The sequence below is a fragment of the Crocodylus siamensis genome, chromosome 8, assembly GCF_052110815.1.
Source record: "Crocodylus siamensis isolate JL-2025a chromosome 8, ASM5211081v1, whole genome shotgun sequence".
NCBI classification, from domain to species: domain Eukaryota; kingdom Metazoa; phylum Chordata; order Crocodylia; family Crocodylidae; genus Crocodylus; species Crocodylus siamensis.
The window spans coordinates 72,381,779-72,864,383 of NC_143402.1; the positions used below are offsets into that span (position 1 = coordinate 72,381,779).

Genomic DNA, 482,605 nt, shown 5'->3' on the forward strand with positions numbered 1-482,605 from the left:
TCTCTGTAGGCAGTCCCTTCTCACTTTGTAGGTGTCAGTAAGGCAGGCTTTCTTGGCAGCACCTGAAGCTTGAGGAGACTGACTTCCTCCTTTAACGACCGGCCGGTGGTTTAGTAATGACAAGAGAATTGTTCAGTGGCTTCTGTCCCTAGAGTTCTTCCATGTTCACAGCGCTCTCTATTCCTGCCTTGCCCTTTTGTTCTGAAAAGCTACAAACCAAGTCTAACTAGCTGGGCTGTGTAATCTAATTACCTGCTTATATTGGTGAAAAATATATGTGCCTGTGGAGCAGTCATTAGGGCTTATAAACTGTATCCATCCATAGGCTGAACACCAGTTAAAATTGCAAATCCTACACCACTGAGGAACCCACCTTCATTTTATTTTATTACTCACCAGTCTTATCTGACTGTGGTGATGGTGGAGGTAGGTTTGCTTCCTCACAGGTGCTGTAGAAAACCTGGTAAAAAATGATTAGGCCTCAAGTCCTTGCAAGGCACCTCATTAGCGGTGGTATGCTGCACCTGTTTTGAGTGTATGCTGCACAGCTCTTCCAGATAAGAGCAGCTGCTTGGAAAATACATTAAAAATAAATGGTCTTAAGTGAGGCTCTAGGATTTATTTTTTTTTGGTTACAAAGCTAGAAAATTCAAAGAAAAATACAAACTATGATTCTTCTTTCTCTTGTAATGCCATGTATTTTAATGGCTTGGACAATCTGATATCTTACTGGCCAATTATTACTATTTAATAATAGCAATTTCCATAGAAACCAATTCAACTGTGAGAGATGAACGTGGCGGCACTTCCTCTCCAGCAGACTTAAGCGTGGCTTTCTATAGTGCTCCTGGTATCTGCTGAAAAATGCAAGCTGTCCATCAGGTAATGAACAGGTGCTGGCTTTCTTGGCAAGGAGCAGTCTGGGCTTGGACAAATATCTTGGATCAAAAAAACGATTACCTGTAATGAGGGAGAGGCTGCCTCCACAATACCAGGCGTTCCCAGCACAGCGAGCCTGGCAGTACACAGGAGTGCAGGATCCATTAAGATGATGAAGGAGGAATCACTTAAGCTCAGTTTTGAAGAGGCATTGATTTCATTTGGAGCTAGGGACCTATATTTCCTAAAAAATCTGCACCTTAGCAACCAGCAGGTAGCTGCATCAGGCTGTTTTTTTAATGTTTTGAAATGTTGTAGATCTGCTCACATTGGGATTCAAAGTTGCAGCAGCAGGTGAGCATCCGTGCTCCTGAAATGAGATGGAAATCCTGTCGCGTGTCTCCATCCTTGTGTTTTGTCTCACATCCTATAAACATCATGCCATACAGCAGTGTTGTTTGTATGTAGCAATTCCCCACTCTTCACCCTGCACTTCCAGGGAGGATTCCACGAGAGCTGCAGCAATTTGCCTGACCCACCAGAGATGACAAGGAAAGGAATAGGACTAATTTCAATAGAGCATGCCTTGTCCTTAGGTGACTTTGTGCACGATGGTTGATTTCTGCAGTATGATGGAGTCTTTTGCAGTTAATGGAAACTGTGCTGCTGTTGCGATTGAGACCTGTCTGTTCTGGCCACTGCATGTGTCCATCTTCCCTAATTCTGTGAGATGGGCACTGCCTTTTTGCCTCGTTAGTGAGCCCTCACACTCTTAAATAGTGTCAGGACTGGGGATCATTGCTAATACATTCCAAAACAGCTAAAAAGACAGACCTGCTGAGTGCACTTGACTATGAAATAAATGCACACTGAGCTTTGGCTGGATACAGTTGTGAGGTGATGTGATCATGTGTACAGTTCTAGCAAAGTGTTTGCAGTGGTCTTGGGGGAGTTCTACCCTCCTCTTCAAGCAAGAGATCATCCATATAGCAGTGATAAGGCTGTCAGCAGGGCATTCTCACGAAGAGTTTGGAACTAGCCCCAAATCATCAGTCCTCGGGGCAGGCTGCAAGGAGTCCTTTTGGGAACCCAGGGTGTGTTGAGCTGAGAGAGGACGGTGGGGTATTGTTTCATTGCTAGCTGGTGGTTCCTTGTGATGGAGGCTATTTGAATTAGTCTTGTCTGACTAGTTTAGTTTACCATCTTAATTGCCAATATACTTAGTTGCCAGTATACTTATACACAATTATTTAAGAGGGACTAATTGCCACTATGAGGAACTCAGTCTCTGGGTACTCCATGCTTTCTGAAAATCAAGTTCCTTTGAAGTGACTTGAGCTGGGCACCTGCACCTGGAAGCATCTAAATCACCAATCACTCTTTGAAAATCCTGACCCTGGAACCTAGACTACTTGCTTTTCTGTACATCTGTACTTTAGCAATACAAAAACCTGGGGATGGCTCTGTCTGTTATAGTCTTCTGTAGATGAAAGGTGTATGGATGATATACTAGAGACAAAATTAATGCTTAGCGTCAACCTCATGACCCCTGAAATTCAGTGACATTTCTTTGCCAAAGTCTACCACAAATGTAAGTGAAATCTGTGGGATGATAGAAATGAAACTGGTCTGGAAGGACACAAAGTGCCCCTAGAATCCCTGAGCCATAAACTTCTTCCTTAAAATCTAGGTTTTTTGTTTGCCTTTGTGGTAGTGTTGTTTCAGCTAAAGCACTGTAGTAGCAGAGTCAAGTCAATAGAGGGTATCATCTGTACTGGGCAAGCCATTGGCTTAACGTTTGATGCTGCTACCACCACCCATGTCTCTTAGCAAGACAGAAGTCCTGAGCAACTTATTCTTCTAGAGATTTAAAACAGGCAATGCAAACTACACTGGACACAACCCACCTAAAGATCTAGAGATACATGCTTAGGCCTCGATTCAGCAGGGGGGACTACATGTGTTTGAGCAGCTTGCGGAAGCACCTGCCTTAAGTAACCCCTTTTACTGTACTTGCGGGTTACTTGCAGAATATCTCAATCTAATATGCTACATCAGCTTGAATCCAATATCAACCTCTCCTGCTGCATGCAGGTATAAAACTCAGTCATCCAAAACATTCAGCAGGCTGTTCCTTGGGCAATTTCAAGTACCAAATTCATCAAGTACTTGAAAATCAAGACCAAAACATTTACAGTACACAGAAGGAAACATCTGTCACTGGAGACCTTGTGAAACTGCTGGATGTGAATGTATTATCTCAGGACTTGTCTTTCCTAATTTATTCCCAGTCTTAATACCAAAATTGATAGAGACATAAGTTGCATAAGGTTTTAAAATGTTATGAATCAATCCTGCCTTAAGGACACCTGGAATAACACCATTTACACACTGCGTTCAGTACACTTCATGTCAACCAAAGTCATTTTTAAAGAGGATTATACAAGCCTCTTAAGACCAACCTATTTTGGCTCCTTTTTATAATTTTTTCTCTGTTCCTAAAATTTCCTCTTCAGTAAGCATTTAGTCTGGAGAAGAGAAGACTGAGGGGGATTTTATAGCAGCCTTCAGCTACCTGGAGGGAGGTTCGAAAGAGGACGGAGCTGGACTGTTCTCAGTGGTGGCAGGGGACAGAACAAGGAGGAATGGGCTCAAGGTGCAGCAAGGGAAGTTTAGGTTAGGAAAAATTTTCTCAGTAGGAGAGTAGTAAAGTACTGCAACAGGTTACCTAGAGAGATTGTGAAATCTCCATCCTCAGAGGCTTTTAAGACCCAGCTAGGCAGAGCCTTGGCTGGGATGATGTAGTTGGGGCTGTTCCTGCTTTGTGCAGGGGGTTAGACTAGATGATCTCAGGTCTCTTCCAACCCTCATTTTCTATTATTTCATTTGGCTAGTAGCTGTCAGAAACATTCATACTGTTTTCATCTGTGCTTCAGCCTATAACCAATGTAGTCCATCGACAGTCATAGCTTTAATGATGCCGCCTCTAAATTATCTTGTATAAATATTGTTGATCCTTTTCTTTTGTATGAATCAGCCAACTTTGGGCTCTTCTCTCATGCAATCTGTTTGAGACACAACAAGCTATTACAATTTGGCTTTGATGTCAATATGGTGTGTCATGTTCCAATTTTATTCTGTCCCAATTCTAGTTGTTATATTCAGGAGTACGTGGGAATTACAGTCCTTTCTGCCAGATATCATAAAATCACAGATGGAAAAGATCAACTCCATTGTCTAGTCTTTCTGGACAGGAAAAAGACTAAATGGAATTAAAAAGTCAATTTTATTTAAAGTGTTGCCACAATGATAGATAATTTACTAGCCAACTCACTGTGATCCCATGTTCATTTTGGTTGAATTAGTTTCAATAAATATAGCCTGGTGCCAGTTAGGCTTCCCCATCCCCAAATTTCAGTCTTATTTGTATAAAACAGTGTCCCAAGAATTGAGATTTAGCAGAACAGAGCTGTATAACAGGGCAATCTGCAGCTTTTGAGAAAGATGGGCTAGGGCCAGCCAGCCCTATAGGAAAAAGGAAAGGATAGGTTGTGCTCAGATTTCTTCAGAAGATGGTACGTGGGGCCCATGCCCTAATCCAGTTTCCAGATGACCTAAAATCCAGTGAGAACATTCAATAGTAATTTGGGTGCCTTTGGTTACAGGTAAGGCCCAGGAAGAGATCTGGGTGGTGGGGAGTACAAAAGTGTATTTTTTATCTGAACCCATGGTATGGCTCTCCAGGTGGTTTGTGGCTATTATGATGGGTGCTAACCTTCTGCATGTTCATCTGTTTAATGTACAGTATCCCTTTTTTTATAGATTTCATAGATTTCATAGACATTAGGGCTGGAAGGGACCTCGGGAGATCATCGAGTCCAGCCCCCTGCCCAAAGGGCAGGAAGTCAGCTGGGGTCATAGGATCCCAGCAAGATAAGCATCCAATTTAGCTGGTGGAAGAAGTGCACCGAAGTGATCAACCACTTGGTGGAGTAAAGAGCCTTTAAAATACCAGGGGAACTAGTGTCACAACCAAAGCTAGGAGCCAGTTCAATCAACAGAAATACTCAAACATGCGGAAACTTGACTTTTGTCTAACTCTGTGATTTTAATTTTTTTTACTGTGGAAATGGCTTGATGTGAACAAACAGAGGGCTTTTTGCCATGCATCATTTGGAATGAGAATTTTTGGAATGTGCATTTGTGCTTCTAGCTAATAGCCATCAACAGCAGTGCAAGCCATATGCAGTGGCTACCCATAAAAATTTGCTGTCTTTGCCTTTAAAAAAAAAAAAAGGTAATGTTGCCTTCCTCTGTATGTACCTCCCCCTCCCTCTGTATGGTATTTTCTATAGTAATGGCAAGACATGTGTAAGGAACCCTGTGCATGCTGGGGTAATCTTAACTAACTCCCTCTAGAGCCCTGATCAGACCAGGGCTTATGCATCCACCTAATTCTATGCACTGTGAGCAATGCCAGGGACCATTCTGAAAGTGTAAAGTTACACCTGTGCAATAAGCCTCTGTCAGACTGGGCTTTAGGGTCATTGTAAGACAGCTAATGTGAGGGCTCAAGAAGGCATCTCGCTTCTGGGCAGAGCTCGCTGAAATTTTTCTCAAAGGTGATAAAAATGTTCCTTGATTTAATTTATTATTTTATTCATCTTTGAGCATTAGATGAAAAACATCCTACAGTCCCTCCCTTTCCCCAGTTCTCCTTTTTCTTCTTCCTCCTGTCTCCCCATTTCCCACCCCCATCACCCTCCAGTAGCTTGAAACCTACTGAAAGAACCTAGACCTCATATCCTACTTTTAGCACAGCAGCTCTTTGTCCTCATTAATTACAATGTCCCAGGCTTGAAGGTCACTTTTTATTGGCTGAGAACTAGAAGACTCATGATTATAAAGAAAAATTCCTAGTGAGAGTGACATGTGCCCCCAACAGCAACATTCATCTCTAAAGATGTTGCTATTGCATGTTGGAAAGCTACCAAAATTGCAAATGCTAAGGTCATCCGCCTTTGGTGATACAGTTTCTACACAGAGTTTCTGATGCTGGATTTAAATCTGCTAAATAAGTCGAAATGACATTGATGGGAAAACTGCTGATTGTAATGAAACTCAACACCCAGTGGCCTTCAGGGAAACTTCTGGTCATTCAGGAGGAAAGTGATGGCAGCACCAGAGATGATATTTCAGGTGCTGAAACTCTTACTATTATGCTTCCTTTGGAACATGAGTTCCACACAACTTCACATCTAAGATGCGGGGACTTCTGACTGTGAGCAGCATAGTATGATTCAGACAATACCTTAGGTAGGGGGTTTTAACTCAGAAGAAATATAAATCCTGCACAGTACAAACTGGAAGATCCCTATTGAAATGCGGCCTCCGCCCCATAGCATCATACAAGCATTTTTAAGAAGGGCAAAACTTAATTAAAGCTGGGGTGGAGAGAAGAAGGTTAGGTGCTGGAATGTAGGTGATTGGGAACCTAAGTTTTATGTTTCATGTAGTTTCCCAAAGACCCATGCTTTCTGCAGCACCAGTGCTATATACTGGGGTATTCATACACCAGCATGAATGGCACTTATTGAGTTATTATCCTAATCATCTTCTGTTCTCCGTGCACTTTACTCGCAAATCGTTCATGCAAGTGTTTAACATCCCCAGGCCTTTTTAGCTAGCTTTACGAGAACATGGCCTAGCATGGACAAATTCACACCTCATCGAGCATTAGACCCAGTGTCCTCAAAAACCTTCTTGCTTTTAGATGATGTACTGCATTTTTCAAAATGTCTAGTAACTTTATGAATATACTATTTATAGATTAAAAAAAAAGTCTTACAGGAAAAATAATAAGATAACTGACTCTACAGTGGATCAAAGCTCAGCAGCTGCCATATTCCAGACAGATTGATTTATCTGCAGTCTTCTTCCCCCCTTCACATCCATAATTAAAATGCACAGTGCTCTGAGCTGGCAACAGAACTCTTTAAAGAGCAGTTATCTTCAGAAAGGCAATATATACTATTATTTATAGTCCAGTAGCTCCAGTAGTGAGTAGGGGCTTCATAACAGTAGACTTGGTACAAACATATAGCAAAGACTTTAGAGTTGTATGTAGAATATGGTATCTTTGTTGTCAACAGACTAGCTCCCAGTGGGTTTCCAAATTGTATCTCCTCTGTTCGTTGATAAAAGATGAAGTTGGGCCTGAAACAAAATGGTAAAGAGCCAAATGCTTCAGGGAACAGGAGTGTTTAAAATCCAAATCTGAATCCAAATGTTGCCACTGAGCCCATATCTAAATGTGAACACCCAGCTATGGGGGACTGAGCTGGACTTTATTTTGTCTCAGGGCGTTTCTACACAGGGCACTTCAATGTGCATTAGTCTAAGTTAATGCACAATTAGGGTGTGTGTCTATATGTGCACACCCTTAATGCACATTAGAAATGTCAAATTTAGGGTATTTGTGCCTAGATTTGATACCTGCACTTGCATTTCAAATTTAGGTGCAAATATTTTAAAGTACTAACCTTAGTCCCAAGGCGGTCAACACACACACCATTTATGTGCTTTAACACCTGCACCTGTAGACACCTACCTAAACCTGCTTAAAGTGCATTAAGCTAATTAATACACAATAAATTTAGGCGTGCTTAAATGCATGTGCAGACACCCCCATACATAACCAGCTGAATTGGTTAACTAAATCCCACTTCCAGTATTTTTATTACTGGTAACAATATATGAAGCAGAAAGAGCCTACATTTGGTTTAAAATCCTATGGTATGTTTGCAGGGAAGGGCAGGCAATTAAAGAAGTATCTTTTCATCTGTGAACCAAGCAGATCTGATGTGGTGTCAGTACAAGACAATGCGCAAGGTACCCTCCCCCAGTACCATTTTTAGCAAGTCACTTTTCAGAGTAGAATTGCATTTTAATTATCTGTTGAGTATCTCTCCTGAAGATACAAGTATATCATGTTTTGTGGACATCTCTGATGAGAGCCTGCAAACTTTTCTTTTAGAAATAGAGCGAAATGTGTATTTGCCATAAAAGTGTTTTGTAACATAATAAGCACCATGAAAAACAGTTGAGGCTGCTATTTGTTCCAGATGATCTTACTCAGTGTTTTAAATGCAGTTCAATTCTGACAGAGCACCTTGCTCCAGATTTCACACCCTCTGCAGAGGAACAATGAAAATGTCCCTCTACAGAGAGACATTAATGTCCAGCCCTAGGAGGCAGATCTGGGACCTCTGCCACACTTTGGTACAGTTTAACTCCAAGCACCTTGAAGTCTACAATGGTAATGTGTCCATTGACTTAAGAAGCCTGATCTAGAATTCACTTCATGGGCTTCTTTTGTGATGATGGGTTAGTTACTTGACCTCTCTGAAAGGGGAATAAATAATACATTCCTTCCACGCTATGCAGATATAATGCTCATCTCATTAATATTGCTAACCACTTTGGAAGTCATTATATACAATAACTCATAATGATATTACTATTAACATGTAGCCTCTTTTCTAAGCAGTTTTAGATGTATTAGCAGCTTTGAAATGTTAACTATCTTGCCCTTTTTTTGTATATAATTCAAGTCAGTGATGTTTTGCATTGAGATCCTGCAGTGATTTTTAAAGGGCCACTCGTTCAAAATTCACTGATATTTTAACTTCTAGTTGCTCGGTGCACTTCTGGAGGAACTGTGTAACACAGGCTTTTATGGTAAGATTTTGAAGTCCATGCTGGAACTTACAGTGTACAATTCCCCGTTGATTTCTAATGAGAGCTGAGAGGCCGGATCTTCTGGGGAGCTTGGGAAAATCTCAGGCAAAATGCATTCCTACCTACCGCACACCCTGTTGCTGACAAGAAAAGTGAACTCCCACATGCACAGCCCAGCCTATGTCTTCCTACTATGGTCACAAGGCAAGCAAGTGTAGTACAGCAAGGATGCTGAGCTGAACAGCTGGGCCACTCCCAGCTTTCAGATCTCAGCCCTTAACTCCTGGTATCCATCACCTACCTCTCATGTCTCAATTCCCGTGTGTGCTGTTGGATCAGCTCCCAGCCGTCAGAGCTCAGCTCAGAACATATCTGTCTGCTATGACAGCTCCTATGTACTTCTTAGCTCTCTGATAGCGGTGCTCATGCATCTCCTGGGCGCTCAACTTCCCTGCGGCAGCTGGCAGACTTCAGTCCCTGCTCCCCAGTCCCAGCTCGGTTCCCAGCACTTTTCTCTAAATGAGTCCCTGTTTGCAAAGAAATGGAAGATTGCAATGGACACCAGGCAGAGAGGCTTCATGCAATCTTTGTCACGTGCTATTCCCCAACAAGGACCCTATTTCCACCAACACAGTGCATAAGTAACTTCCCTAGGAGTTAATGGGAATTCACCTCTAGTCTCCTGTTGGAGAAGACAGTCCCTTTATTTCAATAGGAGCATCTGACATAGTGAGAGCTCAGCTCTCCCCAGCTAAAAGGCATGAACCCTTGGTCCACAAAGCTCACAACCCTGCTTTTATTATAATAACCTTTCAGTCTCCAGTAGCAGCCCATAAAACTCATTGGTTCCCTTTTTCCTGTTCTCAGCTCATCTTCCATCTCAAGTCTCCTCCCTTCTCCCCTGCCCACACCTGTGTTTCCCAGTTGGCTGTTTCTACCTTCTCACTCTCCATTTCAAAATCTCACATGGCAGATCTCAAAGCTACATTCAGTCAATTTTCTGTTTGGGGCAAAAATACAATTGGAAAGAGACCAGAAATGGAGGTCTTCAGGTTTCCCCAATATGTGGGGTTAAATCCAGTCTGCAGATTTATTCCTGCTTTTGTCAAAAAGGACATCTCTCTCTCCTGGCTGGCCAGGTTACCGTTTTGTGATTTAAAAAAACAAAGGAACTTTGCCCGTGTGGTAAAAATGCATGTGCACAGGTGAAAATTTGCCCTCCAGTGACTTGCAGTCAGTCTCTCCTATACTTGTAAACATCAACAGAAAAATGTGGCTCCAAGTTTTTATAAATGTCAGGACATGGATTAATTTACAGGGTGTTTTATGGAACTTTTATAGTATGATTAAAGAAATGATATGGTGACAGCCTCCCAAAGCAACTCCTCACCCTCTCTGCAGCCTTTTAAATTAAGGAGCTTTGGCGGAGGCGGGTATGTGGGAAGCCTGCATTGCTACTATGGCTTGTGCTGTCACTGTTGTGTGGATCAACAGCAGACTTCAGCTTACCAGGCTGTCAAGCCTGCCCTCTTCAACAGTATTATATCTGCACATAAAAATTAGGATGATGCCTGTGTTTGAAGAAACCAAACTGCTGGGTAGGGGGTGCATATCTCCTGGGGAGAGGGGGATTTGGACGGGCTTCCTTCCCTTGTGAAATTTCCAGAGCTGTTTGGTGCAATGTTGGGCCTTGGTTATCGCAACAGAGGAACCGATAGAGGAGATTTCAGCTGGTAACTGAAATCTTTAACACAAAGTATTTTTAAATGAGCTCCCTTATCAATAACTTGCAAAGCATTGCTCGTAAAGTCACACAAGCCATAAAATGGAAATAATGGCCTCTCATGCTCGCTAACAATGGCGGCATGTCTAACGAGCCAGACTCCGAGCCCCGGGGTGGGGGGGCAAGGGGGTCTGCCTCAGCCCCTGCCCAAAGGCTGCATGCAGGATTTACAAGGCCCAGACCATGGAGCACAAACATGGGTCTATCCAGGGCGGGTCAGTGGCTTCCTTTCACCCCAGAGAACTTGTGGACGTGGACTTTTAATGTGGCCCAAGGGAGAAAAAAGGCAGGATTGGCGGGGGCAAATCGAGAAGGTATCATTAACGCTGAGCCGTGGGAGGCGGTAAGCAGCAATAACGCCAAGGCAGCTGCACCCGGCGGTGGGGGAGCACCATGTCGGCACCCGGCGGCGTAGCTTCCCCCTCGGTAAACCAGCCCAGGTGTGCCAGGCAGGGCTCTCCCAGACTGCGCCAGGATGGGGGTTGCTTGGTTTGCCCCCTTTGGTCTAAGCCGAGCCCTTAGGCATCTGCCCTCCTCCCAGGGCTCTGGTCCTCTCCCTGCCGCTCCAATACCTTCAGGGCCTTTCTGCCAGTGCTCCCTTAGCACCAAGGAGGCAAAGTGTGGCGGGCGGCGCCTGCACGTTCCCTGAGGCAGCGTCAGGATGACCGGTGCCAGGACCCCTAGGCCGGGGGCACCTGTGGCTCAGCTCCTCCGCCCCAGCACCCGCTGCTGGCCCCTCGGCCCGGGGCTTTCCCGCAGACTCCCTTAGCTGCTGCCCCTGAGGTCACCTCGCTCCAGGCTTGCCAGCTCCCCCCATGCCCCTGCCAATCAAATTGCCCCCCCCACGCCCCTGCCAATCAAACACCCCCAGTGCATACAGCCCTCCAATCACATCCCCCCGCACAGCCCTGCCAGACACAGCCCCACCCACATGCACCTGCCAAAGCCCCTCACATGCACCCGCCAATCACAGCCCCTCCCCGCACCCCTGCCAATCACAGCCCCACCCCCCCACCACGCCTGCCAATCACAGACCACCCATATCCCCCTTTGCCCATCAGCCCCTCCCCCACACACCTGCCAAAGCCCCACAGACACACACCTGCCTATCAAAGCCCCCTAACCCACACCAGCCAATCAAATCCCCCAACACACACACACACACACACACACACACACACACACACACACCCCCACCCCCAAAGCCCCCGCATCCCCGCCAATCACAGCCCCCCCCACAGACCTGCCAATCACAGCCCACGCAGCCAATCAGAGCCCTCCGCACACCTGGCTGGGCCCGCCCCACGCTGACGTCAGGGCGCGGCGGGAGGCGGCCGGCCGGCAGGCAGGCGGGCGGGCGACGGCGGATGGCGGCGGCGACGGTGCGGGGTCGCGGCTGCGGCCGTTGAGCCGCGATGGAGCCGGGCGGGCCTGCTCGGCTGCTGCGGCGGCGGCTCCGGGAGGTCTTCGACGCGTGCGACGAGGATGCGGACGGGCTGTTGCGCGTGGAGCGCTTCGTGGCGCTGGGGCTGCGCTTCGGCCAAGGCGACGAGGTGAGCGGGGCGGGGCGGGGTGCTCCCGGGGGCCGGGGCCGCCCTGGGGCCTGGGAGCGGGTGGGATGCGCTGGAGGGCACCGTGCTGTGGGCGTGTCGGGCGCTGCGCAGGTGGGATGCTCTGCGCGCGGGCAAAGCTGTCTTGCGCCCACGGGCGGACAGCGGGGCCCTGGCATCAGTGGCACAAGAAAGCCATTCCCTTGGGGTGGCAAGAGCCGTGTGCCGGTCTGAGGGAAAGGGTGCGCGTCCAGACCGAAGTGGGCGCTTGTACACGGGACAAAGGTTGCGCCGTTCCTTGAAACGAACCAGCGACAGAGAAGTGTTTGGTTTTGTGGGGGTTGGCTTGTGTCTCCAGTCCGCTGCACTGCAGCGAGCTCCGGCACCGGGGAGGCGCAGGAGGCGGCCTGGAGCTGGCGTTAGGAGGAAAACTTCAGACCCCTTGAAAATGCAGCGAAACAAACAACCCTGCAGTTCACGAAAAGAAGCAAGATCATAGGAGTGCTCTGGGGAGGGTGAATTCGCTCTGCTTGTCCAACCAAATCGCTCTTTTTGGCTCAACCCTGGTAACAGAGCAAGGATGAATGAAAGCAGAGGAGTGGGATTCGGGAGGCTCTTTTTTTTTTTGCGTAAATCTGATGTTGAACGTTTCCTGTATCGGAGACCACGGTGGTTGTTCAGTAGCCACCGAGATAAGCAGGGGAAGTTAGTGCTCATAACGAGCAGTATTGATCTTGTTTGTTTGTTTTTGCTTTGATTTGTCTCCAAGTTGTATATTCCTATACAAGCAAATGACCTGAATTTCTAAGCCCTTGAGGTGAGAAGCATTTTTCTGTAGGTGGTTTTGTACTCTTCTTTTTTTGCCATGGGAGAAGGCTACCGATTTGGGTATTTAGGAAGGCTGGTGAAATGCTGCAGGCTGTGTTTTGTAGGAGGTAGGACTTAAATGTCTATCAGGGTCCTTCTGGCTTTAATATCTAAGCAAGTATGTGGGAGGGGACCTGGGGCCCATAAATGAGTAGATTCAGGATTTGATTAGGTAGACTGTGTTCTTGGCAGGTGATCATCTTAATCAGCAAATATGTAATTTTGAGGGTTTTTAAATTTTTAAAATAAGATTAAATTATGAATTCAAGGTCTGTAGTTGTGAAAATGATCAGTTCTGAATGGTGTATTCTAAATATTGGGAGGAGCCTAGATCATGACCAGGCAGCGGAGAAAGAAACAAATAATATGCAAAGAAAGAGATTGAATTTTAGGCTGTGATGTGCACCCAGCTGAACAGATGGATGGCAATGAGATGGGTCCTCCACGTTTTCTTCACTTGTAACTGAAAATGTTTGAATAAGATATTTACGCAGATAGGAAAGGGGACCCTACCTGTATAGCTTTTAAGTAATGTAACTTGTCTCAGCTTTCCTTTTACATAGCTAGTTTGCTCCCCTGCTAATTGAAATCATTGGAAAGACTCCCTTCGAGCTTTATAATGAGCTTTGAAACAGTCATAAGTGATGCTGCTGTTACACATACACCATTCAGCATTTCACACCATCTTGATTTGGGGATGCTCTGTGTTTAAGGATTATAATTCCCTGCCTCTACAGTTTGGTTTTGCAACAGAGTCAAACCCAGAGAGGTGATGCTTTTTTAGGGCTTCCATTTGATGGGGTCTAAATATTGTCACTTGTGACTAAAAACTCATGAGAACAGCTTCTGTGATCTCGGTGCACCTGAATCAGAAGCCAGATGTAAACTGATTCAGTCTCAAACTACTACCCAAACCCAGTCTGCATCTGAACACTGCGTCATGTCACATTCTTGTAAATGTTGGCAGGAAAAAATGACTCTGGGGAGATCAGAGAGTTCACAAGGAAGCAGTTAGGAAAGGGAAACCCATGTTGTGGTCCCTTTTGAAGTCATTCCTAACTTTAAGGGATCCTTGTTGTGTAGTCAGTAGTGTGGTTTTCCTAGTCTGTTCTTGTCTAATTGAAGCATTTTGACTGGATGTGCCAAGATGATGCTTTTCAGATATAGTCATGGGGCTGGAGTCATCAGACATAGTGGACTGAGACTTCAAAGAATTGTAGCATCCTTCGCTCCCAAAGCAAGTCATTGTGAATGACACTAATACACCGACGGAGGGTTTATCAGAAGGGAGTGCCAGGTGATGAGGAATGTGGGTAACTGGAGACAATAAGATGAGTGCGTGGGCAAGTTTGTAGGGGAAAAATTGCTAGAGAAGGAAGATGGTGGCCATAGGGGAACCTGTGAGCAAGTGTTGATAGAGACACAAGTGTGTGATAGAGACATATGGCAAATGTGGGGGAGGAAGGGAGGCACAAAGTCATCCAAAAGCAGAGAACACATTGGGGCCCGGACTATGGCAAGCAGTGATGTTGTACTCAGGGATGAGTGGGAGAAGGACTACCAGCTTAGCTGTGGAATAGTGACTTGGATTCTAGTCTGTCCCGTGCTTCACCAGTGGATGTGCACGTGTATTACTGGTGCTAACGAGAGGCACAGAAAACCCAGTGGCTGGGCCATGTGATCTGGGCAGTTGGAAACATCATCTCTGGGGTTGTCAGATGAGCATGTCTGATGCACAGGATCACCAGCAGAGCCTTGCTGTGGGACCACTGCACCTGTTTTACTGTGAGCACCTCTCTGCAGGCAGACAGTGACTTTGCCGTTCTGTTCAAAGGGCTGTTAAAAATGAGCTGTTAACTCTGTGTCGTGGGTGATGCAGGCAGGCTGTGAGAATCTGCTTCCCAGAATAGAGCAGCAATTGCAGCTTCATGTCCAGAGGGTCCCAATAACTTCTGGGTGGAAATCTGCTGCAGTGTGTCTGATTAAATTAGACTGAAGAGACTGCTGATGAGCTCCCTGCCCCCCTTGACACGTTCCATTTCATTGTCTGCACGTGCCAGTGGGGACCAGCCCAGCTTCCACTTAAGGCTCATGGGGAATCTTTTTTCCGTGGAAGCTTAACCAGATTCCTCATCCTTTCCACTTCAAGTAAGTTGTACCTAACACGGAAGAGTGGACTTGGCCCTGTTGTGACTCTTGGTATCTGTGATGTTCACCATCAATGTCCAACAGGCTGCAATAGTGTGAGGGCAAAAATTTGGCTCACTTTGTTTTTCTCTCCTTGTTCAGAAAAATCTTCCTTCTCCCCCATCCTCATCTGGTTGTAGCCAGAGTCAATCATCACTTCCATTTGACCCTGAGTTACCCACCAGGGCTGGTGAGATTAATGCAGCACAGAGTTTTGCCCTCTCTGCCTTTTTTTGCTTGTTTTTGGTCCACATGAGAGAATTTTATCCTTCTGCAAAGATCTGCAGCTTTTTGAAAACTACCTCAAGGCAAAACGCTGCAGCAAAGCAGCAGCTCTTCTGCTTGAGCAAAGCAAGCCGTGTTTTTACCTGCAAAGTCAAAATCATGGAAGGGGAGCTTTAAAATATTTGTGGCTGACCTCTTTTGAGGGCTTTTATTGTCCCTAGCTGTGAGAAATGCATTTCTACTGCACTGTTGAAGACTCACTCTAAGCAAAAAAAAAAAAAAGAAAAAAAAAGTCGCTCTGCTCCTTCCACCTCTTTATCTCCACTGAGGGAAGTCTTGGCCCCATTGAGGCCAGTGGGAGTTTTGCCAGGATTACAATATTATCAAATACAAATCATGTGTTACAAACAGCTGTGTTGATTTCCTATGGTACCTGTAGCAAGGGGGACAGATTTTTCAGCAGTACAAATTGGAGATAAATGTCTCTCTCAAATTATCACAAGTAAAAGCATTTTCAGATTGCAGCTTGCCACTGTTTTTTCATCTTTTTTCCTTCGAGTACAGATAACCTGACTTTACTGCTTTCCAGTTACTTCTGCTTATGATCAGTTTTTCCCTTTCTTGTCTCTCTGCAGTCCTTGATTTCAAACAACACAGAGTGACAATTATTGGTTTTAAAGCAGCTGTTTTCATCAGGGGTTTTTGTTTTGTTTTGTTTTGTTTTTTAAGTGCAGAAACCTTTCTGCTAAGGTTTGGTTTTACAAAAACAGTCTTACAAGCATGGAAATGTTGGGTCAACTTAGCTGTTATAAAACAGCACCATGTCAACACTGCACTGTCACAAACGGCTTCATCTGTTCAGTAGGGGATTCTTAGTATTTGTACTGCAGTGTCACTTGGAGAGGCTTTGGTTAAGCATTTAAGGAGATATAGTCGGAGGCAGTCCTTGCCCTGAGAGCAAACCGTTCGATTGGATGGAGGTGGGGAAAGGTGAAATGATTTGGCCCAGGTATTGGAGCTCCAGGCTTTGTAAATCGATGGGCTCCAAAGTGCCTGCATCATGCCTGCACTGGGCACCAGACAACAGTGACTTTCAGCTTTTGGCTGTCACCAGCAAAACACCCTGCATGTGCAGCTGCTACTGAAGTTTCTGTTTTGCTGAGTGCTTGGTCATTTCCAGTCCTTATTTAACAACCTGCCAAATGTGCACCGGCTCAATGGGAAATGCAAGGAAGGATGCAGCGCGGTGCTTGTAGATGCCCTGGTGAGATCATGTGCAGCGAGTACTTGGGGAAGCACTTCCTGTAGTGCTGACAAAGCCAGGAGTTGCTTGCCATCTGGTTTTTCAGTACTTGGAAAATAGTCACACTTGACGTACCTGGGAGCCTTGTAAATTCCATATTAAATAAGTGCAGATTCCTGGCAATGGCTTATGTGAGCGTATACTTCAGAAAGGTATTGCCACTTCATGTTTTACAATGCTGGATTCCATTTAAACCCTACATCCAATTTTCAGCAACAAGTGGAACATGCTGATCGCATTAACTAGCTTATTTGGAGGGAAGTAATTACCTTTTGGAAGCATTAAAAATACAGGTCTTCCTGCTTGCGCAGCAGTGTGGGAAAGGTTAGGATCAGCAAATGTTTGTTGGGGCTGAAGTAAAGTAGCACTTAAAGCTGTTGGGTTAATAGCAATGGTGTGTGCTGGTAGTAACTCAACTGAAGCCAAAGGTATTTGAGGAGGGTAGAATGGGTGCAATAATGGCAAATGCCATTGCCTCACCTGGGTTATGGGCCAAAAGAAGCAGAAAAATATAGTGGGGGGGATTATTATTTTAATTTCCTTTTCTCAAGTGAACTTCACATCTCTAGCTCTTGCTGAAGCAGGAGCAAGCAGATATTTTGGGGGTGAAATGCACAGATTTCCAGGGCATGGGAGAATCTGGCCCTCAGTCTGCAGGTTAGGCATGGGCAGCTGCTTGTCTTCTCCAGTTGGGCTATTATCCCAATGTCTAGGCTAGGATTAGAGCCATAATCCTGGCACACATGCTAGGTGACAGTCTGCAGCCACTGGATCAATGTAGTCACTCTCCCAGTAGCCGTGCTGTGCCTTTCCGACCTACCTGCATTCACCCCTTAGGAACAGAGAAGTCATGCTGTGAATGCAGAAGTTCCAGTGTGACTGCTCCTTATTTGACTGCTTCTTGCAAAAAAACAAGTCTGTTGCATAAGTGAGTTGACATAGTTTGTACTCTGAGTAAATGGCACCCTTTGGCCTAGACCCTTCCCTTAGTGATGCTGGCATCTATCTGGAGTGACACCACAGAGGTAAATGGAGTGACACCTGCTTCCAGTGATGCTGGAGTAAACCTCATTTCAGTCCTGCATCTCTAAGTAGCTTGAAGTTTGTAGCCTTACAGAAAGCACCTGCCAAAATGGGATGCCAAACTTGTAACAATGGAACTTGAAATGTATTAGAGCGTGATCAAACAATATTATTGTTTCCATGACAGACGTGGAAAAGAATTACCACTTTCTTCTTGCTCTGCTTTTCATAGCAATAATTATTTAGCGAACAAATAAAATATCCACCCAGCCAGGAAGAGGACAGAAAAATGTTCTTTGTGGGGCTATTCTCTTCTAAACATTGAGGCTGCTGCGCACTTTGACTCATTAAAATAATTTGGTAATGACCTGTTGTTTAATATCATTTCAAATGGGTAGGAAAAACGTTCAGTTGGAAATGGTAGGTTAGGATGCTTAATGGATTATGGATTAGTCAAGGTGCAGTTGCTGTAGCCTTTCTTATTCAAAGCAAACCAGTACTGCAGTGTGCTTTAACATAACCTGCTGACACATCCCACCATCCAGCAGGTATTTCCAAACAGCTGCTGTAAAGCAGGCTTTATACTTGGTAATCATACCTTTCCCGCAACACCATAATGAAGAAAAATGTGGGCTCACCATGCACTCACACATTTAATTTGTTATGTGATCTGTGCGTGTTTCTCAGATGCAGGCCCAGAGAACGGGGTTCACGTACATAGGAGTCAGCTGCTGCTGCATTTTGAAATGCACTCCAGTGATTGGAATTAGTAAGCTCTTGTTAAAGGCCAAAGCAAGGACAAATTACTTCAGTAGTTATTCTGAAATTTCAACTGAAGCGCATGTGCTGCCTTGGGAGTTTACCTTCCATAGAGCTCCACTGTGCTGTGAGATTTTTTTTTTTTTTTTCCCACATGCAAAAGCCACTTGAGGTAAACATCAGCATCTAGATCCTGCATATGAAATACAATGCTGCTTCCATTTTGTATGCTGGGGAGGCTGAGCATGAAATTAGAGAGGTTAAACATCCAGTCGCTTAGCAGGGCTGGATACTTTATTATGTAAATTCTTTCTTTTTTTTTTCCCCCTACTACTCACCATGCCTTCTACAACCTAATGGCGTGGACTGAAGCATCATTATTCTTCAGCACCGACATGCCTGGGTGTCCTCCAGAAATTTCCTCTTGCAAATCATGAGTGTTCAGACTTACAGTGCATGAAGATTTTCTCCCTCTGGAATGTAATTAAGCCCTGAAATGCGAGTTATGCAAAATTGCTACAAGGAAACCTGCTGCATTTGGAGATGCAGGACAGCTGCTGATACTAATGTTTGTTTGTTTGTTTGTTTGTTCGTTCTCCTAACAAACGCATGCAAACAGAGGTTAACCTGATCTCAGGGCTACGTTGCCATCTCCAGCTTAGCACAACCAAGTGATAATCTGCAACAGACCTTTTTTAATAACAAAGTGGACACAAAATTTAATTCCCTTACCATGTTCAACTCAGTAAAATGCTATCCCTCTGCTCTGTGCAGTCATCAATACTGAATTAATGGTATTTGATTCCTGTATTAAATGAGTTAATGGCATCTGCCTCCAATGCTGTGTGTTCCTGAGCACATTATAATCCTGGGGAGTGGGGGGGGTGGAGTTTTTTATAAAGGGAGACTATTTTCATAAGACATGCTTAGAGGTGTTCATCGATGTAAAAACTATACATGGAACCGTAACAGTGTTTAAAGTTTTCCAGAGAAACGAGATGCATGATCTTTGGCTTGGATATCTGAAGGTGTTGCTGAATAAAGAGCCACTGGTGTGCAGAACCTTGGTTAGCTCAGTCCAGGGTGTGATTAAGTAGATAAATGATAACGGGAAGTGTCAGACATAATCGCTGGTGCTCTAACACATGGGTTTACAACAGCAGTGTGACTGTAAATAAAAGCACTGTATAATACATCTCAATTACTTCCCATTCAAAATGTAATTAAAGGGCCTCACTTGGAGGAAATGAGAGTGTTTCCCTATGATTATAAATGTTTTCCACATTTGGATGCAATTAAAACTAAAAAGAAATGACGGCTCCATCCTCAGTCCTGATTCTAGCTTAAGTTTTGGAGCATTTTTTATTTTTATTTTTTTGCTTGCAGACAAGTGACAGTAATTAATGTAGATGTGGACAAAATACCTAGCCCAAGTACCTAGGAGGCAGCAGGGCTTCAGAGAGAAGGCACTGGGCTGAGATGAATGACCCAATATTTTAGTATCATTGAAATGTTTGTGATTTACCACTTATTTGATAACTTGCCATGGATATTACCACCATAGACCCATGATGAAATGCAAATGTACTGCAGATGAACATTATGGAGACTTTCTTAATTGAACTCCCTTCAATAGGTATCTATCTACACACATGGAGGGGGTGGGGTCTGGCTTGTGGCAATTCAGTGTACCAGGTAGGCGAGTGGTGTGTTATAGCCAAATCGGGTAGTCCATCCTGAGAACTATGGGTCCAATTTTAGGTTAAGCTCCTAAGTCAGATTGCTCTGTTCCATGTTTTGAGCGGACCAGTTCGCACTGGTTCTACAAAATCCTCAGAAACTTTCCTATAGAGGCTTAACTTCTGTCTGACACCACAAATTTCAGCAAAAGCAAAGTCATTCTAAATCTTGGGTGTTTCAGACATTTGAGGCTACCTCATTTACTTAATATGCCTGAATGTTCCACAACATGAACGCTTCTGTTTCAAGCTGTTTATCTATTTGGAAGTGCTTTTAGGATAGTGGGGACTTCCCACAAGAGAAGACAAGAGGTGGAGCCTTCCGAGCTCCGAGCCAGGATGGTGCAGTGCTGACTATCATGATTATATTAACAGCCCTGCAAACATCCTTGGGATGGAAGCCTGCACAAAAACCTCTCATGGGTTGTTTAGCATGCGGCTGTGTCTTGTGCCATTCCAGGGCACAGGTGACTTTTGGAGTACATCAGCAGTTCTCCTGATGCATCTTAGCTAAAAGCTGTTCCTGGATTTGGGATCTGGATCTCTTAACTCAGGACCAGGCAACCCCCTCTGCCTTCAATATTCTGACTGTCCATTTTTATTGTCTTTTTCATTCAAAGAATCCCACAGCTCCTTGTAAAGACTTATTCAACTATGTACAGAGGTCACTTCTTCCACCATAATGGAAGAAAGGCAGCATGAAATGCAGCCACCTCTGGGATTGAAATGCATAATCCAGCACTATGGAACAGTTTGGGGAGTATGGGGAAGAAAACACAGCAGTGGATTAGGGTATTATCCATTTAAATAGTTTGTGAGTCCCTTAGTGATGCTATAACTGGGTTTGGCCTTTTGGAAACCACCAGGAACCAATCAGACCTATGCTGGTGTGGTTTCTTTATATCTGTCTTCTGTGAATGGAGGAAAAGGCATAACAATTTCTGGCAACTTTTATAAAACCCTGAACATGGAGAGCATCTTTAGGACTCCCAAGCTATTTCTGTTTTCCCTGTGTAATGCTTATATATGTATGCATGCATATATGTATCCAAATGAAAGTGCAGGAAAATTTAGGTTGGCAGAGTGTATCCAGTTGAAGTGAAATGTGGTCAGGACATAGAATCAACATTTCTGCTTAGGTGGAAACTGCCATGGGAACTTCGGTCAGTAATCGGCACCTGACTTTTATGTCTTATCTGAAGAAAATATTGATGAAGACAAATACTTGAAAGCAGTTCTTCCATATGCAGAACAGCTGTCCAGCAGCAATATACAGAGCCATGGGGCTGCTGACATCTACCTGACACCCAATTAAAAAGGTGGAGAGAGGCTTTCCCTTTAAAATTTCACTAGAACACAGCAATGTGCCTTGCAAGGCGTACATTTTCTAGTGGCAGGCAGGTCATTTCAGATTCACTGCATCAGGGTAAATGTGTGTGCTGTTCACGCTTTACAGAATCCAGTTCAGGTGCTGCTGTTCTAGATTCTCTGCTATATGGGATTACAGTGAAATAGTCATTGCCCTGCAGCCCGAATAGCATGCCATGTTATTTCTATATGATTAAAATGCCACTGCTACCTTCGTAGACTCTAAGGCATGGCTCTAGTTTCCTAGTTATCCAATGGTATGAAACAACTTGAACAGTTCAGGAACTTTTTATTTCAACAGATGATTTCAGAATACATTGTGAAAGTGCACCACTATTTGGTTTCCGTTGCTATGACATCATCTGCAGTTGTGCAGGTCCCATGTCTGCAGCCCCTGTAGGTCAGTCTGAGCATCAGCAGTCGCTGGTTTGTTGGGGAGTTTTTGCCATGAGCCAGTGGAAGCGTACGAATCATTTTCTTTTTCAGATCCTGGTGCTGTTCCACACGCATCACTTAGTGAAATGACCTTTACTTGGTACAATCCAGATGGCATATGGAACAAGGAATTCTTCCCCCCAATTATACTTCCACTGTTATGACTTTAAAAAAATGCATATACAAACAGCTTTGTTAATTTGCTTGCATGTTATTAATAGATTTGAGAAACTCCATCCCCAAATATTGTTGATTTCACTGTTTGTGTTGAGTGGTTAAATGCTGGATTGTAGACCATATTTTACCTAATTAAACCAGATGGCAACGGGTAGTGCGTAGTAGCTAATCTCTGCAGCAAATGTGAGTTTAGGTCCCTTTCTGTCAGAAAATGATGGCAAGAGGGTGTCTAAACAGTGACATGCAGTCTTTATTCATCAGTATTTCCGCTAAGATCCTAGTGCAATAGTGTATTCTGTCACTGGAAAATATGGTGGTATCTCATGGTACTGGCACTAGTACTGTGTTTCCCTATATTATTACCCTGTTGGGACCTGCAATGTGATAGAATGTTTGCACTGCTACTGTTGAAAGCTTCCTTGTTAGGACCTTCTTGGGGGCTGGACACTTTTACCAGCCTGAATAGACTCCGTGGTATTCAGACGTGCTCCTGTGGAAAGAAATGCGCTCATGAGGAGGACAGCATCTTGTGAAAGGAATAGGTTTCATAGTAAGGGGCAGGCCTTGTGACGGGTACTTGCAGAGACTGCCAGTGGCAGCAATGATGGAAAGGGTGGTACAGTTTGGCCCACTAGGAAGTCCTAGTCCTACTGGAATTGATTCTGAAATTCTCGTGCTTCAATGGGAACTGGGTTTGACCCCAGGATTTTGCCACTCTCCTATCAGTCATTCTTTTCCTCTGTATACATGCCAGGTAGCCCCATTGCAGTTGGCACTTCCACGTGGCTGGGAGCCTTTGACACCTCGAAGAGGGCACGGCAGACTGGGACAGGTCTGTACTGGTTAGTCCTGTCTTGGGGCAGGTACATGAGTCACTTCTGTGGCTGGTTCAATCCTCACTCCCTCTGAATTCCCCCGTAAATCAGGCTTCCCCAAAATATGGGAATGGTGTTCCTGGTCCCCTTTACCAATAACTTTCTTTGCAGTTTAATTTTTAACTCTGACTTCATTTATCAATTTAATTTTTTTTTAATGTTTGGATCAAATTATTTGCTGTTCCTTTGCAGTGCTGCAGGCAATGCAACAGACCAAATGTGACCCACCTCTCTGAGCATATAACCCCACTCCCCCTCTGTGCGCAGGCTGCCGAGGGAGTGAAGCCCAGCCTGCCTCTGACTCTTTCCCTCAGGCTGCAGCAGCGTAGGCACTTAGCTGAGGAGGTCCCTAGTTTAATCAATGATGTATTGGACAAGATGGCAGCTGTCAGAGAAGCGGGGACACGTCTGGTGATGTAATGCAGCAGGAAGCTTGCCGACAGCCCTGTCAGCTCTTGCAGCATCAGGATATTTTACTGGGCTGGCCCATGCAAGCATGAAGGCAGGGAGCTGGAGCCAGGCAGCATTGTGTCGTGGGAAATGTGTTTCATGGCAGCTTAATTTCTGCGTTGGGCTACATCAGGCTTCCTGCAGTTAACCCTGCATTCTCCTCGTGCGCCACCCCCCGTTAGACTCAACTGGGCCTGTGCAAAGCTTGTTTCTTTGCTAGGCCGATCTCATGTTAATGAGAGCAGCCTTTGTTGAATGGCAGCATAATTGCTGAGCTGTGCTTCCAAGGAGGCAGCTCAGCTGCACTGGGCTTAACAAATGTGATGCTGAAGAAAGCACCATGGATAACAAGAGAATCGACTCTAATGCAGTGTGTAGCCTGTGTGTAATGACAATTGGATTCTGGACTTAAAGCACTCCTCGTGTGTACACAGTAGCTTGAAGTAAATACAGATGCTTGGAGGTGTGCAGTAAATGAATATTCGTCTGTGGAGTCGGCAACTTGAAGAGCTTTGCAGAACAGAGGCAGAGGAGCATCTCACTTGTTAGCAAAGGGAGCAGAGCTGGAGCGCTACAGCACTACTTGCTTGTGTGGGACTCTATGGCCTGACAGCCCAAGGCCACTCACTGCCCCATGTAGATTGAAAGTTGTTGTATCCATGAGTGCTGGTGGGGCAATTCCTGTCCTGGGCCAGGAGCAAGCTGGGGAATTGGAGAGCTCTTTGCCATCTCAGCATGCCTGATGCTTACGCTTTCTTAAGTGTCCGAAGCTTTAAGCATTCTTTGGCTGTGAATCTCTCGAGGGCGTTGGACTAGCTTCTGTTCCAGATTCAGCCGTTGCTGTTGCATGCACTGAGCTTCTGTGTCCCCTCCTATCCTTTGTCTGTGTACACAGGAAAGTCTGTGGATGTGCAGTGTCTTTCAGTATGTGTACAGAGCCTAGACCCCAAGCCCTCCTCTCATTTGGGGGTGGGTGTTACTATGACACTCATTACAATACCAATCAAGCTGAAGGTGTGTGATTTTAAATGTATTATTGCTACTGATTGCTTTAAGATTTGTTTTTTGCATACTGTATATTCAGCAGCAGGACCTGGCTGCTTGGCAGTTTGCATCAGATTCGGAAATAATTTTGGCTGTATGGGGGGAGGGAAGGGAAGCAAAATTATTTCGAAATTATTGAAAGAGAATTCCTCTTGAAATTTGGTTTCCCTGTAGAAAGAGTTGGCAAGAGTTAACAACCTTAAGGACAAAATAAGAATTTGGCTCATTATTATAAAATCTTTGGCTTATCATTTTCAAAGCCCAGGGTCATGGCTGCTTCCTCCCTCCCTTTGGTTGTCCTTGCTGTAAATTCGGGCTCTGGTCTTAAGCAAACGAGCTATCTGGCTGCATATTGGAGCTGGTGTGGCCTCTCTAGGTGTCAGCCTGTCTTTTGAAGAAGTAATCATAGGGTTATTAAATGGATTGTATCCTGAGAAGGAAGGTGGTGTGAGCTGGGGGAGTCTGACTGGGCGGTGCCCTGAGATGGCAACTGAGACAAAAGAGCTGATATCTTTCAGAGATTAAGAAACTTGCTCCTGTTTTTGCAGATTACTACCCCCCTCTTTCCAATTTATTTCCATTAACACTTCCACTTCAGAATCCAGTACTTTGAAAAGGAGCTCTTCCTGGGGCAGGGAGATGATATGCAGGTAGCAGATCTGAACCCTGCTCCCTCCTTGAAAAATGAATTGGTGTAGTGTTTCAGCACGGAGTCTGATTGATTAATTTTTGTTGAGCAAGATCCGAGTTTTTAAGAAGTTGGATCTCTGGGAAATGGGGGGTGACATGTTCTCTCTGGTCTGATTTGGAGGCTCACAGTAAAACTTCAGAGGTGGTCTAAACTATGGGATTAAAATGGGTTTTGCTATTTAACTGGCCAGTGCTGGTCTTGTCTGGGATGAATATGGGGTTCTACTGAGTCCTCTTCCTTACCTTGCTCTTTATCATCTTTCTTTTCAATCTCAGAATTTTCCACACTGGGGGAAAGGGAGAGGATTTCAGAGAGATTAGAGCCCGCAGAGTGGATGAATCCGTTATGCATGACTAGCGTTTCCCAGAGAAAAGCAAGTGAAGTGGTCTGCGTGCTTGAGATTTTTGAGCACACTAAGTACAGGATTGATGAGCTGGAGTTCTCCAGTATATTATGCAGTGTTCTTTGTCTCCCCAGTATCCAAATCTCCCCAGGATGGTTTTGGAGAGCAAGGCCAGACTCAAAGCCTTGACTACAATCACTTTGTGCCCCCAAGAGGAAATTAGAGTGGGGTTTGTTTTTGGTTTTTTTTTGGTTTGTTTTTTCCTCCCCGCAAACCTTGTGTGAAGGATCCTTGGCTTGGGAAAGCTGGCTTTCCTGCCTTTGTGGGTGCAGTATTTTTCTGCAGACTATCTTGGGGTAAAGGAAAGTATTCTAGGGTCTGAAAGGAGTGGAGTTACGGGCTCCACTAATCCCCGGTGCAGTGGATTCATTTTTAGGAGACCTTTTAAGGAACCACGTCAGTGTGGGTTTTTTTGTGCTCTCAAATCTCTTGCATGGTAAAGTGAATGACCCTCGTGCTCCCATGGCTGTGTGGGTTACCAAACAGCAAAGAAATGGGTGCATGTGTTGCAGCTTGGGTGGCCAGTGCATAACAGAATGGCCCTGTCTCCAGAACGAGCATCCCAATGCGAGTTACGGCGATCTGTCAGAAAATGAAGAACTCCTGATGAGTCAGGAGAGGCCTGAAGGGGGCTGGGTTATACTGCAGGATCCAGCAGCTTGCTCCCTGTTAACTCAAAATGACAAATCCTTTTAATCCACACAGTTTTGCTGTTCTCATCAAGTAATTACCAGCATTGAAAGCTTCCTTGGAGGAAAATTGCACCTTAAAAAGCTGCTGCCTCCTTGTCTCAGACTTGCATCTTCATCATCCACTCTGAGCGATGGTCCTATTCTCTAGATTTACCAGGGAGAGGATGGGTTTTTTGGCTGTCAGCCAGATGGTATAACATGCCTCATTCGGCGAATGAAATCGGCTAGCATAGCCTGATGTCAACAACCATTAGATATTTTTTGTATTCTTTTTTTTTAAAGAACTAAGCTTGATTCCTTCCTGTTCCCAGTGCTGGTGTGTGAAGCAGATGTATGCCTGTCAAGAGCTGAGAGGTGAAAAGTAAACCACCTCTTATGGTCAAGGTGCTGTGGCCAGGAAAATCATTAAAGAAAGTTAAATGTAGATAATGGTTTCCCTTAAAAAGACAGATTCCCAAGAAGGGATTTAAAGAAGTAAATATGGTCCTTTCTAGCTGAGTAAGAAGGTAGGTAATACAATAACTTAACCCCAATGGAAGTTTGCAGGCATTTTATCATCCTAAACCCATGTGTACTCTGCTCCTGAGAGCCCTGGCTCTCCCCTCCTGCAAGTTCCTCCCTTGTTCCTATTTGTGTTGCAGCGCCTTTAAGAAATCAGCTAATTGGTGACAACTGAGTTAAAGGATAGATGTGTGACTGACTTGCAACGAGTTATGTACTAGGGTGATAAATCACGAAGAAAGTGAGCGATTTAGGTAGCCTCACCCAGGTGACTTTATCTTCCCTGAAACTTTTCGTGAGCAGTATCCAGTCTGTTGTGCTAGGCACAAGCCTGCTTTCCTTCCAAATGAAGTCCACCTAACTTGTGTCCTTCCTATTTATTTTTCCTATTACCTGAAGGATATCCCATTTGTCTCGTATGGATTTTATTTCTCTAAACCCTGTTCAGTACTTCCCAGGAGGCTTTCTGGTCATGTCTTGCAGAAACATCTTGTGCTCTCTGATAGCTCCTGGTCTATGCAAATGAACGGTGTTCATTTGTGCGGTTGTGCTAGTGCCTCCTAGTACTATGGAACAGCTGGAGTGCTTAGCTTAGTGATCTTCCACATTAGCCACTTCTGGGGTACTCAATTTGGGGTTTTGTTTGTTTGCATGCTGGCATGTACCCATTGCCTACAGGGAACAGATGATGGAGAGGTGCTATACAACAGCAACAGTTTGAATATCAGAAGTGATGACTGTCTTAAGGACACAGGCATGAATACAGAGCTGGGGCAGCTTACCTACCAGCCCCTGTCCCTGACCACAAACAGCTCCCTGGCTCTGGATGGGCTGCCCTTTATAGTGGTGCATGTTACTCGGCTCTCACTGCATGCCTGGGCATCGCTGTGCATTTATTGTTTTATGTTACACCTTCCTTATTTCTTTCACCCTTCCATGCTCATCCAGGCCCCTTGATATACTTCCCCATGCATTTGCATCTGAAAAACGGGTGGTGAAAATCCTGTCTTGCCATTTGACTGCCTCTCTGTACCCAGGCTTCCTCGCCAAGCCAGGAAACTGATGGTGCTCGCGAGTGAATTATCCCTGGGCTGGAGGATGGGAGGGAGATGGGAATTAAACTGGCCACTCGGTGTAAACAGGAACATGAAATATGAATCCCCTCCTTCAGATAAATGTGTACAGGACCTCCACCTTGCACTAGGGACCTGGTGCTCAACTCGGAAGGGGGTTAAGTAAAAAAAACATACCACATCAAGAAGACAACAGTACCCTGTCAGGAGAAGGATGGTATTAGGTTACCTCTGTTAGACAGTTGTACTGGTCAGTCTGAGGAGACCAGTTGACCTAAGTCCCTCATACACATACTGGGTGGCAGCTTATCCTTAGTTAGAACTGCACAACCCAGCAATATAACTGTGTGAGAACTGGTGCCACTGATTACACAGCATGGTCCATTGGTCCCTGACCATCCTTTGAGAGGTGACCTGTTATTTCCAACCCCCCAGTATGGCCTGTTCCTGCTCAAGAGGTCTTTAAGTCCACTGGTGCTCTATTTTGGGCTTATTATTCTTGAAGGGATAATGGTAAGTGACTGTCATTAATTTAAGCTTGGACGATCAGTTCTTTCTACCACTTGGCTCTAGTAATTGTACAGCAAATTGGCTCCTTTTAGGATGAGAATATAACTTTGGAGGAGTGTGTTTGTGGATGTAAACATGAATGATTTGTGCAACATTTCAGATGGCCTGCTTGATTGAGATGAGTGGTAGAATAATGTGGCTATAAATTACCTGTGGGATTCTTGCAGCTTGTCTATTCCTTTTATTAACACCATCAGCTCTTTAGCAGTATGTTTTGTTCAGTGGCACTTCTCCTAATTTAGTACTTACCATTGTTTGCATTTTTTCAGAAGACTCTGTTCTGTTTCCTAGCAGGGTTTACAGTCAGGTGGCTGAGGGTGTTGGGTAAGGATTTTAGACTGATCACTTCAGAAAGCATGCTTTTTGCATTTTAGTAGTAAAAGAAGAGATCTTTTGGTGTCTTCCATTTACTTGCATGGCAGGTGGTAGCTCTGAAATGTCTCTGTTACCCTGGGATAGCTGTTGATTGGTATGAAGTAAAAACCAGGGCCTATTACGAGGCTGAGCACTGGTAACTTCCACTGATGTCAGCTGAGTGACGAGTGCTCTGTACTTCTAAATGCTAAATCCCTAACCACTTCGTGCCTCAGTTTCCCCATTATCAAATGAAATAAAAACCTTGCTCTTTCCTGAACTTAGGACTATTGTAAAGATCAAAGTATCTGAGATGCAGATTCCAGTCTCCAGTATCAAATGCTCTCATAATGGGAGATATTTATCATAATTACCAAGCTTCCATTTCTCTATGTTCTCTTCCATCTTTGGTATTGATAGATGCTCTTTCCCTTTTACATTCAGACTTGCTCATTGTGTCCGCTTTGTTTCAGTGGTACTGCCATCAATAACATCCATTATGCATTGTCACCAACACTAAATTGTGACATTCCTAAATGATTCAGGCTGAGCTTGCTGGCAGAGAGTAAAAGGGATCAACATCTTCTCTTGGCAAACAGTGTATCGGTCATCAGTCCTGAATTCAAAGGTAGCACAGGGATCGGGTGTGTGTACATATATGTATATATGAGGCAAACTAGCAATTCGGCATGTATATAGTATTGTTTTAAATGCATTTGCCTGAATGCAAGGGCTTCCCTTCAACAGCAAATTGCCATGGTCAAATGGAAATTGCAATGGGATCTTTCTGGGGTGGGCTCCATGCTCGCGCATAGTCCCAGTGATGTTACCAGGACCTGCATGTGGACCCGCCTACAGTGATGTAGTTGGAGATTCAGATCCTTGGATAAGAAGGATTCTCTTGGGTTAGAGTACAAGAATGGGAGTCAAGACATGGGTTCTTGTCCCAGGTCTAGTGCGGACCCCCAGATTTTGAGACTGGTTGTAAAAAAAAATAAGACCTTTTCTGTTCTTGGCTTTTTTTTAAAAATTTGCTGCCTTGGTATTCAGACCTTTTTTATGGTTTCCAGTTTTCTCTTTGCAGCCATAAAGTCTAGAAACAGTTTTCTTGAAAAAAGAAATTCTTTCAGAGTCTCACAGGAGTTCAGTTGCAAGAGCTGTAAGACAAAAACACCAACATGTTTTATAGACCAGGCAGAAGTCGCAGAAATAAATGAGCAAAATTTTCACCTAACAAAATCTTGAGCATTTGCACTGTATAACTTGCAGATTTTGCCAATATCATTTAGTTACTTTGGAGGAGAAGTGGTAAAGATGAATAAATTCATAATTGTACAGCTTGTGTAGTCTTATGAGAATAGGTGCTATAAAATCCCTACATTTGTTTGGGGTTTTTTTTTTATTTTTAAACATTTACGTAACAATACTCGCAGGTCCCAGTCAAAATCAGTGCACTGACCAAGAGCCCAATTATGATCCTTCTTTATTTGCACAAAGGCAAACCTGTCCTCCTCTACCATCACGGTAGTCTTGTGAAAAGGAGTATTGTTATCTTCATTCTGTAAGGTAGCTGAGGTCAAAATCTTTGATTCAGAGGTGGAATAGTTGGCTACAAAGGACCAACTCGCAGGATCATCATAAAATTCTAGTTTATTGGATGGATGCAAAAGTCAGACCATAAACCTTTGTGCTGATCCCCTCAAACACACATTCATGTGCATGCACACAGTAGCTAGCTGTGAACACTAAGCACCGGTGTCAAGATATACCTGTCACCAGGCACTGGAGTCTGCCGTTGATGGCCAGTTGAGGCTTCTTTCAGTGCAGTGTTGCTTCAGAAGGGGTTGCTGGCTGGTCCTTCTGACTGGACAGGCAGGATGCTGGTCAGGTCAAAGAGGGCACCATTGGGGGTCATTCTTCGCTGTCTTTTATCCCTCTCTCAGACTTTGGTGACTCCCCAGTTCTCAGGCTTACCCAATCCAGGGGTCGTTGACCTCGAGGGACGTCCCTCTTGGTAGCTGCTGGATGGCAGCTGTCAGCCCCAGGGGTCACATCTGCAGGTACATGCAGTCTCAGGAGTCTATTGATGAATTTTGATTGATTCACTGCTGAATAGAGCTCTGGAAGTGGTTGGTCAAGTGGTTGGCCCCAAGGGTCTGTTTCCAGCGTTGATTAGTTCAAATCGGGGCTTCTGTACCTTTTTAACAAAAAAGTTTCAGGGGTTCCTGGCTCTGTATTGATTCTTTCCTCTTCTTGCTCTGTAGTTTTGTAGGTGTTAATTGTCCCTCATTAACTTGTTTATCCAGACTAGCTACTGTGTTACGCAGTCGACCATGATTCATACAAGGACCCTCTCCATACAGAGATTTCTGCCCTTGCTAACATTGTTACATGGTACAACTTGCTTTTTTTAAATGTAAAGTACATTTGTAAGTATCTACAAGCTCTATTTTCACTATAAGTACACCTTTATATATAAAAAAAAAAATAATAATATTATAATAAAGGAAAAAGAGAGGAAGGAAGAAAAGAGCATCCCCAAAAGGGGGCAGATTTCTACTGCAAAAGGGGCTTTTGCCATGTGGAGGAGCTTCACAATTAAAGAGGGGGAGGGGGGTAGGCAAAAAGGTTTCTTGCTACAGAATTTCCAAATTCTGAGGTTTTTTCACGAGGGTTTGGCTGCAAGAAGCTGTAGAGTTGCCTAATGGCATCTTCAGAATCCCCTACATCTCACTGGCCTTTATGGGAGTTGGGTACTTCTGGAACATTTTACTAGGCAACAATTTGCCCCGCAGGTGTGTAAATACCTTTAGACAATTGTCCTTAAGCTGCTTGAGAGTCTCCATCTCATTCTCAAAGTGATTTGGGCAGCTGGAAACCTAGAGGTCACCAACTTTCCATAGAATCTATGTGGCCAACTCACTGTTGAAAATGGGATTTAGATGTAAGTAACTCGGGTGCTTGTGGAAATTTTTACCTAGATCTACATTAGAGCTCTGTTCCCCTGCTTCTTAGTACTATCTGTCTGTGCCTTGTGCTGTTTATTAATGAAAGAGCTATTGTTCCACCGAGGTGACATTTAGGCCATATGTGCTGCTTAGCACATCAGAGACTTTGTGAAGAGCTGCTGTGATCCCCCTTGAAGGCCTGTGAAATCTGTTAAATGGGCCATTGGAAAGCAGACGCCATAAACAAGCCCTGCACCCCTTTTTGGAGGCAGCCAAGATAAAAGGGTTAGCATGATACAGATCCGCGTGTTGGCTGCTATTTGCAATAGCTACATATGATTTTCTTTTTTAATGGCCAGATCTATTTGACTAATATTCCTCCTCCAAACAAAGCAAATCACCAGCCTTTTGATACTGGGCTAATAGATTTAGGTCACAGACTGTAAATTAATGTGACTCAGCTGTGAGAATAGAGGAACGCACTTGATCGTGGTGTGAATTTTACACTCCCAAAGGTTTTAAGAGTTAATGAATATGCAGGGTCTGTTGCATGCTAGGAAGCCTGAAATAGCAATTTAGCTTCCTGCAGGCCCGGCTGTGTCTTGGCAAATGTTGCAGCAGCACTGGCTCATGGCGTGGGATGACAGCATTGGCAATAATCATTTTTTAAATGTTCTTGGCAGGAACATAGCAGTGTCTGATACCCGGAGTGCTGACTCCAGTGCAGCAGGGTGAAACCTGACTTTTAATGTGGAAGGGCAGACCCTCTTCTTGGCAACACTCCTAGACTCAAACTGGAATTGGGCAGGTGTTACAAAGGAGACTTAGCCTGCAACTGTGTAGCCCGCAGGGGAATCTGGGGGATGGGGGTGGGAATCGCACCCAGACCATGAGGCCAAATAGGCAGCCTAGGATGGATACTCAGCACTCCCTGAAATAAAGTTATTGAGCTGGGTAGCTCACTAGGAATACCCCCATCTCCTGGGTTGAGAGAGATTCGACCTCCTATGTCTGGTTAATTCAAGTGTGAGCAGGGGATGCCTTTTCGCTGTGCCAGTACTGCATCTCACACTATGGGGGATCCTGCCCCGTGGCTGGGGTGCCTGGGAACCGCTGGAATACAGCGACAAAGGAGAGGGATTGCTTCAAGAGAACAAACAGGAACACAAGGAATGCCCAGAAACAATGTCAGATTATTAATCTAATACACAATTCCTATAAATCTCTGAGTTAAATTAGCATGTTGCAAGGTGTTGCTACTACTGTATGTCCTTATGTTTTTAATTTTCTTGGGGTGGGAGAGATTGTACCTTTTTTAGTGGAAACAGTTGCCTTTAAGACCCAATTATGGCCATGTTTGTGGTGGTTTTCGGATATGGAAATTGAACACTTGGTGGAACCCATCAGTAAAATGTTTATTGCCCAGATTCTTCACAGATCTCAAAGGGTACACCTTGGATGGCTTCAGATGATCACTTTGGGTGAGCTCGGTAAATATAGGGTGAAATTCTGCTCTATTGAAGTCAGTGAGTTTTGCTCTTAACTTAAATGTAGCTTAGACCTCAACCAGACTCTTTGCTGGTTCAGAGATCCCTGAACTAGGCGTTCTGTGCTTTGAACTAAGAATTCTTGCTATACTTTGCAGCTGACTGTGCACTGGGGGAAGGGGATGTATTTATTGCTTGAAGCAAAAAAAAGCGGCTCCTTGTCGGAGCTCTTGGATAATCATCTCAAAGGTTTGATATCAGGGTAGCTGGATAAAAGAGAACTTGATTCCTTTGAGAGCCTTAAATCTGAAAGAAAAAATGACTGGAATGGCCAGATAGAGCTCTCCATGGTGAGCTCCTTTCATTGCCTTGCATGGGGTGGGACTGAGCTCCAGTTGATGATAAAGTCAAAGAGGTGAAGGGGATAAACTGAAATGTATATGGGTAAGCCGTAAAGTGTATCGAGCCTGTCATGGCACCCTAATACATGGCCTGGGGAATGCTGCTGATGGTCAACATTTCCTAGTTTGGTGGGGGGGGAAAAAAGAGAAAAATGTGTTGTTTGTTATCTAAGCGGAACAGATGATGAATGTGCTAACAGAAGTTTCAGACGTTTCACCGATACTGCAGTGCTGTAGTTCCCCAGTCCCTTGCACCAGAGAGCACATTAAGGAGTCATGTTGTGCAGAAATCAATAAAAAGGAAAAAAAAAAAGAATATGGCAGCTTAGTTTCTAGAAAGAAGGGAGGAAGAACTCGCTTACAGCAACCCCTTTCAAGGAACTCGGATGCAGCATGTAGAGCCATGCGTGATGCAGACAGGTGTGACCAGATGGTGAAAAATAGCTTAGTACCCATAGGCAGATCGCGTCCAGCTGATTTTTAAAGGCAATGACTCTAGGCCCAAGTTCAGCAAAGTTCTTATACCTGTACTTGCATCTCATTCAAGTCAGCAAAACCTATGAGAAACATATTTAAGTGGTTTGCTAAATTGGTTCCTTAAGCCTCATGAAAAAGTTCTATATGATGCAGTGGTGCTCTACAGAAATGACTCTTTTCCTTCTTGGGTCTCCTATACCACATTTCACCATTTTGTTACACATACTTGTGATCGTTTATTGTACTGGGCCTAGACTTTTTTCACTGTACATGTGTCTTCAAGCGGTAGACGCGGCAGCAGGCAGTGCATAGTCTGAGGCCCTCTGCCTCAGTCGCAGGTGGTCAAAACAATGGTATAGCCCCACTTTTTCCTTAGTTCCTTGGAGCGTCTGCCTCCAGTGTGCAGGTGGTTGAGAGATCACCACCTTTGCCATGGTTCATCAGCCCCTGGTGGTAAGCACCTGACTGCTGAAATGTCCATTTTTTCACTGTTGGGTATCTCTTTTTCTGGTCTCTTGTTCCTCACCTATAGTAGTCGTGTCTCCTTGGATGTGGCATTGAGAGGTTGGGTGCTGGTGAGGAAGCTACTGTGTGGGTTCAGTCACATGTCCAACCATCCCACTGTACACAGCAGGTGCCTCACGTCTTCAGCTTCTCAGTCGCTCTATCCTGCTGGTCACTGCTCTTCTGATATCAGGTGGAGCAGTGCCAGCCAGCAAGTACACACTGTTTATGCTGGACAGCTTCAGACAGCCTGTGATGCATCGGCAGCTGTCATTCAGGATGGGGTCAAGGCACTTGGGATGTACCGATCTCTCCTATACAGGGCATGCGTACTTGGCAGAAGAAGCTGAGAGCCAGAGCTGTGGTTTGGATGGTTGAGGGGCTAGCTCCCCATTTTGAGTTGATGAGCTTTATATAAAATGTTGTGGTGAGTGCTCGCCTCCTTTGCTTATGTCTTTCTGATGTGTTCTTTGTAATGAGAGGGTTTGATTGAGAGCGACTCCAAGGTAGGCTGGGTTTGGACAGCTGGGTAATGGAGTCCCAGACCATGTAATGTTGAGCTGGCGGTTGGCCTTCTGATTTTATTTTATTTTTTTCCCAGATAGAAGGTGCATGCTTGTTTTGCTGGGCTGGCACATAATTGGGACAGCAACTGCTTTAAAATGCACAGAATTTTAATAGCAGTGATGACCTTTAAATATCTAAATATATAAACATTTTATTTTATGTGTGTGTGTGCATGCACGGCATATGTAGGACCTTTACATGTACTCATTTGTAGAACTCTGCAGCAGAAATCTGCTCCTTTTATTAAATTCTGTGAAGTGTTTCCTAAGCTGGCCTTTCTGTTGTGCTGTAATGCTTTTCCATAAAGGAGGTTATTTTTATTGTTTGTTCCAGTTCCTTCATCTGTAAGAAGAACCAAGCAAATGGAAGAAGCTGTTGAGGGTGGATAGGAAATCATCTTTGAAGATGTTCTGGACTAGTTTAGATGCTGTATGTAAAGGATGCTGGAGAGATGATGAAATCGATCTTTTTCAGGGCATGCCAGAGTGTGACTAGGAATATGGCAGGCTAGAACATAAAATATGAAGAAGCATATCGCTATAAGGAGAGGTATGGGTTTTGATTCTGCAAAGCTCAGGTCAGTGCAGCCTGGAAAACACTTAAGCATATACTTGTCTCTAAGCACAGGAGTAATTCCATAAACTTCAGTGGTCCAGAGTCAGAAAATCATCCTAATCGCTCAGTCATACACACCGATGCTTTTTGTTGGGTTGGGACCAGAGGTGCTAAGTCCTGATGTTGGTAAGGAAAAGCACTTGTTTATCAAGGTGTGCTACAATGATTTAGCCTATCAACTTTGCAGCAGAGTCTGAATAAGAGACGCTTGCAGTAAATGCAAGTCTAGGTGGTAACTTAGTCTTTATCAGATTACTTGGAAGATTAAAATGCCATTTGCTGTAATAAAAACCTTTTAAAATCACCTTTAATCTTCTGGAAAAAACTGAGAGAGAACTCCTGCACATGCTGCAACATAAAAGCTGTAAAAAGAATTGACTGGTGATACTGATACCTTCCATTTATGCATTTGAATTAAATCTGTTTTATTAAAATGGCACCATCACAAGCAGGATGTTTTTTCTGTATTTATTATAGTTGTTAGATCTATAATTGGCTTGGAGTATGCTGCACATAACATCAGCTTTGTATGTGCTGTAAGATTCTTCAGAACTGTGTTCGTATAAGGCAATTTGCAATCAGTGTAATAAAATAACCAGGAAATTTAACCTATGCTGAAAGTAGCATACAGTTGTTTGCTGTCTATTTAAAGCTTTACATGAAACCTGTCCCAGCAGATCTATTGACAAAGTGCAGAAAAACAGCAAAAGCCCTTCAGTGTCATGCGAATATGTACGTAAGCTACTTGATGCCATTACAAACGTTCAGAAGAAAAAGTGGCTCAGGTTTACCGCCCTCTAAATTGCTTGTGAATCATATGGATGAAGCTTCATTGCTCTGGTATCATATTTTAATAACCAATTCATTACGCACAGATGTTTTCAGACTTAATGAAGTTAGACAGGGAAGTGATGAATATCTGCAAAAGAGATGCTTGGAGTCTTCTATCACAGCTCTGCCTATCAAATATGAACTCCTAGGCAAATGTTTTTCTCTGTAATAGGAGTTCTAACTAGAAGTATGTGCACCTTATTGTTGCAGGTCTTTTGAATTCCAGTTCTTGCTTTGGCACTGATGCATACAATGGGTGAAATCCCAGCCCCATTCAAGTGGGTTGCAAAATTTCATATTGTGTCAGTAGAAAAGAGATTTCACCCAGTGAGAATAATGGATAATAACCGTGCAACTTCCAGGAATAGATTCAGCTCTAGTATGAATAAACGCAACTTTGTGGAAACCAGGGAAGTTGAATGAATTGACAAATGGCATGAATTTAATGCCCCCAGGGTTCTAGGTGGGAATTTTTGGCATTGTTCTTGGGTTTGGTAGTGTTACAAGAAGGAAGATGGTGATGTTGCATATCCTCCAAACAGAATCAAGCAGTAGTGTATGGATGCCTTCTTGACTGTCATATTGGCACCTGTAGGACTTTTAGAAGAACTATCAGAAATAGCATACCGACATAATTTGTTTGTTAATATGGGTCACCCAGATGTCTGAAAAGCCAAAAGTCTGTCTTCCCCTCTAAACATGTATTTAAGGTATGTAAGGCTAGTTACTGCTTTGCAAAATTGAATGCTTTTCTCTGAAACACCTGGATAAGGGATCTGATCCTAAGCCTATTGAAGTTAATAAGACTCAATTTAATTTCAGTGAGCTCTGGATCTGGCCTTGAAGTACAAAGTACTTGAGTGTGTTATCAGCCTGCATCCAAAAACTTGTCTAGCTTTGTTCCAACCATGCATAAAAGGTATCGCTTCCCTACCCCATCCAAAAAATTCCAATTATGAACTCAAAATGCTTAAGGTTACTTATTTTGCTCAATGGCAAAAAAACAACTTGAAGGCACAGGAGCAGGATAGAGTCAGAGCAAATGGTTCAAGTTAAGCACATGCTTAAGTATGCTATTGATCTTTCTCCTCCTGTATTTTTTTTTCTGTTATCCATTTCCTCTTTACCTCTGTACTTTTCCTTTGGTACCCCCTTTTCTCCAGTCCCTTTGCAAGGACTGTACGTTATTGTCCTTTTTTGCTCCTTGCCCCAGGGGAAAGTATACTCCCACTGCCTATTTATGTTGCTGTTTTCTGTCCTGCCTCTAGTAGTTGCTTTAATTTCATCCTGTTGTTCTCTTTATATCTTCCACTTTTCTAATTTTCCAGAAGTATGTCCTATTCCCTTTTGGCAGCTTTACAGACAAATTGCAGGAGAGTAAGTAGCAGTAAGCTTTCTACAGCAATATCGTAGCTATATTTTATTGTGTAGTAGTTGCAGGGGCTCTTTTATTAGTATTGCATAAGGGTTGGATTAAAATAAAAATGATCTTGTGTGAAAATGCTGCAATAGCATATTAGAGCCTTTTTTCATATGTGATTAACATTTTATGGGTTTAGTCTGGGGTCGGAAACTGCCCCGAAGAAGCTGTAATGCAATAACATCTGTGCTTTACATGAAAATCAGGCTGGAGAAAAGTTAATAATAAATAGGATGTTAAAAAAGAGTCTCTCAACCAAAAAAAAAAAAAAAAAAAAATTCCCATTGTGATCTGAGTTGTAGGAAGTTAGACAGTTTTCAAGGGGCTGGATACCCCGTTCCTCTAAACCAAGACTTAGCCAAGAGCAGTGAGTATTGCTGGGGACTGTTTGCACCGTCTATGGATTTACCCCATCACACTTACTTTCCCACTAGCTTCTTTTTTTATTCCTGGAATTGTTATGGGCAGTAACAAGCCAGGCTGCTATGAAGTTTACTCTGTTGGTCTTGACCAGGAGTTGCTAGAGCTAAAAGCATTGTGATTAGACTTTTAGCCCCAGCTGGACACAGAGCCCTAACTTAAAGGTAAATGTGTGCCAAGGGAATTGGAGTTTAAGGTCTGTAGCTGAAGCTCAGATCCTCTGGGCACAGAGGGGTGCATGTAGCACCCACTAAACAATGAGTTGCACCATTCTGTGCTTGACAGTCTCCCCGTGAGTTGTTGTCATATGGAGTAATGGCTCCTGGCAACAAGTTGCCACATGTGGTATGAGGAAATGTCAAGTCTTGAGAGCTGCTTAATTACCTCCAAATATTCAGTGGTTTCATGACCCTGCTTGGAGCATGTCTACACATTCAATTAATGCGCGTTTAAATCCAGCACCTTCATTGTGAAGTACTAGAAAAATGTGCATTAGCCTATTTTAATGTGCACTAGCTAAAGAACATGTTTTAATGCACATTAAAATAAGCGAATGTTTCTTTTAAAGTGTACGTGTAAGTACACCCTTGGATTTTAAATAGCCTTTTTGATGAGCCCTTTTCTCCCCCAGTTTTTTTTTTACTGCCCCTCCCCCCCCATTAGAAAGAAACAAATTAAAAAAAAAAATGTTGTTATGTTGTGCTGAAAACCAACTCCAGAGCGGGGACGGGGACTGACTGTGCACTCTTCCCTTCTGAAGAACAGTGGGAATGTGAATAAGGGATTTAATGACCCAGTGGAAAATGAAGGGTTTCCCTTCTGGGTGGTGTTAGCTGAGCACATTTTACTTAGGATTTTGATTCCTTTGATATTTGTCTTTCAAGGGCCTGACTGATTTTTTGCTTCCGTTAGTAGAGCACCAATGCAACTATTCCTGCCTCAGTGAAGTCACTGCCGATTTTTAGCACCAGAGGAAGTGCGAGCAGAATCAGGCCTGCAGTGTCTCCATTAAGATGGGAAGAGCTGCGCCAGTGATGCTCCATTAAGATTCCAAAGCCCTATTCCCAAAGCAGCTATGTAAGAGCAGAAATGAGGAGATTAATAAATGTTCCCTTTCCTATTTACACAGCTATTAAACATGCTTTATGGGGGCAATAAACAGGCATTGCATGCAGAACCTGCCCAGGTAAAGCATTTGGCTCCTTTTGTGCACCGGAGCAGCTTGTAGGGGATGGAGAGAGTAGGCGTCTTCCCCCCCGCCAAGGATTCTGCTACGATGCTGGAGCCCCTAGCAAATGTAGATCCGCAGCAGCGGAGTCCTCTGCTATATCCCTGCCTCAGCCCAGCATGTCTGAGGCAAGCGGCGTGCAGCTGAAGCAGGCTGCATCAATCACCCTGTTGCAACCATTGGCAACTGGTGTAAATTGGACCAGTCCCAGGCTGCTTCCTAACTGAGCATGAAACCTCATAGCAAGTGCCACACCAAGGGCACCTAGACCCATGGCTGGATATAGCAGGAGCCGGAGCCAGGGGGGAGCTGGGTTACGTGCCATCTTCTCCGTACAGACATAGGGATGTCCTGAGCTGCTTTTCAGCTCAACTCCAGCCACACGTTGCTAGATATCTGAGGGCTGGGCTGGTTATAGATGGGGTGATGCTCAGATAAGCTAGCCAAATAACGGACTAAGCCAGAGGAGCCAGTTTGCTATAGGGGTTGGGTGGTCCTTGTGAGGCTCTAGGCCTCTACACAGATGCCCTGGAAGCTGTGGGGATTGGTGCTCCATTCCCCAGGAGTGAAGTTTTCTATGAAACTATAGCACAAACAGGCAATTGGCAGCAGTGCAGGCTCTGCCAGACCATCTTGACCCTGCTTTGAGGACACTATTTATAAGGGTGAGGGGACAGTTCTCTTCCCCTCCTTGCTGTGATGGAGAGCCCTGATTTCCTCCTCCAGCCTCTCTTCTGGGCTCTGCATGCTCCATGATTATGAATTCACTGAATTTCCCAACCTAAATCAGGATGGCACACAGAGCTATCTCCTAGCTTCTCTGCTGGAAGCTTATGGACAGAATATGTGCTATAAGTAGGTTGGCATGTACCAGAATAGTGCATGGTGTGAAGAGTTAAAGTAGCTCCTCCAGGTCCCCATGCACTCTTCCTTGTCATCTCACTAAGAGGAGGCTGTTTTACAGGCGTGATGTCAACCTGGTGTCAGTGAGTTGCCTCTGCAGAAATGCTCACTGAACCCAGGGCTGGATTAACCCTCTAATGGGCCCTAGGCAAAGAAACTCATGGGCCCTGGGCCTCCCTGCAGCTCGGGGCCCTAGGCATGTGCCTAGTTTGCCTATGTGTTAATCTGCCCCGACTAAACCCTCTTCCAGCACAGTCTTTTCACCCATGCCTTATACCTGTAGCTGTGCCATTTGCATGGTTCTTGCTTTATCCGTTGTCTCCGCTGGCAGATTGGGGATGCACTGGTTGCTTGATATGTGCTGCCTTTGCTTGTATTTTTTTTTTTTTTCCCTCCCTTTTTCCAGAAGAACCTGAATTTGGCCCACTGCATTTACAAAGTAAAAGGAAATCCCAGGCCCATTTAATTGTTGTGTGAGGGCAAGCAGCCACCTTTGCAGTGTTCTCTCTTCATCGGTGCCATATTGCAGAATTGTCCTGTGTATATGCAGTCTGTTCAAAGGGAAGGAGCGATTTGAGGTACCTCTGCACTCTCACTTGGGCTACAATAGCTTCAGGTATATATCAGCCCAGCAATGGTGTGACGGGACATTTGAAAGCATGCATCTTGGGTGGAAGAGCAGAAGGTGTATTCTCTTCTGAGCTGCTCTGGTGAAAGGCTTCATACAACATAAGTATAAAGAATTACTAACACTTACTACTAGCGCATGAGCTTCTGAATTATTCGGTTTGTGTTCTCTTGCGTCATTAAGGCATCTGAATAATCCCCGCGTTTGTATGTCTTGTGCGTATCTCTGTCTGGCATATCGAAATGCAGTTAGGGGTGAACTCTGGATCGATGCTGTCCCCCTGTTGGTGCCACATGACTTCCCTGTGTGGTAAAAACCCATACATGCAGTTGCTTAGCATCTCTGCAGAGATTGTTCTAAACCCTGGGGCCAATATGCCAGGGTACGGGATGTAAACATAAAGGTACCTACCTAAAGAAAATGACTGAGAGAGGTCCTTGGACTTTCTCATGAGCCAGATGGAAAATAGCACAGATGTGATCCACTATAAGAGCAGTAGCATCACTGGCTGCTTCATATCCATCCCTTGTTACCACATGGCTTATTGCAAGTCACGTCAATGCAAAATAGGATCTGTTGTCTGCAGTGCCAACACTTGTGAGGTTGCAATACAAATGCAGCATGTTCCGAAGCTGCCGCTTATAGTCTGAAATACTTTCTTGAGAGCAAGATGGCTCAGACCTGTAGATCAGAACAGGTCTGTCACTCAGCACAGATGTTGGGTCAAAAGGGACAGTTCTCCAGCATATGTTGCACAGGCCTAAGTACAGCCTAAAGCTAACCCAAACAGATTTGACTCCCACTGGCTTGCAAGGAGCCTCAGTCGCTTACTCCAGAGCTGGATTCATCCTGATTTATTTTATGTATTTATTTGTTTTGACTTGGCAACTTAGCTGGGACTACATATTGAAGTGACGACTAAATCTGTGTCTAAGACCAAAACCAAAAATAAGACTACAAAGGACTTGCATGGATCTGAGATGACAGCAGAGATTTCAGTATTTTGGGCAGAATAAAAAGAAAACACTTCACCCTTTCAATGCCCCTCGTTCCAGTAGCATTTAATTGCACCTCAGACTCAGCAGGGGCTTTCTGAGTTGTCTCTCAGATAAGATGATGGCTAATAATTATATGAAGTACTACTGTGTGTCTGCCTCTTATTACTCCAGTGCAGCACATACAGTGCTCCTGCTAGTGGAGAAATAACACAGTGTTGGCAAAAGGCTTTGATTATAGGGATGAAATAAATTTGGTTTTCCTGCTCTTCCTGTTCCTAACTACCTACCCACTAACACCTGCATTTGATATAATTGGACTCAGTGTTGTGAGTTGGGCTGTCGTGTTCTAGGCTACCAATGAAGTGAGTGGTTTGTGAAGCTGGATGCACTAATCCACACAACTTAAACTTGTCAACCAGAGCTAGACATTACATTTGGGTAACTTAGTCCATCTTGCTTTGCTCTGTATAATCTTTATCTCTGCCACCTCTCTACGTGGATCTGTAGACTGAAGTTGTTGCTATGCTACACAAGTTTCTTTAAACATCAGAGATTGAATTTTTGGTTCAAGTGCTCTGGTACAGGGATCACAGGAACTTCGTTCTGTAACTTTGAGCATGACCCCCCATCTGCAGCACATGGGGAAAGCACTGAATTTCAAAATGTGACTAATGAGCCCAAGTGCTTTATCCTAAAACTTTGTCCTCATAGTGCCTGCATCCAAGGACCTGAAAGTGGTGCCATGAAAGGGAAGGAGAAGCATGAATAGTATTGCCTATATATGTAATGGCTTCACGCAGCATAAAACACAGATTCACATGTGAAAATATGCTGTGTTCATCAACATATCAATAGCTTCTCTGCACATAACAGCTCGCGGCTGGCTGACTTTTACTTCCCCTCCAGAGCTTTACCCTGCCGCATGTTCTTTCTGATCTAAATTTTGACTGCCTTAAATCAAGTACTGGCTGGTGCTGATCGCATGCTGAGATGCTGACTGGCACTTCACAGGACATCACAGGCTGGGAGGAGAAACCCCAGAGGTAGGACTGCCAAAATCCTCACCTTGCTTACACTATCTGGGAGGGGGGGTTGTGCCTTAAACCCTGAAGGGGGGGGGGGTTGGATTTGGGGCACTTCTGGCAACGAGGCTTGGGGGTGTGATGGTTCCAGTCAGAATCGGGGGGGGGAAGAAGAAAACTCATATACCCAGGGAGAGTGTGACTTTTGTGTTTTGCTTCAGTAGACTTGTTTGCCCTGAAGAAACAAAGAGAAGAAAAACAGATGGGGATGATGCCTGATTTTTCAGAATTGTTTTGTGGAGCATGTGTAAAAAAAAAAAAAAAAAAAAAAAAAAAAAAGCATTCGTAGAAACAGGCTCCAAAGTCAGGATCTGTAGGTAGATGGCACATTGCTGCTGATGTGCGACTGCCTCTTGAATCTGTGGGCGTGTAGGAGATGCCCAGGCCTAGTTAATGGCTGGGCAGCTGTTTCGGACCCTTCCTCTTCCACCCTTGTACTGACCAATCCCTCCTGGGCTTGCAGGGTGAACAGAGCTTCTTGGGAGGCTTGCATGGAAATGAATGGGCTGCCTCCAATCACCTGGAAAGAAAGGGCTGTTAATGAAGCAAGGCAACTACCAAGCCCCTCCAGAACAGTTCCAAGGTATTTGCCAACCTCTTGGTTGGGCTGAAGGATGACTTTCTCTCAGCCTTCTTCCCCCTTCCCCTTGGCTGCGCTGTGCATTTTTAGCAGCTCTCCATCACTGCCTGCCTGTTTTTATAGCTGCCAGTGTTGCTGGTAACTGGAGAGCATGCCAGACAGGTACAAATCAGCCGGCTTGGCTTTTATATAACACTGCATAATGCACTCTGTTCTATTTGGGAGTCAGTGATTATGTGCCAAAACCCTGACGTAGTTCTGCTGCTGAGGTAGAGGTAATGACGAGATTCTTTTCATTCTCAGCTCATTTTTAAAATGGAACCAGAAACGGAAGCAATTCCTTGGGCTTGGGTGGTTCTTAGATTTGCAGATTTTCCAAATATCTGCCTGGCCCCATTACTAGAAGCTGCAGGTATGGGATGACTAAGTGAGTTGTCCAGGGTCATGGAGGAAGTTAGTGGCAGAGCAAGGGATAGAAGCTATGTCCCCTGAACCCCTATCTCCTGTCGTTCCTTTCCTCACGAGGTATTTGTCTGATATGTAACCTGTTTTAAGAAATCCATGTTGTTCAAATTAAAATCAAATCCAAATTCTTGCTAAGAACTTAACCCGATCTCAGAGCTTTTTACTCAGGCAAAATGTACATATATGTAGCAACACCAGCTCCATGGTGTGGCATCTTTGTGGGTTTAAGCCATGGCTTGTTGTACAAGAACTAAATAGTTTTAGCTTTTGCCACACGGTTCATGCAGTGCATTTTGGTTTGCAGGTTTTGCTCAAGCGCAGCTGGAGGGGGAAGGCTTCTGTGGAATACACCAGCTTGGAAGTGAATGCGTAGCAATGAAATGGGCACGTGGCTCAGAAATAGCATTGTTTCCCCTTCCACGTGCCAGCCAACACTGAATGCCTGCCTGTTTTTTGCTTTTTGTTGTTTTCAGCTGGGACTAGGAGAAGTGCTGGAAATCTTACTACAAATCCCATTCTGATGAGATTCCCAGTCCAGTGGTACAGATTTCACACGCTTGGATACTTTAAAAGAAACACCCAGATTCAGGAATGCTTCTGTATTTCAAATTGATGTCAATACAGATGAGATCTGAATGTACTCTGCATTTCTGCACTCCTTTAGAGAAACCCTGCTCTGCAGTCTTGACTCTTCTGTTCCCTCCAGTACACAAGGCTTGATGGTATTATGCAAGCCACTCAGTGGTTGCTTTCTGTGACTGTATTCCTGGCGGGATTGCTGCATCCTGAATGATTTAACAAGGACGAAGCAGCCACAAAGGAGTGCCTATACCCTGTTTGCCAACATCTGCAGATGAGCAGCCAGCATTATGTTGATAGGGAAGGGCAGCAGGGGAGCAATGGCTCTTGCAGAACAGGATCTTGTACTCTCTTTCAAGCAGATAATTTATTCTGGGAGTGATGGATTGTCTCAGCCACGAGACACGGACCTGAGCATCAGACCTCGGTTCTGAGCCTGTCGCAGTACCAGGCTTCCCGTGCTATCAGCAGGAGCAGAATAACCAAGGACAGGGCATGCTGTGGAAATGGACGTTTCTTCCCAGCCCCTCAGGCTGGCACAGGCCACTGTCAGCTGCCCTGCGCCATCGCTGTCTAGATAAACTAAAGGCTTCAGTTTCCAGAGCTGTTGATTTCCCCATCTTCCATTAACACTACATTTATGTTTAAAAAAAACAAAACAAAAAAACAAACAAACCCCCAAACAAATGTAGGCAGGAGATGAGGCAAGAGACTACCGGTGACAACTGAGTGGGTATAAAACAAGGTAGCTGCATTGAAGCCAGCGATGCTTCTCTTCTAATTCAAACATCCAGTGATGTTTGAATTAGCCAAGGATTTGTCCCTCTGTGTAAATGCAAATGTGGAAAATGCTAGAAAGTAAGATGGGAAAAGCTTGAGTTTATTCCAAGATGTTGAACATGTGAAATAAGTTAAAATGGGCTTTCGACAGTAATGCAGAAAAGCATAAACACCAGCCCCATCTCAGCTGGTCAGACTGATCTGTGTCAGGAGGACAGGCTCTCTCAGCGTCTATAGGAGCAACAGAAAGGCGCACGTGCTGCAGGGCTATTTTTTCTAGGAGTGTGACACTTAAAGAAGGACCCAGACAGATGAGAAGTTCCTCTTTGTACATAGTGCAAACTCTGAAAAGGCCCAGGGAGCTTCTGATGAAATTCTTCCTTGGGCCATGTCTTTCCTGCGGCACTGGCTAAATACTGCTAAGAGCTGCTCGGAGGGGAAAGAGAGATTATTATTGAGTCACTTATCACACCACTGGATCCTACAAGCAGCCAAAATCCATTTGGGTCGAGGAAAAAGCTGATTTTTATTTACTTATTTTTCCTTGAGCTATGGATCAGGACTGTCAGTGCCCTGTGCAAAGATATATTCGAGTTAGCATGACTCTGACTTTTCTCTCTGCCCCTGCTCACTGTTTGTCATGCTCTTAACTAGCATCAGAGCTCCTAGGATTAGGGAGCATGTCTGTATAGTACCTAGCACACAAGAATTGGGAAGTGGCGGGGGCCTGTAGGTGCTACTGCAGTGCAGACGACTCCTGATGGGCTGGAGACTCTCACTGACACAAGTGGAAATGGGAAGTGACCCCTGATATTTTTAGGATCAGCTCTTAGCTCTTCAGAATACTATCCAAGCAAAGATTGTCACCATAATCCACAATCTCAGGGACGAGTATGGCAGATACAGCCCTTCCTCACTTTTTTCTAAATTCCGCAGGCTAAAATACTGCCCCAATTATGTTGATACAGACAGTGCAGATCCCAAATTGCATCTCTCGGGGCCTATATCAGTTCTTCTTAATGTTTGTTGTAGGGATTATCAATGAATTCTGAACACTGTATTTGTGTATGGGTAACATATGAATGAATGGTGATGAAAAGGTTAATATTTTAAATATGTATGTGCTATTTCTTTTAATTAAGGACCAAGCCATTTAGTTGCACTCTGCTGATGCACACCAGCATAGTGCCTTTAAAGTACATGGAACTGTGCTGATTTCCCCCGCCCCCCACCTAAAGACCTCTCTTTCTTCCCCCCCACCCTCTGTCTCATGCTTTTCTGCCAGCCCAGGCTATATTTATATCAAGGCAAAACACCCTTTATATCCAACTGAGAGAGCTCTGTGCTTTAAGGTATTGTTCTGTTTTGCCATTAGATTTAGGACTGTGGGGCAGCTGGGATGCTGTGGAGAGACCAGACTTTGCTGGGCTGGTTCTGCTTCCTGGTTTTGCAAAACCAAACCAGTTTGAAACGGGGCTGTTCACAGTGGCTCGGGAGAGTTGCTAACTTCTGGTGGGCACCTAATTCTGCTGGAAAATGTCCTGCCTTCATTTCTAAGGCTGGAATCTCCTGTGTTACTATAGACAAAGTCACTTGGAATAGGGAGGCAATTCAAAGGTCATAAAGCAGCAGCAGGGTATAAAGAACCCTAATTTTCTCCAACTGCTGTCAGACAGCAAAGCACCACCAATGCTACTGGCTGTGCCCTTCTGAGTACCTTGAGATGCGACAAGTACATGTTATTGTCCACATATGGGGATAGGAAATAAAGACCCAGAGCCAGATTCAGCCCTGCTTTCCTTGAGTTAAGTGCTCCCTTGATTACCTGCACCCTGGACTGTGGGTTCTTCTTGCTCTGTACAGTATATCCTATCCCCATTCTGGTTCCTCATTGTAATTGCATCCTGGTCCTCTCACATGTGGTCCTGTAGCAAAACTGGAATTCAGACTCCGTTCACTGGAGCCTCGGGTCAGTTCCTTCACCCCAAGACCTTCTTTCTCTCAACAGGTCTGCAAGGATCTTTTGGATTTTTATCTTGAGCTGTGTCTGCTGTATAGCCTCTGGTTTTCTTGTTGAAAGGAACCACTCTGCCCTTTCCTATGAGAATGTTTCAGCTTGTCCCTAACTGTTTTAGTGCTCACTATCTGTGATTCATTCCCATCAACCCTTCGTTCCCCCAGTTCTGCAGAAATTTGTGTGATTTAGGGATATAAATATCCTTTTAAAGGTCGCTTCTCTTTCTCTGACTCTTTCTCCTGGTCTTTACTTCCCCCCTCAAGACAATTCCATCACCTGGTATAAAATGGAAAACCCATTCCCCAGGCTGCTCTTGGGCTGCATTATTAATGTTTCTGGTATTTGTTGGGGAGAGGGAGGGGTCTGGCTTGCTTATATTCCAGATCAAATAACTGCTCAGGCAGAAGCCCTTGGAAGATTGTAAGCTTGCCAACAACATCTGTAAATGTGGCAGTAATTCAGTTATTTCAGCCTTCTCTAATTCTCTGCCATGCAGCCATGTGAATAAACAGTGACTGGTGACGCACGTATAGGGAGCCAGCAGCAATTTAGACACAAGAGTCAATCATCAAATAGCAACTGTGCTGGATCAAGGGGCTTAGTTTTATTTGCCAGTCTGTCTCACTGAGCACTAGCCAGGAGAGATGGTGAAAATGCTATGCGGGAGGCTTTCTTGTTCCCTCCGCACTGCTTCTCTGGTCATTGGAGTCACATTGCTGGATCCCAAGTGAGTTGACTTGACCTCCCTGTGTGCTTTTCAGTAGGTGCCAGCCTTACCCATGTGCTTCTGCTCTGAGGTCTCTTAGACCATTTCTTAAGTTCTCTTAAGGTGAGACCTTAAGTTGCTTCCATATTACTGGCAAGGAATATTTGGATCCTTATCTTTCTGGGACCCTTTGACCCTAGCTGACTTCCTGCCCTTTGGGAAGGGGGCTGGACACAATGATCTTAAAAGGTCCCTTCCAGCCCTAATGTCTATGAAACTCGAGCAGCCTCTGGAAGCGGCAAGGGAAGAAATGTTCGGCAAGATCCCCTTCATGGAGCTCATCTCACGTTGTTGATTGTGGACAGGATTTTCTCTCATGGAACAGGTTGCAGGGCAAGCCCACAAACCTGGAAGGATCAGCAGGAGACCCAAGCTGCCACAAACTCAAGCTTGCTTTGTGTCCCAGATGTTGCCCTGGTCCGCTGAACCCTGGCTTCATTGGTGCTGGACTGTCACTGCTTCCCCAAAAAGGAACTGCTTCTGGGGATCTCCTTTCAAAGGATCCCAATCTACCAGATGCCCTGGTGGAAAAGTGAAAGTGCCTGGGACAGCTGTGACTTCCTTGAAAGCGCCATGGGGCAAAGGGAACCTGCGGGTGATGTGTCCATCCTTGGCCTCCTCTCTTCCTTCTTGCCTACCTGCTGTTTTTTCTTTGCACAGCTTCACATCAGTGGAGAGGCCTTTGGTCCAGTGGAAAAATGACACTACAGAGAAAAAGCACCACCACTTCATAAGAGATGAGGCCCCTTCTCATGCTCTCTGGGACAGGTGATTGACCCCACTGTTAGCAGAACCTAAGAGAATAGCAAACCAGAGGGACGTCATGCTGAACAAAATTACCAAGCTAGGAAGTACATCTAGTAGGATGACTCTTATAAACAGGGTGCTTAGGAAGCCTGATTAAAGGTGCTAGTTCTGAAATATGGATGGTGTTTGAATACTTTCCTGAGCCCCTGGAGGTAGTCAGAAGAGGCATTTTGATTTTAAATCTCAGCTCCCCAGTGCTGTACCAGGCAGCTAATGGTCCTGCCTAATCAACAGGCTCTGATAAATATAGCCCTGACAGGGCTAGATCGGAAAGCAAAGACACTGCAGTACCTATTGTATGGTAGAAAGCACAGGCAGGTACTGCTCCCCTCCAGTATAGTGTATGCCCTTCTCTGAATGATAGAGGAGAGTGAAAAAGTATAATCCATCCAAGCTTAGAAAAAATGACAGTGCCAGTAAGAGGCTAAATGTTATCCAACTGCTGTATAATAATGATGCCTCCTTACATCTCTCAAGACAAGAGCTTGTCAGGTTTTTTTTCCCTTCCAGAAACCTAGACATCCAGTGTTAAAGCAGGTTTTAGGGTGGAACAGACCTAATAGTCAGATTTAGCCTTAATGTACCTGTTGATCACTGAGCTAGACCTCCTGTGTTATACAGTCCATTGCATTTCATCATACAATTCCAACCTTCTGGGTCAACTAGAGTGTTTTTGTTTGTTTTTTTTTGTTTTGTTTTTTTAGGAATGAATTCAGTTTGATGTGGGAGAGCTGTACACCCAGTCACATGTCCACACCTAGATATGAGGGCCAAACAAAGTCAACCAGGTAGCAGGAGCTTGCTTTTTTTTTTTTTTTATTTATTTATTTATTTAAATTTATACTAATGGCAAAATAAAAGTAATGACAATAATATCCCATAGTTACCTGAAGGATCCCAAAGCACTATGTAAAGTAGACCCACCCACTGTACTAGAAGCTGAAATGCAGCCACGTCTAGGGAGGGTTGTTTAAGACTTCACAGCAAGTTTACCCAAATACGAAGAGGACCGCTGTGCCTAGCCAGTGGCCAGGATTCATCAGTTATATAAGTGCTTCTCTTTACTAGTGTAGGCATTGCAAGGACTCCTATCCCCATAGTAATTAAATGTCACACATCTGGTTGTTATTTCTACTCTTGTCAAAATGTCATGGGATTCTGTCCAAAAGATGATATCCACCTAGGGCCAGGGAGTCTCCTGGTCTTTGAGGTCTGTGGCAGTGCTTGTGGGATAAGGTACTACTCTGTGCACAAGGATATTATTGCAATCCAGGCATCAGAGAGGAGATCGTCCTCTGGTGACAGGAGTAATTAACTGTGTTCCACAAACTCACCTATTTGTGTAACTACATAGAATAAATCCCCTGAAAATGCTGGTAATGGCAGAATAACATGCATCCTCTTTTCGAATGGTTTCTTGCGATTGATGTGCATGGTTCTCAGCAGATGCCTTCACACTGGCACTTGGCATAGTGGGTAACCTTTGTTTTCACGTGGGCAGAGGCAGTGAGAGAGATTTCTTTCTTACACATGCTTCTCCAGACCAGCCCAGTGCAGCTGGAGATTTGCAGTCCCCTGCACATAAATCTCTCATGATCTCCGTCTCCTCTAGATTGAAGTAATAACTCCCAGAAGACAGCTTTATGGTAGAGGAAGATGGATATATGCTCATCTTGGAACAGGAAGAGGGGAATCAGCAGCAGCTCCAAATACCCAAGAGGCTGCCTTGGGCCCGTCTGATGCATGCATACATACACCATAATCAGCCTTTGCCCATTTGGGATTCTCACAGGGGATCAATAAAATGTCAGAGTCTCTTAAACTGATAACCATGAAGAGAGGGAGCGGCTGTAAAGAGAATGGCCAAACAGCCACTGTTATCGGCCTGCTTGATTCTTACAGTAGCATGGCCAGATTAAAAATAAAGTTTAACCAGATTCAAAGCCACAGGTAACATCTGAGTTGTAGCAAAGTGTTAATCTCAATTTGCTGCCACCTCCTTCCTGAGATGCTTTGGAAAAAGGCTGTCAACTGGTTGCTGAGATCAAAGTCTACAGGCTCTGCACCCGGACAGGAAGTTAATCCCCAGAGGTCTGATTCTCTTGTTTTATAGAATCATGAATTAGGAGGGCCCCACTGACCTGTTGCATGGTCCATCTCTTCCCAGTGGTTGCATCGTGTCTCAGTACTGGTGATGAAAACAGACTGGTCCATGTGTGGCATCCAGGTACAGCCAGGGTTGCAGCCTGCCTTGCAGTCCTGCACTGTTACAGCTCTGATATGTGCAGTATCCTCGGGCTGCTGGAAAAACACAACAGCTCTTTCTATTGTAATGCTGCTTGTTTTTTTTTTTATCTTCTAGACAAATAAAATGGCATTAACACTGTGAACAACAATGATAATATTTAAGCCTTCAAGACCACAGCCCATTTTCCAGTGTTTTGCCGAGCATGTTTGCTCCCATGCGCGTGCATGTAGGCATGTGACTGAGTAGGATTCAGCTGTTTCTCAGGGTCATGGCTAAGGAGAGATGACACTGAGGATGTTCCCTGCAGTGAGACCCAGGGATTTGGTAGGACTCTAACCATCTAATAGAATTTTGCAGTGGATATTCAGTCCAAAAGAGAGCAAAGGGTACGAGTCATGAAAGGGAGTTTCCTTTGGACCAATGACTGGTTTTCCAGTCACATAGTGCTCAGAACAATGGGGCCCTGGTTCCTACCCTGCGGGCTTCAGGTGCTTCTGAAGTACAAATAGAAACTAACAACAATTTCATAGGTGCATTTTAGAAATATATATTTAAATTGCATGGGTAACCCCATATTCCCCCTCCTGTTGCAGAAGCAGAACGGCTGTATTCTGGCAGTGTCAGGCTGCGTCCTTTCAGCAGAGGTAGTAGGAGTCTGCTGGGCACTGTGGGAACCTTCAGAGAGGTCTGCTGAGTCGGACCCGTTTTCCAGATTTGGGACAGAAGTCCCATTTCAGGGATGTTTTGGGGACAGTGCAGCACAGCTGGTCCCTTTTACTAAGAAGACAGTACATATTCAGTAATACATTAAACATACTCCTTCAGCTTAGAGCTGGGCAAAGAAAGCTTTTTCTGTATGCTCAAGCTATGTATTTCATTTACCCATTTTGACACCCATACTTTGGTTGATTATCTTTCTTTTTTTTTTTTAATATCTGTTCCAGTATAGATCAAAGGGTAATGTGAATGTCTGCATGTCACTTTATCTAGCAGGAATTTCCTTCTTTGCAATTTTAATGAGACATTTTCTATGCGGGATTGGTCCTGAGGTTTTGAGTCTTTTGCTTTTGGACTGTTGCATTACATAGCTATGACATTTGCAACCAGGCATGGGAGAATTAGGAAAGATTAATGTTGCTGACATCATTAATACCATGAGTAATGCTTACAGCTCAAGGTCTGTCTGCCTTAAGTTACTATATGGGGGTTTTATTTAGATGAGCCTAAAAATCTTTGGAATCATTTTGAAGGTACAGGAAAGAAAATTTGTCTGGAAGCTTAATGTATTTGCAGGTGCCTTTTTTGAAATATGTATGACTTGCAAACAGCACTTAGGTTTAAAGTGAGCTTCTGCTGTTTAAGTTCATTCCCAAAAGTACCTGAGAGATTTAGAAGTGCAAATTCTACCAGAAGTCGATGAGACTTGCACTCTAAAACACTGCCTGGGGATCTGTGTGCTTCCAAACCAGGCTTGCACAAAATGAGCTCTCATGCACTTGAGGATGGTTTAGACAGTGGTGAGTCTGCCTTGAGGTGGGGGGTTGGACTACAAGAGCTTCTGAGGTCACTTCCAGCCCTACTTTCCTATGATCCTATGATTTCTATGAGAAGCAGCTTAGGTGTTCTAGCATGGGACTTTGCAGGGGATAACTTACCTTGAGGAGAAGTCAAGTAAGCAGCTGAGGAGGGGTATTTAGAACCAACTTGGCACCCTCCACACTGCAGGGTATAGACATATCCCATGGGAGAGTGAAGGGGAGCTCCCTTTTCACCCTGCAGCTTGTGGGACCTGGTGCAGTGAGAGCTCCCCCTCCTGCATAACCACCACTTATAAATCCCCAGCCTTGGTTCACTGCTCAGACCAGCAGCCTCTGTGAATCTCTTCCCAGCTCCATGTCTGACTTGTGACTTGACCCTGTGGACACTCATTCCAAAGGCCAGGTATTGATCCAGCAAAGCGGTTAAATGTCTGCCTGTGAGTAGCCCTATTGACTTGTGCTTGCAGTTATGCATTGGAGCCCTGATGCTCCATAAGCTGTCTCCCTTGTGCCTTGTAGCCAGTGCACCATCTCAGCTTCACCTGAAGAGGATCTCGGGAGGGGACAGGGTGCTTACCACATCCTGAGTTACTGGCAGTTTCAAGCCCTGCATCCTGTTGAAGGAGGGGTACCCTAAACTAGAGCCACAGAGGAGGCCACTGAGGTCTGATTCCCAATCCCAACACACACCCCCTCTGCAACCCTGAGCAAGTCACATGGCCTATTTGTGCCTCTGCATGCCAGCGTGTAAAGCGGGGAGCATGATGCTGTAAGAACGGATGGTGTTTGCACAGCAGACGAAGCGTGCGGAGCTGGAACAAGTGTTAAATCCTTGACTGGAATATCCTGCTGCCTCTTGGTCTCTGCTGGCAGTCTGACAGATGGGCTGAGCCTTGCTGTTCGTGGTTGCCACGGTCTGAGCTTTGACATCCATTCCCAGCGCTGGCCCTCCTGGCTTGTGGTCTTCCACCAGCAGGATGGGGCCTTCTCCTCTGTGCTTCTCTCCCCTTTGTGTCAGCTGTTGCCATTCAAATCTGATGACTTCATTCCGTACCCTCCAATTATGTCTGTCATAGTGGGTGGTGGTTACAGCACATTTTATTTTCATTTCCTTGGGGAAGGACTTCCCTCTTGGCTGTGCTTCTCTGAAAGGTTAAGCATCTGTCTCCTCAGCTAAGCAGAAGATTGCTCCTTTTAATAATACCTTTCTGTGCACTGTTTGCCATCTTAACTAAAATGAGTTGTCTTTACCTGCAAGATTCATCCCAACCTCACTTTTTTTCCCTCGACTTCCTTCCAGGCGTTGATGTGCCAAACGTGACATTCCTGTCATTCAACAAGACTGTTCTTAGTCTTTTGCATTTGAAATAGGTCGCTGGGGCCTGCATTTTCTCCTCTGATTTTTGAACATGACATTGTTATCTGAAAGCCCCAGGTGATTTATGTGGCCTGTGTCACTGACTAGGGTTTTTTCTTTGAAAAGTAAATATCAGACAAACAGTTACACCAAGTTAAAGGTTGGGGTGGGACTAAATGTGCTGCAGCTGATTCCCAAGAAACGCTTGATGCCTGCCCTTGTCCTGGGGTATCTGTTTGACGAGGGCAGCACCCCTGAATGAAACGGGATCAAGTTACTGTAGGTTAACTTCTACTTCCCGCTTGCCCTCTTCTGTAACATTGAATAATTCATTTCTCTTTCCACATAGACAGTATAAATCAAGGTACATCATCAATGCTGAATCAAACTTGACATCTGCTGGTTTCCTCAAACGATTGCCACAGATTTGCAGTGTTCATGTTCTCTGGCGACCTCGTTGCAGTCATTATTGCTCTCATGCATTTATAGGAGCTGCAAGCATTCATCCTTTCCAAATAAGAGTACCATCTACTTAAGTGCTATTGCAGATATGCCAGCAAAAGAGGGAGGAAAGTGTTAACCAATTATCTGATTACATGTGCCCTTGCTTCCTTCCTTTCTCTTTTTAATACTGTTAATTACTGCATGGATTAGAACCCATTTGGAAGCTGTGGTACTGTTCATTGTGTGCAGGTGCAGTTCATATATTGAATAATCGCACAGGGTAAAATGCAGGCAGGTAGGATAGTTTTCTTCTAATGGACAGCCCAAATGCTCTTCTCTTTGCTTAAACAACAAACATGATGCCCGCATGTCCGGTGTTTGCTTAATGTGCTTCCTGATATTTTATTACGTTATGCAATAGTTGATGTCTATTTCTACTTAGTAAGTAAGCTAGAAAAGTGTAATAATAAGCTGTGCTCCATTTCAGCCTGTCACAGCTGCTGCTAACAGCCTCCTCTTTTGGAAAGCCTTGACTTTCAGCACTGGAGGAAGTGGAGGAGAAGGTGTTAATGTAGCTGTACTTCTTACTGTAGCTTGTGAATGAGTTGGTGGTTTAGGGAAGGAGTTCAGTGTTAACCCATTGTTCCTGAAGCAAACTCAAACCTCTAAGCAGATGGCTTCTGGCTTATGTTTAGCTCTGTGTCCTGTCCCCATGGTATTCTGTGCTGTGCGGAGATCCCCCCTGAGATTTTTAGTGGGAGGCTGGTGGTGAAGGAGGTCTAATTTTGCAGCAGAAAGCTAGGGAAAGTGCATCCAGTTCAAATTTATAGCTGTGTAAGGTATTGTAGACCCAAGATTCTCACGTGCTAGGGAATGGCGAGCTGAGGATCCAAGGAGAGCTAACTACTCGTGTGATGCTGGTATGAGACTTATAGCTGCTAAATTACACCACAAGAGGCAAAATCCATTTGAAATACTATGTCCATTATTATTTAAGACATGATATAGTTACAGGAATGCAAATGGGGTTTATGACCCAAAGTTGTAGAGGTCAGTGGAAAAACTCCTATTGTCTTCAGTGGACTTCATATCAAGCCCTGAGATTACAAAAGGAAAGGGATGTGATCCAGCCATTTGCAAAAGGGATTGGGCTGGGAGGTAAGCATGAACAATCTCATGGTTAAGCTGTGATCCGCCTTATGAGGAAGTTCTGAGAAGTCCCAGATTTCATACCTTTTATACACTTCTTAAAGAATATTCTAATTTGTTTTCACCTAGGCTTCGTATAAGGAGACAGGTAATGACATTCCTCAAAATCCGGTCAAAGTCAGATCCATTAATATGCATTTTATTTGTAAGTCTGTATATGATGGGCTGGGAATGAGAGCTGGTAGGGCATCAGTCCTTGCCAACACAAAGAAGATTTCCAGTAGGAGACACAAAGTGATTTTTTTTTTCTAGGTCTATTAATGCTTGGTTTCCTTTTGGATTAAGAAACTGAATTGTAGAGAAGTTAAGCACAAGACCTGAGTATCTGGCTATGGTCAAGAACTGTGCTTGCCACCACTTCTACCTATACTTATGCTATGTGCAGTAAAAGCCACGAGTGATTCCTCTTTGTGCCTGTTTTCATGGAGCTGCTTGGCTTTCTGTTGGCAGTACGCACTGAAGTTCACAAAGGAGGTCCACATCCTCTTAATAAGCTATTGCCACATCAGAACTCTCTTAAACAAATCTACCCCTAAGCTGTGCTGTTACTCAGTGCCATCTGGCTGATCTCTGACTGCCGGGAGATGATAAAATACTATTTGCCAGATTAATAAAACAATGGTGCTAAGAATCCCTTTGGGAGAAGAGTTTGCTTGTGATGCAACAAAAGTTTAAAATCCCTGTTTTTAATTAGTAATTATATTGTGTTGGTACCTAGAGGCTGAAACCAGGTGGGAGCACTGTTACGTAGTGCTTCATGCTTGCAGAGTGGATGATAGTTTTGGTCCTGCAGGGTTTACAAACTAAAAGATGAACTGTAACCGGTGAGTGAAGCTGGGTAACATAGGCTAGCTCTGTGCACATAGTTAGTAGGAAGGGGTGGCCTACCAGTTCAGCTGGCTGTAATACGGGAAAACCTAAACATGATGATGATGATGATGGTGATATCAGTGCATAGACCATCACTGAGCGATAGCTGCTCGCTGGGTGGCTCAGGCAGAGCTAAGGCAGCTGCAAGGAATTAATCTTGGCAAGTGAAGTCACGTGGAAAACTGGATTGATGGATAAGCATGGCAGCTGATGGATGAAATGATGTAATGATTTTGCTCTTACATCAGAGCCAGTTGGATGGAACTTGATAGGTATCGGTAGAGCCATGTTAAACTGAAGTGAGAAGAGACTAGGACCCAGTGGTTCTGTTCAGTGTCATATGTCCTTTCTTTAAGAAAGTAAGAGCCAATTTGGTATATGTCTTTGGATAAGTGGGTGAATGAGATATGAGAGCCTCATGGTAGCTCCACCAAAAATGATGCAGTAAAGAACCTGGGCAGATGCAGGGGAATATGCACGACTTTTCCATATTAGACCCTTCCAGAGATATGCTAAACTGGACTGTTTTGTTTCCTCCTTATCTCTTTCCCCAGAAAACTGTTGATATCGGAGTCAATGCTGATATCTAGATGTGTTACAGCAGGGGTCATTTGATTTCCTGCTCCCTACAGCAGTTGTTTCTAGGTGCCAATAAAAAGCATCTAAATTGTAAGGGAGAGCCGACTGGCTCCCAAATAATCTGAGAACAGTTCTGCACTTCAGCACTTCATTTACAAATTGCATGAAAGAGCATTCTTATTAAATTTCACCCAAGCTAATTACATGGGCTGTCAGCTGAGGACTGTAAAATGCACTTCCTAGTAATGCCTGCCACATAAGCGCTCTTCTCTCTATGCTAGGTGGATGCTTTGGTGCTAGATGAACGCTATCTTCTTAGTGTAGAAGAGGAAGATAGTCTAGGTAGGTAAACAAACACCCCCAAATCCCCCTCTCCCTTCCCTACCAGTAAGAATACGTGGTTCCATATTCATCTCTGATTTACCAGTGTCAGGGCATGTCCCAAGCAAAAATTAACAGACCCTCACAATACACCTTTACCAAAACCATATTGTACAAGGAGAAATTGAGACACAGAAATCCAAGACATCTACCCAAGGTCACAGCAACTCCCAGTCCCCGCCTCTAAGCCTTGGGTGCTGCTCCTTCTCTAGCTACAGGAGCAGTGTCTCTCCCCAGAACAGTTATTTCTGTTCAGCCTTTCACCTCGGGCTCGGTAGCTCTAGACCTGCCCTCCCCTCCTTCATTTGTGTGGGGACCGTGTCTAAAGCTCCACCAGTTCAGTTGCTCAGGGTTGGAGTGCAAAGAGGTGAGGGCTGCACAGCCTCCAGGCCGGGGCTGGGTGTGAGCAGCTCTGCATCCTGAAAGCACGTGGCTGTTGCTGCCTTTCAGAAGGTCGGTAGCCAACCTTTTTGCCTGTTGGGCTGCAGCCTGCCGTGCTTCCTGGTTTTTGTTCCAGCAGTTCAGCTGCATTCTCCATCTGTTGCCCACCTGAGATCAGGTAATATTTATCCAGCACATGAACATATGAGGAACCCTCATCCCCCGCCACCGCCCCCGTTCAGATGCATTTGCCATCTGTGGTGCCTCGGAAACCACGTCTCTATCTCTGCTGCTTCATAATTCATAGCACGTTTCATTTGCTCAGCATAATCACAGCAGAGGCCTTCTTAACTTTGGGTATTTTCTCTATGCAAGTGGAGGTTCAAAGGGAGCCAAAATCAGCCTTGGTGAAAGGAGTCGCTGCTCCATGGGCTGCAGAGTCCGTTGAAGTCATTGAAGTGCCTCTTGCCAAATTCATGAAGGGCCTAATCCAAAACCCAGTGGTGTTGGCCTGGTGGAACTGGCCCTTGCAGATCAACGAGCTTGCCCGAGGTCAAACCACAGGGAAGCGACGTGCCCAGATGAGAACCCGGTGCCAAGACCTGGCTTCCAGTCGTACGCCTGGCCGGTCCCTCCGCTGAAGGCTGAAGTTAACCCAGGAGTTCTCTGCTGTCGAGAGCTCTTTAAAATAAGCCAGCTTTCAAGAGCAAAGCCTGCTGCTGAAACACTGAAGAGACAAATACTGATGCTTGAATTCAATATTCAAAGCAATCTGCTAGTTATCAGCGATGATGTATGTCTGACCTATTCCTGCCGGCTTTTTGATCAGACAGCAGCTGACAGAAATTCACGATGCCGTTTGCAGTGGGGGAAAAATGAATTATTCACAGCAAGGAAGCGGAACGGCAAGGGGAGCTCTAACTTGTTGATTTGTCATGGGTCCAGAGTGCTTGTTTCTTCCATCCTACAGAGGTGCCATGGGAAGGGGGCTTGGCATAAATCAAGAGATCTAAAGGCCCGAGGGGTCAGTAAATTATCTGGTCTTCGGTCCTGTATCTCCCAGACCATAGAATTTCATCAGTTTATTCCTGTGTCCAGCCCAGTAACAGTATGTGACTGAAGTCTCTCTTTCAAAAAGATGTCCAGTCTTCATCTGAAGACTTTGAGCGATTAACAAAATGCACCTTTTCCCTTGGTAATTTGTTCCAGTAGTTAATCGTGCTCACTGCTAAAACCACGCACCTCATTTCTCATTTGAATTTGTGGCATTACCTTCTAGCCATTGGTTCTTTATGCCTTGCTTCACTAGATTGAAGAGGTCTTTAGAAACTGTTACCAGTATTTCATCTTCAGGAAGGCACTTACCAAATCATCTCTTAGCCTTTTTTGCTAAATTAAACAGATTGAACTCTTGTTTAAGACTGTGTCTGTTAGGTGTTTTCTACAGCCCACAGATCATCTTTGTGCCAGTTCTCTGCACCTTCTCCAGCTTTTCAAAAATTGTGGGTACCTGTACTGTATTTGATATTTTAGTGTTAGGTCCGTAATACAAGGTATTGGGAAACTAACTGGGGCAGATCATGACTTTCCTCCTTCTGTAGGAAACTTTCCATCCAATAGACCATGTGTTTTTTCTTTTTTCAGAGATGCATGTTTTTCCTGTTAGCTCTGTGCTCACTTACACCTAGACTTTATCACTCCTCTGTGTCTTCTCTGCAGGATGACACACAGGAGGATTTTGGAGACTTTCCAGTGAAGCAGAGATTGCACACTGAAAGTTGGGTCTTGCAGCCAAGTGGCTTGGCAGAGGCTTTGCATTGACTTGAATAAGCCTTGAGTGCGTGGAGAGAGAAAGTTAGAGGGATAGAGGTGGTTAGAGAAAACAAGTGAAAATGCAGGGTCCCAAAAAAAAAGTTACTTACCACGTACAGAATGTGACTGACAGCTCCCCAGCTACTGCAAGACAAACTCCTGAAAACAAGGTAATTTTTTAAGTCACAAAGTCGAAGTCAGCAGAAGGAGTATTGCATGTGATCGTCATGCCTTATGGGTTTTCAAGAAGAAAAAAATCTGAAAGGTGCAAGATGGTTTAATTTAATCCAATGGTTCTCAACCTTTTTAGACTTGAGGCACCCCTTGGAAAATGCCAGCCCTTAGTTTTCCATCTTTTGTTTTTGCCTACAGATGAAAATAGTGTAGTTTTGTTGTTGCAAAGAACTCAGAAAGACTGCAACTATGGATTTCTATTTGAAACTATCTTGTGAATCCTGTCTGTTAAACCTAACAGTGCTCGAGCCCACAGCACCCTTGAAAAGGCTCCCCAGGATGCTGTGGCACCCTGGTTGAGAATCATTGATTTTAGTCGGTTAACTTTTGCGCAGACATTATGGCTAAACAGCCACATTATCTGCCTTTGCTCCGTCTGACTTCCAGCTCCATCAGAAGTTTGGTACAGCAGTTCAAACATTTAATGTTTTAGGCAAGCCACAGGCTCTCCACAAAAAGAGGGGGGGCCGAAAGGCCAGTCTATTTAAATTGAAGTGAACATAATTCTGCAGTTCTCCTTCATAAATCATGCAAGAACCTTTCTAATTCCATCCCACACTGTTTACATATTTAATCTCCTTTTGCAGAAAGTTTTACGACTGTCGCACACACTCCAGATGCAAGAGGCCCTGCACAAACATTAATGGGATCACCTGTGGGATAGTTTGACCTTTCAGTGCAAATGTTTGTTTTCCCTTCTCACAGCTCATGAACGTTATCTGTCAACATCAGGGGAACAAGACACACTCGCAGATGCTTGCACGATGGATGGTGACACTGCCAAGGTTACAGTGGTTGGTTTCGGCTAGACTTTCCCACCCGGGCACCTGCAGGTGGAGTCCTGCGGCTGTCTGGAGTCCCGCTGAAGGCAGCCAGTCAAGGACAAACAGGTTTTACAGGCCACCTCCTGATTAACAAAATGTTCCCTGCCCTGTAGTTAAGGAGGTTATTTGAGATCAGTGAGACTCTGCAAGTGTCTGCCTGGAGACAGTCGAAGGACTGAAGCCATACTCAAAAAAACTCATTGCTGAAATAGACTCTTGTCATGTTGGAAAGGTTGGTACTCAAGCTGATTGGGAGTGCTGGAAAATGTCTGCGCGTCAAAAACAGAAACGTTTTTGGGGGGAAGGGCCGGTTTCAATGACTGTCTCAATTTTAAACATTCAGAATCGCCCGTGCCCTTTTCAAACGGCAGCATTCTGGTTTTCATTTTAAAATGTGCTCCGTGCGTAGTAAGAATGAATGAACAGGATAAATAAAAAATGAAACATTTCAGTTAACCAGCACCTGCTTTTCCCCTGCATTGGCAGTTCAGAAAAATACAATTCGGATATCAGGTTTTCCTGATTTGGCAAGGACGCCTTTTCCCCCCAGTTCTAGCCCATGTTCACTGGTGACGTGCTCATTAAACAGCAGGAACTGAACACACACTGGGACATCCAAACTGGAGGATAAGTGAGGCTGTCAAGGGCACTTAAGATCAGAAAGTGACTGTTCAAAAAAGGAAACGTTCTCAAAGACTTTCATTTGAAATAACATCCATCTTACAAGCTTCAAAAGATGGGTTTTTTCCTCCTAATTACCACCAGGCCAAGTTCTGGTGTCTAGAAATCAAGCTGTGTCCTTTCTGCTTCCTCCTTTCCTGTTGGGAACTCTCACTGTCGGAGCCTACTAGCGAGTTTGCCATCTGCAGAAAAATCTATAAGTTTCTCCTGGTCTGGGCTACCTCATTGGTGTTGGCAGCAATAAATCATTTTCTCCCAAAAGCTGAAAGAATTATGGCTTGAGACAAGACCAGGTCCAGAAGGATGGTCCTGTGGTTTTTGAGCGGGAGGCCCACCTCTGTGATAGATGTTGTGTGTCACCTTGGCAAGTTGTTAATTCCCGGTAGTGGCTTAAATAGCCTTGAGTGGGGTGTCTACGCATTACTGAAATCAAATAGGCACGTAATAATAATCGTTTCATTGTGCCCACCACTGTTACCTACATGTTCCAGAGATGCAAGCAAGTGTTTTCAGCACTTGACTGTGATCATACTAATAGTTCTTCCATTGCGACCCTGTTGGCATAAATATCTCTGTGCCTTAGGCCGATGGGAAGAAAAATCTAGAGAGACTGAACGTGTGTCTTCATAGACAACTTGTAGTTGGAAAATGCAGGGGGGAATGAAGGTCAGGACTGAAACTCCCCCCACTTCAGTGCAGTTCTTAAGAACTTAAAGCAAAGGTTATCCAGTCCAGTGTAATCGTGGCGAGATGGTACGGTGGAGCAGGTAGTGGAAAGCTCTTCAGGCAGCAGTCAACTCTTAGCACTACTGTCTGCATAAGGTCGTTGGGCAGCTGGTGTCTAGGTGCTGCCACAAGGCAAGCTGGAAATAACAACAGCATTTCTTTGTTTGAGGTGAGGCACTGTACTTTGGGTAAGCAGTGGCTTCTTGTGTGGCTCCCTTGACTTTTGTGGGCCTATTCGTGTGAATAACTGTGGAGCAATGTGAGTAAGAAGCTGCATAAAAATAGTAACTCATATTGGGTGATGACATTCAAGGCCTAAGGTGCATGAAGATCAATGACAAGCCCCCTGCCTGGAGGAAAAATCCCTTACTCCCTGTTATTTAATAAAAAGATCATTTGAAAGCCCAGCCACCCACATAAGTCACCCCCGAGCTTTGAAGCTCTGCTGGCCCTGAGACTGCAGCACTGTGCAGAACAAGGCAGGGAGGTGAACTGGCCCCAGGGCACTGAGCTAAGACTAACGCACATATTCTTCTCATCTCCAGTCAGAGCAGTGGACTGTGGTGAAGCCTCTTCGGGAATATCCTAAGATCCACCTGTGATAAGTGACCCAGTACTGCATGCGTGCGTCTCTATTCATCCCCAGTTCCAGAATGTCAGATGTTAGGAGCAAGTTTCTGAGAGAGAGAGGCGACTCTTCAGACCAGGCTGCACGGTGACTTGGCAGTCAGTCTGGGCTTCATTGCCGCAGGGGCAAAGCAGAGCACGGAAAGGGGCCTTGTCGGCTGCTCGTACCCTCTGTGGATGGGGCTCCAAGCCTGCTCATACTGTGAGCTGAGGCACCACTTCTCTGTGATGCCATTCCCACCCCGCAGAGCACTCAATGGGCCACTGGAAGGGGAAGGTGGCAAAGATAACTGTTGGCAGGTAGCTCTGACGCACAGTGATGAGTTTAGTGCAGGGGTTGGCAGTGTTTTTTGGCAGAGTGCCAAAAACACCCACAACCTTGACTTGTAAGATGTTGGTGTGCCGGTACAAATGGTGGAGGAGCCACAAGGGACCCAATCCTTGTTGCGGCAGCGCAGCCCTAGTCCCTTCCCCACCATCTGCCCCAAGGTGCATGTGCCAAGCAAAAAATCTTCATGTGCCATGCTCTGGCACCCGTGCCAGGGCTTGCCTACCTCTTGGTTTAGTGTGTGAAGGACAGTGGAGCTGGAGCCCTGGCGGGGAGGGACCTACACATCTCTGGCAGCCAGAGTGAGGGTGGAGCAGCAGAGGCTCCCACTCCTCGAATTTAGCACATACATGCCCACCTCTCTCTCTCCTAGCAGGGATTGTGTGGCAGATATGTCCCCTTCAGGATAGCAGTAAGGTGGGTGGTCCAAGCTGCATGTCGGGGAGGATCTGTGTAGGGCCTCTCGGAGGCACAGAGCTCAGTTGCAGAAATAGTGCTGCAGCCTCCTTGTGAAGAGCAGGGACCGCCTGCTGCTATTCCACAGAGGGCCCAGTACAGAAGGCCTGTAGGTCAGTTGGGTCTAGGTCAGCTGAACTTGACTTTGAGGCTAAGGATAAGAGGCTTTGTTAAACCACTCTGTGCTGTGATGCCTACTGGAGTGAATTGTCCCTCTCCAGAAACCTGCTTCCCCGCTCAGGCCAAAATTAAATGTTGAACTGCCAGAGCTAAAATTAAGAGCTGCTATGGTTTGAACTAGAACTAATGCTGTTTGAGGGCTGCAGGGCAGCAGAGAAGGGGAGGTAGGCTGCACCAGCAAAGTTTAGCACCTCTGTTCCAAAAAGAGAAGGAAACAAGGGGAAAAAAATCAGCCCCAAGTTTCACAGTCTAGTGCAACCCAGTGGAAATGATGAGGATTTGTTTAAGAAACTCTGCAGGAGGTGCCCTGTGCACTCAGACAGAGGAAAGTCATCATTTCCACTTTGGGAAACAATTGGAGAAAATCAAACCTCTGCCCTTGGCATTTAATGTGCTTACCGATATGGATGGATGATTATTCCAACATACATTTTGCACTCAATTACAACAACATTAAAACACTTCACCTTTACCAGCACACACTGTATGTTATTCTTTTGTGTTTCCATGGACTGGCTGTGCAAGAGCCAGCAAGTGATGTTTGCCTCCTGCTGGTTTCTGAGGCATGAGAGCAAGACGGAAGCATTTTTGAAAAGTACTTGACGATAATGGGAAGGCCACTTAAACAAAGCCCAAAACACAGTGTATATTGTATAGTTCTGTGATTGAAAAATAGTATCTACAAACCTGTATTACTGAGCAGGGACTTGAAACAAACCAGTAGTCACAAAAATGAATCTGGTTATCCTGCTGGTAGAGAGATCCCTTTACAATCTCTTGCCTCTAGGTCAGGTCAGTCCCATATGGCCCATGGGCCAGACCAAAGCCAGAGGCCCTTGCCCATGCCCTTGCCTGTGCCCAGGTCAGGGCTGAGCAGCAAGCCTTTGTGGCCAGGCTGCTGCTATTTCTCCCTGCCCGTTTTTTTTGTGCCCATTACAAATGGTTAATATTGCTCTCCCTTTTTCTTTTAGATCATTGTGAGATTTGAACTCAGGGAATGTTTATGCAGTCTTCGAAACCAGAGGTGTTTATATTAGTTTCAAAGTTTCCTTGCACCTTTGGAAGGAAGCAGGCATTTTTGTTTCTAGATTAGCCATTGTCATTTTGCCTTCATTTTTATAAATAGGTTTCCTAGCAGTGTGAGGACAAAAATGGCACTGAAATTATCAAAGCTGGCTAAGGTGCTATTACTTTTCTTTTCTGCTGTGCATCATAGGTAACCTGTATTGTCCAGGAGGTACCTAGACAAAGTCTTGCCTTTAACAAAAGTATAATATATAAAATGGCACTTATGAAATCTGTCCTTTCAGTATGTGGCCTTCTGTCCTTGGCCCACGTCCTCAGGTAGGAAAATGCTCCTCCTACCCCACACCCCACTTCAGTGGCAGAAGTCCTTGCGTTTAAGATACTGGACTGGAAGTCAGGAGAAATGAGTATTCTTCTTGATTGTGCCACAGTTGTGAACTGTGAATAGAGGTGTAAGATGGTTAATCTTTTTGTACTTTGGTTTTTCCAATTGTAAAGTTGGCATGGATGATGATGGTTATGGGGAGTTTTGCAATGCATCTTCAGCACTTTTAGACTGACTGATTTCTAAAAACTTATCAACAGGTGGAAGATCCTGTAGGATAGCAGCCTTCTTATTTCTCCATCCATTCCCATGGCAGATCCAGATGCTGAGCAGTAAAACTAATGAGTTCCATGAATCTTTGACTTTTCTCCTGAGTTTTTCCTGAGTTTGGAGGTAGGAATGGCTCCAAGACATTTGTTTAATGACTCCCAAAAATCAATATCGTGGGGGGGGTTTTAACAAGGAATTTTCACTGCTCTTTTGATGCTTTTAATGTCATGTCCCTGCAATGGGCTGGAGTGAGAGTCACAAATCCAAGTTACAGGAGGAGAGGGACAGCTTTCAGCAGCTGATTTACGGACGAGGCCAGCACAGTCTGTTCGCTCCAGTCATGCGTAAACAGATTGCCTCACTCCCTTCCTTAACAGAACTGAAAGGCTTCTGCTTTTTTAGATTATAGCATAACACGGAGTCCAAGAAGCCTGCATCACAGAGAACAAAAAGGACTCAATGTCACAAAGCCTGACAGGTCTTTAACCTTTTCCAGGGTAATAAATAATCATTGTCATCTCAACAACATTTGCCATTACACAAAGACTGATTAATTGCTGGTAGTGTACTCCTCGGAGGATGAGGAAGATAGGATGCTATTTATCTACAAAGCAAGGCAAAGGGATGGTTACAATCTAGGACAGCTGGGAGGGTTTAGGCCACCTTTAATAGCAGTACATTTTGATGGTAACAGCTACACATTCAGCTTATCCCAGTAGCCCCTTCATTTTCCATGTGGAATTAATTGGAATTAACTCTGCTAGTTGGAGGGGAAAAAAAGGAAAGGAAAAAATAAAGGAAACATAATCTGCACGAGGAGCCTTTCCATCTCAAGCATCCATTATTATTCCCATGAGTCGCAGCTCTCAAAATATTAGCTTTGACAGGTTAGACAGGCTGCTAGTTTCATGTTTGCATTCTGGCTCTTTAGGAGGCAGTGCTATGAGCTCCAAATCAAAGCAGTTCATGGAAGTTGGCAGAGTTGCCCTGGATTTACCCCATTATAACTAAGAGCTGAGTTTTGGCACCTGGAAGTTGGATTCCTCTACCGAGCAGGCAAGGTTCTTTGGGTAGATGTGATATCTTTTGCAAGCTTTCGGGCACAAACACCCTCCCTCAGGCATAGGGAGACTCTACTGGTGTTATATGTTCTCCAAGAGAGAAAAGAAGCTAATTTACAACAAGCGTTTTTGATAATGCAAATGAGTTGAAATTAGGAAGACAATGGGTGGAGATTGTCAATGGGTTCTACCTTGGAGAACACGTAACCCCAGCAGTGTCCCTATGCCTGACGAAGGTTGTTTGTGCCTGAAAGCTTGCAAAAGATATCACATCTACCCAAAGAGCCTATGTCCTTAGACCAACACAGCTACAACCAACAGCCCTGCATTCCCCTACCATTGCTCCTTTGGGTACCACCCATCCTTTCTTTTCCCATTTACATACCTAAATGCATATGAACGTGCCATGCCTACCAAACCACACACAGCTTAGTACAGAGAAGGGAAAAAAGAGCTTTGTAAACCAGGCTCCAGTGGGTATTTTCCTCCATATGAGGAACTCTGCCTATATTGTCAAACCAACTTCAATTACAGTTAGCTGCTAGTGAAGGCAGGGGGGATCTGCAGTGATGCAAAACAACCTTGGAGGAGCATTGCACTGCCTTTAAGTTCCTTATGTCCTAATGTTCAGCAATTGAGGAAATCCCATAAAGAACAGATGGGGTTTTACAGGCCAGAGCAGGGAAAAAGTCCCTTTGCGTCACAAATGCTCTCTTTTTACATTCACTTCTAAGCTGGTTTGGTTTGACACCATTAAAATCAGTGGAATCACAATGGAGAAACATAGTGTTAGGTCCAAAGTATGCAGCAGACATTTAATGTAGTGGGAACTCTGAAAAGCTGAAGCAGAATGAGTGCCTTTCCACTCAGAAATCTGCTATAAATGCATTCAGGTGTCCAGCTTAACTCCAGTAGCTCTGCTGGCTTGTAGTGATTTACGCCAGCTGAGAGCATGGTGAGTGTAGCTTAAATTTCGTCATGTTATTTGTAGCTTCTTGTTTTGACTCATCTACCTTTGTATATCTTTATTTTCTACATTACCTCTGACCTCTTCTAAGTTAGATCTTACATTTAAGTTCACAAATTCTTATTTGTAAGATGAACCTGCAGACAGAGGCAAGTTGCTCGAGTAATTTCATTTCCTGTAAGCTTTGCTTTCTAGTAAATACTAATGCACTTTTTTTATTCATTCAGAATCCATACACCTCAGCTTATGCATTCTTATTTGCTCTGATTCAGGAATGTAATTTTGTGTGGTCAAGAGATTGGCAGCTAAAACCATCGGAACAGCGGGGAGCTCTTAGGACTAAGCCAGTGTCAGTGAGGGAATACAGTCATATTATTGTGTTGAAGCACACTATTAAATTGTTCAGAAGTGTCCTGGCTGGTTGCAGGAATTTGTAAGTTAAAAGCAAGAATGCAGGTTCCTGCCTCTTGGCAAAACACCTGCAAGGAAAGGGAATTTACCGAACTCACCCGATGAGCAATTGAAATGGCATTTGCTAACCTCGCAGTGATGGAGTGTTGCCATTTGTCAGAAGGACAGGCACTGATCTTATATCCTGAAAGACTTATGTCTGCTTAAATATTTCTCCTGTATATAGCAGGTGTCAGACGCTTAGGTAGGAAACGCATCATTGTAGAGCCATGGAAGTCTGTGGCTTATGCTGATTTACGTTGGCTGATGATTGAGTCATTCATTTTATAGTCCTTTAATAGACGAGAAGCTTCACATCTGTTGTGAACCTTGATGCTACAAGCCCCTGATGGCTGAGCTGAGTGAATGTGGTTAAACTGATTTGGGTATACCTGAAAACAGGACCTGAAGATGGGATTCATTAGCTTTTTGTAATGTCTTTGACACTCTCTGGTACCAATAAAGTGAGGATTTTTTTTTCTCGTTTTGAAGGCAGTTGTATTTAATTGGATTCAGGAAGATTTTTTTTCAGCTTGCTGTGTACTTCACACAAGCCATACTGATGTCTTGTTAGAAGAGCTAGATTTTGTGAATGGTGTCAGATCCTCAGCTGTTGTGAATTAGGACACCTTCTTGACTTCCAGTGTTACCAGCACTAGCTGTTTGTTTTTCCTGTAAGGCTTCAGCTTCTGGAGTCATGTTATTTTGTGAAAAATTCAGCTTTCATTTAAAACAAATAAAAATACATTTATGTATTCCCTCATGTTTGGAAATAAAAGCACAAAGGCATGTTCTCTATATGCACAAAGCCCAGAGCCAAATGAAAAGGCTCTAGAATATATTATCATGAAATCTCTCTGATTTATTTTTTAAGCTAGTCTTGTGATCTGGGGTGGAGGATCTTATTCCTTGCTGCAGAACACTGTGTTGGAAAATCAGACTTCCATGGTGCTCTGGATTTCTACCACCTGTGATAGTCTGGCCTAGGTTGTATATATAAATGGATCAGAGAAGTGGCACATGCTTTATAGATTCATAGATTCATAGATTCATAGATGCTAGGGTCGGAAGGGACCTCAATAGATCATCGAGTCTGACCCCCTGCATAAGCAGGAAAGAGTGCTGGGCCTACATTACCCCAGCTAGATACACATCCAACCTTCTCTTGAATACCCCCAGGGTAGGGGAGAGCACCACCTCCCTTGGAAGCCTGTTCCAGACCTTGGCCACTCGAACTGTGAAGAAGTTCCTCCTAATATCCAATCTAAATCTGCTCTCCTCTAGCTTGTGGCCATTATTTCTTGTAACCCCCGGGGGCGCCTTGGTGAATAAATACTCACCAATTCCCTTCTGTGCCCCCCTGACGAACTTATAGGCAGCCACCAGGTCGCCTCTCAACCTTCTCTTGCGGAGGCTGAAAAGGTCCAGTTTCTCTAATCTCTCCTCGTAGGGCTTGGCCTGCAGGCCCTTAACCATACGAGTGGCCCTTCTCTGGACCCTCTCCAGGTTATCCGCATCCTTCTTGAAGTGCGGCGCCCAGAATTGCACGCAGTACTCCAGCTGCGGTCTGACCAGCGCCCGATAGAGGGGAAGTATCACCTCCTTGGACCTATTTGTCATGCATCTGCTGATGCACGATAAAGTGCCATTGGCTTTTCTGATGGTTTCGTCACACTGCCGACTCATGTTCATCTTGGAGTCCACTAGGACTCCAAGATCCCTTTCCACTTCCGTGCCACCCAGCAGGTCATTTCCTAGGCTGTAGGTGTGCTGGACATTTTTCCTCCCTAGATGCAGCACTTTGCATTTCTCCTTGTTGAACTGCATTCTGTTGTTTTCTGCCCACTTGTCTAACCTGTCCAGGTCTGCTTGCAGCTGTTCCCTGCCCTCCGGCGTGTCCACTTCGCCCCATAGCTTAGTGTCATCTGCAAACTTGGACAGAGTACATTTCACCCCCTCGTCCAAGTCGCTGATGAAGACATTAAAGAGTATCGGTCCAAGCACCGAGCCCTGCGGGACCCCACTGCCCACACTCTTCCAGGTTGAAACCGACCCATCCACCACAACTCTCTGGGTTCGACCCTCCAGCCAATTCTCCACCCACCGGACTGTGCAGTAATCCAAGTCACAGCCCCTTAACTTGTTCACCAGTATGGGGTGGGATACCGTATCAAAGGCCTTCCTGAAGTCCAAGTATACGACATCCACCCCTCCTCCTGCGTCGAGGCGTTTTGTGACCTGGTCATAAAAAGAGACTAGATTGGTCAGGCACGATCTACCTGCCACGAACCCGTGCTGGTTTCCCCTCAGCATAATTTGTCCTGCCGGGCTCTCACAAATGTGAGCCTTGATGATTTTCTCAAAGATTTTGCCAAGGATGGAGGTGAGACTGACTGGCCTATAGTTACCCGGGTCCTCCTTCCTCCCCTTCTTGAAAATGGGAACCACATTGGCCCTTTTCCAGTCCTCCGGGACTTGACCCGTGCGCCACGAGCATTCAAATATTCCCGCCAGTGGCTCTGCAATGATGTCGGCCAGTGCCTTCAGTACCCTCGGATGGAGCTCATCCGGGCCTGCCGACTTAAAGGCATCCAGTTCCTCCAAGTGACCCTGCACCACCTCAGGGTCCACGCATGGAAGTCTGGTGCCTTGCTGCTGCCTCCCTACACTCCCAGTGAGAGACTTGTCATGCCTCTCACTTAGGAACACTGAGGCGAAGAACTCGTTGAGGAGTTCAGCCTTGTCCCCTCTGTCCGTCACCAATTGTTTCTGCCCATTTAGCAGGGGTCCTATTCCTCCCTGGGCCTTCCTTTTACTCCCTATATATCTAAAAAACAATTTCTTATTGTCTTTTACTTGGGTTGCCATCCTCAGCTCCATGGTAGCTTTGGCCTGTCTAACTGCCTCCCTACAAGCACGAGCAGAAGAGGTATATTCCTCTTTGGTGATCTCTCCCTGTTTCCACTTTTTATGTGCTCCCCTTTTGGCCCTTAGTCTGCCCTGGATTTCTCTGGTCAGCCAGGGAAGCCTCCTGGCCCCTTTCCCTCTTTTACCTCGCACGGGGATCGTCTCGCTTTGTGCGAGAAGGATAGCTTCCTTAAGGCACAGCCACCCTTCTTGGGCTCCCATCATTTCAAAACTACTACTCTGCAGTGCATCCTTCACTAATCGCCTGAGTTCGCTGAAATCAGCTTTCCTAAAGTCCAGCACGTTCACCCTACTGGTTACCTTACCCACTCGACGCCTTATGTTGAATTGTACTTTTAGGTGATCACTGTCCCCCAGATGGCTACCGATCTGTAGGTCCCCTACTATGTCATCCCCCGTTGCCAATACCAGATCCAGTAAGGCATTCCCCCTAGTGGGACCATGTACCTCCTGCGTCAGGTGGAGGTCCTGTACACAGGTTAGAAACCTGCGTGAGCGGTGGGACTTTGCTGTCTGTGTCTCCCAGCAGATGTCCGGGTAGTTTAGGTCCCCCATGACCACCGCCTCTTTAGCTTTTATGGTCTCTGAGAGTTGCCTCAGGAGCCCCAAATCTATTTCTTCCCCTTGATGTGGGGGTCTGTAGCAGACCCCTACCACCAAATCCTTTTCTCCTTGCCCTCCATGTAGCCTAACCCACAGTCCTTCTACTTCCTCATCCTTTGATTCTGTCTTGATGAGGGTTGATGTATATTGCTCCTTAACATAGAGCGCAACCCCTCCCCCCCTTTTCCCCACTCTGTCCTTTCTGTACAATCTATAGCCCTCAATATGTACCGCCCAGTCGTGGGATGGATCCCACCAGGTTTCCGTCAGCCCCACTAAGTCGTAGTCATTTAGTGCAACCAGGAGCGCTAGTTCATCCTGCTTGTTCCCCATGCTCCTAGCATTAGTATATAGGCACTTGAGCCCTGTGACTGGTGCTTTTGCTACCCCCTCGCTCCAAGTCCTAAAGGGCTTTTTGTCTCTAACCTTCCCGTTCCTTACCTGTGCCGTATTGCTGTCCACCCCCTGTCTTTCACGTTCCCAAAGCTCTCTTTCTTCAGGCTGGGCTGTCCTTGTGGGTGCCACCTGGTTTGGTGGTCCACAGCCTCCCCCACCCTCATCTTCCCCTCCCCCCGACGAGCCTAGTTTAAAGCCCGCCGGAGGAGATCCGCCAACCTGGAAGAAAACACACGCTTACCTTTGGGGGACAGGTGAAGCCCATCCCAGCTGAGCATGTCCCTCGTTGTAATGTGTGGGTCATTGTCCAGGAAGCCGAAGCCTGCCTTGAGACACCAATTCCGAAGCCGCCAGTTGGTCTCTCGGATGCAGTTCTCATGCCGTCTTCCGCGTCCGTTCACTGGTAGGATGGAAGAGAATACCACCTGTGCACCAAATTCCCTCAGCACGCCGCCCAGAGCCTGGTAGTCCGCCATCAGGTGATCGGGGGTTCTCCTGGCCGCATCATTAGTACCCACATGGACAAGGACCATGGGGTAGTAATCGGTGGGCTTGATCCTGGCCTGGATTACCTCCATCACATCCTGAATCTTAGCTCCAGGCAGGCAGTAGACCTCTCATGCTGAAGGGTCCTGGCGACAAATGGGCCCTTCCGTACCTCTCAGGATGGAATCGCCTATGACGAGCACGCTGATATGAGCAGCATGGCAGGAAAGTCCAAGATGCTTCTCGCCATCATAGGTGGAGAGAAAAGAGTGACATTTTAAAAGCATCTAAATCTCTTTTGAAAATGAGATTTTACATTTTAAAGTAATTCAGTCCCAAACACTCAAAGATACTTACAGACCTCATTCCCACTGAAATCAAAGGGAGTTCAGTATCTAAATAACTTCAAGGAACTGGACCTTAGGTGCTCTTGAAAGTCTTGCCTGCAACTATGTGTTTTAGTCGCAGAGAATTGTACAGTGAATTCTAGATTGGTTATTGTGTTGTTTTGACTGTATATGCACCCGTTTGTCCTTCAGTAGGACCATAAAAAGGCACTTGATTTACATATGGAGTCAAACTAGAATCAGGCCCCCTACAGTCTTGACTTGTGTGCCTGCAGTATTTTTATGCTTGCAATAAAACACCAAGTCAGAAATGTTTTCAATGCAGTTTTTATTTTAGTCCTAGTTTGGTGCATTCGTGTCCTTGGTTATTTGATTCTCCTGGGTGGTATTGTAAGGACAGTAACATTTGGAGGTCTTGAATGACTACAGTAAGGGGAAGTAGCTGTTTAGCTTCCTAAAGTTGAACCTGAAATTGTTGGGTCAACTTATAAGCAGGGTCAACTTTTATAATTGGAACAATATGGGATGTGCTGCTCAGGTATGTTGTGACCCAACATTTTATATCCTATGCATTTAGGTGCATGGTGATCAGTGTTTGGGCTTGTACCAGGCTGTATTCAGGACAGTAAAACTGATCTAAAAGTACCTGGTAAGCCGCAAGCGTGCAGCCTCCTTTTGCCTTTCTCACGGGCCCCCCCTCCTACTTTCACATATAACAGTATTGCTGTATTTATCATGCCTCAAAAGGAGGAGGCACTTTGATGCTGTAAAATATGTTGGGCAGGGGAGATAACATTCCAGCGCATCAGGGAGCTTCATGCCATTTGGCAATAAACCTGATCTGATTTATGTTAGCCCAATGCACATGGCTTCCTTCGACTGCCTCATCTATGACAAGCCTGTTAGAAGAGGGATGTGCACACGGTGCCGATTACAGCAGACAGATGCGTCTCCAGCCTGACGTTCTGTAGCCATAGGAGACTGAACAAAATATGGCTTCTCTTTTATGGTGGTGTTCACAGATTCTGCTTGATCTCTGGGTGAATTGTGTATGCCGAGAGCTGTATTGCACGCAGGTTTGGTATGTGAGCTGAATACACAAATTCATACGTTTTGCCCCTCCTACTCCGCCTCCATAACCAGTACTGTGTGGACCAGCAGCACGAGATGTGGTTATGATTTGCATGAATGTGTAATCTGAGTAGGCATCTTACGTTCAGCAGTTTGGGGGGAGGGGGGAAGGAAAGACAGTCCCACAGCCCTTTGAATGCAAAATGTGAATCGTGCCTTCTGATGATCCAGAATAAAACATGTGCCTGGAGATTCCAGGTGGGAAACGATGCTGCCCAAAATCTGTATCTAAGCAGAGATCAAAGAGGCGCATCGGGGGCTTCCTGTGGCTCCCCTCTGGGCTAAAATTAAATCAGTCAAGCTGAGATTTGGAGGAAAAGTAGTTTTTCACCTTGCTTTCCTGCCATCCCACACAGAACTGATGATTTGCTGTTTCATCAGCAGTGGTACCGAGTCTCATCACTTACTAGAATGAGTGATGGGAATGCAGAGAAATTAGGTCACCAGGAAAGTTCACCTCAAGTTGTTTTAGGTTTTCCTGAAGCTTCTTATTGGGCTTTGTTTCAAGTGAACAGTCTTGCAGTCTTATTGATCTTCATTTCATGTCTCTGTGTTGTTTTTCTTTCTGAATAACAACACTTGTGTAGGTATATTGTAGTGTTGTTCTTCTCCTCTAGAACTTGAGGTGTATATATTATCTCCTTCTTACAGCTATAGTGACTGAAGTGCAGAGAGGTTAAGTGAGCTATACAAGGTCATATTAATAAGTTAGCCACAGAGCTGGGGGTAGAACCCAAGTCTCTGGAGTCCCAGAAAATAGATGCACCCTTAAATCATTTTAAAAGGGTGGGGAGCATGTGTCAGGTGTTCTGATCTATTTTTATGTCTGTCCTGATATGTATGCTACACCTGGGTAACTTTCGACTTAAACAGAATAGGTGTAGGTCCAATTATGCTGGTATAGGAGTGGGAAGACATAAGTTATATAATGTAATAGCAATATAACTGTTATGTCCATATACCCTGTCGGCTGATCTATCTTCTACAGAACGTTGCTGTTGCTCTTCCATAAAACCTTTTACCTGAGGATTTGGAGCACTGCATGTGCATCGGTATGTTAATACCCACACCGTGCCTTTGAGACAGGAGATAATTACTGCCCCATTTTACAATGGGAAAATTGAAGCATAAAAAGGTTACACAGTGAATCACACACAAAGGTCACAGTCTGTGACTCCTAGACACTCAGCGCCTGCTATAACCACAAAAACTATTCTGCTTCCCATGATGTAAAATAGGCATGTGCCTCTAACACAGTAGTTCTCAACCTTTTGCACCAGGACCCATTTGTAAACATTAATGGCCAGCCCCAGCCCCCAGGTGTGTGGAGCATAGGGGGGTGGGGTGCCCCCAAGTAGATCCTTGCAGGCTGGACCTCTGCCAGCCTGCGAGGGAAAAGCCAGTTTCCTACATTTTTCTCCTTTAAAGGACAATCCATTTTTAAAGTTTGCTTGTGACCCTTTCATCTATTCTTGCAGCTGACTTCGGGGTTGTAACCCACGGGTTGAGAAATGCTGCTCTAAGAAACTCCCTCTGGGTGAAACCTGTTGTGTGCTGTCCATGGTTCTGGCTTGCTGCTGGAGTCTGCTGTCAAATCGACAGTACTCGTTGGCATCTCTCTGAAGGTTTTCATGATAAGAGAGTTTTGTAAGATTTCTACTTTGACTTGTTCCTGTTGAAAATGCATGTTACAACTTTCTCAGACACACAAGGGGAGTGGCAGGTGATTTTGTTAAAAATAAAACAGATGGTAGGGAGACAGAGAATTTCACTAAAGTTCAGAATTTTCCATTGTCCCCGTGCCATTCTGCACCCTGCATTTTTTGCACTGCAGAGAGGTGCTTATGGGCAAGTGATCAGTCTCCCAGATCCAGTCATAGTTGTTCCACTTGCCTAGTAGCTACCTTACCCATGTTACCTGCTGTGTGCACAGGATAAATACTGTTATGCAGTGATAGACAGTTCTAGGGTGTGCATCACTGTAGCCTCTTTTCCTCTTTCCTGGGTTCTATTCATTGTCCAACTACTAATTTACAGCATTACTGGAGACAAGTCACTTGATACACCTGTGCTTCATTTTCCCACATGCAGAATAACGATAATGTTTTCTTAAGCACTGTGAAATTGGGAAGTGGATCAACATTTGATAGAGAACACACACCAGTTACAAATAGTTGTGCGTGTTGTCAGATGTGTCATGGCAGACAAAAGACATGTTTATATACTTAATAACATGAATGGGTTTTTTAAATTCAATTAACTGGGGATGCCTGGCTTGTATAGAGATGATAGGCTGAACAACTCTTCACGCAGCTGTCATTAATACATTGTTCTTAATGAAATCTGTCTAAAACAACACCAACCCATACATCTGCCTGCTGTTTAGTGCAGTCTATCCATCCAGCGTATTTAACACCACTCAAGGTACTACCCAGTGTCCTGATTCAGCAAAGCCCTTAAACACCTGCTTAATACATAGCTGTGGGTGCTTAATTGTTTTGCTAGATAGCATTGAGGTGCTGCTCTGTGTGGCATCACTGATTCTTCAGGCTATTCAGAGATTCACGATCCACAGGAAGATGGAAGACCGAACCCGGGGGAACAATCCATCAGATTGTTGCCTCCTGCTTTCCTCATCGTCTTCATTAGGCCCAGATTTCATTGTTCTAAATGAGGTCACGTCGGAGGGACACGTGGCATTGGTACATGGCACCTAGATGGAAAAATAACTGCAGAGAAGGAAGTTCCAGACATGAATGCAGCTGGATGGCCTTTTCTAGCATGTTAAGAAACCAGAAAATTGAAAAACTGGGTCACTAGCATTCATTTGCTGCACATATTTCTGGCTGGGTTTTTGTTGCTGTTCAAACGGACACATCTGAGCTTGCGTTGTATCTTCCGGGATTTTGTATCATCCTATATTCTTGCCCTCGTGCCTTCCACAGTCTTTTATTACAGCAGTGCCTCAAGCCCCTAATTCAGGGCAAGGCTCCACTCTGTTGGTACTGTACATACAAACAGTAAGAGACAGTCCATGCCGGTTATATAGGCAAGACCAAGATAGGGAGAGAAGGGGAAATAGGCACAGAGGAGTGATGTGACTTCCCCAGGGTCACTCAGCAGGGTGGTTGCAGGGGTAGAAATAAAGCCTGGGTCTCCTCAGCCCCTGCCTCACTGAACTCTCCTACTTCCATCTCCAGCCTCTCTCATCATCAACTTGCTTCTTTGATGTCCTTTTCCTACTCTTAGTTTTGTGCCTTCTTTCATGCCAGCTCCTTGACACAGAGCCATTTACCAAGTTCCCTCCCTCTTTTTCCTCAAATCCTCGTGAAAAACCTTTCAAGTTTTCCTTGTTGTGAAATACCTCCCTCATTTTAAATGCACATGCACTTTGCTGTACCTACTGTGATCTCATTTATGGAGTGTAATAACTTATATCAGACTTGTTAAACCATGAAACCGAGATTATAGAAAATGATACAGTACCAAGCAAAATTAAGCTCATGTCATGTTAAGCTTCTTGCTCCTTTAATGTTCTTGTGCCTTTCAGGTGGTCTCTCCTACGTTTGATGCCATAGGAAATTACACAGTTCTGGCTCTATACCTATGTGTATATGTATTTTTACCCAATATTTATATTTCAAATGTGTGCTGCAGTTATATTTCAAACTGGTTATTTCTGAGACACTGACTGACATAAGCATCTGAATCATGCAATAAACATTTATCATTCTGTTTTAGGTGGAAAAACTGGCTAAATACTTGGACCCAAATGACCTGGGGAGAATCAACTTTAAGGATTTCTGCCATGGTGTTTTTGCTATTAAAGGTAAGTGTGTCTGTAATAAGATAATCACTTTTAACTCCAGCATGCCTGTGGGACATCAGGAGAGAGGCTACTGAACAGTGAACATGCTGGCAGCTGTAGCATGTTCTTCTGACTAATGTAGCCTAGGGAATCAGGGTCCCAGCCTGCAAGGTCTTACACATATGTTTAACTTGAAACCCAGGAGCAGTTGCATTGAAGTTAATGGGACTGCTTACATACTTCTTAAGTACATGAATAGTACTTGGGAAGTTCAGGGCCTTAATTCTTTAAGCCATGACAGGATGTAGTGACAGGCGAAGAGATCGTGGTATGAGCATGGATGCATTCAGAAATACCAACCTGGGCGTATACCTGAGAAGGCTTGGGTTAAGGTCATGAGGAATTTTCCATATAGGCAGGTAGGCCAGTGGTTCTCAACTTGTTTTACTTTTAAGACACCCCTGGTCTGACTCAAGGCACCCTTCAATAACTTTTGTGAATTGAGTGGCACCCCATTTCAAAAACAGTAACTTACTACAGTGCTTACCTCCTTGCAGAGGGGCCAGGCAGTGGGGGCAGGGGAGCAGCCAGGTGGGGAGAGCCTGAGCCCACCCTTACCTGCTCATCTCCCTACAATTCCTGTGGCACCCTGGTTGGGAATCGCCGACATGGGCTAATTGCACCCTGGCTCTGAAGTCCAAGGTTTCACATTAGAAACATTCAATATCAGTACATATTCATGCCACACATCTTGAAATTTGCAGAAACTCTGTGGATTGTCTGAACGCCACCCAGACTGACATAAAATTTCATGGACAATTATTCAACCCTTTCATATGGCTCCGGGCATTTTAAACTGCCTCCCCAGTGATTTGCTGCATGGGAAACCATGTGTGGGACAGAGAGAAGATAAATGGGCAAAGGAGTTTTCCTAGCACTATAATAAACAGGTAGATGGAAGGGGGCTGAATTTTGGATGTGTTTCATACTGGAGTATTTGTATGAGAACTGTCATTCATCATGCGTAAAAGTGAGTAATCCAGTGCTCAGAGTAAGCCCATTACTACAAGCCAGCTGGTTTTTCTGAGCAAAAAAGAAAGATTTTTTTAACAAAAATCTTTTTGACAAAAATTGGTTTGTCTGGGAATTCAAAACCAGGCAAGAAGAGAGAAGTCCTGGTTTGCATCAGTGTTGCATTTCTCTGTGAATATAAACAAAGAGTGATGTGAATTGGTGTTGAAACCCTCCATTTCTGTGGGTGTCCCAGAAGTGTGGGATGGCTGCTGCTGTGCTGGGCTGCTTGTAATTTGGTGAATCGGTGCTGAGCCAAGTAGTGCAGCCTAAAATGCTGATGAATTTTAGCATGCAAATGGGGAGCCAGTTGGTAGAGAGGAAAAGTCCATCTTCCTGAACTGTTCCCTTTCACATATAGATCTCAGGGATCACCACAAGTCTTTGTTTTGTTGTCTGCCTGGGCCCTTTTATTATTCCTATGAGGTATTTGAGCAATAAAAATTCTCCAGCCAGGTTTGCAGTGAGGATCACACCTTCATTAAGGGCCAGCAGTACAAAATGTCACTGTTACAGATTGCTTTTGTTTTATCTCGTCGGTTCTTCTCTGAAGACATATGGTACCTTGCGCTCGCCTCTATAGCTACTGCCTTTTGTCTGAATAATAAAGAAACTCCACTGACAGCAGAGTGGTTGTGCTAAGCTCAGTCATTCCGTGTGGAGTTGAAGAGAGAGGTCATTTCCTAGCATACCATACAAAATATTTTTGCATAAAGTGTGACATGTTCCCTTGACAGTCAGGGGCAAGTCCTCTGTGCATAACATAAGAGTAACATTGATTCCAAAGTCATTTCAATAGTGAGTCCATATAGTCAATCAAGGGCTAGGTAATCTGAGTACTGCAGAAATATCACCCCTGTTTCCAGTAATGGTGACGATTACTCGGTCATCTGAATAACTCTGAAATAAAAACGGGAATCTAATCCTTTGATAGATTAATTTATCTTATCATGTGAACTCCCTCCACTTCCTCTGTATTCTTTTTAATAGTACCTTTTACTAGTGAACCCTCATTCAATTTCTATTAGTGGATCTAAAAGCACTCTCCAGCGGAGGTCAGTATCATGGTCCCCATTTTACAGATAGGGCAACTGAAGCACAGCTTGCTCAAGGTCTTTTAGAAGGGCAATGGCAGAGCTGGCAATAGAGCTCGAGTCCCCTGAGTTCCAGTTTAGCGCTGTACCCAGGAAGAGACACTGCCTTGCAAAGAACAGGTGCTTTCCTCTGCAGGCCATGCCACGGATTTCAGAAGGGCTGACTGGAGAAGGGTAGGATCCAAATTTAGTGAGTGTGTGGGAGTCTGACACTGTGGCTGTAGTAAAAACACAAGGCCTGATCTTAGAAAGATTTCCACTTGATTTTACAGGTAGTAGAAAATGAAATCAGCAGGACTATTCCTGTCCCTGCAGTTAAGTTTGAGAATAAATCTTGGCAGGATTGAAGTCTTATAAAAAATAGCCTCGTTAGAGCTGTGTTCGGCCAGCTACCTCTCTGCACAAATACAGATCAGTCATAGGAAATGCTGTTCTGCAAAAATCAGCCTTGTGTCATTTGATCTTAGTCTATCTGTGTGTGTTTATGGGATGTGGCTGCATTATGTTTACTTCCTTTTATATTATGTCTGCTGTTTATGTTCAATGATATCAGCATAATTCTGGCAATAAGACCAGCGGATTAACATTTTGCTTCGTGCACACCTTGGCAGTGGTGAGAAGTGTTGCTGCTTCTGCATTCACAGCAATTTTTGCTTTTATCAGTATTAATTCATGGCAAAAAAAGCAGTGGATTTAAAAAAAAAATCATTGGAAACAAATACCTCTTAATGATTCATGTGCAGGATGAGGTGCTAGGACATTTGATTTCTAGTCCCAAATTTTCTTGCAGACCTGTTCTTAGGTCCACAGCAAGAACCTAATTGTATATCATATTGATATCTCTCTACATGTCCCCATACACACATTTTATATATAAAACCAAAGAATTCCAGCAGTACCTCCATCAACTTAAGTGCTGTGAGGTTTGTATTAAAGATGTAGAAATGTAAGAGCTTTTTAAAATGTTGAAATAGATGCAGTTTTTAAAGACACCCTATTAGGTATATGTACAGTATCATGGGGTGTCATACATATATACATATTTTTTTTATTTTATTTTATTTTATTTTTACTGCGGTACTTAATAAAAAAAAAAACTAGATTAATCTTTTGCCTCACCCTAGGAAGGTTTTATTGGTTTTTAGCTAGCAGAGACCTTTTTCATTAAAATGAATTGCTCTTATTAAAGATGTTAAAATGTATACCCACCTTCCAAAACGAAATGGCTCTGCCATGTTGTTCTCTCTCATTTATCAGTGGTGCAACGCATCCCAAGAAAAGCAGCAGTCTCATTATCAAACAAAAGCAATCCATCTAGGTGACAACAGATTATAAATACGGCCCTTTGACACCTGCACCTAGTCCAGTTGTATGGAGTAATCTGATAAATACAGCACAATAAGATCCTACCATAAATCCAGAGGTTTTGCTATAATTGGGACTGAATCTATGTTACACTTATCACTTGAAGCTCCACGTTTACATTCAAAATTTACTGCCCTAATGCCTTGCCATATGTCTTATTTATGAGACTTCAGATTAAATGGTTTCATCACAGAGCTGAGTTCTCACGGAGGTTTCCCTGGATAGTGTGTGATGAAGAATGCCTTTCAGGCTAACAAAAGCAAGATACATTTATGTTGCTGTTTTGGAAGTTGTCTGGGTCTTGAACTTGCATTTTTATGTTGAGTTTGGAAGGAGTTTGAAACCTGTGGCCTGTGGAGCCAGTTGATACAGGCCACAGACATGGGATTTTGGCAGCATTTGGCAGAGGGGGGCAGGGGGAGGACTTTACCACCAACCACTTTCCCACACTGGTCCCAGAAGCACCAGATGGGGTGCTGTCTCTGTGCTGCCCCAGGGAAAAATAGTGAAGAAGGCTGAGTCCTAGTGCCTGCCTTCCTCTGCCATGAACTGGATCACTCTGGTCTGCAGCCCAAGAAGGTCACTGACTGTTGCCCTGAGCCAAATCCCTACAGCAGAATCATCCCAGAGATTAGACATTTGGACCTGTCATCTGAGGCCCTCAAAACCAGATGTGTATTTAAAAAATAATTAAAAAATTTTTAAAAGCTGTCCCTGAGCCCTCCTAACAACTGATATCTGCATCCAGGCCTCCATCAATCCAAATCCATAATTTGCCCGTGTCCACATTCTATAAAATATGGACCCAAAACCCTAAATGCAGACACCTTTAAACCTTGGGGTTTGGAGGCTGCAGTTTGACCTCCCATCTCCTTAACCCAAGGCACAGCCAAATGTGAAAAATCCATGGCTTTTTATGAAAGAAGATCATGCTGTTCACCAAGGCTTTCCGTCATCCCAGCACTGCTGAGCTGGACAAACTCCATGTATCACTTGACCTATAAGTTATGCCTCTCTGCTGGATTGCTGCATTGCAAGGGGGAACTGTGGCATAATCTTCTCCAGCTGCTAGCAATCTTGTGTCAGGAGATCCTGGGGGGAGGGAAATGCTAAGGGCCCTAATTAACAGCATGTACCTGATGCCCTGGGGATGTAAGATTTAGAAAAGTTGCCACAGGAGTGATAGGGAATGGAGATTGCATCTTCCAGCTGCCATTCAGGATTGGCAGGGATGCTTTGTCTGTAAGGGAGCCTGTGTTCCTTCTTTTGCCTCTTGTTAGTCAGGGTGATGGTATAAAGTGCCTTCCTTCAGCACAGGAGCTGAGATGCTGCTGCTTGGGCTGTTCCTGGCAGAGGTAGGCATTGCTGCAGGTAGGGACTGGTTCCTACCAAGGTAAAGTTTCCAGGGTAAAGGCTTCCAAATACATCAAGGTACTAAAGTTTAGCTCCTTCTGCATCTGTGCTCTCCAGCTGTTTGCTTCATGCCACTCTTCCATCTTTCCAGTCAAGAGATCAGTTGCCACCAAATATTGTCTTGGTTCATGGGCACCTTATTAGAATTGGGGCCAGGATTTCACCCAATAACAGAATTCCCATTGGCTTTAGTGGGGTTAGGTTTTATCCCTTATCTGGATCCCTGAGGTCAAGGACTGATGATTTTTATTGCACAAATCCAAGAACTTATCCTGAAGGTGTTTGCAAATGGCCGTAGCACTTCCAGAGGTGATTGGCCATCTTGACTTCAAAAAGGTGATCAGGCCCTTAAGCTGTTTAGCCAGCTCTAATTAAATAATGCAAAGCCATTATTTTAGTTGTTCAAAGAATAAATTTTCTCCCCTTTGCTTTAATAAAAAACCTATTCTATGAACAAGCAAAGAGTGAGCTCCCCCTACCGTCCTTCTCATCACAATGAACTAGAAACATGCTTCCAGATCACTGGTCTTCCTCAGTCCTGCAGTTCAAATCTGTGAATACAAACTCACGCTGAAGTAGAACGTGTGTTTAGGGTGAATGGATCTGGGCTTCTAAGAGTATATTTTTATGTATGGAACAAAAACCCTACAGTAATTGGCAAGTCCTTACTCCTGCCAGTCTCTCTTACTCACATGAGTAGTCTTTTTTTACTTCAGTGGCACTGAAGTAAGGACTACTTTTATGACTAAGCCTTAGAAGGGTTGAACCCTCAGCTCGGAAGCAACTCTCCACCTGCTTAATGAACTGAACTTGGTTCTTCTTAAAATGACTTTAGTATTTTTAAAGTTCAACTAAGTTTTTGCTAAATATAGCCTTAAGCCATAAAAGGCTGGAATCCACCATTAAAGATCCATGGATAGATAAAGTGCAAACTGGCTGCTCTTAGGAATCATGCCAGGAACCAGCTCCATCCAATTAGGTAAGCAGATTAGAGTTCCTGTGGTATTAAATTTGCTTAATTGCCCATGAAAATGACATGACTCAGTGTGGGTTAAATTGCCTTTTTAGAACATTTGCAGGGAATTGCTTTGCTCTGATTGTGTTTGTTTTCCTCGGTTTGCAATGGACTTGTTCATTAAAGTTTGAAAAGGCCCCCAACTTGATTCTACAAATGCAGTATAAAACTGTCCAGTATTGAGAGTTACTGTTAGCCTCCACACTTTTTTTTTTTTAAAAGGTTCAGGCCCCTTCCACTGGTTTATTGGGAGTAAATCTACCAAAGTCAGTGGTTTTACACCAGTGTGAAATTGTATGCGGTCAGAGCCCAAAATTTTAAACTTCTGTGATTTTTGTGGATACAATATAAGGTAAGATAGTGATCTAATGCACAATCTCTTCCACATGAGGGGCCCTGTTCTCAGGTGGTGTGCCTCGGCATATATCTTTGCTTCACCACTGAAGTCAATAGAGTTTTGCCAGTTCACACCAGCAGGGGATCAGACCTGATATCTGGAAGGCCGTATTGACCAAGTAAAATGCATAAAACTAGGTTTGTAGATTCCGGTTAATCACAGAATCATAGAAAATGAGGGTCGGAAGGGACCTCAGGGAGTCGCATCTAGTCCAGCCCCCTGCTCGACACGGGACCACCCGCAACTAGATCATCCCATGTTGGTCTTCATCCAACAGGTCTTAAAGCTTTACCAGGAATGCTTATCCCATGCTCCACGCTTTTTTTTTTTTTTTTCTTTCTTTTTTAGCTATCTGAAGCTGTAAAACAAAACCAGCTTGGAATCTGGAGTTGTGAATTTACATGGGGATAAGAATAAAGTAGGTTCTAAGCCTGAACAGAAGTTAAGTGTTTTGCCCAGGGTAAGTTAGTGAGTCAGTGGCAAAGCCAAGAATAAAAACTCAGGAGCTTCTAAACATTTCATATACATCTGTTGTGAGACAGAGCAAAGAAGAGCAGCTCCTTCAAATACTGGCCACAGTTCCTAATGTGAGTATCCAGATGCAATGATTTGTCACATGCAACCCGTTAGCCAAAGAGCCTGGTGTAGGATGTATACAGATACCCCAGTGCTTCCAACAATCAGTGGCTGAAAACTTTCCTTCCGTTCTGCTTCACCACCAGCTCTGATGCCAGAAGTCTTACTTGCCAAGTGATGTTCAATAATGAACATGTAGAAAGATTTCTAACCACTGCAATGACCAGGGGGGGATGCTTGCAGCTAGTAGGAAATGTTATATTACCCATGCTTGGAAACACAAATTGTAATCAAAATTAACTTCTATTTCCATACATCTAGCACAGCAAGGCCTTGTCATATGGTTAGACATCCAGATGAAATGGCTCCAGTCAGCCATATAAATGGCTTTCAGTTTAGTTACTTTCTGGAAAATGAAGTTATAGCAGTAATGAGACATCTTAACATAGGAGCATCTTAAAGTAGCCAGTAAATGTTTCTTAATTCTCTTACCCTGTTTTTTTGAGGAGAGAGTCTTGCCTGGGGTATATATTACCTTACAGCTTCAAAAAATCTATAACAGCACTTTTGTAAGCATGGGCAAGAGTGAGGGGTTTTTCCTTCCCTTTTTCAAGGTAAATTCTGGTTACAATTTGCACCATGCATAACAGATCAGACTGTGCTGCTGTACAAAATCAGTAATGTTTTCTCCCAACTCTAATGGGATGTGTCAGAATAAACCTTGATTTTTCATTATGTCTCGATTGCAGCACTTGAACTTGGCCTGCTGGCATTTTCCGGGCTGCCAGCCAAAGTGTACGTCTGCAGTTAGAAGACAAATGTGTCATCTACATGTCTGTAGCACAAAGGGTTAATACGCTCATCCACTTGGATCATGTCCTCCTTGTAAGCCTCCCAGAGCACTTGTAAAATTCAAATGAGGCTAAAATAAAAGAAGCAAAAGACGTGATCTCCATGCACAAACACCCATGATAAGAAGAAGGATGTTGAGTAAAACTCCTGGCATATTTCCATGCTCACATGGCAGGGCGTTTTCTCTGTGCAATTGGCTGTGGGTCCCAAAGACCCTGATCTGAAGCCTAATGAAGTGAACAGATGCCTGTTAGCTTTAATAGATTTGGGATCTGGCCTGTGGGGAGAAAAGCAGTTCTCAGCTTGTAGGCACGTGGCTTGGAATTACATTCACATATGTCAGAGGGTCTAGCAACAGCAACCTCTGCCAAATGACCACGTGTAAAGGGGTTCGTACCAAAGGTGGCAAGTGGGGTGAGTCACCAACAGGGCTTTTGTCACTGAAACACTCTTCTTCAGAGGAATCAAACCCCAAAGTCTCTTGGATGCGAGGAATCTTTCCGTTCATTTGGAGTTTGGCTCTGGGCTCGGGAGGTTGCAGCATGGCAGTGATATGTGTAAGTGACCCCAGAAGGGACATGTTCTCACAACACTTCCTCATCCTCTCCCCTCATTTGTATCACTTGAATAAGATGCAAAATCTTCCCTGGTGACAAGGAGTTCTTATGTCCGTGGGAAGTGCTGGCTGCTGGATGTGAGGGATCCCATTATCCACTGGCACTTGGGAAGACATTGCAATGCCTTTACCAGAGGAAGCTGGATTGCAAATCTGGTCAAACTCTCAGATGGAGAAAACCAACGGGTGCTTGGCTGTTGACCTCAATAAATTTGGATTTGGCTCCTTCTCCATTTTTAAAGATACACAGAGCTTGGTAGGAAAATTGGATTAAGTGCCTGGTTTTGCTCCCATTGAAAACAATGACAGGTGGGGCCAGGGGTTTTAGTGGGTTCTGGGTTGGGCAGGTACAACACGGAGGCCCCCATTAGGGAATCTCTTCGGCTGTATGCATGACAGTGGCAGATGCTGGGAGGGGGCAGTTCTGGTTCCCGTATTTTTGTGCTGCTAAGGCACTATCATTTTGATTGTGAACTGGAGTTGGGCCAGATCAGAAAGCAGGAGCCTGAGGAGGGTTGTTGTTCCCAGACAAAAACAGAAAGGCAGAGAGAAAAAAGGATGTTTTGCTCTGGGTTGGCACCCAGGAGATCTGGGGTCTGTTTACTGCTCTGTCACAGGTTAACTGCTCTGGCTGGGATTTTCAAAAGGGTGTAAGAGTCTGGTTCCCCACCACCATTGATTTGGGCATCCAATTCACTTATGTATCCTTGGAAATTGCAGCCTTTTTGTCTCTGTTTCCTCCTTGGAGAAGAGAAGGGGCAGTAAAAATACAGTCCTCATCTCCTAGGCTTAAATAACATTTCAGAACATTTATAGAGCTTTCAGCGAAGGAGCTGCATGATTAGCACAATCCCCAGGTTGTAATTGTTAATATGTGTGTACAATGTGGGTTGCGATAATGGCAGGAGATATTGTTGTGGGGCAGTTTTACAGCTGTGTTAGCAGATCTCCACACCTACACCGATCTGCATCCATTGCTGTGGGGAGGGTACTTTGCTTTTGCACATAACTCACTGTAATGAATATGTGGCCAGTCTCTCACGTGAAACGCTTGGCAGAGCAAGCCATTCATTTGTGCTTTAAAGACTCTCATGATGCACGTTGGCGCTAGACAGCTTGATGAGCAATAAGCTTTTGTTGTTAATGTCAAAAGATACAAATGGAAAATTAAATTATTACCTGTAACAGGACTTTGGAGAACCTCCTTAAAACACAGACCAGCCCACATTGTGGTTGCAGTCATCAGAAACAAAAGGACATTGGTGGGGTGTGATCCAAGAGAGGCTGACCTGCACTAGGGGGTATTCTCTGTAGGCAAGCAAAGCGTGTATGCTGCATGCCTTGGAAAACAGAGCATCTTCTGGAGAGCTAGTGCCAGGCAACTGGAATCTGTGAGGTAGTCCTGGGTCTGACTTTGTACAGCCATATTCCTTTGTGTTGATGAAGATTTTTAATAAACTGTAAGTGTTGCACAGTAACACAACAGCGCACACGTACACACACAGGCTCCCCCACACATAGCCTTGCTTTAGAGACAGCTTCCAGAAGGGCTGCTTTTAATGCAGTTCAAAAAGCTAAAATGAGAGAGAAAATAAATGGTAAGATTGAAATTGGGTGGAGCTGATGAAGCCAGTCCAGATCTTATGTTTCACATAAAACAGCCTGCACCGTGCAGCATGGTTCTGCTCTGGAAGTGACTGGAGCAGTGGTGCTTTCACTCAGGTGATGAGGTGTGTTGAGCACACATGTGTTAATTAACACCATTTAATGCACCCTACAATGTTTCGTCAGCAGAAGCACACAGGTCTACACGCTCCGGCAGCTTGGGGCGTGGGCTGCTGACAGCTGTCAGACCTTCCTCCAGCGAGCCAGCTTAGTTTATGCAAGTCGTTAGTGCCTAGGGCAAGTGAGGACCTTGCTGTTCTTCAAAAATGACCTGCCAGTCATGACCCACAAACAGCACTTGCTCTTTCTGAATCATCTTTGATTTATCCTGTGCAACAATCAAGGGAGAATTTCACTTTTCATTTGAAAAAAAAACAATTGTCCTCCTGTTCTGTCTTCCTGCAGCAAAGTCATGGGACCCATAGTCCTTGTGATGCTCTTTGAGTCCAAATTCACTTGGCAGCTGCTCTGTTTGCCTTGTGTCATCCCATCATATGGTGGGAAGGAGCTATTAGATCTCCTGTGTACGGCGGTGTTGGGCTGGGCACCCGTTTCTGTTGTAAAGGGATTTTCCCTCCAGCACCAGAGAGTGTCTCTTCCTGTAATTCTTTCTTTCTGACAACACACATGAGTAATCAGCTGGCAACATAATTCCGTATTATTCACTTCGTCATGACATTATTTTGCTTCCTCTAGCTCACCTGCCTTGTGGGTGAATAGCAATGTGTTTGTCACCGCCATCCAGATCGCATTAGTGACACAGCTGAATGAGAAATACCATTGGATAATTGCAGCCTCCCAGTAAAATGCTGTGTTGTATAACATTTGCCAAGCGGGGTTCACATGTTTTAGGCAGCCAGGCTGTAACATGCTGGTTGCTCTAAAATAACCTGGCCTGTTATTACCTTTTCTACCACAGCTCAATACACAGAGAGCAGTCATTGGTATTTAATGGGAAGCGAGGAATTTGGCAGCACCTACTAGGTTTCTATGTTTGTCTCAGATGAGAGGGATGGAAAGAAACAGACATTGATTTTTTTTTTTCTAGCCGCAAACGAGCAAATGCAACAGCGGTTGAGAGTCCTGAGCCCAATGCCTTTGCATTTGCTCACATAAAGCCACCTACTCTCTAGTGTCAGAGATCTTTGAAGGGAAGTGTTGGAAGAAAAGAAAAAAAAACAAAACAGTGCCAGGACCATCACAGGCAAAGTAGTTGATCTGGAAGCAAGTGAATTTACTTCCTTGTATTGACCATTGAATCCTTGCCCTTTCTTTTGCATCAGTATAGTTTGGGGTGACTGCTGACATTAAGGGGTTACACTGTAACAGGCAGACAGTTATATCCAGGCTTCTGACCAGGATCCACAGTTTAACTCCAGGGCTTTTGGTCTGAGGCATAGCAAATCTAGAACAAGTGTTATACAGCCTAGTGATATTTAGGCTTGGTAACCCACTCTTGGGCAGCAGTGCATTTACACTGAAGGTTGGCGGTGGCATAGCAACACCTGTTTGATGTACCACGTGCTGGGTAATACCGTGAGAGGATGAGACGGTAACATGATACTGGCTCTTTATCAAGAGAACTATTTATAGTAGTGGTTTTCACTGTGGGGCATGACACCTGTGGGGGCGTGGAGGACCGTTGGGGGGTGCAGCACAGAGGGGCGCGGGCAAGAAGTTTGCAAGGAGCTGACACCGCTGCAGCCATGTGGGGGTGGGGAGCCCCAGGCCAGCTCCCCCAGCAGGCTGCTGCGCCTCTGGGAGCCCGGCGCGTGGGTGCACAGCCCAGAGCTGCAGGAGGTGATGGAGCCCACCCCGCTGAACCGAGTTGAGCTGAGCCACAGCGGCGGCTAGGATGAGGGGCATACTGTGCCTGGCTGCGCTGCTCCTTTGGGGCGAGGGGGGCGGGCGCAAACAAAATTGTAACTCAAAGTGGGGTTCAGCTCAAAAAGTTTGAAAACTGCTGGTTTACAGAGATGCTGCAGGTGCAGGCAGCCTTCAAGCCATGTGCACACAACACTGGCTCACCAAATTGAGCCCCAGCAGCTTGTGCCACTTCCTTCAAGTTGTGTGTATCCTTCGAGTGGACTGGCCTTCTCTCGCCTCTCCTGCCACGGCTTGTTTGTGCCTCTCTGCAGTAGTAGGATAGACAGGTAACAAACTGAGCATCTGCGTTTGTTTCTCACCAGGCTGTGAAGAGCTGCTGAAGGATGTGCTGTCGGTTGACAATCCTGGGCCCCAGCAGTATGAGCCACAGTACGTGGATTACTACTACCAGGTAGGAGATTCGCTGCCTCAGTCTCATGCGGCCTGGCTGAAAACTCACCAAAGGAGTTGTAGAAAGACCACAGCATGTTCTTTCACTCCGTACCTGCCCTGTTCCCTTTTCCTTAGGGAGTTCATGGCTGTGACTGTTTTTCACATGACTTTTGTGAAGCCTGGGACCTAGTGGCCCATGTCTGATGTAACTGTGTATTTGGAGTAAAGTGTTTGAAACCTCATTTAGCATTGTTCTTATAGTCAAACAGGTGTTTCCAGCCTCACCCTCCTTTAGCCACTGGAGAGTGCTGTATATAACGTCAGCGGACACTGGATACAAGCCTCTTGCATGCTTAGGTTTTCATGCAGTTTTAGGAAAGCGCTTGGTTAAATCAGTGCAGATTGTGTGCACACAAGCTCTTGGAGCTGCTGGGCTGGGGCTTGTCGGCTCTTGGGAGGTGGCTGCTTTCGTAGTGTTCCCGGTGGAGCACTGTATTTGTTGGCAGGGCCAGGCTGCCCAGGTGCAAAGAGTTGTGTTAACACCATACAGGTCCTGAGCATCCTTAGCTCTATGGACTGCCCCTGATTTCCAGCATGTGCAAAAAATGATGTTGAAGCTCCTGCCAGGGGCTAAGCAGGAGAGTGACAGGTGAGTGATGAAAATGAGGCAATGAGGAAGATGATTATCCTTTCACGTCCTGTGGCCGGCTCCACAAACCCTCTCCAGAGCAAGTCCTTCCATTGATGCAGTTACTTGAGGTAATAGCGATCATGTGGGTTTGTGGCTGGAAAATACCTGGTTCTGCTTCAGTTGCAGATAGTCACCAGGTTTGTGCCTTGGTGGGTTTGGGAGAGCAGTTACTGGTACCTTCAGTTCAGCTCAGTAGTGTTTGCTTATCCCTGAGAAAAGACTTGCTTTGAAGTGCACTAGGCCTGATATTCCTTTACCTTGCACTGCTCTGGCAGTGAAATAGCTTAAAGCACGGGTATTTTATGCTCAGAGCTACATTGAGCCCTCATTATTCTGCCTCAATCAGACAAATGAGAATCTGCCTTGCAGCTTTTGTGCATGGACTATTATTCTTAATCCCATGGCCCACATTCCTTTGTTTATGCTTGAATGCAGAGGAAGCTTTTCAGCTGCAGCATCCTGGGAACTATCTCGCATGTTGGCTGTGCTTTGCCACAATCTCACTCGCCATTTTGCACAACTATTTCCGCTGGCATCAGTCATGTTATGTCCATGTAGAATGGGTATAATAGGCTTGTGAATTTTGCTCATAGTATGTAATGTGCTGCTAGATGGTTGAATGCAAGAGACAAAGAAAAAGGCACCTGGGCTGCGTAAGCTACAGGTACTAGGAATATTGGGAAAAAATAGGCCAGATATTTTGTACCTGGGGTGTTCTTGCTGCTCTGGATAAATAAAGGGAGCAAATCAAACATCACAGGAAGAAAAGCTGTTGCTGTTCTTACTTGCCATGTGAAATAAATGGTGAATTCATCAAAGGGAATATGTGTTGTCTTGAAAATAAGATGCATAAGTAAAGTCCTGGCCACTCATAGCTGGCACTCTTTGCATGAGTCAGGATATTGGCATCACTGTCTAATTTGTGCTGTTGCATTTTCCTAAGCAATCCAGTCCATTCCACCCTTTCTCTTCGATTCCTCCATCTGCCTCACTTCCCTTTTAAGAAACTGTTCTGCAGCGATGCTGGTACAGAAGGTCTGCTGAGGTCCTGCCAAGAGGCATCTGCATTTTGGATGGAGAAAGTTGTCATTACGTGGTGGTGCCCTCGCTCTGATGTTGGTAATGGATATCTCAGCCTTACTTGGACCAGAATTAGTCATATCATCTGGTGTCTCCACAAGGGCCATGCGACAGGGGAACATGGGAGTTTATACAGGCAGTCTGTGGTCCTTCAGAGGAGTCTCTGGGAGAGAAAAGCAGGGTGTGAATGCCTCTAGAGCAAGAGCCTAGCCAAGGGAAGAACCAGTGAGGAAGCTCAGACTGGGTCCATAGATAAGGCCCCAGGAAGGAAAGACTGGGCTGCATGGGTACGAGGGCAGAGAACCCAGTATTTTAGAGTTTGGGGGCTGGAGGCTCGCATAGAAGTGGCTGCAGGCTTCCCTATCCTGCTGTTTTGCAAGGTGGAACAGCTGCTCCTGTGACCAGGGGGCGAAGGGACTGTGTGCAGCCCAGCAGGGATGGAAGCCAAGCCCAGGAGTAGGGAAGACACTGCAGGAAGGGCTGTGCAGGTAAGGGTTCAGGTAGAAAATGGGGGGTTGTGCTTCCATTTGGGTTTTGATTAAATTTAGAAGGCAACTTTCCTCATTGACTAGATTTGTGTCAGAGCTGGAGAGAGTAGTTAACCTTTGGGGGCAAGCTGAGGCAGTGGCCTGGAAAGCCCACCAAGAGTGTCCCTGTCACAGCAGCAATAAAAAGCATGTGTTACCGCTTGCAGAGCCCTCTGCCTCCTCCCCACCCTATTCCTTTTCTCATGGCTTCTTCCCACTTGATAAATTGCTCAGCATTTAAATTGTGATTTGAAGACCTATAAAAAGTCTTGATGCTTAATAACAGTCCTGCCATCCTGCTTTATGAGGCAGTAATTTTGGAACTTTCCCCGGAATAAATGACCTTCAGCCTCAAATTTTATTTGCATTGGGGATCGACAGTTGCATTGTATCCATGTGACAGGGCAATTCCACTTTAGACGGCAACAAATCTATGACAGACCTGAGGATTGCATGCCTGTCCCGGGCAGCCATACTGGAAGCTGTCGGCACAGAAGGCTCAGCTGGGCTTACCTGCGTCTCCCCTGACTGCAGCGTTCTCGTTCACCCTGCGTGTGAGACGGAAGTCTCTTCCGAGTGTGCTCCACCAGTTTGGATCCATCACTGGTAGCAACTGTGAGTGCAGAGGAGCCAGTGAGTTTTTAGTCCCATATCTTTGGGACCTGCTCTGAGCAGGTCGTTAAAAGCCAAAGGCCCAATATGCTTCTACTATCACTGTGCCTCTGAGAGCTGCAACAGTGCTGAATTAGAAGCCATAAATGTACTTGCATGCACACACCCTGGAATACAAGTGTGCAAAAGTCTCAATTATATTTAAACAAAAGTGACTGGTTGTACTCTGCATTTTGACCCCTGGGGCCTGATTTAGCAATGCCCTGAATTCCCAGAAAGGGTCAAACCCAAGATCCTTCTGGGGGTTGTGGAGCTGCTTTCCTGTCCCTGGTGCAATCCCATCTCCGGGCAGAGTATCACTGGACAGCGTCCACTGACTACTTGAACTCATTCAAGGCCCAGTGGTGCTGTCTGGTATGCTCTGGCTGCTCCCCCCTTGGCACACTAGTTTTAAACCTTTACCTTAATCCTCATCCCTGTTTTGTTATCATTTGTCTTAAGCAATTAGTTTCCACTTTCCCAGTAGCCTTCCTTTCTGAGCAGGGCTTATAGTTTCACTTGGTGGGCTTTTCACCTGTGAACCCCTGAAGTTGCAAACAGGCCTGTCTGTCATCAGCCATCGCCAGATGTGTCAGATGAAGGAGTAAGTCCCTGTAGGCAAATGTGGGATATTCATCTTGTCCCCTGATATGCAAGTTGCCTTAAACCCTGCAGCCTGAGATTTTTTTTTTACTGTGTTCACTTTTTTCAGTATTTACCATGTAGGGGATATTGTGGCTAGGCAAGAACTTGGCCAGTTTCAGCAACATGCTGTGGCAATGAGTTCTTTCATCGTATTGTGCACTGTGCAGAGGAAGAATATTTCTGTGTACATTACCTTGCTCTTCTGCTTTGAGACGGGGATAAGAGAAGTTCCTGGCATACCTTTTGTGTGTACCATTATCATGTCGATTTGTCACATTCTCTCTTACTTACCTCCTCTCTCAAGTACACAGTCCCAGCCCTTCATCTGTGAGGTCTTCCAGGCCTGTTGTTCTTCTTCTTGTCTTTCTCCAACCCCTCTCATTCTACAATATTCTTTTTTGAAGTAGGGTGGCCAGGACTGGTAGAGTGAAGACTGCAGCTGGTTGATGACCCCTAGCAGGTTTAGGATTAAGGCTAATCTGGGTTATACTCATGGTAGGGACCAGTAGGTCGTTTTGAGTCGGGGTTAGAGTCTGTTCCCGTGGGAAGCATGGAGCAAGAGTTAGGGCTGCAAGCTATCAGAAGTGCTGGGTGAAGGTTCATCTTGGAGCTAAAGTAAGAGATGCAGATATTAAATGATCCCAAACTAGGATTAGGGGTAGGGATGATAGGCTGCCTCTAGGTAGGCTTGGGATCAGAACAGGCTCTGGAATAAAGCTAGGGCCGGAGCCATTAAGCAATTCAAATCAGGGCTACAATCTGGAGGTGGCTCTGGCCTGCAGTTAGCGTGCGGGATGGTACTGGCATCCACTCCCTTCCCCCAACTCCGACTAAAGGTGCAGCCTGTAAGTAGGCTAGCATGAGGGTGGGAGCCAGTTGGCGAGCCCAGCTGAGAGGCAGGTTGGGGCCAACAGCGGGGCTTGGTAAGGGGTCCACGTTTAGGGAGAAAGCTGGAACCAGCAGGAAGCTCTTGGGGGCACAACTCAGAATCTCGCTCTGGGGGTCTCTTCACTGCTTGTGGGGTTTTTGAATCAGTTCTCATGTTTGCAGAAAGCCAGAGCTCTCTGTGCTTCCCTCCCAGGTGTTAATGTGCATTGCTTCTGCCAAGAAGGCTCCCTGCACTCTTCCTTTCTAAAGCAATAATGAACCTCCCCAGGCACAGTGGCATGCTCTTGTTTCTTCTGTTTAATAACCTGCAGTGAGGAGTTGATCTGCGACGAGGTTTCCCTTGGCGCTTTCAAATAATAGCCCAGGCTGCTGCCTTGCCCAGAAAATGCAAAGATGCTGTAGGGCCCCAGAGCCAAGCAAATCCTGGGTTACACCCCTTGTGCACCTGGCCTGTGCAAGAGGAAACCCTGCTGTTGCTGGGCCCCAGAGCCTCAGCGGGGTTTGGTTACCAACCCATGTAGCTGGAGCACAGAGACTGCAGGGCCCCAGCAGGGAGCAGGACAGGGCCGCAGGTGGCTCGTCCGGGGAAGGGGGAGGGCCACTGCGCTCCATGCGGGCAAGAAGACCCCCGCGTGGATCTCTGATCCCTGTCACGCCGGGTCGTGGGCAGGGAAGCAGAGCAGAGTGGCGAGCAAGCCTGCTGGTCCCTGCCGTGTGACCCGGCTCTGCAGGGAGCAGAGATCTGGGGCTGCATGGAGCAGGCAGGTGGGGAGGAGACCCCGGAGCAGATCTCTGCTTCCTGCGGAGCCAGGTTGAGCGGCAGGGATTCCCCAGCTCTCTGATCATTTCCCCAGCTCTTCCCGGGGGGTGCAAGCCCCCGGATCTGCCCACCAGGTTTCGGCAGGCTGAGGCAGCTGTGGCACTGCTCAGCTGCTCCGTGGGGAGAAAGGGGGGCTGCCCTCGCCCCGTGGTGCAGTGGGGCCTCTCATGCCTGCATAAGGGGCCATGATTTCTCCCTTCAGGTCTTGTATCTGGAGTTGTTGTCTGCTTCTGGTGTTTCTTTATGCTTGATCGGAAGGCGGTTTGTGCGCTCCGGGGGCAGGGTCACCTTTGCCTCTCTCTCCTGCCTCTAAAGCTTTGGTTTTGTAAGCGATGCAGTAGATACCTGCAGCGCTGTTGCTTGGCAACCTGAACAGGTATCTTCAGCAAGACTTTATGAACTGGGCGAGATGGGGGATGCTCTAAGGGCAGCTAATAAAGGGGAAGCAGGGTCCTGAGCCAGCTGGGGCTGTGTTTGAAGGCAGTCAAAGTGCTTTTTTTAAGCATTGTGTTATCAGCCCTGGGGCTGCAGATTCACTCCACTCCAGATAACACTGGCAAGGAGTCGCTCAGGCTTCTAGCAGGTGGAAATCATGGTGCTTAAGCTCAGTTGCAATCCATACCATTCCTGCCCTCCAGCAGCTGGAGGAGGCCTGGAATCGAAGCTGTTTGCTGTATAACGCTGACAGCAGCCGAGAGTCGTCTTAGCTCAAGTGAGGATGACGAGACGGTGGCTGGCTCCTTGTTAGCAATGTGTGGGAGAAGCCTTGCTTGGCAGTACTGGGCTATTTGGCTACTGATTTGTTCCAAGCAACTTCTGCACAGGCAGTGGACTGCATTCACTTCCAGCAGTACCAAGCACCTGCTCCCCTTCCCCATGCCCCTCCCAGTAGGAGCTGGGGGGAGGTAGTGATGCCCACTGCCTCTGGTTTGTCAGGAGACCAGGCTGGGCCGTCCCTGTCCGGCTGGGGAGGTGGGAAGCTGGTCTGATGCTCTGGGAACTGCATATAGGTGCAGTTTTGAAAATATTCACTAGATGTCAGTTTAAGACCAAAGCAAGGCCCCTGTGAGCAAACACCTTGACTGCTTCACGTAAGCCTGGCTGCAGAGGCATGGCTTGAGTTATCAGATCCTCTGAAATGGGAGAGAACTTGCCGGGTGGCAGGGGTAGGGGACTAGCAGCAGTAAGGTTCATCTGCAGTCCTTGAGGAAGCGCACACTGAAAAGATACCGGCTTTGGACACTCCTCCAAGGCTCCCTAGCAAACGCCAGGTCTTGGTGATGTTAACTATGGGTAATTCCCACGGCTTTGTACCCTGCTTTACACATCCCCCTTTCACTGCCAACCTTGGGGTGCAGTGAGGGGAAGGAGCACACGGGAGGACAGATCAGATCTGCAGCTGCAGTGAGGGGGACTTAAATAAGATACAAAGAGGATGTGCCACCTTTAGCCCTCCCTTCCAAGGGGTTGCACTTATGCAAACCCTACCATTCATTCTGCTTGCTCCTTTTTCTCGGTACTGGGGTGTTCTGGATGAGAGTGGGTGGAAACAGGAAGAAAATAATACCCCCATCTCCTGAGTTTCCTCTCCTGCCAAGGGGTTGCCTTTTCTTCTTTCTCCCATGTCCCCCCCACTGCACACGCAGGTGCTCCGCTCCCATGCAAAGGCAAGGCTTGGAGGAGCTGGAGAAGTGGAGTGGGGTGGGCAGGCACCAAGGAGCTGCACTGAATCAGCTGTGTGTGCATGTGTATGTGCAAAGCGGGGGCGGGGAATGGCACAGAACTGCCATGCCCCCAGGCTTTATTCCTGGCCAACCAGATACAATTAGTTTGAATTGGTATTTAAAATCTCCAGCTCTCACGGGCTTTGGGCCACACCAGTTTTACATGTTTCAGAATGCTCTATTTTCCGTAAACCACAGCAACATTTAGCATTTGCACAAGGAAAAATAGATGCTTCCCCCCCACCTTTTTGGACTGTGAACAAGAATGAAACATCACAAACTTTAAAACCTCTTAAATGTTGCAGGAAGGAGGAGGAGAGATCAATGCACATTGACGTGCACGTAGTTTTACATTTAGCATCCGTTTCCCATGCCAAGGGCCATGGCATGGAACTGCTAACAGAAAGATCCTGTGAGCACGTCATGATCTAGTGGGAGACACTTGGGTGCCATCCCATGCAAAAAGAAATATCTTCTGGACTCGGGTGTCTCGTGGGTATTGCTAGCAAAGAGCAGCACTTGATTGTCATAAAGACAAAACTAAATTTTGGGAAGAGTCTGAATTCCAGCAAGTCTAAGCATGGAGTTGGGGATGGGGCATGTTAGCATTGAGGACCTGGCTATGCACACTTAATTCAGCCAGTATCTGATGCCATGAGAAGGTACTAGGATCTGTTTGACATCCTCTCTGGATATTGCACACAGCATCAAGAGTTTGAATCAAAGCTTAGTGAAATGGAGTTAAAAACCAAGGAAATGTAATTGATTTCATTTAACCTAAGATGAGGCCTCAGAAGACTACCCTACATTTATGTAGGTGATGGTCTTTCCTAGTGTTGCAGGGCACCGCAATACAAGGTTTCTATGTTCAGTGAGGCGGTGCAGTGAGGCCTGTCTGTTTTGATGGTGAGTACTGGATTTCGGTTGCTGTTGGCCATTTCCTTGCTGCGCCAGTTGGCAAATGTGGCCATCAATCTGCCTTTTAACAAGGTATAGGTTTATTGTTGTGTGTCAAAAGAACGAGCCATCTTTTCAGTCCACAGTGTTGTCACATGCCTGCCAAGTGATTAATTATATTGTATGAACAGTAGAAAAACTGTTGAAACATGACAAACAACTTGTGCTTGCCTCTGGGATGGAGTTCAGCCTACCAGCTGATTTGCTCCTCAGAAACTGTTTCCAGTAGCAATTAGAAGTTCCCCACTGATTTTCTTTTTCTCTAGTTGAAATGACCACGCAGAATAAAATGGGCCCTCAGTACTGGAATGAGATTATGCTTGACATGAAGTCTTGTGCTGGGCAGTAGAAAAATGCGGATTTGAGATATCACTGAAATGAGAAGAGGTTGAGTGTCCATTTGCAAGGATCTTGGTGCAGGAAGGATTGTCGTCATCATCTTCTGGTAGTGTTGTCCCGTTCCATTTATAACACAAAGCTAGTTGAGAAAGGATGGGATGTTCTTTTGAACTACGTCCGCAGGCTTCCACTTTGTCCTCTAGTTTCTTAGTTTTCCTTTCTTGAAATGAAGTTCCTCGCTTCATCTGCGGATCTCACATCGCACTAGCACTTTCTTCCAGTAGCTTGTTAATATTTTTATATTTAAAAAAGAGTAACATCGAGAGCGAGAGTAAAATCAACCTTTCGGCATCTTGATATTCTCATGTCCCTTCCTATTGGTGTTTCTAGCCCCTTTCCTCTGGGTAGGGAACAAGACACAGGCTAATATCAAGCCACTGTTGCACTTAGGGCTGTTTCCAGTCTGTTTGTTGGCTGGCCAAGATGTTGAAATCCAAGGTTTCATGGGTCAATGCTAAGGGCTCAGTCTCCTGTGTCATCCACAACCTGCTGTAGAAGCCAAAGTGCTTGTGTTTTACAACAGTTGAAAGAAATGCTATGCAGATCTGACTTAGTGAGGGTGGAATTCATCCCTGGAGGCCTGTTCAGTATTAAATTCCTTAAAAATTTGAAAGTGGAACTTAGTGCAAAGGGTCAACCCAACGTCTCTGCCCAGAGGTAGATTTCATCCACATTCTTCCCTTTTTCAGGGGCATTGTCCCAAACTACTTACTTAGATGCGTCCAAACCTATCCCAGCACCCTGAATTTTGGGCAAATCCTACTCTACTCAGCATAGTGCTACTCCAGAGAAAACTCAGGAAGGGGGGAGAACACTCAAAAATAGTGATGGACATGTCTAACGGTCTGCCAAACCAAGACATTTTAACACCAACCTTTTGTCTGGAATGATTTAGACAGGATGATCCTTGAGCAGCACTTTGGGCAAAGTGTCCTCCTGTGTCCTTCCAGCCCCATTTGTTCATGAAACTGTGAATATTACTTACAGCTCAACCCAAGTTTAAAAAAAAACAATCTCCATGTTCTCTTATTGCTTCCTGGACATTTTCCCTCCTGGTTTTGGTTGGAGCCATTCCCCAGTCCACAAAGTAATGTCTGTAAAATATTAGACTGAACAGAAACTGGGATGTACTGAAGATTTTCAGTGAATCCCATCTTTACAAGGCATCTAACCTCACGTGGAATCCCCTGGACCTTGGAGGCTTGACTAGTTACTCTGTTTTGACCTTCCAGTCTTTACCACTGGCTTAGCAGGGCTGTACATCTAATACTGGGACTGACCTGCCCTGCAGTTAAACTCACTAATGACTGAAGTTGTGTTGGACCTTTTCCTCCTCGCAAAAGGACACTTTTCTAGCTTCCTTTAAGCCTGATGCAAAGCCCAGTAAACTTCAAGTAAAGGATGAATGGAAAATGTAGGGTTTAATTCAGTGATTTTGGTGGGCGTATGACCAGGCCGTCTCTTGCCTTCCTCTCTATTTTGAAATGACCTTCCCTTTTTGCCTAACATAGCTCAGGCCAATATGCTGCCAATGTTTTTAGGCAAAACGATGTACCTGTTTATGCTCTAAACCTCGTTGCCCATCTCCTAATGTGAAATGGAAGTTATCTCCTGCCTTCCTGGAGTATAGTGACACAGATGCACTATCTCGATATTTTCATTGCTTTGCCTCTACAATCAAATGGAAGTATCTTGTCAGGCAACTGATAATAGGGAGGAAAACACAGGGGACCAGAAGCAACTTTAAACACAGCAAGATGAAGACTTATTTTTTTTCCTATTCTTTATCAGCCTCCATTTTTCCACCACCCACACTCTCTCCTTTGCCATTTTTGACTTGAACCAAGTTTTCAGACGGATGTATGGGTTTTAACCCGCACAGCTGAAGTTTTCCTTTGCCCGAGGCCCCCCTGGTGTTAGCCAAACACTGCAAGCAGTTTGGCATGTTCTGAATTGCTTTCCCTACCAGCCTGCAATGGTCCCTTCTATCTTAGTACTTTGGAGCCTGGAAGAGCCGATGGTCAGTTTGTGATCTAGCTTGTAACTGGGGGCAATGCATTATTGCGTTTAGCCATGACCAGCCTAGTTAAGAGACTGTGAGCTCAGAAAGACACAACTTATCTCCTGGTGTCCCCTGCTTCTAAGGAAAGAATAAATTGCAGCAGGCCTACACGCGTCCCAGGGTCCACACCATCCTGGTGAAATTAGACTACCATGCACATGCTGGGCAGGGAGGGGATGCAGGGGCTCTGCAGAACCTGCCCAGGGCAGAGGAACAATGGGCACCTTGCCCCCCTTTTGCCCCTTTGCACTGACACACAAGCGGTGGGTAGAGAAATCAAGGCTGGAATTTGAGCCATGGCTGACCTCACAAGGCTAGATAGGGCTGTGGCCTTAGATGGGTGAGCAGGGGAGGGAAGGGCATGCTGAGGTGACTGGTGAATGGCTAGTACTCTCTGCCTTCACATTCGGGACCGTGGAAATTTGAGTCCATTGGCCTTGGGAAGGAGACTAACGAAACACCATGAGCAAGGACCGGCCAGTAGATTTTTCCACCTGGGCTGATGCATTTCTTTTGTACCAGTTTTGCAAGTTCTGAAGTGAACAATGGGCGTCCTGGGAAATGGCATCTACACTCTGGTCAGTCTGGAACTTGAAAGGCCGGGTGTGTCGTGCTGGAGATGGACCCAGCTCAAACCTCCGTCCAAACGCCCAGGGAGGCACTTGTCTTGATCTGTTCTTCATTGACTTTATTTCTGACGGATAGAACCAAAATTTGGGGTCTGAATGTGCCAGACATTGCTGATGTTCAGATCCAGGTGCTGCAAGTTCGGTGGCTCAGACCCTGTCCAAGTAGCATGGTGTGCTCCAAGGGGAGGCAGGAGAGTCTTTTGATTTTAATTTAGTAAGTTAGTAGTTTAGTAAGTTAGTAGGGCTGTGCAAAATGCCTGTGTTTTGATTCGGTTTTGGATGCAGCTGTTTCGGAGGACAGCAGTTTGTTTCAGATCACTGTCCTGTTTCATTTCGTCCGAATCTGTTGTGGAGATTCAGCTCTGCCAAACCTCCTCTGAATCCATTTCGTACGGGCTGCAAGGGAGGCTTCACCCAGCCCGGCTGCCCAGCCTGAGGCAGCAGCCTGCTGAAACCCTGCGCGCAGATCGGGGGCTCACGCCCCGCCCACGAAGAGCTGGGGAAGTGATCAGAGAGCTGCAGAATTGAACCAGGAGCGAGATGACAACGTCAGAGCAGTCCTTCCTGCCCTCTTCCCTCTCCCTTCCTTAGTTTTTGTTTCCCTGCAAGCCCAGCTCCGAAACTCCAAAATTCTCCTAAACATTTTTTAAATGTTTCAGAGCCTTCTGTTTCAATTCAGATTCAGTGTTTCAGGCACCAAAACGGCCTGAAACACCTCCAAAACGAAACAGCTGCCGAAATTTCACACAGCCCTATAATCTACCCGAGGGCCTCACCCATTGGCAGCATGTAGGGGGTGCATGTGGGTGCACATGCACCCCCTGAGCATGGCAGTGAACCCCTTATTAAAAGCGGGGGACACTTGGCAGCGCCGGCGGAGGAACGCTGCTCACCACCCATGCCGCTGACACTGCCGGCAGCGATCACTGCTCCGACACTGCAGAAGCTCCCAGCTTGCCACCGCTGTGCCCCCACAGCCGCTGGGGCACACGTCCTTCATGGCCTCATCCTGCAAGATGCAGTTTGCCATCACATCCTGATGACTTTAATGAATGCTCCTCAGCACCTAATAGGATGGATCTCCATCTTACAGGATCCAGCTCTTGGTATAACTGCTAAAGAAAATAGAAAGACTCCATTGCCTGTGGTGGGAGTCCTGTGGGGCCCTTGGCTTTCTAGGGTCCATGTCAGATGTGGCTGTTACTGGACTCTTCAGGCAGGGATTCGTAGGCTGAGTGTTACCTGCAAGTCACAGCCAGAATGGTACTACAGGGATAAGCAGTGTCCATCTTGCGAGGCTGTGCCCGCAGGCAGACAATGCACTTTCTTCCCTGGGTGTGCGTTTCTCGTACCCTCTAAGTGCAACTCTTTCAGCTGTTCATATTCCCTGTTTTTCCCAAGCTTCTAGAAGCGCATTAAGTACAACTGCCAAGAAACCTCTGGTGAGCAATTACCCAGAGCAGTGACGAGCTCAGCATGCCCCTATTCGGGGCTAATTTACATGGAAATTGCCTGCTTTCGCCTGACAGTGTTCTGAATTATATTTTTAATGTTTGTGGATACATGCAAGAATGAGTGTCCTTGGTATAAAACACCTGTATGGAAAATAATCAACCTCTTTGGCAGCTGAAATAAATACAAAGAAAGGTTTGCACAAAGAGCTACTCCATACAGATTGGTGTGGCCTCACAAGAGCTGGGTAGGACTTTTCCAGCGAAAAAAACATGCTTTCTTGTCCAAACTGAAAGCATTGGAGGGGCGGGGGAGAGAGGGCAAGTTCAGGAAATTCTTTTTTCTCAAAAAACAGAAATTGTTGAAACAGCATATTTTGACATTTTGAATTTCTACTGGGGGGTAAAGCAGCCTTTCTTTCCAAAATGTGTATTGATTTATAAAGCGAAGTAAAAAAAAAAAAAGCACATCTGAAACAAAACATTTTGACCCAAATTGGAAATGTGTTTGGATTTTTGACTTGCAGAAGTTTGAGATATTGCCCTTGTGGCACATCTGGGACAGGGAAGAGATTTGTTTAATCTAAATTACGAAGAGAGGGAGAGACTTTTCCCTACTCAGCCCATCCACTGTCCAGCAGGGAGCTGATCCTGATCTGACTGAGCCCTAGCCTGTCTTTCACAACAGGAGCAATACTAAAGTGAGGGGGGATTTTTTTTAAAGCTTCCCCTGCCCTGCGATTTAGGTCGTGATTTTTCTTTTGGAAAGCTAAGCCACGTCCCTTCTGTGGCTGCATTGCTCACATCAAATGAACTGTGAGCACAAGTCTTGCCAGTTAGGTGAGTAAGTACCTGCCTCTATCCATTTGCACCTGCAGCTTGTTAGCACCAGCAAATGCAGGTCAAAGTCTGGTCTGTGCCAGAAGAGGCTTATGTCAGGGATGTGGGCACAGGTTTCCTCTTCACCCATCTCTAATCCAGGCTGAATGCAAGAATTGATTAGGGAATGCTGATATGGTGGTTGGGTTTTATCGTTGGGCTTGCAAGTTTCGGACTAGCGTTCCCTCGTACCCCCTCCATCTCTCACACCTACTGCAAATTTGCTTTTGTTGAAGGTTTTTGTCCCTAACCACTGCATTATTGCCATATGCCTTAAATATATTGTTCTCATTTTCATGAGAGAGAGGAGAGCTGCTTGCTCCGTGAAAGTAAGACAGTCACACGCCAAATTGCTGTGTCAGGTCTTTCCCATCTGCATTGCTCACTGCCTTCAACAAGAGACCTCAAGGGAAGAAGCACAGGCGTTGGAGGAAGAGGGCATAAGGGATACATCAGTAGTGGCTATAAATAGGCAGTTTGACATGCACTTTGTAATACATTCGGTATCACTGATAATGGTTTTCCAGAAAACCAGCCTTGCAAACCAAAGACTGCTCTGCTTGTCTTTGTTTTTCTGAGGTTAGGAGGTGGGGAGTCGGTGAGCCAGAGGTGAGGAGGTGCGGGAGAGGACGTGTGAGAGATGATGGTGGGAAAGACGAGCCTTTTGGACACACACACAAGAGGAGGGAAAATTAGGCCTCAGACTGCTTAGCTCACTGGATGCAGGGGGATCAAGGTGGGCCGGTGGATTTTATACCTGCACTTTGTGTTACCAGCCAGTCGGCCTCTGGTTTGTGACCCAACTTGTGTCAAGCTTCCTTGGGCAAGTAGGTAGGATGCCCCCCCCCCCCCCAAAGCATTTGGAAACATCTGCAGCCCCAGGTGTGGGTGGAGAATGTTTGCCGGTAGTAAGAGCCGCTTTTGGTTCTGGACTCTTGGATTTGGAATTAGTTTTGGCTAATTTGGCCTTGGATACAAATTAAAAGGAAATTTAGACCTGCACAAAGAGGATGTGTACATGTTGGAGGCAGGGTGCTCAGTCAGGCCACTGAGGGAAAACAGTCCCACGTGCATGTCCTGGGAGATCCTCTGACCATTGCTCCTGAACATGCTGGAAACCCAAGTCTTGAGCACAGTGATGGGGAGGAGTCCCCAGGACACCCCTACTTCCCCCAGGCTGACCTCTGCAGAGCGGGAAAGGGAGACGTGAGTTTATTTCTATGGCGATCCTACTGTACCACTGCAACCTGGCTTTTGAATTTAGACCTGCGTCTGACTTCCAGTCAACCCTTCTCTCCATCACAAATGTTAGCTCTGAATATACACACGCTGAGCCTGGGGGTAAAATTTGAAGCTGGAGATGGACCTAGGACTGGGATCTTGAAGGGTATGGTTCCATCCCCAAATCAAGCAGCTAGCTGGCTCAGACTAAAACTGGCCACCAAAGGCAAGCAAATGATGGCAGGTTTAAACTAAGCAGGCAAGAGAAGGGCACTCATTGGCAGAGCAGGTAGCAGACCACAAAAGCAGTGGGTCTCAACCTTTTTTGTACCGGGACCCATTTGCAACTGTCAACCCAGTACCCCTCACTCCTGACCCACTGCCCCCAGCACCCCAGTGTGTGGGGCAGGGGGTGTGGGGCATGGGGGGGGCAAGCAGCCCCTCTCAGGCTGGACCTCTGCCAGCCTGCAAGGGGAAAGCCACGGTTTCCCACATTTTTCTCCTTTAAAAGAGAATCCGTTTTTAAAGTTCGTTCGCCACCTTTTCAGATATTCTTGCGACCTGCTCTTGGGTCATGACCCACAGATTGAGAAATGCTGCCTAGAGGACAGGAAGAGCCCTGGGGAGGAACAGAAAGCATATATATGTACCAGGTGAGGATGTGCCATCTCGCGTGCCCGGCGCAGCTCCGTGCTGACTAGCAGGACGTGGAGCAGCACTGTGGGCAAGGCTGCTGTTAGGGGAGTGGGTGTTGTGAAAATAGCAAAGCGATTAGTAATTTACTTAGTGTCAGCTTCACTTTAATGATCCTGCCTGCGAGGGAGCAGGCTGGAAGGAGCTCCCAGGAGGCCTTTGAATTTTTATGTGATTTTTATTTTATGAGGATGAAAAAAATCTAATTTCTTCCTCATCAGTGTCCCATGTATAATGTAAGAGAATGGCTATGATCAATGGCAGCCGGAGTTTTCATTAGATCAAAACCACAAATGCAAAGTCTCTTCTCCCTCCCCAGCCCCCCGACAGCCTGGAGTCAATTAGTGCACATGCCACTTCTAGACTTCTTTTGATTTTCATCAATTTACTGAAACAGCTGAACACAAGACACTTCTGCTGATGGGGCAGGAGTTTCATATGAATCTGAGATGGGCACCAACTGGAAAATTCAGGTTTCCCACCATCTGGGCTGCCTTGCTTGTTCTGGTGTAAAGGTAGGAGCCTGCTGGGCAGGCAGGTCAGCCTTGTCGTTGAGACTGAGACATGGGAGATCCAGCTTCATTTGCTGACTTTGCCATAGGCTCCTTTTTGACCTTGGTCAAGTCCCTTGGGCAAGCCTCAGTTCTTCTTTGCAAAATGAGGATAACAGTTGTATCTTTCTCCTGTTCTTTGCCTCCCTAAGCAATTCATAGCAGAGGCGCTCTTATATTGCCTAGTTCAATGGAGCCACTGTCAATGGGAGAATCTATTGTAGCAATAGTGTTAATTGTATCTCTGGATCAGGATTTTCTTCTGGAAGGCAGTCTAAGCAGCAGTGCCTCAACTGCATGAGCCAAGCTCTTAATACTGGGGTTGAGTTCAGCTGATTGGTCTCGACCAGCTCAAACATCCACCTGTTCTCTACATACACCCTTAGTGGGTACCCTGAAGTACACACTTAGCACCTTCCTTGTTATACACTGCAGAAGCACCACCAGAAATGTCGGCAGTATCCTTCTTTGGCTCTTGTCTCTTGGATCCTTTTGTTGGTCTTCATCCCAGCTAGCATCTTGGACATTTTCACAATGACATCCCCATTTCTCTTTGGCATAAGGAAGCCAGTTGTCCTTCCCTTGGACAGAAGCTCTCTCTGAGAATGATTCTCCAACTCATCTGTATTTTTCCTTCCTGAAGAGATCCATTGGTGCTGTCAGTCTGTGGAGTTTTTGACTAGTGCTTGGCTTTGGAGTTGTTTTTTGGGAAGTGTGTGTTGCCATAAGGAAACATTGCTTCCGTCTTGAGAAGATTTCCAAGTGGTGTGGATGCGCTTTGGAAGGACATTGAAATGTGGGAGAACAGAAAGCTGATCACTTTTAATTAAGCAAGCGGCCTCGTGTTGATTCTGTAGTCCTTCTGGTAAATGCAGGTTTGTGCCTCAATGAGTACTTTTTTTTTTTTTAATCATAAAATCTATTTGCTGTGAGAAAATGTCCACTTATGCATGATGTATTATAATCCAGTGCATCCTACAAATTATTAAATTATTAAAAAGATTTAATAATAATATTAAAGTTAGTGGGTGTTGTCATTGCAATGTTCTAGGTACTCCTCAAACATTTAAGAAACAATGGTCTCTGATATGATACGAACTTGAGTTCAGGATGAGACAGTCAGATAAACTGAACTGAAGGTGATTTTGACTTCTACCTTTCTAGGTTATCCGAGTACCGACGGTAAAATTGCTGAAGAGTAGGCAAGGTCTGTACATTTCTGTGCATTTCCTTACATTCGCGTGGCTAGGGTAGGATTCCTTTGTGATGCAGACTGTAGAACAGAAACTTGGTTTTATTTCCTCTTTGTCCTCTTTATTTCATATTTTGTTATTCATTCTAGGGATCCATATGCTCTTGTGGAGCTTATCAGTGACAGAACATCATTTTTTAAATGTGTTCTTTGGAAAGTCTGTTAAAGTGGAACAGGTATTTCTGGAGCAAAAGAAGCCTGGGTTTAAGTAGGCTTATCTTTTCAAAAGGAGGAAAAAGCTTTGTACGGACTATTCAAAAACCAATCGATAACGCCAAGAATTCAGGTTATTAAATAACGGAAAGAAGATAACTAGGAAAAGATGTTCTAACTAAAAAAATTCTAAATCCCTCATTGCACAAAAAATAGATTTGCTGCTGCTGCTTCTCCTTTTTTTCCCGTTCTGATCAAACAGAGAAATAAATTTTATCTGGGGCAGCTTATCTCATTCCTGGAAACAGAAGATTGCATATACTGCCAGGAGACTTCCCACTTGCATGAGAACTCCTTCTACCACGCGGCTGAATCTGACTTGGATGAGTTTTGTCATGCAGCCAGCAAAAAATGTTAACTGACATGCTTTAGGGTTGACATGCGTGGTTTCAGGAGCCTCTCCCAGTTACCACCTGAATTATCCACATGGTAACGTCAGGTCATCCTCCTGGCTTCCTGATTAGAAGTTTTTATTGCAGCTGTGAATCGCTGTACGTATGTCTTGCCCCTCGTAGTTTTGTCACATCTCATTCCCAGCCTCTGAAACGCCTTTTACGCCTCCTGCTAAACTTAATAGAAGGACTCAGAAAGTCTAGAATGGGGCCTTAAAGTAGAAATCTCCTGCCTTGCCTCGCCCCCATTCCCAATCACTGTCGTTTCACAGAGCTGGATGAGTATTTTTCAAGAAATGCTAAATTCATTGAAAAACGGCATTTGAGCTGGGAGGTGGAGGGGAAGGGAGAAAGCATATTTGACTGTGAATTGATAATGTCTCTAGCCAAAGATGATGTGGGGGGAACAAAAATTTTCAATTCTTTTGTTTCAAAGTTTAATTTTCTGTTGAAGAACCACCTAAATTTTGAAAAAGAAAAGCTTTTTAAAAGAGCTAAATAACCTAAACATGAAACCCAAGTTTCATGGATCAAGCGAATGATCCAAAGTTAAATATTCCATGTCTTCTGTTTTCACTGATAAAACCAAAATGATTTCTTAGCAAATAAAAGTGATTTTCTTTGTTCATTTGGCCACTGAATTTAAGTCTGTTATTTGCCCGGCTCCCCTTTGCACCATGTTCTGGCATCACTTTGTCCAATCACTGAGAGCTCAGTAAGGAGACATACATCTTGCTTTTTCCTCCTCTCTGAAAAGCAAACTTCAGATGGTTGCATTATGGATTTTGTAACCCACATGTGCTGTGCAGCACCAGGATGGTAGCCAAAGCTGGATGGTTTCTCTTCCAGCTGCTTGACTCCATCCCCATCACATCTATATTTGCTTTGATTTCCTTTTTGGTGATCCTCCAGATGCATACAGTTAACCAAGGTGGTCCTCGTTAAAGCTTCCTTTGTCCTTGTAAGGAGCGTGGGTGGCATCCGTAGATAAAATACTGGTTTGGAAGTCATTCTATTGCTACCCCTGATACTTAGCAGCATCTCCTTGCGGGTGTTGTTTCTCTGTCCCATGCCTCAATTTCCCCATCTTCAAAATAGTGGTAATAATACCACCTTCCATTGTAAAGCATGCTGAAATTGCAGATGAAATCCTCTCTATACGTTAGATAACATCTAATATTAAAGCAAACGTATTGGCTTTAAATTAAAATATAATATTCAGTTGAGTCAACAAAGCTGTAAATCAGCCCCTAGTTAGCTGTTCTATGTTTAGAAGCTTTTAGGAGATGATAAAATGGAGAGTAATCCAACTTGGTTTTTACATTTGGTTTTGGGGGTGTGGGCCGTATTTGAACGGTGGAGAAATCTTTTCCTGTTCCATCACATATTTGGGGTAAACTGACCAATTTCTAACTGGGAAGTAAAAGGAATGGGTCAGGATACAAGAAACAATCTAGGAACCAGTCTCGAGAGATTTTTTGCAACTTGCTTCCAGCAACTGAAATAACAGTATGAAATTGCAATTAAAAATTTAAAAGAGATGCAAGCTATTTGACCTTCTTTTAATTGTGGAAAAAGAGAAAGCACTAGCAAAAATGCTGCCACTTTCGAGGATTTTTATGCTAAAGAAAGGCTGCTTTAGAAAAGTTGGTTTTAAGCTCAGTGGGCGCAAGAACGAGTGGTTTCTTTTTCTTTTAGCCTGGGTCACTCCCAGAGCCCGGTCTGATGTGCAGAATGGAAAACAAGATGAGCAAAAGATTCTTTATATGATGATAGTGCCTGCAGCTGGCATCCTCCCCCACTTCGCCCAAAGTGAAACGGCTCCCGCTGCAGGCAGCTTCCAGACTCCCGAGATGGGAGGAGAGCGGCAAGTGTGGTGAGGGGACGTGACGTGACGCACCGTTTCTGCAACCCATCAGGGAAGCACCAGACCTTCTCCCGAGTACTGACTGCTCCAGCGCCTTGTCCATTAGAGCCATTTCACTCCTTTCACACAATCCACCCACTCTTTACAGCAGACTGTACCAGCAGCCACAGCAGAATAACAAACTACTGCATCTTGGCCTGCTCTACTGGAAAAAAGCTTATCAAAACTGCACGCAATAATGTTAGTCCAGGCGCAGGCTTCTCTGTTGTTAAGCACAGATTAGACCAAGTCTGCTCATTCATTTACTCTCTGAAAGTCCTGTGATGTTGACTCCAGCATGTGTGTGTGTGAATTAGCTTTTGAAAGGCTTGGCTCTACTAGGGTAATATTTACAGTATAAGCAGTAATTTGTGTCTGTATTCAGTGCTAGCCTCCGAACAGGGGAACTACTGTGTTGCATTATAGAGTAAGTCTTGGGTCTCAGCCCTCAGAAACCTCAAGAAAGGCTTGTGTCCCAGATCCACCCCTTGAAAACACCCCAGCTCTGAAACTGCCTCCATCCATTGTGGTAGGCAGCATGCTATTTCAGTCTCTTTCATACAAGACACAGCATTAGCTTGTTCCCTTCCAGCTACCGCATGGGGTTGTCCAAGGCGTGGCTGCTCCTGCTCACTGTCTGCAGGCTCGTGCAGGGAATAACAGGCCTGTAGGCTCTAACTTTTTTCTCACCCTTCCAGATCCAGGTGGGTCCTAAGTTCTTGCACAGGGCCTTTGGGAGAGTCCAGCTCTCCTGGGGTGTCCTGTAAGAACAGAAGACTGTGTGTCCCTATGTTTGTAAAGAAGACATCACTGACAAGTGGCTCACAACCCCATAGAAGTGTTCAGGCTGAGATTTTAAAGCTGCACAACTCCCCTGAATTTTAATGAGCTGGGTGCCCAAATCCCATAGGCAGCTATGGGGGAAAACCTGTCTTAACGCCCAATAAAAACTCAGCAGTTGTGAGGTACACAAACTATACGGTGGAAGTGGAAACTCCCTGATAATCTCCATGACCAGTAGTAATCTGCAGATTTGACACAACTAGTCAGATGTTTCCTTTTATTCTGATTTGTATATGCCAAGAAAGTGTTGACTCATATTAGATATTTTCTGCATAACAAAAACAGCATCTATAGCCTGCCTCACTTCTGTGCCAGAAACCACCAAAATCTGTGCAAGCTCTGATGCCTGCCGTTGTTTTTAAAGCTCCAGGTCCAACAGTTGGAGGAAATAAGCAGTGAGTTTTATCGAATTGCTCCTAGTTCTTGATCCCCACACAGCCAGATTTTGATGTGAAACATGAAACATTATCTAGTATTAAACTTATAGCTAGTAAATCGAGATTAACATTTTTTGTCTTCTAGTAACCCACTTTTGCTTCCAAAGGTATAGATCAGAGCAAACATAAAATGGTATGTGCATGTGCATGTGTAGCAAGCTGGACACCAATATACTCATTACAGAACTGCACCTTGCTTTCTTGCAGCAGGCCTGACCCTGAAGAATCCTTTGCTTGCCTGCCGGTAGCATTACATGCATTTTTGCTTCTGCCTGAACCAGGCAGAGCAGGAATGGGTGCTAATGCTGCATTTGTGCTGTCCATTAGCACAGGATAATGCCCCTATATGGGTTTAGAAAGGTGTTATTTGGGGGCAACGTTGCTTTGCTGATCTGACCTGCTTGCAGGATCCAGAATGAATGTCCAGCAGTAATAGTTCTGGGGCTGAGCTTCCTCATGACTAATTCTTGCAAACAGTCCTACTGGTGTTGGAGGAGTGGGTTTCAGGGTGAGGGCTTCGCACTTGAGGGCGTTGTTTTTGGGGGGGTGGGGGTTAATTCTTCAATTTTCCTTTATGCAGTTTGGCAGTGTAAAGGCACGTAATGCTGGGTAGTTATAGATTATAATTACACTACTGTCATGTTAAGGCCTATTTGCACACCCAGGGCAGTGTAAAGGGGTTTTAATGCGAGCAATATTTTCTTCATTTCTGAAGGCAAATATAGCTGATGGGAGAGAATTAAATGAGGCAATAAAGGGGTTTTCCATTATAGAGCCCTGGGCTCTTGAATAGCAGTTGTAATGCAGATTAGAAAGAGACCTTAACCTTTGATATTGAGCATCAGGGCATGTTGAAAATTAGGGTGTGCTATGTACCTAAGCCTTCCTTTCCTCAGTGGGGTGAGGGGAGCCACTCATCTAACCCCATATAAGACTACAGCTCATTTAAAGTAACCTGGAGGAATTTTTCCCTTGATGCATGTCAAGCTTACCATGCCCCTTCAGCTCCCATCAGCAGTAATGGAAAGGACATATGGATTGTTTTTTATATCCCCTCTACCAGGCAGTTTTATTAGTAATAATGTTTTATTTATTAGTGGCATGCACTCCTTCAGAAACTGTTGTTGCTTGTCACTCGGCTGCACAGGTCACCGCTCTGTCCTTGAAGGCTGATGTCAATTAGAAGATTCAGCAAAGTAGCTGAGGCATATGAGCAGTTTTTCAGGAGGTGAAATGTATGGTAAGGAGACCCCAGTGCATTTTGGACAAGTCTAATGGATGGAAGAGGTGAACCTGTCCAGATGATGAAAGTCTTTAAGGAACCGTTAAGAACTGTGGGTCTGATCTGCGGGTGGTATAAGCCTGCCTCGTGTCATTAAGGAACTGATCCTGTTTTTCAGCTTCAGCTTTGTTTCCACCTTATAAACTTCTATAATCGTAAGCGGGGGGGTTTCCCCACAGTACCTCATTTTAAGCCTTCCAGCATCCTGGCTTGTATGAAATTCATTTCCTCTGAAAATAAATTTAAAATAAAATAAAGTGCAATACTTGGCTTTCCAAGAAAGATCTGTGACCATAAATTTGTACACTTCAGCCTGACGTTCACTAGATTCGCTCTTCCACAATCTTTAATGTAATATCAACAATTTTCATCAGGTTTTCTGGTCATGTTTCTGCTGCTGTTGGACCTGCTGGCTAGGAATTATGGCAGAGTATTTAACCAAACTTCGTTTCAGTTCCTTGCGGAGAGAGCTGACATCAAGTATGCATCCAAAGACTAAACTGAGAACTGACCTACTTTCCTTTTGTCTTTTAATAGTGGGCAATTGTGCCTGTATGTAGCACACGCTCAAAGTTGAACCCCGAGTATTAAGAAAATCAGCCTGCAGTGGAAGCTCGTATAACTAGGTATGCGGAAAGATAGCATTGGGGAACAGTCTTGGAAACCTCAACAAAAGTAAATTTAAGGCCACAAAAGTGTTAAAGAGGAAAGTGGGGAGGGAAGTGGAACCAAAATTGATACAGCAGAGGATGGGAGGTAAAATAAAGAGTGGTTAAGAGAAATCTGCTTTGGATTTAGGGTACATCCTGCCCTGATGTATATGGAGAACGGTGTGTGTTCTGCAGAGAGCATCCACATTTGCCAGGCACATGTTTAATTTTATACTAGTGCTTAGCAGTCCCATTGATCCCCCAGGCTCCCGAAGCAATTTGTAGATTGTGTCCAAATCCCGGGGCCTGTACTGAATTCTCACTCAGTTTTCACTCTGGTAAATCTCCCATCAGTAAAGGCTGAATAAAAACTTCAGAGTTAGGTCTGGGGTATATGAGGCTAGAAGCTGAAGTGGAAAATAGGTGCGTGTTTTCTACTGTTGAGGGCCTGCTCACAAGAGCAATTCAATACCAGTGAACACTGAGATTCTGACTTAGTTTTTAATTTAGAAAGAAGCGCAGTGACCCCGGACCATTCGCTTCCTTTTTGTGAATTGATTGTCACCAGCAGTGTAGAAACTTGCAAATCTGGGGAGACTAACTTTGACTTCCTGTGCTGACCGCCTTGTTTTGAAAAACTATAGGCCATGCCTTCAAAGTGCCTTCAGCCATTTCTCTCCAATCATGCATTTACATTTTTGTGTGATGTATTTTCTGTGCTGTTCCTGTCTCTGTATACAGCTGTATAACTGCAGAAGCATGCATCTGTTGGGTTTTTTTTAAACTTGGTCCTATAAAAACTTTCCCTTTCTATATGCTAATGATTATTTTTTGCTTATCTCTAGGAGTGTGAAAAGCCATCTTATTAAGAAGTAGCTTTTTAGAATCTCGTCTGTTTTCTTTCTGCTTCTTTAAGCATATGCATGTAAGGCTGAGATTGCCAGAGAGGCTTAGTCAAGTTAGGTACTCAGCTTCAACTGAATCCCATTGGAATTAGGATTCCTAAATCTTAACGTTCTTTGAAAATCCCTGCTCAAACTATTGATGTTTGTTCCTTTTAAATTCTCACCTCCTTTTAAATGAGCTTTCACAGATTTTTACAAAAAGAGAAACATAAGTTAATATTAAGTCTGTGGAGGGATGAGACTTAAATAATTAATGAAGTCTGTGTCTTGTGTCTTTGAGATCGTTCTTAACAGGAGGAGTAAAGCACAGTATTTTCTAAGAATAATAGGTATATCCTGCCTTTCATGAAATATTTGTTTACATCTGATCTCTCAAGCACATGGGTAATTGTAAATCAATAGCAGTCACTTGATGATGCAATGCTTATAAAAGTTTTATAAACTTATCTAAAATTCACATGGTTGCACTGCTTCTGAGGCCATCAGTGAACAGACAGGTAAATCAACATGGTTTTATTTCAACAGTATTTTGCAAATCACGCTTGAGATTTCTTTCATTGGCTTTGCAATACTGGTATCAGCAGTTATAAGGTTAAGGGAAATTATTATAAGGAAATTCTGTCATAGGCATGCTGCTTCATGGCCAGTGAATTTCCACCTGTTGACTGGTATATCTTCTTGCTGTCAAGAGATCTTTATTAATGCTGCGTCCCTTTAGAACGTGAGCGCCCATCCTTTAGGTGGCTTTGAGAAGCCACCCCTAAAAGAACAATGGAGCAATATTCTCCACTTTGCTGTCTCTGATCTTTGGGCCATGTTACTCTCCAGGCCATTTTACTTCTCCAGTCTCTCCTTAACTCTAATCCAATCAAGATTTGAGGGTGCAGCCAGTGCCAACGTAGTTTCCGGTCTCCTCCTCCCTGCCAGTATTTCAGACCTGCTGCTGCTAATCATTCTGTAGTTACTGGAGGCGGATGCAGGGAAGAGAAGGGGGGAGTGGAAGGCATCTTTCATTGGCTTCATTCTCTTCTAATAATGTATATGCAGAACCATCTCAGTAGCAACAGGACCACTGACAATACAGATGATTACTCACCATCACTGTTTTAATTAGAATGAAAGACAAAGGGTGAGCAATTAAAGATTTTGCATGCAGGGAACAAATTGATTTATAAAGCAATCAATCTGCTGGCTCAGGCAGACATTTTTTTAAAAGAAGAAATATTCCTGTTGCTTTTTGCTTGACCTCAATCAAGCAGTTCGTGCAGAAATTATCTTCCCTGCATGCTGTTTCAGAGAACAAGTAGATCTTCCCTGTTAAATTTTGTCCAGCATCTTGTGGAATGAGGGATGGACCTAAAACCAGTTTCCCCTTATTACACATTTAGGTATGTTGGCAAGACGTTTCAGCATCGTCTCATCAGCGCTGCACCTGCATTGCGAACTCACAGAGGATTTTGCTTGCTGGGGCCATCAATCGTGTTCCTTTCAGCAACACTAAAATCATAGAATAATCGAAAATGAGGGTTGGAAGGAACCTGAGGAGGTCACATCTACTCCAACCCCCTGCTCAAAGCAGGACCAGCCCCAGCTAGATCATCCCAGCCAAGGCTTTGTCTAGCTGGGTCTTAAAAGCCTCCAGGCATGGGGATGCCACCACCTCTCTGGGTAACTATTCCAGTGTTTTACTACCTTCCTAGTGAGAGAGTTTTTCCTAATGTCTAACTTAAGCATCCCTTGCTGCAACTTGAGCCCATTGCTCCTTGTTCTGTCATCTGCTGCCACTGAGGACAGTCCAGCTCCGTCCTCTTTGGAGCCCCCCTGCAGGTAGCTGAAGGCTGGTATTAAATCCCCTCTCAGTCCTCTCTTCTCCAGATTAAGTAAGCCAGTTCTCTCAGCCTCTCCTCATAAGTCATGTGCCCCAGACCTCTAACCATTTCTGTTGCCCTCCACTGGACTCTGTCCAACTGTCCACATCCTTTTTGTAGTAGGGGGGCAAAAACTGGACACTACTCTAGATGTGGCCTCACCAGCGCCAAGTAGAGGGGAAGAATCACTTCATTTGATCTGCTAGCAACGCTTCTACCGGTTTAGCCCAGTGTGACAGGGTGACTGAAACACCCTGTCGTGGGAACGGTAGAGAAAAGCAAACTTACCTGGAGAGGCAGAGAGAATTGCAGCAAGCCCGGGTGGGAGAAACGCTGCGCTCTGAGCAATTAAAGGAACCAGCTGGGGCTGCAGCAGATCAAAGGCTGCCACAGCAAACCCAGCTGCTGGGGACTCGAGCCTGGGAGAAGGAGAACAGTGCGGGCAAAAGGAGAACGAAAAACTGCGCCAGAGGAAGGGAGAGAAGACAGCTGGGTCAGGCAGGTAGGCTGCCACGGCAGACCCAGCTGGGCAAGAGGGCAATTTAAGGGACGCCGAGAGGGCGTTCTGGGGACGGCAGGAGAGAAGAAAAGCGAAGAGAGAGAATGCAGGAGAGACTGGAATAGAGGACCGATCCCAGAGCTCATAGGAAAACCCCTATTCCTCAGCTTACCTGGAGGGATCCAGAAAAGAGGCTGCTCTGCAGGGGAGAGGCAGTGCAGGAATAAAAGGAACTGCTGAGCCGTTGAGTCCTGTCCCAGGGGGTGAACTTAACCACTCCGGGAACCTTAAAGAAAGCAAAGACACAGACAAGATTACTCACCGAGGAGGAGTAAGTCCGTCCTGACCCTAAATGTAAGGGTGGCACTAGAAGCAAGGGGTGGCTGGTGTGGGAGCTGTGCAGGGAAGAACAGGGCAAGCAGCCAAAGGAGGAGGGAGATTCCTATCAGTGGTCCTTAAGACCAAGACTGGAGTATCAACATCAGAGGCCAGTACCAACGTGCCCGGAACATCTGGGGTAGTTAGGGCAGGGCACGGGGATGGTGGGGCCCTGCAAAGACTGGCCAATGCCATAAGCTCCTAGCTAACCCTTTTGTTTCCCTAAGAGTGTTTCAACATCCATCTCCCGTAACATCAAAGGCATGGCAGGAGATTTTTCGAAAGATGAAATACTACTATCTATAGGGAGACAACTCGGCTCCAGGCAACATGCCAGTGACTGTCTACACCCAGTATATAGTCTTCTTCACAACAAAGGCACAATATATTGGCTCATATTCAGCTTATTGTCCACTGTAACCCCCACATCTTTTTCTGCGGAGCTGCTGCCCAGCTAGTCCGTCCCCAGCCTGTAGTAGTGTGTGGGATTGTTCCATCCTAAGTGCAGGACTTTGCACTTGTCCTTATCGAACCTCACGAGATTTCTTTTGGTCCAATCCTCCAATCTGTTGAGGTTTCTCTGAATCCTATCCCTACCCTCCAACATATCTACTACTTCCCACCCACCCCAGCCCCAGGACTGACACCTGGGGTACTCCACTTTGATACCAGCTGCCAACTAGACATTGAGTCCTTGACTACTACCCTCTGAACCCAAAAATCCAGCCAATTTTCTATCCACCTTACAATCCAGTGATCCAGCTCATCTTTCCTTAGCTTGCATGTGAAAATGTTGTGGGAGACCATATCTAAGGATCAAATTCATGCCTGGTTAAAGAGTGTGCACAGGACTTAAGTAGGCCTTCTGCTGACCTTCTTCATGGATAGGACTTTCCTCTGTAAGGAAACCAAAGGGTAGGAGGACTTGTAATTATAGTTCTTACTAATCTGCCTGTCCCTAATCTCTGCCCCTCCAATAAGTGTGCTATTCTAGAGCCCAGCTCCAAACTGGTGGGATATATCTCTTTATGCTGTGCCCTCTGGATTTGTGGCTTCAGTGATGCTAGAACTAAAAAATGAAGTATCTGGAAAAGCTGCACCAGCTGAAGTAGATCCCACATCAGTTCAGGTGTCCTCATCAGCTGTTATTTTCTGCATCTTCCTTTTGGGGTCCTTGATATGGATTTCTCTGTTTGCACATCTGGACGTTGACAAGTTGCCATCTCTCCTTATGTTCAGGCTGTTCCCCAGTCATTCAGTGCTTAACTTCTCTTCCAGATCTTATTCACTTCTAAATTGAACCATAGATTTTACTGGAAACATCTACAAATATCAAGGATACTTTTATAGCATCTAGTTCATGCAGGGTTGTAGCATGAGTGAAACCCTCTTTCCTGCAACTGTGCCTGCTTATATCACTTAGCTAATGAAATTCCTATAATGGGCATTGGCTTTTGCTGATTTAGTTATTTTTCCAAGCTCAGCATCCGTAAATGTGACTGTATGTCTGAGATCAGGGTAAAATAATTTGAAAACAACTGGCTTGCAAGTGAATACTTACTAGACTGGGCTTTTATCATAGTCTTTCCCGTTAGCGAGAGATGCACATAGCGGACAGGTGGTGTCTGAGCCTGCCATAGGACTGGGAGTCGGGGGAATGGAAATCAAGGCCTTATCACAAACTTCCCATGTGACTTTAAGCAGGTCACCTAGTCCATCTGTACAATGGGGCCACGCTGTTTCCTTTGCCTTGGCTATGTAGCTTGCAAGCTCTCGAGCCTAGGGATTTTCTCTTGCTATGTACCTGAACTCCATGTAGCAATACTGAAGCCCTGATTTCTGTGGGTGGCCCCAGAGTGATAGCACAATGCAGAAAACACTAATGTAACACACCCCACCCTTTAAACAACCCTAAAACAAGTTGAAGCATTCAGTAGCTAAATAACTGAAAGTACCATCTGCATGCCTGAGTTTCAAGGAGCAAAGTGAAATCCAAACATGAACTCTGAAAACTTTAGATGGATCTTCCACTCCATTGAAATCATTAATGGCAGGCATCCAAGTGTTCTGCCTAATGGGGAAGCTGTGAGCAGGCATCAAGGCTGAGTGTCAACAGCATCGACGGTCAGATGAGGACATATTATTATGCACCTTTGAAACCCCAGCCAGACATCTCGTCTCATCCCAGTGTGCAGTAATCGTTAGTCACCCTGAATAATCTTTTTGGCCCAATTATATTTTTTTCTCAGTGCTTACAGGAGACTGGCTTCAGGTGCAGTCACTAATTGGGGAGCCAGCTAGATAGTGGGTGACTGTGGAGGCAAAGTCCAGCACAGTGCATTAGACACTGCCTCTGCAAAGAATCCCCTGAGAAATGATAAGCACCCAGCACTTTGCAGGGGAGGGCACTTGGTGCTTCACAGGCTCAGGCTCTGAAAGAAGGGTTAGGCTGTACAGGTACAGACATTAGACGTTTACTGGTACAAGTGATTGGAAATTGGTCTATGCCCGTAACAGAACAGAAGTTCGGCACACATAGACTAGTTTAAAAGGAAGAACCCAGTCTAAGATTTGCACACCTCCACTGCCCTTAACCAAAGGATGAACGTGTGTTCATTACAGCCTTGATTACTGTTATGTCAACTACAAGAGAAGGCTACAACCAACTCTGCTAAATCTGTTTGCTACTGATCTAAACTGTGCTGCTTACGGAAGAAAACTGTATAACTTAGATCGATTCCACCTTGGGCTTTTTGCATGTCTGTATCTAGCCTAAGAGCTGCTAATGATACTTGCCTCTTGCTCTGGAAAGAGATTTTTTTCAAGTGGTGTATAACATGCATGCTCAATACCTCCTGTCCTGCCACTCCCTCCATCACAAGACATTTAAACAAACCATCTGAGCATATCACGATCAAAGGGGAATCTTTAAAGGGTGCTGCATGTTTAGAATTATACTTTCTTTCCTATTCATGCATAAGCAACTGTAAAGCTGATAACCAAGCAAGGTACATGCAAGCTTAGTACATGTAGGTGTTGAACCCCAGTGTTACTCTATGGCAATAGCAATGATCACCGATGAGGCCAGCTTCCTGTGCTCTTTTACAGACCTGCACATTTCAATCACCAGGTTGAGCCTAGATCTTTGTAAAGAGCAAATGCTGCAACTCTTGAAATCAAGCCCTATCAGATCCTCAAAGCAAATTATCTGATTCATGGGCCATCACAGAAAATAGAGCCTGGACCTAGAATATAGTTAATTCTGTTGGTGATATGTCTACCAGAATCTGGCTTATTTTTCCATAATAACGTTGGTCCTGCAGATCTGAAAGAGAAAGCAATAAGAAAAAAATAGTCTGGAAGATAAATGAACAGGATTTAAAATGGAACAAACAAGGAAATAGAAAAGTTCCTATTCAGTCGGCAAAAGTTTTGCCACTGACTTCTGCTAAGCTAGCCCTTAGCTAACTTTAGCCTTTAGCCTTGTCACTCTTCTAACCATAGTCACCCCTCAGATCAGATTTTAGGGGTTGAAGGCAAAGTGAATTTTCATGAAAATTCAGTCATCAATATGCAGGGGAGCTCCACTGTTCAGCCAGATCCTAATGTGGCATGCACAGATGCAGCCCTTATGGAAGGCACAGCATTTATAGAGCAAAGTTTCTGAGTGTGGTTTTTTTTGGATGCCAAAAATTTTGAATTCTGTCTTCATTACAGCTGGCTGACAACTCTGGTGTAAAGTCTGAATCTTTTCAGACAAGCACTGCACTGTTGGCCTCAGGTGCTCCAAACTCCTGGCGCTGCATCCTCAGCCTGGGGATAGGTTTTACCCTAATGTAGGATGGGGTGGAGGCTATGCTGGAGAAGCTACTTAGAGGCAGATGCAGAGGCTTGGTGGGATGGCTCAGTGTTGGAGGTCGTGGTATTTGGCCCCATGCTTCATCGTGCACGTGGCCAGGTTGTTGTTCCTTTCACACATGAAGGTGTTTACACTCTGAGTGCGACATTTACTGGAAGTGGCAGGAGATGCATTTCAAGGAATGGGGAAGGCCAGCTTTCCTTTGACTCCTGGGTTGTTGAACTGCTCCGTTATTTGCTTTCCTCTATTCAGATCCGGTCCTGCATCATGCAGGTCTGCGGTCTGTCTGCTTCCCCCCCGGGTTCCTGGAACGAGTGAACACCGACGCGCTTCAGAACGATTGTCACTGCTCGTTTCCTTTATACAGGAATCGAAGACTGCAGTGTTTGCTCTTGGCTTTGATATCTCATAAGTGGCAGAAGAGACATGCAGTGTATTCCCTGGATGCTGAGATAATGCTAGCTTGACAGCATTCTAATTAACCATATCTTGATCTCGTAATTATTTTTCATGTAGGTGCCTAATTACCATTTAGTAGCCCAGGGTTACAGGCCAGTCTTGGGCCCATGTATCACAAACCGGTGGGCCATAATTCCTGGTCTAACTACGTTGTCTTCCATGGAATTACTTCTGGGATTCATTAAGTCCAGGGCCCTTTTAGTGTCCTTTCATGACATTCCCCTTGAACCAAGTGGCAGCCTTGATTACTGTTTTGTCAACTACAAGAGAAGGCTACAACCAACGCTGCTAAATCAAGGGTGGGCTAAACACGGCCCGCGGACCAGATTAGACCTGCCAGGTGACTGGATCCAGCCCATGGCTGCCCCCACGGTGCCCCTCATGGGACCAGGGCCCACCCACTCGCACCGGGGCAGACTGGCTGGGCTCGCACTGGTGCCCATGGCCCAGCCCCAGCCAGCACACCCAGCTTCCAGCAGGTCTGTTCGCAGTGTGGCTGCATGCAGGTGCTGCTCTGCTGCCCCCACCTCCAGCTCCTGCTCCTGCTCCTGCTCTTGCCCCTGCCATGCCGCGCCTCTCCAGGCAAGCAGCTTCAGCCCGTCAGCTCCTGCCCCCAGCGTGCGAGGCTCTCGCTAGAGCTCCCGGCTGCCTGGTGACCCGGCCCACAACAGCTCATCAAAACTCCCCATGTGGCCCTTGGGCCCAAATAATTGCCCACCCCTGTGCTAAATCGAAGGGCCTTCGCTGGTTGATTTCAGCAGTTAATGCAATTCATAAGCACATCCATATGTTGACTTCTTATGAGCTCCTATTAACCTAGCAGATTATGAGATCTAATAAGCTTGAGTTACACTTTTGGGGTCAATATATGCAATGCTTTTAACTGTCAACGTTGTGTATCTGAGCGCACAGACTTCCTTTGTGGTAGAAGAGAGCTTTGCTAGTAACCTCAGAAAGCTGCAATAGTAGAAATGAAGAAAAAGGATGACTACTTCTCGATTGGTACCAGGGCAGCCACTAAAGAGCTGGTCCCCGTATGAGTCTGTGTTCATTTCTCCTTCTGGTTAATTTACTTGTGCTTTCCCCAACCCCCAGTGCATTGGGAAGTTTACCATGCTTCCATCCATACAGCCCCCACAAGTCTCCTAGAGCCAGGCTGGCTGTGTATCCACACACTCACGTTGAACAGCTACTCATGAAGTAAGATGGCAGATGGCAGGACTAAGGCCATGCCTAATTTACCTCTACCAGTCTAGTGAAAGCAGTGCTCCCTTCCCCACAATGTGGACACTGTTGTGGCAGTGTATTGAGGTGCATGTTGGGATTGTGCTGGTATCAATTGGTTGAAAAGAAATCCTATTCCTAAGTAGTTCTCTTGGTGTAGTTATGCTGCTGGTCGCATAGCATGGGCCCCATCGCACTGTATGCTGGCTCTGAACATGTGCCTTTAGCTCTCCACTCCAGCCCAAGACTAGGGCAGCCATGTCAAAGAGTAAAAGGAGCTGAAGTGTATTTGACTCCCCTTGACTTGTCTTTCTCTCTCCACTGCGGAAGTGATGAAGAGCTGTTGTTGACTTTGCAAGTGCCCTGAGGGGTTTCTTTGTGTTTAAAACACAAAGGAAAGAAGAGTTTGCAATTTCCTATGTCAATAGTGAGCATCATGAGATTCTTCCCCTAGAAGCCAGAAGGAGTAAGATGGCCATAGTGCAAATAATGATTGACCCTCAAGAAGAAAATAGGAAAGAAGAGTCTGAGTTTTAACTGTTTAAATTTGCAGGAAAATCCCCAGCAGAAATTTTTGCAGGTCAGCACTGAAAACTCTGAGACCTGCTCTAATTAAAGTGCCTGCAGCATTGTGTGCATTCAGCATCCCGGGCTTCAAAATGGTGGTGCGGGTGTTTTAACTAAAGCTTGTCAAACAAGCCATTTTGAAGCGCAAGGACACTGAATACACATTATACACATGACACGAAGGCTTCTGTAGCATACTAATGAACACGCTCCAGCAAACTCAATCAAGTGTGCTCTGATGATCCCAATATGCACCTCAACTAATTTAGTCTGCTCCAACACGTGCTAATTAGCACAGGTTGGAGCAGATGTCCAGCACATATAAGATTGCCCTGCCCATATCTGCCTTATCCAAATCCTTTTTAAGGGCCCAGTCCAACCACCCTCAAAGTCAGTGAGAGACTCTTACTGATTTTACCAACAGCCAGAAGAGTGAGATTTCCACTATGATTGATCAGAGTACAGATATTGCAGCTCAGTCCCACTTTTACTGTGAGCTTTAATGACAACTGAACCAGACCTTCCTGAACCACCCAGACTTGGTCTTCCTGCCTCCAGTCCACAATATTACCAGGTAGCACAGTACACCTATATATATAGAGAGAGAGAGAGGTGTATTTATTTATTTATTTATTTATTTATTTATTTTTTAACTAAAGGGTTTTTTTTAACCTCTCTGTAAAATAATGTTTTTCCCTTTGAATTTCCTGTCGCAGTGGTATGCATTGCAAGCACTTAATCTCGCCTGCCTCTTTATGCCTTTCATTTTTCCTTACTCATAAACTATAATCTGCTGGTGTGAGTTTTCCAAGCTATTTGCAATGCAACACACTTAATCCTGAATTGAAAACTCTCTGAACTGAGACTTCACTGTCATGTGGTGAATAACTAAGGTGTGCAAAGAGATCATGGTAGCTTTCTCTTTACCAGGCTGCTAACAGAATCTGTTATGTTTCATTTCATTGCTTTTTGACTGTGCTTTTATATCAGATTGGGAAGGAGTAAGACCTGGAAATAAGATCTCCTGTTAAATAACAGTGGCTTTGTAGCAACACTAGAAGAAACAACTCCAATGCAGCTATAGTGGCTCTTGACAGCCATTGAGTAGCCAGACTGAAGTCTTTTTGCAATACAATGTAAGTCGACAAAAGGAGCATTACACTAAGCTAGCCCCACTAGACTAAAGCAGCCGATTGCAGATATACCCACTGTGGGTCTGTGGTATGCAACAAAGTGCCTCGGGATTTGTTGCAGTGCTTGAATCTATCTATTCTGTGGTATGGCATAGAAATGATGTTAGGGAGTGGTAGAAGGATAAGCAACTCTTCAAGCTTACGAATAATGCTGCCAACCTCTAACATTCAAAAAGCCAGAAAGAGATCACGAGTTAGGTCTTAAAATGATGTTTTTGGGGGTTCTTCATCCTCTGAATTTTGAGCCTGTGATTTAACATTTTTAAACAGCTCTCTGCAACCAGGAGGGCTTAGGAATTTATCATCTTTAAAGCAATGGAAGCAGAGGTTCTCATTTACTCAAAGCCATCGGGTGCTGGGGTTTTGAAACCATGGCAGTTAGCAACTTTGCATCCGTTACCAGTGCTGCAGCCTGAATGCAGTGCTAGACAGGGACACGCAGAGAGGGAGGAGAGGGCGCCCAAGGCCACCATTTCCTTGGGGGTTGTCAAACGCTTCCCCCATTTGTCATTGCCCACAAGACATAATCCCAATCAGAGGCCTCCACAGAAAGGAGAAGGGAACATCTCAAGGTATTGCCCCCTCTCCACAAAATGCCTACCTATGCTGCTGTGTGCTAGACCAGTTAAAGCTACAGGGGTTCATTCTCATTTTCTATTAACATGAAATGACATTTACACCTGGGCTTAGGGCCCCTTGCACTGGCAAAGCCACCATACGTATGAGGATCTGGCCAGACAGGGTGCAGGTCGCCAGTGAGATTTGAGAACGTACCCTGCGGTTCTAGCTGTAGCAGCTGGAAGAAAACCAGCAACGTCTTAGAGGCGTAAATCAATCTTGATGCATCCCTGGAGTTATCCCCTACATGTCCTTTTCCCAGGGTGAGATTAGCCTGGCTTCCTGAAGAATGCATCCATCTTCCCAAAGGTGAATATCCGTACCTGGAAATACAGGCAGGCAGGAAACAGATTTTTTCTCTATCCCAAAAGGAACTGAAGTCATTCTTTATTACCGGGTGTAGGTTGTAGCCGTGTCGGTCTAAGAACATAGGCAGACAGGATTCTTTTAGTAATTCGAGTTGGTCTAAAAAAAGATATCAAATTTACCAGAAGAACTTTGTCTGCCAAAGTCTTCTTTAACGCTCCTGTATGCCAGACCCTCCTTTCAGGCTCTTTGCAGTGCTGTTAAGGCTTAGTTTACAGTGTTGCAGGACTCGCATTCCCATTCCTCGTACTTTCCAAACCTTAGTTATACAGCTAAGCAACAGCATCTCCATCAAACTCAAAACCCAGTGGTCCTGATTAAGCCTGGCAGAACATTTTCATCAAAACAAATTAACGCTATTTTCTCAAAACCAAAACATTTCAACCCAGTTTACTCTGTCAGCAGTCTCCTTCAGACGGGCAAAAAATGAAATGCCAAGCTTTGTCATTTTCAGAAAAGAATGTTTTAATTTCAAACTTTTTTTATTATTACATTAAAAAAACTAAGGAAAAAGTGAAGAGGTTATAGGTGGTACAGCAGTTTTGACTGAGATATAATTTCTTTGTCATTTCACTTCATCAGACATTTCAAAATTCCTTCTTTACATTTTCAGAAAGGTAAAAAAAAAATCATAAAAGTATTTCCCATGGAAACAGAAAATCTGTTTCTTGTCTGTTGGTACCCCTGAGATGGGATGGGCAGCAGTTTAGCAAACAGCAAGTATATCTTGTAACGTATTTAGTCAAAATGTTAGGTGCTCTGCTATTCAAAAGACAAATGCATAATAATGTAGGGCACCTACAGATAATCTTTCTCTGCTAGTTATCTAAATTGCATTCAGTTTTTCCTGGCATATTTTGAAAACGTGATAAAAGCTACAGTGAGATTTTCCAACAGGCAAGAACATGATTTCAAAGTAGGGTTTTTCCTTGGCCAAATAGGAGTGTGGCTTCCAAATATCTGTCAGCAAGGAAACAAAAGGAAACACCTTGACAAAGCCATGGTATTCTGTTAGGCAGAATTTCCTGCATGAGCCTAAAAGATTGCTGCATTTTGACATTATTCCACATACTTAGGTTTCAGGCCCGCTTTAGAAAAAAAAAGATAAAGAGCTAATTTACCATCTCAAACTTAGAGCTTCTGAAAAGGAATAATGGTAGCAAGAAAATGATACTTTTAATCAAGATCAGGTTATAAAACTGTAAGCTGTAGAGACTGTCACGCTCAGTCTTCTGAGTGGAGTAGTAGGACTGACTTCCCCTGCTCACGGACTGGAGCAGCGCGTCTCGGCCGGGGCCGGGCAGCGTTCGGGACTGGTGTGGTCTTGCCGAGTTCTTTGCAACAAAATAATTGTTCTATTTTATTTTCCATAATTAAAAAAAAAAAAAAGTGCACGTTAAGAGCTGGCATTTTCAGAAGGGAGCCTTGAGTCTATTGAGGAGTGCCTCAACTCTACGGAGAACCAGTGAAACTGTGCTTCTAGTGAAGGTGACATCCTTTATCTAAATTAAATGAGTGAGTGCCTGCTGGATACCACCTGATCATCTCTTAGCAACAAAAGGGCTAGGGGTAGCATGAACAACAGCACTAGCAGCTTCTCTCCAGAGGCTGAGTCCCCGGTAGCAGAATCACCTGCACAAGGGAAGGGAGACATTTCTCCATAAATTATTGGAAGTCTCCCATAGGGGAAGAACATAGAGCTCCCCAGGTTTCAGGGAAGCAGACTCACTAAAAAAACTAAAAATCCTTCGAGCCAACAGTCTTTCATCAGCTTGAGGGAAATTATTTAAAAAACAAAAAAACCTTCAAGTTGTTTTTGAAGCTAATCTGCTTTCTGCAGCGCCTGATGGGACGACTGGCCAGCGGTACATGTTCCAGAGGGCTGATGTGGTTTCACCAACACAAGATCAACAGGTCTACAGGTGTCTTCACAATGGTACCGGACAATAAATCAACTTCACCTTACCTTGACCCTTAATGAATCTAGGCATCACTTATCACGGATGAAGGGGGAATGATGTTAACGGTTCGGATAACTAATACTCAAAAATAAGTGGCCTGGCAGCAGGCAAGCTACCAGTCTTCCTATTGAGATGTGGTTAGTAAAAATGGTCAGAAAAGGGAGAAGGGATTATTCATCTCTTTGGACAATTTTTTTTCCTCCCTAAATTACTTTTTTAGATTCCTAAACTTCTCACATTTTAAAATTCAACCGTGTTTTGAGCTGCTCTGTAGCTATTTGGAAAAATTAAAGAGGGGAAGCAATTTCATAGTCTTTTTATTTAGGCCTTGCTCTATCTATTCATTTTAAAAGCTCTCTTTCCTCAAAATAACTCCAGCACTAGAGTAAATCAAATGAAGATCTTTCCTTAAAATACTAATCTTTGGGATGTGTTTGACCTCTCTGCAGTTCCTAGATAACATCAGCATTTTGTGAATTATGGATCTTAATTGTGCCACTGTTGCAGCTCTGCCAGTAGTAGAAACATTAGACACCAGGCTCAGAAGTTGGTCATTTAACCCATTTGGAGCAGATGTAGATAATGTGGTGGTAAAAGTGACCAAATCTCGTCTACTGTCCTGCCTCTGCTCTTGTTCTCATGAGCGTATACCAGCAGGGAATTTATACTGTTGCCATCCCTTGCCTGGGTTTGTGACCTTTTGCACTGCAGAAGGTTTCAGATTCACATCGTGCCGATCCAAATCCCAGCCCTGAAGTACTGCAAAGTAATCCGGAGTTGTGACAGGAGGGGTGACAATTTTTCGGTCCAGTTTGATTCTTGCTATATATTTGTATTATTTTATTGCCCTGTTTTTCTCTTCCCTAAGTTGCCAATTGGTCTTGTTCATTTGCTGTATCTTGTCTTTTGAATTGTAAACCGTTCAAGGCAGGCACTATTCTTACCACGTTTTTGTGTAGTGACTGTCATAGTGCGACTACAACCTGGCTTGCTGCAGGGGTGTCTATTTATCATCATCATTTTGTTCTGAGAGTGGCTGACTTGGACACCTCCACCCTCCCTGATGGCAGAAACACCCCAAGAACAACTTGTGAAATATTGTTTCTCAGCCTAGAAGGGATTCAGTCTCCAACTTGAGCCCTTAACCCTTATGCAGGTTCAAATCCCAACAGTCTTTCTGTGATCCATCTCTAAGCAACCATGGCTCAGGAGTAGGCTGGATAAAACCCATTAGTTTCACATGTGAAGGTGATTTGTGTTGTAATTCCCAACAGAATATGCTGCATTACCAAAAAATGCCTCCAACTGGCAAACACAGCATACCGAAGTGGAGTTTTACGTTAGTCTAAGAAAATTGATAACTCTGTGTGATGCTGTTTGTAAATCTTCCTGTTCAAAAGGGCACTTGATTAAGAATGCCTTGACTGTGCTAAGAATCTGAACGCTTTCAATTCGGCCATTGGTCTCTTGGCAACAACGCACAGTTGAGAGCCCTCATCGGCACAGACACGCAGAGCATGTCCCGGGTCTGGTCTCAGATTCTAGCTCTGCTAAACCAAGGGAGAAACCTTCGCCGGTGTAAGGACCATGCTGTCCAGAGGACTTGCTGTGCATTAAAGAACCCCATGCATTCTGTACTAGGTAAGTATAAAGTCCTCCCCTACCCACTTCCGTCAGGCTTTCCTTTTCAAAAAAAATGTAGCTAGTCGCATTGTGCGTTCAGTGCCACCTACATCAAAGCTTTCAGCACAAGAGTGATTGGGACTTGAACAATCTGCATGAAGTTTTGAATTCCCTTCATCTGTTCATTGCGAATCTGCTTCTTGTACTTCTGATGCAACAAGGTGGCTTAGCAGTGTTGTGGCAGCCAGCGAGAGGTTTCCGCTTGGTGCACGCGCCGGAGATGGAACGTGCAAGGAAGTTGTGTGTTCAGAGTAGGAGATCCTGACCTGGAGCAGGGTTCGCTTTGTAACAAAAGTGTTCATATTTTCTGATAGCAAAAAAATTAGAACCAGGTGGAGTTCTCTTATTACTTCAAAGATTTTCCATGGGGGTTTTTTGGATTTAGCAGCGTCTGTTAACAAAGTGAAAAGTAATTGCTTTCATGTTAGCTGCAGCCCGTGTTCAGAGAACAGAAAGGCCAGGTGCTCTTGTAATTCAAGTATTGAGCTTGGGATATAGCAGGTCTAAATTAATTTCTTGTCTCTGCCACATAATCCCTTTATGGCTCCATTCCCTATTTGTAAAATGTACGTAATACTATTTCCCAGCTTTCACCCTTTTTTTCCTGTCTTGTCTCTCTAGATTTTTAAGATCTACTGGATGGCAGCCTGTCTTATTATGGGCTTGTCCAGTGGCTAGTACAGCGAGATCTGTTGAAGTCATAGAAAATTTGAGTTGGAAGGGACCTCAGGAGGTCACATCTAGTCCAACCCCCTGCTCAAAGCAGGACCAGCCCCAACTACATCATCCCAGCCAAAGCCTTGTCAAGCTGGGTCTTGAAAACTTCCAAGGATGGAGCTTCAACCATGTCTCTGGGTAACCTGTTTCAGGATTTTAATACCCTCCTAGTGAAAAAATTATTCCTAATATCTAATCTAAACTTCCCTTCCTGCAACTTGAGACCATTGCTCCTCGTTCTGTCATCTGCCACCACTGAGAATAGCCTAGCTCCATCCTCTTTCAAACTCCCCTTCAGGTAGTTGGAGACTGCTAAGTCTCCTTGGTCTCCTCTTCCATAGACTAAATAAGCCCCGTTCCCTCAGTCATTCCTCACAAGTCATGTCCCCCAGCCCATGAACAATTGATGTTGCCCTCCGCTGGACTCTCTCCAAGTTGTCCACATCCTTTCTGTACTGGGGCGCCCAAAAGTGAACACAGGACTCCAGATGCAGCCTCTCCGGTGCAGAATAGAGGGGATTAATCACTTCCCTTGACCTGCTGGCAGCACACCTACCAATGCAGCCCAGGATGGCATTAGCCTTTTTGGCAACTAGGGTACCCTGCTGGTGCATATTTATTTTATTGTCGACTGTAACCCCCAGGCCTTTTTCTGCAGAGCTGCTGCCCAGCCAGTCAGCCCCAGCCTGCACCGGTGCATGGGGTTGTTCTGTCCTAAGCACAGGACTTTGTATTTGTCCTTGTTGAACCTCGTGAGATTCCCTTTGGCCCAATCCTCCAATTTGTGTAGATTACTCTGAATCTTAGTCCTACCTTCCAAAATATCTGCTACTCCCCCAGCTTGGTGTCATCTGAAGACTTGCTGAGGGTTCGCTCTATGCCATCTTCGAGGTCGTTGATGAAGACATTGAACAAAACAGGCCTCAGGACTGACCCCTGGGGCACTCCACTTGATCTGGCTACCAACTAGACATTGAGCCATCAATGACTACTCTCTGACCCTGATGCTCCAGCCAGTTTTCTGTCCACCTTCCAGTCCATTCATCCAGCCTGTACTTCTTTAGCTTGCTTGTGAGAATGTTGTGGGAGGCCATATGAAAAGCCTTGCTAAAATCAAGGTATACCTCATTCACAGAGCCCCTAACCTGTTCTTTTGCCACTGAGGGATGCTCACCTCCTCTCCAATCTGTGCTGTCTGGTGCAATAGTCCGGGAGCTGCCCTTGCCTGTGAAGATGGAAGCAAAAAAGGCAGAGAGCACTTCAGCCTTTTCTGCACATCTTCAGATGCTAAGACCACAGTGCTAGTAATAGCTGTGTTATATATTGATGCAAAGCTTAAAACAATTTTAGCAAGACGCATGCACAGACCACACACAGTACAGTCTGTGAAGGAGCATACTTTTATCAAGCATGCATTGACATAAAATTGGGGCTTTAAAACATAAAAGGAGTGGATATCTGCACCCTCTGGGTTTCACCAGCGAGTTAATCACACTCGTCTACTTAAACACTGACTCGGCTAGCAGTATCAGAAGAGTGGCTCCTGTTGTACAGAGCTGCAGTACTTTCACAGCTCAGTTGCCTAGAAGTGTCTCCTTGCTGGGGTAGCTGTGCAGCAATGCAGGAAGAGACTTTGGTTTTCATATGGGATTATGACTCCCTCAGCTGCCTGAAAGACAAATCTATTCCAGTTCTTCGGTGTTGGGGACCATTTTATGCCATCCTTTGTCAAACTGAGTAGTCCTTTATTCTCTGAGTAACTGCATTGAAATGAAAGGGGTTACTCACAGAATGAAGACTGAGTATCTGGTCCCCAGATCAAAGCCAAGTTGCAACAGAGGAAAGAGAAGGTTCGTCAGTGCAGGATGGCACTTTGATCTGTTGTCCTTTAACATGCTTTTGTGGAGTGCAGCATCCTATGGGTGCTGAAGAAATCTCTGCACCCAAGTCCTAAGAAGTGCCTTTGGTTTTAATAGTACTTGATGACAGTGGAGAGAGACATCGCTGGCCCAGACTTGAGGTTTTGGCTCCAGGTTTAAAGGGATCTCTTCAGTACCTGAACAGCAGCTAGTACACAGCCAAATGACTTGTGATTAACAAAGCCTTTTGAGAATGGTACCTTGTGTTTCACTAATGCTGTAAAGCTGTAGTGAATAATCTGTCCTGTTTCCAGTCAAGAGGTGTCAAGAACAGACTGATCAGGTTTGTCTGCTGTTCACACTGCTGTGAAAATACACCAGCCAAGAGCCTGGCCCAGTAAGGCAGCTTAGCATTACTGAGGTCAGTAGAACTGGGCTGCTGAATACTAGCTGAGGATCTGACCCATTGATTTTAAAGACAGTCTGAAACACCTTTGCTTAGTGTGAGTTGGTTTTCTTTGTTCTTTTGTGGCACGAACAATGTAACGTGCCTGTAGTTGGGTGGAATTCCTTGAATGTAAATGGTTGCACGTCATGGGATTTTCCAAGTCTTCAGTCAGAAAAAAGCCAGAGTTCTGTGCTCTGTTCCCCGCAGTTTTGTCAGTCATGTATTTGCATGTCTCTGATAGGTGCTAACATGCCTCCAGTAGCTTTCCTGATGGGCAGACTTCCACTGTTTGCCCGTTCATATGTAGCTGTGCATGTTCCAAAGTCCACAGAAGTTGCTGGGAATCTGTCTACTTGGCACCACTGGTTGGCGAGTCGGGCCCTTGCACAGATTTTTGAATGATTTAGATTTTGAATTTGGCTGCTAAACACTTATGTATGAAGACCCTGTTGAGTTGCTTGGCATCAGCATCCAAAATAAAACCTGCAGCAATATAGAGTTCCCATCTGAGTATTGTCTGCAGAGGACGACTCCCACGAGGGTGGATTAGAGCCGGCACTTCTCACTGAGACTCAAGTACCATAAACCTGATGAATGTTTACTTGCTTCCGCTGTCGTCTTTCCTTGGGGTAGCCCCTCTAACAGCCGGACATGCCATGCATTCCTCCATCAAGTCTAGCCTCCTCGCATCTCAAAGCCATTGCAGTTCCCAAGCTAGAGTGCTGCAGAACAGCTCATCCGTGTCCTAGCTGGGAAGGAACAAAGTTTAATCCAAATGATCAGCTGGTGTGAACTGTGTTATTTTTATAGTTGGCAAAGATTGGTCACTCCTATATTGCCCCAGAGTTAATGAGTGTAAAATCCCCCTGAAGACAAAACTACATCCTGGCCCACTTCTGGTGCCCCTTCCTGGCCCACTTCTCCAAAATCTCTGTTTCCTACAAGAAATCCATTTATTATACCATGAAGCATAAGACAATAAAAACTCTCTTTTGCTTCTCTATTTGCTTCAATTTTCTGCTCACTAAGGGCCATGTTGGCATTGCTTTATTTTTCCTGGCTCCTTAAAACTGTGCTCCATGAGAAGAATGAGCACAAGGCGCACAGCAATCCTCTTTCTTTCTGTTGTTACCCTCATGCCTCAGTGAGCATGCTTATGCTTGTTAAATAAAGCATCACCCTTGGTCAGCTCCAGCTCGGACCGGTCTGCTGAATATTTAGGCCTGTCTTCATTTTTTCCCCTTTTTTTTTCCCCTTCCCGTCTATTCTCCAGTGAGAGCGCCACCTAATTAGGTCATGAATTGTTTCAGGCTCAAAACCTTTCAGGAAGTTTTTTCACTTGCTGCTTTCTAGACTGCAAGCCACTCATTCTGCTCCTGTAGCTCCGCTGCTGTATGCCCGCTGTCTGCTGCTAACACTGAAATATTACTTATTCACATGGCCGGGGCTGTAAAAGAAATGTTAGCTCCATAATGAGCTACTACTGACTCCTCAGGCAGCTCCCAGGGAAGCACATTACTCTGACAATTTTGCTCTTCAGCTGCTGTCCTTCCCTGGCTTTCTCTGAGTAGAGACATCTGCATGAGAGGAAGATTTTGTAATTAAGCTTCTGCTGCACTTCCTCACAGGAAGATGCTGAACATGGCATCTTTAACATCACCAAGGAGCAAGCAGTGATGGACCAGGCCCTGAAATCTTTGACCACGCAGCCGCTTGCAGAACAAGAGGGTATACGGTCTGAGTAAAGAGGCAGCAAGATAGAGACTTAGTTTACCGCAAAGCAAAAGGAACAAGGAATTTGTCATGTGGCAGCTGCTCTAGTATTGGTTGTATGCATGCTCTTATCCCATGATAAGCTAAATCTTGGTAGCTTGGCCCTCAACCAAAAATGGGTAAGTTTCCATGGGTTAACTGCCGTTTACTGCAGGGTAGTACCATGCACGTGACCATTACAACTGAGGAGCGGGTGCTGGGTAAAGCCCCCTTTTACCCTGCAGTAAATTGTTCATATGTTCCAAACTTCAGCTGACACAAATCAGATGCCAAGGCCCTGGATCCAGATGCCCCAGGACACCAGGCTAATTTGCAGCCAATCTGGATCCAAACTCAGCTTATGTTAAGTAGGGCCCTACTCCATTGTATACTCTGAGCATGATGCTCTTAGTGGAGTAAAAGTGGCAGGATTGGACCCTGTTTCTGTAATAGGAGCAGAGAGATTACCAAGGCAGTTCGGGCCAAGGTTGTTAGTCCCATCTCATAGCTCTGACAGGAACGGATACCAGACACTTCATAGAAAAGTGTAAGAAGCCCACGGTAGGCTGATGTAGGGTGGTTTGCCTTGTAGGCATGTTTGGATGTCATGCTGGTCTCAAGTAGGTATTGATTGGCTTGACCCCTCTGAGCATGAGGTTTAGCATCTCTTCCACAACCTTGTCAAGAATTAGGGCCACTCCTGATATTCTTGATCTCCATATAAATATCTGCTCCTTCTCTTGAATTGCACTAAATTCTTGACCTCTTTAATGGTCTGATTAAAAAAAGAAATTCCCAGTTCCTAACTCTTCCTAATTTTAAGGGAGAGCAGAGGTTATGCTTCTCACTGGAACTAACTGCAAAGTTTGACACTGTGGGCACCTTATACATGTGCAGAGAGGCTGTTCCAATGCGCTGTAATTACAACACATTGAAGCAGGCTTGATTAACGGAGTCTGCTGGAGTGTGCTTGTTCCAGCAGACTCCAGCACCACATGTATCCATGTCCCTGCGCTGAAAAATGGCGGTAGGGACGATTTATCTAAATCTGGTTTGATGAGCTTTAAAGCTGTTTCAGTGCCAATTTGGAAATTCGGATCAGCTGGGGAGAGACAGGCACAGCCGGGCAGATGCAGGTGCTCCCACAACTCCTCCAGCTGTGCCTGCCTGTGCCCTGGCGGGGGGAGCCGTGGGAGAAGCCCCCATGGCTGCCCTGCCCGGCCCATCCTCCCAGCACTTTAAAAGGAGGGCTACGGAGCTGTGCCAGACTATTCCCAAGGGGCACCTTCGAAACATTCGGAAATATCCAAAACATTTCCGAAACATTTCGGGTGGTTTCATTTAGTTTCAGAGATGTTTCGGAGCCTTCCGTTTTGTTTCAGATTCGGTGTTTCAGGCACCAAAACGGGCTGAAACACCTCTGAAACAAAACGGCTGCTGAAATTTTGCACAGTCCTACCCGTCATTACAGCAGTATTCTGGCCTGTAACAAATTATCAAAAGAAATCTTTCCCTTTGTATAAACACTGAAACCAAATTAATCAATTTGATACAATGGCTATTAATTAATATTCCTTCATGCATCAGTACAGAGGTTGATTTATGAACCAACATGAGACCGCAAAATTCGTGCTCCAGAATTACTTGACACTGGCTCCATCTGATCCTGACAGCTTCCCTTTGAAAGGGTGTTCAGATTTTTTGGATCAGCTACATTCAAGTGAGAAGGAGCAGTTTGGATTTATTCTGCAGAACAGAGTGAAAGGTAGTTAGCCAGCTCGTGAAAACTCTTGCATCTCTTACCTGGTGGTCTAAGGCGCAACTCTACCCTGATTTCTACTGGACCCATAACATTTGATCCTAGTTGAAGGCCTGGTAGCAAAGCATCCAAGTGAGGTAAGGCATGAGTTAGCTCCTATCTTTAATCCCAAGGGGATGAGTGTTTAGTGTGGGAAGCAGGGATCACAGGCACAGCCAGGGCTCCTTTGTAGAGCTCTGCAAGCTGCAAAGCCTCCTGGGAAACTGGAGAGCTACCTAGCTTTTTTTATTTTAGTTTGTAAGGCGGCTTGCTGAGCCAGTAGGTCGGAAATGAAGTAAACCCTGAGAAATGCAAGGAGGCCCAGAAAGTAGAGCAAGGCAGTGTCGGAGGTGGAAGTTGTGTGGCCTGTGCTGAGAGGCGGCCCGAGGTCTGCACGCCCATTGCACCCACATGAGGCCTCAAAATGGCAGTGATGCATAGGCGTCGTTCTGAGCCTCAGCCCAGGGGAGATTTCACCTGTGCGTGGGTGGGATACCAGCTGGCGCATAATGGCTCATTTCTTATTTTTGTTTATCCCCCTTTTAGGGACTTACCTCTCACTTAGTCAGCCCAAACTCCTGTCAGTCTGCACTTCCGCATCTGCTTTGTCGTAGGGGTGGAACGGGGTCATCTTGCTGCAGCTCATCAAGCTGCTGCCTTTCTAAGCAGCTCTGCATAGTGTTAAGTCCTGCTGGAAGCAACAACCACTCTTTTAGCTGGCACAGCCTCAGCAGTTCAGCTTATCAGAAAGCCTGGTTCAATCTGCTGTTAAGTGCTGCTGGAGAAGTAGGCTTCAGATCTCTGGAGAAGGAAGCATCACATTACCAGCTGATTAAATAGACTCTTTCAAACACAACACTAACAAGAAGCTATTGAGGCAAAGGTTGTAATCCAATAACTGTCTTAAGAGGAGTCTGTTTAGATATGCTGTTAGCCTGCCACAGGGTATTCCCATGTGATGGCAATGTCTCTGGACAGGAGGAATCCAAAAAAGAAAAGGCAGTTGCACCCAGGAATCAAAAGAGCCAGTAGGCCTGATTTCAGCTCACTCACCCATTTTCAGCTAGAGTACTTGGCTGCTGGCATTACACTTAGGGCTTATTTTTCCACAAAGGGTGACCCCATCTATTTTGAAGAGAGGAGTCAGAGGCAGGAGTAAGTTTATGGAGATGGTTGTGACTGAGATGCTGACTGGATTTTTGATTGGCTCCTTGTATGAATCTAGCAACATCCTTTGACTGTAATCAATAATAATATGATTACAATTAATAATGTGCTCCACTAGCAGTTGCACGGACATTGCCCAGAAAGGTGGCCCCTGCACCCAAGGGTTTACAGTCTAAATAATACCTGGTGATGTTTCAGAAATTCAAATCTGGGAAGCATAACAGAGTATAATGCATTCTCCCATGCTTTCTTATTGCACAGTCTATTTGCAGTAGACTGATGATATATCATGACAGACCAATGGAGAAATACAGAGAAGAACCACAAATACCAGAATACCCTCACATCTAAGGGAGCAATGGACTTTTTGCTGACCTGTGAAAAGTTCTTGGATGATTTCTTCAGACTGAGGTTTGCACTGCCTTGCATTGTGGCTGTATGCCTTGGTAATTATTTATTTACCAAGTCTTGACACGCACAATTTCCCATTTTACTGGTGGGAGTTTGCCCAAGAAAGGACTAACTAAAAAGTGAGGATCTTTTACTTGTGGTGTCATCTTGCACAGCCAAGGTAAATAGTAATATTACTCAGATCTGAGCAGCAATCAGTTTTCTTGCCCTGGGGACAGGTTTTGGAGAACAAGGGCCAGGGTCAGACATTACATACAAACTAGTTTAAGTGGTCAGAAACTGGTTTAAATCTGTAACAGAACGTAAGTTCAGTGCACATAAACCAGCTTCAAAATGGCTGAAACTGTTTTAAGGTAAACCTGTTTAAATGTAGTATCAGACTTCACTGATTTGGGTCAAACCAGTTTACGCAGTATCTGTTCCAACCTCTTCCTCATTTAAATTAAACCAGATTCCCCCAGCATCCCAGATGCTTTGCAGCCCTGGGCTGGGCTGTGCTCCCTGCTCCCTGGCCGGAGCTCCGACAGAGACTGCAGGCACAGCAGAGTCTGCCTGGCTTCCCCCTGCCCCACCCCTCTCCTCCCTCCCCTCGCTGCTCCCTGCTCAAGCATGGATTTCCCACCCCCCTTCCCTCCCTCCCATCTCCCACAGCATGAACCTCAGCTCCACGGACCCTAAGCATGTGGTGTGCTAGCTAAGGCTGAGAGGTGCCCCTTTGCCTCAGAGTGCTAGCTGGGGGGATTGGGGGCTGGCAACACTCCTCTCCCTTGAGCAGCGAGCAGGGAAAAGCCTGAGATGGTGCAGGCAGGGTGGAGGTTTACACCCCTCCCTAATCAGAGCTCAGCGCTGTGGAAGTGGAGGGAGGGGGCGCTCTAGTTTCCCATGGATTCTAGCCTGAGCCACTGCAGGCAAGTGCCTGCATTTCTTCTCCAGAGGGGATGTCCGTGTAGTTACAAACTGGTTCAGCCTAGCCAAGTTAGACTAACCTGCAAAGATTGAATCAGTTTAGGCTCAAGCTTTTTTGAATGTCTGTCCCTAGCATAAAGGTTTTCTTGACCTCAAGAAGGACAGTAGATCAAAAGTGAATATTTTAAGAAGTCAGAAAGGCAGAAAAATCTCGCTTTGAATCAGTCAAAATGTTTTGGTGCAGTTTTGACCTTTCAGTTCATTAAAAAAAACCAACAAATCTTTACACTATAAATTTACTGAAATTTAGAAAGAAAACCTGATTTTCACTGCAAATACGATTTATACTGGGAATGTTCGAAGTCATGGCAAGCCAGGCTCTCAGCTTTTCTGGTGCTTTGAGTTCCCTCGGCATCAATGGCATTTTTTTTCTCTCCATGCAAACTCCAATGTTCTGGTTTGATAGTTTCACAACAGGACAATTTGACACTTGGGAAACTTTTCCCAAGAAGTTTGAGAGTTTCCTTGAAACTGGCCCTTTGTCAGAAACAGTTTTGACAAACGCCATTTTATAGGCAACCGATTGTTGCAAACCCTCTCAACTAGCGCTAATGAGACCCATTGTCTTTTATCAGCCTTAATGAGCCCCTTGCTTGGGCCACTGGCAGGATTAAAGACTTGAGGTGGAATTCACTCCTGTTTATCAGGCTAGTGCGAGACTTCTGATCCATATGCTAAAAACAGATACCAGATTTGCCTCTCCCAAGCCTTTTGTTCTAGGATCCTAAGGCTGTACAAAAGCCATTGTCCCACACAGTGTTTAAGTGTCTGTGAAGAACCTAGATAACACCTCGGCTGGGACAATTGGAGCTAATTTGAGTGAATTGCCATGCAAGCAAGCTGTATGTGTAAACATTAAACAACTGTCCCCACCCTGGGTTGATGAGAGTCAAAGTCCAGGACAAGAGACTCTAGTGTCTGATAGCAAAGTATTCCTTTTTCACCTAGTAACTTGAAACTGTGTCTGCACAAAGTACTGTACTGAGCCAGCAGCAGGGAGACATAAGGGGACATGACCCTACAGTCAGCATGGCTAATTGACAGTGATTGCCCTATACATAGGCCTTGCAATTATTTCCTTTGGTTTCCTCTAATTGTAGGAAGTGAGGTTGCTGGAAGGGTGACCACCTGCAGTTTTACTGCTGTTTTGGCAAAGTCTTTTAACTGGTTTCTCTGGAGCTTTGATCACCCAGTTGTGAAACAGAAGTAATTAAAGTGTGGGAAAAGTGATAAAGTGTGGAAGACATATTGTGTGTGGGAGCTCAGGAAAGCTGGCCATGGCATAAGTGGTGTCTTGAACTACAGCATAGAAGTCAGGGTTGGGGTGCCTAACTTTATTTCCCCTTGTCCTATAAAGACACAGGGAGCGTTCTCTGTGGAGCGAAGGGAGGCTTTCCTGGTGTCTGAATCCTCCTGAAGCCAGGGAGCTGCCCTGAGCGTTGCCTTTGGCCAAGGTTTAAAACCTTGCCTGAAACCGTTCAGTTGCAACTTCCTGCCGTTGTGCTCGCTGTGCAAACGCTGCTTGCTGAACTGCTGCTTTTGTACAGATTTCCAAGGCATCCACACCAGGCTTTCCAAGTGCTGCTATGTGCAGTTTAGGAGTGCGTGAAAATGCCCTTCAGATGCGCTTGCATTGGTAAAAGTCATCTCTGCCCAGGAGGGTTAGCAGCAGTTAGAGAACGGTGTGTGTGGGAGGGGACCTGCTCCATCCGACAGAAACGATTCCAGCTGTCCCTTCCTTTGGGTGGAAGAATGAGCCTGGGGGCCCTCCTGGAAGCACCCACCAAGCCTCACTGAGCAGGACCAAATGTAGAGTCCGATTCCACTCTACCCCTGCAGGGCTGATGTGCTGCAATTCGTAAGGTCAGCCCTGGTCGCCAGATGGGGCATCAGCAATGATTGGCATAAAAAGGACAAGTGATCTGAGTGTCAAATCAATGGGGCTGTCTGCAGAATAAGGCTACTGCTAAATCTGAGCAGTTGACTGAGTGACTGGGGACATAATCCAAAGCCCCTTACAAACAAAGGAACAAGTTCCTTGACTTCGGCAGGTGTTTTGATCAGGCAAAAGCGCTAAGAGAAGCGCTGAACCTCTTCAGTTTGGTCAGTGGGGTTCACATAGGTGGTGAGCAGGTTGCTTTAGTTCTGAGGTTTGTCTGAATCCCAAAGCATCGGGGCTTTTTCAGGACGCAGCATCTGGTAAGATGAAAATTGGTTTTGGCTGAGCAGCTTCATGATGTTCATTTCTCAAGCTCTGGGGAGGATTGACTTGCAAGAAGCTAAGGTCACTTGGGAAGGAAAAGCCAGTTGATCGTGGGGTATTCCCCAGCCCCCCACTTCCGTTGACCACCCTTGCAATAACTGCTGTGCAGCATGCCTGGGAGCCAGCGTACTTCTGCGGCTTCAGATCACTGCCCGTTGGTCCTGAGCCCCTGAGAACAGCAGCACAGATGTGCAGAGGAGAGCATCACGGGGTATCATCTAGCCATCTCATCCCTGACCTGTGCTCAGTATAAGGTGTAAAAAAAGGGAGAGTTCGCTTGAGAGATGCTCAGTGTGGTTAAATCCACTGGCCTGGCTCTGTTGTTGGCCTTGGTTGTCTCCAGCCTAGAGCAAAGGGGATTGTTACTTAGGCAGGCTCGGTAGCTGGCCGCCGCATCTTGAACTGCTTGTTGCTCTGGAGGTGCCGGGTTCATTCCCCAGTCCGCCACTCAGGATGGCGGTTGTCACATGGACAAATTGCAAAGAACAGTATGGGAAGGACACTCTTTGAAGCTCAAATACAGGAGCAGGTGGGAGTCGGGGAATCTTGGTTGTAGTCTAGATCAGGCATCGCTTCCCTGTGTATGCTTCAGCGAGTCACTTAGGGCCTGATTTTTTTGCTGGGGGTTAGGCACCTAAATATTTTTAAATATATGCCCCTTGGCCTCTGTTGTAGTAAAAGGCAGCAGCAATTCTTACCTTAGTCACAAGGGTGTTGTGAACTTAAACTGGGTGCTGTTTGTGCAGTGCTGGGATAGAAGAGCCTTCTCAGGGCAAAGCATTATCAAATGCAGCATCTGAGAGGCATCACTGTCCTGTTCTCCCAGATTTTCCCTGCAACTATGAACACTTCTTTCCAAGACCCGCAGTTAACTGACTGTAGCATGTAGTACTCCTTTCAAGTACAGTTCTGTGAGCTTGCAGGTGTTGGTTTATATCAGGCACAAGCTTCCCAGGTCTGTTTTACAGTGAGGCAGAAAGCGGCGGAGTCCTCTCAGCTCCCTGGCAGAAACAGGCCCTGCCTTCTCCAAAGATGTTTGCACACTGACATAATCCGAGGTTCACTGTGCAGGCATGACACTAAGAAAACACTGCTTCAGGCTATCGCTTGTCTCATTTTGACCTGAGCGCCTTTTAGTTCAGATGTCGTGACAGCTGCTCTTCAGGAAGCCTGGCATGCAGGGCACGCTCGCGTTCGACACATCTACAATAATATTGGCAAACCTGTTGGGCCGTCACTGTCATCTGTACTTCGTGGGGTTCAGTGCCCCCTCCACGTTCTCACAGCGGAGCCTCTTGGGCCATAATTCAGCCAAGCACTTAGACATCTCCTTTCAGCAACTCCTTAAGCACTTGCGCATTGCTTGATCCTGCAAAGTGCTGGCCTTCATCCAAGGTCACAACGCAGACCTTGCTTTAATCCCTGTTTCCTGCGTCACCCTTTTTGGCCCTACGTTAGTGCTTTTGCCAGTTGCTTTAAATCCTGGTGCTTGCTGAGTCAAATGGTAAATGCGATCAGAGAAGCACTGTAAACCTGGCATGTCTCTGATTCAGCTAAAGAGTAACCTAACTTCATCAAGTGCTGCAGTTGTGCCTGGTTAAAGATGCAGCACAAATCTCCAGTGGATGCTTGGGACTTTTCATGTTGCTTTGACTGATTCCTAGTTATGTGCGACTGAAGACAGAAGGGAGGGAAGCAAATGAGTTTGCTTCATTAGCTCTTTCTTCCAAGGTGTGAATAATGAGTACTATTAAAATGCCTCTCTTTGACCAGTGCTGCCTTGGTCTTGATCTGACACCATGGGGACTGACTCTTCTTGCTGAAGTGACCTCCTGGTCATCGTCAGCAGTTCCACACATATTCAGGTCAGCGTACTGTACTCACATTAGCGTTTCAAAGCATGTCAGTTGGTCTCACAGGCTAAAAACAGGCAACCAGCTTGACACTGAGTGGCGGTCCCCCAGCAAACGCCAGACCTTACAGACACACAAGCCCATTGTCCCAACTTTTGGAACTCGGATCCCAAAAGCTTGCAGAAAAGGACGAGGTTCTTGCAATTTCCCAGTTGGTCTAATAAAAAGTATCATTTTGGAACCCAGAGTTCTAGTTTGTTGTATGTCTTTTTGCCCCACCCTAAGCACCTGTGAAGTATCCAAGTTAACACTTTGCCTCAACAATTGTGGCTTATTTGAGTTAATTGCCATTTAAGCCTGGTGTGTAAATATGATTGTGGCAGGTCTCTTCTGATGTAAGTCACATCCCAAGCCGATCAGCACAGAATTAAACCAGGTGTGTTTTTAGCTGCTATACCATGTAGTGCAAGAGTGATGTGACCTGAGGAATAATGTCTTGCATTCAAAACAGATTCAAAAGCTTGTCTAACTGTATCCCAGCTACAGAGTTGGTCTGGTAAAAGATATCACCCTGAGAAATCCTTGCCTTTAGCTGGACCGAGGTAAAGACATATCATACTGATATTACAAGTCATGTTTCTTCTCGGAGTCAGTCAAATTGATATCGCTGTTTTAAAAGCTACATATCCGCCCCCGATCAGGCATCCTAGTTGAGGGGAAAAAAATCCCTCACCAGGCAAATTTTGCATATGGGTTTTAAAACTGACCCCCAGCGCTGTTAGACATGTAGCAGGTTTGTGTGTCTGCTGTTTCCTACTCCTGAGGAGGGTCCCAAGTCAATGTACTGGATAAAAGAATACAGTTGTCTTAGAAGAAACCTTCCTGATATAGAAACTACTGTGTCTAAGGGGTCTGTATACAGTAGACCATGAAACCCTACGTGCTCCCAATTAAACACAAACAGGTCCAGCTTTGAGTCCGTTGATTTTTAGTGTTATCGGGGATTATGAAGACCATGTGGCCAAGAGCACCAGGCTTGCAGTCCCTGGCACCTGCAGATTCAAATCCTCGAGTCCAGCCCCCTACCCAGGGGCAGGAAGTCAGCTGGGGTCATAGGATCCCAGCAAGATAAGCATCCAAATGTGTTTTAAAGGCGTTCAAAGTGGGCGCTTGAACCGCCTCCGGCAGCAGTCTGTTCCAGACCCTGGGGACTCGGACAGTGAAGAAGTTCTTCCTTATGTCCAGCCTGAATCGGTCACGGTGGAGTTTGTGACCGTTTGATCTTGTCATCCCCTGGGGGGCTCTGCTGAACAGACGTTCCCCCAGATCCTGATGAGCACCCCGACAAGCTTATAGGTGGCTACCAGATCACCCCTGAGCCTGCACTTTTCCAGGCTAAAGAGCCCCATGGCTCAGCCTCTCATCATACGGTCTGTTTTCCTGCCCTCTGATTATGCGTGTGACTCTCCTCTGCACCCTCTCAAGCTTCTCCACATCCTTTTTGAACTGCGGAGCCTAAAACTGGACGCAGTACTCCAGGCCGAGTACAAGGGGAGAACGACGTCCTGGGAGTTGCTTGAGAAGCATCTATGGATGCAAGCCAGCGTTTTGCTCGCTTTAGTAGCCACAGCAGCACGCTGAAGGCTCATGTTCATCTTGTGGTCAACTATGACCCCCAAGTCCCTTTCATCTGTAGTCCTAACCAGTGTAGCACTGTCGAGCCTATATGCGTGCAGCAGGTTTTTCCTCCCAAGGTGGAGAACCTTGCATTTTTCAGTGTTGAACACCATCAAGTTCTCATCCTCCCATTTCATGAGTCTGTCCAGAGCCACCTGGATCACTCTCCTGTCCTCAGGTGTGGATGCTATACCCCAGAGTTTGGTGTGGTTGGCGAACTTGGCCAGTCCGCTTCTGACACCAATGTGCACATCACTGATGTAGATGTTAAACAGTGTAGGCCCTAGGACAGAGTCTTGTGGGACTGCTTTTGGGGGGCTAAGGGGAGTCCCTCCCCTCCACCGAGGGAAGGAGCAGGTGGGTGACTTCCCCCTAACCCGGTAAGCGCGCCTGCAGGGGGGTCGCACGGCTCCCTGCGGGGCTGGGCCAGGTAGGAAATGCTCAACGTCCTACCAGAGTGCCTTTGAAATCAGTGTCTGAGCAGTTAGACCCTAGTAGCACCTCTTCTCATGTTCTATGAATAATGAATGTTGCTGGATTTCAAAGAATTTATTTATAAATGAAGCTTCTGAGTTATGACAGAGGAAACTGCAATTTTGAGTGCAACTCTCCAGCTGAAACAATCCAACAACGCGCATGAGACAAATCCTTCCAAGTGGAATATGGAATCTGAAATCACCAGAGGAGCCTCCCATGCTCATTTTAATGAAGGCTACGAATGCCTAAACCATTTAATTCACCTCTTTGCAAAACATTAGCTGGACAGACAGCTCCCAGGAGATCAACTAAACAGCTTTCGTTTCATTCCTCCAATGAAATTTTAAAGGGAAGCGGCAAACGAATTCAAAATCTTCGACACTTAATAAGGAACAAAATAGTATGGCTCAAACTAAAGTCTTTTATAAACAAGTGTTTCAGGTCATCATCAGCTTGAATACATGTCAGTTTTCTCTCTGGGAATGGAAAAGAATATTATGAATATGACTGGGTTATATTTCTCTTTTATCAAAGAGGGAAAATTGACATAACCACAGTCTAGACGAGGCTAAACATCCTAGTGCAAACTAAAAATATATTGCCCTTGTCATTAAAAACACTGAGCTTACTAATAGGCAAAAAACCCCTGTCTAGGTCCATCTGTTTGAATAAAAATTTTTAAGTACTGAATGTTCATGGCATTTGGCAGGTTTGTGAGCATCTCTACCTTAGCTGTAAATATGCTACAGACTCAGATCAACGGAGCTGTTCCAAATTGATGACAGCGTGACTGAGAGGAGAATCTTACCCTTTATCAATAAATCAAGAACTTGCACGCATTGTGGAGAGGTTGCATAGAAAGTGAGTGATTAATAATCCTTGCTCAATTTTTGGATTGGCACTTATAAATAGGAGAGGTGAGTCAATGAAAAATGTATGCTTTGGAAAATCTATAAGTAAGAAAGCCCTCGGATTTTTCTAACTGATCACAGGATATCACCATTGTGCTGCATAAATCTGAATGACAGTGCATTTATCTGGTTGTTAAACAATTACCTCTTTAAGAGGTTTTTTTTTGTAATGCAGAGTTCAGGGTCAGCACGTCCCCTGTAGCATGACATAGATTGATTGGATACCTCTCCTCTCAATTCATTTGGCCCCTTTTTACTCGTCATAAGAAAGGGTGGTTCGCAAAAAAGCACTCCACTCAGAAGAAACTGCTGCAATATTAAGCTACCATCACTTCTATTGTCACAGGCCACAAATGAAGTTTAGAAATGGCATCTCGTATCAATAGTTGCTCATGGTAGTGACTGGTCCTATTGATTGATAGTTGTGATAATGAGGCTGATGTGAGTAAGCAGTCAATGCTAGGGAATGTTTTTACTCTCTGTTTCTTCTAGTCTGGGAGCATAGGCTACTCATCTTGTGTCTGCGGGCTCTGTCTCTAGTGTATTAACATGTGGCTCTGCTTGAAAAGTGCTTTTATCAGTCAGATAGTACCTGGGGAGAGGAGTGCTTCCTCCAGACATAAGGATTTAACAGAGACATTCACTGCACTAGCCCATGATTAACTACCAATGTTACATAGGGCCTGCAGAGAAATGGAGACATAAGCACCAGTCAAGCAAAGCAATTACGACTACTGTATGCTTGTCTTTAAAATGAATGGGACATAGGGTATAAACAGACATGGAAGCAGACCAGCTGAGTTGTGATGTGACCCAACACAGCTGATCCACCCCATTGCACGACCCTGCCTTAATAGGCAGCATGTACACTGGTTGCAGAGGCTCACCTGGATCATGTTTCTGTACGTGGAGAAAGCCAGAGTTCCCCACTCACAGACATGTGCCCTGGGGAATCTGTGGAGCATGTCTCTGTCAGCAGGGAAAGCCAGGCAGCCAGCCCCAGGGCTTGAGGGACCCAGTCCTGTGCAGAAATTCCTGGGGCATGCAGGATTGGCCCCCTCAAGCCCTACAAACACCTGCTCGGGGAGGTGGGAGAGTGCAGGCAACCCCGGGCTGCCTGTGCTCTCCACCGTAAAGCTAACAGACATCCGCTGCAATAACAGGGCAGAAACTATTACCATCTTTTGTTAGGGCCACAAATTTGGGCATTTGTGGCACGACAAATAGTATGGATGTCAGTCTGCTTTCTTTTTGCATCCCAACAAAAACTGTTGTGGAGGCACAAAGGCAACATAGTTTCATAGTTTCATAGTTTCATAGTAGCTAGAGTCAGAAGGGACCTAGGTAGATCATCTAGTCCGACCCCCTGCCTGAGCAGGAAAGAGCACCGGGGTCAGATGACCCCGGCAAGGTGCTCATCTAACTTCCTTTTAAAAATCCCCAGGCTAGGAGCCTGCACCACTTCCCCTGGAAGCCGGTTCCAGGCCCTAGCCGCCCTGACTGTGAAGTAGCGCCTCCTAATATCTAATCTAAACTTACCCTCCGCCAGCTTGTGACCGTTATTCCTGGTCACTCCTGGCAGCGCACGGGGGAACAGGGACTCCCCCAATACCTGCTGATCCCCCCTGACCAGTTTGTAGCAGGCCACAAGGTCCCCCCTTAACCTTCTTTTGTGGAGGCTAAACAGGTTCAGGTCCCGTAGCCTCTCCTCATAAGGCCTGCCCTGCTGACCCCTGATCATACGAGTGGCCCTCCTCTGGACTCTTTCCATATCGTCCACGTCCCTCTTGAAGTGCGGCGCCCAGAACTGGACGCAGTACTCGAGCTGCGGCCTGACCAGTGCCGCATAGAGGGGGAGGATCACCTCCCTGGACCTGCTCGAGATGCATCTGTGGATGCATGACAGGGTACGGTTGGCCTTCTTGACTGCCTCCCCACACTGCTGGCCCATGTTCATCGTGGAGTCAATGACGACTCCAAGATCCCTTTCCGTCTCTGTGCTGGCAAGAGGGGAGTTCCCCAACCTGTAAGTGTGGTGCCGGTTCTTCCTCCCCATGTGCAACACCTTGCACTTATCAGTGTTAAACCCCGTCCTATTCTCATCCGCCCACCGTTGCAACCTGTCAAGGTCAGCTTGTAGCCTATTGCACCCTTCTAGTGCATCTACATCCCCCCACATCTTTGCACCCTCTGTTAAATGGGCTGGGCTGAATCGAGGCCTTCTTATCTAAACCTTAAGTTAACTAGCATCCCTGATGAGTGTCCCAGTATGTTTTGCCTTTTCTAAATCTCTCCTTCACATTGACCTCTTCCTTACAAGGACTGCCCTTACTTCCTTACACCTTAGCCAGCTCCTAAGCTGCGCGCTCCACATTGTCGAGGCATCATAAAACAGTGGCTGGTCTGACAACCGTCCAACTGCAAGCTGTTTCTCTTTTTCTCTCCGTTCACTCTGTCTTGGGAAGGTATATATTAAGAAGTGACCTCTTTTTACATCAGTCACATCTGTCAGATGAGTCAATGTTACCTACCAGCGGAAGCACTAACAGCTTTAAAACTTCTGTTCCTAGCTGTCCCCACAACAGAGCTAGGATTTAAAACTCAAGTGCTAAGTTCTCTACTTGGCATCCATGGAAGACAACATCCCAGACCAATCAAATCACAATTGATTTGTTGGCAGTGGATATAAGCCAACATAAGAAACCTTGCCAAGTAACCATTTGAACCAAACTCCAAGGCATTGTTGTTAAGGCGAAAGGTGAGGATAGAAAAGAGTGGATCTCTAATGGGCTTTTTTAAAAGATCTTTTGTATCAGTTAAGGTCTACTGGGAGCTCTCCGGAGTTCTCCATGTGTGCCGAAACGTGGTGTTCTCGAGCACCGCTGTTCCATTGAGGCTTTGCTGGAGGAAATGCGGTCCCTGGGGCTGCTGTTTGTGCCATACACCTGCCCAACCAGTACAGCAAGTAAAAACATCTGAACTCCAACATACTCAGGCCAACACTTTAACATAAGATTGTTAACAAAAGCACAATGGAGGTGTCTGGAGCATGAGATTCAAATTAAGAAAGTGTCTAGGACCTGTAAGGAATAGTAGCCGGTTTTTAGTAGATGCTTTCCGAGTTGTATCCTCCACGAGTCCTTGTTCTATTTCCTGCCTTTCAAATTTGATGCCAGTGGGTACACCATTGATTTAGCGTATGGTTTTTCATGCAGCTGGCTTACAACAACGTAGTGATACATGTCTAACTACCCACTGCTCTCGTTCTGGACACGGGTGGATATCAGAACAATATACACAAGGAAGAATTTGATGGTTGATGCGACTGGAAGTCCATTTAGTGAGGATCTGACAAAAGAGCTTTCCCCTTCCCTTTCCTCTCCTCGCCTTTTTTCCCCCTTTCCTTTCCTTTTCTGATGAAGAAGAGTTCAATTTTCTGATGCAGCAGTAGAGTTGCAGTCTTGTATTTGTCATCTGTTTTTCTTTATTCTTTACTTTTCCTTTTCTTGCTGTGCATCTGTGGTCCACAAGAAATCCCATTGTTTGTTGGCCATTCCTCTCTGCTTATGAAAACAAATTCTGAACAAGAGATTAGAGTTGGGAGAAACAAAATGTCATGGAAAACATATTGAGCTGTCATTCTGTGGCTGCCCCTCTACAGCTGGAGAAAATTGACTTACTGCATATTTCTACCGCACTGGATAAAGCTGCTGGACATAGCTGGCTTGCCAGATTTCAGTATGAACACAAATCGTGAGAGAGAATCCACCGAGTCACACAGGTGAAGGAATGTGTGTGATGGATAAGATTGTTTTTATGCTTGTGTTGAATCACTGAGGTTAAAATCCTATTCTTGTGCCTAGTGATGAGTGAACCTGCATACATTTTAAATTGCAATCTATTGTGTGACTTGCTGAGTGTCGGACCACTGTCTGGTACATAGGTGTACTTCTAGAAAAACAACTTGTGAAATATCTAGAAGGCATTGTTCGTTCACAGGAGCTTTTTAGAGCTATCCCTGAATAAAAAGCCTTGTTCAGAACAATCCTGGTATTTGGGACTTGACCTGTGCCCCATTTCATATTGACCCAGTATCCTTAAATCCAACAGAATTCCTCAAACTGACATGCATACCCCTAGCAAAACAGTGCATAAGCTCACTACTGTTTAATTAGTGTCAGTTAATGAAGTGCCCTTATACTGATGGACTGATTCCCCTGATCATAAACAATGCATTGCTAGGAGAAGGAACCAAAAGCACCTAGTTCCTCTTTCTAAGAAACTAAGGCCTTGAGATTCCTGTAAAAGTGGCCGTATAGATTACAGCAAAGCTTCAACACATGCTAGAAGTGCCAGGTCACGGGAGATGGGCTGACTCAACGCCTGCACAAACTTACTGAGCACTTGGGGCTTCTACACCGCTGCCAAAACTGCAGGTGCCATGGCGTGGGGATTCCCCGCCCCTAGGGAAGGCTGGGATGCTAGTCTGATGCCCCAGTCCCTGCCACAGTGTCACATGGTGCAGCGTGCAGCCTCATTTCAGCCAAGCAAGAGCCCTGTACTGACTGGGTCTATCCCAGGTGCAGCGTCCAGGCCTGACGCTGGCATGTGCTATGTGACGTCCAAGGTCGTAAGCATCCTCAGTGTCCACCAAAGCCACTGGGAGTGAATATTGTGTGAACAGGTTGTTCGTGCCTTGTCATACAAGAGGTGCTCAGTGCCTTGCTGGATCCAGTCCATGTTCCTCAGCTAGGCAATGTATCAGATATTGAAGTGATGCCATGCTTCATCTTTATCAAGAGATGCAGTGATAGATATCCATGTGTGGCCCAACATCCTGTTGGCCTGTGCACTCACCAGTTTGCTGTCGGGGTTCCAGCCACCAAGCCCACGGGGAATCCAGGCACTGCCTGTCACCCGCCCTTGCAGTTTCAGTGCGGCTCGGAGATAAAAGGCAACAGAGAAGGTGAAAGGCTGCACATTGAAAATGGAGCTGGCAGTCTGGGAGCTTCATAACTTTGCACAGAATGGGTCGTGCAGACAGATTGTCACACCTTGCTCTGAAGAAGGAGCTAACTTAACTTCTGTTTCTTGTCATCGCACCTGCCGCACACCAACAGAGTGCATTCAGGCAGAGCGCCGGTCCTGCCCTCGTGTTTCTAGGACCAGACCACTTGTGTGCATTGCTTCAGGGTTAAAACTGGATTTATGCTAGAGAACCCTTATGGAGGCAACTTAGTGAAAATATCTGCTGAAATGTGATGGTGAAACCAGCTTGTCCATGTTTAGGTGTCTTCAAAGACGATAGTTAAGATGAGTAGCGTTTTGCTGCTGAAGAAGCCTGCCATTTGCAGCTGTTGTTATGTGGAGGGACAGCGATATTTGGAAGTGCTTTGGGCTAGGACCACACACCAGTGGTTTTCAACCTTTTTTCATTCATTTGCGCACCCCTGAATGGAGGTTCAGATCCCTTTGCATTGTAAGTGTGGCTATTCACATGCTTTTGATTGATCATAGTCATCTTTTGCAGACCCTTTAGACAGTTTGTGGATCCCCAAGTGTCTACAGACCACAAGTTGAAAACCACTGCTGTAGTGTAGACCGTATCACAGATAAGCTGCTCCTTTAACAACTCCCTGCTGGGTGGAGGGGCTTGTTTCTACTGCAATATTCGTAAGGCCAGCATCACCCCAGTACCAGGTGCCTCTCAAACACTCATTTATCCTCACAGCAATGCTGTGAGTTAAGCAAATGTGATGATGAGGATGATGATTATCATCATCGTCATCCCCATTCTCTGGACAGGAAATAGGGGCACGGGACAAACACAAACTTCCCCAAGGTCTTTTAGCGTCCCAGTTAAGGGCCTTGGCCACCATTTTTCCTCCCTGCTAGAAGTAAAGGACACTCAAAAAGGGCATTAGGTACAGTCACATCTGTGGCTATAATAGAGACATACTACTGCTGATGGAAATATAGTATTAATATCTTCTGTCTTAATATACAAGATATGTCATGCGGGTAGCTGAATAGTTTCATTGATCATAACCCACTTGACACCTTGCCTTTATCTTACCTTGATGTACATAATTGATAAAGATGATTTATAACTCCCCAAAAGTAAAATGCATTTTCTATTTGATCTGTAATCTTATATACCCAATCCTTTTACAGAACATATTGTACATTTTATTATATCTCTGCTGCAGGTATCTGAAGAAATAAAACTTGGAGGTGCAGTGTAATGGAATTGATCTGAATGATATGCAGCTATACATGTGGGAATTTAACTAAAAGAGGAGATGCATTTGTTTTGGCCATGGATCTGTTTTCTGGAGGGAACAGTGAATGAACATATTACATTAATTTTGTTCCTTCCGTTAACTCCCACCACAGTTCAGTTTCCAGTGTCACTCTTCCAGTAATGTACATACACTGCAGGTAATCAGGAACCAAGTAATAGCATAGCATTTTCCTTTCTATGTTGACGAGGGCACCATTTAAAAAAATTGTTCAGGGATCCAGAAAATGCAAATCCAGTCCTCAAAATTAACAGAGGGTGACTTTTTTTTTTTTTTTTAGAGTACATACCACAGAAATACTTTTAGTACATAAAAATTGTGTGTGGGCTGGGGTTAACATGATTTTTGCACTTAGGACTAAATATACTTGTGTGTGCTATGCAGGGCATACTACTTTCAGAACAGAGCACATCGTAAGTACTTTCAGTTTCTTTTCAGTGAGATGCATGTAGGAGAAAGTCAAAAGAGTATGAGAGGTGGTGGTGTCTATGTGGCATGTACAGATAAAAACATGTTTTCTCAGAAGCAGCTTGCTATTGGGACAGGAAAGTATTTGGTCTGGTTACAAAGCCTGTGGAGCCTAGATCTACCTCCCAACAATCACTGATGCATTGTCCTTGGCTGCTGTATGGTCAAGGTGTCAATCTAAACACAGGGGAAGCATCGGGTTTGTAAATCATAACATGCACAGATGTGCTTTGGGCATAGTGGGCTTATTGTTCCACAAAAAAGAAAGCATTGAGGGGAGGTCTCCAGTGAAGTCTTGTTTTATAGATGCTGCTGCTAAAAGCAAATTGTCCAAGCAAATAAGTGCAGATTGCTTCTGTTATTGATTGCTCAGGTCTCTGCTTTATTGAGACCACATGGCACACTTTGTTTGTGTAGCTGCCTTTTATTAAAGCTGACAAAGACATAGCAGCCTCTGAAGAAATGACTCCTGAGAGTCCCCTGGGTGGCATTTTCCTGGTGTAAAAAGACGCTTGCATGTTTGATCCAGGGTTGCTTTTAGCACGCTAATAAAACAAAAGCCTTACTTCCCAGGGTGGTCTTGTAAACACTGAGCTGTCTAGATAGGTCACATTTAATGGGCCCGATCCTAAGAAATGCAGAGACCCCACAACTCCCCCTGATCTCAGCCGGGCTCAGGGCCTCTCGGAAGGTTCTAAAATGGGTGGGAAATGTGTATTTTTATGACTTTTTTTCAGGTATATTTTGTTGCATCATCCAAGGGTTATAACATTTATATTCACATAGGTTATTTGAGCTTCTGATTCTGTCTTGCAAGGCCTCAAGTCTTTCCAGCATGGTGCAGTGTTTTTCATTCCCACTGACATCAGCTGAAGTTAAGGTTAGAACAGGGGTGAGCAGTTATTTTGGGCAGAGGGCCGCTTACTGAGTTTTGGCAAGCCATCGAGGGCTGTGTGACAGGCAGCCAGGGGCAGATAAATATTAATTTTCTGAATTTTTTTAGGGGCCTCGCAGGCCAGATAGACTAGCCTGGTGGGCCTCATCCGGCCTGCAAGCCGCATTTTGCCCACCCCTGGGTTAGACCATGGCCTTCCAGATACTTTAAAACTTTCTCATTTCTTGTTAGTGCTTTGATCTGCTTTCTTTCATTTTAAAAAAAGAAGAAAAATGAGTCCAACCTCTCTAGGAACATTGAACTCCCTCCCAAGCGTGGCTATATAAGCATAGATGTACAAAACGATGTTATAGATGGAAACAGCCTATCTCCAGACAAGGTGATCAACACATCTCTTTCACCATATGATGCTCCTGTCCCATATTTATAATACCTAATCTCATAACAGCATCACCAGTAGACAACAAGAACTACTATGTTCTTGATACTATACAAAGTCCAGCAATGAGAGGGAATGCAATCAATTGTGTCCCTTTAATCACCCCAGCGAGTAAAATTAAGACACTGAGCATGTGTTGGGTGGGATTCGGAGGCACTTAACGCCTCACAGATCAGGCCCCTGTACTGTACAGGATAGTGCCTAAATCTCTTCGGGGTAAATTAATTCCCAATGCAACTCCAAGGACTTTGAATTGCACCACAGAAGAATTTGGTCCTTGCTCTTTACCTTGGGGACATGCTGGCTTCTGTGACTTCCTGTGTCAGCCTGGACGAATCTAGCCTAGCCATTCACTAGAAACCTTTGAAGATGCTTTCAAGTGGTCCCTGAAGACTGGGGGGCGGGGAGGGGGTTTCACTGCCATGTCATCTCTGATTTAAAACAAACGAGCGTTACCCAGCCCAAGTGGTCCATTATAATAGCTTGCCTCCACAATGACCCGAGCCCCTGGGAAACAACGGCACCACTCCACGCTGACTGTTGTCTCGTCTCCGTGGCCTTCACGCACCTTGTCTGCCTCTGTACTCGCCGGGGCGTGACAGCAGGACAGCCCAGACGCGGGACGTGCAACGGGTGGTGTGATAGGCGCGAAATCTCTCCTTCCTCCGACTGCGGTGTCAGTTGCCAGAAAACACAAACTGTCAGAGCTGGGAAATGCTGCCCGACAGAAAGCAGCATGTGGGTGTTACCGGTTTGTCTAACGATCAGTGCAGCTTTGCCTTCTCCATTGAGATGCGCAAGTCGCAGCATTTTCTCCCATAAATATTCCCAGCTTCAGGGTCGGATCTAGCTTTCCCCAGAGGGCTCATTGTGCTCCTCCAGCGTGTTCGTGTTGTAGCCACAATAAGACCTACTAAAACAGGTATGACAAAAGATATGTGGGCCAGGAAAGCTCACGATGAAGCCAATAGGAGTTTTTAAGGGGTGCCAGCCTGGGGTCTAGAGTACAGGACCCAAAGTTGTAATTACCCCGGAGTTTCTCCGCCGGCAAGGGAGGTGCACAAACTGCTCCAAGCCTCACCTGATACAACTAGACATCTCTGCTAGGGCAACACAGTAGATACAACTGAGGTAGAGTCCTGGGATACTGGTGTAGAACTGGGAAATATTCCTGTTTTTCAGCAATGCCTTTCCTCAATATGAACAGATAGCAAGAATTGAAAATATTGTTATCCAGGCTAGTGAAAAGCAATGTGTGACTTGTTCTGTATCAAACTAGCTTAGGATGGGTCCCAGAAAGCAGCGTGAATGACTTTGAATTCCCACACGGGTAAAAGAGCCAGGTTCAAACACGAATGGCTTTTACATTTCTGCATATAGCAACCAATCCTTTCCCTTACACCCAACTGCTGTACTTCGTGCCAGCGCAAAGCTGCAAAACCCTACCGGCCACTTCAAATGGGGCAAGTTCTTTTTCCACAATGAGCAAGTAAAACCGCATCTCCTTTTGTCTTTATTAGCTTGGCGTAAGGGTGGGTAAAATAGATTTTGTGTCTGACTGGTATGTTTTTATGATAATTTTGCAAGAGGTGCCTTAGTGCGACAGTTGTTACTGAGGTTCCTTCAAACAACAGTATAAAAAGCCATAATGATATAGATCTGTGGGTGCAGCGAAAACAACAATAAACTTGTCACAAAGGGCTGATCCCATAATATGGCCTTTGGAGTCGCATGTATTGATTTTCCCCTCCAACCTTTCTGGACAGGAACATAGATAATCACTCCAAAAGCAGTCTCATTAGGCAGCTAAAAGTTAACCTACAGGCAGCAGCATGGCTGCGAGCATCCCATCTGTAGAGATGTTGGGGGATGAATCCCTGGGAATGTTTTTAAGGTATAATGGGGTAGGATCCACTTTGAGGAACATTGTTATAGGCCTCGGGTGTTGAAGGAAATGCCCCCTTTCTACCTCCAGGGAACTTGTAGGTACAGAGAAAACCTGGTCTTTGGAAGATGCAGTTTGATCTGCCCTCCTGCCTCCTCTGTTCCCAAGGACTGCACGCAAGCAAGCACTCTACGCTTATTAATGTTAATGAAAATCAAAGGGAGACGAGACCCACACCGTGTGACAACTAAAATGAGCATTGCTCTTTCACTTGCTAAAATAAGTCTCTCTCCAGACACTTGGGTTTGTTTTTTTTTAAAAGACGAGCAGAATCTGCCTTACACGGCAGCCGTGCCCATGTCTGACAGCACTGCTCGCCGCGTGTCGGAGCTGAACTCCAAACCTCGGCCTGGGAGAGGCAGCGGGTAGGAAAGCTGTGAAAAAGCTCCACGTGATACAAAATGCTGCGACACGTCTGCTTAGCAACACAGATAGTGCCAAACGCAACATCCTAGCGCTCCCATCTGCACATCGAGTCCTTGCAGAGTCTGAGGCCTCTGGCCTCCACGTTCACAGACTTCCACGAGAAGGATTTTGTGTACTTGAGGGTCAGATCTGCAGCCCTCCCTCACCAATAGGAGAATATCCATTGACTGCAATAGGCATTGGATTAGGCCCTTTGGACTCATCTGCAGAGCCTCCGTGCTGTGAGGGAATGTAGTTGCTTGAGAGCAGTGCTAAGCACACCCAAGAAAGAAATCCTAAGCCCAATGTTGGACATGGCTTCAGCCCCAGCTCAGGGCTGGTTTACTGCCTCAAGTTGGCGTGTATGGAGCGGGCGAGAGTGGACAGGAATGTGTCATGGTGATGCTTCTAGACACACCATGAGGACAGCACAGATCTGCCCTTAGAGGCGAAATTCATCCTTGTCACCATACTTCTCACCATAGGTACAGTTAAGCAAAACAGTGATACAGAGGTAATGCCCACTTCATTTCAGACCCTAACCTGAGAGCTATAGAAACAGATATCAGAAGCAAAGATGAACTGGGCCACTTGTTTCAAGCATCCAGATCCCCCCTGGGTAACCATCCCAGCTGCAATAACTAAGGATGTGGGAAAGTTTAGCTCTAGAGCCAAGCTTCCCCAGTGCTGAGGAGTGAACTGATTGTGCCCTGTCTCTAAGAATAATCCTTGCCCTGAGGTTAAATAGTCCTGGACCAGAGCTCCTTCAGTGTGGGTGGATGTTCACAATATCATTGGCTTCCCTTGTGAATAGCAAATAGCCTTCTCACCAGAGCAACACCAATCCCAAAGGAACTGTAAGACCCACAGTTAATGGAGACTTAACATCCTGGGCCTGATTCTGATCTCACTAGTCAGTAGACCCCAGCTGGCGCAAGCAGCTGCAAAAGCAACCAAGGTAGGGACCTTCACACCTGTCTGTAGTTAGGACAGGATTTTCTCTGCCCATTTCTGATTAGCTGTTTGCTCTACCTCACTGTTTCCATCAGTCTTTTCACCCCAGTCTCACACCATATCTCCTGTCCTCCTCTCCACTGACCTTTCCCCATCACACCTCTCCTTGTTTTCTTTCAGTTCAGCTTATCCCCCTCAACCCTCCCATTGCCAGCCCCAAAAACCATGGACCTAATATACCATTTGCTGCCATTATATCATTCACTCTGCTGGTGTGTCTCACTCCTTCCCATACCCCACGGCTGTCTGCTCTATTTAGAATATAAACTCTCTAATGCTTGGATTTGAATAGCTGCTTTGGTTCTACTAGAACAGGTAGAAGTGCACCAATACATCGGTCCCATATCAGATCGGCACCAATATAAGGAAAATTGACTGTATCTGCAACCAGGTTTTTTGGCTGATGTAGCTGATAAATGGATGCCCGGTGCATGGGTGACTGGTGCCTCCTGAGTCTCGGGGGGCACCAGCAGCTGATCGCTGACTGGGGAGGGGAGGGGAGGCATGGTTTCCAAGCAGCCGATCACCGACCCCGGAAGCGCTAGTGGCAAAACTGGAAGTGCTGCTGGCGCTTTTCTTGGTGCCCCACTCCCTGGACGGCACCAGTCTCAGGTGGGGCACTGGCCCATACTTCTTTTAGCGTCCCCACTCCCCACCCGGCGAGGGCCAATCTCAAGGGGGGCACATGCCCCCCCCATGTCCTCCCTATGCGTTGCTTTGGATGGACAGCAGCAATGATGCTGGGAGGGGAGGTTGGGACTACAGTGAATTCTGGCGTGGCTGCAGCCCCCCCCGTAGCCTCCCTCCCAGTGCTGCCGCCATGCGTCCTGAGCACAGCCCAGCCTAGTCTCACTCCAAGAAGAGCATGGCACTGCCCTGGCCCCAGCCTGCAGTGGGAGTCTGCCCTTGCCCCACAGGCAGAGCCAGGGGCACATGCCCCAAATTCCCTTCCTGGGTGTACATAGTGATGGGAGCCGCCCCTCCACTCTTCTCTACCCCCCCCCAGACAAGCTGCTTGTGGCTCCTTCCTGCACCCCACCCCGGCTGCACAGCACCTGCCCCTGCCCCAGTCCTACTCCCTACCTCCCTCACCAAGGGGGCCTCGATCTGTCCCCCCTTCCCTCCTTCCGTGCCCTTTGTCCCACAACAGACTTACCAACCGGATGCTGCTCTCCAAGCTGCCAGGCTGCATGTCAGCAATCGGATCAGTATCAAATGATATGGCTCGTTAAAAATTGGCCATCAGTATCAGCCCAAAATATCTCTATCCATGCACCCGTAATAACAAGCACGATTGTTAATAATATTAGTTGACATAAATTAAAATACTGTTTGCATTAAAGGAGTTAATGATTACCTGATTTAGGTGGGTATACATGAGATCAGAATTGGGCAAGCTGTAACCAATCATGTAGAATATGCCATGCTGCCTTAAAACAGGGCTGTTATCTGCAATGGTGACCTGAACAACATTTATCAAAAGAAATAACAAAAAAAAGATATTGTTATATAATGCCTGTGCTCAGTAATGGGTATTCAGACAGAGAGAGAATGATTAAAAGCCTGTGAGGTATGAAGAGAGTTGCCCATCTTCAGGAGATAATTAAAATATGGTTTTGGCCTATACATCCCAATGACCTCATTATCTTCATTATTAATTAGTTTCTTTTCCTCACGTTTCAGCTCCAGTTTCTTGTCGTTAACATAACTAGCCTGTGAGCAATGGGTCAGCGAATTTCAGAGAAATGGTTCTGCCTCTGTTCTAGGGTTGGTAGGAAAGGACGTGCTAGCGTTGACTCAACGGCAGTTGCACAACTTTGTGTGAGATCATCCAGGGTGATCTTTGCAACTAGCTTATCAATTAAATATTTACTGGCAAGAGGTTCTGAAGTCAGTAGGACTAGTTGCTGTATGCCGGCGAAGATCAAACCGGTTACAATTTAGGTGCCTACATGCAGCTTTGCTGTCTTGTTTTGGGCACTCGCATTGAAAGATTGTCCTTGTTTTTTTCAAGCCTGAAAATTTCTGAGCAGCTCCTATGGGTGCTGATCACCCTTAATCTTATTAAAGCCAGTAGGATTTAAGGAGGCTGGGCACCTTACAGGATCTGGACCACTGTGCCTCTTTTACTGGCTCTAACGCTGATAAAAATTCCCTTCTCTCATTTGCACATATGGATGCCACCTGCACTCCCTGCCGGGGGCCCCATTTTCTGAAGGGTCTTGGGCAGCTCCCCACCTGGCTTGGGCATTAATCCGCCTCTGCCTTCCAAGCATGGTATGAAAGGGCCCACCTAGATCCAGCTAAAGGACCGCTCTATTAGGGACAGCCCTTCTCAGTGCTGACACTGGACGGGATTCAGAGTACACAAATCTTTGTATGCAGCAGCCAGACAGCAGGCTGGATTTAGGGAAGGCTCCAAAATGTTTTAAGGGGAAGGCTGACCTCTCCCAGCTGGCAAGGCTTTTAGACGGGGATGCCTTGCCCCTCCGGAAGACAGTATTCATGGCAGAGCACAGGTTTTCATTTCAGCAGAAATGAAAGGCAAGGTGCAACAGCCAGCACTTCACCAGAGCTTTAATGAGGCAAGAGAGATGGGCATATATTATATTTATTGCTTAATAAAGTTTTTATATGGCCAACCCATAGTAAGCAGTGATTGGTTAAGAATGGCACATGTTGCAAGAACATTGTTCAGGAACACTTTATATTGGCAAGACATTTATACATTCTTAATTATTACTATGTAATAAATTATGAAGCCCAGGATACCATGTTTAATAGGAAATTTACTTCAAATATTAAACAGTGGTATATATTACCTTACCATTGAATCAACATATTAAAGTAATATCCTTTCCAGCTGGCTTTATTGTATCGTCTGTTAAACCATTCTTGTACTTTACACTCCGTGCAGGTTATTAAAGAATATACTTTTATCTCAGTACCAGATAATAAATATCAGAACGCATTTTACATTGCAATATTACCTTGCAGTAGTACTGGATGATCAGTAGCAACAACAAAGACATTTCCTACTTGCATCTCTGAGTATCTTTGAAAAAAATATACTATGCAGGAAGTTGTTTAATTTATGACTCTTATTTATTCTTCAATGAAGCCCTGACATACAGTCATCTCCTTTAAACTGAGCCCTATAAGGCAAAGTTGTTTTCTGAAGTTTCCTATTCAATAAGCCACAAGAGTGGCAACTGCTCAGACACCCGTCTCACAAACGTGCCCCACCGTTATTTTACATCAACACATGGAAATAGGTACGTGGACAAGCTTCTGCTCCCAGTTACACCACTCTCTATCAGGAGTCACTCCATTCAGTTCAGCTGAGTTGTACGTGAGATCAGATACGACCCATATGCATTTAAAAGCCACTTGTGGCAGGGTGGGGGAAGAAAAGCTTACATCTCACAGATTTATATTTCTACAGAGTGCGTTTAAAAGCAGGTCTTTGTCACTCCAGGCATTTGACTTCCCCAAAAGTAGGTTGATACATACTGAAAAGGTACATCAAACATTGCTTGCGATAAATGATGGTTCTACGTATCCACTGTAATTGAGGGGAGGCAGCCTGTTAGCAGAAGCGTTCCCAGTGCAACGAAATCAGTGTGATTATTCGCATAAATGAGTTTTGCAGAATTGGGCTTCTGGAGCCTTTTATGCTCAACTTTTTTTGTGGGGGTCTTATCCAGAGGCCACTGGCATCAGTGGTAAGCCCCACAATAGCCCTAAGCTCTGGAGGACCAGTCTGGACCTAACCCATTTCTGGAGTAAGCTAGGGATGTGCGCCCAGCAGTAAGATTAATTGAGTGATTTTATAGATGTGTACTTACAATACAATGATGTAATACTGTGCCAGAAACTCGCCAAGAGCTCCACAATAGAAACACAAGCTGATAAATGCCAGCCCCGGTCTTGCACCAAGAATGATGCCAGAGGCTCCCTGTGTGCAGGGACTGGCCCACGTTTCCCCATATGGGATCAAGGCCTCTCAAAGGGCTGCTTGGGAGTAGGTCAGCAATAGCATATATTGACTTTCTATGCATTTTGTCTGCTGTCATTATTATTGTCCTTTGTTAAAATTAAACCAGAGGCATTCCCCACCCCCTTTCATCAGAAAGCAACTCCCTGTCCTTAGTCTTTTGTTAGACTGAGGAGAGGATCCTGGGAGCTGCTAGTTCATTTAATTGGTTTAGGTTTTGCATAAAAGGGTTGAGGCTAATAAGTTTCTTTTCTTTCTTTCTTTCTTTCTTTCTTTCTTGAATGAGAGTAATTTTTAATTATTCATCATAGAGCCATCCTCTGTTATGAAAATGAGGACAGGCTCCGGCAGTATCTGGAGTATGGGACTTTAAGGTAGTCGATGGATTTGTGTGGCCAACAGGCATCAATATCGGCTGGCTTCAGCAATATACTCCATTGTAAGTGCTGTGTGCAGGGCGTCAAGAGCGCTGGGAAGTTTTAGGTTTCCATTCATTCTTTTCTCTGAATGGGGCTTAACAAGCTTTGAAAGCAGACAACAGAAAAGGAGGGGCATGGCGGTGGAAGGAGTGCAACATGGATGAGTTTAGGAATCAAGGAAATAACTGGGAAAGGGAAGGATGGGAAAGTCAGAAAGGGAGAGAGAGATTTCTGAATCCCCATGTGAAAGCTGCTCCGAATTCCCTTGAGGTCAGTGAAACGCTGTAATGCTGGAACAGAGCACTGGCCTGAAGATGTGTGATGTGGTCCCATTGTGCTCCCCCCGCCCCGTACCTCTGTTCCCCCTCCTGACTTTTGTCCCGTCCATTCAGATAGTCTCTGCTCCAAAGAGACTGCCGTCTCGTATTCGCTGTACAGAGCCCAGCGCTGTGGTGTCCAGGTCCTGGGGTTTCCTGGATGTTGGTAGCGTACAAATGCCAAATAATAAAGTTAATGGGACTTATAGATATAAATCTAAAGACATCAAGAATTCTGCTGAGTCAGGGGCTCTCCAGCTACAAGAAAAACACGGTGGTGGCTGTTTCAGCATTAATGGCAGCAGCCTTTCATAACTGTTTAACAGTCGATTTAAAAAAGACAGGCTTCAGAGAGAAGATGCTGGTGAAATAACTGTTGGACCAAAGTAGTCTTTCCTCCTTCCAGTCCTTAGTTCAGAGGGTCTCAGCTGTTTTAGACACAAGGTGCCCCTCAGGCACATCTCTCCATCACTTGTGTGAATTCATCAGCACCCCATTTCCAGAACTAACCTGTATGGCAGCGCGTATCTCCTCGCAGAGGGGCTGGGTAGGGGGAACAACCAGGCAGAGGAGCCTGATGAGCCTGGGTTTATCTGCTTGTCTCCTCACACCGGGCTTATCTTCACGCATCTCACAACACCCTTCGAAGGATCTTGTAACACCTGATTAAGAATCACCACCGTGGGGGTTACCGGTTTGGCTGTTGCGCTTCCCGCCTTGGATTGCCCACATTGTGCAGCATAATTCACTTAGTAGGAGGGCAGCACGTGGCCCAGTACAGAACTTGGGCCTACGGCTGGAATTTTACAGGGAACGATTGCCTGGCACTGAATCGCCCCAGGCAAGCCCAGGGGAAGAGGTTTAAGTGGTTTTGAAAAGATTTTGTTCCCATTTCTTCCTTCTTGCCCATGATTTGTTAACGGGTGATGTTGTGAAAAACGGAAGTTTCTCAACATTGTGAGAGCTGAAGTGAATTGAAGGTAACAGCGTCTCTAATGTTGGATCCCTTCTGCATTTGCTGCTCGGGTTACTTGGAAAGAAACTCCAAAGCCCAGCACGCGCAGAGCCTGGAGGGCATTGACTTTGCTGGGGATTGTGCAGAGCATTTTTAAAAAACGATACAACATATCTTTGAATTTTGGTTGCAATGGGAGGTTTTAGTTTCATCCTGTTCTGGCTTAAATGTATTTTAAAAAGAACTCCTCACTGAGCTTCTTAGCCAGAGAAAGAGTCCAATGGACTTCAGGGGAATTATTCCTGCTACTCCTCACCCTGACCTTGCCAGCTTGGCTTTGATGGGGGTACTCACACAACCGGTATATTAGTGTAAATGTCTTTTGTGTTCCTGGCCTTCCTGATTTCTGGTGGAAATACCGAAATGTCATCAACAGCTATTTTAAAAAGTGCCATGTAATGTTCAAAACTGAACACAGCAGGAGACATGAAGTGAAGTGAAGCACGGGTGCATTTGGAGGACTGGGGCCTGAGCAGCCAACTCGGTTTACCAGGTATTTGTGATCACAGTGCTGGAAACCGGAGACCTGCCTATAAACATTCCTCTCTCCTCCAGCGTTTCAAATGTTTTCCTTTCAGAATTTAATGATTTCCAGACAAGCGGCTGTTGATCCCCTTCTCCTACCTAGAAATATGCCATGACTTCAGCCAAGAAGGGCTGGCTGATCGTCCACCTCGCTCCCTTGTAGAAAAGCTCTTCCGTGACTTTCTCCTTCTCACCCACAACTGTTACCTTTACCAGCTGAGCTCCATTTTCACCAGGCGCAGCCGAGTCGTGCTGCTGAACCCTGGTGTGTTGAAGGATTTTCTTAGGCAGAGGAAGGAAAATAAAGAGTAAAGCATGTTTCTGGCAAAGGTGGCTATTTCTACCAGGAGCGTGGTTGCCGTTAGATGCTGCGGTGTGTCCAGGGGCCTGATGAGCGACTGGAAGATGTGCCCTGGGATCTCAGCAGCCACCAAGCATTAGTGCTGGCCCAGGGGTCTTCACCGGGGCACCACGACACAGGATTTCAGTGCTTGCCCCTCTCAGCGATGCTGTCTGGACACTACATTTTCTTAAGTTTTCTGCCCTGTTCAGAGTTTGGCCTTTTTTTTTTTTTTTTTGGTTCTTACGGGCAGTTTCTTTCCAGTCACGCCGGGCTCCGCGTGGGGGCCAGGACGGAGATGGGGTCCCGCGGGTGCGAGGGAGGGAGGGAGGGTTTGCCGGCTTCCTCCAAGCCCCGGGACAAGCGGTCCTCTCCCCCCGCGCGGCCCGTGTCGTGGCCCGGGGCCCCACGTGGGCCGGGCTGCCCGCTTCCGGATCTTGCCCCCCGCCCGCATTGTGATGTCACAATGGAGCCCTGCGTCTCCCAGCAACCGCCGGCGGGGGCGGGGCCGGGGCCGCGGCGCTGCCAACTGTTGCAAGGTGGAGCGGGCGGGCGCTGCCGCGAGGAGCTGCGCTGCTGCACCAGGTGCGGAGGGGCCGGGAGGCGGCGAGCCCCGGGGGAAGTTTGCCGGGACCCCCCACCCCGTGCCCGGCCGCTTGTCCTTCCCCCGCTGGGAGCCCCCTGCCCGGAGCCGGGCCGCGCGTGCCCCCGCCCCCGCCCTTCCCGGCGGCAGCGCCGCAGCCCGGGACTCGATCCCGGCCCGGCGGCGGCGGCGACCTGTCCCGGCTTTGCGGAGCCGAGGGGGCGACTCTGCCCCGCAGCCCCCCGCCGTCGCTCCCGCTCGGCCCTTGCCGTGCCCGCCCCCGCCCCCGTCCCCGTCCGTGCCGCGGGGGCTCCGGGCTGAGCCCGCCGGGCTCGGTGCTAGACGACGCCTCGCCCCCCCGCAGTAAAGCCGGTTTGGAAAGGTCTCGGCGGTTGGCGAGTTGAGGTGCAAAGCTTTGTTTTACCCCCCCCGCGTGCCCGTGCCCGCCTGGATGCCCCGGCGTCCCGGCCTTCCCCCGGGGCTGGGGAGCATCTCGCAGCCGCCTCGGCCTAAGGACGTAGGCGGGCGGGCTTCTCTGGGTAAATCTGATCATGGTTTTTTATTCAACCAACTCAGAGTAGCGGGAACCTGGTTCTTAGCAGGCTTTCAGGTATAAATAGCCTCGCCCGGCTGAGGGAGCCTCTGCAGGGGGTGCGAGCTGTTCCTAGGAGCGTTTTGGCTTGGCTTTGGATCTTCCCAGCTTGCTTCCAACACCTGCTCGGTGCCTCAATCCTGCTGCTTCTGCAAGGGGTGAGGAGAAGACGGGCTCTTTCTTTGCCCTCCTGCTCAGGGGGAAGCTGCCGAAATGGCGAGCTCAGGAACAGAGTCACGAGCTGGCTGGACAGTCAGGACCGAATGCTGATAGTGACTGTTTTTGACGTACTAAGTGATTCCTGGATTTCTGCCTGCAGGCAACAGGTATTGCTGGGTCTTGGTCTCCCAAGTAATCAGCTGTTTTTCTGCTGATTGTTTGTCTAGCCCTGGGAACGTGCCTTCCCCTTCCCCTTCCCCTTCCCCCTCCACCTTCCACTGCTCTCTTGCAAGCCCTGCGGAGCTGCTTCCCCCGAAGACCCGTCGTGCAGTTTAACTTTTATTCCAACCTTGCGGGTGTTCTGATTTAAAAAAAAATATGGCCCAAAGAAACCCAATCCTGTGCACAGGTAGGAGTTCGCCGTAAGCCTATTGCTGCTGCCGTGATGCTCGTAACGCTCTGTAGGACTGACTGTTAAGGCTGTGTCCAGCCCTGGTGAAGTCAGTGGGGTGGTCCTGATCAGGAGAAACTTCACGGCTGGTACAAGAGAGAAGGATTGGACCCTGACTTGTGTGTCGGACGGGAGGGAGGGTGCAAGGTGGAGGACAGCTGTGGAAGGATCTGCAGCCTCCGCAGGTTTTCAGGGTGGGGTATGGGCTGGGCCAGCTGAGGAGGTTCCTGGTCTGGATCCCTGGTCTTTGGATGGAGAAAAGCAGTTGTGCGCCTCCATTGTGCGGCAGAGAGTGATCTCTGGCTTGGACCCCAAAAGCACGCAGCTGTCGTCTCTTTCCTCCAGTGACGTATACCTGCTGTTGTCCTGTTCCTCTAACCGGAGCCGTCGTCTCCACTCCTTCCACTAAAACTGGTCGTGTGAACAGCCCCGTGTGCAGGAGCAGCTGTTCACCTGTGAAAAACCTGGTGGGGTGGGGGTTGTACCAATTTAATTCTTCTCCATTAAGGGTGTCGGTCTTCTCTTGAAGTGGCTAACTGGGTCCAGTTCTAGTGTGGCATTGACTGCAGCAGGATAGGAACATGCTTATTCCTTTCCGTCTGTGGGAATAATCTCTGTAGACGTGCGGTGTATCCTCTGTAACAGTTTCCACCCTGTGTGAGTTGTACCGTCTTGCCTTTACACTCAAGGCACACGCCTCTTGTGTAGATAATGCTGCATGGTCCGACTGTAATCTCGACAGTCCACCTGTAATATCTAGTTCACTAGAAGGCAAGGCAGTGCGGTACCTAGTTGGGTAGCTCCATTCAGCGGCATTAGTTTTCATAGGCTCCTACTTGGTCAGATGCTGTGGATGACTGACTGAATGAATCTAGTTAGCTGTGAGAAGTGAACCAACCCTCTTCACTTGGGCTTGGTCTAGGTAAAGATAACCAAACTGTTTCAAAATGCAACAGGAACCAAGTGGTATATTAGTGTAAATGTCTTTTGTGTTCCTGGCCTTCCTGATTTCTGGTGGAAATACCAAAATGTCATCAACAGCTATTTTAAAGAGTGCCATGTAATGTTCAAAACTGAACACAGCAGGAGACATGAAACTCAGGGCTGTCTTGTGAGCTCTGTCCAAAGGAGGAGGTGGCGTCTGAGATGCTGTGCTCAGTACCGGACTCTTGGTCCCAGCCAAACAGCTCAGGAACTTTTTCCTATAATCTACGTTAATGAGATGGCTGCCTAGCGGAGTTGGCTAAGCTGATTATTATACATATAACACATGAGGTCCCCTGGGGCTGCAGGTGTTTCTCAGTTTTTCCTGTAGCGTTGGTGGTTCAGAGATCCCTCTCTGTAGTGCTGCATGATAAGACTTCAAAACAAAAAGCACTTCCATGTGAGAGATCACAAACGGATACACGAGTTCCACTTAAATTGTCAGTCATCCCGTTCAGTAACGTGGCAGGTTGCTGAATTGATGGGTTTGACTTCTGAATACTGAATGTACAGTCCCAGTGAAATGGTGTAAAATTTGCCATGCATCACTGCCAAGGAAAGTATTGTCTTAACCATTAATTTCTTCAAACACTCAGGACTGTTTCAGTGGGGGACTCTCTTCTGATAATCTAATTGGTCGTGTTCTTGTGATAATTATTTAGATTAATAATTGTGCTAAATTGGGGACAGGCATGTTAGAAGTTCTTCTGGACTATGCAAAACTTACTATTTGAGGACGCGTGCATTACTGTGCTGTAATAGCATCCTAGCTCAGCTTGGTATTGTCTTTGGATGCGTTTCTCTTTCATTTATGTCCTAGATGTTTTAATTTGTGCTACTGTAAAATCTGGGGTAGGCAAGACAGAAACTATTGTTTGTATAATTTAAAACTCTTCCTGGCTGGCGTTAAGGTTTGCAGCTGTGTGCATGTAACGCGTAACAAAATACAACCAAAAAATCAAGTGAAGACATATACCCAACATGGGTGGCTCTAGAGCTCATAATAGCCCTGATATTTAGCATGCGTTTCTCATGCAGCTGGGGCTTTACAACATGGTCTGAAGATAGTACACTTTATAGGCAGGCCTTGCATAGGATATTTCTTACCTAGCTCTGATCTAGTCTTTCACCATGATGGTGTAATTTTAAAGAACAAGTGAGTAAGAGCATTTGGGGTGGCAGTACGAGGGGACCGGGACTGAAGACCCAGTGTGGGCAGGAGGGGGTGGGGGTGGGGAATCGGGCTGCAGTCAGAATCTGTTTCTAAACTTTGACGAGTTGCACAGCCAGTTATTCCAGTGGCAAATAGTATCCTGTACAGTGTGGTTAGTAACGCCTTGTGAGCCTAGCCCAGCCCTGCCAGGATTGCCACTGTCCAGCCAGTGACCGAAAGACTAGATCTCTCCCTGGTGTGGTGTTGTCTGCAAAGCCTATTAGGGACTGCTTGATCTTGGACATTAGATAAGTTAGTCGGAGGGCTTGTCTACACAGAGAAATAGGCAAATACAGCTGGAGCCAAATAATTATTCAGCACAATTTCTGCCAGGCAGCTCCTTTACGTAGGCAAGCTATTAGAAACACTGAAGTGCAGACTCAAGGGAAGCCACATCCCTCCACTCGCCACCTCACCAACATGGGCTGCCACCGCAAGGCTTCCTTGTGCAGTGGAGACTGGAGGTTTCTTCCTGCCTGGGACAAAAAGTAATTTTGGTTCCCATCTGTCCCCCCCACCCCTCTGGTGATTGCAGAGTCTCCTAATCCATCCAGAATAAGAAAAGTGTGCATTTGCTAAGCAGGGATCTAAAATATCCAGTCCCCATATCCTCCACCTTGCCAGAGTCCATCTCAGAGTTGCAGTTTGTCCTGAATAGCATCAGGGTAGGAGAGAAGAGGCAACTAGTACAGATTGCAAGCTCCTTAGGCTTTCTTCTGATATGGAGACCTAATCGGGGCTTCTCAGTACCATACATAATAATAAATGTAAAAACGTGGATATATTTTAAATCTGAGAGAGAGGGCTGCAGTGCATCAGGTGTTGGCAGCCATGTGCTATCAAAAAAAGAGTGCTTCCATGGGGGAAGGTTTTCTAGTCTTCTGCAGTTAACCTAGTGGTTCGTAAACTTTCTAGACTTGAGGCACCCCTCGGAAAATGTCAGCTCCTTAATTTTTTACTTGTTTTTGGACTACAAAAGGCTCAGAAGGACCAAGCAGGTCAGCATGTTTCTAGTGCTATGGATTCCTATTTGAAATCTCTGGGTTTGTCTTGTGAATCAGGTTTGCACACCTAACAGTGCTAACATTGCACAGCACCCTTAAAAGGCTCTCGGAGCACCCAGGGGTGCTGCGGTATCCTGGTTGAGAGTCAGAGTGTGTCAACCATTGGGCAAACCTAATGGTTCAATGAAGCAGTTTCACAACTGCAAACCTTATTATCTTGAAAAGCGTCTACCCACACTTAACTTGAATATAGGTCTGTTCTTAGGCAGACGCGTTTAGTCGGGTAAATCCGGTATCTTTTATTAGACCAATTCGCATAGTTGGAAAAATTCTTCTCGGCGAGCTTTCAGACACAAACATCTTTCGTCAGGCTGAGGAAGCATCTGCACATTGTAGGTCTGTTCTTTACGCTGGACCAGAATTGCTCTGCAGAGATTTGCAGTAGTGCAGCTGCTGTATTGTAGTGATCATTGGTAGGTGAAACTAATGTAGGTACAGCCTTACGGGTGGCTCCCACTCCTGTCCGCACGGGCAAATCCTGTAAATCCTTGCATGCCTCTTAGGCTCTGCTGGGCGCAGTGGTCCATCCACATAGATCAAACAGCTTGTAATATTGAGGCCAACCTTATATGTAAATGTTTGTCTTCCTGTTTCTGCTTGTTGCCTTCTGCAGTGTTAGGCTTTGGGTGTTTAAAACTCTCTCCCTCCTGTTCTTAACAGAAGTGATGCCTTGACCTCTTGTCTGTTTTTATCATCTGCCCATAAAACAATGATACTACTCATGGTTTTAAAAAGAGAAACAAATTTTTCCTGGCCTGCTGTTTAGCAAGGCAGCCCCTACAGCTGTTCACACAACTGCAGTGTTACAGGAAAGGTGCCTCTACAAGCAGAAACTTGAAGCATGTAAATGAGATGCGACTATCAGCGATAGACTAAATGCCCCAGGGGCTTGTTAGTAGCATAATTGTTGCATTTAATCCTTCTTTGAGCCCAAGAATTCTGCTGTAGTTGTGTTCCTTCACGTGCAAAACCACTCCCCCATGCAAATAATGGCATATTCACACCTTCCTCGAGAAGCAGAAATCAAAGTAAATAAGGACTTTATGGAGTAGCTGGCATCCTCCTGTCCCAGCTGGTGCCCCTGGAGCCTGCTTTCCCCAAGGGCAGCAGTTGCTCTCTAACCAAGCTAGGATTTGTTTTCGGAAAGTACCTGCATACAGAAACTGCCGGGGCTGCTCTCCGGAGAACTTCCCTCCTCGCGCGGCTTGTCAGACCAGTCATGTTAGCCTGGGAAAAGCAGCAAATGGTATGTTGAGTCATGCCACTGGGATGTAATTGTACCTGAATGTAGCAAGTGGGTGAGAAAATGGTGAGGAGGTGAATCTTGACTGTCCTCTCACACATGTAGCACCGGTCTCAAGTACCTCTTTGGTCCTTCATTTAGCTGCGACAGTGAAGCGAAAGCTCCCTTCCCAGGACACTGAAGCCATTCATTCTTGCTCTTAAATGTGAACTTGCTCCCACCTCGGGTCTTTTGCAACCCTTATTTCACAATCAGGTACTTTTTTATTTTTGGTGCGCACTGCTCAGTTTCTGTCTCCATCTTCCCAGCGTGACGCCAAAGGGTGGTGGTGACAACCCAGCGAATGAATGTCTTCCTGCCTGATGACAAATGCGCTCCGGAGGTGATCCAGCCGCTTTCCTGCAGTCTAAAAAGAAGCACGCGGTGCCTGCTTCAGGCCTTCGTTTTCCTTCCCTGCGGCAGCCTGGACCTGCAGTAAGACTGCTCCAGGAGTTCTTTATCAGTGAATCCAGTGTACCCATGGGCAACAGTGATGCCAACTTCTCTCTAAATTACCATGTACTCAGTTTGCTGACCTTGAGGCTTCTCAAAGGGAGAGGGCAAAGTGCTGTAGTCCTTGGGTCCTAAGTGGGAAGTTCTTCATGTCAATGAAGAAACGGGGCTGAGAAGCCGTTTCTCTGAGTGCTTGGCTTGTTTGAATACATAGGTAAAAAGAAAAGAAAATACACCCCTGTGCTTCATTGTGGGGCAACATTTCACTTAAAAAAAGTTAGGTAATTTCAGGTTGACTTGGATATTAGCTGAGAGATGACTTTTCTCATGAGTGTTAATTATGTCAAGCTTACTCTGGGATGCGTCTATCCTATTTTAGGCAAGTACCATGTGTATGCTGAATATCTTGAGTTTTATCCAAGCTTCATAAACAAAAGGATGTCACGCCAACATGCACTGTGCAGCTGGAGCACCATTTATCATAAATAGCTTCAGCTCCTTAGTTGTGGAGTGTCTGTTTGCCTCCCAGTTTAAGCACTTCAGCTAAAAATGTGGTTTAACCCACATCTGCTGGAGAGAGGTAGTTAGAGAGACTAGTCAGTCTTGGTAGCCTGAGGAGAGGCAGAAGGCAGGGCAGGGTGGTTGTCTTCATCAGAGTAGCGTCCGACAAAGTAGGCTGTCCCCTATGAAAGTTTGTGCTTTTTCTGAACTCCCATTTTGCTCAATCAAGGATTTTTCGCAGCCTATTTAAAATCTCCATTGCTAATTAGGCCTCTCTTCATTCCTTTCCTGCTAGTTCCTCTGGTTTAATAAAAGGTGTCATCTCTGATGCCGATAGTTTGTGAGTGCGGTATCAGCTTAGCTTTTTTAAAGAAGCAAAAAAGATGCAAATGCGAATGGAAATTGTCTTGCGATTCAGAAGAAAGGCATGCTGTTCAGTGTCAGGAGGAGGAGGAGATTGGCTGTTGGGTTTCTCTTCTGGGCTCTGCAGCTGACTTGCTGGGTCCTGTCTGTGCCATGGAAACATGGGGTGCGGGGGAATCCCACCAGTGCTAACACTGGCACGCTGGCCTTCACCAGGTGCAAGAGCCCTGGCAGACACCTTCCCTGCCTTGGACTTGGAGCACTGATGCTTATGTCCCACTCGAATGATAGCAGTTCAGTGAGCATGGGGAATCCTGCCAGTACCATAACCATAAGGTGGCTGATTTTTTTCTTTTTAATCTCTTTGGAGAAGATGACTCTTGGAAGTTCCCATTAGTCCTCTGTGAAAGTCCGTTACTGTCAAGAACCCCACCGCCAGACGACGCGTGATGAAAAGGCACGCTTCAGATGGGATCTGGTATAGCGAGAGGTCTGGCACTTCTATTCCTGCCAGTCCAAGTGACAGGTAGTGTAGCACAAACATCCCTGTCTCCTGCTGTTCCTGGACTGGCTCCAGTCTGCAGAGCATTTTTTTTAGCACTGGAAAATGCAGGTCAGTTTAAACTTCCTAAAAGGAGCACAAAGCAGCTTTTCAAAACCTCTGGCTTTGCCTTGTCCTCATGTGGTTCAATGTGAGGGATCCAGGAGAAGTTTGTTCTTGCAGCCAGAGCACGTGGCCCCTGAATTGTACCACTGTATGAAGCAGCAACCGCGTCTTGCACATGTGGACTTTCAGTCCTGTCCTCAGGATGTTCGTATGCTTTGACTGTGCAGTGAAAAAGCTCCTCTCCAGCCTTCCCAGGTGCTTTGCAGCACCGTACAAGTCTGAGGACCAACCTCTTCTAGAAACCGCTGCTAGGAGTTGCCCGCTGCCTTTCTGAAACACTCTTCGAAAATTTAGCTTTACGTATTAGACTTGGGCAACAAAAGTCACATGCAGCCCATGCACCGAACAAACTGTAATTTGCAGCCTTAAAATAGCTGCTGCTTTGAATAGCTTAATAAAATAGTAATTCTACATGTACTGATTCCTTTACTTTCAGAGATTAGTTTTGCCACAGACGGCTCTGGCATTTCTTGCTTCCACTCTCCCCCTTCCTCCCCCCTGCCCTTCCCTTGCTAAAATAGGGATTACAATCCACTAAGGCTCCCACCACCCCTACCTGTTGTTATTTCATGGAGTTGTCCACCAACTGCAGCTGCGTGGGTGAGACGCCTACCGAGAGGAAGCTATGAAATTTCCCAGCGAAGCATAGTGCAAAAGGACCGTTTAATTTATTAACCTCTCAGCTCGGTGGTTTCAGCCTGTGCTCGTCTTTCTAGACCTAGAACTTCTGCCGTCTTCATTCCGACAACTGCAGAGTAAATCGCCAGCTCCTTGTACCCGCCTGACAATTAGCAGAGACTTGATCGCTGTTTTAAAATGTGGGTTGTGGTTTCAGTGCCTGAACTGCTGGAAGTGTCTGGCTTCCCAAAACACACAGCCGCGGGAAGTTCCCTACTGGCACCCTCCCCCATGCTGAGTAGTTGGGAGAATGTTTGCCTTCGCACTGAATAGCCTTTTTAAACCGGGACAAGAGAGCCTTTTCTTCTAGGAGGCTTGTAATGCTAAGCAGCATTTAGATGTAAGGCTGCCAAACCCAGCACATCTCTACGGAGCACCCTGTCCCCTTCCCGTGGTGTTGGGATGGCTTTCCCAGCCTGTGGACTGGGAGGGAGGTGGGAACGTGAAACTTGCAGGAGTTTGGTTCTGAAGGAGAAGCCACCTTGCAGAACTGGATGCCAGAGCAGAGTCTTGATCAGGGAAGTGCCCGATTTAACAAATTAAATTGTTAGGATCCTGACTGGGATCCATTTGATCAAGACTGATGTCAGTCATGCAGGGAAATCCCAGCTGGAACTGATGATCTAGTCCAGGGGTTGCAGGTTTCAGCCTGAACTGCTGCGTGTTTTGTACTTCCCTAGCTCCTCGGAGGTTTTGCAAGGATAAACTTTGTACTGCTCGCGAGATGTTTGGGGTGAAGGGCTAGAGGCCAGGGAGCTTGTGGGTAATAGTTAAGGCAACACACAGTGTTACTTAAAGATATGCAGTATCCACATGGGCATGTCTCTTGGTTACCAGGTAAATGTTAATAATCAAATGATAACTAAATATGTAATGGCAAACACAACTACTCTTTACGATTGCTAATGTGGGAGACTTCAGTGCAGTAACCTTCTGCAGCTCTCTTTGGTTGTGTCCACCCAAACCTTAAACCCCATAATGGTTGCTGCAGTTTGGGGCTCAGTGAAAGAGGGAGGTGCTAATAGCTGCTCTTCTGTTACCTCGTTTCTCTTTTGGTTCTCCTGACGGTCTAAAAGTCAGTACCTAATCTTGCCTTTAGTTTCTGTCTCTGTATTAAATACATGTATGACTTCAGCTTTTTAACTACTACTTAAGGAAAGGCATTCATTACTTCATTGTGCAGTATCTTGAAATGGTTGGACAGCAGGTCTTAGCACAGAGTAAACCATTGCTGAGTATTCAACACTGAGGGTTAGGGACAGAAGCTTCACATAAACCAGTTTAAGTGATCAGAAACTGGTTTCAACCTGTAACAGAGCATAAGTTCAGTGCACATAAGCCAGTTTCAAAATGGCTGAAACTGGTTTAAGATGCACATGGCTGAATATAGTATCAGACTTAACTGCTTTAAGTCAAACCAGTTTATAAAACTTCTGTCCCAGACCCCTTCCTGGTTCAAGTTAAACCAGAGTCTTCCCAGCATGCTTTGCAGCCCTGGGCTGGGCTGTGCTGCCTGCTCCAGAGAGCAAGGCTGGCCCTACCCCTCTTCCCTAGCTGGAGCAGTGAGGGCTGGCTCACTGCTGCCCTCCTCCCCACCAGGCAAACCCCGACTGGGGTCTGGGGCCAGGCGGGAGGGGGTTAAATCCTAAAGTGAGCGTATGAACCAAAGTGAATGTACAGTTGCTTGTTGGTTCAAACTCTGCAGCATAGACTAACCTGCAAAGACTGAATCACTTCAGCCTTGGGCTTTTTGATTGTTTGTACTTAGCCTTGCTGCACAAATATCTAGCCCATTGCCTTGCTGAAGCACTTAGGGATACTGTGAGCGCCTGACTGAAGTACGAAGTGCGTATTGCTTTACTCTAGTCCCGAGGGGATTAGTGTTTTACATGCGTGCTCTGCCAGGTGAGTCTGCTGTTTCTTCCATAAGAACCTTCCAAAATAATTAGTTGGCCAGTTTCAAACTTTTGATTATAGTAAATAAAATAGAAAAATGTAGTAAGCCTTCGGGTACCTAACAATTCAGATTGAAGACTGACTTCTTCAATTGCTAGTGTCGGTGAAAGCATGATTTTTTTTTTTTTTTTAAATAAATGGCTCAAGGTTGACACATTCCCTACATCTTCAGCCCGACACAGGGCTCAAAGTTCTCTTTTAAAAGAAAAGCTGAGTAGCATCCGTTCTAATTGGTCCCTGCTTTTGTGCAAGTAACGTTTTATTTCTAAGTTATACTGAAATAAATTGTGAGGGATTTAAGCTCTCACCAAAAAAAAGAGAGAGTAAGTCTCATGTCTATAGAGAAGTACATTTCTAAGCTGCTTGTGGTAGGTGTCAGCGCAGAAGGATCAGCATTGCAAGGAATTCTGATTACTGAAATTGCTTAACGATTTCAGTATTTCTGTAGCTTTTAATGAGTTAGGACAATTGCACAGGTGGGTATTGCATAGTAATGCTACGTTGCTGCTTTAATCCCCAGTAGTGGTTTCTAACCTGCCTATTTCAAAGGCTTTTTCTTTGTGTGTGTGCTCTTGTTATTCAGGCCATATCAAGGAAATTTTCCTGCGACTTACTCCATGAAAATCTGTAACCTTGTGCAAGCAAGTTTCTCAGTGGTGTGCCTTAGCTATGTGCATATCAAAGAAAAGATAAGTGGGAAAGAACACGTTCCCTACCAGTGATTCTTCAATCAATGGCACTTGGCGCTTGGCCACTGGAACAGCTTGCCTTCTGCTGTTGCTCTCTGAGCGTTGTCTCCAGTCTCATTTCAAGGCAAAAGTTGCTTTCTGTGATGCCCACGATTACCACACAGAAAGCGCACAGCCTGCAGCGCTACACGTGGCTCTCGCCTAGACCCCGACTATCTTGCATCTCTCTAGCATGGCGGACACTATTACCGCGGCTCAGCATTTTAACTGCATCTCCAACATGCCATGAACAAAGCAAGACTGAAAGTGCTGGGGACCCAGTTGCCCCTGACGGGGTTGCATTTCTACGGAAGATGGGCCTGGGAGACTGCTGCTAGGCAGCTGGTGTACGGCTGCGTACGTCTGCACCCGCACACACAGCTGGGTTGTGGGGGAGTGAGTTTATCCCTCCCAAGTGAGTTATCTGCCCTCCACCCATCTCTCTCGACTGCTTCTGGCCCCCAAACAGTCTTCCGTAGTGACAATTGCCAAGTGTTCGCTCCTCCTGTCCCAGTTAGCCTTGCCCAAGGTCTCGGGTAAAAAGGATTGGGTGGTCCCAACTCCTGTTTTCCTCTGAGTTGGGAGAGCTAGTGTTGTGCAGAGCCCATCAGGGAGAAAAGCCAACGCTGAGGTTAGCGTTGGCACTGGCGTGCACCTTGCGTTCAACCAGCTGAACAGTGCAACCTGCGATGAGCTCCTTGTGGGCAGCAGCTCTTATCAGGTGAGGCAGCACAGTCTGGGCCTGGAAGCAGCTGCTAACAGGAGCCTTGCAACCAAGATTTTCAACAGGCTGTAAAGCAGAAGGCAGGCGGGCACTTTAGAAATGAACCCGGTCAAAAAGGCATAAGCTTTCATAGGCGACAGCATCCATAGCATCCAAGTAGGCTGCTTGCTGTGAAAGCTTATGCCTTTCTGAATGAGTTACTCTTAAGCTGCCCACCTACTCTGCTTGCTGCCTGTCTCCAGACTAATATGCTAGCTCCACAAAGTGGGCAAAATGCGGCCCGCCAGGCTACTGTATCCGGCCCACGCGGCCCCCTAAAAAATTAATCAATCTGCCCTGGGCTGCCTGTCACATGGTCCTCGATGGCTTGCCGAAACTCGGTAAACGGCCCTCTGCCCAAAATAATTGCCCACCCCGTGCTAGCTACTTCTCTCTGACCACACGTGTGTAAAGCGGGTTTCAAAAGTTGTTGTAGGCACCTTTACTGTAAATGATCTACCGGGAGCAGTTTGTTTCTCCAAACTCCGGCTCGGGGCGAGTAGAGGAATAATTGCAACTGAAAACAATAGTACGTGGTGCTAAGCAGAACAGGCAGGTACAGTGCATGCCTTGCTGCAAGCTAAAAATAGAGGTCGTAAAACCAATTAAAAATGTGGCTATGTTAGCTTGCCAAAAAAAAGGAGTGGTGAAGGGGGAGCATCAGGAAGGAAAATGAGCAGCGAGGGCTCTGGAGAGGTGGATGCACATTTCCTCATTAATAGACCTTTTTCAAAGAGCCTGGGTTGCTATTTTTAGAAAAACAAATGTAGGTTGCTACCTACAGGGATCGGCCTGTGTGTCTGTCTTGCTCTTATTGACCTTTTAATTTCTCGTATTAATGTTTTAATCCCAGGGAGATTTATCTGCTAAAAAGACTCGCTTAAGCAAAGTTTTCAGCAAGATCTCCAGAAATGATGGGCTAATTGGAGGCCTGGATGTGTGGGGGTTGGAGTTCCCCCCCCCCCAACTCCCTCCCTTGATCTGTTCATTTCCATTTTAACAGCTTGGCTGAATCATTTCGTGCCACTTTTTCTTTTGGACCAGAAAATTTTAACAAGCTCTAGATATTTTTGTACCAGCAGCCAGTACTTAATCGCATTAAACCCTCCTGAGATGCAAGAACTCAGGGGCCAGGTGCTTTACCCTACCCCAGCGGCACAAAGGGAGTTTTCAGGGTAAATCGAGCCCTGGCTGGGTAGATCCAAGGTGGACCAGGAATTGAGCCCATCTCTGTGTCCCAGTCCAAGCCACACCATTGTTTCCAGTACAGTGAGGTGCAGACCCAAGAGCTCCCTCATCCCATTTTTCAGAATCTCTTATGCACTCAGAAAACATCATGCCGACATGAAAGTCTTTTAGTTTTACATATGACTAACAACAAAATAGGAGCGTGGAGGGGAATCTGCATTAGAATGCTCTTTAAATATACTGCTCCTTAACATGGCTGTGTAATTCCTATTTAATATCAGAGCATGGTGAGTATGTGTTAAAGGAGCAAAGCTACTTCCTAGCAACAAATGAGTCCAAAGTGCTGTGATGTTGCTGCTCTGCAGTGATTTGCATATGGGATTTATCTTTTGAGAAGAGTGTCTGCTGTGGAGCCGTGGGTAGAAACAGCGTTTCTCAGCGTACTGATAGGAAGGGCAGCTACAGAGCACGTAAGAGCAGGGTTCACGGGACACCGTGCAGTATAACTGTCGGTGGTGGGATTCTTCTGCGTGAGAGCAGTACACAGCTTTTTATTTTTGGAAAGGAAACTTGGACCCTCATCCTGCAAAAACTTCACGTGTGGATAAATGCTGGGCATGGTAGCTATTCCATTCATCAGAGCTGGGATTTTTCAAAGGGAATGAGGTGTCCAGTTTCCTTTGAATTGTAATGGTATGAAGGTACCTATATCCTGTAGGTCCCTTTTGAAAGTGCCAGGGCACAGACAAGTGAAACAAGTATGATGAATTAGAAATGGGGAATTTCTATCAGTTGTGAGCACACATCTGCTCATCTCCTGCAACCATTTCGTATACCTGTTCTATCCCACAGGAATTGGAAGTTGAATTGGGGTAAAGTCCATTTTATCCTTGATTAAAACAGTTGCTGAATGGTTTAGCTTCACTTATTACAAGTATATTTGATGCATATAAGTGTCCCCTATATGACAACCCATTTTAAATCTGTCCATACCTGCAATCTACTTTCTCTTTAAAGTTTCTAGAATATAAAATAACTGGTCCCATTTTCCCCATTTTTGGACCTGGAGGAATACAGTCCTTAATCAGTCGAGTGGTTTGATTAGGGGTGGAGAGCTTTCCTATCGGCTGTCTGTGGGTATTTGAGTTATGTAGGCCTTTCGTACAAGTTCTGAAAGTCTGAATAAAACCAGTTTCCCCTTTCATACGCTCAGATTTGCGTGGGGTCTGTGACTCTGTAATCCTTCTAGTTCCTCAGATGTCAGCCTACCAGTAAAAACAGGCTAGATAAGACCTAAATTCCTAGTAGCACTTGTTACTAATGGCTGTTTCAAGAAGCTGTAACTTTTCTCTGATAAGGGTACTTCCCTTCTGCATCAGCTGGGAAGCTGACAGGGCGTTGCACAAACCTGCTCTTGTCCAGCATAAAACACCCCCGCTCCCCTACGACTTCATCTGGATGTCTGGGGCAGATCTTTAGTACGTGTATTTTCATTTTAAAAGTGGAGGATATTCCTCTGGGCTCAGCTGATTCTTTTGTTCCAGTATACAGCAGGGTATCTGCAGCAGTCTGTGTGCAAACTCCAGCGCTAACACTGCTGCGTGCTGGACGAGACCTGGGCAACGATTTTCAGATCTGGCGCCCTCAGTCGTCATTGGCCCATGGGCAACAATACCTACTGAGCAAGTAACATGCTGCGAGCAATGTTGGTAGATTTTGCAGGTCGTGTGTTGCCTCTGAGGCACTGGTTGGGGGTGGCTGGAGTACACCCAGCAGAGGGGGAACGCATACAGGTGCAAGTTTGCTGTGCAGCATGGTTCTTCCGTCGTCGTGATTGTTGAGAGGAGAGAGGAGAATCACGTGGCTCAAATGCAAAGTTATTCCAGTGAATTGCTTGGTCATCAGCTGCAATGAATAACTTCGTGGTCCTGAACTATGAAACCTTAAACACGCGCTTCATTTTACCTGCCATGGGTAGGCCTAACCGAGAACTCGTGGGGCTTCAAGCTAAGTATGTGTGTGATGCTTACGCAGCAGGGGCCTTAGCCATGCCGTTTGAGAGACTGGCTGCATACCCTTGAGCCAGCATGAATTGTGCTACAATGAAGGTTGGAAATGTTTGTTGCCATGTGTTGGAACAAAGGACAAAAGAACAGGATCTCGGGCTTTTTTTTTGTTTCAATTTTAAATGATTTCATCTCGCAAGGACAAGAGAACAAGGAAGTAGAATAAAAATACAGCTTCGGGTGGCTATTGTAAAAAGCCATGAAGAAGCAAGTGTCAACAGCAAAATGTTTTTGCAGTAAAGAAAAGGGTGTCATATTTTAGTCTAATACTTAATGGTGCCATAAGCTTCCCAAAAGCAGGAACAGATGTCTTTGGGTTTTTCCCCCCCTTCTTTTATGCATTTGTCACTGCAGCTTATCAGGTTTTTTAAATCCTTGTGCCAGCTTTTATTTTTTCCAGTCTAAATTCTTTTTTCTTTTAATAATTAAGCAAATGGTGCACCAAGTACTCCTGGTTACTTCTGTGTAAGAGGTTACTTTACTACATAACATCACTGAGAACTTGCCCTTTCCAGAAACTAATTTGGGAACATTGTGGGAAAAGGAATACTTTAGATTAAAGAGAGCAGAGACTGCGACGAACAAGCTCTGTTGTGAACTGCATTAATTGCTGCCCTGGTTCACACTGTCACAGGTGTGTTGGGTAACAAGGATTACTGAAGTTGGCTGTTTGCTGGTTAGAGAGCTGTAATATTTGTGCCGCCTGGGACACTGTGCACCGAGGGGTTGCAGGATCTGACTTTGAAAGAAAAAGAGATAAAAGCCCTTCACTCTGACGCTTACCCGAGTTGGAAGTACCAGAATCCAAAATGCATCCTTGCAATAGTAATATAGCTGCTCTTACCATTTACTGCACCTAATGTGAATGCCTCCTGACACCCTCCCTCTCTCTTCTTTCCATTGGCAGGATAGTGAACTTCACGACTGTGCCTGTTTGGACAGTGAAAGTGCATACAGTGAGGCAGAGCTCTTTCCTGATGAAGACACGATGACGCTGGCACAGCAGGAGATTCACCATGAGTCTGACATGGACAGTGCCATTGAGAGTGCCCAGAGCTCGGAAGCGTCTGACGTGTGCAGAAGTGAAGAGAAGGACGGCGTGCTCGGAGGCCTGTTCCTGCCTGGAGACAAGTGAGTGGTAGTTCACCCGTCGGAGACTTCTTCCCCCCCCCAGGCACACATCCCACGTCAGCTGATCGTTCTTGTTTCAGACCAGTCTGATATCACTCGGACGTCTGAACAATCTCAGATTAAGCTCCTAATACCCATTTAAGATTTAATGGCATTTGGCCATCTATATCTCCCTTAAATGGCTTTGAAAATTCCAGCTCTTCTCTCTTTCTGGATTTATTCTCCCATCTCTGATAGGGTTCCCACGTGTGCCTGGCACCTCCAGCTGGGATTGAGTTGCATATTGTAGCGACAGTCCTGGTATAGCCCTTTACAGTGATCTCAGTGCATTAGCCATGAAAATGGGTGGTTTTATTCCTCCTCCCTGGCCATACCTGGTCTATCCCCCCCTTCCCTGAGACCGTTTGTATCCTGATTCAAGCGTGAATCCACCACAAAGCAAGAGAGTGTGGGGGGTGCCTTAAAGCTGTTGTCTCGCCTCATCTAGCTAAAAACATGCAGGTGTTGGGCTGGATGGAGGAGATTTATGTTGCTAACTACGCTCTCTTCTGAATTTCCTTACACACGCTGCTGTAATTCTGGCCTTTCTTCACTTGAAGTGCTTATGTTTTTACCACTGTAATATTTATTTAATGTAGTTGCATGTGTGATTTGCTGTTTTGCTTTTTTATTTTTTTTTAAAAAGCAAACACTGTCATGTGGCATCTCACTGACACCTGCTTGGGGCACCAGGAGACGTGGAGCCCTAGATCCTCTGCCACGTGAGAGTAGGTTGTCATCTAGGGGGGCCAGCACTAATGGAGGGAATGGGACATTGTGCCAGGGTGTGTTTGAGACGTGCACCACCAGCTCCTTCCACCTTCTCCCTCTTCGGCACCTGCTGCTGCGTCCGTGTTAAGCTGAATCCACCACCAGCGTCAGCTCTACAGACCGTAGAGAATCCTCATCCGGAGCAGCTTCCCTTAAGCAGCCAAGCAGGCTGTGGGAGCCTAGCTCCTTTGAGCTGCCCACTTCAGGCGCAGGGTTTCTGCCATGCCATTCCAGCCCCCTGGATTCCCGAGCAGCCAAAAGGAGCAAGCTGCTGTGAGCTTTCCTTCGGGGAGCTGAATTCTAAAGCTTCTGACCCGAAATGTTTTCTGTCCTTTAGTTGAAACTTGTGCCGTGGCTAAGCATTTGCACTCTTGGGGAAGCAAAGCTGGCATTCTAGTTAAACCAGAACCTGTTTGGAAAGATGGTGTTCTTTTAAAGTGAAACAATTTCCCTGCCTTCCCCCCCACCCTCCTCTTCCACCCCCAGAAGCATTATGCTTACTCCCTATTAACTCCACGTGGCCTTTTTTTAGTACACACGGTGGAGTAACCTAGTGCATGCGAAGAGTGCTTGTGCAGAGAGGACAACATGGAACAGCTGATATGCAGTAAATTCACACCTGAGCATAGTGTGTGCTGACTTGCCCATGTGGACGAACCCTGGGAGGTGGAGTTGGGAGACTCCAGTTTCATTCCTGACTGTCGCTGACTTGCTAGGACCTTGGGTACATTGTGTAATCCCTCTCGCTGTCGGATCTCTTCCTCCTCCTCTTTGCAAACCTGGTTTCTTGTTAGACCAATTTTCTTAAAGTGTTTTCTGATCCTTTAGACCTTTTCAACCAGTAGGCAAGAGAGAGTCGTCAGAAAAAAAAATCAATGCAGGCAGGCGGCATTAAAAATATTATAAGCTAGAGCAAAGATGATGCAACACTGTCAGTGTTCTCTGGCATCCTTTCAAACGCATACAAGTACATGATTCTCTCATTCATGGGCTGTTTTTTTACTGTGATAGCAAACGGAAGTTTGTGACTTCCTGAAAAGGTTGAGAAACTTCATGTTAGAGGACTAAGAAAGATGACCTCTTCTGATGTCTTGTTCCAGGTCAAGTCCTCACAACCCTTCTGCAGCTTCTGACCTCTCCACCTACTCCACTGCCTCCCTGATCAGCAATGAGGAACAGTTTGAAGACTATGGGGAGGGAGATGATGTGGACTTCACTCCCAGCAGCCCGTGTCCTGATGATGAGACCAGAACCAATGCCTACTCTGACTTAGGCTCATCTGTGTCTTCCAGGTTGCTGCTTAATTTTTATTTGTTTATTATATCTTCATTTTCCTCTGCAGGGGCCTGTCTTGGAACTGCTTGGTGTGCCCTACATGATGACTGGTCGTCTTAAAATAAAAATTCATTTCTGTCCCCAAACCTATTGGCAGATGTTTTCCCAGTGAAGGAAGACTGCATCTGATGAAGTGAACTTAGAACACAAGCTTTCATGAACCCATAAATATAGAAAATCTTAGTAAAGTTGCATATCTACCCTGCCGCCTTCCCCCGCAAAAGCCACAGCAGAGATGTTGCTTCTGGCATCCATGGCATTGGGTTCCACTAAAGCCCTTGTAGCTTTATATATTCTAAGTTATAGATTTTGCAGCTGGAGTCGCTATCGGAAACTACCCGATTAATTTTTTTTTAAAGCTGGAATCAGATTAGCACCATGCTATCCCTGTAGAGAGCTCAGAGGTGACTGGTCATCTCCTTTTTATAGTGCTCCAATTTTGCATATGCTTAATATTGGCTTATTGAAAGCCATACTCTGTAAAGATGAGTGGGCTTGTCCTAGGAGCTCAGACAAATACAGCTATTGTAGCCCTGGGTTGTCTGACCACCTCTTTTTAAGTGTCTTCTGCAACTAGCCCTGATGGATAAAGCTACGATAGAAATGGTGTTGCATTTGCCACACATTTGCTACTTATGACTCTGTATGTGGTGTTCTGGTAAGAGGAAAATGAAACTTGAATCATGTTATCAGCTACCCTGTCTCTTTTTGTATATACAGTGCTGGCCAAACACCAAGGAAAATGAGGCATATTTATAACAGTGAGTTACTGGATGTCTACTGCTCTCAGTGCTGCAAAAAAATAAACCTACTCAATGACTTGGAAGCCCGGCTGAAAAACTTGAAAGCAAACAGGTAAGTAGCTGGCACTCTGTTCTTGAAAGTCATTTTGAGAAAAGGTGCTAACTAAAGAGGAGAAACCAATCTATGTCCAGTCGTTTTTCCTGTGGATGTTTACCCAGTATATCTAGTACTAAGGCCCAGGCTGTTCTTTTAGAACAGCATTGGAAATTTTAAACCTTGCTATCCCATCTGATCTTAACAGGAACTGCTCCCAACCATCTAGAAAATATGTCTCCGGTGTTAGACCACTGATGCCCTCTTCATTTTAAAATATGTGAACAGTGGGGACTCAAACTGCTGCTTGAGGCTGGTGTTGGAACAGCCTCCCCAGAGAAGTGTGGCGAGCATCCTAACCTTAGTAACAGTGGATTTACTAGTCTAGGTATGTGTCTGGGGAGCAATCCATCAGACAGGCACACTGACCTAATAAATGTCTGGGGCAGCTCTTTAGCATATGTATTGTCATGGCTCATTGATGTTGTTGATATGAGCATCAGCAGTGCTAGGACAGCTCGCCCTAGCTGAGGATTTGCCTCGTAATCTCTAGCTTCTGTGGCTTAACCTTGCAGCTGCAGCGTACATGCCTGGGAGGAAAATAGCTGGTGAGATTTTGTGCCCTGAAATCTGAAGCTGGCATTCTAGCAAGGGAAACTGGGTGAAAGAGCGCAACTGCTAAAAACCAGCATGACGGTGACTTTTTTTGGATGCCTCTGCATATTCTAGCTCTGCCCTGAAACTCCCCAGTGCTCCACCCACTTGTAAATCTCCAGACAAAGACTTCCTTGAGCTCCCAGCGTCTCAGAATTCCTCTGCCGATTGCAGCAGCTCATCCATGAACCTGTAGCTCCCCCTAGACGCCGAATACAAATGCTGCCTCATTCCATGTTCTTAGGGACAAAAAGACAATGCGCTGCACCTAGTCCCAATAAGAAAACAATAGCATGGTGTGTGTTTGTGAAAAAGTTTTAACTGCTGTTACGACAGCCTGTAACCTGATAAAAGTCAAAGCATGACTGGCTGGGTTTTTGATACCTTTGTAATGAGAAGAGATGTTGCAACTGCTGCCACCGCTGTGTTCAGAGAAAGGTGTTCTGTTTCAGTAAGTAATGAACCATCTGTCTCTGATGCCTTGCCTGCTCCAAGGAGATAATTTAAATTAAAGAAAACTCTGTGCTTGTACAGGCGTATGCATTGCCAGTCATTCTGACATGTGCTACAGCCTAGTTTATCAGACGCGTTGAGAGCATCTGATGAAGTAGGCTGTTGCCTATGAAAGCCTAAGGCTTTCTGAGTGCATCTTCAAAGCACCACACTGCCCTGCTTTTCATCTGACTTCAGGCAGCTGACCTGGTTACATGGCTAGGTCCCTCTCTTGGAATGCGTTAGACATCTAAATACCAATTTGGGGATCTTGCCCTTGAACAGTGCTGCTTCTCCGAAACTCCCTAGGCAGGTGAAGTCCTTGCTTCTGAAAAGAAAAAGGATGATTTATTAAAACAGAACAAAAAATCTTGAGATACTTTATATTTTAAAGTCTATGGTAATTTTGAGGGATGTGTTGGGGAGGGAAATACTTCCATTCAAAAATCATCCAAAAGTTGGAAACTTGGAATAAATATGTCACTAACACTACCGGTACTTGCAGTGTTCCAGTTTCTTGCTTTGACACAAGCTGATGAAACCCTGTTTAATTGTAACAGGACTCTCTGTACTGAATACAGCATTTCCAAATTAATTTTTATTAACGATCACAGTGGCTTCTGGCTCTATGCCCACCTTCATGTTGCTAGTTCTTGAGGTAGTTTGTGATGAAGTTGTATGGTTTGCTCCACTAAATAATTGTTCAGGAATAAAAAGTCAACACTTGACTGTTACATGGTATACAGAACTCAGCTGGCTACTAAACTGTGGGACTGTTAGTGACTCTCATGTTAACCAAATAAAATACATAATTACTGTGTCATTTGTTCTTTCTCCATGTAGCCCCAATCGAAAAATATCAAGCACAGCTTTTGGAAGGTAAGAAATTGCATCTGCCTCCTTCTGGCTTATTTTAGTCCCTTTTTAAAATCAACTCCTAACAGAAGTTTATGTAGATGGCACAGATTTAGGAAGGGTGTTTCTCTGGCATCAAGGAAACTAAATATGATGCATAAACAGAAGTGAGGAGCAGTTGTGTGTTTGGTACTGGAAATGGTTACAACAGAAGAATTACATTTTTTCCCCCTCCAATTTGCTTAGCAATTAGGAAGGAACCTTTTATGTTTTTTGTGAGTAGAAGAGGTAAGGAAGGAGATAACCAAGTATCTCATTAAGTTTTAAGCTTAACTTGGCTAACATCAGTCAGATAGCGTCACAGCAAAATAGGGCTGGAAAAGACTGAAGGTCATCATCCATTCCAATTCCCTGCTCAAGGTAGGTGCATCCCTGTGTAATGCATCCCAGATAAAGATTTGTCTAGCCTACAATTAAACTTCCAGTGAGAGAGGTTTCACAACTTCTGTAGGTGATCTGTTCCAGTATTTAAATATCCTTGGATAGAAACACCCAGTGTCCTGCTTTCTGGACTTCATGAGTAGTCCTTTGGGGCACCCTGCAGTTGGATGTAGTTGTTGGCAGTGGGGGTCTAGTTCTGTAAGGTAGGAAGAGCCCGTGGGCTAAAGAGTTGATGGGATTTGAGGGTATTCAGGGGTGTTGAGAGAGCTTAATAGAAATAAGCCAGCTAAGCTGACCACTGGGTATTCTTGGGTGGGTTTCCCAGCCACTCCCTTCTTCAACTAAAGAAACCTGTGCTGCTTGTCTTGCAAAATTGTTGCGCTTCGAGGTTAACTCTGCCACCAAGCATCTTTGTAGGTCTTGTATGAACATGAACACACTGTAGCACCTAATTTGCCTAAGAATAAACAGTGTTTTAAAGCATGTTAACTGGTTGTGGTGAGCCCTGTCTAAGGCTACTAGCAACAAACTCTGACATCTGAAATAAATGTATTTTTGTGGTGTCTGAAGTAGTAGAATTTAAACCTGTTAGTTAGTGTGGGATTAAAACGTCAAATGTATATGTATCCTTAAGCAGCTGTAAGTTATCCAGATATTTGCACCTTGAACGGCCCATGCTAAGCTACTTTAAAATATCATGGACTCCTACAAAATCTCATAATAATCCCCACCCCCCCTTATCTTCCAGACAACTCTTCCACAACAGTAACTTCAGCAGCAGCAATGGCAGCACAGAAGACTTATTCAGAGATAGCATAGATTCTTGTGATAATGATATCACTGAAAAGGTGAGGAGCCTTTTATCATGATTAATCGATTTAATAGAGCCTTTGTTGGTTACACGTGTCTGCTTGAATGAGCCACCTAGAGTGGCTGGTGATCTCTATCAGGATCTCTGACTATCCCACAGTTAATGCTCACTTCCTTTCCCAAAAGAATCAGAAGAGCCTAACCTAATGTAGAAGCTAAGGAACTGATGGGAATGATGTGCATTTTAGCATGATTAATATATCAGTCTTTCAGTCATCAAGAAAATGAAATAAATCAGGTTTGTATTTATTAATTAAGCAAGGCCTCTTGAGGCTTAAATTTCCTATTTACAGCTACTGCTACTCATTTTTGTCGGGGGGCGGTGGAGGGGGGGCGTTATTATTTCATTGTATGTACTTTAAAACCAAAGTGTGTGGAAGCTTAAGGCCAAAATGTTCAAAGCACATTTAAGTTCCCTCATTTTGGGGGGTGTTTGACTTAACACTAAATGTCAAGTAGCTGAGTGCCTGCAAGCCTGAAGTTGGGCCCAGTTTCTCAGGTTGGCCATCTAAAACTAGAGAGCACTCACTGCTGGCTCCTGTGACTTTGCCTTGCTGCAGCATCTTGCAGTTGCAGAACAGAGTGGAGAGGCTGAGGTTTTTTCTTCCAGCCTGGTGCCCTGGCCCGCTGGGTTGTATCCCCTGTCTGGAAGGCTAGTACTAGAAGACCCTTTCAGGGAAGTCCTGGCAGAGTACCTTTTGTATCTGGCTAAAATGTTCTTTTTAAAATTACAGGAAAGTGTGCGATTGACCCAAACCCTTATTCCTTTCTAGGTAACGTATTTAGAAAAGAAGGTGACAGAACTGGAGAACGACAGCATGACAAATGGAGACCTGAAGAGCAAACTGAAGCAGGAGAACACACAGCTAGTTCACAGGTAATCGAACATGCAGCTTGCTTCCCCTGTGCCGCCTGACTGCAATACCTCCACAGCCAGAGCTGTAAGGAGGCGAGCAGCAATATGGAAAATCCAATATTGCGTCCCAGTTGCTGAACTGTTTAAAAAAAAAGAAAAGTGCAAACTTCCAATTGAATCGTCTGCATGTCACTGAGCCAGCGCCCTCACACCTCCTGACGCTGGGGTCTTGCTGAATATGTAGTGAGCAAAGACTCCTGACTACAGTTAGTAACGCAGTGGGGTGCTGCTGCCAAGCAAGGTCTGACTGACTTGTCTCCAGGCCTGTAAAGATGAAACTATGGCATGTGGTTTTGAAGAGGATTCTTTAGAGCTTTTGTGAGTGACATATAGGGGAGAACTTAAAGGTGATCTTGGAAGTGGAATTTACTCCCTTTCATACAACATTGACAAATAGCACAATAATAGAAACTAATGCTGCTTAACTTTATGAATCTGGGAAAGGAGAGAAACAAGGGAAGTGGCGAGTTCAGTAAAAAGAGGGGCGAAGGTGCTTTGACGTATCCCAGGGTGTTGGAGCATTCATGAAACCATTACCAAAATAATGTTGGCTTCCCTAGAGTTCACGAACTAGAAGAGCTGTTGAAAGACCAGGAGACATCAGCAGAACAAACCCTGGAGGAAGAGGTGAAGAGGCATAGAGAAGCATACAGCAAATACGAAAAAGAGAAAGGCACTGAAATTGAGCTGCTGAACTCAAGGTAATGCACTCGCTGGCTTCACTAGTGTCCTTCAACAATACCTGTTGTCTGGATTCATGCAGAAAACAGTGACTCTGTCCCTCACTCTTGTAGTTGGATTTGCTTCCACACTTGGTGCACAAGCCTCGATGGTGGTTTGTCGCCTTTGGTGCAGATGGGTATATGGGTTAGATACTTGGAGCTGAAGACTCACTTCTGAGTTATGTGACACCCAAGAGCAGGCCTGGTGGTTTGTGTTGGAAGGATCCATGCCTGGAACTTGCCCTCTAATCTTTACAGCTGCTATGCACAGACTCCTATACCCATGCAGAGCCCTGCTGGCAGATGTATCTTAGCCTTTTGGGGTATGGATACACCTAGCTTGTCCTCCAAACTCAGCTCTATTGCCACTTGTCCCCACACAACTTGCATTGTGACAACATGTATATGGTGTAATAATGAACATACGGTGTGAATGCGTGCCCCTAAATGACTGCCTGGGCACCCAGCATCATTAGGATCAAACAGGAAAGAAGCTAGATAACCTCCAGCTACTGGTGTTGCAGGCTCACAGCTGCAGTGACCCGCCAAAACATCCACCCAGACATTCAGCCAAGAGCCTTGCACCATGCTGTGAAGGGTACCAAGCTGTGGCTCTGACTCGCACTGGGGGAGAAAACTCTCTATGCTAGAGCCTCTGTAGGCCTAGAGAAATTCCTAGAGAGTAACTGGACTCTAACCTTGCCTGTATATGGATCCAAGGTATATCCATTGTGTTCCCATCTGCAGCCAGAACTGGAAGGCTGTTGGCCCAGGACCTGGGGCAGTCAGTTGCCGACCGCAGCAAAACCCATGCAGAAAATGTATTGGAATGCTGTTAATGCAGCAGAGCCAGGCATTACATGTGTTGTACTTGTGTGTGTGTTCATGCAAGATGCTGCTTTTCAGCTGAAGCTGCCATTGGGTAACAGATGAATTGTATGTTGCTGCTGACTTCAATGCTGGAGCACCCTCTCTGCCATCATGTCATGATGCGTACGTCCATCTGAGTAGATTTACAACTTTCCAAAGAGAACTGATTTGCAACTGAATTGGGTATTTTTTTTTAGGGGTCCATTTCTTTCTGCTGGACTCTGTTCAGGCTCTGATCTCTTGCCTATCAGCTGGGTACCTAAATGCCAGTGTGGCAGCTGGGGCTGCTTTAAAACAAGAGTTAGCGATCGTGGTGGAAACCATGAAGAATCGAAGTAAAAAACAAAACAAAACAAAACACCTTCTGGTTATTTTATTGAACACGAATGGGTTTTTCTGGGGGTCTGTTTCTCTGCATTCCAGTTTCTCCTCGTAGATTTGTTCAGCCCAAGACTTACTGGTTTTCTTTGTACAGGGTGCAACAACTTGAAGAGGAAAATGGTGAACTCAAAAGTGCAGTCATGCGGCTGAAATCACAGACGGAGAGACTTGATGAGGTGACTAAACTGCGCTGGTCACATCTGTGCTGTTAATTACTGTCTGTCAGCTGTGGGGCTGTCTGTCATGAGGGCAAAACACTGCAGCTTGTCCATGTGTGTTGGGTGGGGGGTTCTTGTTTTGTTTTCTTAAACCTTCAGTGCCCAAAATAAGTGACTAAATGGAGCTAGATAAACTTTGGGTATCATTATCAAATCTAAAGGAGCATCAGTCAGAGCCAGACTGCAAAACCCACTGTTTTGGGTTGGGTTTTTTTCAGAGTTCACATTAAAAAACATTGTAATGGCTGGGTATATTTCTGTTCATGATGACTGAGATCAGATTTTAAGGGGACTAACCACTTAAAAAAGAAGAAAAGAATTGAACTCTTAATTATCGCTGCAAACCAGAGGTTTTACAGGGGATATGACTAGCATGAGGGTAGTTTAACTGTGTCTTAAAGAAAAAGGACACTTTTTTTTTTTGGAAATTGTTTCTTTTGAGAGAGTGCCTCCAAGCATGTACAGAAATAGACACCTTGTCCAACTCCCCCTGCCAAGTTCATTCAGACCGTTCTAGACCGCTCTCTGACTTCAGTTGCTCTTTGAAACTAAGATTTGATTAAGGATTTGGTCCTCTTAAGTGCTTGTTCATTCAACTCCTTCGTCTGAATATGGTTTTGTATGTGGACAGCTAGAAGAAGCAAGAACCCTAGGCTTTTAAGCATCTGGGTTCAACATAGCTCTAGAACAGTGTTTCTCAACCTCTTAAGTAGCAAGTACCCCCTAACTTCTGAAAATTTTAATAAGTACCCCAACATTCAATTTTCCAGGGGCTTCTACGTTTTCAGACTAATGTGTGCCATATGTTGGAAGAAGTGCTGTGTATATAAGGCCATGATATGACAGATGTCTGATCTGTTGCCACCTTTTACACCAGGGGTGCACAACTCAAGTATGTACCTGGGATAGAGGTGATGCTGGCTGAAGCTAGGAGGGCTCAATTATTCACCAAATTATTACTGGAGAATTTAAAGTGCCATGCAATGCATGGCTCACCAAATCTTTTGCCATATTTTTGAGAGGAAGAAGGAGCGAGAGAGAGAGAGAGGAAAAGAGGGTAAGAGAGTGTTGGGATACCTGCGTACCCCCAGGGGTACACATACCACAGGTTGAGAAACTCTGCTCTAGAACAGCTTCATCTGTACTGACAAATGGAGTCGAGATGTAAAAGGATGGTAGTGAATCACTAGTATGGTGTAAATCAAGGTGGCCATAAAATGTCTCACTAACCTTAGGAGCGGCAACGTATGTCGGACAGGTTGGAGGACACCAGTTTGCGGCTGAAGGACGAGATGGATTTGTACAAAAGGATGATGGACAAACTACGACAGAACAGATTACAGTTTAATAAGGAGAGGGAAGCTACTCAGGAGGTGAGTGCTGCCTGTGCTGTGGGGGCTGATTCTGTATCTTTTTTTATTGGTATAAATAACTGGGCTGGTTAGTACAAGCAGCAGGGCTGGGATGTAGCATAAACACAGTAATCCTGACCGTATCAGTGGAACTTCTCTCATTCTTCTCATAGTGCAGGAGTCTAGAGGCCTTGACCTGGGTCCCCATTGTGTTGGCTACTATGCAAATACATGGTACATGACAGTTCCAAGGAATAAGAGCTGAGGTGTTTGCTGTGATGCAGACAAGCTCAGAGGTATAATGTGTAGCCTCTGTTGCAGTGTAAACCTATGGGTGGGTGGGCAGATGGTCACTGCTAGAAAGTAGGTGATCAGTTTGTATGCAAACCAGTAGTAATGGCCTGCTGCAATCAGCCTAACTGTATTGATCTCCGTGCAGCTGATTGAGGACTTGCGGAAGGAACTGGAGCACCTACAGCTGTATAAGCTAGAGTGTGAGCGTCCCGGCCGGGGTAGAAGCTCTTCAACTAGCGTGAGTGAATTCAATGCGAAGACAAGGGAAGTCGAAATGGAACATGAAATTAAACGGCTGAAGCAGGTGAGTGGCAAGGGGCTTCCTAGTAACCCCTGTGTCTCTGAGTGCAGGAGTCAGGAGTTACCCACCGACGTGCTGTAAAAAGGCCCCATGCATACTTTCAGTCATGTTCCCAGGAGTCATTCATTGCACCAGGAAAAAATGATCTTGTAATTTGCCCAAGTTACCTTTGCTTAAGAGGTTTGTGAATTCAGTACTTGCAGCGTAAAGTGCAATATGTCGACATGGGCACAGTGACTCAAGGACTGACAGTGGGATTCAAGATTCAGCCTATTGGATCCATTAGGATGGGTCACAGTCACTTGTGCTAAACAAATTACTCCCATTAACTGATGTCAGTAGTAGACTGTTATCCTCTGTGATCTGCCTACTCGAGGGAGGATCAAGGCACACTGAGTAAATGTGCCACGTGTGCATGCATGGTGCCTCGCTAATGGTGAAGGCATAGCAGAGCTTAAGATGGGGGTCCTTTTGTGTAGGCATAACACTGGGGTTTTGCCGTAGACAATACAGGTGTGATTAGAACGAGTGACTGGCTGAGAAGTCCTAAAAATTGTAAGCTCACAATTTGGTGTATCATTCAAATTAAAAAAGAGAAGAGGAGACCCTGAAGGCAAGCCTGCAAGCAGAGAAATGGAGTGGATGAACAATGTGAAGAGCCTGCTTGATTGTTAACTAATCTAGGTATTTTCAAATGATTTAGTGTGGAAGCTAATCCACAGTTGACATCCATAAGCATTTTCTACAAGACCCTACAGTATTCTACAATATGCTTTGTGGATGTTTAAGTCCTCTGACTTCCTCCCCCTCTTTCCCTTCCTTGCCCCCTCAAAACATACGGGCTAGGGACAGACATTACACATAAATGGGCTTAAGTGATCAGAAACTGGTTTAAACCTATAACAGAACATATGTTCAGTGCACATAAACCAGTTTGAAAATAGCTGAAACCAGTTTGAAATAAACCTGGTTCACTGTATCATCAGACTTAACTGATTTTGATTCCAACCGGTTTATGCAATGTCCATCCCAGACCCCTTTCTGGTTTAAGCTAAACCAGACTCCCCTAGCATTCCAGCATGCTCTCTGGGCTGGGCAGGGATCTCCACAGCAAGGCTGGTCCCTCCCCTCTGCTCCCTGGCTGGATCTCTGGTGGAGACTGCAGGCACAGCAGGGTCTGCCTGGCTTCCCCCCCCACCCCCCATTGCTCACTGCTGAAGCAGTGATCCTCCCCTCTCCCACAGCACAGACCCCAGCCCCACAGACCTTAGGTATGTGGTATGCTAGCTAATGCTGAGGGGGGGGGGTGTGCGCGCACATGTATCCAATTTCACTGGGATGGGCAGACACAGCAGTTACTGCTTAAGGCTTTTTGGAGCTAATCAACAGGCCAGCTGGTAAGCTGTTTAAGAAGAGTTTGAAGTAATGGAGAGAGGCTGTTGTTTTGCTAATGGGGTGATAAACACAGTTATCAGCCCCCTGCTGGCTTGCTTGCCTGTCAGTTGATGCAGTATAAAAAGGAAAAGTATAAAGAAGCAGGGAGAGGGAGACTGAAAAGTTCAGTATCTTCAACAGATGCACTGCACCCCTCTCCTCCCCTTTGCCTCAGTGCTAGCAGGAGGCTGGGATCTGGCAACACTCCTGCCCCTTGAGCAGCCATTGGGGAAAAGCTTGGGATGGTGCAGACAGACATCCCTAATTAAAGTCCTGCACTGAGGCCACACCTCCTCAGCTCAGCATTGTGAAAGGATGGAGGGCTGCTCTAGCACCCCCCCCCCTCCCCCCCCAGCTTCTAGCCTAAACCACTACAAGCAAGTGCCTGCATTTCCTCAGTCCAGAGAGAATGTTTGTCCAGTTGCAAGTCGGCTCAGCCTGGCCAGGTTAGACTAACCTGCAAAGATTGAATCAATTCAAGCTCAGGCTTTTTGAATGTCTGTCCCTAGCTCAGTGTTTTGATCATTCTCAGAGTGGATACAGGTACTAGCTGTACAGTTGGAAAGAACAGTTCATGAAGATGAATAGTGATGCACCCAGCAGGCACAAGGTGTGCCCACATAACCTGAACTGCTGCTTATTTATCCTGAGGATTTTTTTTTTAACTTATAACAGGTTGCAATATCTTTTCTTTTTATAGGAAAATCAGAAACTTCATGACCAGAATGATGACCTTAATGGACAGATCCTAAGTCTTAGTCTTTATGAAGCTAAGAATCTCTTTGCAACACAGACAAAAGCCCAGTCCTTGGCTGCTGAAATAGACTCTGCATCAAGAGATGAGGTAATGCAGATGATGGTAGAACGATGCCAGCTGTAATGAGGTTCTCTGAGGGGGATGCTGCTAAAGTATCCAGTCTTAAGATAACCAATTGGCAACATACAATTCCACTCTTCAGGGAGCTGTGGAATATCATTGTAACATGAGCTACATGGAATCCATGTTTTTAGATATTTAGAAGAAACCAGCTCACTTCCTTGTAAATAAAACTGTGAGCTTTTGGTTTCTGAATGCAGTTTTTACAAGAATTTATATCGTGCTATCTAACCTTTTATCTAATGCTGTTGCCTTGGTGTGTTGCCTTCTGGTATAGGCCCCCTTTTCTTTCCGGTAAGTGACTGGGCCTATTACAGGTCTTTTAAAAAAAAATATGATCTCAGATTTGGTTTTGAGTTGCCCCAGCATGAATCAGTATAGCTCCATTAAAGTTGGTGGATTTATGGTACCTGACCCTCTGCTGAGGCTTTCCCTAATTCTGCTATTTCAAAGCTTCTCTACCCAAATCCATTCTATTGAGATTCGGTGAAGTAAGCAGCACTCAAACAGGAATCTGATTTAACACTTGGGGAGATACTGTATAGGAACACTTGCACTTGGGCAGGGGACCAGCTGATTTGAGTCCAGAGATGCTTTCAAATCCCAAGGCTTGTGGACTTCCAGGGCATATGCAGGCAACTGATTTAAGTGTTCAACAGAGCAATCTTGTTTTATACTTTTACAGAAGGAAATCGTAATACAGGTATTATGCCTGACTTGAGTAGCCCTGTTGACTTCCAAGGAGCACTCAAGGTTTTAAGGGACATTGGGTGTGAATATTGGTTGCACACTGTCATTTGGTGAAATTTTCTCAAAACGAAGCAAAGTTTCTGCTGCTACCAAACTAAGATGCTGTCAGACTTGTCTCTGGCATTCCTTTCAGAGAATAAGCTGCATCTTGTGTCTGCTTCACATTATGGTTTTCTCTGGCCCATGCTTATTGAACGTCACAGACCTTTTCAACAAAAAGCCTGTGATGCCAAACAATTGGCAAGTTCCTATGGAAGGTAAAAATCCCAGCCTCAAATTATAATATTGCTTAAAGACCGCCTATGGGATCTCAGTGCTCTAATCGCATTAACTTTAATGGGAACTGAGAGTCTAAATCTCCTTAGGTAGCTTTCATAATCTCAGCCTAAATATATAGGGTATGAAGACCAATTTGTCTTTGACTAGAGAGAGACATTTTAGGAATTTGAAAGGGTTCACTGAAAGTACAAGAACTAAACATTCCCTGTAGATTAATCTAGCATAAATGCAGAGTGCTGTTGATTAAAGAAAAGTCTCTTTTATTGGAAGGGAAACTATGGCCTCAGCATGCCGTTAAAATTATCTTCATATCCTGTAATTACAGCATCCTCTTCAAATAGATTTCCAAGTGCTTTAAAAAAATTATTATGAACTTAATGTCTAAAATGTGGAAAGGGGGATTGTACTGTCCTTGAGGAACCAGTATAGCTTGGCGCACAAAACATGGGACTCTGGTTTGGGAATCTTGAATGCTGTTTCTGGCTACGCTGCTGACTTGAGCAAAGTGCCAGTGAGACTTTTTTTTTTGCATTTACCTATCCTTCCGTAAGACAGCAGTTTATCTCTTTTTGTGCCATTGCTTTAAGACTGGGGGAGGATAAAAGCAAAGTATATGTTACCACTAAAAGGAATCCAAGTAATTTTAAACATGAAGGTGGTCTGAGATGAACTGAACCATCTCTGAATGGTAGTTTACATAATGTCATAGATATGTGTGACCTTCTGCAGTAGATGCTTAGCTTTTGAAATTTGTATTTCAGCTCATGGAAGCTCTTAAAGAACAGGAGGAGATAAACTATAGATTGCGACAGTATATGGACAAGATCATCCTGGCCATCCTTGACCACAACCCCTCTATCTTGGAAATAAAAAGTTAAAGGAAAGAGCAGCAACTCCCTGATATTTCTGCACATGCCGCTGGATCTAAGCATCACTCTGATACTGTAAATGAATCTATAAATATATATATATATATGTATGTGAGTGTGTGGGTGCGTGGGTGTGTTTATATGATGTTTGGTACACTGTTATCTGTGTCAAAATTGGCTCAATTAATATTTCCATGCACTTTCAATACCTGTGATGAGATTGATACTGTATATTAATGTAATAACAATATGACTGGATCACGTTGTTTTAGATACTGGACAAAATGATTCTACCTCTAGATGTAAAGGTAAAAGACAATGGAAACATATGGATGTCCCTGTAAGAACAAAGAATTGCTCTCTCGTTCTTCCAGAAAGTTGGGTACCCCCAAAAATGCAACATATCCAGGTTCAATATCTGACTGGTGCTGACTCTGCCGTTCTCTGTTGAATTTAATTTTGCTGGAGCCTTCCTTTTGAGACCACAAGAGGTCAAAATAGGCCTTTGGCAAAATCTGTCCCTTTTATTTTTAAGTAATGAATGTACATATATGATGTGAAAAGGGTAAAAGCCCACTGCAGAAATGTTAGTACCCATGTAAGCTCACTGTCCACGTGTTTGCCACTGGCTGTACAAAGTGCTTTTAAAATAGTTCACGCATTGGATTTTAAGATATCCTTTGGGATGATTGCCAGGCTGTTGTGTGGGGTGAGTGCATGCATGTGTGTTTGTTATGCCGGGGTCCCTGAAGTGCTAAGGCTGAGAAGCTGTCTGAAATATATACCCCTATTTTAAGGGGGGGGGGTTCACTGAGCCCTTCAAACTTTATTCTGGGATCCTGCTCTTTTGCATTTTAAAGTTTCAATTATGGGGCACATTCTGTTTCTTATTTAAAAAATAAGAGGAAACTATATATTTTAGTGACTATAACAATCCACTTAATGTTTCCAAAAACATGTTAACCTAAGCAATTAGCTAAGGTTTTTTCCCCACTCCCCAGATATATGGTGTCGCACCCATCAGAGGAGGCATTTGTGGGCGGTCTGTGGTGGGAGAGACTGGCACCCTACCACTATCTTCTGCAGACCAGTTAAGCCTTGATATAAATGAGAATCACCTTGGGGCGGTTAAGAGTAACAGGTGCATTTATAAAACTTCTTGTATATGGTGTTCATTAACTATGATGGGTATCTTTCCCTCCCCAACCACTGCTGTTTCGCACTCCACAGTCATCCACCCTTGGATGACATCCTGTTCATGCACACGCACGTATCCATATGCTCTAGATCTGAAAGACATCCTGATCGAGGTGAGCATTTATGCAGGTGCGGAACTTTGTGTGGACTTAACACCCACTGAATTCAATGGGACCTAAACATATGGCTCAAGTTAAGCACCTGCTTGAGTTTTGCCTTGAATAAAGAGGGGCTTAGACATATGTTTATGTGCTCTCCTGAACTGGGTCCATGTACTGTAGAACTTGGGCTTTTTTTAAAATTAAAAACAAAATAATCAAAATCAAGGTGGGGAATTGGTAGTACTTATTTACATGTTACAGTTTTATTCCAAGCACTAAAAGTATTTTATTTAAAAAAAAAAAAAGAAAAAAGTGCACACTCTTTTGATCCATAGCAACAGGCAAAAGCAAGAGAACTTGATTATGGAGGAGAAAGCCAGATATTTGGGTCTTTAAGTATGAGATGGTTCCATGATAACTATTTTAGTATACTTCTCAGAAGAATGTTTCCATAGATATGATTGTGCTGTTCTGTGTATTGCTTGCTCTTGGCAAGGTCTCACACCCACCATGCTTTGTATGTATTTTTGTGTGTGTGTGCGATACATTTTTTCCTTAACCGAATATGTGATTTCCGTGTTTGGATTATGGATGTAAATATATATATATATATTTTTCAGCAGTCCCTTTGCTCTTGCCTTCAATGACGTCTTGTTGGAATAACGGGAGGCTGGAGGGAGCACTGAAAATGGGCTTTCTTGAAGGCAAGGAAATACACTTTGCGTCAGGCAGCTGTTTTTATCAGCCAGGTGTAGTGCTCTAGAAGGGTAACCACGGAAAACAAAAAATCTTTTTTGCAACCCTGGATGCACCTACTGGGCCCATCTGCACTGGACAGATATCATTGTGGCATGTAACTTTATTTAAACATGTAGGGCCAGATCGTGGGTAGTCAAGAGCGGGGAGAAAAGAACTCGGAGCTATCCCTCTGACTGTGCCCACGAGAGGCCAAACTGGAGTCTGGAGCAATATAAAACACCCTGCCGGCTAGGCTAAATTGTATCATCTCCTCCGGATCTGTATTTGGAGGGGAACAGGTAGCACACAGTGCACCTCCATGTACCCTACATGGAAGGTAGATGTAGTATTGGGGAGGGAAGATCTAGATAGCTATGGTAGCTCGACACTATCTACGCATTTCCCCACTGAGAACCTGCAGCTGCCTGTTCATGTTGGAGAGCCCAGCTGCCTCTGAGTCCATGCCAAGGATTTGGCCCTCATCATAGGCCTGGACTGTTGTTTAAAATCCTGCCACCTGGCCACCATTCACTCTAAACTATAGCTCGGTGTAGGTAGACTAAGATTAGCCCCAACCCCTAGATACAAGATGAGACGTGATCATATCTGCCTGCAGGGAATGCTGAGTTGTTTCCAGCCCATTCTCACGCTGTGAAATCTGTTGGTGCGGATGAGCCTGTTGCTGACTCAGATGAGCAACGGTTATGTTCTTTGCCCAAAAAAGACATGGGCATTCCCCTGAGCCAGCTCTAGAGGCTGGCTTCATCACGGAGGGAGTTGTTTTTGGTATACTGCTAAAACTCGTTACGAGGGCAGCATGATGCTGAAGGCCCTGATAGTTTCTTGGGAGTAGAAAGCATGTGAGATTTTGGGGGATGGGGGGGGATTGGTGCGGAAAAAAAGGACTGAATTGAGCATTTCAGCCTCTGACCCTGTTCTCAGTGAAGCCAGTAACAAAGCTCCTATGGACTTCAGTGGATGCAGGATCAAGCCCTACATAATTCGGGTCAAATCCACCTTTGTGCAGACATCCCCCATCGGTGATGAATAGGCTGCAAATTTCATTTTAGTCTTCAAAATTGCACTTAGGCTGAGTATGGAAAGGGTGAATTTCATGCTTAAGGGCAGTTTGTTTTTTTTCAAAAGCTTCCAGCAGTTTAGATCAAAGCAGTTGGTTGCTGAACACTTAAAGAATCTGTCCCTCAGCCCACAGGATTTCTGTTCTCAGACGCAGTTTATATTACTGCTGCCCGAGGAGGCCAACGCTAGGCCCTTGGCATGAAATCACCTTGTATTTGTAGTTTGCATATTCCTTATTATGTGGGTTGAAAAATGAGCAATATGTTAAATGCCTTCATCTGGGAAGGAAGCAAAGACAATGTTCTCTAAGGCAGCACGATTACAAAAAAAATAGATTGTAGCTGAGATTCGGGTTTTTAGACTTGAGTCTAATATTAGATCTAGGGTCGCTAGTAGCACTTAAGAAACCAAATTGTCTTGCTATGCAAGGCAGGGGACAAAAAGAGTCTTTTGTGTATCTGGTGCAAAGTTTTGTTGTTCTCTTGGATGACGCCTAATGGGGAAAATCTGAGGTTGATTTTTGAATTATGGGGGCAGATCCTCTGCTACGTCCAAAAGCTACAGTGAAAGGCCAGGTAGGGGGAAGGGAGACTGGTTTCAGTTCTGTTGCTCTGCCTTGCTGCACGCTTTGCCCTCTCTAGACCAGAATACAGGTCAGGAGAAGCCCCAGCCGGGGAAACGCAGGCGGTTTCTGCTCCCTTTTTTTGCTGCTTGACTTTGTGCCGAGTGGGTAGATCTGGGCTGAATTTTACAGTTTTAGCTTTTAGACACTCGAGTACATGTAACTACTTGCACAAGTGTTCCCATTTGAGTCCAATGGGAGTGGTCCCCAGAGCGAAGGTGCTGCTGCGAGTCTGGGAACTAGTTCTGCATGAAGAGTTACCAGCAGCACCTGGCTTTACCTTCCTGGGTTGATTATTTCAATTGGAGTTTGAAGTAATCTACCCAGTATTTTAATGTTATCTCAATGTTCGAACAACACCCAAATGCAATGGGCGTTCCTACACTGGAAACAAGGTTTTTGCTGGACTCGGATAACCTAAATTTGGTTCAACATATTATATCTGTATTCATTTGTTCCTTAAAAGGAGCAAGTCGTTTAATTTCAGGTTCTGAAACTCTAAAGTAATATAGTGGTTCGTAATTAAATTGACTACAAAGTTGGTGGGGGTTTTTTTTCCTTTTTACATAGTTAGGAGGGAGGGGAAAGACAGCTTACTTTTTTCCAAAAGTCGCATTGTCAGTATAATATTGAGCAAACTACTGCGGGAGAAGAAAAAATTCCTCTTATTTCCAAGTAGTTGAAGCCAATCCTCAAAGCCCATCCTGATGTCAGGACGTGCACTGGGAATGCCAGGCCTCAGCAGATGCGTAGCTCTGATTTCTAAATTTCTGGCTCAGAGTCTTGTACTGACATGTGAAAAAAGCATGCTTTTCATGCATTTGGAATCACTTCAGTTGCCTTTTACTTATGAAGCTGAACTGTTTGGAAACTTTCATTTAGAGATTGGAAACTTTCATTTAGAGAAGAGCTGACATTTATTGACAAACTATTATCCTCTGGGGGGTGGGGTGGGGGGGTTTCTTAACCTAATCTGTACCGTTCAAATGAATTCCAACCAAATGATCTATGTTCTTTGACCACCACATTTTCCACTTTTTTTCTTTTCTTTTGCAGCCGGGGGGAAAATTCTGATTGTTTTTCTGTCATCTGTTTGGAAGAATCGATATAGCTTCATTAATTTACCTAGGATGAGAATGAAAGATGTAAGGCTAAATCTTCTGCCGGTGTGACATGCTGTAGCTCCATTTCCAAGTCACGGGAGTGGTGTTAATATAGGCTAGCAAAAAACTGGCCCATCATGTTTAGGTTTTGTAAACCTGTTAGTAATTTAGGACACCAAGGCTAATGTACATATAATGATTGTGCCCTGTAATGAGTGATGCAGTTGGGCAAATGTATTGGTAAGACAAGTCACTGTTAGGTGATCTCCAAGTCATAGTTGTAGTAGACAGTTGTAAAAATTAAGGCATATTTGAATTTTAAAATGAATTAACACATTGTTTCTGTTTTCAGTGCCAGAGAATATTAGGGGTTATTTTTTATCTTTTTGAACAAGGGCAGGGAAAACTTACTGCATTAGAGGTTCTGTCAAGGAAGTTGGAGTCGGGTGATGTGATCAAACTCCTGTTAAGTCAATGGCGAGACTTGGGTGGATTTCAGTGGGACCGGGTCAGGCTTTCTATGAGCAGTTACTTGATAGTTTCTAGTGTAAGTAATATCGGTCATCTGTGTATCAAGTGTCATCACTGTACTTGCTCAAGGAAAGTCATCAAAAGGGCACAGGAGAAGCAGCTGGATTTGAAGGTTGTTAGATTTTCACTCCTTTGGTCCTGCATGCTTTTTTCAAGACCTGTTTTAGTAGAAAAATCTTGATCCCAACAACAGTTCACTTTCTGAACCACTCAGCAAGCCTGTTGCTTTTCTCTCTCTTTTTGTTTTTTTAATGAAACATGATATGCATGTGTAGAGATTGAGATGGATTACTGCATGCATTTGGTTGAATTCTAGATTCCTTACCTAGAGTATTTCTGTTCTACCTGTGCTCTTTGGGGCATTTTTTAAAATATTTGTGTTTGCTTTATAAGAAGACCATGTAATTTCAATGGACCACCTATAAAGGTAACACTTTGGTGAGATAACTAAAGACTGTGCACCCAGCAAAGAAGGTGGCTGAATTTTCTTCATAGTTTCATAGTTTCTAGGGTCAGAAGGCACCTGAGCAGATCATCAAGTCTGACCCCTTACCATGGCAGGAAAGAGTACTGGGGTCAAATGACCCCGGCAAGGTGTTCATCTAGCCTTAATGTGGGCTCACAATTGGTTTGATTTATATTTTTATTTTGCAATTACTAGAGCTGGTTAAAAAAAATCCTTTGGATTACTTTAAAGGAAAATGGCCTTTTTACTTTAGAAACTTTAGAAACTTTTAAAAAAAATCTCCTCCTTGCACCCCCAACCCTACTCCTATTTCCACTTCCCCACCAGAAAAGAAGAACAAAAGTGATAAGTTGTGGTCACTCAGCTTTCTAAATCAAATTCTGGCGTATCTGATTCAAAACTTATCTGGGAACAAATTGAAGTTTGCAGATGGTTGAGAGAGCACAAGGGCCATTAGCCCAGAGTTACTGAATTTGTGATGGTTTGTGCATGTTATTAGTGGTTTGTTTGGGGAGGTTTTTGGCACGGATTTATAGTTCTAGAAAAGTATTAGAATGGCTTGAATCTCATTCTTTTGAGCCCTGGATATCCAAGGAATGCAGAGTTGGCCCCTAACCTTTAGGGGAGCGGTGCTTCAAAATACTTGGCTACCTGCCTGATGTTTCTCAACCACAATGTGGAGCAACCATCTCTGGGACTGAGAAGGTGGTTTGATCTCTGCACACATTCAGATCTGTAAATTGGCACTTTTTTTTTTGCAATTAGTCCTATATCTTTGGAGTTTTTGATGGGCTTCCCCTGTAGAGTTCCCCCACTGTTTAGCTCGGCACATGACGGCAAACGTGGGAGCAGCTGGGGAGACTGGATGTTTGGCTTTGGACCACTATCTTGACTCATTCTGCTCATGGCAAGTTCAGATGATATGGTACTTGAAACTCCAGCTACCCCCACTGTTTTGCGTCCCCTCCTGTGATAGCTGGTGGAGCAGAGCCAGAGTGGAGACTTTAGTCTAGTGTAGGGAAGGGCTGAGTGGCCCTTTTTACACTGGCCAAGGACAGAGCATTAGCATAAGCTGGTCCAAAAATGGATCGGGGAGGGGACATCCCAAAGTCTTGCCAGTGTTTCTACACAATTTTTTCTAAATTGTAGAGTTTTGACAATTAAAAAAAAAAAAAAAAGTCAACCAGCTTTGCATAGTAGCCTTCTAATGAACTTTGGGTTAACACAGGCATCAGTCTAGAACGGTTGACCTATAACTAGTGATTATCCATTTAGCTTAGTACTTGTAATGAGAAACGTAATTTGAATGCAGTTGCATCTGCTGCTGCAGGTGGTAAGAACTGCCACACAAGCTTGAGAATCTCACCAGTTGCCACATGCCATGAAGTAGGCTTGCAAACCATTGCACACACTCTTGCATAGAAGATAGCAAGGTTATAGCAGGGATCATCACTTTAGCCCCCATTACTTGTAGTGATGCCAGTCCTCCCTAGAGAGAACTGTCTTTTATGCTTCTTAGGTCTAAATCTTTTGTTGCAAGAGGTAGAAACCTGTAGTCTGTATGTGTAAGTAGAGTTAAATCCATGTGGAGTGTAATTCTGAAGTCCATTCTCAGGTGAAGCTGAGTCGTGCTTTAAGCTCTGCATGGGTAAGAACTGCAGCTGATGACTCTTATGGGAGCTAATAGAAACAACCATTAATTGCTGTCCTAGTTGTCAAATGCTCATACTAATAGAGCGGGACGGTAGTTGCTTTCATTGCATGATTTGTCTGAATTTACATATATTGCATAAGGCATTAGCACATTGTTGAGAACTATATTAAAGCTACTTCTGGCAGCCACAAAAAGGCTATGTAACGCTCACCTATTATCTTTGTATCTGGGCCGTAGCGTAGAGTGAAAAAAACAGACGGCACCCAGGAAATGTTATGCTTCCAAGCGCCAATTTATACCTGCTATGTCTTGGCTTGCAAAAATCCTTTGTTGAAGGGTTTGACTTGGTTTTTAGAGGTCTGGCAATGCCTATGCTCTGTCAAGGCTGTGCAGGTCCAGTGCTAAGGGGTTGCCAACCACTCTGTTCTAAAAGACCTGCATAGACAACGCAGCTGGTACTTTTCAACACAGACTGGACTGCATTGTTCAGCAGTGCTCAGATTAAGAATATTCACCTTGTCATGTAAAGCTTGGTCGACCCAAAAGACCGTGAGTTAGCGACTGTTCTGACAACGTACCTTTAAAGCCTGCGTACGCCCTGTCGAGTCTTCCACAACTAACGTGCCATTAATCCGTAGCTTAGACTCGATGAAATCCGTTGTGCTGAATTCACTGGCAGTTACTCCAAGAAGCAGGTCACTTTTTTTTAACTGGATCTCACCATAGTACGTCTTCTCCAGACACCCATATTGTAGGCTGACTTGCTCGTCACTTAACGCCTTTGCTGCTGCAGAGAAGAGTGTGCATCCACCTCCATAGTACCTGCGTGCCTTAGTGCGACCATGTTAAACCAGTGGGAGAGAACAAACCCTGTTTGCTTGGTGTCAGTTGAGTTTTTTAGATACTAAAACATTCCTGGGATTTTAACTGTGTTTTCACCAGGCTAATCCTATCCACAGCTTTACTCTGGTTACTGAAGACAAGTCGGGTCCCATGTGCATGCCATGAAGCATGTTGCAGCTGATTCCCGTGACATTTGAATCTGCAGTGTAGATGAGCCCTGAGCCAATCTGGAGGGAGGTTGCACTGAGACATTCCTGTAAGTTTTTTGTTTTTTTATTTCCGCACAGTTGACCTAGATACAAGTCCTAGTCACTGATTAGCACCTTGGTTTGCAAGGCCTAACCTCGCCACGAAGCTTAGCGGCATATTGTACCTCACAGATAGATGCAGATCATCAAATATATGAATGGGTTGCTGTAGCTAGGAGCCTTTCACGGTGGGATTTATTATGGTGCAGAGCTGGCTGAAAATGTTATATTTCATTCCCTAAAAATCCTGTTTTCTTTTCATCATCGAGACCAATAAACTAAAGCCTGCAGCTTTTTAACTGTGAAAAGAATAGCTACTTAGCTGTGTAATTAGAGAGAGGTTACTTTTTTGCAAAACTTGAAGCATAGTAGAAATCTGTATTAAGAAACCTGGATTTGGTAGGTGTGTGTCATACACGTACTTTGAACTTGCGCACAAATGTTTTGTTTCGTTTTGACCTTGATGTAACGGTTGAGCTGTCAGTTTTCACATCGCCATTCTCAGTGGAGTAAAATTCGCCCCGGCTGGCTGAGCAGGGGCAAAGTCCTGACATTTTATGCCACGTGGCAGACCAAGGGAGAGCAGGGTGAGCAGACGCCCCTCTGTGCCCCAGGCTATGCTGGAGCAGGCTGGCACTTCAGTGGATCCAGCGCACCAAAGCCAAGCCACGTATAGGGGCCGCAGCCACTCTTCCAGCCCAGAGACAGGACTGCACGGCAAGCCCCAGCACCAGCCACCACCTTGTCTAACACCCTGCCATCAGCTCGGTGCAGGGGGATTTCACCCCGTATGAACCCTTTAGTATGCTATAGGGCAGTAAATGTTGCACTTACAGTATGTTTAAATACTGGTATATTTTGAGAATTATTGTAAACTCTGTTGTGGGAGCCATTAGTTTTGCTTCGTTGCACAGATTATACTCATGATTTTTGCATGGTTACAGTGTAGTACTTGTGCCTTTTACTCACGTGTTGTGAGTGTACCAGATTTTTTTCCCTACATTTTATCTGCTATTTTGGGCACTTTTTATATGTACCTTTTTTTTCATTTGAGCTTCATCTCTGTTTTTTTCATGTACTGTAAATGTGTATATATACAATAGATCAGATTTGTATTTCATGTGCCTCAACTGGATGTAAAAAAAAAAAAAAAAGGAAAAAAAGAAATGACTCATTTTGTACAGGTTTTTTTAGAAACACTAGGTCATGTCCTAAAATACTTAGCAAATTAAAGTTAAAATAATTAGCAGTTCTCTGTCTTACTTTAGGAGCATTGTGTCAGATGGTCTCTTTTGTAAATCATTGTCACATGAACACACAAATTACTGCTGTTGTGTCATTAAAAACCAGTTGTATCTTGTTGTCAGTTTTAGTGAGTTCAAAATATTTAAACTGCTAACTAAATTTAGTTAAGTCTAGCGTTGACGCGTTACAGTTCTTACTTACTTGACAGGCAAGCGGTTGCTTTTTTGCTTCAAATGAAAATCAGACAAAATCTCCTTAAACCAAGGTGCCCATTTGGGGTTGGTTGCGGTTGAAATCTCATATCCGTTGAAATCAAAAGTGAAGTCATAGTGCTTACCCGCCCTTCCCAAAAGTTAAAATGCTTAAAGGCTCGTTGTGTGTTCTTGGCTTTACTCTTGTTCGCTTCAGTGGGAGTTTTTCCTAAGAGAGGATTTTAGGATGTGCCTTTCTGCAAAGGAATGGAGATAACTGGAAAGCAAATGCGATGCTGTGACATGGGACTGGAATAAGCCGTTTGGTTCCCTTAGGAAAGACCTAGGCATGATTTTTGTACCAGTGTAACTGCCCATTTATGTAGTGAAATCAGTGTCATTTCCTGGTGGGGCTAGAGCATATCAGGGGCTTATTTCAGGAGGTTTATGGAATTAAGCTATGCTGCTATAACTTACATCCACCCAGCAGGCTCGCATTGATTTGCCTATATATTTCTGAACTCGCCACCCACAGCCCATTTGTTGCTGCCTCCTTCAGTTGAGAACGATGACGTCCCCTGCGCCCAGCCCACCCCCCAGCAGCCACGTGCTCTCTAAGGGCTCAGCCCGACCCTCACTCACGTCAGCCCTTCCCATTAACTTTACTAGTGCAGGGTTAAGGGCCTAACCCAAAAACCTGTAGCAGCCAAGGGGCAAACTCTCACTGGTGGGGGGAGCAGTACTGAGTACACCAGAGCATGACAGTCACAGGTCGCGGTTTTCTGAGACTTCACGGAGGCAAATGAGTATCCTTGAGCTGCATCTGTCAGGCGTGGAGCCGCAGGGAGGATGCATGTCTGCCTGAAGGCCGTGGCCCCAGACCATCCGCTACGTCCTGTGTTTCAGTGGCTTGTCTGTATCTGACGGACATCAGCAGCTCTTACAAACAGGCTGCACACAAATCGTAGCTTGCTGCAAAACCCTAAGATTTACAAAGCACGACTCTTCCAGTTCCCAAGGAGCAGAAATCTTTGAATGAACCTGTCACCTGCTTTGCTGACGAATGAGAGTAAAACTACTTTGAGAACAGGGGGGCGGCGATGTTATTTATTTTCCAATTTGAAAGATTGCTTGGTGAAAAAAAACTAATGAAACCCATCCGCTCACTACTGAAACGCCTCAAACGGGCAGCCGACTAACGCTGCGTCTGATCGGTTTTTTGGTATCCTCCTGTTAATTATGACACAATTAAGTGGTATAAATATTGTTGCAGTGTGTCACCAGATCCCTTCCCCTGTATTTTCTTGTGACATATTTTACGGGGAGTGGGGAAGTTATTGCTAACGTGGATCCTTACAAGTAGCTGTAATGTACAAACAAATGTGTAAATAAATGATTTGCTTCTCCTGCATGACTAAAATCTTGTCTTTAGCCGGGTGACTGACCTCACTTTTCTCTTTGCTGTGGTCACACATCCCTGTTAGCTACGTAGCCGATCGCTCCTGATCTTTATACTTCACTCAGTGGTGGCCTTAGGGTTCTTGGGGCCCTGGGCAAGTGATTTCATAGACATCAGGGCTGGAAGGGACCTCGGGAGATCATCGAGTCCAGCCCCCTGCCCAAAGGGCAGGAAGTCAGCTGGGGTCAGAGGATCCCAGCAAGATAAGCATCCAATTTACTCTTGAAGGTGTTCAATGTAGGTGCCTGAACCCCCTCCGCTGGCAGACTGTTCCAGACCTTGGGGGCTCGGACAGTAAAGAAATTCTTCCTTATGTCCAGCCTGAAACGGTCTTGCAGGAGTTTGTGACCGTTCGACCTCGTCATCCCTTGGGGCGCTCTGGTGAACAGACGTTCCCCCAGATCCTGGTGGTCACCCCTGATAAACTTGTAGGTGGCCACCAGATCCCCCCTGAGCCTGCGCTTTTCCAGGCTAAAGAGTCCCGTGGCTCTCAGCCTGTCGTCATAAGGTCTGTTTTCCTGACCTCTGATCATGCGCGTGGCTCTCCCCTGCACCCTCTCAAGCTTCTCCACATCCTTTTTGAATTGCAGAGCCCAAAACTGGACGCAGTACTCCAGCTGCGGCCTCACCAAGGCCGAGTACAAGGGGAGAATGACATCCCGGGATTTGCTCGAGAAGCTTAATTTCAATGGCCTATAAGTAAGCCGAACATTTTTCATTCCAATTTCACTTTGCCCTATCCATGAAACTGTAATGAAAGTATCTTAACACAATATTGATAATGATAATACAAATATTCAGTGTTGCTGCACAATTTTGGGGCCCTCTAAAGCATGGGGCCCAGGCAGTTGCCCAGTTTGCCGCCCCCCCGCCCCAAGGCTGCTACTGCTTCGCTAAAAGCAAAAGGACAAAATTTGACTCTCTCTTGCCCTGGAACCAGCCCTAACTTTAGGGTCCGCAATGGATGAATTTGCTCCATGGGTTCTTCACCCAACGGCCACAGTTATGTTGCGATTCCGAGTGCTTGTAGGATACCAAATATTAGTGTCTCAAGAGAGGGATCTTTTTAATCCGATCAAACACAGAGCTCCTCTTTTAAAAAACCAGTGGGGACTCCGGCTGGGGGCAGCCAGCACATTGATCTGAATCCAATATAATTGCTGATTGACCCATGCAAGTAATGAGCGCTCAGTTTGATTCCTTAATGTATAGGTAGGACTGCCAAATTCCCCCATAGCGGCCACAAACTGCACCTCCCTGCCCCCTTCCTAGGCCCTGCGGCCCCCGGGGAGAGGTGCTGCAAGGGGTGGGTGCAGGTACGTCTGCACTGCAAAGTGGTTCGGGCCAATGCGCACCACGCAGCTTCAGCCTGCACAGGTGCCTTGGCAGAGGCAGCCACCTGGAGCCCACAGGTCTGAGGCTGCCCCCAGCTGCCTCCACCCCTGCAGCAGCTCCAACCTCTTTGGGCTTCCTTGGCCAGGCTCAGCTTGCTGGTTCAGCATGGAGTCATTCGGTCCTCCCATTGTTCCTCGCAGCTCCATTTTACAGGTGGGAAAGACTGAGGCCACCACCTGCCGCTGGCTAACCATAGCCCCCATGCATCGGTGGCCACACCCAGCTGCAAATGGGAAAGCCTGATTGTGGGGCAAGGCTGCCCATGGCAGGGATGCCCATTCCTGGACAGGGCTAGGTCCCCCCAAGCCGCCCAGTGCAAGGTGCCTGAAAGACACTGAATAAAAACCCCCGGATTTAGTGATAGATATACATTTTCAAAAGGAAGATTGTTTTTTATTATTATGAGCAGAGTTGGGTATTCCAGCTACAAGCACTTACGGCATGCTTGCAAAACTATGTCCTGTTGCAAAGTCAGAAATTAAGAATACAATAAAAACAATAAATTATAATATACAATAAATTCCTTTCCTACTCCAAAAACTAGAGCCGGAGCTGAATTTACAACCCGTTTGTTTCTGGGTTGTAGAAGCACTAGGTCATGTCCTGCATCGACCAGCTGCTCCGCAGAAGACTTGAACATTAAGCCCGCAGTAGAGGAAGCCTTGGCTGGGATGTATTTGGGGCTGGTCCTGCTTGGGGCAGGGGCTGGGCAAGATGTGAACTCCTGAGGTCCCTCCACCCACACTTGCTGTGGTTCTCTGTGAGCTTTCAAGCCAGGGAGGAAACATTTGGGACTGGGATATTTCTATGATTGATGTTATCACTATAATGTTTGACTTATTGTTGCTAAATGCCTGAAGATAGTAGGCTTTGGGTTGAGCTTGACCGTTCAAGGGCGACGTGGAAGTGCAGGATAATCTCAGCGGGGAGGGAGGGCCCCGCTGCTTGCAGCCCTGGCGCCTGGACTGGCCGCCACCGTGCAGAGCAGGGCTGCGCTTGGCTGACCCAGCGCCTCGGCTGCTTTGGCCTAGCGGCACTTGTGGAAGACGCCAGGGAGCAGCTCCAGAAACAACCTGATGACTTAGGCAGGATTTAGGCAGCAAAGCCCTCCCGGGGCAGCCCCGGCCGCGATCTCCAGCGCTCAGCCTCCTCGCACGTCCAACCTGGCTCCCGGGCGTGGGCCGTTCCTGCTCTCCAAGTAACTCCCCTTGCCGGGGCACCGAAGGCCCCGGGGGCTCAGCAGTCGCTTCCGACTGTTTCTGCCCTGGGTGGGACGCGAGTCTAGAGCCAGAGCGGCTGGGAGGGAGCGCCAAGGACGCTGCTGCCTGCCGCCGGGCCGTGGTCACCCAGCACTTGAGGCCCTTCCTGCCGCGTGCTGTGCCTGGAGAGCGGGCCCAGCTCCTGCAGCCCCTGCAAACGCTCGGGCTGGCAGCCGGGAGGGGCAGGGGCTCCGGGCACAGTCGGACGAACCCCTCGCTCCAGACGAGGCCTTTGCCACCAGACCTGAGCCCCGCGGGCAGGGGAGCTCTTCTGCCCTTCGCTGCGGCAGGGGAGAAATGAAAACCTGCGGCTTGGGAGGAGAAACCAGGGCTGGAGGCCGAGGTGCGGCGCAGAGGAGGCCGCTCACCCCTCCCCGGCTGCGACTGGCGCTGGGGCACGGGGCAGGGCTGCTCGGGCCGGGGCGGGTCGCGCCACCCGATGGATGCCGTTATGGGGAGCGGGACCTGGCTGCAACGCGGCGCCGCCCACGGCGCTCTACCCTGGGGTCAGCTCCTCGGTGCGGGCGGCGCTCCCGAAGCCGGCGGCCCCCGGCAAGGCCCGGCCCTGGGACGAAGGAGGCCTAAGCTGCGGGCTCTCCCGCGGGGGAGGCGGCGGCCGGGGGCGGGGCCAGGAAGGGGCTCTGTGCGCCGCAGCCCGGCCCCGGCCCGCATCTCCGGAGCCAGCCCCGCGCGGGCCGCCCGCCGGGACCGCGGGCAGGCGCCGGCCGCGCCGCCCGGGCGCTGCGCCGTTGGCGCGCGGGGCCGCCGCGGCCGCCTTCCAGGGGCGGCCTCCGCCTGCCGCTAGCCCGTCAGGCGCGGTGGCCAAGTGGTAAGGCGTCGGTCTCGTAAACCGAAGATCGCGGGTTCGAACCCCGTCCGTGCCTGCGAGAGGATACGAGGCGGCCGGGCCGCCGCGGGGGCCGGCTCCCCCTCACCCGCCGCTTTTTGTCCTTTTCGTGGAGCCCCCGCCGTGGCGATCCGGCCTGCGTGAAGCGGGCCCAGGCTGCGCAGCCAGCGGCCTCCTGCTCCTCCCCGGGGAGGCGCCTAGCGCGGGCCTCCGCAGCCGCCTGGGAGCTCCGCCCCGCCGCCCGCCCGGGCCCGGGCCCGGGCCCGCGCCCGCTGCGGCTGCACGTGGCCCTGGGCAGAGGCCGCGGGGCGGGGCGGGGCGGGCAGCGCGGTGGCAGCCTGCCCGGAGCAGGGACCGGCCCTGCCGAAAGCTGCTCCCCGCGCCTGGCCACCGGCGGCAGCTCCGGAGCAACAGTAACCGCCGAGGTTCAAGCCCCAAATAAACGTCCTGTGCGAGGCCCCCCCGGGCGGCCGGGCCCGCAGGCGCCGCGGGAAGGCGGACGCGCAGCTCGGAGCAGGCCCTGGGACGCGCCCGACCCGCCGCGCCGGGCCGTGTGGCAGAGCCCTGCGGCCTGCCCCTGCTCGCGCCGCCCGCCCGGGTACACCCGCCTCTACCCGCTGCAGCCCTGCGAAGGAAGAGCGGGGCAAAACATCGCAAAGAGGAGGCAGGAGGAAGTGTGGGTTTGCATCCGTGCCTTGGCCTGCTCGGCGGGGCAGCACACTAGCGCCTGGCCCGGCATTTGGTGGGGGCGATTGCTCTGCCCGCCTGAAGACCGCGGATGTCTCTCGCTGCGGCGCCGTGTGACGGCCGTCCGTGGCTTCGGGTGGCCGAATTCAGGTCTAACCTGGAGGGGCTTCGCCGTAGCTGTGGGGCTGAGTTTGGCCGTTCTCACCTTTGCCACGATCTCGATTGCTAGGTCACTAATGGCCCGATATTTCCGAGGAGCTTGGTGCTTGGAAAATCTGTCCGTACCTGCATTTTATAAGTAAATGCAAAGCATGCTAAACTCTGCCGCGCCTCTAGCTCACGTACGTCTGGTCTTGGAGAGTCGCTGTGTGTAGGCCACTCTGGGATCTTGAATAAAAGATGTCTTAGAAATATGAGTATTGTTACCAAGCCATAAAAACGGGCCATTTAATTCTCCACGCTGCCAAAACCTGGAGAAGCATTTCGGAACTGGTCAGAAGCATTTTCTATCAGAAAGTACAGCTCTGTCAATGCGTCATAAACCTGTGTTAGATTTGCTGAAAACTCTCCTGTTTGAAGCAAAGTGCCTAGTTTGGGCTTTTGCAACGAAACCTTTTTGGCTTCTTTTATGATTTTTTTAAAGTGGTTCTTTTACTTTCTCATGAATTTCAGGATTTTCCTTTTTCGCTAACTCACAGATGTTTTCCAGGAGGGATGTAGCAGACTGTTGGCTGACACTTGGAAGATGCAAAGACCTATGTAAGTATTGAGTAGTATGATTAGTGCGAAATCAGGTCCAGTTGTATTTTGTTCATTACGACTCCGCTGGCCAAACGCTCCCTGGCATCTGCTGACTCCTTTGAGCTACGGGTGTTGACCGGCCTGCGGTCAGAGCTGTGGTGATGCCCTCTGCCGAGTCCTGGCACTAATAAGGAACAGGCATAAAGAAGCTGAGCCCCTTAAATTATACGGAGTTTAACATTTCGGGAGAGGAGGCTTGAGAACATTTCAGTCTGTGTTTCTCCCACCCCGAGGGGTTATACTGAAGCGGGATTCCTTCACAGGAGCGCTCTGTTTTAAGGTGCTGTGACGGGACCACATTGATGGTAAGCCTCTTTGAGAAGTACAAACTAGTTTAGCATTTCTGCAGCAAATTAATAGCATCTGTAGTAGTATCTTGCAACCACAGATCTCAAAGTACTTTACCAATTTCAGGTCTTTGTGAGCCTCTCCCCGTAGTATAGGCTTGTTTGGGAATCTGGTTCTGCCCTGCTCAGCCTGACTGAGCCACTCCCGCATGTTGCACTCAGCAGGGTTATGCCTGAGCAAGTGCTACTTCGTGCTAATAAAGATGACAAGATCGGGTCTTGTAGTGTAACACACAATTTTTTTATTATTATTTTGAGCCAAGACCGTTAGAAGTGCTTGATGGAGAATCTGATTCCCCCCTTCCCTACCAAACGGTGATTTAAGACGGACCTCAGAGCTTTTGTTGCTGGCATTTTCCTGCTCCTGGTGCTGTAAGTGGGTTGATGGGCATACAGGTGGATGCTTTCTGTTTTCTGTTGACCTCTTGCGGCAGCAAAATGCTTGCACTCTTCATAGAGGGAGCCCTGGGGCCATGCTTGGCCCGAGCCGTGGCACTACACACCTTGCTCCTTGGAAATCGGTCTCTGCAAAGAAGCCCGGCTACCCTGCGTGACGGGGAAGTCTTTGCCTCCCCGCTTTATTTCCAGCGTGGGATTTCCAGGCGTGCTGCAGTGCAGTGGTGCTCTGTGAAGGCAAGGGGCCTCCCAGGTGGTGGCGTGTGGGGAGCCCTGCAGCCCGCTCTTATCAGGCGCCGTTGCAAGCCTGTCAGCGAGGCAGGCAACACGCCTTTATTTCTGTGCCGCTCACAGTGTGTGGAAACAGCCATGGGCGTGGGGAAGGGACAGTAAAATCCAGAACTTCGTGACGTGCTGGACAAAATAAAATTCAAAACAGCTTCTGAACAAAAGTGTCTTGACATATCCGTGGATTGATTCCCCAGGGGCTCTGCTTTAAACACTTCATAGGCAGGTTTGAGCAGTTGAGGTTTCAGACTAAAAAAATCTATTGCATCTGAGTGGAAGTGATGCTTAAGCTGCTTACGAGGAGCGGAGCGTTGCCTGACGACTAATCCGGGAGTCCTGCACCCAGGACTCAGTCAGGAGCACTGAGCCTCCAGGAAACGCAGTATAGCGATGTGCTGGGAAGCGGCGGCTTACAAGACTTGAACGTTCCCTGGGGATGAAAGTTGGAAGCAGCTGGCACTCGCTCACACAGTGGTACCCTTGTCCGTACCTCCCAAAAGGCACCATTCATGTCCATGATAACGGAAGTCCACAACAAAGTGAAACCAGGGCCCGGATCCTCAACTAGCATGAATAGAGGGTCTCCTTAAAGTCAGGAGAGTTGTCATGCGGCACCGGTTGAGAGTCTGGGCGCACCGTTACAGAGAGTCTTTCTTGGTGCACTAAGATTAAAGACACTGGGAGAGCTCCTGAGGCACGTTTCCTTGTCCTCGAGCGCGCGGCTTCCTGCCCTGTTCCCTTCTGCTCGCGTCCGCGCGCTGGCCCTGCGCTGGTGGCTTTCACTTCTGTTTCTAGCCAGTTTCCTTTTCCAGTGTTGGTGCTTGGCTGCGATGTGTCTTCTCATAGAGCTGCAGAGACTTGTTCGTCTGCTTCTCAGTCCTTTTCCAGCTTCACAACCCTTCCAGCCTCCTTCCCACTCTCCAAAACCTTCACTGAGTTAAGCTCTGGGGAATAGTTTCCATCTAAAGCAGGCTGACTGTCTCTTTAAATAGAGTAAATCTGCTAAATCAAGGCTTAAAATGTCGTACGTTTTCATGAAGACACTCACGCTTTGTTCTGAGTACCTGGAGTTGAGGGCTATGAGATTTTCAGGAGTTACCTGTTTTGGGTGTCCAACTTAAGTTGTCTTCAGAGGCTCTGATTTTCCGGAAGTGCCGCAGCACTGCCTGCTGGCGTTGACTCTCCGCTACCAGTCGAGTCCCTTTAAAGGAGTGATTCTCAACCAGGGTGCTGTGGCTCCCTGGGGTGCCTTGAGAACCTTTCCAGGATGCCTCAAGGTGTTAGCAGTTAGGTGTGCAAACATGATTCACAAGATAAAGCCAGAGCTACCAACTAGGAATTCATAGCGTTGATACTCTGATCTGCTGTGATCTTTCCACAATTTTTTGCAAACGGAAAAATTGCACTAGTATTTTTTGCTGTCAAAAATGAGTGAAAATTAAGAGCTGGCACTTTCCAAAGGGAGCCTTGAGCCTCATGAGGGGTGCCTCAAGTTTAAAAAGGTTGAGAACCGCTGATTTAAGGTGCCTTGGTTAGGCAGACAAAAATTGGTGTATCCAAAATGACTAGTCACTTTGGAGTATGTTGGACTTCTGTCAATACAGCATTTCTCAACTACTTGAGGTTGGCAACCCTGTTGTTTGAAGTCAGGAACCACTGCAATGCATTAAAAACAAACACAACAGAAAAAAGAGGGGGAAAGTTGATTTAAAATGTAGCAGTTCCAGCAGTCATAATCCTGTATAATATTTTGTGTGCACTGAAAAGTTGACAGCAAGTGCTTGCCATTGAAGGATAAAAGCACAGTGAGTGAGAGGGTGAGATTTGATTCCCCCCGCTGCTTAAACTATTGCAATATTTCCAGTGTTTTACGACCATCCCCCTCCAGTTGCCCATCCTGGGGGCAGACCCTCGCAGGTAAAAGCCCTGTCTGTAGCATGGGAGTACCTGGAAATCTGGCAGTTTTACAGTAGGGACATTTGGTTAAGATTTTATGCAGGGGCCTTGTGACCATATTGTTTGGAGCTGCTTACGTACTCACCGAAAGTTTTGGGCCTTCTTTCCAACCCTCTTGCCTCAGGCCTGCTCCAGAAAAATGCCACCAGCTGTCTATACCAGGGGTGCTCAACCTCTGGCTCCCGGCCGGTGGAGCCATGCTATCCGGCCCTCAGGGCTGAAAATTTGGTGGGTGGGGGGAGCAAGCGGTGACAGCGATTCCCGCTCCCTTGCTACTGAATTTCTGGGCCTGCCGGAAAGCCCCACGGCATGGGCCAGAGAGCACGCCGGGCCTGATCCAGGCACACAAGCTAGCTGGAGGTGGCACGCAGGGCCCCTTCTGGCCCACAGACCAACCCTGCTCCATTCATCCAGCCCTCGGCACCAAAAACTAAGCACCGCTGGCCTCTATTAAGAAGCATGGCACTTGAAGAAGAAAGACGTGCATAGGCCGGATCCTCCAAAATCTTATGTCCACCAGCACCACCTTGACCAGTTCTGCGGAAAGGCAGCAGGGCTGCTCCCAGCAATAAGGACTTACAGGGGGACCACTTAGGAAGGCTCTCACCCAGGACACCCTCTCTTGATAAATAAAGACCAGTCCTGGCTGGTGCGTTGCTGAGCTAGCTCAGTCTGAAGTTGCAGTCACATTTCCTGTTGAATTACGCCTAGCACTGGATGGGGTTGGGGTTTTTTTTTCTTATTTTAATAAAACAGAGTGGCTGGTGCGAGACAGTCAGACCACCAACTAGCGGCGTTGGGCTGGTGGCAGAACTGATCTAGGTGAAGCAAGGAAACAGCATTTTCAGCACCTGAATCTTAAATATATAGTCAAGCCAATTACCCCAAGAGTAAATAAACCCCAAACTGTGGAAATCTTCACATGGTTACAGCAATGTGATTCTCATTTCCACTATGCTTCGAATTTAATGGACTAACTGAAGTTTGACCAAGAGGCATTTCTTTGTGTCAAAATGAAAAATTACAGATCAAAAGGGTGACTTTGCAGACAAACATATCGATCTAAAACCCGGGTGACACAGACTTCCTGGAAGAGAGCCCAGAAGCATGTCTGTGTTTAAAGTCAAATGGCTTGAGCCTGTTACCACTGATGAATAAAAAATGTTTTTGTCTGCATGCTGAAGGCTTGAGCAGAAGAAAAAAAATGACTTGATTTTTTTCTGCTGGAGGTGCAGGTACGTGTTCATGAATAATAAGCCTTGGATCTTGCTGGCGGGGAGGAAGGGATGGGTAAATTAAAAATCGGAGGTGGTGGAGGACATCAGAACTCACATTAGGGACCCTTCTGGTGAATAATGTATTCCTGGGGCATGTAGCTCTTTGTTCATTGACTGTCCGAGTCCAGGGAGGGCCCTGAGGAGCTATAGGAAGTCCCAACCACAATTTGGCTCTCTGGGACCAGGGACTAACTGTTATGGGGATGGATGCAAGACCCACCACAGAGGGCCCAGTTCTTACCGCGGGAGCTGTAGGTCTTACTGCACTTCAAAAAAATATGTAGGACAGCAGCCTGGCTATCTAGGCTTGGAGCTGATGGCCTGATGCTGTGCTAGGGCAGTCTGGTGCTGCTGGAGCTCTTGCATTATTTCTAAAAGCCAGGTCATGTTTGGGTGGGGGGCGCAGTACGATCTCGTGGAGAAAGACCTGGATTCTGTTTGTGGTGTAGCTAGTGGCCTGGGACAACCCGGTGGGATTCATTGTCTGCTCCTGGGCACTGATGCTGGAATCAGACAGTGCCGGGAGGTGGAGAAAATGTGATGGAGAAAAATGTAGGAAGAAGGCCTGTTGTGCCCGTAGACAACGGAGCCAGCCCCGATGACGAACCCTGAAGCATGGCACTGAATCCTGGCCATCAGGCCGCGGGCAGCTCGGTTCCTGCCAGCGCTGTCCCTTCTAGACCACGTCTCGCAGCGCAGCAGCCGCGCTCGCTGTGTGCTTGGGAACTGGGGACACGGCCCCTCCAAATCCTCAGCCCAACAAGAGTTTTCTCCCACGTGTTGGGATGTCACAAGGGAAGCTGCAAGCTTCACCTTGCTGGGTTTCCTCTCCAAGAAGGCTTCTCTGCAGGAGGGAGCCGCTCTGGTCCAGTGACATGCATGACTGGAAGCAGCACTGACGTGAGTAATGCTTTGCCCCCTCCAAAGCAGGATTGTTTCCTTGTTGCCCCAGTGGCCAGTGCAGGAGAGGGCAAAATAAGCCACAGAGTCAGGCAGTCATCCTCCGGCCTTGGGAGCCCCTGGAGTTTGACCTCGTCAGCTTTGCCTAGGCTTGGGCAGAAGCTCAGGTCCTTTCTGTGCCAAATGGCTGCAGCGAGCCCCAGGGAGATGCAATTTTCAGGTCCACTGGGTCTGAATAACAAAGCTTTGGTTTTGCAGCGTGGTTTAACACTCCTCATCCTCGATGCTATTTATAACGTCCTCTCCCACCAACATCTTTGCCTTCCACAGCGGTAGGCCTGCGTATTCCCGTGGTTCCTCTCCACTCCACCAGTGTTGGGATTTCAGCTTCAGCCTCTTGGTTCACTTGCGTTTCTAATTACAGAGCAAATGGAAGAAATAGAGGCTTGGGGGTCAGTTCCGTAAGCATTACGTGAGTTAAGATTATTCAGTGTGCAAGTAACACTACAGGCACCAACAGATGAGCGAAGATGAGTCGGGTGAGGTCTGCACAGCAGGTTTAATACCTGGATCCTTTGGAGGGGGGCAGGAGGAAGAAATGGGACATGAGGGTGCTTTTATTTTAATCTTGGTGTAAATTAGGGATAGCTCCCCTGACACCAATGAAATCATTTACAGTCAGAGCAGTTGCACCTGTTTCTGAACTTCTGACATTCAGCTTCTGCACAATTAGTGCTCAGCTCCGAATTGAGAAGCTTCTTTTCCTGCTCAAGATAATACCCTAAATTACATGATGATTATGAAAACAAAGCATTTGACAAAGTGAGCTTCAGCCCACAAAGCATGTGCTTATTTGTATATCTTATTTAGTTAATCTATATAGGTTCATCTCTACCCTGCCTTCTGACTGTCTGCAGGCTAACAGGACTAACTGTCTCTCTATGGTAATAAAGCCAGGAGTCTGAATTAACCCCAAGACACCATGTCTCCAGTAGAAAAACAAAGAACCTCAGCTACAGACTCATTTGCCTTCAAAGTATTTGAAAGTAAAAAAAAAAAAGAACTTAGCAGAAGATAAAAACCTTGACCAAATTTCATTCCTGCACTAACGATAATGATTTCCATAGGGCAACATCCACAGGGAACTCTGCCCAACACGACTAACAACCTGCTCCCTGGTTTGTGGGAGCAATACTTCAAACTGCAGAATTCACTTGTAGGACTAATTTCACTTTACTGATGGACAGAAAACTCTGGAAGAAGCCAATACAAAATCTCTCCGCGCACCTGGAAAATGTGCAGAGAAACTGGCCGATGTGGTTTGTGTCTGACCGTTTCTTGTATCAGTGTCTATATCCAGACTGCATTTTTTAAACCTATATATCTCTATAGATATATCTATCTATAGATATAGGTATATAGATACCTATCTATATATATATAGGGAGATATATGTAAGGAGATAGATAGGGTGTGTGTGTGTGTGTGTGTGTGGAGATATAGAGAGATATCTAGGGAGATGTATATGGATATGTATCTAGGGAGATATATAGAGGTAGATACTGATATATAATAAGTTAATATCTATGTAATGAACATCGGTGTTGCCATAAACATTATATATTTAACACCCACATTGTTGTTTTTTTTCTCTACCTAAGTTGACATTTGTGGGGGTGTAGCACCAGCATTTGTGTGCGTGCTGGGCCCTGATTTTATACATTGCCCCGTGTAGGTAAGTTTGTATATCAGGCCTCAACAACACCCGACATGGATGCAGGGCTCAGTCTATGGACCAGCCTTCAGGATTTGTTTGATACGCGAGGGCCACAGCTCCAAACCAGTTGCCATCAAGATCCCATTGAGTGGTGATTGGACTGAGGTCTACATCTGAGCCTTGGGGACAGGAGAACTGAAGCAGGGAACATGCAAGAAATGACTTGTGGTTGGGAGGCAGGCTGGGACCCTAGCAGTGTCTGACCTGCTACGTGTGATGCAAGGACAAATATGTTAAAGGTTAAGTAACACCCGACTATTACAGTAATGGAGACACCTAAGCACGGGAGAACAACAGTCCGGGTACAGGCAGCCCCCGCTTTGCTGCAGCAGACGCTGCAATCCCTCGGCACCACAGCAAGGTCTCTGCAGTGAAATTCTCACCTTTTTAACTGCGAGTCCATTTCTTGTTTGACCTGAGTTACGTTCAACCCCTTGCTCCTGCCCTCTCATCACTCCTTGCCTCCCCAGCATTTGCCTGGCACCTTACCAGACATAGAAAGCTTGCAGCATACTTTGAGACTAAAACTGGGACTGGGCAGGAACGTCATGGACTGAAGCGCCCCAGGGAGGAAGCAGCAGGGTAAAGGACATCGGTGAGTCTGTGACCCCTGGGCTCAGGCAGACAATGCAGGATTACTGGGGGATAAGGAGATTTCCCCACTGACAGCTGCATGCTTGTGCCCCATATGTGTATACGCACTATTTTTATATACATCTTGTCCTGACAGTAATAATTTAAATTGCACATGGCATTACTGTACCCAGGATTGTTGTTTCCACAGTTTTAACATCTGGTTACGCATATTGGTCTCCCCGAGTAATTGTCTTTTAATAGACGCAGTTAGAGTTACAGATGAGGTAGTTGTACTAAGAAGAGAGGCAGCTTTTTGGAACCGGAAACCATTATTTCTGTGTTTAATCATTGCTGATTGGTCCTTTGAATCCTCTTCCCATTCCTCCCCCCCCCCCAACACACACACACACGCGCGCGCTTGCTTTAAATACCAAGCTCATTTACACGGGAACGTTTATCACAAAATGAATCTAGGCAGGGCTTTGGGCTGTGCAAAGGAAGTGTCCCTACTTGCAGAAGTAGGAAGGATCCTCAGATCCCACTGACCAACTGGAGCGAGCGTTCAGCTTGTGGGAGACAAGGCCCAAACAGAAAAGACATGTCTGCTTTAATGGACAGTCCCTGGCTTTACCTGGGGCGTGATCCTGTACCATTAGGGTTAATGGGAACTTTGCTACTGATTCTGGGTGCCTTGCACATTGTAGACGAAATGGAAAGTTAGTTCTCCGTGTAGAGAGCATCAGTGGATGTGCAATGGGTAGAGTGAGATAAATAGGTAGCTAGTCATTCTGGGTATATACCGAGTCTGGGCTCTGTTATTCCTCCTGAATAAGTCGCATCACACACGAGCATAGTCTCCTGAAAGGTGAGCCTAAAGGGGCCTGCACTCAATCTCTTCCAGTAATAAATCCTTCCCCCCTAGGACTTTCAGAGGGATCTGTTGGCTCAAATCCCAGTTGTTGGGCCCATGAAACAGCCTGGGCATTTTTGGTTTGGGTTTGATTCTGCTAGTCACATTTAGGTTTTGGACTAACAACACAGCCTCTCATTCCGCTCATGTGGGGCTTTTGGCCCGCTGATATGTCCTCCATAGGAGGTTTATATTGAGCAGATTCTTTTTGGTATTGGGTGGTGGAACCGGAGCGTGCTCCATCCACTCCATGCATTGACCTGGTCTTCCAGTGCCTCCAGGACCGGTGCCAAAAAAAAAAAAAAAAAAACATTTACAGATGCTGCATAGTCCCATGCTTGCAATTCCAGCAGAGTAGAGCAGAGGCGGGTCCTCTCCGTCTGAGTAAGCATGGCAGGATCTAGCCCAGAGCAGCACCAGCATTATGCCAAAGGGACTGGGTGGCTTAGTACTGTATGCACCAAATGTAATCCTGCCTGGGATCCTGGGCCTCACTTCATGCTGCCTTTATGTTGCTGAACGGTAGTTAGCTGTGTTATTCTGGAGTCAGGCAGAAGGCGGGGTAGATTTGCACCTTATAGACTAACTCGATCAGGGATGTATAACATGAACTTTCATGACCCCATTTCACTTCATCAGATGCTGTGAAAAGACTGAATCACTGTAACATGCCCTGCCTTGACCATAGTGGCAGTACTTCCGATTTGTAGTGATGTAGGTGAGCAGTGAGAGAGCCCCGTAGAGATTTAAACAGTCATGCCTGGGTCTGAGCCTTTGTCCATACAGAGAATCGTGCATGTGCCAGAGATGGTTTGTGGGGGTGGATCTGGAGTATTCATGTATGGTTGTGTTAAATGTGGAGGGGTGTATTAAGTATTAGCTTCAGGAAGGACCTAAAAAGGGCTGCTAGCTGGTTCCTGGAGCTTGTAAAAATGTACTTATCTTTCCAGTCGTGCCTTGTTTCAGTATCAAGCTAATCCCATTGTTCCACTCTTGTTCTGCGCTATTGTTGATCTTGCATCTCATTATGACAATAAAACATTCGCGAAACTAGTTTTAGCAAACGCGTTACATTTTATTTTTAGAGTTGTGAAAGTTGTGTCGTGTCACAACTCGATATGGTTGTGATGGCATCTGAACTCAATGCAACGCTAATCCTCTTTACAACCCCCCTCCGGGCAGCCAGTCCCAGCAGCACACCGGATGCCATGCTTCTTGGATTGCATCCAGTGGGGACTTGTGAAGGGGAAGGGAAATCCAAAGGTCCAGTTCTTTATTCCACACTTTACAGGACTTTGGCATCCACAGGCCTCATCCTGCTCCTACCCATGTCTTACCATTGCCTGCAATGGCAGCTGGATCAGACTGTAGGGCAGGGAAAAGGCTTAGGCCCTAATGTAAGAACTCATGCTGTGCTGTGAGTTTCCACCTTACCCCACTGAAATGAAGAGAAGTCTGGCGTCAAGGCCAGCGTGAGCAAGAGCAGGACAAGAACCAGCCTGCCCAGGACAGCTGACAATAGCAAATTCAACAGTTGTTCCAAGGATGCTCCAGCTAAACAATGTGCCCTCATCTTAATTTGGTGGGGGGGAGGCGAAAATCTTCCTTCCCTTGTATCTATATGCGAGGCAGCGACTATCCCTTACCTTTATCTGTCCCTCTTCCCCACCCTGCTTTCTTTGACTTGTGTACTTATTGTTAGTGCTGGATTATGGGCACTTGACAGCTAAGAAATGCAACAGTCTTTGTGGTCTGCATCACCGCAAACAGCTAGCCAATGCAGCAAAGGAGCTAGGTGAAAAGGAATGAGAACGCACAGTAAAAAGCTCACCCTGGGAAGATAGTGAATGAGCCCGAGAGGCTGCCCTGTGATCTCTGTAAGCTTTGTCATGGCCTTATCATTTAAATCTAATGGTGCAGACTTTGCTCATTCCTGCCAAACAATTGCTATGTCATCACCACCTCCTCACCCAGGGACAACTCTCTAGTCTCCTGAACAGTGCAAATCATTTTACATATATATAAAATATATATGATATTGTATATATGGGATAGATATGTATGATATTGCATATATGATATATCTCTCTCTCAAATCTTTATACAAGTTTTATAATAAATATAAATCTTGTACAAAGATTTATATATAATAATGATTTGAGATATACATGTATGATATTTGTATCATTTGTATATATCTATATAATTCATATATGTATGACATTGTATATATACATACATATAAAATGTATTTATTTATACACACACATGGCATTGCATTATTCTGTAGTGACCATGTCTGTTGGTAGCACACATGGCCAATAAGTGCTGCATTTTTAATACTGCCCTTCTGTCTGTGTTATCTTGATTCTTTGCATACCGGCTATCCTCGACAATCCAGCCTTTTAGCCCATGACCCCTGATTTTTTCATGTCAGGGGTTCTTTCATCCATTTTAAGTGAGAGAGTCCCTGACTAAGGCAGTGGTCCGTGGACCCCTGGGGGCCTGCAGATTATGTCTAATGGATCCACGGAAGATCACTGTGATCAATCAAAAGTCTGTGAATACCCACACTTACAATTCAAGGGGGTCGGCACCTCCATTCGAAGTTCTTTAGGGGTCCGCAAATGAAAAAAAGGTTGAAAACCGCTGCTTTAAGCATTCAACAATCTTCTAGCCAAGGAGCCCGTCTCTTCGGTGTAAAGTACCACCCGTGGCAGGGGGCCAGCGAGAGGCACAGGTTTGACCCCGGGAAACCTGCCTGCTTTTTCTCATTCCATTGACTTGGGCAAGTTGGAGAAGGCTCCTGGCTTTCCCCATCACTGTGGGACCCACCTCTGAGGTCCTAGAGCCTGGCAAAGTGTTAAATATATTTGTTGCACTGTTCAGCTCAGTTACAATTTTGAATCCTTCGGACAGTTCCCCTCAAGATTAATATTCAGTAAGAAACAAAAAATCATGCCCTGCATTGAACAAATATTCCCAGCGGGGCAAACCCCAGCAGTTCACAACCACAGCATCTCCAGCAATTCGTTTCACTCTGTTTTCTGTCAGTGATCGCTACAGTGCCGGGCTCCTCCGTTGTGCTCCTGCCGGACGTTGGCTTTCCAACAACAGTGCTGTATCCCAAGTAGCTAGTCGGGTTACAAGTGACTGTTAATTGATGAATATAGAGGCACTTCTCTCCTTTCCCTTCACTTCCTGATATGTTCGCAGGCTTGCCAGGGCCCTCTTCTCGACCCTGCTGAGTATGAGCAACCCCCGGTAATCTCAAAGGGAGGTATTTATACTCTCTGAGAGAGGGAGCAGGCCCTTGCAATGCAAGGATAATTAAAGATGACAAATGTAGCATTGCAGTTTCAAATCCAGCATATAGCAGCCATCTCCAGTGATGCCCAAGTCCCTTGGTATTTTTCTCCTAAGAAGAGCTATAGTGTGAGAATAACGGCATTGGACCCAATTGCGTGATCGCCTCACCGCGCAGGTCCTGAAGAGCAGAGCGTGTGTGTGTGCATGTGTACATAGGTGTAAAACTCAGTAGTTGGGAAACTTCCCTTTTTTCTCTTTTGCAGCTTACATTTTCAGAGATACTGTGCACCTGCAGGTCCAGCTGGACTTTTTAGAGCTCCATCTCTTGTACAGGTTGGGCTTGTAATGACCCGTGCCCCATGCGAGGTGGACAGGCTTCGAGGGACCCCGGGGTGCTGGTGCAGGCCTGCTCCCAGATCAGCCAGGGCAGTGCCAGGCCCCTACACTCGGCGGGATGTCGACGCTGCCGGTCTAGGTTGCCCTCATCCGCCGAGCTGCACAGCTGCTCCCAACCTTCCCGTCAGGGTGCACTGGCCAGCGAGGTTGGGACGCCAGCGGTGCTTACCAGTGGGTCCTGCTCCGAGAGAGAGCCGCTGTTCTAGAGGTCCGAGCACCATCGCACCTCCCGCCACGCCGCACCGCCTGCGCTGGCAGGGCAAAGACTCCTGCACCCGAGTCCCACAGCTGGTGGGACTTGCACCCTAACAGCTGCAGGACTGCCCGCCCGGGCTGCGAGCGCCCCGGGGGGAGAAGAGCTCGCTCCACAGCAAGCTCAGGCTGGGTAGAAACTAGCTATAAAGCGACTGCCTGGTTCCCAGTTCTGCTTTTTCCCCCGGATTGCTTTATGGTGCAACCGCTCACGTGTGCGTGGAGCATAAGCGCCCCTGAATGAGGCACTCGAGGGCACGGCGCGGATCGCCGCGGCCAGGAGGGATCTCAGACGCGGAGCGGAGCGGGCAGCGCCGGGGCCGGGGCCGGCGGCCGCCGCGCGGATGACCCCGCCGGGCCGCCGTCCCGGCCTGTCTCGGCCCGCAGCCAGGCCTGGCGCCCTCCCCCGCGGGGTCCCGCCGACTCGGGGTGCGGGGTCGCTCCCGCCCACGCCGGGGCGGGGTTTGCGCCGCCCCGAGCAGGCACCGGCGCAGGAGGCTGCCGGGCCCCGACGGGCGAGTCCCGCCGCGGGCGCGTCGTCTCCCGGCGGCGGCGGCGGCGGCGGGCGCTAGAGGGAGCCGCTGCGCCTCGCTGGGAGCCGGCTGGAGGCAGCCCCGGGAGGCGGCGGCGGCGGCGGCGGCGGCGGGGGGAGCGGGCTGCGGGACGGCTCGGGGGGCAGCGCCGCGCCGCGCCGCGCCTCGCCTCGCCGCCCCGGGGCTGGGCAGTGCCGCGCCGGGCCGCGGAGCAGGGGCAGCGCCGAGCCCGGAGCCGTCGAGGTGCGGGGGTGGGGACTGGGCGCGTCCTTAAACGGCGAGCGGCGGCGGCGGCGGCGGCGGCAGCACCCCGGCGGGGCCGGGCAGGGCACGGCGGCACGTGGGGGCCGCTGTCGAGGCGCCGCGGGAGGCGGCCCGCGCGTCCCCGCCGCAGGTAGGAGCGGGACGGGACGGGACGGGCCGGGCCGGGCCGGGCGCGGGCGGCCGCACCATGCGAGCTGAGGGCTGGGTCTTTGCGGGCGAGGTGAGAGGTTCGTGCGTTCAACTGGCCTACAAAGTCCCAGTTCTCGGCTCCCAGCACCGGCGGCGGCGCGGGCTCGCAGGTGGGCGCGGGACGGCGTCACAAGGGGGCCCGCTGCCCTGACGTCACGGACCTGCTGCGTCATAACGGACCCCGAAGGCCGCGCGTCGCCCTCGCTTCCTCCCCGCGGGGCCTCGGGACTCCCTCTCCCCTGGCCCCCCCCCCCCCCCGTTTAATAGTGAAGTAGGCCGGGGGGGCACTCAGCAAACTGGACCCTTCCCCCGGCTCCCTCGGAGCTGCTCGCAGCAGCCACAGGAGCGCTGGGGGGCTGCAAGGACAGGCCGCGGCCCCGGGCCTGCGCGGCTCTCCCCAACCCACGCGGGTTTCTCTCCACGCCAGGATCCTTCCCGGCGGGCGCGCGGGCATGTGCGTGTCGAAGTCGCGGGCCCCGGTGTACCTCCTGAAACCCCTGGTGCTAAAGGGAGAGTCGGATAAAACCCAGCACTAGGAGCTGGTCGGGAACTTTCCTGGAAACCAAATTTCAAGGGAGATTTTTTTTTTTTTTTTTAATTCTTGCAAGCTTCCCCTGCCCCACCCCCTTCTGTCTGCCGGACGCGTTAAAGTATGTGGAAAATAAGGAGTGAACGCAAAAATGCCAAACATTGTCCTTTTGATACTGGATGCAGTTAAAGAACATTCTGTATCTGGCCACGTGTTGCTCCTCCCTATGGATTATTAGGCTTAAACTAATTTAACTTGTAACGAAATGGCAGTGATCTGAGCCAGATCCGCTGCCCTGAAATGAGAGGGATCTACGGCAGTTCAACCATGTTGTAAAAAAATAAAATTAAAATTGCAGTGGGCATATGGGGCCATCCCCTCCCGTCAGGTTTGCTGCACAGCTTTCCATCGATTTGGGGGGGATTCAACTTGGAAAAACTTCTGCTGCGGTGCGGCTCGCAAGGGGGAACTGCCGAGCATCTTTTGGGGGGTTCTGGATAACTCCTTTCTGAATCCTGTCCTACCTTCAGACAGGTTTTTAGAAGTCACTTCTGTTTTTTCTGTTTTCAAAACTGCAGTGGTGCATCGGGCTTCTTCATTTTTATCTCGCTGCGCTCCGTTTCGTGGGACTAGCAGACCTTGTACTTCTGTCAGGACATTTTCTTTATTGTGAAATTTGTGACATTTCAGAACTTGCCAGGTTATCGATACCTGAACTATTTTCTGCCGGCAGTATTTATTTATTTATTTAGTTTACCTTCTTTCTTTTAAGTGTCTTATCCTGTTAAAAGAAACGACTCGTGCTTTTGGGTGCTTGCTTCTTCGGGACTACTCCAAGTCCCGGTTTTTAAAACACGGGCTCGGCACTTTTGCAAACTGGGCCCCTTAAAGCGCGTCCGTTTGAGGTTCCACAGTTCCTTAATCACTTTTAGAAAACTTTTTTTCCCCCCTTCTTTTTGCCATGTCGCTCCTCAAGGTGAAAGGACGGATTATTTTTTAGCACAATGTTTGGCTTACGTGGGTGCAGTTGTTTAGAGCCAAGAGCACTCAAGTGACAGACGAGCTGATATTCGAATGCACTTTTTTCCCCATTAGTCTTCATTACTCCCGTGTCTGTTTAGACTGCAGCCGTGCACACGCTGCGGACCACTTTCCAAGCGCGCTCCCAGCCCCAAAGAGCATGCAGTTTCCTACGTTCATTTTTCAGTGTCATTAAACGGTTCGATTTAAACATTTTGGCTTGATTAAGATTCAGGCTCGAGTCAACGGTTCCCTCGACTCCTCGATGACTTTGACAAATGACAATGTAGAAACAATTGCTTCTTTTAGTAGAATGCAGTGCAAATACTAGACCCAGCGCAGTAAATACGATTTTTATTTTCTTTTTAAAAAGATGTTTCGAGCTTTTGCTGCAAGTTGTTGGCAGTTTTCTTAACTGGTGATTTGCTGTTGATCTCTATTTTATAACGTCCTTCGATCTCTGGGTCACAGGCTCCGTGAAATTTTTCTTTTTTTTCCCACCCCCCTCTCTCCCTCAATCTGCTAATAATGGGGCTTTGTTTTATTTTCACTTCTAAACTTTGTGCCTCTTTTGCTAATCTTTCTCGGTGTACAAATAAGCTTTCTTCGGCAGTCAGAGTTGACAAGGTTTACTTCACAATAACCTAGTTCTGGGCAGAGCTGCAAGGCCTTCTCTCCATTTATCAGGGCCTTAGCTGTGAAGTTTATTGCAATGCAGGGGTGACATTTTCAGCCTTCTGAAAGAGTTGGTAAATATTTGGCTGGTCCTACGCCTCCAGCACAAAAAGGGCTGTATTTTATCTGTGATAAGGCCTGAAAGAAAAGTATCTGAGCACTAAGGGCTTGATTCATTGAGCAAGAAGGGTGGGGTCCGGGCAGGATATTCACTCCTTGAATGGCCGAGCAGAAGTAAAATGTTTGTTTGCAGAGGGTTTGTTTGAAAACTACTGTTGCTCCACGTTTGCAAGTAGAGGCCTTCGGGCTCGGGGCCCTGGCAAGCTGCTGGTCGGAGGAGTTGCAGGCGGGGCGGGGGGGGGAGATATACTCTGAATTTATTAATTCATGCAGCGGAGGGGGTGTGAGATCTGGGTTGTGCTCTGGCTCTCTTTGCTCTGCTGTTCGGTACAGGAGAGGGGCCGGACTTTCCTGAGAGCATGGGGACCCACGTCCCTGGGAGCCAGCCCCGTTCGGGACGGCTAGCACCCTCCGTGCATCCCCTGCCCCCCCCACCCCCACCCCGCGCCTCTCGTGGCACGCGCGGAGCATGGGGTATGCGAGCTCTTTCTGCTGGGCCGCTCTTAAAGCAAGGCAGTGGCAGGCCATGCAGGGAAGGGCCGAACTACCCTGAAAAGCAAGTGGGTTGGGGGCACGCAACCGCTTTGCAATGGTTCCTGGTGACTGCGCGGTGCCCCAGCCCCAGGGGTCTCTTGCAGAGGGGTGAGCGCTGGGGCGGGTGAGCGTGCGGCACACTGCCGCCTCGGCCGGTCACGGGGGATTACGCTGCCACCGTCGCTGTTACCCGAGCGCCTTCCCTCTAAAACCGGGAGTAAGAGCAGGGTCTGCGTGGGCTGTTTCAGGTGAATGGCTCTGCTTGGCCCGGGGGCTTGTTGGCTGATTGTTGTTTTTTTTAATTTGCTGCCTATTGCTCAGGGAACCCAGCAAAGGGTGGCGTCTGACTATGAGCAGGAGGATTCCCGGGCAGCGTTTGCATGGCCGCAGTGGCTGCTCGTGCGGGGCCCAGTCGAGATTCCCAGGCTTGGTGGATTGGGGGGGCCACAGATTATAACAGCAGAACCGCAGGGGGTGTCCTCCACCATGGTGCGCCAGGGACCACCGCCCCTCGCCTTCAGGCTTCTTCCAGGACGGGTGGGGGCACGATGACATCCCAACGTCCATAGCATCACTCCTGGCACGGTCCTAATTATACCTAGCGCTGCAGTAGCCTGCCTCGCATCTGGGATGTGCTCAGCAGCATCTCTTGTAGGGAGCCGTGTTCTTGCATGCGGTTTTATAAAGCCTCCTGTATGAGCACGGCTTCTGGGTCGGCTACAGATCATTCAGCTGCAGAGATGACAGTAGTGGCTGTGTCGTTGGTTGGAGGGGGGAGCAAACCCCGCAGTGAGGTATTTCTGGTACCTCTTGGGGAATGGAGGGTAGGGTCCAACCTGCGTGAACTGGGGAGATGCTGCTGACCTCAGTGCTAGCTCTCCAAACCCCTCACATGGGAGAAGTGCTGCATGGGCTTGACCCCGTTTCCATTTCGCTTGGTGGAAAAATGTCCCTTAATTAACACAACGCCAGATCAAACCCCACGAAAGCAAGCTGCCGTTGTCTCTGCAACCGCATTCCCAGTTGTCTCCCAGCTTTGGGTATGGAATTTCCTCGAACGAAGCCTTCAGAAACACTGCTCTGCTCCGACTCGAGCACAATTTAAAACACGGTTACGTTTTAATTTGATCGGCTGCTTGTTAGACCTATTCACCAAGTATCTAGAAAGCAAACCAAAGCGATGCTTAAGCCCAGGGTTTTGTGTCTATGGGGGGGAAAAAACAAACTTTAGTCAGCTCTGTGCAGCCCAAGCTTTTGAATTCTGCGCTGTTCACAGGGTTAAACTCAAATATGCAAGTGCAATAGTTTAAGGAATAAATTCCAGAAGCTGTTTAACTCTTGGTTTCATTGCAGAGCAGCGATCAGGTTGAGTTAAGCAGAATTGCTGTATGCAAAAACATCTGGAATAATATCATATTTCCACAAAAAGGAATTTTCTTTAGAAAGAGCAATGATGTGCTGATATTTGAGAGGATGGAGCTAATAGCAACCTACAAATTCTGGAGAACCAATTAAGAATTTATTGCATAAAATACTGGGACCTTGTTGGGAATCTTGATTTTATTTATTTTTTTTTTTTTAGTTACAGGCTTTTTAAAAACAAAAACAACCCCCCCCCAAAAAACAAAAAACAAAAAACAGCAATTGATCTTGAACTTGAACTTTCTCAAGTGAAGGGATCAATGAGAGATCTTGGTGTTGAGTCACAATACGTAGCTTTGGACTTTATTCCAGTTAACCAAGTCGCAGGAAATGTATTTGGAGCTTTTCTAGCTAGGTGGTAGTAAAAAACCTCTGGGGGGAGAAGTGGCGTTTGTTTATTGTGAAACAATAATTTGAGCATAGAGCAGCGTGAATGTGTTTGATTTAAAAACACTTTGAAACGATTTTGATGTCTCCTGGGAGAAATCATTTCCTCTCTTCCACTAGAGAATATATCTTTTACAATTAAAGAGGTTACGTTAAAGCAGTTTAAAATCTAAGTGAGGCTTAAATTTTTTTTTAATTGCAAAGTCGATTAGGAATATGAATGTGTAAGGTACAAATGTGGTGATTAATTTTGTGGAAATTAGTGTTGGGAGAAGGGGGAAAAAGATTTGAATGCAAAGCAGCAGCTGTGCACTAAAGAACGACCTGCAGAGAGGTAATTTAAACAAAAATGAGTGCGTCCACTTCAGGTTTATTGTGCAAGGTAAAGAAAAGGAAACAAATAACACCACTAATGAAAAAGCACTTTTAGATATTTAAATGTTCTGCCTTAATATTGTTGTGGGCTGTTCAGTAAGAGTTAATGGCTCTTTTATAAACACTTTTTCCTTTTGACAGTGTCCATTTGAAATGACTCTATCCTATAAGCCAGAAAAACAATTTGAAAATACTAAATTTTATAAAATAACTTGTACCTTTTTAAATAACCAACCTCTGAAGTACACAGAGTAATTCATTTAGGGTATATTTTCATCCACATTTCCCAAATCGTAGTTCATAAAGAGCTTTAAGAATTTCACCCCGTATAGCTACCTCCAGTGTTACAACAGAGCAGTTTCACCGCATCGTTTTATAATGTTTGCCTGTTGGAGTTCGAAGTGGTAAATTGAGATTAGAATTGCGTTACTCAAAGCCCCAGACTAAATTTAGCTCTGGACTACACAAACTGCTTTGCTTCAGCTTCATTGGAAGAGTTTGGTTCACACGTAGCATAGCTGAGCTCGTTCAGCATCTCCTTGGGGAACAAATTAGAGCCTGAATGAGGACATTCACGCACATTGATGACATTAATGCTGTATGTATTTGGAGGCTCTGCATACATCCAGCCTGTAAAATGTACACCCTCTCTTCCCTCTTCCAAGGGCTTTTATTTAATGTCTTTATCAAGAACCATTAAGGGTGACTTGGACACAGTGAAACGGGGCTGCTTTGACACCCGTTCTCCGCCGAGACCTTTGCAAAGGTAGCAATAAGCTGCTCTCTGCAGAGACTCTCCTGCAGTGCTCGCCCGATCCACGTCCTTGTTTCATACGCCTTTATTTTTAAAAAACGGAGGAGTCAGGAACATGCTGGCTCCCCAATATGCAGCATTATGTAATACAGCTTACCTGGGGTTTGGCACGTGGGCCTTTTTGTTGAACTTTGGGATAATGTTACCCTCCCTCCCGCTTCCCCCCTACCCCCCTTTTTTTTAACTGTAGTTTTATCACAAAACATCTGGTTGAGAGTTCGGGCTTGAAAGATCACTTTGGATTTTATTTCTTTGCACCGTATCGTCTGCAATCCAGACTGGGATTGCAGCTCTGGGGAATTACCCCGTGCCAGCAGGCACGTGTGACTTGTGAGGTGAAGTTTCTCCAGCGACCATTTATTTACCGACCTTCACGGACCGGCTGGGGAGCTGGCCGGCTGCGCACCGTTGTAGGGAGCAGCAGTAGTCTCTGAAAATCCGCCCCAAAGCCTTTTTAACCTGTCTGTAATGAATATTCTGTTGTAAAGTTTTGGTAGCTCTGGATCAGCTGTACGAGGCTGTACTATATATAACCAGCTCTTTCATTGTGAAACACGTTTTCCAAAAATAACTGTTTTCTAACTTGTTCCTAGCGCTCCCTTTTAACGCCCAGTCCCGATCATCTGGGTTGGAATGATATAGATATTTTTTTAAAAATAATTAGGCTGTAGCAAAAAATGCGCTGGGCTGTGTCTGAAGCTGTTGTAAATGGGCAGAAACGCTGATGCTAACTGAACGGACGTCTGCTGCTTGTACGCCAGCGGAGGGTCTGACCCAGCTGTCCGCAGGCCCGTCGCGGTCCCCCCGCATTAGGTGAAACGTGTCCGTCGGTCCGGCGTCCCGTCCGAGTAGCGACTCCCGCCAGGAGGACTTCAGTGGAGCTTTGCTGATGTGCTCCGGCTGAGGGCATGGCCCGGCGCGGGGGGGCCGTATCCTGTGCCGTCCGCAGCTTCCGCCTTCCCGGCACCGCAGCGAACCCGCCAGCGTCACCGGAAATTGGATGGGAGTAAAAGTGAAACGTTGCGATCTGATTCTGTTGGGTGAACTTGAGGAACGTGCAGAAAGGGGCTCGGGCAGCGCAGGCTGGCAGGTCGGGATGCGTCTGAAGCGTGCTCTGTTCAGACCCGGGACAAGACGGCGCCTCGGCCTCCTGCTCCTGTTTACGCTGGGGGAGGCAGGACCGTGGGATCAGGGTTTTGGGCCCAGCGAAGGGTATTGCTGACTTCAGCAACAGCTGCAGGGACCAGAGTAGATCTGCTGTGCCTTTACTGAACTCAAAACTCCTCGCGAGCCTAGGGGGAGCAGGATCAGGCCCTGGTTTGCTAACTAACACTCTTTGAAAGGTATCAAAGGCTTTTATTTTTTTTTCAGGCCTGGTAAGTTCCTGGAGAAAGTAAATGCACACGCTGACACCAGAGCAAATGAAGTCTCATAGGTCCCATGGAAAGCGCTCTTTTGCTTTCTGAGGCTTTTGACTTGGGTTTCGGGGCCACCTAGGTACCTGGGACACGCTGTCTCGCAGCTGCACACGCACCGCGGAAGAATTTTATGTACCTTTTGCCTAAGTCTTATGGAAAACTGGACTCCCTTTTGCATGCCGCTTTTTCATATGTTTAAAGTTACGTATGTAGGAAATAGCTTGTCGCCGATTGTCTTGCTGTCTGATTGCTGAATGGAGATCGCAGGCGACATGGCATATACGTTACTCGCGCGCTGGCCTTACAAAATGTTTCCATGATTCTTCTGCCATCTGTCAAAGAGGAAGAGTGCATAAAGTCCCTATTGCCTTTACTTTAAGGATCAGAGGTCCCTGGTAGTAGTAAAGCCAAATGTTCAACGGTACATTTTACGGTGTCTGCATCAGTCTGGTTTTATTTAATGGCATTTCACAACGCGGGTTGAGACGGGCCGTTTCTGGATCCTAACTCGAACCCCCAAATACGGCGTTGAGAATAGGGCTAGAAATCCAGTAGCTGTAGGAGAGGCTGACAAAGTCAGCAGGGTGAGACCGCAAGAAAGAAAGGATGTACATTCCCCCAAACGTCCAAGCTGTGTAATGCCATTCAAGCAGCAGTCGAGCCAAGCAGATATATGGTGTAATAAAACACATTTTAAAAAAATTGTCTTTAGTCAGAGAATCAATAAAAACTTGTAACAGGACAACGAGTTCTTAACTAGAAGTTGGCCCAACTTAAAAAGTTCATCGGATTAGTAGCACGACAGGAGAGAGACTCGTCGTTCTGTTACGCCTCTCCAGGCGTGCAGCACTTCTGTCTTGCTTGCCCTGGTGAATAAATCTGCTCTTTCATGAGTCTGACAATAAATAATGTGATTGGATCAGTTAAAAAGTCACAGCCACCATTTATCAATTATTGTGTCTCTTCTTGTTCCTTAGAGTGACTTCTGTTGGGAGGACGCTTCCTGCAGAACGGACACAATCCTCTTCTCTAATCCCCCTAATCGGATGCCTTGCCCTCCGGGTTGTCCATTGAAAATTGATTTGCGCACGCTGTGCACTAATTGAAATCGCCTGGGCCGTCAGCATTCGGAGGGGTTTGATTGGAGGCAGGAGAAGAGTTTTCCTTCCCCGCTTCTGGCTGGGTCCAGCCGGCGCTCTGGAGGGGTCGCGAGGATTTCTCATTGAGCCGGCACGTCGTTGTTTCATCCCGCTCCTGCTTCTTAAAACGGAGAGCTTTTTGTGGACTCCCTTAGTTGCATTTCCTCCCCCTCCAATCCCCCCACACCCCCAGCCCTGGGAAGTGGATAAGATTTGCTGCTTTTTTTCCTCTCCTGCACTTTATTTTAAGTTGGGAATAACTCTGTGCTGGGGAGGCGGACTGTACAGCCAGAAAAAATACTCGCTACATCCTGTAATATTTTGAGTAATGAAATGTGAATTCACGCGGACACGAGATGGATGTGGGATTTATTGACTGCGGAGTCTCCGCTTCTAATATTTACGACACATTTATTTTGTTTGATTGATAACATTTCCTGGCTGCTTCTGAGGCTCTCGACTAGCTACCCAAACACGAACGAGCCGGTCCCCATGAGCCCCTACGAAAAGTGGGTGGTGTTATCATCTCCTCTGCGGAGGAGGCGTGCGTTGTGCAGCGTGCGGAGCCCGTCGGCAGCAGAGGTGGGAGTCCTGAATCCTGGTCTTTGGCACTTGACCCCTTCCTATCACGCGCCGGTCTCTTGAGGGGCTTGCATGATGATTTATTTTTACGGCAGAACAGGCTGCTGTGACATGGAAAGAGAGTTAACCTTTTTCTCCATGCGAGGGGTGTGCGAGGCGGACTATCCTGGCACCAGGGGCTGGTGCTCGGTGCAGAGCAAGAGGTGCCAGGCGTGTTTGCTTTGGCTCATTGCAGAGAGAGGATGTGGGAATGCTGCGTTGTCATGCGCAGCTGAAGGATTTAGGAACCCAAGTCGACTTCACGTTAGAAGGGCCTTTTCCCTTGTGCATTGCCAAAATGGAGTCTCTGCAGTGGGAAATACTTATTTGAAGCGTGACGTCTCGCCTTTCAAGTAATTGAGACCCCACAGGTGTAGCGCAGCGTTGTTTCCTCGGATGTGTTTTTCAGCCTTTTATTTGCAGTTCATCGCCGCAGTCCCACAAAGACTTGAGGGCGTGCTTAACCTTTTATGCATAGTCTTGCTCTCCTCACCCTGCCTGTTGTCTTTGGAAAAAATGTGTGCATGGGGGGCGGGTGTTGGACTTGGCAAAAGTCCCGAGCTGATTTCCAAACTCCAAATGCCTTTGTGTGACTTCAGTTTTTGCAGGGATGGGCAAAATACAGCCCGTGGGCCAGATCCGGTTTGCCAGGCGACTGGACCCGGCCTGCGGCGCTCTGCATGGGGCCAGACCCCACCCGCTCGCCCTGGGCCAGCCCTGGCCAGTGCCCCCAGTCCTGCTGGGGCTGTTCCTGGCCCGCGACGGCTTATCAGAGCTCCCCGCGTGGCCCTCAGGCCCAAATAATTGCCCGCTCCTGATCGAGGCCCACTACTGTTATTACCGGATAATGTTAATAAATACACTAACATGACTCGCGGTTAGTACATTTTGGCACTGTGCCATCCAGATAACCTATGTTTGGGGGGGGGAAAACTTTGCAAGAAAAGGGTCTGCTTAAAATGAGAATTCAGGTTCCTGCTGAATCTTTTGGGAATGGTTTGGGGTGGCGGTGGTTTTTTAAATCAGGCTGCAGCAACGTAAGGAGGCTGAATAAAATGCTTTCACTTATCGGGCCTCCAGAAATTCAGGAAACGAGGAGCCTGACAGTTCTTGTTGGATCAGATTAGCGAGGTGCTCTGATCGAGCAAAGCAGTCGACGTACGCTTAGCTTTTGAGCATGTGACTCGTTACATCCTGATTTGGTGAATGAATGCAGCAGGCGTTCAACTCGAAGCGCACGAGAGCTGCCCTGTGTGCATGCAGCAGCATCGGGGACTTCTAAAAATACCGGCGTGCAATAAACTGGCGAGTCAGTTGGTGACTTTTTCCTTGGAGTTCACAAAGGAACCTAAGGAAGGTGATTTTTGTAGGGTCAGTGCTAGTGGTGAGCCAGCCTCGTACTGCCTGGGCTGTCAGTGCAGGGCCGTGCCTGTTTACGCTCTTCAGAAGTCCTTAGTTTAATTAACTGTGGACTTGCAATTAATTTCCCCGACGCTTTCTCTACTCATTGTTTACCATTTTTGCCCTTCTCAGCACTGCTGGCCGATGGAAACGGATGAGGTCAGACTGCTTCTTTGGGCCACGTTTGGATTAAGCGAGTGCCCGCGCCTCGTGGTGAATCCTAACTCAATGCGGCAAGTGGCAGACCGATTTAAAAGCAACTGTGTATTGTAAAGTGGACACTGGTGATGGGATCGCAGCCTGGTGAGCACAGTACAGCTGATTACATTCCCAGGCTGGTATTTATGAGATTTTTATTGGGTATCTTGAAATCTAAATGAATTAAGTGAGGTCCACAGCCAGGGAGCCTGTGTGCCAGGCTCTCTTTAGCTCTGTGCCAGCCTATGCTAAAATCACTTATTTAGGGCGGACTCGCTTTGGCAGCCCGTGGGGTATTTGGTTTGCTCTCCCCCCAGAGTTTTCCCCGACTTGCTGGCTCATCTCTGTGCCAGGGAGCAACACCAGCGTGGGGCGGAGGCTGTTTTCTAACCCACGGCAAAGCCAGCATCCCAACTGTGCAAACACTTCGCTGAGGTCCTGCGCTGTAGGCCCACGTCCGGCCGTCCAAGGAGGGTGTAATACAGCTGCCTCTGGAGGGGCTGCTCTAAGTGTGCTGCCATGACTACTTGTTTTATTTAATATAATTCATCTCGTTTTGGGACTGTAGCCTCCCCGCTCTGTCCCACTGGCAGGGGCATCCCCCGCGCATAAATACCAGTGGGGTCATCCCAGCGGGGAGAGGTAGACGAGCATTCAAAGTTGCTATTTAAATTGCCAGCTCTTGCACGGTCGGGTATGGTGTGTGGTTTTTTCCCTAGGTGGGCACAACGGAAAATCTGCGTAGTCTGTGTGATTTATCTAAATCTTATAGATTTCAGAGACACGCTGTCAAGGTTAACTGATGTACCCTCCCTTAAAAATAACTTGTGCTCTGCATCTCTTTTGATGAGGCTGGGGGGGGAGGTTTCCAGATAGGATGGCAGAGTCAGTCCAAAGCAGGTGGCTCTGCATACCCCGCAGGCACGATGGGGATCCTGGTTGTAGTCCGGTGGCACGTTAGCAGTGCCCGTCCTTCCCTTCTGCAGGCAGCCTCTGCTCCTGGCCCGTGCACGCTTTCGGGGGTTGTCTCTTGAGGGGAACCCAAGCGTCCGCTTGCGCAATAAACTTGGCTCCATGCAGCCGAGTAGGAGGGCGCAGCCGGAGCTTCGCCAGGCCCAGAGCGGGAGTGGCCTGTGGGCTGCACGAGGAAATATGCAGCTTCCTGCATCGCTTAATATTGCGCGTGTAGCTCTCCCTTCGTCAGTCCGTGACCACGCTAAGTGGGTGGGTGTCTTTGGGCCCGACCCTGTTTCCCTCTGCTCTCGGAAATGAGGGTTGCAGCATCGGCTCCTGAGCTTCCTCCAGAAGAGCGGAGGAGAGGTTTCCCGTGGTATTTCGGTGCCCTGCTTGGAGGAGCGTTGCTCCGAGCAGTGCAAGGGTGGAGCACAGCCAGCTTGTTCCTCCCCGTGGCTTTGCTCGTGGGGACGGGCTGAGCAGGGAGGCACGGGTTGTGTGCGCGCTGCCCCGCCAACCAAACCACAATGGAGAGGCCTAATTTTAGTTCTCTCCTCCTCCCTGCCTGTCTGTCCCTCGAAGCAGTCGCCTTTCTGGAGTGGGGAGAGACTGCCAGAGCTTTAACGTCTGTCCGTGCGCTGTCCTGCAGATCCGGTGCCGCGGCCCTTTGCTGTAGCGACGGCCGGCGCGGCGCGATCACGGAGCCGTCTCCGTTTGCGTACGCACCAGGGCTGCTTGCATGTTGCTTTGGAGAGCTGTAACCTCGTTTGTAAGAGGAAGATCGGCCCAGTCTGAATTTCAAGAACAAATTGGAGACAAGGCTCTATTCATAAAGGAGAGCATGTCCTTGCAGGGCCTAAACGCCGTAGATAACTGATTTCTGGATGCGTGCGTTGCCAGCATCTCTCCAAAGATGTTCCTACAGGCTGCGGCTGAGCATCGGCTGTTTTCTTGCCGTTGCGTCCATTGGCTCATTCAAATGCAGCCGTGGTCAGCCTGAAGAAATGGGATGCATTTATAGAGTTGCTCAGAGCATCCACGTACGATCAACGACCCTAAAGCTGGCTCTTGCTCCAGTTTTATCTCAGTCGAGTTCTTCCGTGCGCTGTCGGGAGTGGGAATAAAGCTCTTTGGTGGGAGCAGGTTGGGACCTACAGAAAGGGCCGTATTTTGGGCTGGTGAAGTGGTGTTGGTCCCCTGGCAATGCTGCCTTACCCCGGTGGAGCATCTGGCCCTTTGGTGTCTCGCACGCTCTCCGTTCTCACTCGCTGCCTTCAGAGGGAACCCGTCACACACAAGCGCTGCTTTAAAAAGGACGTGGCCTTGTATCTGGGACTAAAACCCCCATTTGGTTAAGGCTGGAGTAGTTGTCAAGAAGGGAAGTCAGTGGTCACCCTGTGCCGTGTCTCCCCTCTGCCCCCTGTTTTGCATGTCTCTGGGCTGAGGTCTGGATCCAGACCAAGCAGCTTGCAGCAGGTGCTGCCCCGTGCGGGATCCCAGCCCGTGCCTCCGCGCTATGCTGAATGCAGGTGCCAGTGCTCAGGCGTTTAAAGCTCGGCGCGTGCTGGGATCAGTCTTGCTCTCTGTCTTGTGGGCTCAGCGCGGCTCTGCTGCCCAGGGTTGGTGGTGCCGGAGAGGGATGCTTAATCCCCAGCCTCCCGCGCTGGGCGTTCCCAGGGGCAGGGACCGTCCCTCGTGATTCCCCGGAAAGGGCTAGACGCTGCGGGAGTAAACGTTAAACCGTGCCGGCCCCGCTGAAGTTGGGGACGGGCCGCCCGTTGACTGGAGCGGCTGCGGGAGTTTGCCAGCGGGGTCACCGTGTCTTTTCCATCCGTGGGCGTCTCGCCCGAGGCGTAGGCTGCAGGCCTGCGTTCCTCACCGTTGGGACCTTATCTTTGCCTGGGGCGCCTAAGAGCGTCCCGGACGATGCTGATTAACGAGGGGTTGCCCACGTGAGTGCAGAAGAAAGGGCCCATGGAAATCACAGCTGCGACCTCCTCTTTTAATTTAGTCCCAACACTTGGGTGACGCTTGTCCTCGCGGCTGGCTTGCTCCCGTTCCTCGCAAAATGAGGCTTCTGCTCCACAAGTCACGCTTCACCTCTCGCTGTGCCACGGGTTTATTCTTCGTTTCGGGCCCCGGTGTCGTTAACCTGGAGACGCCTTTCTTTTTTTTAAGCTGCTGCCATCGTTTTCAAATGATGCAAAAGGCGTTTTGCTCACAATCGCGACATGTTTCTATTGCTAGGGCAGGGCAGGGGGCTTTGCTGGCAGCAGGCTTTCGGGCTCCGCAAGACGATCTAAATAAAAGAAGTTGTGCGTCTATTAACAGTGAGGGCCCAGCGGACCTTTCTGTCCTCTCATTGCCTGCTAATGCAGGGCACCATCACTCGGTAGGGACTGCGGGAGATATTAGTCTAATATTATACTCAACCGGGGTCTTTGTGTGCATGCAAAAGCCAGTCATTTATTTACCTGGCATGCAAAGCAGGCGCCCTGCTCTGCTGTATTGCTGGGGATGGCGTTTGACCTGTAGCAGCCCCGCTCTAGATGCTGTCCCGTACGGAGACGGGCGCTGAGCGTGCCAGCTGAGCCTGCTGCGTTTTTGGAGACGACCGTTAACGCACCTGTTTGAAGCGGACGCCAGTGCCGTGCCTCCAAAAAGCTGGTCGGCGTGAGGTCGGAGCGCAGTGGCGGTCACCCTCGCATGAACGGGGAAGGGTTTGCGTGGCAGGAAGCGTATGTGTATACAGGACATGCGTGTGTGGGGGGGAGGTGTTTAATTCGGCAGGAAGGATGGTCCGCGGTTGTGATACGAGCTCAGAATTTGGGAGGTGGGAGTTGGAGGCCTCTACTCTGCCACTGACTCCCTGCGCAACCCTAGGCGACTTCCTCAGCCCCTATTTCCCATGTGAAAAATGGGGGTATTGGGACCTGCCTTCTGTGCAGGGGGATTGGAGAGGGATATGCGTGTGGGTGGGGGTGCTGGAGGACAGATTTAATGCAGAGGAGCAAGAGGAGGCATTTGGGGAGTTGGCAAGAGTCCTGAGCTGATTTCTAAGTCCACCCCCTCTCTCCCTCACATGCACATTTTTTTTTTTCAAGGCAACGGGCATGGGGAGGAGAGCAAGGTGTTCATCTCACACATGGGTCTAGGCTGGGATTTCTAGGCCTTTGGGAGCCCTCCCGCTCGGCTCAGGTGAAAATCACTTCATCTGAAAGCTCTTCGGGGAAACGATCTGCTGTTGTTTGTATTTTGTGCAGCGCCCGGCACGTGACAGGAGCTCCTGCAAAGCTCAGTAACCGGCGTGTGATAAAACATCACAACCCAGTTGCTTCTGCCACTAAATCAAAAGGTAGCATGTTGTAGGGAAGCCCTGCGCGACTCCCCGCTGAGCATTGGGACCGTCTGTTAGCGGACAGCAGTTTATCTTCCAGTCGTAGCACAAATGCTGCAGTAACGTGTACAGCGCCGGCCTGCGGCCTGGTTTCTGCGCTGGGCTAAGCCCTTTCTTCCAACCAGTCTGGCGGCAGCCCTCGCTTGCCCTGTCCCTTGTGCATGAATGCAGGATCCCACTTGTCTGATTTTTTTTTTTTTGCACCTCGTCGGGTAACCGATGGCTGGCTAGGAGCTGCAAGGATGGCTGGGTGGCGTTTCTGCCTAGTGATGAACGCCTGTGAGTTATTGCACCATAATCCACAGCCACGTCGTTGCAGCATTTGGCTTGAGAGGAAAAGCCGACGATGACAAAGCACCTCGGGCTGGGCTGCGCCCGGGGCTAGCGCTGGGAAGCCTGCTGAAGCTTTCCTGTGTCAGTGTGACGCGGCGTGACATGGCAAAGCAAGGTACGGCTCTCCACTGTTTTCTTTGCAGGGGACTGAGTGGCAGCAAGAAAAATGAGGGACTTTCAGGGGCAGCTGTGTTTTACTAACCCAGTCATAATGCCCCTAAAAATCCTTATTGTTCTTGCAATGTTCAACTAACCTGCAGTGCCAGGAAGCCCGGGGGGGGTAAGTATCAGCTCTGCGCAACCAGAGGGCTTGTCGTGTTGGAGGGATGTTTGCAAACCGGTAACTTGTTTGTAGGGGCCAGGGCTGCTTTTCTTTCCCCCCGCAAAAGCAAATCGGGAAAGGAACAGCTGTCATGAGGTCTCTGATGGACAGTGTCTCCTTTATGCTCCGATCCCAAGCAACGCTAATATTGTACGGAGGAAACAAAACTGAAACTGAGCTATTTTATCCTCTCGGCTGATTCACTGGAGTGAAATGCCAAAAGCAAACAGACGGTGTAAAGGAGTAAGAATGTATTCACACCTACCCCCACGTACTCACACCCCCACGCACACCCACGTACCCTCCCCCCACACACACACACACGCACGCATCCCCGCACAAGATTTTTTTATAACTACCAGCAATCTTGTTTGCAGGACATACGGCAAAGCATGTGTGCAGGTACCAGAGGGACCGGAGCCTCAGGTGGTGCAGATCTGCCGGCAGCAGAGGTGCAGTGGTTAATACCTGCTGGGATTCTGGCATGTAAATGTTTACAGCTTTTTCTTAATTAAAATATTCCTGCACACCCAGTTTGCTGGCAGATTTCAAAGCCCAGCCCTGCAGACACTCATGCTTAGAAGCCTTTACGGGATTTCAAGCGACTATGCCGCACTGTAGCTTTAGAGCATTAGCATTAAACACAAACTGTTCGTAGCACATAATAATGCTGGTATCTTATACAAGTGAGCATTCACACACATGCAGATCTCCTCTGAGCTCTCTTCTCAGGGGCTTCATCTCTAAAACCTTCACTTAACTCTTTAGCCAGGAGGAACCAGCAATCAACACCTTTGTGAAGGTGTCACTGTCCCCTGCCTTTTCTCCCAAGCAAAGGGCCTGAGGAGCAGCAGCTGCAAACGGAGTTGAAAGGAAACAGCTGAAGGTGCAACCTGTGGAGGAAGAGGATGACTTAATTGGAAATTAGATGCAGATTTGCAAGGCAACCCAGATCCAAGTCCCAGGATCTTCAGCAGGGCGTTTTAGGACTCGCCCTGCACCACTGAAGCCCCTGGAAGCTTTGGTCTAAGCATAAAGGAGCCGGGATTGGAAGAAATGGGGTGACAGTGAAGTCCCCAACCCCATGCAGACGGGGTTCCCTGAATATTTACCGGCTCCTTTGCTTGTCTCCCAGCATTGCTAACCTGACCCCTCCCGTGATCCAGCCCTGAGGAGAGATTGTGTCCTCTGCTACCTTGACCTCTAACCTCTTCTATCCCCTTTAATGACCTGCAGGGCCCTGCTGCTATGAACCTCTTGACTGTCCGGCCTGGAGACTACCGGACAGTCGGTAGTCACCTGAGATGAAGATAGCAACAGCAGAGGAAGGCACTTCTGATGGGAGTGTGCGCCGGTCACAGGTGTGAAGGTAGCCGGTTTGAGAATAAAGGCTACGATGTCCGAGTGAGCAATACGCGTAGTAACCTCACCTGGGCTTTCCCGTTCGGATGCCAGCCACGCTGACCGTGTTGTTGTGATGCTTCTCTGTAGTCGGGAGAGCTTTAGTGAATATTTAATTCTGTCCCCAGGAGAAGGATTTAAAAATATATTGGTAGTCCTACCAGACTTGCAGATCAGGGGCCCACCGTATCCAGAATCCTGTCTCTGCAGGCAGCCAGCGCCAAAGGATTCAGGGGAAGGGGCATAAAACCTCCTCGTGGGCAATTCTGGGATTACCAGCACAATGAGTTCATCTCCACCTCCACCTCCAGCTAGTTAGGAGCGAATTTCCCTCGAGCCCAGGGTGCTTTACATCCCGTTGTATGTCTTGCCTTAACCTGACTCTGGTCATTCTTATTTCCCATATAACTACCTGCTGCTTCTCCGAGTCCTGCTAAACTCTTGGCCGTGGTGACATCCTGCAGCCGGGAGTTCCATGAGTTCATTACATAAAAGGTAATTTTCTTTTTAAAATGCCCCTCTTCATTTTGAACCATGTTGCCCTTCAGCGTCATTCACTACACCTTTGTTCTTGCGTTGTCAGTGGTTACCTTTTCTGTACCGTTCACTATTTTTCTATGCCCACTGTGTCCCCTTTCAAACAGTCCCAGTTAAAACCCATCTGGGGCTCAGCTCTTTTCCATCGACCTTCTCAGAGCCTCTCTATATACAATCTCCTTTTTGGAGATCAGGAACTGCACGGACTGTGTTTCATGGTTCAGACGATGTTCTCCGGTTTTCCTTTCCATGCACCTCCTCATACTTTTCAAGCCCGTCATAGTAGCAGTCCTTCTCCCACTGACTGTTTAGTTTCTTTAAAAGCCTGTCGTGAAGGATTTGGCAAGAGCTTGAACCGCTTGTCAACTCACTGTCCTAGGATTTTTCTAATAGACTACAGGTACCCAGTTTTCCTCTGCATCCACCCTGTTGGCTTGTCTCTACCATACATCCAACGAGGAGTTTTTGTATTTACTTTGATCGGTTGCCCTGGTTCTGAAGCGAGATTTATTGGCCCAGAATTGCCCCTCACTCCTTTCTTCAGGGCAAAAACACCAGTAATCCTAAGTGTCAATATAGGAGCTCATTTTAGCATGAGCTTTTCTTACCAACTCAGCTTAGACCTTTCCTTCTGTCCGAATTATTCATGCTACAGCAGTGCCTTGAACCACTCAGCCAAGCTGGAGTCCCTGAAAGGCGCTTCACCTCCGTACAGCAAGCGTTTGTCTGCACGGCAAAAGTTGTTCTGCGGCAAGGTGGACGGAAAGCGTAGCACGGCGACTTCCAGGACCGGTGCGTCCACAAGGAGCATTATTTCAGAAGAGCCCCAGCAGCGCAGTTATTCTAGGCTGGCCGGACCAGGCAGTTGCACGTGTCGCTAAGCCTTAAAAAAAGGCAATCTGTGCTCCAAAGGGCTTGCCATGCAAAAAGAGAAGGTAGAGAAAAGGTAGGAAGCACAGCTATTCCCATTTCACAGACTGGTAGCTGAGGCACGAGACTTCACTCCCCGCCCCGACCCCAGAGAGGGAACCAGAGCTAAGATTTGAACCCAGAGTTTGAGTCCTAGCTGAGCACCTTCCTCTGCCTGACCTCAGGGGTTGTGGCTCTCGAGCCGATGGTTTCGGTGCGTCCTGCTTGGACGCCTCCGGTTTCTTGCAGACGCGGAGTCGGAGGACTCCCTGGGCCCGGGCTCTGCCGAGTCTCTTTTGTAACAAGCAAACGACAGAAAACCGAGGGCTTCGTTTAACGGCCCGACATGGCTTTGCAATACCGAAGCAAGGAGGAAGGGGCTCTCTGTTTTCCTTGGCTGCACCTGTGGATGTTATTGCTCAGCGTGTGAGATACTGGAGTCAAAACAAAGATAAAGCCAGAGAGCATTACCTCACCGAGAGCTGAGCCACTAGCGTGGGGTATTTTTAGTGATGAAAACAGGAAAGGCTTGCTGTGGTCAGAAACACTTTTTTTTGTTCCTGTTGCCATTTTTATCACTTGCTTTTTAGCTTTTTGAATCCCAAAGTACACATTTGTACTTCTCTCTCTGTTACTTTTCCTAGTCAGATCAGATTGAGCGTCTCCAGCCTCCCCTGGCCCGCACAAAAGCATCCTGCTCCTGGATCTGAAGCTGAAAGAGACCCCTCGGATCACGTAATCCAAGCGTCTGCCTAAGAAAAGCCACTGACCGCACCAGCGATTCTTGTATCAACCCCTGCAGTTGGTGCCGGGACCAGGTCACGTCTTTCAGAAAGATGCCAGCGTAAAGACCTCTGCAGTCTGTTGCAGTGCCTAATTACCCTCGCTTTGGGCTGGCCTTAAAGGTTGAAAAAGTGGACTGCTGCCAACCCCAGAGAGATGCGAGAGGCCACAAAAGATGAGGTGTGGGAGAGTAACTTGACAAATATGCAACGCTTTGGATGTCAGCAATAGCTGTTTTCTGTTCAAATTGGCGAGCCAGCGGGCCTTGCTGTCAGGAGAGAGCAGACGACAGGCAGCCCTTTCTGTTTTGGAGGAGTCGGTTTGTACTTGGTTGTGCAGAAATGCCTGCAATTGCTTGTATGCGTGTGTATACGTGTGTGAAAATGTAACTGGACGGTAGTGGCCTCCGGTGAGCGAGTGAATCGACCGTCCGGATTGAACGTTTCTCCCAGAGCAGAGTCGTCTCTCCCAGAGCTGAGTATCGCCGAAGAGGTGAAATCGTCTAAAGCCCTTCTTAGATTTCGGGAATCAGCCGTCATATTTCTAACGGATGGATAAGACTCTTCTAGTCACGAACTTCCTTCCTCCCAAAATACTGTACAGGTACTCTTTGCTTGGCGTCGCTCCGGTTAACGTCGTTTCGTTATTACGTCGCTGGTCTATCGGAGAACGTACTCGTTCAAAGTCGCACAATGCCCGGTGATACTGTTGTTTGGCCGCCGCCTGCTAGTAGGTAACTACTGTGACGGGACTGGATTTGCTTAACATCGAAGTCGCTTTTTTCAAGGACGTAACTGCGACGTTAAGCGAGGGGTAGCTGTAATCCTACTTCTGAAGACGGACTTCTTCACAAGGAGGGTTTTCTTCAGCTGGAAAGGGAGTGATATGAAGAAAACGTCACCAGTGGGACTGCTTCGTTGGTAGATACATCCAAGTCTCTACCCAACAAAAACTTGATGCCGTCACACAGTTATTCAGGGAATATGGAGAGCCTGCAGAAGGACTGATGTCCTCCAAGATTGTCGCGTGTCTCACGATCAGTGACAGGCTGTGAATGCTGGGCCAGGCCGTTGTAAGGATTTGCCTCTAAATAAGAATGAAAGAAAATGTCAGCTTTCAGTCTTTGTGACAGATTTCAAGTCGAGACTGTGCGAAGTGAGACAGGTTTCTCCATGCCACTTCCACTGATGTTGTTTGCTTCTGTCGCAAGTTAACAACTCCAGAGATTTTGCTCTACAGAGCAGAAAAAAAAGCTAGTACTAAATGAAGTCTATGCTACAGCACTGGCGAGCTGCTTTGGAAAGGCTTTTTCATTTGACTAGGTTACACAGAACGGAAGAAGAGACTTTTTCTCTGCACAGTTCAACACACGAACTCTATTGTTGCCACAGCGGGAGACGTTTGGAGTCCATGGAGATCCTGGGGAAATCCAGCCCGGTGATGGCAGAACCGCTCAGGTGAATTCTCTCTAGGAAAATTCATGGTTGGGCAAAAATGTTCGAAAATGAACTTATTTTAGTTCTTGGGAACATGATCCAGAAGTAAATCGCTCCCTTGGAATCCATGGGGTGTTATACGTGACTGCAGCTAGACACTGGCAACCCCCAAACAGGTGACGAAAGTCTGATACCGGTTATAGAGAAGCAGTGAGCGATGCTTGAGAAGGCAGCAGTCAAGGGACATGTTGCTGCATTTGGGAATACAATATCCAAATGGTGCTAGAGAGACGGGAGCTGCTGGAGAACAGGCAAAATGGCATTTCATTGATTGAGAGGCCGAGCTGAGGACAACGGGACAAGTGTGAAAGCTAAGTACAGAGCAGTTGAGAGGAGACTTGAGGACCTTAACAAGCGGTGTGATTTGCCCAACGCAGGGCACGTCGTTCGAAGCTCAGACTCGGTAATGCCATGACTCGTTTTGCCGAACCATGCTGAGAAATACCACGGGTTTCAAGTGTTTCCTCATCACAGCGCTGGGACATAATGTATCCGCACATGAGCTCCCTAAAGTCTGAAAGGAAATGAGATGGAAAAGCCAAATTGTTCCAGCCTGCCTATTTCAGTACTGCATTTCCAAAATTGGCTGCACTTTTCGTTTCAATTGTCAAGGATTCGTATATACAAAGGGGAGCAAACTGCAAGTAATGCAAAGTGCTGGGTTCGAACATTTGCAGCTCTCGGTTCCTGGGATCGTGGTTCTTTGGCACGAGAGAGATTTAATTGAAGTCACCGGGGCCAGTAAAAGCCTCGGAGAATTGCTTTGCAAACTGTTCTTCCGATAAGGGATTCACGTGATTCCCGCTGGAAGCTCAGGAACTGGCTGAGGAGCTGGAAATCAAAGCTCGCAAGAAAACCGCCATAGAGTGCAAACCAAAAAATAATAATAATAATTTGATTCCAAAGTCAAAGTGAAATTCAACTAATCCAGAAAATCATTTTTTCTCTTGCGTTTTGAAACCTGCCATCCAGCCACTTGACACAAGGCTTTCCAAAGCAAAACCTGAGTTTGCTGGGTTGTACCATTGTATCCGAAACGTCAAAGATGTCCTGCGCAGCAGTGCCTTATTCTGGGGAAAGCATCAGGAGATGGACAGCCTAGCGAAGAGACATCCCTGGACATAAATGCCCTGGATCTTGTGTAGGGAACGTCAAGCTCCTTGCCAAGCAGCTGAAACTTGGAGCATACCCAAAAACCACAGTTGGAGATTTCTGCGTGAGAAAATAAGCTTTTGTCCTTGTTTCTAAATGTATCCATCATACTCCGGAGCCTATTAACCTTGCCTCTATCTGCTGCGAGCGGAGAATGCAGTCTTTCAAAACTTGTTCGGCGTGGCTCCGTCTTAGCTGTTGTTTCTTACTTGACTTTTAATCGGAAAGCCAAATTGCAGAGAGTATTGATCTAAACAGCGCGGTCCATTAGTTGGCACGTTAAAGCAGGAAAGGCAGGCGCTAGCTACTAGCGTGTGGGGAAGAGGTTGGTTGGGGATGTTTGATTTTTGTCTTGAGCTCCTGCGGGACAGCTCGTCTTCTGGCCCTGGCCCCTGACCTTCCCCACCCCTGTTTGTCACAGCAGGTGCTGGCCTGGTGCTTGTTCCCTGCCCCTCACCCCGGTTTGGGGGCCACACCGCTCCCACCCCTGCTCCTTCAACCCAGGGGTGGTCAGGGTGCTCTCTGGGACAGGCTGGGCGAGCTTTGACCTCTAGCCATTGTGAGCCCAAAGAGGCTGGAGCCTGTGGGAATGGGCTGATGTCAGTCTTTAAATGCAGGAGAGAGGATAGGGCTATGAATCCTCTCTAGCAGTAAGCTCCTCACTCGGCCTCCGGTACCTGAGACCGAGAGACGGGCACGCAGCCCTCTGGGTGGGGGGGTTAAACCAGGCAGGGGGACTTCTTTCCTGCCGTCCCATTACTGCTGTGACTCGGAGAACGTGATTGGTCAGTCGTGCTCGATGATGCAAGTATAAAATGAAGTGAATGTGGGGAAAAAAAAATCAAACATTCCCCAACCAACCTCTATCCCACACGCTAGTAGCTAGCGCCTGCCTTTCCTGCTTTAATGTACCAACTAATGGACGGCACCGTTCAGATCAATACTCTCTGCAATTTGGCTTTCCGATTTAAAAGTCAAGCAAGAAACAACAGCTAAGACGGAGCCACGCCGGACAAGTTTTGAAAGACTGCATTCTCCGCTCGCAGCAGATGCAGGCAAAGTGAAGAGACTCTGGAGTATGATGGAGGCACCAAGAGAGAAGCAACAGGAGCGGCCGAGCAGCCTAAGGATCCCAGTGGCCGGCCAGTCTCACGGGTACCCCAGGCACAGGTGCGAAGGCTAACTTAGTCCTTCCTTGGCCCAGGTGCAGACACTCACCCTCGGCTCGCTGTAAACTCGTCCTGAGCTCCAGCCAGCAGCCAACCCTTCCTGCTACCAAAGCTACCCTCTGCAGCCCTAGGAGTGGACTAAAACTCAGCTTCAGCCCCTCCAGCTGAAGCAGTGGAGCTTGGAGACCCAGGCCAGTCCCTGGACGTGACAGTCAGGGCCTTGCACTGCGCGCTCTGGGACACGGAGCCTCATGCTGGCACTGGGATGAGCTCTCGGGCTAGGCCCAAGATGCAGAAAAAACACCTCCGTGGATGGCCATAGGGAAAGGCTGGATTAGGGCAGACTGGACTAGCCATGTTGGACTGCAGTGGGGTGCTCTGGCCCTGTGGGGTAGGACCCAGGGCTACGTGGGCAGAAGGCCAGGAACAGAAGGCGCACAAGCAAGTGAGAGGTAGTAGCCCCTTGGCCAGGGCATAGGAGGGTGTCCTAGACCCGGGGCCTGAAGCTGTGACGTGTAATGGAAACTTGCACATCCGCTAGATAAAAACCACGCTGTAACCCTGAGCAGAGGGCCTAGCACTGGTGGCCACGCCATCCGGCAGCCGGGCCGCAGCAGTAGGGTCCTGTGCTGTCTGCTCCCCTCCGGCCCTTGCATTCCCGGCTGCAGTAGCCCAGCTCCACAGGAGTCCTGGGGCCAAAGGAAGCATGGCCAAGTGGGAGCGAGCTCTGGAGCAAGGACAGCCTGCGGGCAGGGGGAAGGGACAGAGCTGGGGTCTCCAGGGACTTTCCTGCCACATGCATTTTACATGAGATAATCATAGAATCGGAGAAGTCGGGTCAGAAAGGACCTTACAGATCTTCAAGTCTGACCCCCCGCCAGGGCAGGAGAAAAAACTGGGCTCAAATGATCCCAGCTAGGTAGGCATCAAGCCTCCTCTTAAAGACCCCAGTCCTTGGATGACAGATGAACTGGAGGAGGGAGCCGGCTCATGGATGGTCTCCCCAGCCTGGCTTGGGCCCGTTTCAAACACCGCTTTGGTGTCCTGAGACTTGTGAACAGGAGGAGACAAACCCCCGGGCACAAAGTATCGGCAACCTGCCGGCCTCCGTCTTGGTACAGGGATTCCTCTCTCAGGTTCAAGACCCTGCTTGAGCTCACAGCCCAGTTTTCACTTCTGTCTGGGTGTAAAGGTATGGGGCTTGCTTTAATATTCCCAGGGCACGTGTTAGCATGCACCGATGTCACAGCGTGCCGGCCTTGTAAGCCCTTGTGAGGGTGCATGAGATCCATGGTCCCCCACCACAGCCTCCAAGAAGCCCCGACCTCCTCAAACGAGTCGACAGCCCTGGCAGAAGGCTGCCGCGGAGCGCCCTTCCTTGCGCCGCTTCCCCGAGACGCGCCTGCTCCTGGCTGCGGAGGGATGGAAATCGACTGGGGTGCAGGGCAGGGTGTGTGCTGCACATCCCTCCAAGGCTGCAAAACCTGGCTGGATCGGGATGCTCTGCTCGCGCAGGCAGGCGTGTCGGGCACATACCGCACCTGATGCAACCCGCTGGACTGTCAGCCCCCCTGTGGAAATGCACCCTGGAACTACAAGGTGTCTCATCAGTAGAAGAAACCACCCAAAAAAAAAGAAAAAGAAAGTGCTGTGTAGCAAACCGCAATCTGCAACGCGCCACTGGAAGCGGCTACAAGACGACAGCCCATCCCCGAAGTCCTGGAAGCTGTCTGAGTGTGAATAAGACTCTCATGCAACTGAGGTGGTTGAGGATCTGCTCCCTCCCCCCCCCGTAAGCAACACGCATCAGTATTTCTCACACTTCTCTATCCTAATACAAGCAAGTGCTCCGCCAGTGCATCACTGAGCTTGCACAGATGTCCTCCCTTCTGGCAGCAGTGATGGAGCCCACCTGTTCTCAGTAACAGCCTGTAGCAATCGCAGCGCTGCGGGAGTTTGCTCACAGTTAAACATTTGCATCTTGGGCCTTTTATCTTACGGCCGACTTCAGCCCCTGCCCTTGTCGCGCCTTTGTGCGCTGTAGGAAAGGGCACCTAGTCAGGTGTCTGCGCCCTGTGCAAGCAGTCGCAGACCGAGCGAGGCACCTCGCATAGGCAGGGAATGCAGCCAGGGCAGACTAAAGACTACCCTGGCCCTCCACGCTCAGACAGTCATGCCAGCAGCATAAGTCACAGGGCTCCAGTCCTGCCTCTGCAAGTCCTTGCTCCGTGGTAAGGAAAGGCAATCTGGATTCATAGCAAACCTGCCTGAGCGATGAGCTGGCGGCACTCAGCAGGGCTGGGCTCCCGGCTTGGCCACCATGTGCGCCGGCACCTTGTCTGGAAAGGATGCTGGAGCCCTCTTCGAGGATCCTGGCCTAAGTAATTAAGTAATCTCCACTCTGGGAAAGCTCCATCGTTCAGTGCCCCACTTAAAGCACCGCATGTCCTGAGGTATGCTTGGCCCTTCCTGAAAAAAATTAAGCCTTTTTAGAAGGTTTCATGCCAAATCCAGTGGTTGCGCCCATTTGAAAATGTTGGCAAGTGGGGCTGGGCTGGACGTGGCGTGCTGTCAGGGCAAGTCTCAGACTGCAGGACTTCCCCCCCCCACCTGCTCCAAGGGGCAGGGCAAAAGGTGGCACCTTGTTTCTCTCATTTAAATCGAGCAGCTTTCACATAGAACAGTCTTCTCCCCTTAGGGACTGCATAAGAGCTAACAAGCCCGGGGTAGTAGTCATGTGTCTTTGAGCACACGGGGAAAGCACTCAGCTCGTGCCAATCATTGCATAAGCCAGGAGCAAACAGGCCACAACTAGACTAGCTTGCCCATGGGAACAAAGCTTGCATGGGGAGATGCCTACTGAAAGAGCAGCAAGAACGCATTTCCAGCCCAAGCCCCCATCAGCATGTGCTTCGAGCGCGCTGGTGCCATCTCCGTGCCGGCGGGGCACTTTCCAGCCGGCTCCGTGATGGTCCCAGCTGCCGCCAGTACCCCGATCCCTTTCCTAGTATTTGAACGTGGTGCGTCCAAGCAAACGGACCTTGTACACGAGCCGCGTGATCTGAATGGTGCTGGGGTTAGGAGATGCCCACTTTTTGCAGCCAGAGCTGCGGGTCTTTTCAATGGCAGTCTTTGGCTGGCTGCAGGAACTCTTGATGGAGGAAATATGGCTGTTAAGGAGAACTTAACTTTATTAGTTTAGGCACGTCTTCAGCTTGCCCCCAGAAAGAAGTCTCAGTCATGCAAGTAACCGTCTAGCCCAGTGGAGCAGAGCAGACAGCATTCAGATACAGAGGGGCAAGGTTTGGGTTATCACAGGAGTTTGCTCCTGATAGCTGGAAGGGAAAAAAAGCCACTTATGAACAGACAGATGTTTAGGCCTGGAGCTTCGAGCACACTGAGTGATTTTGGGGGGCTTCTATTTTGGGATGCCCTGTTTGACCTGGTTTTCAAATGGCACTGTCTGAAAAATGAGGTCCTGCTTCTCTAAGTTGACAACCCCAAGTCCCTGTTGGAAAAACTACGGTTAACGTTGCTTTCCTCAGAGAAATCCCATGCTGCTTCCATTGCGGCTGCCCACGTTTTCCCCGTCTGAAGAGTAGACCGAAGTAAATTCCAGGTGAGGTCGCTGTCACGGAGGCCGAGAGCTGCTTTTAACAAAAGCAAACTATGCCACGTGTCCTGAATATTCAAAATAAAAGATGGGAGATGGCATTGCAGGGTGTGCAGTGCAGCCCACAGCAGTGAATCACAGCCAAGATTATGGCCATAAATTTGCCTCTGAATGTTTGTCATTGTGTCCCTCGGCGTGTGAGCGCTGGAGGCTGCAGACGGCCCTCGCAGTGAGGCTGCCCATTTTTCAAACCTGCTCAACCCCTCCTTGCCCGGCCCCCTGCACACGCATGGGCGGTCCCTCTGACGGCAGGACATCGCCGTATGAAGACTGCAAGGAGGGGGATGCAGGTCTCCAGCATTGCTGGTCGTAGAGGCAGGTGCTGAGACTCACTGGCCGGCAGGGGCGAGGAGAGCAGCGACTGCACCTGCGTGCGCCGCCTGTACCGCGATAGCAGGAGGATCCGAGCAAGTGGAGGCCTTCAGCAGCGCAGGCGTCAACAGCCAACCCGCATCTCTGGGGGGAAGAAAAAAAGAAATGTTATTTCTCTTAATCTGTTCCTTGAGCTCAGCTTTGTGGTTTTTGTAAAGTGAAGATTAAGGGGATTTCTCCATTTTTGTTGTCTACAAAACGCATCTGATACACTCAGTTAATTTTTTGCCTGCAGCATTACATGCTTCAAGCAAGGATTGTGCCTGCCTGCCAGGTTCCCGAGGAGCTGTGCAAATGTTAAAGGGTTAATCCTTGTAATTAGGCAAGAATTACTTGTGCTCCCTTTCCTACAGGAAGGGAAACACTGAACCACAGCGTTGAGTAGCCAAGGACCTGCACTAAGGTTTGGGCCACACGTAACAGCGCTGCACATCAGTTTTGTCTCTGCATACAGCAGTTTCCCCATCTGTAAAATGAAGATTATGTTGTTGAGGTCCTTTATGAAAGGATAAAAGATGCCACTTAAGAGGTAGGCATTATTAGGAGGAGTTTCAAAAGCCCCAAGAGCACTTAACTCTCATCCAGGAGCATTAGTTGCCTAAGTGCTTTTGGAAATGCCCCAGCTGCCTACCCGCGCCGCTGGGCATGAGCAGGACTGGGGCCATCTGACCACGACAGCCGTCTGCTCCAGAAGACCCTCCCTGGGCACTGGGGCACGTACATGGTACTTGGTAGGATTGAGCCTTTGGCGTACTGACCCCGAGTCCTGCCTGGTGTGGCTTCCTTGCGGCCCACGATGCTATCCCATGGCTGCAGGCTGCCAAGGCACGGGGTATGAACAGGGTGGAAGCAGGTATTCACCATGGGTAGGCTTGCTCTGCCCAGTAAAACAGGGCAATGTAAATCCAGCAACCCTGAGCCAGGGGCTGCGGGCCAGAGCCTCCCTACTCGCTTCCCCGGCAGCACGGCCCCAGGCGCCCCCAGCCGCAAACCCTTCCTCCCTGCCCTGTGTCCCAACAAGCAGACGGTGCCGACCAGCCCCTTTCCTGCTGGCCCTGACCGCGCCGGACGAAGCCCGAACAGCCTTTCGTCGAACGGGGATGCCTGGCCCTTGCCGTCTTGGCCATGAAAGGAGCAGAAACTTTCTGCAACAATGGCTGAGTTACCCAGCCAAGCTTTCAGTTCAGATCTGCTGTGGATGCATTCACTGGCTTGAGTCCTGGGGCTAGTGTAAGGCCTCGACTGCTGCAGTGCCTCGGTTACCCTGGGTTAAGAGCTGGGCTGGGGAACGCAGGCCGTGCGACTTACCGTTTCCATGCATCGCTGGAGTAACCGAGCGGCACGAGGGCTCGTGACTTGGTCGCCCTTCGACCAAAAAACCAGCCCACCGCGTCTCCCAGCTCTCACAAATGCAGTTTCTTCGGCAAACGTCGGATGAACCCAAATCTATCCGACTGCCTCTTCAGGGAGGACCAGCTCTCGTGAGGCACTGAGCGCGCCACAAACCACTCCTGGTCCTTGGGGCCCTTCTCTTTTAATCGCGCAGTTCTTTTTACGGTAAGGGGCGTGCAGCCCCCACCCCCGTGGTTTCCCCTGGACAAAACTGAAACAGTCGGACGATCCCAGTTCTCAAGTAATAATGCCGTAAGTACTTGGAAGTGCACAAACTGGACTCCAGGTTTGCTTCCCGTTTGTCACGGAGCAGCAGCTTTGTGTTGCACGCATGACACCGTCTTTGCTGCCAAGATAAATAGCGGTGCATATTGTAACTGGCTATGGTGACACGAATACTGAGATGCGTGCATTCCTGTAGGCTGGGGGCCAAAAAGCATCCAGCACATCGGTGTGCGGGAAGCCTGTGGGCATGTGCCGAGGTACTGTATCCCATTTTGCTTTCTGTTTTATTGTGCAGTTATCGCAACATTTCCCATGCACACTGGAACGAAGTAAGAGAGCGCGGTCCGGCAGCGCAGCAAATGCAAGGCAAAGGCCGCTGTTGCTGCACGTGGTACGCTACGTCCTTGGCCGTCGTGGGGCAGGACACCAGCAGCAGAGGATGGGGATGGTGCTGCGAGCTGCTAAACAGTGCTCTGAATCCTGAACCAGAATGGCTCCATGCAAACGCATCGCTCCCCATGTCTCTGCTGCTCTGCATTTGCTCCTCTCCAGCTTGTCTGTGCAGCTTCCTAAACCCTACCCCCACTATGTACAAGCGGATCCTGGTGTGCGGGTGTGCTTAGGAGGAACGTTTGGCCTGCCCCTGGCTAACATCAGAGATGAAGATAAGTGGGTCGGACATAGAGGCCTGGGCCTTGGCTCTGCTTGGTCCCTTCCCAGTGGCTGGTATAGCATGAAAGTACCTTGGAGGTGGTTTAACCAGACAGGGGGAACTAACCCGGGCATTCGGGCATCTGTGGGCTGGCAGAGTGGGCCCATGGCCCTCGCCACCCCCAGCACTAGGCGGCATATCAGGGAGGTGTTGCACCCTCCAGCTCCGATGCACGAGCCAAGCGGTCCCTTTCACGAGCTGCTCAGGCCCCTCTAATTATTCCAGGGGCTGCACGTGGACTTGGAGAGGTGGCTCGGAGGCCGTGCTGCTTCTCCCACGTGCTTAAGCGGCAGCATCTGAGCTGGAGCGAGGGTCTCAGCGAGGACGCAGCCTCGTGTTCCTGGGGGGACTCAGCGCTACACCACGGATAATACTCGAGAGGCTGCACGGTCTAGTGATTCAACACCAGATCCAGGTCCTGCTCTAAGCTCTGCCCTCGAGTCACTGGGGGACAGCTGGTAAATCACTTCACCCCTCTGCACTTTGGCTTCCCGGCTATATAAAATCTGAAGACAGACGAAATGGAGATGGCAAGGCTTGCCTAACACGTGGGAGCTCTCCAGTGCACGTGATCCGGGTTTCTACAGAGCCCAGTAATAAATGGCTGCAGGGTGCTGCAGAAGTGCCAGCAATCGAGCTCCTCGGGGAAGTTTGGCCAAAACAAAACTTGCAGAGGGAGGACAGGGAGGGGCTGCAAACCCGTTGTGAAAACGCTGCCCGCTACCCTCGTGGCTCTGCCAAGCCGAAGGTTTCAGAGTCACCGCTTTGCTGTCAAGCCACTAGTGTGTTCCTGCACATTTTTGCTGCTTGACCAAATGTCTTTCTCTGCTGCAGGAAGGAAAGCTAACCGAGAAGCAAAGTAGCACACATTAAGGAGCAGAGCCCGTTCCTGGCACCCTGCTGACGCCACTGATATGACCATTAAAGACGTCCGTGACAGGTGCCAAGCAAACCGTAAACACTTTGTTTTGTGTTTCGTCAGTAATGAGAAAAATCAGAACGGAAAAGGGCACAACCGAGAAGGGGGTTTGGAGGTTTCTTAGGGGGTGACGTGCTGCAGAAGTAGGGCAGAAGCTTTCTACTATTAAATAAAGTCTGCCATTAAAAAAAATAAAAAGTGAGCATTTGTCATCAGGTACCAGAGTTGCGTCCTGTTCTAATTACAGTGCAAAAGCTGTGGCTTTGCATGTGCCATTGTGCTGTTACAGTGGTGTTGGCAAACAGAAGCAATTAAGCTGATAAACTAGCTGACGTGTTCAGACGGGGCCATATTTTTTGCAAGAATTTGTTACCACTGTAAACCGATACTGCTCAGGCTGCAGGCTCAGCTGGTATGAGGAGCATTAGAGAAATACCGTTTTAAGGGAAGAATAAAATGTATTTCAAATGGCTCCGCAGCAGAGCACAGTTCAGTGTCGGGAATGCTAAGCCCACAACAAGAAAACGGCAAAAAAACCTAGCAGTTTGAGCTCACTGCAATTGCAGATCTGGTAATAATGAGAGAAATGTCCTAAATCATTACAATCCAGGGTACCGCAAGCCAGAAAACCAACGGAGAAATGTTTTTATTTGTTTCACAGCTCCCAAATTCTGCTGGAGAATTTTCCATTCTTCCAGATGTTTTCTGGCAGACAGAAGGACTTTTGATTTCAAACGCCGAGCTGTCTGTGGACCCGTCGGACCGCGCTCTGATGTTCGGGAGAAGGGAGGTAACGACCGACAACGCTTCCTATCAGCACCGTTTGCTGCAGTGTGACCTGCCGCGGGCTGTCTATTAATGCCCTGTTTGCTGTACTTACCACTGTTACGGTTTTGTCTCTGCTCTGCAGGCGTTTTATTTTTATCGCGGTAGGGAGAGGACTGTGTGCGCCTCTGTGAGACAGCGTGCAAAGGGCTGGTCGCTTCACCTCTGTGCAAATAGCATCTTGGCACGCACCCTGGAGTCGATTAAATTAGGGGGCGAAAAGCTGAATATTGAAGCATTTTTAACTTTGCGTTCTTTAAATAAGCAACTACAAAACAAGGAAGCAGTCTGACAAAATTAGCAGGTCTGAAGTGGTAAAGGAATTCTCTAAGGGTCACTTGTTTATTGAAGGGGGGTTGAAAAGGACTTTTTTTATTATTTTTATTGGTAGCTGTATATGTCAACATGCAATTTCCTCCGTGCATTTTTGAGTCCAGATTAGCTGAAGTTTTAGGTGTTGGCAGACGTGCTACAATGGAAGGGAAATGCCAATGGAATAACTTTAAACATGATCCCATCCCCGATGATTCATTGGATGTGTTAAAGTTTCCTTTGAGACCATGTAAGCAATGCAGCGACTGGAGTGCAGCATGCCTGTGACTCAGCTCGGTGCAAGGCAAAGGGAGGATGTCAGAATTACTCACTGGGATAGGAGGAATCTCATTTATCTATTTATAGGCAAGGCAACTGCAAGGCTGAGCTGATCTTGTATCATTAAGGAGCTGAGTTTGCCAGGTCCCAGCAGTTCCTATTTTAGCGGTTGAACTGAAAGGCCCGATACAGGGTGCTCTTTATTTCCATTTTCAAATATTAGGAGCCCAGACCCACATTCATAGCTTCTAGCCTTTAGACAGGACAGTCAAGCCATTGAGCCTCGCCCCGCAAGCAGCAGAGGGGCTCTGAACGCCCTCATCTGAAAGTCTGAGATGCTTTGGGTAGGCAGCACTCTTCAGGAGGTCCTCAGAAGGCCCTTAATGCTCACCCAAATGCCTGAGACTAGAGCCCAAGAGATCTGCACAGCACCGATTTTCTGTAAGCACTTGCCTTCCCAAGCCGCCGTGTCGCGGCGGTCAAGTTGACCCGTGCCGTTACGTAACACTCACTGCAAAGCCCTTCCCACCGTCTGAGCCGGTTCTGGCGCTGCCCAAGCGCAGACCTCCCCCGCTTGAGAGAAAGCCCCGATGCCTGCCGCAGGAAGCAGGGGCCCGTTCTCATCCTCTTTGCCGACGGGCTGGAAGAGACACCGTGCGTGTAACCACCTTGTGCCTGCGGCGGGTTTATGGTGGGATCCTCTCTCCCAGGAGGGAGTCTTCCCTTACGCTCCGAGGCAAAGGACAGCAAGAGCGGGATGGGGTACAGACTAGGAGGCATGTCAGGGAGAGGTGCGGCACCCTCCAGCTCTGATGAACTAGTCCGACGGCGTCTCCTGCTGCCTGGCGCCCCAAGCAGCGGGGGCCTGGCTGACCTTGCCAAAACAAGGGGCTGTCTTGAGAGCAGATGAGCATGGCTTCTTTCCAGCATTGGGCTAGAAGTGTCTGCAGCCTTCGGACTCAACCTCGCTGCCAGGGAGCACGGGGTGAAGAGTGGCACAAAGAAAGGGAAATGAGCGTTTAGCTGTTCGTTGAGTCGCTAGAGATGAGGCCCCATCTGAAGTCCGGTTTAGACCGGGCCGTCTAACCACGTGCTGTTGGAGCATGTTAATGGCCAGCTTGGAGCAGGACTCGGAGTGAGAGACCTGTTGATTTGCCGGGAGCGATACCCCCACACATTGCCCCTGCCATCCTGCATTTTAACCTCCCCCAAAGTGACTGGCATGGCTGATACCCAACCAGCAATGAGGGGCTACAGGAATATTGGGCAGTGAAGGCTGGAGGGAGCCCCCTGGGTCACCCCTGCGGGCACCCCCGTCCTATGTTCCCTTTCATAAACTGATCAAGTTACATCTTAAAAAAACAGTTTCTTGCCATCTAATCTCCAGCCTAAATTTGTTCCTAGCCAGTCTATAGCCAGCATGGTGCAGGGACCGTCACATCTTCCCTCTGGGGTGTTTCCCTCCCTGATGTATGTAGGGAGCAGTCTTCCCTCTTCCAGCCTTCGCTGTGGAAGGCTAAGCGAGCCAAGCTCTTTATCCTCTCTGTTTCCCTCCTGGTCCCGCTCTGCACCTGTTCGGGTTTGAATTCATCTTTCTTGAGCACGGGTGACATGATATCTCCTGGGACCGTGTTCGCCTCTGACCGCCACGTCGGGCTGGTTGTTCATAGTCCTGTCCCGATCAACAAATGCACCCCCATCTTTTTTCTCCTCTTTCGTTTCCAACTGACGAGCTCCCAGGTTGAAGCAGAAATTCTTGTCCTTAATCCCTGAGTGCATGCCCTTGCATACTGCGCTATTGAATTTCGTTCTATTTCTATCGCTTCAGTCCTCGGCATCATCTGCTTATTGCTCGGCGATACGCTGAACCTTTACTGACCAAGTCCTCTGCCTTCTTGTTGACAGCAAATTTCATTAGTCTAATTATGCTGTGAGTGTCACAAATGGAAAGATGAGATAAGACCAGTCCTGAAACTGGTCCTGGAGGAACTCTGCCTGTGACCTCCCTCCAGTTTGAGAGTCCCCCTTTCAGCATGACTGACTGTCACCTCTCGTTTTGCTTTTCCCTGATCCACCTGATGCTCCTGTGCTAATCTCCACCTTCTGCTGACCTCCTAGTTTCCCATGTGGGAACATATCAAATGCTTTCTTGGAGTCTGGAAAACTTAGACCTAATGCATTCTCTTGGGCTAGAAAATCAGAGAGATCTCACATTAGTCTGGCACAGCCCACATTGCATCTCATCCCATTTACACATTTACCTCCAGGTGTTTAATTATTCTTTCCTTCAAAATCTGTTCTAAACTCTTGCATATTATTTAGGTCAGACTACCAGGGCTGTCGCTGGCCAACTTACCGCCCGCCCCCCCCCCCCCTTCTTAAATACAGGTACTACCTTTACTATTTTCCAAGCATCTGGTGCCATGATGACCTGATGGAGTTGTCAAAAATCCTTGCTACAGGACCTGTGATTTTGTGTGCCAGTCCTTTCCAAGTCATCCAGTTGCCATGCCTTGAGTGCTTTGAGCTCTTGGATTCTGGTTTCCATCCCAGACGTGGGACTTTCCACACCCCTACTCACTGGCCGTCCTGCCTTTGTCCCCCTGCTCAACGTTATCTTCCTTACTGAAAACATAAGCAATGCTTTAGCTGTCCCCACTTCTTTTTCCCTTGGGGTCTTTTTCTTTCTCTGGCTGAAGAACCTTTTGCTCTTTGTTTTAATTTCCTTAGCAAGGTCTAACTCAGCCTGACTTTTGGCGATATTCACTTTAGCCCAATACTTCCTGACTGCTAAGATCCAGCTTCCCTGATCAGCTTTCCAATGACTCCTTTCCCCTGCTCCTTGCAGGCTCCCTGCTTACCCTTAATATCCATTTTGAGAAGTTTGTTCATTGTTCATGCAAGTAGGTCTGGAACTTTACCCTACAAGGTTTTCTTCCCTCTGCTTGGGATACGAATTCCAGATAGTTTCTGCACCTTTGACTCGAACGTGGGAAGAGGTCTGGAAATACTTTTTGAGTCCTTGAGCTCTTCAGCCCAGTTAACTTCACTTGCTAGGTCTCTGAGTTGCCCTAAGTTGACCTTTTTGAAATCAAATGCATTTGAGGATGTGGTTGTACACATACCTAAGACTGGTTCAGCACATCAGGCACATCCATTACACATTTCTGTTCCTTAATTGGGATCCTTTGGAGGCTAATAAGTTTAACACACAAACCAGTAAGAAAGAGAAGCTAAAGGAACCCAAATTGCCTCTCTTTCTACATCAACCCGTTACTATCACTAATCCTTCCCCCCACCCCGCATTATCCTGCCCTAACTAGTCACAGATCCCTGGTGATCACATACCATCCCGCACTGGAGATCACATCTCCAAGGACATTTACCCAGTGCTGCCTGCCCCCCTGCCTTTCCAACCACCCCCAACCTTGCCAGACTCACCATCATGATCAGACTCTTACCAACAAACGCCTAATCCCACACGTGCCTATTGCAACATGTGATATCTCTCGTTCAGCACGCCACCGTCCCACACAGAAGCTATATGGGGGAAATCAAGTCTCCAAGACGAGCTTCCACAGAAACACGGTAGTGGCTAATGAACCATCTCACGAGCGGGAGACCACGCTAACAAAACAGCCACTCCATCTCCGACTTCGCAGTTGGCGTCCTTGAACAAAACCTACGCGAGCCCTTTAGGAAGGCAGGCCTGGGCACAGAAAGTCATAGCTTTACTGGACAGCAGGAACTAGGGACTTGGTTTTGTGGCTAAATAAGACTTCCTGCTCACTCCTCCCTCTGCTAACTTCTCTTTGCCCAGCAGGCGATAATGACCCACTTCTCTCTCTCAAGTGGTCATAATTAAATTGAGCTAAAATGATTTTCTGTACTTACCCTGGACTGCGACTACTACTTGTCCAGACCTGATGAAGGGTGCTTGATGCCTAAATGCTTGTCTAACACCTCTCCCCACTCTCCAAGCTGGTCCAACAAAGATACTACACCTCACCACACATCTTATTTTTCCTATGATCAGGGTAATTCAGCACCTTGCTGCCATTCGTGAGGTTGAGAAGGGCTTTTTCCATCACTTTGCAGGCAACTGTAAGACGAACGGGGCTAGGTTTTTGCAGGTGTTAAGTGTACAAATGTGCCGTCGGGCACCACACTGGATTTTCAAAAAGTCTGCGGTTTACTCACGAACCAGGGGCTCGATGCACCAGTTCTCAGCTGCCAGCTCAGACCCAAGCCACCCAAGCAACCTTGGGGAAGTTGTTCAAGGGCAGATGAAGTACTTGGGTGTATAATGGTGCTGCTGGTCATCCCATGAAATAAATAGGAGCAAGATGATGTTGAGAATCCTACTAGGCTCCTAAATACCTTTGACAGGGCTGAGCCCTGTGTATCCAGGGGGTCTGTAGAGGCAATAGGACCTTGAACCCCATAAGCTCAAGCTCTCAGCTGCTGAGTCAACCACAAAACCTGCCTCCCTCCTCTGCCACTGAAATATCAGGCAAGTTACTTGTGCTTCTGTGCGCCCCTTCTTTCAAATGGGCCGATGTACTATCCTACCATCCAGAGCTGGACGAGACCAGATTTATCATAAAAGACTAAAAGGCCCGTAGCTGCTCCGATGAGGGGGCGGACTAAACATTGCAAATAGATCAACTGTCATTTGCAGCGGGTAAGGCTGCCATAAGTGAAGTGGTGTCTGAAAAATGGCAGAAGATGAGCTGGGATAAGAAGGGCACATTTCACTTCTTCTCTCCTCTAAAATACTTTGAAACCTTGGAATAATTGGGTGTATAAGTGAAACTGCCCTCAGGCATCTCTGCTGTGAGTGACCAGAGCTTTGCTGAGCATCTCCTGACCTTAGCAGCACTGCAGGAGTGGGCTTTTTTTCCCCCTCCCTAACAGCAATCTCTTCTTGAACAGTCCCATTGCTGCAGGAAGCACAAGGCAGCCTTGTCTCCCAGGTGTCCGGACCTTCTTTTCAGGCCTGTTTATTCCTTCACTCGCATTTATTTTTGGCATTGAAAGAGTAACACAACTCTGCATTAAAGGGACAGTGTACAGCTGAAAATTGTGGCTGGAGTCCTCCCTCCCGGGGAAAGGCAATGGAAAAGACCCAATGAAAGACGCAATGCTGGCAAAACCTGGCTGCTCCTGGGCACAGTTCTGCTCTTCCTACCTAGGGAAACAATGCTGACGACTGTGGGACACCCCCGGTTCTCACCAGCAGAAATAAGAGTAAAATCAGGCCGAAGGCAGCTTGGCTTGTTTGTGCACTGAATACCAAAAGCCTCTCTCATTTACACTGGCCTTTTATTTGAAACAGTGACTCTCAAGCAGGGTGCTGTGGGCTCCTATTAAGGGTGACACAGAGTGCCGGGCAGAATTAGCACGCTTCGGTGTACAAACAGCCACATGGGATGCACACGATAAACCCCCAGATTTCAATTGGGGCTCCACAGTGTCAAAAATGTCCTGCCCTGCCGGGGTCTTTCTGAGGTCTTTGCAACAGAAGACTTGCTCCATTATTTTTCTGCGGACAAAAACGAAGAGGTGGCGTTTTACAAGGAGGGCCTCGAGTCTTTAACAAATTTGAGAACCACTAATTTAGAAGAACCCCAGGCCTAATTTTCCATTGTCCTGCTGAGTTGTTGTAACCGTGGTTTTCAAAGCAGCCCAATGGAGTTAGATGCCCACAGCCCATTGCATTCCAGGTCACCCTTTGAAAATCCCAGGGCTTCATTAATATTGGTCTAAGAAGGGGAGTCATAACTCCCAGCACACTGAGGAGGCAGCCTGCTCTAATAAGATGAACCAGCTTTAGGGGAAGAGGCTGCCAGAGACCTGCATCAAGATACAGAACGAGCGGAAAATCCGGGGTTTCCAATGCACAGAGACTTAAGCCTGGAGGCAGTGATCTCCCGGCTCACGGGCCCAATTCTGTCTGTTGCCACCAAAGCGGCGTGAAGGGGCTTTGGTCACAAGGTCTGGTTCATCTCTTGCTTGCACCAGTATTAGACTTTGCTCTCCGTGGAGGTGCTCCTGGATTTATGCTAGCGTGGCTGGAGCAGATCAAGCCCACGGGCTGCAGCAGGAGCAGGACCGTGCCTAAGAAACGGAGGCAGCGATCGCTGGCCACAACAGAAATGGAAAACTGAAGGGGAGGCTGGGTCTGTCTCGAATTCTGAGCATGTTCGCTGAATATTAACGATGCATTAGTTATGGCAGGGTAAGTGCTGCTGGAGTCTTGGCTGACTTTGGCAAGGGGCACTTTGAGACGGATAAAACAGTATTTTCATTGCTGAGAGTTTTCCACCGGTGGTCAGTGGTGCCCCCAGGGACGCCCAACGGACTCAGGATTGTCTTCGAAGAACTGCCGGGCTCAGGTCTCGCGCCGCTAAACCATGAACCGAAACACCCACGCCGGCTGCCTGAGCCGGGGTCCAGACTGCGCGCGAGCGGCAGCAGCCCAAGTGGGTCTGGTTCGCCCACGGAGGTGGGGAGAAGCAGCGCTCTGGAAATTTTGCGCATATAAAATACCAAAAAAAGGGAAAACGGAGGCATTGAACAACCATGGACACATTGAGAATTCAGTCACGTTTGTTCAGAAACTTGCAGCTTCCTTGCAATACCAATAATGATTATTTATAGCCCTCTCCACGAGGAAATTAGTCGAGAAAAAATGAATGATTATAATGTAATACAGTCACCACTAGGGAGAAGTCTGGCTCAAGGAGCAGACAGCTAAAATACCACAATATTTTTCTATCTAGAACTATACGGGTTAGTGTAACTAGCATTTGTGTATTTTATATATAAGACCCAGTTCTTTATGACTAATGCCCATTTAACAGCAGCTGAACTTCCCTGGAGTTTCTCCTGGCTTACACCCATGTGAGATGAGGTCTCAGACAATATTCTGTTTATATTTCAAATTCCATCGCCATTTGCTAACGGAGATCTGCAGTTCGGCGGCAGGAGGGGTTGGAGATAAGGGCACTCTAGATGGCACGCTGGTTGTGACTCTTATTTCTATCGCAGCAGGACTGAAGAGGAGCCAGGCTCTGCACAACCCCATGGTGAGAGACGGTCGTGCCCCAGAGAGAGCTCGTGACCAAACTAGGTAAAGAGGCGGAGGGAAAACAGAGACCAAGAAGGGAGGAGGAAGCGGTGCAAAGTCAGAGCCGTGGCCTCCCAATGCCCGGCCCTCAATCCACTCCTCCGTGTGCCCTCCCCGCCCCGTCTTTGCCAAACTGCTGTAAAGCGTAGATGTTGCATGCCCTCAACTGCAACCCCAGCCCAGGCTGAGAAGACCTGGTGTAGGTAAAAGTGTGCACAGGGATGGGTATTTCTTGCCTGTCTCCATGGCCATTCCCAACCCTTGCACTGACTGACTGGTCCCTGCAGAAACCACCCTGTGTGCTCCATGACCACGCTGCCGTGCAGCTCGCCTTGTCTGATGCTCTGACAATTCGATGGCGCAGCCACATCGTAACTCGTAACACTTCCCAGTCCCGTGCGTGCATCTCTGGAGTAGACACCAGCCTTCGGATACGCCAATGGTCCTGTGGTAGTGCAGCTAGCCATACCCTGTTCAGTGCTGAAATACAATTCCACCATTAATTTATACACAAAGACATGCCGTAGTCATTGTGATAATAATGTAATGGAGAGCAGTCCATTAACGAGGATCGGTTGTCTGCAATAGGCAAATTATTTTCAAGTTTCCATCAGTATTAAGATATACTCATTATCTCTGTTTTATTCCCCCCCCCCCACCTCTGCACCACATCCCTTCTTTATCTGTTTTTGGTGCATTAAAGGTACCAGTTGGGGGAACTGGGCCAACTCTGCTGTCTCGTCCACGGAGGTAACCTCAGTGAGACGGCTGGAGTGTTTCAGGGTAATGGGAGGGAAGAATTGGACTGACTGTGGTTATATGTTCCCTACAGAGTCACACTGTACTAGTCTGCAGCTCAAGATTAAATGCAGTGTGTTTTCAAGTGGTGAAACACCCTAGCAGCAGTTGAAAGTGAAGTGGAATTCATAAATGCCCTTTTCATCTGTATCAAACTGCTATGAGGCGCAGTTATGTTCATTAATGATGTCCTTTAAACCACATTGTGAAATTCCATTAACAATAAATGCTTTAAAAATGTATGATGGGCTGTAACAGCTGATTTATTGGAGGCTAAAACTATTAACAGTGTATGCAGCCTGAGCATATTTAAGGCTATTGAGCATGCTGGAGAGTGCCGTATGATGTATTAATCCATGTACCACTTAGACAGTGTAAATAAACTTTCTTCCTGGCTCTGATGGTCTGAATTAGCAAGGTGCCCCCCAAGCTAACAGCATTTTCCACCCTACTGAAGTCCCTTAAGCACTTGTCCTACAAACAAGGGGCAGGCGGTTATTGCCCACCGCGGGGGTTTCTGCTCAGCACCTTAACGCCCAGGTATAAAGTGGCTGTTTTTAATCAGATCTGCGAACCTGCAAGAGATGATCAATCCCTTTTACTACCAGTTCCTTTTACCATTGTCCTTTTACTGCGGGGCACAGCTGCTTCCCATTTGCAGCCCAGAACAACCATGCCACAGGCATCCAGAACTGCTGCATCATTCGTTCGCTGCCTGGGACCGTGCCCTGCTGCCTCAGCAGACGGATGCTTTTAAAGATGCACTTTCTTCTTTGCCCAGGAAACTCTGAGTCAGAGATGAGATGGAGGCAGCGGGAGGGCGTGCTAGATGCAGGCACAGCGGGTGACCGAGTGATGCAGCAGTCCTGGGCTGCTCCGGCTGGAGGCAAGGAGCTAGCGAATGCCAGCATTTCCTCCTGCAGGGAGGGAGCCGCTCTCCAAGCTTCACCTCCCATCGCTGATCATCCCCCAAATCTAAAACTGCACAAACGTGCTGCCCCACAGATGCCTTGGGCAGGCGTCCCATGGTTTTTAATCTGCTGTGTAAAAATGCCGTGTGATTACTGGAGTGCAAAACGCCTTCGAGCTGCACACGTTGAATTCACCGGGGATGGGCAGGCGGATCTGTAATACAGGATGATCAGCGCTCGGCGTCCGCTTGTTCCACTTACGAGGGGGGGAAGCGGAGCCAATTAGCGGCAGCCTGCATCTTCTGTAACAGCTCACACGCCAACTTGTTAGATTGATTATTATCTGTCCCGGCTGAGGTTGCAGCTCTCTGATTACTTCTGACCGAATGCAAGTAAAAAACACGTAATTACGCGGGCCAAGGCATAGATAGCTGGCAGCTACAGATGTTTAATGCTTCACAAGTAAAAACATGAAGTATATCCCAAGGGGAAAAAAAAAAACAAAAAACCTTTAAGTACATGTTTATAGTCTGTGACATTTTAATTCAAGCACTTACACTCTTCAGGCCAGCGTAAACGGCTGGGTTCTTGAAGGGGAAATGCTAGATGACGTAGCACACAGGGCACAAGAGACCTTCTCCAGCTTTGGCTAGCCAGACGAAACCAGCCCAGACCAACGCAGGTGGGACGCTGCTTGGCACCTCTCAAGCACTGTCATCCCTGTCCTGGGTCATCTCCTTCCTCTGCTACCTTGCTCCAGTGGTGAAGAAAAGTAGGGATGCCCAGCCGTGAAGGAGTGAGGAAATGGGCCACTGAAAAGGAGAGCGAGGCTGATAGGGAAAATTGAGAGAGAGAGACTCACCATGGAAGTACCCAGAGATGGGGTAAGGAAAGGAGATGTGTATTCCCTCTGGGAGGATGGGCAGAGCAAGCTGAATATAATGTGCTAAAAGAACAGGAAGGCAATCCGAGTAGAAATATGGAACAAGAGAGCAAGAATAACAGGCAGCGTTGAGGGGAGGAGAGACCTGGCGGATAGAGGAAAGCAAGCAAGGGAAAATTGGGAGGCCTATAGACTACAAAGGAAAGTGTAGATGCAGGCAAGAACCAGCTGGTGAAACTGGGCATAGGTGCACCTGCCTCGGTGGAGCCCCACTGGCTCGCCTCAGCGGGGGGAGATGTATTGAACATAACCAGCCACTAGTTTGTGGCCGAATTGCTAGACCTGCTTAGCAAGCCTAGCTCCCGCTGACACTAACGGGGCCTAGACACGTTTGCCACAAGGCAGTCGTGCCCCAACGCATGAGAAGAGCATGCCAGCTTGCACACCAGAACTGGCACCTGCTTTTTGCTTTTTTTTTAGCCGTCTCGTCTGGGCTGCCCCACTGAAAGCAACGGCAGTAAGGCTGGGGGAGCCCAGCCCAGCAAAACTGTCACCCATCGTCTGTTTGCCAGTCATCAGAGGAGCAGTTTGTCTTGCTTTTGCCGACTGCCTGGTAAGGGCCATGATTGCCATGTCTAAGTAAAGCCTGAGTAGGGGTGAGAGGCATCCGTTCTGCTGGTTAAAGTGAAATGTTTGGCTTGTTGGCACGGCTTGTTTAGTTTGGCTCTCACCATGCGGTCGCTGTTATTAGAGTAAGCAATAAAAATGCATTAAACTACATTAAAACAACATGGAGCCTGCAACCCCAACCAAAAACAGCAAGCGTTTCAGTGCTGAGACAGCCATTTGCACCTTCAATCGCTATGTTGCACTTAAGGATGGTGGAAGCAACCTCACAACTACAGTCGATGGTTAGGGGCATCGTCCTGGAAGCCGCAAAGCCTGGGTTCAATCCTCCTGCCCTTAATGTCCGGCGTGGCTGCTTAGGCCAAAGGGGAAGTGGGGGGGGCGTTCAGCCTCCTCAAACCCCAAACTAAAGTTGTGGCCACACTACAACAACACTAGGGCAGCTAAAGCTCTCAGGGGGAGACCCAACCTTGCGAGCATGAAGGACGTTTCTGGCCCCAGAGCAACCCCAGCTCCCCAGCAGCTGCTTTCTGCCAACAGCTGCATCCACGTGGGGGTTTTGCGGGCAGTGATGGGGGATGATGGTTTCACATCCCTGTTCGATGCAGCACTGTCAGCACCCTGTAACACAGCAGGGATGAGGCCTGAGCATGTCTGAAGAAGCTGGCCCCCAGCTTCAGTGAAGATCTAACAGCCCTTTGCACCTCAGTTTCCCCACCAGCAAAGGGAGGAGGCCCCCGCCCTCTCCCCCAGGCACATTGTGCAGGTGGAGCCATGGCGCTTGCCAAGCACTCGGACAGCCTCAGCCCAATGGCGCTGTTGAAGCACGATGCTCTTTCTATCACCTTCCCGTCCTATGCGCGAGCGTCTGCAGCTCCTGTTACAGGAGCGCGCTAAGTCTGTCTGCAAATACACGGGTCTCAAAAACACGTAGCATAAGCCTGGGTTTTGTCACGCCCGTACACTTTACTGCATGCTGTATGTGGCTGCCTCCGTGCAGAACTTTGCATTCGCTTTTCAGAGAATTAACATGCAAGCGCACTGCCCCGAGGGGTCCGGTTTTTGGTGTTGAAGCCGTCCCTCCTCTTCTCACTTGAAAACAGACCAGGATGGCCACGGGTACTGAGCTTAACCATGACCTTGAAGTCCTCATTCACCTCGGGAATGTGTCTTCATGCTTTGGTCGGCATTTTAATAAGGGGCACTTCAGTTCTTCCACTGCCCACTCCTCCTTCCTTTTGGGAGCTAGTTTTCAGCCTCTCCTGTTTGCAAAGCCAAATCCTGTTTAACACAGTTACCTTTCTTTGACACGGGTAATGGTCAGACCTCCAATAATTAGGTGCCTAATTAGTCCATTCATTAATTATTTCCATTTATAGGGCTTGGCTTTATTACCTATATCGGTAGCATAACATTCGGTGGTCTGACCTGCCAGCTGGATTTGGGAAAGGCAATATTTAATTTTTCCAGTGCCATTCTCATGGGGATCAAGCTATTCTTGGACGGTTTTTAACTGCCGTGCCTAGCAGCCTGCTGTCCGCCGTGCCCTGTAGGTACCACTGCAGGGCTCCAGAGCCCGTGGCCTGCCGCGCCTTGGCTCACACGTGCAGAAAGTGATATATGCCTGTCACGTGGCAGGGGCCGCATTCACGTGAGCCACCGGCTGTGGCCACAGACACCGCTTCATGCCATAGTTGCTTCTCTTCATCTCTACTACTGCCCCAGCGTTACAAAAAAGACAGGGATTCCTCCCACCTTCATCTGGCTGCGACTTGCCAACGCACTTGCTGCCACGGCAGTGTTTGCACGCGGCGAGCAGAGGGCAGGTTTTGAAAAAAAATCAAACTCAACTCTATTTTGGTTCTGACTCTTCCCAGCCCTCAACCCAAATCATCTGCAGCACCCAGCTCTTGGATCCTGCCAGAGGCCCAGCTCCCTGGGGCAAACCCAGCCTTTTTTATTTGTCCATCCAGCATCAAATGGTGATGATTGTTGATTGGGCTTCCTAAGTGCTACACGGCAAAGCATATGAGCCACAGCATCCCTAGAAAGCGTGAAGTCAGCCTTGTTGGCCTTCACCTGCTGGTTGGCAGTGAGCAGACATCACCACCAGCTCTGCAAAGCATATGCACAGCTAGGTGCTCCTGGCAGCTCCACAGGTCGCAGCTGTGCTGGCAGAGCCTGAAGGGCCCCCTGGGAAGGCAGCAGCTGCTGAAGGGACAGTGACAGCCCGCAGTAGGCACAGAAGGGACAACCGATGCCTTCGGGAGGTTGGTGGACACTGGCAGGAGCCTTGCTCCACTTAGCAGCAGGGGCCCTTCAGAGACACCCAAAGCTTTGCTGGCAGAACTGTGCAGGGCAGCCCTCGTCTTGCGCTTGAGAAGGATGCAAGGCGAGAGATGTCCCTTCGGACATCCACGGATACAGTTCAGAGGATGGGCTTGAGGCCGGAGGTGGGAATTACAAGACCTGGATCACCAGCCTGAGCAATGGCTGCATGTCCCTCCCAGAGGGCTCCCTTTTTCGGGGTGGGGGGAAATGGCGAGTTAAGATGCAACAGCAGACCTCACAGGCGGGGAACGTGTTTCTGTAGGCTTGACCTCTTGCAAGTACAGCAATTGTTTACTATCCCCGGAGCGATCCAGAAGGGACTATAATGTGATAATTATAGAGAAACTGTCCTAAAAATATATTTCTGATGCATCAGCAAAAACCCCCAGCAGGCCCCTCCAGCTGGCGTGGGAACATGCGAGTTAAGTCCAAGCTGCAAATCCAGCCACGCATTACAGCTTGCGCGGCTGTGCAGAGACGCTGGGCAGAGAGCGACGGACGGCGGATGACTTGCAGTTGTGAGGAGCGGGGCAAGAGGCCGCAGAGGAGGGCAAACTACACTACCCCTGCTCTGCCTTTCCCGAGCATTGGTGGGTTTGCTACATGCTGGGAAGGAGGTAAAATTTAGGTCCGTTTTCCACCTGGTTAAATGAAGGCACAGAAAAGCCAACTGGTTTCAGAGGTAGCTACGCATCAGGATGCGTCAGCTCCTTGGGTGCCCAGGCAGGGGCTGACTTTCAGGAGCACTGAGCATTTTTCTGTTATTAATTATTATTATTATTTCCACTAGTGTGGTAGCAAGGAGCCCCAGCAAGTGTCAGGAGCCCATTGCTCTAAAGTGCGTGAACAAACATGTTGCAACAGACTGCCTGAAATCAGAGCCTCCAATCACCAAGTCTAGCCTAAAGCCTTCCTCAGAAACCTTGCGCCTCAGTTTCCCCATCTGTGAAAAGCTCTTAGCAATCCCCCCACTCCACAGAGGGGGGTGTCAGTGCTCGCTGAGCACTGCCAGATCCTTGAATGAAGGCCTCTGTAGGAGCCCAAATTATAATTTATGGCCTCAATAAAAAAAAAAAAATGCGTGTTTGACAATCAGCAGTCTGTTTATATGCCTGTGTCTCTCAGACATCTCGCTAAAAGGTCTCCAGTGCTGGTAACCGATGGATTTTGGCACAGGATGTCAAGTGAGCCAGCCTTACCAGCGGTGCTAGCACACACAGGGCTTCTGTGTAACTTCGCAGCCTGTGTTTGACTTGCCTGAACTTGAAAAGTCATCGCTGATTGATTGGCTTCTAAAAATACTTCCCGGGCACAGCTGGAAGCCCAGGGAGCTCTTGCAGATTTGGATGGAGACCTTTGCACTGGTAAGAGGCTGAGAAGATCAACAGCTGCCACTTGGGCTCGCCTGCGCCTTGTCTCCAGCCTACGCTTCTCTTCCACCGTCGCGGGCCCAGCGGAGCTGGGCAGAGCACGGCCCGGCCGCGTCCTCCACGCTCGCCTCACCCTCGCTCTTGTGGAGCGGAAAGTGAACAGCGTTGCAGAGGCAGCGCCGCGGGGACAGCTCCCCTCTTGAACCTCCTTCACTCTCCCGCCGGCTGAGGCATTTGTCAGCCACTTGAATAAATCTCTCGCGGCCTCCCCAGACACAACCCTGCATTTCAGTAAGGCGCTCACGCGTTTCAGTAACGAGCATCACAGTTCTTCGGCTCATTGGGAGTTGCCGGTACTCAACGCAAGTAAGAAGTAGGTCTTCTCGGGGTATCCGAAGCCCACCGGAATAAATGGAGGGAGACTCATCGGTTGTGCAGGCTCCGGCCCTAAGCTTGTCTCGGACGCGGGCACAAGCAACGGCAGCCAGAGCCCTCCCTTTCGCCCAGGAAGGGCTGGATGTTGTGAGCGTTGTGGTCCTAGGTATGACGGAGGGTGGGCGCTGTGAGCCTAGGTAGGGTGTCAGCGACCCTATATCTGAAATAACGGGAAAGCGCTACCTTACTTTGATCTGGGCAGGTGTTTTCTTTTCCCTTCCACCACGGAGGGGAAGTACCTGGAACATGCACATGCGGACGGAGGGACCGCAGCGTGGCAAACCTGCTCCAGACCTTTGACTTTGCCTTCTCCTTGGGGAACGGCCCCAAGCGAGCTGCCTTGGAAGGCCCCTTGACCTGCCAGCGTGTTTATGACGCTTGCCCGGGCTGCCTGCCACGGGCTTCACTCAGGAAGGTAGCACAGAGTGATCTTCCCTGCCTTCCCGCTCCACAAAGCACCACTGGCAGCACTGTCATGGGCTGCTTGGGGTTTAATTCGATTTAGTTCTTCCTAAACTGAAACAACGTGGGGTTTTTTCCAAATGAACTGTAATTTGGAAAAGTTGGCCATTCCTGGCGCTGCTACAGCTGGCTATAGGTAGCATTCAGGATTCGCTGGGAGTACATGCAGGCCCCGTGGAGCTGGGCAAATGTACAGCAACTCCCTGGTGGTGGGTTGTAATCTTTTTTTAATGGGCAACTTCATAACAGCAGCAGCCCAAGGCCAAGAATTTGGGGCCCACCTCCTCCGCCCAAACTCTCTGGAGAACGGGCCCGCAGGGCAGCCCAGCCCCCCCGTTCTGGGCTGGGATGCCTCAAGCCCTGCAGTCCCCAATCTGCCAGCCATTATGGGACCTTCAGGTTTCCCCCTTATTTATCAAGTCAAGGAACGCGTTCAGGTGCTCACTGCGCTCCCCCTCCCGTCCCGCCGAAGGCCCACCAACTTCTTGCCTGGTTGTATGATTCAGAAATGATTTATACTGACGTTCCCCTTCATCTCCTTCCTTCTTGGCTTTTGATTTACCATTTTGGCATCCTTATCACTCTCTAACGCTTCCTACGTGTTTGTCTTTAGAGCTGCTCATGTTCCCTCCTTGAGCTTGCCAAGAAGCTGCATTTCCTTAATGGCAGTGGGCGAGTCGCAGCCCACCACAGCAATTGCACACAAGGCTTGGGCGGAAAAAGAGTTTCAATGAGATGGAAGTGGTGCACGGCTTCTGGGGCTGGCCCTGAGCGCGGGGGCGGGTTTTCAACCACGCTGCACGTCCTGAGCCAGCCTCAGCCTCTGGGTAGCTTTTTCAATTCCTGCACCGCTCCTCACAGAAAATCCCCGTGCCCACAAAAGCGTGAGAGGAAACTCCATCTTCCCAAGCTGCCGAGTAATTCCCTCAGCTCCCAAGCCAACACTTGCTAACTGGAGGTGGGGGCTGGAGCTGCAAATGTTTGGTCCTAGATTTCACTCCTCTCCTGGGGTGCGAGCAAGAAGCCAACCTGCGGGATCCCAGGTCAAGGGGAGGGCTTGGCACTGCTGAAACCTCCTATGGGACCCTGGGGTCCTGGTTCACAGGAGGACCCCCCAGTAGCCACGGGAGGAACAGGACTGGGATAACAAGTGGGTGGATTAAAGCAAACGCCGGCCCTCATCCCCTCCACTGCACCGAACACTTGCGGGACCTTGCTGAAGACCTTGTTTAAAACCTTCTAACTCTGGCTTTTATGTCCTTTTCTTCGCACTTGCTCTAGCCCTCAATAGTCCTTCCTCCAGGGATTACATTCGGCAGTACATCAGCTCATAAATGTCTATGATCACAATTACACCTGTTCCTCAAAGGATTTCACAGTCAATTGAATCGCATTATTCTTCTGAGCTTGGCCCTTCACTGTCTTGAAGTTCAAACTTCCCAACTAAACGAGCCTGGGTAATGAACAGTCCCACGGGTTATGATTTCGGGTTATATGTATATAACAAAAAGGATAAAACTCAAATCATCCTTAATTCTACACAGACCCCAGCACAACGAGCCAGGCAGGCCAGGAAACGGCGTCGACTGAATCTGTCGGGGATGGGGGGCGCTTAACGATCTTATCACTTCAGAAGAGGGTTGTAACGAGAGGATCGGGTTTGTGTGCAAGCTGGCTGTTGTAAATGTTACGCAACCCGGGATTAAATCAGTTCTAGCCAAATTAGGCATCAACACTGGTGGACATAAACCTTTGCTCCCTTGGGAGGAAATTTCTGTTAGAAGGGTGATTTAATAGTGATCTGGGCTCCACCATTATCCAGGCATGCAAGACACTAAGCCAAAAACCCGGGGAAAGTTTTAAGCTTTCTTTGGCACAGGTCCAGTTTGAATGTCCCAGTGGACAACCAGAAGATCAGCACTTCTGGGTGGAATTAACTTCTGGGAACATTAAAACCGCACATCGAATAAGCTCGAAGGAGGAGTTAAATCAAATGTGGTTGGGCTAATTTTGCATGGGATCTAATACCTAACTCAAACCAGGAATGGGACGGGAACGCTTATGTGGCTACGTGGCCTCATCCAGAAACGCGCTGGGTGCTCACCTGGGGAGCACAGAGACTACCGGTGGAGAACAGCAGAGATTTCAAAATGCGACTCCAGGGACATAGTCCAGCCTCACGTGAGAGCCACGCAGAGAAGCGCTCAGTTCATTGCAGCCCGTGCCCGTCATGAGCTATCAGTAAAGCAGGTCCACACATAGACAAAAATCAGCTTTAAAGACACTTTTGGGTAGAAGGATCATTTCCTATACTGCACCCAGTTAGATAACAGGTGGGAATTTTTTTTTTTTTCAGGTTTCTGCTGAAGTCTGACACTAGTCTTTCAAACAGGCAAAATTAATTCCTGAGTAAAGACTGATCTGATCTGATGTTCATGAATGTAAAAAAAAAACCCATGTAGCAGACGTGGCTAATGTGTCCTAAACAGCCATTTCATTCTTCAAAAAATTACTGAACAGGGTGCTTATTTTCTTTTAAAAACTCAGCATTTACCAAAAACCATTTTTCACCACAGTAACTAGAACAGCACAGTCATTTCTTGCTCCAATTATAGGAAAAACACTAGGTTAGCTCAGAAACTATGATTTGTTAATGCTGGTTATTTTTAAAGAATTATTTCAATGTACAGTGCATCACAACTCAATATTTAATTGCTCAGTGTGAGGAAAAGTGTTGTCATCCTACATTTTGCATATCACCTACAATCAGGTCACATAAAGGTACCAAAAATACTATATTAAAGCCCTGAGCCTGCCAAGTTTTACAGAGATACACTAACACTCTCTGAATAGCCCCCTTGATTACTCATTGTGCATAAAGTTAAGGAGGCATTTAAAAATCTCTGAAGGATCAGGTCCTAAATTACCTTCTATACCAATGAGGAATTAGCTCCATTTAATCCTACATAACCTGTTTCCAATAATACTGAAGTACTTAGAAGTTACTAAAAATAGACCAGCAAATAAATTACTTGGCAGCTGAGCTGATAAAATGTAACTGTTTACATAGGAGTTACTCCTAGAAAACTGAGATTAAAGACTACTTCAAACACAGCCTTTGTCCAATTTGTCATTGTACTATTCTGTTTAGTTTACTCAGAGCACAGAATGACTTTAACAACCTTGTTAACCGAAGATTAAGGATGGGAAAGACTCTCTTCGGCGCTCCGGCTGCCTTCAGCGAGGCCGGGTGCGCGGTGGGGCCGTGGACACGCGCTGGACTCAAACCCGGCGCAGAAGGGGCCTCTGAGCACGCAGCAAGCATCGGCTTCCAGGCAGCGCGGCGCGCCAGGCTCTGTGGCCTGAGAAGTTGCAAATTAGCACCCAAGCTACATACTGCACGTGCCCATCTGCAGATCAGTCTTCACCTCCTCTTTCCAGCCCATGGGTGCACGGCGTTCACAAGCCAGCAGGATCCAATTCATCGGAAAAACAAATATCTGCAGGAAGCTAATAGCAGCATCTGCCCAGTGAGCGGGGCTCCAGCCCTTCCAGAGCCCCCTCTACTTCCAGGGGCTTTCTCTGCTTGACCAAGCAAGGTATCTTGGACCAAAGGTGAACTTGGACCCTTTTCACTTTTGCACGGAGGCAGCGGGTGCAGCCCTCAGATCTCCCCTGCCTTTGAACTACATTTTGTTTTAAAAAATAGGGCGGGCCGTGATAGGGCAGAGTTTGGCCTTCCCGGTTCTCACCATGGGACAACCTGCCAGTAGAGGATGGGTTTCACCATCACCTCCGTGCTCTGACGCACCCCGTGCAACGCTGCTAGAGGTCTCCGTGCCTTCTTCCACGTGCCTCACCTAGCCACGGCCCACCCGCTCTGAGCTCATTCACCAAGCTTGTGGCATCCACGCTTTGCCTGAAAAGGGTCATCTGCTGTGACCCAGCTGGGAAACCAGTTGACGCATAACAGCAAGTAAAACGAAAGACAAAACTTTTGACTTAACGCAGTTTTAATGTCTTCAGGTGGAAGCCAATCACATCCTTGAACAATGTACTTCAATGTGAGACCCCCTCCTCCCTGCGCGTGGGGGGAACCATGCCCCGCTCTGTTAACAGAGCGTGTAGCATGTTGCAGGGCCTGGCAGAAACGAGCCAGGGAGGAGAGTGAGATCCTTGCACACATGCTCCCACTGTCCCTACACTTGAGTTGTGCCAAGAACAACTTTCTGTTCTCCGGACTACCTGCCAGTTGCCAGCGAGAGACTTTTGCCTGAACACTGGTACCCTCAGCTGGTCTTTCCAGCAGGAGATCTTCACCGCAACTAAAGTGAGCTCAGTGTTTCCAAGGCAGGTGTGATTCATGTAGATCCGCAACCACGGCAGTCAACAGGAGCTTTGCTAGGATGCCAGCTTTGTGTAGGATGAGGCCAAGAATCGTTTCGCTCTCTGCACCTCTGCTTTTAACGTGGCCATCGGCTGCAGGGCACAGGGAACGTGCAGCAGACCAAATCAAGCCTAGGGTTAATCAGGTCCCTCATATTTATATGCTCTTCTAATTGCACACAAGCAGCCAAAAGGTGCAAATATTAACTCGTGGACTGAGTAGCCCTCTGTGGCTGTAACGGCTCATAAAGATCCTGCATTAACACAGTGATTGCAGTCCAGCCTTATGGCAAACTTTCAACTCCAAGGAGGAGAAAGTCATTAGCCTAGGCTGGGAAATTACAGGCAGATGGATTACAGTACTTTCAGAGGACAATGTATTTCAATTTGTGCTTTGGAGGCCTCTCCTGAGATGTACAATAAGCTCATGCACCCTCAGAAGAGTCTGAGGCCACAGTTCAGACACAGGATAAAAAAGCCTCAGACCAGCGTCATCTGTTGAAATTTCTGGAGTAAAACCAGGGACACATTTGTATCTGAAAGAATAAGGAAAGTCACATCAATGCAGGGGCAGGAATCAACATTTTGTTCTTTGTCGGGCCCCCAGCCGGGATATGTGAATATGATGCACGTTATAGGATATGCGATATGTAGAAAGTCTCCAATTTGGAGAATTTAGGAAAATGGTTTAATCTCGCAAACCTCCCTTCATATAGATATCAAACAGCAACTGGTGCTACCTGGCAGCAGTGGAGCCCCGCTGAGTTATACCAGCTGAGGACCTGGACTTGTATCTCTAGCTTCGTTACATGGTCTAGGGTAATAGTGTTTGGAGCCCTCTTAACACACGCAGCATGCTAGGGGAACTGGCAAAGGGTACTCAAGAAGCAGCAAGTAGTTTTAAAAGTTTATCTTTGGCTGCCACGTTACATGTAGGGGGGCAGATGGGAAACATTTTTCAGCTCAGTCCAAAGGACTTAGCCCTGTGCAGCACCGAGTACCTTGCTAGTTCAGTCCAAGTCCTCCAGAATCAGTCCAAGGGCTGGTCCTCCAGGTCTCCATCCTCACCTGGCACGAGCGATTTATCCCTGGGTGCTGCTCGGGCAGAGGCGGAGCGGCCAGCTGGCTCTCCAGACCACATTCCAGCTGCAAAGTACACACGGCACAGAAGCCAGCGCAGTTAATCTGACGAAAGAAACTACTTCAAAGTGAATTGTTTTAAATTCATGTCTTGTTGGAGAGGTAAGAAAGAGGAGGGACATGGACATTTCTGCCCCAGTGCTTTTCTGGAGATGTTTACAACAAGCTTCTTAAAAGCAAAAAAAAAAGGGATCCAGCTCCTCACTTGTTTTGCAAGAAGCAATGATTCAGCATGAAAGAATTTCTTCCGGCACTGCTCCTAGAAATATCTGTATTGTATATATTGCTGTTGTACCAAAAAGAAGCTAAACAGAATCACAGCCCCGTGGTGCTGGCTGCTGCTCAAATGCACATGGAGAAAATGGTTCAAGAGTTAAGTGACTAATGCTCTGGGTGTCCATCTCCGGACACCATGTGGGAGCCTGATGTTTGCAATGTGCCGAGCGACCAACCTGGGCCAGGATATCTATCCTGAAGATGTGTCAATCTAAGCCAAGCTTGGGGCTTGCATGCATACTGGTTGCTGTCATTTCATGTCCACTAAAGACCTGGCACAAAAGTCTCTGCTCACTTACACTCCACATGTTTTCCATGTAGCGTGGATCTTCAGCGCACAGCCTTCGCTATTAATGCTTTCTTCCAATCTGAAGAGCTCCATATACCTTGCAAATGCAAACGAAGCCTCAAAACACCATCAAGGCAGGCATCATCCCCTTTTTATAGGAAACTAGGGCCCCTGCCACATGTTACACATATTCTGCAATTAACTGGTTAATTGTGCAATAAATTTGGACTGGCCACATAGGCAAAAATCAGCCATAAGCACAGACTAATTATCACACAATGAACTAGTTAATTGTGCAATAAATTTAGACTGGCCACCCGCAAAGTAATTATCACGTGATAAAAATGACTCTCCAGCTGTAAAGTTAGTGCTTGTATACGTATCACAAGTCTAGAGCTGGTTTCTATCCAGCTTTATTCTGAATGGGTAGCGGGGCCCAAACAAACAGAGGAAAAAATGGTTTATCCCAGGTCACAGAGGATATCTGTAGCACATCTGGGAATAGAAAACCCTCAGCTCCTCAGTCCCTGTTCTGGGCTTTAAGCACAACGTGCAATCAGTTGGCTCCCACCATCTTTCCCTGCGTGGAGTGAGGCTCTGGAGAAGCCGCTCCCTGGTTCAGTCACCTTCCACCCACTAGGACCTACAGGCCTGGACCCCAGGGAGGGCCTGGGGAAGGATCAGAGCTGATGCCCCACTGCTATGCAGGCTGTGCTGTTCCAGCCCTTCTTGCCCTCCAAATCAAGGGACATGTGAGTCGCAGCCGGATAAATGCTGCTTCGGTCACCTGGCTACGACATCACTGCCAGCAAAGCAGACAGCTAAGCTAAGAATAGGAGCCTGAGCCAGGTCCCTTGAATGCCAGGCCCTGCTCCTGCTCCTGCTCCCGGTGCGCCGCATGACTTTCAGCAAGGCACAGACAGCACTTCCCTGCCTCAGCTCCCCAGTGGGTGCTGAAGGGCTTAGCCAGTAGCCACTACTTTCCCCAGTTCCAGTAAGAGCTTGAATCAAAAGGTACTGGGTCAGTTGCTTAAAAAAATTTTAAAAATCAACCCACTATACAGCGGCCAGACCTGAATTTTGTGCTCACTGCATTCGTGTCAGAGAGCTGTGCTACTGACCCTGCTGCCAGCACCGCTATTGATGTTCAGCTTTGGCTGAAATGGATTAGCTATTTTGTTAATCATTTCATTTTCATCCAGTTGTGTTTGATGGAAACCTTCCCCCCACTGATGTATTTATCTGATCTCCGTGGCAGTCTGCGGATCATATTCAGCATCCCTGTCGTTTTTTCCCCCAGCTCTTTCTGTCCCCTGTGTTTTGAACGCAGTCCCAGAAATGGGCATCACTCATCTTACCTCGCCCTTGAATCTCAACTCACAATTATTGACTACAACTCCTCCTGCAAGTTTCAGGCAATGGATTTTCATAGCGTTTCCAAAGCAGGTGTGAGGGCTGCTGGCTGGGCTAATTTAGTTCCTATTGATTTATCTTGTCTCCTTTTGCAGGAGCAAATTGTAACCATTTCCTTTGCCTTGCTCGGCGCTTGCTCCCTGTGCGCCAATTCTCGAGCCCGGATGGGACGCTTTACTGGAAAGGGCCTTGATGTCTGTTTTCAGAGACAGAGCCATCGAGTGACAGCCTTGCTCTCCAGGAGCCGGCTCAGCCAGCTTCTAGCTACATACTCCGAGAGGCAATCTAGGTCTTGTGATGGGAAGACACTACCCAACCTGCAGAAGGGCTGACACCAGCTGCCTTTGGGATCAGACGGAGAAAGTAGGTGTCGACCAGCCACGGCCAGTTAGAGACCCTGTGGCACTTCTTACCACACTGAAAAATCATTACAATAGCAAATTCCTTTCTTTGTACTAAGACCCACTCGCTGCTGGTTTCCTCTGGTTCATAAGCAGGACTGGCCCTGCACAGGGTTTATTGCTCCAAGCCTTTGTTCTTTATGGCTTCTGCTTTAAATTTTTAAAATCCAATTTCCCTTCTGTTTAGAGGCAGCTGAGGACTCGGGCAGCTCTCGCTTGCTCCGTAGATGAGTTTATTTGTATAGCTGGGAATCTGCCCTTCCAAAGCCGTGCTTTGTTTGGCATGGGAAGGAAAGAGGCCTGATGGGCAAGATCATGGATGTGGGCCCAGAAGACTTGGTTTCAGCTGTGGCGTAGTCTTCCTGAGCGATGTTGGGCAACTGTCCCAGGTAAAATTTTCAAGCGTCAAAGTGACTGAGGCAGCCAAGTCCCATTATCAGCAGTAACTGGTGCCTGGATCCAGAAAGCTTTTTAGGCACCTACCTCCCACTGGAAGCAGGGCTTAGATGCCGAAACAGCATGGAGGAGCCTCTCTGTGAAAGGCAACTCAGCGACACGGTTCAGAGGATTACAGCCTACAACAAAGGTGTCCTGGTAGGTCCTGATCCTGCCATGAGATCCTGGTCAGGTACGCAGGTCTGGTCATGATAAGGGTTTTGCATGCACATTGTTTCTAGGTGCTTGCTTATCATTTGGGTAGCAATCCTGTTTTTGCAAGTAGAGCAAAAAGCACTCTCGCAGGGAGCAGAACAACTGGCTGCCTATAGTCCATAAGGACTGTTCACCTTTTCAGTGGGTTGAATGATATGCCACATTGTTTTTAACATGAAGATTTTATTTCCTCTCTTTCCTGCTTGAATTAAGGGGGGGAAAAAAAGGCATTTTGGTGCATTCTGCCCTACGCCCCAGGCTCTCTCTAAAACCCGCCGGTGGGAATCCTTGTGCTCCCATATGAAAGAAATGCACTAAGACGAGCATTTGTCAGGCTTTGAAATCAGCAAACTTCTGGTTTTGCCAGTTCCTGAATTACAGGCCTGCTGTCTTCAAATGACTGGCTTTAAAAGTCAAGCCAACCATCATTTCAAAGGCTGAGAAATAAATATCTCATAAATCACTGTATGTGGAGTTTATTTATAAAGCTCTAATTAAATTTTGTTCTGTAATTTCAATACACAATGCACATCCATCTGTGTGTGTGTGTGTGTGCGTGCACGCGTGCGCATGTTCTTTTTTTGGCCATAAACATAAGCAATATACCATATAATTCTCCTCATGTGTAATGTGTTGTTTTCCCTGTACCACTGAAGTAACTTCTTACGCCGCTGTGCTCAGGTGCTATAGGATCCTTACTGTGCCTGCAAGTTTGGCGTAGGGCTCAGCCAAAGGAGAGATCAGGTTGTTGTGGTTTTTTTAAGACAATGCTGCGTATTTCATAATACACGAAGCCATGCAAAAACATCAGCCCAACCTTGCCAGCCCCAAACATTCAACCGTCTTGAACTGAGCTTCAAAAGTCAGGTGTTCACCGCAAAACCTCTTGAGATTTTAAAAGAAGACGGATCTGCCCTCCCTCTGCATCCCCAGGCTAGGGAACAGGTTCCTCCTGGCATCTCTGAATGCACTTTTGCAATGCCTCTCGTCAGGGTTTGGATTACTATCCGGCTCTTAGGGGGGTCTACGGCGGTGGCAGCTGGAAGCCAGAAGGAGCTGCCACTGGTGCTGCTGTGGCATGGGGAGAGCTGGAGGAGGACTTTCATCTCTCATGGGGGAGCTCTTGTCTCTTGGGGGGGCGTAGCCCCTCCTGAGCTCCCCTCTAATTCGAACCCTGCCTCTCATGTAAATGCTTTGCAAACACGGACAGCAGGTGGGTATACAATCAGTGCTTCACATCCCTTTGGACTCATCTGCAGGTCATTCTGGGCCTGCCTTAGAGCCCACCAGCCTCAACGGGAGTCTCTCTGCTGGCTGCAGCCGTCTCTAGACAGGGCCCTGCCTTTACTACTCCTTTTATTTTTCAAGTCCTGTAGTCCTTTTTTGGTCCGAACTCCCACAAAGTCAGGGAGTTCAGAGGGTTCATACCCACCGGGTCGCCATTACGAAGAACGCATTCCCGCCACCCTTTGCTGAGGGGGAAGTTGTGGGATTTTAGAAACAGTACAGACTTTCAGTGCTTCGGTCCAACCTAAATTGATCTAAACTGAGACACCAGCTCTGTCTTACACCACTTGAGCCATTTTTAGACCAGCCTATGTGCCAAACCTGTGCACAGTTATGGATTTTGATCTATCTGCTTTCACTTGGAGTGGTCTAAGTGTAATGTCTGTACGCATTAGTTAGCGCTAAACTAACTCTTTCTGCACAAAATGCTGGAATTTCTTCTGGCTTCAGTGGGAGCAGAGAGCCAGGCCAAGCGCTCCCTTTGCCTGTGTCTTTTTGGCAATCTCATGTGACAAAAAGCCTAATTCATTAAAGAAACATGAACAGATTTATTTTAATTACTTTATATGACAAAAATTTGCCGGTGGTACTCAAAGTTGAACTGAAAATTTTGCTGGTGGTACTTAAGGGTGTATCATTCTAAATTGGTGGTGAGCAATCTGTCAGAGTTTGGGAACTGCTGAGCTGGGACATCACGACTAGCACTGAGAAAAACAGCTTTGGGACCAAATTTCACATGCACTGAGAAGTGTGCATTTGGATCCCCCCAACTGCATGTGAATGGGGGTGCGAGTTGTTAAATGTTTGCAGCTTGAACAAAATAACCCCAGGGAAAGAAAATAAAACCTTAAAACGGCATGCTGCTTTGTTTCAACTTTTTGAAAGAAAATATTTTCATTTTTCACTGTGAAAATTACCTACATTTCTTTTTCTTTTTTTTTAATTGATAAAAATCCTGAAAGCATCTTTATTCGAGTCGGACAGAATCAAAACTTGTTCCCAATTTTTCAGTCTGGCCATAAAAAAACCCAAACTGTGACTGTTTGTCCAGCTCTGCTTCACCTGACATCCTCACAACGCCCAGGCTGAGACCCGACAACCTAGATCCATAGGAGCCAACCTTTTTGCCACGTGTGCCACAAATTAGGCTTGCACCCTTCCCGAGTGCCACCTGATCCCCTCCCCTGCCTGATCCACTGCTCTGCTTCCTGCCTTGCGCTTCCTTCCAGATCCACTGCTCTGCTTTCTGCTCCCTGCCCTGTGCTCCCTGCCTGGATTTTAAACATAGTGAGCCCCAGTAAAGGGATACTAACCGATTACTCTTCACTACTGCCCTTGAGCCCATTGGAAAATCCCGCTCTGTGTGTATGAAATACTACGGTTTTGCCAGTAAAATAGAAGCAGATTTTGTTGCAGTCAACAAAGTTAAATAAATACACGGTCAAGTCATAGATCATCTGTTCATTCCAGCCCAACCCCACCTAAGACTCAAATATAATGCACTAACAAATCTAGGTGCCAAATACATTTCCTTGGCTCCACCTGCGGTGCACGAAGCCAGTTCAGGCTGGAGGTGAGAGCAATACTAAATCTTGTGCAAAGTACTTTACATTCTTCAGCACTTCAGGCAAAACCGTTCTCAGTTGTCTGTGAGGCCAATGAATTCCCTTGAACACCGTGACTTGGAACTCAAGTTTCTTTTTCTTTTCCCCATTTCACTAGTAATATGGGTAAGGAAATGACCTCGGGGTCTCACTCATGCTGCAGTCATTGTGGGCAACTTCAGGTAGGACTTTCAGGCAGTATTCTCTGCACCGTCGGGATTGCTGTTGAACCGGGCAGGATGGTGCCGGGACTGCAGATCGGGCTTCATTGTTTTTCCAATGTGGAGAATGTAGGCAAGAGACTGAGATCTGTATCCAGTTAATGCACCGCCCTCCCACTGACTTTCAAATGGACCTTTTCCCCAACCCCCCCCGCGCTGATATAACTTAAAGCAGTTTTTAAACACCTCTAATTGAGTGGGCACCCTCATTTTGATTTAACAAGGCTTTAGCTCAGGTTAGCTGTATCTGATTGCCAGAGGTCTTGAGCTAAACCCAAACAGCCTAAATACAAAATAAGCAAATTGCAGATGAGCTCTTCATCTCCTGGATTCATGCCCCAACCTTGCCTTTCTGGCAACCAAGCGGGGTTTAGGTTGCTCTGTGTGAACACTGAAGGTGGAAATAGCCAATATCCACTAGCAAAAAAATGAATCCACTTCCTTTGAGACCCTAGCAACCTAATCAGTGTCTAAAGGCAGTGGTTATCAAGTACTGTGTGGTCACTTACCCCTGTTTAAGCTGGTTGCACTTTTGAGTATTCCTGTATTTCTGTGCTATGGGTTGGAAGTGCGGGCCCATCTCAGACTGAGCCACTTACAACTTCGGAGATATTGCAGAGTTCTTCTTTCTTTTTCTTCTCTCTCCATTGATTATTTCTCCTTTCCTTCCTTCAGCTTTTCCATGCCTTCCTCTCATGTCTCCTTTAGAAGTCTGCTGTCTGGCCCCAGGGTATGCACATCTAGTTTGAAAACCACTACTTTAAACCAATGTGCTGCAGGCTGACACGTTGACTAGGTTGACCTACAAATCTACCAAGTGTACTGCCTGGATCCTGTCTATGTGCTTTGCATGGCAGCATCACGCTTGTAGGAGTGACACACCTGGACGCTTTGTGTAGTGGGTAATACATTTTATGCATCTGTTTTGAGGGTTTGCCCTGCCACCCCTTGCTGCTGCATCAGGGTGTCATCCGTGGCACATTGCTTAGACTAGCAACAGCAAGTCCCACGAGTGGACTTCAGGAGGCCAGCAAAGAACAAGACGGTTGACTCTGACACGAATTACACCTACGAGAGGTCCTCCTATGGCAGTCATCAACTGCTCTTCCACTGTCACTTCACTTTTGTGAATGGACTCCTGAATGGGGCAGGAATGTGGCCTTGCTTAGCCCGTGGCTGCAATCTCTTTACACGAATCACTAAAACAATCCTTCTTAGCAAGCTTTTGGGTTTAAACACCCTCCGTCAGGCTGAGGAAGCATCTGTGGCTGGTGCGTACTCTTCCCAGATGCAATGAATAGTAAAGAGGCCGGAGGCTGGTAAGCATGCAAGAAAGGCAGTCAGTGTAAAGTAAAGAATAAAGAGTAAAGAAAGACTTCTTTACTAGTCATCCCATCCAGGAAGCGCACACACCAACTGCAGATGCTTCCTCAGCCTGACGAAGGGCATTTAAACCCAAAATCTCGCTAAGAAGGATTTTTCCAACTATGTGAGTTGGTCTAATAAAAGATGTTAGCTTTATCCAAAAAACCTTGGCTGCCTGTGTCCTTAGACCAACACGGCTACAACCTGCACTCCTGGAACTGAACAATGTAATGTGCTTGTCTGTTCACTAATGGCAGTCACTTTTTTCTGCCTAGAAAATATTAGTGTCAGTAAAAAACAGTAGCCCAAAGCTGCCAACTCTCCAAAACATTCACTCTTCAGCTGAAAACGTTTCACTTTGGATTTTCCAAAGTTTTGGGGGAAAGCCCTTGTCCAGTCATAAAGCAATTAATTGTCTGCTGGAAAACCACAATGAGTAACAGTAGTTTGCTCTAACACCATGAGGTGGTTTTCTCTGGGATGCAGCAAAGACTAAGTATTGTCACGTGCTGATACCACCCAGGTAAGCCTGCAAGGGGGCCCTGAAGAAAACACCTCCTTTACAGCTGGGGGAACTGAAACAAAAGCGGTGCAGAGACTTGCTCCAGGCTGCCCAGCCAAACTGAGATTAGACCGCAGGGATCAGAGCATCGTTGCACCACCGTTACTTGTCCCGGGAGAACGCCTGTGCACGGGTGCTCTGGCACGTAGGAAGTTGCCCTGGGGGAGTGGGGGAGACTGGGGCCAGCAGCAGCTTTACGTGGGATCCTGGGGGCCTCTCAGATCTCCAGCTGGGGCAATTCAGCAGCAGGGAGCCTGGCCAGCTAGGCTCCAGTTTTAGGCAGCGCATGCTGCCACCACGCGCGCTGCCCCACTTCTTTCTAGTGTGGGTATTTTTGACACCGAGAGGTGTCAGAAAAAGCAACCCCTGAGCTGCAGATTAGCAGTGCAGGGAATGCCATGCCGAGCTGCAGATTAGCACTGCGTACCGCACGTGCACGCTCATCTGGATGAGCCCTTTGAGTCTCAATCCAGTGCTCAGCTTGCCTGTCTCTGCCAGGACTAGCAGAGATGGGCCCAGCTGATACCAGGCCCAAATGTCATCCCTAGAACCTGATGCTCAATGGGTAGATCCATCCCTGATTTAGGCAGTTGTTTGGATCAGGGTCCAGTGTGGCATTTTACTGGTTAGTCCCATCTCTGTGAAACTGCTGCACATGAGGAAAGGAAATGGCCTTTCCACTGATAGATCTGATGTGTGCTCTGAGGTCAAACATCCCACAACAGATTTAACTATCCAGTTTTCCCGCAGGGATTAGGCTCTGCTGCTGAAGAGCTCAGCTCAGGCATTACAGTCAAGGAAGGAGCCATGGGGGAATCCTTTAAAAACTCCTTGAGAGAGCCACCCGAGAACCGGATCCAAATCCCTTAGACTTGCATGGAAAACCTTTCCTTCTGTGTCCGTCCAAAATAACTTTGTAATGATATTTCGATCCCGGGGGAGCAGCGAGGGGCTGGAGCAGAGCAGCTGACCCTGCTGCCTCCGGTGTGGCTAAAGACAGGACTTTCACCTCCAGTGCTGCCCCTTTAGCCGTACTTGTGGGCCCGATGCCTCTTGTTTCACTCAGCCCTGGGTACCACTTTGCCCACCTGCACAAGGACAATTGCTCCAGGATATAAGTGTTGCTCAGCACGTTTCAGCGGTGAGGGCAGTATACCGCTTAAGCGGGATGCTTCACAATGTCACAGAACAAGGTACACAGAGATGTGATTATTCATGCAAAACAAATAGCCAGCCTCAGGAATAGCTCCTTTCATTAAGGACAAAAGTCACCCCTGGCAGAGAGCCAGCCTAGAGCCAGCTCCGAGCTAAGCACAATCTGATGGGGGAAACTTTCAAAGGCGATCTTCGGAGGTCGTGCAGGATGCAAGCAACAGGAGGGTGCTCTGAATATTGCCCTGCACCCACAAAACATTCAAAGTCCCACGTCAGGTCCATGCATTCAAATGCAATCTATACCTTGCAAAGCGAAGCCAGACCAAATTCCGAGAAACATTTTAAAGCAGGTCAATGAGGTTGCGTGTCTCCCAGACGTTGTTACAATATTTACCTGCAGTCACGGGGTACTCACAAAGCATGACGTGTTACAGCAGCAAAGAGGCGTTTTAGGCCTGCCGGCCAAATGCAAGCTCTGCACAGCCGGAGCCTGCAGATGGGAAAAGGAGATAGTGTGGAGTTAATCTAAGTGAAGAGCTGCACAGCAATGCCTTGCTGAAATAGCGCCTCGACTCCCCAGAGGCTTTGTGAGCAATGCTGGAAACCGTTTCTTACCAGGATTTGCCCCAGGCTCCTCATTAAAAAACCCACAATTTAAACAGAGTGGAAAAGCAAGGGGAACAAAACGACCCCATTGCTACGCTGCCCCTGAATGCAGAAACCCCTAAGCCAGTGTCACAACACAGGTGGGGGAAAGGGCAATTCCTTATTTGACCACTCACTCCATCCCGCAAGAAGACAATCAGCAAAATGAAGTGGCTCAAGGTGCTCTGCCCTCCGACTTCCCACCCTACACCACATCGGGGCTGAACAGGCAGCATCCAGATGGGAATTAGGATATAGGATTCAATGGCAACGCCGGCTTGCACTCAACTCGGACCATTCTGGATGAAACGTGAACCATGGGATGGCATTTGCAGTACTTAGGATATGCACCCCAGTACTCCTGCCCCAGCTGGGTGGGAGATACAACTCGTCCACTTGTGACTGTTGTGCTAAACCCAGAAGAGGCCAAACTATGACGGGGGCCTGTGCAATAACTGTATGGCAAAGATGTGTTTCATCTCCTGGGGGACTGGGACTTAATGGCAGTCTCCACGTTAAAGAGATGCTCCTTCAGAGCCAACCATGCTACAGACCCTGCTGGGGAATAAAGGACAGGGCCTGTGGGAAGCAGGAGTGCGTCTAAAATACAAGCCTAAGACTCCATTAATCTGATGCCCAGACCCACTGGTGACTTTGGGCAAGTCACTTGAACCGGCTATGCCTCTGGTCCCCATCGGTAAGATAGGGCAGAGGCTGTGCGAGGAAGGAGCAAAGCTGTTTCTGTCCAGAGACCCATTAGACCTGCTGTGATGGTGGGAAGAGGAGGCAAGAAACTACAGGCATCCAAAAGCAGTTTCTAACGGCAATAAATTACCAAACGTCAAAGCCAGGAAGCTTATATAGGGAGAAAGTGTTTACGCCCCGAACTCTGCTTGGGGAGGAGGCAGATAACAGATAACACTGGAGCAGGCTGTCAGGGCGACGAGGAACGTGATGAGAGAAAGCAGACGGCGTACCCTGCAACAGGGCAGAGCACTCAGCAGCAAGCGCCTAAGGCAAGTGGTAGCTCGGCGGAGGGCGAGACTCCACCTCGGTGTCTTGCCCGACCTCCGGGGTTTAAAACGATCACGCCGACCCACTCGAGTCCCCTCGCCAAGTGCCAAGACGCGGGGCTCCGCTCTCCCCTAGCTTACAGCCGTCTCCATTAGGAGTAACAGATCGAAGCCCACGGGGCTGACAGTGCTGAAGATGATCAGGGAAATGTGAAATCTGCTGAAGACGATCCAGTGTCTGTTAGGTCATGGCCAAGCGAAGATAGCTCCACCCTGACGAGCTAAAAGCTGTGATCACGAAGGGAAGAACCCAGTGGCCCTTTAGGTTCAGGATCCAAACTGGGCATAACCTGCAAATCAACCAGGAGAATTAGGCACAGGCAAATCCTTTCTGTTAATAAGAAAATGTGCTGGAACTTGGCACTGTTCCCCCAACAAAAGCTGCAAGCCGTTGCCAGATATTTTTTAAGACCTACAGGGGGATCGTAATAGGACTATTACAGTAGGAGGGGGAAAAAAAATCAAGATTTACAGATAAATCTTAAAGAATGATTAAAGAGTACATGAGCCCACTAGTCTACCCCTTAATTAAATGTTAATTATTCCCTTGACTTCCTATTCCTTCCGACACCCTTGGGCAAAACGTTGCCTACTGCATTACTGTGGTGTTCGTGAAGACTTTCCACCAAAGGACGAGGATGGTTTGAATTATTTCAATCAACGTTAAGGTTTCATACAGCTGGGCCAATTCCTTTCTTAGCTACTGGTGCAAATGCAGAGTAACTCCACTGAGATCGACTCACACACATCAGAGAACCTGACAGGGATCACTCGGGATTTATACCAGTGGAACTAGGAGAAGAGGAAAGGCTCGTCTATGCTGGGATATTAATTGGATTAACATTCAACTTTAAAGCACAATGACTCCCCCTGAGTCCCTTTATGGACCTACATTTATTCCAGTAGGAGGGCCTGTTTTTTTGACGTTACTCTAAAAATGGGCTAAGCCAAAGTGGAACAAGGTGCTCTCCATTTCAGAATAAGACTGTCCCCATGTGGAGTAGTTCAGAAATTGGCACTCCTAGGAAATCTTCCCCCCTTGCTATTCGAAAACTCTCACACTTTAACTTTTAAGGGCAAGTACACGAACGAGGCCTCGGCAGGACAGTCATTTTGCACCCTACCTTACAGGCACCGGAGTAACCGTGGTTCCCCTAAGTGAACTTTTTAAAACTCAGCTCTCCTGAAAAGGCTTTCTGTTCATGCAAGCCATATGAAATTCTGCCGGGCGCACCTGGAACATTTCCTCCCAGCATCGGCTTTTACACCTAAGCACTTGATTTATTTAAAATGAATCAAGACTAAAATAAAACAACACGCGGTCCAGGAAAACACACATTTGCAAACGTATGGCCTGGTATTTCCGTGCATGTTTGACACATGAGTCAGGGTCTATATTGTGCACTGGCAGATCCAGCAGGCTTGTGGCAACATGTGGGCAATATCTTAAGGGAGCGCATCTCAGCCACACGAGAAACACCGGCAGAAACCGAAGGGAACACAATTCCACCTCAAGCGTACGAATGCAGGACACTTGTCCTGTGCAATTTTTTTCCATAATGCCAGAAAGCTGCTATTCGACTTCTCATGCTCAAATCGGCACGTTTCCTGGAAGGCAGATTCCTGGTATTGGACATCGGACTTTCTGGAAGAGACCTAGCACTCTCGGACGGCAAGATATGATGGCTGACAGTCAATGGCAGTGAACGTTGCCCATTCTGAAATACTTGCCTTTCTACCGCAGCACTTCCCTTGCCAAAAATGGGAGACATGAGCTTGTCCACACTTTGTTCGGATCAATGTAGAACGTGAATTTGAAATGCAGTTGTTACTCCTGAACGACTCCATATGTGATCACAGTAGTATTGGCATACACAGAGCCTCGATCCCTCATTTACTTGATCCACTTTGAAAGGCATCTGCGCATACCTTTAAAACTAGATTCAGCTAAACAAGAGCAAAGCGCTCTTTATGCCAAAACAAGAGTGTCCAGATATGAATTACGTAGGACTACCATAGATATCCTGGAATATCGCCATGTATAGACACTCCTGAACACTAATTCTATAGGAAGAGAAACTTGATTTTTCCATAAGAGGTTCAGCCATAAAGCTCAGCCCCTCATCCCGAAATGGGCATTCACCGTCCCTTCCCTGGATATGAGATTTCCATTTGGAAAAAAAAACCTTTCAAACCCCCACAGCATAGGATATCATCTAAAATCCAGGCAGTTTGTTTTCAGTGGCTTGAACTGTCATTTATCAAATGGTTTATTAGGCTGAACTTCCTGAATGCTTTTAATTAAACTTCAAGGGTGAAAAACGAATCACCAATTAATTATGCAAGACCACTGAAAGAAAGGACTAGAAATGTACATAACATCTAACCGAAAATGACTCAATTGTCACACTCCAACTCAGCATGTTCCTGATGATTCAACTGGCTTTTTCCAAAGAGGAGGAGCACAATCCACAGCCCAGCACCAGGGCTGCGCTGCCCAATGAGGATGCTTAATTGGGAACATATTGCTCTTCGTATTTAGACTTTCTCTTTTCAAGTGGACACACAGCGATTCTGGTTCGTCACGAGTTTACAAAAACACTGAAATATGCAGTAGCCAAGCTGCCCAGAGGTTTCTGGTCTTGTCCCCAGCAAGAGCTACTACCAGGCTTCTGCCGTCTCCCGACATACCTGAGGGATAACACTTCACCACCTGTGTTCAGGCATCTTTGGAAACAGTCGCTGATCCGCACAGCCTCCCAGCGTGGGAAGTATTATTTTCCACGTAAACCACATTGCACTCGGACTCACCCTCCATGCAGGGGAGTAAGATGGGGCAAGAACTCCTCTTTCACCCTCTTAGACAGCTGGGCTGGGGGCCAGGGAGACAGGAGCAGGCAGGTGCCGAAGCCCGCTCGCTCCTGGAAGAAGGAGGGTGGGACTGGGCAGTGCAGGAGGAGGAGAGCCCTGACTATACCAGTCCTCTGCTCTCATCACAGCCGGCCTGTGTGCAAATCTCTCTGAAGACAGATCCATATGGCCGAGTGCTACGTGTGCCTATACAGTGAGTGTGCAAGAGTGAAACGGTGAGCGTCTGAATCACAGCAGCACAGTTCCTAAAATCTTCTTGCTTCTCGCTCCTAAAATCACAATCTGGTTCTACGTGAGTTGTGCAAGACCACAGAAAGTCAGTGTTAGACCCAGAATAAGACCATGGGAGTCCCGGGTGCTGGTCCTGTGTCAACACAGCAGCCGCTCCAAGCTCAGAGGCACTCAGGCGTCCTTACCTGGGTTTTCTGCAGGCTGTTTGCACAAGACATTTCTACCTGTCTGTATGTTCCCATGGCCCCTTAGGGCGAACGGTTGCCTGGAAATACAAGGGACTGGACTTGATGGTCTGAGAAGCCCTCAGGTCCTACAGCACCAGCCTACCACCATCTTCTCTGTACATCAGCCCTGGTGAAAATCACAGCAGCTCAAAGGCTGCTCTGATTTACACACTGCTTCCCAGGGCACGCTGCAGCCAGAAAGCAGTGCGCTCTGGGATGGCCCCATGCCAGGGATTCACATGATGTGCATGATGTCTATACAGGGGGAACATCAAGGAGCCATTTCTACCCATTTTAAATCCCCTTTCTGCTGAAAAAGTATCATAAAAGGGCTTCTGAGTAGCTGAGAACTTTCCTAAGGACTACAGAAGAAAGACTCCTTTGTCTTTTGCTTTGGGAAGAGAGGCATGCAGTAGACAAAACCCTGGCTCGGATGACCTAGTTGGGGATGGTCCTGCTTTGAGCGGGGGGGTGGACTAGACGGCCTCCTGGCTCTCATTCCAACCCTCATTTTTTTATGATTCGATGCTCAGGAAAGCCACACAAATATCCTCTGCCCCATTCACGGCATGTGGTATTACAGCTGTCATCTTAAGCAGAATACTCCCAGGAGCGTCTCTAGCCTTCTCCACACTCAGATGGACTGGCCACTTTGTATGACAAGCAGCGTGCCTTCTCGGCTCAGCACCTGACGACCAGACGAGGGGACTGTTCTCCTTGCTCCTCTCCGAGCACCTGCCAGGCTCAAGGGAAAAAGACTTTCCTATAGCAGGGGTCCTCAGAAGACTTCAGGAACCTGCCTCATAATACCCGTCCGGCTTTTCTCGAGGTCCTGGAGCCCCAAAATGTGTTTGCCAAGCAGACTCCCTTGAGCAGGTTGCAGTTAGCAGCCGATAGACGAGGAGTGGGGTGGTGAGTAGTAGCGGTGGCCGACGTGTCACAGCACATGCTGAAAATGAAGACAAGAATATCAACAGTTGTGTCTGCAATGTCAATGCATCAAAGCAGAGGAGATCCCCCCCCAAGTAAAAACAACAACCCCGGTGCATCAAATTATCATCTTCATGAGTCTAGGCTGCCGTGAGCTACTGTAACGTGGGTTCATCCCTTGGTATGAAATCAAACAAAACAGCAGAGACACCGACCTGGTCTATAGCAAGCACCAGAGGGGTTTTGTTCCAGACTCCCCTTAAAAACCAGGCACTGCAGTTAATCTACACAAAGGAAAACACACCCAAAAGTAATCTCCAGAACAGAAGCCAAGACCTTCACATAGCTGCAGGATGACTTACTGCATTGCATTCGAAAGCTAGCACGTGTAGCTGCACCATCCAGAATCCCTCCTGCTAGTGTCACTACCGGAGTGAAATTCTTTGGCCCCGGTTACGCAGGAAGTCGGACTGGATGATCCTTTCTGGCCTTCAGGTCCACAGCCCTTAGGCAACAGCATACTATTATTGCTCATTTGTATGGGAGCACCTAGCAGCACTTGTCGCAGAACAGGGCCCATTGTGCTAGTCTGCACTGTACAAACATAGACAAAAAGACATTTCCTGTCCCAAAGAGCTTGTCTCCTTCCTTCCTAATATACATCACGCTGATACCTTAATCCTGTCCAAAAACCATTAGGCTCGTGCATGTTCCTTTGCAAATCCTGATTTACCGTAGAAGCCAATTTTACAGCTCCACTGGATTTTATCAGACTTTCTGATGCATTTATCAGTCACCTGCATTTAGCAGTCTCTAGGTTTGTTAACCACAGTCCACGCTCATGGTAAAAGCCCAACACAGGCACATAAGTGCTTTTCCACCAGTTTATTTCTCTAACAAGGGCACTGCATGCTGCAGCCTGTGCGTAGTTCTCTCATTTGTTTCAAAGGTTTGGTGGGTTTATAAATTGCTAGATGTGGTTTTTTGGCCCTCTTTTCTTTCAGAGTCTCTAAGTGCTTTCTTAGGAACAGTCAGCATTTTTTGTATAACTTTGTTCATCAAAAAAACCTCCTCTTTTCAAATCCTTTTTTTTTTTCTTTTTGTGAAAACTTGTTGAATTCTTTCGTTTGGGCAAAATAATTTTATGACTCTTACTCAAGAAAACCAGATAATATTGGGTAAAAATTCCAAAAAAAAGTACAAAGAACGGTTCACTGAGTCACCCATGGTCATACAGTGAGTCAATGGCAGGGCCAGGAAAGGATCTCTCATCTCTTTCGCCCTGCTCAGTCTGTAGGAGCCTAGAGGATCACACTTTGAACCGACATAGCTGCTGTTATACCGGAGCATCTCACAGCTTCAGGACCCATGCCACTCTTCCAAACACAGATGCCAGCACTTCCTTCGCCAGCAACCTGTGACAGTGTTGGAGAACGGCTCAAACTGCAAAGGTTTGCGGTCCAGAGGTTGACCCTCTGTCAGACCTCAACATGGTTTTCAATTCAGGTCCATCTCCAATCAGTCAAGTATGTATTTATACACCAGCATTGAGAGAATAGCAGCGTTCAGTTGTCCTCCTATGTTTGTATGCCCAGGGAGAGGTTTCCAGTTACACAGATTTATTGCAGCGTGACACCGATCCAATTTCTTGAGAGAGATAACTAGGTCCAGCACTTTCTGGCAAGGAGTTGAAATGTCAGTATGACAAGCTGATCGCTTACTACACCATAACTTAATACATCCTGTGCATGTTTGGGAGGATGTTTTTGATGAACTAGCAGCTTAAATTAGCAAGGTATTCTCAGCATGTGGCTGGTCTTTTCAGACGTCAGGTATCAGGATTCACCTTGAGCCGGGAGATGATCCGTTAGCATGACTCCATTTGCTCTAGCATTGTGATTTATGTCTCAGAGGTGGCTGAAGGGAAAATATCCGCAATTATTCCGGGAAAGCAGATGCTATCAGACAGACGAGATGGCACCACTAGCTTTCAGAGCACGCGGCTACCTTTTAAGTAGAACAGCCCAAAAGGTGGATCGCACGCAGGAGGAAATAAGACAGTCGGTGGGGCCTCACCTGAGTTTTGTAACAGCACAAGCTCAAATAAGAGAAAAGCAGGGTTGGGTGTGGACCCTGTATCTATCAATCCAGCTTGAATCTATCCATCTTCAGCTTGAATCAGTTCCTGTTTACAAAGTTGCTGCTGGGTTCCCCCAACTCTGAGAAGTGAAACTTTATTGGGAGCAAACTGCTGATGTTCACAGCTTAGGTCTCAAGTGCTTCTTGTGTTTCTTTCCCACCCTCCAAATAGCGGCTTCTGTGATGGCCAAGATACCAGAAAATGCGCCAAGATCTGGATGTATTTTAAACAGGAGTCTCCCCGCAAAGGACATTGTGCAATGGCTCGTGGAGCTGCACTAGCCTGCTTTTTTTCCTATTGCTGGCAGTCAGGACTCAGAAAGAAGCAACCCTTTGGAGACAAGACAAGAACCTAAAGAAACTCAGAATCGGAATAGATAACAGCTGGTATTATCATTACTAAATACAGAGAGTTTTGGGAATCGACCCAGCATTTCCCAAACTGAGATTAAAACACACTTCTGGTCTTAAGTAGCTTAGAATCAAAAGAAGAGCCACTGTACTAGGACTCTTCAAGATATCACACAGATTTGTAAAACTTTTTTGCCCGTGCCAGAGCATGACCTATAGACATGACACAACAGAAGACAAAAGAAATCTTTTCCCAGAGACTCCCAGCAATGGCAGTGCTGAATGTCATAGGCATCTGTTAGGCAGGTAGATGAGACAGATCTCTCCTTTTCGTATGCATGCACGTCGGGTTTTGACTCCAGGAAATTCTCAGTGGAGTTGGAAGATGAGTCTAGCGATGCTATAGAGGAAGAAGCAAAAAGAGCCTGATGCAGTGGGGAAAGGCATCACTGAACAAGTCTCAGAGCTGGGGAGAAGTAGGTGGAGGTTTTGGCAGGAACTTCTAACACAGACACAAAAAGCACTCGTAAACCTCAAAGCAAGCGTTAGTGATGCAATTAGAGATACAGGACTGGGCAGAGGTGGGGAGATGAGAGGGAAAAGCTAAGATCTGCAAGTCATCAGCATAGAAGTGGTGATTGAAACCAGGAGGCTGCCCAGAGCCGGGATGAAGAGTGAGACGAGAAGCCAACCAAGCAAAACGCGCTGGTAACCGTAAAGCACACTCCCCAGATAAAGCACGGAGTGAAATGGAGTTGATGGGAGCTTTGCCACGATGCTGCCAGGTGTCATTATTTCTCCCATTCACAATAATACAAATAGCTTCACTGTGTTACAAGGCTGAAACATGCCCCAGGTACTGCAAAATGATGAGCTGCTGCCATGGTAGGTGGTCCCCGAACTGTAAATAAGGTGATAATTCTTTGAACTGTGTCTCCAAGTATGTTTTGCCCCTGATCTACGATTCATGTTTGATATGGAGCAGGGGAGAACATGCTGACTTTCAAATCTCTTGGGGCAGACTGACATGGAAGACCACATGCTGATGCCAAAATCTGAGTAGCCAGCTCCCCATCTTAGACCGAGCTGGTTTTACTCTGCAAAGCCCAAGCATGGAGAACGTACAAATGTCCAGCTAAGGGGAAATGCAAGGTAAAGTAGTGGGCAGAAACACCTGCCACATAATAGCTCCTCCAACATAGCACTTCTTACTTCGTTCAACAGAGGCTTTTTTGTGATCTATTCCTGTTCAGTTTTCTCCTGGGACCAGATTACACAGACGACTGCTCTGAGTCGGACACTTTCTGAACCATTTAAGCCTTTTACAACAAATGCAGATAGGCTGCTGTATGGCAAAGGAATACTTAAAGAGTTTCCAAAGGTCTTCTCCAAAACAGTCAGCACAAAAACTGACTATTTTTCCTTCCTTTTTTCTTCTTCAAAGCGGCACAGTGACAGCTGTCCACTATTTGAGCAGCCTACGAAAACAAATCTCTGCACCAATGTACAGGACCAGCAGAGAAAAGCTGTTCTGTGTTAACAAGGTTCCTCATGCATTGTTTGTCCTGCTCTCTTGTTTGGCACGTGGTTGTCCAGACTTTGCATTGACTTTGTCAGGTGTTGCAGAACCTGCTGCAATGATGCTGCTGCTCCCCCTGCTCTTCAGGATTCAACTGCTTTGCAGTCATACCGAAATGGTCAAGCCAGAGCTCAGATCAAGTCAGAGCTCATGAAACTCTTTCACTGGTCCAGTGGAGTCAACAGGCGAGTTCATGATGCCCAGTGAACTCAACTGAGTTTGTGAGCTTTGGACCATGCATGATCAGCACCAGTCAAACAGGCTTCAGAGAATTTGTCTTATGCCAACATTGCAATCTGATGAGCGCAAACTCTGCATGGACCAAACAATAACCACTGGATCATTTTTTATTTGAAAAAAGGCCTTTTAGCTTTGTGAATTACTTGACAGCAGCTTTCATTTGGCTTGACCAGATGTATTCTACATAACGATAATCTAGAGGTGCGTAAGACCTTGATGCAGAAGGGAAAAATAGCGAGTTAAAATTTCTTTTCTCCAAACTGTTTTTTTGTAAACAGACAAGTATATCCAGGGGTGCTTGGTGCAGTACTGCACTAGTGCATACCTTTACATAATTATTTGGTATTATGCATGTGTGTTTAAAATAAATCAAGAGCATCGTTATTCATCATACTATTTTGTTCATTTGGTACTTACAGGGTGTGTCCACACATTCACTAATGCACCATAGTTACTGCACATTAAGTTTAGTACTTGCATAAATAAACCGGAGCACGGCTTTTTAATGATGTTGACTGCACAGTAACCTAATATCACTGTGCAGTATTGTATTAGCATAGCTTTTGCTGTGCATGGTACTGCACAGTGTTATTAGGCTATTGTGCAGTTAGCTTCTCGTATAGACACACCCACAGAATCAGAAATAAGTAAGGCTGAGAATGATCTCAGGAGGTCATCTAGGCCAACCACCCCCTGTTCATGGTAGGATCATCCCTGTCTAAACTGTCCAACACACCTATGTGTCTAATCTGCCCTTAAAAACTTCCAGGGATAGATATTCTACAAACTCTCTAGCCTGTCCCAGTGTTAAATTGCCTTCATAGGGAGAAAGATCTTCCTAATGTCCATCCTAAATTTCCTTTGCTGCAATACAAGACCATTGCTCTTTTAAGTTGCACAGACATTCGCTGTTTTAGGAGAAACTCTCCTGGGAGTAATTTAACGCTGGTTGCTCCCAGGTTATTTTTCTCCTGGAGGGGACATTTTTACTTCGGAAGAGAAATCCTTGCCCTGGCCCCTGTGGCCACTGAGAAGAATTTAACACTATCCTCTGCATAACCACCTTCCAGGTATTTGAAGATGAATATCAAATCCCTCCACAGTTTTGTCTTCTCTAAACCAAGTAATCCCATGTCTTTCAAGCCTTTCTTTGTAAGTCATGTTCCCCAGCCTCAAATCATTTTTGTTATTATAGATTTAAATTTTATAGCACAATAAAGTAGTATGAAACAATCTTTATATTGGCAACCCTGGTCCATGTTATTGTGAAAAGCAAGTGTGTGTATAAGAAACAGGAAGAATACAACCCAAAGTCATTGCTTTCATTCTGAGCTTGTGACTGACAGTGTGCCAGCGGATGGATATGTGCACATGTAGCAACAGGGCTTTTTGTGCAACAGGCCCACCACCTGCTACCAATTGCAGGAAGAGAGGGTAAGGGCAAGAAAGGGGATGTTTCTTGTCCTACACTGTCCAGCCAATCTAGACAGCAAGTCATGGAAAGGTGCTAGGAGGAGTTAGTTACTCTCCTTCTAATTGATATCAAGGCACAGTATAAGCTGTTCAAGTACATGATAGTAGCATCCAGTCTAGGCTGCACTCGGCACGATATCATTTAACAGAGGCTACAATAAAAGGGGATATCCATACATTAACATCCAGGAGACTCAGGCACTTCTGTGGTGGGACCCATAAATGTAGTCTGAGAGATCAACACCCTCTACTATTTATTGTGAGCATGGCTTTTTCCAGTAGATGGGCAAAGAGCCTGCTCCTGCTCTCTTCAAAGCCAAGAACAAAACTTCTCATGGTTTCTCAGAGAATCAGGCTGATAGCATGTTAAAAGAAAAGTTAGATCAGCAGAGCTTTGAAAGACTCTAGAGGGTTTTTCAGATGCTCCCTAATTAATTCAGAAGCAAATAGATTATTTCTCTGGAGGTGAAAAGGAAGAATTATTTAAAAGCTGCCTTCAGGCAACTACCAGTGAGTAAGAAGAATGTAACTACCTGTTATGTCAGGTTTCATTTTCCAGATCAAAATGCATTGTGTCAGCTCATTTTCTTTGTTGTGATTTTTAAGCCATAATGAGAACGCTGCATGCACCGGGAAAGAAGGAGGTGCCGCTTCTCAGCACTGGCGACCTGCAGTCTACATTTCACAGTTCCTATTTTCTTTCTTGCATTTCCTAATAAAGCTCTGCTAAACAGGAAGGGACAGAGCAGGGAAGTTGAGAGGGAGCGGCGTCGAGAAATTTGGAGAAAGCATCTCCTTCTTGTCCCCCAATTCCCACGCTCCTTCCGGGCAGGATAGGAACCGTTTGGGCACATTGACCTGTGCAATGCAGGTGACAGTCACACTGTGTTTTACCTCCAGAGACCCCAGCCAAGGTCAGGAGCCCGCTTATGCCAGGCCCTGCACAAACAGGGAGTAAGAAGCCAGTCCTGCCCAAAAGAAGTTACCACCTACGGAAGCAAGAAAAAGAAGAAGCAGAGAGAGGGGAAGTGCCTTGGCCAGGGTCACACAGCAGCTCACTGGAAGAGCCTGAATCAACACCAAGGTCTTCCAGTCCCTGGTCTACCAACAAACCCTCAGCCACGGCAGCTGCGGCTGGTCTCCTGAAGTCAGTGGAACAACGCAGGCCCCAGCTGTGCCTCCAGCCCTCCACATCTTCAATATAGGAACTAGGAACTACAGCTGAAGTTTGCCAAGGAGCCAAAGAAAGCTGGATGCTCAGCTCCGACTGAAATGCAGCACCTTGCTCCTTAGAAAACCCCAGTTTGAACAGAGATGAACGGTATAGCTCTTGCCCATTAGTAAGTCATCGGCAGGTTATTTAAAGAGCTTAGCTAGTGCGCCCATTGGGGTAAAAGGCCGAGCTCCCGAAAACCACTGAGGTGGCATCGTCATCATGCCTTGGGAACAGCTCCCAAGTCTCAACCGCTGGATCCCGATAATTCAAGCGCACAACACAGAAGTTCAGCTGCTTTTCTTCCTGCAATGCTGGGGGATGTTTCTGGGAATGGGGAGAGCTTTCCCAATATTCAAGCTCAGGCTGAGCCACCAGGTTTTGCAAGCAGCTTGGGAAACACCCGCTTTGGACAGGGTTGGCTCCACATCAAGTTTTTCTGGGAGGCCCTCCAGGTACCTGAGCGCTGTAAAGCAGAGAACGGGGCAGAGTCAATAATAACTCACACGTTTACAGAACAAAGCTCAGATAAGCTGGAGCAAATGAAGCCAGCCCTGCCTTCGACTGGGGCTCAGCTGTTTCAGCCCTTAAATATTTCTAGCTGACGGCGCCCTAAGAGAAAATTAAGGGGCTTGCTGTTTTAAGAGCTCCTGCAATTCTCTTTCCTTTGATTCACTATCTCCTCATGTATGCTGCTGGGGTGTGTTCTCCTTACAGCCAGGAAAGACCTGAAGATCTTGTTTCCAACCTCCCAAGGACGTGGCAGGTTTGAATCTGAGTCAGCGGAGAAGAAGAGCCAAGGCCAAGAGCTCTCAGTCCTGCATGAAGGGGGTGAGGACAGGCTGGGGAGACGGGCTCTGGAACCGGCAGTGCAGCTCACCGGCTGCTCAGCATCGTCTCCCCCGCGGGTCCTCGGCTTGTATCGTCAGCCTGCGATGTGTAGACACTTCATTTAGACAAACAGCATAACTTTCACCCAGCAGGTTACTGGATGGGCGCTACTAGAGCTGCTCACTGAGGCCCCTCAGAGGACTCAGGTGGTGCTCAGGGCACAGCTGTCCTCACGCCCCAGGTTCAGAGAGCACCAAAGGGCAAGGATCACTGAGGCCCATCACAAAGGTCATGCGTGGGATAGACGAGACTGGCATGACCAGTCCCTGGCATGACATCTGAAATAATTTACCCAAGTGCGCCAGCTTTCCTGGAGTCTGAAAGGCAGAAAGGAAACAATGATCACCGAATCGGACCTCCTACATAGCAAAGGGATAAAACCTCACCCAGAACTCCTTATGACAGGATTTATTCTTCCTTGCCAGGTTACTATCAAAGCCCAGTAACTGGTCAGCTTGCTGGCAAGCCAAGATGGTTTGTTGCTCATTAAAGAGCTACACCTTATTTCCAGTGCGAAACTTTCTAGTCTTAACTCCCATTCACGGGATCTTATTACATCTTTGTCTGCGCAGCAGATACGTTCACCCTGGGCACGTCTACATGGGGTGCTACCACGCAGTGGTGACTGCGCATTTATTTAGTATTTGTATCAACTTTTGCGATGATGTCTGTGCAGGACTATGACTAGGTCGAATGGTCACAAACTCCTGCAAGACCGTTTCAGGCTGGACATGAGGAAGAATGTCTTTACTGTCCGAGCCCCCAAGGTCTGGAGCAGTCTGCCAGCGGAGGTGGTTCAAGCACCTACATTGAACACCTTCAAGAGTAAATTGGATGCTTGTCTTGCTGGGATCCTATGACCCCAGCTGACTTCCTGCCCTTTGGGCAGGGGGCTGGACTCGATGATCTCCCGAGGTCCCTTCCAGCCCTGATGTCTATGAAATCTATGAAAAAGTGCAAAGAAATTTAGGGGAGTTTAACAAAGACAAACAGAACGCATTTCATTTACATGTATAGACAGATTGATAGATCAATCAATCAGTTGAATTTATTGCCAAATATATGTGTGAAATAACGAGCTAGCTAGCTAGCTGGTTATGTAACCCTCAGAAGGTTTAATAAAAAACATCCATTTAGGTCTTTATTGTCGTTGCAAAAGATATTTTTCCATTTACCTGGTCATGAAAATCTTGGGTAGCTGAAAACAACTATGAATGATGTTTTCTCACATAATTAGAGTATTATTTGGGAAAGCAGATTCTGGTGCAGCCGTGTACTTTTGCGTGATTGCATAGCACTCAAAATGTTGACAGCAAAGTAATGCAAGCAAGGACTTATTCTTTTACACTCAAGAAACTGTTTATGTTGGCACAAAATGTAACTCTTCAAAGCCTATTAATACTGAATTACAAAAGACAAGGCAGTAAGTTGCACTGGAGATCAAACCTGCTTACCCTGATGAAAGGAATTGTTAAGGGCAGAGAAAGCTGTAGCACCACAGTAGAAACCAATGCACTGAGCCCAGTTCAGCAAGCAGTTCCTCTGGTGACTAGGCCAAAAAAGTGGGATATTTTGGATAATTAGGAACATGCACGACAGCCCTTTGTCTCCCAGTTTTACCTAGAAAGGGTAACGCTGAATATGTTGTTTGATGAGGTGAACCCATGACAAGCAAAATGGCATAGGCAGCATTATATGGAAATACGTAACGTTCCTATAAAGCAATTTGTTAGTCACATTTGCTATTTCTATACTGGGAGTTTCTGAATGTGATTTCACAGGGATTTCACTGCCCAAGGAAATCAGTAGGCGTTAAAGGAGCTCAGCACCTCCCAGATTTGGCTCTTGCTTTTGCAGCAAGATTCGCATTGATGGCAGGCTAAATCTTGAAGTCCTGGTTCCGTTTTTACTGAAGCCAGGCAGAGTCCTGCCTACACGTGCTGAGTCAGGATTTAGGAACTTGGCCCAAAACAATTGCTTTGTGAGTTTATAGCAGTCTCCAGCAAAACACAGTCCAGCCAATCTAGACAGCAAGTCATGGAAAGGTGCTAGGAGGAGTTAGTTACTCTCCTTCTAATCGATATCAAGGCACAGTATAAGCTGTTCAAGTACATGACAGTAGCATCCAGTCTAGGCTGCACTCGGCACCATATCATTTAACAGAGGCTACAGTAAAAGGGGATATCCATACATTAACATCCAGGAGACTCAGGCACTTCTGTGGTGGGACCCATAAATGCAGTCTGAGAGATCAGCACTTTCACGCTGTCCAATGCCATGGGCACAGTTCATCAAAACCCACAGAGGCCGTTGGCTTCCCGAAGTGAGTACCTCAACCCTTGGGCATCAGCGAAACTGCAGCTGCACTTTAACGTGATCCTAAGGGTGGAAACTTCAGTCCATGAGCGCAAAGAAATGGGATTACTCACACCACTTTGTTCCAAGGTTTAAAGCTCTGGTCCCAACATAAGTATTATTTGTGTTCAGGGAAGAAACCCTCAGCTCTATGCCATTCTCATTTTAACTACACAAGGCTGATGGTTATCCTCCAGGAGGGAAGACACCCAAATAGGATCAAACAGGCAAGGTAAGTAGCAGCACAGGATGGAAAAGTGGTAAGAAAGATTAGGCTAGAATTATATATAAAATGGGTCCAACCTCCTTTTTACGCAGGCAAAACTCTCACAGACCACATGTGGCTTTGTCATCCGGTGGGAAAGTTACAGCAGCAAAAGCAACTTATTCCTAATACTCTTGTGTCATTACTTTCCTACCTGAGAGATCTTGCCCTGGCTTGAAGAGCCCCAGGCAGGCCAATTATACTCAGCCAATGAAGACAGATATCTCTTAATTGCTTGCACATAGGTGAAAAGATCCAGATAGACAATATCCTGTAGAGTCTGTCTGGTACCAACTCGAAACTCAGGCTGTGAGCACAGCAACCGTGTACAAAGCACGCAGGGTGGAAGTGAAAATCAGGCCCACTGTTCATTATTTCTGGCTGCTGCTTACATTTCATTTCAGTGAACGAGCCATGGGGTGAGCAGCATGAACGCTATGGTTTGCAAAGCAACGCCCGGCAATAAAGGACCGAAGTCCTGTTGAGCCACTGGCATTAGGACAGGCAACTCACCACCTCACTACTGCACACAGAGAGTCTTTATCATCTCAGACAGGGCCATGTGTCCTGGGTTGAAAGATGGCAGGGCTCTGTGCTACTTAGCACAGCCTCTGGGTTGTGCAATAGTGGAGGTCGTATTTTACTCCAAACGTGGGTGAGCACACGTTTAAGAAGCCGCTCACTGTGCCAGGGGCAAAGTTGTCCATGTCATCATTGTCCTGCTCTTTATTAACTAAGTCCTTCAAGTCTGGCGTCTACTTTTTTGACAGCTTTTGGTGAGGCCTGTATCTGTCCTGTGGGAAACCCCTCTGAGACACTGCAAACATGTAGGAAGGATTGTTACTCTTCGTACTGCACTAGCGTTTCCCAGTTAGGCCGCGGTGTAGGTACCGTACAGATGCAGAAGAACTGTCCTTGCCCCAAACAGCATGAAACCTAAGGATACAGTATCATCAGCTCTCACAGCTATAACAATTCAAGTGGCTTTTCTCCCACCCCCAGCTCCCTGAGCTAAGTCCTTAGATGAGCATTTTGGCTTTCATAATGAAGACCATGCAAGTTTCCAGTGTACTGGTTATGGAAGAAAGTCTGAAAAGTCAATCTCAGAGCATCCAACCAGCTCAGAAACCAGCAGGCAAAGACAACCGGTCCCAACTTTAAAAGAGAGAGAGAAGTTATAACGCTTTAAAACCTGTCTTGTGTTTTTTGAAGCCGGACTCATGATTTTTGATGTTAGGCATTTTAAACACTTGGCCATCATGCGTGGAAGTCAGAGACAACAGGCGGAGACAGACACACAAGCCGACAAACGTCTATCCAGGGTAACAGCATGATGATTAAACCAGTGCATTAAGCGCTGGTCACAGCACTCTGCCCCGCGAACCAGTGTCAAGCATTTTGCAGGCACAGTTAGGACGAGGTTCTTGCAATGCAGTTCATGCCGTTTGTGCTTCGGGCGATCGCACGAACGGGACTCATCACGTACCTGCTGTCAGAGCAGAATGCACCCCCCCGCCCCCCGTCATCAAGGAAAACCCTTTATTGAGGATGCCAGGAAAAAAAACCCTCTTTCCCACCTTCCTGAGTGGATGAATAATGCTGACTTTATGTTGCTAATGAGTCATGAAGTACATGCGAAGCATTTAGACATTCTTAACTACGTGCACGAGAGCAGGCTCAACAAAGTTTAAGCACCTAGTTAAGTGCTTTGCTGGACCCAGGAGGAACTCCACGGCCGGTCGGTATTCCTGGTACGGGTGGCATGTTCATGAATTATGTCTTCAATTCCAGTGAAAACGAGGATTGTTGCATTGGTGCTATATGGAAGGACAAGGGGAGGAAAGGGTAAAAAGAGGGGAAAAATGTGGTTGCTGTGGGAGAAACAGGGGCTGAAGAAACACTTTTTGGCTCCTAAAATAAGTAACAATTACAAAACCTCCATGACTCCCAGAAGGGAAAGCTCAAGTGAGCTGTGCTCTGTAGTTGTGACTTCAGCGTTCACAAAGGTCAGTGTGGCCACAGGGATGCGATGGGTGCCAGCGCCGGGCCGGGCAGGTCCTTGGCACTTGTCTAAGCCGGGTAGGCGGTTTACTGCTTAAAATTGCAAATCAAATTGCAAGACAGGAATCCTACCTTGAGAAATCATCCCCAGAGGAGAGCACGTACGAGATGGCCCCTGTTTCAGCTAGGTGAGGTGAGGCAAACAGCCAAGCACTCACTTGAATGGCTCCAAAATGGCACGTGGATCCAGCCCAATTTCTGATGTCACCCTCGGAGAACGTGGTGCAACTGCACTGATTTTACTGAAGTTTGGCCGTGGGGGAAAGATGGAAGTATAACAGGACCCTGGGCACTAACAAGGACATCCGGGATAGTGCACCGTGCGCAGGCTGGGGTCTATTTGGGACAAATCACTTTGCTTTTCTCCTCAGCTACCCCGTCTGCAAAATGCAGAGAATGATACTGATCTCCCTTGCAAAGCAGTCGGAGGTGCAGAGGTGAAAAGGCATTGTGTAAGAGCGACGTCTGGTTATCATAATACCATAATCACACACTTATAATCACTACGCTGTTAACCTGCCTGACCGTGGGCAAGTCACGCCATCCCTCTGCCTCTGACTCCTCTGTGATGAAGACAGGGGTGACGATATCATACTCTGCCCGTTCTGCCTCTTCAGACTGCAAGTTGCTCGTGGGAGAAGAAGCTCTTGCCAGGGAGATGGGCAAAGGGACTTGGACCTCAGCAGCCCCCTTAGACTGCTGTGCAGACATAATCAGGAGCCATGCGAGTGCTAGAAACTGAACCCTCCCAACCAGCAAACCTGCGGAAAGGGGACTGGGCAGCTTCGGTGACTTTTGTTTTATCTCTGGGGGCAGGGGTGACAGAGGAAGGGCAATAGATCAGCCTTCCCTGAGCGTAAATCCACCAGCCAAGCAGCTCTAAGCATTCCTTATGGGAAACACATAAGCATTTAATCCAGCCTGTCTATTGTATGACCAGGCTGTGGTGGACAACGCACCATTTATGCAGGCTGGATGGACTGGGGGTCCTGTACTGAGTGACTCTTGAGACCTTAAGTCAGTGAGATCCACCTCATTTAGTGCAAACTTGGCGTCATCTTTCCAGGGGTTTCCAGATGTGCTGCAAGGAGCAGGCCAGATCCAGAGATGGGATGAGCCTGACCTCTCATGTAGGAGCTGCAAAAGCAAAAACATGTGAGCACTGGGCACTGAACTAACAATCTGAGTCACTTCTACCCCCCTGGATAGAGCATGTCTCCTCACTAGCAGCTGTGACCCTTCAGTTCTTTCATGCCCTCCTCTTACTTCACAAGTCCCAGGGGCCACGCCTTGCAAGCCCAGCAAGCTGGACTTAATGGTTTTCCTCTGGAAGGCAGCCTGACAAGGGTGTCGACAACCAGGCTAAGAAAGGCAGGCAGCAGGCTCTGGTCAGTGAGAAATCCTGCTGGCAGCATAGAGGCCGTTCGCCCATTAGGCAAGTCTTGTTTCTATCATAGAAAGGTTTGCTTTCAAAACCCCTGCACAAAGCACAGTCAAAGCGATCAAGCCCTGGTGTTAAAGTTAGGGATGCAAAGTTACATTAAGCACTGCAGGCATGGGGAAGGGTCATGACTGTTCAACAGACTGGTGGGATAAGCAAGAACCATGCCCTGTTTTCCTGAATTCAGGAGGGATTTTCCAAAGCAATCAGTCCTGGCTGACCTGCTCCCAAGAGTCAGCGATATGTTTTAGGGCTGTGCAAAGCTTCGGGTGCTGGTTCGATCTGGAGGAGATTTGGCCCAATTCGGTGGCCAAATCTCCAAATCCAAATCGAATCAGGGGACCGATAAAAAGGTCCGAATCGATTTGAAGCTCTCCGAATCTTCGGAAAAATTTCCCATAGGCTTCTCTGGGAGCAGACTTCCGCCAGTGGAGCGTGCAAGTGAAAGGCCCCATGTCCCGTCAGCTGGGCTAAGATGTGGCCCTTGATCCACTCACTGTAGATCTCCTCAGCACACCCATCACCCCCAAAAAAGGTAAAGCCTGTGTCTATACTCTAAAACAGAACAAACAGAGGTTTTGTTCGGCCAAAAGAGGGAGCAAACTCCATAGCCGGGCACCCTCTACCGAGAAGACTTGTTTGTCCCTTGCAGTAGCATTTTCATGACATACCCCGAACCCCAGCCAGATTCCCTCTATCTCCCACTAATGGATTGTAACCATTTCTAGTCCCGCAACCTCACACCACACCCTCACCAGAAAGGCCAAACTCGCCCAACATACAATTATTCCATTAGTCAAAACAATTTTTATCAAAGAGAAAGATCTCACTACTGTAACCCTACAATGAGAAAAGAACCAGGCATGTGTATAAGCCAGGCAGCACATTCATGCAATGGAAGCAGCAGATCATTGTCTCCAGAAGATTTCCCAAGAATATAAACAGATATCATTTTTTGATCTACTTTCCTTTAGGCATTTTATTCTCTTGTTAGTTCAGAGAGTATAACCCGTTTCGCACTCAGGAAACTGCTAAGTATCTAACTGTTAAGTGCAGATAAGTCATGGGAAATTTTATTACCATGTAGGCATCAGCTGAAAGTGAATAAAACCATATCATGTATTAAGACAAGATCTGTAGGTAAAATCAATGCCTGTAGTATTAGATGCTCAGTGGAAAGTAAGCCCGAATCTTGTCTACATTAAATACTACCATTGCTAGCGTTGGGAGAGCTGAATAAAGAGTAAGTCATGGTGTTCCCAACACATCTTGAAGTGTAGCATGCTGCATGCCATTCAGCACACTGTACAAGATGGGCTTAATCCAACGCCTCCCTCGTAACTGAGCGCTCTCATTCTTGGAGGGCATTTGCGATTGCATTTGGATTGAGAGCTGCCATTTGGAAATGGCCCCCATCTTCATAAAGGCCCGAGCAAATCCCAGGTATTAGGCATGTTTAAAATCTCGACTGAAATTTGGCAGTTTTAATCCATCCATAAGCACTGGAGTGAGACTAAGAGATTTTTTTCTGCCAATCTTGCCTTTCAAATGACATCAAATTTAAGGGGATTGGTCACCATTCTGCCATTCAACGTCTTGGAATGCATCCTTTGTTGTTGGAGTCCGGTGCTGACGTGCAGCGCAGGCTCTCGTCAATTTGAGATTAGATAACGGTTGCGCAAACAGGGCCATGCTCTTTGTTGGCCCATGTAATCCTTTGATCTTATGATTGCTACTCTGGCCCCCTTCCTTCCCATTGTTTGAATGGGTTGCATCATGTCTTAAATTAGATAATAAACTCTCTGAGCAGGGTCCATGTCTTCTCATGTGTTTTTTTCATAGTGCCTCACACAATGGGGCCCCAGCCAAGAGGGAGACCATCTGGGCACTGGTACAATATAAATACTCAGGAATGCTGCCCAAAATTAGGGGTATGCCCCTAATTGCCCCTGGTTAAGAACCACTATCAACTTTCAGGCATTTTCCATGCACTAGTGCTGGCTGGCATTGCAAGGGTGCAAGTAAGGGAAGAACTGGGTTCCCTCTACCTCTCCACTGGTTTGCACTGGCTCAGTGTCCAGTCTGAGTCTCAATGAATCACTCCTCCACCAAGCCCAGTGTTGCACCAGAAGGGTCCTGCTTATCTCGGCGAACTTTTGACACCCACTGTTCTCTGTCACGATGCTGGAACCGCGCTCACAGACACAGAGATCTGGCCGGGTGATACCAACACAATTTGAGCTTTTTACATTTTAACCTCAAGTATGATTTGTTTTGCTTGGCGCTTCCTCTCTGACGGAGCAAGAACGAGCCTTGCTCTTGTGGACAGGCCTGTGGTTAGCTGCTTCCTCCCAGAGACTTCAAGCCTTCGTAGGCACGTCTCTTCCCACTCGAAAGACGGTGCAATCACGGACACTTCCCATCTGGTAAGGATTGAGATGAAAGGGAAGAGCCTAAAAACAGCCACTTGTCCATTATGTTTGCTATGCGCTGAATGCCTGCAAAAGAGCCTATGTTGTTTGGGCTGCTGAATACGAATTGTCTCGAGCATGCGGCTCATGGGAATCTGCTACAACACGAGCCATTGCAGGAGCCTCAACGAAATAAGTGCTTATCCTGGGTTTCTGCAGGAAGACCGCAGGTAACAAAGTTAGTGGAAGCCAACCGCACCCATGCAGCACTGAACAACGTAGTCCTCAAGAGGGGAAGATAAAGACTAAGCATATGAAGAAACCAAGCTCCTTGACCAGACTATTTCAGTATTCATGTCGCACCTTTTCACCCCGAAGGTTGCCAAGCCTTTCACCACAACACACAGACAGCATTGATGAATGGTGTGCAGCACACTGCACGTCAAGGTGTGTTGGGAATGTGGGCCAGGGAGACCAAGACAGATCGTACACTGTGATGGAAAAGCCACACATCCTGCAAACACGGCCCTAGACTGGGCTGAGCCAGTCTGGTTTCATAGCATTTTATACCCAAGCTGCACATCTGGAACAACGAGGCAGCAGAGAAACGGGCTCCCGGGTTTTCTAAAGTCTCCTCCGCTGCACCACACTGCCACTCACCGTACCCCTAAGACTGCAATTAGTACTGAGGGGCTTGGAAGCCAGGGCTCAAAGGAGTCCAGCTCTTCTATATCTCATACCTGCACCATCAAGCCAAACCTACACTATTTCATTTGGTGTTTTCAAGTGGCCCCAACCTCCCTCTCCTTACTTTCCTTGCTCAACCCCTCCACATTTTGCCATCTTAAAAAGGCAAGAAAGGAAGGGGGAGGAGGGAGCAGACAATATTTCAATGTTTTCAGTAGAAATTAATTTTAAAAGATCGACGTTTGTTAGAAGCCTTGTTTGTGTTACCGGCAGCAGCCCTCCGAAGACCAGCTACATGCCGCATACAAGATATGGCCGGAAAGAGCATTAGATGGCACAAATGAATGAGCCAGAGCTGGAAATTTCTGAGCTACATCAGAACTAGCCTCATACCAGCGACGTGAAAGTTTTGATCCAAGCCCGCATCTTGGCAGGGCCCAGCTCAGCAGAAATCAATGGCAAAACCTCCATTATTTTCAATAAGAAATGTATCGGGCTCTAATTGCACCGTATGGTACATGAGACATACTTCTGACAACTTTGCTTTGTAGCTGAAAGTCAATTTTCTATTCTACTTTCAACTAGCTTCAACTGTCTCTTTGACAAATATGACATTTCCTCACTGGCTTTTTGACCTGAAACAGATTGAATTTTGGTACTCCAAGCTATTTGAGCTCAGATCTTGTACGCTGCTTGCAATTACTGTAAGGGATCTTGAGGACTTTAGATATGAAATCCTCTGGCTCCAAATCAGTACTTGCACTCTGCCTTTCTTCTTTTTTTTGCCTTGCGGTGGAATGTACTTTTTGGATAAAAATAAAGCCATCCACTACCATTAGCACTTTGAACACATTGTTATTAAATCATTTAACATAAGATCATAAGCTGCCATGGCGAGTTCAGCTGGTGCGTTTTCTGATTTGAACCAGACACTGTGTAGTAGACTCATGGATCAATCCACGTGCTGTTCAGTGAGTTATACATCACTACTCACCCCCTATGGCCAAGTCCCTTCTCGTTGTGCTAGGCAAAGGTTTACACAGCAAAAAATTACTTAAAGATCTCTAAACATCTGGCAAGCTCCTGAATGCTGTAGCTATTGGAAAGCAATACTGCACTGACAAGCAGGTTAGAAACACTTCATATTTTTAGTGGCACTGTAATTTCCTACTGTCATGAAGATGACTTTCACTGTAAATATTTCCACACAATATAGCTGTTTACCTGTGCTGATGGAAGTCTCTGCGTTTCAGGCACTGTTTGCCAGTTTTCCTTGAGATGCAAGTCATAATCCATGGCAGAATAAGCTTCCCTAAAAAAATGTGCACACCAGGGGGGAAACGGGGAGAGAAAGAAGGGAGAAAAAAACACCCAAACAGTCCGCAGTTTTGTAACTACTGTTGCTCTATTATATTGTTCCTGATTTTTATGGCTGCCTGAGTCTGCAACCCAAGTCTTTATCTTTTCTTCATGTATTGCTTTTGGAAAACTCTCACGGGAAATGTCTGATTGTTGAGTTACCGTCAAGCCAGTTTTTTCTCCTCGGTGTTAAAGGGATAACACTGTCTTGCACTGGTGGGCACTGTCAAGGCAGAAGGCAAAATAGATTTGCACCGTATAGACTAGGGCTGCAAATAGATGCTGCATTTATTCCATCTCATCCCACGACAGAACCCAAGTGTACAGATGTCCACATCCATTGTCCTGGGATAAATCCTGAAACAGTTTCCCAGATAAATGATAGTAACAGTTTATCCTGGGATACTACAAAGTACATCCATACTGTTATCCTAGGACTGCATCATCGAATCAATGGCAGAGAAGCAGTATTGCATTCAGCCGCTCACTAAACCCTGGTTAAAAGGGTGATGTATGTCTACACCAATCCCAGGATATGGGTTTTTCTGGAACAAACACAAGAACAAATGAGACATCTATTCCAGCCTAACCACATCAGAGATGCATAAGCTTTTGTAAGCAGCAGCCTATTTCATCAGATGCTGTGAAAAACCTGTCAGCTGCTAAGGCAAGTATCTAATGAAGTAAACCGCTGCTCAAATCTACCTTCAAACTAACACAGCTACCTACCTCTCTCTGGCCATTTTAAACTAACTAAGAGATTTGTAGCTTAACAGGATTAATATAATCCAGGATTTGTTGGACATCTTCAGCTTTTTAGTGGTGTCTGAATGGGCGGTTTATCTGAACAACACCTTGGGTGACGTTGGACACCTTGTGACAGGCAGTCCCATTTCCTCGGGACGCCGCACCTTTACACAGTTCCAGACTCTGCCCGGCCTCGCTGCTCTCCGCGCTGCGCGGCCCGTCGGAGACGAGGTGCACGCGCTGTGCTCTCTCGCACAAAGAACTTGCTTTTGTTCTAAAATAAATCCCCCAGGATGAACGTTCATGCTTTTTATCTGTTTAGGGAAAAATGTAACACACCCACCGCCGCAGGACCACAGGTGCCGCTCTTAGCTACACCAACCGAGCTCTCTAATCTTTGCCAAGAAGATAGCGATTGATTGTGTAAATGGGAATATGAGGGAAGGATCTTGCTGGGCTTAAAGAGCAAGTAGGGCCACAAAACTTTTTGCCACTTTAAAACTCACTCCCCAGGTCAGTCAGAGCTTCTTACCTTAGTAACAAAAAAGTTTATTGCCTTCTGGTTCCTGTTAGCTCAGCAGTCATGGAAGAACAGGTCCTTTCTAGCCCTGCTCATCGACCACCGATTTAGGCAGAAGCTTTACCCTGCTGCCCACTGATAGACACAAGAGTCGTACCTGTAAAAGAGAGCTTGTACTAGGACTACTGGATGCACGACCCTGATCCGCCCAGGTACTGACTGGTTTCAACACCCATTCAAGTCTTTGTGGATGCTCAGCAGGTTGTGCAATAGGAGCCCTTTACCATGTGAACGCTCCGGGTCCCTGCCTATTTTCCTTTACATTCATGAAGACTAATCGCATTAACAGACATTAGTACAGGTCACATTAGGGAATGGTAGGGATCGAGCTTGCAAAGCCAGCTGCCTAATGTGTTATGTAGCAGAAGACGAGCCACAAATCTACAAGAGGAAAGAATTTGCAGCCCCAGGAGTTCACCCCTGTAGTGTGGGTTGAAGAGATAACTAGGCTGGCATGATGACAGGGCCCCCACCCTAGTGAGAATCTGAGGAATGAAAAGGTCCCACGGGAGGCAGAGAAAAAAGAAACTGCTCTGTTGACTCAGATGTAGCTGTGGGGGCTCCCATCGCCCCTCGCACCGCACCACGAGGGCTCTCAAGGGGAGAATTGCACTTGCAAGCAGCAAGGCAAGCCAGTAGAGTATCTCAGTGCCCTGCCCACCCTCTCTAGCCGACAGCTTGTCCTTGGGTTTCCTGTGAATTTGGAAGGAATTTGTAAAGAGATGCCAGATGAGCGTCTCTTCCTCCAAGAAACTGAGCCACACGTCTGAACCCTCTCCTCCCACGTTCCTCTGAGCATTGATCTGAGCTCACAGCACCAGCATTGCTGCTTTTACACACACCTGCACACAAAGAAACCCACACTACTACACAAGCTCCTAACCAATGTCTGGCAGCCCACAAGAAGACAACGCCACGCTCTTCAGAGTACCCTTGCGTACACGGCTTAGGAAAAGAGCTATATAGCAGGGGTCTCCAGCTACAGCCATTGGGATGACCAGGTGCTGTGAATTTGCTTGCGTGCGCTTTAGTAATGATCCCATTTTCTCCCTGAGGTCCAACACGCTCCCTCAAGTACATTAGGGTTTGGTAAGAGTCAAGATGGCATAATAAAAAAACACCTTTATTTTGGATCAATGCATGCAGCTACTAGTTTTTCAGGAAATACCTGTTCTGACTTCAAACAAGGCTATTTCCAGGGCAGAGGCCTTCACTCGTCCATGTGTTTAAAGGAAGGGAAAGAGAATTGCGACACTTCTTGGGCACTCAGCATCCCTCGTCTACACAGGGGACAGCGTTGGAAGGGAAGTTACCGCTCATCATTTCCATTTGGGCCCGTTTTTACGGTTGGCAACTGGCCACAATTCCCAGATCAAGGCTGCAGGGCAAGTCCTGTCTAAGTTGACAAGCGTATGTCATGCTACTCCCCATGGCACTGCAGCATGGGGCTGTCTTGGTTTGGTTGCTAGCTGCAGGTTTGCAAGGCTTCAGCAGGTTAATTCTCTTGCCCTGCGCCTCTCTGTGTCTGAGTGTTAGAAGAGGCAACATGCCAAGTGCTAGTATCACACATGGCAGCAAGTTGCTTTACCACAAATCACTATAAATAGGGAAATAAAGGCAGCCTTGGATGAATGTACTGCCTGAACCCTGCCCATAGGGCTATTCCAAACTCCGGCGCACTCCAGAGAGAGGTGCCTGTGATTTAACCGGGCTTTGGGTCCAGTACATTTTAAAAGGTCTAACTGCATTCTGAGCCTGTTCCTTCTTGCTTGTAAGGAAGCCAATACGACCTCCCCATAGTTTCCATGGGTCAGTTGTTTCAGTGGGAGAAGGACTGACTTGCATATTGCAGTGTCTGGGAACAATGTAAAGTGTTCATGGTATTTTGCATTTGCTTTGGAAGCCTTTCCTCAAGCCATGCTCTCATTGCTGGGAAAGGGAGTTTTGCCTAAAAGCAAGCCTCAGGGATTGATCTCAGCAGCTAACTTTCACTACATGCAATTATTAGCAAGTTAGATCCTTGCTGCGTCTTATCTGCCTCTAACGTGGGTTTTTACGTCCCACGATGTACATCCATACCACACAGACAGTGGCCCGGATGCTGCACGGATGGATATCCATCCATCTCAGCAGTGGTGACAGGGTGCAAAGGCAAACAGAAGTGGCTCAATGAGTAAGCAAATAAGGCTGACGATTTGGTGCTAGATTTACCTGCTGCAAAATGCACTTCAAAACTTAAAATCCACAGTGCCAAGTCATGATTGAGTTTAATAAGAAGTCATCATCTCCTTTTTTAGTAAAGCAATGTGGTTTATTGCTTGGGGTTGTGTTAGCAGTTAGCACTTCTGTTATAACTCCATTTTCCAAGGGATTATAACTTGGCTGTAAAGATTTTACTCGGGAGTGAAGTTTAGCAGAGACGTGGTCTTGGCTCAGATGCAAACCTCTTTTGGTAACAAATTAAAAAAAAAATCCCAGTTCAAACAGCTCAGTGACACAACTACAGTAGAAGGGTAGCCATGTATGGTGGGGTTTAGCATTTTTTCCCTCCACTCGTGTGTCTAAGTGTATTTCGTTACAATAAGGACAAAGCTCTGCATTAAGTAAACCAAGAAAAATACCCAATTCTGTCCACGTGGGAATCAACCTTCTGGCAGGTCCACTCCACTTTTGGTTACAGAGGTGCCTGTCTCTGTCTCCATGCCATTTTTAATGCATATCTTACGATAGCTGGTCTTTTTTTTTGAAAGCTCCAGCTCCAGGAGTCGAATGATCAGCTTCAATAAACAGGCTGTTTTTCATCCTCATGGTTATGAAGAAAAACTTAAAGCTCAGGAACCAGAAAGCAAATGAAAAGAAGCCCAAAGATACTATTTTTTAAAAAATCTCCTGTAGAAAAATTACCAAATGTTAGCAGACTGCTGACAAAATTGAACCATTTATCCAAACTGGTGCTGAAATAAGGGCTGCTCCTCCCATGCGGTGTGACTTACGACCTTTATTCACTTGGCTAAAAGCTACCTAAAGAAGGTCCCTGGGGCTCCTTCCATGTCTCAGAGTATGGAAAGGAAAAGTTGAGGCAGGCATTGAAAGCTGAGGCTGCTGGCATCCTGCCACATGGGGAGAGGGGGATTTGTTATGACTTTCCAGGCACAAGAGCTATAGCCCACGTTCAATCCGATCACTTCCAATCAGACTGGATTGCTTGAGACGTGGAAGAACGCATGAGAAGTCTCCGCCAAGAAGCCCAATGTGTAGATCTCTCCTCTGCAGCATATAATGGCATCTGACACCTCTGCAGGAAAAGGGGGTGACTCTCCATTTCAGGGGACCATATACAGATCAAGCCAGAACAGACACAAGCCACATGCTGTACTTGTTCTGCAGCATGAAAAGATGTGTGTATCTAACAGTATCCGAAAGAAACCTGCCCCCCGGCCCCTCACTGGAAATTTAGCATGCCCAAACGCTTTGTGCAGCCAGGACGATCTGGCCAAAGGACTGTATCCAGGCCTTAAGAAACACAAATACATTCTTTAATTTCTATTACTCTGCCAGTTCATTAAGAATGATTCTTCCCTGTTCAAGCATGGGCTCAGCAGCCCTTCCCTATTTAGCTGAGCACTTCTTATACCTGAGGTTAGCTTGGTCACACAACTCAATCTCTGGTTTAAAAGATTTTGCTGACATGAGGCCTAGGACATGTCTCTTGCTCATCACTCACTTCTGAGGACAAACAAGGCTAAAGATCCCTCTCGGCCCTAAAGCATCATATCCCCTCTGCTGCTTCTGAATTGCCGCTCATACTGCAACAGCCCTATACTCTTGGGGAACAAGTCCCTAGCTGAGAAGTCTGGATACCAGGGGATAGCCTTACAATTTCCAGACTCTTATTATCAGCAAAGGAGAGCCCATAAAAGGACTCAATGGGGCTATTTCCTGCTTAAAAAAAATAATAATAATTCATCAGTTAACATCACCATTGCAAACCCAGATCATCTCCAGACCTACACCAGCAGGGTGAGAACGGAGGCTGGCCCACCCTGTCTGGAGATGGGGCTGTTCTGGGCCAGACTCTTCAGCCTGAGCCTTGGGAACAAGTTCATCACAGAACGCAATGTTTGCAATAACTAGTCCAAAGGTGGCTTTTGCTGTCTGCAAATATGTTGAGAGCAAACTGGCAAGCAGGCTTCCGTCACTGGAATGTGCAGGAAATAGCTGTGACTATACTTATCCATCGAACAAATAGCTCAGTCCCCACCACCAATACCGTTTCTAACATGATGCGAGCACAGAAGCAGCGATAACAGCCCGTAATATAGTGTACGTCCCTTAAATGGCTTTTAAAACGCGGCCCGAGCATTTCATTATGAGCTCATTAAAAGACGACTGTTCACGCAGACTTGCTGCGGTCACAGTGCAGAACACTAGGTAATTGGAACCACTTCCCCAACCTTGTATAAATGTGTAATATAGCCGTCAATGTAAACCTTAGTTTAAGTTGCCAATGTTGCCCTACAAATCAGCGCAGTAGACTTGGCAGGGAATCAGGTTCTGTTATAGTCAAATCTGGCACAATCTCGAAGCTAGTTAGCGTCACAGTTGTTAAGAAAAACAAATCTGTATCGTGTAAGCATTTCCCAGCTCAAGCTTTGCTTCTATACTGTTGGGTTTTTTTAAATTAAGAGCCAGATTCTGATCCTGTTTATGCTGGGGTAAATCCAGAGTAATTCCCCTGACTTCTATTACTCTGGAGTTCATCCAGTGTAAATCTAATCAGCATCTCGACCGCCCATCTGGGTGGGTAAATTAAGTGACACCGCTTTGGAAGTGCTCAGCAACACCACCTTCCTGCTTCTGGGAAACACTGCTTTAGCAGCCTCATTCATGTGGCAATATTTGATTTTTTTGTCAGATTCATTATTATAAGAGCCCTTGTTTGAAAAGTGAATAGCCCCGGGCCAAGATCTACTTTGGACTAAGGACAAGCAAACAAGCACAGGAGATATTTTGTTTTTCTCTATGGTTTTCTTACCTCCGGGTGGTGTTACTTTTTATCTAATAGATAGCTATTTTAGACTATTTTTAAATAACTGGGGAGGTTTTTAGCTTTCATAGATTTAGAATTTTTTTAAAGATAAACACTGGCATCTCAAAGGAGTCTGGCAAGGAATCTGGAATTAAATTGTGTCAAATGCATTGCAATAGAGAGATGCTGAGGTTCATGGTACTTCTCTGTCAAGCGGACCAAAACAGCTCACTGCCCACATTCAATGCTGTAGTTTTTTTATAACGTGAGCCTCACCACCTTTTCTTTGAAGTCAGTTAGCAAAACCTGCAACAGTGCATTTTACCCACATATGTATATAGGTCCCAATATTACATTGCTTGGACACTTTTATTGCTCAATGAAGTTAAAGGGAAAGCTGGACTGAGCCCGTAACGTTGCAAACTGTCAGTGGAGCTCCCTCCGAGCAATGAATGCAGAACCGAGTCCTGAGCAGATAATTGTGCTGCTCTAATGGTAACATGTGCATCTTGTCAAAACAAGCTAAATTAGGGTTTTCTATTAATTGCTTTACAAGTAGGGAATCTGACTTTGCACATTTTTAACACATACTTATTGGAGAGGCTGAACTGGAAAAAAAAGTTGGTGGGACTCTAAATTCTAGCTATTAAGCTTTGCTTTCCTTAGATGCCACAGCTGATCTCTCACTTTTCAATCCGAGGGAGGGAGGGAGGGAGGGAGAGAGGCACTTGCTTTAAAAAAAAAAATGAAAGTTGAGATTTTGGAAAACAAGATGGCAACCTGAGAGATGCCAGCATGCTAAACCAGTCCAGCCAAGCCTTTATGGGACATCAAGCAACACAATCTAATAGATGCCAAACTTCAAAGTCCAACCATCTGAAATTCATGTCGTTGTGGCTTCTTTTCTCCTCGTAAGAGCATGTGTTAGGAATGAAGTGAGAGATCAGTTAAAATGCAGGAGGCTTAAGAGAAGGCTAACGGTAACAGAAGAGATATTCTAACCATATGTTCAGCTACAAAAAGAGCAACAGGACTGGAAGTCATATGTCCTAAGTATAGTAAAAATAATAAAGCAAATGTGGAGCTGCCATCTGAGATGAAATAATAAATGCCAGTTTGCATTTGGGTTGAAAAGTATTAGTATCTTACCTACAAGATTCCACAGCGCTCCATAAATTAGACATCTACTGTACAATGCTCTTAAAATGCGGCGAGCGGTGAAGTGCAAAACAGAAGCCCTGTAGAGCACATCACCTACTTCGCTACGCAGCAGTGACGGAGGGAAAACCCTTGGACTCTTGTATTTAGGGGCATTACTTGGCTTCGTGGCCTATATAGGAACAGAGAACTGGAAGGGACCTTCCGGGGTAAGAGGCCAGTTGCTGGTTATTGGAAGTCACCACGTCACAGACCCCCTTTCATACATGAATCGATCTTAAACTGAGTGGAGATGCTTGCCCCCACAATTCCTACCAGGGGACTGCTGCTCAGTCTCACTGAGCTGAGGTGTAGACACCTCCTGCCTGCCAGCAGATGGGATGTGCATTCAGAGCCGGCTTATGCCCATTTGTTCTCACGTCAGCACCAGGGCCTGATCCAAATCCACAGAAATCAGTGCGGCTTTCTTCACTGAGATATGGATATAGGTGCTGAGCAAGTAGGAAAGAGCTCCCAGCACTTCTTAAAAGAAGCCAGAGTTTTACTGGGTTGATTTGACCTAAAATCCTCCCCTTTTCAGCCTGCCACACTGTGGTTGTCACCTTACACCGACAGGCTGGCTCTGTTTTAGTGGGGCTACACTGCATAGGCAGTGAAGACCAGTCCTGCTGTCTGAGCACACCACTCCTGCTGAAATCAATGAGCGTTTAGCAGAGTAAGAAATCATTCCTGTGGCCCCAGGGCCAAATCCTGCAGCCTGACCCATGCGAGCACAGAGGTCTCGCTGCAAGGACTGGCTTGAAGAACCAGGGGCCCAAATGTAAAAGCAAGCTATAGGAGACCGGAAAGGATCATTACAAAAATTGGATTGGACCTTTCAAGTTGTGAGACTACCTCTCCCTGTGCTCCTGATGTAAATGCAATCAGCAGATGGCTCCACCACTTGACTTAGAAAAGAGGGGCGGCAGTAGAGCTTTCTCCAAGAAGGGCCCTTTGCTCTGGGACATCCCTACTGAGGCTCAAACAGCCCTGATGTGCTGCTCAGCAGGATAGCCTATGTTACTGCATGTGCAAAGGCTGGGGTCTGATGGGGCTTGGATTTGGCTCCTAGGGGGATGGGAGAGAAACCATGCTTCTTTTTGGGATAAGCTCTACTGGTTCTTGAAGGAGGGATGCTACTGCTTCGTTTGGTCGCTGTGCCTGACGCAAGGACACAGCGCTGGGAACGGCTCCCGAAGGAACCACAAAGAAGTTGTACAGAATACCTGCAGAGTTCAGAAGTGCATTTCTTAAGGCTCTGATACCATGAACCCCTCTGGACGCACGAGAGTGGACCCCCACCTTCTTCCCCTCCTGCCCACTGTATTAACAAAACGACATTCACGCCAAGTGAAAAGCAGCAGCGGCTGTTCATTCAGCCTTGTCGTTGGAAAAAGCTGCTTTGCTGCAGAAACAGAAGCATCTCAGTTGGTTATAAATAGAGCAAGACATTTTATAAGGGAGGAGAGTTAGGGTGCATTGTATTCCCTGGGCCTGAAATGTTAAACTAATCATGATCAGTATTTGCCTGGCATTATGTAGGATGAGTGAGGAGCTAGCTCATCGAGCCAGTAAAATGCTCATGAAAACACGCAAGGACCTAAAAAAGAATGGTGTCAGCTCCAGCTACTTGCCCTTCCCTGGGTCTGGCAGGTAGAAGGCAGGAAAAAATTAACTGTGTTCGGTTGACAGTCCATTTCCTGTGCCAAATCCTTGACACAATCGCAATTTTTGCTCCGTTTGCCAACTATTCCCAATCTGGCAGCCTAAATGAGGAGCCTTCACTTGAGGTCATGGGACTCCAATGACATCCAGGCTGTAGCAAACATCACTGCTTTAGGAGGCAAAGTGGGATTGTTTCCACTAACGCAAACCTCTCCGAGTGGTAACGAGACACGGGATACACATGGCAAAGCAGCACACTACCAGCCCGAGACCGACTGCAGGGGCACCGAGGCGGCCTGGCCCACCCCACAACAGCATGAGGCAGGTGGACTGAAGGACTCCAGAGGGACCAGGGGACCCGGCAGAGGAGGAAGAGAAGCCCAAACAGCCTGGCTGTGGCATGGCAGCCCGTTGATATCATCCCTGGGACTTCAGCCAGATGCACTGTGTGCCACCGACCCAGCAATGACAAAGTACCGTAAGACAGCAAACTGAACCGTGTCCATACCTGACATCAGCACAGGAATACGCTTTTGTTGCTAGATCGCAACTTGCTATTGCCACAGGAAGCTTCACTTCCCCTTTGCCTTATGGTTAATGAGCGTGCCTTCAAGGCTGTCCAGGGGAATCGCAGCTGTTTTAAAAATGCACATCGGACTCAACAGCAAAACATAACTCTATATGTATCAGCTGCTACTCAGTGTTTCCAGTACAAATTCTTTCTATAATGGAGACCCGATGTCCTCAAATGCTGGAAAAAGTCAAAGGACTGGAAAAGAGCCTGTTTGTCTGGTAAGAGGCCAGACTCCCTCCATAGAAAGTCTAGAAAGTCAGTGTGCCCTTAGAGATACCCGTGGGATGAGTTATGCTTCGCTGTCACCACAACTGTATGAATGAGCTGACGGTAAGGCCCCTACAGAAGCAAAAGACAACATTGCTGCCTCAAAGCCTCTGTCCGTAAAGCAGGCTTTAGCATGTGCCTACCCAGAAGCAGGTACACAGCTTACTGCAATTCATGGGACGGCTTGTTCGACTTAAGCACAAGCTTAAATGCTTTCCTGAATCGGGACATGGAGCCTAGCCCTCAGTAAGTCAACAGAGCTTTCAGCTGAAAAGAGACCATAGGACCTATTTTACTGCAAGACAGACTGAGGATGTAGTAGGAGAAATGCCTGGAGAGACAAGGAAGTGTTCCCATTTAACGTTTGCCCAACGTCTCCACTGGTTTTTATATCAAGCATATTTTAAACACTTGTGGATACCACGTAACATTTTTAATTCGCCCTAACTTCTGGCACCAATCTCTTAGGATGCTTCAAGTAAGTCTCCCAGTATTTCCAGCCCCTCCCAGGAGTCATCTCTTATTGTGCACGTGTCCAGGCAGTGCTCTGCAGTAATGCAACACAGTGGCATTAAAGGAGCACATCTAGTCCCAGTTAGGTATGAGAGGGCAGGAAACAGGGCAGAAAATTGCAACTTCTACCTCTTTACAGGGCAGCATTCATATAAATGGCCAACGGCGGCAAAGGATGGAAGGCAACTATTGTCCAATGCTTTTGTTTGCAAAGCATTAACGAACAGACACAGCACGGTAAGGAACAGTCCTGCTCTGACAACAGACATGGCCTAGATCAGTGGGTCTCAACTTTTTCTGTACCAGGACCCGTTTGCAAACATCAATGGCCCTCACTCCTGACCCGCTGCCCCCCCACCTTGTGTGCGGGGTGGGTGTGCGGGGCAGTAGCCGGGAACTCTGCCAGCCTGCAAGGGAAAAGCCACGCTTTCCCATGTTTTTCTCTTTTAAAGGAGAATCCATTCTTAAAGTTTGTTCCTGACCCTTTTATATATTCTTGTGACCCACTTTTGGGTTGCGACCCCTGGGTCAAGAAACGCTGCCCTAGATGCAGGCAGGTAGCGGGGGGACGGGGCCGTGCAAGATCAGGTCGTGCTGCCTAGGCCAGCAGAAGGAAGCAGGCTGGGTGAAACCCAGCAGGTGCGAGTCCAGCCTTGTCGCACAAAGAAGGATGCCTCCTGCACTCCCCCTGCCCCCTGGAGTGGAAAGGAGAAAGAAATCCGTGTGCCAGACAAATCTCAGGCAGAGGGCCAGATTTCCAGCCCCCTTGCTGAATGGAGACCTTACCTTTTTCTACACAAAGTGCTCTAGGATGTGCCACTCGCAAGATGCGCAGCTGCTTTTCTTTTCCTGTTGTGCATAATTCACTTAGTTGTTGGGTTTTTTCCCAAGGCTCCAAAATGAAACAATGGGCAACACACTTCAACATGTCAGGGAGGAAGTGGAGGTCATAGAAACTTGAAGGAAGGCAAATTATTGAGCCCCAGAACGACAGTATTTCAGCCACCCATGCTAGGCAGACTTTGGGCCTTTATGCCAGTATACAGCAAAATATACCTGCCCAGACCAGTCCAAAGGGTTAATAAGTGAAGGTCAGCTGAAAACAAAGTTCACAAATTTGAAACTATTAAGTCCATTGTTTTGGAAGGTTAAGAATAGACCCGCTTTTCATTTCTCTTTATCTTTCCTGATAATTTTTCTTAAACATTTTAACAGCCAGTTTAAGTACTGGAAAGGAGGCAAAAACACTTGGCCAAGAGGAAACATGTCAACATTTTTCGAAAGACAAATCTGTTTGAGATTTTTTTGAAGGGAAAAAAAACCCAATGTTTTGAGAAATTCCAACCTGCAATTCCAGTCTTGAAGGTGATGGCGCCCGGCGGGTGAAGGGGTGCCTGGGAATACAAAGCACAGACCCAGCAGTCAAAAGGTCTGTGCTGCCTTCCCACACCGAGCACAGCCAGGTGAGATCTCCGATATGTCCCTCCACGTCTGTGCCTTATTTTCTCTCCCTGTAAAAGCAATGATAGCACTTTGCAGGCGACTCAGTTCATGAATATTGGAGGCATTTTACCACTGCAGTGATGTTCCCCATAAGACTGCATCAACGACAAGGGAAAAAATCGACATGGTGGGGAAAGATCACCCAGATCCTTTCCTTTTACAATGAGAGAATCATGGAAAATGAGGGCTGATGGGACTTCAGGAGGTCACATCTAGTCCAATGCCCTGCTCCAAGCAAGACCAGCCCCAACTAGATTATCCCAGCCGAGGTTTTGTCTAGCCAGGTCTCCAAACCTATCTCGGTGGGTAACCTGTTCCAGGGCTTTGCCACCCTCCTAGCAGTAAAACAACGCGTACGTTAAAGTGAGAAAGTTTTACCTAATAGCTAACCCAAGCTTCCCTTGCTGCAACTTTACCTATAAGACCCTAGAGAAGCACTGCTCTGATAGACGTATTGCTCCTTTAATCTGAAGTTTAATGGTCTCGTATGCTATCGCTAAATTTGCCAAGGCAGGTCACACGCACATTCTGCATGTAGGACAGCCTGCGAGTTTACAGGGTCTCACACATACAAACCAGTGCGAGTGCAAACACTGCGGTCACTGTTAGAAAGCTGCTTTGAAACTCTGGCCCCTAGCGTCACCTTACGCTGCTGAATAAACCTGTCTGGAGATTAACCGCAGCCCACACAAAAAATAGTTACAAACTAGCGCGATGACTTTGAGCGGAGTTGGGTGTTTGTCAGAAAGGTGTGATTGATTTGTTTAACTGCTTAATTAAGGTTGAAATTAAAAAAAAACTACAGTCCAAGCTCTGTGAGCAGATTCTCCATGGTAAATAAATAGGCAGGGACAGGGAGTGCCAAGTGGTCATTTTTAGCAAGTTTATATTTGACAAGGTAAATACTTTCAGCCCCTAAGCGGCATCTCGGTGTACACAGAATAGCCAACTATGAAAAGAAAACAAATAGCAGGGTATCTTTTTTTGTAATCAGGATTTTTTTTTTTCATGGCTTGGTGTTCAGAAGACAAGCTGGAGCATCTGGCATAGCTTGCAAATTCATTGTTTAGACTTCAGTCTCCCATGGTAAACATCCTATGATATGTATATAATACCAGCAACTACTCTTGTACTTCAAAGTCTGCTCTCTTGATTTAGGAAGGTGCAGGGCACAAACAACCTCTTCCCCCTCCCCACCCCCCTTTTACACAGTACAGTGGCTTTCTTGCTTCTCTTAAACCAGAAGAGATGCTTCACAGTATCACTCTGGACTCCACACACTTGCAGAGAAGAGCTGAGAAATTAGATCCTGCAAATCCCAGCTCTGGGAAAGAGCGCTGATGAAAGTGGGAGGCACAATGGGAGCCCATACAGTCTAGGAGCCTTCACACTCCACCACGCCTTTGGGAACCGACTGTCATTTATACAGGAACTCACTGTTATTAACTCTGCAGGACAGAACATCCTGCAGGAGATGAGGAAATTTAGGACTTTGGGGAACAGATATGCAGCCAATATAAATCGTCACAGCTCCATTGCTAGGACTGGAGGAATGTTAATAATGTATGGGGGAGGAAGCTGTACGGATAGCGTTTTACCTTCCCTTTGCCTAGGCACAAATGATGACCATGCAGTGAAGCGATAAGGCTCTGCTTAGTACTACCCGCCACCTAGGGCACTGCATTAAACAAAGAGGAGCCTATGAAGGCCAAATAATGACACCATGTAGGGAGAGCCGTCTGCCTGGGGAGCTCAAAGACTTCAAATATTTGCCAGCTGAGCCAGAGTGCATACTATTGTTATTTTATACATATGGGGACAGAGGTACAGAAAGTTAAGGTCCAGGTTTAAATACAAGATTTCCTTGGGAGCTCTGCCTACCGAGCCCATCTAGACACTCAGATCCGAGGGGCACAAGCATCCAAGCACGGAGGGCCCCAAAGCCGGTGGATGATCTGCAAAACAATCTTGCCACGGTTAGATGAGCACGTGGCAGGGCAAGCAACACAGCCCAGATCTCCTGGCTTCTCTCCTGTTCCTTAGCCACAAAACTAGCCTTCCTCCCCCAACAATTAGATGTGTGGGTTTCTTTAACAGTTTCTTTTTACATTCCTGTGTAAACAGCACAGGGAAAAGGAAGAGGAGACTTGACATGGAAAATTAGTTTTGGAAATGTGAAGTGGAGCAGACTTGCCAACTTTCGTTTCTCCGGCCAACTCATTTTAGGCACTCGTCGTCCTTACTTAAATGCTATTTTTAGACTGCACATCAGATTTTACAACTGAGACTGACAGGGTCTTTTAGAACGGCTTTTCCTCCAGAATTAGGAAGGGAAGCGTATCAGTAGGAAAACTCTCATTTCCCCCATTTATTTATTCAAAGGGATACAGAAAAGCTATAAGAGCCAAATCCCTGGAGGAACAATAATGAACATCTCCATGACCGCCTCTTTACAATTGGTAAGAGGGGCACAAGGGGTGGGTACAGGGTCTTCAGATCTAACAAACAGGCAGGCTAGGCCTGGGTGATCTTCTAGCTAGAAGCTTTATGGTGAAAGAAAGCTGCAGACATGCAGAGTAGCATTACACCTAATTCAGGTATCTATTAGTTCCTTGACTCCTGCCTTGGGAGTCTTCAAGAAGAGGCTGGACAGATATTTGACTGGGGTGAGATGGTTTGGCTGGGGTGATACGACCGTGGCACCTGTTCCTGCCCGGGGCAGCGGTTTGGACCTGATGATCTGTCTAGGTCCCTTCTGACCCTAAGCACTATGAACCTGTGACTGCTATTAGAGTTAAAAGGGTACTTCTTGGGGCATGGCAGACCAGTGAACCGTTCATCAACCCTTTATTCACCTCTCTGTAGCCCCTGCCTGCCTCTATCTTCAGTACTTGAGTTACCGGGAGTATCTGCAGTGGTGCTCAATACAGCAACAAGTCAGTCCTGGCCAGTCTGGCCAGGCTCTCCGCAACTTGCTCCTTCCTTCTGAACCGCTTGTGACCTTCAGTGGTTTTCCCTGGAGCGTAGGACAGATACTCTAGCTGACGGACAGGAAAGCAAGCCATTAATACGTGCATACGGCATCTTTTGTTGTAGTAAAATGCCAGCAAAGCTCTCCAGAGCAAGAAGAGCAGGCTCAGTCATGCCATTTCTTCAGCACTTGACATGCTGCGGGACATGAACATCAAGGGAGTTTTATTTTCTCAAGGATGGTTCCTGAAACGGACTGGTGGGGGGGGATCGTGGCAGCTTCAAAACATTGTTTTGCTGTCCGAACACAAGGAAGCCGAACCAAATTTAGCTGTGCCTAAGAACATCTTTGCTCCACATACCCTCGTGCTGACAGAACAATGCATCCTCAGTGCAGACAGCTGGCATATCAAGAAATCACAGCCCCATATGTGACAAAGAAAGCATGCACAATGTATTGGCTGCTGTGTGCCCAGGCTCTTGCATGCAGTGGACATTTGAGAAGAACTGGAGATGGTATGGCATGTGTGGCGTAGTCCAAGGACACGGGCGCCTACGGGGTATTGGGCGAGTGCCCTAGTTAGAGTCCAAACGGTAGATCGGTATGATCCAAATTACAGCTCTGCACACGCAGTGACACCGGCATGGATGCGGAGTCACTCCTTGTTCACACAGGTATAACTGAAAGCAGAATGCGGCACATGGGCTCTGGGTGCTTCCTGAAGCTGACAGTATTAATTTAGCAATTTGAATGTCAGCGGCCAAGGCCAAGGTCCGCAAAGAATGTGCAAGACTAAGGATATGAAAAACAGATGGCCGGGCAACCCGGGGTTTGTAGTTAAGGTTTTTTTAAACAGCCTTGAAATTCTTGGGTCTCAGCATCTTCATTCCTTGCTCTGAGTCACTGCGCATTAGTGCTTCTGAGCACCTCTGCAGGCAGCAAAGCCAAGCGTACCACACTAATGATACAACATCGGAGAATACGCACGTATTTATGAAAAGCTTAATAAGAGGTTAAGAGCATGTTGACTGCAGAACAACTAAAGCACTGTGCAATTAAAATACCTCGACATCGAATGTTGATTTCCACAAAAGGATGCTGGAATTTAAAATATGAAGAACAAGAACATTTTAGGGAGGGGTTTTAGTAATTAAGCAAGTCAAACACGATTTAAACTCTGTTCCAGATGACAAGGAGCCTATTCCATTAAGGCGAGGTATTTGAATGACAGTAGCAGTCACAGACTCCAGAGGCTCGTTTCAGTCCAGTGAACTCCACCCATTTCAGCCGCTCCTTCTCCACTCTTCCAAGTTCCCAGATGATGCTGTAATTTTGGGTTCTCCTTTGGTCTCATTGCCAGAAAAATGGGTCACAAAGCCAGCCAGCGAATGGCGTAGGGCTGATATAAAGATACTGCTGTTCATTTCAATGATTACACTTCCCTTCTGTCCCTTTAAAATATAGGGTACACTTTTTAAACCCAGACAACCTTCTTGTGTTCACGACTCTACCCTAATTTTGCATCCCACAGTGCATTCATGCCTGTTCCTCTTCCCAGATGAATTTTTTGGGGGCAGTGTTGGTTGAAGTATATATATTACACGTGCAAAAATGGAGAAAGATCAAATCCCCAAAGCACATTTGGACAGATGATGAATACAGCAACCAAACCTCAAATGAAGCCTTCCCTGTAAGGCATAAGGAATCAAGTAATCTTTCAGAAAAGACTCCCCCCAAGTCACCTGCCTCACAATATTTCCATTCAAGTTAAATTAAAAGAACTGTAAATCTTCAGTGCGCAACATGGGAGCTTTATGCTGCATGGCACTTAGCTTTAGGTTGGTGTCAGTCTTAAAAATGCTCCAAGAAACAGAATCAGTTTGACTTTTCTTGGTATAGAGGTGTGGGGGTGACCTTGTACTGCTTGTAAAGTTGCAAGAAAATGAAGTGATTTCTGTGGGGTCGGCTGGCTGGAGGTTTTCTTTGCATTTAACCAGTTACAGCAGGTGAGGAGGGGGGAGCAAAAAGCACTATTACATACTGAGCTCTTACCAGCAGTGTTAACCTTCTGCTGTGCATGCATTAGAAGCTGGTGCCAAATTGATCATCTCACCCATAAACAGAGTTTATCTAATGACCCATTCATAATGATTTGCCGGTTACAGCTACCTGGGCATCCCAAAGGCTCACCGGCACCCAAAAGGTAACCAGCCTTGAAGGTTCATCGCACGCAAGAATTAAACTCCACATGCCGTGAACAGACTGATGGGAGCCAGCAACATTGGACACCAGCTGCCAGGCTTCTTGCTGAATCCTGACCAACAATAAAGATAATGGAGATGAAAATCATGTCCGCTCAAACACGTTCTCTGGGGCTTTACACCCTTACTCTTCAAATGCAGTCGCTAGCCAGCTTGAGAAGAGAAAGCTTAATTTATACATTAATTATTTTTCCTCTGTGGACCATTTATTGGCATTTGCCTATGAAAACCCTGGTAATTTCTGCCTCCACTTCTCTCAACTGGTTTTGGGTTGTCTCAGTCTCTGGCTCTACAAACCCTACTCACAAGCTGCAGGACATACAGGTTGGAGAAAGGGGCTCTGCACCCAGACACAAACGCATGGCAAGAGGAAACGTCCACAAGAACTGAAGTACCTTCCATTCTTCAGACATTTCTTCAAGGTATCTTCTCTCACCCCCGCCCTTTCACATACACACAAGTTTGAGGGACCAGTAAATCAAAACCAAGCACTAGCCGACATCCACCTCTGCCCTGACACAGCACTACCATGGATGTTGGGCTCCGCTCTGCACCAGGGAATATGGAAAAACTCCTGCAGGCTCACCACGGCGTGTCACCTCCATGCCCATGCAGCCATCTGGATCTGCACTACCATGGGAGTCAAGACTGAACCCTAAAGGGTGACACTCATTTCAATCCTTGATTCATTCGTGGACATTAATTTCTATGGACTTCCATTTCCACCTAGCCCAAGCACTGCATTTTACGGGAGCTGAGTGCTCAACAATGGATTTCACCTTGCAAAGGTAAAAAAAACCACCACAACACGGAAAGGGAGCAGAAAGCTTTTAACATGCCAGGACTTTTAACCTTAACATGCCAGGACTTCATTTCTCAGACAGTCATTTATCCATTCTACTAGGAGATGCTCTCCTAGGAAGAGACAGGCAGGTCTGTGCAATAGTTAGAACAGGGACATGTCTCTAATGCTTCCACAGACTCAGTGCAAGACCTGGACTTAGTCACTTAATTTCTCTAAACCTCATTTTCCATGTCTCTAAAGTGAGTACGCACCAAGTGATGCCCTTCAAGTGCTTTGGGGCCCTTGGGTGAGAGGTGGCACAGAAGGGTAAAGGACCATTGCTAATGGTTAGAGGATTTCTGCTCTTTAGTCCATGTGGTGGATGGGTTCATAATAGGTTAAACCCGACCGCATGCTTTCTTTTCCAGAGCCTTTTCAAAAAATGCTCTTTCTTATTGGTGTCAATTAATCCTCACGTTCCAGCCATGCTTGTCTAAAAGGTCCAGGCATAAATTCTTGGCCCATTTCATGACCAAACACAAAATGAGAAAGAAAGGGAAAATGTGCAGGTTCAACGGGCCCGTTAGCCTACAACGCAGTCCCCTTGCAAAACAGTCCAGCAGCCTCCACGTCTGAAAGAAGCCGGGCCCGCCAGTGCAGCAACTTTAATGGACCACCTCTCCGCAAGAAATGCAACATCGGCATCCCGCCGGGACTGCAGCTGCAGATACGGAGCACCAAAGGCTTCCTGCAAGTCTCTGGTAATAATGGGCAGGATACTTCGCACCTCTGAAGCGTCATCAGGCCACACACTGTTAACCATTTAAAGCTACCAACACCCTGGTGAAGAACATGACTATGAGCAGCCTCACTCGGAAGATGCAGAAACGGCGGCAGGGAAAGTCTAAACAACTTGTTTGCGGGCATGGAAGGAGTCTGTCGCAAACGCAGGAATATCAGAAGGCCGAAGGTCTGACTCCACTTCAGATGCTCGAATCTGATCACAAATCTATCGCATCGGGACTCTCAGATTTTGCCAGCATTTCCCTGGGACCATGATCATGATCCTTTTTTTGCAGAAAAGGACGTGGGGGTTACAGTGGACAGTAAGATGGCTACGAGTCAGCAATGTGCCCTAGTTGCCAACAAGGCTAACAGTGTACTGGGCTGCATTAGTAGGAGCGCTGCCAGCAGATCAAGGGAAGTGATTACTCCCCTGTATTCAGCCCTGGTGAGGTCACATCAGGAGTCTTGTGCCCAGTTTTTGGCCTCCTGCTACAGAAAGGACATGCACAAATTGGACAGAGTCCAGCGGAGGGTAACAAAAATGGTTAGGGGGCTGGAGGACATAACTGAGGAGAAAAGGCTGAGGGAATGGCGCTTATTTAGTGTGGAGAAGAGAAGACTGAGACAGGATTTGATAGCAGCCTTTAACTCCCTGCAGGGGGGTTGCGAAGAGGATGGAGCTGGGCTGTTCTCAGTGGCAGCAGACGACAGAACAAGGAGCAACAGTCTCAAGTTGAAGCAAAGGAGGCACAGGTGACGCGTAGGGGGGCCACGTGCCCCCCCTGAGAGTGCTGGTGCCCCCCGATAGCACGCACTCCAGCCGGTAGGGGGGCACAGAGAGTATTAGTATCCCCCTGAAACTGGCTCCGCCGGCAGTAGATCGGTGGCAGAAGTGCCGGCAGTGGAAGTGCTGTCACTTCCACCGCTGCCATGCCGCATGTGGACGTGCCGGTACTCCTGCTGCCACCATGCCGTTGGTGCACTCGGTGACTGGCCACCTCCCAACTGGCAGCTGGAGGACCCCTCCCTCAGTTGCCAGCTGGCTGCTGGGGGACCCCCTCTCCTTGGTTGTGCCCTGCTGGTGCCCCCCCAGACTCAGGAGGCTCCAGTTACCTATGATGGGAAGTTTGGGTTGGATATTAGGAAAAACTCTCTCACTAGGAGGGTGGTGAAGCACTGGAACAAGTTACCTAGAGAGGTGGTGGACTCTCCGGGCACCTACACATGTGAGGGCCCTCGGCTCCAACGCGTGCTAATTAGCACACATGGCAGCAGCCTTGATTCATCGAGTCTGCTGCTAGCCTGGTAGAGCATGCTAATTAGCATGCTCCAGCAGCCTCTGCACCAAATGTATTCAGCATTTCAAAATGGCAGCCGTGTTGCTTTAACTAAAGCTCATCACATGTATTCAGCATCACCATTTTGAGGTGCAGGATGCTGAATACATGTAATACTGTGGGCACTTTCATTAGAGCAGCTCTATAATCCAAGGCACCCTCCTGCCTTGGGTAACAGACTCCCTGACACCCTACAAGTGATTAGCAATGGCTTTATCCATGCAGGGGATCATGTTTTGGGATATGCTATATCTCTCTTATTAAGGAGGTCTAGATCCTATTAGGGACCCATGGTTCTGTTTGCCAGGTAACCCTAAGGCCCTGCATTAAAGTTGTCAGTGTTGCACCAAGTTGGTTTGATAATATGCTCTCTCTCCTGATAGTGTTCTCCCCCTAGCTCATGTTACTGAAGGGTTCAGCGGGCCACAATGATGCTCTTCCTCTCCCCTCCTCGTGCTGTAATTAATCCCAGTGAAATGAAACACAGCAGCCTGACAGGTTCATCTGCTGTGGTGCAAAGTGCAGGAAGACTGATTTAATAGATGACTTCAGAGGTACAGTTCAACATTTCCAACACAAAAATCTAATGAGCAACTTGTTCATGGATGTAACAGAGCCAGAGACAGGCTTGTGGGACCACAAATGTTTCTGAAAACCTGGAGAGAATTTAAACTGCTTTGTAAAGTCAGCTGTAAATGACAAAAGCAAATGTGAAGACAGCTTGTCTCCTTCAAGGTCAAGTGCAACAGGGCTTGCCACAACAAAACACAAGTTGAAGGTGCACAGCATAGCTGCCTTCAGCCCAACCCAAAAGCAAAGGAGTAATGTGTGGCATAAACCAGCCAATGTTAGAAGGAGAGATACTGCCACTAGGAAAGGTGTGAGGAGTCATAACTACAATATATTTGAAGCACTCTAAGCTTCCTGGTCATTATATTGCCCTGTATGACAGACCCATGATCCCAGCTGACTATACAAGAGATGGAGGACAGGCATTTCCCGTTGCTGTGATGAGCAGGGATCTGGGTTTTTCATCTCCCACGGGAAAATGGAAAAAATGTGGATTTTCACTTTTAACCGAGAAAAAAAGCAGATTTTTTCATTTTAAGGGAGAAAAATGTAGATTTTCCACTTTTGCAAAGAGGTCTCTACAGGCTGGCAGAGTTCCAGCCTCCAAGAGCTTCTTACAAAAAGGGTGGCAAACCCTAAACCCTCTGCCAAGGGGGATGGAGAGGGGGAAGGGGCAGGGCCTGAGACTTGAGTTAGCCAGGGCTTGGCTCAGACTCACTTTTCCTCCTGGAGTCTTTGGGGTAAGAAAGCTTGCAGGGGGCTGGGAGCCCTATCTGGCAGGGCTGGAGGGGCAGGAGGCTGCAGGTTGGGAATGAGGGGCACCAGCAGAGCTGCAGGGGTGAGCCCTGTAGGCCAGGTGTGGGTGACTGCTGGAGAGGGGTTGGGGACTATGGGAAGAGCCAGCAGTGAGGGAGGGTGAGGGAGTGGGGAGGTGTCCACAGGTGCTCTGAGGCCTGCACGGGAGAACCCGGGCAGCATTCCCGTGTCCCACCAGGGATAGAAATAGGCAGGCAGGGTCTTTTACCTGTGTCCCTAGCAGTGTTGAGCAGCTGGGGCACCTGCCCTGCTGCCCAGTCCTGCGAGGCGGGGAAAATGGCCACAGTGCACCGCTGCAGCTCAAGGGATGCTGTGGCATGCTGGAGGCTGGGGTGGGTGCCAAGCTGCTGCTGTCATCCATGCACCATTGGGTCAGGCCAGGCCAGCTCTCCACATGGGGCTTCCAGCACTCTAGCAGGAAACTGCATGTGGAGGCAAGCAGGAGCCCCCCCAACCTGCTGGCTCGCCTCCTGCTTGCCTGCGTGTGCGGCTTCCTGCTGGAGTGCTGGAAGCCTCACATGGAGGCAGGGAGCCTGCCTGGCACAATGGCACATGGCTCCCAGTCCACGCACCATCCGGCCGGCTGGCTCCATGCCTCCACATGGGGTTTCCAGCACTCCAGCAGGAGGCTGCACGTGCAGGCACAGAGCCTGCCTGGCCTGATGGCGCACAGCTCCCATCTGCACTGCCACAATCCACACGTGCTGGCATGGATCCAGCCTGGTCTGGTGTGAAGGCATGCACCAGAGGGCCAGACTGGCTCCAGAGGGCCAGACTGGCTCCATGCCGGCATCGCAGGCCCTGGGACTCAGCCAGAGGCATGTGCTGCCAGGGGCCCTGCCTCCTGCAGCCACGAGCATCCGGAGGGCCCACTGCCTGCTGCTGCTGAGCCACCAGCAGTGGAGGCTGTGCCCACAAACCCTACACACACCGCCCCCTTTTCACAAACCCCACATACTCCCGTACCCCCACTCCCCTACAAACCCCAAGCACAAACACACCTCCCACCCCCCCCACGCAAAGTACCTGCATATATTTCTAAAGAAGGTTCAAACTGTGTTATATTTAATTCAATTTGTAAAACAACCAAAAAAATCAACAACAACAACAAAAATTAAAGTAATTCATTTTGCATAATTTTGACTTTTCCTGCACATAATTTTGAATTTTTATGTGCATAATTCCCTGGAGTGTACAGAGTGGTCTTAACAGCAGCTCTGGTTTTCCATGATGAGAAACTGAAAATAAATGCAAAAATATATAGGTATTTAGAATTTATTTTATTACCGTGATTGAGGTACTGGTAGGCTTCCAAATTGCTTTAAAACTCTAAATATATCAATAACACATTGTGTTCAACTGATACCTATATATAGAACGGCCTTTCATTTTAATCATGGGTCTGGGGTTTTTAATCAGAGATTTTGTCATTTTTAACTGGAGAAAACCAGGATCCCTGGTGATGAGTAAAAGAAGGGAACAGTCTAGCCTCTGGTCTAAAATGTGCCTCCTGAGACTGGCTTATCTGAATCTGAATGACTACTCATATTTGGGGTGTGGAGAGAGCAGGGACATTTTATAAACGTCCTCAGAAGACAAATACAACTTCTGTCTCAGGGTTGTATTTGCAGATCACTGAGGGGATATTCTTCAGACTGACCTGCAAGATATCAGATGCAGTTGCAGTATCTAGGGCATAGGCTCTTGCAAACACACAACCCGCCCATACATACACACACACATACACACACACACACACACACAAGCATGATAATTAACACAGGACATTGCTAAGTGATTTTGCAGCAGGGTCAAGAGTAGACCAAGGATGAGCAATATTATGGAAATGAAATTGTGATAATTTACAGACTCAGACTGGTTTATATTTCAAGGCTGTAGGATACAAAGCTGAGGTTTTACGGTTGGGATCTAGGTAGGGACTTAGTCATCATTATAAATATCGTAGTGATTTGAATGTCATAGCAAAGGACATATTTGAAGAAGAATAGCTTTGAAGTTGACTACATTTAGCCACAACAGGATATCACATCAGGCAGGGCATCTGATACTGAGCAAACGGTTAAGATAAAGCATTACTTAACAATGGGTTTAGGTTTAATCAGCGTGTAAAGGGGAGCTGTAGGTTGCTAAGAGAGCATTTAGCCGGCAAGAAACATTTCAGGGAAAAGCAACAGACAATTTTTTGCTTTGATTTTTTGCAGCAGCTAGCACAGGCCTGGTTTGGAGGCATGAGAGCAATAGTAAGAAGTGGTAATGAAGCCTGGCTGAAATAAAGTAGGGGTGAAAAAGAGTGAGGCAGTTACCACTGGAGAAGCTGGAAGAAGCATGGGGAAAAATACTGGGAAGAGGTCGTGGTAAGGAGACGTGGGTTACTGTGGTATAGATAAATGGCAGTCCTTTAGAAAAGAAGTTTAGAAATACAGGGCAGTCGTGCACCGTTAGTGAGCGAACGACGTACGGAGGAAGAACAGCGGTGCTTGGGTAAGCACACAGGTACAAGGCAAGGGCTAGTGGGGGCATTAGAAAAGGGCAAGAAAAACTCTGGAAAGTAGAGGGACCCAAACCCACACTTAGCATAAATGGGTGCAGTGTCCTTTTTAGCAAGGACACTCATTTTTAGGACTATTCATCCAAAAACAGACTGACAAAAGCAAAGGGGCTCTGAGATGGCCACATGGACATACAGGGGCGCAGGTTGTAGCCGTGTTGGTCTAAGGGCATAGGCAGACAAGGGTCTTTGGGTGAATCTGATCTCTTCTATTATTTGAGCTGATCTAATAAAAGAGATCAGATTTACCCAAAGAACCTTGTGTGCCTCTCGACATGGATATATGTGCACAGGCAGACCCAACCCTCTCTCTTTCTGCCAACATCCGTGCCAGCAATGGCTCACTCCTTCACAAGTCTTCAGAAAGCAACTGCAATGACTCTGTGGGCAAAGGGGATGAGAGTGGCGTACACTGACTGAGGCTGCAGCTCAATGCATTTAATGCAAATGAATGCTTGGGATTGTATTCCCTCCTCCGCTTTCTCCAGCCTTACTTGGAGATTGCTCTAAGACCTGGGAAATCCATCGCAAAGCTAACCAAAAAAATCCCTACTTTACAGATGATCTGACTGGAAACCCTTTGGCTAGGCATAAAGCATCAGCATTTAATAAATGGCTTCTCAAACAAAATAAAAAGGGGTGGGGGAAAGGAGGTTCGCAGCTTGTGAGATCAGAAAATCCCAGCCGTGGAACTGATGACTAAGTGCAATCTTGTGTTTCAACAAAATGAAGGAAAACATGTTTTGGAAAGGGTCGAGTCTGGCATTCCCAGCCAATAGCCGTTCTTTGATTGGCCTGCAAATGACCCTTTCCACTGGGGCTTCTCGCCAGCTCGTGGGTCAGTGGCAATGATCAGAGAGCAAACACGTCCTGCTACTGGCCAGCTGTGCTCCAAATGATCTGAGTCAACTCAGCTCTAAATGCAATCACTTGTCTCCACAGGATTGCAACAGCATGCTCTCCAGCCCCCGTGCGAATCCGACTGCAACCATCTCTCTCCCGATACACACCAACTTCTTTCTTTGTCTTGTCCTATGTTAGAACAGGCTGAATAAACTGCATTTTACCACTTCACGTGACAGACTAATCTCCCTCCAGAGGAAACCCAATGCCTTGACTTCAGCTGAAATCCCCAAAGTCTCTAGTTGCTCTCAAGAAGTTTGCAGCAAATAATTTCTATCACACGTGTGCAGCATGTATGTTTCGTCATATAGAAGCCCTTCCATTCACGAAATCCTTCTGCAGGGATCATTCCTATCAATATCCTCTATAGCAGAGGTTCTCAAACTGCGGCCCACGAACCACCGCTGGTCCGCAAGCTCCGTTCAGGTGCTCTGCAGAAAGGTGACCCAAGGCTAAAGCTGACAAACATTACACCCGACTTCCCAGAACTTTGCTCAAAAAGACAGGCACATCCATCGCATTAGAAAGGTAAGACTACCGATATTAAAATATGAGTTGTGTGGTTTGATTTGTAAAACAGAAAAAAAGTGTATTAAGTGGTCCGCCAAGACCCTCAGCAATTTTGAAATGGTCCACAAAAAAAGACGTTTGAGAACCACTGCTCTATAGGTATTTTAAACGTTGCAAAACACGTTCAGTAGGTGCAACTCCAGATGTGTCCCTTGGCTCTCCGGCGAACGCAGCGCTCAGTTCTCCCCCACATCAAGTGCTCTGGCCCTGATCCAGTAAGGGAATCAATACTTCTTTGCAGGGGACAAAATGATCCAGGTTTAGCTGGATCCAGGCCAGGATGCTCAGCATCTTGGGAGATCATGTCTAAAAGCATTTGTACCATCCCCTTCAAAGGAGTGCTAAAGAAGGGCTAGGTTTTTTAAGACAAGAATGAAGATATGACCACTTAAGTGAAAGAATACAATGAACTAGAACAGGGGTGGGCAACTATTTTGGGCGGAGCGCCATTTACCGAGTTTTGACAAGCTGTCAAGGGCCGCATGGGTAGCCCTGCCGCTTGACAGGTGCCCCCGCCCCCCAGTCACCATCTTGCGACCAGAGGTCCTCCCCCTAACCCCCAGCCTTTGCCACCAGAAGTCCTTCCCCTTGGCCCCCAAAATACTCCTTTCAGCAAGGGGTTTTGCCATCTCAGAACCAGAAAAATACCAAATTATACTCTAAAAATTGAACATCTACAATATTCATTAATTTGATTTAAAAAAATATTTTTGTCCTGATATACATCTGTTTGTGTAGTGTGCATAGAGGTGATTGTGCAATAGCTTAAAATGAAGTCTTACTCTTGTATACTGTGGAGGGGTGAGGGGCATGGGGGGTGGTTATAGATTTGTGGGGGGCTGTGGGTATATGGGGTGTGGGGGAGGGTGTGGGTACATGCATGGAGGTTTTGTGGGGAGTGTATAGATGTGGGGGCTGTGCGAGCATGTGGGGGTTTGTGTGGGTATGTGGGCTGTGGGTATGAGGTTTGTGGGGGGCTGTGTGTAGGGGAAGGGTGGCTGGGGTGTGTGACGGGGTGTGAGGATCAGAGCTTATGGTAGTGTGGGGGTGCCACACTGTGAGGTGTGCATGTGGGACTCACCCTATAAACACACACACACACTCTGTCGCTCCCTCATTGCTCTCTCTGCCTCTCTCTCCTCTTCCCTCATTGCATGGATGCACATACACACACCCTCCTGCTCCTGGCTCTGGCATACCGGCACAGGCCCCGTGCTCCTGTGGTCCAGTGATGCAGCCGGGGGCCACATGGTGCTGGAGCATCTGGCAGGCCTGCAGGGAAGCAGTGAAAGTGGCAGCAGGCAGAGGCTTCCAGGGGGAGGCGAGGGAGAAAGGGGGCTGAGGGGAGGTGGGGCCGGGCTGGCCTTGCTGCTGGGTCCTGCTGCTGGCTTCCCCTGGATCCTAAGTCCCCCTGGCCCCTGCCATCTTTGACAGGCAGCCAGAAGCAGATAAATATCAATTTTCTAAAATTTTTAGGGGCCCTGTGGGCCAAATAGAATGGCCTGGTAGGCCAGATCCAGCCTGTGGGCCATATTTTGCCTGCCCCTGAACTAAAAGGACTTGAGGGTATAGGGTTAACATGGTCAGTGCATAGCGGAAGAATATGTCACAAGTTGAATAGTTTGAAGAGAAGAAAAGATCAGAAAGATGAGAGAAAGATAAGGTTATGGGTACTCAGGTGAAGGGAAGAGAGCACCCTGGAGTAACCTAGATTTTGGGCAGCAGAGATGGAAAGGGAATGTGGTAAAGTTAGAGAAGCAGAAACATGATTCAGGCCTAGATGCGAGAGGAGAAGGTAGTGAGTCCTAATTAGAGCCAGGAGGTGACAGGAGAGGGAGGAAGAAACGGGCAAAAACTCAGCTTGGCCCATGCTTGGATAAAGGAAGTGCTGGGAGATTTGTGAGAAAGTCCAGAGAGAGACGTCCTGGCCATGAGGCCAGGAAGAGAGAAGTGAGATTAGAAGGGGAGAGGCAGATTTGTATGTCACGAGCACAAAAGTGAGAAGAGAGACCACAGAGTCAACAAGGTGCGCTGGTGGGAGGGGAGGTGACAACCTGAAGTCTGAGAAAGAGCAGCTCAGAGGAGGAGGAGAATCATCTGAACACAGGATGAGGTCTTAGGTGAGGACCAGTTCTGGGGGCTCTTTCCCTCTAACTGAAAGACAGTAACTGAGACTTGACATCAGGATACAAGTGTGACCTCCTCGCTCCGCTGGAAGTTCACTGAGCCTCCTTCACATGAAAGGACAAGGTAAGATGGAAACCATCATCCCCTCCACCACGCAGGCCACGGTGCTGAGCACTGCTACCCTTTGTCCTTTCAGGTGGCAGGGAAGTCTTGTTCCCCACAAGGACAACAGTCAGGACTGTTGTAAACTGGAAAAGAATAATTTATGCAGACTGAAATATCCAGATAATAAGCAATTAATTTCACATTGTGGATGAGTATCCTGTGTCCTGTGCCAGAGCTATTTGGCTTGTTCACAGAGGATAAGAGCACTGACACATAAATCTATTTTCATTATTGCTCAACGGAGCATCTAAGCCCACCCCCACGCTTTGCAGTGAAAGGAGCTGTATTATCCATCCTGTATACAGCTTGTCTTAGCTGTGTTTCAAAGATGTCCTTCAACAGACACTGACTTGAGGATTGCAATCCTCATCCGAAGCCACAAAAATCAGCGGGTGCCATCACCTGGGCTTCACATCAGCCCCTACGCATCACATACTGTCCAAAGTCAATAAGCAGGATTTGCCCCCCTCTCGAGTAAAAGCCAAGTACTGAGGGGTGTTACTATAGGAGTTTGTATTAAGATGACTATATTCCCCACCCCACATCCTCTCTCTGGTTCTAGAGTGAGGAAACTCTCCCAAAGGTACAATACCTTTTACTGAGGCCACAGTATTGTGAAGGGTACGTAAAGACTGATCACTGCAGCCACAACGGTCAGTCAATTAGGGAGCAAATGGATCTGATTCAGTGCTGCCCTTTTCCAAACTTCTTGCACTAATTTTACTCTCTTGCTTTCACATACTGAAACCCACTAAGCTGCAGCAGTAAAGCCAGAGTAAAACAGTATGGAAAGAGGGTCACAGTTTTGAAGCTTTACAGATGTTTGCTAGCAATACACGGGAGAAGCAACATTATTTTACTGAGCAAAAATCATTTTTGTTCTAATGTGGAAAATCTCAGTGGCATTTCACTCCATTTATCTTTTTTCTTATTTAGTCATATGATAATGCACGCTTAAACCCAGTGAATCATCCAAAAGAAAAAGTCACCAAGAGAAAAATAGCTCGTATGTATGCCTCTGTGGTCAATGAATCACTGACGACAGGTATAATGGGAATAATTATATATTGTTGAGAAACTTTACCCAAGACCAGCTTGGAAGGCCAGTTTCAAAATCTTACAGTCATGCAATTGGATCCAATTTTGTAAGTGCCAGGTTAGGAAACAGCCAGAAGGATTTCAGGCTTGAGTTATTGCATGGAAATAGCCTCTCCAAATGCCTCTTATGTGTTGACAAATAGTTTACTTGACCAAGTAATAACAGCTAATAGCCTAAATATACACTGATTTCCATGTTCTTTAATTCATTTGGAAGGGAACTGTCCTGGCAATAGAAATATGGGTGGCCAGCATTTGGACAATCTGCCACTCATCTATTTTAAGGACAAGCACATATTATTCGATCTATATTTTTAGGGTCCATTCTGGAAAGCCCTTGCTCAGGTAAGTAACCTTTTATTTGGTTGTACAGGAGTTGTTTCCGGGACTACTTGCTTGATGGAGATTTTGTAGGATGATTGAGCCCTATGACTTCTCCAGTCTCATGCCTGTTTCTCATTCAGCTACTTGGTTTTCTTTCATACGCTCATTGTAATGGAGGTGAACAAGCACCCGGCTTTACAGTAATTAATGGGCATGCTGCTGCTTCCATCGAGTCCAACCTAGGTCAGGAGCCCATGCCACCCTAAACCGGACTTGTGCTTACTCTGTCTTCCAGCACAACTGGTGCCACTGCCGGGGCAGTGGAGCTGAGGCAGCAGAGTCTCCTAGCACAGACACAACTTGGCTGGCAGAAGGAACATTTCCGCTGTAGCCGCACCGCTCCCTTTGCATGGCAGAAGCATTGCTGAGAGAAGCCTTCTGCTGGCAAAGCTGTGTCCATGCCGAGGGCTATGCCAGCAAAGCGGCACTGGCTCTTAGATGCAACCTTTTCGCAGCCTGAGCCAAACTAGTTATTGTGGCTCTTCATAATGAAGACAAGGCCTCAATCCAAGTGCAGCTTTGTGGAGAGGGATTCATATTAAAATGAACACAGGTAGTGTTATAAGGTTGGTGGTCTCAGCAGAAAAACCGAGGGCTTGAAGAGCATGAACTAATTCCTCGGTTTTAAACTCTCTCTTCGTAGCGATCAAGGGATAGGGGATGTGTCTGCAAAACCTGACCTAGGTTTAATCTAACAACAGATGTACAGGACTGCCATGGATGCTAGGTACTGAAGTTTCATTGCTGTTGTGACTCAAACTAGCTAGATTAAGGCTAGCTCAGGTGAGCCCTATCAGCGCTAGGAACATGGAAAACTTCCAGTTCCTAGTGAAGGAAACAGTGTGTTTCTACACAGTAGTCCTAACACAGCACGCACTGCAGATACATGCTGAAAAGCTATAGCTAAGGTCTCCGCAGCAGGCTGGCTGTGGCAGAGCGGAGTTCAGCACAGGCTAATTTTGCCTACCTTTTGGGTAGGTTACATATCCAGCTAGACTGCTACAGCTACCCAAGACAACTCACAGAAAGCCAGCTTGGCTAAGTCCACGCTCTGCTGCAGTCACTGCTGTGAATGCCGTGTCGACATCCCCATGGCTGCAAAAATAGTTGGAAATGTCCCTTTAAGGGGAGATGAGCTGCGGCTGTAGTGTTTCTGGGAAAAGTGAGATATTATATGATCTGTTAATTTATTCCAGAGTTTCCTTGATGCTTTAACAATGCAGTTCAGTCTTCAGTTCGTCATAATGCCTAATGGCCTGTGGTCAGCACAGCTTATCCAGCATTCGTGTGCCAGGTTAAAACACAAACAATGCTGCGTCTACTGAATGGCGCGGCGAGAGGGGTGGATGCTGCTCCCTCCCCAAAACCTGCACCATAACTTATAAATCCTGTTTCAGTGGGGCTTGGATATGACTGGCAAATCCTTAAAGCCCTCTTCTGAAGGGCAACGTGACTTGGCGACTTTGTTCAGATGAAAACACTGCACATTAGGAGAAATGAAGCCTGAGGAAACTGTCAAGTTAAAGTTATTTTTCCTCCAGTAATGCCCATGGGTCCCAAAAGAGGTCAGGGCCTCGCTGTGTTAGGGCTGCATGTACACCTACACCTTTGCCTTCACTGGTGAGTTGAGTCAAGTTTTATCGGGGTGGCGCGCTCAGCTGGAAGACCGTGTGCACCCGGGAAAAACGCTCGACTCGAGCAAGGAGTTGCTGCTCATGAAAGTTAGCTGCCCCTCTTCCACGTTATAAGCTGCAGCCCAAGTTTGCAATGCTTGCCACCCACACCCAGCCGCTGTGTGCAGCCCTCGAGTGTCACTTCACCACGTGTGGATTTCCCTTGCTCAAGGGAGGCGAACCGAGGAGGAGCTAACTCGATTGCAGATCACCCGGGTGCGTGGTTTTGAAACTTCATAAAGTCATGGAAGCTTTTCATACAGCATCTTCTGCTGCAGAATGCGTGCCCCCATCCTGAGGACTGACGGGGACCCCCGTAACCCAGCCCAGCAACGGGGGTGCACCCCTTCCCTGCCCACTCCACTCTTATACCCAATGTCTTTGCAGAAGCCCTGATGACCTATTGCTGGGTGCAAGGCACACAATTTGCAAACCTACGTTAGCTCTTCACTGAAAACATGGCCAAACGATGAGATGACTGATCTCTGTCCCAAAAGGCTTACAACTGCAAACCTCAAAGGGAGAAAAAGGAAACAGAGGCACAAGGAAGTGGAGGAGTTGCACAGCCGGTCGGTAGCAGAATTAGAAACAGAGCGCAGATCACGGGGGTCGTTGCATGCGGTTCCACCCCGTGAATGAAGACACTCGCTTGAAAATGTCCCTCTTACATGGCCAGGCTTGTGAATGAAGATAAAGAATGGCCCAGCCAATGGAAAGGGAAAGCTCTTGCGAGAGCTCTTGCAAATTCCCTGTCCTTTAGGCGCGTGGCCATTCTGCTCTTTTCCTTCCTGGCATGAGCCTTTATGCAAAATTAGACTTAAAAAAAAATGCTGGGGCACCAGATCTTCCCCTGATCAAATCATCGTAGCAACAGCAAAGTCCACAAACACAGCAGGATTTATATCAACTCGATGTTTGGCCCTTCGGGTGCCAAAAATTCACTTCCTGACATCTGTGACACCCTTCCCCCCTGCATCCCACTGCTGGTTTCTCTGACTCTCTCAGAAGCCTTTACAAGTTTAGGCAACGATGCAATCTACCACAGTCATGTATAGGGGAATATAATGAACGGTTCCATATAGGGTCATTGGTGGAAGTGTGGCTTTGAGGGTTGGGGAGGGGCAGCCAGTTTCCAAGGTCTGCGGAAACCTGGAGACATGAATCAGGGAGTTAGCCAGGTGCCAAGGCCTGGAGGCAGGCACAGCAGGGCAGAGCAGTGCTTGAATGAAGCCCATTATCTCTGCCGGGCCACACAGATGACAGTCAGCCCCAGATGTCAGAAGCTAACTGAACCCTTCTAATGTTGGATTATGAAAACCAGAACATGCAAAGAGTGGGCCATGCCAAGCCACGCTGGAGGCATTCACCAGGAAGCCTTCCCGCCTGGCACCAGCGCCCCTCTGCTGAATACTCATTGCCTCTAATACTTAGGGGCTCCATCAGTATTCGCCATAATTCACAGCGCTGCACAGTCAATGCCGAATCCCCAAATGGTCCTTTCAAGCCTAGTGAATCTGCTGCGCTGACCTCCTTCCCATGCCCTCCTTCCTGTTTGAAGTACCCCTCGCCAACCTAAATATCTGGTTCTCCAAAACCAGCATCTAATTTCATTTCGGCAAACCCAATCATAACCATTACAAGCTAGTCTGTGGGTTGCACAGTTTCAAGGGGAAACCACTGTAAGAGACCTCAGAAAGTTTCTGTTTGTGCTGCATTGTTTCCCTGCCCTTCTGTGCCTCCGTTACTAGCCGCTATGTTAATCCGACTTGCCATTCGTTTTCCTTAGCTGTTGCTGCTGGTCTTGCGTTCAAAATTCAGTACATCCTTCCTCAGCAGCTCCCTCTTATTTAATGGTGCTACTGTTTTAAAGCCAAGAATTACTGGGTTTTGCATGCAAAATAGAACTGCTTGACCCTACCTTGTGAAAATTAGTAAGGGCGATCTTTTAAATGAAAAAAGTGCCTTGCTGCTTCCGAGAATGAGACAAGCCACTTTACTACAAGCCTCTTAAAGAGACCTTTGCAGAGTGGCTTCTGATTCTCTGATTGCAAAAGCACATCATTTATCTATAGGGCCACAACAGAAGTCTCTTTCAAGACTTCCATGCTCTTATTAGGTGTACGTCTTCCCATCCAAAAAGCTTGCTCTTGCTTTTAAGCAAAGCACGGGGGTTTTGTTTTTTTTTTCCTTTTAAAGTCTTGCCATCTGAGGTTTGAGGTATATTTTTAACATATTCTCCTCTATGTCAGACACGCTGGGCTGTATTCCAGCTGCTAGTCTAATGGAGTCTTCCCTCCTCCCCCACAAAAAGCAGAGGCTAACTCATTCTTCTTCCTTTGGCATTTCTTTCACATGTGTTCAACATCGATGGTTTCTTCAGTTTCATCCTCATATTCTGTAGCTTAAAACATAATCATACCAATCCTTTGAACTCCAACGGCACCTTTCATCCCTGGGTTTCCAAGCTTTTAAAAAATATTAATGAATTAAGGCTCAACGCTCCTCTGGAAGGTAGGTCAAAAGCTGATCTGGTGGCTGCTGCCGTGTGCTGGAGATGGCAGCACGACCCTCATATTGTATGCACACGTCGAAGATGTTAGGCAAATTATCTCCGTGAAGGAGACTGTAATAACCTCGCCTGCTTCCTCCCCCAACTTACCAGCATCACCTCAATCCTTTCAAACTGAGTTTCAGCTAGCCTGCTCTCACCCAGAGAGAGAAGAGGGCCCTAACCAAGGCCTGATGGGTCAGATCTGTATCATAAGGCTGCTAGCATCCCCGAATCAGATGTACCAGCCAAATATGCAGACACACATTGGTCTGGGTCAGGCGCCAGTGTCTACCAGGGTGGCACCTGCCCGCCGGCAGCACGGCGCCCGGGCGTTCTCATCACGACGAGACGTGCTCTCTTCAGCCTGCCGCCAGAAACCAGCAACGTGGTAAACGTGGCCGCTTCTGCCCTCAGCTCCTCACGCCACTGGGCAAGCCAAATCCTGACTTGCCCTTGAACTGATTTCCCACACGGTTGCTCAGAGTCACGTGCTAGACCCGACGGAGCTCCCTGCACCCGCTGCTGCTGATGCAGGAGCACGTAAGGCGCTCGTGCCAAGGAGAGCTGCAAGCACACGAAGGAGCAGAACCTCCTGATTTCTTTCCTTGTTCCTTTGCATGACTCCACTTGCCAGGTTACACCAGTCAGGTCATGTTACATGCCCAACCACAGCACAAAGAAATCCAGTATCGCTTCTATAATACATTTACCACAAAGCCTCCTTGAACCTGTCAGCAAGTGCCTTTTCTTCTGCCAGTCAGTACCATGGCATGGAAGCATAATCATGCTCTGGTTCACAGGACCCAGCTACGTGCAGAAGATGCAACACGTAAAACAAAGCGAAACAGATAGAAGGGCTCCAAAATCCAGGAAGAGGAAGTGGAGGAGCAAAAGCTAAACTCTCTTGTTCATTTGGTTCGCACCTCCTGGCTCTCAGTCCTAGCAAAACAGAAGCTAAGAGCTTAGCAAAAGGGCTGGCTGGCACAGCACGGCAGGGCAAGGACAGGAGGCACACCCACCGACCGCCCCGTCCTCCCCAGGCCTGCAACATGGGGCTGCTGGCTGACAGTACCGTTCAGCAAGACATTTTCATGATACCTACCGCTACACCATGAAACAAAAGGGCTGGGAGGGTGGGACAGGGGAGGGGGAACCAGGGTATCCACCCTGCGTGCAAATTAGAGGGGGTGCCAGAGTCAACCTTGGAGCCTTTCCTACAGCGGGCGCACCCTATGCCCCCAGCCCTAGAAGCTGGGTCGCCCTGTGCCCTGTAGGGCATGGGGCTCCTGCAGTGCGGGGCAGTCTCGTCCCATACCAGCTGCACCAGCCCTGTGGTGCGGGCTCCCTGGGAGATGTCCCTGACGCCTTGTACACTGCTCCTACCCCACATACTCTTCTGTGTGTGCAGTTGTGTCTCCTACGGCTTGAGAGAGTCCAGGGAAGAGCCACGCGCATGATCAGAGGTCAGGAAAACAGACCTTACGATGACAGGCTGAGAGCCATGGGACTCTTTAGCCTGGAAAAGCGCAGGCTCAGGGGCGATCTGATGGCCACCTATAAGTTTATCGGGGTGACCACCAGGATCTGGGGGAACGTTTGTTCATCAGAGCGCCCCAAGGGATGGCAAGGTTGGACGGTCATAAACTACTACAAGACTGTTTCAGGCTGGACATAAGGAAGAATGTCTTTATTGTCTGAGCCCCCAAGGTCTGGAGCAGTCTGCCATCGGAGGTGGTTCAAGCACCTACATTGAACACCTTCAAGAGTAAATTGGATGCTTATCTTGCTGGGATCCTATGACCCCAGCTGACTTCCTGCCCTTTGGGCAGGGGGCTGGACTCGATGATCTCCCGAGGTCCCTTCCAGCCCTGATGTCTATGAAATCTATGAAAAAACCCCAGGGGAGGCACTATTCAGCTCAAGCTTTCCCCCCATATGCTAGGGGACCAAAGGCTGCCCAGCGCCTCTGGGGGGTAGCATGGCGTTGCATCTGCCATAGCAAACCCCCCTGGAGGGGCAGGGCACTCTGGGGCCCACTGCTCAGCTCTGGCAGCGTGAGCATGTGCTGCTAAAGCTGCAGCAGCTGCCACCAGAGGACAGAGAAACCTGGGGAAGGCCAGGGTCTTTGCCCCCCAACTCTCCACTGGTCAGAGCTCTGCCCGGGGTGCTGCAGGAGCCCACTACACTTGTGTGGCTACTTTCTGTCTCTGCTCCAGAGTCCCTGTTCTTTTTAACTGCTTTTTTCTACCCTGACTTGAGTTTTCCTCCTGTGGCACCAGCTCTTTTGGATCAGGTCCAGATGGGGGCAAGCACCTCTTGCTTACAGCCAGTCCCTCAACGGGGTCACCATCCATTCTCCAATTTCTTGCTTACTCTCTGCTCTTGCAGACGGTTTCGGTTCTGAAAACAATCAGCTCAGCCGCTGCCTGATGACTGAGGGCCTAAGTCAAGCTCACTGAAGCCAACGGAAAGGGTCTTCATCAGGAATTCGATGAGGATGGTAGGGTGTCCAGGGACCGACATGAGCTCAAGGAAGTTGCACGCTCTGTGCATGAATTGCAGGGGGAAAGGCATGTGCACATGAAGCCATAATTTCACTGGAAGGCACAGGGCAAGATGGCCCAGCTGCAGCCCCTGGAGCCTTCACTGATGTCCCAGCAAAGGAACCAGTCGGAGAATTACATCTTGGGAAATGAGGGATTGGAAGCAAATGGAAGGATGCCCTTGAAAGGACATCGCCCTAAAAAGTGGTAAAATGCCACCGCTCTAGCTGAAATCAAGCCCCGCTGAAGCCAATGGGATTTGTGCCACGGACTTCAAGCGAGCCAGGATTTCACCTCTAGGGCTTAGCTCCAGCTGTGCCATTGATGGCTGTGTGATCTTACACAAGTCAGACATGCCTCCCCCTGCCTCGGTTTCTATTGCTTATAAAACAGCGTTGATAATACTATTCTACTTCACAGCGGTTTGGTGGGGCAGAAACTTTTGCAAAAGGGCCCCTGATGGAAGTTGTTCATAGAGGAACAAAAGGTTATTGCCCAAAGCAATAGGGGCCCATGCCTCACCTGCACTGTCTGGAGACAGGGCAGACTGCTCAGATTGCACGGGAACTTGGGAAAAGAGGGATTTCACAAGCACACACATTGCGATATTGCTTAGGGTTGAACTGGCCCTCTGGGATGTAGATACACACTGCTCTTGCCTGGCAGCAAACAGTTTGCTCACACAAGCGCAAACCCTTTTACGGGTCGGACCTGTACACTGAAAGGGAGGACCCTGCAGAGTATCTTGATAAGATGGTGAAATTTCAGGGGACAGGAATAGGTCCTGATCCCTTCGCCATTTAAATCAATGGAAAACTTTTAATTAACTTCAGTGGGGTTGTGAGCAGGCCCGACATGTCTCCCTATGGCCACGAATTCCCTTGGATATGAAACTATGCCGATTTCAGCCACTTAACACATGACAAGCTTCTGCTCCTACCCTTCCAATACAGGGAAGGGGAAGAAAAATAAGAAAAGACTGTTTTCATGCTGTCCCTGGATGCTGTGCCTGATTTAGGGTAGACAGGCACGAAGAAGAACAAGGAAAGGTAGGGAAAAATGCAGGCTGATGAAAACGAGTCTCGGGAGCAACAGTTGTCAGGGAAGCTGTTCTTCAGAAGAGAGCAGATTAAGAGAGCGTATGAGTGCGAAGCACCGATCTGGGGACAGATTCTGAGATGGAGGAAGCTGTTCAACTTTTGGCTCCAGGGATAAAGGCAAAAGCAAGAGAGCATGACCTGGAAATAAGAAAGGGGAAGGTATTGGTGTTTAGTAGAGATGTCTGTTCATAAGATACTTAATGAAAAGCTGTCACATGAATGGCCACATGCTTAATGTCAGTGTTACCAGAGATCATCTTCACAGAAGCACTGCTGCTGAGCAGACAACAGTGATTTCTGGACTTTAATCAACAGCAAGGACAGCCAAGATTCAGAACGAATCTCTCAACTGATGCAGGCAGCAAATACGGTTGTAAGGAACGGTGCCAAATGCAAGAGGAAGAAGCAGAGAGAGTGGATCTGAAAAGACCAGGAAAGAAGTTTACATGAATAATGTCTTTAAAAGTCTGACAATGAGAATGAAAAGCTCCAGAGAAACCTCATTTTTAGCTATACATCAAGTCACCAGAACTCTTCATTGCTTGCTTGGAAAGAGGTATTTACAGATTCACAATAGCGGGGTGAAAATGGTTATTGAGCTGTCTGCTACAAGATGACATTTTATCCAGCACCGCAGGATCCAGCGGCTGGAAGATGAAGCTAGAAAAGTTCAGGCAGGAAATAAGGCAGAAGCACGAAAGATGGAGAATAATTCACACTGGAAGTGCCTATCACGGGGATCTGGTGGGGTCCCCATTGTCTGATGAGGCCTATATGGGTGTCTGCAACATCTGCAAGTCACTTGGATTTGGGGTGCCATCTCCACCAGGATCTTTTGACAAGCCCAAGTTAAGTCAGGATCCAAGTTCATACTGAGAGAAATGTCCAAGTTCAGCAACACCTTATTGGCTTTGAGGCAGGAAGCAATGGAGAAGAGGTCATGGGATTCGTTATGCAAGTGTTCAGGGCAAGAGGACCACAGCGGTCCCTACTGGCAAGACAATATGGACTATCTGTAGCTCCAGGACAGCCACGCTGTAAAAGGATGGATCATGTTTCCTACAGAAGGGTCTCTGAAGGATGGCAGAACACCAGCAGCTGAGAAAGGGGAGAGTTGAACTGGCAGCCTTGGCCCCGATTCAGGAAAGCATGTGTGTGCACACTTAAAGTCAGACTTGTACTTAAATGCTGTCCTGAATACAGAGGGAAATGAGTACACACTTAAGCGATTTCCTCAGTTGCAGCATTTGAGAGTATCTTCAAAAGCTAAAGAGAAAAGAGGTACCTTTTTTGTGCAGGCCAGATTTTGTTTAATGAAAAAGAAAGAAAGAAGTAGCATCATGTAGGGCAAGCTCATGCCTGCAGACACTAGCTGAATTGCTCCCTGGGCTTGCAAAAATCTGTACCACTGTTGTCACCAAAACAAGAATAAACACATCTGAAGGCCTATTGGGGTGCTGTCAGAAGGTTACTGGGTAAACTAAAAGAATAACACCATATTTAATTAATACAAAGGACAATAATATCCTGTATTTGTGCACCAGTTTTCATCCAGAAATCTGCAGGCAGGTTACTCATAGTAATTCCTATGAGCTAGCAGAGTAGGGTTACCCTTATATCGCAGAGAGGGAAACTGAGGCCCAGACAGGACAAGCAACTTGCCACCAATAAACCCATACCAGATTCAGCAGCAGAAGCCATAGCAGCTGACTCCCAGTCCCCTGCTCTAACCATTGGCAAAACCAAGTCATAGCTTCCACTTAAACATTTCAGGTGATTGTGACAGATATGAACATTTCCAAAGTCATTAAAAGCATGTTGCTCTGCTTGAACCATGTTTCATACTGCAAAGTCTTGAAGATACCTGCGATAATAAGAACTGACCGTTTCTCACAGAGATTAGAATATAATACAGTGAATCCATGTACCCTGCAGATCGCAAGGTCTCATCTGGAACGAGTTAGTATCAACTCAGACTTCATTTCAATATATTGTTGAGATACAGTTTATTCCTGAATACGGGGTTGAGAGTTCATTCTTGAACCTATCCAATATTCTCTTCTACCCTGAATTTTTCTCCCATTTAGAACCATCTGGGGGGGGGATGAAAGCAGAATTAAATGCAATCAAAATTGTTCAGCTATCTTAACTTTTTCATTAAAACTCTATTTTTATGAATCATCATAAAAGAGTCTGTGGATATGAGCACATGCGCTCACTGCCAGAACAGTATAAGTGGGCCTTAGTGTTAGCAACAATCAGGTCCATATGAGTTTATGGCATGCTATGCCATATCCATAAAACACATATACAGCCAGGTAAATATGAATACCTAGATATATAACAGAGGCTTCCAGTATTCCAGAGCAAGGAGAGTTAAAATCAAAGTCTGTACCTCAAGCATCACAACATCTCTCCTTTTTTTATATCACATTTTGCTTCACTGCAGCCAACGGCTTCTTGCTGCAAATCTAGAGCTCAGCTCCACATGAGTCTCCTTCTCTCAACAATGTCATTAGCTGTTTACATTCAAGAAGGTCTTCCCTGTTGTTTCTTCTATTTTTTCCTCCTCGATGAAATATCTAGTCTACCTAAGTCTATTCACCTGAAAGATTTGCTGTACATTTTGAGCATAAACTTACCCAAGAGTAAAATTTCTTATTTGTCCCCTAAATAGAACCAGGGAGGGTTATGATTTCTCCTAAGGGTTTCTTTATGAATTACTTACAGGAGGTTAATGCATGTGTAACAGGGGTTATAATCATATTACCGACATGAGTAGTTTGTGTTATAAATGGTTATAGACTCCTCAAGAAGAGGTGCTACAAAGGGTTATAGCCGACCTATTGATTTGTAGAGCTTTTGAGCGATTTGTAACAATTAATTAATCACTAATTAAAACGTTTATAAATCATGTATCTGGCTCTATAAACTATTTATGAATCTCCCTATTGAAGGAGTGGTAACTTGAAGGAGGAGGGATGATGGCCAACAGTGTGCCAGACTGAAGCAGGGAAGGAAGTGTGTACGGCGCGTGGGGCTCCACCCTATGCGTTCAGAGATGGTTTTCATCTTGCGCAGGGCGCAGTGTGAGGCAGAGTGGGTGCTGATGTACGTGTCAGCACTCACTTCTCTACAGCCTCCTCGAGCGATAGGATAGACACATGCTTGGTGTTGATAGACACACAGCACGAGAAAGCAAACCTCTTCTTAGAGAGGATGCTAGGGCTCCCAGTTTTGCATTTCTTCCATAAAGCATAGACAAACGAGCTTGGATTGCACGAGAACCTACCACGGGTCAGCAAAGCAAGGGTGTATCTCAGCCCATCCCTATTCAGCAAAGCAAATGAGCACCTGCTTAACTTCAGCATGAGTTCCCAAGGGGGGAGGAAGGGGGAAAAAGACCCTGTTCCCCGCCCCGTTGTGTCCTGAGGAAGACATCAGACACATCAGAGGATAAACTCATTTCCCTACTGGTGCCTTTTCTGTGTACAGATCCGGGAAGCCCAATTAGCGAACAACCAGCTGGTGCAGCCAAACTAGCATGGCTAGAAGAGCCAGCAGGAGATTGTTCAGGCCGTGTTCCCAAGATCGCCTAGCATTAAAGTGAGCCTGGTTCTACGATGGGGGGTCACAAGGGGGAGAATTGCACCCGTTGTTTCTCTGGTCTGCAACTCAACCTCACACCATCACTACCGGTTCTGGTGCTGGCGTCTGGAAGTGAAAGTGTCGGTTCTAACTCAGAGCCGCACACATCCACCGGACTACATTTCTTAGCAAACTCTCTCATTCATATAGACCGTGCGTCTCTGCCATGAGTGAAAGGCAGGAATCAGCAGGGGAATCTCAGTAGCAAAAGATCATTAACTATCACTCAAGTGAGTGTAACCATCTCCAACATCATAAAGGTGCTGCAAGGATTTGTAAGCCCTGAGATTTCTGGGATGTCGAATGTAACCGCCCACTGGCACCTTTGAGTCCAAAGAAATCAAAAGGCTTTATACAAATTTAAATTGAAGCACATGCTATATTTCACCCACCAGTGACTGCAGTCTCTTCTGAGCTGAAGTAGGACAACAACTGAGAACTAACAACAATATCACATAAGGGTTCAGGACAGACAGTGAGGAATGGGGAGGTACCAGGGGAAATATGGATATCTAAGCTAGACTCTAGACAGATCTCCATGGCAACACCCATATTCGCTCCAAAAAATGCCAAGTGATCTTAGAGAGAAAGAGCAGGCAAGGATTCAAGACACTTGCAAGACATTTAAGAGATTTGAGTTGAGTTCTTGACTTCACCACAGACTTCCTTGCCTGACTTTGGACAACTCAAAAAAGCCCTCTGCATCTCGGTTTCCCACCTGTGAAATGGGGGTAACCATTCTGTGTCTACTTTATCTGTTTAGACTGTAAATTAAGATCAGCAGCTGTCTCTTAGTATTGCATGGACAGCACCTAGTACTGCAGTGATATAAGTAATAAATAAAAAGAATAATCTTTAGTGGCCACAAATGGTTGCAACTCGAGTTTTATGTTTCCTCTGAGTACATAAATAAGTCAAAGAGTGTAAAAAGTGAGGTTTCCCTACTAATTGCAATATATGTGAACTGCTCTGCAAGGTTTTCACCATGCCCAGTTTCTGTCCAATATATTCCCCATTAAAAATCAAATCCCTGTATTTCTAGCCCCTGAAGCTGCAACAAGCTATTTGCTAGAGTTATGGATTCTGGCAAGGGAGCCATACAGTGATGGAGAACTCATCACCTGCTCCCAGCAAGCTTGCACTTAACAGCCAGCCAAGAAAGACCCCCCCACACCCCCCCAAAAAACCCCCACTGAGCGAGTGGGAAATTCAGCATCAGTTCCAACGTTCAGAGAAGCCAACAAAGTCACATTTTCTTCCCAATATCAGGAGCTTTAAAATAAAAGCTGCAAGCCCAAGACATGGCTGGCAACTTTGAGAGTATCTCCCAAGGAAGAGCCAAGAAAGGAGGAAAGAGGAGGGGGGGGATGGGAAAGGATGGCAGAAGGAAAGGAAGAAGCAGGGAAGAAGAGAGCCAGGAAAAAGGGTGGGAGACTCAGTACAAAGCCAGGCATTAAACCCAAAACAGCATCATGAAACTGCCTTTCATTTCTGAAAAGCAACAGCCAAAGGAAGCAGTAAGGGATGGGGAGGAGCAGGAAATGAGCAATAAAATGGTCACAGCCCAGGCAAACCTGGAGTCTGCAGGAAACTTCCTTGCCAAATATGCTTCTCCAGGATTGTCCGCTGAACGTTATGCCTCCAACTTCCTCTGCTATAAACTCAATCAGAGCATTACCAGGGCAGCCCCGGTCTACCTGAAGTATAATCATCAGGGGACCAAATTCCAGCAGGATTAACTCTGCCAATGGTCAAAACTTCCATCTGCCCAGTTCTGGGGTAGAAGAGGTGTTCGAAGGGCCAGGGGTTGGACTTCGCCTACTGTGCTGAGTTTTCTTGAAAATCTCTCTCCGACTCTGGGCACTAAGTTCCTTTGCAAACCCAGCCCACAGGGCCTGATCCCAGTGCTACTGAAGTCAGTGAAAAAGGTTACCCTTAACGTTAGTGAACTCTGGCTTAGGTCCACTGAAAAGCAGCTCTTGTGACAGCGATTTCAGCTGCTGCTTGTATATCCATTGTGTTATATTTCATATCTCAGGGCAAGATCATAATGCTGTGGAAGCCAGTGGGAGATCTGCTACTGACTTCCATGCAAGCAAAACCAGAAGGTCCTTTTCAGATTGGCAGAGATGCCGGGGGGATGCGTATGCATTCAATGCAAATCAAGGATTTGTTTAGAAGAACTCTTCCCTGTTTTACGTCAAGCGCCTCCAATAACAAGAAGTAATCTTCCTGCAAAAGTATTGATCTGCAATGCTTGTTCAGTCCTGTAACATGAAGACCGTTTTCATCCTGAAGCCAGTATTACTAAAGAAACGTGTTTGTTTGCATTTAAGAAAGATTTACAGGGTGTTAAGATGTGTATAATTACACTGAATCGATGTGCTTGAGGCTGTCAACTTGAAAGCTTAATATCTCAAAATTGCTGCCCAGGTGACTTTGAAATACTTGTTTAATGCACCTTTCTTTTCTGCCAAATTACCATTAATGGGAGAAAAGTTTAGAATTACCTAATAGAAGTAGCGTAGTCCCTTTAATGGAAACAATTATTTGCACTCAGCTATTTTTTTTCTATTTTTCCTGCACTACCTGAAAAATACATAAGGTCCAGGAATGTGTTTTATGTTACTGTAATCTCTGATTCCATCTCACTTGGTTTTATCACTCCTGCGGCCTTTTAAAAACTAGGTATATTTGGAAACTAAAGAAAAGAGCTGATTACATGTTTTGACTATAACTTCAGATATAAAAAACCCTTTCTCTTAGCTTATGCTATCTTAGAAGGAGCTGGGACCATCTCCGATAGAGATGATCCAAAGCCTCTTGAAGTCCCTGCTGCCCTTTATATTAACGGTACATACAAAAATAATGTATACATTACTAGTAGCTTCTTTACTATCTGGTTACTAAATTCTGATAGATGATTAGAGAATGAAGCTGCCAATAAGCTTTTTCTTAACTACCGATAACATACAACACTGTTGTTAGAGTTCAACCAATGTGAGTTTCTATTCTGAAAACAATGGCAGGTTTTCAGTGAAATATCAAAAATCACAATTTTTCAATCCTGAAATGCTGCTGTGGTGCCTCCAGGCAGTTGCATTTTGGGCGTCCACTGCTTCTATTCTCCTATATCGGCTGTATGGCTTGGTCAGCTTGTTTCTTGTGGCCTTGCATCTTCCTGAGGGGATGCAGTGCATCATGGCTGTCATGCATCATGGAAAATAAAATCTGACAGGGAGCCCATCCCCATTTTTCAGCAACAACAAAATGAATGCTCCCATGGGAAATAGATATTCTTCACAAAAAAATCGTTTATTGAAAGCCCCAATTTCCATCCAAAAAATGGCTTCAATAGAAGAGTGTTGGTCATCCCTAAATAAATAATGGTTGCTACAAATATTAGCCTTTTATAAGCTTGTATAAATTAAGCGTTAAAATAAAGCATTAACGTATGCCTACTGAATTCAGTAGGTCTTGGATCAGGACCTGGATCATTAGGCCCAGTCCCAATCAGAGCGAGCGAGCGAGCACTGAACCCTAATCTATAAATTACTGAGCATCTTGAGCAAACTGCTGCACTTATGTCATGAACAGAGATTGCTGAGATACTAATATGCAACTGCCAAAAATCAAAGCTCAAAAAGATGTGAGCTTGTATCATCATCATCATCATCATCACGTCCACCGCATTTTTACTTGCATGTTTCAAAGAACGGAGACAGATAACACAGCTAGCAAAAGAACCTGAATCCTGGCCACATTGTGGCCCTCCACATTACCAGCACTATTTAACCAGAGGTGTAAAGGGGGTAAAAGGAATAACAAGAAGTTTTGGTACAGAGAAACAAAGTGCCAGGGGCATTGGCGGACAGGACCACAGCACAGGGCGGACTCCTGAAGGGAAACACATGTACCACCAGAGTGAGCGAGCATCACAAAAGCACCCTGTGAGATGTAGCACACAAGTCAGACAACATGGACTGACTCCATCACGCCCCGGAAAGGTCAGTAGCCTGGCGGAGAGGGCACTCATCCCCCTACAGAGGACCCAGGGTCACATCCATCATCTGAGTCCAGCAAAGCAAAGGCCTGAACCTGCTCTCCCACACCCCGAGTGAATAGTTGAATTATTGTGGTGGACGGCTCTGTATTGTTACGACTTCTGATCCTTAATGAACATTTCATCAAAATGACATTCCAGCAAATAATCTCAGCTCCAGCACTTTGATGCATTCCAACGACAACCGGTTTCATCAAAAGAAGCCCGTCTGGGTGGATTTTCAAAATTGCTCAGAAAATAGTTCGAAAGGAGCGCAGGATGCTGGGCATTTAGCACTTCTGAAAAGCTGCCCCTTATTTTGGTGGGATCTCTTTGGAAAATCTGAACCTTCAAGCCCCTGGGAAAGATCACTGAAAAGGGTTTGGAGAGGTATTGCAGGAAGCTGGGATAGAAAGGAAGAGTGATTCGGGACAGGGGCTGAGGAGATCTGGGCTCATTTCCCAAAACTGCCACAGATTTCCCGTGTGATTTCAGGTAAGCCATTCAATCTCTTTGGGCTTGAATGTCAATCCACCCAAATCTGCTGTGTTTGAAAGGTGGATTTGTGGGCCTCCTCAGCTGCCACATCATAAATCGGGGCGGGCAATTATTTTGGGCGGAGGGCTGCTTACTGAGTTTTGGCAAGCCATCGAGGGCCGCATGACAGGCAGCCCAAGGCAAATAAATATTAATTTTCTAATTTTTTTAGGGGTCCTGCGGGCCGGGTAGAATGGTCTGGTGGGCTGCATCCGACCCCAGGGCCGCATTTTGCCCACCCCGTCATAAATGAATCCAGGCTGCGTGAAGCTGCTGATCATCCCACATCCCAATTTCTTGACAGATCGAGCACGTGGCAAGGAATCAAGAAATCAGCTTTTCTTCCGCAGCATTGCTTTGCTGCATTACTGCTTCCCTATTCCATCCACACATCCGGTTTGTACCCATATTGCATGGAAGCAAGAGGAGAAGGTTGCTTGTAAGTCTTACCCTGACTGAACTGGTGAAGATTTTGGAGCCCAAAGGATAAACTGTTGCTGCTAAAGGATTTCATGAGACAGAGAGACAGACAGGAAATTCAACTGCAAATTAACGAGTTCCAGGGACACAGCAGGCTCCTGCACGCATGGATCTGAAAGCTAATATTACTCCTCTGCAGGACAGCAGAAGAAACATAAAGATAGAAGAAAGCAGAATGAAGTTGTTGTGAAAGAAGCTAAACATCATAGATCAACTGTAAATGATCTGGCAATCAGCCAGTTCAATACAGGCTGCTTTCTACCTCAAGCTGTTTGCAAGAATAGAAGGCAGATAAAGGGGATGGCTGCAAATGAGACAAAAATATAAATGCATCAAATCCCTACAACGGCTGCCTGTATAGATAATGAACCAACAGCAATTGCTGCAGAAATGGAATACCCTGAGTCAATCAATAGCGGAGAGGTGAGTATTAGGAACGGCTAAAGATGAACCAACTCGCAGCAGAGCTGCTGTTTTGATGACTTGAATGCAGTACTTCTCTTTGCAGTTTCAAATCAACCTCGCATGCCCTCCACTTACCCATCTGCACTTATGCCCTGCCGTCTCAGAGATGTGCCACTCCAGCTGCAGTATAAAGCCATCTCTTTCTTTTTTTAAAAACTGGATGTCTAGACAGTTGTCTCCACATCAGACAATGTGATCACATGGGAAATTCAAAGGGTTATTGCTGGGAACAGCTACAGAACAGGGACATCTAGAACAGAGGGTTTTTTTTCAATTTTGCCCACTGACAGCGTAACCATCGCAGGGCAAATAAGCTACTGACTTCTTACAACTGATTCCCCACCACTCCCTGGTCTCTCAGCAGACCACCAAGACAAAGTAAAGCTAAGAAAGGTAAAGGAAGGGCAGACATCAAAATCACCCAGAAGTTCAATTCTGCTCTGTTATACAGATGCATTCCTACTGACATCAATGGGAGATGCCCTACATATGTTACAGGTTACCTATAATAGGTATAATAACCAAGGGTCAGAATTATCCACTCAGATCCATTACGGCTATAAAAAGAAAGTTGTCTGAAAATGAATGTACTTCCCATGAACAGATAGTTCCTTAGCGGAAAATAGAGGTCAAGCTAGGTTTACAATCCTCTCCTCTTTAAGCATGATAAGGATTGAAAGAAACATCTCATGATTCACCCCTACATAACGAAGTGTTAGGGTTATCTGTCTGCTTCCACGAGCATGTGATACGCCATAGGAATGGAGTGCGAGCCAAGACTTCAGAAAAAAACTATCCTCTTATATAAAACGCACATGAATTTGACTCTGAAAAATCTATCTTCATAGTAATGACAGCCCTGCGTGAGCTTCTTTTTAAAGACAGTTTCTTCCAAAAAAATTCTTGATTTTCTAGCGCAGTTCATGTTTCAGGTGTCTCTTTGTTCCACATCTCAGCCCCAACAGGTACAAAAGAAACCAGTCATGCTCCAAAAGCAAAAACAGTCTTTCATAAAACTTTCCAAAACTCCAAAGTTATTCCACTTTTGCAGGATATGGAACAAAAAAATATCACGTTCTGTACACCCACACATTTTAAAGGAACAAGAAAACAACTTTTGTGACGTTTCCTTACATTTTGTGTAAATACTAGAAGTTGTCAATAACTATTTCAGTAATACTTTGATATTAATTCCCATTAACAAATGACATGAAACATGGTGCAACCCTGCCCCCCTACACACACACAGATTAAAAGAAAAGTTAAAAATAAAATATTTTGATTTTGGAAAAAGGCTGTTTCTCAAACGAAAGACTTTCCATTTAGAAACTTTCTACCTGCTCTCGTGTGATATGACTTTCCAAACTTTGAAAACAGCTTGGATTTTGAGGAATGGTATCTCATTCTCCAAATCCCAAAATCCCAGTTTTCAAAGGGCCTCAAATTTTTCCCCAGCTTCAGCCTCAGCTTTCAGCTACCATGTTCCATGCTAATTTTATTATGCAGATAGCATTAAAGAGGATGCAATATCTATCTGTATTCATCTGTGTCCTTAACTATGGAGCAACTAGCAACCACTCCTTAATGTTCAGGTGCTTAAGACCCTACAGAAGGGGTGGGCAAAATGCAGCCCAGGGGCCGGATGTGGCCTGCCACGGGGCCCCTAAAAAATTTAGAAGATTAACATTAATCTGCCCCTGACTGCCCATCATGCAGCCCTCGATGGCTTGCCGAAACTCAGTTAGTGGCCCTCTGCCCAAAATAATTGCCCACCTCTGCCCTACAGGCAAGCCTTGCCTTCGTTTTCATGGGAGTAGTAGCAGGTACCAAATTGATCTAACCATTTTAAAGCAAAATTATAGTTGAATCTGCTGTCACCCAAACAGCAACACTTTCAGAGATGCTAGAAATACCTCTTTGTCAGAAGCATTAACCTTATCTTCTATGAACTGTAGTTTCTGGAATTTCTTGCACAGTCCTTCAAGTGAAAGTCAGACAAAAATCGCATCAGACTGGTAGAAACTCCCAAAGCAAACACAAAACGAGGACTCCGCATGAGGCCCCTAAAAGGTGCTTCAGGTTTTCCTTTTTGTTTTTAGGGTTGTGAATAATGAACATACATTTTTTAGTGCCAATAACCCCCACTGGTATTTTTGTGGCTAGCAGGGCCACTCATAGTGGAAATCCAAGCCAGGGATTAAAGGAGATACTATTTTTGTTTCTGCTGGCAGAATTAGGCTGTTTTCTGTCACTGAAAGTGAGCTCTAGAAGAACCTGAAAAACAACCCAGCAACTTGTATGCCTTTGGCATTTTCTTTGCAATATCCAGGCTCAAACCTGGAAGTTCTTCACCCTTGGGTGGCTCCCAGGGTGACATGCATCCCCGTGGAGAGGGGCCCGCACACAGCGATGCATCATTTACACTCTTGGTCAAGGCTTAAGTGGTGGGTGGGCTTTGCACTGGTTCTTTGTTCAGAGGCAAATGCCACTCACTGAGCAAAATTCAGCTAATCAATGAATGCACAAAATGAAACTAGAGAGAAATTAGGGCAGGAATAGCATGCCATTTATTGAACTACCTTAGAACGGGCAGGTATCACAGCCAAAAGTAAGGCGACAGTCTACCTCTACTGGTTGACTGTCTGTTACTGGAAAATACAGAAATAAGCAACTTGGCACCATCAGGAAAGTTTGGCAAAATCAGTGGTTGCAGCCATGTTACCAGCATATCCTTTTACCTTGCTTTGCTTTGACACGACCACTTTCTGCATTTCGTCTCAGTGCAGACTGCAAGCTCGTTGAGGCCGGGGCTGAGTTTCTCTACGTGTACTGGGACCAGACCGGGGCTTCGAAGCATTGCTGTGACAACTGGGACTGGGCAAGTAGGAAAGTCAACATTACAGAGGCTGTGTTAAATGACCGTGGTTTGGTATCTGCTTCTATTACAACACGAAGCGTACTGAAACGTAGCCCAACAAAGCACGAGCCGGTGGTTAGAGCAAGACGCTGCAATCCTATTTCAGCTTCCGCTGCCAGCTCTGTCACCGAGTGACCACCTGTCGTCTTCAGATCATAAAGGCTCTTTCTGGACCTTCTGAAAAATCACTGACCTCTCTGTGCCTCTGGTCGCCTGTCTGTAAAGTGGAGATAATAATGCTCATCACCCATTCAGTTGTGCTGGGAGTTTTAGCTGATGTAGGAAAAGCCTCCAATGAAAGGCAGTGGAGTAGGAAATAAATAGGATTCCCAAGCATTTCTAAAAGATTAGCTCCAGGAATCCCAGAGAAGGGAGGACCAGCCGTGTTGCTTTGCTTTTTAAAAAGCCTCTGACAGCTCAGAGGTCCACGTTGTCTTGGCCTAACCTATCCTCCCCTCACCACCTTCCAGTGAGCTGGCTGCTAACTTTCTGGCCAGAGCAGGGGTCAGGCGCTCCAAGAGGAGCAAACACCATGGCCAATCAATGAATTATCCATCAAGGAGCAGTAAGGTCAAAAAAGCCTGAAACCTAACTCTCCATCAGCCTGACATCAACTTTAGGGTGCATTAGAGACCTGCAGACTTGGCGCTTACCATGCTAAAGTCTGTTCCAAAATTCAGGTCGTGCTCCCGCTATCTACACCAATAACTCAGCGTGCTGCCGTCCAAAGACCGGAGTGGCCAGAGTGGAAAACTGCCTCCAGTTCTCCATCTGCAGCTGCAATAAGCTGTACAGAGCTTAAAGTTTGTCCAGGTTTTAAACTAGGAGGCTTTCATTTAAATAGGCTTCTGTACAAAATAAATTACAAGGTTGAACAAAGAAAAATCCTCTAATGCAATGAGGGTTCCAGTGCTAGCTTGGGTTTCTCCCACATGAACATTTTACCAGCATCGCTAACCCCAAGCGTTCAAAAATCATGAGTCAGGCTCCTCCAAATCATGAGATTGGCTTGAACATCATAAATTGGGGGCTCTTTTTATTTGCCTTCTGGTTTCTGAGGCTCGAGGGTCACACTCCGGTCATGTTTTTAAGCTTTTCTCTAAAACCACAAGGGCTAGATTTTTTTCTCTTCTAACGAAAACTAAGGTTCTCAAGCAGCCAGGACTTCAGGAAAACTACCAAATATCACAGGACTTGCAACAAAACCATGAGAGCTAGAACTATGATCATATAAATAACTATTCTTATTCCTACTACTACAACCTTCTGCGTGGCACTGGGGAAGTCACATACTTCAGCTGTCCCACCCACCTTCCTGTCCCATATTATTCTAAATTGCTCTTTGTCTCTTCCACCTTTCATCTGCTTTTTTTTAGACTGTAAAGTCTTTGGGGCACAAACCATCTTTCATTAGAGTTTGTGTACAGCACCAAACACCGTGGGCCTTGTAGCTGGCTGGAGCTTTTAGGCACAAATAATAATTGCTTCTCAGCCTCTTGAAGGCTCAGATCATATGCTCGGGCAGTTTCTTTTGGATCTTGACACCAAGGACCAAGTGCAGGTATTAACACTTACTTCTTGGCTTGTTTGAGAATTTGTTCTTATTCTTAACAAATATTTTTGGAGGGCTGGGAGTAATCAGGCTCTCCTGTTACACTTATTTTATGGTTTTATTTTTAGAGATACGGGGGGGGGGGAAGTTTGGGGCAAAATACATTTCTTGGAACGTGCATAATCCTGCCAATAGGTGGCGCTTCCATCTCAGGTGAGAACAAAATAAACTGGAGCCTCAGCTTGGGAGAGCAGCTGGTTAGGAACTATAATCAATGGTAATTAATCATGGCAGTAATTAATTAGCAGGGCTAGGCTGATGTGATTGGCCAGCTAACTGTGGAGCATGGCAGGAGGAAAAAGGGGATCTTGCTAGCAGGAAGGGGAACGGAGAACAGAAACCCAGATCTGTTCCAATACCACTGTGAACAGTTAAGTGCTGTGGTTTGTGGCCGGCTTATCCCTCTGTCCCGAACAGACAAAGCTCTCTCCTCCTCCACTTGGCCCAGATAAAATATTTATCACCCTGCTGTCATTCCTAAGCTGCATCCAAACTTTATTAGGGAACATTAGTTTAAACATTTGTCTGTGCATGGTGCTTTTAAGTGAATAATTGAGACACACGGATTTGTTAATTAAGTCATTCCTTACTCAACATATTTGAGATCTAGTGTCATTTTTTTAATGCTGCTGTCTAATGAAGTCACTTGTAATTAGCAACACATTTGTCACTTAGCAAATCATTATTTCATTAACAGCACGTTTAAAAGTAGCTTGATTTATGGGAAGCACGAATGCCCAATGGATATTGCAGAAGCTTGAAAGCCAATAACTGGTAATTAGTAACTAGTGTGTGCCCTCAGAAGCATTGCTGATCAGCACATGTACCCAGAAGTCAGGGACAGTCATTCTCCAAAGCACCAGGACTGTAGCTAATTGCTAGACAGCCACTAAACATAAGATGGGAATTAGGTGTGGAGCTCACCGCCGGGCTTTTGAAGGTAGGTGAGGATAGATCAAAATCAATGATTTTAAAAAAAGGAGTTGTAAAATTTCTAATTTTTTATATTTTTAATTTTAAATTATAATTAAGTTTTCCTTAATAAACTAGCTTAAATGAAATTTGAATTGAATACAACATAGGCCACGTATCTGTGAAAAAACTTGTGACAAAATTGATGGAAGTAGCACAAGCTAAAGTAGTCAACACTGAACTAAAAAAAATGTAGATACGGTGAATATGCGAAAACCTATTTCCATATTCTTGGACTAACTACAAAAGATTGCTGCTGTATTGTGGAGGCTGCTGGAATTTAGAAAGCACTTCACGAAAGATTAAAGCAAGAAATACCCAATAGCGGAGTTAAGCTGCAGGCAGTAAAGAAGCAGATGGGTCAAGACACATTTCCTCCACCTCATTTTTGTTGCCAATATTCTTCATACAAAGTACCAGGGTAGATGCCTAACTGCCAAAAAGGAAAATGCTGCTATGACATGAACATCTACTAGTCACCCATCAGTCATGCCACCCTTAATAAACTTCAGGGCTAGAGGTGAACCATTGAAGCAGCGCATTTGCTGAGGGTGTTTTAAAGGAAATCGCACGACTGAGCTAGTAGAAGTCACTAGCAAAGGCCCTGGAACCAGAAGCTGTTGATGTACGAAACCAGCTTTTACCAGCAGTAGCAGAAAGAACATTTTCTTCATTTGGACTGGGCTATTCGAAGCTGAGAAATCGATTGGGAGCTGTAAAAGCATGAAAGACTGTTTTTCTCTTCCAGACTATGAATAAAAAGCGGAAAGAGGATGAGACTTCTGGGTTCTAAAAACTTAAAAGGGAGGACATTTTTGTCAAAAAAGCCTAGGTAAAAAATGACTGTCATATTTTAGAGAGAATTAGGCAAGTAGGAACTTCAGCTCACATGACTTTCACCTAGGTGTTTTGGACAATTTTCCCCAGCGTGACCTGAAATTACTGTGGTTTAATTCACTACCCACAGTTCATACTTCTAATACTATAACAGTTAATGCTGGTGTTTAATAACTTGGTTTGTTGTACACGTGCACCATGTTTTGATTTTTTTTTTAAAAAGGTTTTGTATCCAAAATGTGACGGTTGGTTTAATAAATCTGAAGGGCTGGTTTTGTGGGTTTAATTAAATTCGAGTGGCCAGCTGAATGCAGCTTGATACAAATATGAGCAAAAAGTTAATCATCTACTGAATAATACATATTTCACTATTTTAGTGCATACTAAAATGTAGGATTCCTAATCATCCTAGTTTTTTAAGCTATGCATTGTGTGTGTGTATGAGTTTGTGTACCTAGGAAACGTGTCAAATCTGCTGTAAAAACTATATTTAGTTGTAAAGGAGCATTTTAATTGTTAATATCAACCAACGAAAATACACCTTTCTTTAAAAAAAAACATATAATGGGAAAGCTGATATAAATCTATTATTTAAATTGGGGTTTTGACTTACCCCTCCCATGAGCACATCAATGGCCTGACACACTTTAACCATGATGGAGCACAGGAAAAGGAAGGAGAAAGCAAGGCTTTAGGGGAGATAAAGCTGTAAGCAAGGGAGAATTAAAACCTCTAGCATTTGGGGATGGGGAAGGCATGCGGGGACCCTCATGGGCATGGGACTCTGCAAGGGGCATGTGGGGACTCTGCACACTTTCCAGCACCTCCAGCCAGAGCCGTTCAGTCCTCCCGGGTCCAAACCAGCGAGAGCTCTTTCCAAGCGAGGATCCCAGCCAGATCGCCCAGCTCTGCAAGGAGAGTCCATCCTCCTTCCCGTCTCAAGTGCCTGGGCTTCAAATGGGAGAACTCCAAACATTTTCATCCTTCTCAAATGTACATCTGTGTTTATTATTTTTTGCCCTGTGAGGCTGACAATGTGCAACTCTGTTCACATATTTTCTAAAAGAGAGCAAGCACAGTTTGTTTATCTGTCAGCTATAGGTGCCAGTGCTGCATGTCTACAGGGTGACAGGAAAATAAATGGAGCTATTATGCCACGTTTAGACTCCTTTCCTCTCCCCCCACTATATTTGTCTTCCCTTCTGTTCTAAAAGCAGAGCCACCGAACACACACTGCACTGTGCTCCCGCCTGCCTTTGCTTTGATCCTTAGAGAGCATGTCTTAAATGCACGAGACTTAGCGCCGAGGTCCCGATCCTGTATTACCCCAGTGGCAAAAACTTCTGCGGATGTCAGTCCTTTAAAAGGATGGTTACTGTTGAACTGGGCTGAACTGGGTCTAAAACTCCCAATGCTTCGCTATGTGAGGTTCAGACTCACTCATGGAGAAATGTCATTATTTTTAAGGTTACAGTGATATTTCTTGAAAGGGAGCTGAGGAGGGTCTCTGCTGTGTATTTACAATAGCTAAATAATCATTCTGCCTCTTTTTCGTGTGTGCAGTGGATTGTTGAATCAAAAGATTAAAGCGGGTCAAAAGATGAGATCCTTTCCCATGGAAACTGTCTACCTTTTGTCAAAAAATGAAAAATGGAAAAAATGCAAAAGTGAAAATTCAAATCTGGAAATGGATGAAAACACATTTCAGCTGAAAAATCGAGACGTTTTAGTCTCCAGCCAAAACAAGTTAATTTTGCATTTTGGTCTTCTAATACAAAATAAAGAGTTTTCACGGTTCTTTGGGTAGATGTGATATCTTTTATTAGACCAACTAAAATTGTTGGGGAAGCTGCTCTTTGCAAGCTTTCGGGTACAAACGCCCTTCTTCAGGCAGAAGGAAGCAGGCACTTTTGACAAAAACATTTGTTGCCTCAGAAATCCAGCTTTTTGGCAAGGGAAAGCTTGCCAAGCCCTAGTAAAGATTTGGCTTACTACACCATAGACAGCCTTCAGCTCTGCACACCCTGTTACAGAAAGATACGCACAACATGATCATATATCCTGATAACTCTCTTTTTTTTTTTACTCACTTGTACTTTTGAATAATTTCCATGTTTCTAATGACTGAAAGCTTACGTTTGCTGCTAAGGATGGAAAAATACCATAAAAATCCTAAAAGTGAAATGGGTTTCTGTAACAAAGAGTTCAGGGAAGGTGAAGTAGCAGTGATGAAGAAGACCTCTGTTTTCTTTCCAGCAGTAATTTCAAGATACATCGCTAACTTAACTACACCATAGTTTCTGACCAGTGACTGTCAAGGAGTGCCTATGGCTGCTTCAGCTTACCTGTGTCAAGTCAGAGTATAAAACCGTCTTCGCTAGAACTGGATATGGATGTAGCCTCCCGCCCTTCCTAGCATGTGTTGCTCTCTGAGCGTGAGAAAAGCAACTTCTCGTTTGTAGAAACAAAGACAGACCAAGATACTAGATGGTGAACAGTGACAAATTAGATGCCCTTTATTCCCATCTTCTCACAATTTATTATAACTGGTAAGATGATTTCTGGTTCATGAGGACCCTTCCACTCTGAGATCAGCCACCTTTGTATGCAGGTTCCCTCAAATGCCTTTTAAATAACTGGTAAATTTAGCTGAGGCTGTGTAGACACAGAGAAGTGGACAGACTAGTTAATTATGGCTCTGAAGCAGGCCTCTGAGCAGTCCTGTGGACTCTGACCTTGGTTGGCTTTCTTGGCCGTGCACGAAGTTCAGTGCTCCATGCCTGTATAAACAGCAACATAAGCAGCCAACAGCAGCGCGCTGTCTAGCAAACTCTTCCGTGCTGATCTGTAGCCACACAAATGAAATCTGAAGTCAGTGGGCGGAAGGAAACCTGAAGCGTCAGGATTAGGATTTGGGAACATCAGCTGCAAAGAAAAACAACCCAACCAGACAACCACCGCTCGACTCTACCTGGAGAGCCAAGGACGGACGTCGCTCCCAGAACCCAACATGTAAGAGCTGAAACAGGACTTCCAGGGTGGTCTGCAACTGCCAAGCCAAAAACTCAGACCCACTTCAGCCTGTGCACACCCCTTCCCTTACTGCCTCCAGTGACAAACAGCAATTTGCCTAAAGATGTGGACTGGTCCTGAGTTTCCCCCGACACGCGTGTTGTTTCGGTCGGGCCCATTATAGACACCGGCCTAATTTGAGATTGAAAACATTCGACATGCTTGGTAGGGTCACGTGAGCGGGGTTAGTACTGACTGACGCCAGAAACTACTCTTCCGTGGATCCGACCCAACAGACCCATTCAAAGCCATTTCTAGGACTAAAGCATTGAATGGGTCAGACAGAGACCAAATCTGCCAGCCCTTAAGGAGACACGGAAAGCCATTTCAGTTGCATTCTTCCCAAGGCAGGGAGGCTAGTTCAAGATATTCGCTTGAGATGGATCAATTTTGTCAAGTGGAGTTTTGTTTTATAACTACAAGATCTCATTAGGTCAGGTATAGACACACATTGTCCAGAAAATAATGCATTAAAATGGAAGCGTTAATACATATGCAGGTTAAGCAGCTTGATTTGCAGTATGTGAAGCTTTTGGTAGAAGTATCTCCTATCGCACAACAGTTAGCAAAAGTTTGGCCAACTTGATGAATAGCTGTGTAAAGTAGATTAAGCATTTGGACAGCCACTCCTTCACAATAATATAGGCAGTAACCCTAATGTTACATCAAGAGGCTGATGTTAAGGCAAAGGTGAGAAAGCAACAGAGGGAAGTCCTTGCTACAAAATTAAAGCCGCTCTGAGTCAGGCTGGGATTGTGACTAGAAGAGCCAGAGTCCAGGGGAAAAGAAATTCAGATACAAGTAAAGTGAATGACCACTTTCCAAATTGTCAGGTTAACTGACTTCAGTCCAACAGCTGAACATGATGGCATGGTTTGGGAACCTAAATGACATCTTCAGCAGACATTACATTTTTTTTTTTGTTGAACAGCAAATTTGTCAAACAATACAGACTTGCTTCTCCTAAAAATACTTGTGAATGCAAGCTGCATTCAACGAACTTCTTTGGCTGGGAAACAACAAGACCATGAGGGGGGTGTCTCCTACTTCGATCAATAGCCGAGGGAGTAGGGCACTCGCCCCCAGGAAGCTGGAAGGAGTCTCTCCCATTAACACAGCATCTTTCACTTTACAAGATTTGATAAGCTTGAAGCAAGCATGAATCACGTCTCCAATCGCTGAATTTCAGGTGCCTCAGCACAGGGTGAAGGGAGAGAAGCAGCAACTGTTTATCAAGCCCAGCAGTATTGTGCCCAAGGTAAAGCAGGAAGTCGACAATGCTGCAAGTATCTGAAACTCCACAGGGGATTTTCAGCAGGCAAAATCCAGACTCTAATTACACAGGCCGGACACTGGCTTGAACGCCTGCACCCGGCCAAAAGTGCCAGGGGATTTCCAGCCATCAGTCCCAAGGGCCCTGGTCCTGTGGGATAGAGTGCACCCCAATCAGGGCAGAGGTTGTTACAACTGGTGTCTTGGGCCCCCATCCCTGCACCTCTGCCGATTTGCAAAGAAGCTGATGGGGGTCTGCCCAGAGACCAGGGTCTCCACATGGGAAACAGGTCCCTTCTCATATCCATACCTTCTACTACTAGCTTTGCATTAATGCACACAACACTTTGTAGTCAATCCCATGTACATGTGTCTACACGTGTCTATGTGTGCATGGCAGAGGTCTACATAAGGCTGAGAGGTGAAATTTTCCTTCCTAGTCAAATAAGTCTCCTGAAATGTATGGGAGCTCCCAAGCTTGTCATTTTTTAAATCTGTTACTAGGGGAAAAGAATATTGCCCCAACTGTGCTAACACGTATGTAAAAAACATCCATCATCTTGTAACCTGGGGGGTGGGGAAAGCAGGGGTGACCAGAAGGAGCCACTCTCCTGCTGGAATAAATCAGCATAGCACTACTAAAGCCAATGCAGCTATGCTGATTTGCACCACCTGAGAACTGGGCCCAAGCTTTATGGCAGCAAAGGCAAAAGCTGAGTTTGAGAGGCCATGTGCTAACATCCAAATGAGAATGCCTCGTGCCACATTCCCAAAAACTGCTTTTAAACCTTACAAGTCGTTACAGCAGCTTGTAAAGGAAGCATACAGATTAGACGCAACCCTTCTTCCTGGAGACCATCTCTGAGCCCCGCTTTACAATTTACATTTATTGTGAAAGACCCTGAAATGCCTCAAGTCACTGAAGAGCATCTGTCAGTTAAAGAGGGTTGGCTCAAGAGGGTTTTGCACCAAGATTTGCACAAGCTCCCCACAGCACGCTGGGTTTTCTCAGACAGAATTCGGCAAAGTTACTGAATCGCCATCGGTCACACCGTTGAACATAGCTGTGCCAAAGTCGGAGGGGGGCACTGCTTCTTGCACACCACAGTCCGGCCATTGGAGGACTGTTCTCTTACGCACCTGGAATTAGGAAAGCATGCCTGGAACGAAAGAGCCAGCAGCTTTGGAAAAATCGTCTTCCTCGGCTGTGACATATTCTGTACCCTGGGCGCAGGTCAGCTGGGAGCGTGTGTGTGTGTGCATGCACAGGAGTGAAAGGGCAAGCAGTGAATGTCACTATTCAGTATTAATGTTACAAAGAAATAGAATACTATTCTGGCTTGAAGCAAAAGGCCTCCTTAAGGCCCGTGATCCAGCCTTGCTCCTCGGAGTTGCTGCCTACTGCCTGCATGTTCCTGAATCCTTCAACCCCAAGCATGGATCCTCTGGGAGCTGAGAACACTTACAGCTAAGCAAGAACTGGGAAAGTGATGCAAAAAACTGAAGTCTCGTGAACATTTATGTGTTTAATTTGCTTGAATTCAAATGAAAATTGCTCTGGCCACATAAGTACCTCTCTCACGCTCACTTTCCATTCATATGCAGCCACCACATTTTAGCAGCACAAATGTCCTTGGAAATCTCAAGCTGCTCAAATTCCTGTAGTTTGATAAATGTGCAGCAGGTGACATTATGCTCCCCCCTGCAACATGCCAGCAGGAGTTGTGTGCGACATCGAGTATGCTGGCCCTCTACACAGGCATGACTTGCACCTTCTGTGAATAGTCACACCCAGAAGCAGATAACCGGAGCAAAGCTCATCAAGCCAGGGAAAGAGAAGCAACGTCGTGCAACTTCCATGCGATCCATCACGGCTAAGCAGACTATCGACTACAGCAGAGCAAGCAAAATCTGCAGCAAACAGCTGAGCTCTTTGGAATAGCAGGTAAATCTGCAAAACATATGGCAGGCATTCTGCAGATGGAAATAACTAGAGAAAAAAATGATGCATTACTGATAACGGCGGGAGCTCCTCTCCATCCCTGCTGCATACCGTGCTACCCACCAAGTCCCCTCTTGGTCCCTGGGGGAGACGCTTTCTGGCAGCAATGCTTCCCTCCTCCCTGATCACCTAGTTATCTTGCCCATAGGAATGTAACAGGACACATGGTTCCCCTCGTGCAATCATACCCAATTCATAATCATGGAAAAAACTCCAAGTATTTAATACACTGTAATTATGACACAGGTTAAATGTGATAAACAATGAAAGGCAAACTCCATGTGTTGGAATAATTCGGGTTATAAAGTGCCTTGCTATGTTATCATCCTACTTTTACAGTATATAGTGGCCCTTTGTTCCCTTTTCCATCCTGGAGATGTTTTACCACTAGTCCAAACCATGTTGAAAGAAAAATGCATCAAATAAGATGTTTTAAAAAAGCATTCTCTAATGGCTCTGCACAAATCAGGATTTCACAACTTTTATTTCAATGTTAAATTTAGAGCCAGCAGAAAATTTTCAACCAAAACTTTTTTCACAAAAAAAGCCAGCATCAGGCTGGCTAAAACAGATGCATACTTGTTATTTCAGGGCACAGTTTCAACCAGAACAAAAAAACTGGAAAAACCCTCAAACTGTCAAAAGTAGTTCCATGATTCGATATCAGCCGGTGATAAAATTAATTTCACTTGCATTAAAAATGTTTTAAAATGTTGAAAAAAAAGATCGAACACCAAACATTACGTCCAATCTGAAACATTTTTTTTTACTTTTCAGTTTGCCAAAAATTAAAATGTTTTATCAAACTAAAATTATCTGCTTTTCTGTTTTTTCATCTAGCCAGAAAACCAAACAATCAGGGATTTTTACAGTTCCAATTAAAATATACTCATCAGCTGGCCCATCTTGACTGAACATAGTTCATATCACTTGAACTAGAGTTTTCTAAACCTTGTTTTAAAGCACAACTCTTGTATCTTTTAAATCACAGTTCTCTGCATTAACAGATCTGCCCAGCCTCTGGTCCACCTCCCAACTAGCAGAGGGGAGGAGGGAATGACTCTGCTCTTATCCTGTTTGAAAGACGGAAACAACAAACATTTTCCCTTTTTCACTTCTGTGTTGGCCTGGACTATGCTGGCACAGAAATGGATGAGAGGAAATGAGACCACAAAGATATGAGGCCTGTGACAAGCCTATATCTGAGTCTGCAACCAAGTGTGATTGCTGCAGGTGTCATTGCAAATCCTTTCCAGTAAAATACTACACCTATCTTGTTTCTTTAGTACTCCAGTAAGGGTGGAGAATGACCTTAAATCCCAGCTAAGCAGGGTGTAAAAGAGAGAATATATATTTTGATACATGTGACATGGGAGTGGGGGGGGAATTTCTTCCGATTAATGTGCTCTAAGAAAAGACAGATCCAAGCTAAGCATCAGAGGAAATCTGGGGTCAGCTAGAGAAATACTCTCCGGGGAGAAAGTAGAAGGTCCATCAACTGAGATTTAAAATTAGATTTGATGAAGCACTGAAGAGTGCACTGTACAAAATAATACTGCATCAGCAAAAGGACTGACCAGAGGGATCAAATGTGTCTTTTCATTACTAATTACCTGGATATTATTACATCTCTTTCAGGCCAATGAGGCTTGGAAGAGAGGTCCATCCACAGCTCAGGAAATAGAGTACATATAAGCAATCTGAGTTGGTTTATCCTCACATTAATGGTTTCCCTTGAATTTAAAATCCCATACACAGGCATAAAGGGACAGATCTGGATACACTTCCTCATGCTGAACAACTTGTTCTGTGCTAGCTCGAACTCAGAGACTGCATACTGGATCAGGGACAGAACAGACTGGAGCAGACCAAAGAAGGAATAGGGAATTTCCTCTTGCTCAGACCAGGTGCAAGTCACTTTGCAGGCTGGCTAGGAAATACTTTCTCTGGAGATGCTGATCACCCCCCAGAGGCAGTGCTGGCTAGATTTGCATTGCAAAAGGTCAGGTGAGCCCCTGCACTGGGGTGTTTTCAGTCACTGCTGTTCCAGCACAAAGAACAACCACCTTACCACCCGCTGCCTGTGATGAGACCCTTCTGCACAGCACGCATATCAATTTGTTCAGTGCACAGCATGGTGCAGAAACTGGGAGAAAACAGTGGCCTGTGCTCCCATGTTGCTCAGATGATCCTGATCTTTACTAACTCCACGGATCTATTTATACTGTGAGCAGGTCTACACTGCTCTTCACATCTTCTCCATCCATTGTCTTCCAGTTCTGCGGCAGGTTGCCAGTGACATTAGCAAGTTGTATAGTATAGGGCCATGTATGGCCCACTGGCCCCAGCAAAGAGCAGACCACATGAGAAACTTCCTGGTCACCTATAGCTACTAGGCAACTGGAAATCTGTGCTTGTACTTTTTATTTCCCGTTTCTACCTTTGTTCTGCAGAAGACAGTTACTTTGGCAACAACTGACTTTTCTGGCATGATGGCGCCTCGTTCAGTGCCTCTAGGAACTACCGTGATAGCTGTGCCCTGAGCACAGGGGTCTCCAACCTTTTTAAGTAGATCACCTTTGGCATTTAAAAGCAACCCAAGATCTACTGTGTGCTGCCACGTCCCCCCCCACCATACTCACCCAGTAGGTAAGTCTGCGGGGAGGGAAGTGGGGTGGGGGCAGATCGAGGCAAAGGGAGAAAAAATTATTTGGGGGCACACCGCCTCAGCAGGTAAGTCCCACCTGCCCGGGGCCCCGCTTAACTTACCTCTGCAGCGCTGCCCCTCACCTCAGGGGCCTGGATTTATCCACCACAGACTGACCTGCTGGACTGGGGCATGCATGTGCATGCATGCGGGTGCTCAGCACCCCCACCCCAGCCTCGGATCGACTCCAAGAGGCTCCAAGATCTACCGGCGGATCGAGATCCACTGGTTGGTGACCACTGCCTTAGCACCAACTTTCTAGGAAGCCCATTATCAGATATACTAGGAGTCCCCCAGTGTTTCGGCCCGTCTGTGCTATTCCTGTGACCTACTCACCGACAAATCAAAACAACTTGAAACCAGGGTGATTTGGACTTTTGAACACTTGGACCCCATTTTCAAACCTGCTGAGCGCTGCAGCTTGCACCGACGTCACTGGGGACTGCGGGAGTTTGGCAGGCTCTGCACACTGGGCCAGGCTCTCTCAGACTAGCCCCTGAAGAGCTTCAGGCCATCCCAGCAACAGCCACTCTGTCATGTCATTTACCCAAATATTAGGTCCTGAGACAATTGGCTGGTTTGGCTGAAAGACTTTATTTCTTGCTTGAGCAAAATGATTAATCCTTGCCTCGACTTTTCTGATGGTTTTTGGCCCAGTGAAGTGAAAAGGGATCGCTGTGCTTTTGTTGGCCTGCTGCACTGCACTGTTTTAGAGTATAAATCTGTTGGGATTTTCAATCATCTCTACAATCAGAAAGAATGCCGTGTGTGTGTGTAGCTATACCTGCTCCGTTTCCAGACTGTACATTGATGAGTAATAAGTTGGCTCCTGACTGAGGGTATTTTTTTTTCTTTTTAAATCAGATACAAAGTTAAGGACCAATCAGATTAATTAACCAGTCTCCTGTGTCATGACAATATTGCAAGGGAAAAGGAAAGAGAGATCGCCTTGCATGGGTGATGAGATGGATTAAGGCAGGAACTTTGAGATCCAAACCACGTGGTCAGAGGAGCCCAGGCAAGAAAGTGCTTCTGTGCGACAGGCAGCCAGCTGCAGGGATGGGCTGAGCTGTTGCACTCCCAACATCAGGGACTCGGGAGTGGGAGAGAGAGAGAGCAGTCCGTATCTGGAAAAGAAAGGGGTGGGTGGATTTACCATCTCTGCTGGGGCTGTGGTGGGGGGCAGGGAACTGGCGAGCAGTCATCTTTCAGCATGCGTATTTGCTGATGAAACTGGACACCCCTTGGAATAATACCCTTGGGGGGGTTGCAGCCTCGTGCAAAATGCTGGGGCCAGAGGGGTGCTTGCACGCTGCACTAGCAAAGGGACAAAACCTCCCCAGGATTGTGACAAGTGACAGGACAGGTTAAAGGGCCCGAGAGCGATTACCACGCCTGCAATGAACGGCTGGACCCCAAGCACCAAGAGACACGAAAGGTAAAATTCTGGCCCCACTGAAGTTGACGGGGCTTTAACAGAGACTTCATCCCTGTGACAGACAGCGCAGCAGAGAGCGGAAGTTTTGCATGAGAGCTTATGTTTCTTTTCAGAGGCTACCATGTGGAACGGGCTCCCAAGGGCGGTGGTGCTCTCCCCTACCTTGGGGGTCTTCAAGAGGAGGCTGGATAGGCATCTGGCTGGGGTCATCTGACCCAGCGCTCTTTCCTGCCCAGGCAGGGGGTCGGACTCGATGATCTGTTGAGGTCCCTTCTGACCCGAGCATCTATGAATCTAGGTGGATAAACGAGCCTGGGAAACAAGGACAGCTCCGCCTGAAGCCCTGTTCTTTCCAAGCAAACCAATGACCATGCCTGATTTTCCTCTCCTTCCCGCCAACTCCACGGACTGGGAGGTGACTGTGATAGCATCTCTCCCAATTTCCATGGGGCAGGGCTCATGGATCAAGCAGATCCCATGGATCCAACAGAATCAAAGCTGTGCTATCCCAAGCTCAGGAAAACCCACTGCTGACGCTAAATACTGCTGACAGTAGAAAAGAGAGAAATCACATGTCAGCACTGGAGAAGTGGAGGACTGATTAAAGATAGCCCGATTCAGCAGCAGTCAGAGCAGTTCTTCAAGGGGGCGGCGCGCCCCTGCCCACACGGAGACCGAAGGAGGGCTCGCCCTTCTCTCCCGTCCGTATCGCGCTGGCGGGACTCCGCTGACGCCTGCGAAGCGACGTCTGCCTTGCACCATCATCCAGCTCCCGGACTCCCGCGCTCTGCGCTGCCGGTGGCCACTGTACAGGATCGGAGAAGGCACCCAGGAACGCAGCACTGAGTGAAGCGCTTTAGTAGCACTTTAATTTCTCCCCCTGACTTAGTGCTAAGGTTCATTAAAACACTAAACATGGGGGGGCGAGGGCAAGGAGTTTTTACACTGAATTAGTTTCAAGGGCAGGAATTGCATTCACATTTGAACAGTTTGGGAATTAACCCCCCAGGCTCAGGGCAAGGTATGCTGGAGGAACTCTGGATTTTTCTTCTCTAACAAGTGTGTTTGCTTTCCTTACAGGCCTTCTCCCAAGTTACCTTCCTGGGACATCCTAGACACTTGTCCAGAAGAGCATGTGGAAATGACCCTTCCCCTTCTTACTGGTATTCTTCGTACTACAGTACTGCCTAGAGGCCTCACCTGAATCAGGACCCCAGTGTGTTAGGCGCTGTACAGATGTGCAATGCGAATGTGAGGCTGCCTGAAGGAGCTGACTATCTAAACGGACAGGACAGGACAGGCAGAGGAAGGTGGTGCCAATGTGTAGGAACAAGTTCAGATCATTTTGACCGGGAAGGAAAAGAGTGCCCAAGCCAAGTGATTTATTCAGGCTTCCAGTGCCATGTACTGGCCAAGCTGCGAACAGACGAGACAGACACGTACACATCCTGTCCTCGCGCAGCGTCCTGTCCCCTCAGCCTAACTGCTTCCCCAGCTGATCCCAGTAAGACTCAGGGGAATGCGATTCATACGCTTAAATGTTTTATAGGATCGGGACCTAAAATAATGAAGACAGTGCCAGAATCTCAGGGTCTCACATGCATTCCTGCGCTATTCAGTCCTCATTCAATACCTGCACTGAAGTCAATGGGACCACAGGGACTCTGGATCACATCCAGTTCATAGTGGGCTTGGGCTGATTCACTCAAACAGCTTACGTGTGTATGACAATGAATTACCTTTTAACTGTGCAGGTATGGGAGAAGCAGACCTACTTTTATGCCTTTTACAAGAAAAAGTTGGAAGGCTGATCACTGCCAAACTGGGACAGATCCTAGAGAAATAACCACCTGTGGACTTCTTCTTCTGATGCTGATTTGAACCAAACAGAAGTTACACTATATTCCTTTACATTTAATGTACTTGGACATAAAGTGGGTTCTTATGTAAAGAAAACAGAACATGGTTTTTTTGCATTATTGAAGGTATTATATTACCAAACCTTACCCCAGCTATGTATTGACTGATGCATCAAAGTATTAATAGCACAGCTTTTTAAACAAAGTTTATTTAGGTATATCAGGTTTTAATGCATTGGCATCAATGAGCTGCCTTACACTTACATACTTACATTGCACTGTGTGTTAACAGAAAACTTCCCTTCCCTGCTTTGCAAATGCACATATGCAGTATTTGAAGCTAAAGTGCCCTCCCCTGCCACCTCTCGGCCCTTTCTGGGGTTTGGCTCCAGTAGCAAATAAAGCAATAATAAAAACTAAGGATCAGTTCAAACCTTCTAGCCATACCTGGCAGCTCCTATGGTTTTTTCCACAAGACTGCTCAGTCCACATGCTATATCTGCCTTCTTCAAGAGTTATTCCCACCACCCTTATCACCCAGGAGGGTAAAGAGGCAAGCAGAGCCCACTTAACTCTTTCTGGGCAGGATCAGAGGTTGCTGATGGAGTGGGGCACTTCACAGAAGTGCAGCCAGGCTACAGGCTACCAGACTACAATTTCCACCAGTCACTTAATTGTAGTCAGCAACCCTCTCCCTATCATGGAGTGCAGGCTAGGTCTTGGAGAGGTGCAGGAAAAGACCAGAATAAATGAAGATACACAGCAAGCTGCAGGAGCTCGTACTGGAGAGAGTGACGATTCTTTGCAAACTGAGGTGAATTCCCCTCTACCAGAGAGGTGAATATTTTTGCCCCCGTTTCGCACACGTCAACTAAGGCACAGAGAGTTTTGGAGCTTGCCTAAGATTACAGGGAGGGTCAATGACAGAGCCAGGAAGTGAAGCCTGGACTTTTATTCTAATAAGAAAGTCACATATTCGATAAATCTGTGCTTTGCACATGCATTTCACACCTGCACAAACTGAGAGATAGGGAACAAGAGGATTTACCCAGAGCTGCACAATGCATCAGTGCCAGAGCCTGAAGCACAACCCATGAGTTCTCTATAGTAAGGAAAGCTTGGCCCCGACACACTTGCATTTGATGTGCTTTTGTTATACAAGTGAGTTGTGCAACACTGTGCTGCAGGTACAAAGCATGTGCCCCGAAAGCAACAATGCCAGGGCCTTGTCATTGTACTTCATTGGCTTCATTATTACAGGGGAAAAGCACAAGCCCAAGTTCACAACTCATTGACACCCTAGTTCACTCGAGTTTTGACCTGGACATGGGATTTCTATCTACAGATGACTCTTCCAGTAGTACAACACCCAAAGCCCCAAAAAGCATTATATTATTGCAGCCAGGAAAAGCAAGCTCGTAAAAGAAAGCTGCTTCTCTAATTTTTCTCTGCTGGTGTCCAGGGCAGTGCTGTCAGAGGTCTTCCAGAAAAGCACAGAGAGCAATGAGGCAGGCTTGCTCAAATTCGTTCCATGTAGTTCTTTGTGATCTACCTGAAATGTAACAATAACCCTACCTGAAACAACAGAGCTGTCCAGGTGGACTATTAATCACCAATCACCAGCAGCCTGGTGGTGCTTTTAAGATGTGGTCCCTAACCCAAAATGCATATTGTCTAGTTCAGACACAGGCAAAACAGACCAGATAGCAATAACTCTCCATCCTGAGGAGCTGGAACAATTTGTAGGTCCTGAAACAACCTGGTTGCACCCATGCATGAATCTTTAGCATCGCGAGAGTCCTGTGTTTCTCCATCCAAAGGCCCTGGGTGTGATTGCTCTAATACTTCCTCCTTTCTTTACTGTACACTATGCGTACACTATGTGTACAGCTGGATTCCTACCACTGCATTACTCAGGCCCTGGACACAGGCTACGGGCAGCTGCCATACAATCACAGAGTCATAGAAAACGAGGGTTGGACCATTAGACCATCTAATGCAATCTCCTGTCAAACACCATGGCCTGTGCTTTACCCTGTTACTCTGTACTGCACCCAGTAAATTGAGCCTGAGATAGCAAATGGACAGCTGCTATCCCAGAAAGGCTGCTGCTCAATGGGAATTGGATGTCCATCTCATATAGACACTTCTGCCACCCCTACCCAAAATGCCCAGGCCTGTATCACCGTTATTGGAGATTTTTTGTACCCAGCCCCAGAGGTGACATTCTTGCTATTTTTAAAAAAAGAAAGATCAAGGAAAAAAACAGACTTACAAAACTTTAAGAAAAGTCCAAAGACGGTTATTGATGTTGTAACGAAGCAAAAGGACTGTGCCCGTGTTAAAAGAATATCCTGAAGTTAGTAAACTTCTTCCCCTTATGCTGGCTCAAAGCAGGACCTCCCCAAGTAGATCACCCCAGCCAAGGTTTTGTCTAGCCAGGTCTTTAAAACCTCCAAGGTTGGAGCTTCCACCACCTCTTTGGATAACCTCTTCCACTGTTTTACTACCCTCCTAGCGAGAACATTCTTCCTAATATCTAACCTAAACTTCCCTTCCTGCAACTTGAGCCCATTGCTCCTTGTTCTGTCACCTGCCCCCACTGAGAACAGTCCAGCTCCATCCACTTTTGAACCCTCCATCTCACATTGTGCCCTACTTTCAACCAGATTCCTGTCTGAAGCCTCAAAAGCCACATCCTCCACAGCTCTAGAGACTCTATCAATGTCTACATACAGTAGCTACATACCTGAGTCAAGACTAATACAGTATAGGGTAACGCTTATGCCACACACATGGCCCTTGCACACAGAATGTCTGCTAACTTCATCGGGAGTTATAACAATGTGCAGGCTGCAACCTCTGCTCTGTAATGCCGACCTGCAAATCAAAACCATAAACTTTCTGCCCCATATTAGTAATGCAGTTCCTTTACTGATATAAATAACTGACCGATGCTTTCATGTGTGTGGGTGTATGTGTGTGTCCATGTAAGCTGGTAGACAGACAGAAAGACCCCCCACTGCCAAGGGGCAGGGGTGCAGATGCTGGAGCCCTGCAGGTTCCTCCCTGCAAGGCTAGGGATGGAAAAGACACCTAAACTGGTATAAGAGATCAGAAACTACTTCAAATCTGTAAACACAATAGAAGTTCAGTGCACATAAACTGCTTTGAAAATGGCCAAAACCAGTTTAAAGATAAATCTGGATGGATGTAGCATCAGACTTAACTGATTTAGGTTAAATCAATTTATTGAACTTCTGTCCCAGATCCCCTCCAGATTCAGGTTAACTCAGTCCATCCAGGATGTTTTGCACCTCTCCCCAAATCACCCCTCACAGGGTGGGTGTCTGCTCCAGCTGAGCAAGAAGGCATGCTCTCATGATCCCCAGCTTCTGGCCTGGGCCATGACAGGCCTGTAGCTGCATTTCCAGAATCAAACACGAATGTCTGTTTATTTGCTTATCAGTTCAATCTACGCAGCTCAGATTAACCCGTGAAGATTGAATCAATCCAGCCTTGAGCTTTTTGGCTCTCTGTCCTTAGCCCAAAAGCCCAGTTGGAGAGCAAACTTTTGCTGCTTGCCACAGCTTCCCAAAAAGAAGGTACAACACAACTGCGACACTGGCACAGCATTGCTCCAAGGACAGAGCAGCTTCTGCATGCAGGGAAAAGAGTTTGTAAGACTGTATGTAACAGTGCCATCTGGTGACCACTGCCAAGACAGCAGGTATGCAACACCTACCGAACTGCACAGTGGCAGATATCACAACCGAATCACAACTCCAGGGACAGCGTTGTGTGGGTGCTGGCACGGCTAGTACTTATACAATTCTGCAGTAAAGACACAGAGGTGTGTTCTGGTTTTACAACGGGAGCTCTGCTATTCCTGCTGGTGCCTTCAGAACAAAACAGCACCTAATGGACCTGTCTCAGGTGGGCTGAGTCCTGCTGCACATCAACAGTCCTCCAGGGGATGAGGCCTCACCCGGTGAATGTCAGCCCAATGATCCAAAGAAGTCACTTCCAACCAGGCAGGCACACCCAGTGCATAAGAAAGAACTGCAGATCGTGGTCTGCTTATTCACCGCAGAGAAAGTGATCACCACACAACTACGTGGTGTGGCCGAAACAATGAGGTTTGTAGTAAGGGACCAGAGGAAGCTGCAACAGATAAAGGCTTTTTAAAAGCATCCTGTGGTACGTGAAACTCAGTGAAACCAAAGGGACAGGAACAGCAATTTCCTGAAGCTGTGAAGATGTTCCAGGATGGCTCAAAATGATGCAAATAATGGGTCATTAGTCTCTGTAGGTCAATGAGTTGGTTCCTTGTACCAGCAGTATCTAATTGCTGCACCACTGGGAAATGGGCTTGAGTTGAGCCATTCAAACTCAAATGTAAACCTCCCAGTCCTGGGGGGTGGGGCCAAGGATTTGATATAAGCCACTTGCTAGTCCCCAGGTAGGTAAACTTGCCATGTCCTGCATGGATCAGGGAACATCTTGGTCTGTTTTATTATGTTTCAAGGAAAGTTTTCTAGGAGGAAGCATTTCACACTGCAGACTCCAGTCTGTGCTTCCTCAGAGCAGGCTCACCCACCTCTACTGGCCTAATGGATACCTTGAGAATCGGAGCATCATAGAAAAATCACATATGAGCACAGCACAGCTCATGGCAATGTTTTGCAAAGACATGACCAACCAGCATAAGGGGAAGAAGTTTACCAACTTCAGGATATTCTTTTAACACGGGCACAATCCTTTTGCTTCGTTACAACATTGTCACGGAGTCACAGAGGTGCCCCGTGATTGTGAGGGTGATTGGCAGAGCTGCCAATCACCCAGGCAGCTCAGGTGCCTGGTTGCCAGGGCAACCAAGTGGGTCACATGGTCGGAAGGGGGCAGGGCCAGGCCTTTATATATAGCTTAGGCCGGAGCCTGCCACACAGTTCCCTTCTGGCTGCCGCAGGAGCGGGAGTTCTGCGGCTCGAGCTGAGTGGCCTGAGTTGGTGGTCGCAGCCTTACCCCACTAACAGGCTGCGATGATGCAGGGAACAAGATCACCCTGACAGCAGGTAGGACTGAGAGCCCTGGCAGGGCTTGGAGTTATTGTTAGGTGTGTGGAGCCTCTGTTTATGTTGCAGCCAGAGGGCTGGAGTTTAAGTTGCAGTTTACACCGGAGGACCGGGTGAGGCTGTAGGGGAGCGAGGAGGCCTCAAGGGAGCTCCCCAACAGTTTGGGGGTTCCCAGTGCCCAGTTGGGGCACAGTGCCAGGGGCACTATTGTCGGTGCTGCAGGGCACCATATTGCGCCAGGGAGGCGCGGTGCGCGGCGTGTCGGCCCCAGAGTAGTGAGGCCCCAGAGGGGCGAAGCGCAGAGAGCACGGTAGAGGCCCCAGAAGGGCGAGGCCCCAGAGAGGGCAGACTAGCCAAGGAGAGCGAGCCGGCCCAAGGGCGCCGAGACTAGGGCGCCGAGAGCGAGCCGGCCCAAGGGCGCCGAGACTAGGGCGCCGAGAGCGAGCCGGCCCAAGGGCGCCGAGACTAGGGCGGCGAGAGTGCTCCAGACCCAAGGCGGAGCCGGCGATTAGCCAGGCGCCGGCTAGAACCCGGCCCAGGGGGCGCAGGTATCAAGCGGCGCTAGCGAGCCGGACCCAGGAGGCGCCAGCGAGTAGCTGGGCGCCAGCGTGACAGGCCCAGGGCGTGGGGAACAGGCTAGAGATTGGGGCCTGACCCAAGGAGGCGCCAGGTGGGCAAGGAGCCCCGGGGCCCGAGAGAGAGAACGAGGGCACCCAAAGGGCGAGGGACCATCCAAACGTCCCCAGAACAGCTGCGAGGCTTGGGGCGTGCTGAAGGGGAGGTTTGGAGGCACGCATTGCCCTTAAGGCGGGACGCATATAGATACCCCCAGTCTGGAACAGGGACAGGAACACCAAGACCGTCCACTAGGGAAACTGGCAGCCTCCACAACATATATCAACCATCAAAGTCGTGGCGGGCGAGATTCTGAGGGTGCTACGTCACCCTAACGTGACGGTAGGGGGCTCACGGCCGCCCCTAGCCGCCGCTCCCTCACAAACAAACATCAATAACTGTCTTTGGACTTTTCTTAAAGTTTTGTAAGTCTGTTTTTTTTCCTTGATCTTTCTTTTTCTTAAAAATAGCAAGAATGTCACCTCTGGGGCTGGGTACAAAAAATCTCCAATAATGGTGATACAGGCCTGGGCATTTTGGGTAGGGGTGGCAGAAGTGTCTAAACGAGATGGACATCCGATTCCCATTGAGCAGCAGCCTTTCTGGGATAGCAGCTGTCCATTTGCTATCTCAGGCTCAATTTACTGGGTGCAGTACAGAGTAACAGGGTAAAGCACAGGCCATGGTGTTTGACAGGAGATCGCATTAGATGGTCTAATGGTCTTGCTTTGTCATCAAATTCTATTGATCCGATGTTGCTTAAGCTCCTTTGAAACTTCTCGGCTAAACCAGGTTACGTGGCTCCGGCACAGGGAGAGGGCAGCGTGATCTGGTAAGCAATGTTCATTTACTCTAAGATTATGTGGATAGAGAAGTATCTAACTGACTCTCAGCAGTGATGCCATGGGAAGGATTATGTTTTGAATTCAAACCCCAAAGTAATTTCCTGCCTCAGGACACATCTTAAACCTGGTGCAGCTTTATGCCAGAGTGAGGAGGGAAGGCAGCCAAGTGCACGGTGACCCTGGCTGCCTCACAGGGGATAGGGGGAGGAAAATGAGCCGAATGCAGGCCTTCGCAATATTGCAATAGCAACCTTGGGAGGCACTGAACTACTACAGTGGCAAGGGCGGTGGAGGGGCCTTGGCGACAGGAGTCTCCCCATTGGCTCAGAGAAATTTGGGATCAGCTCCTCAACACTTCAGTTTGATTAGTCATGCAGACAGGAACCCAGCAAGACACTTTGCCTGGGAGAGACTGCTGCAGGCTTTCTGGGAGAAGTGCCAAGTCCGTGATTACACAGTACTGGCAACCCTGGCAGGTGCTGGAGCTCCATCAACTGGGGTGGGACATTATTCCTGAACGCACAGCTCAGTGCATTGTCAGGCAAGCCCTCCTGGGGCTTGTGAGCACAGAGGGGAGGAACCAGACAGACTCCTAGGCCAGCACAGAGATCCAGTACATTGGGCATTCAAATACCTATGTGCAAAGCAGTCTGTAAGCTTTCTCAGCAGCTATGGAGAACTCCCTAGGAACCTGTTTGACTTCTCCCCCGTCCCACCTCCCCACAATGAGAATTTCTTTGTACATTATTGGAAAGACGCAGGATCCAGGATGCTGGGAGACCAGATTTGGCAGATCGGCTCCGGATGAGAACGTGCAGCTCGTGCCTACTGCTACGATGGCTGAATCATGACCGCAAATCTAAGCAGTTCTCACGGTGCTGAGCTGCTGTGCTCGAGAGCCTGTCTATTTATACATCACTTCGAAAGTCTTCCTTCTCTCCTCTGGACTCCATGGCTCTGGGTTGGTGATTCCCTAATTCCTATAGCAGAGATGACGCCTAAGCATTCAGAGACAGATCTCCTCACCCCAGGCACAAAGGAGAAGCAGCCCGGGCATGAATTAGGCTGCCCTATGACAAGCCAAGTCTGCCATTACAAGATGCTCATCAAGGATTGACCCCTTCCAGGCCTTCCTTATCTCAGCTGCACTTGAGCCACAGGACTGCGACATGGGAAACAAAATACTTGGGACAAGCAGTCATCCTAACTAGTATAAAGAAACATCAGTATATATACATATGAGTAATGCCAACTGCTATCAACTATACTGGCCTGGTTTTTCAAACTAATGGCACTTGCTTAGTAACCTCTTTACAGAAATGAGCAAACCTCACACCACTGGATATTTTGCAGACCTCCTGCATTAACTCTTAGGGTTGGATTTACTTTGCGTCACCTTCTTGGCCTCATATATATGAATTAGGGCCTGGGGAATCCAGAAGGATTTTGAGGGGTGGCACGCATGAGATAACACTCAGCATCTGGTTAAAGTATGTGTGTGGCTCCAAAAAAATGACTAATATCAGAGCAACATCTCCCCCCACCCCCATGTACATGCTAGGTATTAAAACATAGCACAGACAATGGTCACCAACAGGAAGAACAGTTGTTCCCCCACAGAAGAATTGCATCCATCAGCTAAATGCCATGTGCGCTCGCAAACTCCTCGATACACATTCACAATATTCCATGCTCTTGCCGCTCCTCCAGGAAGATTAGCTGCTGTACACGCCAAAGCAGGCTCCTACTTTCCACAGCTGCTCCCAAGATTGTGTAGCTCCCCCTCGAACAGCCATTCCTTCCAACTACTGACAGAAAAAGAATGAGTGATGCCAAACCTAGCAGCAGTACCAAATGAAACATCCACCAACGTATTTCGTTCTCAACTCCACCTGTCCGCGTCTCTTCTCTCCTTGCTTCAGAATTTCCCAGCCTGCGTTATGCATGCAGGCTGCACCTACACATGCGCTTTACTGCGGAGTAGACTCATTAGTCTGCAGTCAAGTGTTGCAGTCTACATTAGTGCGCTGGTATTAGGGTGCAGTAAATCAATTAACTCCCCAATACTACTGTCCTACAGTGCAGTGCTTTACTGTGCCAAAACACACATGTAGATGCTGACCACGAGTCCAACCAGCCAGGGGCGTGATCTGCCCCGACTCAAACTGCTGTCACCCCAGGCGCATGTGTGGACACTGCAGCCAGAAGCAGTTGACTCCAACTCGAACTGCTCTGGAAGTCATTGCATCGCGTTGACTGCACATGTAGATGCATCTACAGTGTTATCCCTTGTGCCCTCCGTGACCAAATGCAGAGCCCATGTTAGATGTTCTGAATAGTTTACCCATTTTAGATCCTAATGATTTCTTGCTCAGGGCTTTCTAAGTACCTAATATAATGGAATAGAGATGAGCTTTTATAAACCCCCACTGCAGCCCTTTTGGTGAGCAAAGCTTCTTGTGCACATAACCTGAAGGTCATAACTTGAGCTTCGCCATGCATCCCCATGGGAGTAGTGTAAGCCCAACACTGGACACATTTGGGTATGGTGGTGCAGTGGCAGATCTCTCCCATCTCCCTCCTTTATTATGCCTCAGGAGGCAGCAAGTCCACATTAAGTTGCAAGGATAAAATAAAACCTCCTCTATACGATCCTGGTTCTCCACTGTGTCTAGAGCTTTTTGTATTCATAAGGATTTGGCCCTATTTCAGCAAGGCAATTTAGGCCAATTTACAGCAAAGTAATAGATTTCGAATAGCATATTAAGAGCTATTCAGGTAAATTGTTTGTAATTAAAGAAGGTGATTCAGCTGCATTCAGTCGCGGATTTATAAAACACAGGCATTTTTTTCCAGGTGAACTACACTGACAACTGAACTTTGGATTATTAGGAATTTAGACCCACACTGGCTGTGGCCACCTGGGAGACTGATTTTGTTGCATCTTTTTCCAGACAAACCTAAAGAGGAAAGGCTGTTACAAGAAAACCAGGAGGCTGAACGCGGTGTCCTGAGGGTTGTTTTTTCTTTTTTTCTCTTTAATTCTGAGTTGTTTTTCTATCAGATCAGGGTTTTGCAATTAGGTGAGAGGATGAGATTCCCTCGGTGCGCGTAGACTTGGAGTACTGACGCCATGTTTGGGAAGTCCTGGAGCCCAGGATGAGAAAAAGAAGTTCACGGTAGTGGCACAGTGAGTGGGAAAGATTTCGCACTCCCACTCTCCTGAAGATAACAAGGTTTGCCGCTGAAGTCAGTGGGAGTAAAACAGGACCCCTACGTTACAAAGAATACCTAAACACAGTTTCTGACACAACCGGCTGACATGGCCCACCCCCCTTCACTAAGCACTGTACAATCTTTAATGTGTCCATATTCACAACCCACCTGCTCTTATTTAAAACACGCGAGATGAGAAGCTAAGGAACAGAGATTAAGGGAACTGCTCCAGGTCGTGCAGGAAGTCTGTGGCGGAGGAAGGGATGAAGATCCCTCTGCTCCACCATGTAGGATGCTAACATCTGCAACCCAGGGCTTCTCCCAGACCCTTGAATCAGGGTGCATCCTAGGAAGCAGGACAGCATGCCATTGAGGGGGCGTAGCGCTAGGATGGACCTGAAGAATTTTGTTGATGTCATGAACTACGTGGCTACCGCCCGGTTGCCAATCAGCTATCCTGCCCCAAAATATCAGGAATTGAAGCAGGAAAAGGCCAGGGGCTCCAAGTTACCATTCTCCAGACTAATTCTTCAATGGCTGTTTTTAATAAACAGCAGGCCTGTGTTTTGTCATGATCACACAACTCAAGTGATGATCCCAAGATTCGCTCTCTGCCGGAGGCAGTGCCACTTCCTCCTGCATGCCTTCAGCCTCCTACATGCCAGCGGCCACAAGGTAAAAGCTAGAGACACACCGGCAGGGCTGCTGAGATGACACGATACTGGCTTTCATTGGCAGATTGACAACAGTGACCGTGATGTAGAGAAATCCAGCTTTCTGTTTCCATGCACTGTTGATTGGTGGTTTCTATGGCTGCTCCAGTGCAGCAGCAGTCACGTTGCTAACTACAAACAGTAGCCTGTTTTAAAAACCCAAACAGGTCTCGCTTTCTTCCTTTCCGCAGGGAGCCATCCCTCTCTCATCACCAAATTAGAGCCTGTTCTTTTTTTAAACCGGTCTCCATTTCTCAGCCGCCTGCAGCCAGAAAGTTTCTGCCTCGCACCACAAGCCCTTCCAACGCAGCTTTATTTCCAGATCATCTTCCCTGATTTCAGTTCCAAGTGGCAATGAAGGGGGAAAACCCCCCAACACATGTTGCTGGGCTGGCACAGAAGATGCACAGAGTTCAGAAAGGGCCTTTCCCATCTCTTGGCTAATTATAGCACTTGGCACTTAATATCTTCCCAGCATCGCACACGACTGTCTGTGTTTTACAGATGGGGAACCTGACTCCTAGTTATGCTGAGGCTTCTTTTATGCCACTCTGGCAGTGCAAAAGTGCCTTGAAACATGCAGAAATGGCACCAGCCCTGCTCTCAAACCCTAGCTTCAATGATCCACAATAGGATTATGGCCAGAGCACATAGCAACATGCTTACCTACTGCACCTCAAGACAGAGCTGGGGAGGGGGAGGCAAAGGGGGGTTCGAACTCTCCCAATTCTGTCATCACCTGTGGGTCAAGACATCTCCTGCTGCTCCCGGGGTGCTCTAACATGCAGGGCCTATGGGGGTATCCTGGGGACTGGTGTGCCAGGAGAGGAGCAGTTGATTCTCCAGATGCAATTACCATCCTGGCTGTGGGTCATCCCACCTCCATGCCCAAGGTCAGCTCCAGAGCACCAGGAAACCTTCCTAAGGACAGAGGACCTGGCCCAGACACCCTACAAACCCCTGGAAGTTTGGGAAACGAGTTGCCGCTCCACACACCAATGCTCAGGCCTCCCCCAAATGAAACCGCGCAGATGTTTTCTGTAACAGATGCGGTTAATGGATGGTGAGGGCAAAGCTGGATGTAAAAAAAATGAACAAACAGGAATCTGAAAACATAAGCATCACTCACTTTTGCCTCTCTCGTGCCCTTTCGATGCCTTTTTCTTTTTCTGTCTCTCTAATTAATGGAAGTGATGATGATTACTGGGCCAATTACTCACACCTCCCGGTGCTGTGATTGCCAAAGTTTCGTGTGCTACAACTGCATCTGCAGCTCGCTGTGTCACGCTCTCTCATTTCATGTGCTTTCAGGCTGAGAGTCATGCGGAGGGTCACATTGCCGGTACCCCTCGCTCTCCATTGCGCCTGGGCGATGACACGCTCTCTGGCCCCCTCAATTCTTCACACCTGCGCTGGGCAAGCTTAGCGGCAGGCGCTGCAGCATACTCACTGGCATGTGAATCTTCCCAGTTTGTGGGATCACCCGGCCTGAATGGAAATGTAAAGACTCTCAAGCTCAAGCCACACCGGGCTTCTTCCCCAGAGCTGCCACAAAGGTGAAAAGCTGAACAACACACAAGCTCGTTAAGCAACCTAAAACAGCACGAGCAGTTCGTGTGGGTCTGGAACGCACCATGCTCTGGCAAACGTACCGGTGCTGGGGATGGCTGTGAAGGGCTTTCCCTGTTCTTGGTTGAGGGTCAGGGTCTTCCACGTCTAAGGGCATTTGTACACAACACGGGGGTTTCATTCTCCCTAAACTGAAGCAGTGTTTTTTAGGGTGAAGTAAACCCCCATGTCATGTACACCCGTGTTCGAGCCTGATCTTTACCTTCCTCTCCAGTGGCAGGGAGGAGAGAGTGAGCTGCTGGGGGGCAGAGAGGTCCCTGAGCTGCAGAGGGGGAGTGGGGGGACGATGCTTCCCTCTATGGCAGCAGCAGCCCCCCGCTGCAAGGTGGCACCCGCCTGGAGGCACTCAGCTCAGGCAGTTCTGGGGGGCACTGCAGCCGTGGAGGGCCCCCGCACAGCCCAGGCTCTGGGGGGGAGGAGATCAGGCTCACTACTTTTGGGGTTTTTTTCCTTCTGTGGAACCTGCCTTCCCAGGCTGCTGCCGGGCTGCCTGCACGGGCTGCCTGTCCAGCCCCTGAGCCACACAGAGCCAGGCGCTTCCCTTCGCTGCTGTAGGGTAGGAAACTAAAACTCCTTGGAGGTGTTTTACTTTGCAGTGCCCCAAAGTCATTTGCTGCATCCCAAAGTCATTTAAGGGGCATTACACTGCCACCCCTGCTACAGCGGCTGGAATTAATGTGCAATACACCGCTGAATGTGCAAACAGCAATGCCTTTAAAGTGGCGCAAAAGGCATTTAACCTGCTTTAACCCCGCTAAAAAGCATCGTCCACAAACATCCTAAAGCACTAAGACCATGGTACCCTAGAGACACCGGCATACATTAAAAACCCCTGTTTATAGACTTCTCCATCAGGGAAAGGTGGACCAAGATAAGGACTATGCCCAGGTTCCCATTCCTAGGATGCACTGGCCAATGGAGCTGGAACGGCACAGAAAGAAGTACATGCTGCACACTGTTTAACCCAATAGTTAAATTGCTGCTCAGTGTGTCCCCACCGAGGTTTCTCAGTTGCAAGGTCTATGAGAGCTGAGGTTGGGTCCACTCCTGTTCACACCTTTCCATCTTCCTGTGTGTTTTGCTCTTTACAGAACAAACCTACCAGTATTAGGAAGGAATCACACAGATATGCACAGGCTCCAAATACCAGGACATGCAGAAGCCAGCTACATACAGTGTGGCTATGGTGAGGTTCAGACAACTTCTGGCTTCAGCAAACACTCTCCATTTCGAAGTATTGCTGCATTAAGAGCCCACGTTTGTTGTGCTAAAAGGAAAAGATGCAACAGCTTCTAATGCAGGCACCCTTTTAAGGCCTCAATGTAATCCATATACATTTCCAGGAAAGGCTTTACTTTAACACTGTTTCTTATTAGAGCTGGTTGAATGCCATTTGACAAATTGCCTGACATTTTTTAAAATCAATTTTTGACCATTCGTTTTCAGTACTGTCCCATCTCTCACTCTTAGTCGACCAGCATTTGTTTGGCATTAAGATAAATACCTTCACAGGGGGGAATTGTGAAGAAACCCTGAGCTCTTCACTTTCGGTATCTGGACGTGGAAGTGAAACTCCTGGTGTGGTTCAGATCCCTGGAAAGGAAAGCATCACTGAAAAGCTAAACGCTTGTCAGAGGGGAGAAAGGGGTCAAGTATGCACTATACTCAACTCTGTTTTATCAAAGCAAACTTTCTTCCACAAAGAAATATTCACAGCTTTGGGAAAGGAAACACACTTATCAGATCAGAACTGTTTGCAAAGGAAATGAAAAATGGTCAATGTTTATAACATAAAGTGCTTTTAATGAGCTTAAGTGCAGCATTCTGGGATCGGAGGAGAAGTAAAACTACTTAGAAAAACAAGCAGCAGAACAGAGATTGTGTGATGTGATTGCACGTCTTTAATTGCCCCAGAACCACTCTGAACTGACAAACATTTTCCAGCCACCTGCACTGGCTCCGCTGTATTGCCTGGAGGTGGATTGGAGCCTGGCATGGAACGAGATCACATCTTGCCATGTGCGCAAGCGAGCAAGCAGCCTATATGCCATCACCGCACACAGTCAAAGAACAGCGCCAGTCACTCACAAAAACCTTCATCGGAAGCAAGTGTCCATTGTGACTGCACGACAACTTCAGATGCCACCACACTCCCGAAGCGCTCCTCCTCCTGTGACCAAAATACTACTAGGGCCATATAGCAGTCAGCTTTAAAGATGAATCCTAGTCTGAAAGCAGTTTAAGGTGGCAAGTTAGAACAAGGCACTGGGAACATGATTGTTCCGTTAATCATCTTCATTATCCTGGCAAAAATCAGGAACATATTAGCAAAACTAAGCAGCTGAGCATAAGACGATGACTCCTCAAAGGGAATGCAATAAAGAGAGAATGACACACACCCATGGGAAGATCAAATACGATCCATCCACTCTGCTGATAATTAAAAGAGCTTTGAGAGCTGGAACCTGCAATTGGGCCTTCATACAACTGAGCCGAGTTCAATGAAGCTTGGAGGCAGTGCTGACATGCAGGATGAGAGCTTTATCGCCCCGCATCCCAAATACGTGAACTGGAAGGGATTGCCCAAACACATTAAAGATGCTGGGTTACTCTGTGATGTGCCAAGACTCGGTAGTTAGGCGCCTCAGACCATCTCTACTTTGCAATTCATAACCCTTGCTGCCCAGTGACCCAAGAATTAAATGAACGTGTAGTCTGAAGGGAAAGCCCAGTGCTTGTTGCCCCTGTGTAAGTAATGCTTGAGGGCTGATTTGAGAAAATTCCACCAGGAATTTCTGGGACAGGAGTCATTAGCTAGACTTCATTAGCTGTTTTCTCAAAAGATGCAAAACCTTCCAAGTCTGGATAAGGTATAATGCCGGTTGGCTGGGGATATGATCCAAGCTGGAGTTCAAACAAATGATTAGCTCTTGCTTCAGTTTAACTAACAGGGCAGTCACAGTACCAATCTGCCTGCCTTTGGCACGAGGAAAAGTATGCTTGCTTCTGCTGCACCTAAGAGCTATCTGGGTCATATATAAAAAAAAGCAAGACTTGAAGGAAGTCATGGGGCCACCGGTCATCCTAAGGTATTAGGACGGTAGACTTTGAACTAGAGGGAGGCCACTTTGCTATGGAAACACCAAATGACTGAATCTCGACTTAGCTGTGTTGGCACATACTGCAGTCTGACATTCCTGACAATTGCAAAACTTGCCCTGTATATGCCAAGCAACTGCTCATGCAGGGGCCTCTGAAAGCATTTTACTGATACAACCCCCTTAGCCAGGAGAGGGCATGCCGCCATGGTGCTGTGCAGATGGGAACTGGACTGTTGAATATATTAATGCATCTTCTCTGACATATCAAAGGAGCCATGGGAGGGAGATATTCAGGTTAACACAAGCACAGTATAGCCAAGTAAAAATTAATGTGATGCAATTCCCATTCTAGCACCAAAATTCTGCTCAGAAAGACATAAAAAGAAAACCCATTAGCTCCAATGGAAGTGGAGCACATTTGCTTCAAAATGTGGTTATTCAGCATGAATAATATGGAATAGGTTCTTCTCAGGAAGAGCTTGCTAGGACAAGCACAGCTATATTAGAATATAACGACTACATACTTACTGAAAGGAGTGAAGCTAGTACGGTATTTATTCATTATTACTGGTCAGATAAGAGGGCATTTATACATTACATTTTAGAGAGGGAGAGAGAACTATACATATGCTCCCCAAGCACAGCCCAGCTAAGATGAAATGGTAAAACATTTTATATCTCACTCCTATTTATATTCAGTCTCCTGCACAACACCCTGGGAAATAAAAGTAGGCGGGAATGACTAAATACAAATGAGAACTCAGTTTCCCTGTTGCCTGAGGTGAAAATAGACAAATATTTTGGAACTGAACTTTCATGATGACTGATCAGCATATCTACTAATCTACCGTCTAGCCCTTTAACACCAATGCCAAGAACAGATGGTACTGATGACAACGGATGATAGCATCTACATGTGCATTGACTTTTGCAATGGGAATATACCAGAGCTGGATCTGATTGGTTGGGGACTTAAAGGGGCTCAAGCTGAAATATATGAGAAAATCTGATTCGACTAAAAAGCTGATTTTACAGAACATATGAAAATCTTCAGCACGCAACCTGTCTTGTCACCCCAGTTTGATTTCAAGATTGAACTAGTTGGCAGTTCAGTTGTACATTGCCCCACTAATAGCTGCTATACTATATTCAGGAAATGCCAGTAGACTATCTGAGTGATGTCTTCATCCATAAACTCACGGGAATTACTTGTACCTGAAAGCTTAAGGAGCTGGGCTGCCTTTTTTGAATAACCAAAAACACTGAGTAAGAAAGCAGGCGCATGGTTATGCAGGATTCTCCTCCAGTTCGTTATAAATTTCTATTACCATGTGTCCATCCCCAACCAAAAGATGACATCACTGTAGCATCTGGATTGGACTAAGACTCCAGAAAGCGTTGATCCAAATTTCAATGAAAAATGGCAGCTCTTGGACTATGGGCAAACCATGGAAGCCTCCTTTTTATTTCTCCTCTAATACAAATCTTAGCAATTTTGCATCAACTCACTCACTCCATTGGTTAATTAGCTAGCATTCAAACCGAGTAACTAACAAGAAAGCCCTCAGAACACGGCCCCATCGCCCAGTGGCCGATTCCATGTGTTGCAAAGGCAGCTGCAACATAACCCTGCGGTGAACATCCATGCAGCAACTTTTGTCAAGAGTACCATCTTCTTCTTAGCCCCTATCAGCTGCAAGGATGAAGACTTCAGGCGCTTGTACACGTAACGCCATTACCATGTACACGTGATGAAAATGTCACTTTGTGTGGCTTGATGTACATGTGCTATACATGCGCAAGAGTTTTGTGGGTTTTAAATGAGTTTGCATCATTGCAAATCCCAAAGTAATTCAGTTTGCAACGTTGCCAACTGCAATGATGCAGCTGTCGGCTCACCCCCCAACTGCGGCAGGCTCTGCAGGAAAAAACCATTCCCAGGTGGCCCCAGCTGTCCTGCTGGCTGCAGGAACCTGAAGGCAGAAGCAGCGAGGGGCTCAATCCTCCTTTTTTTTTTTCAGCGGAGCATGCCCGTCTCTCCCATGGCTGGGGCTCAGGCGGCCTCTGAGCTGCAGGGGTCCCGGTCTTCCCCTCCACAGTAACAGCACCCCCTGGGCCAGCTAAGCGGGTTGCTAGCAGGGCGGGTGCTACCCCAGCTCGGAGGCAGCACCCAGCCTGCTAGCAACCTGCCCAGGCACTCCAGGGGGTGCCGCCACCATGAGGGAAAGAACTGGGGCCCCCTCACAGCTCAGGGGCTGCTTGGCCCACCAGCAGCTTGCTCCCTGGCTGCGGGCAGGCTCTAGCTCTGATCAGAAAAAAGGGTAGGGCCCCTCGCCACAACGTGATGGAAAAATTGAAACAGTGGGTTTCATACCTATAGGTTGGGGAACTCCCTTCTCGAAAGCATGGTGGCAGAAAGAGATCTTGGAGCCATTATCGATTCCAAGATGAGCATGGGCCGACAATGCGAGGACACGGTCAGTAGGGCTAACCGGACCTTGTCGTGCATCCACAGATGCATCATGAGCAGGGCCAAGGAGGTGATCCTCCCCCTCTACGCGGCACGGGTCAGGCCGCAGCTGGAGGACTGCGTCCAGCTCTGGGCGCCGCACTTCAGGAGGGATGTGGCCAGCTCGGAGAGGGTCCAGAGGAGGCCACCCGCATGATCAGAGGGCAGCAGGGCAGGCTCTACGAGGAGAGGCTGCGGGACCTGAACCTGCTCAGCCGCCACAAGAGAAGGCTGAGGGGGATCTGGTGGCCATCTATAAACTTACTAGGGGGGACCAGCAGGGATTGGGAGAGACCTTGTTCCCCCCAAGCACCTCCCAGAGTAACAAGGAATAACAGCCACAAGTTGTTAGAGGGTAGGTTCGGACTAGATATCAGGAGGCGCGACTTCACGGTCAGGGCGGCTAGGAGCTGGAACCAACTTCCAAGGGAAGTGGTGCTGGCTCCTACCCTGGGGGTCTTTAAGAGGAGGCTTGATGCCTACCTAGCTGGGGTCAATTGAGCCCAGTTTTCTCTCCTGCCCAGGGCAGGGGGTCGGACTAGAAGATCTACGAGGTCCCTTCTGACCCGACTTCTATGAATCTATGAATTAAAAACTCACCCGGGGCATAGAATAAAACCCTGAGGACTAAACCCCTGTTATGTGTACAAGTGCCCTTAGAGCCTGGACGTGTTTTCTCCCTAAGTTAGCTGCTGGTGAGTAAAAAGTAGTTCACTGCTCGATGCCCATCCTCTAGCAGGCACCGGACAAGCTGCATTCTAGGGCCTAGAGCTTGTGATCGGCTGCAAAGATAGTGAGGGGGCAGTGGTCAGGCAGACACACATTTTTGTGTTTGCAAGGCTGTACGCAATAAGATTATTTTCTTTTTCTGTCTCTTGCTCAGCCTTGCTTGTTGCAGCCTCAGAAAAATGCACAAACACATGACAGTATTTTGAGAATGACCTAGTTAGTTACCAGAGGCTTGGATCCTTCACATTCTTGGCAGCCAGTATTTGCAACTGCTTACATGCAAACCAGCACAGAAAAAAACCCCCACGGATTATTTTTCCCATGGCATTTTGAAATAAGGTAAAGGTTGCGCACTGCTTGGAAATTCACACTAAACAAGCCCATCTGTCTGCAGTCCTCAGGCTGTGAGCAGCAGCACTGCTGGCAGGCAGGAAAGGCATTGTTTAAAGGGAGAAAATATCTAATGGTGGCGGCTTGGGGGCTGAGCCAGTGTTTTCACCCAATACTAGAAGGCCATGAAAGTAAATGAGCACACAGTCATTATTTATGAAAAGACAACGTTTATCAACTCCCCAGCTGAGTCTTTGTCCAGGGAGTGCTGTCCAAGAACTGGACATTGCTAACTCTCAGAGCAAACCGTACGGCGGCGCACACGCTGCAGTGGCGGCTAACTCTAGCCCTTGCCACGATGCTTGTTACAGCAAGTCCTGAGAAGTGATAGGTATTCTTTCTGACTCTCTATTCCAGGCCTTTGAGCTCAGCTCCATGGCTTTTAATGATACATCCTCTTTTCCATATCAATGGCCAGCCAGTTGAACTATGGGCCCGAATTTTATTCAAGGGTGTGTAGCTCTAACATTTGGAAACTGAAAAAGGGACAGCCTGCGGCCTTCCCTAAGAGACAATTCAGGCACCCAGACTGGATTTGGATGCTTGCGGATACACACACACAGGCACAAGAAAACTGAGCGTCTCCATCTCCTATTGCATTGGGTTGTTGTGTCATCCATTTATTCCTGCAGAAGAGTAGCTTTGTACATTTACTTTAACCAGAGACCTCTGAGAAAGAAAAATCCTCCCCTGGAAGTGCCGGGCTCTAGAACATGGCGAGAGTTTTTAGATACAGCACACTATCGCCTCATCTTGGTAAGCTGTCTGTCCTGGCGAGCGAATGGGAATATTTCTGTGCCATCCCGGATTCAGAAGGCATCCGTCCAGGGGACCCTTAGAATATATCCAAATCCAAAGCGAGTGCCCAAGCAGCAAGCAGAAGAGCCCTCCTTGGGCATTGCTCGCGAGGGGCAGGTATGTAAGAGGGTAGCAGTATCTAGAAGCCAGCAGGACAATGCCAGGCTTACAGCACCATAGGCACCCTACGAACAGATGCTGAAAACTTGTGAATAATTATTGTTGAGCCACAGTCATGGAATGTCTTCTACGGAGAGGAGTAGGGCATAGGCCAGGGAGATTCTGCAATGAAACCTTGGGTAATATTTAGGGGAGAATAGGACTTGCCAATTAAGCCAAAGCTTACAGACTTCACAGTAGCAGCTCTGCAGAGCATGCACGTATTGTATTCAGAGCAACCCGGGTTTCATATTATTCCTACGTACAATCTAAATATGGGTTTTCTCGTTGATCTTGCTAGTATGTCGTTGCTTGGCATCACTAGAGGGGGTGCACTTTGTCTTGTACCCATTCAGGAACAATGACCCATGTAATTCAGTTGCAGGCATCAGCAAACATGCAAAGGGCAAGGTGCGACAAACAGGTTCTTGCGCTCTTCTATACTCAGGGACCTGAGAGATGCCTCCAGAGCTTCATACGCAGCTTCTTTCAAACTGCAGCAGTGTTACCTTTCTCCCTCTAGCATTTCTAATTCTCCCATGCTTACAAGAGCTGCTGAGCCTTTTGCACCCTCCCAAGCTAGTTTTACCTCTCATTCTATGGTTAGAAATCCCCAAGGATTAGTACAAGCTCTTCTGCTCACCAAGAAGGATATTCAACTGGGCTTATAAAGCAGAGGGACCCCTCAGTACAGACCGAGCGTGCATATGGGCACTGCATTCTGTTTCATACTGAAGAGACTCGGAGGCTGTTGGAGGGAGACTGGCTTGTGTTTTGAGGTCTGTCACTAATTGACGGCATGACCTCAGACAACTAATTAGCGCCTCTGAGCGTCCTTTCCTCCATCTGTGAAACGGAGTCATTACCCACCAACAGCTGCGAGAGTCCGTCACTAATACTGCCTATTCCCATCCATTCCTGTATAGGCAGAGGGTGACTAGAAACATAGTGAGAAATCCAGCAGTGACTCTCGGGGTTAATTTCTCCCTTTATGGTCAAGACAGACTATATATAACATCAGCTATCATTACATAATTACACAATGTAGATTATCATTACATAATGGTTCAGTTGTATCAAATGCAGGTTGTCGAGAATCTCTCCCACATTTTATCTATGCCTGCATAGGGAATTGCCTGGGGTTTCATGTAAGGAACTGGTAAGCAATGGCATCCTTAAGTTCTCTAACCTCTTTTAGCTAATCAGCTCAGACTATATATGGAAAGCCCATTTCTGGAGCAACAGATGCTCCCAATTTATCCTTCAACATCATGCCTAGAAATTGTCACAATCAGATGCCAAAATCTCTAGCTAGGAACTAAGCCTATTAGAATGCAGATGACCAACGACCGAGGGAGGGCTGGAGGAGCTCTCGCATCCAAAACAATCCTAACTACTAAAGAAAAAAAAAGCAGAAACCATTTGTTGGGAGATGTGCTAGAGGGGGAGGGCAGAAGCCAAGCGGACACTTAGTAAGGGCTGAAGTCAAAATAGAGGAGAGGAAGAACCAAAAATAGTCCCTTAGTGAATCAGAGACATAGAAGGAGAGACAGAGTGAGCAATGGAACAGCGTGTGGAAGAACACTGTTGGAAAATCAAGGCACACGTTATCGGGTGCAGAAAATAGAAGAAGCCAGACATAAATAGAGCTACTCCAAGGCAAATATTTCTGTGAAAATGAAACATTTTAAAAAGAATTTGCTTCGTATTGTGTCTACGTGTCCCTTTCCTTGATTGCTTTCTGTGACTGCTGTAGCAAAGACATGTACCGGCCAGAAAGTTGTAAAAAAAAGTTTATTTTTATTATACAGTGGGACTACACCCAGAGCTCGTGGGCACAAGCATTCCCGGTGGAAGCCAGATTCTAGGAGCTACGCTTGCCCAGTAAGAGAATCGAAAAAAGGCGCATGTCCCAAACAGATCCACACACAACTGTGGTTCAAACTACAATATTGCTTAACTTAACGTTTCAAAAAATCGTAAGTCAAGCTCCCCAAAATGATGAGACGGCCTCAAGAATCACAAAATTCTTTTCAGATGATGAATGTTGGAGGCTCTTCATTTGCCTTCCAATTTGGGAGCCTTAAAGGCTGCAGTCATATTATCCAGCTTTTCTCGGAAATCATGAAGGCAATAAACTGCACTTTTCCCCTTTTTCTTTTTCTTTCCCCAAGTGGAAGGTAACAGTCTTATGATACGTTGACTGTGGAGTGTCTGGGCCTTTAAGGAAAGCACCAAACATTGCATAAAAGTGTATTAACTATAATTAACACCGCAAAACCCCCACTCAGACAGGCTGAGCATAAAAACCAACCTGGAAAAATTGCAAAATGCTTACCTTCTGCCAAAGGTATGCGAGATTAACAAGAGCTGGAGCCCAGTTAACATAACCGAATGGGGGCTGCTGGGAGAACCGCTTCCCAGGGAAGGCACCAGTCACTCACCCCACAAGCAACAGTTTTCAGAGCGCCCCACATTCAAATAAAATAGGAAATCTCCTTGTTGATTCTTTATGTGCACATAGATTTATGTTAACAGAATCACCGAAATACTATTGGACTAAGGAAGGATGTCCAGGAGCAGTAATTAAATTGAAAAGATGTTTAGACCTGCAAGAGTTTTATCTTCAAACAGGCTTTGTTTAAGCCGACTGTGAGCAGACGTCTTTCCCAATTTGCTCTAGAACAGTGGGAGCCAACATTTTTGACAGGCATGCCACAAATCAGTCCTATACCCCTGCGGCTAGGGACAGACATTACACACAAACCAGTTTAAGTGATCAGTAACTGGTTTAAAACTGTAACAGAACAGATGTTCAGCACACATAAACCAGTTTGAAAATGGCTAAAATCAGTTTGAGATAAACCTGGTTGAATGTAGCATCAGACTTAACTGATTTGGGTCAAACTGGCTTATACAATGTCTGTCCCAGACCCCTTCCTGGTTTAAGTTAAACCAAAGTCCTCCAGCATCCCAGCATGCTAGGTTCGGCCCTCTGCTTTACAGCCCTGCCCCTCTGCTCCCTGGCTGGAGCTCCCCCTGCTCCACACCCCCAATGCAAGCAGGGATCTCCCATCCCCTCTGCCTTATACACACAAGCTGACCATGCTGCCTGTGCTGCAAGTTAACTACCCCTGCCCTAGAACAAAGTCCCCACACCCTGGGGCACCAGAATCTCAGCCCCTCACAAGGGGGTCAGCTTTGTAAAATAAAGACATGCACAACAATAAAGTTCAACTCAAGCCTGCTTCCCAAAACTGGCTCTTTTCTAGATGCCTCCTGCTGGAGGACCCTGACCATACCCTCGACTCTGTCCCAGGAACTCAGAAGCCCATTTGAATAAACCTTTCTGAGCATGAAGATCTGCTACCCAGATGGGGCATTTCATATAAACCCAACCTGGGCTTTTACACTTATTGTAACCAGAATCTTGTAAAAAAACCCAAAACTGCCAGCTTTTGTTTTAATTTTCTCACATGATTTGTTTCCACATTTTACAGAAGCAGAAGAAACTTCATCATGAGAAGTGAGTCATAAGCTGTAGGGCTCATTTGCTTCTGCATTTTTATATATAAATAGTAAAACACAATTTTTAGTATTTATTTTTCAATGGAGATGAAGGAGTTACCATGACTACCAATCTGCAGCAACACGGTGAAAAGGACAAAAAAAGAAAACTAAACTAAAGCTCAGTATAGTTGGGTCACTCTGCCCAGTGTTCACAGAATACAAGTGATGATAGGCACAGGGGCGTGAAACCAGTGAGGCTGGAAAAGATAGAGCACCGAAAATAAAAACAAGGGCAGGGAGTCAGAAGTGGAACATGCTCGTGAGACTTGTGGACAGCTTTAGATCGATATATTTTAAAACACATGGAACAGCTCAGTCAAAACCAAACCAAACCAGTCCTATGTTTGGTATAAAGTTTGTTCAGAGCCTACAGGTAAATCAAGAGACATCAGCAGCTTTAAGAAGATGAAAGCCAGCACAGGAGCGCCAGAGCTGGGATCTTCTACCTCCTACTGGTGCACAGAGACAGCGGGAATATGGTTTTGTGTCCACTACGCAACAGTGCAGGAGACCTCCGCTTAACTCCGGGCACGGCCACAGACTGCCTGCATGCGCTTGGGCATGTCCCAGTCTACTGATCCCCCAGATCTCCATGAACAAAATGTGGATGACGATAATATTTCCTGACTTTACAGGCATGTTCTGGGAATAAATTCATAAATGTTCCTGAGGTTCTCAGAGGTGAGAGCAAAGGAGAACACAGAGGTACAGAGAGAAAAAAAATTACCCAAAGTTTTCTCAGTAGCATATTAAGTGCCAATCCCTTTCCCTAATTAAACACCAGAGAACGTTACATTTACATGATCAGAACAGGATCCAAAGAGAGAACTGTTGCTTTGCAATTACTGAAAGTTGATTAACACTTTTACTTCATCACGAAACTTCCCAAGTGTAGCAGGAAGAGCCTGAATAGATCTTTCTGCTCCAAAAGCAGAGAAAGCACTACCAGCTGGTACAAGGAAATCTTTGTTAACAGTATGGGGACCGTGACATGCAGCTGAACAGTTCTCTTCAATCAATGTACTCTTAGATCTTCAGGCCCCTCAGAGATCCTGCAGAGCTGTTCTTTTTTTTTCCTCTGTTATAATTTTGTTTGCCTTTTCTTCTGCTTTCCCATTCCTTCCTCTCTTGTAGCCTTTGAAACTTCCTACATACTCGTTTGAGAAACACTGGGCATGTCTACATGTGCACTAATGCATCATAGCTATTAATTTTAATACCTGTACTACAAGGTACTACATAAATGTGCAGTGGCCAGCACTAAAGTGTAGTAGCAATGGCGCGCGGTCTTTTCATCATGCTTAATGCCCAGTAGACTAACTGCACTACGCATTAGCAAGTTAACATGTTTTCTGCCGGGATGCATTAATGCGCAGTAAAATTAGTCTACTGTGCATTAAGCGTCTTGTGTAGGCGCACCCACTGAACATGAGGACTCAAATGCCCACTCTCTAAAAATGTGGTATCTTATTTAATCTGGTTAAATGAATACTTCAGAAAAAGCTGCACCAATCATGCAGGTCCTAACTAAACTCAGTGAAGTCAATGAAAAGGTGTCCGCTGTCTTCCATGGGCTCTGGATAAGGGCCTTAAACAGGCAGTGACGGGCAAGTGCTGGCTGCTAGTCAAATCCATTCAGTTTATGCGGTGCTTACACTGAACCGGGGACCTGGTTGTCCATTCGAGTCCATACACAGACAGTTTAGTGATGCCAGTGCTACTTACAAATGTGGAACAAAGCAAGAATATGGCTCATAAAGGCCTAGTTCAAGCACAGTTCTTGTGCTGACAATCATAATGGATAGGAATGCGATTCTGTACTAAAATAATTACATTAAACACACTCCCAATTGTAGATCCAGTTATAAAGATATTATATATATATTATGTATATTCCTCATCCAGGAATGCTCACGTTTACACTGTATAATTGTTCCCATTCATGGGGTTATAGCATTTGACTGGGAATTTTCTATTCTTTATTTTTATTAGTGAAGAAAGTTATGTTATATTGTCAAAATGTATAACTTGCCATTTTATACACCTCATTCACCAACAGATAGGATCTTTTGGACAGATCTGTCTAGACAATCGTGCACCTTACACACACACACTACTGTACGTTCTACTAAGGACCCATTCAGATTTATTCTTTTATTTCACAAGGCATGTAAATGAGGTGTTAAATAAAGCACTGAGAAGAATATGTGGATGTGACTCATTATTTATTGACACAAGTATTGTTCACAAAAATGTAGCCTCAATTAAATAGAGCGTAATACGTTTGGAGGAGGACAAAACTGCTCAACTGCAAAGGATGATATACTTTAGCAATTCGCTGTCATATGGCAGAGCCATGTGGGGTGATAATTTATTAAGGGAAAGAAAGATAATTTGTGCTTGTATAATTGTGGCTGTTTAAAATTTAAATGAAGAGGGTAAATGTAGGTTCTCATAGTTTCTCAAGCTGATCTTTTTCCCTCCCAACTCCCTGTACAGCACCTCCGACATTCCCTTAATGTTGAAATGAAGCATTTAGAGCCTCAGGTTTCATTTATCCCCCCAGCTACAGGGCCAAATGAACTACAAGCCTCATTTTCTAAAATGCAGAATTCCTTTCCAACTCAATCGCAGTTGCGTGCACTGGGCCTTTCACATGATCTGCTTCCTAATTTGTACCACTCTAAATACTCCCATTACCTTAAAATCACATGAGCAAGGAACACTGAGGCTGCTCTTTTGCAATGCCAGCAGCGTCAGCAAAGTTTAACACTAGGTTGTTTGTGTGCTCTTAAACCTCATGATGATCCCTGTGCATCTGGCTCCATAGCTTGAAACTTCTTGATGCTCCCGGCATTGCAGAAAGGCCAATTGTATGGGAGAGCAGCAAATGGGATGTGCTTGTAGGAGTTAAAGCATCCAGGACTCCAAGTGGAGTCTGTCAAGCGGGACTGCCTGTAGCTCCCAGTGCCAGATGGGGACCCAAGAAAGTAGGATTTAACCACAGACTATGTGCTGGCTACCAACCCTTCAGCATACAGGGGACTGTGCAGAATTCATGTCGTGGAGTCAAGAAAAAAGAGAAATCAGCAAGAGAGATCACAGGGCTTCCAATTATACTGTACATTTAAATTTTAAACAGTCTCAATTATAAGTACAAATTATCTTTCTGTCCCTCCATAAATTATCACTGCACACAATTCTTCCCCAGAACAATGAATTGCAATTGTACATCATCTTGTGCAATGAAGCAATTTGTCCTGAAGCATCTGCCGCAACGCTTCACTGTAGATACGCGACGGTTCAAAATATGTCCATTACCCTAATGAAATATCATAATAGCTTGCTAAAGAAAGATGGTAATTGTCATTAAATCATGTGTTCAGTCTCATTCAAACGCTATATACACAAATGGATGCTTGCTTTTCTTCAAGGTACAGCCAGAGTTCATCCGAGACAGATGTCTACTGAATCAAGTGTTCTAACAACCAGCACTGACAGTCAGCCACAAATACGGGGCTCCGATTACCCACAGTTAGACCCAATTTATTGGTCGCTTGGGAATTGTGATTAGACCATATACATCTTGCACAGAAAGCAGAAAAGGGGGGAAAAGAGAGAGAAAGGACAGAGTAAATAGTGGTGTATTAAAAGCTTTTTCCTGGGGATGGGGAAGCATAAGTCTCTAATGAATAATATTTTGCAAATGACTGAACATGGAGACGAACACAAGAGAAGGAAAAAAGCAAGTAATTCAGACACATCTATTCTGAATTCCACAACGTTTCTGAGAAAACATGGGCCACAGGTTCTGGACAGGTGGGGAGAAAGCGGGTCGAGATCTGAACGGCAGGTTACCGGGGAGGACGGGGGGATTTTCACATGCCCTTGGAGAATCTAGAGCACATAAGACCCAATGAAAGTCAGTGGGACTCATCCTCCTAATACTTAAGGTGCTTTTGGAAACCTCCTCCCAGGAGCCCAACGAAGCAGTAACAAGAGAAAAGGCATGAATACCAGCCGGGACTACTGGAAGGCATGCAGCTCAGTTTGCCAGTAATACCTTTACTACCTTGACACTGATGTCACTTCACAGATTTAGTTACATGAATGATGCATTGCACCATGATGTCCCCACCACTTGATGCCAGCAAGCCCTGGTACTCTGCTCTTGGCTGTGCCATTGGGTTGCCGTCCAAGTGAGAACCTAATTCCAGGGCAGTAAAACCTGCGTAAGGAAGATGTAGAGCAGGGACAGTACAACTTACCTCCTCCGCTGCGCAACTGTGAGACTTAATCCCCTACAGCAAAGTGCTTTGCATTTTTGTGGCAAGAGGCATTGCATGAATGCATAACTGCTTTAATTTTTTTACCCATATACAGCATTTACTGGCTGATCACCTTGCTGAACGGTGTTTACAGTTTGCAGCTCTTACAAACAAAAGCAAAGAGCATTATTACTGTATACGGTGCACTACAGAAAGTGCACAGATAGAGTGACAAAAAGGATGGAGGGTATAATGTTTGAATATGGGCTGAAAATATTGAGGGGGGGGAGTTTCTCTCCTCTGCCACAGACATCCTGTGTAGCCTTGGGCAAGTCACACAGACACTGCTTCAGTCCCCCATTTGTAACAGGGGAATGATAGCACTCATCTCTCTCACAAGGCTGCTGCGAGCACAAACGCATTAAAGACGGTGAGGTGCTCGGAGTCTGCAGAGCCTCCAAGGACCAACAACAGACTGCTCGCGCGCCCTGTGCTAGCAGTTTCCCTATCAGAGCAGTCTCTCTGGACCTTGCTAGGGACTGAGCCAGGCGCAATGAACTGGGGTGTGCCATGGGACACCATGAGGGCCCTTCTAGTCAGGCAGTGAAAACTTATACTTTTAGACCCACAGGTCTTGTGTTCTGTCCCACCAACAAGGACCGTGTTGTGTTTCAAACCTAGTAAAGAAAACAGTCACCAAGGAGCCTGCAATCTAAACTGAGCAGTTGAGAGAGAGAACGGCTTTTGTATTTATGTTCCTATGTGGTTTGAGAGCCCAGTTGCTTAACAGCCTGGTTTTGTTTTTAACAGCGCTGTCTGTCTCTAGTAAACTGGCATTTAGGCCGTGCTACAGCTTGAGATACTGTTGTGGCCATTTGATCAAAATTCCTAGCGTGGGACACCCATAAAAACCCAATAATTATTTTCCTCCCTTTTCAAGCTTCGACTCATGGCCCTAGCTCTCCAGCTGGTCTCGCTCTGGTGACCCCTGAGTCCAAGGTCTATTGCAAGATCAGCAATCATGCTTACAGTGGGAGAAGCTTAGATAGTAAAGTCTGTGCTTTACTTATGGAAGACAGTTAAGTGCATTTCTTTACGGTGGGGGTTGCCAGAATCTGAAACGGGCTTCCAGGGGACGTGGTCTCTCCCCTACCTTGGGGGCCTTTCAGAGGAGACAGGACAAGCACCTGGCTGGGGTCGTCTAACCCCAGTGCTCTTTCCTGCTCAGGGCAAGGGGTCAGACTTGATGATCTATTGAGGTCCCTTCCAACCCCAACAACTATGAAACTATAAGTTTTGCAGGATCTGGCTAAAGAACTGACAGCAGGCTGCACTGGGATCCCAGTTAGAGAAGCGGTTGGCTGGATTTTTTACTACCGACTTTCATGACAGCAAAGGTTCACTGATGCCAGGAGCTTTTGAAAATCCCACTGCTCAATGCAAGAACAAGGTTTCTGAGCGAATCTTCCTATTCTTATTTTATAAAAAATAAATATCTTGGGATCATCATGCACATCAAATACTCTGATCTGGGATGACTTCCAGACTGAAAAGAACACAACCCTGGAAGCATGATGGAGATGTCAATCTAGTCGTTAATAAAATCCTATTAGGGTTCAAGTGTGGCAGCGCTCACTCAAGGAGCGCTGACAGCTTCATTACAATCAACTGCTCTAAAAACAGATCAAGGTTCTGTAAATGCAAACATCCACACGTGGAATTTGCTCCGTCTGCTCTAAATTACCAGCTAAAAGCTCTAAGCTGTCCCTTTGAAAGCAAGGATCCATAAGCCAAGTAAAACATTTTAAAGAGGTGGTGTTTTATACCCTGCAGATACGATGCAAGGGGCCAAACTTCTGGTGCAGAATGCCACATCTCCATTTTATACTAGCAGAGAATTTCCACATTTCCTCTGGATCTTTTCTTATTGCTGTTGCCAACACAAAAGTATTTAAGAATGTGGATCTAAAAGGATGCAAGAGGATCATATTTATAAACTGAATTTGAAAAGCTGAAAGCACACATCGGTGATCTCATCATCGCATGGAATGATAATTTATCACCAGAGTATGGGACTAGGAAAATCATCCAGAAGAACGGAAAATAGTTATTAGCGTTTAAAAAAAGAAGAGTGACTTAAGCAAGTGCAACACCTGGGGAGGTGTCACAGCAACAAGTCAAGTTCTTTTTATGCTCTCTGAAGCAGGATAATTGAAGTGATTGAGGTGAAGCTAAGAGAAGGGCAGGCTGGATTTTGACCTGGAAGATCATGTGTTGACCAGATTTTCATCCTAAAAATAATTACTGAACGGTAAAAACTGTTCACTGTAAACTTCACAGGTTTCAAGAAACCATTTAACAGCTTCCACTGCCATTCTGCTCTAAACATCTTGAAGCGTTATGGTTTGCCAACAAAAGGATTAAATAAACTCACTTCAAAGCTCTCTATCAAGATGCAGCATATTATGCCATTAAAGTAAAATCATTGCGCAAACGGTTCAACATAGACACTGATGTCAAACAACACGGCCCCACCTTTCATATTTGGCACGGTCACTGGCTCCATTACGAGGAAAAAAAATAGTAGCTGGTTATTACGTTAGCCATCATCTGGTCCCATATCAGCATGATCAATGATCTAGATTTTGTTGGTGGCATAGCTTTTTGAGATTCTTTGTAGGAAGACCCAAAGACTGTCCAGCATTACATAAAGACAGGGTTAATAATCAATTAAAAATAAAGAAATAAATTAGTGGAAACACTGCAACTCCTAACGCAAGCTTTATTTTAGAAAGCAAAGGAATACAAGAGGAGAGCCAATTTATATATAAAACATGCAAACAACCAGGACTATCCAGAAGGCAATAACATTATGAAATGGCAATTGCATTTACCAGCTATGGACACTTGGTTATCAAAGTGCAGACAGTCATAAAAGCTTGAGGCTGAATTGATTCAGTCTTTGCAGTCTAAACTGCACAGGTTAAACTGAAACAGAAGTGAACAGACATTTACCTTTGACCTAGGAAACACAGCCACAGGCCTGCAGTGGCTCAGGCCAGAAGCCAGGGGGCACTAGAGCATGTCTCTCTGGCTGCGTGTTTGCTGCCCTCGAGGTCTCTGGGGTTTGCAGCCCAGACTTACAGCACCAGGACTCTGCAGGGTTGCTCATCACTTCCTCTTCCTGCTTCCAGGTGCCTCTGAGATTTCTGGTCCACAGTCGCAGCCAACAGTAAGTCTGAGTGGGGGAAGGGGTGTTTACCCCCCTCCCCGCCCACCTGGCCCCAGACCCCAGCTGGGGTTTGCCTGGCGAGGCAATGTCCCGTTCCCTGCACCCCACTGCAGACTGGGCTTGCCCCCACCCCCTCCCCCTTGTCAGCCAGCTATCACTGCTCCAGCGAGGGAGCAGAGGGGCAGGGCCAGCCCTGCTCTCTGGAGCAAAGCGCAGCATAGCTTAGGGCTGCAAAGCATGCTGGGGGACTGTGATTTAACTTGAGTCAGAAAGGGGTCTGGGACAGAGGTTTCATAAACCAGTTTGACCCAAATCAATTAAGTCTGATAATACATTCATCCAGGTTTATCCTAAACCAACTCCAGCCATTTTGAAACTGGTTTATGTGCACCGAGCTTCTGTTCTGTTTGAGCTTTACGCCAGTTTCTGATCACTTAAAGCAGTTTATGTGAAACTTCTGTCCCTAGCCCAGAAGTCTACAGCTTAAAAGACCAAACAATGAATTTTTCATTTAAATGTTACTTTCCTCGTCACATATGGAGGCAAAAGCTGAAAATTCACCGGCAGCACACAGACAAGCGTCTAAAAAAGGCTTTAAAAGAATACGAGGCACCAAATTGAAGGAATCCGACTCTGAAGTTATCTAGAAAAGAAGATTAAAATATTTGGGACTTGTTAAGAAGCCGCTGAGTCTGCCCTGGGTGGCAGGTGATGACGCAGCTAGAGGAAGACACAAGTGTTTCACGAAGCCAAAAGAATCCCACCGTCAAACAGCGTGGAGAGAAAAAGCACCTGGCATGCGACATCATAATGATCGTGCACACAGGCCAGAGAATTTCACCCAGTATCCCAAATGTGTAAAGCCCTTGGTGTGATTGCCTTTCTACGGCACCTATTACAAGTGGAAATCAAAATACAGCCTTCCCCCTCTCTCTCTTCAGTTCTTAAATATTCCTACAACTACAGCACAACTGCAAAGTTATAATTCTGACTCGCATTACTTTCCTTTACGGCAGATACCCTGCTGGTTTTGTCGGGGTACATTTTCAATACGAGGGCTTCTTCTAACTGCTCTCTAGCCTGCAGCTGTTAGGGTTTGTGCGCTTGGCTTTTCTGGGAGGTGCGAGTGGAACAGCATTGCTTTTTATTGTGAGCAAAGATTAACACTCCTGTCCGCCTGCCCCATCATTTCACACAGTAAATGCATGATTTAGATGTCAGATTTTTGGCCTATGAAATATTTCTGAGCTCTGTGGTAAATGTCTTGATCTGACAAGAGACCCAGGCTTTGCCCCTTTATGATCACAGCCTGCTGAATGAGGGTCCCAGCTATCAATTCAGAACATGACATGAAGGGAAGAGGTTTATGCTGAATTTATGCACCAGGTCGCCGGTCAGCGTAGAACAGCATCGTTCCACTGAAGCCAGAGAGCTGGGCCGTTCACGCCAAGCAAGGATCTGGTCCGATGCGTTTGCTGCTCGGAGAACAGCAGGCTGTCTGGAAGCCACGTTTGTTTTCGGCTGTTGCTGGGGCTGCGTGTGCGGAGGATTTGGGGGTTGCAACGTGAAGAGCAAAGTGTACGAGCAAATCTTTTGGCAATGTTGAAATCCTTTGCGCAACGCCCCACAAAGCTGGGCAGAACGGGACGTACTCACCCTTCATCTACATTTTGTGTTCAGACTCGACACAGGCAAGTAGCCCAGAGGCCATGGTCTGCTCCCAGCTCTGCCACCGCCCAAGGACGTGACCTTGAGAAGGGTGTTGTACCGCATTTCTTCTCCCCTTTGGCTCTGCCCATGCAGGCTCAGTTCTGCATTTTATCCGGTGTAAAATACCCAAGCAGTCCTGGAAGCAGGTACCAGAACTCGGGGCTCCCCCCTCCCGGCACAGCACCCGAACCAGAGCCACACTCTCTCTCTGGCCCAGCAGATCCTGCATGCTCTGCAGCACGGCGCCCATTGCTAGCAGGCGGGGAGAGGGCTCCGGCCTGGGGCTCTCTCCTGGGAGGTGGAAGGAGGATATTTGCATCTCCTTAAGCAGAGCGAACTATAGTTTCATTCCCCACTTCCTGGGCAAATGCTCTAACCACCAACTGTATCAAAGGTGAGCATCAGCACTGCCATCACTCCTCAGCCAGGCACCTCCAGAGTCAGGAAAGAGCTAAGTGGGACTGGGGCGAGGGGTGGTTCAGGACTGCAAGGGGTTTCAGCACCTAGCTCCTCTTTTGGATCTGGCACATTATACCCAGCTCAATGAAGTCATAACATCAAATATGGCCATGGGCATGACTGAAGTACAAATACATGAGATTTGTATTGCAGTAACGCCTAAAGAGCCTAACACAGGGGCGGGCAATTATTTTGGGTGGAGGGCCACTTGCTGAGTTTTGGCAAGCCATCGAGGGCCACATGACAGGCAGCCAGGGGCAGATATATATTCATTTTCTACATTTTTTAGAGGCCCCACGGGCCAGATAGAATAGCCTGGCGGGCCACATCTGGCCCATGGGCCGCACTTTGCCCACCCCTCGCCTAACACATACACCAGACACTTAGGAAGTTTGTCACCATGGATCTAACCAAAACTTGCTACAATCAATAGGAATTTTTCCATCAGCTACAGTGGGTGTTGGACCAGATACAAAGTCTTAAAAACACCTTGAATAACATAGCAAGTAAGTGAATAGGGCTGCTGGGTTTCACATAATGCTTTAATGCATCACAGAAAATAAGGTGAAACAGCATTTTATATCCATCAAATTCCTCTTAAACCAGACTGAGCAATTCAATAAAAGACACAAATCAAACTATCATTAAGATGGGAATCGACCGTAATAAACGCACATTACTCTCCGGATTACAGTTTTAGTTACAAACAAAAAAGAAATCACTAAAGAAATAAATGCAGAGTGGTTTTGGGGGCAGGGAGTTGTTTGTTTGGGGATTTTTTATGTTTTTTTTTTTGTGGAACGTGTCAGTTTCCAGCTAGATGAGACACCATAGAGACACGGCGCCAGACGGGATACCAGCATGAATCCTCATCACTTGAGGAGGGCCTATATCCAGTGGTTTGGTGCAGACCTGGGTTTGAAATACACTTTGACTCTTGGGGAGGGTCTGCAAAAAAAAATTAAACCAGTTCATTGATTAACAAGTCCACCTAAGTGAAAGAGCAATCCAGTTGAAGACCCCCCCAGGTTATGATTTTCAAATCTTACAAGAAGGCTCTTGTGTCTTATGGAGGGGCTGAGCCCCCCTCCCCCCAAGTCCCCCTTAATTTGCATCCTGGTTCAAAGCAAGCCTGTCTAATAGACATACATACACTTTGCTGGTAAAACAGGCCTCTGTTACCTAAGGGCCTATGCAAGGCTTAGGAACATTTATGGCACAAACCCTGGGGAAAGTGAATGGCCTGACATGGTGCCAGTGGGAAATAACTGGAAACCCACTCTGTATCAGAAGTGTGCAAATACGTTGATTTGATTTTTTGCTTCAGGAGCCAAACAAAACAGAAACAACCCCCTCCCCAATAGGATTGTGTTATAACCCAAATCAAAAATTTAAGGGATGCAAAAATAAACAAAAATGAAAACAAACTCATTTGTTTTATTTTTTTTAAGTTTCGTCTGCGCCTCTTAAAAATGTAATGAAATCCTGTTTTCAAAACAAGTCGTCAAAGCAGTTCATCTAGAAAGCTGCAAAACAAAAGTTTGCCTTCATTTGACCGTTGTTTCATTTTTGTTTCGGTTGGGCTGCACAGTTCAGCAAATAAGCCATTTGCTCAGGAAATTTCCCCCCGCCCCACTCAGCACATTCCTTGGAAGCCTTTGCCAGGGCCCCTTTTCAGCCAGCTGTGCCCACGTCCAGGGCTGCAGCCTTCAACTACCACGTCATATTAACTACCATACTTTGCTCTACCATAGATGCTATAGACAAGAAATGGCCTGTACACTGAACAGTGACAGCAGAAATGATCATAAGCTGGAGGTGAATAAAGCCTCCTAGGGTCCTCAATCAGAAGTTTGAATCCCTCCCCAGCAATGGGTGAAGACAGCGGGACAAACTGTTAGAGCCCTACTTCCTGCACGGGACAGTAAGAGTCACAGGATACTCACGGGCACAGAGCGAGTGCTGTCAGTCCTCCTTGGTATCCCACAACTATACATGCAATAAGACAGAACAAGTCTCTGCCATGTAGCTGCGCAAGTACATTTCACGTCCTAAATACCACAGGAAGTGCGTCTGTGCGCTGACACTACATGGATGGAGGGGATGGGAACCGATCCCAAAAAACTAGTATTTGTAACAACTTCTATTCCTATTAGGTCAATAGGAAGTCTTCCATTAACTTCAGTGGGAGCAGGATACATCTTGATACTTCTGCAAACACCTCACTAACATTAATGAATTCATCCTCAGAAACCCTCTATAAAGAGGAAGTATCATTATCCCCATCTTGCAGGTGGGAAAACTGAGGCACAGCTAGATTAAGTGATTTGCTTATGGACATACAGGAAGTCTGTGGCAGAGTCAGATCTCGAGTTCCACCACAGTGTTTTCACTATAAGGCTTGATTTTGTACAGACACAGGGCGCATACTTTCCACAGCTCATTAATAAAGCGCTGTTCTGAGAGAATTGCTACACTAGATGTAGGGTCGTTATCATTATTAAGAGACTTTTGCATATGATGTTATGTGCGGTCAAGTGACCAAGTTAACAGTGCAACTCCGAAGTAAAAGGTCTCCCACTTATCACATGAATGTATGAAACAAGTCAGATTTTGAGAGGTATTTTGAATAAACTGTTAGTGACATTTCTCTTACAGGTCCCTTTTACCTTAAAATGTGGACAGCAAACAGAAGAGCGCCTGTAAGCAAGATTTATTGTTAGAACTTTTTTTACACTTTCTCATTGTCACTGGGGAAATCTGGAAAATGTATTACACACGTGAAGCTTTGCATCATGCCTATGAACTATGTATTATGCTGTTGAGATCCCTGTTTCTACAATGGAGAAGCTGAGGCACGCCGCAATTACGTGTTTTTCCTGTGGTCCCATAGCAAGTCAGTGGCAGAGTTACAAATCCTAACAACCGCCTTGCTATAAGATCAGCTCCTTCCCAACTGCAAAGACGCAGAACTTCTGATAGCGTCCTTCTGTTTTATTGTACGTGGAATGATGATTTATATATAAACTCTTTTAAAAGAAACTACATAAAGAAAAGTTATAAAATAAGCCATTCCAAGAGTCTTTCTATACCATTAATCCAATAATGCATTTTGCTTTTATTTTTGTCTCTTTTTAAATGATCTCCAGCCATATTTTAGGCCAAACTCATGATAAGCAAATCCAGGCAATAAATCTTCTGCTGAGGTTTGATCTGTGAATTATCATATATAACGATGCTGCGACACACTGCACTCCACTTGCCACGAGATTTATAATGCACATCCCCATGCCCCCAACAGGAAAGGCTCCACAGTTATAAATGTACGCAGTTGTAATGGAAATGGACATGTTTTAAGGTTGTAGAGATGCAAAACCGTTTCTACCTGGCATGTTTGATAAAATAGGAGCTTGGAAACCCAGCTCTCTGCTCCTGCCTATATCTACAGGAGAGAAAGTTGTTTTTGTGGGAATGATCTAGCTAGGGAAAAATGCCGAGGTTAGCACACCCTTGTGTAAAGCACATTGCAGACATTACTTGGCACCATTCTCTGCAGGTCAAGCTTCTGCTCATGTCAGCAATCTTGGCTCTTTCAGAGGAAGCTTGGCAGGATGACGGAAAAACTGTACATCCCCCCTCAGCGAGTCCCTGGCACCCCTGGAATACCAGCAGCAATAACAGCATGCTTGGATGGTGCACACTGATTGGCCCAGGAGGTAATGCAACATCTATTTTTGATCAATGTTTTCCTCCCAGGGAAAGAAAAGATTTATTCAAAGTCCCACTGACATCTCCCTAAAACTGAAAAGGAAAAAATAAGGAAAAGCACTACTAATTGTAACAGCCCATTACAAACAAGGCTGGATTTTAAAGGTTAAACCAACTGTGCTGAGCATTAGATAAAAACCCAAATGAACATGCTGCTATCAGAAGTACAGCTTTAATAAGCTAATGTATGTTAATGAGATCCTCTTTACCTAAATACTGATATACACCTATACCTTGCAAAGCACGGTAAGTACCTCTCTAAGAAGCCTAGCACTGGCATTGACTCTAGCAAGGCTGCACCTGAAATACTGCCCTACTTCAGTAAAACTACACTGATGCCCTGGAAAAGAAAGAGAAGAACAGTCATATTCATAAGGTCAATAAACATAAGGGAAGCTCAGGAGAGCAGGCTGCCACAAGCCTATGGCCTCCCAGGTTTCCACAGCTGCCACTATACCACACACACCTGCAAACAAGGGGCGTTTCTACACGCCATGCCATTTGATCCTCATTAATTTAATACACATTAAAAATTTTAACCTGGGTTATTTTGGTGAATTGTGTGTTTGCGCACCCTGACAGCTAAGAATCAGTTGGTCAAAAGTTAATACATAGTTATAACAAACCAGGCCCCTCATAACTTGAGTTGAAAAGGGAATCTCTCACCTATTGGCAGTATGGGCATTAGAATACAGAGCTGAGCGGCGTGATTTCTATTCATGAGAAGGAAATAGTGATCAAACACACTAACCTCTTCATAGTAGTATCGGCGCAGCAGGGTGGCCCATCACATCAATACCCAGCATTCTTTCTGCAGTTAAAAAAAGCATCAGTCTGATTAGACGCAGCAAAATATCCCCCGCCCACTCTGGTCCTTGAAAGGCATCACAGTTCTTAGGGAGAGGCCCGGACAAATAAGTGAAAATTATCCTGAGCCCTAAAAACGGCAGATGCAGTCCCTATTCCTGACAAGCAAATTCCAACAGCGGAAAGGAGTGACGACTTCAGGGGAGCAAAACTGTATGTTGCCTGGGGTATAGCAGGCTACGCTTAAGAGAAAATGTGATCCTGTTGTGGGAATAACAATAATAGAGTGGCTACTCTGAGTACTTCTAACGGGTTTCCTTTGAATCCACAACCCATTCTCTGCCCTGCTATTTCAGGGCAAGTTCTGTTCTCAGGAACAGCGCTGCTTCACCTGAGGTTACTCCTGGTTTTCATGAGTGTACAAAATGAGCCTGCTTACTGTTCATATGCAAGTGTCTATGTGCATCTGAAGACATAAGATGCATGCAGCTTTTAGGAACATCAATCATTTTACATTCACAGCGTCCCACACTAATTTTAACCCTTTCTTAACTTTGTAAAGACTGTAATACAGAACCCCGTTTCTTCACATCAGCAGCTCTACTGTCTTCAGTTCATAAAACTAGGCAACAAATTAGACTGCACAAATACACAGTAAAAAAAAAAAAATCTCATTTTCTCTAGTCCAACTTTCTAGCCTCCACCATAAGGAAAAAAAACCTGCAAAAGATCCCTCCTGAAAGGCTACAAAACTGGCCTGTTTAGCTGTTCTTTTGCTGTTCAAACAGGGGTTTAAGAAAATAATGTAACTATCAATTCAGAGGCCTAAACAGCTGGCCAAAGTGATGGACTGTCTGTGCAACCATGCAGCTGTGCAGCGTTCCACTCTGAGCAAAGATGCAAATGTGCATGTAGATAGAGGGTTGAAATTACGCCACATCGTTTTAAAATACCTTGAGTATCAAAACGGAAACAAATGATCCATTGAGAGATGCCAAAGATTTCTTTGGCAGCTCCGATTTTTTTTTTTTTTATCCTTTTAGCTTGGGGACTCTCCACCTGCCTGCCAAAGATTTCTTCTGCGTTGTGGCCGCAAGGCTGTCTCTTCTGCTCAGAAATTCAAGGAAGCTGCCTGCAATTAGTACCTCCTGGAGCCAGCTCTAATATGCGAGATGAGGTCTCATCCCCCAAGCCCAGCTACAGAGGAAGTCAAAAATCAAACACAGCAGAGATATGGAGGTCCAGACTTCCTAAAGCTCTGACTCTTGCAGCATGCACACATCTGTAAAGGAAAAGACCTCCTTTGTTCACGTTCCCTGGGGAAGGCCCACCCTAATGGCAGTAGCAAGTTTCTTCCCTTCCTTCACCATCTCCCCTTGATGATTGTTTGATTACCCTCTTCCCTGTGGTGCCCTAGCCCAAGCAGTTCAAATCTTTTCACAAGCATTAAGGAAGAAAGCCAAACATCCCTTCCACTGCACTGGATTTACTCATGTAGATGGGTCCCCTTAAGGAAAGAGTGGGGCAATCGGCTCCTTTTCATGGTTACCCAAGGAGTCTGCAGAGGAGCAGGGAATATAGAGCGAACGTCCCGATGCCTAGACCTCAGCTCTAACCACAAGTCACTCCTTCCTCTCAACCCAAACCTGACATAGGACCGGGCTGGAATATGCCTGGTCAGACGACTTTGTCCTCCTTGCTTCTAGTGTTTTGAGAACGGCCTCACAAAAGACCATCAACGTCGAGGAGATTGCCACTCCAAAACAGTCAAAGGACTAAATTGTGGCTTCAAGAACGGAAGGGGGATCAGGCAGGGAGAAGGAGCAGTGCAGGAAAGGGCTCAACCACCCGAAAGGTGCTGTTCAGCGCCCCGCGCACTGAAATGCTGCTCTGGGGGAGCACGCAGGAGCCACTGTCTGGCAGAAACCCCAGATCCTGTTTGACATGAACGAACTGAAAAGCTGCGCAATCTGCAGCTTTGCCCCTACTCTGGAAAAGGTTCCCACCTACCTTATGGATTTAGAAAAAGGTGGAAAGAGTTTAGGAGTTCAGATCTCATGCGAGTTCAACAGAACTGAAATCCCAGCTCTAACACACTTGCCATGGCGCTTACCTGAGGGTGGGAATCCTGGTTCCCGTATCTCCATATATTTGATCATTTTTCTCAAAAAAAGCTGCAGACATGGTGGCAACCAGACCTATTTAACCCCAAGTGGTAGATACGAGGAGAGATGCAAACATTGAGCTATGAGTGCCTGAATCTCTGAATCGCCTCTAAGAATCGGCCGATGTAAATCAACACAACTCTGTTGCCATCAACTTCTAGTACCTCAATGCTCGGGCTACACTGCCTTGTGCGCACACGCACGCCTCTATCACACACAAGCCCATTTTGCTTTTCTTTCCTCCCTCCCATGTCTCCCCACACAAGATGTACTATTTAATCCTACCACTTTGGGAGTTACAAAGCTTCCTTACATTGCTGTCCACTTAGTGTCACATTTCGCTCCCACCAGCCATTCAGTTTAGAGACTCCCTTGCCGATTAAAAGTCTTACGGTAATGCAGTAATGGACCAGATGCTACACACTGCCTCTCTAGGTAGCTATTTGAGGGCTGGTAATTTGAAACCTTTTATTTAAACCACCATCATCTTTCAAAATACAACTTTAGAGACTAAACTTACTGTGCTTTCAAATTACTGAGAGCAGCAGGTGGGCTACAAGGAAGCAATTTGTTATAAACATGATGCTGTCTGCATAATGGTAGATGTTTAATCTCCACTGCGTTTAATGGCCAACATGCTGGAGACGAGGGCAGAACAATTTATGGATCCTAAATATGTTTTTTGTAACAGAAGACTGGGTTCTAAAAAGGGTAACGTGATATATGGGTCTGATTATTTTGATTAGGTCTCAACCCTCTCATATGTCCCAATGGTAAAATTTCAAGCTACTCATAACCTGCAGCAGTTTAGCAGCCTAATCTCAAGAATGGAAACACCTAGACTCCCTGGAGTCATCTCAACTTTTCATCCTTCAGCGGCAAAACAGATATGTTGAACGGTACGTACTGTAAAGCATGAAAGATATATGAACAGCACAGGAAGCTCATTTTGGATGCGACCTTAAAAATCAGAGTGTTTTATACCATGTGTGGATAGTAAAGATTTTGTGGCACTTCTGAGTCCTGACTACGCAAAACCAGTACTCTCTCCCCATGTAGGAGAAAATTTGAGCCAAGGACATCTGTCTGGATAACTTTCCTAGGAAAACATCTGAACCTGCAGGTCTTGCTCCTGCAAGTAGCCTCCCCACCGCGCTGCAAGACACTGAAGCATACAACCTCCCGCCCCACCAGCTTTAAAAAGAGGCCTACATTTCCAAATGTCACTAGTGATTTTGGGCACCTCTGTAATAGCGTGGCAAGCACATGAAGCCAGGATTAAACCAGGGATCTCCAGAGACAAACACACAAGCTGCAGAACCATGGATCTTTTAGATGAGCAGCACACCGCACCCTTATCCTCTGCAGAGTAGCTAAGAGTAGGTCCTATGACTTACCTGCACCACCGACTTACACCTCTTAGTGCCCACCCTGAGACATCTCCAAGGGACCTTGTTTGGGAGGCTGGGGTAACCAAAAATTAAAGCACCCTTAAATTACTAGCCAGTGTCAAAAAACTTAGGGATCAAAGCCAGTTTAGAAAACCAGCAGGTCCTGATGGTTTCCAAGATTTTTTTTCTGATAATATTGGGAATGTTTAGTGACCCAAATCTCATGTCGATCTCATACTACCTCACACAGTCTAGAGAGGGTAAAAAAAAAAAGTTTCCAGACTTTTGCTGTCCTCAAAAACATCAACTGGAAATGGGATTAAACAAATCCATACCATTTTATAACACAGACCAATGACAAAATGCTAACAGCAACAGCTGATGCGCGCAGTGTTTTTCTTCTTTCTGAGCCAAGAATCTGAGCTATATCGATGATGTGTCAAAGAAGAGCAATGGCACAGATAAAACAGGGGCGTGTGGCTACGTTTACGGGTGCTGGGTTCAGGACCAAACCGACATTTTGCAGCAGGTCCAGTGAGGCCCAAAAGTGTGCAGGAGGGAGAGCACCAGAAAGCCTGCAAGCGATGTCCTAGCTAAATGAACTGGAAAGAAATTGCACGCCTGGCTTTGACGGCAAATCACAAGGTAATTGTTTCTTCCCGCAGAAGTTATTGTAACAGACAAAAATTGGTCACCATTAAACAAAGTTTACTCAGTGGCACTTTTATGGTTCTGCTGATGGGCCAGTTAAGAAAACACTGAATAAATTATGAAACAATAGAAGGAAAATGGCTCTTTACTACAAGTGTTCAATATAACAATTTTAAAAGGCTATAACACAGGTTTATTGAATTTGGCAGGACTTGTAAATCCCAACTCCCATTACAGTGCCGTGACTTAAGCAGCAGTGCCCTTCAATTTGTCATTGGAAATTTCCAACTTAAACAGCCTCAGTTAAAAAAAGATAACTTATTCACACACTCCAAGATCACCCTGTTTGCTGGACCAAGTGCTGTGCTGAATGCAGCATTTCACAGCATCCGGTAGCCACGTATGTAGGTTATTCTGTACATGTATCTAGCTGACCAAATATTTGCATCGGTTGAGATGCCTCGCTAGCTCCAGACAGCTTCTTCCCCAGGGTTCAGATCCTGGTAAGTAGTCACTTAGGGGTGTCGGTCTTTGAAAAAGATTTCGGACAACACAAGAGGAGCTTCAGTGAGCTCTTAAATTGAGGGCTTCAGTGGAAATGCCCACTGTTATACACAGGCAGACAACATTATTTGGGTAAATACAATCACTTTTATTAAACCAACTGAAATTGAATAGTTGGAAAAACCATTCTTTGCAAGCTTTTGGGCATGAATTGCAAAGAAAAATTTTTCCAACTATTCAGTTGGTCTAATAAAAGATACCACATTTACCCAAATAGCCTTGTCTGCCTATGTCCTTAGACCAACACAGCTACAACCAACACTTACATCCAGGCATGCCACCTGGCAAAGAGACACCAGAAATAGATCTGTTCCCCTTAGATACAATGCAACTTCCCTCTACACAGCAATGAGCGCTGCAGCCCACACACAGAGTCCTTCTTGCACAAAAGAAGCTGGTTTCACGGAGAAAAGTCCTTTCGATATTTGGGACTGGCCTGTGGGAACACTTTTTCTGAGATATGCTGGACAAGTCACTCAATTAACAGACAAGCTAGAAGGAAACAAGCAAGCAGCGGTGCTTTAGAACGACATCTGAATCTGCAGTAGGCAATAGATCAGAAACTGGGTACCTTTCAACTAGGAGGAAAGGGAGATCTAACAGCACGGAGAACAAACGTATCATTGTTATAATCACTCCAGCCAAAGGGAAAATATGATGTTGTTTCAACCCTGATGGAGACCCAGCTCTATGACAGAGGAGATCCAGAAGAAATCTCTCCTCTCTCCGCTTCCACATACCCTCACACTGCTGTTTGCATAAGCAAGGAAGAGTATTACTTTACGGGTTTGCAATTGAGATTATCCTGCACCCCCGAAAAAACACTTATTTAAAAGAAAAAGAAAGAAACCACCTTCTGTTAAGTTGGAAAAAAGAAGAAACCACCTCTCTCCTCCTGTACTTAAGATAATAAAGATTTTGTATTCACTTCCAGAGGAAAAAGGGAGTCCCCAGAGTCTGCTGATCTGGTTCTTCCTATTTTCCCCCCTTAGTAAATTGGATGATGTAAATATGCTGCTAATACATTGTCTTTTTACAGCGTACTGACTCACAGATAGGCCCCATTAATTAAAGGCATGCTGGGATTGGAGGATTTGGGTTTTATTATTGTTGAAAAATAAGTAAGAAGCTTAACCAGTGGGAGTAGAGCCCACTGGAAATGCAGCTGCTTCCAGGATGAAATGCCAAACTGCGACTACATGTAAACTGCCAAAAAGCCGTAAGATTTCTGGTTTGCATTTATTCTGGCTAATATACAGCTGTGCACAGACCTCAGGTAAAAAGCTGCAGGCAGTTTGCATTACTCAGCAAATCTGCCCCGGTCTGCTGCAGTTTGCTGTCTGTTTCTGCTTAACTCTTGCAATTGAAAAACTGAAGTCAAACCATATGTACAGTACAGCAGGAATAAATCTTATTGCAAATACAGCCAGTCAGCTTGGAAAACATTAACATATGAAGGGCTTGATCAAAGCCCAACACAGTAAATGGAAACAGTCCCTATGGCCTCAATGAGCTTTGGATCAGGCATTAAAAGATGCCCTATGTACTCAAATTCATCAGTACACATCAAACCTCTGGGGACATCGATGAGATCTGGCATCAGGCTCTATAAAGTTAACAGTAACATTTTCATTACTTCGCTGGGTGCCTAAAGCTCCACGTGGTACCGTGCTGAAGACCTGTAATCCCACCGACTTCAGCGGAGCTGGGTTCTGCACCTGGCCCCATCTACAGTTCAGAGTACAAGACATCCTCCTTATATAAAAACATATGAAAAAATGCCCTATTTTCATCAACACCTTTATACCTCACGGGATGCAAAGCAAACTGCAGCAAATATGGACTTGATAGAAGCAGGAACAAGCAACATTCAAACAAAGCTGTGCCTATTTGTATTGGGCCTCCATGCGGCCCCATTCTTAACGGGCTCATTGCTGCTATTGCTCTTTACATCCAACTCCCACTGGCTTCACTAATGTCAACAGGATTGTATGGATGCAGCTGAGGTCAGATAGTTTGGCCCATATGCAATGCCACAGAGATAAAAGTTAACTAAGTCCCAGTACACTTTACAGCTCTAAAAAGCAATTGATTTTAAACAGAGGTCAGACTCCACAGTGGTGATCGCTGGTAGATCCTCCCTGAGCTGCCGACATCCTCCTCTATTTCACCATGAGCTGGAGTGTTTTCTTGGACCTTGTTCAGATCAGCTTTCTGCGTTACAAAGCTATGGTGCTATCATGATTTCAAGGATACAGGTTTTAGCCGTGTCAGTCTACAGACAAAAGCAGTCAGAACTTTTGGTAGAGGCAATATCTTTTATTAGACCAACTAGACAGCTGCAGAAAAAAGTCTTTATTTGCAAGCTTTCAGGCTCACGCGCCCTTCCTCGGATGAGGAATATTTGCAAAGGCAGCAAGCAAGAACTGCCCAATCGACCACCAACTGAGGAACAGGTTTGAGGGAATCTGGGCAAGGGTTAGTTGATGATAAATCTGGAGTCAGTACTTCCAGATGGGTCCTCGGTATGACCATACGCTGTGTCCAACTGGAGGACTTGGTGACAACATGGTGGGGTAGCTCCTCATTGTTGCAACCTCCAGAGTAAGGCGAGTATACGGTGCCTCAAAACCCTAGCTCCCACTGCCTTGTGGCTACTCCCTGGCTGGAGAGAGGCTAAGGGACATCACCCTAACAGAAACATGCCCTCAGTGATGTGTTAGGCAGTCAGCAGTAGCTCTTATCTGTTGCTCTTTGGCATGAAATACAACCATCAAGGCACTGGAAATCTTAACTCGCTCTGGCCTTTGGACTCTGTCTCAATTGAGGCTGGTAGGTCTAGGGCAGCCTCTACTCCTCTATACTCTTGCCTAGGCATATGCACCAAAGGCCCTGGCGTGATGGTCACATAGACCTCTTGCACATACACCATGGTCCAGAGTATCGGCAGATTCCAAGAAGACTTCCAAAATCCAAAACAGCTGCATTTAAGCTATTACCATACAAGTACAGGTGGTCAGAAACTGGAATTTCTCTTCCATAAGAAACTGATATTCCAAGAAAAGTTAGGTCAGAAAGTCCAAATTTTGAAATGCTTCAGAATTTTTGCTCCATGGGAATTTCAATAAGGAAATCATCAGACACCTTTGAGGTAAACAGACTTCTCCAACTTTTCCAGTAAGGGAACATGGTTTCAACACTACTTCAATTAATTTTATTTCAACTTTTGGCGTTATTTACAATATGTTATATTTCAATATGTTTAAATATTGTTTGTTAAAACACTTTTAACATTCAAAGTCACTTAGAATGTGACAGCATCAAAAAATGACATAACTGAAATAAAATGTTTGAACTTTTCCTGTTGAAAATTGAAATGGAAATGGACTCCCACCAAGCAGTATTGTAGTCAGAATATTAAATAAAAACTTGTAAAACTAAACAGAATCCTATGAAAAAAATCACTGAGAATGTGGGAAAAGGGCACTTTTACAGACTTGTACCAAATTATAGAGCCATCCTTCACTCTTTTCACAAGGAAATGATTGCAACACTGTTGAGGTCCCTTCCAGCCCTAGCATCTATGAATCTATTAATACAGTTGAGCTTAGGGACCAGGAAGGAAATGGGAGCTTTTCCACGGACTTTAAGGGCGTGGGGTCAGGAAAATCCTCCTATGGGTTCATTTTTTATTCTGGATGTTCTGGACCCTCTGTGGTGTGAAGCTACTTGTACAGACCAACATTTTCAAAAACATGAAACCAAATCAAAAAAAATCAACCTTGTAGGTCCTTTTGTTACTTACTTTGACATCGTCTCTCTTGCATGGGGAAGAAGCTTGAGATCAACAGATTTTCTTGGATATTTCAGCTGAAAAATCCAGCAGGGCAAATCAGAACAAACTCATGAAAAGGATCATTTGCTGAACTGTATTAGCATACTACCAGATTGGTGGGCAAAGTTAAGCACTGTTTAAGGTGGCTTTTGGAAAGAATGCCATAGCAATGAAAAAAAAGTCAAAATCGTTGCAATAAGCAAAAGTAATATGGATTAGGGACTGGGTAACACCCTGAAGAGAAACATGCAGAGTACTGCAAGAAGTCCTAGAAGCTTGAACATTGACTTTATATGGAAATCAGGTATTGAAGAGAGTCAAATAGACATTGTGATGGCATGTTGTAATGGCAAACGTGACTGCATGTTGTAATGGCCAAAAAAAAATCACATTGTATACAACAGAAAGGGCAGGAGAGGAACAACACATTTGGAGTGTTGCCTTCCCCGCCGGTTATCAGAATAAAGGAAGGCAATCCCTGGAGACTGGCAACAAGCAGCAGCCCAAAGGAGTTGGAAGTGCAGGTGTTTTGAACCATCGTTAGTCAGCATCGGTCTATGTACCCTGAAGGCAAAAGGGTCATTTAGACAAGCAGTTCTCAACCAATTGCTCGCAAAAATATATGAAAGGTTTGCAAACAAACTTTAAAAACATGTTTCTCCTTTAAAGGAGAAAAACATGGGAAACTGTGGCTTTTCCCTTGCAGGCTGGCAGAGGTCCAGCCTGCAAAGGGCTGCTTGTGGCCTCCCATGCCCACCCCCCACACACTAGGAGGCTGGGGGCAGGGGGCAGCAGGTTGGGAGTGAGGGGCATTAGGTCAAGACTGGCCACTGATGCTTACAAATGGGTCCTGGTACAAAAAAGTTTGAGAACCACAGCTCTAGAGACATTGGTGAAGTGTAGTGCATGCACACAGGTGCACGTGCACCCCCTGCAATTGGTCACGTACCCCCGGGAAACGCCAGCTGCGAAACAGAGACAAAAGAGGTAAGTGGGCTGCCTAAAGTAACAGAGCAAGTCTGTGATACGGCCAGGAAAAGAGCTCAAGGTCCAAGTCCCTACCCAGCACTTTAGGCAGAAGACTTCCATTCGGTCTTGTATCAAGGCTGTACTCTGTAGTCACTTGGCAAAGTAGTAGGAGCTTTCTGGGATCCATCTGGACACAAATCCAAGATCATTACGACATGCCGGAGTTAGGTAACCGGCACGTACCTCGGGCTAGCGATGCTGCCGCGCTACCAGCATGCAGCTTTTATGCCAAATGACGCTTGGTTGCAAGAGAAATGAAGTTATTTGCCCACGACCATGCAGGGAAAAGCAAGCCAGCTCCAGGTCCTAAATCCCAGTTCAGTCCATTAAAAACAAAGCTTCTGCTTTCCTTTCTGGGAAATGAGATGCAGTGGCCCCTCCCTCTCCCCAAGACGGGGTCTTGAATAGTGCCAAGGCCCTCAAGATCATCAGCTGGATCCTACATAACTTTCAGGAAGATCTCCACTCAGAATAATGTGCACCAAGAAAAGATGACAATACCCATAAGAAAGAGGCACATCCCCAACTCTCCAAGGCCGCCTGGAGTTTGAATAGCCTTGTCGAAATGCAGCAGCAGTTACAGCCCAGTTGCAGATGACAGCAGCAGGAGAGTGGTGCTATAACTGATCCTGCGTCTATCGGTTTCTAGAAACTAGCTTCCACTATGCCTGTCTGTACAGCAAGATTATAGATACAGGTCCGGAAGAGCAGGACTTGCCAGCCGATGACCCCTGCTCACCATCGTTCAGAGAAATTAAGGCTCTGACCAGGTGCAGCCAGTGGAAAATGAACCTGCTCAAGGTCACACAGGAGGTCTGTGGCAGAGGCAGGAATTGAACTCTCAGCTTTCAGTCTTGGGCCTGATCCAACCACTCCTAAAGTCGACAAGTCTTCCTACTGAACCAAAGGGGCAGCAGTTCAGGAGCCCTGTGCCTTACCCAGCTCTCCCTTGGCACCAGCTTGAAAAGAAAGTGATAACAGACATTGCACTGGCCCCAAAGTAATGCATCACAACAACCAAAAGGACAACTGAAGTGGCTTTGTAAAGGCAGAGTGTATGTGGGACACAAGAGTTATCATTTTCATTGTTCTTCCAGTTTATAATAAAATTCATTGGACACCTGAAAGTGAAATCCGTTGCCATTAAAAAAAAAAAAAAAAAGTTACGTACCACATCTCTCACACTTCACTGAGAAATTCTTTGTGAGCACCAAGAGACACAAGCTGTTGCATCATTTATTGCTCATGGATGCCAGCCAATGCACATGGTATATTATCGAAGGGGACTCCCCACAAAAAACAGTGACATATTCCTTTCCTCTAATCCAGGAAGAATTATAAACGGTATATGACCTGCTGCAGGACAACAAAAAGCAAACCAGTTTGAATCCAATGTTTTTTAGGCAGGGAGGTTTTGCTATAACCTTTCTTTGTTTTCTGCAAGTTGTTCTTCCCCCTTCACAAACAAATGCTTAACAGAAAGTCATCCAACTCTACGTACCCAAGAATCCACCTGCCTCTTAAATAGCCTGCAAGTACCTGCTGACCCTTTGCAAACCTGCTCTCCTTAACAGATGCTGGTGCACATTTAGAGAAAAAGTGTCGGGAAACAATTTGTAGCAAGCTGCTAAGGTTGAAAAGCTTTAGCTTTGACTGTTCAATGCACGGGAATTTAGTGATTCCTATTATAATCCCCAGCAAAATACTAAGCAGAGGGTAAATCTGGATCAAGAACGAACACATGCTGTAGGGGGAAGGCTCTGGACAAGTGATCCTTAGGATGCAAGTGTCTTGCTCCAGGGACCATCTCTCCAGCTACGCTCTGAGCCAGTGCTACAGATCATGTTCATCTAGCAGCTGTCCATGTGCGTGAAGTCCACATACTGAGTAAATCTAATTGAAACCTGCTGACTGTAGCCCATGGTAAAACTCCCATGGACTTCAATACAACAGAACTGGGTCCTTGACACGCTCAATTTTTCCTGCCCCTGGGGCAGGGAGCTGGACTTGATGATCTTCAAGGTCCCTTCCAGCCCTAATGTCTATGAAATCTATGAAATATGAATGAAAAGATGCTCCTGAACATCACAGCTCTGGGTCCAGACCTCATGCCACTGAACCTGGTGGTATCTGTGTCAGCAGCAAAAATCCATGTTAGACGCTGAATATAAGCCAAGAATGGGTCTTTCAGGGTGCTGAGCATCTTCAGCTCTCACCGACTTCAAAGGGACTTGAAGGCATTTAACTTCTCAGAGTCGGCCCCCAATTTTGTTTCAGCTTCCAAATCCCGATTACCATAAAAAACCCCTCTTTTGAACATAGACTTAGAAAGAAAGTGTTAAGGAAAGTGCTATCAAGGAAGAAAGAGGGGTAATTTATTTTCTCAGCCACCAGCAATAAATCTCTCGTTCTTTCCCCCCTTCCACCTCCAAAACGAAAGGCGCTTACGAACAAGACGTGACCGTCTCTTGTAATGCACAACCGCCTGGGAATATAAGCAGACATCGTAAACAAAACCAGGTGGGAAACTGGTTCCAGTTATTTTCATTTGATAGAGAAATTCAAACTGAAATTAAGCTGTTGTCAAAAGCATGTGGCCTTGAGGTGCCAAAAAAGGCCTGGGATGTCCACAGGCCCAATATCTCACTAAAAAAAAGGGCATAGTCATACAAATTAGAAAATTAAAAATAAATAAAATGGAAGGTTGTTGAAATGCAAAGGGACGACCTGTGTTATACAGCTGTGACCTAAATTATTTAATAAACCAATGTAGTACATCAAACATATTCACCTGCCATTACCACTGGGTTTGGGATATTTAACAGTATAATCTCACAGCAGTTTAAGGCAAAGACCCCACTTCCAGCTGTAACTGGAAAGAAATTTTAGGTAGGCAGAAATTGCACAAGTTAGGATTTGGCTGGGATGGACGCCTGATCTGAAAAGGCACTACGATGGGATCTTTTTTTTTTTTTTTTCAGTTGCATGTGGAAGATGGCACGGTGCCATTGGTACTGCAACGGGTGATGAGCTCACGCCGACCATAAGAAACGTGTTACTTATCGAGTCATCCTTGCTATTCCTTAGAAACCTCCCTCTACACACTGACCTCAGCCCAGGATACTCTGAAATTACTGGTGAGGATACACCATGAAAACTGAGATAATATTTTAATGCAAGGCCACATCTACACCTGGGAATAGTCCTACCTCAACAGTTAGCAGCCAGCAACTATTGTCACTACATTGGCAACGCAGGCCTGACTGTAGAGAAGACCAATGATGCTTACACCAACAAGTGCTCTGGGTTGGCATCCCTTACAGTCGGCGGTCACCACCCCTGCACCTAGGAGTCACCTCGCCATCGCTGACACCTGAGCAGAGTATTATGAGCGGGGTATTCCCAGGTATAGGAAGCAGCCAAAAAAAAAAAAAAGAGAGAACTATGCTCAGCCTTTGTGAATGCAGTGCAACTCTAGGTGGGAGAGGGATGCCTGTTCAGCTCCAAAGACTGAATAAACCCATCGCTGTAGGGCATTGATACTAGTGTTTTTTCTGTTCCTCTTATGTAAGTGTGTGCTGAAGAAAAAAAATCACAATATAGTTCTTTAATCAAAGCGAAGTGTTCACCACCTGCAAACATATAGATTAACACCCAAGTCTGATAAAGTTGCTGTCACGCAGACGTGATTGAAAAAAAAAAAAAACATTCACACTTTTAGAAGTAAGCTCAAGAAAGTCGTTTATAAGAAAAATCATTTGCCAGCTTAACCTGCTCTTCATGCAGCATCTCTGCTATTTTTCATGCAAATTCAGAAAATGTCATTCTATGGAGGAGGAGAAGAGAAATGCAGCTTCTTGCTGACGCCAGATTCCCTTTTACCTGTACTACGGCAGTGTGAAGAGGCCTGAAAGTACCTGCGTTCATTTTAATACCAGTTTACTTTCTTGGAGTAGTATAAAGGGTGAGAACTCAAACCACTAACAACCCAGAAGGGTCCCGAATACACCACTTTTATTAGCACCATCACGAAGGAAAGCAGTCTCTCTCGAGAAGACAACAAAGTCTCGTGACAAAGTCCTGCCTACTAGAAGTTAGAAGATCTTGGCTCTACTTACAGCTCTATCTTAGATGCTTTGGAGAAATACTTATGGCTGGATTTTTACAAAGAGCTCAGCTCTCCCTTCAGCATCCAGGGGAAATGGCCAGATTTTCCAACATACTCGATACCTACCCGCTCCCACTGTTCCCATGGGGCTCCCCACACCCTGGCTTCTTTGTCATGGACTGGAACTAAAGAGATTACACTGCCCATCCGGCTGTATGTATTTATCCCTTTGCAACACTTAAGCCCTATATCGAGATCAGGAATGAATACACACATTACAGATCTTGTAATAAATAAAATATGTATCTGGGGAGAAGCAAAGCCTCATTTATTTTGCTTTTTTATTACTTGGACTGAGCGATAGATACTCTAGCATTTTTCCACCACATAAAAGTGAGCCATTATGTCAAATACTACAGCTGTTGCTGGATTAAAATGCAAAAGGCCTGGATGAGGTAATGTCAGGCAGGTCACAGATTGCAGATGGCTCAGTGTTTGGCCAAAAGAATGCAAGGCATCCAAGGGATAAAGGTGACAACGTTCACTAAAATTGTGCTACCTTCTTCCATATTTCTGATAACCCCTGGCCCTTACAATTCACCTGTCACCAGAAACACAGAGCTATCTGGTTTCAATTACAGGGAAAGGTTGATCCCCAGAGGCTGTAGGGTCACAAGACATCAAAAGGAAAGAAAAACATCAATATAGAAAAAAATATAGAAAAAGGGAAGTTACAACACTTGAAAGAAAATGTTGGACAATTCATTAATAAGAAACAGACATGGCATCCAATGGTCAATTCTCTGCCTTAATGCTCCTGTGAGTCGAGCCAAGTCCATTATCCCATGCTCGATTCCCTGGTCAGGCAGCGGTCCAGTGGCAGGGAATTCACTGTCATTGGATATATTGCATGAAGTGTCTTTGGTCAACTTCTCTGGCCCCAGCTTCACCAGATGCTGCCTGGCAAGATACTGCATGCGCATGTTAGTGACTGCCCTCTCTCTCTACACCAGGGCTCAAATACAAAACCTACAAGCACTCAGCTCCCACCAAACACCCTGCACCTGGCACTCAGCTGAATGGGCCAGGTAAGCAACTCGCCTTGGGCTGGTTTTAAAGGAATGCATGGGAGGAGCAAGGAAGATTCAAAAGCTTCTGGTTAAAAAAGAAGTGGAGTTAAATTATTCCGTTCTAAAGTGCTCCAATTAAACCAATATTTCAGAAGCTAGCAGTATCTAAAGATGAGCCAAAATATCACACAGAGTAACTACATTAGTGGACAGGATCACAAAAAGAAAAATAGTCCAGTAACCAGGACAGGAGCCAGTGATCTGGGAATCAGACGTTCAAATCCTTCCTCTGCTACAGACGTCCTGGGATATCTTGGGGTGATTTTATTCCTGCCTCCTCAGATCCCCACCTGTGAAAGTCACTTTCCTACTTCACAAGAACAAGGAAAATGAGCTTAAAATTGTGAGATGCTTGGATGCTATGGTAATAGGGACTACATTAATACCACAGAAAGAAAGAAACAATGTGTTTATTCAGCTCCTCTCTCTGAAAAAAAATTTCAAAAGGATGTGGCAAGAGATTCGGAAGTGTTGTGTGACAGTTTTGAACAACAGATCTTAATAAGATGTTTCTCTCAAAAAGTTTGGGCCATTTATTTAAGCTGCACCCTATGGAGAGACAGATCCTCAGCTGGGGGGGAAAATGCCCCAAGGGCCACCAATTTGTGACCATTTAAATCAGCTGATGGATTGGCTTCTGCACAGATTATATTTTATTGCAATAACAAAATTAGGGTCATGCATTTATTGCTGCAGAGTGACACTTCAGAGGGTCAATTTAGCACCAAAAAAAAAAAAAGATTACTTAAGAGGAAACAGCACAGCAACGTTATGCAATAGTTTAGGATAGAAAATATGGGGGGAAATAGGGGAAAATTAAGGGTATTTAAGAATTATTCTTATTATTGTCCATCCCATGGAAATCATCAATGTTGAAACATGAATGGGAGGTCATGGATAATGCTGCCTTTCTTGAAAATAAGAGCTCAGACAGGCATAGGACCTCATTGCTGCATGTTGGCCAAGAAGGACATTGCCTCTCATGGCATAGCGCCAGTTAGTTCCCCTGGGAGCTGTGGTTTAAGTACTAACTCTAAGGAGAAACCACCACCTCCTGAGTCACCAGCAGCACCACTGTGTTCCTTGGAGGCCTCCCATCCTCCTCCTCCCGAGCCAGCCCAGCTCTGTTTGCCTTAAGAGAGCTGGTAAGATTTTAGGAAGGCATCTTAGGAAAAAGAACAATTGTCAGGAAACAATTGATGGGTGGGTACAGCAGTAAAACAGCCTCTCTTTCTCTCCCTCTCCTCTTGCTCTCAAGGAGGACAAAATAGCTGTTTGTGCTGGAAAGATATTTGTGGCCAATGACTTAAGCCACATCCGCTGAAGCCAGGCTTCCATCCAATGGGCTTGGGAACAGCAGTGTGATCCAACGTGTGGTCAGGAATACGTTTTTCAGCAGGGAATCCAACATGCAATCTTGAGCACTGGTCATTTACTTCATTTGCTGCGGGCCTGCTGCAACGGTGGGGCAGAGGGAGCAAAACCAGGATCGGAAAGGACAGGAAGAGCCAGGTAAGCACATGGAGAATCTGATCCCTGCACAGTTGACAGTCTATTTTCACCACACATCTGAGAAACATCTGGCCGTGGTCTCTTAATATTCTCTTCATATGCTGGGCTTTCTTAGGCCTATGTTGACAGATTGTTGCATTTTCCAGGAAACACAGATAAAACCGATTCAGGAAAGGCTGGCTGAAGAGAACGAGAGCAGGAGTAGTGTAGCCAGACGGAACGAAGGAGCGATGTAAGCACCTGTATGGGACTCCACCCAATGCTAGCACACGCTGGCCACTGGACTTGACCCATAAGAACAAGAGCGCTGGAAATTTTCTAGGTGCAATTCACCAAAAAGGCAGCACTGGTGTTTCCTGGCTGTGTAACCACAGATATTGGTATTTATTATTTATCGGGTGACAACAATGTGCTTGTTTTCCCCCCCAACTTGTTCCCAGATTTCCAGACACGTGTTGCCAGTGGGCTTGGAGCAGTGGGTTGGTGCCTGAGCAACTAGGAGCTCAGCAGCTGGCAGGAGTGCCGATCTCCAGGCCTGTTGAAGGTGGATGCCCTCCTCAGAAACAGGCGGACTGCCCAGATTTAGGCTTAAAGGGGGGTGATTCTTTTAAATGCTGATGTAGCGTGGCTGCTGGCATTTCCTCTGGTTATCAAGAAGCCTGTAGCGCTCCCAGACTTGGGATAGTTGTGCTGATTTCAGCTCCCAAGAGAGGTCCCCAGCATTAACTCAGGACTAACACCACTGCACTGGTTCTCCAAATCGCAAAGTGAGACTTCTTCATTGACAGCCCCATTGATTTGATGAAATAATTGTGGCTTTCATGGGAGCTTCTGCTTCCAAAGAAGAAGAGGTCTCCGGCAGTCTAGCCAATCCTATGGAAGGCTACTTTATATTCCAAGGGAATGCACTGCAGAAAGGCAAGCAAAGAGCATAAAATACAGAAGCAGTTTGATGTTAAGTGAAATTCTCTCTGGGGCAATTTCATTCCTGGGCCATGTTCATGTTCCCCACAATCAAACCACAGCCGTTCAATCATGTAGGTCGCTGGCTGGCGACACACTCAGCATCACTCCTGCCTTGCTTGCATAGCAAGGTGCTGCCATTTCTGTTTGACAGGAAAGAGAAGTGCATTTGTGGTCCAAAGATAAGTCTTTTAGACTTGGATTGTCCCAAAAAAACAAAAAACAAAAAACCAAAAAACAAAACAAAAAAACAAAAAACAAAACAACCCCCCCCCGAATTTTGGGATTTCATCCCCATCCTGAAAGTCAAGATTGACATCAGTAGAAGTTTTAAGGTGCTCAGCACTTTTCAGAAGTGCAGATGCCCAAGTATGGATTAGAAGTCTAATTTTAAGCATTCTGTAAGCTGGAGGGGGGTATTTCATCAGCCAGGAAGTGGAAAGAAAGGCACCACACTTCAGTCCTTATAAGGCCTTTTCTCTTCAGGCCTTCCTTAGTATTTGCCAAACAATCACAGAAACTCAACTGGACAACGGCTCTCCTGGGCTTTTCCTTGCCTTCTACAGCCAAGAAGGGCAAGAGACTTGAACTCTCTCTTACCCTAAAACTTGGCCACAAGCACTCTTGTGATCAGCAAGCTCCTAGTTTCAAAAGGCCCAAGGACTGTAAAATAGACATGCCCTCTTAAACACCCATTTTCGATGTTTAGACTAATATAAAGGTACTATAGTATGCACTGAAGATGCTGCTGACTACAATACTACTGTTTCATATCAATAGTTCAACGAGTACACCAGAATACATATGAGTATAATGCTGCTATCAGAGGAGCTGAAGAGACAAAATGTTACTCCAGTTGTTGTCCCACAAGAGCCGAGGATATGGGTTGTTCTGAAACCTCACTGTACCAATGGTACATGGAGCAGAACAGGCTCCCAAAAAATCAGCACTATTTCTACCTCAAAACTGCATGATCCCTATATTTAATCTGAAAGACAGTGGGGTTCTAAAAATTGGATATAACTTTTTTTCTTCACAATATTGCCTGTAGGATTTTTGTTTCTTTTTGCACACGCTGTACTGAAAACAATTGCAACAGAAAAAAATACAGCGATCTGCGGCCCAATGCTGAATTTCTGCATTCACTTGAAAAAAAGTTATGAGATGTTGTAATTTCACGTGAAAAGCTACCTATGCCAGTAGGACACACGAAATGGTATTTGTGGTGCTTCGCAGCGTGTGAGAATGAATAATAGAGGGAAAGAAGGAATATCCTGGGGCCAGATCCTCAGCTGGTATAAGCCTGCACCACTCCGTTGCAGGCGGACGTGTAGCACCATCCGAGAGAAGACGACTCCGTGGTGCTGGGTGCTGTACACACGGTGCGTACTCCAAAGAGCTGGCAGTCTCAACAAAAAACAGGTTCAACATGAGAAAGGAAAGGAAGGCCTGGACAGCGACTTGTACAAGGACGCAGAACAGGTAAGTATTGTAGTGGGGCATGGATGAAAAAGAGGGGTCACAACTGAGACTGTCGGTCCTTCTAGCTTCATCACATGAATTGTGCCAGGCATGAGCTTCCCCTTCCTTCCGGGGTACAAGAACCCCTCAGCCCCATTGCATTTGGGGACGGCAGTCGGAGCAGGTCCTGCACGTGATGACTGGGCATTCAGACCATCCTGCAGAGTCTCCCCACCTCTGCCTCGCTCCACCTGCTTGCCACCCATCCCTCCCTCCTCCTCCTCCTGTCTTTCCACTAGCTAACCCTCTCCCAACAAGCCCCCACGTGAAACAAAACTGGTGGCATCTGCATTCAAAAAATCCCAAATAAATTCGTCCTCCAAGTTCTGGCAACAAGTTAGCTCATGCCAGGGGTGTTACGAACAAAGCACCGCAGCTCCAAAAGGAATATAAATCATTAACAGGTTTGCGCACATTGTTATGCAACTGAAGAGTGCATTGCTGTACCTGGCACCTATCGATTCTTTCTTGGAATAAGATAAAAGGTGTTTTTTGGTAGCACGCAATCCAAAACAGTGTCAACTAATTAAAGTGAGCTTACTTTTGCTGTCTTATTCTTTCCGAGCATGAGCAAACCCCACATCTCCTGACATGACACAAAGAATTAAAAACTGAAACAAAAGCTTAAGTCCCCCACACTGCTGACACACAGCCATGGTTTATGTCAACAGCAGTTCTTTGGCGAGCTGCCTGACGGTTTAAGTTTGCAGATACTGCATATTATATTGTGTTAGAGAAACAGATCCTCACGTCTTCTGTCACACTTGTATCCAAAAGGGGCATTGGAACGGTATTAATTAGACCAGCTTAGCACTGGGATTTTCCACAAGGTTTGGGGTAGTCATTTTAAATGGATATTTGCACAAAGCCACACCACTGGCGTGCTTCAGTAATCATTGTCACCCATCTATACATTTCTCCATGCAAAGTTAGCTACCTGTTCGCAAACACAGGCCCCCAACTTTAGCTGATGCAGATCAACGTGTAAATCTGAGCCATAGTTTTCTCTACAGAGGAAGCCGTGGGGAAAGGTCACGTTCACATTTCCTCTTAACACCCTGTCTTTGCATAATTATCTCAAGAATGCTTTTTGGAGATAAAATTTTCTATGCATGCTCTCAGCTTATGGGGAAAGCTTACACTCATCCACAATTTTTGAAGTATTGCAGAGGAGAAAAAAACCATCAGCTTAAAAATAATCACCATTTGTTTTTTAGCTCACCAGTCTCCCAAACCTGGGCGGAAGAAGATTGCCTCTGAGGTTACGACAAAGGGCTGAGACAGAAGACGCCCGAGTTCAGTCCTCGTTCTGCATGAGACTTCCCATGTCACACCGAGGAAGTTACTAACGGTCTCTGTCTCAAAACAGCAATAGTATTTACTTTCTCCTGCCTTTTTCAAACCCAAAAATTTTTGGCAGAAATGGAAACAGTGCCTTGTGGGAGCTGCCCTTCAGATCCCGCCAACCCTACCCACCTCAGCTAAATGGAGTTACATTCTCCTTACGGCATCACATTTTTGCTCGCAGACTCAGTTAACCAGCAGATTCTCTGGCCAGGGTGCTCTGACCAGATCACAGAATAGGACCCCGGCAACTCCCTCAAGGAGCAGTGCCAAATGGACATATTTTGATTCTCAGGCATTTGGATTTATTAGTTGAAGGAAAAAAAACCCATTTAAGTCTCCAAAAAGCAGGCAGCTTCCACAAAAGATTTTGTTGTGCTGAAAATGCAACTTTTCCATTGGAGCAGTTTAGATGGAAATGCTCTGACCAGCTCCAGTTTGGGTTCTAGATGCTGCTGCAACAAGTCAGCGATGGCCAGATCAACAGGAGTCTTTGCACCGCCTCCTAGGAGCTCTGGACAAGGCCCAGGACACAGGGAAGTTCAGCACAGGCATGCACACAGACTGAAAACGATTTTGGCCAAACAGACGCCAGCAGGAGTGCGCAGGACTCAAAGGTTTTGAACTGAACCAGGCTGTTTTAATGAGATGTCAGGACACTAGCAAAATGCACCCTGTAACCATCCCGGCAACCTTCGACGTCAACCCAGCATCATAATCCACCATACACGAGCCAATCCAGGCAGCTTTCCACTTGGGCTTCAGCACAGACAGGAACATTCCTGCCTGTGGGGGAACCTCGGGCGTACTTCACTAAGCCACATGTTTTATTAACCCCACCAAAAACTCATGACATCTCCCCGCCCCTTAGCAAAGCCTGACTAGCCGAAACCTGGAGCAAGGTCTCCTGTTACTAAACCGTCAGTATTTCTAACCAAATTTGCTGCATGCATTTAATCAGACATCATCAAACAGTTTGATAAATAAGTTTAGCTAAACTAGAGCTGTCAAAATGAGAGCCAAGTCCTGGGCATGTTTAGAGAGGAGAGGAGCCAAGACGAGCTGGAGCTGAGGTTACAGAGGCACATTCCAACATGACGTTCTTATTGCTTGGCACCTCTTAGGATTTGGCCCTGCCTGAACAAAACACATTTCCTGATGCATTTTCTTTGCTTCTCATTTAACACTCTCTGTACCCCTTATGTGCCAGTTAGCAGTACTCAGCCCCCTCAGCCATTAGTGAGGTTTGATGCTTCCCTTCCTGGAACTGGTTGCATCTTTTCGATGACAGCCAACAAAGCCGCAAAGCTAATGAAAACATGCGATTGGGTCCTGCAATTAAAAGTCCTTACCCATTTGGTGCCTTACCTCTGCACTTCACAACCTCCACTCACGCTCTCTGCATTAGGTTTCTGAATTCAACCCCAAACACCAGCACTGAGATTTTTTGGCTGTGACAGTTTTGATTTCCAAAACTTACCAGATGTTACACATATGCCAGGCTTAACACTGGAACTAAAAGGATAGCCCATCATTAATTTTCTTCCTGCTTTCCAGGACATGTTAAACAAGTGAAAAGAGAATCAATTTACTAACTTGTTCACGTTGTTTCCTGCTTATTATGTCAGTTATTGATTTGAGACATAAATAATACAACATATGAATCATTTATTTTTTTTATATATATATGTTTGTATAGCAATATGAAGGAAGTTCCTATAGGGAAGTCCAATAAAATGGGGTTGCATTTATATTGACATGTTTTTACAGCTGAGCATGACATTTTTATCAACTCCATTTGTATATCTAAAACAATACCATGTAAACACAGCGAACAAATGTACATTAATATTATGCTGGATATTTAAAAATTTACTAAGGGGATACATCCTTTTTTGTTTGCAACTCCTATCAACTTTTATGCAAGTGAGTTTTACTGGCATGAATACAGACAGCCATTTTTATATTATTTCCTTGTATTCTTTCCCACTGCAAAACCAGAAAGTCCCAGTCATCCAATCAGGACACAGAAACAAAACTAAATGGCTTATGCTGTTCCCAGTAGAGGCTCGCCAAATTTAGGCCAGTTTTAATAAACTGCTTCAACCTTAAACAACCTCTGGACTATAAGTTAAATTTACTGCTTCAGATTTCACTCCTGGACTTGATTGCAAAATGACAGTGAAGTGACAGTGTCTTGCATGATAAAGAGGTCTGGATAGCTCCAAACATTTATAACAGGAGAGAGTTTTTCCTCTGAAGGACACTGGCATGAAACGGGAAGCTGTTAACCGTCATACAGTGACTTAATGAGGCTCTCTCAGTGTTTGCATCGTCAGAACTAACACCTCTCCAGGTAGCCCCTGCAGAGCAGCCAAGAACCGACTTTGGTCAGAGTCTGAACCAACCCCACCGACAAGGCGCTTCTCTTTCTTATCTGTCTGAGTGACAATGTAGCAGCAAGAGGTCTACATTCTTCAAAGCCGCCATGCCTCCCACCGTGCACAGATTCACAGCAGGTGCAATTCCACAGACTGCAAGAATGCACCAATTTTTACATTCTGGGGATCCGGCTTGTTTTAATACACAGACTTTGACATTATAAATTAGGGGGTTAGGATTATAAACCCAATCATAAGAAGCTCTGATGAACAGTACATTTTGGAAAAAGACCCTACGGTCAGACTTATACCGATTAGCAGTAGCGTTGATTCGGTGAGTGTTAATGTCGTGATTATCTTATCCCAGGTTCTGGTTAACCTTTGCTGACATGCTGTGCCCGGGCAAACCTGGTTAAAAGAAAGTTGCATCCGAATAGCAGATTGTCGTCTCTATTGCAACCAACAGGCAGCTCTGAGCTATTCAGGGCCTCTCCTCCAACAATTCCCTTGCTTCCTCCAAAGCAAGGAGTAACCTGAAATAACAAACAAAGCGATGCTGGTGGCAAGATCCATACTCCCACTTGCATGTCATACTCAGCTTCCTGAAAATGCTCACTGGAAACTGCTTTGATTTACTCATATGGATAACCAATGTAACACCCACTCAGCAGAACAGATGTGATGCTGCTACAGGCTTCTGTGCTGTACGTCTCCACTGGTGTCAGCCATTCATACAAAGCCGGTATCATCTACGCTCTGGAAAATTGCTCTGCTTCCTCCCCTTTTGTTTCAATGCTATTCAGTTGTGATTGGTATCTTGCACTTCCAAAGTACGTTTCACTCATGGATCTCAAAGCACTTTTTACCAAAAGATCAGCCCAAACAAAAAAATACAGTTCCTCCCATGCAAAACTTAATTTTTTTATAACCTCACTTTGTAGAAGGGGATGCAGAGACAGAGAGGTCACGGGCTACATCTCCAGACCTCAACTCTGCATGGCAGAACCAGGAAAAAAAATGCAAAATTCTGGACACCTTTCCTTGTGCTTTAAATCTTTGGTCCATGTTCTCGCTTCATAAAAGCCAGCACTTCCCAGGGCACTACTGCAACTGTGCAGTCCAACGGCAGCACTGTGAAATGATCACTGCTTGAGGGGTGGTAGCATCCCCAGCCTTCTTAAGTGGTGGACAACATAGGTATGATGGTGTCTAAGAGCTGTGACTTTGGCATAGTTTATCATTTGTTTTCTACAGACACTCTACAGAGTGCTATGCAAGACCAACCAAGGTGACCCCTACCCTGTCATCTACTGCTACACTTAGAAGTGGTCCAGCGCTCAGTTGCAGAAGCTAAACCATATCCGACATCCCTCTCCATCCCTGCCAGAGCTTGAGAAAGCTTGGAACCAGCGTTCCTCTTAACAACACTACTTTACATTCCTGCTACCGCCCTATGCAGCGATAATTAAAGATTTCTTTTTTTAAGATTCCCCATTACTATTTTTTTGTTTTAATTTGGAAAGGATTTAAAGTAGGAGTAACTCCCATTGGCCAATGGGTTCGGAGAAAATACAGGCTCTGGTACAGCTGGCTGCAAGAATTCCCCAAGCAACATGGCTTTGAATTATGTAAAAACATTAAAATCTTGTCTGGAAAGCTAATAAAACTAGTTCTTCCACTGTATGGCAGTTATACCACCTGTATTGGCTATCTAACCCTTCCAAATTACCTTGTTGCATTTTGTTTCGAGTGAAGGTGGAGGCAAAATGCCAGGGCAATAGTCTATAGGTTATCCAAGACCATGTAGACATAGGTAGGACTTTGCTGAAGATACATGTATGTGCATTTGTGCATGTTCATCATAAATAAAAGGTGGACCACATTTGAACCCTGCAGACATATCCATCCCCCCTCACATCCCTCTCCCACCCTGTAATGCTGGGAGCATTACACTGAAGGTAGGAATGAAAGCTCACTGCGAGAGATGGGAGGGGAAACATGGGTACTATTGCTTCAGCAACGTACTAGATTAACTGTGAAAATATCCCCCGGATGAATCAAGGCAAGATTGAACGCTTCCTGTCCACCCAAACCTCAGCACTCTGCCCAAGATGCTTAAACAAAAACTTTCCGAAGCTAAGACTTTTCTCTTGGTGACAAGCAAGAGCTAAAATACCCAGATCAAGCTGGGTCCGAGTGTATGTGGCCAGAGTCCAGTAGCCTCGTTCACACCTGAACTCTGGGGTGTGCTTTAGCTCTGGCACTGTTCAGATCTGAACTCCTGGGCAGAGATCAGACAGAGGTCCCTTCAATTAATGTTTGCTCCCAAACTAGACCTTGTAGCTGAAAGAAATGGCTTCAACATGTGTAGCCCGTAACTGTAGCTAGAAGGACTGTGATGCTAATAATGTAGATTTAACTCAAAAGGGGCCTTTGAATCGAGATACCTCCCGAAAAATTAATGCAGCAATTCCAAAAACACTAACACCTATAGTTCTTATTAAATTCAGTCTGAGGAAACATCTTAAAATTAATTTGGTCTTTGTCTCCACCTGCTGATATGGAGGATTAATATTCTTGGTAGCAGGGAAGTAATGAACGCCTTCCTTGTTATTAAAAAAAAAAAATCCATATGGATCAGAGAACTTTAATCGTGTCTGTCAAATGTCTGTTGTTTACAATAGCTGCTATTAAAAACCCAGCGTTCCCAGGTAACCACAAAGCCTTCCTTTACTTAGAACAGAAGATATCATGCGGCCATAATTACTGCTGAGTGGTGAATGTTGCGGTTTTACGGTACGTGCTGCCTGTAAAATAAGACGTTTCTGAAATATAATAAACTTGGTTGAAAATAACTCCGGTTTTTTTTTTTAATGCAACAGAAGAGGTTTGAGGAGCCTTCATAAAACTGGCCATTTTCAGCTTTCACTCTTTTTTTTTTTTTATTAAAATGGTCGCAACAAACAATAGACTGGAAAAACAAGAGAGTCAGACACTTCTGATCTAATCTTAGGGTCTATTAAGATTAGGGTGATATTTAAGGCAGCAGAATCATAAAGTTGTCATAGTGAGAACTATCGTGAACTTCATTCTCTCAAAGATCACACAGACTGAGGAGGTGTCTGCTCTATGGCTTGCTGTGTGCTCAGTAACTACTCATTAACTCCCCATATAAGCACACACAATCACAGTTCAAACTATGTTTTCCAATAAAAGCTCTCTCCATTGTTGCAACTGCATTTCCTGGATTGGTTTATCACTTTCTTGTGTGTCACTAAACTTCTGGGCAGTTGGTCCCTAGAGGTAAGGCAGGTGAAAAAGCATCTTCAGCACAAAGAAGTCGAGATATTTTGTGCCAACATCTGTCTGCTCAGAAACCGAGGAAACTCCTGGAGCTCATTAAAGGACTTGACTGAAACAGTCAGGATGATAGCAGAGAAACAGCCAGCCTACACAGCAAGGGTGCACAGATGTGCCCAAGCAATTTGGTATTTTTATTTGCTCAAGGCACCTGATGCTTCCCATGCACACAACGTGCTCAGACAGCGAATTCAAAGTGCCAGAAAAACACACTTTAAGACACACTTGTGTTTTCCATGAGCATGCTCTTTCCAAAGACAGCCCTCTAGATACATATGCATTTTGTATGTGTACGTGTGTGTGTGTGTACACAAGCACTTCTCAGAGAGAGAAACGGCATACACAGGACTTATTTGGTTTTGTAGAGACTATTCGGATTATACTCAGCAGATGTCCTGCCAGCTCTTTCAGCTCTTTTCCAGGCTTCCTAGAGGATTCAAACACCTAATTCTCACATTGTGCAGCTTAGGAGACTGGAACATGTGGGTGCCCTTGAAAAAATTGATTTTTCAACCCATCTCCTCTTGGTACAAAGGTGAGGCACAGACCACACATCTCTTCTGAGTTTTCCCCAACTCAGAGCAGACAGGGAATACAAACCACATGGGCATAAATACACTGCATTCAATTCCTTATAATCCTCAGGACGCTCCGTTTCATAAGTAAGCCATTTGTACTATAGTAACCACCTACATGTTTCATCTAAAAGAATCAAAGCTTTACATAGTTGATTTATGAGAGACATTCAGCGCACAAGCATAAACACACACACAGGCTGCCGCAGAAGTAACAGTTGGGATACACATCATTTCATCACTAGTTTTGCACGGTCACTTGGTGAATTTGGACAGGCGGGATGGTGATCAGGTTCCTGACCCTGGCATACAGCTGGAGAAGCCTCCAAAAGGACTTGCCCTACATGGAAACAAGTTCAGAAAGCCCCCTCCTCTCCAGCACTTACACACACCTGGCAACATTACAAGCAACGTTTCCAAACTGGCCTAGACATACAATGAAGCATGGATCCAGGATGGACGGAGGACAGTGCATGGTCTCGCGAACAATGCTGCAGTGCTGTAGACGCTACAGCCTGAGTTTAACTAGACAGAGCGAGGCGCCCCCGTTTCCTAGAGTGGGGGATTACACAAAGGAGCCTAAGCAAGAAGCTCAAACTTGTAACAGACCTTTACTGGGCTGTTATTCAGTAGCCCAGGCTGGCCTACCCGTAACCACCCAACCACATCTGTTACAGACTTGGGCAGCTCCAAACCATCCCTGAACAGAGTAGCTGCCATTTGGGTCCTGAGGAACAGCAATGGGATCCTGTATATCCTAAGGCTGAATCAAAGCCGAGGAGACGATACAAATGTTCTGCAGATGGCAGATCGACCTTGGCAACTCTGCTCTATATCTACAGCAACCCCAAATGAGTCAATGGAGTTATGTGAGCATAACTGAAATCCGAATCTGGCCCTTAAAACTGTACTGAGTAAAGGCCCTGAACTACCCCTCAAGGCTGAGGCATACCAAGTTAACTCACCCTGCCTGTGCTGTCCAGAGGCTTCCCCAGGAGCTGGGTTCAATATATATTTATACTGAACCTCCACACATTATGCAGCAACAAGCACAGACCCACATTTGGATCTGAGTTACAAGAGCACACGGCGGGAACTGCCTAACACGCTCTCTTTTGCTGCGAGTCATAAAGAAAATGAGCCTTGACAATAGTGAGCAAGGTCAAAAACCGGTGCTCTTGGCCCTGGCTAGGCAGGTGTGTTGCTGGCACAAGCCAGCTGCCAGGGTGACAGAGTAATCTTCATTGTAATTTTATCCCTTCTGCTTCACAGCGGTATTGTCAAATTCACTTTTAAAACCCTGATACAAGTGTCATTTTTTGAGCATCACAGGGGAAACACAGGAATTGTCATACTGAATCTTAGCCTGTTGTGTTGCAAATGGTTACAGTTGCACAAGTATAGTGAGGCACTAGGGAGAGGGAGTGTGTAGGCATCTGGCATCCAGCCTGCAGCCTCCCCCAGACTGGGATCACCTTGGTCTGGTGAAGACATGGGAAACAGTGGCCACCCCACTCCTCCCAGTCTGCACCTTCTGCAGATTAAAGTTGGGAAACAGGTGTTCTCCACTCTGGTCCTGGTCCCGGTCCCAGGAGGAAAGTAGAGTGAGCAGTAAGGCAAAGCCCCCAGTCCGGGGGAGAGGCAGAGAGCAGGGGTTGCTACTCCCCTCCCCACTGGGACCAGTTCAGGAAGGGAGAAGAGCAGTGGGGCAAAGGCCCCCACCCATTCCTCAGACCATGTCTGAGGAGCGGGTGGGCAGCGAGGAATTCCTCTGTTCTGCTCCAGGTGGCCAGGAGCTGAGTGGAAGGAGCAACACAGCAAACCCTCTGCCCACAACTCATACCAGGAACCCTGCTGCTCCTGGCCCAATACAGAAGGGGACTAAAGCAGTGGGACAGTAAGCCCACACATCCCCCAACCAGGCAGTCCCCAGACCAGACTGGGAGGGGAGTGTAGGAGCATTCACTCCTGCAAGAGAGTCTCTCTCACAATAGAGATTTTCTCGGTTGACACCAAGAAGATCTCTCTCCTGGAAGGGGCATGTTCCCCCCCAGAAAAATTGAATGAACGTTTACACGCACTCATAGTTTCTCCTGGGACAGCAGCAATTATCCCAGTAGAAACACAATGCTTGAATGTGAAGGAAAGCGCAGAATGGATAATTATAGAATAACCTACCCACGGAATTACCAGTATGATCTTCATTTAGTGGGTAGCTTATGCTCTAAAGAATAAGGGAATATTTATTCACCTAGCATTTCACTTTTATTTCATGTGACTATGGATATCTTGTAAGGTTGTGCAAAGCTCTGGTAGCAGATTCAATTCAGAGCAGATTCGGCTGAATTCGGAGGCCAAATCTCCAAATCCGAATCAATTCAGGAGACTAATTAAAAGGTCTGAATCGAATCGGAAACCTCTGAATCAATTCAGAAAAGATTTGGTGCTGCTTTGGAGATTCGGCCATAGACTAAACAGGCAGCAGTCCTCACCACACTGGACACAGCTGCCTCCAGCTGGTAAGTCTGTTGTGGTGGATGAAGCGGGGAGGGAAGGAGTAAGGGGAAGGGAGGGATTGGGGCTGGGACAAGCTGCCCAGCCGGGGTGGAGAGCGAGGGGGCAATGCCCTGCTACCACTTGTCCCCTTCCGCCTGGAGTAAGCTGCATCTGCATCGCCCCCCCTGCTCCCCGCCGGGCAAGCAGCAGCAAGGCATAGCCCCCAGTCTGAGCACTGCTGTGCCCATCCCACGCTTCTCTGCCTTGGCTGGGCAGCTTGTCCCAGCCCCAAACCCTCCCTCACTGTGGGGGCACTGATCCGCCCCTCCCCCCCCCCACACCTCTGCCCACCACAACAGACTTACCAGCTGGAGGCAGCTGTGTCCGGCATGGTGAGGACTGCTGCCTGTTTAGTCTGTGGCCGAATCTCCAAAGTGGCGCCAAATCTTTGGATCCGATTCAGCCTAATCTAATCAGAACAGTGATTCGAATCTCCAAAGCAAATCACTGTCCCTCCAAATCGGCCAAATCCAAATCCGAAGCACATACATGCCGCTTCACACAGGCCTAGTGTCTCATATTCAAATAAAATATCTCATTCTGATTTGAACGCTGGTCATGGTCATGGCTTGTAGTTTCTATGACTTCGTGTGGCAATGAGTGCCACAAATCATTTTCACAAACGGCATCTGGAAATCTTTGTTTTGGATTAGGGCGAGGGGGAAAAAAAAAAAAAATTGGAGATTTTTCCAATAAAAAAAGGAGTTTGGCCAGGTACTTATCTGAAATGAAATTCAGTACAGCCCTGCAACTAGGAAGCCTCTGTAACCAGGCAACACCAAAAGTTGGAATTAAAATATATATTATTTTATTTGGCAAACAACAGAACTGGCAGATTCAGCTCCTAAAGAGAATAAGCTATTTCTCCCCATAGACATAGCTTTTCCATACACAAAGCTATTAATGGCACTACCAACAACCTCTGAGGCTCTTTACAACATAGTCATGCTGCAAATATTATTTTCATCTCACCCCTGACAAAGAAAATTTGCTAAATGGTTTCAACTTCTGCTATTACTGCTCCTAACAACTTTTGTACTGAGAATTAAGTGTCTGTGAATGTTCATTTTATATACAGAATACAAACTGGCACCCCTTTGCCACAGTTGCTAATTCCATAGTTGGCATTTAGAAGCAGAGATGGCCACAACCTTCAAAGTACCAGTCCAGATCCAAAGTATCCCAAAGTCTGCGGTTGTTCAGAGCAAAAGATAAACAACTGGCAAGAAGCTTCCTCAACGAAGCAACGCACAATGTAAAATCCATCTGCAAAGGTCCTTCTGGAAATCAGTTTTGAATATAAGAAGTGCTAAGCCAGAAGTAATATATTGCTTCCTGCTGTTGAATGGACTAAGGCAATCAGATGATGTCCAGCATTATCACTGAAGAATGAACTGCAACCCTCTGTGTGTCATGGAGATGGCAAATAACCCGAAAACAAGAAGAACTGTTTCATACAGTCACCATTTCCTGAAGACGGTTCTTATGGTGTTTCTTAATTATAATGTATTCTCTCTTCCCACAGAGCAACTGAGAGTCAACTCTTATTTCACTAAGAACTAGATCTTCACAAACTCATGGACTGTAGAGTTGGAAGGGACCACAAAGGATCATTGGGTCTGACCCCCAGCCCCTGGCAGGAAAGAGGACCAAAGTCAGATGACCCCAGCCAGGTGACCGTCATGCCTCCTCTTGAAGACCTCCAAATTAGGTGATAGTACATCTTCAGTCATGTATATTAATAAAAATCAGGGATTCACTTACAATCTAAAGCAGGGGTAGGCAAAATGGCAGATCCAGCTGATGGCTGGACTCCATTTCCCAGCAGCCCCTGCGCGCCTTACTGCAGGCAGTTTCCATGGAAACCCCAGCAGCAGGACTGTGACAGTGCAGGGCCAGGCTTTCCATGGAGACCAGCCCCAGCAGCACTAGCAGTGCACACGGCTGAGCGGGGACCTGCTCCAGGGCCAGCACTGGGATCTCGTGGTAGTGACGGTGTGGTCCAGAGCCGAGGCAGAACTGCAATCCACGGTCCGCATGTTGCGAGCACCCTGCCAGCGCTGCTGGGGTCGGTCTCCATGGAAACCCTGGCCCCACCACTGCTGGGGTCTCCATGGAAACTGGCTGCAGCAATGAAAGCAGGGGCTGCCGGGAAATTAAAGTCCATCACGGGCCCGAAGTGACACACAGGCTGGACTTTGCACACCCTGATCTAAAGTCATTTTATGAACATAGGATCCGTCACTCTGGATCAGAGCTCTGGTCCCTCCCGTCCTATCCTACACCAATGGGAGGGCAAGTACCTGGCACTTCAAAGGACGGCGCAGAGGAAAAACAAAAGCTCTTACTGTTCCTAGCCAATTAAACAATGCCGTGCTGGGGAAAGTCTCCCCTGCACACTACAGTGATAAGCTTCTCACTCTGTAAAAGCAGAGTACTCAATGTCTTGCTGGAACAAGCCCAATTAGCCACAAGTTCAGTCAGAAAATTATCCTACCACTTTTTTTTTTTTAAAGTTAACTGCAGCCTCTGACTCTTTCACTTTATTACATGAGGCCTCAGTAATTCTTCATTATTTCCATTGATCCTGACATACAGAACATGTAAAGTGCCTTTAAAGTAAAGTGTAAAGAGGAGATAAAGAAAGAGGAGATAAAGACTCTCGGGGTCTAACCACGTCCCCGAAGTCAAGAACAATTGCAGCTGATCTCCACTGAGCTTCTTCCACTGAGAAGCTTTTGCTCCAAAGGCTGCTGAACTCTGGCCACATACACTCAGCCCCAGCTGGATCTGGGCATTTCACCTCTTGGTTATCACCCAGATAAAAATCTTAGATTCATAAAGTTTTTCTTTAAGCACCCTGGGCAAAATATTGGGGTTTGGGTTGACAGGCAGCGGTCAATTTTGCCTCAATTCATCTGGGGGATATTTTATTTATTTTCACAGCTGATGTAGTAAGTTGCTGAAGCAATAGCACCCATGTTCCCCCATCTCTCACTGCAAGCTTTTATTCCCACCGTCAGTGTAATGCTCCCAGCAGTGCAGAATGAACCCCAGTCTCTAAGCCCGTGACTCTCAGCCAGGGTGTTGTGGCACCTTGGGATACCTTGAGATCCTTTCAAGGGTGCTGCGGGGTGCCACATCATGTTAGCACTGTTAGGTTTGCAAACATGATACACCCAAGTTAAACCGAGAGATTTCACTAGAAATCCATAGATGTGGTCTTTCTGAATTCTCTGCAACAGAAATTTTTATTTCTATTATTTTTCTGTAGGCAAAATAAAAAAGAGAGAGTGAAAACTAAGAGTTAGCATTCTCCCACGAGTCTAAAAAAGATTAAGAACCAGTGATCTAAGCCAGGCAGGGACAAGACAAAACAAACACAAGCTCTCAAACACTTAACTCTCTCTGAATATTAAATCCCTAGTTGTGAATTAGAAGGCTGCACAGTGCTCAATTCTGGCATCAGCTATAAAACAAGATAGCTTTGCCTGTATGTCCAACTTCAGCTCAGTCTCAAACCCTTCCCTCTCCACCCAAGGAGAAAATAATGATGCAGCAATCATATCCAGCTGTATTTTCCTTGGGGCTCTTGGAACAAAGATAAGGACCTAGGCTCAGCGAGTCCACAGGCTAAGGAAAGGTATGAAAAGGGGGGGAAAAAGTCCAAATGTTCTTCAGAGCAGTTTAGCTAAATCTGGAGCACGCAGGGTGTTATGTCTGGGATTTTTAAGACAGAAGACTATCAAAAGCCTATGTCATCCTGCTATCAACCTGTGATGGCATGAATCATCCAGAATATTTAAAGATAATACAAGTATAATTAACACCATTTCATCTTCCCTTTTTGTTCACCAAAACCAGACCCTGGTGGACAAGCTAAATTGTGCAATTTTGCTTAACAGAAAACAATTCAAATGAAAAATGCCATTTGAACAGCCTTGTTGCCCCCCCATATTGTGTCAGAAAACATTAACCAAAGTGGGATAGATTTCCTATAAAATTGCACCATCATATTGAACAATTCTGTGACAAGTAACATTTAACAGAAGATGGGAGAGAGAAAATAGGGTTGGAAATTGCAAAACTAGTCCCTGGTAAAACCATTTATTGCTGACATTCAGGGACCTATCACCATATGCAGCAATGGGGCTAATTAAATCATACTCAATGCATACAACAGCAAAGGGGATGGAAAATTTGTCCGTGACCCTACTAAGACAACGGCAAAGAGGAGTCAGAGCCACCAAGGACAGCTATGATGATGCCACCAAGATGATTTTTATGGAAAACTGTGCTGCTATTACATGCCTATTCTAAACTGAGCAGACCTGACGCAGGCACAGCAAAGTAACAGCTAGGCCTACAAGCTGACTGCTGCAAGCATGTTGTACTTGAGAGGGAGAAAGGCTTGGCCAACTGAGCGGCAAGCGACTGTTCCTAGATTGCAGAAATCAGAACGCAGGTGCCGAGAGCTCGGTAGTAGAAATTCAAAATGGGCAAGAATGAAGAGGCCTCCCTGTTAATATTAGAACAGGGAAGACACTTGATAGGTCATGAAGAAAACAGATGGCACATGCAGCATTAAAATAGCACTGGACAGTGAAACAGAAGCAGGGACAGCTTCAGAGCTACGAACCGCTAAAAATAATTCTCTCTCATCAGCATTACGTCCAAGGTAACATCCTGCAAGCAGGTGCAGCCAAAATGTTATATTGTGGAACAGGCTGCATGGCAAGGCAAGATCTGTCCAAGCAATTAAATGTTTGTCTGAATCAGACAGGAAATAACTGAATAAAGCCTTCGGGAGCCCTCCTTGTGGGCTCTGGTGATAAAACTAGCAGGAAGTTGTTGGTAGACGAAATTTCTTGAAGGGAGCCCTCTGAACAAACCCCCGTGTTTCTGCATTGCCGTGATGCATCCAGAGCGCTGTACTGCATCCGTCTCCCAGACTGAGAACACGGCGTGTGACCTCCCTTCAGAGACCAGCCAGGAGTCCTTATTCAGCCAGACAGACTGCCAGACAGACTCACGAAGGCTTTCCAGTCTCTTCCAGCTTAAGGAAATGAAAGACAGAGAAGGCATCCCCCCTACTTCTTTTATATGCCAAAATGGCATCACTATGCCATCGGGCTGCATGCATGGTGATCTCCCATCTTCACAGGACCCACAAAGCCAAAAGGAGTCAGAGAAAAAAAAATGATTAAGCATGTGATATTGTAGCCAACTGGGGAGCATGTGTTACAGGTGTCACTCTGTGCCCTGTTCCCAGAGGAGGACAGTTACAAACCCAGATGACCATCCTGGACTCTTAGCTCGAGCTGTAGACGTTTAGGCTTAGCGCCGGTGGTTTCTGGGTCAGCTCCTTGAAAGTCTGAGAAGATGGCAGCTGTCACAATATTGCAAGCCCATATATGTGTTCGTTTAGCTGGTGCCAATATCTGGGCTTTGTATTGGAACAAGAAACAAAAAATAAAATACATGTGAGCCCAAAAGCAGCCCCTGGCAAACAACAGGCAACAAAGGAAAAACTCTAGAAAGAGGAAAATCTAGCCCAAAAAAGGGGAGGACAATATGGTCAAACATGAGATGAATCCAATGAAAAAAAGCCTAGTACCTGGCTTTGAAGAGACTTATAGAGTGAATGCTGATGCAACAGGCTCAGGATGGGAGTTACACACATGGATCTTCAGCCAGGAGCTGGAATCCAAGTTCAGCCCAGATGAATAAAAAGCAATTAAGTCAAACTCAGTGGCCCTGGAAGAAGAGGGGCAAGGAACCTAAATCAGGTATTATCTTGACCACCAGGAAAATGTTGAACTGGATCCTCCAGCCCAAAAGCAGAGCGCAGATCTCAGATGCCACCAGGCATGACCACCTCCTGCACAGCCAGGCTATGCCCTCTGCCAGAGGGGCAGCCTCTGGCTCACTATCCAAGGGAGTCCAGTCAAGAGCTTTTAACAAAAAATTTAGTCTGAAGGTGACGAAGACATGGTCGATTTAAGAAATATGGAGACTCTAATCAGGATTATATAATTGAGGGGGGAGGGCCCTGGATAATTTGAACTCACAGATCTGGGAAGAAATTACCTCTCATTGCCAGCCGAAAGAATATGTTTCATACAGGCAATTTCCAGTGCAGCAATTCAGAAACCCAGACAACACCAGAAGGCGGGGAGCACTGGAAGGTGAGGCAAAAAGAGCGAACTGAGGAGGCGTCTGAAGCAGTTTTGGTACCGGAAGGGTAGCAGTCTGTCCCAAGGAGAGGAGGCCACCAACGTGCCAAAAGGCACTAAACTGAGAGCAAGGGACACTGAACCATCTTCTGAATCCAGTTATGAATGCAGCTGAGAAAGTGCCTGGGGTTTGCCGACTAGCACTGTGGCTTTTTTACAAGTCCTGTCTTTGTGCAATTATTTGGATTGACCTGTCTAGCCCAAAATAGGAAAGGCAGCCTCCAAACGTGATATCCACAGACAGAAGCAAAACCCTCAAGCTTCCCCATCGTCATCGTCCCTACCCCTCACCTAAAGGAAGAAACGACTTTCGCTTATTTGCTTCCCAGTTCTTCAGAGGCTCCATACATTTCTTACGGAGCAGGGTTAGTTATTTGCACTTCTGGCAACCCGGGCTTACAGGACCCGGGCAGAGGCTGCTCCCTGTGGTGAGAACTCGCATTAGCTTCTTTCCACGTGCGAGGCAAGACAGCGCCCTTCAAAAAGCGCATCACTCATCTCTAGGCCTGAAGCAGTGTTGCAGACCTAGTCTGGTTTTCTCCCAGGGAACCCGAGAGACTTTGGTGAAACTCCATGTGAGCGCACAGGTCCGACGACGGATCCAACTGCAGATAAGACACCGCTCTTCAGAAAAGATCTAAGTTAACCTCCCAGCATCTCACTTTCTTAGGACCTGGTTGCCTACACCCTTAATCCAACCATAAAATAAGAGCTTACAAAAATCTCTTAAACCAACATAGTAGAGAGGAATATTTCTCGCTACTACATAAATTAGCACATGAAGTTCTCTGCCTGTATCATGCTGCTCAGACTAGATGATTGTAATGGTCCCTTCTGACCTTAAAGATTACAGATTTTAGATATTCAAAAGTGTTGTTTTTTTTAAAAAGCAGATCTGCTTTCCTCCTCCTTTCCCCCAAGTGGGGGTAAATGGAGCTTGTGAATTATAATTTAAAAATCAAGTGGTTTTACAGGCCCCAGGTATGTCCACTAAAACGCACAGAAATACCTGGAGCGGCAAGAGGAACAGAATAAGGATATGCTTGTTGGGCAGGGAAAGAAGGAACCCACAGATCCACTGGGCAAATCTCTGACCTTTTCCCCTGACCTCCCCCCACCAGCCTCTAAATACAATTGTTCCATCCTCACAACAATATAACGTTAACTAGGCCTGAAAACAGAATAGGCACAACATAGGCAACAGAGGAGCTTTTCATTGTTTTCCCCCTAAAACCAAACCCGAAGCCCTCTCTAATGCGCTTCAAACCCAACAGAAAAACAAATACCTAGGGAGGGGCTGTAAACATCTAGGGTGCGATGAAAATTTCCTTTTGTGTGGCTTAATAGCATTACTCTTTACCCATAGGTAAGTTTTGGGGGCTTTAAATGAGTTTGCATTATCACTAACTAAACAGCATCCCCATGTAGTTTAGTTTACAAAGGTGCAACTTGGAACATTGCAGCCCTTAATCCATCAGCTTACCCCATGGCCGTGAGAAGTGGGCAGCCTCTGCTGACAAAAAGGATCAGGCCCCTCAATGCTTCTGCCTTCAGCAGGTACCTGCAGCCACCAGAATAGCTGGGGCCACCCGGGCAGGCTCCACCCAGAATGAATGAATAAATGAATGAATGAATAAATAAAAGAAATAAATAAAAAGGATCGAGCCCTTGCCGCTTCTGCCTTCAGCAGGTGCCTGTGTCCACCAGGACAACATCATGTAGGTGGTAATAGAAAAATAAAAACCACCGTTTCAATTAAAAGGTCACCATTTCAATTGAAGGGGCACTGACTGCAACCCCGAAGGACTGAACCCCCGTCACGTGTACAAGCGCCCCTGCAGTTCAAGCCCTGATCTCGTTCTGGAAACTCCACAGGGGACTGCCAAGCGGGACGCCAGGCCATTAGAAACTAGAGCAGGGGCAGGCAATTATTTTGGACAGAGGGCTGCTTACTGAGTTTTGGCAACCCACTGAGGGCCACATGACAGGCAGCCCAGGGCAGATAAATACTAATTTTCTAAATTTCTTAGGGACCCCGTGGGCTGGATAGAATGGCCTGGCAGGTCGCATCTGGCCCCTGGGTCACATTTTGCCCACCCTGAACTAAATTCAGACCATCAGCTCCCACACGCCACTGCAGAGACATCCAACTGCTGTGATTTCAGCCACTACACTACTGACCCAGGCTAAAACCCACAACCTGACTGAGACTTGATTTTCAAGGCTGCTTACTACCAGTGCTTCAAAAAAAGAGTGGGAGAGGCTGGGTTTTTGGGGGGTTTTTTGTTGCGGGGGGGATAAGAGGGGGAAGAAATAAAAATAAATAAATCAAACCCCAATTATAAATGTGAACACTTACAGGCTAAGCTCAGCAAGGGAATGTAAACACCCTTTTTATCATTCATCCTTAAGTGTCAAAAGAACCATCCATAACTAGGGGTTGAAGGTTCAATTAAGGCTGTCACCCCGGCCAGAGAAGCAAGACTCTGTCAGCTGCAAAGTGATACTTTTTTTTTTTTTTTTTTTTTTTTTAACTGACACTGTCCAAAAGTACTGAAATTAATCAGTTTGTGGAAAACCCAGCATAAAGGAACAATCACAAGGAATCAAGCCAAATGTCATCCCTGGCACCTGATGGAGTGACACCAAGTAGCAACATGGCCCATTGCATCTAAGGCCTAACATGCACAGCACTAGCAGCATTTTAGAGACAGGGCAAGTCCCTGGGAGAAGCAAAGCCTTAGCTTTAGCACAAAGCTGCCACAAGCATGGCTAAGTAGCTGTTATGGGACAGACACTCAGCTAGTGAAAAAGAAATAAATAAAATCAACAAGCTACAACAATTTCTACCAGGTTAGAATCTGTCCAACATGGTTAACGCTTTTTTCACAGCTTAAGTTAATATCAGTGCTGTATACTCAGGAGTGCAAATTGTAGCTACTCCCCCCCACAAAAAAAAACATTAACTAGGAGTAAATGGGCATTCCCAGTATCATCCAGCAAAACGATACTGGCTCCAGTACAAATGTGTATAATGCAGACCCACACAGGGATGAGAACTGCAAATCTGCAAGTTGCCTGTCCCCCACAGGCTACAGAAACTAACCGGACAGCCTCATAAAATGACTTTTAGGACCCTGGGGTTTAAACTGGAGTCCTTGGAAGCAGCAGATGGTCATGATGAGCAGCTGCCATAAGTACTTCCCCTCAAGTCTGTGAAGTTATTGCAGCAGAGGCAGTTTCTCAACTCAAAATCTCAGGCAGGCAGGTTAATTGGGATGAGGAAACAAGAGACTAGCTGATAACAACATAACTAAAAGTTAAAAAAAAAAAAAGGCAAATTAACCAGATTTTTGTGATCATCTGGCAGCAAGGAACCCCCTCCACAATCTGCTCCGTGAGTTAAACCCTGTATGTAGTCAACAGGAAACATGAACACATTTCCTTTATAATGCATTTCCTCCTATAAATCATCCCCTATAACTCAAAGGCAGTGGCAGATGCACCCAAAACAAGTTTTATATTCCTTGTCAAGATGTTCCAAGAAAAGATTCCAAACATGCCAGTAACAACTCCTAGGTCCTGCAGAGAGCCCTTCATCCCGTGACACAAAGAGGCAGGTGGCAGCCCTCCAATTTGTAAACTAGCAGAAGTAAAGCATGATGAATGAAGTAACTTGCCCAAGGTCACAAAGTAAAGCCGTGGCAGGATCAGAAGCTGAACCCAAGTCTTCTGTGCTTAGCCACCAGCCCACACTGCCACGCCATTTGAACTCCAGCAGAGAAATTAAATTCCACTAAACTCCTGCAATCTGAGCAATGTCTTACTTAGCACCTTCTTCGGGAGTGCAATCTAGCAAAGTAACATAGGAAAGCTGAACCTAAAAAGCTTTCATCATGCTGGTACATTTCTCAGAACTAGCTCATGTAGCATCATGTTTCTTCCGGCTGCCAAATACTTATGGCCCTGATCTCACAAAAGGGCCCGTCAAGGAAGTCACTTGCATGCACAGATTTGGAAGGAACTTCACGAGGCCATGGGGCAACACCCTGCCTCTCTCTCTGCCCAAGCTCTTGGATCAGATGCTACTTTCTAATGTTTTTAATGTAAAGGAATTGACTTACAATGAGATATTTGTGTCAACTGGAGAGACAGGTTCAAGTGCAAGACTCATGCTGGAGCTTGAACCGTCCAGAGGTGTTTGGAGCTAGGATATTTGCTTCACTAAAGGAATGCCGTACTGTGTCAGGCCAGTGGTCCACTTACCCAGCATCTGGGCTCTAGCAGTGGCAAGCAGTAGGTGGAGACTATATGGACAAGACAGATCTAGTATAATCCACCCCATCATGCCCTCCATGGCATCGATCATCATTGGTTTAGGGACAGACCTATCCACCATGAATCCACCTATCAACAAACCTATCCACCATGAATTCATCTAGTCCCTTTTTGAACCTGACTATACAATCTGCCTGTCCAGCCACCTGTGGCAATGAATCCCACAAGTTGATTATATGCCATGTAAAAAAAATAAATAAAAAAAATGCTTCCTCTCATTTGTTTTAAACCTGTTCATTTCAGCAGACGGCCTCTATTTCTTGCACCCTGGGACTTGGTGAATAATAGCTCCCTATTCTATTTTCATCCTTCAAGATTTCACAAGATTCTACATCTTCTATCAGCCTCATCTTTACAAACCTCCCGATGCAGCATCTACCCCATCCCCGTGGTCATCTCATTGGCCCTTCTCGATGTCCTTTCTATTTCTGCTATGCCCTTTTTCAGCTTGGGAGACCAGAACTGCACCCAGCATTCAAGATGTGGGCACACCATGGATTCATAGTGGCATAACAGTATTTTCCATTTTGTTTTTTATTCCCTTCCCAACGACGCCCAACATTTTAGTGTCTTTTTTTGGTCACTGTCACACGACGAGCTGATGTTTTGAAAGAATGACTATAATAACTCCACGTTCCCTTCCTTGAACTGTAAGAGAGAGCTCAGAACCCAGCATAAGTAAAGTTGAGGTTATCATTTTTTATTTATGACTTCATATCCTCTGAGAAAAGTGCCTTTTAAAGAAGTCTGTGCTTGTGTTTCAAACCACTGTGTTCTGAGGATATTCAAATCCCAAGTCTTACACTGAGCCCTCCTCTAACAAGCAGGTCCTCAGAGGTACAAAGTCAGCTTTTTTGCCAACTTCCCACAAGGAAAAACTCTCTTATCTCTGCTGGATAAGGATCATGGCTTAAAACTCCGTATTTATTTTCAGCTGACTAGTTTTACACTAGTAGTGAACAGAAAACTATCATACATTCTTTCAGTTTCCTGTCTCATAAAAATATACCCAGACAGCTCAGCAAAGGAGCCACTTACCAAAATTCCCACAGCAAGTTCTCATGAAATGAAAAGGCACTTAAGATAGATGCACCTGATTCCAAGTAAAAACCACAACAGTTTAAGACCTAGACGGACAGTCAAATGAGATGCGTCTTCCATTTATAGAGAACATGAGAAAAGGTTTGCAGAGCAATACGCATTGATTACTTTTCAAAAGAATTCCAATACCAAGCTACATAACCCTATTTCAATAAGGTCAGTTTAATCGATATTACTTTTAAGCGTAATTTCTAAAGAAAGATATTTAACCTTTATAGAACTCTGTTAGTTCCAACTTTTTTTATTCCTGTGGGTGCAGTATACTACAGTAGCAACAGTACAGTTTTTATTCCTGCCAGGTCAGTATACTACAGTAGCAACACATTAAGCCAAAGATCATGCAAAATCTTTCTTTGTTCAGGTTTTTGTTTGGTCATTTGTTTTTTGTTTTGTTTCCCAAGTGAAATACATTTTTCAAAGCTGTTAGTGCAATTTCAGGGTGAACTTTGTTTGATTTTGTCTTTTTTTTTTTTTAAAAGAACGAGTGCTGTAAGTCAGGTTTACAGTAGCACAGCAGAGTCAGGATAAGCCCAGATCCAGGATGTGAAAAAAATCAGCCCCAGATCTGAAACTTGCTGCCCAAGTCTATGAGCCAATAAAATCAAATGTACAGACTGGACTGGCTTTTGCTGCCCTCTGCAGAACAACACTGGGTACTGCCAGCCACAGTCAAAGGTTAAGTGTGAAATGAAAATACCAAGTGGCTTTTTGAATGTAGCCAGTGAGATGCTTGAAAGCAGTTGTGCTTTGGGCTGAATTTCTATCCTCATGGTTAAAACAAAATAAGTAGATGACTGAATCTGAGAAGGTGGGCACCTTCAATTCCCATTTTACTCAAAGATGACAGCTGCGTCTAAAAATCGCAAAGCCATCACTCCCCATAGAAAACAGCGCTTTACATTGCGCCACTAATAGGGAAGTAATTTAAAGCAGAGCAAGACCCATTACCCTACCCTCAAGGGCACAGCTCTTGCTTTCATGCCATGCAGAGGAGGAGCAGAGCATGGGGAGCCCATACAGCTGCGCTGTGCTCCATGTACATCATGCATATTTCGGGGGGCCGGTGAGCGAGTGGCTGGGGAGCTTCATGGACAACTCCTCCATGTGGAGATGGCATGCAAGTAGTAAGCCACATACCAAGAGATGGATTAAGTCAAGATAGGTGTTGCTTTCAGAATCAATCACTATGAATTTGTTAGAACTAACACTGAGGTCCAAGTGTTTGCATGTATTTTATAGATGAATCGCTGGTGACCAATCAATAATAGATTCACTTTTAAAAGTTTTTCAGTTAAGAGTGCTACCTATTTGTGTAACAGGGCCCCTAGCCCATTACTAGGATGGGAGGGGGATCCAGGGGTACCTGGCCCTTTTCCCCTCCTTCACCCCCCTCCCTCCACCTTCTTCTCTCTTACTTTTTGTGCGTTTGCTGATACATCCTTTCCCTGGTAGAAGTCCTGTCCCCCTGGTTTCATGGGTACGGTCTCCCCCTCCTCCCTTGCTTCCTTCCACTTCAACTCTGCGTCTCCTCTGCCTGTGCCCTGGTGGCGACGCCAAAGGCAAGCTCACAGGCAGCAGAAGCAAGACGACCACCAAGACCCTGCGGCAAGCAGAGACTGATGACCCAGGGAGGGGAAGTCAAGGGGTCACAGGACCAAGAGAGCTCCACATAAGCCCAAGCCTCAGGCCAGGGCGGGCAGTCTGGCTGTGGAAGCTGCCAGGGACAGATCCTTCTCCGAGAGGCATGAAAACTGGAGTCCAGACTGCGGTGGCAGCCCCGAGTGAAGAGAAGCTAGGATCCTGCATAGGAAGCAAGCTAAGTACCCTGGGCACTTTCTGCTTTGCTGTCTTTTCTACTTGGAGCCTGCCACCAAGAGGTGTGGTGAGCCCCATGTGAGACAATCCCTTGAACCAGGACTGGTGCTTGCTTTTTGTGGTTTTCATTTTCTCCCCGCAGAGGGCCAGGTTGTGCCTGTAGGGGAGGTGGAGGCCACTGAAAGGGGGTGACTGGTGATGGGGAAAAACAAGACTCAAGGTCCTTAGCTGCCTACGTAGTGGATATTGCAGATGCTCGTACCTGAAGTCACAGGGTGAGACCAGAGCTGAGCCAGGAGCTTGCAGCCCTGAACAGGAGGCCCCAAGCTGGAGGGCTCAATGAGAGTAGGACTGGGATGAGGCTGGGATAGAGCCGAGGCAGGGACCACCTCCTCAAGAGCATGCCTTGCCCTCTCTGCATCAAGATGTAAATAGGGGAGAGACCAGAGGGTGTAGGTGCTAGTAGGTCCCTAGAAGCAGGTACCTTGCAGCAGCACTCGTAAGTGGCCTACAGTTTGCTAAGCCTTGATGACTTTATAGAATACTCATGCTCAACTACCAGAAGTTTTATCATCAACTTTAAACAGTTAAACCAAGAGTGCGCACTCTTCATGATCTCAATTTTATTGCCACGTAAGCAAAAAGGAATTACGGAGATATGAGAAATAACACAAGTCTGTTGATACCAAACAGCTCATCTGCTCAGTCTACTTATCACAAGGCTGTTCATTAGAATACAAGTAAATGCAATGCAAGTATTAGGAGGCCACAAATATACCTCTGCTCCCAGCACAACCACTGGTTTGCCTGAGGCTGTCGCTGTAGCTCTGTTTTCTCACTGCTGGGGGGGAAAAAACAAAAAGCAAAAACCATAACTTGGCTTCCTGCCTATCAGCAGCATTGTGAAGCGTAATCCAAACATGTCTGCAAGGTACACTGGAATGTCTTACAGAGGAAGATGCTACCGAAGTACAAATATTTATATAACAGCGTGTTTGGCCATACAAAGATGCCGTGACATATCATTAGAAATAAAAAAGAACAAGATAAACCCATGTGAAGGTCCCTGCTCTGCAAAAGCTTTCAGTGGGAGACAGGGTTTTAACCAACACAGGTTTTGTGTGTTTAAGGGTCCGATTATTTAATACTTATTCATGCAAACAGACCAACTGACTGCATGTGCGTGTAGCCGTACAGGTAAGCTATAAGGGCTTTCACTGATGCATTTGGTTCTGCAGTTCCACCCATTTGTATTGACAGGTACAAAAACAGAATTAGTGTCTAAGAGAAAGCAATCTATATTTATTATGGACAATGCTGTCCAACACTAGATTCCTCTTAGGACTCAGAGGACCCAGATTTCAGCACATAGCAAAAGGATCCCATTGTTTAGGATGCAGAATGTGGAAGAGGGGACAGAACATTTAATGCTAGCCAAACTCAATTATTAATACGTAATAAAAGGGAAAGAAAATAAAAATGTCACAGCAGTGATGGAGGGACCAATGTGTCAGAACTGGTTAATCTAGCCCTCGAGCCAAAGTTCAAATAAAACAGTACTTCCCAGACATCAATAAAAGAAACAAACAGACTAAAAAAGAACAAAAATGAGGAGTTCTACAGAACCACATAGATCCCCAAGGCTAATCTTCAGTCCGAAATCATAAATCTTTGCTTCCTACAAATCAAGTGCGGCCTGTCTATTTGTTCAATCATATTCTCAAAGAAAGTCCTCGGTGAAGGTCTGGCATTTCTGGCCTTATTTAAAACACAAGCAAAATGTAACGTTGTCACACGGCCCCATCGCAAGCACGCAACACCCAGTTCAACTCAGAGACCAGTCGCTGCCCTCCCAAAGGGGGAACCTCACTCATCTGCGTCATCGAACTGGCCAATCTCAGAGACTCTATTTGGTGGCTTCAAAGCCAGAGGAAGAGGATGGTGACCAACTGGGTTGAACAATAACTCTTCTTGCCACGCACCTGGTGCCACCAGATTGTTTTCTTGAAGACTTCCCCAGTGGAGATCTTCAGCATCTGAACAGAATTTAAAGAATAGGCGAGTGTTATTAAACGATGCGAGGACACCTTCCAAGCCAAGAATCACACAACCCGATTTACCAGTTTAGGTTTCACTCACCAACAAAAACGCCTATGAGATGGCAATTATCCTCTTTCTGCAGATAGGAAACTGATTGCGCGGTGCTTCAGCTGAGAACGGAGTCCAAATCCACCCTTCCTTACGCAGCCTGATAGGCCTGTACACCTACAGCATCCCAACTTTCTCATTGTCCTATTTCTGGGACCCAACCAGCCACCCTCTTTCCTTTCCTGCTTCCTCCACACTGTTGGCAGCACTCAAGGAAATGTCTGGTGATGGGGTCACAAGGGAGGGGAGCTAAGGATGGGAGGAAGATCCTGAAGAGGCCAGTGCTCATCAGCTCATTCCCTAGCATAGAATTAGAGTCGATATCCTAACAAACTTGACAAGAAGAGACAGCAGAACCTGCTGTTCATGGGCAAGGGGGTTAGTCTCAGCAAAGGGAATGCCAACTGCCTGCTGGCATCAGCCATCTAAGGGTACAGCGAGCAAGAACAAGCCACGTGACAAACCACGCAGCATTCCCACTGCCAGGTTTTCAGCCATACTGCCAAGTGAGACACCAAAGCAGACCCAGAGTAAAGAAGAAAACGGATGCAGGGCTGACCAAGCAGTGGTTTAACCTAAAGGGATCAGACTCCAGATGCAAGCTCACCGTCCTTTGCCAGCTCCCAAATCATAGTGCCAGAGCTTCCATCCACTACTGGGCTTGTGAGTAACTTGGGGCAAACAAATCGTGGGTAAGACGTGATAAACACATGGAAAAACTCTTGTGCAAACGGCTAATCAGGCCTGTAGTGGGACCAAACATTGAAAGAACCTCACAACACTTACCCTCCTCAGCTGCTGAGGCTCATCTCTAAGGATACACACCAGCATAAGTATCCTCAGTCCCTTAACTAACCCAGCACCGACCACAGCTATGGCATTTCTGCTATAATTGTTACAAGGCGTCTATAGAAATGCAAGGCAGATGTCCCAGATTCATCTGCTGTTAACCTCTGGAACATGACTGAATACTGCAGTCGCACACAAAAGGAAAAATAAATGACACCAAACGGATCAGCCTAAAGAATCAATACCTCCTCAGCAAAGGGGGAATTGTTTTATTTGTACAACTTCCAAAAGAGATTTGTGTAATGACAAGGAGATAAAACAAGTGGACTAGCCTACAAACACTCAGGTAGGTTATCATGCATTATTTGCTGAGTGCAGTCAGTCTGCTGGGTCCCCCAGCATCTTCTATTAGTTCAGTTTAAGGTGCTCCACAAATTCAAAGTAAGAGCCCCCAAGCAAGGAACTGCAAGCAAAGAAAGCCATCCTGCAGACAAAGGCAAGGTTGCTGATGCGAAACCTCTTGTCCAAATCAACAGAATGGTTTACAAGAGCCAAAATTACTAAAATGTGTGTTACTGCTTGCCGGACTGGGCTCCAAACGAACAGACCTGGGCCAGAGACTAACACCTCTTGACACAACCCTGTAGGACCATCGTATGACAGTGACACGGCTGCTGACAAAGCCCAAGATGAGCCACTGAGAAGAATTACCCCGTAAGCAGAACCTGGGCCTTTAACTAGGGCACGCTGTTCCACCCGAGGTCAGGGCACGTCCATCCTCACTGCTTCAGCGTGATGCCGTGCAGTTTTGCTAACAAGTTAGAGAACAGATTTGTATAGAAGTGCTCAGATGGAGATGATCCTGCCTCAGGCAAAGGGTTGGATGATCTCTGGAGGTCCCTTCCAGCCCTCCTTATCTATGACTGACATGTGCACGCACACTATTTCATGATGGCTGAACAGCACCTGAGCAGCTACACACAGCTCTACATACATTTTCCCCGTACCACAGCATCCAATCAGTTATATCCCCTACTGCCTGAGGCAAAAATCAGAAAGATCCATTTGAAATCCATGTTTCTTTTGAATACCTAGGTACAACTGTGTATCACAAGGGCATGACACAGACATAAGGCAGCCAAAAACCAAACAAGTCACTACAGACACCATGAAGTCTCTGCCCAAAACAGGAGAACGAAGACCCGTTGAAAGAGACTCTCCAGCAACTTGCATGTCCCTACCGCCAGGCCGGTTTAGTTGGAGCACAAGCAAATCTGTACCTACCATATGGGTTACACTGGGAATCCTCCAGCTCTTTATCCCAATCCTCTTCCTCATACTCGGGATCAGTTTTCAGCTCAGGATAACATGCAGCAACAGGCACGCTGCCAACTTCAGTGTCCAGCTCCCATTCCTGAAGGTCATTCTGATCGTCAGAGTCACCGGTGCTTTCGGCAGACGACCCAGAGGTGTCTGTAGCCAACCCAGTGGCATCATTTTGACAGGAAGAGATACCGGGGAATCCTCTCTGTTGAGACTCGCCATCGGGAATGTCTAGAACATCTACAGTGTGACAGAAAGACCCAAAAAGTTACTTAGGAAATAAACTGGGGAGGTCACAATGCTTTAAATGCACAGTAGTTTGGCCAGCTGTCTGAAGATACTGTGCATAAAACAGAACTCGGCTGAACAAGGAATCGCCATCAGTCAGAGGCCAGGAAAACGACAGTGCTCCTGCCCGCTGTGACCACATCTGGAAACGTATACACCAGTTCATGAGGTCGCAACGAGATTCCAAAGGAAAAGTCTGGCAACACCAGAGACATGAATTCAACCAATTACAAAGGCATGCTTTCACACAACTCGCATCTGCACGTAGTTAATACCACCCCCATATTGCTTTGGCTGTCCAACGCTTGTTGTGCTTGGAATACATTAGCGAGAGGTTTGAATCCCATCACTTGCTGCACAGTCCCCCAAGTTGTGAACTCTCGACTTCACACCTGGTGGTCTGGCTCAGACGAGCTCCAGCCCAGGGCCGAGGCCGGAAGTTTACGTCTTCGGTTGATCTCTGGAACCACTAGCACGGTTTCATCACAGCCGATTCCCAATATCCCTTAAGGAAATGTGTTTAACAACTCCATCTGGAGTCTCCAAATCAACAGCATTTTTATTCTTTGCTAATAATGATTAAGTGCTCCCCTGTCTAGGGATGCACAGAACAAAAGGCAACAATGACTTAGCAGTCACCCAAAAAAACATTTCCCACGTATCCGCCCTGCACAGCTGCCAGCCTCTCCGAGCAGACAGCATTTGTAACAACATTAACATCCACCTTATTATGACTTAATAACTTTCTTGAATACCTTTTGGAGGCCACCAATTTGTGGTCTTCCTTCCTTTGAAAAGAGCTGCCTCCTGACAGGAAAAGTCACGTCCATCAGCTGTTACCTACAAAGCACAGACATTTTTTTTATTTAATCATTTGGCAGCTTCATTAGACTCCTCTCCCACACAGTTCAGGTGACTCCCGTGCCGCACGGTATCTCAATACAGCTTTTAAAAAAAATAAGCAAACAAACCTCACTGGTTTCCTGGAAATTTAAGGACCTGAACCATCGGCGTAAGTTGAGATTTTCATTCTCGTTAGTTCCTTGACAGTTTTGCCCAGCAGCAGCAGCAGCAAAAAAATGGACAGCCGCTTGGTCAGTTTTCCTGCTGCTACTCGGAGCCTGCGGGAAGTAGCAAAATCAACACAAATCACGTCAAAGGGGAGAACTACAGGGGTCCGGAAGAGCCTCGAGCAAAGACGGGCACTAGGGATGAAAAACAAGGTATTTTACAGAAGCAGGGGAAGGACAAAGCGTCGGCTCCTAGAAACCAGAGGACAGACGGCAGGGACGGGCGGGGAAAAAGAGCGCTCCAGACACTGGGACCGTGGAGGAAGACAGCAGCGGGTCCCCAAGCTGGAGGTAAGGGGAGAAGCCGGGCCAGCTTGCCCCTCCGGTCCTACTGCACACGGGGAGGAAGGGGAAGCTCTTCTAACACGGCCCCCGCCTCGGGACCCGGACCTAAGCGGGCCAGAGGAGTCGGGGCAGGGAGCAGCAAGAGCTCTCCCCCCGCTCCAGGCGCCCTGCAAGGCAAACACACGCACTGAATGAATGAGTAAATGAATGAATGAGCACGCGAGCTTCCGCAGCCGTCTCCCGCGGGCCGGGGGAGGCGAGCCCGGCGCTCACCGGCGGCTCCATGCCGGGCGAGCACGTGGCGCGGGCGGGGCGGGCCCGGGCGAGCACGTGGCGCGGGGCGGGGCGGGGCGGGGCACGCACGTGGCGCGGGCGGGGCGGGGCCAGGTGAGCACGTGGTGCGGCGCGGCGAGCGCATGTGCGGGGCGGAAGGCGCCCCGGGCCGGCAAGAAGGAGGCGCCCTCCCCTCCCCTCCCCCGCTCCGGAAGGCGGTTTGGCGGCTCTTGCCGAAGGGCAGTCTGCAAAGAGGGCGACACGCTTTTTTTTTTTTGCCAGACGGAAGAGGGTGGCAACGCCCTGGACAAAAGCCCATCTCCGCTCACCGTGGGTAACTGTTTCGGGAGCAGGCGGGGATAGGGGGGACTTGCCCCCGGGCAGCGGGAAGCAAGCCAAGCACAGGAGAATGCGTACTCGTGCCACCTTAACTACCGCGCCCAGTTTGGGGCGCCACGATTCAAAGACGGGGAGCAGCTTGAGGGTGCAGAGCAGAGCCACGCGGGTGGTGGGAGAACAGGCCTTACGACGACCGGCCGGGCCATGGGGCTCTCCCGCCTGGAAAAGCGCAGGCTCAGGGGGGATCTGATGGCCACCTATAAGTTTATCAGGGTGACTGCCAGGATCTGGGGGAACGCGTGTTCACCAGAGCGCCCCAAGGGATGACGAGGTCGAACGGTCACAAACTCCTGCAAGACCGTTTCAGGCTGGACGTAAGGAAGAATTTCTTCACTGTCCGAGCCCCCAAGGTCTGGAGCAGCCTGCCGCCGGAGGTGGTTCAAGCACACACTTTGAACACCTTCAAGAGACAATCTGGATGCTTCTCTTGCTGGGATCCTATGACCCCAGCTGACTTCCTGGCCCTGGGGCGGGGGCTGGATTCGAGGATCTTCCGGGGTCCCTTCCAGCCCTGATGTCTATGAAATCTATGAAGTAGCCCCCCCAGAACACTGCTTTCCCATCTCCAAACAGGGATCCGACAGCTGATCTACCCAAAGGGAACCACTGAGATAAGGGAGGGATATTCACAGGATAAGAGCAGGGGTGAGGAGCCTGTCACCTGTGTCCATGTGGATTATGAGCAGGCAGAGAGGAATGACAGCCCTTTGGCTCCTCAGATTTCACTGCCTATTTTTCTGCCCAGCCCTATTGCAGGCAGCATCTCCTTGGCACATCAGACAGGCCAGCAAAGCAGATGAGTTTTTGGCCAGGTAGGATTCACCCCAACCTCAGGGAGGGAGACAGTGCCAAGTTTTTAAACTTGCTGCGAGTTGGAGTCTCAGGGTACCAGGGGTGAACAGAGCCAGAAAACAGAGCGAAGTCATGTTCCTGGTCTCTGCTGCTTTCTCTGTCTGGCTGCTCCAAACAGCCCACCGTCCCTGCTGCCGTCGTATGCAAACCAAAGGGATCCAGGAGGGGAAGGGACAAGGGGGATCCTCTCCTCTCCTGCACCAGCACATGCGTCTTTCAGAGGATCATGCACTCCTCCTTCCACCTATTGCTGATCTTCTCCTTGTGCTTCAGGATCTGCTGCACCCCGTCTCGTTCGGGCTATCTCAGTGAAGGGGATGCGTAGCTCTTTGCCAGCTCCTGAGTGTGCACAATGTCCACCGTCCAGGAGGGCAGGTTGCACTTGTTACCCACCAGCACCATCGGGACGTCATCCACATCCTTCACCCAGCTGATCTGCTCCCTGTAGTGGTAGCTGTCTTCGAAGGACTTGATGTTGACGGCGAAGACGGAGAGAAAGCCCTCGCCTATGTGCATAACCAAATCTTGCTGGTCGTGTGTGGCGCTGCACTCTTGCACGCCCGTGTCCAGGATGACCAGCAGGCAGGTCGCCGCATCAATCATCCCGATTCTAGTAGGAGTCCTCCGTGATGTTGTTCTCGCAGACAAAATGGTTCTGGATGAGCTGGCAGGTGAGTGCTTTCTTGCCAACGCCACACACACCTACCACCCCCAGCTTGTACTCTGCCGTCCCGGCAGGGCTCTGCTGTCCCCACCCAGGGTCCCTGCCCTGCCGCTGCAACCCACAAAGTCCAACTTTGATGACAGGCCAGGCAAAAAAGAACTTGTGGCCTCAAGTTTTTGACTTCCTGCCTACCCGTTTCATGTTGTGCCTCCTAGTTCTTGTCTGGTGAGAGAGTCAGTAATAAATCCCTGTTGACTTTCTCTGCCACTTCAGCAGGTTTGGGCTTCCCGAGCAATGAGCGAGCCGCTGGGATGGGCAGATCTAGGATTTTGAAAAGGGGGTGCAGGGAGTTCAGTACAATATTATGATCTGCCTCTCTGCATTCAACTGCACCGCAGGAGCCTCTGGGGACTTGAGTTATCAGCAGCAATCCCTCCGTTTGAGGATGATTTCTGCCGCAGCTCATTGATGGGTCTTGAGGTGACTCGAGCCCCAGACCCACAGAAGTTGCAGGCTTTCCACAGGGGAGAGGGTAGGCCGCGGGCTAGGATTTCCCTCTGTTTCCTTCCTCTGTTCGCTCCTCTCTGCTGCTTTCCCTGCTGTCCTCAGGCCTGAGGGAAGCACCAGAGCTATTTCTGTCCACATCCCCCTCGCCCTCCCCAGGCTGCGTGTGGGATGGGCTCAGCTGGGGACTGGCAGTGGGGACAGGCAGGGGAGATCCCCCCCTCCAATCCAGCAGCTCATTCTGTGGGGGAGGGAAGGGATGGGAGCCAAATCAAGGCCCCTGTGGTGAGGGAGGGAGTGGGGCACGGGCAGGAGTAGGGGCTGAGGTGAGGGGGGCCCCGGCTGGGCCAGGTGGTGGGAGGATCGGAGCCCAGGGCAGCTCATGCAGGCACACGGCAGGAGCTCCTCCCCACCACACATACCCTGGTGGAGGCCTGGGGTGCACGTGTCCCCCCCCCCCCCATCTGTGCACAGGGTGGACTGCGCTTTGCACCCCGAGCCTCAGTGCAGCTGCTCCAGAAGCGGTGCAACACCGTGTGTCCCGCCACTGGGCAGGTGGGCTAGGCTCAGCCCGGTGGTGGGACATACGTGGCATCACACCATTCCCGGGGCAGCTGCAGCGGGGCTTGGAGCACAATGTCTAGGATGCAGCGGCAGCTGCCTCTGCCTCACACAGATCGGGGGGACACGTGGCCCCCGGGCCTCTGACAGGGTGCATGTAGCAGCGGAAGCCCCTCCCGTGTGCCTGGAAGAGCTACCCGGGCTCTGATCCTCCCACCACCGGGCCAGCCTCTGTCCCCCTCCCTCTCTCACTGTGGGGGCCTGATCTGCTGGGGGGGATGAGCGGGGACAGGGCAGGGGGTGGTGGCACACAGTAGATCCTAGGTTGGACTTTAATTCAAAAAGCGATCTGGTATTTAAAAAGGTTGGAGACTACTGGCCTAGAGCTAAATTGTTCGATTTCAGATTGAAGCCAAAAAATATATAGTGGGACTTGCGTTAATTTGCTATATTGTATGTGTAAAAACACAACAAACTAGGCAAAAATAATCCTATGATTTGTTTCATTCATCCTGGAGTTGTTATAGTTAAATGTACAGGTCTCAGATTCAGAAAACAGAATCAAGCCTTCGTGAGCATCTGGATAGTGTCTAATGCTTCATTGAAAGTGATTTCCACACCCGCGTTGATATTTCTACACCCCAGGTAAAGCTTTTAGCTAAGTTTTGATCAGTTTCTGAAAAGCAGGTATCCCATAAGCCGATGATGTAGTTGGAAAGCAAAGGGAATAAGAGAAACTAAGGAGAGAGAGACTTGCTGAATCTGCTGGAAGCAGCCAGATTTTTTCTCCCCCTTGCTAGACCAGTTGAAAGTATTCTGATCAAATACTTGTAGCTATTTACTTTGTGGGCAAAATGATTTAATAAATGCTGTAGCAATGCTGGCTAGTATATAGTTAGCGTCTGTTGTAATGTTCAGAAGCACAATTAAAAGTAATGATATAATTACTACCAGCCTTCAGATTTTATAAAGGAATTTCAGCTAAAATACTAGCATGGTTTATTGAATTCCAGTAGATGGGCTGTAACTTTGGATGTATAAGATCACCTAAAACGAAAGAAACATTTTAGTACAGGGGAATGGTATCAAGAAGCAAATCATTTTCTCTTATAGGCCATTGATGGGAATGGATCACTGGTTGAGGAAATTTACTTCTTGCAGCCTTTTTGTTACATCATCCTAAAGGAAAAAAATAAAATGCTGATCTTAAATCACAGAGAGGCAAGGCTCTTTGGGTGTGGCTACAACCTACACCCCGATCTTAAATCATAACATCTTGATGATTTTAGTAGCTCTACTTTTAATTATGTTGTAGTCGCATCGAATGTTACATTCGAGCATGCTTGCAGTAACCAAAGAAAACCAATTACTGCACAATGTTTCAACACTTGTGCTGGAAAGAGAAGCTTTAAAAGAAGAAAAGTGCTGCTAGAAGAGCACTGACAGCAGAATTGTGTTGAAGGAATTCATAGGAGTTGAATTTAGTGCTGAAAATGATATCCTAAGAGCAGAGTTGGAAGAAACATTGCAAAGAATTGTTGACAATCCAAATCAGTTATATTAAACTAAGGAGCGATTAAAATGACTTCCAGTAGACCTGTCCTAAAGAACAGTATATCCCCACAAGTAATCCTTCAGAAGTCAGCAAGCAGCTAATCACACCAGAACAAAAGTTTAAATAAAAACAACACACACGCACCACAGAAGCAAATTCAATGCTAAGCCAACAGTTTCCAACCCTCAGCAAGATGTCCTTAAGATAGTCTTATTACTAATCAATGTCCAATCTTCCTGCACCATTACATATACCCCCACACTGCCAGCAGAGCACTCTGCTGTGGGCGAGAGGGCAGATGAGGCCAGAGCCAAACGTTGGAGCCTGTCCTGTCCCCTCTGCTCCTCCCGCACTCCTGGGCCCAGTGAGAGGAGCTGTGGGGACATTTTCTGGCATGCAAGACCCCACAGAAGCAGTTTCAGCGATGGGAGCTACCCCTGCCCCCTCAAGTACAGACTGGAAGGAGCGGGTGTGTTGGGGGGGGGGACAGACGGTGGAAAAAGCAGGGCATGGCAAGGTTAGATCTGCTCCCAGTGTTGTCATCTGACACCAGCTAGATCAATGGCTCTTAACCTTTTCCCCTCATCTCTTTTCTGAATTTAGATTGTAGCTCAGTGATTCTTAACTGTGCACTGTGCAAGTCCCAAGAGTTATGGAGAGGTGCCATGAGGCTAAAAAGGCTAAGAACTGCTGGGCTTAAAGAGACTCTAATACCAAACCCTTCTTTGCTTTTGGAATCTTTTTTCTCAAGACACTGCATTATTAGGACAAGATACCTAGTTAGGTCTCTACTGGAATGAGGTTTTTTTGCACTAATTTGTATTTTAATATGAAATTTTGTAAGTTTTAAATGTGACATATGACCACTATTTAATGCAAAACAGCTTAAGACTGTAAGCAAAATCTGCTTTCAAAGTTCTCTGTAATTAACATTCTGATAGAAAGGTGCACCCGTTTACCAATGTTTCTCCTCCTCTTGTAATTATGATTTGGACCCGTTCACTGGTACCTTGCCACTGGGACAGGTAACATTTTTAGTAACTGTAGGTTACAACCAAAAAGAAATTCCAGTATATGTGAAAATAAAGCATGTACATGTTAGTGTGGTTCAGGAATGTGTTTACTCTTAAAGTCTTGTAAAAAAAACTGAACAAACAAAACAACTCTAGTAATTCTGCAATATGTCATTCATCTCAGAAATGTGGGGGAAAAAATCTACATTTTTCATGAGTGTCCGGTTTGTAGCAAAGTGTATTTGCAAACAAAGTTTTCTACTAGTTCTCCCTGCAACATCTTCATAGCTCTCCAGTGAATGTTCCCAGAGTTTTCTGGCTTGCCTTGGGGATGGCTTAGTTCTTCTTTGATGTAATCAAGCCAGAGATCTTTTAAATAAACAAAAATCCAGTTAGAACAGACAAAATGAAATCTCTCTCTCTCGCACACACACATGCGTGCACACAAAACTAGTCCTAACATAGAAGCCCTATGCATGAAAAGTTTTACATGTTAACAGTCAAGTGTAATGTGGCTCAACTTCTTTTTTCTCCTTGTACAGGGAAAACAGCAAAAGTACAGAAATCTGGGTTCTTTGTCCAGTTGTGATGGAGACACCACAGGTCACACTGAAAAGCTGTTTAACTTATCTGCAGCTGTTTCTTACACCACCTGTATAATGGGGGCATTTATTGTCCTTGAAGGATGTTGTGGAAATCACTATTTACATTGTATAAAAACCTCAGACAAATGGTCGGACAACTGGAAATCTCACCAGCCCTTCCTTAATATTGCTTCCACTTAAGTCAGTGGGACTGCCCAAGTGAAAGTTTTGTGGGAACTGAAGGCCCTGAAGGCTTTCTAGTGCAAGGTCATTGTAAAGTGCCAGGCACATTAATGAAGCAGCATTATCAGGCTGCCCTTTGCATATTAATGGTCACATGGGCAGAAAGATTATGGTGGCATGTAAGAAGAAAGCTGCCTTACCAGAATCTGCAGAACCAAACTCTCTCAAAGCACGTTCATAGTACTCTCTCAGATTAGACATCTTGCAAGATTCCTAACAAAGAAAATTGGAAAAGATCATTTCCTGTGTATGGAAGTGAATCTGTAGCTTAATTAGATGCAAAGAGACAATGTCCTGCTAATTCCACATGAATACATATCCAAGACTAAATACCATGCAACTCAGCCTAAAATTACGTGCAAGGAGTTTATTTTAAAAGACAAATATGAACTGATTACAACCTAATTATATGCTACTCATACAACCACTGCTTCCTATCCAGTTCCACAGGAATAACTTACATTCTTCACAATGAGATTCCAAATTGATTTGTAACACTTACTTGCTCTTTTTCTATTTGGATCATCCGCTTGAAGAACTCACATGAAAAGGGACGATTCTCATGTAGGCTAGAATAAAAGCATGAAGAGCTTTTAGACTTTAAATCTTTCATACACCTATCTTTGGACATTCAGGTTTCAGATTGTTATTTTTTACCTAGTAAAGACTTTCTTTGCTTTCTTATACCCGCCAGTCCTGTAGGCCCAGTCAAGGTACTTCTCTTTCATGGTTACAGAGACAGCTGGCACAGTGATAAGTAAGGATCTCTGCAAGTTAAACACACATGTTCTTTGCTACAATCAAAAAATAACTATAGGGAGCTACACCAAACACAGCTTGTTCAGTTACTTGTCTGCATTCTCAATTACTTTAGCATCAGAACCTCACTTTCAAGTATAGGCAGTCCTCGACTTTACGACATTCGAATTACAACAAACAGCACTTATAACGTTTATAAATGGACACCCCATTTCGACTTTCCAATGTTGGTTTCGACTTTACAGTGCCATCTCCCTGACTTCCTGACTCAAGACGCTCGATCCGACGCAACGCCATGCCAGTGAACAAGTTTGCTGTGCTGCCCATCTCCCCGTGCTGATTTGCTTCGCTACACATTTCTCCCTGACTCAAGACATTCAGTTGCTGTTCCAACACCATTTTTCGTTGGTGATGTTTTAGGACAATACAATTGAAAAACAGCTATCAGGCCTTGGTTCAATCCCTCATTTATAACATCGTTCCTATGGGAAAATCAGTTCCAAGTTATGACATTTCGACTTATGACACCAATTGGTTCCTGAAAACCACATCTTAAGTCCAAGGACTGCCTGTATTAGAAGAATGCAACCTGTGGAGAGTAGCAACACTAACAACATGCAGGACTTTTCAAATACAGCTGCTCAGTCTAGAATAGAACTACACTTCTTCCCTTCCATTATTAAAGTAGGTTTAAGGAACATTTCCATAGTACTTTTAAAGATCTCAAAAGTGCTCTACAAACTAAGTTCCCATGAAAAGCAAAGCAACTTACACAACAGATAGACAAATTAAGAAGCACAATTTTTTTTTTTTTGCTCTATTACCCAACCCTAATTTTTTTGCTCGAATCTTCTCCTATTAGCATTAACTTTTTAAAGCATTAGATTGGGCGCAATAAAATCTATTTTAAAACCTCTGGCTGAAACTTGGACAAAAAAATGTAGCCCACAAAGAATCAGAGCTATTTTAAAGGGTCTTATGAAGTGTCTAAGTGACAAGAGTTTAAGTCCTATTTTCAGAAGCAACTTGAGTGCTTGAAAGCTTAAATCCAACTGATTTGCAGAGACACTGAGGTATTTAATTCCCTTTTAAAAAACTACCTAAAGTTGGAATGCAAGGCAGTTGAAAACTAGGGGGCAAATGAAGGAAATAAAAAGGGTTGAATGTCATTTAGCACTCCCTGTGGACTCTTCCAGTCCATGACATATTAGCTAGCTTCCTAGCCCATTTCACACAAGGAAAGAAATGAAGGGTATGTCTATGTGGCACAATACAGGACCATATGGCAATACCAGAGCCAGCTGAACACTAGAAGCACAACAGTTGTGTTTGCACGCTGACTCACCAATTTACATATTTTGCTTCACAGCAATGCCAATTAGCCCCAGGTGAGTACCATGCTACTGCAGCTACACAGGACTCATGGTAACCCAAGCTAACTCATTCAGAACAAGCCCCTGAACTGTACAATGTAGTTGTAACCCTGTACAGCCATGTACCTGGTAGAGGGCTTCTGTGTCCTCTTTCCTGTTTGCGCCTTCACTCCACTCTACCCACAGAGTCCATAAAGATAGGCTGTCCTAGAAAAGAAATGCAAGGAGCCAAAGGGCTAATTAAGCTTCAGTTTGATCTCAGGAAAATGCAACAGATGCCAGTATCACCAGGGACTTTTAAAATTAGTTTAATACAACATTCACCCAAGCTCTCAGCCACAGCTGCTGCACACCTGCTGTGAAATCAGCCATCCAACAAAGCTGTAATTAAAATGACCTTTTCCCCTACTCAAGAACCTCAGATTACAAGTGGTCCACATGAATTTGCTCCTCCTAAAGGTAAAAAAAAAAATGCTGGACATGGGGAGCACATCCTGTTCTTACCCTCATACAGAGATCCGATCAAAAACAGGTCTCCAGAAAAGAGAAACAATACACCAGTTCTCTTGCTGTCTCTCATCCGTATGCCAAGCACTTGAAATGGGGCAATCAGGAAACTGTGCAGCCTGCTAATCTAGGGCTTCACATACCACCCACCCCAAGGCTCAGCATACTAGGGGTAAGAAAGACCTCTTTTACTGAGGTAACGAAAGCATAGGGCATAATTAAGAGAACACCAGCTGGCCATCAGAACTGGCTTCAAAGCTTTCAATTTAACAAGTTGTGATTTATATTCAATCCCTTCCAGTAGACCTAGAATATCATTGATACGTTTAACAGTGAACCCATTTCCCTCACTTTAAAGACTAATTTAGCAAAGGAAAAATAAAATATAAAAGTCAGAGGCTTCTTGCATAGCTTACTGAAAGTGCCACAAACCTTAGATTTGACTTGCTTGAAGGCTTCTTCAAAACACTCAGCCACACAGTCACTGTTCAGCTGAATTAGCACTTGCAGTCTAGTTTGCCACATATCCACTGAGGGACTGAACCGTTTGGTTGCAGCTGCAGCTACCTCTGTGGCCCTTTCAGAAAGGTTGAGCTCCAGTAACAGCTGAAGCTGAAACAGTGATTGAAATTAATGATCAGGTCAGGTCCACACAGAGCATGTGAGAAAATAAGGCCCTGACCTGGTATTCCTGAACATGCAAAGCTCCTATTTCCTTTAGTGGAAGCTTCAGGTCCCTACAGAATACAGGAGCAGGCCTATCTAGATATAGATATCTAGATATAGATATCTAGATATAGATATCTCCTTACCCACTGCTTATACAACTCCTCTGGCAGCAAGTTAGATTCGTGGGCTCTGCTGAGCACACTCAACATCCTTTCCAGTCTCTGAAATAAAGAAAAAAAAAGAGAATTAAATTTACTGCTGTACATTCTGGAGACTCCAACAAGAAGCTGTACATTTTCGGGTTGGGGCTTTCCAAACAGCCTAGTGGATTTAGGTGCCCCGAACCCACTCAAGTGAGGATGGATGCCTCATTCCCTAAGGTTCAGTTGAAGAAAGGCTGACAAGAGAATGGCCCTTTGGCCCCACCCCATTCTTTTAAAGACAGATGTGCACAGATATTTACAAAATTCAAAGCACTGATAGTCTGCAGGAGATGTCCTGTCACTCTTAGTCTTCCCTGTTTCCCCCCCACACAACAAGAGCTATGGTTTCTAAATTTTTGTGTATGTCAGGTTTCAGTGAGATAACAGTGGATGACTGATGTAAAAAGCCCTGAAAGACATGCATCTAATAGGGAGAAAAACTGATCTTTGATTATAGACACAGCTCCGAGCATTCTAGCATGATATGCACGGCTTCAACCTGATGGAAATCTATGGAAGTTTGTTTGGAAATAAGAAAGAGAGAATGGAAGTCAGCAAGAACAGCATCTTTTGTTACTCTGAATGTCCAAGAAGAATTTACCTTCTGTCTTAATGCTTCGCTATTGGTTTTCCGGTTATACCTCTCCAAGCAAAAAGTGACATAGCATTTCCACATGGGCTCTGCAAAATCAAAGGGACAGTCATACATTTAATAAAACCACAACAGCAAGTACATATACCAGTCTTGTGGGTAGGGCAGAGTGACTGGCTGAACACTAAAGTACTATCATCTACTTTTTAAATAAAAGTTACACTAGAGCAGGACCACCCATAATTACAGCACATAAATATTTAAAATGGTTCCTGTCCAAAGTATCCCATTGACAAAGAAGAGGTAGCACCCCAGGACAACTGCTTTCTATTAAGATGCAGACCCCTACAGAAGATAGCTTGGGGACCCTGCCTGCACATTTCTTGCAACCCCATACAGCACAAAAGTAGTGAGCAAACCAATGTCAAAATCAAGAGTTTCTAACCAGTGGGGAGTGAGGTCACAGCTTCATCAAAGACTGCACAGCACCGTTCCTCCTTCCGAGCCACCTCGGATGCTTTTGTCTGTTTAGATGAATGTTGTGAAGATGGCAGAGACACTAACTCCAGCTCCTGCCGTGCCATGTAGTCCCATGTAAGAGGGTCATCCGCATGTTCAACCTGCAATCTAACACACAAAGTCCATGAGGTCATCATACACAGGGTGCACTCTTGCTGCAAGCATGTTCTTGAGCAGGGATGCTCAATAACTGGAACGTGGGCCAGATCCGGTCCCCAGTGCTGTGTTACTCAGCCACAAGGCTCATCATGGATCTGAAAAGTTGGGGGGGAGGGTGGCACTGCTCCCCTACTTGCAAATCTCTGAGCCCATGAGGAGCCACAAGCTGTGTGCACTAGACTGGGCACACAGGGCAACATGGGGCCCAAACACAGTGCATGGGGCACTGCCCTGGTATGTGGGGCCTGGCATGGGTCCAATCCTAGCACATGGGGTGGGGTGGTGGTGCCAGGCCAGGCCCCAGGGTCCAGTCTCAGCATGTGGAGCCTGATCCCAGCGTGTAGGGCAGGTATGGGGCCCGTTCCTGGTGCACAGAGCTGATGTGGGGCTGCACAGGGACCTGTCCATGCATGTGGGGCCATGAGGAGGTAGTGCGGGGCCCAATCTGGCCTATGCCACTCATCTGGCCTGTGATGATAAAAGCCTGAGCACCATTGTTTTAGAGGTGTATGGGTGGGGGGGTAGCCACTGGCTGTCTTGTTCCAAGTGGATAATTCTAAGCAAGAACAATTTCACCGATAAAATAGTTCATCCTCCCATTAAATGCAGATAATCAAATATTGCCCTGTTTCTTTATAAGCTCTCTTCAATGCTGGCTCAGATTTGATTAACAATTTTAGGAACGAAGGAAGGAACTTCGAGAAACTTTATGTACAAAGTAACAAGGAAAAGAAGTGAGCTAGGAAATCATTCATTCCCTATGAGTATTAGTTATTAAGAGTTGTAAGAGAGTCACAGTAACCCTAAAATAACTATTTTATCCACATTTTGTTAGCATGTTCTCACGGGAAGCTGGGTTCGCATTTTAGGTACAACTTCTTTCTCCAGAAAATTTGCTTAGATCAGGCATCAAACAAAATATCATGCCGTAAAACTGCTGTTTTTCTTAGGAATTTTTGGAAGGATTTAATATTCATGTTCCCACTACAGTGGCTCTTGGACACCAAACTACCATCCAGGCAGAAATGAGAACAATGTTGGCATTTAAAAACAAAAACAAAAAAACCTCAACTTACTTCTCAAGAATTTCTTTTTGCAAGTCCAGGGTAAAATCAAAGAGCTTTGCAATAGAAAGCAGAGAAAGATGAAACTCAGCACCTAGAAATCAAGAGAACCCAGGTATGAAAAAGACAAATGTTAAAATAATACACGACCCTCACCCTAGGGCACTGTCTTTCTGTATCTTCTTGACTTTGCTTACTGATTTTCAAAGGAATTATTATTTTTCTAAGCAAGTAAATGCAATATAAAGGAATATATTTATCCACTGAAATGCTGTCACTCTTATCCATGCATTAAGGTAGGACAGGTACGTTATCTATCTAACTCTCACTGTCTGCCTGATGTTGGCTCCAGTAACCAACAAGGCTCTGACCCGAACAACCCTTTTCTCACAAGGAGTTTAATGGAAGGACATAGTACTGCTTGCATGAATGAGGGTTACAAGGTTGATTCATGTCTTTCTGAGTCCCAGGATATTTCTATCATAATTGTAATCGGGATCATACTAGGAAGATCAGATTCACAATGCAAGGAGGCAAGAGGCTTAATAAAATAAACTCTATATTTTGTGTCAGCATCATCAACAGATACAGAAGAGATTTTTCTTTTTTTATGCAGACACACTAGGTCAGATCTTATGGAAGGATGCTAACAGCTTTCTTCTTCTGCGTATGAGATGGAGAAGGGCAACAGTTGGTATTTCAGCCCAAAGGTTGGTATGGTGGAGGAGGTCCCTATTTGCAGAATGGCTGTGAATTATTATCTAGCGCTACCCACATTAATAGGCACATTGCCTTGTGGGTATGGTGCACCCATGCTGACACTGGAGCCAGGGCTACCCATGCAACATACCAGGTAACAGTTTTTCCAAAAAGACGAGATGGAGAGCATTAAATTACCCTGGATTTTCTGAATGGCATCCCTGTAAATTATTCGAGCCAGTTCCCCATGAAGAATCTCCTCAGAATAATTGAACGCCCCCTAAAATGTTAAGGAAAGTTAGTTAGCTTCCTTCTGGAACCGCTGTTTTCTGCAGCAAACTAAGAAAACAAAACACAGAACTGATGATGAACATTTCCTATCTAACCTGGAGAGATCAGCTAACATGAAGGCAATACCCACCCCAGAACACAGAAAACCAATTTAATTGTTTTTTGTCAGAAATTGGTAGTTATTTGATAGTTGTTTAACAAATACAGAGTAAATACAAAACTGAAAAATTAAAGCTGTTACTTTCTTGGAAAAGGCCTAATATAAAAATGTGCATGTTCCCTAAAGGAAAACAAATTAAAAACTTACTGGATCTGGCCCCCAGCCTGCATTCAGAAAGCATAAACGCAGCAATATGAAGTGTCACTGAACGGAAGACCAAGACCCTCCAAAGACTACAGCTCTCAAACAATATACCAACACGCCCAGGGAAGTACCACATACTTCTAAAACCGTCAAGTTAAAAAACACACCGCTTGCCTAGAAATAGTCCCTTTAAAGACAGATGCATGAGGCCACTTACCAAGTCCATCTTTGCTTGTTCAAACTCTTTCTTTTCTCTTCTCTGCTTCTCAGCATGCATCAGTTCCATTCTGAAATACTACAAGAGACAAGGAAGTAAAATGGAAGAGTGAACTTAAAGCGCACAGCGCACGTCAGCATAATCTGACAGCACCTGCCAAAGTCAGCCCTGTCTGAAGAGCTGTAAATCAAAATTTCACTAAGTCCCATTCTGCTCAAAGAGCCCTGCTGTAAAGAGCTACAGTTTGAGTAAGAGAAAATATAATAGCTATTTAAAAAAAGAAAAAAAGTGTGATTAAACCTCAAAAAAAAAATTTACTCAACTATCAACAGCACTCTTCTGATGACACATTAGCAAGTGAACAGTAAAAGAAAATTTGTAAAGCAATTTCTTCTGTTATTTCCTGTTTGATGAGTGTAGGGAAACTGCCCATTTTGTGTACAGACTCTAAGCCACGCACTTTAGCAAGAGAACATACCGTACTGCTCTAAACTGAATTAACTGGCTTAACTATGCTGAAATCAGATGGGACACAACCAGCCCTTTTCCATCATATAAAGAGCATCTTCTATAATAGGAATCTCATGACTCAAAACAGTCAATGACTTTTGTGGGAGTCACTTGGCTAAATCCTTGCCAGATGTGTTCCAAGCACACTCCAGAAGCTCTTGTTGCAATTTGTATTGTATGGGCTGCTTTGGGTTTATACCATTCCAAGTTCACTTTCAAGAAGAAAAAAAACTGGTGCAATAAGCAATGTATGGGATAAGTGAAATCATGTATCTGGCATCCACAAGATGGGGTTGCAAAAGAACCTGTCTGGTCAGCAAGACCTTTGGCTGGTTGCCTGTAGGGACCATGAAGAATTCTTCCCCGGGCATACTTTACTTGTAATCCCCAACAGATAAGAGTTTTCCTTGTAGAAATTGCAGTATCTTGAGAAAGGTTTAATAAGAATTTCTGACACACTTAACACAGAATTCAGAATGCTATTAAGCAGTGCATGTATACACAGTCTTGTCTCAAACTATTACTGGTTTTCTATTTATTTTGTTAAGCCACTTCCCACATCTGCTGCAATGATTGACAACTAATTTTTGCAAGACCACTCCAAGAAAATGTAACTACATGCAGAAAAACCACTAACTCACTTCCTGATAGAGTTTTGGACATTCTGGATGGAAGCGCAATGCACGAAGGAACAAGTGCCGGGCACTTTCTGATGACAGACGTTCCTCCATTTCCCATTTTGCAGCCATAATCCACAGTGCTACAACAGAAAACTCACATTAGTTTGTTTCAATCCCTGGACAGTGAATGAGTGACGAAGAGGAACAATTTTGGAAGGCACTCCCAACGGGGTGTGTCTGTGTATGTTTGTGTGGGTTTATTTTAATATTCTTGTGTGTCATCCCAGCAGCAACGATGCCCAGAATGAAGTGTTTGCATGCACTGGGTTTCTGGCTAGTCGTCAAACGTTTGGCCGTGACTTTGGGATTTGTGCCTGTAGCATGCGTGATTCCCAGAGTCTCCAGAGTCTCCTGACCAATCACTAGGCAGCCCCAGGATTTATGTAGCATTGGAGATCAGACCAGATCAAGGGCATTCAATCTAGTTAGGTTTTAAAACTGAGACAAAGGGACTTGGTTCATTTAAAATGTTCTACCTTGGAAACAGTTTTTATTTCCTGCTCCCCTCTAGGGAAGGTCCTTCAGGCTGTGAGAATCGCTATATAGCTCAGCTTTTAGATCTATAAGTAGCAACCATCCCTCCACGGGATTAACAAGGTAGGAAATGGAAGACAAAAGCTATACATCTAACAGACAGAACTGGCATCTCAAAAAGCAGTAACTTGGATCAACACTAAGTTTTGGGGATAACCTATCCTTTTTGGTCTTCTAAATGAACTAGGTTTAATCATTTAAACATGTGATGCTAAAAAAAAATTTTACTGTACCTGGCTTGTTTGGATGAATGGCTAACATAGCAGAGAAAACCTTGCTAAGCTGAAATTTCATATTCTGTAAAAAAGACAAAAGAACTGATTTACCCATTGATTTACCCATTTACAGCAACCGTATCACCAAGGCTTACCCATTGTAAACCTTGTGTTGAACTGAACAATGAAGAGAAAAAATGATTCAGTACGGAAGGCTGCTAATAGACTACAGCTGTGAAGAAGGCATTTTACATAAATGCCACTGTTTGTAGTAATTTCCCTCTTGACAGAAAGGCTGCCTTTTGGGGATAAGATTTGTTCAGCATGGAAGAGAAGATTTTTTTTCAGAATACAAGGGAAATCTATTCTACTCTGATGGTCCCGAATAACTAGCTTTGAAATGCTACATCACTGTATCCAAGACAAGAAATGCATTAGATATCTTTGACTCAGTTTACTGGATAACAGAGCACCCAATGAACTCATCCTCATTGTGTTTTTGGCCACAAACATGCCGTCTGAAAATCAGGCAAGGAGGACAAGTGCTTTGGTGGTCACACACAGTGTGACAAAGCCACCATCCACCTGTGCTAGAGAAGTCAAAGGCTGACAGAGCATGAATATCGCAGGTCAATACTGACAAAACAAGAAGTTTGTACAGTGTAAAGTTGCCAAAATCTTAAGCACAAGCAGTGTGTGAACTGCTCGAGGTTCTCACAGATTCATAATTCATAGGTTGGCTCCCCCATTCTGGAAGTTAACTAGAAGCAGTCAAACAACAGCTGCTTCCCTCAAAGATGCCAAACCACTCCTTCAGCAGCAAGATGTTCCAAATCGTATATGTGATGGCAAGTGCTACCTCTGCCTTGATGTAGGCAGTGCTGTAAATTACAATGTGAGCAACAAAATAGCATTGAAGTGAGAAGAGAAATTCTGAGCCAAATCCTGCTTTCACTTGTCAGTGAAAAGTCTAAATACCTCCAGTAATTTCAGTAGAGTTATTCCAACTCGAGTCTGAAAAGAATTTGATCCTGTCTTGTAACATAAAATATAACTGGTGGTTCATCTAATGAACATTTTAAATGAAAAAAAAAATTGACATCTTGCAGACTCACCCACTTCTTGCAGAAAGCAACATGTGACAACCACAGCTGGACATCCTCCTATTGGGAAAGCAAAGGGGATTAATCAACACTGTAGTAAGACTGCCTCATAACTATCTGTGCCTTCTGCATTGTAAGTGCATCAAGAAATTCCCTGGAGGCATCTTGAGATCCTTTTAAGGGTATTGCAGGGTGCCACACAATGCTTAGACTGTGCAAATATGCTTCACAAGATAAACCCAGTTTAAAAAAAAAAAACAAAAAACACTCTGGCCTCTGACTTGTGATCTTTCTGAGTTATTTGCAACAGAAGAATTGCTCTATTCTTGTTCTATAGTCAAAAAGAGTGAAAACTAAAAACTGACATTTTCCAGGGGGTGCCTCAAATCTACTGAGGGGTGCCTCAAGCCCAAAAAGGTTGAGACCTGCCGCTCTGGATTGTCAGGCCCTAGAAAAGACACCGCACTTACCTTCCACTTTCCTGTGGCACGCTTGAAGAGGCCTTGTATTCTCTGCACAATAGAGTACTCTATTTCATCTTTCTTAAATGAATATCCAATGCGCTAAGAGGGGAAAAAAAAGAATGATAAATTAAATCTTGACAGTGCAATGAAGTTAAACTATTTTAACTATTTATGGCAGTCACCATCCCTGGCAGTGTTCAGGAGGAGGCTGGACAAGCAACCTATTGAGCTCGTTTGAGCCCATTACCTCCTGCCCATGGCAGAGGACCAGACTTGATGATTTTACAGGTCCCTTCTAGTTCTCCTTTCTATGACTCTATTTCATATTGTGGTTGATCAACTTACCGATCTTCTTTTCTTGATAAGTTCCAATAAATTAATTTCATACTAGGGAAAAGGAAGAAAAGACGTTCAAAAGTAACCGAGGAAGCATACAGATTTTTTTTTTTTTTTAATTCTTACTATTTTTTTTTAATTGCCAGGAGATGAACACAAGTTGTATCTAAAATGGCATAGCTACCAAGTAAGTGCCACACATGTTTAGGTAGCCACATGACCCAAGGCTGATGGCAATTATGCTGGATTTCTTATATTCAACTGTGAAATTTTAGACTCTTAATCAACTCATAGCAGACCCACCCCCTGGAATCCTAGAGCTCAATTCACATTTTAAACAGCACAAAAATGATTACACTGACTAACATGGATTTTCTACAGAGCCTCTTGGAGGGCATTTTAAGCCTTAATATCAAGACAGAACCTGAAGCACACCAAAATGAGGTGACTTGCCTGAGGTCACTGGCAAAATTGTGAAAGCCAGGTTTCCAGACCTGCACTCTACCCCTAGAACAGGCCTCCTGATGTAGCATTATTGTTACTGAAGCACCTCATCCGCATGAACAGTACTATCAGAGCAAGGACTAGAGTGCAGCAGCGAGGTCAAAAATGCACGCTAACATGTTCTGCCAGAAACAGTCGAACCCACCTGAATATAATCAATGAAGTCTTCCTTGTGAAGGGCTCTCCTCTGTATTTTGTATTCTAGAGCCGAGGCTTTCTTAATGACAGCCCTGAAGAGACATACGTTATCAGCTCCCAGACATCCTCTCGCGCGTCCCTGACAACTCATAGATGCTAGGGGGTTCTCAACAGATCATGGAGTCCAACCCCCTGCCTAGGCAGGAAAGCATTGGGGTCAGATGACCTCAGCCAGATGCCTACCTGACAAGCCACAGCACTAAAGAGCACAGCAGCTTACCGCGGCATAGGATCTGAGTTTCATTTTGCTCCTTTATCCCAAGGGGGTAGAGACAAACAACCTCCGACAGCAAACAAAGGAAGCAGCGTGCCACCAGCTGGCCCGTCTGCCATCCCAGCGCCACTTCCGCGCAGACCCGCTAGGGCTCGGGCTGGCTCCAGAGCACCTCGCTCTTCTGACAGGCTCAGAAGAGGCGAGAGGCAGCTCTCCCCCACCCACCAGGGAAGACCCTCTCCCTGCCCAGCCTGGGGGCCAACCCGGCCGCAGCACCTAACAGATTTTTTCCCCTTTTGCACCGAGTCCGGAGGAAAACACCCACCCCTGAGCTCCAGCCTGCCCCCACTCTCCCAGCAGCCTGGGCCAGGGCTGATCTCTGCCTCCTCCCCGCCCTGCCCAGCTCCGCCTCCATCTCCTGGCCCTTCCCGGCCGCCCTCACTTGATCTCGGGGCGGGTGAAGAGCCCGACCCGCTCCAGCTGCTCCAGCTCGGGGATGCGCTCCTCCAGACGCTGCTCGATGCGCTCCGCCATGACTGCAACGGCCCACGAGGTCCGCGCGCCACTTCCGGGTAGCGCAGCCACGCCCCCTTCCGGGGCGGGGCCGCACTCCGAGGCCTGGACCGGCGCCGGCTCCGGAGCGGTGTGCCCGTCTCTGCTTTCCCCACGCGGCCCCGGGCCTGGAAGTAGGCGGCTGAGCAAGCCGGGGTGGCAAATGAAGGATGGCCCCTTCCAGCAAGGGGGTACGGAGCCCCCCTCCTTTGAGCCCTGCCTTGCTTGCCCACGGGCTGTGGGGCCCCTCGCGATCCGTCCCAGCCCTTCTCCCACAGGTGTAAAAGCCTTCTCTCCTCCTTTGTGTTAAGCAGGTGCTTCTTTCTCCGGCGAGTCTGCTCGGAGCTGCACCTCTGGACGCGCTCCCACGTCGCGGCCCTGCGGGCGGCTTTTTAGCACGAGCCAAAACGCGCAGCGCGGCCTTGGGTGTGGGGAGAGGTGGACGTCCGCTCGGGCGCGGAGCTCGCTTCCAGGGGAGCGTTTGGAGGCGCCGCCCGGTACGTTTGCTTCTGGTAACCAGAGGACTAAATAAGCCACGTCATCGGATTGTTTTTGGCCTGGTTTGTTGCGTTTTTGAATGTGAATGCACGTTCCAAGGAGCTCATATTTGCTGCTTCTTGGATCTTAAATTGAATACTATGCCCCTTGGCCTCTAGCTTGTTGTTAGTTAGGCTTCGAGTTTCTTCTTAACTGGTGAAGAATCTGTTGTGTTGTAGATGATGATGCACCAGCCCATCTGCATGCCCTTTTTCAACGTCCTAGATCCACCCACGCAAGGGGACCTCCCGTAGTTGCCAGCCAGAGTAGAGGGAAGGAGTGAACCGCTTCACAGAAAGCTTCTCCATTCCAGAGGAATTGCAGTTCAGCTCCCAGGCTGCTATTTTGGCAGTATCCAGCTCTGTTGCCTCCTACTCG

General features: G+C 46.5%; 4 protein-coding genes, 2 long non-coding RNA genes and 1 other non-coding gene across 31 annotated transcripts; 5 read left to right on the plus strand and 2 right to left on the minus strand.

Annotated features, from left to right (window-relative positions):
* Positions 1 to 11,717: 11,717 nt before the first annotated feature.
* On the plus strand, positions 11,718 to 196,879 carry RAB11FIP4 (RAB11 family interacting protein 4). 2 transcript variants are annotated; one of them, XM_090059207.1, is made up of 15 exons: positions 11,718 to 11,955; positions 77,798 to 77,885; positions 90,118 to 90,206; positions 179,589 to 179,812; positions 181,723 to 181,914; positions 182,678 to 182,812; positions 184,784 to 184,819; positions 185,985 to 186,084; positions 186,880 to 186,983; positions 187,583 to 187,723; positions 189,090 to 189,171; positions 190,449 to 190,586; positions 191,005 to 191,163; positions 193,295 to 193,438; positions 195,262 to 196,879. In XM_090059207.1, exons 1-15 carry the CDS (start codon positions 11,818 to 11,820, stop codon positions 195,376 to 195,378), a joined length of 1,887 nt encoding a protein of 628 aa, XP_089915333.1. In that variant the 5' UTR covers positions 11,718 to 11,817; the 3' UTR covers positions 195,379 to 196,879. The 2 variants fall into 2 exon arrangements, with proteins under 2 accessions (XP_089915333.1, XP_089915334.1); XM_090059208.1 differs by lacking the exons at positions 11,718 to 11,955; positions 77,798 to 77,885; positions 90,118 to 90,206 and adding an exon at positions 163,696 to 164,491.
* Positions 196,880 to 208,617: 11,738 nt separating this feature from the next.
* LOC149859032 (uncharacterized) lies at positions 208,618 to 218,706 on the plus strand. Of its 9 annotated transcripts, none has more exons than XR_016443905.1 (4): positions 208,618 to 210,330; positions 211,708 to 211,794; positions 212,100 to 212,141; positions 212,442 to 218,119. XR_016443905.1 is itself a non-coding variant. In XM_090060579.1 (2 exons), exons 1-2 carry the CDS (start codon positions 209,945 to 209,947, stop codon positions 211,724 to 211,726), a joined length of 405 nt encoding a protein of 134 aa, XP_089916705.1. In that variant the 5' UTR covers positions 208,618 to 209,944; the 3' UTR covers positions 211,727 to 218,119. The 9 variants fall into 9 exon arrangements, 1 of the variants encoding a protein (XP_089916705.1); XR_016443907.1 differs by having other exon boundaries at positions 212,447 to 218,119; XR_016443909.1 differs by lacking the exons at positions 212,100 to 212,141; positions 212,442 to 218,119 and adding an exon at positions 218,128 to 218,706.
* TRNAT-CGU (transfer RNA threonine (anticodon CGU)) lies at positions 210,314 to 210,385 on the plus strand. Its single transcript has one exon. It is a non-coding gene; the product is annotated as a tRNA-Thr (tRNA).
* A 6,152-nt stretch (positions 218,707 to 224,858) lies between the features above and the next one.
* LOC149859034 (uncharacterized) lies at positions 224,859 to 265,193 on the plus strand. Of its 8 annotated transcripts, XR_016443786.1 has the most exons (6): positions 240,769 to 242,761; positions 243,459 to 243,749; positions 244,357 to 245,952; positions 255,521 to 255,626; positions 256,267 to 256,395; positions 264,075 to 265,193. It is a non-coding gene; the product is annotated as an uncharacterized LOC149859034 (long non-coding RNA). The 8 variants fall into 8 exon arrangements; XR_016443785.1 differs by lacking the exons at positions 243,459 to 243,749; positions 244,357 to 245,952 and adding an exon at positions 224,859 to 224,996 and having other exon boundaries at positions 242,102 to 242,761; positions 254,270 to 255,626; XR_016443784.1 differs by lacking the exons at positions 243,459 to 243,749; positions 244,357 to 245,952 and having other exon boundaries at positions 240,772 to 241,351; positions 242,102 to 242,761; positions 254,270 to 255,626.
* A 10,484-nt stretch (positions 265,194 to 275,677) lies between these two features.
* On the minus strand, positions 275,678 to 462,707 carry COPRS (coordinator of PRMT5 and differentiation stimulator). 6 transcript variants are annotated; one of them, XR_016443840.1, is made up of 7 exons: positions 462,650 to 462,707; positions 461,993 to 462,142; positions 461,777 to 461,861; positions 460,695 to 460,973; positions 288,343 to 292,716; positions 277,358 to 287,210; positions 275,678 to 276,892 (listed from the first exon to the last, which is right to left on the minus strand). XR_016443840.1 is itself a non-coding variant. In XM_090060240.1 (6 exons), the coding sequence occupies exons 1-5, from the start codon at positions 462,659 to 462,661 to the stop codon at positions 413,847 to 413,849; spliced, it is 582 nt and encodes a 193-aa protein (XP_089916366.1). In that variant the 5' UTR covers positions 462,662 to 462,707; the 3' UTR covers positions 292,599 to 292,716; positions 413,843 to 413,846. The 6 variants fall into 6 exon arrangements, 3 of the variants coding, with proteins under 3 accessions (XP_089916366.1, XP_089916365.1, XP_089916364.1); XR_016443839.1 differs by having other exon boundaries at positions 277,358 to 277,502; positions 278,072 to 292,716; XR_016443838.1 differs by having other exon boundaries at positions 277,358 to 292,716.
* A 69-nt stretch (positions 462,708 to 462,776) lies between these two features.
* On the plus strand, positions 462,777 to 469,158 carry LOC149859036 (uncharacterized). Of its 3 annotated transcripts, none has more exons than XR_016443773.1 (4): positions 462,777 to 462,983; positions 464,174 to 464,571; positions 466,148 to 466,274; positions 468,740 to 469,158. It is a non-coding gene; the product is annotated as an uncharacterized LOC149859036 (long non-coding RNA). The 3 variants fall into 3 exon arrangements; XR_016443774.1 differs by having other exon boundaries at positions 462,777 to 462,979; XR_016443772.1 differs by having other exon boundaries at positions 462,777 to 464,571.
* On the minus strand, positions 466,273 to 481,735 carry UTP6 (UTP6 small subunit processome component). 2 transcript variants are annotated; one of them, XM_090059544.1, is made up of 19 exons: positions 481,581 to 481,735; positions 480,872 to 480,956; positions 480,232 to 480,273; positions 479,893 to 479,985; positions 479,435 to 479,482; positions 478,338 to 478,401; positions 477,532 to 477,650; positions 476,381 to 476,458; positions 475,767 to 475,848; positions 474,882 to 474,963; positions 473,573 to 473,754; positions 473,137 to 473,216; positions 472,476 to 472,553; positions 472,096 to 472,275; positions 471,283 to 471,363; positions 469,682 to 469,791; positions 469,527 to 469,593; positions 469,165 to 469,237; positions 466,273 to 468,566 (listed from the first exon to the last, which is right to left on the minus strand). In XM_090059544.1, the coding sequence occupies exons 1-19, from the start codon at positions 481,670 to 481,672 to the stop codon at positions 468,409 to 468,411; spliced, it is 1,794 nt and encodes a 597-aa protein (XP_089915670.1). In that variant the 5' UTR covers positions 481,673 to 481,735; the 3' UTR covers positions 466,273 to 468,408. The 2 variants fall into 2 exon arrangements, with proteins under 2 accessions (XP_089915670.1, XP_089915671.1); XM_090059545.1 differs by having other exon boundaries at positions 480,872 to 481,060; positions 481,581 to 481,686.
* Positions 481,736 to 482,605: the final 870 nt, after the last annotated feature.

Coding starts and splice junctions, on each gene's coding strand:
- RAB11FIP4 (XM_090059207.1), top strand. CDS start 11,818: ATGGAGCCGGGCGGGCCTGCTCGGCTGCTGCGGCGGCGGCTCCGGGAG. Junction 181,915..182,677: donor GGCTCATCTGTGTCTTCCAG/GTTGCTGCTTAA, acceptor TTGTATATACAG/TGCTGGCCAAACACCAAGGA. Junction 189,172..190,448: donor AGACGGAGAGACTTGATGAG/GTGACTAAACTG, acceptor CACTAACCTTAG/GAGCGGCAACGTATGTCGGA.
- LOC149859032 (XM_090060579.1), top strand. CDS start 209,945: ATGCCGTTATGGGGAGCGGGACCTGGCTGCAACGCGGCGCCGCCCACG.
- COPRS (XM_090060238.1), bottom strand. Junction 460,974..461,776: donor AAATTGGTGGCCTCCAAAAG/GTATTCAAGAAA, acceptor GTCACACTGTAG/ATGTTCTAGACATTCCCGAT. Junction 458,510..460,694: donor TTCCCAGTGTAACCCATATG/GTAGGTACAGAT, acceptor AATTCTGTTCAG/ATGCTGAAGATCTCCACTGG.
- UTP6 (XM_090059544.1), bottom strand. CDS start 481,672: ATGGCGGAGCGCATCGAGCAGCGTCTGGAGGAGCGCATCCCCGAGCTG. Junction 480,274..480,871: donor ACTTCATTGATTATATTCAG/GTGGGTTCGACT, acceptor CCTTTTCCCTAG/TATGAAATTAATTTATTGGA. Junction 474,964..475,766: donor TGCCATTCAGAAAATCCAGG/GTAATTTAATGC, acceptor CTTGATTTCTAG/GTGCTGAGTTTCATCTTTCT.